Source organism: Siniperca chuatsi, linkage group LG1, assembly GCF_020085105.1.
Source record: "Siniperca chuatsi isolate FFG_IHB_CAS linkage group LG1, ASM2008510v1, whole genome shotgun sequence".
NCBI lineage: Eukaryota > Metazoa > Chordata > Actinopteri > Centrarchiformes > Sinipercidae > Siniperca > Siniperca chuatsi.
This window is the reverse complement of record NC_058042.1, coordinates 19,804,563-20,282,500: the sequence shown is the minus strand read 5'-3', so window position 1 is coordinate 20,282,500 and position 477,938 is coordinate 19,804,563. Positions and strand designations below refer to the sequence as shown.

The window sequence follows — 477,938 nt, the reverse complement described above, 5'->3', positions numbered from 1 at the left end:
ATCAGTGTAAGATCTCAGTTATTTCTAAACACTTAAATATTCACGTGTAGATTAATTTTTCACGCCTATACAAACTACAAAGCTTTTGTTGCATAAAAAAAAAATATTAGTAAATTGGGGCCAGAAAGAGGCCACAACACAACTGTATATCCTGGACACTAATGCTCTGTGTCTCCCACCATAGGGTTTTCTTAATTACATTAACCAAGTGCCTTCTGCAGTGTGTGTAATCTCATGGTTAACTGAACACCCCTGTAGCTGCTGCCCCCTCCCCTTTCTATTCCTCAGTGAAATATTCATGTTGAAAGCCACTCTTCCCATCTACTTTCTCTCTCCAACATGTTAATGCCTGTAATTGTTCAGCCATGCTACTATTGTTTGAGATTAATCCTGAACTCTCAATAACCTTCAACATATAGGCTACACCTCAAACAACATCCACTATTATCTGGGATTAAGCCAATAAAATGGTATACATTTTAATTCAACTGAGTTAGACACTATGGCTGAAGCTTAAACATCTACAATATTGTCAACAGAAAATAGAATTTCTTCTTGTAGGTCAAGCTTGTGAGATGTATGTATGATATCAATATTGTATTTTAATGTAAGTTTATGTTGATTTATAGATTTATTTTAGTAAATTTCCAAGATGTATCTCACTGGAAAAAACACATTTGTATTTCTTCAGGTCTGCACAACACACTGATTCAAATTGACCAGGCAGGACTAATTTAAACACATTAACTATTCATTAATTGAATAAAGAGGCTAGTTAGCCCCAGGGCCCCTTTATAATCATAAACTGGGGTGTACTATTTATGCAAAACAGCAAAGTGCCATGTGCTGGCTTATTATGCTACTGATGAATGGCAAAGTACATGTTTCTCCTGTCCACAAAGGGGGATTAGGCATGGCAGCGTCAGCGAGTTGTTTCCAGGGTACAGAGTCTGCTCGTCCATATTACAGCATGTTGAGATGCGTCTGAGTAATGTGATTCTGCTAGTCTTCTTCATCTATATATGATCGCACTATGCAAACACTGTCTGTGTCTTTCTCAAAACGTTATGTCGCAAGCATGAAGTTAACAAAACCGGGCCACCTTCACACTCTCGCACTAGCACACTGACTTTTCTCTGGGGAATAAAACACTTACTACTACACACTAGAGCTAGTGTTGCTGACTTAATACCAGGATGCACAGATCAAACTTTTTTCTCTCCCAATACCTCAACTCAGAGTAACTACCAATACTGAGTACAACCCAATACCTCACTGCGTGAAATTGGAATAATTTTTATATAACAGGTAACATGACGCCATATACTGCTGTAGGACTAAAAACTGAGTCGGCGGCCCACAGTGACTGAAAGAATAAAATGATAGCGGAATCACTGAATTTCATAATGACATTGATAATGAAACCGTATTTAATGTAGATCGGTCACATCCAAGCTGATAACCAATCCACTCAATAAGATCGGTATTGGAGCTGATATTGATACACTGTATCAGACAAGTGCATCCCTAATAGCAACATGGGAAATTGCTCCTTTAGGCTCTGTGGCATCATATTATGGCTTAATAGAGACTGTGGAAGCTTATCATCCTAGCTATAAGTTGTATTAATATTTGTTATTAATTTTTTGCTGTTTGAATTTTACTGATGATATTTTTAGTATTTGTTGTATTGGTTTGTTGGTAACGTGATGTCTCTCAGTCAACTAGTTGGGCATCTTTTATATGAAAGACCAAAGTGGAAAAGGGTCTTGGACTTTATTGTGTCATCATTGACATTTAGGAGGACATGTTTGTGACTACATGTCTCCTTCTCATTATGTTAACTAAACTAAGGGACTGTACAGAAATTATTGAGGTGGGGGGGGGGGCTGAAACTTATGTCATTTCTTTAAAAAAAAAAACAAAGACCCTATGAAGCCCCCAAAGGGTCACAGTGGGAATCTACTTTTACGTTCCCTCGCAATACATTTTCCATTCCCACTGATCTGAGGAAGGCTGAGCTGTATTATGATACAGTATTATGTATTTGGCCTATGTATTAGATCGCCCCTGGTCGTGACCACAGTGTGAGTCGGTGCACCCTCAGCTGTGGCTGGCTCAGGCGCACATCTGTATCGTTGTAGCTAGATAGATAACTAGTGGAGCTTTAACAGGACTAATTAACCTAGCTCTCAACACTGCGTTATTCTAACCGGTTGCTGCTGTGGCTAATTCTGACAGACTATAGCTGTGATCATGACTATAGCCATGTGATGACAAAGCTTTGGCTGTTGCTGTCCCTGATTGTGACTGTAGCCATGGCTGTGCATTGGTATGATTATGGCTGTGAAACATTTCATTTTTAAGGGTTGTAACACTGACTACATGCAGGGATTGTTTGTGTGCAGTGAATAGACATGGATGAGCGTTACTAAAGCTACTGTATGTATAACTTCTGTGGTGTATTGGTAACACATCTGTCATATCTGATATAAGCACCGTGGGTTCAAATTCTGCGAGGTAATGCAAAACTTAGTAGAATGACCCACCATGACCCTTCGGGGGCTCTGTAAGACCATCCCCAGCGTTATTAGGCAAATATTTTCTTTGGACGCTCCCTTTGACTTAGAAATACTGCAGTACCCTTCCCCAGTATCTCACAGCAATATATTTCTGGCAAACTTAACAAAATGGTGAATATTCTAGCCACTCTCTATTTTCTAACAAAGACTTGCTAAATAAATGCTTATTACTGCTACAGTTGAACGAGCGAAATAGGCGCAGGCCCTCTGAGGTGCACACAGAAGCCATTGTTTTGATTTAACTATTTGATTTTCTTTACGCAAAATTTCATAATGGAAAAGTAAAATAAATTGAGACCTAACCTAACCCTAATAAAATAGAAATTTGGGATGAGAAAAAGTTAAAACACCCTCCCATGCTCTCCCAAAAAATATAGACTACCATCCCTTAAGCAAAAAGAAAAAACACATAACCCTCCTACTTTTCTGACTCTCTCCCTCCTAATAATTCTCCTACAGTCCCTAAACTAAAAATGCAACTTCTGTGGAAGCAACTAACTAGGTCTACTCTGATGGTGCAATGTGCTGAGTGCGTATTAGTATTGTAGTAGTATATCATTAACATAAATATGTACTCAGTATTCACTTCATTTTGTCCAAAAAAGACTTGTTTTTGTCTAGAGAACTTCCTAACAACACTGCCTCAAACATACAAACACATTTACTGAACATGTGCACAAACCTAAAAAAGCTTCAGGGCGCCCTGACGATTTTTTAGTCCGTTTTCAACAACTTCCTGCTTAGTTTGTTAGGGAACAAACTATAGCAGAGACAAGACTCCACAGGGTTGCATATTTGTGGGTGACAGTGCATAATTAAGGCAATGAGGGCTTGTACCATATCTTTTATCATATTATACATACCTGTACGATCGACACATTTACACACAGCCATAGTGTCATGGCGGGTGCATGTTGAAGTTACGAGTGGGAACACAAATATGATACTGGATCAGCTCTGTAGGTTGTTGAGCTGTAACAATTTCGTACAACTCGTATTTTCCCTCCTCAGACCGATCCATACCGACTCCACAGCGAGCTGAGTTTGAGCGTCAGCTTGCAACGTGGCGCCTGAATCCCTCTCGTGTTACCGACATGCCGTGGACCAATGGCAGGGATCCTGTCAGCTGAAGAGGCTGGGCCCTGCCTGAAACAGACACTGTGATTGGCTGTACGTAAGGCGGCAGAAAATCCCTGTTTGGTTGCATCCCTTCCTCAGGAAATTGGACAGGATTGCCTAAAACCGTTTCAGTGGAGACGGTACGTGTTGTCAGTGGACCTGTCCGCAGGTTCAGGTGCTCTTTGCAGGGTTTGGTTGTTGGATGAAGCTGCAACATTGTTGCGTACCGCTGCTGAAGAGAGGAAGAAAGGTTAGTGCGTGTCGGCAAGCTGTGAAAGTGGCCACATAGCCGCTTGCTTATTGTGCACTGTAGTATCACAGGCCTGTTCAGAAACAACTGTTCTGGCCTCAGAGAAGCCAGCTTCATCCCTGACTGATGGACGCTTTCGGCTTCGTGTACGCCGTGCTTCTGTTCGCCGTCGTGGTGCACGGCAAGCCAACGTTAAGAAAGGAGAGAGTTCTTCATCACGACCCAGAACTGAGCAGGCAAGCCCACGAAGATAATAAAAGCTTCCAGTACGACCATGAGGCCTTTCTTGGCAAAGAGGAAGCCAGAACATTTGATCAGCTCACCCCCGAGGAGAGCAAGGACAGGCTTGGGTAAGGACACACCGTTATTACTCTGACACATGAGCTTATTTGGATGGCAGGTGTGGCGCTGAAAGTCTTATTGTCACAGGCTGCATTGAGTAAATCACGCACACTGCGTGTAACTGTTCAAGACATTAAAATTTAACAACATAAGCACAAGTGCCTGAGAAAGATGTGCATGCCTGCAAGTCTACACGGCTGTTCATTAAAGAACCATTTATAGGCGATGCAGTTTGAATTTGTGTGGCATTAGACAATCTTCATATAGAGCTGCTGTCACTAACTGCAGTGTATACACTTCATGTGCTACGTTTGTGTGCTTCTTCATTCACATCAAAGTGTTTTTTCGCCACTGCTTGGATGACAAGTTGACACCATGTAACACACGTTGGCTCAATGTCCCCCCGCCCCCCAAAGAAAACTCTTTCCTGTGGTGGTGGTGGGAGTGGGAGGACGCCTGTAACATCACAACGTGGCAACCCAGGTCTAAGAATACACCACAGCTACACTGCATTTTTTACTAGAATGGGTTTGCCTGCTCCACCTACTAGAGTAGTCTCATTAAAGCCACTTCTCTAATAGTAAAAATGGTACTACCAAATATTTATTATTTTTTTGTTTGTTTTTTTCTTTCTCTTCTGCCTGCTGGTATGAATAGTAGTTCGGTGTGTGTTGGACAACTCATCAGTGAGGTGAAACAGTCAAGACTTGTGTGCTCGTCAGTTCTCCTTGAAAAAAGACAAAGTGGCACCTATTTGCACATATACTGGATCTTTACCTCCCTATCTTTATTCTCTTGCCTTACAGTAAAATAGTGGACCGGATAGACAGCGACGCTGATGGTTACATCACCACACCCGAACTCAAGGCTTGGATCAAACGTGTACAGAAGCGTTACGTATATGAGAATGTGGCAAAGGTGTGGACAGATTATGACCTGAACAAAGACAACAAGATTTCATGGGATGAGTACAAGCAAGCCACATATGGATACTACCTCGGTATGTTTTTGTTTTTTTGGCATGCTGTGCCATTTTCAGTACAGTATTAAAGTATAACATAGCTATTTATACGCGTGACAGTAACCTGATTTTAATTCCCCCTCTTAGCCAACCCAGAGGAGTTTGAGGATGCAACAGACCAGTTCAGCTTCAAGAAGATGCTTCCTCGTGATGAGAGGAGGTTTAAAACAGCTGATCTGAATGGGGACCTGGCAGCAGACAGAGAGGAGTTCACGTCCTTTCTCCACCCTGAGGAGTTTGAACACATGAAGGATATTGTGGTTCTGGTAAGCCCTCTGTGACCACATGGTAATTAAGTATGATTTAGAAAGGGGCAGGATCGTAAGACTAGTCTGTTTGTTGCCTCATGGAGTTTTTCTAGAGGGTACACTAAGCACAGTGTTAGCCGTTCAGAAAATAAAATTCCACAAGTCCACTAAGAAATATTATTTAATTACAGGAATAGATCTGAGTTTCTATTCCATGTGTTTTAATCTGATGGGCTACTCGGATATATGTGCTACATTTGGATAACTCCTTAATGATTTTTTAACTCTGCCAGGAAATGATTGAGTTTCTATATTTTTTTGGAACAGGTCCAGTGGGATGGGCCGACTGTCCCATTTAAGACTCAATCTTTAAATATAAATTTGGCTTCTTGGAACAGTTGTGTGGCAAATGTTAGCAGCGATGCACTATGCTGCTCTGTTCATAAAAGTTGTACTACCCATTTGACAGTTAATTTTTAATCTCTCATTTTTATGATGTCACCGAATGTTACCAAAGAACTGTTCAGCCAGGGGCGTCTTCACTGATTGTGGTGAATCTGGCTGATGCTAAAAGAGCCCTGTTTCTCACAGTAGTAAGGGGGTTAGACTCCTTTTTTATAACACAGATCTTTCACACAACCCTGCAACAAAGAGTAACTGATGGTGTATGTAGTCATATGAGGAAAAATGATTCTAAGAAAGAGACACTTTGCAGCTTTAGAAAGGACATGATTGTAGGCTCATTCGCATAATGGAGCACTCTGTTTAAATGTCCGGCTTCACATATCTACCTGCTGATATCTGCTTTCAGAGGCCAGATACCTCCACTACAGTGCATTGTAAACACTGACTACCATTACCCAAATGTCATTCGGTTTAAGTGTCACTGGTATTCACTGTCTAGTAGTTGTGATGTATTGCATCATGCAGTGTGGTGTACGCATCTGCACAGACAACACTGTATAGCTGTGTTGTTCTTTGGATCTGTTCACTCTATTCCCACTGGGGTGTTTTGGTTTTGCTATGCCCAAGATGAGATGGTTTTCTTTTTTAATACTTAAATCTTTATTAGGTTATTCAGATCTGGAATAACAATAACATGTGACAGTAGCTCAAAAACAACAGAACATTAAACAAATTGTTGCCATCAAGTACTCAGACATTTCCATTTATTTCATACATAGTTATTTAATTAGACCATCAATTTCAGTTAAATTACTTGGTCTGCATCTTGTTTCATGTAAAGAAGAAGCCTTACTAATAAATAAAGAAGGGCTTTAGTTTAGTGCAACTCCAGAAAACATGAGTATGGTTTGCCACCAGATCGCCACAGAACCTCCAACATAGTTGTAGGTCGGTTAACTGACTGTTTTTGATCTGCAGTGTTGTGAAGAACCATCGATTCTTCCAGCCAAAATCTCTCAATACTCGTGAGCTAGTGGTAGTACGTTGTGTGTACATTGTATACCATTCTTTATCTGAAATTTTGATATTTGACTCTAATTCCCATTAGTTTTTTCCTCATACTGGCTTTTATATGTTTGTCCAGGTTAATTATAGTATAGACCTTTGAAAGATTCTGGACTTTGGGCTGATTGCTTGGTTGAACATCTGGTTAGATGCCATTGGTTGTGCACCTATTCCTGATTTAATGATATGAGATTCAGATTATTTCTTTATTACAAACTTCAACAAGAGTAAATTCAGGTCTGTGAGAGAGTCCAAATGTTGGAAATCCAGTAAATGTAGTTTATCATCCAACCCTATTGTATAGTATTAGCCATAGTAGTAAACTATGACAAGAAAGGTCTTTGTATCCCTGAATAGACTAGTGTGATTGTGGCGTGCCTCTCACATGCTTGCGAAATGTACAGAACATCTCTCACACTGTCAGTGTTTACAGAGGTCTATAGGATTTATATTTTTAATAAACATCTCTTGTTTAAACACAACCTTTCACAGGTTAAATAGGTATAGGAAATGGATGGACGGATGTTCTTGTGTGTTATTAGTCAGCTATAAGACTACAGAAGCCACATGGCTATTAATTATTCAGCGGCGTTCAGAGAGGGCCTCTCACCTGCATGAAAGGATGCATACAGTGATTTGAATCGGTGTAGCTGCATACATGTGTTATGCCCAGATGCATTGCAGTTACTGTACATGTGTGGTTAACTAATGGTCAGCTCACACAGCAAGCTTTTAAGTAACCATTTAGTCAAATTCACAGTGTCAAATTCATGATGTGAGAGAGTGAACCATCTGCCAGGGCTTTGAAAGCCAGTGTTTCACCAATTGTTTGCTAAAAACAAGTGTATATCATTTTCACTTTTAATGTGGAGGGTTTGGCTCTCATCAGCAGGGAATCCTGTAATTGTAGTGTCAGTCTGCCAGCTCAGCTGTAAGCTGACCCTCATACATTCACTCGTCCTGCCTGGGGCGACATGTTTCTCTTTTATTACTCAGAGTCAAAGTTCCACTATTGTTGACCCTTGTGTCTCTCTTTAATGACATCGTTAACTCATTCTGAATGCAGGAAACCCTGGAGGACATTGACAAGAACGGCGACGGACACGTGGATGAAGATGAGTATATTGGTAAGTTTAAGCAATGAATTAAAATCAATGTAATCAAATTTAAAACAAATTAAATATATGCTATTCAGTGCAATAAAAGTTATAGCATACAGTAAAAATTGGTAGCATAAACTGCCGAAATGAAATACAGTGAACATGGTGTATCACTTACTGTTATTAGTTTAGATGTGAATGGCAAAATCCATTACCTTCCTTTGATTTATCCCCACTTATAAGACACGTATATGTGCGTTAGGGTTTTGTTCATTTATGTTTTTGAGCTGCATTCCAGGTGACTAGTTTCTGGATGTTTTCTGTTGACCTGATGAAGGAATCAATGCTGTCTGTGTTGTACGTGAAATAAGTCTGCCCACTATGGTTCCCATTTTGTAGGGATCACATTTGTATATTTGAAGTGTAAATAGTTTTAAAACTGCAAACATTAACTTAAAACGAACCTCTTGGCCCTTGTTTGTTTCAGCCGACATGTTTGCTCATGAGGACGGGGGTCCAGAGCCGGACTGGGTCAAGACTGAGAGGGAACAGTTCTCTGACTTCCGAGACTTGAACAAAGATGGTAAGATGGACCAGGACGAAATCCGCCACTGGATTATGCCACAAGACTACGACCATGCCCAAGCTGAGGCCAGACATCTGGTGTACGAGTCTGACCAGGACAAGGTACGTTGTCTCAGTTGCATCAACATGTTTAAGATCCGTTTCGAGGTCTTGTCCACACTGATAATGATTACTTTGAAAAACCTTTTTATATGTTTTCAGTTTACACTAGAATTCTCTAAAAGATAGCCATTAGCATTGAAATGCCCAAACTTTGGCAATGTTTTTTTTTTTTTTTCCTTGTTTGAAAACATTGCCTTAGTTAAAGTTGTTGTTGTTTTTTTCACATATTTTGATATGTTCAAGGTGGTTAGAATAAGGCCTATCTTTCATTTCCCTTGTCCTCCCTTCTCAGGACCAAATGCTGACCAAAGAGGAGATCCTTGAAAACTGGAACATGTTTGTGGGAAGTCAGGCCACCAACTACGGAGAGGACCTCACCAAGAACCATGATGAGCTCTGAGCTCTCTGTGTGTGTGTGTGTGTGTGTGTGTGTGTGTGTGTGTGTGTGTGTGTGTGTGTGTGTGTGTGTGTGTGTGTGTGTGTGTGTGTGTGTGTGTGTGTGTGTGTGTGTGTGTGTGTGTGTGTGTGTGTGTGTGTGTGTGTGTGCGGAGGGTTGTTGAACATCTTTGTCTTCAAAGACAGAATCACAGACTCTTGCACCTCCTGCCACCACCATTCCATCCTTTCCTCGTAAATAGCAGGACAGATGTCAGTGTGTTCGATTGTAAACCAACACTGTAGATACCAAATACGAGGAGGGATGAGGGTCAGTCCTACCACTAACACAAAGGGTCCATCTCTGGTTTTATATCAACAGTTCTGTTTCTGACATTCAGGAGCAAAGCCAGACCCAGTGGACCTACTTTCCACCTTTCGATGGTGCCTTCCAGCCGCATTGCTGGCTTCGCTGCCTCAGATCTGTGCGGATAGTCTTCAATAAAACCTGTCAAAGCTGAATGCCGAGCTTGACGTGAAGTGTTAAATACAGGAACGTTTTTTGATAGCAATGTTAATGTGAAACTACAGTGCAGAACATTTATTCTGATTTTTATTTATTTATCGAATATCTTCTGAATCCTAGGTTTGAGAGGAATACAGTTTTCAACTTCAGATCTTTTTTTAAAATAAGACACAAACTATGTTTCTTTGTTTACAGTTTTCCTGGCCAAATAATTTTAATGTTGTTTTTTTGTTTGGATTAGTGCTTAAAGAACTCTTAATTAACTGATGTTTAATGGCATGGTTTTTGCACGCGTTTGGTTTTAGTGTAGCTTGTGAAAGATTTTTTTTTTCAGACTTAGTTTGAAATGTATTTATTGGTATACTTAAGGCCAACAGTATGCTCCATGTTAAATTTTATTGACATTTGCTGATGTTATATTTGAGCTTTATTACAGCCGTCTAATTTAATTAACGTTGAAAGTTTCCTTTCCTCACATGACTCCTAACTTCCTGTTACATCACTCCGAAGTCATCTTCTGTATCAGACGAACTGAATTTATTTCCACTGCATTTGGTATCGTATATATCAGCCTAGTGTTTTTGAACATCAGAAAATCATCTTTTGTCTTTTTGATCAAATTATTTGTATTGGTTAATGGATAGCTGGTATGACAGATGCATAGAACTATGCAACTCATGAAAACAACAAACTATGACCAGAAGTTGAGGGTCTTTTAGTCAAATTAATGTCACTCAAAATCCTTTATTCTCCTTTTAATTTTTTCAGTTGTGTTTTGTTGTCCCAAACCTCAGTTGCATTAATAGTCCACATCACACATGGGCACAAACATATCAACATGTCTACTTTTCCATACTGCACATGCCCACACATTGTGTCAAAATAAAAAAGTATTGTGTATTTTGTGTGTTAAAATGCAAAACGTCATCATTGAGCTGGGAGGAAGTCTAATGAGTTTTGCTGTTCAAGGATAGAGACTGACAATACTCTGCATAAATATGGTGTCTTTCCAGATGGGCAGCTTAAAGGAATGGCTCACCATTTTGGGAAATACACTTATTCACTTTTTTGCTGAGAGTTAGAAAAGAAGCCGGTTAGCCTGGCTTAGCACAAAGACGTAAAACTAAGCTAAGCCAACTGGATGCTGGCAGTAACTTCAGATTTAGCTTACAGATATGAGTGGTATTGATCTTCTCATCTAACTCTAGGCAAGAAAGCCAATAAGCTCTTCCAATATGGTGAACTATTACTTTAATCTGCTAAATTATTTCACTCTTGTGGATCCATCCGTCAAAAACAACCTTACACTGCAGTGTAGTCTTACATGCAACGTTGTGTTATTTTATATCATCATTTCAGAATTCTCTGTCTCAACAGCTATGGCTTACACATCCCACAGTGTCCAGAATGATCTAAATGTAAATAATTCTAGATAACAGACAAGATACTGCTCTTCATGTGTCTCGATGAAGCATTGTCCTATTGTACTTTCCTTGTCTCCCTGCTGTTAAAGAACATGGGAACAGGTGAACGCTTGTCTGTTCACTCGCAGTCTGCAGCCAGGAGATTCCAGCCTACAACACATAATACTCTAAACACCCTCCAGACTGATACACTGAGCTAGTTTCTAACAATTTCCTTCATAAGCTCCTGCTGTTACGCTCACTCATTCTGCCTCTGCTCCCTGGCAAAGGACAGTTTTTAAAGGCATCAGGCTCCCATTTTGTTGTGCTTTTGAGTAGTTATTTGGTAGTCTTCTCTTTTGTCTGACTTGGTTCTCCTAGCACTTGCTATCAGTCCCAGTGCATGCACTGTATATATGTGTGTGCTGCATGTGCTTAAAGTTCCACATGGGCATACTGTTATCTCTGGTAGCTATATCAGGTATAGGCTGTTCAAATGTTCCAAGTCTGTATTCAACTCTTGACGCGTTGAACATCAGGAACCAGCGGATGCTGTTAACACTTCTCATAACTAATTGCACTGATGCACAGTAGAGATGGAGTTAAGCTGACTTGCTGTTGCTGCTGGCTGTTGCAGTAAAACTCTCAGATGTAACGGAGAAAGCTGCTCTGCCGACCAGCCTGTCCCCTCTGCTTGCTCATGTGGAACATATGGATATATGTGTGCCAGTTAGCAAGACAAGTCAAGCGGGACCAATGCGATAAAGCTCATTAGGAACAAGGGACAGGGCGATGTATGTGTGGGCTGTGTTACTCTGTTGTGATGTAGGACCTTCTTCAAGCACTCAGACCATGACTGTAGAAGCCAAACATGTCTGGAAAGGTATTAAATATTCAGGTTTTGTTTGATATTTTTAACAGTTATATGAATTTCTTTGACATTTTCCAGGTTTAAATAACTTTGTAAGAGGGAGACATGACAATAACAATGATTATTTCATACAAATTTGAAGAAATAGGTTACCAAATTCTGGCTTGGCTCCACTTGTACAAACAAATTTCTTTTGTTCTTTGTTCATCTGACAAAAAGCTCCAGTTCTGAGGATAATTCAAAATGGAGGTGTTGCCTGTTGTGACATTTGAAGTTTTTAGTTATTTTTGGTCTTTATAATGTCCTTTAGATAATCTAATGGTTGCTCTATTGCTTTGCTAAAGAGTGTGGGGTCAGTCTCGCATCATACATTTGAATAATTGGGAGGCCTAAAACACTAAGTAGCTCAGTGAACTTCCTCCAAATAGCATATGAGGTTTGTCATGTGTCAGGGTGCATCTGTGTGTCTGAGCCAATGTGTGAGTGGAGGTGGATGAGTATTAGTGGTGCACAGAGATGTAAAAGAACCAAATGTGTGTTTGCCTGAACAAGATGGGGGGGGCACATGGACTATCTGTGCAGCCTGCCTCGCGGTCATGTTTAACAGCCTGCCCCTCCTGTTCATGATAGGTTCCTAATCATTCACACTGGGGGAGTGTGTGTACAGTAATGCCTTCAGACAGCTTTCATATGAGTGTCTGCGTAGATCAACCCCTCTCCACTGTTAATATAATGAGCCCTCTGGGTGAGAACAGGGTGGGGAGCAGAGGGTCATAAAGTGTAGAATATTAATGTCTAAGACTATAAGCCCCACCCCCATCCAGTATAATTTTCACTTAGTCCACCAACGATCTCCTTTTTAAAGAGCTTTTTTCATAGTACACTTCCATTTCCATATCAGCAATTAACAGCAGCAAACGCAAGATGACTACAATTAAACTGCCTGCATAACAAACTATACAGTACACCCCCCAACCCCAACCCCAACCCCCTTATCATCACAATGCCCTATTTTTCATCTGAATATATCTGCATCTGCATTCCCTCATCTTTGCATTTTATTGTTTGTGTTTGTTCCTTCTACCCTGGGGATTTGTAGCCCAGGGTGTTGTTTGTAATGATCTTTGGGACATCTGACCCATCCTGTGCTGAGGCTTTCATAACAGGCTTTCTGCTCATTATATAATAACATGCATAATAGCAAAAAAAAAAGGGTACAATCCCTGTTCATTATCGAGCTGTTTAGACAAAACATTTTATGTTTACCGAGCTGAATGGGAACTTTATATGATTCTTTGTCTTAATGTGACAGCTCAAGGGATAGGCTTTCCTTTCTCTTTCTATTGGGAGTCAAATTATAGTTTTATTGCTGAAACTGCAGTGAATGAGCCAAATACTGTAACTGCCCACAGAAGAACCTTTTTTTTCCTTTTTCTTTATGGCACATAACATTTAGAATAATGACATTGTTATCAATATTATTGCTGTCACCATCATAATTAGTAGTATTACAACTAATTCTTCTGGGAATATGGCAGTTTTACCAACTACACCCTGCAGTCAGAAACTTGCACATGGAGGGTATCCAATAGGCTGATTCCAGTTAGTTCCTTATGCTATTTATTGTGTCATGCACATGCCTATTCCACATGAACTTATAAGATACCAAAATCTTTGTGTTGCAGTGATGAAACATTTGTCAGACATGAACAGAACATCTTACATTACATTGCAAACAACGAACTTTGTCTCTTGCCCCAGGCTCTTCAAATAAAATCTGCCACAAAAAAGTTCCCCTCCTAAAACACAGCTTAAGGGTTTTTTTATAATCATCCATCCAGAAGAACCCATCACTAGAAAGTGTAGTCCTTAAATCATCATGAGCAATAACACATGAAATGAAATGAAATCTTAAATCTCACCCTAAATCCCATAACGAACAAACGTCTTTCTAGTATTTTATGGCTCAATATGTTTAAATATGACTACTTTTAGGACAATAATTAAAGTATTCAGGATTTCTCCACCAGAATTTTACTCCCGGCAGTGTGGAGTAAGCAGCATTCAGACTGTCATATAGGAAATTAAGATTTATGGAAAATATAAACGAATAGTTAAGTGAGTAAATCTAAATGAGAAAAAAATGTAGAGACCTTTCTGGTGTGTGGTCAAAATCTTCTGACTGCATACGTAGACCGTCCCTTCTGTGTTCGTGCAAGTTGTGTGATTGTATGTGCGTGTCATGTGAATGTAGGCTAATTCAGCGCCTCGCATGTTTCTACTTCTGGATAATGAAGCTTGAAGGAATCCATCAATCTTTCATGTCATCTCAGAGAACATGGTTATCACTCCCTCTCTCACGGGACTCTACTCCTCCTAGTGGTGATGAGACAGAACAAGAGGCAACCTCCTCTCTTTTTAACAACTGCACTTGTGCTCGTCTATCATCATGAGTTTTTATGTGCCCATCAACCTGGTGTAGATAAGGAATCCGCCATTAATGACTACACAATTAGAGAGAAGGCTTTAAAGAGCAATACATTTCAATTTAGGAACCATAAACCTAGTGAGTTGGTAACTAATTGTAAGTGCCTCTAGAGTAATGGGACCCCTTTGAACTAAGGTCAGGATGACTCAAAATCACTTTCAAACAGCTTTTACACAGCTGCTTCGCTGCTTTAGTCGCCTGCTCATTCTGACAGGCTGCTGCATATCTTATATGATACATGCAGAGAGAAACTTTTCAAGTTTTAATTAAAAGACAGGCAGAGTGGCCCACAGTAGAGTTGTTTTGGAGTTCATGATAGTGAGGGTGGAGACAATGCTAACCCAGTGAGACTGATATATTTGGACAAAACACCTCTCTCGCTCCATTTGTCAAACATTTGTCTCTTTCCTTTCTCTGGTCCTCTCTCCCCATGTCCCAGCATCTGGATACCTTTGGGATGGAGGGGAGGGGAGGCCTTGTTTCATCCCTCCCCTCCCACTGTTCCCCAGGGGGGCTTAGGTCGGTTTGTGATCTTGTGTCTCACATGATAGAGACACATCTAATCCTGTTAGGCATTAATATCTTACAGCGGAATAGAGGAGACAGCAGGAGGGAGAGAAGAGGAGAAGATGAAAGACAGGATGGTTGAGGAGAGAGGAGAATATTTTAAAAAGCTCTAGCTCTGCCCTCTGTTTGCTAGCCCACATTTTGGTTTTGGTTAGAGTATACATTCATGTGTGTGTTTGTGTTTCTGTGCCTGTGTACCCTCATGGGATCTTCCCGGCTGCTGCCTGCAAATCTGACAGACTCCTCTTAAGGTGTTTTCCCCTTGCTGTCTTTCTGTATCTGCTCCATCTCTGTTCCCTGAGTGAGAAAGTGTACCCTCTAGGCCCCATCTGAGCTCCAGGCCCCCAAGGCCTCTGCATTCCCAAAGCTCCTACACACTGGAGCCCCTCAGGCTCCCTGCTATACCACAGGGAATACCCCCAAGAACCCCTAGGCCCCTCAGACTGTGGAGCAGCAGCTCTGCACAAGAGAGCTAGCCCGAGGGGAGGGGGGGATGCTGTCTGGGAATACAACTAAGAACATGCTTCACTTAACATTTGAACAGTCCCTGACAGCGCCTCCTGTTGGTGTAGCATTGTTTTTGCATGCAGTCCTCCTTGTAACCCCGTTAAGTTTCCTCTCTGGGGGCCTTGACCTTGTTAACAATCCCTTGGGGCTCATAGAGGCCTCTGTGTGCTACATGTGCATTGACCTTTCCTGCTCCCAGAGGTTAAATTACATCTTTTTGGCCCACAGCAGAAGCTTTATAGTGATGTTGGATGCACCTGGGACTTTACTGACATATTGAAAAACAATATCACTCCTTATCAGACTAAGTAAATGAAAAGTCTCATTCAATATAACTCTAAAGCATGAAGAAAGTAAAGTTTGGAACTTGCATATATAGGATGAACTGTGCTTGTTTCTTGGCTTCCATTGTGTCAGTGAGGTTATATCACACTTGCATTCAAAAAGAAACCTTTTTGGGTGGGTTGCACATGGATATGGAGACTGTGAAGCTAGCAGGCCTGCTGTCCTACAGATGTCTTGGGCTGTGCGTTACCAGGTGTACGTCACCTGAGATTACCCACGCTGACACCCCTTGAAGGCAAACAGCCAGCAGTACAGCTGAGGGGGCATCTGGTGGCGTGTGTGCATGTGAGTGTGTGTGCGTGGATATGTGTGTTCATGCATTCAGATTGGTGGTAACGTTTGGCAGAATGGGACTGAGCGCAGATATTTGCTGTGTTATCAGATATTACACTTGCTCCCCACTATCTCAGAAACTTTCTCAATCAATGTAAGGAATGTTTATCAGGGAGATCAATGTAGGGTTGAGGTCAGTGTCTCTTTGAGTGTGTGTGTGTGTGTGTGTGTGTGTGTGTGTGTGTGTGTGTGTGTGTGTGTGTGTGTGTGTGTGTGTGTGTGTGTGTGTGTGTGTGTGATTATGATGGGAAGACATTTAAAGTATGAGTTCCTCACACTCTACACAGCCTTGGCAGTCTCCAGTTAAGAATGAACTGGAGTGAGTAAAAGGTTCAACTCCGCTATCCCTCTGATCTTCCTCCACTTCCCGGCACCCCTGCAGAGAGAGAACAAAGAGAAGCACCTCTTAATCAAAGTGCATTGGATTAAGCAGCAGAAAAAACAGAACATCACAGAGATACTACCTCGCAGCCATTAAGTGGATTGGAAAACAACCTGAATGACCAATCAAATGAGCAATCTGTGACCCTGAAATAGGAAAACAGCATTTTAATCTTTCTGCTAGTTTGGCAAGTTGTCGAGATCTGCTGAGGAAATTAAACAAGCAGCCTAGTTATAGATGTGTGTGTACATACTGTATGTGTGTTTCTGTGAGTGACTGCCTCCAGTAAACGTGTGCTGTGGTTTTCATGTGTGAACATGTAGCCAACAGCTAAATATACCATGCCTGTATGTGCGTGTTTACATTGCTTTTCCAGGTATGTGACATCATTAGCCCACAAAACCATGCAGCTGCTCTTTCTTCCCACATTGAGTCATATTTTATTAACATACCTGCTGTAGCTGAATCATCTCATTTGCACATAAGCTGACACACAACTCCATCCACATCATGTATATTTGATGGGCCGGGGCGTACTCTGAACTGCCTTCCTGTTTCTCACTTCTGTTGATTTTAACATATTTATTGTGGTCACTTAGTATCACTAAGGGCAGCTCAAGTGCCATCTGCTGGACTGAAAAGGCTAATACTGCCATCATGTGGCTCGGTGATGTAAAATGCCTAAACTGGAGGCTATTATTTACACTAGGGACTTGTGTGTGTGTGTGTGTGTGTGTGTGTGTGCACATGTTGGGGCCCAGCCTATGCAGAAGGGGGCAGTCAGTGAAGTACAGCCAGCTGACACTGAGGTATGTGTCTTTTCTAATGAGATTTACCGGGCTCCAGATGTTCCTAGTTATGAAGATGTGTGTCAGAGATTTAGGAGGGTGAGACCTGCACCCCGTCAGAGTCACAGTGGGGTGCTGTTTTACTGTCTGTCACCCCCCTCATCTCCCACCACCACCACTCATAGGTGGCCTCTTAACCTGACAACATCAACACCTCTCTCTCTCTCTCTCTCTCTCTCTCTCTCTCTCTCTCTCTCTCTCTCTCTCTCTCTCTCTCTCTCTCTCTCTCTCTCTCTCTCTCTCTCTCTCTCTCTCTCTCACACACACACACACAAGCACACAATCTCAGCCTTGACAACAATGTGAATCAACATTTTATAAACTTAAAAAAACATAGAAAATACAAAAGGAATGTCTATAAAGGTAAGCAAATACACCACATATATACAAAGCAATTTGGTGAGTATCATGTATACTGTAAGAATATAAAGATGTTCACATTCTACAAAGCACAAATTATCTGTGTTCAACTTAATGGACAAAAAAAGACACATTGTCTATTTCCTAAATCCAGTTTACATTGTCCAGCACATTTTCAAGGTGACACAATTTTAACAATAACATAAGAAGCCAGTGCAAGTGTTCTAAAATATCCAAAATAGTGTATCAACATTTTCCTCATCTCACATAAAAATCTTCTTCTTGGCTCAGAATTACCGTGGTATTGTACCCTCTCAGTCTGAGTCTTAATGTCAAATAACCAGAACGAGTTCTAGTTGAGATCTCGAGGATCATCAGAGTCTCTTGACGTCAGCTGGCTGAGGGAGGCATCAGATGTGCATAAGCTCACCACTACAGCGAGTCTGGCAAGGGACCATAACCATTGACCAGGCTCCAGCATCTTTCTCTACTAGCTGGCACAACATATTGTCACCTTCCTCTTCATCCTACTCCTCCTCCTCTCGCTGCTTAGATGGCAGGCTGCAGCTTGGTCAGGTTCCTCTGGTGCATGCTGTGGTGGCGCATCAGCTCGTCAGAGCGGGCAAACTTCTTCTGACAGTTGGACCAGCGGCAGGTAAAAGGCTTCTCACCTGACAAGGAGGGGACAAAAGAGAAAAAACAAGAGAAATTGTTGCTTTAGAGTGAATTCAATTCTTGGAATGCAAGTTTATGTTCTGTTGTACATAAGTTAAAGCCAGGAGGACCATCTTAACACAAAAAATCTCACTGGGGGAGGAATGGAAAGGTAGAAAATAAAGGTATACGCACTTGTTTTACCTGTATGTGTCCGAGTGTGCGTCTTAAGATGATCTGACCGTGAAAACTTTCTCTGACACGTCTCGCACTGAAAGGGCTTCACTCCTACACAGAGGTGCAAACGGTTGTTGCAGTGGCAGAGACAGAAATGAGAAGAGGGTGGGGTGAGGGTCAAAAGTTTACATATACGATTAGATGGAGCAATCACTGTGCAGGTTGAAAGCATTACAAATTAAAAGTGTTCAGGGAGATTTTACAGTTTCAACACATTTTTGTGTGGGGTTTCTAATGAGAGAAAATTTACTTTTTAAATTCAAATCATTTAGAATTCACACATAATTAATTAGGGAGTGAAAAATCATTAAGCTCAATTAATCAGTTAATTAAACATGTTGGGTCATGTATTTGAACAGAGAGGTGCAGCAGCCCAGATTTATATGGTAACAGCAACATATGGTTAACAGCAATTTGTTGTTAGGCCTGTGTCAGAGAAGTCATTTCTGAAGCTGTAATTTGTGGTATTCTAATGCTGGATTACATTATACAAGTTTTAATGTTGTTTTGTAACAATGATGATGGCATCTTTTTTCGAAGAAATCAGAGAGAGGCATACATAAAAAGAGAAATGAGAGAGGGACCCAGGACCGTAGCCAGGATGTTATAAATAATAAGGTCATGATTCCAAACCCCACTTCAGAAAATTTTGTTCAGACATTCAAAAGTAAAATCACTAAAATGTTTTGATTATTTGGATTTGTCATATTTCGTTCATTCAGTTAACTATGCAGTTACATTTTTTGGTTTATCACCAAAGCCTGTACCATGGCCTTCTCCACATTGCCAGGAATGCAATTGTGGTGGGGAAATACTAAATCCTTTAATTATCTATTTATTTATTGGCCTAAAAGTCAAAATTAAATATACTGATACCTGAATCTGCCTATAAATTACCTTAAAGTTTTTTTTATATTGTGGAATATAAAGTCCCCCCAGGTTTCTAAAACTTCCAAATTCCCAGAAAAAAATACTGAGATTATCAGTGTCCTCAACGGTAGCTACGGCCCTGGAAGGAAATCATACAGTTGCTTGTCACCGGTGTACCTGTGTGTCTGCGCTGGTGCCTCTTTAACTGGTCTGAGCGAGAGAATCTGCGGCCGCAGTCTGTGAAATCACACTGGTAAGGCTTCTCTCCTGCAAAACAAACCATTCACGTCATCACCAACATCGTAATCATCATCATCATCCAAATTCCAAGATTTTATGATTATCAGTACCATTTGTACCACCAGTATTTTCCCTGTGCCAAGTTTCACATCTGCGCCATCATCACGTCAAAGTTAGGCACATTTTACCTTTTATGTGACTTCATCTGGGGAAGTTGATGCACTTTATCAATTGACTACAGCTACACACATTCAAACTTGGGCATAAAAACTCTTGTTTCTCCCTTAGAATACACCACCCCTGTTTTATCTTTTTCAAACTGAACTTTAACAGTCTGTATGAATATCTCCATGTAATTTATAAAAAACAGCAGTTTGAGGTCTGTGCAGGAAAAAAGGGTATAAATCACATCATCTGACCTGTGTGTTTGCGGCCATGCATCTGCAGATGTGACAGTTTGAAGTATCTCTTGCTGCAGCCAGGGTAAGCACACACAAATGGACGCTTTTCGTTGGCCTCTCTCACAGCTGGTGGAGCAATACCAGCTACCCGTCGAACATCCTTTAAGAAAGAGGAGAAGAGAGTGCTTTATAGTGGAGATGTTCACTTTGTGTATTTATTTACTGTCTGTGTATGTATTTGTGTCTGCGTGATTCTGACTGACCTGAAGTCCTCTGAAGACACCGTGTGTGTGTATGTGGTACTGAGCACTGACGAGCATGGGTGGAGGCGGGGCTGTGGGGTCACTCTCATAGCTGGTTGCATGGCCACTGCCAGGCAGGAGCAAAATGAAAAATTAATTAAAACACTGAAAATCTTGAGTGCAAAACTGATATTTTGTTTGAGAATTGAAAATTACACAAAAGTCTGTCTCTCCTCCACAGCACAAACACACTTCTTAACCATCACAACTACATACTTATCCTTAAAAACACTTAACTCTAACACCAAGTCCTCCAAGAAGTGTGGATCAGTCAAAGTGTATTCACTTTGCAAAAACTCAAGTTAGTTTTTAGAACATACAATAGAAGCACAAATCTGCACAAAAACATACACATATGCACACATATGAAAATGCTCCTCTCCACTTCTTGATTTCCCTAGGCAGTAGACCAACCGCCATCTGCTCAAATCCTCCTCTTCCTCCTCCGCTGCACCACCACAAACACTTGTCAAAACTGAAAAATGGAGCGTGTTCTTTAAAAAATAAAAATTATAAAAAAGGCTCACCTCTTCATGGAAGATGCCAGGCTGTTCATTTGGTTCCATGTTACACAGTCCAGCTGAGATGCCATTTGGTACAGGTTATCACTGGATGAAACATACAGCATATTTTTTACATTTGTGGTAAAAACAAAAACAAAAAAAAACTAAACTAGATTTTCACTCTTGAAATTTCAAGGCAACAAAACATGTTATTACATTAATAAATTAAAAGATTATGGAACAAGGTTAGCTCAGGGGTTATAACACATGAAGGGGAAAACATTGTATATGTCTTTGTTTAATTTTCCTTCTTTATTAATTAGATATTTTGGGGAAATCCTGAAATTAGAAAACACAGACAATATTTATGTTACTGGCATTCCTCCTGTCATTTCTCTTCCCTTGTATGGAAAATGAAGACGTTTTATTCAGGGGGAACTCCAAATTGTTCTCTTATTAACACATCCTGTCCACCCACCACACTCCTCACTGGCTTCATTAAAAAACATGGGCTCAGAGCCATTCTTTACCTTGGCAGATCACACTAGTGCACACACACACACATTTGACAGAAAAACACACACACTTGGAGATGAGGTTGTGCACTCTGCGGGGGTGAGTGCCTCCGTGCCTAGTACACCATGGACTAGTGCATGACATCACTCTGTCCTCAGTATCATTAAAAGGCAGGAACCAGTTTCGGGGGAAATTCTGGAAGGCATTCCATGAGAAGTCCTTGAGGGAAGGATCGTGCTAATCAGCTCTGAACTATGTTAAACTGCGGAAAGACTCACTGATATCTGACATATATTCACGGTGTGTATGTGAGAGCATGTGCGTGTACATGTCTCTGTGTTTATTTGAGGGTTTCCAGTTCAACAGCAAAGTCTTCTCTCCTCTTATCAATTGCTGTTCCAGTATTTGGGTTGCACATGTTCCTTTTCTCCAACAACATTGCAGGGTGGCATTCAAAGAATTTCATCCTAATTTACTCTTTGAGATGTTTTGTATCAAAATGAAAACAAGTTGGAAACACATTCAGAGGTTAAAATAAGCAGATTCCCAGCCTTAACTACCCCACCCCCCACTTAACTTTCACTTTCAGTGAACTTGTCTCTTTTACTTTTCTCCTCATTTTTCCTCAGGGTGGACCTAGTCACATCAGCAGTAGATCACTCACTGTTTATTTTGGCCCGCTGAGCACCAGTGGGCAGCACTTAACCTCAGAACAAATTAGGATTCACAATCCAGACAGTGCAGAAGCAGACGCAGGGCTTAACGTAGGATCAGAGAGAGTTCACACTTCTAAATATTACCAGCAAGTGAGCAAGCTACATCTGGTATTAGTGGAAAAAATCTGACATTAACTGATGAGTGAGGAGTATGAAAACTTTTGGGAAGAGTGGAATTGCACGAAAGGGGATTCAAGGTAGCAGGAGTCAAATAAAACAACAACAGGGACAAATAATCCTACCTGTTGTAGTTTCTCAGCAGCAGAGCTTGGCTGCTCGGACAGGATTCGGAAGGATTGTGGCAACCAAACATGGGAGGAGGAGCCGGGTACTGCTGGTCAACTGAATATAAAAAAATACAAAAGTTGCTTCAAAATAGGGCTGCAACTTACAATTATTTTCTTCATTATAGATGAGTTGTTTGGTCTATAAACTGTCAGAAAATAGTGAAAAATGCCTTTTCCCAGAAGCAGTTGTTAAAAAAATTACTTAAACGATTAATTAATCATCAAAATTGTTGCTAATTAATTTTCTTGTGATCGACTAATCAATTAATCGACAAATGGATTCAGCTTCACTTTAAAAAGTTACTAGTCATCAAAGCTTTCCATTGCCTTTCAGCAGCTTGCTATCTATTATCGTTAAGCTGAAAACTTTCACAAGAATGATCTTGTATATAAATGTTTGCATTATTTCATGTTCTCGTCATCTGAACAGATACAAAACACATTCAAGTACAATTATAAAAATATACTTTTAAAATGAATACCAATTAATTTCAAAGACAGACACACTTTTGTACATGCATGTATGCACATCTCTTCTTTTCAAAGAGAGAAGGGGTCAATCAGAAACAGTGGTCCTTTTCAGGTTCATATAGTATATTGGTCCCCAGACAGTTTTTGACATTCCAGCAGAGTCACATAAAGCTGTTTCCTCAAGTTATCACTTCCAGAGTCATTAACCATACGTGTGCTTAAAGAGCGAGAGGGAGAGTGTGTTTATGTAGGCCTGCGTATATGAATGTGTGTGCAGACAGAGAGATGAAGGAAAATGGATAATAGCGATTCTGTTGTGATATGAAAAATGACAGGTTACTTATATAACCTTGCAGTGACATGACAGTCTTCCAGTCTGCGAGTCAATTTAGTGAAAACACTTCAGCATGCAGACAGTTACCTATGTTGTTTGGCGGTGACAGTGTGTCCTCGTGTTTGAAGGACAGGCTGGAGAGCTGAGGGGTGTGGTGAGACGGAGTGTGACCATAACTGGGGTTACTGTCTAAACCCACCGCGCCATAACCTGAAAAGAAAAAGATAGGCAATGGAAAGTTAAAATGATCTTATTTTCCTGGTTGAGTCCTTAGATTACCATCTCACAAATGATGAACATTCTGAAGATTTGCAAAGTCTCCAGTATCTGGTCAGTTATCTGAATCCCCCTGGTAGTAGCTCCCTGGCAGGGTTACCACAGAGAGACATTCATCAAACTACTAAATCCTCTTTCCTTGTAACATATTCTTTTTTCCCCCATCTATCTTTGGCCTTGTGGTTGTAATATTTATGGCAGGTGGAAAAAGAAATTTGGCAAACAAACCACAGACAGACTGAGATGAGCTACAGTAGAATATGCTTAGTAAAAAAAACAAAGTTGAGAAGTAATGAATTGCATGTATGTTAACTTAATTACAGCTAAGAGTGCAATATTAGATTTAGAGTAAGTACTGTTATGGCTATTATTGCAATTATTTGAGTGTAATACATTAGGGTGGATAGAGAGTTAAAGAAGAATGTTAGATTTGAAAAACCTATGTGAAAATTATATAAAAAATACACATGTGGGCTGCTATATCCTGAGAGGGATGTTGAAAAGTTTCTGAGAAAAATGACTCACTTGACTCTCTTACTTAAATCCCTGCAGGCTACAGAGCATTTATTTTATCACATCATCAAAAACTACTTTCCACTGAGCACCGCTCACACCGGTAGACACATACAGCTTTAAACCTCTGACCTCTGAGTATTGACCCCCAACAGTCACAAGCGTTGTTTACAGGTAGAGACATCATATTTATGTTAACACTTCACAGAAAATAGAAATTAAATTTGATTCCTGATTAAGATTCCAGATAAATAACAGTTTAACTCACTCTGATCTGTTTTGTGCAGGTCTACTAGGATTTTAAAAATCCCAGAGGTATTGTTCGGAATAGTAAATCAAGCTTGTGATTCACAGTTCATCATTTCAGATTTATTTTTCACTTAATTCTTAGTTTTTGGTTGTTGTTTTTTTGTTTCTAGAGAAACACTCCATGTATTTTTCATGAATAAAGAGCTTAACCCAATAATATTTTTCTTTAATTTTAATTTCTATCCTATTTTATATTCTAGCCAAGGAAGCTGTTTTGCTGCTCAACACAGTAATTGTGGTCAAGGGACTCTTTAAAAAAAACAAACACACACAGTCAGTAAAGTATACTATACTATAAAGTTTTTTAAAAATATACATGTAATAACACTTGTACATGCCAATAAAATTAAAACTCTAAAAGGCAAAACTGCAAGGTAATTTATTCACAATAAGCTGACAAGTGTTTTCAGTATCTTTGTCTCCTATCCATGGCTAACTTTAATTTACTGAATGAATTAAGGTTCTGCAACATTCACAGGTCATTATGCATTTATATATATATATATATATTTTTTTTTTTATGAACTTGGTTGGTATGTAAGCATACTGGCTTAACTTTACCCAGTACTAATGGGTTGTTTTGACACAGTGAAATTTATATAATTTATGCTGGTGTTAGAAAAGCTCAGGTTTTACCATAAAACAAATTTACACAGCAGTGTCACAAATGTATTGTTAGTTGAACAAAACCATGTGCATGACATTCAAAACTAAAAAGAGTTTTAGATTATAACAGTTCGCAACCATACCATATTTAGTTTGGGTTAATAACCCAGCAATAATATAAACAATTACACTTACACTGGGTCAAAACAACCCCTTGTCTAAGGTGATTTTCTACCCGTGGGTACGGGTAAAGTTAACCCAGTATTGTGTTGGTGCCATATTGAGTAAAATTTGACCCATTTACTTTTAGTGTGTGGCTTCCGCATCATTTGAACATGAATCCTGCAAAAATACCTGAACTTCAGATGGATGCATTCGAAAGTTTATGATTACGGGCACTGCATTTGACAAATGGAAAAAGAAGGTATGCAGAAACCTTATGAATGACCTACCTGATTATCTGTTCTGAATTATTAATACAATAATAACATTTATACTGATACCATAACAGTTGTTGTGACTCTCCCAGTGACTGAAAATCAAACATTCATTTCTGCTGAAAAGAGCTGCACACATCACTGCAAAGGAACTGTTACACAGATCACTGCCAGAGAATTACCATAAAGCTGTCAAGCCCATTCCTGAATGGGACAGAATGACCCAGTACAGCACATAACATCCTGCTCAGACACAACACAGTTGACGATCCCTAAACATGGAGTTACATCATGAACACATACAGCAGGAAATGGAAAAATACACTGGCTTGTAATAAAACCTTGATTTTATTGATTAGTGTGTGGTGGCGGTGGTTTCACAGCCTCTACATAACATTAAGCTGATAAGAGAAGACAGAAGTGGAGTGACGTGAGGTGGAGCTGGTAATGAGCATGCTTACCCTGGTTCCTGGGTGCAGGAGGACTGTCCATACAGCTGGGCAGGTAGGTTCCATTGGGAAACATCCTTGGTTGACCTGCCGTTGGCTCTCCGAAGGCCCCAACTCGACAGGGGCCTGAGCCTGTAAACTGGCCTGAGAAGTGCACTGTGAAGGCCCCGAGTCCACAGTGGGGGTCCTCTATTGGGTCGGTGGTCCCCCAACCTGGTTCCTGCTTGATGAGGGAGTGGTGGGATGGCAGGGAGCTGTAGGGAGAGGCGGGGTGGAGGTCCAGCAGTTGGCTCCACTGGCCCCCACCAACAGACATCCCACAGCCACCACCAGCTCCTGGTAAGGATGACACAGGAGGTGCTGGAGCTAAGAGGGTCAGATCTCGAACATCTGACCCCATCGACATGGCTCCACACGGTTCAGTCAGCATTGGTGAAGGCGGTTTGAGACAGTCCAAAGAAGGATTGATGGTATTCCAGTAGAAGGCACAGCTGGGAGATTAAGAAGTCACACAATAGTAAACCCCTGAAAGTTTAACAGAAACACTACCTGAAGAAACAAAGCATGGAGCGAACTCTTCTGTAGAAACAAACATCAGTGGTCTCAATACACTATAGGAGCCATCTTTCCCGCCACAAGTGAAGAACTGAATAATGAAAATCAATGAATTAGCGATGATGACCAAAATCTGGATGCCAAATCTCAAGCTCCCTGGGTATCTGCAGTGGGTTTGGGAGTCAGTGCCTTGTCCCTCTGTCTCTATAATGTCTGACTTGCCTTACTTTCCTGAAGGCTCAAATACTGCGTAACTCATTGGACAGGGGGAGGAGCGAGAGAGGCTGAGAAGAAGATGACTCCCTTGCCTTGCCCCAGTCAGCACAGAGTGCACGTCTGAGTAAATACTGACTAACATCACATTAGCATGAGCGGTGTTGCTCTTCATTCTTTTTTCAAGTTAAAGTGTTGCTCATATTGAGTGTTTGTGTTATCGTGTATGAATAAGTGTGTGCAAGGAGATGAGAGGTGTTTTTGTTTAATTTCCCTGAAAATCTGACTGTGCTGACACACTTACAGCTACATAGTTAGTAAGTAAAAGATTGGTTGGCTAAAGTCCTCATCATGCCAATTTCCACATTTGCACACATTCAAATGGTAATTAATTGTTTTTATAGTTCAGAGATTTGTAAAAATTGTAATATTCCATTTCTGGTGTGTGCGTAAACTGAGTAAAAATTACACACATTCAAACAAAAGATTTTTTTTATTTCAAAAAACAGCAACACTGAAATGTTTTGTTATCTGTACACTATTGACCTGAGCTGTCCACTCAGACAATCATCATCATTTCTGACTCTTCTGACTCATCTGTTTTCTGAAACATATCCCACTTTCAAAATAAATTATCAACTGGATGAGGCAACAACATAAACGAAAGAGATGAGTCAGAAGACTAAAACATCTCAGTTTTGCTAAGGTTATATCTTTAATTTTTACTGATGTGTTAATTCTGGTGTATGTGTTTACATATCCAAAGAGTGTTTGGCATTATTTTTCTCAATGACATTTTTTAAAAAGTGCTGGATTGAATAACAATTAATGCATATAAAGATGAATTAATTATTGCTCAAAATGTAAAAATGGTAAAACATGCAGAAAATTTGCTCTGAATTTTCCCAATTTGGAAATAGTACTGTTTTGCTAAAAGCCACTTGCATAAACTGCACAGCCTTGGAGCAAAGCCACATCACACAAAGGGATAATTATTTATTAGTCGAGGAGAGGGGGAGCTGTGTGTTTGTGTGCATGTGTGTGTGTTTGTGTGTGTGTGTGTGTGTGTGTGTGTATGTGAGAGTGCTTAAGAGATAGAGGTTTGACCTTAACTCAAGCTTAACTCAATGTGGAACTACACAGGAATGCAGTAACATGGAATATGCCTATAAATTCAAGACAGCTGCTGTGGATCTTTTAACATTATAATATTTGTCAAATCAGCAGTCGGGTTCCTCCTTTCCTTAAAAGCTTGAAACAGTGGCAAAGTGTTCAGTGGCTTTTTAAAATATATACTGTGCTACATTAATTTTACTGTTGGTATTACTGTAAAAGCTAATATAATAAGACTTATAAAGTGATTACATATTGGATAACTAAAGGTTATCAAATGATAGACAAAAACATCATATTGGAGATTTTTAAACACTGAACAGTTGGCCATTTTCATCATATTTATCAATTTGCATTTGCAAGAAAACCTTTTATGACACCAATCCCTCCACATCCCTTCCTGAAGTCTTGGCTTCACTTTACAGTCTATGTGGGCATTATGCTTAAAGTTCAATATTTTACTCCAGAGGACAGGAGTATGAAAAGCAAAAAGTAAGTCTCAAGCTGTCTGTCAATTCAAATTACTTTCTTTACCCCTGAACTAATGGCCCATTGGACACCTTTACCATTTAGACCATAACTGTGATATAATGATAAATTATCCACCAGTGAATTAGTTTTACAAAGTGGTTTCATTCGTTTTATGATATCATACACTCATTTTGAGATGGCATTAAAACTCCACTGCAAATTTGAGATAGAAGACCATGGATGATGTTGTGAGGCGAAGAGTGTTAGCCAGTTCCTGTCATCACCATCTGGAATATTAGTCTAGGATTTCAGTGAACGTCAGTGACCCCTAATTCAACTTAAAAAGAAGTGGTGGGTGGGGGGAGGGACACTAGAAATGGGCAAAGAGAAGGGGAAAAAGGACACAAAAGGAGAGAGAGAGAGAGAGAAGTCTATCACTGTGAGAGTGATGAAATCAGCTGGCAAACTGCTGAGGTGGCGTTAACTAAGACTACTGTTGTTGTCTTGTCAGTCATTATTGCACAATGTCACTGATGTATCTTTCAGTGCACTCTTAATTCCAGTTTTGGTGACTTTCCTGCTTTAAGTTCAGTTCAGTACTTGCTGCAGCCCTACATATACTGCAGTGTATAGTGTATTGATTACAGTATGATTGGATAGTGAACATTTAGGATGTTGGTGCAAAACCAGTAGTCTTGACCAGCAGAGACAGCAGCTTGATAATAGGTCAAAGACAAACCCCATTCCTGTGGAGCGACACATGGGCCTAAAAACTGTCCAACCTTTGTACACTGTGGAAGTATTCTGGATGTTTTTTTCATTTTTTTAAGTATTCTGTGTTCATGTAACGCTTATTCTATCATTTTGAGAATATCTCATGAACATAATTTAATGTTTGGGTTATGCTCGAACAATACTAGTTCGTACGATGTGTTGTCAGCTGTGAACATTGGACTGTCGGTTTCAGAAAGTAACATAAATTGTTGGACACTATTTGACCATCCGACAACATACTGGCAGCTTAACCCTTCTAGGACTACAATAAAACACAGTCTATTTTCCCAGTTTTTACGAAACAAGGAAATATATGACTATCTTACAGTCCAAGTGTATCTGATGACATCCATTACAACAGTCATAACCTTATGATTGCCCCTAAATGCTAAAGACAGATTCATGTGGGTGGTTTGTGGTCATGGAGAAGATAAAGTGTCTCTCTGACTTAACTCTATTCTGGGAAATAAACCAGTGCAAAGGCAGACCCGTACTCCTGAGGAACACTCAGACATTCAGAGGATGTCCACGTAGCTGACTTCAAAATAGTAGCAAAGAAAATTAATTCCTCCCAAAACAATTTGAAAAACCTTCTGTGGTCCACCCACTACAAACAAATTAAAAATGTACTGCATGTACAAAAGGTTGTAGCACAATTAAAAGAATCTTGCCAAAAATCAGAGAGAGTGAAAGAAAATGCATTGCCTCTGAGCCAAGGCAAATGCTGGCCGTGCCTTCCCCAGCGGAGTCTTTAGCAGGGATTCATCAAAGGTGACAGGGGCCGGGAGAAAACAACCCTTTCAGCCCCTATGACGGATGGCAGTCCCCAAATACACCCATTCTTCAGATCAATCTCTGGTTAACTCAGGGTTTAAAACAACATCACTGTGCAGAGGAAGGGAAATGGTCAATACTGCCTCTGACCCTTAACAAGAAATACACAAGTCTCAAACTTTCTACAGCGTGATGAGTAAGAGTGAATTTGAGAAGGGTTTGTTTCAGCCAGAGAGACGTATGAACTACACAGATATGTGATCTGGCAGGACACATGACAAAAAAAATGTCTTTTTCCATTTTAATGAACATCTGTATTCAGGCTACTGCATTTGAAGACAGACAGTTTAAGCTGCTTCTTTTTAAATCAAGAGCACTGGTGATTTAAAATGACATGATTTATTTACATTTTTAAAATATTAGTAATCAGTATTAAAATGGCTGTGATATGATCATCAAAATGGCCAGCAGGAGAGGACTGCCAAAGAGCAGCAGGTGTTATTTGGATGTGCTGACAGTGGCATAAAAAAGGGCCAGTCCTTCACTTCTCTGTGTGGGCATGGAAACAAACTGATAACAAACTTAACACCAGTGTGTTGTAATGTTTCATCATTTCCCCTGTATCTGCCTGTGGCCTCTAGGAAATGGTTACTATTTTAAAAAAAAACACAGGCAAAACAATATTCTTCTGTCTTCTCTCGCTACTTTCTCAGCGCACTATTTGGAAGTTTGTGACAGCCAGGGTTCAGCTCTTTGAGATAACAAAATCCGAACGCACTGGTCATTATCACTCATAGCTTTATACATTTAACGATACATTTGGAAACATTTATATTATACCTAAAGTTAATTTCTCTTGAAAACAATGCCAAACTCTGCTTTAAACAGCATGTACATTGTTTCTCTGCCCTATGACCCACATGAAAAACAACAATCCTCAGTTTTGAATTCTCTCTCATATCATCTCTCAGTGCTCTTCAAAGTGTTGCATATCAGACTGGAGATAAGAAACAGAGAAGAAAGATCTGTGGGAGAGCGGGCATTTCCATGGTTCATGTGTCAGACACAACACTGGTCCAGTGATCCTTCACACACCCATTCATCCACACATCTTCTTCTTGTTGTTGATGATCACCCCCCCACCCCCCACCCTGTATACATATACATTCAACCCTGGATCAAATGCAAGAGGAAATACTTTAAACTAAGGAATATAAACACTTAGATCAAACTAAAGGACCACTGCATACTGACAGTCATTAAAGGAAAAGGCTGGCGATATTCAAAATTTTTTCATGCTGTCAACAAATCCCATGAAAAGACCAAAACCAACAATGTGTGTCCTTCTTTCCGTACATTTTGACTTTCCCAGCTTATGTGTGGCACTCAGCCCCAAGCCAATTGGTTTAATGGGGTTTGTTGACAATAAGAAAAATATAGAACATTAAGTATCAAATGCTTTTGAGAGAGCAAAATTGTTAGACATTTTGTATTTTGTGTTTCCATCAATATTTTTGTCAGCTATTGTTACAGAGCAACTAAAAATTTTGTTTACATACCTGGATATTTGTCTAAGTGTTAACTTTTAAAAATAAAGGCTGCGTTGACCAAATCGAAGATAAACATGATAGTTACCTGCATAAAGCTGCATTAATTACAACATCAATCAAGGCTATCAATTATTCTGCTATACTTTACATCTCAGTCATGGACTTAGCTGTGAATTCAGTGGTGGATGATTATAATCTTGTTGTAGAGGGGGGTCACTGAGGAATGTGTGAATTTTACCTAATGACATGATCACAGGCCTATGACACACTGTCATCACCAAACTAAACAGCACAAACTGGAATAAAAAGACACTGTGGGATGACTGAATGTTGTCTCAAAATTGAATTTAACTTCTGTTGTTTTCTTATTTTGAATGTGCAGTTTACAAATGAAACATATTGCACGTCTCATCCCAGCAGGTGCCTGTGTGTCAGCATCAAGGCCAGCCTTTATCAGTTCTTAACAGTAAACCACAGCCTCTTCCATGCTGTCACACCCTAGCAGCTGTGGCCAGGGCGTAAGCAGTCATCAGAAAAAATTTCAGATATCTCTAGCGGTTACTGTCTGTTGTCATACCCTTGAGCCTCATTCTGAGGCTAGACGAACAAACGTTAACGGGATGACTCTGAGGTATGTGGACAATGATGGGAAAATATTAAAATGACCACAATCATGTTACTTTAACCTCTCACACTTGACTTTAGGGAAATGCTGCTTTACTGTAACTTTCTCAGTCCCGGACGACAATATATTTAGCTTTGGTACTGAAATGCTATAGACTCCTGAAAATATTTGCTTGATTTGTAAAATAGTTTTCATGCTATTATTCTATAGTAGATTTTTGTAGATTAAATAATAAATAAAAAATAAATTAAAATCATAATAAAATAATTAATTTCAAACACAATATAGCTTTTGTGAGAATTTTGTGTCTGAGCAATTAAATAAATTATTGAGAAAGTTTTAATGGTTGTCTGTTCTCTGTCTTCAGCATCATATTTATCAGCACTAATGAAACAGTCTAAACGGTATCTCAAAAGCAAAAGGTCACATAATTTAATGTGCCTCTAATTTTTTTTAAGAGATCTGGCATGTATAGCATCAAGCCAAATATTGTGCAATGTATAACAAATACAAATTTTATTCTTTGTTTGACTGTGCCTTTTAAACTCTTATTGCTCCTCCTAGCCTGTGAGTGTGTGTAATATAAACACACTCTGATGACAAGAGACCACTCCATCATTAACAGAGCCCCGGTTCTACTGCAGTGACTCGATCTATCCAGACAGGAATGTCAGAATTCCTGGAAGACCGTAGCTTTTTTCGCTGCTGCCATTAGGTTGAAACAGAGCACACACATTCCACGTACGGGGATTACCAACCTCAGATAGCTCAACACCACAAATGCAAACTTACTTTGATTAATTGCTGTGGTCTTTGGTGTGATATGAAGCTGGTCATTAAGTGATATGGCAAGATAACAGTGGTATTTTACGTACCAACTTTCTTTTTCTGGTCATGCGTGAGTTTTCACTGCAGATGGCTTGTTATTACGCCTTGTTATTAAGTCATTAACACCTAGTAAGCAGATAAAAGAACAATAAAATTCTAATTTAATGAACAAAAGAAATTGTAAATTAATTTCACTAAGCTGGAGGTGTGCAGCTGTGCTGTGTGACTGATCATCTGGTGGTAGAAGAAGTGATCACAAGGACTATACAGCTGTCACAGTAGACTGCAGGCAGTCAGTAAGATGAGTTATGTGCACGCACGCACACATATGCACATGGCTACAGCAGAGGGCTAGGGCATTTTTCTCTATGCACATGGAAAGAGCTTTTGTGTTGTAAAGCTGCATAAATTAACTTGTGGCCAGTAAGGGGCAGAAAAACATCAAAACACACTGAGATACACATATACAATACATCATCGGCTAATGAAGCTGTTATGGCTAACCTGTTAGCAAACAATTGCATACTTTCACATCCCGCAGACACAGAGCAACATTACTATTCATTTGGAGTCATGTTTCTGGCCACCTGACAAATGTAAGTGCAATATTCACTCTCCATTTAGCTCTGGTTTGGTCTCTACCAAATCCTGAGAAACACATCTGGGTCTTTAATTTGCCAGTTGCTCCACTCTGTTCACCAGCTATTCACTAAATATGTCTGTCTGCCATTTGGTGCTGGGCAGGTACAGTACAGAGGGTTTATCTGAGCTGTCGATGTAGTCAGACTCAACCATACAATTAATTTGCAAGCCATAAAACAATGAGCTACAAAACAAAAAGGCTAAAAAGCTCACTAGGGCCAGTTTGTTTCGCAGCATGCAGCCTGATTCCAACATGCAAAATGTTGAAGAGTTATTTAGGGCTGAAACTATGCAAACTCGATTAATCTGCTAATTATTTAATTGATTCATCAATGAGTTAATTAGGGGGTGCACGGTGGCAGAGCGGCTAAAGCTCCTGCCTCCCAATAAGGAGATCGTGGGTTCGTGGGATCGATTCCCGGACCAGACCAACATCACACAATCTCTCTGGGTGGAGTCTGCATGTCCTCCCCGTGTTACCGTGGGTTCTCTCCGGGTTCTCCGGCTTCCTCCCACCGTCCAAAGACATGCATGTGTAGGTTAATTGATAACTCTAAATTGCCCGTATTGAATGAATGTGAGAGTGAATGGTTGTCTGTCCTTGTCTGTGTCTGTGTTAGCCCTGCGACGAGTTGGCCACTGTCCAGGGTGTACCCTGCCTAAGGCCCAAAGTCACTGGGATAGGCTCCAGTCACCCGCGACCCCTAACGGGACCAAGCGGTAGAAAATGGATGGATGGATGAGTTAATTAGAAAGTAGTGAAAAATGCCCATCACAGGTTCCCAAAGCCCAAGGTGAAGCCATAAAACTCCTTGTTTTAAAGCAGAAAATTTCAGAAGATATTCAGAAGATATTCAATATCAGAAGATATTCAATTCACTTTCACACGTGACAAAGAGAAGCAGCAAATCCTCATAATTGGGAATCTGGAACTCAGGAATGTTTGGCAGTTTTGCTTAAAAAATGTCTTTCTCAACGATTAATAGATTATCAACATAGTTGCCAATTATTTTTCCGTCGCTTTTCCGACTAATCGTTTCAGCTGTTCTTTTGTGAAAAATATAGAGAAAAAAGAGGGGAAAATGACAATGGGACAATGGTGAGTACAGCAGCGGCTGGATAATAAAGTCAAGGATAATGACAGCAACTGCTCCTTTTTAACATGATGTAACAACTGTTTTACAAAGTCAACACTGTTCTTAGCATGAACCAAGTTAGTATCAATAAGTGTTTATTCGCTCACTGGCCAAGACATGAGCTGAGATAATATAGGACAAATAATTAACAGAAGACAACTAGCATGTGCTGTGAACCCTATTTTTAACTATTTCAACTGTTGGATGATAGCCATACATACTAAAATACCCAAACTGAATTAAAAACCAAGGAGTATGTGAAGGGTTTATAATATATCTCTGCAGCTGTGGACAATAAAAGTCCAATAAAAGGGGCCCATGGGATTTTGCATGACATGGGCCATTGTGGACTGACCTCTGTTTAATAGCTTGGCTTTGTTTATTTGTTTCTTGTATTTGTGTGTACGTGTGTAGGGAGGGTGGGTCAGCTTATAAGTAATTAACAAGCACTACTGCTCCACCTAGGGAAGCTGGGAAGTTACTCATGCGATGCACTCTGACAAGGTCACTGGCTGATAGATGAGCCTGAGCAAGGGGATTTTTCAGAGATTGTGAAGGCAGGCAGAACTGTGGGAACGAGACAATTAGTGGGTGGAAGGTAGGCAGCCATGTTGGATGATGACCATGAGACTAGCTTACATGGATACTCACCACTTGTCTGGCTGACAGGGAGAAAACAGACACCTGGGCTCAACTAACTCTTAACACACAGTCATTTATCTTTTAGGAGGCTGAGCAGGCAATTTGCCAGCCGTTTAGGAAGAGCATGAGCTATTTCCAATCAAACAAACATGGATGAGGTCAATATAGACATTTTGACAACATAAATATAATTTAAATATAATATTAAGTTTCCCTGCTAAGGTAAGAAGATGTGAATTATCTTTGGCAATATCTGTAATGATTTCACAACCTTGAGGGAACTTGTGACTTCATGAAGCAGACTGCCTGACAAAAGCAGAATGACCAATACTATTCCACTGAATTCTTCACCCATACGCCAACATCAGACATCAGACATAAGTGCAAGTTAATGACAAAATGGGCGATCTCTGCTGCAAGATTACGTATACATCTTGTGAAGACTACATTGCCAGGTTAGATTAGTCTGTATAATATAGAACAGACTAAATCCTAGTTTAAAACATGTACCAGGTACAGTCTCCTAAGAGTTAAAAGGTTTACTGTAACCAATATCCATGCTATTTTCAGGACATTCTGTCATGAATATCATAAAGGCTATTAAGCATCATAACACACCGTGGCATTTAAAGACCTTTTAAAGAAGACAAAAACAATGTCTCACATGCACCTGGAGCTTCAAAGTCTCCAAAACTCTAATTCTGGACTTGAAACACACCAGGTCCTTGACAACAGTTGTTAATCAGATAATGAAAGCCTCAGAGTTACACAAGCACACTTGTGAAGAAGTGGCTATAAATTCTTTGCCATGACAGCACATGAGGCAGGGAGAGAGTGAGGGTGGGATTTGGTACCAGGCACTTGCCTTCCCAACAGAATGACGCATCATACCAGCGAAACACTGCATCAGCCATTTCCCCTCAGAACACTATTTTAAGGTATCTATCCTGCTGAATGCAACAGAGTTCAGTTCCCTAGCAGTAACTGCTACGAGAAATATGTATAAGCAGACATTCAAGGATTTATGACATGGCACAATGTGTCTCCGTAGTCTATGAATCTCCTAAAACACACATATTTTTGTGACAGATGAACTGCGTGCTGCAGTGCAGCTTCGAAATGGAAAACACTCTATAGTGTCTTCACCCTGGGACACAGCCTGCTCAACACCTCAAATGTTTGTAACCTGACTACATAGTTTTAGGGTGAACTCCTGCTCCACTTACCCTCTTCACCTCACATACCTCAATCACCAAGTGACCTGCCATGGTAACGATACACAGGATCCCACTTGGTACAGATGCCCAACAAGCGCACCTATAGGTCAGCGGGTGTATGGTGGAAGAGTGTTGCCCTCTGACACTGACAGTGTTCCCAGGTTGGAAAGCTCTGGGCCAGGCCTGCCATGGTGGTCCACACAGATGGACTGCAGCTCAATCTCCTGAGGATCAGGTTCACCTCTGTAACTCTCATCCAAGACATCCAGGGTTAATCTCCCAGAAAGGAGATTGATATCTGGATAAGAGAGGTGGTGGAAGTCTGGATGACTAATAAAATTTAGGAGGTTGCCTGACCTCTGAAGGAAGGAGTTGCACAAGCTGAAGCTATGCGACTAATGATCAACTAATCTGGAAAGATATTCATTGAGGTCCAATAATTCATGTGAATAATAGTGGTACATATTTTTTTAAATTACACATAATTTTTGAGTAACAATGTAGGGAGAGGGACTTACGCTATCACAATCAGTCATGGGACATCCTTCAATGGCAGTTTTTATGTTACTGTGGCTTTAACAGCAAGACCCGGAACAGCAAGAGTATCACCGGCACTGTTTCCTTTTCTTTTCCGCTTAGGTCTCAGCAGTGGTGGGAGCGTGGATTTCACCATCTAGGCTCACTAAATCACCTAAAATGAGCGTACCGGCGTTTATCGATATTACGGAAGAAGACCAGGTATGACCCATGTCTTTATCATTGTTCTGCCTGCGCATGAGTCGATAAGTGGAAACTATCCAAACAGATAACTTAGCATGCTAGCTAGCTAAAATGCGAACCGTTCTTAGCTATCGACAGGTACGTGCTGATTGTTAGCTAACATACATGCTGATTATGTGACATATGTGGAAGCACATTATGAGTAATAATATAATATAACTTTTAGATGGCATGTAACTTAGTTGTGGATCGTTGCTATTAGCCGTTTCCAGCTCAATGTATTTACGGCTAACGCTGTCTTCGATGTCTTCAAAGTTGTATCCCTAGGACTAGCTAAGAATGCTAGCTGCTTAGCCAGACATCTAAATAAGCAAAGACGTAAAAAAACAACAAGCCACCCAAAACATCCTGCTTGCTAGACAACTATAGCTGATAACTTAACCTAGGTCTTTTAAAAAAATGTTACCATCCCCTATAGTTGACTGCAGCAATTATTCTTGTGATTCAAAACAAAAATACTTGACAGTATGTATAGCGTAAAGTAAAAATACATTATACTAAACGATTATATCTACATTTTTACATTGTCTCGTTATCTACACACTGTTACTTATATGTAGCGTTGTGCTCTTTGTGCTGTTAGGTTTTATTTAACCATCAATACTAATTATTGTACTGTCTACCGTTACAGGCCTCAGAGCTGAGAGCCTACATCAAGTCCAAAGGAGCTGATATATCAGAAGAAAACTCTGAAGGTGGACTTCATGTAGATCTGGCTCAGATCATCGAGGCATGTGATGTATGCCTCAAGGATGATGATAAAGGTAGGTGATGATGAAGAACATCCCTGCGCCTTACCGGTCACAGTCACTTAGTTATAAATTGAACAATAACAGGAAATAGACCTTTTTTGTAAGTAGATATTTTGACTTGAGTTACCAGGAAAAGCACAGGTGTAATTAATAACATTTATTATGGCTCAGTTCAAGTGTCCCAGTAACTTATTCCAGTGATCCAGCATGCACAATAGCAGGACCCTAGAACTGGCCCACCTAAATGCAATGCAGTTGTTATAGATGTTATTAATTAGACCTTCTGTGCCACGTAAAATAGTCCATGAATATAGCCTATTTATGTTGAATGCAACTGACTCTGAAACTACTCCTGGATGGATCTCTCTGCAGATGTAGAGAGTGTGATGAACAGCATCGTGTCTCTGCTGTTGATCCTGGAGACAGAGAAGCAGGAGGCTCTCATTGAAAGTCTATGTGAGAAACTGGTGAAGTTCCGTGAAGGAGAGAGACCCTCCCTCAGGATGCAGCTGTGAGTCCTTTTACTTTTCTCCCACCTTAAATTTGTTCACAGCATTGCCTCTCTTCATTGTTGTTTCCAAAACTCTGATCAAGTATACATTTCACATGCATGGAAACTAAGTAGGCTGCTGTTTTGATGTTAGACAAGGTTGAGAATGCTAGTCTTGTGAACGTAACATCAGGTTACTGTTAAGAGGAGAGCAGCTATCTTCCTTTCAAAACAAACAGCATGTGTCGAGAAAACATGGCACTGTTGGAAAAAAAAATCAAATCCCTGTTCAAACACTTGACTGTCTCTGTCATGTTTGGATGTTACAGGTTGAGTAACCTGTTCCATGGCATGGATGAGAACACTCCGGTGAGGTACAGTGTCTTCTGTAGCCTCATCAAGGTGGCAGCAACTTGTAATGCCATCGCCTTCATCCCCACTGACCTTGATCAGGTATATCTACTTGCTGTGATTAACTGGAATAACTGACCATAAACTCTGCCAGTCAGATATTGTGTATTTCTTTGCCTTGAGCTGCAGAGACAGGAAAAAAAGGGGGAAAAGTTGTCTATCAAATTTTTAAAATCTCCACAGGCTGCATATTTTTTTCTCTGCAGTTGATTTATGATACCTGTTTGTGCTGCTGATCAGGTTCGCAAGTGGATTATCGACTGGAACCTGACCACAGAGAAGAAACACACACTCTTGAGGCTGGTGTATGAAGCATTGGTTGACTGCAAAAAAAGGTAACTATGGGTCAGATGTGTGAAATTCATGTTTTGTTATGCACAGAAGCTGAACTATAAATACACTATATTTAAGATTTATAAACTCCTGCATCAAAAAATTATGTATGTTGGTTTTGTGCATACATACCTCTGAGCCTAAGACTCTGTGCGTTATCCTTCAAGTAAATTATCTCCATACAAGAGAGTCTTCAACATTGTATTAACTCATTTCACAGTGAGGCTGCAGCAAAAGTGATGGTTGAGCTGCTGGGAAGTTACACAGAAGACAATGCTTCACAAGCACGTGTAGATGCCCACAGGTAAACTTGGAGACATTGTTTAACATTAGTCATTAAGCCTCAATATAACGTACATCCCTTATACATACATACATACATACATACATCTGTGTCCTTTATCTTTTAGATGTATCGTCCGTGCTCTCAAAGATCCCAACACCTTCCTGATTGACCACCTGCTCACCCTGAAACCTGTTCGCTTCCTGGAGGGAGAACTCATCCATGACGTGAGTACTGAAGGATGTGCAGCGCTTTTTGGTGTTAAATATATAAAAGACATTACTGGCCTTGTCAGGTTTTTACTAGAAAAATCTACCCTAATAACTAGAGTCACAATTAGTTCTGGAAAAATGTGACTTCAGTGCCTTCCATGGCCCACAAAACACATTGAAAACGTTGTTTTTTGTCATTGCAACAACTCTGTAAATCTTGTATGTGTGGAACGCCCACTTAGGTCATGTGATTAGAATTCTTACGCACACTGATGTGAAAGTCTTGACTGTGTTTTACATTGTGTTTTGCATTTTTGAAATGTAGTGTCAGTGACTGCTAAAGCAAGCATAACCCAGTATTTAACTGCTGACCCATTAAAAAGGTTGAATGGTGAGCAACAGGAGTGTTTGTACATTACCAGCTGAACTTGTTGAGACAATAAGAAATATTTTTAATAGTGTGTGTGCACACCCGTTTACATTTGTTAAAGAGTTTTCATGGTTCAACAGACTGGCATTTCTAAAGGTATTAATAATTTAGGCCAATGTTCATCATGGACAAAATGTCTGCATTGGAGCCAGTGTGATGTGCATTCCATTTATCTGTCTCGTAACCTTACTCTGGACATGCTTATCATAACAACTTTCTGCCTGTATGAATACAAAGATGATCCGACTGTATTTCTAGAGTCTTGTAATGGCATTTCTCCCTCTTCTGACTCTCTTTTCAGCTATTAACCATCTTCGTGAGCGCAAAACTAGCAGCATACGTAAAGTTTTACCAGAGTAACAAAGACTTCATTGATTCCCTTGGTAAGAAGCCATAAGTTGAAATATTACTTGCATCAATTCTACGCTAACACACACATACTGTCGATGTTTAAAAGTGCAGTACACAGGTAAATAAATGAGAAACAGTTGTACACGTAGTCGGTCAGTGATGAAATTTATCTCTGCTCCTTACCATATTTATAAAAATCAGTACTGACATATGTAAGTGTATCATAACTTAAAATGCTATTATCAGAAAACTGTTTTGTGATATAATGCTGCCACTTTAAGAGTGTACTATCTGTAAAGTAGTTAGAGTATTTTCTTTGTCTATAGGAACTAGTGATTCAACAGTTTCAAACTTTTCCCACTGTAAGAACTGCCTTATTATAATTTATACAGCTTAAACACAATGCTGTTGCTATGATGTTGAGGGGTACTTGGAAAAATGTCAATCTCTAAGAGGGAAAATAAGCTTGGGATTTGAATGTAATGTTTTTCTGTGTAAATACCTCTGCGCAGTACCACCTTTTCCTAAAATGTATCACAGCATCTTATAATTTGCAGTTTCAGTATTTTATAATGATTTTTTTCAAACTCTTATAAATATTGCGCCATTGTACTGTGCTCTGTTGACGCAGTACTGGAATGTGTGTGTGTCAGCAGTGTGTCTCTTTCTCACTACTAAAGGCTTAGCTGTAATTACAAGCATGTGTAGGATGGACTCTCAAAACAGACAATGTGGAGTGGTGTTTGTGTTAATGAGTAGATTCCCTGACTGCATGCTCCTAAATGTAGAAACAATTATCAGAGGGAAACTCCCTGAGTCAAGAGTAATCGACTGTGACTGTTTTGTGCTTAATGATCCCTGCATGTTGTTCTCCAGGCCTGTCTCATGAGCAAAACATGGCCAAGATGCGTCTGCTGACATTCATGGGCATGGCGGTGGAATTCAAGGAGATCTCCTTTGACACCATGCAACAGGAGCTGCAGATCGGAGCTGATGACGTTGAGGCTTTTGTCATTGACGGTACAAGCACTTCATCTCAAATTAATCTTAGTTGTCTGCCCTTGTTAAGTATGCTGTTAGTTTCTCACAAGCAACTAATGGGGGGAAAGGGTGATTAAACAGTGGTCACTGACAGACACACATCCCCCCTAACTTGCCTTCTTGTACCTTTTTTATTTTTTTGTTTTTGTTTAAGAAGAAAAAAAGTGCTGTGGTGATCAATGGACATGATAAGAATTTTACAAACTACAGTGAAGAAATGGCATAGAACCAAGAATAGCATTTTTAGTGTTTTGTGACTGGGATTAGCTTCCTCTCCAATTTCATTTGTGCATTCTCTCTTAAAACATTCTTATGTCAGTGGTGTTTTTATTGCTTTCTGTCAGAGCTTTTCCTGTCTCTTTTATTCCCTTCCTGTCTGCTTTGTCTTTCTAGCTGTTCGTACCAAGATGGTGTACTGCAAAATTGACCAGACACAGCGAAAAGTTGTTGTGAGGTAAGCACTTTCATCAAACTGTCGAAATTTAGCATGGTTAAGTCATGTAAAGATCTGTATTAGAGGGGCAGTGATAGCAAATTTAGGCTTGATGTAGCTGGATCTTTTTTTATGGATCATAAAAGTCCTAATGCTAATCGTGCCACCACCACTGCAGTGTTGGTGAGAGTAAACAGTGTTGTTCATCGCTAATGCAGTCTGTACTGAACTAAGCATATGCATATCATTATTTTTGACACATTTCCACTTATTATTTTGCAGTGCTTGTGCATCAAATGTTTAGAAAGTTAGGACTTTTTTGTAGTTCTGGTTGGCTCACTGGTATTCAAAAGTGAAAGTTAAGAGAGCATATTCAGGAGGCTTTTTTCTCGTCTTCCCTGAAACCCTCTGTTTTCGTTGTTCCTGCAATTGTTTATGCTAGGTCAATATTAGGCTGCAAGGATTGACTAAATTAGTATATGGATTAGTTTGTATTCCTGAATCTGGATAAATCAGTCTGGTGTCTCTAGTCAAGGTCAAGGATGCTATGTGTTTATTTGGTTCTGGTTTGCAGAGAAATATGTCACCTGTGTAGAAAGTAGAAAAAATATTCTTGTTCATAAATTTCCTTCAAGGAAATATTTTGAACACATTTTAGAACTGACACGATTCTGCCTCCATATGGCTGTGATTTGAAGTCTTAACACAGGGCAATGTCATTTGGCTTTTCTTTTTTCGTCGTTACATTTACTATAACTCTGCATTTTATTTCCTCAGAAATAGGAACACGAGACGTGACCTTGGCCTGCATTTTTATTTATTTTTTTGTCAATTTAACATTCTTGCCGTTCTGTTTCCACTCAATCAGCCACAGCACACACCGAACCTTTGGCAAGCAGCAGTGGCAGCAGCTGTACGACAGCCTCAACTCCTGGAAGGCCAACCTAGCGTCTGTCAAGACCAGTCTGCAAGCCCTGTCACCTTCTGCTTAATTCCACCTTAACCCAACTGTCTAGACTGCCTGACCCTCTATTCTGTTCTGCTTTCCAAATCCCCAGACTGAAATGATCAGTTTTTATATTCCTCCAATAAAAGATCAGTGGAGATTACATGTGATTGCTTCTTTCTTGTTAAATAATTAAATATTGTTTGTTATTTTGATGTTAAATAATGTCATAAACTCTGCAAGTTGTATAACACACAAGGAACTTGAATTTGATAGGCAATTTTGGAGTTTGTCAAACAGCCAAAAAATGCTTTTTGTGCCATTAATGGATATTGTATACAGTATATAATAAGTCTTTTCAGACAACTACCCTACTAGTTGCCTTATCTTTTCAGAAAGCCATCCAGCGACTGTAATGGGGGCTCGTCCTCTAGCGGCTCTCAACATCTGGTTTTAGTTAAAGGACAGTAATGCCCGTATTAGATGAGCTGTGACTCAAGGTGAGAAATTGCCTGCAGTGAGAGGGTCATTTGTCTGGGAACACATGAGAGGTGGCAATAGTAATGTGCACTTAAGATGACCCTGTCTGCTGAGGTCAGAGCTGTATTACTGTAGCATCAACACTTAAAGCTTGTGGCGTAGGCTGACTCACTGCCACCGCAACTTTGAAACTGTCCACCGGGTTAATAGATACTGTTCAGCTGTAGTCAGCATGACTCACTGTCAAAGTGGAAAAAACAAGGACCTCTAAATTTCTGTTTTTAGTTCACCTTGCCTTTGCCCATTGATGGAAAGTAAAGTGCCGTTTATCCCGCACAGAAATCTGTTCTCAGGCACCCGTCCAGAGCATTAGGATGTTAACTCCAATGATATATGGCCCAGGCATTAGGTGTAAAAGGGGTCTGTTGGAGTTCTCTCCCTCTGGGGCTGTGATGGAATCAGCACAAACTGACAAAGTGCAGACTACTGACATTGCACTGTTTGAATATCCGCCCCGACCCCCAATACATGCTTCTCTTTCTTTGACTATAAGCCACAGCTCAGCCTGGGTTTTTTTTTTTTTTTTTTTGTGGTGTGCCACTCCTCGTTCTGTACCGAGTGAAGTCATAATCTGATCATTTCAGCCCTGCCACTAAAATACTCAGATTAAATGTGCATTAGAGGTACACATTTATTGCTGATGTTCTTTTTCCTATCATACCAGAGGTCTGCAGAGGCTCACCGCTCACTTCTGTCCAGTTGTCCACAGGGAGCAGCATCCCCGACTCTTATCAGTGTGTGTAAATCACAAAACACATTCTCAGGAGCATAACCTCATCACAACCGCCTGCAAGGTGGAGTGTAGAGCAGATAGGAACTAATGTGACCAAGGCTTAACAGAATGTTTGGAAAGCCTTACATCTTGGTTTCCATCTCTCAGCATACGATCCTTTCCTCTGCAAGCAGTTGCTTCTCAGCTGCTTTTCTCATCCTTGACCGTGATCGCTCTCTCTTCTCATCACTAATTTGTCTCACTGGCTTTAAGTAACTGTTATGTGGATGGTCCGTCATGTGAGATGTCCCAGATGTAAATACTGTGTGCTGTGGTTGGTTTATTACGGCCCCTTCTTATCACAGTCAGATAGAGGTAGTTCTACATGGTTCAGTGATGAAAAGCAAGTGAGTTGATATTCTTTTTGGAAGCTGAGCTGCTTAATTGGTCCCTTTTGCACACGCAGCTCCGGTTATCAGCAGTGGAAAGTAACTAAGTACATTTACTCCAGTATTGTACTTACAATTTTGAGTTACTTGTATATTACTTGAGTATTTCTATTTTCTGCTACTTTATACTTCTACTCTGCTACATGTCAGAGGGAAATATTGTACTTTTTAACTCCACTACATTTATTTTTTAGCTATAGTTACTTTTCAGATTAAGAATTTACATAAAAATAACATATTATAAGCTTATAAAATGCATTATTCAACATTTATCCAGTCGTTCCCAACCTTTTTGGCTTGTGACCTCTTACAAAAAAAGCTGAGTGTAGTTGGGGCCCCACATCAAATTTCAGATGTCTATGAGTTGTTAGCAGTTCCAACAAAGATTTCCCCTCTAAATTTCTCAGATAGTTTCATTTAAATAACTGACCACCAAAGAACAGCAGAACTGTTTTCTTTTTTCTTCTTTCCTACCCCAATAATCATGTCACGACCCCTCAGATTTATCTTGGGTCTCGTTGGAGGGGCCCGGCCCCTTGGTTGGGAACCACAGGACTAAACTTCCTAAATGTATATTAACAGTAAAAACTAGCTGCACCTCAACTAGCTACAACAATAAAATGCTGCTTACACATTATGTCATTATTATAATTAATAATAATGATCCAATAAAAAAGGTCCACATCGCACATTGATTCATCAGTATTAACAATCTATTATTGTAATTTTTATTGGTTATTTTTATATTTATACTTGGCGTGATAGTGAGCAGCTGTAACAAAAGAGTTTCCCCTCGGGGATCAATAAAGTATTTCTGATTCTGATTCTGATAATATATAATATTATGTCAATCAGGGGCCATTTTTTCTCCACAACGAGCACTTTTACTTTTGATACTTTAACTGCATTTTGCTGATGGAACTTTTGTACTTTTACTAAGTAGGATTTGAATTCAAGACTTTTACTTGTAAAAAGAGTATTTTCACTTTGTGGTGTTGGCAGTGGTAGAATATAACTAAGTACATTTACTCAAGTACTGTACTTTTTGAGGTACTTGTACTTTACTTGAGTATTTCCATTTTATGCTACTTTATACTTCTACTCCGCAACATTTAAGAGGGAAATATTGTACTTTTTACTCCACTCCATTTATTTGTCAGCTGTAGTTACTTGTAACATTGCAGATTTAGATTATTAATACAAAATATACATCAACTAATAAATTATGATCTATTATTATAGATTAAACTACCCAGAAGTATATAAAGTAGTTGAAATTAGCTCCACATTTACCAGCTGCAACATTAAAGTGATGTACACATTAATGCATCAATAATTATAATCCATAATATAATATAACATTATTCTGAAATGGGCCCCTTCTGCATTATGAGTACTTTTACTTTTGGTACTTTAAGTATATTTTGTACTTTTACTAAGAAAGTAAGATTTTGAATGTAGAACTTTTACTTGTAACAGAGTATTTTTACATTGTGGTATTGGTACTTTTTACTTAAGTAAGTAAGGATCTAATTACTTCCACCACTTGTCACAATCCACTGTGTTTGAACACAAACACCACTCTGTGTGAGCTGTTGAAAAACCACATGCATTCCCCAGCAGTGAGACAAATCATTATAACATTGATATGGCAGTATGTGGTGTAAGGTGGCAAAATCATCTGCCATCATACACTAGATAAAGCCCAGAATTTCTCATTTTCTTCACCCCTTTTCAACATTCCTCTGGGTAAATCTAAGACTCTGACATTACCCAGAGACGTAGCCAAGTACAAGAGAGGGGCTCTCACTGTTCTTCAATTAGCACCATCCAGAAGTCAGCCAGATAATGTTCAATTGCATCCTATCTCTGCTTTACATAAACACTGGCCAAGAGGCCCAGAGACAGATATGTGTATTTACATAGAGAGTGTGAAACATAAACACTGTTATGGAGGATGGTTTGCCAGGCAGAATGGGAAACTTTATCTTCACTGTGTTGCTGCATGTTTTGCTGTTTGTGGTGTCTTTAAAGTTGCTATAGTCACCATGCTTTGTGGTGGAAAAAGTCAAACTAAGTGTATTTTATCACAGATGCCTCTTCTCTGTCAACATGACTCCAGAGCCCATTACACAACCTTTTCCCACAATACAAGGCCTGTGCATAGTGGTGTAGTCACCAGCTCCTGGGCTACTGAGAGATCTTGAGAGAGGAGGTTTAGTGCTTTTAAATGTGTCCTGATGCAAAGATCCTAAAAGATAGCATTGTGTTACAAAAGTAATTTGCTCCACCCATTAGAAGTGAAGATTGTAAAGGCTAAAAATATGGCATGTGTCCCTTTATAGAGTCATTCAAGTAAGATGGGCCTTTAAATCCCAGTAAAGCTCTACCAGAGCTTACATGAGAAAACACATAAGTCACGAAACCATGATGTCAGTGTCTAAAATGGAAAAATTATGTCACACCTACATTAAAAAGGTATAAGGACCTACTACGTCTATTGCATGATAGTTAGCGTTAAAATGTGTTTATTGATTAGTAGCTACCATGTAAACACTACAGCATTAAGCTCATACAATACATACATAGATATATTTTTTGAGAGACAGTGTGTTAAAAAGCCTTCAGTAGTAAAAATTATTCATAAAAATGTGTTTGTTTTGTCCTTTTAGGACAAAGGAATTTACATTTTAGATATTTAGTTGCTGCTCTTTTTCAGAGAAAATGTCTTTAATTGCAACAATCAAATAAGCTTAATATCATCAGCATCACCACCACCAAGTCAGTGAGTGTTGCTTAAGTATGAGTTTGATTTGACGTTGGGAGGAGTACAGTTGTGGTGTCTGACTCAAAGTCAGAAGTCAGATGATGAATGTGTAATCCTATTTAATACTTGGATGTGACTCTCTGAAAACACTATCACTTTCGTGGTTTCAGCTGCCCTCTAGCGTCCACTTTCATTAACAGAACTCATCATATTATCCAGGTAAACGTAATCGATTGGTTGAGTCTGCGCAGGTAGTTAAGGAAGAGCTGTTGGGAGTAAACAAAACCTTTGTTAACCTCCCGGAAATGTCTTGGGTTCTTCAGGGACTACCACAGCTATACTTTATTGTATTTTGCCTATAAAGGATGAGCCGCGTTAAAGTTTTTCAAAGGAAGTTGCCAAACACAGCTATTGTGTGTGACAATCACTGAACGTTTCCTGACTCATTTTTTTATCAACGTCGAGGCTGGGACACGTAGGCTACCTTCCGCTCTTTTAAGATAGGTTTCATTTTGTTGGTGGTGAACTCTGCTCATCATTATGTGCCACTTTTCATCATAGTTAATGTAGAATATAGCTATCTGGTGCTGGTTGGTTCAAGTAAAGTGTACATATAATAGTTTGAAGAAGCTGAGTGCGTTGTTTGGTAGGCTACTCTGCCCGCTGTACTGCCAATTAATGCCCCACCCGCTATCCGCGCGCAGGTGCACGCGTGACCATGTTGTTTCATCTGTTCATACTCCTTCAACTCTTGTCATGTGGTGATCTGGCCTGTATGAGGAGGTTACTGTCGAAACATGAAGGATCACAAGACCAAGAAGGTGAGCTATTTTACTGAAGAAGTACATATTCATCCACTTTAAACACCCAGATCTATGAGATCTCCTGTTAATCATTTCCTCTGTTTGGACACGCTTCCTAGTGTTTGTAGACGAGGGAGACGCAAATTCGTTCCTTGGTCGCCATCTGCTGTTCAACCGATTTGACTTTGAGATTTTCGTTCCTGGAAATCTGGAAAGGGAGTGTTATGAAGAAGTCTGCAATTACGAGGAAGCAAGGGAGGTCTTTGAAAACATCCCGGCTACAGTTAAGTGATGCTGTTCAGTGGGCTGCTCACTGAGATCATTTCATGAGCACAAAGAGGTTGGAGGCCTTACAGCAGAGTTCACCATACTAATGATGTTTTGTTTTGCAGGACGCTTTTTGGAATAAATACACTGCAGGTGAGAGGGAGAGAGAAATACCTCAATTTGTTACTTTAGATCATTTTAAATGTATGTTATCAAATATAATGACCAACGTTGTGTACAGGTGTTGTTCAGGAACACTGGTGTCTTGCCTGTTGCAAGGACAACTATGTTGCTGGTGCTTTCAAAACCTGTTTCACTACTTGTTCAACAGCGCACAGCAGCTTTTAAAATGATTGTTTTGGTCTACAACCCAACGTATTCTATACACGCTCAATGCTGTCCAGTTACTCACTGTGGTCTGTGTTGATCCACAGATAAGGACAAGCACCGCTCACGGGTCGATGTGACATCTCTTTTGGTGGGACTGATTGCTGGTGGAGTAGCCATAGTTATTTTTGGCCTCCTGGTCTGGTATTTCTGTCAAAGCAAATGCAAGAACAACTTCAGCCGTGCAAAGTGAGTGAGAGGGTCTTTACTACTGTTGCAGACAGCTACATTATTCGTGCACATTCTCATTATAGTACCACCTGCAGATACTTTTCTTGATTCATCGTTTTGTCTATTAAATAGTGGAAAATGTCTGTCACAATTTTCCAAAGCCCAAGTTGACATCAACTTGCTTGTTTTGTCTGACAAAACCCAAAGATATTCAGTTTACTATCATACATGATGACAAAGACATTTGAGAAGCTGGAACCAGTGAGTGTTCAATATTTTTGCTTGAGAATTGACTGAAGTGATTAGTCAGTTATCAAAATAGCTGCCAACTAATCAATCCATCGATTAATTGTTTCAGCTCTACACCTGTCCTAACAATATGTTACTGCTTCTTGTCACACCATGTACCGTACATGTAGAGCTGGGGAACCTACAGCACAAATGCAATTTGTTGTGCACAGTTGCATAACAAGAACAAAGTTGACTTTCACCTTAATCTCAATATTTAGGGATTAAGTCGGTCACATATAAATGACATGATATAATATGTCTACAATCCTCTCACAGCTCCATCCGGGTGCGACCGGGGAGGAGTAATGCTTCTCTAATAATGCGACGGTTAGATGAGGTGTCCTTACAACCTGTGCTCCCACCTGCATCCCCGCCCCCTATGGAGGAAATCGACCCCCCAGGGCTGCCTTCCTATGAGCAGGCAATTGCTAAAAGTGGACCGCATGACGCTCCACCTCCTCCCTATCCTGGGTATTTGCATATTCATTTGTATTTGCGGATATGTTATAACTCACTTTTCATGTTTTTCCTCATACACACAACACAATCCATAACGCAGTCACAGACAGGCAATTCACGCATATTTTTTATAACATCTTTTCTTATTTTTGGTTTTAGCTCACAACCTGGAAGTATTCGGCGGTAGTATCTTCAGGACAACATATCAGCACATCTGTCAACATTAGGCAGGCAATGTACAGCTAACATTTACACTGTGCTGCTCTGATTAACACTGTGTACCAATGTTTTCATCGTCACAAGATTTAAAACAGTGCCTTATGCCTTCTGTTTATTGTTCTGATTAATCTTTTTCCACTACATTTCAAATCTTTCTGGTCTGTTGGTGTACCTTTTCCTTAGCAGTATAATCTTGTCAATTTTTAGCTCCCGCTTCTTTACCTGCTTGTGCCAAAACGTAGTCTTGCGGTAGTCTCTACAACCTATTTTCACAGGTGTGATTTTTGCTTTGTGATATAACTCCAACCCTGTGCTGAATAAGCTTTATAATACATTGTACCCAGTTTGCTGCTTTTTGTCTAAATGAAAATGAAGAATCAATGATGTGTTGGACATGAGAGATTTAAGTTGCTGGAATATTTAAGCCCTTAAGGAGCAGCTGCTTTTAGACACAGCATGTATAGAAGGGCTGATAGTAAGATTAGGATTATGTTTCATTACACGATAAGTATTAATTGCAATTGAAGTGGGACAGACTGATTTGTGTAGGCACACGACTTCCTGTCTCCTTCAGAAGGAAAACTGGTGACAGTAAAACTGCTTTTAATGGCATGATGGTTAATATTGCCATAAATAAAATGCTTTTAAGTGTTTTTGATGCTCTGGTCTACCAGCCTGCTTTGTTAAGATTCACTTTTTTACTTTCAGCTGTATATTATCATCTTTTACCTTTTTTACTTACTAAAAAATGTGCAGATTTTCTTGCTGCTTTTATATAGCTCTAGTGTGTCAGGAAATGTATATTTGAGTCACCAACTAATGAGAATGCTCTTCTGATATGTGAAGTCATTTTTACTTTCAGTATCTATATTGTGGTTAATTAAGTTAAATGTACTATATATGGTGGCGGAAGCTCTTCAAAGGCAGTTTTACAACATTTTACATTCACACATAAGAACATATTACAGTTATACAAGAGAATTATAGCTGTGATGAATATGACCGCTAAAACATATTTCAGCAGTTGTAAAGGATGCAGCACAACAGTTTGTCCAACATGTCACTCACTTAACTGTAATTTGCATGAGCATTATACAAGCCTGTTGGATGCTGGCGTCTCATTCTCATTAGATGATGCAGAAGAGTGCACAACAGAAGTTATGTCCCTGTAAATTACAATTACCAAAGTTTCATCATGACATTATGAGAATGTATTGAGGGCTAGCTTTGTTGAAGCTCATGAAGCATAACTACTTGAAATAAAAATCTTTTTATAGATGTTTTAAATAAAAAGGATATTTTAATTATTTTTTGTCTCATCTTTCAACTGTGTGTGAGGTTGTGTATGTGTGTGCACAAGATGGCTCTGTATCCATTCTCACTTTGATATTTAGTGTAAATGTGATCAGCTTTGAGGGTTTTGTCAGCCATATTAGATGACAATTGTATATTCTTTAACCGTGAAAAACTTGCAAACTGGAACATGGCAGTTAATGCCATTTCTAAAGTATAAAGATTTTAGACCAAAACAACTATCAATATACTATATACTATCAATTAGGAATTTACATCTGAGGGCTCAAATTTACGTTATCTTAAAGGATGCCAAACGCTACATGTTTCCACAGTAACATGAAATGGTTAAAGATATGGCTGCTGATAAAAGCCCAAAAGTTATTCTAACAAAGGGAATTTACAATAAACCCTAACAATTATTTTATAGTTTTCAAACAGGTTCCAGTGACATCCACAACAGGAGGTCTCAAAATGTTTTTAATTTGCCTCAATTTATTATTATTATTTAATTCACTGGGAGTCAAATGACAGTATACAATAAGTATATAATAAGAGTATTTGAGATCTTGGCATTATTCTAATATCAACACTTTATCCAAGCAGGGGCAGGCTATAACTAATTGCTTCATATTTTGGGGGTTCTAGGACATTTAAAAAAAAGGGTTTAGTATCTCAAGAACCATGCAGGTGGGGGACACATAGCTGAACTTTCAGGGTGGAAGGAAGGAAAACTACAGAACTTCCAGCCAAAGTCTGCGGTGCATCCTGGGAAATAAACTAACATGGGTACGTGAAACCATGCAAGGTTTGTACGGCTCTCCATGACGGGAGATGAACAAAAATTAACGAAATCACTCAGAGGGCCAACTGTACACTTTTATCCAGGATATAGCACAGCTTCGGGGCGGCTTTGCGGACTGTACAGTGCTCTGACCGGACAGCCTGCTCTGCTCGGTCGGTCGGTCGGTCGGACCCGGGCTGCTACGATGTGTGTCCGCTTCTCCACGAAGCTCCGTCGGGGAAGTGAATCTTTCACCGGATGATGGACAGGAACTACCCGACCTCCAGCTTTGCGGACGCGCTGGCTCCACCAGCACAGACCGTAGCTTCTTGGGCCTATGACCGCAGCACAGCTAGTGTCAAGCCAAGGTAAAAGATGAAGGAGAGGGCACCTTCCGAAGGAAATCTCGGTGATGGAGGGCCTAGCTTTGCTCTTGGAGAAAAGTGCGGAGGTCCTTGTTGTTATCGGGAACACTGGAGGAATTGGTGAAATTTCGGAATTTGATCGGAGTTGTAGAGACTTTGACTTATCAGTGGTTTCTTAGTTTGTTACTGTCTCCCACCTTGCTAGCTTTCGCTAGCACACCGTCTCCTCAGCATGGCCATGTATATAGTTTGTACAAACTAGAGAGTAATTTATTTAATATCTGTAATGAGTTGACCAGCTAGGCAGTTTAAACTAGCAATTTATCGGCCTGCTTTCTTGACCCACAGGTGCTCGCCAACGCCAAAACAAGATAGGTAACTAGCCACCAATGCTAGTCATGTCAGTTATGGTACTTCAAATTAACGTTAATGGTTACGTTACATAGCTATTGGTGCTGTTACCAAAGAGTCGACGTGTCGAAGTCTACATAACGTTAGTTGTGCCATTATTTTAGTTATAAGCGTTATAGGTCCATTACTATCTTTGACATTATTATAACTTACTTTATATTTTATAAAATAGAGTAAATGTAGCCGCAAAACTTGCCAAAGTTGTAAAGTTCTAACTTGTCAAACTCAAGACAGTTGTATTATGATCTACTACATATTGTAATAATGAACAGGGATCAATGACAAAATTGTAGTATCTGCTACGAATAAGTCAGATTGTGCTCACAAGCAGCACACAAAATAGCAGCACTAAAGTTAACCCTCCTACAGTATTGAGAGAGAGAGGCCGAGCAGATAAAGTAAGATGACCCACTAAATTAGTCTACAGAAATGATTACTCATCAACACATAATTGTGGGTTGAATGACAAAAATCAAAGCGGTCTACAATCAGTTGACTATAATGATTAAACAAGTAAAATATACCATGAATGTGCTGATTACAAATTCAGAAAATATTATCTTAGTTTTCATATTAGTATGACCCAAATATCTGGAGTTTGTGTTGCTGTTGATTTGACTAAAACTAGACACTGATAAATTGACACACACATTTGGTATTATTTTATTTTTTACAGGCCGAAAACAATCACCAAATCTAAAAAATGAATAATTACTCCATACATCATTAGCTATTTTTGCTTAGGAAACTAACTGATCAACTGATATACACTCAGTGGCCACTTTATTAGGTACACCTGTAAAATCTAATGCAATCCAATACAACAGCTCAACCATAGATCCTATCTTTACTAAGATAATAATGTTCAGTTTTGATTGACCCTGTCATAGAGGTAATAATTGAAATATATGTTTATTATTGAGGTTGTACTTTGCAGTAGTGATCTACTGGATGGCATTATATTGAGAGGTGCTTCTAATGTGTTGCCCTCCCCATTTATAATCATGAGGAGGGAAGAATATTAGAAACCCCATTCAATATAATGCAGTCCAGTACAACACCACCACTAACTACGAACTCAGTAATAAACATACAGTTAAATTAACCCCTCTCTGACCATGTCAACAAAAACTGAACATTATAATCTTCAGAAATGTAGAATATGTGGCAGATATGTTGTATTGGATTGCATTAAATTATATAGGTGTACCTAATAAAGTGGCCAGGGAGTGTATATTGGGCTTGGCTATATGTTGCATTTGTTTTTCTCAACTTTATAGTCAAATAGCAGAGAAGAGTTTTATAACAGGAGATTGCTGGTGTGTGTGTCTGTTGAAAGGACCAGAAAAAGAGGCAGATGACTCCCTTTCACCTCTGTGTTCTTCCACAGATGTTTACCTTCAGGCAAAAAGGGAACACTTTGATTCAGGCTGGCTGCATCTGATTACCTCTGATTTTATTTCTGTTTCCTGTGAATTTTCTCCCAAGAGAATTCAAAGTCATATGTCAGATATTAAACTTTTTTTCCTAATTGGCTCAGGCAAAATATCATAGTACCTCCCACCAAGTAGAGCAATCAATTTTTATTTTTGGACATCAACAGCACACAAACCACAGTTTAAATAGTCGTTCAGATTTTTACATGTAAGAATTGTGAACTTCTTAACTATAGTTCGTTACTTGCCAAAGTGGTTGATATAGAATACAAACTAATATGCCAATTGTTATTCATATTTGTGGTAGCCTAAAATGTGTGCTATGTTTTGTATAAATAATTTACCTTTAGCAGCGTGAGCCCTTGCAACATGAGTAAAATAATTCAAGAGTTCAAGAATAGTTCAGGCATTTTTACCACATCAATTGAAATGGGTAATGCATTAGGCACATGTAGGGTTTGGACTGAATCGCGTTATAAACTGTTTTTAGCACGTTTTTTCAAAGCATGCTTCATAGAGCTTCATAGAGCAAATAAGGTGTGGGTCTACTGAGTTTGTCACTCAGTAGACAGCCAAGACTTTACAGAATTAATACTTGAAATCAAGGCTGTTGTGTGTGACAAGAGAAGTCATTACTTGGGTCATACATAGTTGGGTGCTTCACTGCTGCTTGTGAAGATAAGAGTTCTGATGTATGTGTTTGTGTATTGATGCAGTTCCAGTTATGGTGCAGCACACCTTGATGCAGAGCTCCTCCAGCGGCAAAGCTACACTTCCACCCACCAGCTTCCCACCTACACTACGTCACACCTTCCTGCTGCAGCAGGTGAGTTATGAATGCTATACACATTGTTTTGAGAGGGCCAGTTCACCCAAATTACTTACTTATTACTTACTTTGTCACTTATCCCCTAGTGGCATCTAGTCATGCTGATATTTTTGGTTTTATATGCTTTGATTTTTTGAGATATCCCCCTGTGATGCATGTGCCACCAATCAAAATAATGGATGTAAATGGAATTGAAAAACTACTTTTTAACAGTAATGTGTCTGGATAATACACAGGCCTTGCTGTGGATAGTTTTAATTGGGATGATTTCTTCAGTAGAAACTAGTTCCATTACAAACCTAATTTTTGTTATGCATTTTTTTCAGCATGTCATTTTTAAATGCTTTGAGCACCGCAAACTAAATTCTTTATTGTATTAGAGTGGAGGCAGAAATCTCAGAAGCAGATATCTTAAACCTTATCAAATAAAACCAAAACTGTCAGCATGAGTAGATATCATAGCCTGACCGATACAGGATTTTTGCAATTTGGTTGAACTAACCCTTTTAACGCTCTGATTTACCTATCGCATAGGATTGTGTTTACTTTGTTGCCCATTTCTATGGTCATCGTTCTTTTCTTCTTTACTGTCAGGAACACTTGACTCAAGCAGTAATACTTCTGAGACCTCGATCATGAGCTTCCTGTCAGCCATGGAGTCTAGAAGCCTTCAGGCTGGTCCTGTTAGTGCCTCACTGCTTCCTCCTTTTAGACCCCCATCCTGGCCTGCTGGTGAGAACACATCCACTTGTTCAGTGTTTTTAAATAGACACCACCTATTGTGGTTTAGCCAAATATTTCTATTTTTACTATGAATGTCGGCCTTTTATTTTATTTAACATAACCTATATGACCTACAAAAGCTGCTGATTTTCTATGTGACACTGAGTTGTGAACACATTACCCGTTTTTTTTTTTTTATTGAGAAAGCTACGTCTATATATGGTGTTTATGTGTATTTGCGAGAAACATATTCACTGATAGAGCTCTTCCAAGAATCTAATCATTTAATCTACGATCCAAAGTCCAGAATGCTATTGTGTATTAGACCAGGTAATTTTACATATTTACCCCTAATAGGGGATGGACTACGAATAAAAAAATAAATAAAAGAAGATTCAAATAAATTACCTATAAGGCTCGCTGATGCAACTAAAGGATTGTTGTAAAAATTCTAAACTATTGACACAATTAGCATTAGCATGTTAGGGCTGATTAGGGCAAATTAGGGCTGAACATGGAACTAGGTCATAGCTCTTAAAAGCACCTGGAGAAGCCTTTTACTGAACAAAATTAAGTTGGTTGGTGATGTCAGTATTTACAATTTTTTGGTTTATTTCAAGTTGTATCTATTGTGTACACAGGTTTAATTTATTGTGCTTGGATTATATCCTTTCAAGTTGCCTGTCCTGTCTTTACATTGTCTATTCTGTGCAATGCAGGTACCAACTCCTCCACCACAGAGCTGTATTTGACCGGTGCCCTGCCTTCTACTGCCACTTTCCCCTCTCCTGCTGCTCTGTCGTCCTATCAGCATACTGGTGCCTACCCTTCCAGGAGTTATTCTACCAACCCTTCCTTGGCTCTCCAGGATCCTGCCTTCAGCACTTCCACCAATGGCCTGTTTTCTCACCATGACCCCCTCCTCCATCTCAAATCAAGCCAGACTGTGCTTCCCACTGCATTGGCCTTCAATCATCTCCCTGGCCCCGCTTTGAGCTCAGCTCTGCCAGTCCAATCCTCCACTTACCGTTCAGCCCAGGAGTCTGCCCCCCACCTCCTACAACCCCAGTTCAGCCTGCTACCTTCTGCCCTGCCTGCCCCTCATGGTGTCCCTCAACCCTATGGGGCCACGGTTTTCTCAGGCTCTATCGAAAGAGCTCTTCAGCGTGAATGTAGTGTAATCAAACACCACCAGAGGCCTTCCAGCAGCCATGCGGCCTCAGAGCAATTGCCCAATTCAGAGCACTCCTTGCAGGGGTACTTTGGCTCTGGCAGTGAAGCAGATGTGTCCTACCAGCAGGACCCGTCCCGTCAGACCCCCGTGTCCACAGGGGCAGATTCCTCTCAAGGGGTCAATCGTGCTCCACAACCCAAAACAGACTCAGTAACTCAAGCTTATTCGTCCACTTCTTTGCCGAAGGCTAAAGACTGCTCTTCCAAACTAGCTCCACACCCTGCTGGGGGTGAAGAGAGTCACGAGCACTCTCAGAACCTGACAGGGGGGTCTCCTGAACATTATTCCTCCCCAGGACAGAAGCAGAACTCAGTGATTGCTAATCAGCAGTCAGTCCAGCTATCTAGTCTAATGTCCAGTAGTCTGTCTCAAACCTATATCACCCCTCACACACAGTCACAGCCCTCCCATTCCATCTCAGATAAACTCTCCCCCCTTTACAAGACTCTGCCTTCCCTCTCCAGCCAGTCTGACAATGTGGCATCTGTTAGTCAGACACTTGTTTACTCCTCCAGTCCCGGGCTGAGCCAGGAGCAGGAGATCCAGTATGGAGCCCAGGTCCAGGGTTTGTGTCAGGGGAATCTCTCTGAGAGCTACCCCGCATCCCACTCTCAGGGTGCCCCAAATGTGACTTTTACATCTCAGTCACAGGGGCAAGCTTCGGTGACTCAGTCTCAAAACTACACCACAGGACAATCCCTTAACCAATCCCTTAACTCTTACCCACCCACATGTGTGCGGAATTTGCCCACATCAAATTCTACACAGGACTACACCCTCATGCAGGCCTCAGTGGGGGGTAAGACACATGACGCTCTGTCCCAGCAGCAGACACAGTCCCATAAATATATTTTGTCTGCACCATTGCCTACCTACTCTTCAACTGCTCAAGCCTTACAGAATAACGTCAGATCCTCAATACAGGACTTAAAGCCAACATATGGCAAACAGAAACTTGAAGAGCTTCCTATCCGGGGCCTAGATGCTCTCCAGCAGGCATCTATGGAGGCCTCTGCTGCAGCTAGCAATATGTCTGCTCACAACAATGTCATCTATGTTTTTTCAAAAATGGACGATCATCACAAAACACAAAGCGTTATCCGAAGCAATTCACGTTCTGATGACCAGCTCATGGGACTAGGTCATGCAAACACAGCACAGGTAAAGGGTGAAAGGATGGGTTCTCTGAGCCAACAGCACATCCATCTAAGCAGTACCAATGGTCAGGGGACTGCCAACACAAAAACTACAAACTCCAGTATTATATCTTCACATGTACCCCTTAGCTCAGAGCAGCTCAAGCAGCACCCTCTCCACCTAAAATCTCCTGAGCCACATCAACAAAACCACCAGAATCATAGTCAGTCTCAGAGCCAGACCTCAGCAGCCCACACCCAATTTATCACGGTCCCCAGCACTCAGGTTCTCCTCGACCATAACCAGATGATTCTGCTCCAGCAGCCCATTGTCCACCATGGTCAAAACACTTCAAAGGTGGTATCAGTGCAAGGTATCCAACCAGCCCAAGATTTGGGCCCTGTTCATGTCCAGTATCTTCAGATGGATCGAGAATTGCTGGGTCCCAGTGTCACTGAAACCCAGAGTCAGCAGGGCACAGTAGTGTCTGAACAGAGTTCAGGGTGCCCTGATTCCTCTAAACACCACTACAGCCAGTCGGCAAATCAGCAACCAAATGATGCCAAGAACCACTTTGCTCTCAACTCTATTTGCTTCCCTGACTCCATGCTACTTGCAGATGACAGAAATATTTTGTCAAATGTTGACGACATCCTGGCTGCCACGGTAGCGGCCTGTGGCGTCACACCACAAGACTTTGTCAAAGCTACATCCTCTGCTGAGGCTGAAATGGCAGTGATGGCAAGCCCAGTTGATTCTAAAGGTCACTTCCATACTGTGGATATAAGGCACATGTCACCTAGTTTCTCCTCAGCACAACATTCAATCATCACCAACACTAACTCCCACACCATGACCATGACACTAAATGGAGCTCAGATGGCCACAGACTGTCAGGGTCAGTCTATTCACCACAACAGTGGTTCTGAGCTTGACACAAATGGCGATGGAGGGAGCTCTGAGAATGGTTATCACTTAGCCGGGCAGGTGTATGACCCCTCAGGTCTCCAGAACAGAGTTAAAGGGAATGCAAAGTGTATTAAAACAGAGGATGGCCTAATGGAATGCCCAGGCGGCGAAGACTTTCCTAAAAAGAAAGCTCGCTCTAAGTCCTTGACCAAACCGGGTGGTCCTGAGGAGGATAGTGGACAGGCCAGACCAGCCAAGCGCAGTGGACAAGCAAAGCGGCAAAACACCAGGGGTAGTGAGGTTAGCTCGCCATCTTCCTCACACAGTGTATATGATGGCTGTCCGCAGCAGGAGAGAATGAGGCAGAAGATCCGTGAAGTGGAAGAGAAACAGCCAGAGGTCAAAACTGGCTTCATTGGCTCTTTCCTCGACTTCATCAAATCTGGCCCTAAACAGCAATACTCTGCAAGTCCTACACGAACTATTAGTCGCCAGAGAAAGCCCTGCATCTCGTCCAAACCACCGCCATGTACTTTGCCTTCTTTGCCTCCGAAACTGCAGACTCTGCCCGGGCCCTTGATTCCACAGGAGAGTCAAGGAGCGAACACTCAGCAGAAACGTCTGGATGAAGATCTGCAAAAGAACTTGGAGACTCTGCCATCGTTCAGCTCAGATGAAGAGGAAAACACTGGGAAGAACCAAGCCCTGAGAAACAGCATCAGCTCAGCGCTTTCAGCTCTGGATGAGTCTTCAGATCGGAAAATCAGAGCAGGTAATGATACCCTGTTTAAGCTTGTCAAGAGCTGCCAATATGGTTATCAGAGCATCAGCCTACAATCTTTTATAGTATTCTTAATCTGTTGATTGTGTTTTCAAATATAATGTATTTTGTAAAATTTTGAAAATAATAACAAATCCCCACAAGATAGAGAGCTAACAAAGAGAGCTGGTGTTCTCAAATGTTAAATGTTGTCTTAACACAAGCAGCTGTACAAGAACGTTGCCTAAAATTGGCAAAATGTTGATTTAAATCACAAACTATCTGATCAAAAAATAAGTAAATAGGACCAGGAAGCTAACCAGGCATCCAACACCAGTTTTCAGTACTTGACAGTTTATTCGGTGTTCAATTAAAGGAGGGAGGCACATTTCGGTCAGTACCAAAGCAGTATTCAGATTCAATACCCAGTCATGCTGTCAGTGCACTGTGGATGGACATGAATCAAGATAATAGAGAACTGTTTGTCCAGACCCCAATCACAAATGTCACACTAAGCTCCATAGACATTGTGTATTTACGGCATTGAAGTGCAAAACATAAAAGGTGGTTCACTAACCTTTTGTTACATGTTGTCTCTCCCATCTTTGCTGTTATGATTCCCAGTGTGATGTCATGCAAAAATGTCAATAGTATTCTCTTTGCTGTGCTGTTTATTTTAAACTTCATCATACTTAAGACATCAGTAGTACTCTTACGTGTTAGTTGTTTTGGTAATATGCATTGTCTGTGAACTTGAGTTTTTATTTTTCTCTTTGATGATTGCTGTTTGAAATCTCTTGATTTATTGTACATATGAGGAGTGTACTTTCTTTCTGAAAATGTATTTCTTCAACACATTCATATATTTGCAACCCTTCTCCAGATAACCAAAACCCTGGTTCGATGATAAAGCCAGACCAAGTTCCCACCATGCCACACACCGTTACTGAGACCTGTTTGTCACAGGTAGTCACTCCTACACAGACAGCAAACGCCTTCTCAGGAGGGACTGCATTTGTGGCCAAAGAGGAGTCCAAAGAGACCCCACCGGGCCAGTTGGCTGTGCAGTTGATGAGTGTGGCCATTGAGGGACTGACCGATGAGGAGCTGTCGGACAGCGGAGGGGAGGGAATGTACCGGGAGAGAGATGAGTTTGTCGTCAGGAATGAGGATATCGAAATCTTGAAGGTACAGCCTGGAAAAGCGTGGATGGAAAATGAATGTTTGTGAACATGGATTTTGGTGTTCAGCAGAATTTTGCTTAAGTGGTCAAAGTGGAAAAGGTTTTATAGATGAGGATGCTTGTAATAAACGTTGAATGCAGCATGTCAGAACTAAACTATATTACCTTCTGCCAGTGTAGTTGACCTTATTTTAATGAAACTTGTCACTGAAGGCGCCACCCCCCACTTTTCCCGTAACACCTAAGATGCTCAACCCAGAATTGTGGAAGGATAGTCATGTCTTGTGTACACTCATAGCTGAACATTCATTGTTTAATTTCCTTATACTGCAACCGTTGCTACATATTGAATCCTATTCTGCCAGGTGACAATGAGGGCAGGCTGTGAGCCTCCAGCTATCTGGAAAGTCCAGAAGGCTCTTCTGCAGAAATTTGTGCCTGAATTGAGAGATGGAAAGAGAGTCTTCTCAGCCACAAACAGTGTACGTAAAATCAGACCCATGTATGCACGTAGGAGTATTTGATCATTCAAATTCCTTTTCTTTATTCTGCGACAGGTAACATGTTGTTTTTCTTTGTGCGTGTAGTATCTTGGATACTTTGGTGACGCCAAGACCATGTACCAGAGGGTATATGTGAAGTTCTTGGACACAGTTAACAAAAGGGAGTATGTACGAGTTTGTAGTCGAAAGCCACGCTGCAAACCTATGAACTCGCTAAGGTACGAGGTACTAAGAGTATTGACTGATGAAATTCAATTATTTTTTGAAACATGACAGTGGTGTAACTGTCTTTGTTCTGCCACTCAGGGGTGTTCAGGTGAAAACTTTGCTGGGCTTGACAGCCACCCCTTCCTCAGTCTCCCAGAGCCAAAAGCCTCGACTCAAACAACTCAAGCCCAGAGCAGAGCCCCCACCTAAGAAGAGGAGGAAATGGAAGGAGGAGTTTTCACCTACTGCCTCAGGATCATCTGCCGAAGAGGGCGGTGAAGATGATGGTGAAGAAGCCATTTTACTTTTCTCATTAAATCTAGTTTGGATATAAGTTGATATTGTTGTAATCTAAATCTCTTGCCTCTTGATGCCTGATCCTGATCTTTGATCTCTCACACTCTTAGAGTTAAACCCTCCAGTGCCGTTTGCTTCACGGTTCCTCAACACGCGAACCATGAAGGAGACATTCAAGAGCTTTGTGGAACTGCTCATCAGCATAGCCTTAGACGAGGATGTGATGACGGCACTTGAAAGGGCAAATGGTGAATGAATTGACTTTCTGGGCATTGAGCTGTTGTTTTTCTATTGAGCTATTGGCTTCGTAGTAGGCCAAAAACTGAATGGAAAAAAATGTGTCTTGCCTTGTTTTAGACGAGTTGCTGCTGCCACATATGAAAAGAGTCGATGGGATGATCACTGACAACAGGAAACGCCTGCTTCACAAACTGCACATAGGGCAGGTCCTAAAGGTGGGCATGTCTTAGAAACTGCATATTATTGGGTTGAGTTCTCTGGTAAAGCAGTGGAAGAAATATTTTTAAATGTGATGATAGAGTTTTCAAGTTCAGTTTTCATGAACCATGACCTTTCAAGTAGAGTTTTCATGATCAAATGGCTTAGTTTTAGGATGTATCTCTTCGATTACAAAAGGCAAAATCATAAGCGGCGAAAGCCACTTCTGTTGTTAGGTAAACTGAGATTAGCGGTATTTCAATACTGAGTTAATGCACTGCAAAGTCTTTTTCTTTCATGGGCATTATTTTCACTCCAAAGGGCTTAAAAGTAAAAAGCTTACAAACATGAACTCTGGATCTATTTTGTTGACAAAGAGAAAAGCAAAGGTACAGGACCTTGATTGCGGTATATGAACCTCAGTGACTCTCCTGTTCTCTGTCTTCAGACGGCTCTAGACAGCTTCCCAGAGATCTCTGTGGTGACTGAACTGAAGAAGGATGGGGAAACCCCGGGCTTTAAGGTGCGTCTCAGTGGGAAGGCCTACAACAAGAAAACCATGAAGCCCCACAAGATGCCTAACAAAGTGCCACAGGTGAGACAATGATTTTTGGGTCAGATTCACTGTGCTCTCAATATATGTCCAGCAGAGGGCACAGTGTCACCATTTTGTGTTTCTCATTTTTTATTCTTTTGGGCACTGACTGTTCCCTTTCCTGTCATGCTGTCTCTTATTAGACTAATATTTGGAAGGAAAAAAAATAGAATTTTCAAATGTCCTTGAAAAAGCATTTTAAGACTTTGCTTTTTCCCTTTCTAGGAGTATACAGTGGACCAGCAGAAAACTCAATGGTTCTCTCTGTACCACTCTTTGCAGCATTACAAGTATCACACGTACCTCATGTGTAAGGACGAGGTGAGACATTGTGATACATGTGTGTGCTCACCGTGCTAGCTTGTGTTGACTTTAACAAGCTGTTTTCTGTCTAGGTGCTAAGTGGGTGTAGATTTTACTCGCTGACAAGAAATATTTTGCAAGTTTAACTTTAGATTATTCTGGTGAAACTTGCTGTATTAAGCTCTTTTCTGATTTTTTTCTGTTTGTGGTTCCGCCCTTCAGATTGCGTCTCTGCGGGTGCAGGCGGGGGACCTGGGGCAGGAGGAGACGGTACAGAAGTGTCTGCAGAATGGAGCTTGGGTAGAGGGGCTCTTTGATCGCTTTGGAGAGCTAATTAATCAAGTGCAGCAGGCATGTCGATGATCCAGCCTTGACAGGCTCGATTTAAAAAAAAACAACTTAAAACAACAAAGTTCAACACTTCAAAAACAGGAGGATGCCTCCTGCTTAAAAGCAGCAGAGAAGGATGGAGTGAATCTCTCCTTCCAGCCACAGAGAGATTTGAATCAGGGACCTGTCAGCCGACTTGCCTGAAAAACGTTGGAGGGCCTGTGGCCTAAAAGTAGCAGCTGGTGAACAGCGGGACAGCAGTAAAGTTTATAGTCTGCATCACTGCTTCTCAGCAGAAAGCAGTAACTTGATCAACAGAGGACAAGGACTTTGTTTTTGAAAGCATTTCAGAAGACTTCCACATAATGCTTCTCCTAGTCTTTATAGGTTTTTGTAGTTACAAGCTCACTTTTTATGGGCCTTTTCATAGATTTATATTGGTGTTTTTTTTTTTTTTTTTTTTTTTTTTTTTTTTTTTTAGTTAAATGTCAGATCATAACCAGTGAGTATGGACTAGATAGAAAGCAACTGGCATAGGAAGTAGAGCACAGCCATTAAAAATCACAGTTATAACAAGCCTTCGTCAATCATTTCATAAATAGGCTCACATTCAGAGAAGTTGATTTATTGTAAAAAAAAAAAAAAAAAAAAAAAAAGAAGAAGAAGAAAATAAAAAAACATCTCTATATATTAAATATAACCGTAGCTATATACTGTTTGTAAAACATCCATTTTGTAATGGAGCACCAACTTATATATAATGTACATTTTGTATAAAAGAACAGGGAGGTGGGAACTGCAGCAATTCTCTTAAGGAAGAATTTAGTAACTATATACTGTATCTATATTGTGATTTTACTTTTGTGCTTCAAACACCCCTTTGCTTATAAGATGCAAGTCAGTGCTGTTCCAGTACTGCTTTTTATGAATTTTGTTAATCAGATATCATTACCTTGACTTATCTGAGGGTAAAATTAAATAAATAAAAGTTGTCTTTATACTCCTTTACAGACATAGCCCACATTTTATGACAAATAGATATATATTTTTCACAGAGGTAAATATTGTTATGTTCTCTTGTTCATTACAATTTCTGAGACACATTTTTTTCACAGTTTTCCAAAATGGACTCTTTATAAATCAGTTACCAATTTTATGCTATCAAAAAATAATCTTGTTCTTTACAGATGCAGTTTGTAAATAAAGTTGCGCATGTATTAGATGTTTGCTTTGTTATGTTTTGTCTGAGGTGGTTAACATCTTCCAAATTTTCTGGAGCTCAAGATTTTGAAAATGCTGTAGTAGCATAAAGTCTTAATAATGGAAATGAGTGACGGTTGCTTTTTAAGTGTAGTCCCACTGCAATTACTCCGACATCAAAAATAGAAAATGTCCTAAATACTTAACATGGTGATTCCAAAGTCACATAAGATGAGAAGAAGGTGCCTGATAAAACTACAAGATAAGACTGCTGTCAGCAGCATTTAAATCACATGGAGCCTCACTATTTGGCTCTCTTAAACATCACAGGAGCAAATTTGTAAACTTGACACAATCACTGGCAATATTTAACCAGAGCGCTCCTAGAACATGAATACCTAAAAAGTACTCACTGCCACAGAATGAAAACCCTTTTAATTTGAACAGAGATTCTGAGTACAATCTGAAGGTGTCCGTGAATTCCTCTGAAGTAATTTTAGAAGTTAAAGAGACTGCGTACCAAGGTTGTTTGGTACATAAGATTCGCTCCATTGCACAGGATATGATGGACGTGTCCTTGGTCTTATTTCAGACGCAATGTTGACAGCTGCCTTAGATGTTAGAGGGAAGAACAGTGGGTGAGAGTAAGATTATCATCCTTCATTAGCTATTTTGTCACTGACACCATAACACCTCCAAAAGCCTCAACAGTGAGTCCTGGCATCCCAGGAAAGTCCAATCAACACTGATCAGAACTGTACTCTCCTGTTTTGCTTCATATACTTACTTGTAAGTAATACTAATTACAGCTTTGCTACTGGTCTCAACAGCAGTCCCGAACTCAAAAATCATTTTTCCAAATGGCAAGAAAGGCAAGAAACTTGCTCGCCCACCATGCTCTCATGACCAAACTATTCATTGCGAATGGGTGGCCGACTTTGTGTCGTCTGAGAGGGTCTGTTGAATAAAATTGTTAATTGTCCAGCCAGTCCAGCCACAATGCAAAATTACTGGCAACCCCCAACAAACAAAAGTGCCTCTATGCTGCAGCGACAGCTCTGTGAGGAAAGCCACTGTCCTCTGTCCTTTGGAGTTGCAGAGGACGGCCAGTCAGGCAAGCGTTTGGGATTCCAGCATGGCACGACTGGTAGAGACAGTTACTGGATGTCTGCTCTCCAGATGAAAAGCATATGAATTTTAATGCACTGCATTGTTCCATATGTGGGAGACAGACTGAGAGGACCCTTGAGGCAGCACGAGAATGTGAGGAGGGCACAGTAACTGGACAGCTGTGTGTTGGATAAGACTGCATAACACTGACTGCCTATTGATTTTGGAAATGCCCTGTAGTAAAAACCTAATGTACTGTGTGATGATGGTGTACTTTTCAAACTGTTTTAACCAGTCATGTACAGACTTGCAGGGTGCATAGCAGACATATGTGGAAGGGAGAGTTACAGATTTATACTCAATCTGGCACAGATTGACCTGGCATTGACAACTGAACACCTGCATCTGTGCATTTGGCAGTGGTGAAAAGTAACTGAGTACATTTACTCAAGTACTGTACCTTTAAGTACCATTTTAAGGTACTTTACTTGGTTGTTCCATTTTATGCTACTTTATACTCCTATTCCACTTCAGTTCAAAACAGTGTACTTTTTACTCCACTACAGTTATTTAACTGGTCTTGTTACTAGTACTTTTCATAGGCTTGTCCTACAAAAAAGCAGTATCTAGTTGGAGCCTCTTATCACGTTTCAGATGTCTACGCGTTCCATTTTTTTCCCTCTAAACTTCTCACCACTGGACTAAACTACCCAATTATATATAGTATATAAAGTAGTTACAACAGTAAAATGCTACTTACACACTGATGCATTGGTATTAACAATCTAATAATGTCACATATTATAACCATCACAGGTTTCAATCTTCTGCAGAATGAATACTTTTACTTTTGATACTTGCTGCTAATACTTCTGTATTTTTACCAAAGAATGATTTTAAATGCAGGACTTTTACTTGGAGTATTTTTACATTGTGGTATTGGTATTTTTTTTTAACTTAATTGAAGGATGTAAGTACTTTTTCCACCACTAGCATTTGGGGATCTTGCTCAAGAGTTCTCATTTTCATGAATCCCCCAGTTTTAGCAAGGGGTCTGAATCACCAACTCCACAGTAACAGCAGTCCTTCACACTGTGCCTGCCACCTGTTTGCAAAGTGTCTTTCCTCATTTCTGCTTTTCTTCCATGTCACACGGGATCCTTAAACAAAAACTTGCATCGTGTTTGTCTTATTTTCAATGCCACCTCCTGGAGAAAATTCCTTTAGATATTTGTCATCATCATAACTGTAAACTAATTTTGACTTGACTAACACTGCATGACCGATAAGTATGAAGGGGAAAGAAAGGGAAATATGCAGGGCTTTCCAGGCACATGGAGAGAAGCAGGAGAGTAAATATTGCTTTGACCTTGTGGACTAGAATTTCTGATTGCATTAACCAGAGTGCTCTCTCTCTCTCTCTCCCTCTTCTCGCTCTCTCTTCCTCTGTCTGATTTTCTGTGTGGTGTAAAATGTGTTTCACTCTACGGCACTGAAGACAGCTTTGTGGCAAGTTTACAAAATACTAGCGCATCTGAATGCAATGCATTCATTTGTTGTAAAACCAGTTTCACCCTCAACCAGAGGCTTCTCACCCTAACTGAAGGTACAGAGTTACCTTTCATTTAAGGCGGGGATTTAATTTGTTTCCTTTGATTCCTCTTGTTTGGACATGATGGCTGTGTAAATATAAAAATACATCATCTACAGCAACAGAAAAGGTGAGTTCATATATAGCATAGTTCCCATAATGCAACTTTTGCATCTTTTATTAGACCCCCAATTATACAACAGTTTTCATAGACTAAGTAGTACTTCATATGATGAGTAAACTGAACGTCATGTGTAAAATCAGTGGAGTGCCCCTTATTAGTGAAGTTACGCACCTGCAGTTTCCATAAATCACCGTGCCTTGCTCAAGAGCAGCTTAACAGTATGTGAATAAGGAAGCCATTTCCTTCCCTGCCTTGTCTAGGAATGCAAACTAGTGACTTTCTGCTCCTTCTCTAATCAAATGGTGTGAAAAGGCTAAGAGAAATAGGACCTGTCTCTAACTCTCTCTTTTATGCTCATGTGTTCTCACTTCACCTGGTGTAAAAGTGCTTTTTTGTCCTGCATAAAAGAGGTGAAGATTACTGTACACCATACTTGTCTCTCATGATAATAACAGCTGCCTTCCTTTCAGTCTCCCTGTAAGTGAGTGACTAACATTGGGTTTATAGTGTCGGCTTACTTCCTTTTCACTGTCAGATTACACCTCAAGAAAGAAGGCTAGAGCCTCAGTTCATGAAATCTGTCCTTACTACAGCTCATGTGTGTTTATTCCGGGCCGTGTACGTCTGTTTATTATTTCATTTCACAGAAAATCTGCCTGTATAAATGATCCCAGACAAGCTGGAATAGCATCAGGGCCACTTTGACACCTGAGGCACCTGCGGTCACATGTTTCAATACTGTAGCCCCCACCCCGTGACGTCACTGTTTAGCACGAAGGACAGAGGAAACTGTTTATCCAAAACATCCCCATTCTCAATGTTTGTGTTTTTATCCTTTAAATCCCAAATCATTCAAACTGCCTCTTCTTGGGAATATCCATATCTGTCTCACATGGTGGCTGCTGTTTAATACTGCACCTCTTTATCAGATCAGATTTTCCTCAGGTGTAGGCTTTAAGGGTGTGAGTTGATGAGTGAAAGGTTGTGTGGAAACTTCCTGGATTTTTAGCATATTCCTTTGAATTGAAAGTCTTTTACTTGAGCAGTAAAATAAACCAATAAAAATGTTTAATAAAGGACTTAAGCAGGAAATGTCAGCAATTCTGCACATTGCCTTTGGCTACTCAGAATTCCTAATGCCTTCACGTGATAAAAGAAAATATTTTGGGCCACCTGTAAAGGTAAAACCTTTCGCTTGAGAAGCTTTGGTTACACCGTGGTAGAAACTGTAGTGCGTCTGAACCATTCCTCTTCCTTCGTTTCCAGTTTCAGTTCAGGGAGATTTGCTCAAATGCAAGAATAAGAGAGTTAGTGCGCCTTTTGTTAAACTTCGGGGAAAACAGTGGGAGCCTCATTATTACGCTAATGGACGAACAGGGCGGTGATTGGGACACGAATAACGTATCGCAGTGGGAGTGGACGGTTTCGGGGATGTCTGTAGTTAGTTGCGTGCGTCACGTTGTGAATTGAAGACCAAGGACATGGTCTTTACAGTCACTGAAGGAAGTATTAATCCACCGAACACCAGGTAGTACTAATTTAACCACTATTAGCTGATAAAATACAGACTAGATGTTTATTTTGATGTCGTGTTTGAAATAATGTTGTAACCTGAAGGGTTTGGTTTATTTAGTTCTGTAACCTGCTGTGCTGAGATTGAATGTTTTAAGAAATACTTTTTTAAAAAGCTCAACATGTTCATGTGTCGCCTACTGCTAATTTGGATTTGACTGAAACTAATGAATCAAAGTAGAAATTGAATGTGCCATGCTTCAATAATGTATTTTACACACGCCGTGTGTGTTTGGGACTATTTGTGCCACTATTTCTAATAGAAACGGTCTAGTGCCAATCGATTTTTTTCTACTAAAGAGTGGATTTGTTTCTAATCGAACTTCACTGTTTCTGAAATAGGCTATGTTTATAATGTTTATGTCTTTGGAAAAACAATATCTAAACATAGCCTATTGTAAAGTGTAGGCTATTGAAAGTATAGCCTATGAAAATAGGTTTTATAATGTGTAATGGCTTTAATAACTTTAAGTTTAATAACTAATTTAATGTTTTGTAGATCAGCTTTAAGCTCTTAATAAGAACAACGTTTGTGTTCTTTGACATTTGTGATCAGTGCCCACTCAGCAGACAGCAGTGTTTGTGGTAAAACACAGGTAGAAGAGGGTAATTGTGTGTGTGTGTGTGTGTGTGTGTGTGTGTGTGTTTATAGGCCTCCATACACGATAGCCTATATCATTCAGGATATGAGAGTTCAAATCCATATGGGCCAGTAGCCCACCAAGGTTCAGCGCGTTCATACTGTGCCCTGAGGCTTGATTGGCAGGCACATCTGCCAAAGGCTATTAACAACCTGCTGCTCTTGTGCTGATGTTGCCACAGAGCATTTTCACTGCATGAAATCATTAGTCCTGTGCTTGGTGCAGGATAAGGCAACGGTCCTTAAAAAGGATTTTAAGGAGTGATAATACAGCTCAGGTTTTGGGAGTAGCCTAGTTTTAACCATCTTATTCACAAGGGTGAATATCCCCATGTGTGGACTGCGCTGCTCCCTCTGCGATTATTTACCTGCACTGATGTGTGCAAACACACTGCGCACTGTTGTCCTTGGCTGAAATGCAGGTCAGTCCCCTCCTGCAGTCGGTCTGCTGGAGGGCCAAAGTCACGGGGAAGAAGTCTGGCGGCAGTTGTACAAACTGGGCTCAAATCTCAGCCTGGGGCAAGCAACAAGAGGCGACAGGGCACAGCCGGGTTCCCAGGATTGTTTTGACCCACACCTGACCCCCACTCTTTTTTCCCTTTTTTAACAAGCATTAATGGATATTGGTCAGATCCGGATTTATTGTGTGACTGGTAATCCAGGGACCCCTGATGGGATTCTCCAGATGGTCCTGCCCTAACTCCTAAATCAAGGATTTCATTCTGATAATGCAGTTACTTACTACTACTACCAATAGCATTCCTGTGATAGTGACTATAACACCAAGTGACTATTTATTTTAAAGATCATTTTTGAAACTTGAGTGTCTTAAAGCAATGAAAGAAATATTTTAATTCATTGCATCATCAGCCTATTATATTTCCCATGATTCCTTTTATGCATACAACTCTTTCATACAACTGCCGCAGCCCCAGTTGTTCTTCCCTGATATGCAAATCCCCAGTTCAGGACAGTTTCTTCTTCCCCAGAGGGAAACGCAGTTTGACGTAGATGTATCTCATTAATCAGCAGATCACCCAGATCCTCTGCTCTCTATGAGCTGCTGTATTTTTTTAAACAAGTGGCCGAACATCTGCTTGCCGCTGTACTGTGTTTTTGTTGTCAAGTTTTACAGATGGGTCAGTAATAGTATTTGTCTTGTTGTGTTATCAAAACATGGTGCCTGGCTGGCGCTGACAATGCCTGATTTATGGCCTCTGGCCTCAGTGAGTCTCTCAGATCCTCCCCTAACATTCGCTCAACAGGCTTTAAATGTTTCCTGTTGTGAGATGAAAGCCACACTAACATCACAGCTCTGCTTTCTTTCATTGGCCTTGCTTGTGGCGGATGACACAAGTCACTTTTTTCCATCAGCAAAGACCTATCAAGCACAGACAGGCAGATAATGAGATATGTTGAGAAATTGCATGATGGAGTGTTGAACGTGTCAGTGTTTGATTGCATAAATCGTCTACTGATTTGTGTGCATATATTAGTAGCAATGCAGCCCTTCCAGTGGAAAAAAATCAACAGGAATATATCAGGATATCTCTTGTGAGAGAAGGCTCACAATATGATCATTGTCTCTGTTTCCTTGTGCGTGTGTGATTGAGTGTAGTGGGCTGTGTAGAAAGATTGCATCGGGTGTCTGGTATGGTAAGAAAATCTGGCACAGATGATGCTCTTTGTTTTTCTTAATGTCTTTAACCTACACTGGCTGACTGCAGTATTTGACTATTAGGTGTTAATCATCTGTTAAGTAAAATAAAACAAAGCTTTTGAACATACTGTACACAAGAGAGGCACTGATCCTGGACCATGTGTTGATACACCCACATACACAGTAACTTGAATTCAGATTCTGATTGTGTGAAATTACACAGAGGAGAGGGAGTGTGTGTTTGGTGAAGACAGAAAGTGCAATTCCCCATACTTTCTGAGAAAGTGCTCAGACAATAGACAAAGCTGAGAATGACTGTTGTGGAATAACAAGTGGAACACCAAAAGGACTTGTTTGAGAAAGTTGAGTAAGTTGTGTAAGGGTTTTATAGTATCTGCATGTAGGGAAGTTTATTTTCACCTTGGTTTGTCTTGCTTTTTCATAATTAATTACATAGGTGATTATTTATCTCATTAAGCTTCATCTATAAAATGTCAGAAAATAGTGAAAAATGGCCATCACAATTTCCCAGAGCCCGGGGTGGATGTCTTCAAATTGCTTGTTTTGTCTGACCAACAGTCAAAAACCTAAAGATATTCTACTTGATGTAAATCACAGAAAAGCAGCAAATCCTCACATTAGAGAAGCTTCCAACCAGCAAATGTTTGGCCTTTTTTCTTGATGAACAATTAATTGATTCTAAAAATAGTTGCGTCTGTGTGAAACTGTTGTCATTACTTGACTATCATTGCCAGTTGGTTGAATGAAATTAAAATGTGAATCTTGTGAACTGTCATCATTGAATGTCAAGGAAACTCATTCCCTGCTTTTCCTAGCTGATTTTACCTCTGCTGCTCATACCCACGCCTCTGACTGTCTTTTCCACCCTCCCCCCTTTTACCAGCCACTGATTGTCTCCCCTCCTCCATCAGAACAAGGCATGGCTGGGAAGCCTTTCCGAGCCACCTACATCTGGAGCAGCATCATCTCCAATCTCCACACTCATGTGGAGGTCAAGCGCCGGCGCCACAACCTGAAGTCCTACCATGACTGCTTCCTGGGCTCAGAGGCCGTGGATGTGGTGTTGGCACACATCACCCTGAACCGTTTCTTTGGTGACGAGGCGGTGCCCCGCTACAAGGCGGTCCGTCTCTGTCAGGCCCTAATGGACTCGAGGGTGTTTGAGCCGGTGGGCGTTAAAGTATTTGGGAAGGAAAAGAAGCGAGCCACATTTGAGGACAGTAGTTGCAGTCTGTACAGGTTCCTGAGCCCAACGACCAGCTCCTCATCATTGCTGACCAACACCAACTCTCATTGCACTAGTACCATCGAGAGCGGCTATGACTCACCGGGCATGAACAGGAACAAGAACAACTATGGTCCGTCACATGAAAGGTACAGACTCGTGTCATAAAATCTTCAGATCTCATTTTTAATTTGCTTTGTTCTCCTTCCTCCAGAGCTAATCCCAAATCCAGTATAGCTGCTGACTGGGTGCCTCTGAAAACTAGTGAGGCTTTAAGTCCCATCATGCAGTCATGTTGTGATACTCTTAATTTCCAGTAACCCCCTCATTGTGTGTGACAATGAGTTTTGAGTTGCAAAATTGCAAAATCAAAAAGTAATATTAAAAGAAAGAAACAGACAGAAACCCCCAAGATATTTGCTCCAGCACATTTTAATCGCTTTCTTGCTGAGAGTTAAATGAGAAGATCAATACCACTCTTGTGTTTGTACAGTCAATATGAAGCTACTGCCAACAGCTGGCTAGTTTAGCTTAGCACAAAGACTGGAAACAGGGGGAAACAGCTAGCTTTAGATATATTATATAAGAAGATATAACATGTTAATTAGTGAGATTTGAGGTGGTGGTTAAGCGGATTTTGTTACAGAGCCAGGCTAGCTGTTTACCCCTGTTTCCAGTCTTTGTGCTAAGCTAAGCTAACTGGCTGCTGAGTGTAGCTTCATATTTACCGTACAAACACAACAATAGCATCAAATATTTCATTTAGCTCTCAGCAAGAAATCGAATAAGTATATTTCCCAAAATGTCAAACTATTCCTTTCAAGTCAATTGATTCTCCTTGACTTTTAAGGGTGGAGAATTATTGTTGGGAGGCCGTGGAGCATGTAGCAAAGACCCATGAGGTGCTAACACATGGCCTCAGCACTTTGTGACTGACAGCTCCAGACGGGACCAGAGAATAGGCCTGATGTCCCTAATGGGAGATGAAAGATTCAGAGGAACCATGTGCTCCAGCAGTTTAAAAGAGGCTTTTGTTAATATGCAGCATGGGCCAAGTCAAGTCTTCATGGGAATAATGTAAATAAACAGAAAAGAAAGGCTTCACATGTCATATTTAATGTTCATCAGAAATTGTTCAATGCTGGAAATTGAGCATTTATTTTGTCTGTTTGATATAAAATGACCGTCATCAAAACAGCACCAAACTGTGAGTGAATCACAAGTACCAGAAAACGTGCAGCCTGATGCCACATTTGTTCCTGTAATAAGTCTGGTTTTTTTCTTCAATCATTTCCCCTGATTGCTGTTATTATTTGACTCTTCAGACAAGAGGGGCTGAGCTACTCAACCCACTCCCCTGTAAAAACAGACAAATCACTGGAGGACGTGCTGGGAAACCTCAACCTGAGCTCGACAATCACCCCTCAGATGATCAACCTCGGCCTCTCACAAGAGCGTAAGTCGTCTCCTATCTGATGATACGCAGGAGAGTGACGTAAAATAGGAACTGTGTTTTCATGCAGCAAATGTTTGGTGACACCATGTGTCTGTATGTCTGTGTGCCTGTGACTCTTATGGCTTTTAACTGTGTTTTCACAGTTGTGGATGAGGTGTGGCACCAGCAGGCGGTGTTCAGATTGTTGCAGCTGATTGAGCTCCCCCTGTTGGAGAACTTGTTAGAGGGTAAAGACACATCGCGGCCTCCCCTGCATGGCATGGACAGTGACCCAGACCTGTTGTATACATCAAGCTACCTAGACCGGGAGGTCCTCAAGGCTTTCAGTGAAGCACAGTAAGTCCTCTAAAGCTTTTACAGTTTTACAGTCTCTATTAAAGTTACTTTTCTTATTCAAATCTGTGTTTCTTGTGATCTATCAGTCCTATCTGCTGTTTATTAAACTCTTTACCAGCTGTTTTACAGACAAACTACTAATATGCATAATTAGGATATGTACATAAGGACATTGCACTTCTGTTTGTGTTTTGCCATGCTCTTTAACTAACTAAGAGGAAAACACTATCAGGCACTAATTTGCTGATTAGAAGGTAAAACGATGTGTTGGTTAAAACCATTGAAATTATGGTTATTCATTGAAATGGTGTTGAAACAAAAGTTATATACAGTGGTGGAAAATAAGTACATGTACTCAAGTACTGTACTTAAATACCATTTTGAGGTACTTTTACTGTATATGAGAATTTCCATGTAATGCCACTTTATTAATGTAATGCATTTCAAATGGGCTTATTACATATTAATACATACAAAGCATATGATGCATTGTTACAGTATAGATTAAACTACCCAGCAGTATATGAAGCAGTAAAAATAGCTCTTTACATTAAACATTATGTAAGTACCACCTACTTAAAGCATCAATAATAATGATCCAATAACATAACAATATAACACTGACATGGGCCATTCTGCATGAGTACTTTTACTTTGATACTTTCAGTACATTTTGTTGCTAATACTTCTATACTATTACTTAAGTGACTTTACTTGTAATTAAGTGTTTCTATAGTGTGGTGTTGCTACTTCTACTTAAGTAAATCATCATGATGAAATGCTTCTTTTACCAATGGTTATAAGTAACCTAGATGAATAAAAAAAAAATGTTTTAGCCTGATTTTAACGGTTTTTCACCTGCAAATGACCGAATCCATGCTCAGTCACCAAAGGTCAAATGCTTATCTGACCGTCTTTCTATCTCTCAGTTGCTTAACTTTGACCAATCTGTCGGCTGTGTTTAAAATCATCCCACTTCCCTCTCCCTCAGGGCTGATGAGTGGATGTCAGGGGCGGTGGACTGTTTAGAGTTTCTGCCTGATGAACTGGTGGTGGAAGTCAGTCGAGGTTTGGCTGGTTGTGCTGGCGACCTGCTCCAGTGTAAGAGACTGCTCTATGAGGTCCTGGCTCAGCATTACGGACACACACAACAGCCACCTCTGCTCAGCAACCACGTTTTCGACATCCACTCTGGCATCTCGGAGCTACTCGGTAAGAGGAGGAGCTATCAGATCTCTTTGTCATCCTGTTGTTGATGAGGCTTTTATGGTGATGCATAAAGGCAGGTTTCGCATACGTTTTCATCCTTGTGTTTTCTGTGATCTGTTGTCAGTGAACGGCAAGCAAGAGCAAGCTCTAGAGACTCTGCAGCTGAGCCTGAAGCTGCAGGACTCTCGCAGCAGGGAGGAGCTACGCAGGCTCCTGAGATTCATGGCCATTGCAGCCAAACCACAGGAGGTCAAACTGCACAAAGAGGTGAGCGCTTGCGGGCATCTTGCGTGAGTCTGCACAGGTGTATGTTTGATCTTTGTTAACTCGAAATAATTCTCTATCAGATTGAGAACAGAATGGCGGTGAAAAGGTCTTTCTCGAGTGCCATCGTCTACAGCAGAAGACTCTCCAAAGGAAAGGTGGACTTGATGGTTCTGTTCATGATGGATAACCACTGTGATCTGTTCAAAGTGAGTGTTCTTAATTTGTCTCTTTGCCTGTGTGTGTGTGTGTGTGTGTGTGTGTGTGTGTAACAATCGACATCTCTGCAATAGACCTTAGTCATTGGGTTGATAAAATGCTGTTTACACAGGCTGTTTAGAAGCAGGTTTGCAACCCTGACATTAGATATTACTTGAAAGAAAATTCACAAGTCAAATGTGTCTGACTGTGTAAGATCACAGACTGCCACAAACGCAGTAATTATATTTATCATAACTTTATTCATATTAATATTGGATCTTAAAGTCAAGATAAACTCAAAAACTGAAGAAACTTCATGTTATTTTGCTCTCTTTTCTACCAGATTCCCATTTCATTGCACAAGATGGTCAGTGACAGAATAACAAATATCGTGAAAGGGAAGGATCCAGATATGATAACAGGTTTGCAGATTTTCTTCGCATCATCTTCTGCATTCTGTTGGTTTAACTGCTGTTTGTGTGACCACTGGTAGAAATCCCTTGCTATGAATGAAGATGAACTAATTTCTGTTTCTCCAATCTCTCTTTACTGCAGGATCAACATACTGCACAAGAGTGAATGCTAAGGCCTATTCAGAGAATTCACAAAAAACCACTAAAGAGGAACTTTGGTCCTTACTCCGGACGGTCCATGAGAACCCTAAACTCTCCAGCAAAGAAAAGAGACGCCTGATGGGACAGTTTTATAAAGGCCACCCAGAGATTTTTGTTCAGTACTTTGGAAATAGATTGTCCAGTGTCAACATGTTGCTACGGTGATATTTATTAGCATTACACATCATGTGTTGTGATGTAAAAAGAGGTAGGTGTAAGAACAAAAGCTAATGTGATGTAAATGATGTGAAGTATAGTACGTGGATTTTATTTGCTTGTATGTAAATAGTTTAGACTACTGAACAAGAATGTGATTTATTTATTTAATTTTCTTTGGTGCAGGACACTAACATGAAAAGTCTTTGTCAGTTACACTTGAGACTGTTACATTGCCAGAATGACAAAAAGAACCAAGTGTTCTTGAGAATTTAAAAAAAAATGTTTTCACACTGCAATGCGTCTTGATGGCGTTCCGTGTCTGCAGCCAGTAAAGACAAGTCTGCATATGGCTTTTCAATGGATCTATTCTACAGTATCTGCCTGTGCAATAGGAACAGCGTTAGCAATAAAAATGTGTCTGTTCATGTGGTTTCTCATATACAATGCGATGCACAGTAGAGCTATGTCTGAGGAACCCTCAAAACGGAAATTTGAACCTGGAAATTTAAAAGTCTGATGCTGTGCTGTAGTAAACAGTCAGAGGCATTCATGAGAATCAGCCCTCTGGGTTTTTTGCATTTGTTGCAACAAATCAAGTTTTTTATTTTTTGTTTGACTGAAAACCGTAGCCGCGTTTTAGTGGCATCTTTAGGGTTCTGTTTAAATATGGTTTATGTACTGCTTTCTAATCAGGATATCGCTTCCACATTATACAGAATACACAAAATGTGTATATTCTGATGCAAAGAGATCAAAGGACATCTGGTATGTCAAGTTATTTATCCACAGAACACCATTAATATTCCATTTTGAGACACAATTAGAAGTACTTTGTGTCCATTCATGCTTGACCCCCACACAGGCCTTGCACGTGCTTTCTCTGTTAAAAACAGATATATGGACTGCTGCTTTTTTAAATGGCATAATTGTGAAATCTAAAGCTGTTTTATGCTATTGAGGTTCCCAGTCAACTAACAAACTTATGATATTGTTTTTCACACACACTGTCTTTCTGTAAAATAAAAAAGCAGTTTGGAAATACTGTAATGTTGAGTTAACTTTTTATGAAAGGCCAGTACTGTTTCTCGTATTCTGTCATTGTTTTACTTTAACATTTCCAGCCAAAACACATATGCCTTCCTCTCAACATCTCAAGAGTCTAGTTTAAAAAGCAAACAGTAGCTTATCAAGTCAAATAAGAAAATGAGCAGTTCTTAACTTTCCAAGACCCTTTGTTCAGTTTCTATTTTTGTTTGGTGGCTGACATGCCTTTAGTGCTACAAAATCACAGAATTCTTAATATGCTTTGACTGTTCTCTAGCTGTAATCAGTGACTTGAATTTCACAAGTCAGGACAATGACAAAGGGCCAACAAGCAGTTACTTTGCTTGACAGGTACTCTTGGTGGGGATCTCTACTGCAACACTTTTAGGGGAAAAAAATATTCTCTAACGTTTATCATTCAGAACCTATTAAATACAAGTAAATACATTATTATAGAGATTTTTTTATTAGTCAGTTGTTTTGGTTTCTAAGAGCAATTGGCAGTTTTCCAAATGGTGCAGATTTCAAAGTAGCATTCAGACTTTATTATGTAGCATTAGAGTGGCCTTCTGCATAAACTGCTTTTTGCCACAGTGTTACCTGTGAATAGACTCAGAGCTGAGATAGGCTGCCACATACTCAGAACAAAGGCTGTGCTGGTCAGGCAAATAATGACATTATCAGGCCAATGTGAAAATGAGCAGCTGGCTGGGTTGAAAAACATTCACCGTGTAAGTTACATTATTTATATACATACTCTTCAATTGAGTTTGTCACAACAAAAGATCCATCTGGACATGACAGCAAATGCTGTTTAAATTAGTTTAAACTTTTACAACTACAGTAAACATTTTTTGTTTGTATTTGCACTATCTTGCCCTTATGTAGATTGGATAAATCTAAGCCTGTGAAATCCTGCTGTCTTCCATAGAGGGAATCTGATTATTTAACCAGAGGATGATCGATCCTCTCAGATCAACAGGCATATGCTGCCCCCTAGTGGTAATGATAAGGCCCGGCATGGCTGTACTAAAAGAGAAGTCTTGATAAAATGTCCATTCAGTTGCAGAGAAAGGTAGCAATAAATCATCAGTTGATGTCAAATAAAAAAGCAAATCTGGTTGAATTCTTTTATTGAAAGGAACTGTGTTTCCTCCAGTTATCTAAAAAAAAAAGAAGAAGCTTGATTTCACTTTGCCATCACTGGAACATCACAAGGCCAAAACTGAGCTGTGTGCCAAGATCAATGGTTGAATTAAAAATTTTGTACAGTACAATGGTCAGTCTTTAAAAATAAAAACTGTTAACAAAAAAAAAACACAACAAGAACACTCGGGTGTGCATACTGTACGTATGTCTGTGAGAGTGTGTGTATACTTGTCTTCTGTACAGAGATCAACGGATGTATAATCTGTCTGACGCACTTAGAAATGTAGACATGTACATTTACCCCATAGGACCACCTGTTAAGATTACATTCTTGTAGGGTTCAGTGTGTGTCTTAGTTTATCGAATCCTCTTCTGTTGCCGTGCACGGTAGATGTCGTGTATGGGCGGAGCCACAGCTCCTTTGTCATCCTCCTCGTCGGAGTCTGCGTTAGGCCTCTTGAGTGACTTGGCAATAGCATGGTTCTCCATGGATCCATTGCCCTCCCCTCCCGCATCGGGCTGTCTACCAGTGATCAGCTCTACAGCAGCATCAACAGCTATAGAGACAGAAAATTCATCAGTACATGTCAGATAGAGGGCAGAACAACATTTTGACAAAGTATAACACTTTTTATCTGACAGCTGTCAAGATATCTGGACCAAAGTGCTCATTTGATCACAGGATGACTGACCAACCGTCTGACTGACATTTCTGTCACTAGAGCCACGTGGCTAAAAATAGAAATGGTCTGGATTAATCTAAAGTGCTGACAAAAGCAACTTACTCTCAGGAAGTGTACATCTCCTGAAACTTTCCATGAGCTCATCCACTTGAACAAAGGGACCCTGCAGTGAGAAACAATCACAGACTCTTTTTGCATTCAAGTAGAAAAGCTGCTTTCATCTTTTATTCATTACCAGTAAATATGAGCTTGATAGTATTAAGCTGCTGCTACTCACAGTGAAGCACGTAGGCGGAGGGAGCAGCTTCATTAGGACAACAGCAGCTGGGGGGACTGGGAAAACTCCACCAGGGACAGGGTGTAAACCTGGAGCTGTGGGGAGGAACACAAAGATGGATCCTTTTATGCATTAAGTAAATGTAGAAGAGACAGTGGTGAGGAGACATAGCAACAACATATCTGCAAAAAATGAATTTCAACACTTCAGTACATGTAAAGACTAATGCTCTTGAGCAATCCTGTAAACACAGAGTTTCACTGATTTGTTACAACATCCAGTGGACTTGAGATAAGACTAGCAAAGGACTACGTACGGGCGAGGTGACGTGGCTGGAAGGGGATCATCTGATTGGTGTCAGGTTTGGGGTACTCAGGTTTACGGTCAGCTTCATCCTTTAGTGCAGGCGTAGAGGGCGCCACCACAGTCTCTGGGAGCAGCGCTGCCAGTTTGGCACGAGACACATCCTACAAACACATAGGAGAAACAGTTTAAATATCAACTGAGAGAAAAGCCTGATCTGTATAACGGCTTTGACAGCAAAACACACCATGTTGTGTCATCTATAAAGGGCAAAATACACACCTTGTATCCAAGGGCCTTGAGTTCACTAGCAGAGCAGGGATACAGGTCCATGAACTTGTACCTATCTACAAGCAAGGCTGTTTCTTTGCCCTCGTACTCATCCTTGAAGGCAGTGAATCGCCTGCGCTCCACTTTCAGAATACTGGCCAGGTCTCCTATGTTGCTCTCAAAAGCCAGGAACCGAGCCCAGATCTCGCTGAAAAATGAAAGAAAATAAAAACTCAGCAAACATCTTTCAGAGATATCGATTATTACATCACTTGCATACATGCACACAACTTAATCAATACATTACCCTGACTTTTCTGGTGACAAGCTTCCTGAGGTGAGGACACGTTCAAACAGAACCCTGGTGTTGTTGTCCTCTGGAGAGAGAAGTGGCAGAGGAAGAACAGAAGAAAAAAAAGAGGGTTACACATTTATCTTCCATTACTATGACAATAATGGAAGAGAAATCTTTCATCTTCTAACAGCTGATACCAGGACATCACTGCTTCCTCAGTATCAGATCGTTAAGCAATAGTATTGAAACAACTACTCTTACATTAATGGTGGTAGTAAAGAACGTATTTCACACATTCTGTGCATTAGCTCTGCATTTTATTATACATAACCTACCATTAAGGTGTGAGAGGTAATCAATGTATGCCAGTATGTACTCTGGAATGTCGCCATATTTCTTTAAACCAAGCTCAAAAATCTTGAAGGCCACCGACTTATCCTGTGTGGAAAGATGAAAAAAAAAGAGAGAGACATTGGTAAGATTGATTTTAGTCACACTGTACATATACTAAATATGTGATTATGAGTACTTACCTTGCTGCAGTAGTACTCCATCAGTGCTGCCGTCACATACACATGGTGACGTGTCCGTAGATCCTCCCGAGCCTTTTTGAAGATGGTGCGACCTGATTTGATCCCCTCTGCCCTCCTGGCAAACTTCATGTACTGAATGTAGACCAGCGTGGGGTCAATATCCTCAATGGCCAGCAGTTTATTATAGATGCTGTGGACCTTCTCGTACTTCATACGACTCTATGAGGAAAGCAAAAGATACATGTTGATAAGTGCCCACGTCTCTTGCCCTCTTGATTACAATTTGTGATGAGTAAGCAACTGGACGCCCACCTCTTCATAGTCAGCAAATGAAAAGTACAGAAGCATGTTCTTCTTCAGAAGAGTCCCAATGGCACGTTCATAGATGTTAGCTGCCTCATCACTAAACAGCTTGGAATTATTCATATCCTGAGAGAGAGAAAAAAAAAACATGTTTAAAGTATTATAGAAGATTTTGAGCTGAAGTTTGACTTCTCTGAAAATTACTCAACATTTTTGACAATTTCATATGCAATTCGAGTCTGAAAGATGTTATCGCTTACCCCTTTCTCTGCCAGCAGTTTGCTGGACTGCTCCAAGTACTGTGCTGCCTCATACCATACGTCAGGATGGTGGCCCAGCACCAGCAGGCACTGCTCATAGGCAAACATCACTGCAACACAGAACACAGCAGCAATTAACTACAACATCTGGTCTCCATAAAATACAGAATCAATGTAAACCATGCATGAGGAGAAAAGTGTCAACCTTCGCCCTCTAGTGGCTGCATTCCTACAGGAGAAAAATCTTCATACATTATGTATCTCCATTGTCTAATGTTCAAAAAATGATTTAAATTGCATACCAGCATAATTACTGGAATCACAGTCCTTTTGATGCATATGTAATTTATAATTCTAACACAATATATCCTGACCACAAAAAGTCACCTCTCTTTGTGATGAGGGTCTGGTCTTCTGTGCGCAACGGGTTGCTTTTTTCCCACTGGATGTACTTCTTCCACATTTCCACTTGCTGGGCTTCCTGAGGGGAGTTCTGGGGCGGAACTGAGGGTGCATTCCTGTCCAACCCCTTCATCACAGTCTCATACTCCTGAATTACACAAACCATACAACAATCTCTATTAGTTTACAAAGACAGCCTGACATTTTGATTTACAGAACAAGGATTCAACAGATCTGTGCATATTTGTGACACTTTGTTCAATGTCTCACCTTTGCCACTCTCCTAGCGTTCATGTAGTCCCTACTTCGATCCTCAATCATCTTTTTGGCTAAGTGCACATTGATTCCCTGTTCATGAAACAGACAAGTCAGTCTTTTAAACAGCTAAAACTCCATATGTGCAAACATACGTAGGTAGACAAATGGGTCACTCACCTCCTCATATTTGCTATAATCTCTCCAGAGCTGCTCTATGTTGATCATGGGGTTCACACAGCCTCTCTGGTACACCCTCCGTACTGCAGTGATCCGTTGGTTCTCTGCGTAAGAGCCCACAGCCTCACTAATGGAACACAAAACAAACATGTCAACGTTTAAGAGTTGGCTAATGAATTCTCACAAAATTACGGGGAAAGAAAAACTTACACTCCTTTGAGGAAGTTGATGTAATCCACCCAAATCTGGGAGAGGAGAGAATAGCTGTTAGGTGATAGTAGTTAATGGAAACTTGTACACACAGGTACAAATAAATAGTTCAGATCTGTGTACCTGATAAGACATAATTTCCATGCCAATTTTATCCAGAGCAAAGTCATACGCCTGGGCCATCTTCTCTCTGAGGGTAAGAAAATAAATGTGTGAAGTAAAATGTGAATTTTACAGTACAGTATGGCAGTATGTCAACATACTTAACCCCACTATGCAGCATGTTCTCTTACTTGTAGCTGGGCAGCTTCCCTTTGGTCTCTCGAACATACGAGAGGTAGCATTTCCACAGGTCGATGTGCAAGACTTTCATTAAGCATCTCTGAAACAACTACATGAGCAACAATACAGAAAGATATAATAACTGGAATAGACACACATTTTATATATACTGTATATATTCTACAAGACAACCACCCATCTTCAGTGTTTCATTGATTTGGTTTTATCAACCCATGCTCAAACCAGCATGCTGATCATTAGTGACATATCCCATGTAGGAGGATTACCCAGAAAAGCGGTTTTTACTTCAACCCATATGCTAGATTTGGGAGGGTTCCAGGTTTTACTCAGCACAGATGTGCAGTGCACTTCTGTTATCCTGCTTCATTAGACAGGCCTCAGATGTGGCCTACATTTCAATGAGCTCCTCCAAAAACTCAAATGAATACACTAGAGTTTGAAGCTTATTTGAGGGATCCAAATGTGTTGTGTGGAATTGACATTCATGTAAAAACTGAACAGGATGCACTCACATATTTATTATATTTATTAAGAGTGGAAAACTAGTGAGCTACAACAAATCAATCCCCAAACCAATGCAGAGGTTAACACTGCCATCAGCTGAATAGATTACATTTAAATTAAAATCATGGTTATATATAAAAGGTATTACAAAGAGATGAAACGGTAAATATTAATTTCATAACCTAATAATAAAGCCACAGTAGTACAAACTACAGTGGGTACAAAATAACAGCTATGTCTGCAAACCAGCATGGAGGCAAATCAGCTTCAATCACACTAAGAAGCTCCATGTATTTTCAAGAAAGGGCATTTTCTCTGATGTGCACACTTTCTGTGCTCATTAGGACCAAAATAACATGCCTTGTAAAACAATGATGATTTTAACGGACACTATAATAGTATATATGCATGTTCTAGTGGAAATCACAAACGTATTAAACAGCTTGATTAAATGCAAAAAGTCAGACAACCCTTCCCGGGTATCAAAATATCAAACTAGTCAGCTTTCTTGAGTGTGATGGACTCTTACCTTTTCTACCTTGTCATAGTTTTTAGCCTTGATCTGCAAATAAGAGTGTAAATGCAATGTTAATTCAAATGTCTCCTCTACTTTTATGGCTTGCAGGAAACATGCATTCATGCATATGTAACCCCCCCCACACACACACACACAGGACCCTACAGATCAACAAAGTGAAATTCACACAAGAATGACAAATTACTTTTAAAAGAGGGGTTTATTTTCTTTGTATAATGCGCCACACAACCCAGAAAAACACCAGTGACCACGTGTTAGAGAAGAAATCCTGACAAAGATTTTAAATACTAATTTTAACAAAAATACTGAAAAAGTGCTCAGAATTTGAGAAATACAATATTTGACAATTTAAAAAATCTCTTCCTTTCACAGGCTTAGGTAAACACGGTTGCACCGTATGGCCTACTGTTGATGAGTTGTAGCAACAGTCTCACAGCACCCTCCGGTACAGACAGGAGAGGCTGTTGTTTCTGTGGTATTAGCACCCTAGACACCTCTCAAATGTCCATGATTGATCAAAGGCCCAAAAAATACTTAAAAAAACAAAGCAACATACATTTATCTGTACCTACAATGGTATGTACAAATTGTACACAACATCCAAGGACAAGGAAAATGAAACATTTAACAATTCAAGATGAAAAGCTCACGTTGGTAATTTATGCAATTAATGAACAAAGCAATGCAATTACAAAATGGCCAAATTAATCTCTTGTACACAGGGAAAAAAACTTTCAAATTTGGTACAACCTCTACACTGGACCCCTACAAAAGTATATTTTCTGAGAAAATAATTTCTTAAAGCTGGAGCTCTGTATAACAATGCAGTAAATGCTAACTGCAGTTTAGAGTGCCTTTAGGGTACCTTCACAAAAAAAGACTGACCTACATTCCAGGCACTGCAACAGCACATCTGACACATTAAGCTTTCACCTTCATTAAAAAAAAAAAAGAGAGACTCTAGCACTCTAATAGTAAGAGACAGACAAGAGATGTGGTGTTTAGAACATGCATCTACTGATGAACGTTTATTTTTAGCCAAGAAATCAGTTAATTCCGCCTCTAAATATTATTTAAATGCCTCAGATATACAATCTGGAGTATGACATTTTGAAATAATGCTATAAACTTTCTTGGGATAACCAACACTGAGTATGACTAAATGCAAGATTTCCTGAGCTTTTCAGGGTGTAAAACATTTGGTTACAACAATAAGGCCTTTACAGCAACAGATGCAAATCCTAGATGTGTTACCCTGAAATAGATCAGCTATAATGCACGAGTTAAGACTGCAATAATGGTATAATATGCTGGTAAGATGATTACAGATCTTTCTAGATGCTCCTCCTGGAGGGAAACGTTACTACACCTCTATTGGCTGCTTGGGTGAGCCTTTGGTACCTTGTTAGATAACCCGCCTCATGAACTCTACTGAAGATCACTGCCAGAAAGAAATCTGCAACACACCTACATGATCCTTTAACTCCACTATCAGCTTACTTTAATATGAGAAAAGAAAGTTCACATAATAAAGTTACATAATAAAATATTAACTCAATACTTATACAAACACCTTATGGTGGAGAAAGCAGATAAGAGCAGGCACAATGCAGAAACAGATCAGTGATTTTGATATGTTTCTACATTGTAATTAACGAGTGTGAAGCTGTGGACCACTAATTCTACAATACAGGTGTGAAAACAGGAACTTGACTGCATTTAGTTACCGCTTTTAGATAATGTATGCAGTAGGATTTACGAGAAAAAGCCTAAGCTGATTTGAGCTATGAACGTTTTTTGTTCCTGCTGGTTTCTCCCTAAAGATAAACAAATGTTTTCTCTGTCATTGAGCATACTGCCAATCCCGTAACCCTTAAAAAACAATGAAAAGGATTTTTAGAAAGCATGACAACTGTGAAAGTTGGCCTCAATATGCTCTTCTCACACACTGCATGTGACATCTTACAGGAATGTTTTTAAACATGTTAGGGGGTCCAAAAATATAATTCTCACTAAAACAATTATCTCCAGCACTGTGTCAGACATGTGCTTGTAACCTTCACACAAGGGCACATTTTCTCATACTCCACTGGGCGTTTCAGTGAATGTAATGTGTGGAATAATCCTGACTGAGCTGGACTCTCTAAAAGAGGGCTTTGAAAAGATGTGAGCAATGAAAAAAAACTTGATTTGCCTAGTGTGCAACTTTTACAAATGAGGTCCATGTAAAATCTCAAGAGAAACAGACTCTCACACAAGCATGAGAATACACAATGCTTTTTAGAGAAAATGCTTTGTATTCAATGGCAAAAAAGTGCAGATATGAAGCATTTTACAAAAGTGGGTTTTATAAGGTTATGAAGGTTTCCAGCTTGGGTCCGTAAAGGTATAGTGCTAACCTACACGTAGTTCTAATAGTGGGGGGAAAATAAGAGCGCATCCACATACTTACCAAAAAAGGTAGGTGTCTTTATACTATGAATTGCAAATGAGTTCTAAGCTATTAAAATATACTGCCAACACATGCTTTGGATTACAAATCTAATTTTAGAACATCACTGTCTACTTTTAATCCAATAAATTAATAAAAGCATCATGCTAAATCATATGTCCAAGTCTCTCTTTTCAGCAAAACACAAATCTCTATGTAAATATGCCAAACTAGTATCTTAGGTTGTGTTTTGGGCTGAATTGTGGTTTAGAGTTTAGTAGGTAGAGGTGATTGGTTGAAAAGAAGTTATAACCTGACGATAAATGAACATTTAATTGTATTTTATGGGACTGGCCTACTGCCAGTATAATTACCACCTTTTTTTTTTGCCCACAACCCCCTTAACTTTCTATTTTCAAAAGTTTATACTGAGTGGCTGATTTCTGTTTGGTAGGAACCTAAAAACAAAAAGCCTAAAAGTCTACAGTCACAACTTCTCACACTTAAATAGACTTATCTAATCACAAGATAATAAAATATTGGCCTATTACATTTTCTTTTTGTTACAAATGTTAACATTGACTTAACATTATAAGTCCCTCCAATAATTGGGTGGAAATATCTAATGTCTCTTCTATAGATGCACTTGTCAGATAAAATTGACCACATACTTTAGAGACACTTTAGGTAATCACCCACCCACCAACAATCACAGTCCAAAGCTGCACCTGTGTGAAATGTAAATTTCAAACTAGGATTTCTCTGTTGGTAGATATTACACATAATTTGCTAAACAATATATGTCAGGGTAATAATAAGCTTGTTTCAAACTAATCCAAATATTTGTATCTGTGTCACCTATGAGAAATGCACTTGTATGCCACAAAAATAAAGCTTCAGTGATGTTAAGATGTTTAAATCTACTTTAATTTCTTCTCCCTGGTCTTCTGCATATTCTTTAAGATCCACAAATGAAACATCCCTACTTGTTGTAGGAACTGCTCTGCTCTTTATGTTGTTGCTTGCTTTTATCTTTGTTAGAGGGGGTAATATGTTAGTAGTGCAGAGACTGACACTTTGCTGGCACAAGTACAGTTAGTGCCATCTGTAGGCTATAGTAAATTATTAAGGACTGTTCCTGAGAAGCCGAGTCCATTTGGAAAAGGCAGCAATGTGTTGTTTTTCCATTTCATTACATATATATGTCAATTTCATGAAATATCACACCAGGCCTTTTCTTGCACTGGGTAATCCAAGTGAGTGAAGACTGGGGGTGAGGGTACGGGAAATAGGAGGGGGCAGGGGTAGCGTCACCCAGGGGAGCAACCCCACAACAACAAACCACAACCACTACAACTTCAACATACAGCAACATTCAGTTCACAGCATAGAGGTAATCATTTTCAACAACTACACACTGGACTTTAAACTAGAAGTTAAATTCTGATGCTTGATAATGCTGTGCAACTTTGTGCAAGCAATGTGTTTAACACCAATTGCAGTAATCATCTGCACAGGTGGAGGGCATCAGAAAATGCACTTCACCAGGTTAGCAAAAATGATTATGTGCAAGGGAAAATGAATCATCCTTTCAGTAGCTGATTGCATACAGCAAAGCCTGTTGATGGCATCAAGGCAAATGGGTCACTGGTCATATATTCAGGAGGAGTGGGGAGAAATGTCTCAAGGAAAAGAATGGGCCACACAATCAAAATATTTGTTTATAAAATTACCCGAAAGAAATGACACAGGAGGCAATAAATTGACACGACAAGTGAATAAAAGGCTAATGCACTCCAATACCATTAAAATAGTTTTAATACTGTTGCAGACCAAACATGCAACAAATGCACTTTACCCCATTTAAATACGACGCAGAGAATATGTATTTTTTTGTAAATCCTGTGAACATAAGAATTTTCTGAAAAAGAAATGTTAGCGCTAATTTCCCCTTTGTTTGTGTTTAAAGGCACAATTCTTAATGAGTATAGCTAGAGCCCAAATTAAAAGTGTTTTTTTTTTTTTTTTTTTTTTTTTACATCATCCTACATTTATATTCAATCAAGGTCCTTTATTGTGTAGGATAAGTTTAGGCAGGTAAATGCTTTCAACTGTCAAAACGTCTTTATTCATTACTCTTGACCATCGATAATAAACTTGCGATGAAAAATGATTAGGTGTATAGATTATAGCTGATGACTGCACCCAAACAAAGTAGCCAGGCCTAGTGATTCAAAACAAGAATTGTGACTTTAAACTTCATTGAAGTAAGAGACATTTTGTTTGTGTGAAAATCACATTGTTGATCATGTTAGAAAAATCCCCAGCCATGCATACTAAAGAAAAGAAAATATTAACCTCGGCTTCAATGAATAGTTTCCAGAATCTGCCAGAACTTGGGAACTGCGTGACAAGTCGCTCATAAGTCTTCCTTGCTTTATCTATGGGTTGGTTCTAAAGAAGGAGAAGGCATTTACATTCCACACTATTTGACATATGAAGACGCAATCATGTGGGGAAAAAAAAGATGAAATGCTTTGTACTTTAACAATCTATAACCCTTAACCCCCTATCCCCCCCACCCATATTCCCAGTTTGCTTAACCCGAGGAATGCAACTCTGTGTCACTAAACCTGTGCTTCTCGAATCAGAATGCTCCATGCGTCAAGGTCATATGGGTTTTCTTCCAACTTCTTCTCTGCCTTCTTCACCTTCTCTGGAATATACTCTGCCGCAGCCTGCAAGACAACACAAAGGCACAGGACAAAATGGTTATGCTACTGAATGGACTTGCAGTGCACTGTGATGACTTGTGGTGTGGTGACGACCCCAGGGGCCCACGGCTCGAGAGGGCCAAATTAATGCTAAATACAGGCTTATCATATTGGGATGGGTTAAGTATTGATTAATAGGATCCTGCAGTCTTGGCTACGCTCTGCAGTATGTGATGGAACTATAAGGAACATCAGCCTTGCGGTTATTTCATAGGTAACGTTAAATCAAGTCACAACCACAAAAAAACGTTTTTTCCACTAGCTAGCTAGTTCGTTATAACTGGCACCACCAAGAAGAATCCAGCACCGTGAATACTAGAATCAGTAACGTTGACTACCTGGAAGCAATCTACGTTAATAACAAGTTAACATGCAGGTGATGTTAAGTTAGTTCAACACGTTAACGCTGGACAACTAATGGTAATGCTACAGTTAGCTAGTCAATATGGCGTACGACAAACGGGACTTACAGCTTTATGATAAAACCCCTAGAAATCTCAAACTGTCTGCGTAACTGTGTATTACTAGCCCATACGGACGTATAAAGGTACCAACATAATGTATATACTGCAGCAGAGTTTACGTGCTAACATTATCCAAGAATAACATACAAGCTAAATTATGCTAGCGTTTCTGTAAGGGTTAGCTTGCCCCTCACTAGAACCACAAGTAACGTTAACGTTAGCTACCTGGTCGGCTGCTCCCTCGGTGGACATGGCTGAAGAGTGATCTAGGTTATAAATGATATATCAATTGCATTAACGCTCAAATAATAACGTGATGGCAATTTTAAAAACGACTAAGTAATCGGCATAGCTTCAAATGGGCCGATCACATTGCCCTCAAGCAACTAGCTGCTCAATGGCTGGCCACTATCTCAAAATGGCGTGAAACTTGAGAGTTCCGCTCATGGTTCCTCTCCGCCAGCAACAACAATGACACTTCCGGCGAGAATCCTTCAAAATAAAACATCAATCTCCACTAAACTAATCTGACTAATACACCTTAAAATGTGTGCTGTGACTGCGCAAATTAGATGTTGCGATATAATCACACTATTTATTGGAGCCAAAAAGGAATGGATATAGGTTGCATGTGTTGAGGCATATACTTTAGCATTTGCCTGGAATAGACTTTAGTCGCAAATTATCAGATGATGGATAATTTTGCCAGCCTCACATGGGGATATTTTGTTTTAATTGGGAGCAGAGGATATAGATGCTATTGCTAACCTAGAACTCCTATCCGTAAGGTTTATGTTGTGATTCTCCAGCCACTTTGTATGTAGGAGCATACACCATTTTGTTATGGTGACTCAAATCACGAAAATATCTAACAACAGCTCGTCCTGTACTGCACAATGCTAGTCACCTTGCTGGCCAGTAGGAGGAGACAAATGATAGCCACCGAAAGCGCGCGCTTGTGTGTATCTGGCCAACAACCCGAAACAGACCAGAGCAAAAGACCACAGAGCAGTGTTGTTCACTGGTGAGCAAGTGTCTTTTTTTTCTTCACCTGCAGAGAAGACCATTTATCTTTCAAATTATTATTCATACGATCTTACAGTAGTAATACTGTGACATCACGTGATGCAGCTTTTCCTTCTACTAATTAAACATCAGATGTTTTTACACTATTCTTATTGTGATTGTGAATGGTGGACCCATTTGTGGAGAAAAAGGGAGTTGAGGTAAATTTGGAAAAATCATCCCTTTACATGATAGATGGATGGTGTGGCATTGTTAGTGCACATTAGTAGAACACTGTTAATAATGTCTCCTTTGTCACACTATTGTGATGGTGACACACGACTGGGATGGGACTGGGATAAGATTGGGGGGAGGATCAACATATCCCGACTCTCCAGGAAGCACCCTTGTGTCTTCCACGAGAAGCTATAGGAATGTATAAGGGGCTTTCATATGTGTGGGTTAATCTACCCCAGCTGTGTTTACTTATGATGCACCAGGTTAAACAAGAGGTGTCACACCTGCTTTCCATCTGACCAGGCCTGGGGGTTTGTTGTCAGTAATTGGGATGGGGACTGGGAAAGACAATCCATTTTGGTGGATTAAATTACAGCTGGTCTTCTCAGACACCGGGTTTATGAGCAGCTTACTTTGTCAGCTGGATGCCTCCTGACTGTCTGAGCAATAGACTGCAGCTTGTCCTCCCCCACTAATTTCTTTAAGGGCACTCTGCTTTTGACACTTTGCTAAAGAAGTCTTCTTCTTGTCCTTTCGGCTGTTCCCTTTCAGGGGTCGCCACAGCGAATCATGTGCCTCCATCTAACCCTGTCCTCTGCATCCTCTTCACTCACACCAATTAACTTCATGTCCTCTCTCACTACATCCAGAAATCTCCTCTTTGGTCTTCCTCTAGACCTCCTGCCCTGCAGCTCCAACCTCAGCATCCTTCTACCAATATATTCACAGTCTCTCCTCTGAACATGTCCAAACCACCTCAATCTGGCCTCTCTGACTTTATCTCCGAAACGTCTAACATGAGCTGTCCCTCTGATGTACTCATTCCTGATCCTGTCCATCCTCGTCACTCCCAAAGAGAACCTCAACATCTTCAACATCCTCCAGCTCTGCCTCTTGTCTTTTCTTCAGTGACACTGTCTCTAAGCTGTACAACATCGCTGGTCTCATCACCGTCTTGAACACCTTTCCTTTCATTCTTGCTGACACTCTTTTATCACACAACACACCTGACACTTTTCTCCACCCGTTCCAACCTGCTTGCACTCGCCTCTTCACCTCTTTTCCACAGTCTCCATTGCTCTGAACCGTTGACCCTAAGTACTTAAAGTCCTGCACCTTCTTCACCTCTGCTCCCTGTAACCTCACCGTTCCACCTGGGTCCCTCTCATTGACACACATGTATTCTGTCTTACTGCGGCTAAGCTTCATTCCTCTGTTTTCCAGAGCAGACCTCCATCTCTCTAGATTTTCCTCCACCTGCTCCCTGCTCTCACTACAAATCACAATGTCATCTGCAAATATCATAGTCCATGGAGATTCCTGTCTAACTCATCTGTAAGCCTGTCCATCACCAGAGCAAACAAGAAGGGGCTCAGAGCCGATCCTTGATACAAACCCACCTCCACCTTGAACTCCTCTGTCACACCTATAGCACACCTCACCACGGTCTTACAGCTCTCATACATGTCCTGCACCACTCTAACATACTTCTCTGCCACTCCAGACTTCCTCATACAATACCACAGCTCCTCTCTCGGCACCCTGTCATACGCTTTCTCTAAATCTACAAAGACACAATGTAACTCCCTATGACTCCCTATCTTGTTAAACAAACTAGTCAGAAACTCTACTGCCACCTCTCCTAGACACTTCCATACCTCCACAGGTATGTCATCAGGACCAACTGCCTTTCCGCTCTTCATCCTCTTCAACGTCCTCCTCACTTCACTCTTGCTAATCTTTGATACTTCCTGCTCCACACCAGTCACTTCTTCTACTCTTCGTTCCCTTTCATTTTCCTCATTCATCAACTCTTCAAAGTACTCCTTCCATCTTCCCATCACACTCCTGGCACCTGTCAATACATTTCCATCCTTATCTTTAATCACCCTAACCTGCTGCACATCCTTCCCATCTCTATCTCTTTGTCTGGCCAACCTGTACAAATCCACCTCTCCCTCTTTAGTGTCCAACCTAGCATACAAGTCCTCATATGCTCTTTGTTTGGCCTTTGCCACCTCTACCTTCACCTTACGCTGCATCTCCCTGTACTCCTGTCTACTCTCTTCAGTCCTCTCAGTGTCCCACTTCTTCTTAGCTAACCTCTTTCTCTGTATACACTCCTGCACTTCCTCGTTCCACCACCAAGTCTCCTTGTCCGCTTTCCTCTTTCCAGATGACACACCGAGTACCCTCCTACCTGTCTCCCTGATCACATTAGCTGTAGTGGTCCAGTCATCTGGGAGCACTTCCTGACCACTCAGAGTCTGTCTCAGCTCCTCCCTGAAAACTACACGACATTCTTTCTTTTTCAACTTTCACCACTTCGTCCTATGCTCTGCCTTTGTCCTCTTCATCTTCCTCACCACCAGAGTCATTTTACACACAACCATCCTGTTTTGTCTGGCTACACTCTCCCCTACCACTACTTTACAGTCACTGGTCTCTTTCAGATTACACCGTCTACACAAGATGTAGTCCACCTGATTGCTTCTACCTCCGCTCTTATATGTCACCCTATGTTCCTGCCTCTTATGGAAGAAAGTGTTCACTACAGCCATTTCCATCCTCTTTGCAAAGTCTACCACCATCTGTCCTTCTGTGTTCCTGTCCTGAAGACCAAACCTGCCCATCACCTTCTCATCACCTCTGTTCCCTTCGCCTACATGCCCATTGAAATCTGCACCAATCACCACTCTCTCACCTCTGGGGATGCTCTGCATCACTTCATCTAACTCACTCCAGAATTTCTCCTTCTCTTCTAACTCACATCCTACCTGTGGGGCATAACCACTCACAACATTGAACATCACCCCTTCAATTTCCAGCTTCAGACTCATCAACCTGTCTGATACTCTTTTCAGCTCTAGAACATTTCTCACAAACTCCTCTTTCAGGATATCTCCTACTCCGTTTCTCTTCCTATCTGACCCATGGTAGAACAACTTGAACCCTGCTCCTAAGCTTCTAGCCTTGCTACCTTTCCACCTGGTCTCCTGGACACACAGTATGTCCACCTTCCTTCTCTGCATCATGTCAATCAACTCTCTAGCCTTCCCTGTCATAGTCCCAACATTCAAAGACCCTACTGTCAGTCCTACATTCTTAGCTTTCCTCTTCTCTCTCTGCCTACGAACACACCTTCCTCCTCTCCTTCTTCGTCTTTGACCAACAGTAGTCCAATTTCCACCGGTACCCTGTAGGTCAACAGCACCGGTGGCGATCGTTGTTAACCGGGCCCCGACCGATCCGGTATGGAAGTCATTGTCATGATTCGCATTTTTAATTTGGCATGTGTTTTACGTCAGATGCCCTTCCTGACACAACCCTCTGCATTTATCCAGACTTGGGACTGGCTCAAGAAGACTAAAGAAGTAAGAAAATGAATTGTTATGGATTATTATCATTCCGTTCTGCCATTGTATTTTCGAATATGAAGCAAATTTCTGAAACCGATCAATGGAGTCACCCTACTGATATTGTACATGGCCTTAGAATTTTTATTACATTTTTGTACACCTTTGAGCAATCAGTTATCAACACTTATCAATAGAAGCTATTTTCAGTTGATCCCCTTACCACTCATTGTTATTACATATAAAGCCTTTTCAACCCTGTATTCTAATGCAGGACTTTCAGGTTTGGTTCAGTAAGGAGACTATCTGGAGGATGTGATTGTCTTCCCATCATCGTTTTTTAAATCAACTTGCAGGGCAGTCAATAGTGAATAATGAATAAGTCAAATGTACACTGTAACGCCTCTGATGACAGAAGTCCATTCCTTTATTCCGCTCATCCTTTTAAATACACATTATTTAACATTTCCATATTTTGTCTTTAGGTATATACACAGTGTGTATCTTCTCAGCATATGTTTACTATATATTGGCTTTTCTTATGAAGATATTTTCTCCAATTTTTCTCTATTGTATTGTACTGTATCGCATTGTATTGTATTGTCTTCGACATGAATATACCTGAATCCTGAGTCTTTGTGAATGTATCTGTTCGCTGATCGATTACTCTGGTCTGGCCAATGCCGTCAGTTCACAAACATTTGCTTGCAGTTGCTAGAGAAAAGGGACATGTTAGAGGCTGGGCAGAGCTGCGGGACCGTACGTCTAGTCGGGGTAACGGACACCCTTTCAGACATGGGCTACTTTGCCCAAAGAGGAAGGAGACGACATTGAACTCTGTAGCTACAACCTGGGCTCGGTGTGGTGTTTCTGGACGCTCATAAGCAGGAGTTATTTAATGTTTAAAATGTGGGAGATGGTGTCGTTACCGAGAGCGAGCTCTCCCTTCCTGTCGTCTAGGACAAGATGGCAGCAATGCAGGCGAACTGTGCATGGTATGGATTTATAAGTCCGTAACATGTTCAGAGAAGCCCTGGATTATACTTATAGTGACTCTATGTGAAGGTAAGTGGTTGAGTTAAGGCTGGCAATGGTGATATTAGTTCGTCTTAACATTTGAAACGATACTTTAAATGTGACGTAATACAAAGTCTTAACTTAGCTACAAACTTAGCTAGCGAGCTTTTGGCTGTCTATGGATGTATAAGGTTTCAACCGTTTTAACATTAGCGTCGTACGTAGCTAGCTCTGTCAGTACTTTGCCGTAATGAATTTACTAGTGGCGAATTGTTTTTATTACCCTGCCAAACAGCGGTAGCGATGACGTTGGTGGTAATTATGAACGTGAATGCACTGAACACTCTAGTGTTTGTGTTGTCACGGCGACCCGTTGATTTCTTTTTAACATGTTCCTTAATGTTAGATCATTAACTAACTGTGTGAACCACCATAGCTTTAGTAGATATTTCTACCAGTAACCTACGCTAAATGGACAATACGGATCGAGTGACCTAACTTGTGAGTGTAGTATTACTTCACATATGCTTGCTAACGCCTGGCTCAGTGACTTAGTTAACCTAGACATTGCAAGATAATGTTAACGCTCAACCATAATCACAACTAGGTTAACAAAAACTTTGAATTTAACGTTACTATAGTTAGATCTTTGAATTGACAGAATCGCACATGCTGGATTCTACTTGGTCTAATTTTGTACAAGATATGTCACCTGTTAGCTACTAAACTACAGTTATTAAACTGTTAGCGCAATTGTAAAGCGGTATTTAAGGGACATCAGCGGCTCCTTTTTACACGTGTTTATCATGGGTAACATATCAAAACTGCGTGCTTAATTTAGCTAGGTAAGCTAGTTAATATCTTGCCTCTATCAGGGTGGAAAACTAAGAGCGGTCCGTGTTTTAAGTGCCCGTTGATACTGCCAAGTATTTTTGTCATTGTGGCTGGTTTCCCGTTCATAGATTTAAGTTGTTACAGTGCACCACAACTTGCATTTTAAGACCAACACAGCTAAAAAAAGTAAATTTCCCTTACCTGCCATCTTACCCTAGCTAGCTTGGCAGAGTGACACAGTGAAAGACAAGAGGTGTAATAATCCAAAGTTGGAATACATGTCAAGTTAATCATACTAAACGTGGCTGTAATAATCAGCTTGGGTCTGTGTTGTCTTGTGGTCCACCACAATGAAGGTGGTTGTTTCGTGTTAAAGAGGAGCTATAGGATTAATAGTTGAGCTCCTATATGAGATTCTGGACTTCACCAGCAAAGGATCCTAAATAATTGTAGGCAAGATTGTTTGTGCTACCAGCTATTTATGTGTCAGAGAACCATTATTTAGAGTTCCTGGCCCCACTGAAACTCATGTTTTTTTCTAAAATGGTGAAACTGGAAAGAGAAATTCAAGACTCACTGTGGCATGAAGACCTAAAAGTTAATGTACTTTCCCTGCCCTGTATGATAGTAATACTTCTTCTTTTAATGCCCTGGAATTAATGAATAACATATAGTGGGTGTTTGTTTTGCTTTCCTATGCTAAGCTGAGACACTGAAAGGAAGTTTTTGCTGGTTTGGCTTATGGGTGCTTAGTTTGGTCCAAAAAGTATAATGTATTGTAGCTGCCCTATTTTTAGTTTCAGTTCTTGTTAGTGGATTACTGCAGTTTTTACTTGAAAAACTTATTATGTGGAACACTACTCTAATATAAATAGTACCAAAGAGGCTATCAGCTAATGTTTACTCAGATTTGGTCCAAGTTACTTCATACCTCAAATATCCATTCTTGTGAGTAGAGATTGGCTTGTATTCAAGTTTCACAACCTACTATGTCTAAAAACATTTATTTTAGTGAAGCTGCATCTAGTTATTTTCTGTGAATACTGCAAACCTTTAGAGACAACACCATTAGTGCAGTGCAGATCTGTTGTGCTATGTTTCTGTGATTCCCCTTTACATAGACACTCATATCTGCTGTACATGTGTCACATTCCTCATCCTATCAATAGTAAGGCCACAAAAGCGACGCTGTGGGTGATAATGATACCAGTAATGCCAGAAAGTCAGCACAGTGTGGCCAGTAAATAAATCTGTAAACAGTGTTTTCCCAAACAGTAATTGGTTTTAGTGGGTAATGTTAGGAGGCAATATGTCTGGGGAATGGGTTGTCATGTGACGTCATGCCGCACTGATCTGCTATATTTGGGGCAGCTGGTTATCTGTATTGCATTGTGGCCAACTTAAAGACTGGTTTCTGAGTAACGTCATCTTGAGGTGAGCGTACAGACATGAGGCAGTAAACAAAACAGAATGATTGAGAGTTTATGGGGAGAGCACCATGACAAAAAGATGTGTGGTAACTTACATGAATCACAAAAGTGGTGGGTGGAAAATGTCCAATATCCCAAGATGTAAACATCTCTTCCAGCACACAGTACATAATAACCTATATGCATCCAGTGATCTGGTCAGATCCCTGGGTTTTAATAACACCTTTTAATAGATTCTTTTGTCTAGAAACTGGTGAGGAAAAAATATCTGGTTTAAGGTAAAACAGCTCACTCTGCTACTGTGTTCATGGCTGTTTTAATGAAAAGTGTAGCAGTTTGTGTGACTCTATGATCAATGCTTTGCTGATCGATGTAAGTGCTTGGCGTGTAGTATTTCACTGTGTGCAACTTGGTGACAGCTAGACGGTGTAGTCCCTCATTCGTCCAGGAGTGTTCCATTGTAGAAAAGGTTTCAGTTGTAGTTATCTGGACAATGTTTTCAAATTCAAGACGTTTCGGCTCCCATCCGGAAGTCATTCTCATTGGTGACAGCTGTTAATACATGTTTAATAGAGGTGATAGACTGATGGCTTTGAATGCAAAATGCATCACTGTTATTTTTGTCAGTGCTTTATGTAGGCTATATCCAGTGCACCATGATAGAGTAATATCAACATGTGCCTACACATTGTGTAGTAAGTGTAATAATGTGATTAGACTAACTGGTACTCTTGTGGTGCTTGTAAACAGCATTCACTAACCCTTCAGCATAATAGTCAACTGTACAGTATATTGCCTGTGGAGGAGCTAACAAGGAAAACACTTCTAAATTCTAGTCATAAGTTCACAGTCGAAATACCATGTGATCACATGCTTTAGAAAATAGAGGGCCTTTTTATCTAATGAGCATAGAAGATCATGTTCACGAGACACAGGCAAAGCACCACAGTGTCTAGTGAGGTTGTGGGATTGTGAGTTAAGACAGCAACCCCTGCTTAACGCTAAAGGGATAGCAACAGCAGGAAGCGGAGAGGAACCAAAGTAGGTGCTTTTCATTTCCACTATCAATCCTTGCTTTTGCTTTCATTATCTGAATGGCGCAGTAGTGAAGAAGACCTCATTACATTATTTCATAAACTAAACATGTTCCAGGGTCATGTTGGGTAAATAAAATTTAAATCACAAGTAGCCAAAATGAGTTTGTTCTTTTAAACTGGGGGGAAAACAATATGGTAGAGCATCTACCCAGACCCCAACCTTACAACAAGTAGTCTGACCTAACCCCTTAAGGGCAAGACATCGGAGACAGTGGGGTAAACTGCTGTGAAAGAAAGATCTTCTTAGGAACAACAAAAATATGTCTGCGTCGAGCAAGACCAGCGATGATGAGGAAGATCAAATTAATTTATACACCCCAAGTTCTGACAATATTGCTCTACTTGTACTTCAAAAAAAGTTCTGCAGTCTGCCGTGTGGAAAGACGGTGATGGCAAAATCACCTACGTTACTTTGCAAGCAAATGTAACACCGCAAATGGATACAACCACCTGAAACGTCACAAAAAGACCAGGAAAACTTCTGTGGAAAATCCTTGTCGCTGACCACTCAAACATCCACAGCTGGAACCTTTGAAAGACTATGGGAGACTCTTACTTATTGCCTAAGTTAGCCATATGACTCTGTTCACCACCGCAAAACAAAGGATTAATGCTTTGCTAATCAAATGCTACACAAAGCCTTCCTCCCACTGTTCTTAATTTTGTGCTAAAAAAATTGTTTGCTAACAGATCAAACATTGTGAAAGCAGTCTCCCTTCATAACTGAACTAGGCCTCCGTGTTTTGTGGCACAGGTTACATCTGGCTATAGGCGTGCTATTTATTAGTTACAATTCTTTATTACACTGCTTTGTTGAATACTCGATTCTGATTGTTCAATTATGGCATTCTATAGTCTGTTATTTCTGAGGAGCAGACCGCTGCTATGGATGCATTTCTGATCAAAGACTCTCAAGTCCAATCATATCAATCCGCAGAAAGAAGTTCTGTGGCATTTTTTTTTTTTAAAACCATTTTTAAATCAATATTTGGTGTCAAATTATTGATTTCTTTAGTAAGTATCTGTATAATAATCAGGATAATGTACAGCGAGCCAGTCATTTTTGCGAAATTAATTAAATTTGATTCTAGTTCTACATCACCCTGTCTGGGTTAATTTTGCAATTACGACCGGCTTGCTGTACATTATCCCTTACTTTTTTTAAACACAGGAAAACATTTTTCAAAAGTGTTCTAAAGAGTAGGTAAAAGACTTAGTTGAATTTAGTGTTTCACGCAGTTGCATATGAGCTGTCTGTCTAAAAACTTTTACCAGTTGCTAATGATCATATTGCTTGTATTGTATGCATGAAGAAGATATGGATTACAATAGATATTTCTAATCTCAGTTGGAGTGGAAAAAATCTTGATTCACATTTTTACCAGAATTCGTCATTAGGGTTGGATCATATATTTTTTAAAAATAACTAATTGGGCCAATGCTTATCTTTGATGCTATGCTGTGCTCCAGTAGCATAATAAGGGAATCAGAATCAGAAATACTTTATTGATCCCAGAGGGGAAACTCTTTTGTTACAGCAGCTCGCCTTTACGTCAGTGCACACAGGAATAGAAGTACTAAGCAAAAAATATAATACAGGTCAGAAAATAAATTAAGTACCAAGTGGGTATAAGTATAAAATTAAAATAAATGTGAAGTACAAAGTGGGTTTACCGGTTGATGATGATAATAATACGGTATAAAGTAATTGTCCAGGAACTGTCAAGTTAAGTGTAGCTTATTAAGATTATAATGAGACCGAGGATATTGCACAGCAGTAATAGAGGTATGAATAAATATCAATAAATAGGGAATTTTAAACTGAAAAGGGTATATTGCACAGGAGTATTAACACAGAATGTTGCACAATTATGTCAAGTATTGCAGGGATGTTAATGATCAATGTCCAGTTTAATGATTTAGGGTCATACAGACTGACTTAGAGGGAGGAATTAAAGAGTTTGATGGCCACAGGCAGGAATGCCTTCATGTGGAGCTCTGCAGTGCTTATACGGTCCATGTTTATTTTAGTGAGGGTAGCTAACTTTAGTTTTTCTATTCATTTGGACTCATACATTTGTTGTATTTTATATTGTCTTGTGTATTCTGTTCGCTTTTTGTACAGCAAGTGCAGCTACCTAATAGAATGCATGATGCAAGATGATGTTATCATACAAAAGTGTGAGTGTTTAATGCGTTTGTTTTGATATGCTGTAGGATGATTAACATTTATAGCTAACCGATCACAGCAACACTGTTTCGCTTTTAGCTGTGTAGTCAAGCCACATAGCCATAATTAGTTGCCACAGCTCCTGACTGACTTGCGGCAAGGGTGTGTGTATACAGCACACTGGCCTGACTTTAGGTCCTATTGCCTCTGACCTATGACTATTACTGATGGAAAGAACTTTTTGGGATACGCAGTTATGTTGAGATGCCATATTCAGCTGCTTCTACTGTAAACAAATCATTGTCTTACCCATACTCACCATTTAACTGCACTTTTACTTCAGCTGACAGCAATATACACTGATGCATATTATATTCTAGTGTTTATTGTTGAGTTTTTTTAAAATGTCTTATATTTACATGACATTTAAATGGAAACATAACCTTTGACTACAGATTAGATTAGTGCATGTATTTGTTTTTTCTCAATGGGGGAGAAAATGCAGTGGATGGTGTGACTGTCCTCATCTGTTCGTCCTCTCACCTATTACTATTATTTCTGTGTCATAAGGCACTTTTTGTTTTGTCAGTCAGTACCATTTGTTCATTGTAGACAGGTGTCTAGTGTTTATTTTCTTACTATTTAATTTTGCATAGGCCTGGGTCAAAAGTTCAACTGTGAGCAATTACTTAGCAGCTCAAGGTTGCTGGTAAGGTTCTACAGCTTTGAAGGTAATGCGATGCCACGGGAGGAGCCTCACGGCTGACCAAGGGAGTATCTGGCTTCAGATGGTAATAATAGCAGCAGCTGCTATTCTTTTGCCTTTGAAACAACAAAGGCTGTCTACTTCACATCCTTGTGTCAGACTTCTCCTAACCATTTAGTGATTGTATTTGTGTGGCCATGGTTGTCCAAGTTAAGTTCTTTTGTTTTAAATTAAATTTGGGTGTTGTTTTACACTAAGCTGGTATTCAAATCTAGACATCTTGATTGTCTCAGTTGGTGAGAGTGGTCCAAGTGCAGACTCCCTCCATCTAGTGACTCTGGCACGAGACAGCATGCTTTCCATCTCCAGACCAGCCAATTAACATCTCCATTCCCCAGGCACTGAGACGAAACTCACAGTATTAAGTGTAGTATTTCATGTGTAAGTCATGGAAAATACTTGCCTGTGGCTCGGCAATATTGAATTTGGCTTTGCTATATCTCAAAAAACCTGAAGATACTGTGCTTTTACTCAACTTGCTTCATGTTTTCTTCTATCAATTATATCTATTAGCAATAAAACACATAAAACACAGTTTTTGGGTCTCCATATGGTATGGCTATAGTCCTGCTGTGTAGATTTTTGATTTGAAACACTGGTAGGGGAGGACAAACACTTATTTTTCTCTCTAGTAAAGCCCTTACGGGCCCATCCTCTTGTGATTTATTATAATGTAGTCCACTTTGCTGCGTGATTAGAAATGGTAGAGGTTGAAAAATGGTAGGTTTGAAACATGAATAAGACTTGTTTATCTACAACTGTGTGCTTTTTCCTTCTGTGTTTTGGAAGGAGGCAGAAAAGGGAATGATTGGGTTGGGGGTATCACAGATCAGTGAGCCAATCACCAACAGTGGGCCATGTGTAGTTGGCGTGCCGGTTTGTGAGTGCGCGTGTGTGTTTGTGGAACCTGGTGTGACAAGCATGTTACCCTCTACCATTTTTGTGAACTATCAGATTAAAGTAGAAAACCCATTCCCCCATCTTGAAGTGCTATTTATCCATCTAGATTGTTTTGGTGTAGGGCTGCACGAAATGGTTAAAATCATATTGCGATAATTTAGAAAGATATTACGAATGCGATATGATTCACGATTACTGGGAATGATAATTTTTGCATCAGTTTTCATTTTCACTGAAAAAACTATTATTAAACATGATTAAAATCATGATGATGTGACATTTGTTGGGGTGTGTACCAAACAAACAGGTTTTTTTTTTTTTTTTTTTTTACATCTGGAGAACAAGATTTGTAGGCCAGGGCATCTCTGCACCACTACAGTACTTCATTATAATGCTGTTTTGTCATACATTTTACCCTTTATCAAAATATTGATTCTTCTGAGCTTCTGTGATTTGGATATTGCACTTGGCCAATGGAACTAGATGGCACTCAGCTTGTGGTGCTCAAAGCACCAAAAAAATACATTTGAAAAACTCAACACCAATGTCTGTTTATTTTGAGTAACCGGGTCATGATTTCTGGAAAGAGACATTGCTGTTGAGTTTTAGAGTGCCATATAGTCCCATTATATTCAAAAAATGCAGACATCTCTACAGCCAATACCTCCAAAACTCGCCAACTCGCACCAAAACAATCTAGATGGATAAATAACACTACAGGTAAGGTAAAAATATGTACTTTTGATTTTGCGGTGAACTGTCCCTTTTTAAGATTCAAACAAACCCAGTATGTGGTATTGGCCAGTTTGTACTTTAAGCTTGCATTGTGTCTGTCCTAAATGTTTCAATAACAGTTACAATTGATTCTAAATATGACTGAGTCACAGCAAAATAATATCAAATATTAAAACGTTCATTGAAACTTCTCAAACCACTACAGCATAATCGACTTCTCCGCTGTTGATCCATATGTTCCAAACACTGGTAGTTTCTTCGCAACATAGCCAAATACACCATGTGCTACTGTCACACTGTTGCTTCCTCTTATCTCTGAAGCTTCGACGGAAATTGTGTATTTAGCAATTTATTGGCAAAGTGAGAATTTTTTTAAAAACATGCTAGCTTCAAAACAGCAAAAAAATGTGGTAATACTGCAAGGCGGTGTGCATTGCTGTCTGCCTCAGTGTCTTTTTTTATTTTTTATTAAATTTAAAAACAAATTCCCATTTAGGAGTGCCAAAGTTGGAAATTCTCAAATTCCACACATAGTGGCTGTAATGAATAATAGAGGCCATCGTAGGGCTCTAAATTACAGGCAACACACCATAAACATAGGTGCGTTAGCAACTGCCCCAACAACAATTAAGCAAATCCCAGCACACACTGGGCGAGAGGTGTGAAACTGTCTATTTCAGGGCTAACGCATAAAGACAGACAAAGACAGGCAATATATTCACTCACACACATCTACCGGCATGTCTTTGGACCAGACATGGGCAAACTACAGCCCGCGGGCCAAACACGGCCCGTTGGGCTTATTAATCCGGCCCACCGAACGTGACCAAATTATATTAAAATAGGTACGGGTAAACCTTGTTCATTTTACCTTTGCCCTGTAATGCCCACGTTCCCCCAAAAGATGGCGCACTTCAGCTACATTGACCTTGTTCGCGTGTATTACTCTCTTCTCTTATGAGCCCTTCTGCAAAAATGAGCTTATCAAAGAAAAGAAAAGTGGATAGTGAGCGCCAAGTGTTTAATACAGAGTGGACAACAAAATATTTTTTCACTGAAGTCCGATCAAAGGCTGTATGCCTAATATGCCAAGAAACTGTCGCGGTTTTCAAAGAGTACAATATCAACCGTCACTTTGCTACGAAGCATGCCAACTACGCTAGCAAGCAGTCAACGCCGGAACGGGCGGCCCAGCCCCTCTGTCAAATTTTAGAACCCATTGTGGCCCGTGAGTCAAAAAGTTTGCCCATCCCTGCTTTGGACTGTGGAAACCCAGGCTGGCACAGTGAGAACATGCAAACTCCACACAGAAAAGCCCCAGTCAGCTGCCATAAAATGATAATTAATTGTTAACTTACAGTCTAGAGAGCACCATTGCACATCATTTTAGTTATATGGGATATAGACATTTGTGACACTGTGGTAGGCTTTCAAACTGGACAGCCAGGACACTTTTAGGTGTGCCAATGTGGCCAATTCCAATTTCCCCATGGAACGCTTCCAATTTTGTTTTCTTTCACGACCAAAATGGTTGCCCTTTTGAGCCCTGTTTGGGATGATTTGATAAATTGTTTCTTACTAGTGCAGTCCCCATTCTAAACGTGCCTGTTCGGAGCGGGCTGATTGGTTGACCTCTGTTGTTGCTGCTTGCAGCTTTCTCAGTATCATCAACCTGCAGAGCCGGAAAGCCCCTGCAGTTCTAGATGCAGCAGTTCGCGCCACTAGTTTTTTCTTTTTTTAAACTTTACTAACAACACAGCACTACACCACCAGTTTTAGACAGTTTATTGAGGTGTTCCCAAAACATGAGCCACACCTAAATTATTAAAAATAATAATAATCATTATTGTTATTTCTGCTTCTTCGTTCGACACACTGCACATATGAAAAGCAAAATGTATAATCGTCTTATGTATTAACTAGAAGCGCACTCGGAGAGTGTAGCCCTCCACCAAGGCCAATAGTCCAGTCTTCTATGATATGCAAATCCGCAATCGCATCCACTAATATGTGGTCGTGGGGTTTGGGGGTCCTCCCCCAAGAAAGTTTGATGTTATTTGACTAATAACTATGCATTTTCACATAATTTTAGACAAAAATCATACAAATATTGAATAAAAAACACAGGTTTTAGATTATACTCAGACATTAGCAAGAAAAAAAGTGAAACAAAAATGCAAACAAAAAAGTAGACCTAAGCGTGATGTCCTGCAATTTGCTCATCCTCCCAAAGTCAGGGTGAAGCCACTAACCAGCTGTAGGGGTGGGTATCGTTAGGATTGTATCATTATCTTATCCATACTCTTACCGGGTCTTTTTTTCTATAAATAAAGAATTGCGTTTTTTAAATTATCATTTTTAAAAAAAAAAGAATAAATTCAGGATTAGAAATGATTTTATATTTTAAATATAACTAAATATTTTTTTCTAGAGCAGCAACAGTAAATTTCACAACAGCAAAGTCACTAGATACATTCAATGATATTTCATTGGAAATAAATCTAAAATGTCAGTAAAATACATATTCCTGACATGAAAATAATGAGTGAAGAACACAGACATCAGTCAGTATCACTCCTTCTTCCTCTGTAGGGTTATCAAAATCTCTAACCACTGTGTAGGGTTATCAAAATATTAACATCTAAACTCAAATTAGCTGATGCCTCGTTAGGTATAACCAGTGCCGTTGAGAGAGATGGTTCTGGATAGTAGTAGTCACAGACTGTCGTTTAAACTTGCGCACGTCTAAAACAGTGGGTCTGGAATTGCTGCATCTAAAACTGTGGGGGCTCTCCGGCTCTGCACGGCAATGTTTCTCAGCTCATCCAAACTACTTCACACTTGACACTGCACTTCCTTGGGTTCTCAGCAATACACCCGCCACGTGTGAAGTCGATCGGATACACTTTTGTTGAGTAAATTGAAAGACAGACAGACAGAGACTTCTTCCTTTTATAGGTAGATAGAGAAGATAGTAAACAGTGCCACCAAACAGTAACACAGGAGTGATTGTGCGAAGAGATGTCAAGGGAATAGGTTGACCTTATCTTGCTGCTCAGAATAGTCAAAGGGGTGGCTCACAGCGTTAGTGTTATCACAGCACAAGTGTGTTTTCCATCAGGGATATTTATTTTAGGAGACTCTACAGGGGCACTAACAGCCCAAACCTGACTCACTTATGTGTCCTTTTCGATGAATGATCTTTTTGAATCAGTTGGGGAAATAAGGCATTAAAAATGATGGTGGTTAGGGCTGTCCCGAATACCATTTTTGAAGCTTCGAAGTGAGAATTACTCGTGAATATTCGTAGCTTTGTCGGGTGGGGGTTGTATAACTGTCAAGGTTCATAGACATAGCTTAAGCCTATGGCATTTTAGACTGTGTGACACAAAGCCCCCCCCCCAGGTTTTCGTTTTTTTACATAGGTAAACATGGTTCTGCACTGTTGATTAAAGTATGGAAACCTTTGGGGACAAGCTGCTTGTATCTCAGTGAATGTGCCCCAGAATGAAAGTAGGTAATAGGCGCCAGTATGGCACACAGACAGTGTCTGATGAGGTCACTGTGCCAATTTTGAATATGGATTTTAAAGACGACCATGATCATGAAACTTGTTATTTTACTTCATTCCTCTTTTTCTGTTATGCATTATTGAGTGAACATGTGATGGCCTCCATGAGCATGAAGTGCTTTATCTTTCCTCAAACACACACACACCCATGATGGGGGATGAGGGGAAAAATAAACCATGTCTTAGGTAATTGGAAACATGGGCCTGATGATACTTTGTGGCTTTATTTTTCTCTCTTTGTCTGTCTCTTATCCTCTCTCCCTCTCTATTGGTTGCCTAGAGACCTCCAGTAGGATACATGGAAATGGCAGGAAAAGGTCAGGCAAACCTTTGAAAAGTTAGTCATCTAGTGTGTGGAGGTGTTGGTGGGATTGCAGTGGATAGGGCAGAATAGTGAACGTGCTCTCAAGCACTCCACTACGTTATCTTGCCCTGATCCATTTGACCTATACATTTGCGGTGACGGGTGGACGGATGTTAGTGGGGCACTACTACTTGTGATGTCATCAAGTAGGAGTACTAAAACAACATAATTGGATTGGTGGTGTCTGTCAACTGTTTTGGACTCAGTAACTTAAACTCACCATCAGCCTTAAGCAAATAAAGACAGGAAAACACTCTGGAAGATCTGGACTGTTCTTTGGGTTTTCAACTGATGATGTAACAGCTAGATAGTTTTTGTATTGCACAGTAAGTTGTTCAACATTTAAGTATGAGTGTGCAACATAACACGTTCCACAGTTCTTCAGCATCGTTTATTAAAAATGGCACTATTTTATGAAACATGCTAAAACGGTTGTTTGTTGAGGATTGAAACTAATTGCTATACCTATTGCTTTATTCTCTTTCTCTGCAGGTATGGCCTCACAAGTCTTGGTCTACCCACCACACATTTATCAAACCCAGACAAGTGCCTTTAGCAGTGTGAAGAAACTCAAAGTTGAGCCCAGCAGTTGTGTGTACCATGAGAGGGCACACCCGCGGACTTATCTGAACAGCAGAACCCTTGGCATTGTGCACCCAACAAAACAAGCCCACTCATTTGTGAGCCGAGACTTGGCAGTGGGCGTGAAAGAGCGTGGAAGACAAGAGTACCCGGTGCAGACATTGGTGGTGCGTGGCGTACAGAGACAACAGCCCAAAAGAGGAGGAGGATCAGGCCCAGCTGCGGCCCAGCAGCGAAAGGACGCAGGGGTTGTCCACTCGCAGGGCAAGAAGCAGCAGCAGACAGACACAGCAAGTGGGGGCAGCAGTGGAGCAACAGGGGCAGGAGGAGGGGGAAGGGGAGAGGGCTGCAGTGGAGGAGGTGAGGGAGGTGGAGAGGAAGAGGGTGACAGAGAAGAGAACTGTGGAGGTTTGAACTCAGCTGACAGCTCTCAGCGATGTGGGCTGAAACGTAAAAGTGAGGAGCTGGATAACCGAGGGAGCACCATGCAGATTGTGGAGGAACTGTCAATGTTGCCTGCCATGTTGCAAACGACGAATGTGGGGAATGCAACCATGACTGTGCCTACGGCCGTGGGGGCTGGAGGTGGCCCCTCCAAACAGGGTGTAGGGCCTGGGGGTGTAGGTGCAGCAGGAGGGACGGGAGGAGGGGATGGGGACTATCAGGTAGTACAGCATGAAGTCCTGTGTTCCATGAAGAATACTTATGAAGTGCTGGATTTCTTGGGACGTGGCACATTCGGCCAGGTTGTAAAGTGCTGGAAGAGGGGCACGGGTGAGGTAGTGGCTGTGAAGATCCTGAAGAACCATCCTTCATATGCACGGCAGGGTCAAATCGAAGTCGGCATCCTTGCTCGTCTGAGTGGGGAGAATGCAGATGAGCACAACCTGGTGCGAGCATTTGAATGCTTCCAGCACCGCAGCCACACCTGCCTGGTGTTTGAGATGCTTGAGCAGAACCTGTACGATTTCCTTAAGCAGAATAAGTTCAGCCCGCTGCCCCTGAAAGTGATCAGACCTGTGCTACAGCAGGTAGCTACAGCTCTGAAAAAGCTGAAGAGCATGGGTCTGATTCATGCAGACCTCAAGCCAGAGAACATAATGCTGGTGGACCCAGTGAGGCAACCCTATAGGGTGAAGGTGATAGACTTTGGCTCAGCCAGTCATGTGTCCAAAGCAGTGTGCTCCACGTACCTCCAGTCTCGGTACTATAGGTGAGTACAAAAAAGGAGAAAGAGATTTTTGCCAAGAAAAGCAGGTTTGACTTGACAGTACATTTCAAACTAATTTCAGTCACTGTTGGTGTCCAGACCGCCATAGTCAGGTTACAAAAATGTCCTTCCTCTAGCAAAACAAGGAAATGTCTCCCACACTGCACAACATCCTGCCTATTTAGGAGCCACATACCACAGACTGCAGTGTTAACTAGCAGACTACAGACTGACTATTCATGTCCCTGCTGGATGGGAAAGAAAATTGTGTTCTGCAAGACTTTAAAACAATAAGAAAAAATACATGTTTAATTGACTATCTTGTATTATTTTCATTCAGGACAAAGATCCTTTGGCCTTGGGAGTTAAAAGGATTTACAGAGATTCTGTTGTGATAGAAAAAAATGGATAGGCAAATGTTTGAAGATTGATACTAATACATAGAATGAACATTTAGATTAAGTTAAGAAAGATTTGGCAGAGAAATTACTGAATGCCTTTCCAAACTTAAGTATGCTGTTACGTGTTATAGGCTCTAGGGTATAACATGGCAGTAGGTACAGTACCTAATGTTTATCTTAGAAGGGCGCCTGTGTTTCTGATGGTCTTGGATGTTCCCTAGAAAAACCTGCAGGACAAATTTCCTTTTGGCATTATGTTATAAGTGCTTTGGTTTGATTAGAAAAACAGGCCTGAAATGGTATCAACTGTTGCGTAAGAGGCAGGAGTGACCCAGTTCACTGTTTGGTTTGTACCTTCCCTGGTTTGTATAGAGACTCTGTGATGATAAGAAGAAAATGGAGCCATTTTGCCATTTTATGACTATTATTTACACAAGGTTTTGTATATACGCATACATGTATGTTTGTGTCTGTGTCATGAAGAGTAATTGTTTTGGCACATTAAATAGTTGTGAAGCTGCACACAAATGGTACAAACATGAGGAAGTTGTAGAACCGTTCTGTTTACATGGTGACATGAATAAGTTATATTGCCATGTCTTTCCAGTTAAACCAAATAAAACAATGACATGACATTTCCAACTAGTCAATTTTGATGAGGAGTGATGCTTCTTGCCACCCAGAGCTTCACATAGATAATCCTAGCAACTATGTTTTTTCTGTTTATTGAATTTAACACATTAAACATATACATTAAGACGTTAACATATTAAGTGTATATTTCCCCCGACCTTAGCAGGAGAGGGGAACCCCCCCCCCAAAAACAAAAAAAAAGAGAGATAGATATAAATAAACAAACATAATAAAAAGTACAACAGTGCATAGTTTCAGACAGTTTCACATCATTCAAAATTATGAGTTTCCAAAAACTCCCATATAGAGGCTCTACAAACGAGCAAAGTTCTTGTCTTTCTTTTTCACAATATAAGTTAGTCTCTCCAAAGCTAGACAGGCTGCCAGCTCTTTTATCCACATTCCAGTCTTCAGGGTATATTCTCAGTACACAGTTTGGCTCGTAAAGGAATTTCCATTCCATTTATAAGGCTTATACTTTCAACCATACTCTTCCAAAATCGCGGCAGCTTTTTACACGCCCATAAACAATGAATTAACTTACTGTTTTCCAGCAACTAGGATTCTGATCTCATCATGGCTAGGCCTGTCGCAATAATTACGGTATCCACTTATTGTACGATATATGGACATGACATTGATCATTTTTACCGACCTTGATATTGCCCGTTGTGTTTACATGCGTGCGTGTTTGTTTACATAAGAATGTCACCAACATTTTAGCCAACATGATTCCAGAATAAACAGCAGGGTTTTCCCTATCATTATAAGACTTGGGGCGCAGTGCTTAAGGGTTTTTCATAGCACGTAAGCCAAATGAACAGAACTACGCTCGTCTTCTGCTCTGTGTGGAGTTTCACCATCTGCGTGGCTCAGGCAGCTCCCTTCTCCACACGCCAACTTGGTGACTTTCTCGCTCGATTTTGTGACTTTTCAGACCCTCTTAGCGACTTAATTTTTAAAAGGCGACTAGCGACAAGTTTAGTGACCTATTCAGACCATCATGGAAAAGGCGAGAAATATATTCATATATTGTAATTCATTTCCATGGATGCTACTCAGAGTAATCGCAGTCCTCGGCTCTTCTGCCAACAGCGTTGGGGTCTCGTCTCTCCTTTTCCGCCATGTGCTGAAAGTCAGTAGGTGTGGTGTGTGGGACAGGCAGGTTTGAGCTTCTCTCACTCTTTCTCTCCAGATCTCTGGATTAGAGTGATCCTACAGCTTGTGAATATTTAAATAGTTTGTTTGTTCTTCTCCATCCCTCTGTAGGTTTTTAAAAATCTTTTTTACTTCAAATATACAATGTCCCTGTAGTGAGTTTGTGATTATTTGGCTAAAGATTTTTTCTATCTCACCCTTGCTGCAATCCAACACAACCCCTATGCTTTATGCAAATGAATGCGATGGAATGAGATGCCAATGCCCTTAAAATAACAATATCGTTTATCGAAATTATTGCTCAGCCAATATATCGTCCAACAAAAGTAGTTAACGTGACAGGCCTAATCATGGCAATATATGCTTGGTGCACAGTTGGCATGACTAATGGTTGTTAAATAATTTGAATTCAAACCTTTCCAGCTGGTGTACACTCTGTTCATTAGAGGTAGTGATTCAACCAAGTCATATCACAACTGACTCACTAGCTGCAACATCATTATACTTTCCTTGGACTTTTCCCAAGGCACAAGGAATGAACTGTGACAGTCAATATTTGCCCAGCATACATACAGTTAGAATACATGCATTGTGCTGTCCCTCTGCTAGTCACCCACTGCTGTGAGGACACAGTGGAAATGCATGTGATCACACCATGCCACAGCTAAAGTATGGTACTTTGAACTAATGGGAAAAGGGCATATTCAACCAAATCTAGCTACGGTCATAACACAACACCTCGTCTACAACGGCTGCATTTCAGTCTTCCATCTGACGTAGCGGATATGCTTCTTTTTTTAACCAATGCACCTTTTACACTCGCCACCTTTTACACATGTAGCATGTAATGCCTCATGCTTCACTTAATGCAAGTCTGTTTACACACACAAATGTGTTATGTATTAAGCTTTAATCTCAGTCAAATGTTCTGGAAATAGAATGTAAGGATATTATATACAGTTGCAACGTATGACCGTCAATAATTGTATCGCAGTTCTTTGATTGACCCTTGCTGTCCACTGTTGCTACGGTTATGCTTACTTTATCTAGCTAGCTACCTGGCTCGATTACCAGTGCTACAGAGGAGAATTTTGTGCTAACTGCAAAGAGTATGCAAATATGTGTCAGGTGCAACACATTGCCAGAGTAGATCAACCTAAAAGGAAAAATGAAGAGCACGGTGGAAGTGCAGTTAAAAGATAATGTACCGAGAAGTGGCATTTGACAGATAAGGGGGTGAGGGGAGATTTTATGACATCGTATCTTATGCAATTTTATGGCCGGTTGAAAAATATTTTGGCTGGTAAATTTGTGTGATGTAAACTCTGCATCAGTTTAATGCTGTGGAGTGATTGATATAGTTTGTGGTTTTACTCTGCCAGAAGATTTATAGCTAGTTGGCCTGTTGATGCTCATGTGCCATCTTGCTCCTCCAGGTCAATTTGGCCCTCCTCCGCTCTCACAAACTCTTTGTACCTCGCCCTCCCACATGGCAAGTGCATCACCCTCAAGTCAGTATCTAAAAAGACAGTGTGATCATGAAATATGTCATTTCTGATATTTGTGGTAAAAGTGGTATCACCCTCCTCCTCACTGAGATTTTCTACCTTCAGAAGTGTCAATGTGGGCACCAGGGAAAACACATTTTAACTTTCAGTACTCTCCCCTCAGACTACATCAGTGAAATTGCAACTGGTTTGAGTACCCTTTATTGGCCCCAACAAGGAGAGGTCCTGTCATTCTAGTTTAGGTTGGGCCGTTTGATTTTGCTGTATAACACAGCTAATGTTGCTGTGGAAAATGCCTATCAAATTGTCAATTTAGATCTATAATTGGACATTTAATGAACCTGTGTAATGGAGGAATGGCTCTGAAAGAGCATGTCAAAATCTAGCACCTTTGTTTGATCAATAGATGGAAAGAACAGCCTAGACATAGCAAATACTTAAGTGCAGTTTGTGTTAACCTTGGACCTTCAACATGTGCTGTCCCTTTCCTAAGCAAATGCTTTTAGGACTGGCTGCATATTATGTTTTCTGACCATAGTTTCTTGCAGCTTGGCACAGTATGGCAAAAATATCTGTGATATCTATTCAAATGGTGAGATTAAGTAAATTGATTTTTTTAGGTACGGATTGCCAGTGCTATTTTGTTTTAAACCTTGGTTTCTGAGGATGGGAAGAAGTGAGCAGGATTTATGAGCCACATTCAGATCAGCACTAGCTGCATTTACATAGCATTTGAATCATTCTCACTGTCTGCACACTGAGCCAGTGAAGCAGTATGCTCTGCAGGGAATTAAAATACTGTCAATGAAAATAGATTCATGGATTTGCATTTACTGTAACTGTTTCTCACTGAGTAAAGTGAGAAGACAGTACTTGCTTTGACCCATTCATTGGCCGTAGTTTTATGGAAATTTATGGAAAAATACTTGTCCGTGACATAATTATTGCATTGTCTTTTCATCCCACACATTAATCAATGTATCATTCTTGAGAATATTGTCATATTATTGTAAATGCACTTTGTTTCAAGAAGTTGCTCAAAATAGAACTGTCGTACTTTGCTGTACTTTTGTGGTGGAGGAAGTGAACAGTGTAGCTGTTTGTCAGTTCTGTCAACCTCAAGCTTTGGTGACCAGCAGTTTTTCACAGAGCTGGCATGTTATTGTATTTTGATACAATATACATCAGTACCATTGTTGACTTGAGAGTGCAGAATGACAAGGTCTGTCTGGGTACAAATCATTCGCATCAGTATTGTGCCAGAGAAGCAGGCTCAGCATCACTTCTCCTTGGAAGATAGTTCCATAAACAAGTGACTTAGTTGGCAACCCATTTCTTGAAGTAAAAAAAAAAAAATGAATGGCGCTTTTACTGTTCTACATTTATCACCGTCACTTGGTAGGGTTATGTGGAGTTTTGATTGGAATTTGTTGATGCCAATGCACATAAATATGTAAAATACAAATGTTTTGCCAGTTATATTGTACAATAATACTTGTCATAGACTATAAGCAGAGGGGCAGTTTCCTTAGATTCATTATGGACTTCAATGAATACTTCAGTATGTAATGTTAGAATTGAATATTTTGATTAATTTCTGATTTGATTCTCCTGTCAGGACAAAGTTGTTATGATTACAAAACACTAATAAATGAAAAATGCTCTGTAAAAATGTTCCTCTCTAGTTTGTACCACCTTGCAGACAGGAGTATGTAAAGCATACTGTGAGGGAACAGAGTTGCTGAGGCTAAGAGCGAAGGGTTGCTTAAAATAGCTCATGGGATGCCGGCCAGTGGGCTTTGACTTCTATAGATGGTGAAGCACATAGGCAGCCAGAATGAAATAAGGACAGCTTGAAATACTAGAGAGCTCTCACTTACTCGTTCAAGGTCAACCAGCTCTAACGTCAGCTGTTTTGATTTTCATAATTCCATTTGTGTTTGTGTGTTTGGTTATGTGCAGCACTAGATATTTGTTGGCCAGTAATCTAAAGTGGCTGGTGGATAGCTAAGATAAGTTTGATAGATGTGCCAGCCGCTTCCACAATTTATAAGCATCTGGTCAGTTTAGTTGGAGCTCTCTGACCTCAATTTTCAGTATGGCCAAGTGGCCATATTTATACAGTTTTTAGATACATATTCCAAGTTGAAAACAAAACCTTGATTTCCTTTATTAATCTTCTGGTTTAATGTTTATTGTTAATGTTTCAAGTGTTTTTTTAGTGTGTATTATTTTGTCAAACCTGCTGCCAGAAACCTAGGTGTAATATTCAACAATGACCTTTTGTTTGAAAAACAAGTTGCAAAAGTCGTTCAATAATGTTTTTTTATCAACTGAGGAGCATCTCAAAAATTATTTTCTCTCGACCTGAATTGGAGTAGGTCATACATGCTTTTATATCATCTTGGTTAGATTATTGTAATTCAGCTAGTACAAAACACAGCTGCTCAGCTTTTAACAAATATTATAAGACAAGATCATATAAGCCCTCTTTTAGCCTCTCTTCACTGGTTGACCAGTAAGTTTTAGAATTGATTTTAAGGTTTTACTGATTATCTTTTAAAGCACTTCATGGTTTAGCTCCCAGTTATGCTGCCGAATTGCTTCTCCCCTATGAGCCAGAGCACAGCCTCAGATCAGGGCCCATCTGGCTGTTCTTAATTCCCGGCTCAAGACTAAATGTGACCAGGCTTTTGCAGACGTAGTAAATTATTTGCATGTGGATGTGCATATGGATTGTCCTTTCACTTTTTCATTTTACTTTTAATTAACAATTCAGCATAGACATAATCGAAAGGTCTAATAGAGATTTTCCACGGTGGAGCAGTACCTCTATGTAAACCAGAAGCTGTAGTTCATTCTCCTATTCACACATGGAATATTTGGACTGAGACTACAGGATTAATTTCCCCCTGAAAAGTAGGTCTGGGATTTTTACAGAATGAGCATGCAATCCCCCAGAAAGTCTTAGAAACATATTTTGTGTGTGTAGGAACTTGTGGGCACACAAGCGTCTCCCGTTGTGTGAACTGTGTACTTCTTTGGGTTAGTGGGTAATGAGTGTTTTTATAGGTATTTATATAGCCAAAGCAGCTTGCAGTCTGTCATTTAGAAAGCACCGAAATTATGCATCAAGGTTAGTTCTCATGGTGATGTTTTGTTTTTTTTGCAACATCTTGTATTTTATTAACAAGATGTGATTGTTTTCAGACCACTTTGATGCAGTGTCAAATCAGTATCCCTAGTGACTGTCATCCTAAGAGTGACAGTTTACACTTTTTTTTAAACTTCATTTTGGATCTAAGATGGAAGCAACTCCCTTAACGTTTACAAGAATATCTCAAACATGTGCTCACATGCTAAAAGCTCATTGCTGATCACTTCAATCCAACTCTTTGTTGTGCCAATTGGTGTCACCAGGGCCCTGTGACATACACTGCTTTATATTTCCAGCAACAAATGATTTTGCTGGTGTTGTGCCAGTCAGTCACATTGGTTTAATACAATACGTCGTCACTGGTATGAATAATAAAAGCTGCATTTACCAGAGCCGTTAAGGAATCTCTTTATGAAAGAGAATTTTGGCTGCAAAGCTCAAAATTAGTTGTTATACTAAATGTGTGGAAACGTAACTCAGTGAGCACTTGACTGTGGGGTTTTGTACAACGGCGTATTAGGGCCATTGTAGGTTAAACAAAAAAAGAAAATTACAGAGCTCAAATATTCTCTGAGATTATAAAGTCAGAAATTTGTGAGAAAAAAAACTTGGGAAAATAGTGTGTTTTTTCCTCAAGCAACCACATCACTTCACTTTGCAAGGCTGGATCAACCTCATCACACCACAGACGCCGCTGCTTGCTGTGTATTAAGCCTGCAGTGGATGACCTAATCAAATTATACTATGCAATCGAATTCATTTAGCAATAAGGAAATACTTGTGATTTTAGCCCAAAATCACCATATTATCATAAAAATCCAGACTTTGAAGAGACATGCAAGTTAGTCTCAAAACCTCTCTCTCTCTCTCTCTCTCTCTCTCTCTCTCTCTGTGTGTGTGTGTGTGTGTGTACACGCTAGTCAGGTCAGCCAATCATAACATCACTAGCACTAATCGAGTGAGTCCAGAAATGAGAAGCGTACACAAGTCCTTGGTGTAAACAGTCAGTCTACTTCCCACACACACAAAATCATCAATGTAACTTTATAATCTCAAAATATTCAAGTGTTTTTTTTTCTCGTAAATTTACGACTTTAATCTTGGATTTTCTCAAAATTACCCCCCTCCCCCGGAAGCAAAACTGCAGAAAGTGGTTCAAATTTTAACATCAGCTTTGCATTCCAGAAAGTATGTGTCCTTTCTTGTTGTTTTACATAAATTAATGGCTTTGGTGTGAAATATCCATAAAGTACTTGTGTCCTAGTATCCTTCATGACTAAGGCCATGCAGTTGGCAACTACAAGCAAAGATATGTTGTTGTCAAGGCCGTAAATTGCAGATAGCTTGCTCCTTTTGCTATGTAATCTGGTAAATGTTAGGTTCAAAAGAGATTACAAATGATTAATAAACTGTGGGTTGTCTGACAGATGTAAGCATAGCTGTATGAAGCTTTGTTTTAATATAATTAGAATAATTTGTTTCTTCATAAAATTACAAAAGCATGTACATCAAATAAAAGTTAAAAAATCACTCATGGACCTGCTACTTTGAAATCATTTATATGACATCTGTCAAGGGATTTCCAGATAGGTTTGTAAGAAAACAAGTGTTATCTGTTATTTTAAAATTGCCATGTATGTTTTAATTATCCTTAGGCAAGCTTTCTTGTTTTCTTATTCAGAGCCCAGATGCAGTGGTCGCTGCTGAATTCAGAATACTTTGATTAAAACAGCAAAACTATAGAGACGAAGCTCAGTCTACCTGAACTGGAAAAAAACACTTTCTTTAACACTGGCTCCATGTCAGCACATTTAACATCTGTGAAATGTGTGTAAAGCCTTGTATCCCTAATCTAAACTTTGGGCAGATCAGAGTGCAAGTGCTACCGCCGCCTTTGCCACACTGCCTCTGTGTTCCACTGAATAATGCAAAGTGCTCTGAGAGTGCGTGGAATTACAGTTCCTGGAAGAGACGTGCGGTAAAGCTCCATTCTTCGATCATGGAGTCACCATCTTAGTCAGTTTGTTTTTGTGGCTGAGTTTAAGCCAACTGCAGTGTAGCCTAAATGAGTTTATTTATCAGAACAAGCTTACTGAAAGGCCTGTGTAAGCATGCAATGACAATGACCCGCCTCCCTATGTGTAGCCACCTTTATTTGCTGATCTCTGGGTGAGCTGGTAGGATGCCACTTTACACTTAGTTCCTCCGTTCGAGGACAGAGCAGGGAGGATCAGAGGACTATTTCTGGAGTGTGAGATAATGACCATGAATAAGAAATAGAGATGGAGATAATTTCTCTGCTCTGCCATGGCCTTTCTGACTCATGTCAGTGTTTCAATTTTTTCTTCGGGTGAGATAAAATCTCTTACCAGACCTGTATATACCTGTTTTGTTGTCAGAAAAAGATTTAATATCAATGTTTTATCTGTGCAGTACAGAGTACAGAATGGAGATGTGCCTGGGGTATATTTAGCCTAGCTTGACACAAATACTGGAAGCAGAGGGAACTGTTAAAAATACACTCTCCAACAACTCCAGAATTGTCATATTTTCGTGTTGAATTAGATGTTAGCCAGCAAGCCAGGCACCAATACAGCCATCAGTAAAATGGGTTTTGTTCAGAGTTAGTAAGGTTGCCAGCTTGCACACTGTCCTATGAGGAGAGGACTATTGACACACTTGGTGCTGTATTGTTTTAGCTTAGCTTTTAGCTTTTTTAATTCATTTCTTGTGAAAGCCTATTTCTGTTGTATTAAAGCAACTGGAGACACAATTGGACTCAGCAGAACTTTATAAACTCAAAATTAGTAAATGTTCAATTGAATTTATAAATAGTGAATACATAAAAATGCAGCCTAGGTTAAAGAAGCACGTTTATATGTTTGTCCTGATTATAGGATATCAGGATAGAAGACCCAACTTATTTCCGAGGTTTGGGGTTTTCATCTCAACCTCTGGGTCAACAATTTGTATGTGCATTGTGTGTTTTGGAATCTTACCATGCAACATTTTTGTGTTGGTTCTACTAACATAACATTGCTTTGTGCCTCAGCCTGGATTAGAGACAGATGAATAGAGAGGGAGGAAAAGAAGAGATGGATGGAGGAAGGGAAGCAGCTGTTTGAGGTGAAGGAGCAAAATGTTGAACTTGTTGACCAGGGAAAGACTTGTTTTCATTGGTCAGAGCCTATCTAAAAAGGAGCAGTAAAATATAATGGAAGCTTCAGGCAGTGATGTGAAAAATGGCAACCAAATCTTACCATTGCTCCTGCCTGTTTGGGTTTTATTTTGTTATTTTTGCTGAATATCATACCTGCAGTGTGGGCGGGTTATACTTGGCACAGTGGTGTGCCGTGCTGTTACTGCTGTGCTCAGCATTGTGCATAAAGGTTTGTTAGAGATGCTTTCCATTAAAGACAAGCCAGCAGCCAATGTAGAGTTTGTTATTCTCAGTCAGGCCATGTTCTGTAGTGACCCTACCAAAACCAAATGTTACATACTCCATTGTGTCAGCCTAAAAGTTGTTGAAAAACTTATTCACAAGATTCTTTTAACTATTTTCAACTTAAAGAGCAACTCTAAAATGCTATGGTGTACAGTGATGTTTTAAAAAGAGCGTCTGACAACACTGCTACCAGATGCAGAAAGCTCTTTGAAGATGTGTCTTTTTTCCCCCCTCTGCTCTGGAGGTGTTTTTCCACTGATAACACATGAGGCTCTATGGAAACCTTTGAACATAGTGATATTGTAGACAACTCATTTCTCACTCATAGCCGTTCATTTCCAACCTCTGAACAGTGCAGTAGTATCAGCGACCAGACCTGATATGCACGCTTCTGTCTTGTGATTGAGAAAAAACGTGTTCAGCCTTCATACAAAGATGTATTTGCAGCACATTAAAGCATTAGAAGCAGATTAATTTGTATTTAAAGAATGGTTAAAAAAAATATATTGATCTTGCGTTGATGCATCCCCAGTTGTTGCATAAGATATCTCTTAAATATCATACATTTGAGAGAGAGAAATCCACAATAAACCTGATATGTGTTATGCACAGGCATCCATCATGTTCATAAATGAACCCATCTCATCCAAAATGCAATGAGTTATTATTTTAGATCAAACAGTCATGTACTACTACTTTCCATTACTTTTGCTACATATTGGGATATTTTGTATCTTTATAAACCGTTCCTACATTTTTTGCATGGTCATAAAACTTAAGCTGGTTTTAGAAGAATCACTGCCTGTTTGGGTGCAGCTCAATGAGGCATTAGGTCATTGCTTACGATAATTGCAATTTTGTCTGTATGTTAAACTTGTCCACCATTATTTTAGTCTACAATTTATCTATGCTTATGTACAGGTGCTGACCTGGTGCGTTGTGCTATCACTTGTCTGAGTTTGCGCTTGTTCAGGCACACCCATTCTTTCATATACTCACCTATTCCTGTTCAGTGTTACATGGGCCATACACTGGGCAAAAGGCAGGATCCTAGTCCATCACCTAGCTCATATTTTTGCCGTACCTGTCCGTTTCCTCTGGAGCTCTTGCATGTGGCAGAGAACAGTCACGAGACTTCTGCTCCTCTAGCATTCAATGGCCCCTCAGCTTGTACGTCATATCCTCAGGATGGAAAATAGATTTGGTTTCACAGAACAGCGATGAGGCTTGAATTGCGTTAACCGTGCAACCATGGCAACATCCATTCCCCCCCCCCCCAAAACCAAAGGAGAGAGACCAGTTTTCTGTTTGGTTCTCTTTATTTCACTCTGTGATTTTACATGTTGCACTGCTATTATGCATTCAGCAGGATAAGGTATCTTCTGTGTACCAAGAAGCACTTTGCATAATCTTTGGTGGAAGTAATAAACAAATGAGGAAAAGATAAACATAAGGTGACTCCTGAATGTTCCATCCCTTCCTTTTCTGGATCTCTGTCTTTCTTATTTTCCTGAAAATAGATCTGTTTCAGGTTTTGATTTCTGTGACTACCTAAGCTGATACTGGCATCATTGTTTTGGTTGATATATTTCTTCCAGGTTGTTAGATTTTGAAAATAGCCCAGAACAATCTTAAAAATGTTTCTTATGGTGTAAGAAATTAAATGTGCAGCCCCTCATGCTTGACACATCATGTACTTCACATGGATAAGAATACTGTATCCCTGACAAGGCTATAATACAATATAATAATTGTTTTGTCATAGTAACTATTGTTAACATAGGACCCAATTGGTAGGCTTAATTTGACTTTAAGAAATAGGGAAAGCTTGTTAATAAAAGCAGATTGAGGCCTGTATAAAAGCTCTTATCCAACGCATCTTGAACTGACAGAGCCGGTAAGCTGTCAAACTCAGAAGTTGAATAGGAGCGGTTGATGAATTTATGCATTAGCTGTTGCAGAGGACAAGACTGTCAGTTTTTGGTCACAGGGTAGTCTCTAACTAGTAGACCAACCTGATGATGCCCTGTAGTGCTGCTCAAGTCTTACTGATCAGCCTTACTGTATATCCCTGTATTAGCCTTGTGTACTGATGAATGCAAGGGTGTGTTGATATGTAGCTTCTCTCTCCTCACTCCTCCAGGGAAAACCTGTTCCTTATAAATAGGACGTGCCTGTGAGGCTGAAATGGTTGGCATAACTGACTGGTTGATTTTCTGCTGCTATGCTGCCTACTGCCCCAGCTGTTGCGGGCATTTGTTTTGACCATGTGATAAATTTGTCCAAAACTTATTTTAGCAGGCCTTAAGTTTGCTGTTGCTAGCCATATGTTCTACACCATTCAGTCCCATATGGCTCTAAAGACATCATAGTTGTCTGCTGGATCACTTTAGATACGCTCAATATGAAAGGGCTGGATTGCCTTAGTTGGTATGTCAATCTTAGGATGTCACTCGAGTAAACTGTCTTGAAATCTTATCCTTGTCGTTTTTTAGATTATTTCATGTTGGTAAATTGTTTGATGAGCGTATATCTTGTATATATGCTGAATGGAAGTGAAATGATATTTCTCAGTCACTGAAGTGTAATTTTAGTTATTCTGAGCAGTGTTATCTATGTACAGTAGGCAATAAGGACATTTACTATTGAAATAATTATTGCAGCATGATATCAATATATTTATAGTGATACAGTTATTAAGACTATAAACAGTAATGTTGAATTATCCCCCAGCCCTGTTGTTGCATAACATAAGGGATGTCAGGAAATCTTTGTTAGGTCTCAGCATAGCTTACATCCTTCATCATTTTAGCCAGTTTGTTAGCCAGTTTGTTAGCCAATTAGCCATTATTATTTTTCTCCATTATCTGATTGTCCCTCTTAAGATATTCTTCTTAAAAGGCAGCATCCTGAGTTGTCTAATAGATATTTACTGTTAGTTTGTGTGTGAGATATGTTGTGTCTTTTTGATTTTTAATGAGCTTGGAGGCCACTACTGCACAGAAAGACTTGTATCAGAGAAAAAAGCTCAGGCTACATCATTCTGTCAGTGCACTGTCACAGTTTGTAGGCTTTGTGGTGTGTCCTAAACACAGAGTTCTTGACAGTTGTCAGCATGTCTTACCTCTATTGGTGCTGACAGGCCTGCGTCACCACTAGCCATCCCTGTGACATGGTATTACAGTGCTATTATGGAGTTACTTGAAGTAACACTGAGCCAGCACGTAGGCAAAGAGTTAGTGACTGTGCTTCTTATTTCCTATCAGCCTAGAGCAGATACAACAGCCTGTCAAAGGTCTGATCCTGGCCTGGCTGACCTGCTAACCCACTGACTCAGCCTACTGACGCTTGGCGACTCTAGTGCATGCACAACACAGGTTTACAAGTCACTTGGAACAGTTACACATGTACCACACATTCCCATCTGACTGGCCATCAACAGTCCATGACATTACTAATAATGGATATTATAGCCAAAAAGCAATACATGCATCAGTAGTTAAATTGAGAGGAAAAAATGGTTTTAACGTGTTGTTGGTGCATGAATTGACTGTATAGCTTCTATGTAAACAATTAAATGCAAAAGCTGTGAAAAAGTTGAACGCTACAACACACAAAACTGTTTCTTCTCTGGACCAGATTGGTAGTTAAAGATAAGTTGTATATATTAAATATCAAAGTTTATATTTTTTATCTGTTTCAGTGTTTAGTGGATAGTTTATGAATTTATAATGTTTGTTTCAGAGATCTTTTTTTTTATCCTAGTTTATCACTGTTTAAAATTTTCATATTACATGTTATTATTGTGTGACCTTAGAGTAACAGTGCGTGTTTTGTCTGTTCCACAGGGCTCCAGAGATTATTTTGGGATTGCCGTTTTGTGAAGCCATAGACATGTGGTCCCTAGGCTGTGTGATTGCTGAACTTTTTCTGGGCTGGCCCCTTTACCCTGGGGCCCTGGAGTACGACCAGGTAAACAACCATCTTTTCCACTTTTCAATCCCTCATGTAAGCCTCCTGCTATCCATTCCTTTCTGCTCTATGTGCAACTTGTCCCAGCATCTCCTACTTCTAGTTTAAACTTCTATGACTCAGTCTCTCCTCTCTATACCATCTCCACATGGAAACAGTTTTCTTCTGGCAATCCATTTATAAGTTTTACCCTCTCTACAGCCTTTTCCCTCATAATTCAGCCCCCTACCCCCATCCCCCCACTCATCCTTCCACTGCCCATGTGGCTGTCTAGGTAGCATTACACCCTATGTTTCCACCCAGCCAGTTCTTTTCCTGGTCTCTTCCCTGTCCCTCTTTTCTTCTTTCTTTTCTCCTCCCTTTTCCATTATTTGCTACACTTTCCAATCAAGGCAACCCACAGAGGAGAGTGTTTGTTTTTGAGTTTGCATTCAGTCCTGCTTTCTATTACAGGCTTGCCTTCAGGTTACTGACTCAGACATGGTTCCCACTGTTGAAGTTCACAGGACATGTGATCCATGGTCTAAATCTCCCAAAAGAAGAGTTGCAAAGATTCAGTTGGGAAGAGAAGCTGAAAAAGCCTTAAAAAGGCAGACAGGAACATTCAGCAGCAGAGTTTAGGACAGATGGCCTGAAGCTAGGACAAGATTGCAACATTGTCACAGTGTGTGTAGTTGGAAAAATCTGTTATTTTAATGTGAGACCTAGGCCTAATGCCGTTTTAAGGGTACTGAAGGGATTTTCTGTATGAGGCATGGATAAGAAGGAGAGTAAACTTCTGAGGTTTAGGGAAAGAAAAACGTTTTGTGCATAATTACACACGGAAAGAAAGACGGTGATGGATTGGTTGAAAGAAGAAAGAGACTGAGGGCTATTTACTGGTTCCTTGGTGACATACCTACCCTGAGGATTGTATCAGCTGGCGTCTGTGACAGTGAGCAGAAAGGCATGTTCTTGTGATTGATGGTATGTCTATTAGGAGCTGTTGGATGCCTGCCCCTCCCAGTGGAGCCCTGACAATGTCTTCCCAGGACTAGACGATCTGGGCTTGTGTTGAGCTGCTTTCCCCTGCCCCAGAGCCCTATCTACTCAAAATCTGCCAACAGAGCTGCAGTCAGATCCTGCTCTGTCCTATGCAGCACCCTACATTACAGCACTCAGCCCCACTGCATGCTGCACTCATACCAAAGTATTTTTATGGTCTGGCATCATTTTTCACTCTCCCCAGGACCGAGACAGGAGAGATAACTCAATACCTCCGAAAGAGATTTGACTTGTGCGCTGCACCACCAGTCTAAATATGATGAATCTGTTTTCGCAGGAGCCAGTCAGCATGTCGCAAAGCTGCTTTAGAGATATCGGGGGGGGCCTCCTCAATTTAGTTAGGGACTGCTTGGAGCTGATGGGGTGATGAGGGTGAATGGGAAAAGTTGGCATAGATAGGGAGTGTGAGAGACAATGAAATAAAAAGCAAGATAACAGGTGAGAAGGAACCTGTGGAATGCAGTATGCATCAGATAGAGATCAAAACCTACTGTATGTAAACGGGTGACTTAATTTGAATCCAAATACAGTGTAAACACTGGGGATGAGGGTCTGAGTAATTTATGGAGAGAAAGCAAGTACATCTCTTTAGATTTCAGCTTGTTGGAGCTTACACCTCTCATGTTACTGTCTATTATTGTCTGCTGATTAAAATTCCTGCAGTGAATTTTAAGCTCTGGTGTTCTCTCGGATGACTGAATTTACCATCCTGGCCCTTTATAGCAGAATGGTTATGTAGTAAGTTGGAAACACACCCTGGAGGATCCCTACTCTAGCCCCTCTGCCATTGAGAAATAGAAAAAATGTCTGTTACTGAACTGCGTGTTGACACCCACCCTACATAGGGAACACTGTCTCGCTTTTCCAAGCCTGTCCTCTGGCATGCAGGGTTCTCAATTTGGTCAATGAATTACCCAACCAGAATGCGAAAACCAGCCAGTGCAGGAGCATAGGACTAATGGAAAAAAATTAGTTCATGAGTTGTATTTTGATTTCTGGGGCTTTCTGGAGCCTTTAATCCCACAGTGAAGCAAATTACTATGCATACATAGACAATTAAAGTTCTTTCAAATAAATCATCAGTCATTACACAAACTAATATAAAGTCATACTTGTCTGCCCATCTTCTCACAGTCACCCACAGCTCTATCAGTGACAGAAAAATATGATAAAATGAGGTAGAATTATTTTTAGAAGTCAAATGATTTAGCACACCACCATCCTCTTTATTCAAACATGTTGGGTGGCAAAATTGTCCATGATTCAAAAACAAAAATTAGCTGCTCCAACTTGACTTGATATAAACCTTCTAGCATTCAAACCAGCAGTTTTTGGATATTACTTTCTAGCTTTACAGCATTTTAGAATGCATCTACCATCATTTATTGGCTTCTACAAATGAAACAGTTTGAATGGTTGAAGACATGGATAATTATAAATTGGCACTCCCTGTGCTATCAGTCAGATACACGTATATAACAGAACTTGAAAATAGAAAGCTTGTAGATTTTTATTGCCTAAAATAAATAGCCAACTGACCTGTATGTCAGTTAACAGCTAGGCAGCTGACTGCTGGTGTGAAGTGTCATCCAGGGGCCACAGGGTGATCTGGCTGGAGCTGACTGAGCTGCTGCCACCCCCTTCTTCCCCCTTTTCTTCTTCTTATCTTCCTGCAAGGGGTCTTGTTCCATGCCACACAGCATATTGTATTTATAACTCTGGCTCCTCCTCCCTTTCTCCTCTCTCCTTACCTCATCCCTCAATCACACCATCTTTTACTTAAGCAGGAGGCTGCTCACCTCTTAGATGTGACTAACCTCACCATTCAGCCACTCATAATGAGTGCCTATCATTCTCCTAGGGGCGGTAGTCTTAGGTCCATTCCCTGTATTTTTGTCTTGTTGATTTTTCTTTATGCTCTCTTTACACTCTTTGTCTCTTGTGTTCATGTAAGCTGGTACTCTACCCCAAAAATGTGCCAGAGATTCATTGCACACTGGGTAGGTAGGAGGGTTTGGCTACATTATTCTATGCTGAGATGCACTTTTCTTTATTGCAGTGAGGGATATCATTGAAATGCTTCTTTTATAGTGTTTATTCTTATCTGGACTGCCAGAAAATAAATGCTGCCTGTGCTTCCTGTCTGCTCTGCAGCAGGCCCAGGCTCGCTAGATAGTTGTTTTGTGAAACAGTAGCTTTGCACCAGTGATCTCACTGGTTTGTGAGATCTCTGCAGAGACACGCCTTCCAGGAAAAATAAGGGGTTTTCCGTCACAAGAATTTTCCCAGATACACACTGGCTGTGTTGGGGATTTTTTTTGTGTGTCTGTTGCTGTTTTCATGATGTTGCTGAACTACAGCACGGCTATATTATGGACATGAAAGGAGGGGCCATTTAGTCAGTGTAGTTCTAGGTTAAAGTTTGTTGGAATTGACAGTTTCAGTAATCCTTGACTATCTTATGAATAATCGTGAATGGTATGAAAGACAGAAAATGAGAGAAAGGGAGAGAGATTTTTGTTGACCATATGTACTGGGAAAATGACTATAGGAATTCCAAAAGAGAGAAATGGACAGTGACACATGCGTTTTGTGATGCTTGGATGTTGGTGTGCCTTGATATAAGCAAGAGGAACTCCACAATCCTATCTAAATCTCTCAAAGAGATTTCAGGCGAAATTACATTCATCATGCATGCCGTCAGAATCCCAATGAATGCATTGCTTTATTATAACCTCATCTCTACCCAACTATGTCCCACCCACACACACAGACACATTGCAGTATTTGCACCGCAGCAACAGACAGATAGAAGCTACTGCTCAAGCATTTCTGTCTCTGTAGTTCACTTTTTAGATGTGAGGTACCTTATGGAACTCACTCACAAACTCATTCATTCACATTTAGCAGGCTGCAGATTCTCCACAAAGGGCAGCTGTTTGGTCATTATCTACAAATGTCTACTGTGCCAACTATAAGAAAAGGAAACTAGTAGCAGTACTGGTTTATACATGCAAATGTAGACATGTTGATGTTGCCTCCTACAGGCAATGAAAATAGCAGCTGCTGCAATTTTAACACTTGTGCCACCTGCAGGCAATGAGTGTTACAGCCACATTTTATTTTCTTTTGTGTGTGTTTTTAAGGTTTTACTGCCTGTTGTCCGTTTGTGTTTTCAGGGGATTACGTTGAACACTTGTGCCAACTGTTCTCTAAGATTAGGAAAAATTGAACATTGGGTGTAACATCAAGCTTTGTCAGGCATTTGACCACCTGATATGTGAGCTTAAATGTTAATTGCAGAAATAGTCAACAGTCAAGAGCGAACAACTCTACAGTTAAACAGGTGGCACAAGTGTCAGATGTTTTCTTGCCTGTAAATGGGCCACATCGATATCTTCACATCAGCAGTTCTAAACTGCTGCCGTTGCTATACTTACCTTTAGGTGGCACATGTTAAACCAGAACTGCTATTTAGAACTGCAGTTGTAGAGCTACAATGCCAGTAGTTCTACAATTAGATGATATCAGCTAGGTCTGGTTTTTGATGCTTTCCATCAATATACGATACGTGTGTCCTTATTCCACTCTTTCACTTGTTTGTCTTTGAGGAATTTGGCATTTTAAGCCTCTCACTTTCCTCTAATGGTACTCTTTTATTTCTCTCTTGGAAAATTTAAGAAGCTATTTTTTGCAGCTGCAGGGTGGAAACTTCATATACATTAAGTAAAGAGGTGAGGACATACATGTTTGTCTGCCTTACATCTAGATTTGTGTATTTCATGTGCGAGATGGACCTTTTATTAGCTTCTACATTTGAATGTGTCCAATGACTTCTTCATGATCCCCACCATTCTTAGCAGCGCTGAATCTCTAATGGTGGTTGTCCTTTACACTTCAATGTGATTGACGTCAGCCAAGCTTCTCACTGCTCTCCTCTCATAAACCTGTGTGTGACACTCTTGCCCCACAGCATCTGACTGACAAGTATCATTACCCAGCAAAGCATTTGGCATTGAGACTTTAGGAACCTTGTTATCAGAGTTTACATGAAGACCCTGACACCTTTCAGAGATCATAAACACAAGCTACACACAGGGGTCTTATTTGGGTCTAGCCATTTCTCAGGAATGTGCCATCTCCAAGGTCTCTGCAGCTGTCCCCACTATGTACACGTCCACACACAGTAACAGTAACTCTGAGGGACTTGATAATGTGATGTCACTGTGAATGACCTTGTAAATGATCACTACCTAAAAGAGTGTGTCCAGTATAAAGTGCTCCAGTGATATGTTGGTTTTGGAGAGTGTTGATGAAGAAAAAACAGCATTTATTAAGTGGCATGTTCAGAATGAACATAAATGTTGATCATTTGATACAAAATGGAATTACAGAGCTTTTTTATTTCATCTTAAACCAGTGAAAATCGCCTTTTTTGATAGCTACATGATTTATTTCTTCTTCTGTTCATATTTTCTTTTCTCCCTCCCTTCCCTCCTTATGTCCAACAGATCCGCTACATTTCTCAGACGCAAGGTTTGCCAGGAGAACATTTATTGAATGCGGGGACAAAGACAGCACGGTTCTTTTGCAGAGAGTCCGAATCGCCTTATGCAGCATGGAGACTAAAGGTGAGGAGTATTTTCACACTACTTGTTCAAAACAACCCTTTGTTGTGCTTCTCTAAAAGCTATTGGTGGAAATCATAGGTCAGCTCTAATGCAATCAACAAATATTTTCTTCCTCCCTCTGGGCAAACAAAGACTGCAGTTCCAAATAAAGAGGCAATGATAGCTTTCTGGAAACAAACCGAAACATGCACAGAAGGACCAGCTGTTAAGATAAAGTCTTGTTAAAGATCAAGTCAAAGAAAATATTATACTCACAGTCTACTAGTCTCATTGCTTCACATACTGTGATTCAGCTTAGGGCTCTTAAATTACATTTTTCTCAAGAGCAAATTTACTAGCAGAGACAATACATTTTGGGAGCATGAGTCATGAATGCCCACCCTGCTTCCCTTCTTTGGAATCTGAAGCAACGAATATATGCAGGTTTTTAAGTTTCCGACATAGCATGTATGGGAACATAAACTATTAAAATCATAACATAACTGAGCACGGCAGCTGCTTTACTGAATTCAGTTATTACATCCCCACTAAACATTTTTCTTTTTCTGTAGTCAACAGATGAGCATGAGACGGAGACAGGAATGAAATCAAAGGAAGCCAGGAAGTACATCTTCAGCTGTTTGGATGACATAGCGCACGTATGTTCAGCTGCTTGGACCACAGTGTACTTAACAGGACTTCAGAGGAAGCTCAACATCAAATGTTTAGAGGATATAGACTAGGTCTTTACCAGAGGACCTACACCTACAGCTGTATGAACAAAAGAGAGCATACACATCCTATTACTGGGGAAATAAGAGTGCCTCTCAGCTTAACTTCCCTTAAGTAAAATGTTAAACCCAAATTTATAAATGATGGTTCAGGTTTCACTCACTATTCTCTGTAGAAAGAGAGACCACTGGTGGAAATTCCCCAGACAACCATTCATGCTTGTTTAGGTCTGTACTTTTGTAAATCAGAGGTGTTTATCATTCTTAGGAAATTGGTGGTATATTAAAAAAAAGTCCCTTGATTCATCATACACAGAGTGTACTGTAATGTAACCTTTCTCATTTTACTTGACTTTTTTCTTTTAATATGTTATTCTCTTGATGAAAAAGTATTTTGACCAGTGGTTTTAATGGTAAAATGTTTGTATTCCAGGTGAACTTGGTGATGAATCTGGAAGGTAGTGACTTGGTAGCGGAGAAGGCAGACCGTCGGGAGTTTGTGGGCCTGCTGAAGAAGATGTTGTTGATTGATGCAGAAGAGAGGATTGCCCCTGCCGAAGCTCTCAGCCACCCCTTTGTGACAATGCAACACCTGCTCGACTTTCCCCATAGCAACCAGTGAGTCCTTTTTGCCTCAGATCTACAGACATGTCATTTTGACCTTCCTACCTAACTTGATCCCTCCATGTCACTCCTCCTGCCTGTAGTGTGAAGTCATGTTTCCACATCATGGATGTTTGCTGGACTCGCCCCAGTGCATATGAGGTGACCAACAGAAATAAAGGGCCTTTCATCAGACCTGTGACCACAACCGCTGCTGCCTCTGTCAACCACCCATTCAGCAAGATGGCCGGTGTCCACACTCAAGTATGTCGTTCAGGATGTGTTTACATCATGATCTGCCATTTCTATCAGTATGCAGTGGGGGTTTTATTACACTTACACATAGTAATCATTAGATCGGGGAATTAAAACATTTTAAAACAAAGGAACCAACCAACTAATACGTTGGTATGAGTGTGTGTGTGTGTGTGTGTGTGTGTGTGTGTGTGTGTGTGTGTGTGTGTGTGTATAGATGTTATTTTCTTGTTTCTTGAAATGGGTGTTGGAAAAAAAGCATCACAATATCTGAGTGATGGAATAATTACAGATAGTGTGGGTTATTGACATGCAATGTGTTGTTCTGTTCATCTGCTCCTGTGAAGACTGATTATGTAGACAATTTGCTTGCTTTTATTGCTTTTGTGTATGCTGACTTGCGTCTTATTGCGTCTTAGCACTGCTGTCATGGCAACAAAATCACGTCATGTTTCTGAGGTCATGGCAACAGTGCAAATCAGTGTTGTTGCTGAGGAGAATAAAGGAGCTGACCCTTTTTTTGGCATTGGATCTTTTGTAATGCAAAACATTATAAACAAGTCTATTCAAAAGCAAGTGACACATTACTTGTAATATAACATACTGGTGACATCATATGTGTTTCATCAGTACAGATATAAGGATAATATTAGAAGCTCTTTAATTCCTAATCAGAATTGAAACATGAAACGTGTAGACTACATGCAGGAGCTGCAGCAGAACAATGTAAGCCTAGTTCTCATTAAGACAGTGTAGTCCCTCATTCGTTCAGGAGTGTTCTATCGAAACCTTTTCTACCCTAGTTCTCATTATTCAATAAATGTGATTATAGCCAGGCACGGGAGCAGCGTTAGTAGTGAATCAGAGGCACATGCTCAACTGTTCTTTGTTTATCGCTCTGTTTCAAAGAGCCAGTTCAACATTGTTTGACGACCTCTTAGTTATCCAGCTTTAAAAAAAAAAAAAAAATCTAACCTTTTGTGAACCTGAATAAACTGATCTCACAATGATTTGCATGTTTATATAAAAAGTGTCTTATTATATGCAATATCAACAGATCAAGAGCTGCATTTTAATGAGATGAAAGTGTGGTGACTCCATTTTTCCAGGGAGTTGATTAGTAAGCAAGTGGGCCTTGAATACTTTTTATTCAGTATCCTGAACTTCCTCTGAAGTTGATCAGCCACAGGTGAGCCACTGTCTTTCAACTGAAAAGCCAGGGTTGTGCCTAAAGTTAACTGACTAATCCACTAATCTCTCAGTACATGACATGGGTTTGTCTGGCTGAAAAACAGACTGCTCTTGACAGAGATGTTGCCATTTATTGGCTCTTTAATGCTACTGTTGATCATTTTAATACCTTTTTTTTTAAAACTTTTTTTATTAGGGGTTAGCCCCATCAGCCACCTCAGTGATGCACCCTGGGATACCACTGCAGACAGGAAGTGGTCAGTTTGGATGCAATGATTCATTTCAGCAGGCACTCATTCTATGTCCCCCAACCATTCAAGGTAAGACATGTAAATCTTTATTTCACTTGTTTATTATTCACCAATTGGTTGGTTGGACTAAATTTCTTGATATCTAGAAGTCAAATATTTTCCTGTCCATTGTCCCTGCAGGAATCCCCACCAACACAGCTAAACCAGCAGGCTACTCTGTTCGAATGGAGGCTTCTGTGCCTCTGGTCACTCAAGCACCCCCCATCCAGCCCATACAAATCAGACCTGGAGTCATCACACAGGTAAGGAAGGGGGTAGCAAGGATAGGAGTGTTGGCATTAGAGTTCAGAGAACATACACTGAGATGGATGTTAATGAAGTTGAAAGCTGATCTTTGATCATGCAAGCTGATGAAAGCATCATTGAGAGGAAAATTACTGGATATAACTGCTTTGCTTCTCTGCACTTCAACAGGCCTGGTCCAACCGTGCACAGCAGATCTTGGTGCCCACTTGGCAGCAGGTGACATCAGTGCCCCCACCACCAACCACTTTGGCATCTGACTCTGTGGCGGGCTCACAGAGATTGGGTGACTGGGGGTAAGGAATTTGTTTCTGTTTCGGGGGGTGACAGCACAATATGATCTTGATACATTATCCGCATCCTTTCTATGTTGTATATGTTCCATATAGTTCCAATATATAGTATTACATAAAACAATATTTATTAGTGCTTTATTACCTTTAGGTGCTATGTACACCCTTGGGAATGGCTGCACTGCTCTGATACAGCACGCTTGCTCCCCTGAATGTTAATGATCGATGAGTCATACATGTCCTTTGGGACAAGCGACTGAGACCATTTTGTCAGTAATGGTGCTAAAGGCTTTTGGCTCAATTTGCATTGTAATGTTTTCTTAATGCAGGAAAGTGCATCCCCATGGTAACCATTACAGCTCCATGATTGCACACCCTCAGCCATTCTTAACCAACCAAATGACCATGTCCACCCACCAGCCAATCAACATAGGCATTGCACATGTGGTGTGGCCACAGCCAGCTGCCAACAAGAGAGCCAAGCCTTGTGTGAACAGGTACGGCACATGGGTTTGGCCTTTTGCAAAAAAAAACACATGTATACATACACTAAAAGGTGTTCTCCCTTTCTGATAGTTACTTGTTTTCTTCAATAGGGGCAGCAACTTCTCCCAAAACACGAACATCCAAAATTTAGCATGCCAGTCCCCAAAGATGGCCGATACAGCAAAGAATGTGGAGGAGGCAGAGGAGGAGGCCAGATGCCCAGAGACAGGGCATACTGCTGGAGTGGAGCAGGGAACAGAGCAGGTGGAGGAAGATGATGAGGAGAACATTTGTAAAGTAGAGCCAGATTGTGAGGAGCTTTCAGTTTCGCAGGAGCAGCGGCAGGCCATGGTGATCTCTGACCTTGCCAGCCCAACCGTTAGTGTCATCAGTATCAGCAGCGACGAAGAGGAGAGTGCACAAAGACACTCGATGGGGGAGTGAGTACTGTCCGTCAGTCTTCTAACAATATTTTTAAATTTGTTCTAAAAATTTTGTCTTATTTTTTATTCTTATTTGTCTCTTTCTGCACACAGGTGTAAGGGTAGTGCAGATTGTGAGGCGTGTCAGAGCACAGTCAGTATGGAGAGAGTCTGCTCCCTCAGTAGTCCAGACAGCACGCTCAGCACCAGCTCTTCAGCCTCAGCCCAGTCCAGCACCTCACCCTGCAAACACCCCAACAGGTTAGTCAATGCAAGTGATTCAAACAAAGCTCCTACGAATGTTTTGCTTGCTCATACATTAGCCGCAACAGAAGAGATATATGTAACTTCCTTCCTCATTGGTTGCCCTCTTGCAGTATGTCAGACGATGAACAGGAGAGTGGTTGTGACACAGTGGACAGCTCACCTGCCTCAGACACCTCTGGCCATAGCAACAGTCCCTTCACAGAGCGACGCTTCATCGCTGACCGCAACCAGAACTGTGAGCCCCGTGTTGCGTGTGTTGCCCCGGAGACCGAGCCTAGCAAGCCAACAGTCCGTACTGTTGTGGTTCCTCCAATGAGGATGCAGAACAATAACAACAACCCTGCTGTCAACGAAACATCTGGCAACACAGGTAAAACTGGACATATGATGCACTGGTAACACAAACACATTCAGTATGTTGCTTATTTAAGTCTGACTTTGAGTTGACCCAATGATGTATATTAGGTGTCGAGCCTACAGACTGAAATTTGTGCTTTGTAATATACTTAAGAACTGCTGGAAGTGAGAGTGGCCAGTAGAGCATTAGACCCAGATTCTCTCTAAACCTAAATTATCACATGAATAAAGCAGGTGACATGACACATTTTCTTCTGCACACTCAGTTGCTATGTGTCTTTAGTACACTCTGATGGAGTTATCCACTCAGACGACTAGCAAGTGCATGACTAGTCACCACTGCTGCTGTCTGCTCCACAGGTCACATGGCCTGGGATTACGCTGTCTCAGTAGGCCACAGAGGTACTCACAGGTGATTATGGGTGACCTGCCCTGATGTATCAGCTCTGATCTCTGGAGTGGATATTTGTTTGCTGTCAACACTCCTTACTCTGACTCCAGACTGACTCTGACAGCCCCTGTATCTGTGTGGATGTGCACTTCCTAAAGCTAAGACATGCGTAATTGCCCCCAAAATATTTAATGTCCTGAATAAAATATTCAAAACATGGATGTCAACCAGAGAACATAAACACATTTTCTGGTTGTCATAAACAAATAAATGTTTGATGAATGTTTCTTTCAGGTGTTAAAATGGAGTTACGCATGCTATATGTAGGCTTTAATAACAGCTGTGGTCAGTGGGACATCATCAGCACCAGAGTTATTAATTTAAGAGCTTTATAGGTCTTTTAAAGTCGATGGTTCAACTAAATCCTCAGAGAAAATCATAGTCAAATCACGTCTCATGTCATAGGCATCTCCCTCCCCAACTGTCAAACTATTGCAACTAAAGCTCCACATAAAAGGGCACAGCTTGCTATTCTAGTGCTACAAGGTGTATTTATAGCTGATGGTCTGACCCCACTATAAGCTCTATGAACAAGCTTAATTACCAACTCCTCCCAGATCCCCCCCAAACATATCTATTTATAATCACCTAGATCATATTCAGAGGACAGATGCCACTATGTTTAAAGGTTTGGAACTGATCAAACACAGCTGAAATCACTGACAAGCCTACACATCCTCCTGCCACAAACGTTGCCATTTCTGCAGTTGTAATTGGATGCGATCTCTGGTTGCATCATTTAAAAAAATTATTATTATTATTTTTTTTGCTTGTTATTTACATTGTGATATGTATAGTGGGACACCGAATTGTCTGTATTAATATATGTCTCCATCTCTCTGTGTTTCTCCATCCGTCCCTTTACACGACCCCACTACCATAGTCTTGGAGTCTTCATGCCAGTCCAAAGTACGAGGCATTCCTGGGCGACAACATCACCACTCCACTTCCCTCCTCAACAGGCCGCAGAAGATCACCCCTGCATTCCAGCCCCAGCAACAGCAGCCTATAGGCTTTGGGCAGGTGAGCACATGCAGTCACATACACGTATTACACAATCAGACATTGGGGACATTTGGCCACATCGATCAAGCAGAATATACAGTATAAGCATTTGTATGGCCAGAGAGAATTTGTGATTATTGAAGATGGCAAAATAAATTGCAACTTCACAAGAAAACAGATTGCAGGGATAAAAGCACTCTCCCACTAATGCACGACCTAGGTTTAATCACTGGTAGAGGTAATGCTGGTTTGTACAGTGCGTCCCACTGAACACAATTGGCAGTGTTTTGCTTGTGGGAAGTCCCATTTTATAACATGGTCATGTTAAGTTATTGTATCCTGCATCTGTCCCTCTGCTGGAATGTGAATAAGTGAAGAAGTTGGGATCCTGTACCAGAAAGTCCAATTTCTAAAGTGACTAAAGTGGTTGTGACTACACTCAATGTGCATTTAGGTGATAAAGATATTTCTTTTTCATAGCAGAGCAGCAGCCAAGAGCACACTTCATTCTGTAAATGGAACTTAATTCATCTGCCACAGTAACTTTTATTACTAACAAATCTACCAGCTATGTTCAAAAGGACTTAAATTTGGTGGGGGAATATTTCTAAATGTGTTTAAGGTTGAAGACATTTTAGTGTAATACTGTTTACTTACTGCATTGCCAGTAAGACAAAGAGGTTAAATAGAATATTGTAATGTTAGACAAATTAAATGAGGTAGATGTCAGGATTGTTAATGACTGATTGATTAGAGACACAACATTGACATGTAAAAACGTGGACACAGCAGCATCTAGTGGCTCATAAAGACAAACTCTGTGTTGATGAAAATTGTGCATCTGAGTAGCCAGATGATGTTCTTCTCTCCTTCAGGTGCAGCATTTCAGTTCCTGCCATCAGGAATGGAATGGCAACTTTTCCCACCGGAGACCACAGGCCTATATCCCTCCCACCATGCATGGGCACACATTCACCCTGTCCCACAACAGCCCAAACCACACTACGGGCCCCCACCCCCACCTTGGGGGCCACCCGCATTCCCAGCCTACTTTACTGTCCTATCCCCCGTCTGGTCCTCTGGTCACGGCTGCACCCGTGGCCCACCTCCTGGCTTCCCCTGTAGCCTCCCGCCCCGTCCTCCAGCCCGCCTACAGCATCTCCCACCCGGCAGGCCTCGTGCATCAGGTCACAGTGGGCATCAACCCCCGGCTGCTGCCCTCCCCCACCTTGCACCACCAGGGCCAATTCAAGCCCCTCTTTCCCCCGCACTCTTACATCGCCTCGCCCGCCTACGCCAGTTTCCCTCTCAGCCCCACCAAAATAAACCAGTACCCTTACATCTGAGCATGGCTGCCCGGGTCCCCTTCTTATCGCCTGACGGCTAAGAGCAGGGCAAATTCTATCTTAATCCACAAACAACATGGTTTTCATCTCCAAAACCATGGCACAACCACAGAGAAAGCAAGCTATTTTTTGAATCATGTAGACTTGGGTGAAATTGAACTTCAAGCTTTAAAAAAAAGAAAAGGAAAAAAAAGAGTTCCAATGGTGGAGATGATTTGGGCAAAAATTTAAGAAGGAAATAATGTATGAATGATTGAATGAAAGAATGAATGAGTAGTTAAACTCACACTTAATGTGTTTTGCACATTTGATATATCTTTGCATTGGATCTTCTACGAATACTCCTCAAAACAGGTAAATAATTGGGGTGGTGTTGAATAGTTAGACTTTGCACCCCTGATCCCAGCTATTTTTCTATATTGCCTTCTTACGTGTGCAAGACACATCCATATTTGTAAAGCCATCCCAGTCTCTAGCTCTAGATCGACAGATGCACACGTCGTCCACAGTGTATGTTGTACTGCGTTTGAAGTATTTGTACCTTTTCGGTGTCTTTTGGTGTTAGCAATGTCAAGTCAATTAACCGATTTTAAATAGGGTTGTTCCTCACGCTGCATGTGGTCTTGCATGAGCAAAAATGTAAACGGAAAGACGCATAGACGTTGCTCTTATTGTTTGTGTCACAAGACTCGCTGCATTGTATAACTGTCCCCAGCCATAGTGCCTTACATATTTGAGGTTGTTAATGTTACTACTTATATATGACTATATACATGAATATTAATGTACTGGACTGCAGCACTTGAAATTCCAATCAGTCGATGCATCCTACGTGTGAGTGTATATATACACACATGTGTATATGTCCACGCATAGCCTGCATTGATGTGATGTATCACGGATAGCGGTGCTTATTATTTGAAGTCAGTGTAAATTTCAGTGTGTAGTGAGTTACTTTTTCTGTTCTTTCAAGAAGAACAGCATGCTTTGCTGTTGCGAATGCTTACTGTTTCATTAAATTTTTTTTTTCGTTCTCCTTTTCCCGAATGAACTAGTGTACAAAGTGCAAGTACTGAGTATTGCTTAATATTTGATAATCACTTTCTATTTAGTGAAACTCTTATTACAAACAGTATTTGTACTGTTTGATGAAACTGCAATACAATCTAAATAGTCGTTGATTCTTTTTTCTTTTTCGTCTTTGTATTTTCATTTTGAGTGTTTTCACTTTGTTTCTTAGATGTTTAGAAGTGTGGTGGGCATGGCTTTGATTAGGTAAGGAAAAAATGCAAATTAATTCACGGTATGGAATCTTCTAAGCCTAAGCAAACCATGCAGTATTTGATATACACACATATATGGACATATATAATAGAGCTAGACTATTTAGTACAGATGCTTGATAAGGTGTGAGTTAATTGTGTGCAATTCTCATTTATGCATGTGTGACAAAGTTAACTTTTCCCTTTACATTATACCATTTGTTAAAGGCTTAAAGCTTATCGGTGTCGACTGCTTATTTTATACATTCCGTCAGGGAGGATATATACATACACATACACACATATATACATATATATATATGTGTATATATATGCTGTGTGTGCATTTTTCTGTTCATTTTACTAGTTACGTGTGTAATTTTTTTTGTCTTTTATTTTCAAATGAAGTTGCTTGTGCAGCACCAAAGACTGTAATTAATTTCCTGAGCAAGGTAGCTATTCTGTTTGCATAGACCTCAGTTATACTGTAGTTGTAGAATGGGGTTAAATTAAAACAAACAAAAAAATTGTATTTAAAAAATGGCCGAGGTTTTGTCTAGCTTATTGGGCAATTAATAAGTCGTATCATTTCTTCTTGAATGTATCATAGATAAGCTGCTATATGATGATTGCCACTTCAATAGCTGTGAAATTAGGTGATTTCTGAGTTTAAACCTAGCGTTGCTATTTTTTGTATAGGTCCCTAATTATCTGAAATAGAAGTGGTTTGATTTTTGTGTTTTGCGTTCATATTTGGAGTGTCATTGTAACTACTGTATTGCTGATGATGAACATTAGTTGCATTTGTTGTTTCTCGGGGTGTGTGTTTTTGCATCAGTATTTTATCCTTATTAACCTTTTGGGCTCATCACTGCATATAAATGATGTATCGATGTAACTTAATTTTTGTATGTTTTCATATTGACGTTTTGTACACATCTAAAGCTGTAGCTTGCAGGATTGATTTAACTTTTTCATTGTATGTATACGGTATACTACAGTACTCTTTGGTATGTTACAGGGGCACTGTGAGATGCCAGGAAAAAAAAATCTGTTGTGTTCATTGAACAGCTTCTGTAATGTTTCCACCAATTACACAGAAACATACTCACCACTAAGCTCTCATACAGGTAGTTAGGCTTGTAAAGGTTTGGGTGATTAGACTGTGTCCAAAAATAAATTTAGCCCAATGTTTCTGTTCTAAAATAATGTTTTAAAACTTGTTTTACTGTTAAATTGATTTGAACAAATATTTATTGCAACCTTTTAACTGTTCAATGTTTTATCTGGCTGGAATATCAGTATCACATGTTATTCTAAACTGCCTTGTGTTCGGATCGCTCTCCCCTTTATGAGTGTCTCATATCAAAATTATGTTTTGTCAATGCAAAACTGTGGCCATTTTTATGTGTTCCTTACTGAAATTGAGACAGTGTGAGCAGCACTGCGTATGTGCCTTGAGATTCAGAAAGTGAGAGTTCAAGATGGTGATTTCCTCACCTCTTATTTGAGGAGGAAGGCATAGAATCCAGTTAACAGTCTTTTAACGGCCACATGACCAGGAATAAAAACAAAACAAAACAAAACACACAAAATAGGACTTCATCACAGTGTCATGCCAGGGACTTGTACTCCTCTGATCAGCTTGTAGACATGGCAGGGGACATGTACATGATGGTGGTTCTCCTGTTTCAGATAGCCGCCACCAAAGCCTCTCTGATGAAACACACACATACACTTTGAATGATATGACACTCAACGATCTTTGGATAGTCACTCTGGCTGAACAGCAGATGCAATACTTTACATTGTGCTGTCATTGCACCACCAAGTGTTCTTAGATAATCTCCATGCTTTACATTACCTTGCATGTACATTTAAGTTGCTTCACTTTGTCTGCCTAGAAGCAGTATACTCAAAGTAGCTTTTCCATTGTGCAAGTTAAGACTGAGCGGGAGTAACCATAGCACAGTTGACAACACTGGCCTTTAAAATCAGAGGGAGCCATGCTTTATATCCAGTGTAGTCTATCTGGATGTTTATTCTGTGTTCTAGATGGAAAACTGCTCTGTCAAGGAGATTATTGTGGTTTCTCTGCACAGTCAGTCATGAGTGCAATACTCCACATTTGAACGCTGACATTGATATGGTTGTATGTTTTTTTTTTTGTTAGCTTTTTTTTTCCTTACCTGTATGCTTTACGGATCATACTCGAGTATCATTTTGGGAAAGAAAGGTTATGATGACAAGGCATGCACTTGGCAGATTAGTGCTTGAAATAGTTCCCCAATAATAAGCATGTGAAATGTATTCTGTGTTTTGATTCCTCCAAAGGTATTCACCAGCAATGCGCCTGCATAAACTCTCCCATACGTGTTAGGAAAAGAATGGATGCAAGAGGAGAGAAATCTTAAAACTGTTTTTAATTTTCCACACGATTGACACCTTGGTTTATGGATATGGATAACTTTTTTTGTTTGAGGATTCATGTAACATTTAACAGATAAAACAGTTGTTTGTAAAATTACTACTATTAAAGTTATGACTTTGATATCAGAAAAAAAAATCCTCTGCTGCGGTATTATCCTTTAGAGATGTTAATTCAGGGTCTGTATTAGTCTAAATGTGCTACTGTGTTACCCTTTGATTTGATGAGGTTTGCTTTACACAAGCTCTTATTTTCAGTTTTCTGGTCATCTGTATCAATTTCAGAGTTAATTCACACTGCAAGTTATGGAATCATCTGTTTAGATTCATCAAATAGACTTGATTATGAAATCTGAACTGTTACTGTTTTAATACCTGTAGATTTGTTTGTGGCTTTGTTTTTTTTTTGTTTCATTTGCTTTTTTAATTTTGTGCTACGCTAGTTTGCCATGTAGCAATTGCACTGTGCAATATTTACAGTATGAGGACTGGGAAAACTAACTCTATGGATGTGATGTCTATTTACAGTTTGCGATAGTGTTTCCTCTCTAGTTCTCAGTGATTTAGGTGTGACCAAGCCTTCTCTACTTTGTCACATTAAGCGGGTTTTCCAGGTGACTCTTTTGGTGAGTGTCAAAATAAGACTTTATGGTGTATTATTGTTAAGATTCACTTTGAATTAAAAAAATCTATTGATGCAGCTCTTTCTGTCTTCTTGGTCTGTTTTTTCCCATCATCTTATTCATTTGGGTGCTTTTCTTGAACACAAATGGACAACAAATCCAACTGATTAAATTGCAAATTATTCACAATTTTTGGGGGGTATAGAATAGCACAAAATGCAAATAAGGGGGAGAAAAAAAGTGCACCACAATGCCCTGGTTTTGTCTGGCCAGCTGGTTAAAACTCAAAGATGTTACATTTTAAATGATACTTCACAGAGAAAAGCAGCAAATCCTCACATCTGAGGAACTTGAACCAGAGAATGTTTGGTAATTTGTCTGATAAAATATTTGAAGGATTAATTGATTATCAAAGTTGCTGTGGATTAATTTTCTGTCAATCAAATAACAGAACAGTTGACTTGGTTTGTGCTCCAAACTTGGACAAGAAATCCACAGAGAAATTTATGGAAATTTGAACATTTCATGGCACAATTCCATTATAACTGCTGCCATCTGCTGATGTAGATCATGTGATGTGATGGAAAGGTCCAGAACAGCTACCAAATGGAACTTGTGGCTTGGTTGTTTCATGAAATGAGTAATGTGGGCGAGCACTAAACTGTTGACCCTGGATTCCATGAAACAAAAAATATTATTACTAAGTAAATTATGCCATTATTGTTTTTAATAATGTCATAAATTATACACCAAAAGTCAAGATTATTTTCAAAAGAGGTTATTTGTGATGAATTCTTGTCACATGGGGGTTGTCTGACTTTACATTAAATCGTTGAAGCCCTTACAATGCAAAAACCAGGGGCCTTAATCTCGTCTCATCTGCTATAGTTTTCGTTTGTGTTTTTTGGGTCTGGGCTGACATCTTGTGGAGGTACGGAGGTACTACAGCCGTCCTTGTATCTACACAATCAGATATTCAGGTAGCAATTACTGTAGCCCTCAGGACTGTACATCTGTACATACCTGTTAGTGGAGGTAAAGAACAACTATAATGTCGCCCTTTTGAATATTAATCCACCGTATGCGTAAACAATGCTAAAATGGACTCTGCTTCATATGGAGTTCTTTGTGGTGTCATTCGCCCAGCAGAGGTCGTCCTGCAGACTGCTCGCCTTGACTTTCTCCCGACAATTAACAGCAGCGAGGCTAATTTGCTCACTTTGACCTGGGGGGTGTTAGACTTTAAATTACCCACCCACCGGCTTCCGTATCCTTACGTTTGTGGCTAAACGTCACCCGAGCACACCCCCGATGTCTGTCATCCGTCTGGTGCAGGTCTGTATGAGGCAGTTTACCGCCAACAGCTAAATGTCAGACCTTTGGCAAAGTGTGCGCACCGCCCTGCGCCACACGGCGATGATGGGTGGACCGAGCGGAGCGGAGCGGTAGGGCGCGTTCCTTAATTTCCCTTCAACGCCGCTTCCTCCCCCCTCCAGCCCTGGACACACGACGAGACCGCGGGACCGCTGTGTTTCCCGTTCACACACGAGGATTGATCCAATGTATTATTTACGACCGAAACTTCAGCAACTTATCCACTGGATATGGCTCCCGGTTTGAGGAGTCGGCGGACAGGTCACCCCAAAGTGGTGGGAGCCGGGGGAGCGGAACCCGGTGGGTGCTCGCCGCCAAAGACGGATGCCGGAGGAGAGGGGAGGTGTTTGAGGACCAGGTGGCGAGCCGGAGCAGCGGGGATGCTTGCAAACTGTCTTCTGTCTGCGGGAATGCTTTTACTTCTTGTCCGGTGCGCTTTGGCCGCAGAGGGTAAGCACACCGCCGAGCTATCTGGTCACACACATGCTGGTTTGTTGCACAAACCTCTGTCACATCTAGGCTGCACTGCGAGTGACACCCATTGTGAAGAGTTAGAACATTGTTGGTTGGGAAATGGGTCTTTTGTTTCACACAGGCAGCGTTTTGTAATCCGCACAATTCTTGCATGATTCACAGGCTGTATGTTTGGAGCCGTGGTCGGCTGAATAGCTTGCTATCTGTGGTCGAGGCACCTATAAGCTCTTTGCATAATGCTGTGACATGCAGAGGGCTGTTGTTGCATTGGAATTCGCGCAGTCAGGGGGTATGCCCATGCAGGATTAATTTCTTCACTGACCGCACTGACATGCTATGTTGTGAGAAAGGTGGTCTTGATGCTGGACTGCGCAGGGTTCGCTTTATGTGATGTAACTCTCTCTCTCTCTCTCTCTAACCCACTAATCTTTCCACCTGAGCCTGAAGCCAGCCTACTCTTTTGTCTCTGATCAGATTGCGCTGCACAGACCTTCAACCCCTGCTTCTCCTCTGCAGCTCGACTAATTATGAGCTACCTCACAACCTTAACTTTGTCTCCCATTGTTAACTTCACTTCCCCTTTGTTCTGCAATATTGTTGGCTGCATTTCCATGACAGAGGTTATTAAACGTTATCATTGTCTGTGATGAGATTTAGGGAGTTGCATTAGTCGCATTCTGGGAATGCAATGCAGTCACAGGGCAGTCAGTGTTTCAGAGCATCTGGGTCAGCACTAATGACACACATACAGCCCACTGTAGGTCTGTCTGTCTCTGGCATCATGAGAGGCAGCTGGAGCAAGGCTGTCCGACATAGCTGCGCTTCAGCCATGAACGCTTGAACAAAAGGCTTGACTGCAGAAGACAGTTAGTGTTTTCTCTCATGTGACTGTTTACACCACCTCAGTAAGGATGGCTTTGAGACACTCTGGTTTGGCCACAAATGGAAACAGAGCAAAAGCAAGATGTTCTTTGCAAGTGTTAAGTGTGTGTATCTAACAGCAGCTCCATCACCTCTCTCCAGTCTGCGGACTGTGATGTGGTGGCTACGGTCTCACCTCTGCTGATGCACTGCTACAGTAGCAGTCTCCTCCTCCTGCCTCCCTCCCACCTCCACCCCCGCCTTCTCACAGTCAGCACATCCATTCTTAAACACATGAGCCCAGCAGCACCTGAGCTATAACTTGAGCTATACAGTGCATATTGGGTGAAAGGGGCATACCATTACTTTTAGTATTCACGTACGTCAAGACCATAGACTGTAGGTCAAGACACTGTGGATATGAGAACTGGTTTAAGGGAGTGAGTGTTGGATTCTGTGTCTTTTACACTGGTTGACTGAGTGTTTACAATAGTCTGTGTGCTGTCTTTTAGTAGTATTACTGGTTTGAAAAATGAAGGATGTACTCTTAGCTCCAAAACAATGATTCTGGGTTTTCTTATAGTCACAATGCGTATCTTTTTCATTGTAAATTTGTCATGTAACTCAGTACATTAGGGGGAGGAGCACCTCTCCTCACTAGTCTCTGGATTTTAATTGATTTATTGATTTGTTTGAAGTGTCCTGCAAGCATATAGGCTCACAAGACAGCAACAACATCCAGGATGGTTGCATGACAAATCATTATGTAAAGTTCCACAAATTCAAAAAGACATAACATTTTCATAACAGAGATGTCCTGTTGTGTCTCAGTCATGCATTTTCTCCCAACTCTTACTAAAACAAAAAAAAAAATCTCCTCATTAAAGAGCTCAACATATACCCTTTAGAAAGCCAAAACAAATCAGGATTTCAAGTTGCTTCGTTGATGTCCATCATATTGGACTACAGGGTAATGGGAAATCAAACTGGAGCTGTGCCTTTCACTGTGGAGGAAATCTGACTTAGTAATTGCTTTTGTATTGTTATATTAGACAACAAAGTTATTAATCGCCATTCACAGTCTTAGCAAAAGCACACAATATGATTACCATGATAGACAATAAATCATAAATGATAAATAATTCATAACAAAGTTGAAGTTTCCACTCCTCCTCCTTTATATCTCTTCACAAATTCATTCAAATGCAGTCTGCCAAGTCTTTCAATGTCATGTTGGCTGTTGAACCACTAAACACCAGAGCTAGCCGATAAATGAGCCAGGCAGATATACCACACGATATTAGCTTATTGCAGATACATCAGTATCGGCTGTATATGTAGGCAGATAAGTAAGAAGACATTGCAGTACAGAAATGCCAAACTAGGTTTGAGATAATTTTGTGTCACCCTTAGAGTTTGTCCACCAGAGAGTACAAAGGGAGATTGACAGGTAGATTTTTCAACTGTAAATTGTCCCGCTCACTATGTATCTGGGTCACAATTCTTAAAAAAATATATATATATTTTTAAATCTAAGGGATGTTATCAAGATTGTTTGTTTGTTTTTGTATAAAAAAATTACAGTCAATCTATACCGCATTTTTAAACATCGATATCAGTATCAGCCTCAAAAATCCAGTATCAGACGGGCTATATGTGTGTGTGTGTGTGTGTGTTTGTGTGTGTGAGAGAGATTTACTGAATGAGAAACATCCTCAATTGCTCTGGGCTGGTAATATCCTGACTCACAACTTCCTCCTGAGTAGAATCAGTACATCATGTGGTTTCTATGGGAACGCCAATCTTTGCCCAACAATAACCATTTCCCCCTTAAACCCTTCAGCAGTCACCAGGGTAGAGGACAGGGTGCAGTGTGTGGTGTGGGTATCCTGAGTAATGTGGCTGCAAAGATGAAGCTTCTTCATGCTGTTAGATTGATCTTTAATTAACTGGCAGGATCTCTTGTCTGGTTTATTGCTTTCTTATTAACGCAGCGGGTGAAATTATGCTCGGCAGCAGCTTGAGGACACAGAAGAGCGAGCTAAGCAAAGGCATCTTTGGTCTGTCCACAGTCAAAAGACTTTCCCCCTGACTTCAGCTCTGTTTATTCCTACTACCACAACCCGCCCGTTGCTTATGAGTGCTGACAGCTTGGTTTTGACAGGGGTTAACCTCGCAGACCTCTTGCTGTATGAGATGCTATCCCTGAGCTGTTGCCAGTCATCACTTTCTGCTTAGGAATTCATTGAAAGGAGACATGACAGTAAGATTCAAAGCCATTTCCTATTTGCAATGCAGTCTGGGGCTTTTACCCATAAAATGACTGTTAACGTGCGTCAATTGACCAGGGAGACGCACATCACAACATGCTTTTGTGGCTTTTCTTGTTATGTGTGGTTCAATATCTTGCAGTTTTCTTTCCCTCTGTCTAGATTAGCTTTTTTCTCCAGGGCTGTCAGGATGGTTAATGTTAAAATAACTTCCAGGAATTGGTTTTAAAAAACAGCAACCATGACTCACCGCTCGGTCTGATGACCTGTCTGCGTGAGCTCTGGGTTTTCAGGAGCACATAGAGGACCTGACTTCCCTGTTTATTTCCCTTGTTTCACCTCATTGCAGTGATTTACTGTACAACAGTTAATTATGTTGTGGGTAAGCATGTCAGGAGGGCTTAAGATGTATGTGCACGTGTGTGGCGTGTGTGTGCGCGCACTCAAGATAGATGGTTTCTCCTCAGATGGAGCTTCAGCTGTGCCTCTGTGAGTCTTTCATTTGATTTGCACTCAGTGGCGATGCAAACATTTGTCTTTGTGAGCAGACAGATATCAAATTGAAAAGTCAATTAAAAAAAAAGTTGTTTATATTCTACTCATAGTTCTCCATCTGTTTTCTTTTGCATGTTATGCCGAAGTTTTGACAGGGAGACTGTGAGTTGTGTTCAGCATTATGCAACAACTGGAGTGCCATAAATGAAGATGCTAAAAGGGCAGAAACACGAGTGTTATCAAGTAATTAAAAATATATATTAGTACTCGCAATCATTTTGAGTAAAAGAACATTCAGTTATCCATCTCTGCTATAATTTACTCACAGGACTCCTTTTATTTCTGTCAGATCTTAAAGAAAGTCAAAAGGTTTGCAGTCTTTTCTCTGTCACCGCTGTAAACAAAGCAGGCAACACTTCTACAACACATAGATGTAATGATAAGAAAGGCAAACAGGCTTCTAATTAGTATCGTGGACCATCTGCCTCGCATTATCCCTTGTATCTTTCAGTGCAATCAGGGAATATTGTGTTAGTGGTGTGGGTGTGTGTGTGTGTGTGTTATGAGCTATCTCCATGTTTCCCTCCAGTATCTCTCTGTGCCTTTGTACCTCTCTGTTCTTTCGTCTGTCTCTCTGTGTTTTGGCGGTTTGGTGCAGGTTGATGGCGGACAAAGGCTTGGCTCTGCTGCTGCTTGAGGAAGGACAGAATGCTGCCTGATTTATTGGGACACACTGTATAATACACCACACTGCTACGCACAAGGCCACTGTTCATCACACCGCATCACACAGGACCACAGCAGAAGACAGCATGAGAGGCCTGATTCTCTGGGAAATTTAGGAATGTCAGATTCTAAAGAGCAACTCTCCATTATGTTCTTCAGATTGCCTCCATCTTTCAGAATGAATACATAACAGCTTGTTTTGTGTCAAATAAATCTCTCAAATTTAGTTGACAGAAGTAACAAAGATATAAAAGCAAAGGAAAAATGTAAATCCACTTGTGTGACCTTTAAGAATAAAATGTTAAAACTATATCAAAATGCAAACCTGTTAACCAACTTTAGAATAAATTGTGGTCAGAAATTGTCAATTGCCACTCTAGAAAACACTTCGGGTCAGTAATGGGGCTGGCTTTATTAATGGTTTACTTAACCCATCTTAAATGTGTACAAAGGGATACTACAATTTTAAGTTAATGTATAAGGTTATCCTAATTTTAAGGAACATATTAAGAACAAATCTGGGAACTTGGCTTCCAAGAACCCTATTTTATAGAAGAAGAAAGTTGAAAATGCAATTTGGTGAATATCTCTTTAGCTTAACTTGTTTCTAAAGACTAGTAATTCAGTCAGGGAAGACACACCCAATGAACCAAACGCAGATGTTTATTTAGCATTTACACCAGACTTCATGTAGTAATAAGGGTGATAAAGGTGTTATTTGTCTCACCGTAAGGGTCGGGTTATGCTCGAACAGGGGTGTGTAGGTGTAGGGCCTTTAAAAGTTCTTGAACGTGGTATTTAAAGTGTCATTTATAAGCCATTCCAGAGGTGCACCTCTTGGGGAGCCACAGATGGGGCCTCGACTCTGGTGGTCTTTGTCATGTTTGATCAAGTGAAGTCATTCTCTGTAACTTTTCATGGGAAAGTGAAAGATATGGAAGTTAAAATTTAAGAAGATTTTTTTTTTTTACCAGAAATGAATGAGGCTGGACCAGACCAGGATTTAGACAGACGTACAGAGAGAGAGGGAGATTTGCCTCTTCACAGACGGGGTCATCAGTCACATTTAATGGCGTCACTGTCATTGTATCATATTTAGTTTTTGTCTACTATTGTTACAAACGGAAATGCTAAGTGTAATGCTAAGTGTAGCTGTAGGCTTTGCTTTTTCACTCAGATGCCTCTGTGGACTGTGGCATTTCAGCTAATCCCTTTGAACCGCTCGAGGAGGGAATGTGAGATCACTGAGACATACAAACACATTCATTACACTGAGCCTTCAAAATGTTACATGCTTAGCAGCTAGCAAAGTGTGCATGCACACACTCACACAACGCATACAAGCAAGAAACTCTAGCTACCCACTAAATCCTGTTGATTTATTATTTTTGCCTGTAACACAATCAATGTTCTGCACTCTTACTGGAAGTTAAGCTGCATTTATCAGCTTTTGGCCACTGTAGGGCAGAGCTCTACAACAAGCTGGTAAACACACTGCTCTGACACAGTGTTGCTTTATAATGGTGTTATGGCTAACATGCTAGCAAACAGTTGCCTACTTACAAATCTAGCAGACACAGAACAACATTATTGTCCCATTGGAGTCGTGTTTCTGTCTACCTGAGGAACACAAGTCCCATATTCACTCTTTTTGTTCTGTTTTGGGCTGCACCAACTTAAAACTATCTTGGTCTGTAGCTTGCTAGCTGTTCAATTTTCTTCACTAGCTAACTTTGTCTGTTGTTTGGGGCTGGGCAAGTGATGTACAGTGGGTTTATATGAGCTTGTTTGTTAAAAATAAGTACTCAGAGCTTCTGGAAACACGGTTGTTTTGAGTGGACCAATCTGTAGCGCTGTTGCCTTTACTGCAATGGAAACTGACTGACAGTAGAAGCACTGATGTTTGGGTTAATCACGGTCAGCAGTCAGATGAAGGTAGTGTGTGTTAATGTGGAAGTTATTCAGTCTGCAAGCACTAGTCTGAAATTGGTTATGAAACAGGCTTCAGGTAAAAAAAATAACATTAATGTACCGCTTCTGGATATGAAAATGCTGTGTGGAGTAAGTAATGTTAAACCTATTCTTTCACACACACACATATGGGTATTTGGGGGCAGTGGCTAATCCGCCATGTCGTCAGAGGTGCAAACAAACAGGTCATCGGTGTTGAGATAGCACAATCATTCAGGTTATCACTGAAATATTTCTATTTTTGTCAGTGCCACTACATAACTAGTGGATTGTAAAAGTAATGATTTTCTCACAACTATTCATCTCATAAATGTGCCCCTTTTAGGACAAAGAAGTAAGTAAAGAAAAATAGAGCCTAATCAATAGTTTTGGGACAGTTTGCAATGAATGCAATTCAAGTACACTCAGTTTAAAACAGGTGTAAGTATCTAACACGTTACAATAGTAGACAATGTAGTACACTCACACCAATATTATCATTCTCAAATTCCAAATGCCATTATGAGTAATCAATATATCAGCCACCCATAGCATGAGCAAATAATGACATATTTCGAGATTTCGTAGGTAAAAGAATAGGAATTATGTGCTATGATCTTAATAATCATACTCCATGATTTCTCGCATTGTAATCAGAAGAAATGCATAATTTAATAAAAATTACAAGCACATGATACTGTAAAAGTGGAATTTCAGCTCACCTTTGGTCCCATGTAGGAAGATCGCTCTGTCTTTTGCGGCTCGTGATCGGTCCTTTGTCGGCAAGCTGCTCAGAATCAACCCCCTCCCCCCAAGTTTTTTGTTGGAGCAGCTGCTAACAGCACAGCCCAGAAAGCAGTCTGTTAAAACTGGACACAATTTAGTAGATCTACATTTAGTTTTGTAGACTATAACCTTTATTTTAATGCCATTTGAAGACCATATTTTCAACATATAACAGGTTTTTCAGGATCTCCTGGAAAGTTTTCTTCGCAAAGGTGTCTCAAAAAAACGAATACCTTTACATACATTACAGTGTAATATCCGGTGATGTGTCTACTTCTACCAATAACCAGGATTTGTCTGTACAGTAAATTTGTGGCTGTAAAACGAAAACAATAACTTTAGCTAAAAGAAGCTAAAAAGCTGCGCAGAGCTTTAGAGTTTATAATTCTTTGTGGGTTTTTATTTTTTTACTGCAAGCAACCTCTTTCACATGACATGCAGACGTTTGAGTCAATGTTAATATAGAAAATTACCAATGAATGGTCCATTGTTAGTCTGTGACCCCTTTTTCGGTCTGAGAATTTTCGTGACCACAACTATCAGAGCATTTTCATATTGTCATGTAAATGTGAGTATGCCATTTGTGTGTGTGTGCTCTAATTGGATTGTAGAGAAAATGTGGCTCGGCTGGGATAATTCATTATCTATTGACTTACAATAGAATCGCATCATGATGATGATTAAAAACTAAAGTTTTTTCTGATTTAATGCATAACAGTGTAACGCAGTTCATTGCACTGACCATCCTTTTTATCATTACTATATATATATGCGATTTTACATGCAATTTCCGGCCATATAGTGATATCCGTATATCAATATTGGAGAAATATTCAATATTGTAATATTAATTTCATAACAAACAACAATATCAGTGCATCAGTCTTAGACATTGCTCACAACCGATTCAGCACATGAAGTGACCCCATGTAGCATTCCCCAGCCCAAGTCAGAGAAAGGCTGTTTGTAGTATGTTATGGCTCTGAAACATCAGCATCCCACTCACAGTCTATAGAGAAGCCTTTGATTTTAAATCCCAGTGGCATCACAGATTCAGGGGCTCTCTCTGCTCTCTGATTTCTAGCTTTAGTGAAGCAGGTTGAGAGTAGAGCCAACGATGACAGCGTCAGTGAAGCATCAAGAGTACTGGGGAGGACTAAGATGAACTCAGGAAATGTTCAACAGTTTTAGAAGCCTATCTTATTAATCAGTAATCAAGATGTCTTAGGACTTTAAAAATGTTCTCCTGACAGAATATAGAAACGGTTTTAGTGCTTTGCTCACTCTTATCACATTTGGAAGTAAAGCCTTGCACAAACTAAAATAGGGTATGTTGTGAGACATACAGTGTTGAAAGTTGAATGCATTGAACTGTAGTCGTGTAAAGATAAAACCTTAAAATGTGTCATACATTTTCAAATCATGGACGGTACTCTTTTATTTTTTGCTCCCCCCACCCCAACACATATAGAAATGCACTCACTTTTATGCACATTCATAAATCTACACCACGTAGCATTTGTTTGATTTATGCCTTTACTTTAGTGCTCTGAAGTCATCCCTTAAGTCTTAAAATGAGACGGGCTGTTCCCCACAGGCCACTTCATTACTGGGATAATCTGAGTGTGTAGCTCCGCTGCCTCTGGAGAACTAACCCTTTGCATATGCACAAACACACAAAAACAAGGCCTTTGCACATGCTTCAGCTCATACCCATCTGTAGCAAATGCCTATGTGAGCTTCAGAATTTTTTTCCCTTCATCCTTCACGGATATCTTATTAGTCTGTCCTCGGAGACTGTCCCAGCATGTGCGTATTTGCGCGTGTGTCTCAGCACTTTTGAACCGGCTGCAGAGAGGGAGCATTACTTTTGTTTTAATATTAAGAGTTTTTAAATTATACAGCTACTGCATTAGCTGTTCAATTTGTTTCTTAATAGCAAGTGTGTTGCATCAATATTTTTGAAGCTGAAATACACTGCGGCATAAGACCTGATATATTGCACAGGAGACCTAGAGCTCAGTAATTAAATTACAACAATGAATGTTTCTGTTTTTCATTTACCAACCAAACAAACAAACCAAATACACGATTTTACTGCACAGTGCAATATCAGTGAGATGCAGTTTAGAGTGTGACTGTGTGTGTGCGTTTCTGACTCCATGTTTGCCCGTGAAGGTCAAGAGTGTGTCCATAGGATTAGATCATGGTACCTCATGCTATACATACATCTCAGTAATGATATTGTCACCTAGGAGACAGGCCTCTCCTTGACAGTAGACGTCGTTACAAGTCATGGATGGCACCCATTAAGTTGTGCGCACTAAACATTGTCATAGTGGGGATGGGGAACTGTCCAAGTTCAAATGAGAAGAATGACAGACTATCTAATTCAAGAAGTAAGTCTGCAAGGAAGAAGGACAAAGAAGTGCAGCTTAGGGTTGATATGAACAGACAGACACTCTTTGGAGTAAGAGGTAGATTCTAACTGGTAAAAAAAAAAAAAAGTTTTAATAAGTGGACATACAATAAATTGCACACATAAAAGACAAAAAATAGAGTGAGAGTGCAGGGAAAATATATTATGACAAAGAAAAACTACATCACAAAATCCAATTAATTCCATTTATGATGTCGATTTCATGAAAGAAACTCTGGAAAAAGCTAAAGAACATAATACAATTTTACTTTAATTCATATGACACCACAGATGCACATCAGAAAAATGTCCCCATCTTGATATGTACTGATCTGTCCTATTTCTATTTCTGAAAGAAACCTGCTCAAAGGAGGCTACCTTGCCTTGCTGGATAAACCATTTCTGAAAAGATGGCTCCCGTGGGGACGTCCATCCTCTTAATAGTATCTGTCTGCCCACCATTAAACATCTGGAATAAATCTGCAGCACCACAGTGGGCTACTGTGAGTGAATAGATAATCCTCGTCAAAAATCTAAATGAGGACTGGTAAGCGTTGTTTTAAATTATGAATTTTCTGCCAAAAAAATAAATCTGAAATAGAAGACGTTCTCATAGCAGATGGCCTCATCTGAACTCTGACACTTCCAACAGTTTGTATTATTTGTCCGCCCACATCTTGAATGGCGTCCAGTAGAATCAGTTAAATGCCTTGAAGTAGACAAGTTTTTAGTATTTTGAAAAATGTCCTCTGTTCTCTGCATTAAGCATTTTCAGTAACAGTCTCTAAGTGCTGTATTTTCTGACAAGTGAGGAAAAAACATTTTTAATAATATATTGACTCCATTATACTTGTGAACTTTGAGACTCGGTCCAAGTGTTGATGTGGAGTTCTGGTTGACTCACACAACCAGAGGAGCACAGAGGAGGTGTCTTATCTGTAGGTTTTGCTAAAAGTTATCTCTTAGAAGATTTACTTTTTCCACTAGCAACTAATGTTTTCAGCCCATATAAATCCTTATACAAAAAGTGAGGACTCAATCCTGTGCTTCAAAAGAAGTGGAGCCATGACTTGACTTTTTTGGGGGGGGGGTCCTTCTAATATGTACAAGTGAATATATGTATTTGTTCATTTTAAAAGCTTTTGAGACCATGCGGCTCTTTTTGGTGGCAGAGCCCACTTTTCTGTTTGGCATAGAGATACAACATTAGCTTAGACTACGTCTACAATATCTGAAAACGCTGTTTATGTTATGTCACTTGTAAAGCAGGCGAACAGTGTGCTGCGGCAAAGTCACACAGGTTAATGACAAGAGTACTGATCAGCTATATTGACATTTAAAATAAGTGATCATATGCTGCCAGTGCGTGTTGCTCTTTAGAAGCCTTTTCTAATCAGGACCATTGTTTTCCAAAAGCTCATTTTTTACCATCTACTCTGAAATGTGAATATCCAAACCTCTAAATGAATGTTAAAAATGCTTAAAGTGCTGTACTTTAAAGAGAACGTGTTACATCTCTTGATGGCCTTCATAGGGACCTCACTTAAAATATACAGCTTTGGGGCAGAAAATCAGTTTAAAAGATCCAGCATGCGTTCCCCTTATATTCTTGTTTTGATAACAAATGTAATGCTATAGAATGATTTATCTCTCTGTAATACCATCTTTAACACTGCAAAATATAACTTTGTCTTGAAACAGAGAATACATCGTTAGTTCTGCCTTCCTTCCCTTCAGCTGAACAAGTTCATTGCCCAACACGTGTCACAAACCTTGATGAGCTGTCTACCTCAAAGTGCGGGACCATAAACTGAAGTGATCTTTGTCCATAATGCTACAACGGGTTCTGCTGATGTTGAATCACTAGCTGTTATAACATCTTTATCATGACATAGATCACATAGTGACTCAGCTTAGTTTAAAACTACTTTGAATGTATTATCCATTTATTTTGTAATCTTCATTCCAGTATTCTGTCTGGATGTTGAAGCAAAATCTTTTTCCACTGTCCGCTGAGCATTTGGTTCTTTATTCTCTGTCAGGTCTCACCTCTGTTGCTGCTTTTTAACAAAAACTCCTCTCTCTTATCTAAATTCTTAATTCACTTATATAAGACCGCCTCTGAAAAGCCAGGTTTTATAGTTTTAAATTCCACATCTCTGTTAACTTTGAATATGCCCTCTAAGAGCTCTTTGTTTTCTCAGCTGTTATAATTAACTTGCTTAATTAGATGTTTGTTTTTTTACTCAGCTGAAATAGAGTTACATAATTACTTCTAAATCATTTAATTGCATATCTCCATACTTTTGATCGCTGTGTATCTATAGCTCACATACCACCACCCTGGTGTAAATATCTTCGAAATGAGCACACACTCATTAAAGGCATGATGGCAGGATTTTATATGGCCACCATGACAGCCCACAGCCGTTGGCCCTGTGGTGTTGTGGTGAGTTGAGAATGATGCCGAGGCCTTTGTTTGAGAGCTCATCCATCATGCTGCCTGCTGGAGGAAGTGGTGATCTCTGTGTTTGCTTTGACTGTGTGGAGTGTCAAGCCTGAACGTATGATCACTGTGATGTGAATGCATGAACAGTGTCGTCAGCGTTGTAGCTCAAACATGTTGTTTGACGTAGTATTCAGCTGTGGTAAACTGCACAATGCAGCCATGTGCTGTTTTCATTCTCACCTGCATACTGTATCTGTCAGATTTCCTCTGCTCTTGTTCTCTGTGTCTCCCAATGTGCCCAAAAAAGAAGGTGTAATGTAAACTGTTATTTGAAGTCAAGGAAATACTTCAGTGAAGACAGCTCATTATATGCTCGCGTTGAACTGCAAGTTATTGCCATTTTAATATCTCTCACTGATTCACCAACACTTGCAAAGCACAGCCAGTGGTCACATTATTGAATAGTGGCTCACAGTGTGAGCTCCATGCACCTCCAGAGATGCATGCGCTAGGGCTACAACTTTTCATGATCTGCCAATTGTTTTTTCTTGATCAACTGATTAGTCGTTTGGTTTATAAAAAACATAAAACTGTGAAAAATGGCCATCACAATTTCCCAGAGCCCAAGTAGACATTTTTAAATAGTTTTTGTCCAACCAGCAGTTAAATACCTTAAAGATACTCAGTTTCCAATAGTAGAAGACTAAGAAAAGCAGCAAATATTCACATTTGACAGGCTGAAACCACAGACTTTTTAGCATTTTTGCTTAAAAAGTTAGTAAAATGATCAATTTATTACCTAAGTAGTATCTAATATTCTTTTTATTAGCCATATTAATGGACTTATTGTTGGGTTACAGCATGAGCTGTCTAAAAGGGCAATAGTTTAATTTTGCATTTCAACAGCCATATAGCAATATGTAATATGTGTTAAACTTCACATCACTTACTTATGATACAGTAAAAATACAAAAACATCCTTAATTCCAAATTTCCAAAATCCTTTTGAATGCAAGAAATTCCAAATACTGCCACCAGGTAAAACATGAGCAAATGATTTTGTGGCCTGCTGCTTGTAGTGACCCCAGATTATAGAGCATTGTGATTGTATTACATACATTTTGACATTCTTGTGCTTGACTCGAGCATGGATTTCAGAGGGGATCCTGGAAGCTTAACAGGCTTATCCCACCTTGTTATCCCTCATTGTCCTCTCCCCTCCATCCTCCTCATGCCTCGGCTAACCTCTGCTGCACTGGAGCCAATAAATACGATCAGAGCCAGTGCATCTGCTCAGCATCGTACGTTACGTACGGTTTCCAGTCTTGGTGTTGGGGACCGCCCAGGAGCTCATTAGATAATCAGGGGGGGTTGTCTGCCATACAGAATTACTACCATGACTATTTTTCAGTTTTCTTTCTCTAATTCTGCTTTTTCTTGTGAAATACTGAATGAATTCATGAATTAATCCCATGAAACAACATGAAAGTAAAATCTTTATTTGGTTGCTGCAATATGTCTCTGTTATGTCACTAAAGAGCCTTGCAATTCATGATGGTCTTCTTTTGCATCATGTTTATGTTAATACATTCCAGGGGCAATTTAGTTTGACATGGTAGGCATGAATTATGTATTGCTGTGACAGAATCAGAGTCACTTTATTCACCAAGTACAGTAAATGCAGGGACATTTTACCTTAATGACATTGATGTCAAACACTAGATGTGCTTTGTGTAGACATTTAGCATGAATAACTTAAAAGTAAAATAATTTGGGTTACTTAGTATTATTACAATAAACAAATGAGACCATTGGAGGTTTTAGGCTGCTTGCATTTTTAATGATGTTCTTTGGGGTTGGATTTTTGCAGGAAATCTACCGAACAAAACAGGAAGAAAACTATTGTGCATCCAGCACACAGTTTAAAAACTCTACAAAGCAGTCACTTAGAGAGGAATGCCAAGGAAGGGCAACAGGTTGCAACATTTATGACAGAAAGCAACAAAATTGACAGAAAATGTGGTTTGAATTTTCATAAATAGTTGAAGGTAATTATATTAAAATACTACAATTATTTTGACGATAATATACAAATATTGAAAAATGCTACATGTTGTATCTCTAAGTCTATTGCTATGAGAGTAGTAAGACCTCACATTTGTGCAGGAAGTTAGCACAAGACATAGAAGACTGTCACTTGGCAGGATGAGCTTTGACTTCCTCTGAAGTCTCTCTGAGGGCCCAATTAGAAAGTCAGAGGCAGAGTGCTCTTGTGGAGTCTATTTTTTTCTAGCTCAGACTGTCACAGGTGACCAAGGCGTTACTTCACTGTGATGTATTGGTGTTTCAGATAGTAGACTGCAGGCCTCAACCTTTCAGTGAGGTCACTCTGCAGGAACAAATGACTTTTAGTGATCTATTTTAGTGATGGTTAGTTTGCAGTTCTGTATTATGCGAGGCTTGCATGAAGTTAAATCTGGAGACGTCTTAATAGGGGTTGCTTGATTTAGACTTTTTACCCTGCTTTTGTTATTGCTATTCCCATCCTGTCCTGCAGGTTATCCTTTTTTCACCCGATCGCAGAGCAATGCTTGTACATATGAAAATGAACCTCTCTCAGCTGGCTACTGATCTGGCTCCAATTTGTGAAAATTTCTATACTTTTCTAATTTAGGTTGAGCATATAATTATAACCCAGTACTGAAAACAGCTGCAGCATACAAAATGACTGTTTAGTATCAGGAGCAAACAAAATGAAACTTCATTTTAGTAATACATTTTTCTTTTTCTTACAAAACAGAGATCTGCTGTCTCTAGATGTTCTTGTAATTCTTTTTTCAGGCATTTTAGAGGTGTGGAGTTTTCTTGTAAACAGTAGTGTGAAACCATTGGCAGGACTGTATGTACACCAAGACCAAGACCCGTTCATAGAAAAACCGCTCCATGGTGCCACTAGAAGTCAAAAACTCCACAGGGAACCTTTGTCATTCAACTGAAAAAAAAATGCCTTCTTCATTTTATCAATTTATATGTTCAAAATTAACCAGAGCAAATACATAACTCAGCATGAGACCTTCATCTTAACCCAGTCCACAGTCCCATCAGCTGCCGCGTCACAATCTGATGCCCTCCCTTGACCCCTTCCTGTCATTTCACACCCACAGCCTGCCATGTCAAATAGCTTTTGTAATCCCAAGGGCCATCACAGCCCCAGCATGCAGCTAAACTCCTACACTCGTCCCCTGCCTGCTCTGATATGCACAGCCCCAAGAGATGGCTCAGAGCTCCAGTTTGATATGGTCCCTTCTCTCTATGTACGTATGTGTCTTAGGTTATACCAGAGAGGTCCTAATTTGAAGTGGCAGTGATATTGATATTTTTGACAGCTTATCAGATACATCTTGAGATTATCAGTCTGGTTTGGAGAACATAATATACACAAATCTAATCTCTGAAATGGGTTGTCTAACAAGGTCAGAAATCTTATGTTTTTCACACTGTACTGTATTTGTACAACCTGAATGATAAAACACTTCAGATAAAAACACTTTTGTGAAAAAAAATGTGTGTAATCGTTATATTTCATTTGTGTGATGCTTGCATGGCAAGACAGTACATGTATTTACCTTTGCTTTCATCTCTACCACTGGCACATGCTCTTTCTGCTTTCAACCCTGACAGTTCACAGGCCAGTGTTGCCTCTGGGCTTGGTGCTAAAGTGAAAGTTGACTTACTTTTGGTGGTTTTAATGCAGTGGTGATTGCCTGCAGTATCCTACTGAGCTGTCTGACTTCCAGTCATCCTGCCTGCCCCAGCAAGGTTCATCTGATCGCTCCACGTATCAAAGGAATATTTCACCCTGAAAATATTCTTACATTTTTATATACTATGAATCTGTAATGATCAGTGCATTCCGAGTGTTATTTTGTGATGAAATGCACCCAATTTCCCTCAGTTTAGCCAGTCTACTTCTAATCCAAGAAATAATATCCTATTTGTCACAAGATGCAGAGGAGTAACTTTATCTTGATATAGACCTTTTTAAGTCCATTGCAGGAAACACACAGGTGTAATAAACAACATAACTAATGAGTGCATTCCATTTAGGTGAGCCTGTTCAGGGCCCTGCTATCGTTCATGCTGGCTACTGGGACACTTAATGGAGCTGAACCATCGTTAATGTTTTTACTTCCACCTGTGCTTTTCTTGGTAGGACAAGTCAAAGTATCTGCTTTGAAAAAAGTCTATTTGCTTTTCCTCCTTAAAGGAGCTGTAAGTGACATTCACTGCCACTAAATGTCACACTACAGCACCAGAATCTCAGACCAAAACAAATGGACGCTATGGCCCACCAGATTCCATTGACAAAAACAGTAATTTTACCTTGCAGATTATCGTAAAACACACTTCATTCAAACTGGACATGAACAAAACAAAACTCATCAAAACCATCTTTGTTAGTCTTTCCACTGTTCCAACAATCACCAACTCTGGTTTGGTCGAAATAAATCCTTAATTCACCGCGTTAGATGTGAAAAGGCAGCTGCGAAATGGGCTGCAATGTAATCCTTGGGGACAAATGCGCCCATCAAAGTACGTCCACTAAAAGTGCTTGTTTTTGCCACTAACTCGCTCAGATTGTTGGTCTATGTGTCTGAAAACATTATGGAAAGGATTCCTACAGAGATACCCCTTTTTGTTAAACAGTAAGATCCTTTTTGTTTAACCACAAACTGCTGTTATATCGCTCTTGCTCGCATTTAACTACCACTTTTATTTTATATTTGAGAAAATAATTGTCTTATATGATGCTCTGTAGTTATCCTGCATCTAGAAATTATGTTTGGGGATAGTTAAAGTTAGGGTTAAGGAGGCTGGCCTTTAGTTATTGTCTGCAAATAAAATAAAAATTACAAGATGTTTTCTCATGTGTGAACCATTTAGACCTCAGTGTACTCTTCAGTACTACAATACATTGCAATGCAAAGAGTTAAGTGTATTGAACTCAGCCATCAGCACAGTAACCCCTGGCAATTCACCCTCCTCCTGTGCAAGTGTAAAACAGCAGCATATTTTATTTCACTGCTCTGCTGATGATGCTTACGTGCTGTCTATCAAATATTAATATTGAATAGGCCACTAGCCATTACACTCCCCAAAACGTCTGAGCTTCTTCAGAAGATCTTTCATCAAAGTTACAAATACATGCGAAATTTATTTAGTCTGTTCAGCCCTAGAAATGTTGTTTGAAACTGCCTAAAGAGTTTTACTTTCAGCATTATTTTCAGAATCTTGAAGGTTTTCTTTGGTCTGTGGACATAGAGGAGTTGTGCACCCTTGTTTCTGTCAGTTGGAGAATAGATTTTTTTTAATCAAGGCATTTGACTGACTCTAAAGGTCATTTATGCTTTTACATCATCTACTGTATATTCATTTAGACTATTCTAATGCTTTACTGATACGGGCGATATGGCCAAAATCTTCTATCACGGTATATGTAATTTTATTATTTTGTACATTTATTATTCTTTTATTTGGAACTTCCATACAAACAAAACAACGCCTCCTGCTCTATTACAATTTCACTCTCCTCCTCCATGTTTTTTGTCACTCTCTTCTACTGCGGCAGTTGGCACACCAGCTTAGAGGTGCATTACCGCTACCAACTGTCGCTCTCACGTCACATGAGAACGTGGTAAGCAGTCCAGCTTCCCAAATCAAAATCACGTTACCTTGTGAGGCAGCTGGATTTGTGAGATCATGCGATATCACAAGATCTTGATTTGCTACATAGCCTTTCCCAAATATATAGCAGAGAGACACTAAGGGATAGCTCCCGCAGTGAAAACGGTATTGCTAAATCTCTACTAGTGGACACATTTCTACTGTCGTACGGTATATACCGTCATATCACCCAACGCTAACTGATATAATAGTTGTTGATGTGATGGTTTATTTTAGGGACCTCACCATCAGACAAGATATACAGACTGAAATGCTTCCGAATCATCTTAGTATTTATGTGTTATCCTTAACAAATACAATACCCATAAATGTTAATAAGTTCTTATTCCCCAGCTCAGTATTAGAATGATTGTAGTTCATTAGTGTAGTTCATCAACAGTTTTTCAGTGTCTTTGCTAGTGGGGCATACAATATAACTTGCAGCATAGTCAGCATTGAAAACTTAAAGATGCTTAAAGAAACAACAGTTGGGGCCAGTTAGAGGACAGCATTTAACAAATGTGGCTTGATGATAAGCATATTTTTGAGTGATATTTGAGATATGTGGTCATTCATTTAGTAGCTTAATTGTTATTCTTTTCTTATGTAGACAGTAAGGCTTGCATAGTAAGAGAGACACAGATGTAAAAGCTCTTTGTTTGGTCAGCACAGCACATTTGGTTCCACATTTAGGGACTTAATCACTTGACTATCTCTGTGCATATGAAATGTACTTGTTACTATATTTTGGAACCTTTTTCCTTTATCCTTCATTCACTGAATTGTTGCAGCGACTTCATTTCTGAATTAACATAATGAGGCCCAGAAATCAATTAAGTTTGGCTGCTGTCTATTTTTGCCACACGGGTTTGAGGCAGCAGATATATGATCCCTCATGTGAGAGTGGAGGGAATGTGTCCCCTGTCACCTTCCAAAAAGCTTGCTAAAAGCCCTGAATAATGGCCTTCTGGTGTGTTTAACTGAGCCGGTGTCTGCAGTGGAAAACGCAGAGACACTTGATAGGAACATTATCCTAATGTATCCCTATGTATAGGGAGATACAGATACAGGATGATATTAATGTTGTGCTGTGCTATTTAGTAATTACAATGTACCAGTTATAATTTAGTTACCAGACCTACAGTATTCCACCAGTTGACAAATTTATATCATCTCATATATATCATCATATTGCTCAATCCTAAATGAGGCTAGCTCAAGCTCAGGGACGAGGACAGTGGAGAACTGGCTTGGTGAGCAGTAATAGGAGTGGACAGACTGTAACAACATAAGCCATGACTACAGCATCCCGCGCTGCATCAGGACAGAAGTCAGTGTGTCGACATGTCAGGCTGAAAAAGACGAAGAGCCTTAGTGTCAGTGGATAGGCTGACTTTTATTTGGAGCAAGAGAGAGAGAGAGAAGGATGACAGAGAAAAATAGGTGCTCATCTTCCCCTGAGTCAGTATATTGCCCGGAGCTGTTTTTTCCTTCAAGTATTTGTTTTCATTTTATCAATGAATGGGAAAGACTGCTGGTGTCAGAGGGTTGATTCATTCTTAACATGATTGATAAAAATGTTCAAAACAAAAGCTTAGATGTGGTAGTTGTTAGAAGTGCAGTTTGGATGATAGCTACAAAAGATTTATTAACTAGAAAGCACTTCCTCCACCAAGGCTACACACTCCGCAAAATGTGTTAACTTTTTAGGTAATAAAAAAGTCATAGACTGTCAGAAACGTCAGACTGACTCACACAACAATATCTAGCTAAAATATTAGCCACCATAAGCTACTTGTCATACCAGACCAAGAAGGGCTGTAGCAGTGTGTGTGTGAGTGTTTGAGCAAGGGTGTGTTATTTTGCTTCTAAACTAATTTTTTCATTTGTAAGAAGAAAAGTTTGTTGTTCCTTCTTTCAAATGTTACAGTCTGGCTTTAAACAATTCCTGGAATCACACCACAAACTGTTTCTTGGTCTTCTTGGCCACAGACAAACAATTGAGCAGGACTAAAAACATACTATAACCTGTCTCTGCGTGGTTGCAGGGTTAAGTGTCCGCTGGGCTGCGTTCCAGACAGCTGATGCATGTCTCAGCCTGCTGTGCTGTTTGCACCCTCTGAAAAAACTAAAAAATATAACTGGGTGTGTGTGACATCCTCCCTCCCATCCATACTGTCACCTCAGCAGTGCTTGGCATCACTGCCACCCTCCTCCTACAGCCCTGCACAGACATGTTGCCTCCATACACAGACAAAAAGGGGGAATGTGCAATACATATGTGAAGATACTGTTTTTCAATCAAACCTCTCTCCTCCCAGACTTCCCTCCACCTCACTACTCAAGCTCTTATTTATAATTTTGATAGAACAACAACAGCTCAAAGCAGTTGTATATGCTGCTGCCTTCCATAAACAGCCAAAACAAAGGAGGGACTTCTGAGGCACTTCCTCAGAAGCAGTTGACCAGGCTTCTTAAATTTGTTTCTCTGCTCCCAGGGTTCCATCCACCTCACTATTGAATTATACTCTCTTGTTTACCATTTTCCACACATAACATTGCAAAAACAGCTCAAAGCAAAAGGAGAAGCAGTGTATAATATGAGTGGAGCAGCGGGAGCCCCGGCAGTGTCATGTCTGTGTCCTGGAAGCTCAAAGATAGTGCTGGTTGCAGAGGGAGTGTGGAAAAGAGGTCTGTGGTTTGTTTGTGCCGGTTGCAGAAGCTTTTAGACACAAGTCAGGATCATGTAGCTGTCTCTTGACTAAAGAAGTATACCAAAACCAAACATGTTATTGATCATACATGCTTGGAGTATCAATATCTTAGACGAGGTTATCATCTCATTGTTATTTAACACCATCCACAATCTCAAAGTTTTCCCCTTTTATTTCCTGTAAAGTGGATTTAAAGTCATTCCACACTGCCTGACAATATCATATACAGCATATTCCAACTCTTTGTTGAAGCCATGTGAAGTTTACTCTGAGTGAAATATTCAAACCCAACACTATGTTTTTTTTAATGGAAATATTCAAAATGTCTTGTGCATAATTTTATACACACTTCCCACAATTCAGCCTGACATGTTTTGCACCTTTGGAAACGTTGAGATCGACACTAAAATTTCAAATACAGTTCTGTTGGTTTGAACAATTAATGTTTGGCTGCACAGCACAAGTTTATAATAAAGACTGACCCACCAGCGAGTCAGTGGGGGCTTAAGAGGCTAAAGAAAATGTTGGTTTGTTAAGCTTTTATTTGCTCGCACAGTAGTAACTAATACTTTTCTTGATTCATTAATCTTCAAATCACAAATTGTAAAAAAAATGCCCGTCACAATTTCCCATAACCCAAGGTGATGTCTTAAAATTGCTTGTTTTGTCCAAAAAACAGGCCAAGATTTACAATTTACAATACATAAACAAAACAAATTCTGACATTTGAGAAGGGGAACCAGCGTATGTTTGGCATATTTGCTTGATGAATGACTAAAACAATTACTTGTTTATCAAAATTGTTGCCTACGTATACGATCAAGTTGACTTAATACCACAAAGTATTACAAAATCTAGTATTATTTGTAGTAATGAGACATAATTTGTTAATCTGCTTTCAAGACTGAATCTTGATAGTATGAGGAATAATGAAGACAAATTCCTTTTTTGGAAATGACCGGCAAAGACTTGCATATTCAATCATTTTCTCATTCTTGTACCACTCTTTCATCCAACTGCTGCACTTCTTTCTCTGGTCTTGGTGGGTCTATGCGATTTTCTTTTTCTACACTTTACAGCCCACCATTTCTCATCACTCTCTGTCTCTACATCTCCTCTTATCTGCACACCTTGTCCTCTCTTGTCCATTGTTAAAATCCTCCCATATGCTCAGCTCTGTCAGAGCAGGTGGCAAACCACAGGTGGACCCCACACCTCCGCTTGGACTGGCGTCTGTCCCGCGCACCCAAATTCATGTTGCCTCTGGGCACACTGGGTGGGGTGGACAGGAAGTTCTCTTTCATTTTGATGACCAGGTGGTTTGACTGACTGACCTTTTTAGTGTCATTATTTTAGATTTCTTTTGTGAATACAGAAATACATTTTCCTTCTTCCCACTCTTTGTTTTATATCACCGTTTTCTATGAATGGATTAAGAATTGCAGTATAGCAATTTCACTAATCACATTTTAGCACATTAGTGATTTATTGAAGAAAAGGAATTAAGTGGGATCATGAATGCAGCATGAAGGGGCTGTTTTTAAGAAGTGAATGATGGTAGTTAATGAAATTCAGAGATTTATTCCTCTGAAAACAAATTATAAAAAGCATTATGCCAGTTCTCTGGTATATTAGTGACATTTACATTCAGAGTTAGTGACCTGGAACTTTTACTGAATTTGTAGGTATTAGATTCCTATTACAGTTCTCATTTAATGGTTGGTAAATATATATATATATATATATATATATATATATATATATATATATATATATATATATATATATATATATATATATATATATATATATATATGACAGAAAAAATGTTTTCAGATAGCTTTACAGTGCCAGCTGTGTGTGTACACACTGCCTTAGGCTAATGGTCATGTGTGTAATTCAGAAATCATAGACTCAAGAGCCTCAGTAATTTCCACAGTATGCACGGGACAATTTTTTCAGTTTATTTTCAAAGTTAATGTAATTAATGTATTCATTTAAACAAACTTGGACAACAGTATTAGGAAAAAATACTGATCTAATATCCTTTTGCAATCCAGGTACATGTTTGTCATAAAACGGTTTCCCCTAAACTCAGTTTCTCTCCTGTTCATGTCCCTCCAACACTGAAGGTTGTTGTATGTGAGTGCTATCTGGATGCACTTCAGCAGGGGAAACATGCTGAGGGGGTAGGAGGTGTGACAGGACTGCAAAGCTTTATAAATGGATAAAAGAACCCCTATATGGATGTGTCGAGGATGTGCTGACAATAAAAGCAGAGGAGAGGACAGGAATGGATGAGACAATTCCAGGTTCTACATCTACATGATAGTTACTGTAATGTAAACCTCCATATCGCTTTCTGCCTTTACTGAGGCATAATTTCTGCAAAGGCACAAAACACTATAACATGAGTCCGTTGTGTGTTTTTAGAAGTAGCGTTATCTTAGCTTCACTTGAGCACACAGCTGCCATCTCTTGAATAATTCTATTTGTTCCACTTTTAAGATTGTCTCCTTTTCTCTCCTTTGGGAATACATCAATGTCTGCCCTTGGTGTACTGTCTGTGACTATTAGAAAGATGTGTTTACGCCACCAAACCTGGCTAGTGAGTAGTATTTGTTTTCACCTTGGCACATAGGTTAAAATGATTACCACTCAACAGTCAATTAAAAGATTGTACTTGAAAGTCAATGTATTATTTATTATAACTTTGACAGTTTATCTAATACCATCAGAATTGATCCTGACAACCCAGCCATCTGCAAATGTGTACTGTTCCTGAATCAGGTCTCTTACATGGTGGTGTGACATACCTGGCTCTTCGTAATGGCTTCATCTGTCATGTTTAGAGAAGGTAATTCTGTGCTGATATGCAGGCTGAATGAGTATGCACGCTGCTTAGGCAATCGTATTTTTCACGCTGCCAGTTAATAGGACAGAGCATCAGCATGACAGTTTATACAGTTTTTTGGCTTATAGACAGCAGGAATAGCACTTTCTAATAAGTTTATAATGGGTTTAATAAATCATTCACTAATACTTTATAGATCAGTTAGCCATTGATAAGAACAGCTTTTGGGTTGCCAGGTTGTGAATTTGGCTGGTGTTTACCTTCCTCTAGAATGACATCTGCATTTAATTTTTAAATAGCTCTTAGGAAGACCCTCCAATGGGTATTTGAGCACTTATCTTCTGGAAAAGAGCTGCAGAGCATCAAAATCCATTTATTAACAACTTATTAATATTCACAGCTGCAGACTTGATGGATTATACCCTTTATTAATGACATACTAACATTTATAACTGCAGACTCCATGGCTTATTAGAAAATAAGAAACCCATGAGTATTGATTAATGGATTCCCTACATTTATAAATGCATTATTACCAAATAGAAAAGGATAAACACCACTCAAAGGGGATTTATCACAACTAGCGCAGGTCCGATATATATCGGCCAGTATTTGCTTATTGCTGATATATCGCTATCTGTGGATATGTCTGCCAATAAGTAACAAGAAATTGCAGTACGGAAATGCCAAACTAGGTTTGAAGTAATTTAGCAATCAGATTTATCAGATTATTTTTTTAAACTCCCAAATATTGATATTGATATCGGCCTCATAAATCCAGTACCAGTCGGGCTATAATCATAACCTGGCAACCCAAAGTTGTTCTTAATAATGTGTTATAACTCTGCAGCTCAATGCGACAAAGTATATGGAGCTGGTTGTAGACCTACTAAGGGCCAAGGCACCAGTGACCCCTGTTTCCATCCAGGTGGTCAGTGTCGACATTGTTGAGGATTACAAATATCTGGGAGTACACATGGACAATAAACTGGACTGGGCTAAGAACACTCAAGCTCCTTACAGGAAGGGCCAGAGCCGCCTCTACTTTCTGAGGAGGCTGAGGTCCTTCAACATCTGCCGGATAATGCTGAGGATGTTTTATGCGTCTGTGGTGGCCAGTGCTATCCTGTATGCTGTTGCATGCTGGGGCAGCAGGCTGAGGGTAGCGGACGCTAACAGACTCAACAAACTGATAAGTAAGGCCGTAAGGCCAGTGACATTGTAGGGGTGGAGCTGGACTCTCTGGCGGTGGTGTCAGAGAGGAGGATGCTGGCCAAACTACACGCCATCTTGGACAGTGTCTCCCACCCATTCCATGACATGCTGGTCAAACAAAGGAGTACCTTCAGCGAAAGACTCATCCCTCCAAAATGCACCACAAAGCACCACAGGAAGCCATTCCTGCCTGTGGCCATCAAACTCTTTAACTCTTCCCTTTAAGTGTCAGTCTGTATGACCTTAAGTCATTAAACTGGACATTGGACCATTAACATCAATATATGAAATAATTGTGCAATATTCTCTGTTTAATACTCCTGTGCAATATATTCTGTTTTCAGTTTAATTTATTGATATTTATTCATACTTATATTACTGCTGTGCAATATCCACCGTCGAATAATAATCTTAATAAGCTACACTTAACTTGACAGTACATGCACTATTACTTATTACTTATATTATTACATTGTATTATTATACCGTACATACTTTTTATCAACCGGTAAATCCACTTTGTACTTTACACTTATTTTAATTTTATACTTATACCCACTTTGTACTTAATTTATCTTGCCTGTATTATAGTGTATTATATTCTGATTTGCTTAGAACTTATATTCCTGTGCGCACTGATGTGATAGTGAGCAGCTGAAACAAAAGAGTTTCCCCTCGGCGATCAATAAAGTATTTCTGTTTCTGATCTTTAAAGGATTAAAATAGCCATTAGTTACAACTTATAAACACTTTATAAAGGGTGCCTTATAAGAGTTTTGACCAACATGTAAGAACATTTCAATGGACTTCCTTGAAATGGAATTAAATATAGCTTCAGTTTTAAAAGTAGGCCTTTATTGTTAGGTTAATATTGGTAATCATGTCTTTCTACTTTCTTTTCTGTTAACAGAAAAACCCACCTATGATGCCTCTGGCTCCTCGTCTATAACAAGTGACCCTGCAGTCACGGCTGCTCCTGCTCATCCATTGGCTGACCTGTCTGTGGCGGAGGAGGTGCCTTTCTCAGTCATCCATTCAGATGGTGACTCAGAGCCTGAGGGGGAAGGTTTATCAGGGCAGCCTGCCTTTTCTTCTGTCTTAACCGTCATGGCAGGAACTGTCAAACATCCAGCGAGCCTTGATCAAAGTAGAACCTCGCCGACTATCACCAGGGACAAGACCCTCACCACCCAATGGCCTTCATATAGTTCCAGCCAGGGCTCAGAGATGTCCTCCTCATCGTCGTCTGCGGGAGATAGGATCTTCCTTGCCAGCTCTGGTCTGACTTCCAACATATCTCGACAACACACCATACCACCTCAGACTCTTACCATGGCATCAACTGTCTCTAGGCCATCACATGAGTCCTTTATGGATGAAAACAGGAATGTCTCATCATTTTCATCATGGACACTATCATATTCTTCATTGTCATCATCAATGTCTTCATCATCTCCATCCACTTCCTCTGTGTTATCTTCTGTAGTGTCTCTATTTTCTCTACCATCTTCTGCTGGATGGATAAACAAAGCTGCTTCATCTCATGGTCAAAGGATTGTATCCAGCCCTGCCCCTCAGACAGAAACAGCAACATTATCACCAGCAGGGTCTCTGGGTTGGACAGACAGTCTAACAACCACACAATCCAACACTCATTCAGCTGTTACACAGGGACTGCAAAGCACAACAACCAAACCATCAGCCATTCCAAGTGAAACCAGCATTGAAAAGAGCAATGAAATGACAAAACACTCCTTTTACTCATCAGTGGATAAAATCCATGGAGTGAGTGGACCAGCAACCAGCACATATACATCCAATTCTACTCCTAACCCTGGACAAAATCTTTTAAAGATTTTATACAGACCCACTCAAACCCAGAACCCAGGTATGAACTCTGTATTGGCCAATAATCTTGAAATTAGCACCTCATTTCCCTCCAATCAAGAGAGTCAAGCTGTTCAAAGGTAGCAGGGAGCATTACAAAATCCCACATCAGCACTGTTGTCTGCCCATCCTAAAGGCTCTTCAGTTTCTAGTCATGTCACACAGCAGATGTTAAATCGAACAGCATATGCGGCAAAGGAAAACAAGACAGCAGTAGATAGTCAGACTTTTGTTCACAAAAGTGATGGAGATGCAATCATGTCGCCTCTCAGTTCACATGTTGTAAATCCAACTGTATCACCAGCAGTGACGTTCAGACCCACTGGATCATTTTTTACAGTTTCCTCCCAGATTCCACCAGGTAAAACATCTCTCTCTGAAATTGCAATCACTAAGTTAACACCTATCCACTCTGGCATGGTGTCCTCAGAGCATGCCTGTAATCCTGATGATTTACTGATGGCAGCGGGTCATGGCAGCCCCAGAGTTCCTTCCATCAATATAAATTACAACCAGGGAGAGATAGCAGAAGCAGAGCTCAAATCTATTTCCATTCAAGCTCACCTGAATAACTCACTTTCTCTCACACAGCCGAGGCCGGCGTCTACCACTGGTTCCATCCTCACTTCAATCACCAGAACAGGAACAAACTCTTCCGTGTCAGATTCGCTTCATTTGCCAAGTAATGGAGTCATAAACGTTCAAGAATTTGTAATACAAACATGGTCTCCCAAGGGCATAACTCAGGAGCCTAGAGGATGGATGATGCCAAAAATTATATTTTCCTCCAACGGTAGGACAATGTCTCTTTCTGGTTCAGCGTTGCCAGTTAGGTTAGCAAAGGATATGACCTATAAAACCATGAACAAAAGTCTTTCACACCCCACTCAGTCTACATTGTTATTGCGGTTGTTTCTTAGCCACAGCCCGAACCACAACAGCACCAATGATAACACTGCCTTGTCTGCCAATAGTGTGGTTAATTTGGCAGACCAACCCAAAGCCTCATTGTCATCCCAGATTACCCCCTCACAAAGACCTTTTCAAACAAGATCTTTACTTATGTTTTCCCACAAGTTTTATAAAACATCTGGTCGAACTCCACCTCCCAATAAATCTCACCAGACAGTTTCCTCCACTCTACTCATATTTCTGCAAGTGCAGGAAACAGTAAAACATCACCAGCCTCCGATATTCACATGACATATGGAGAGAAGCCTGCTGAGAGCTTCCACAGAAATGCTGCAAAGACTTCAGTATCCCCTTTATATAATGGAAATGAAGAGTCTACTCTAATCAGAGGCACTGCGTTTTTCAAGCAGAGTGTTCCATCAGGGCAGTTCACAACACAGTTTCCATCTTTCATGACTACAAAATATTTCTTTATGTTGAATAAAGGCTCTGAAGGTTCAGGCAAAGGATCTCCCTCTGAAATCCCTTTTTCTTTAGTAAGTTTTAGAAATCTTTCTCATAAAGACGATATGACACTCATGGGCCGTTATGAGCAGTCTTCTCCTTCCTCCTGGTCAAAGATCATCCTAACACCGAGGACAAACTCTACTTCTCGCTCTCAGGGGCCAATCACCAATCTGAGAAGTGATAAATCATATTTTTATTTAGGCAGACAAACCAAAATTCCCTCCACTGCTTCCTCTGCTGCAACTACGTCCTCCAGTGATGGACAAAACAGCAGTGAAACATTTAGTGCTATTTTCAGCTTTGGCACAAAAAGAATGGCACCATATATAAAGTACAAAGCCACCAAGCCTGTGCCTTTTCAAAGCACTGCCTCTGAATTAGAAAACACATCTACTGGCTTTGATAGGGCAAATTCTAATTTACAAGCAGATGGACCATCATATGAACAGCCAAAGCTGGAAGATGGACAAGAACATAATGTCCATATATTAAATTCAGCTGATCCAACTGTAATTGCCAGTGGTCCATATTCACTTTATCCAACTGTTGGAGAACATCCATCTTTTACATATGTTAAAGGCACATCAGGAGATAAAGAAGAGAGTCTGAATTTGTCCCCAGCTAATCTCAGATCTGCTGTGGCTGTCAATGTACAGCAAGGAGCCACTGTGAACACTGCTGCTCCATCAGCACAGGGTTCAGACAGTTTTCTGCCCCCCTCTCACATAACCACTGACTCTGTAACATCTTCACAAGCTTCTTCCCTTGCATTGGTGTATAAGAGCAAGCACTGCCCCCCTCTGGCAGATGTTGACTCTTCCTGAATCTGCACTTGATACTGCTGTGACACTTTCAAACAACTCTGCACTCAATTTATCTGACACTGACAAAATCACTAACACAACTAAATCGAAACTGAGGGGGTTAGCCCTACCAACAGAGCTGGTGCCATCGTCTTCAGAGCCTTCAGCACTTTCATAGAGTAGTGTCAAAACTTCTTCATTGTCCTTCTTACATATTAAACCCCCCACTTCAGTGCCTTCTAAAGCTTCATCATCATCATTGTCTTCATCATCATTGCCATCAACATTACATTCAGCTGGTATGATATTGTCAATCAAACCAACCATGTACCCAGGCACTGCATCATCATCAGTGTCTCTAAAAGCTGTACCAGCCACTTTTCCATCCTCATCACCAAGTCTGACCTTATCAATAGATTACGATCACTTAGAGGAAGTGACTGAGACGTTTGTTTTCCTTACAGAGGCGGGGATGGATGAGTTAACCGCTGGAACATCCAGAGCAGATGCGCTCACTTTCCCCAAAGAAAAAGTGGCCAGTCCAGCCCCCTCTCAATCAGTCAGAATTACCCTTTCTGCTGGGCCCACCGAGAGGACATCTCAGGTATCACCCCTGCCCCCTCGACAGGACACCACTACAGCCTCTGATAAGCTTAACACTACAACCGTAGCTTCAACAACCAAAACTAAAAACCCCACCACTAGCACGCATTCCCTAAGAGTCACCACCACCACACAGTCTACCACCACTACCACACCACAGCCCACAACGACGACCGCTACAACCATCAAGAGTCAAACCAGCAGGAGAACATTCACACCACCTGTCCCCAGAACGAGCCCTCCCAGGGGGGCCACCACCATCTTTATTTCCCCTTTTACCACCACCACAGAGGCTCCCCCACAGCAGTGCAACATCACAGAGAGATTGTGGGTGAAAACAGGTAAACGATACTTTTGCCACAGTCTTAAAAACAAAAAATTGTGAAATTTTACTATTTCTCTAACATGTTTTGTCTGGTGTTTGTCTTGGTTCCTCCCTCTTTTTGTGTGTCTGTCTCTCTCTGTCTTTATATCTCTCTTAGTTGTTTCCATCTATGTGAGAAGAAACAGGCTGGACAGCATTCAGAGGCAGAACCTACGAAGGGGACTAAGTCAGGGCCTCCGAAAAGCTCTGAATGATAGTTCAGCCCAGGCTCAGGTCAGACTGTTATCAGTTACTGTTGATTAATCAACAAATACAGCTATTTCAACAAATGGATATGTACTTAACATCCATTTATCCATGTAGCCTCAAATATACCCTGTGATGTTTTTTTTTTTTTAAACAAACAAAATTCTGTATACATTCGCAGTTTTCTCACTAGAACACATTGTGTGTAACCTTGAGGCCTAATAAATGGGCTGAATGCATTACATTAAAAACATTGCTTAATAGCACTACTAGTGGTCAAAAACTCCACAACGTACCTTTTTAATATATGTTAACTTCACGCATGTATAAAATGGTATAGCTGCAAAAAGGTAGCAATTCATGTGCTCACATTTTCTCTGATACTAAAAATGTCCCTAAAGCAACTTTAAACTGAAGGAGTTATCTTTACTTAGGGCAGATTTAGAGTAGCATTCTTGGTTTACATACAGTACAGACAGTATTAACTTTTGGTCAGTAAGTGAAATCCACACCGCTGTTTTTTATTTATTTGTACAGCATTACATCAACCAGCATTAATACACAGACACAGATTGAACAGTTGTGACAAGTTGCCTACAATCTAAAAACAACCCCTGTGACGAATCCAAAAGAATGCAAAAATACATTTTAAATGAATTCAGAAAGGAGAAAAAAAGTTTTTTTCAGACTTGTATTGGGAATTGTTAAAAGTTCTGCCAGTGCCAGAGATTTTGAAACATTGTGCAGGAAAAAGGTTGTGCATTAGTGAAGTAAAAGGTATTCAAATGTATTGCTATTCTAGCCTCTCTGAATTTAATGATCAGATTTTTTTTATCTCATATCTCACATATTATGTGAGGTGTGTCATAGATTTAATTTTTTTCCTTTGAAGCAGTTTGTAAATATGACATATTGATTGACAACTACTTTTTTAGAGACCCAAACTGTTGCTCAGTCTTGGACTCAGGCTAAATATTCAAACAATCTAGTGAACAGTCAATGATTCCTAATTGTGCCCTCACCAAAAATCTGGAGGTTTTTATTAGCGTGGAGTGAATTAGACACTTATACCAAGGACCCTCATGTAGGCTATGTGAGACGAGATGAGGACTAATATAGAAATTAGGTTGACTGAATGTGTCCCAGAAGGCAGTGGGTGATGTCACATATTTGAGTAACTGTACCAACACTAAAACAAGATGTAGATTAGGACTGTAGCAGTGCTGTAGATGAAAACTGTTGCTCCAGTTCCCTCATATTGACAGGAGAGAGGCTTTTATTTACAACCAGAGAGTCTACAGAATCTATCCACACTTCACCAAAATGCAACCTTACCATAGCAGTGGAGACACCAGATTTGGTTTAACAAAAACTCAGGAGGAAACCAATCCCAGCATTTCCCATGCAATAATGACACCAACAGATCCAGTGCACACACAATGATTGTTGTGTTTGTGGATTAGCCATTTGTGGAACCAATCATGGTTCCCACTGTGCCAAAACCATTCTCTCTCTCCAATAAGCCTCTAATACCTCCGCTCAGTGTGACTTTGAATTAGGAGCGCCTCTTGGCTATGAGAAGCTACGCTAAAATGCAGTGGGTGAGAAGTAGAAATGTGTGTTTCAGTCTGTATGTGAGTGCTCGTGTGTAAAATGGAGAGATAAAGACTTTCTCTGGGAACAATGTGAGCTAGTTGGTAAAGTGTTGTCTTGTTTTCTGTGCATACACTGAACATGTGGGGGAAAAAATGTAATGGCTGGAATTAGATTTGGTCGTAAAAAAAAAGCAGTTTGCAGGGTTCTGGAAATGAATGCAGCAGCAATGGGATTCCTTCCCTACATAAAAAAAATGTTCTCTCCTCTTAGTCTCTAGTGGGATGGAGTGCCTTTAGTGTGTTGCAATTTTGAGCAAGTGTTGTTTCAGTGTGCTTACATGTATATCTGCAATCCTGTGAAATGTCTCAGTGTGTTGTATTTCTCAATGTGGAAGTATCAGATAATTGAGAGTGAGGCCTGTGTATTCATCCTGCGCATGTGAAGGTCAAAGCTCTCACATGTTCACTCTCTCTGTCTGTGTAGTCTTTGAAGGTGTCTTGCTTCAGTGCACTCCTGTCACCCATTTTAACATTGCTTGGGTTCTTTTTAGTAGCACTGCTCTCTCATCCAATGGGAAGCAAGCTGTTGGCAAGGGAAATTGCTTCTATGTTTAATTATAGGTTATAAATGGTCGGGAGCAGAGAGATGTGCCGTGCTGATGCTAAAAAGATAATGAGAAATAGACTAAATGAATTGAACCACAAGACTAAAACCATTTGGAACCTTTTAAAAAAGATAAAAGTGTTAAAAGTATTTTTGTGTCTTGTAGTTAGGGCTCTCCGGTGACTGGAAACTTTTAGAAAAAGACTGAGATCTGTCACGTTAATCTGTTGGCAGCCTTTCACACTCTTTGAGATAGAGTTAGTGGGTGTGTTACCAATCTGGCTTGCTGGAAATACAATCTCTTAAAAACACCTTCACGTGGGTGAAGCCTGAGAGGATGAAGTGATAATAAAGGGCTCTTTTCACAGAGCTGGTAACAAGGCTGAATTGCGAGGAGGAGTGGTGACTCTCAGCTACACAGACTCTAGGCTCTCAGTGTTTCGGCCAGTGGATCTCCTTGTCAACAGAGGCTTTCAGATGGGTTTAAATAACGGCCCTGAATGGTTTCACCTGTCCTACACAGAACACCTAGTTTCGCCACATCTGTCATCATTCCCTTTCTAGTTTCCATGTATGTATACAGTTCACCAAAAAGTCAAACTCTTACTGAGTAACATATTTATACCTGTTATGACACACCGTTATGAAACACAACAATTTCACCTGTTTCAGTGAGAATGAGAACACAGTGATACCTGGCATCTTGGGTTAGAAGTGAAGGAAAATAAGCCTCTTTGTCCCAAACTCCCTATTTAACAGTCTCTCCCATGTCTTGCTCATCTTTACTCTCCTCAGCAGCCCTTCAGTCCCTCCTGGTTCTCTCCACATATCTGTATTCCATAATCACTCTCCCCCCTGTTTGAATGCTTTCATTAGCGAGTGGTTGGAATACACTCTTAAGTGCTCCATCAATCCAATACAGTTCAATACCTTGTCATTCAGCTCATTTGCTACTATGACTGATTGGCACTACCCTGCCTAAAAGACCATACCACAAATGTTTTTGACGATTACAGTTTTTTCTAATGGCTTGAGCACATTTTTTGTTACTATTGGCTATTTTTGCAAAACTCTACACATAAATGAGAAAACCCTTCACCAAATCAGCAAAACATTTTTTGCAAAAGCTAATAAACCTTGCTTAACTCTTCAAACCTTCGGAAAAATGGTATTTTCGTATCAAACAGTTAACACAAGCCATCACATTAATAAGCACACAATGCGCCAACTACATACTGATGATATGAATAAAAAACACATCTGGCTTTTGCTTTCTCTGTGCACAAGCTATGTCAGTTTGAGGTCATACTTTTGTCATAGTTCTGTAAACATACAGGGATCCAAACTTCAACTACTGGTGTTTATTTATACATATCAAAACAAAACAACAAGTGTTTTTTTCCAAGACAAAACACAAAAAAGTAATTTCACTGAGAAAAAAAAAAATCAGTTTACATTGTGTCGTCTCTCTGGGTCCGGCCACAAAATTTCGTCTACATCACATGCGATGTCCTGTAGTCCAAGGCACCGGGGAAAATATCTTCTGGAATGCCGTATCCAGGCCTGACATGATGCCTGGTCAATATCCCCACATGCCTCCTCCATTGCTGTAAAAGGGCTATGCGTTGATGGGGATGACGGTCATAGACCTTCCAGCGCCAGGCAGAGAAGAACTCTTCAATTGGATTCAAGAATGGAGAGAATGGGGGGAGGTTGAGTACAGTGAAGAGCGGGTGATCTGTAAACCAGTTCCGGACCAAAGCAGCCCTATGGAAACTAACATTGTCAATATGATGACATATCTGGTCTGCTCTGGTCTCTGAACATTAGTGAGCATGTCATGTAAGGTGTCCAGGAATGTAATAATGTGTGCAGTGTTATATGGGCCTAGGGTTGCATGATGGTGAACAACACCATTTTGACTAATAGCTGCACACAAAGTTATGTTACCACCACATTGTCCTGGGACATTAATTATGGCACGGTGTCCAATAATGTTCCTGCCACGTCTCCTTGTTTTAGTGAGGTTAAAACCTGCCTCATCCACAAAAAGCTGCTCATGACCCATGGCATCTGCCTCTAGCTCCATCACTCTCTGGACAAGACAAAACAAATGCAGCACAGCAGGCTCATGCACAGTACTACAGTATGCACTTCCAGATTCAGTACCAATGATACTATAGCTTACCTGCACATAGTCATATCGCAGTTGTTTTACACGTTCACTGTTTCTTTCCAAAGGGAATGTAGATTTGTTTCATTCGGATTCTGTTGCGGGCAAGTACACCACTTAATACAGAAATGCTCACATTGTGTATGTTTTGGAAGGTGGTGTCATCCTCAATTATGCGCTGCTGAATTTCTCTTAGCCTTATGGAATTATTTGCAATCACCATATTGACTATATGGGTCTCTTGTTCTGCAGTGAACATTCTTCCTCTGCCCCCAGCATCTGGACGTCTTGCAATTCTGTAAAGTAACAGTTTCAGTATTTTTACATGTATGGTATTGTTGTGTTTCGCATTAGAGTATGGCAGTGCTACAAAACTTAGTGCAAAGTGACTGTACTAACCGATTTTCGTGTAGCGGCTCAAGTTAGGCTGAACCTGTTGGCCAGCTTCCCTCAGGGTCATTCCATGGTTGATTACATGGTCCACTATTGTAGCTCTGATGTCATCAGTAATTCTATTTCTTACTCTTCTTACCCTTCCTCTTCCCTCTCCTCGTCCTCCTCTTGCTCTTCCTTGTCCTCTTCCTCTAACTTCACCTCCTTGTCCTTGTCGTCCTCTCCTTCTTGCTTCTTCACCTTCGTGTCCTCTTCCTCCTCCTCTTCCTCCTACTTCTTCACCTCCACGTCCTCTTCCTCGGCCTCCTCTAAATCTCACTCTTCTCACTCTTCGTGCTCCCTCCATGGTACTCCACATGGACAGCTTACCTGTGGCTTTTGCTTAGGCTGATTGCAAAGTGAACTAATTATCTAAAACAGTTCTCACATGTGACAGTGTGCCAGACAGTTGGCAAAATAGTGTAAATAATAGCCATACATGTGTATAGTTTTGCTAGGAGTGTGTTAATCATTTGGAAATTGAATGTAAAGCAGAGTGTTGTGTTTACAGTTCTGCAAAAAGAGTGCTGTGCAGTGGATTGTACCTACACTTTTGCAAAGTGTGTGTTACAAAATTGCAAACTGAGTGCAAAGCAGTGTTTGTGCTTTTAGTTTTGCAAACTCAGTGAGTGGTTTTGCTATAAGTATTAATAGTTTTAGAAGTTGTGCTATAAGAATCAGGGTTAGGGTTTAAGCATTCAGAAAAAACTGTAAATACAACTACATCATGACCGGCCATTTTCGAAAGCATGCGTACAATTGATTCACTAGCTTCCATACAGTGGATGGTTTCTCTTCATTTCAGTATGCTATGAAAATAAACTTGAAACTTGCTTCAGATCGGCCTTTTTCACAGCAGACATTTTGACTTGTCATAGTAGGAAAAACACAGGTGTTACTAATAACATTAACGATGGCTCTGTTATATTCAGGTGTCCCAGTAAGCCATGACAGTGGTCTTTGAAACTGAAGCAGCTAAATGGAATTCAGCCATCAATAACTTTATTATTTACACCTGTACTTTTACTACTGTGAAAAGTCAAAATGTGTTCTGTTTGTAAAGAACTTTCAAATCAGTCCCTGCTTTGATCACATTTTACCACACAGTAGTGGCTTTGACAAAGGAAGTAAAGTAAAGAAGGTAACGGTTTCTCTCTGTTCACCTACATGTGTTACCTGTTTTAAGCAATATTCAGGTGTCTGCAAGTGATTTTCATACTGTACAAAAATGGATAAAAACCAGTGGCTATATGAATTGTAGCAAATCACTCTCAGACCTTGTGGTGGTATTTGGAAAATGGTTGGCAGTAGGAAAGACTTTATCATGCCGTTTATACAGAGGCAGCTATCACTTTAATACCTGTGGTTGTATTGTGGGTGATGATCAAGCTGCAATGCTGTGGATAACAGCTTTCTGGTAACATTTGATATGCATGATTTTTTCATCAATGTGATTAAGTACCTCTTTTATCCCACAGGGAATATGACAGTAGACCTAGAATTTTGTAAAGAGGAAATAAACTGGGACTTTTATTTTAATCTTAGACTGCTTATATATTGTTTGGGTGTTTTAAACAGTTTCATTATGAAATATATTGTAGTTTTCTGTTGTTTTTATCTATGGTTTTATTTTGTGAGTATTTATTTCCTGTGTTTTGGTGATCAGTGTTGGTTGGTTGGTTTAGAATGGGAGTTTTTATGGATGAATAAACTTTTGAACGTACAGTACCTTGATTTTCAAGTATACTGTAAGTCACTGGATTAGCCAAAAACAGACTTTCCCCTTTGGTTATTTCATCTTAAAATGGTTTCTCAAGTGAATTTTCAGAAAATGTGCTTTATCTCGATATATGATATCATGATATAAAATTGTGTTAGAAAATTTGATTAAAGAGCAACTTAACTTGTAACTTTTTGCTGACCTCCAGTAGTTTAACTTCTCACCTTGCAGTAGTGGTGTACACTTGTACTCCAAGACCCTGTGACATCACTGTTGTATGTGGGTGTGGTTACAGGGGCAACAAGCCCATTTCTGACCGCACCTGACCATACCCATTAGTGATGCTGGGTGTGGTTACTCTTTAATGTTACCCACTCAGGCAATTGCAAGCATCATGCAATTCATGGACTAAAAATGGTAAAACTACTAATATGGTTCTTCAAAGACTTGAATTCTCCTCTCTACTTTACCCTCTCAGGTGGAGACAGTATTTGGTTCTCCCAACATGACAGTGGCTTATCATGTGACTGGAGGGGACATGGTTTACCCTCCCTCTGTAGTGCTGGAGGGCTTGGACTCCTATGGCCGTGATAAGCTGATTGCAGACCTGCGACAGTACCTCCCCATGGTAACAGCCCTGCCCCTCCCAGTTGCATCATGGAGACCCGGCCCAGCCACTGGCTTCCAACTGAAAACAGGTCAGCTAGTGTTCAGTCAGGATGAAAGCAAAAAATAAGTCAGAGATGAGCTTGAGACTTGCTGTATTTTTTTCCTGCTGTGATTGTGCACTGAAGCAAATTCAGTGGAAACTTGGTTTGAGACGTAAGACAATAAAATAAATCTTACTTCTTGTCATCTTGATACCTCATCAGAGCAGGAAATGACAATATTGCATGCCTAGTGAGAATTTAGGTACTAAAATAATATATGTATTATATTCTAATTGTGTTCCCAGTAAATACACTACCAAAGATAGCAAAAACCCAATGTTGTAGCCTCCTGAAGAATAATAGTTCTGTCAGTGTACAGTTTTGTGTGCTCATTTAGTTTTGATGTTCCAGTGCTGCAGTTTGTGGGAGCAGGAGATGATCCTCGGTCCTGTCGGTTCTCTCAAATGATGGAACAGAGACTCGAGAAGGTGTTTTCTGAAGTGCAGGCCAAAGTGCTCAACACCAACAGCAGACTCTCTGTTCAGGTACAGTGGAGTAACAGTTGTGTTGTACTCCTAGCACTGTGTAGGTGTTCCCCTTAGTGTTACAGTGGTAATGCTGTGATTTTTAACGTAACGCCAGTGTTTGAATGTGTGCAGTGCACAATGGTGTAATTGTACTAAAATGAATCAAAACAATCATCTCAGGTCTGACATTGTCACTTTTTTGACAATGTCATGTATACAGAACCATCCAGCAACCCAAACAGAAGTTAAGCTAGATGGTGTATACTAGAGTTTACTAAATATCATTTGCAGCATTAGAATGGATAAATCTTCAACAGTTTTGTCCCCTGTTACACATCAATATTACCATGTGGTTTAGGTGATTTGACAGCTACTGTACAAACAGATGCAAACTGTGCAATTTGTATAAAATTGTCCCTCAGTGTATCAGGCTTTGCCTTTTAAACAAGTGCTGCCTCTGATATGCAAATTAATTATGTTTATAGAGACAATGTTTGTATTCATTTTAATGAGATGCCACATTAATGTGTACCCAATATTAAAGCTAATTTGATGGTTATGCATGGATGAAATACTACAATATTTTTGCACTCTTTCATGCTTTGCCAGTTTCCCAGCTTCATTGTGCTTCTTGATGATTTTCATATTTGTTGATCCAAGACAATAATTGATTTTTTTTGTTGTTTGTCATCTCTACTATGTCATTTTGTTCTACAAGATTTGTACTAATCTTTTAGACTTGCACATTACAGTAATGTAATCCCAAGCATTTTATGAGGTTATACATATATGAATGTTTTTCTGTGCCTTCCTCTTACTCTGAGCCTGTACTCTTCCTAGATGCTGAGTGTCTCCCAGGCAGCAGGCTCTCCTGCTGTGTCATTGGTCTACACTGTGAAGAATGGGACTGTCTTCCTTAATGGCACCACTGCCTCAAACCTCCTTGGTCAGCTGTCAGCTGAGCTGGTGGGCTACTTCCTCTTCTATCCACCACTTGTCATTGCTGAGCGTAAGTTGCAATTAGCATTCTAAAATACGTCTGGTAGTCAGGAGTAATTCAACAGCCTTACAAGAAGAGACACCAGAAGTAGTTCTCGTGTTCTCTTGGGAATGATTTGTTCACCAAATACAAATTAGATTCAACAAAAAAAGTGCTGTGCTTTGCCTTGTTTTTTCATTGTGTTTAAGCCTACAAGAGGTGCTATATAGACTTGTCAGGCTGTGTCTCACAAAGCATGCTGGTCTCTCATCTTCGGTTCTAGACCTTTTGGACAAAGGAACTGATATATTGTTTGACTATACTAGTAGAAATCAAGACTTGAACCACTCGTAGAAACTGTTGTTGACGTTTTCTGAGTAATTTTATTTTATGGACCAGACTATCTCAGAGGGTCTATCTAGTCAATGATAGATAGAATTCAATCGCTAAGCCTGACTGACGTCCAGTTTCTTAGTAATTGGACGTTTGTGACTGTTCTGCTGCTTTTACGATCACAGTTGTTTTTTAATGATTGAGTCACTTAAAGATAGTTGATGCAAAGACACAACTAAGCCCGTGCCTTTCATCTCAGCCTCTTTTGAGGGCATACTCAGCCCAGCACTCCATCTGTGTTAGAGTTGTACTCAACACAAAAAACAAATGAAGAGTGACTGGAAATCAGCAGGAGCCTAAACAGTAATCTTAGTAGATTCCCAGTGTGCAGCTTGTTTCCATCTCCAGTGTAACTGGGGAATGATATGTAAACTACTAAGGAGAGGGAGATATGGCAGATGCAGAACTCTGGGATGGGAACTATGGGACTGTTTCACATAGGAGCCTTTTATCTGCCACTGTTCTAAAGCGATATCAAGTGGCATCTTCCATCATGTATGCTAAAGTCAACATGTCATGTCTGATGCACTTTACTTGAAACCTCTACAGATAGTAGCCAGTATGAGTAGGATAAATGATCTTCCCTGTTCAGCATGTCTACACAGGAGGTATTTCTCAAGGTTTCTGACTCTTAAAGGTTTTTCCTTGCCACTGTCGCCAAGTGCTTGCTCATGGTGGGAATTGTTGGGTCTCTGTAAATAATATTTTAGTGCAGTCTAAAATTTCAGCCACCTCTACATGCGATCAGATACACTCCTATATTAATCAATACAGTTGTCTATACAGGCTGCATATCAGGACCCAAAGCGTATTTTTAAGCATCAAGTCTATTTTCTACCATTTTACATGCAGAATTGCAGTGATTGTGTGTTGGGCTCTGACCAAACCTCTGTCTTATCAAGCTCAAGGAGGTCTAGTGAAAATGTATATGGAGACTTTGGAAATCTAAGAGGCAGCTATTGGATTGGCTGTGGATTTGAAGAGGCCCACACCTGGAAATTGCACCTTCGGTTAGGTTTCTGTTCAAGCAGAAATAAGTCTATCTCGCTTAATTTTAATGGTTTCTATCCAGCTGCAGTGCTTGAATTCCTCCAGACTTTGGTCAGTTGGCAAGACAAAGCTTTGGCTATGCAAGATCATGCTCAGGATCACAGCAGAGTTGATGCTTGAACCAGGAATTAAGCCAGGGGCTTCCCTGTATTTCTATCTAGCTGAGCACAATCTTTTTTTTTTTTACTTTCCTGTTCTCCTTTACTGAACCCAGTGGGTAAATGGGCTATGAATCTTCACTAGCCTACCAACCAACTAAAATGTTTGACCTTTGACCTTAGCTCATGATGAACAACTTACAAGCATTTTAACAGGTTAAGCACCTGTGACCTGGTGTTAGAGATAAATGGATGTCCAGACTAACAAGAACGAACAGTGGAGTTTATGCCTGGCCTCCATTATTTACCTCCTGCTGTGGCTTGTTCAATGGTCCAGATGTGGTGTATTTACAGGTGACTGATGATCAGCTGACCCAAATAGCTGGTAAATATCGGGTATTATTTCCCTGCTTTACGAGTTGATGTGGACAGCCTCAATGCCCCATTACACAATCACGTAGCCTGCAGTGCATTATGGGATACTGAGATACAGATGTAAGATACACAATTTGGAGGTTGTTTCCTCCAAATTGTGGAAAAAAAGGTTGCATTTCTCAACTGTATTTACAGGAGCCTTTGGTGTGATTATGACTAAACCAAAAAAAAATATCCCAGGGTTGCATCCCTTCAATCTAGTCTTCAAAGGATGCAGCTCCTGAATTGGGATACAGCATCAGTGTCACTGAGGGCAGATAGCAGTTTTGGTTTACACACTGTTTAAATCAAGATGAATAGGATTTCTGCTAGTGAGCATTCAATTAAAACTCACTTTGTGCTAGCATTGAATTAAGTTAGAAAGTGAAGTTACCTACAGGCAGGATGATTCAGTTGGGGAGCAGAGAAAGAGAGGAAGGCAACTAGATACAAAGACGGGACTCTAAGGGTGCATAAACTCACAGAGAACAGGTAAGACAGGGGAGTAAAAGAAAGAATGAGAGAGTGTGTGACAGTGACTTTGCTCTGTTTGTTCATAAGTGATATTACACTGTTCAGGAGGTGTGAGCATATGCTGGCAGCGGCTGCCTCCTCACTTCAAGGCCAATTATTGCAGTAAATAATTAACAGTGGGGGATTCTCATACCACCTTGGGCTCTGCTCTGACAGAAAAGGCCCGGGATCTCACACCACTTCGAAGTGCCTGTTTGTAGTGCAGAGTACTCTGCCGTTCCTGTGGCGCTTATATAGGCTGGACGGCTGCATTCAGCTGTTTCACTCCCCCTCTGCTCTTCAGCAATTGCTCTCAACTGGAATATGAGTGGAGCTGCTTGCAAAATGTCTTTTTTTAAGACCATAACAATCATTGAAAACTATAACCCAAGCACCGATGTAAAATATGAAATACTATTTTAATAATAGCTTTCTTGGAATGACTTATAAATGCTCTTCAGTTTGTGTCCCCCAGGCTCTCATCACACAACAGCAGAGGCTCATGTGAAAGCTCCTCGCCGTTTAATATTCCACATGATTCAAACTTATAGACAATGTTGGACTGATTTTGCTGACAGCCCTGCAGCCCTATCCATTAACAATGCCAAAACCCTTACTGTTCCTCTCACCCTGCTCCCCACCCCACCCCCCTCTCCTCTCTCCTGTCATTTCATCCTGAGTGTACATTTCTGTAGCGAGTCTGCTTTCACAGGCCACTGATACAGCATTCCCCCCAAACACTGCATCAGCCTCCAGCACAAGAGCTTAATCAGGCAGGAAATAGATGTAAAAGAACACAGAGACAGCCAGCGCTTAGGCAGCTGAAAGCTCTCCTTGCTTCTGTATGTCTGACATACAGTGATAGTGAGGCTTGAAACTGAGATTTCAACCAAACAAAATGCACCAAACTGTAAACTGTTCCCCTTCTTCACAAGAAGTTTCAGAGGTTTTTATACATTTGGCCCTGGTTTATAAGCACTGGTTTCCTCAAGTAACAAATCTCTGGCTAGCAAGACCACCAAATCTTGCAATGATAACAAGTGCATCAGTGAAAATAAAAAAATGTATAATTGTTCTTGATGATTTTTTTGTGTGTGCATTTTTCTAGATTGAAGACTGATTGTGCTGACTGATAGAAAAGCTGCAGCTCTTTGACATACACCTTAAATTTTTAAATGGCATATGTAAATGAAACAGTGTGAAAAGATGATTATGTAATTCTTTGGATTTAACTTTACATTCAGTTTGCATTATGTTTTACCTTGCATCTGCACCTTTTGTCTTGTCATGTTCAATTTTACTTTGTTACAATCAGTTTTTATATATTATTTTTTGCTACAGTAAAAATTAAAAGATTACATTTGAATGTTGAATGAAAAATCCTCCATAAAAAAATAATTCAACAAAATAATTATGAAATTATGAAAATTAAAGCATAAATTGAAAGTTTTAATTCATGAAGATTAATGCTTTATTAATGCTGATGCTGAGAGGGGGGAATGATTATGTTTTTATGTCCTTACAGCAATGGAGTACCACAATCTGAACACATCCATTGCTACCAGAGACTTCTGGGTTATTACAGGTAGGGCTATCATTGTTTCAAATCTTTTTTTTTTTTTAAAACTAAAGATATAAAAAACACAACTTCCTCAGTGGGAACTTTTGTGTGCCATGTTGTATAATGCATCCATTATAATGCAAAAAAAAAGTTGCTGCTGTGACCATACAATCTGTTTATGAATCTCTGATTGTACACATTTGACAAGATGTTTCTTTTCTTTCCTGTTTCATGACACAAAAAACACCTGAACATCTTTACAGTTTCATACAGGACGCTATTTATAGTAATGAAAGACATTATGCATTTTCTTGTGTTTAGAATCTAAACTACTAGATGCATATGACTCCCGCACTGTTTGTTGTTTAGTATTTCCCCTGTTGGCTTTATGAATGACTACATGTACTGAGCAACATGAATATATTTCAGTGTTCAAGGGCACCCACACTGCTATACTGTATAATGGATGGGCCTTAGATCAGGCTGTGTAGCTCTTAACCCTGCACTTACTGCGATGGGAGGCCAAGTCAGTTCAAGGTCGTCCCGTAGATGATGGGATTTACTCACACTGAGTAGATCTACAACCAGGATTATTTTTTTCAACTGTTAAGCAAATGGAAGCGATTAAAGCTGTATTAGGTCATGTTTGACCACTAGGGGACAGAAAGACTAATGTTTTAAGCTAATGATTTATCATTAGAAATCATTAGAAACTGAAATCACACACTGTGTTTTTGTCTCACTCTTAAACATTTCTAATTTTGCCTCTATCTCTTCTTTCTTTGTGCCACTCTCTTCCCTTGCCAATAATTTATTTTCTGTCTTAACAACCATCTGGCCATCCTCTTTTCTTTTGTCTATATTTGCAGTGATCCAGGATGTGGATAACGCCAGCCTGGAGGGACAGTACCAAAGCTTTGCCAGTCTAATGGAGCAGCGGCTGGCAGAGCTGTTTGTGTTGGCAGGCCAGCAGGGTACTCGTTTCAGACGAGCCACCACTGTAGACAGCTACACTGTCCAGGTAAGAAACTGGCACGGCAGCCTACAGGGAGTACCACGTCTGACTTTCTCTAGAAGAACAGACAGTCTGCAGCACACAGGGTTAGAGAGTGAAAACAAACAAGCCATTTTAGATTCTTATTCTGATGTTTTGTTTTTTACTCAGATGTCTAATGAAAGCATTAATCCAATAGTTTTGTTGGCTTATATCTTACAGTATGAATGTTTCATGAGATGCACACTTTGATATGCACTTCTGCACACGCTTGTGTGATTACTCGTGGTCAGCCCTTGATAATTAGGGAGCTTCTCAGCTCATCATCTGCTAATTGCTCATCAAAACAAGCCAGAGGTTGAATGTTCTACTAAACAAGTACTCTCTTCTGTCCATGTGGTTTTTCCCTCTCATGAGACTCCACGCTTAAATGCATGGTTTTACTTTTGTTTTCCTCTCTGAAATGTAAGCCGCTTCACAACAAATTAACCAGCCATTCAGTAACAGCTGATATTGAGTGTACTAGTTCAAGGAAACATGTGTCATCCCTTTTCTTTTCCAATCAGATGGTGAGCATCCGTAGGGTGTCAGGGTCAAAGAATCCAGCAGAGATGACCTACTATGTCCAGCACAATGGCATTCCTTTATCAGGCACGTCAGCTGCAAAGGTCCTGAATACAGTGGATTCTCAGACCATGGCGCTCACCCTGGGCTACTTTGTCCAGCTACAAGCAGAACGTAAGCACAGCATCCTTCTAGCATTTGACAAGTAGGCAAATAGGCAGAAACACTGACAGATAGACATGCAAACCAAAACACATGACTCATGTTGAGTTTAGAAAGAGGAGCTGGTGCTGGGGTGAGGGGAGTAGAAGAAAAGGTTGAGGAAGCTTTTTGCTCTCTAATCTCTCTGAAATGCTCCCGGCTGTACATTGTTTGTTTGGGCTGCAGTGCTGCTCACTGCTAAAAGAAAGGGAGAAGGGGGGGGGGGTGAGACAGAGCTGGTCAGGAGAGAGGGAGAGAAAGAGAGAGAGAGAGCATGCTGCATTCTCTTACAGATTGTTGCCTGCAATAGCTGAATCAGGGACACTGTATATGAGGTTGAGCTGTACGGAGTGTCACTTAGCGTGGGTGTGACGGATGCTTCTGCATGTTTTTAGCAGGAAAAATAGTAGGCTGTGTATTAAACTTCCAATGAACCAATCAATGGTCTATTTGTTATCATGTAGTGTTTCGAGTCTACTGGGTGCCATGTAATGAAGTGATGATGGTGAAAAAGTTTTGCCCTTTTTCTTTTTTTCAGCTGTGGTCAAGAACCCTCCTAATAACCTTTGGATAATCGCTGCAGTGTTGGCCCCCATCGCCGTAGTAACACTCATTATCATCATCATCACAGCTGTGCTGTGCAGGAAGAATAAAAATGACTTTAAAGCGGATGCCATCGGCAACCTCAATCCCCGAGCTAAGGTATCTGTCTTTCTTTCTATGACGCTCTCTGTCTGTGTTTAAGCAGGCTATAGCTAAAGCAATTTTGATAATTGATTCATTGTTTCAATCATTTTTTCAAGCATTTTTGCTGCTTCTCCTGGTTTTACATTATTGTAAACTGAATGTGGTTTGGTTTTGGATTTTTAGTCAGACAAAACAAGACATTTAAAGACATCGCCTTGGGCTCTGGGAAGTTATAATGGGCATTTTTCACTAGTTTCTGATATTTTATAAACAAAATGATTAATTGAGTAATTGAGAAACTAATCAGCAGATGAATCAATAATGAAAATCAGTAGTTGCAGCCCAAGAGTAGGTGTTTGTGACTTTATAGCTACAGTTCGTGTGGTACAGTATGTGTCAATGAGTGATGAGGGTGACTGTGTATGCAGAAAACAGAATTTTATGTTTCTTGTATTTCTATTCTGTATTATTTGCACAATGCCATTAGTCTGGTCTGCCTGACCTGTATTAAAGCGTTGGTAGAATCCTAGTCAATCTTGAAACTTCAACACCATGCACACATATACACACACACACACACACACACACACACACACACACACACACACACGCTGTTTAAAACACAGTTTTTCTTGTTTTCAGATGGCGTATCGGAGAGATGTGGGCTATTATCACCAGGTATTTGCTTCTCTGTATTTCCTCTCATTACTGATCTGTGTTTTCATCTTCGGGGCTCAACTGTGCCAACAGTGGGATTTGAATGGGATTCTGGGCAGACATCACCTATGATATAGTTCAATGAATCCTGCTGTGCTGATGAAAACTAAGGATGCAGCAGCACTTTGGAGTAACAAACCTTTCACAATGAGATTTTCTTGGATGAAAGGCTGGTTTTGCCTATTCTCCTTATTGCAGTCTCCCGATGGTAAATTTGAAAGACTATGCTTTACAGAGAATGTTTTTTATAGAGGTTGCTGTGTGCATGTGTGTGTGTGTGTGTACTGACACTTGTTTTTTTTTTTTTTTGTAGAGAAGATTGAAAACTGTTTCCATTATTGTTGCATTAAGGGTGTCGCAATGTCATAATCAAAGTTATCGCGCCACCTCTTGTTGTTTTTTCTGCTCAGTGGTTCTTTTCACTGTTTTATGTCAGTGTAGATAAATGAAAATGCATAGTATAGCACTCAGCACATCCCACTGCTTTATTTATGGAATTTCATAAGAGAGAAAGTAATAAAATCTTCTACATTAAACTGTGAAAGTCATTTCAGGGCTACTTTCAGAGTAGTTATTATTACATAACATCTAAGGTCCTACAAAGTCTCATCATGTAAAAACCACCAAGCTTAATTTAATCAGATATGAAATATTATTGGGTTGCTTCTGACAAACCATCACATTCTAGGCAGAGTATAAAGCTGGTTCTTACTTATAAGTAATGTGAAAACCAAGAAAAAATTCTTTAAAGTGCTCAAAGATTGTGTGTGCGTGTGCACGCTATAGGAAGAGAGAAGATGCATGTTATTCAGTGAGAGGAGTGTCATGTATTGATTTTACTCCATGGCTTGGCTACATTGAGGCACTGATGTGTGTCTGACAATTTATGACTGCGATGAGAGTAGTCCTAAATATTTCAGTGTGTGTGTGTTTGAACTTTTTTGGCCCTTACCTTCTCTAAAAACATGTGGACATCCAGTGTTAGGTAGAACACCATATATCCTCTTCCTCCTCCCTCCTATCCTCTAATGTGTTCTTAACGTTTAACTACTATATTTCTGTGAAAGTCTGCAGATCTCATCTTGTCACCACCCACTGCAAGTCATTTATTTGACAAGAATTTGGAAGAAGATGAAAAAGGGCCTCAATTGAATCTGTGCTTATCTATTTCAAGGCACAGCAGCACAGTAATCCCAGTTCTGTTCCTTAAATCCTCTGGACATCTCTTAAAAAGATACACTTTTGAGCTATTTTGTGATGTCTGTCACAAAATAGCTCAAACACTTCTGGTTGGCTAATGTATATGTCTTTGTATCTCCTATCAATCACTTTTTATGTCTTCTGGTATGTGAAAGGAAATCAATCTTACTTAAGCTGTCTTTTTTGTCTTTATCCATTTTCACTCAACATGTCCATCAGCCAGTCCAGGGATTTGACTATGCCAAGCAGCACCTGGGCCAACAGGGAGGGGATGAGGAGACCCTGCCTGTCAGTCAGGATACCTTAGTGATGTCCCTACAAATTCGGGACACACCACTTTCACTAGAAAAGGCCCTGCAGCAAGACGGAACTGCCAACCGGAAAAGCCTCACCACCGACAAACACAAAAGGTATCATTATATCTACACGCATTCACCTCCTCATGCTGTAATCTGTATCACCAAAAATTGTGTACTTTATTAACTTTTAGACAATTTCAGGGACAAAAGACTTAACTGGAGAGTGAAGAATACAATACTGCTATTATAGTAAAATAAAGTCTTGACATTATCTGGATGATGTTGGCCTTAAAATATAGTTTTACTATGATTAACTGGGAAGCAATACCTTATTGGTATTCAGTATAACAGAGGATGTGACCTTTTTTATTTTGGAGGTAAGATTAAACACTGTGCATGTATATTGATGATAATTATAATATCACATTAAATTAGAAGTCTGTTTACAAAGTAGTTTTAACAAAACAGATTCATCGCCGTCTTCTTCTACGTGTGTAAATGGGCATAGTGATGGATATGAAATAGCCTGGGACAGCTCCATGGCAAACATCGCTCAAAAGTACATTTAAAACATTTTTTAAGTTTATTAGAACTTGTGTTTTAATTACATATGTAGCCTACTTCATTTTGGATAAATGCAAGTTAAGGTGTTCAAAGTTAGCGTACTGAAATGCATTAAGTTGTTTTAGAGTTGAAGTTAAATTTGAATACGCCTCACTTTTTGTGTAAGAAAAAATATATACTATAATAATACTGCAGCTATCGTGCATGATTCAGGTATGTGTTTACCATGGCAGCTGTTGACTGACACCGGCGTTGCTAGGCGACACGCTGTCAGCTTCTATTGTGCGCTACTGAAGGAAGAATTTCAGTCCTCAAAGTTTGAGATTTTTATCTCAAACTCAGTTCATCAGGCTCAGCTTAGCTATAGGTTTTCAGACTTGGCTCAATGTTCATCAGTCTGCGCTGTATTTGTCTCAGTTACCAAGTTAGCCTGTTAGAAGGAAACATGCTTCCTCATCCAGAGAATAAATAAAAGCTGGACCATCTCAATTTATTCAGAAATATTTTAAGGTTTCTCCTTCAATTGCGACTGAAGGCAAGCCTCCTCCCAAAGGGTGTTACATTTGCTTACAGTATGTGTATGTTATCTCAAGAATTGCACCACTGCTCTGTCAGAAAGCTCTTGGGCCGCATAGAGAGAGACAGGACGATAAAACACAAAGATCCCTCCAGCCCTATTGTCTGTCCTCATTCTACCCCAATGCTGAATGATAGGTGGTCATTAACAGAGTTCTCTGTATGTGCAGGTGAAATTGACCATTTTCCTTATCTGACAGTCGGTAACGCTGTTTCGGAAATTAATTGTCATGTTAAATCATGCTAAATTATTTAATTGAGGAACGCAAAAGGGCGTAATTTTTCAAAGCCATGCAGGATAATGAGATCAAATGAAATGTATGTGACAGAATAGGGAATCTACAGACTGCAGGTCCTGCACTAATGATTTTGGAGACTCCTGACGCAGCAAAAGTTTTTTCATTTCTTATTTATCAAACTATTGATCTTAAAGGTTCCTATCTTTTTATAAGATCAAGTCTTAAGATGTCATCATTCATTAGCATTTATCTGGTTTTCAGCCAACTATATACTATTGTCCCAGGACATGTCTTTTCCTATTTTCATAAAGTACACAGAGATAGTAACATCATAAATGAAAACCAAGAGATTAGATATACTGTGAAATAGTATGTACTACATTTTTTTAAAATTTGCTTGAGCTTGGTTGACATTTACTAGCCGCACAAAGGTAGACTACAGCTCACAAGTTCAGTTTCCATTGTAAGCTGAAAATCTGGAAAGCATCCAATGAGAATGCTCGAAGCCCAACAGATGCACGTCAAATCAATCAGTGAACTATGTTGAGTGTTTAAGTGTAACATGCCTCTCAAAACACCTGAACAGTTATTTAAATGATGTGCATGGAGTATTTTTAGCCTCAGTTTTACTTAGAAACAGATTTTGGTGGATAATAGATCGGAGAACTTTGGCATCTCTAGAACAGTCACTATGTTTTTCCAGTTTAATAGGAGAGTACAGTTAGTAGATACACATTTAACTTAGAATATGGAGAAAACATCACAGTATTGTGTGTCAGTTATTGGCTAAATATGAAGGATGCAAAATATGCTATAGCTAGTGGAAAAGCAACTGTCCTGCAAGTGCAACATGATTTTAGCTCTCTACTTGATGCCAAGACCATTGACAGATGAGCGAATGCATTCTATCAGATGTTCAGAGTTGTTGTTGCTGACTTCTGAGTGAAGGTGAAATTGTCATTCATCTGTTGTGCAGCCTGTTTGAAATAACATCTGTCCCAAAATGCCTGCTGAGCCCTGCCAGACAGAAGAGAAGGGAAACGTGTGGGATGATGCTGTGAGGTTACATTTGTATAAGTTATTATTTAACTTCAAAAAGATTTAGGTAGCATAACTTGTGAATTCAGTGTTAGGATGCTGGCATGCATGGTGGATACAAACAAATCAAAAAACATGCATGCAGGCATGCTGTACACAATTACCTCTAATTTGCTTCTTCGTCTCTGAAGTCATCCCTTCATTTGTACCAAGGTTGCACAACTGTTAGCCTCTAAACATCAACACAGGATCAAACATACAACCCTCACAAATTGCCAGTGTAAACGTATTCTGTACACCTGAATTCATTATTATACATTACACGTCGTTGTTAAGCCTGTGACTGTTGCATGGAGCTCTCTGCAGCGCTGCCTCAACGAGAGCGGGGAGGGCAGCCACTGCTCCTCCATCTCTCTTTGCTGTTATCATTTTTACCAGACAATTAGGGGATAGACCACGGTGCTTTGATGTCACTGTCAGCCTCGTGGTCCTCTGAGCTAACCCTTGATCAGCTCTAATTCCAACTACAGTACAGCGCTTGAAGCCAGCGAAACAAGAATTGGATAAAGCAATTGTTTGTCCAATTAATGGAAGAACCAGTCTTGCCTCAGTCTGGACATGAATGCACACTGGTTTTGAGACATACATGAGACATACTTAAGAGTACATCCACAATGCATATGTAGCAGAGACACATACAATTACACAAGTTTATTAATGGAAATAATGCAGATAAATGTACAAAACAAACACACATACAATCACCACTTGGCAAGATTTCAGCATTTGAAACTTACAAACCTTGTTTGGTATTGCTGCAGTTTTGGGACAATCAGCTGATTTTTCTAGCATTTGCTACCATTTCATGACTATTTAGACCCAAAGGACTGATTTGACTGATATTCTTCAAAACCAGGCAGTGTGTAGTGATGGTTTTAATAATGAACACACAAGTTTACATTATGCAAAAAATAAATAACCCACAATAATACATTATGTTTACCGGACTCAAGCTTGAGAGATGCAGAGAGGAAGGTGAGGTTGTTAAAGGGAGGGATGACATAAGCTGGCTGCGAGCCCAGCTTCCGGAGAGCTCACCGCCTTTCCTGTTGCTATGGTTACTTGCAGCAAGTTGCCGAGTGAGGACGGTTCCGTCATCAGCAACGAATCAGAGAAGCTGAATTCCGGCAGGGGCTTGACAGTGCTGAAAGTCACAGCACAGCAGAAACTGACAAAGGAGGAGACGCGCAACAGGGACGGTGAGAGTGACACTCTGATGCAAATACAAATAATGTATTCTACAGCTCCTTTGCAGACAAGGTCAGGTGTGTCACACATGCCAAAAATATTTTCCCATTCTCTTCTGCGTGAAACACTTTACTAGCTTCTGTTTCTCATGCACACAGGTACCCTAAGAGAAATGCACTGCCACTGCAGCTTTTTTTTTTTTTTTTTTTTTGCAGCCAGAAAGGTAGCCACTCAGCAGTAAGCAGAGATGGACCCGATGAATATGCATGAGACAGACACTCTGCTGACATGATACAGTATGTCAGACTAGTGGATGCTATGACACAGTGGCTGAAACACATACACTCACTAATGCAAAAATGCAGAAAGACCATATGAAGTCACACATCTTGTGTTTAAGTAAAAACCGCTCAGACGTTGAACTATTCGCTGTTCTATTCTTGTCCACAGAAGCTGAATGTTCCACATGTGGTGGGTGTGAGTTAAATTAATCAAATTCCAATACTTTGCTTGTAAATTGGATCGAGCTCACTAGATTAAGATTTTCTTAATGGGTGGATTTGAATAATTCATCAGCTGAGTTAAGGGAAACTAGAATTGAATCTAGTTTGTCTGATGTCGGATAAGGAATGAAAGTGCAAAGTCAGTTTCTTTCATCTATCACAGAGATACACTGTCACAACCTTTGAAGCCAGCGCTATCTTTGTGATCTATTGTCTCCGTCCACCACTTCATTTGCTGACACGGACGACTGATGTTTGACATAATCCCACAGTGTCAGCCACAGAGAGACAAGGTGACGAGAGCGAGACGGGGGGCAGACAGAGAGACAAAGAGGGAGTGTGACAGTTTGCTCCCCTTTGACTGACAATGTAATGATTAGAGGTATTTGTAGTCTCTTTGTGAGTGAACTCCCTCTCTGTTCTTCAGATCCATATGACACCTCCTCTGGCTCCCTGCAGCTCATTTCCATAAAGCCCATGGCGGCTCAGCCCAACTACTCACACCCTGCTTCCTCTGACCGCAGCCAGGACTCAGCCATCGTCAACGGAGAGGTGACGGACGTGCACACATCCATTTAGAGAGATACACAGACGTACATGCACATATATATACATATACATATACATACATACATACAAACCCAGGCATGTACAAATGAACTTATTTTAGTAAGTTAGAACAGTTCTGGTTATTTCACATGAGAAATTTCTTTATTTGTGTTTTTTGTTCTTCTCACTGGCTTAAAGTGGACAGCGCTCAGCTGGAAAAAAAAAGTCATTTATTTCTGTGCACCAAACACAATTAAGCAACATTTATATCAAAATGACTGGCGTGGAGTTGTTTGCTTATGACAGAACTGTCAATCAAAATCTGATTAAACCAGAACAACACAGTCCTAAAGAAACAGATGACACTGACATTTTGAAACAAAAAAGATTTTTACATTTTTATCTACATTTTTTCATGGAAGAAAATGTACAGTTCTTTTAAATTAGTTACATTCACTGCAATATTTGAAATAATTGTGCAATATTCTCTGTTTAGTACTCCGGTGCAATATACTCTGTTTTCAGTTTAATTTATTGATATTTATTCATACTTCTATTACTGCTGTGCAATATCCACCGTGCGCTATTACTTATTACTTATATTATTACATTGTATTATTATACCGTACATACTTATCATCAACCGGTAAATCCACTTTATACTTAACACTTATTTTAATTTTATACTTATACCCACTTGGTACTTAATTTATCTTGCCTGTATTATAGTGTATTATATTTTTTGCTTAGTACTTCTATTCCTGTGTGCAATGACGTGACAGTGAGCAGCTGTAACAAAAGACTTTCCCCTCGGGGATCAATAAAGTATTTCTGATTCTGATACATGATTTGTGGCATTGTATGATTTCATCTGATGAAGCTCTGACCTCAGATGTTCACATTAGAATATGATCAGGTGTTAAGAAAGTACAGTGTTTAAAGCTCAACATGGGCATTTTTTTGTGGTATTGTAATAACAAACATATTCCTTCAATATTAATTTATAATATGATTTTTTGGATATATTGTAAACTGATCACGAGATCAACAACCGGAAACAATTGGTTCAATAACATGATGCACCACACTTGAATATTTTCGTTCTTTATTTTCATTATTTTGTCATTTCTTCTGTGTTTTTGAAGCGATTATAATAAACATGGAAAATGATGAATATGTTCTGAATCTTTCTGACTGTGATGATTACATAACAGTTTCATTTTCAGAGCTTCTTATTCTCATGAACCCTCTGATCTTTCAGCCACACATGCCTTTTAAGACAAAGCAGAATCTTACCACATACAGCAAGAAGAACCTTGTGTCTGTATTCATTCTCATCTCCCCATGTTTCTTGTTTGCATCATCATGCGCTCTTTCCTCTCTGCAGGTGAATTTGGCTCTGAAGCAGAAGTCAGACATTGAGCACTACAGGAACAAGCTGAGGCTGAAGGCTAAGAGGAAGGGCTATTATGACTTCCCCTCCACAGACGGCAGCAGCAGCGGTCGAGCCCTGCCGCAGAGACAGCGGCACGGCCATGAGAGGGCAGCTGGTGAGCATGGCAGACCACTGGAGCCTGATGATGAGCGAGGTTCCACTTATGTCAAGTCTCACAGGAGGTGAGAGGAGTGTGGAAAAGCAAGTGGAACCTGGGTTTGGCTGAGTGTAAACAGAAAAGAAAATCCATGCTTACATAAGGGTGTGAGGATACAATTCGAGCAGTCACAAAGTGCTGCAAGGTGACGTGGCATTTCATATCGGTTGATCGGGCTTCTAACCATGGTCAGTTATCCATCTCTGCTGACCTCTGCCTTGCCTAATTTGCTTATAGATAAGTAAAACAGTCTCGTCTAATTTTGTCATTATCCTCTCTTAGTAGACAGTGAGAGACCCATCAGGCCTGTCTGATTAGTTTGATCCAAGTTTTGAGCTTCCATAATGGAGATAAGAGGATTGGCAGGGTGTCGGACGGTCCACTATGCTGGTTCTGTCCTGCTTCTGCTTTACAGATTCACATAAAGATGGAAAGAGTATTTGGTTATTACAGACTCAGGGCAAGGGGGGAAACAGCCTTTTCCACATTAACATTACATCACACTGGCTGCCTATAGAGCGGAAAGCAACATTTCAATTTTGGCTTGTGGGTTGACTTAGTAAAGGGTTGAATGGACTTGCTATTTTTATATCTCACCACAGTGAGCAGGATAAGGATTTTAGCAGCTATTTTCTGTTGAAATGAGTGTGTGGCTGATCAGTTACAGCAACAACATGCTGATATGCATTATGTCCTTTGTCATTGACTGTATATTGCTGTTTTGTTTTACTAGATGCTTTATCAGTGTTGCATTTTGCTGTGCAACACCTCTTCTCAATAACCTCATACCTGGCAGATGGCACAATTATTATTTAAACTGCTGATTCTGCTCTTTTACTTGATGTCCTTATGAGATATCCTAACATACTGTATCTATTTGGTCTGTATCACAACTTTATGTACCTTTTTGAAAGAGAATCAAATACATTCCCCCACTGTATTCTCCACCATTTCCACTTCCCACCCACCTTTCACTGCAGGCACTCTGAAACCATGGCTGAAACTAAGAAAGCTGAATTGAAAGGATTTCAATTCATAATAACTATACCCCAGGTCTGATTTGTACTGAATCCACTCTTTACTCTAATTGGCAGGCACTCCCAGGTAGGGCAGACAGCCTATCGCAGCAGACAGAGTCTGAGCAGTCCCAGCCCTGGAGGAACAGAGATGGATCTGCTTGTTATGAGGGAGAGACCCAGGAGAGGCATTCGCAACAGCGGCTATGATGTGAGTCACATGTCATCACCTACTGACCCTGATTCACAACCAGATGCAGTTAAACTGTGTTGGTACTTTTTAAATAATATTAGGTAATTTGCATTATATTTGTAGAAGGCTGATGCACAAGTGATGTACTAGCAACAGTAGCTATAACTTGCGAATCACATATAAACTTTTAACTTATTATATTATTATTATACAAATATTTGTTCATTTATATGCTTGTTACCAAATTCTGATGATGATTTCAAACACATTTCAGAAAACCTAATGCCACTGTTTTCAATCTAGACGGAATGTAAAAATAGACCATTTTTAATCAGAGCTTGTCAGTGCTAAATCTGTGCCTTATTGCCCCATTTAAGACACAGCCACTGAGCTAGAAATCAGATATATTCTACTCAGGTGTGGTTTCAAGTGTGCCACAGCAAGCTGAAAGAAGAGAAGTGGTTCATTCATAATTAAGAGTTAAGATTTATAAGGTCCTGTCGTTTTGATATGTAATGCTTCTCAGGATGGCTGGTTTGTGCTTCCACTCTTTTATTGTTCCATTATGGCTCTGTGTATGGCTCTTTCTGTCATGAATACTAGTATGTGAGCTCCCAAGTGTTATCAAGCAGACCATTTCTAAAAAGTGTTTTCATTCTGAGCTGTCCTTTTGTAAAAAATATGAGCAGTGATAGAAATATTTCACTGAAGTGCTGTTGACCTGCCAGCCATTTTGACCAGTCATTTTGTACTTCATACTATTGCAAGTGAAATGTCTGCTGTGAAAACAGCCTCTTGTGCATTTGATGTAGATATATCAGGCTCTTGGGATGACAGTGTGGTGCCATGAACAAAATGCCACAGGTCTTAACAAGACAAACTTCAGAATATTATATTCTATAATATTATTACAGAAGACTCTTGACAAGCTCTAAAAATTTATATTTTCTATTTTGACAAATAGTAGTTCCTTCATTCTGACCTCCCATTGTTATGACTTTTGGTTGGTTTGTACTTACTGTTCAGCTCTGTTAGAAATATGGCACAATAGCCAGTACAATAGCCCTGTTGATTACAATGGGACTAGTGTAGCTGCAGGCCCCATCACTGCAGATGCAAGTCTCTGCTGTTCCGTGTTGCAGGGGGGGCTGATTTATGAGGTGCACTACGCTACGTCTCCTGTGGCTACCCTCTATTCGTACAGGAAGTAGGGCAGCCTCAACTCGTATTCATTTACCACTGAATATGAGGACTGGATAGATGGAAACAGACGCTGGGAGAGGGAGAAATATGGAGTAGAGGGTATGAAAAGGTGGAGGGACTTTCAAAAAATGTTAGAAAGAGGACAGAAAAGATGGAGTGAGGTAGCAGGTAAATATATAAGATGGAGAATCAATGAATATACAGGGGAGACAGGATGATGGTTATACTGTATATAGTGTAGGTAAACTGAGAAGGAAGATACAAAATAGCATTAGCACATAACTATCCAACTATTGTACTGAAAAGTGCAGGTTGGCACTCACTGAAACAAACTGCCTGGTTCTGCTGCTGCACCTACTGTGACCAAGCAGTTACACTGCTGGATCAAACCCTTCCTGCTGACTTGTCTCAGAAACTCTCAGTAACATTAAACAGCCTCTTCTAACTCAGTCAGCACCTTGTCAACAACCCACTGAGAGAATGACAGGAGACATTATAGAACTTGTAATTTTCCAGCTATCTCAGGTTGTAACTGTTTATATCCCGCTAATTCAATAAGGAGAGGTTTCATTGTCTAATATTTGATCCAGGTGTAAATCAGAAAATGCCTCCCCAGGTGGCCGTTGCTACATATTCACCCACACCATAAAACTACAGGGCACTTTACTTAAAATTGTGCCCAAGTTTCATATATTCACATCCTATTCATTTCCTTATTTTTGTATGTATGACAGAATCCATGTTTTTTGTAACTGTGTTTACTAATCAATCCCTTGCACATTCTGTTATATAATAGTGTGCACTGTATCTATGTATTAGCAAGTCAAAGTTTGAATGTGTTTGTATATGTTTTAGACTGAACCTGAATTGATTGAGGAGACGAATGTTGACCGTCTAATCGGGCCGCGGGGATACGTCTACGGTCGGGGCTTAAAAGGCCACTCGGAGACATCCACTCTGAGCTCACAGCCGTCCATTGATGAAGTACGACAGCAGATGCACCTGCTGCTGGAGGAGGCATTCAGCCTGGCTTCAGGGGGGCAGTCCACATCTGGAAGACACTCCCATCACCGCCACCCACCTCCTGACCACTACAGCCCGGCACCGCCTCCCCTCCCCTACGCTGACGTGGTGACCAGCGCCCCGGGTACAATGAGCTGTGGACGGGGAGGCCTGCAGTGGGTACCATCTTATGGTGCAGATGTGTATCAATGCAGCCTGCCCAAACCGGTAAGTGGGATGGGATTATTTGGCCTCTCTTAAGAACTGTGTTAGAGTTTATGTAACCTTAAATGCCTTTCACTATCTATTTAAGGCCTTTCACTTCACCCAGCTCCCTGAGATGGCCATGGGTTCTCCTCCCCCTTTACCACCTCGCACTGGACCTCCTCCTGGGACCTCCTTAAGACGGTAAGGCTCAAAAGGTCTCATACACACGCACACAGATGCAGGCAGACACAGTCATACACACACTGTCTGTAGCATCCCAAAGTCCATCAGATATTCCACATTTATTCACATTCAAATTCATATTCAGGGACTAGATATTCACTAGGTAATGTGCTGTGGCCAGGGTGATTTTAGGTCTTATATAAATTTGAATATTGAACTAGTGCATTGGGAGATGGCAAGAATGTTAATGAAGTACTCACTTTTCCACATGGAGTGTGTCTGCCATCTAGTGGTACTGACCAAGTATTCCATAACTCTGTGTTTATTCCTCTCCAATCTCTGGCCACCTTAGTTCCACTTCTGACTTGGGGCCTAAGGGAAGGAGCTCAGAGACATCTATCACTGAAATGCAGAGTCAACATGACAACAACCCATATGGGCCAACTACTAGAGCAGCACTTCCATCTATCACTGCAGAGCAGCCTGTGTCCAACTACTCAGGTAAGCATATGAGGAGGTGACTTAGCATTTTATAAGTAACCCATAATGTGCTTTGCTTCCATGCCAACATACATTTTGCAAGAATAGTAATACTCTTGGAATTAAAATCTTAAATTTAATCATCCCCTTGAAATACATTCATCAATGAATGTGAGTCTCTCTTCTCTTCTCTGTAGGAAACCCAATAACAGCCGTCTACGCCATCCCAGCCACCAGGCCTGGCTACTCAGAATACTTTGTCTCCACACCACCCACCTCCTACCACAGTCCCTCCTGGATGTCCTATCCACCTGAGCCTGAGGATGTGCCGCCACAGTGGGCAGACTCTGTAAGGAAGCCCATTTTGCGTACTTAGGAAACACCCAGTCCTACTAAAAATAAATAACTGAAAGATGAGTGGGAGAGTAATGTGGACAGATGTCTTGATTAAACTAGGACAGTCCCAGTTTTCAAGCATTTGTCCCAGTGCCCCAACAGCTATTTGTCGTAAAAATTAGACCTTTTAAATTTCCGAAAATAAACTTTTCTAAGTGGCTATTGTGACATTTCTTGCAGAATTAAGGCCATATCCACACCATGAACAGGTTAGAAAAGTGCTCTAAACAGAAGAGAAGCTCTTTGTTTCTCTATCTTGTGAGTGTTTAAGTTGTAAGTTTAGACTTAATCAGTAAGTATTGTTATTTCAGACTCTTGCAGAGACTACAAAAGGCAAGTGTTCTGGCTTTATACAGTATAGACAAGAAGCCCCAAACAATTAAATTCTATACTTTTTAATTGAATAATTGAATACAGACTAGTAAAACTGTAACAAATTTTTTTTTTGTTGAATTGTTGTGAGTGTTGAATATCCCACCCTCACCTCCTGGTTGTCAGGATGTTTTTTACATAACTTCTAGTCACCCCACGGAGCCAGAAAGTGAGCTACAGCGCTGCAACAGCTAGGGATAAAAAGAAACACTCAGAAACACAAAATAGGAAGATTAGTAAGGACATATATTATGTAATGGGTAGGTGAGATTGCCTCTCTGTATTAAAACATTATCCTTTTGTAGACCATCTCACTATGGCACTGACATTTATTTGAAAAGTCTTTTTGTGCTCATGTTCCTATCTACCCTTGAAAAGGACTGGGCCTCATTAAGCAATACTCTTTAAGCATCTTCCTACACTCTCCTCTGTTTTTCATTAAATAAGATGCGTTCCATTCGTCCTGTCAGATCTGTTATAACCCATGTGACCCTCCCTCCCCTCCCCTGCACAGGACTCTCCTTGTTTGTATGGAATGTTCTCTGTCTGTTTGCCTGTTTCAACCAGATGCCTTCATGCAGTGTCTTTTTGCAGAACCAGTGTCATTTAGAAACCATTTGCTGATCTGAATTTATGGCTGCCGTTGAGTGGACACAACAAAATACTGGGGTAGTTGAGCACATTTCCTAATGAACACCTATTTTACTTTTTACCTTTTTTTTCATTTCTTGTGGTGTAAATCTGACACTTATGAAGATTTTGTATCAACATTCAAAAGTAGTCCATTTTGGAGTTCAAGCACTGTTTGAACCAAAATCCATTTCAGTTTTACATACTCGTACAGTAGATCTCCACAGTCATTACTTTCCCTGTTATTTTGGTTCATTTTTAATGATTTTCCCAGAATTGTGTATGTTTTCCCTTATCACCCATTTAATTCTTTCTAAAATAGTGGTGAAAGATAAATTGTTCACTCCGCAAAAAAGAAAATATCGCATATACTGTATCCTTCTAATTATCCAATTGGCAGCCATTATTTTCGTGGGTAGTAATAATATGAAGTTACTGTATTACTGATTTCATGTCTACCCTGTTTTCCAGTTGCCCCTGCCTGGGTATGTAGAGGCTTTTCCTCATCCTCGCTACCCTCAGGGGAGCCCCACCAGGCTGCCCCTGCAGTATAACCAGGCACTGGAGCCGCCACCCACTGCCCCTAGCACAGCATCCCAGCAAAGCCTGCCCCAGGTGGTGAAGGCCATGGACCGCATGCCCCTGAGCAGCCTCTCCACCTCTGCACTCGTGCAGGCTATCCGGCAGGAGGTGGCCAAGTTGGCGAAGAAGCAGAATGACGTGTTTGAGTTCTAGTTTTAATTCTTTGTGTGCAGGAGATGATTAACTGTGCACTGGTCTTCAACAGAGGTACACAAAGGTGGTACTCCTTCAGACTGATTTTTGATGTTTGTACCGTAAAACGGACTTATCTTCTTTACCCACTGATTGATTTCTTTTCACGCGCCATTGGTGTTTTGCAGATCCTGACTTAAAGGAACAGAAAAGATTATTTTTTTTTTTGTTTTTTTTTGAAAAAAAAAATGCCATCCTCTATTGATGATGTCCCAAGTAACTACATGCATCTCTTCTTTGTAGATATGTCAATAGGATACGCTAAATATGGAAAATGTAATTTTCCAGGATTAGACTTTTTTTTGTGAATCAGCATCAACTGAGAAGAGAGAAAAAGTAGCATTATTGTCTGTACTGAGAGGACCAAATACTTCCTGTCAGATGGTTAAGTATAAACCACAGTGTATATGAGCATGTACAGTATTAGGACATCGTGTATCTTATCTCCTTTTATAGACCATTAGCTTCAACAGGCTACATCAATATCAGTTTATTCAAGCATCCATATCATATCAAAGTACCACATCACTTTTCACAAATTCTTCAGTTTTTTTCATATCACATATCAACACCATTACAATAACAACAAACACTGACTGTCCTTGGTGGTCTAATCATTTTTAGAAATTTAAGTTGTAGTTCCTGTTAATTATCAAATGGACTAAATACAGTTTATATGTATCTGGCTCTTTAGTTGAACCCTATTAAATGTTAATGTTAATATAAATGTTTGCCTTTATGTATCTGAAAGAGAGGGAAGCATTTATCCATGCAATATTTGTTTGGGTGTGCACAACAGTAATGGGTGGTTATTATACTTAAATACTTAAAAACATTAACTTTGACGTAGCTATAGGTTTCGCTTTTCTTGAAGAAAAAGACAAAAACACTTTCAAAAACCCAAATGGAAAAACTTAATATATATTTGCAGCTGGATGGACATCACAGAGTTGCAGTTTTATACCGAGCCCAGAGGTTGGAAGATGCACGGATGGCTCAATGCACATAAAACTTCAAAACCTTGGTCACAAAACAATTCTCTTTGCTGCTGGTAGTAGTGCCACAGTTTCTTGTAAAGTTAAACTACAAAGAAGGTGAGTCTATAGTTTGTTTCCTGGCCTTAAAACAGTCTCATTGGGTGCATTCCATGAATAAAATACAAAGTTTGTGTAAACTATTGACCTAAAGAGAGGTCCTAGATCAGTACTCCTGTTCTAAGAAGTTTTAGGTACACAAACCCTGATGTCTTTGTGTAACATTTTGAATGTCTGCCTGAGCGTCGACTCAGATTGAGTGTACAGTACCACACCTGTTGTTGTCCAAGAACTGTTTCAGAAGCACCGTGTTCAGTGTAAACATATCATTGTGGAATGCCAGTGTGCCCTGGAATCATCCGGTTTGTTAAGGTGCAAAGTGCATATATGCTGGGGTAGACATTTACCTTAAAAAACTAATTTCATTCTTCACATCAATCTTAATTATATTTTAAATCAGCCAGACAGTACACGAAAGCATGACAGAGTAACATAACAACATACCAGGTCACATAAAAACATAAATATGGTATGTAAAAAGAGCTAAAATTAGATTTAAAAAAAGAATACAAACATAAGAGCAAAAGACCAAACCTTCTGATAGCCATTGGAATAAAGGAGACCCATGCATGCCAGAATTATTCCAGCAGCAACAAGGAAAGAAGGAGGTCAATTCTTTGTTTAGTGGAAGATCGGGGCATTCAAGGATCCAACTAGCCTTTTTGATGACATGCTTCAGTTAATATCTTGAAGCTTATTTTATCTGAATCACTTAATTTAATCAGTGATTAAATTTTTTTTTTATCTGAATCACTCATTTTAATCAGCTTTGTCAACCCATTTTATTTTGTCTGGCCACCATATCAGGGCAGTGCATAAAACAAAACTATGAACTATTCAATAAAACTCCTATAAAACAAAAGTCATTAAATCATTGCACACATGAAAGGAATTCATCAAGACTCATACTCATATTTCACTGTGGCATAAAAGCCATCAATAAGTTATGATGAATTCTTAATGCAGAATTGCTGGCTTGGGAATGCAAAGTGGGACTGACTGCAGATGAGTGCATGTAGGCCTATAGCAGGGGTGCTGCAATATTTTTGCATAAACATTCAGATGCTATAGATTGCCTACTTTAACTATGTTATTGCAAATCACATGGAATGCTTTGCTGATTATTATAATCAATAATGTCATAAGAAATGTGCCAGTTGTGACATAAGAAAGAAAACTGAGTGAAAATGCCTTTAAATCATTTTTTCCTTTCGAAAAACTGTACTGCTGTTACAGCCGTCCTGAATGAATTTAGCGATTTATGACTTTTGAGCAAACCCTTCCTCTCTTCCAATGTTCTTTTATACTCATGCCTGTTGGTGTGTAAGTAGGTATAAGGAAATACTGTATAAACTCAACAAGAACTTTGTTGTTGCTTGTTTTCCCAAGATTCCTTTTACCCATTATTCAGAGGAGCACTTAATGTCTTAAGAACTGTACTAATTACAGTGATACCATTTTTTGTGTAAACCAGAAGTGAACACCTTTCCACATTCTCATGCTGGAAAACTTAGCGATAATACATAAAAGGGTTTTAGGGTTTATTGGTTTAGAAAAAATGACGAATATTTATTCTATAAAATTAAATATGAAGTGAGCTAAATCTATTAAAAATCAATGTTTTTTTGGTCTTCCTGACTGGATTTCTCATTTCCTTTTCATCTGCTTGATCTTGTTATATTTGATGTTCCTCGGAGATTGATCTGACAGAGAGACCTTGAGACAGATGGAGAATAAAAGAAATATTAGCCTACGTGATTAAAATCAAATAAAAGATTTTATTAGAAGAATCCATACTTTCTGCATGTCATTTTTCCTGATGAGCAATATCAAAAGAGTCGAAGCAACTGTTGCACTGATTCTCCACTCCTACAGTCTTCCCTGGTACTTAATTATGCCACTTTATTATCATTTTAGACCTAGTTAGTACTAGGGGTGATTATTATTACCACCTACTTACCACCTTTAGTATTACAAGGAATAACATTACAAACACTGATTACTCCCTTGCTCCAGGAGGCAGAATAATGGTTGAATGTGAATGCATTCAGAGGTAGTTGTGTACCATTAAATGACCTGTTGTCAGCCATGACGCTATACCAAGACAGAGACACAGAAAACACAGATTTTCATGTCTTTTGGTGAATCCACTTCTGGCTTGCGTACCCTCTCCCATAGATTGATTCAGGGTCAGACTCGGGGCACGCCTGTCATGATGCTCTTTTTGTTTGGCCTGATTCCATTCAACCTTCCCAGTCAGTGAAGGACACACCAGGTCCAGCTGGGTCCTGATCCTCTGGTTCATTAGCAGCTCAGCAGGTGTGGCTCCAGTGGTGGTCTGAGGGGTTGACCAATATTTCAGCAGACACCTAGACAACTTTGTTTCAGCACAGCCATTTCTTACAGGGATTCTGTGGGTGGTGAATATCAGCCTCAATTTTTCCTCTGTCACGGATGAAGTTATAGACTGCACTGAATGAGCTTCAATCCACTTAGAGTAAGCATCAATGACAATCAGAAACATCTTGCCCAATATAGGCCTGTAAATATCCATATCAAGTCTCATCCGTGGTTGATTTGGCCACTCCCACAGATGTAGTGGTGCTGCTGCTGGGATGGCTTGGTTAGTTTAGCACACATGACATTATCTCACTGTAGACTCTATATCTGCATCCATGTTTGGCCACTACACATAGCTGCGGTGGGCCAGTGCCTTTAACCTTGAAACACCAGGATGGGCCTTATGAAGTTCTTGAATCATTATCTGTCATCCTTGCAGTGGAATCATCACCCTGCTTCTCCACAGGATGCAGCCCTCCTCCACACCCACTGCTCTCACACAAGGCTGCATGTCAGGGTCATTAAACTCTGAGGTGCACTGATGCACTCTAGACAGTTCATAGTCACAGCAAGTCCAGTCCCGTATTTGTTTCACCTGGAGGGGTGTGCCATTCATGTGCTCCATGAGCATTCAGAAATTCAGAAATTCAGAAATACTTTATTGATCCCCGTAGGGAAACTCTTTGTTCCAGTAGCTCTTCTTTACGTCAGTGCACACAGGAGAAAACGATATTATACACTATAAACAGGTCAGAAATAAATTAAGTAACATGTTGGTATAAGTATAAGATAAACTAAGTGTCGAGTACCAAGTGGGTTTACTGGTAGATGGTGAAGTACAGTATAAATACAATGTCACTAATTATGTAATAAATAATAGTAAAAGCGGAGGTGCATGTACTGTCGAGAGTAATTGAGGTATATCCGTAACAGTAATAAGAAAAACTAACAAGGGAAAACTAATATTGCACTTGAGTAGTAAACAGAATATTGCACAATTATTATTAAGATGTAATGCTCAATGTCCAGTTTAGTGACCTAGGGTCAAACAGACTAATCCTTAGAGGGCATGACTACGTCCCCCTCACCTGGAGAGGTTATGGGCCTGGCTGGCAGTGAAAGTATGCTCATTGCATCTGCATTACCATGTTTTGAGCCCTCCCTATTTTCCAGGGTTAGGTGAGTACTCATAAACTGCCAGGATTAAAGCCCATATTTGCATTCTGGCTGCTGCAAATTGTGGGATGTCTTTACTCTCCTCAAAGAGGCCCAGCAGTAGTTTGTGGTCTGTTTCAATAGAACAGTCTTTGATGCCATGTAGATACTGCTGAAAATTTTTAAGGCCAAAAATAATAGCCAGGGCCTCTTCCGCCAGCTGTGAAAAACCGTATTCGGCTGATGAAAGTGAGCATGACATGTTCCCAATAAGTTTGTCTTTACCATCAGCAAACCGGTGCGACAAGATTGCTCCTACCCCACAGGGTGACGCATCGCAGGACAAGTAGAGAGGCTTCATGTTATCATACTGTACCAACAATTGGTCAGACTTGAGACATTCCTTGGCTGCATCAAAGGCTCGGCTCTGGCTTTCACCCCATTGCCATGGGGCTCCCTTCCTCAGCAGCTGGTAGAGGGGTTCTGTAGAAATGTTGGGTAAGAATCAGTGGTAATAGTTAAACATGCCCCAGAAAGACTTCAGCTGTGTCTGGTTGGTTGGAGGTGGGGCAAATGACGAGTCATCATGCCCAGTCACTAGGATGTCATCGACTCTCACGACCACCTGAGGAAGTCATTGTAATAGATTGTCCATGGTGTATTGAAATCTGCCTGGGGCTGAAGACACGCCATAGGGTATCCAGGTATATTGATACAACCCCTGATGTGTATTTTTTGTGGTGAAAGTCTTGGATTCTTCATCCAGAGGGAGTTGTTTGTAGGCCTGAGACATGTCCAGTTTTGTGAATTTTTGCCCCCCTTCCAAGGTACCCAACAATTCTTCTGTTTTTGGAATGGGGTAGTTATCCAACTTTGGCACCAGGTTTACTGTAACTTTGGAATCTCCATATATTCTTGCTGTTTGGTTTGGTTTTAGTATGGGGACTGTGGGGGCGCCCCACTCTGAAAAACTCACAGGCTTGATAATGCCTTCCTTTTCCAATCTGGTCGGCTCAGTTTCAACTTTCTCTTTGAGGGCATATGGTAGGGGTCTGGCTTTAAAGTATCAAGGTTTGGCCTCTGAGTCCACATATATCTTTGCTGTGGCCCCTACTAAGGTGCCCTGGTCACTTTTGAACACTTCTACATGCTATTTTAACAGTGCCTCCAATTCCTGTGGCAGCTCCATTTGCGGTGTGAAAATGGCCCTCCATAGCCTAATAGCCTTCAGCCAATTTCTCCCCAGCACATTTGGGCCTTCCTCTTTAACCACACGCAGTGCCAGCCTCTTTGTTTGCCCCTTGTAACTGAATTGTGCATGCATTTTGCCAATCACCGCCCACTCTTTCTCTAGTATAGGTGTACAGTCTTATTCTTGTGTGATGGAGTGCTCCCCAACATCTTCCTGTATGTGCTCTCATTCAGGATTGTCATCGTCATTGTCTTAGTCATATTGTCATACCTGCCCCAGTGTCTATTTCAAAGTCAATGTCCATTCACTGCTCTCTGTATGGTGGCACTCTGTTGTCATCCTCAAAGTTGTACAACATGAGAGCATACTCATCCCCTAGCATGTGTTGCACTGGTCATTTGTCCATTGATATGTCCCACTACAGCATTTTCTGGCCAAGTGACCCCACTTGTGACAGTTGTGGCATACTAAATCCTTAAACTGTCAGTGGGCCCGTGCTTCCCACCACATAGGAAAAATCCATCAGTAGGCTAGTAAAGGCATGTTGCTGCTCCGAGGCCACTGGCTGCACTGTGTTAATGGGTCCATCCACTGTTTGCTGCAGCTCAGCTACACCCTTAGCTGCCATTTCCATATATGTCACCAGCTCAACAGCCTGTGCCGTGTGAGCTTGTCATCTGCCTCAGATAGCAGACCTGTCTGAATGTGGTTATCGTTTATGTCACACACCAGTCTGTCTCTTATCCTGTCTTCCATTGAGACACCAAACTCACAATGTTCCCACAAAGCTTCCTCAACTCTGCCATAAACGATGCCACAAATGATGCCACAGACTGTCCTTGAAGTCACACTTTGGAGTGGAACTTAAAACGTTGGACAATATCACTGGGCTTTGGTGTGAAATGACCACTTAAAACCTGCAGCAAAGGCCAACTGAAAGAAATGTTCACCTTATCAGAAATAAACATGACAGCTCCCCAAAAGTGAAGCCAAAATATCTTGATCGCCCCCTGGATGCTGGCTGCAGTATAGGTCATAAACCCCGCCCCCTCCATGTTGGTGGGACATGAGCCAAATCTCACCCCCCAACTCAGGATAGCAAAGTCTGACGTTGACCCAGTTTGTTATACTTGCATGTAAAGTTTGTCATAGTCACCCTATGCTGGGGGGGTGCAGTCTTATTTCAGCAGGGGCTTGCCGAAATATGACTCCCGAATATATTATGTAAAAACTTATTCTGAGTGGAATAATTTACACGTCATTTCGGGTGCAGTCCCTTTTTCGGCACAACCGGCAGATATTGCAAAAAGTCATGGCCGCGCCCCCTTTAGACATCGATTTTTCTCTCTCCGGATAGTCGAGTGAGTTCATATTTTTTAACATTCTTTCCATAACCATAATTTTATGAATGCCGAGTGACTTAGCTTAAATGTTTGGGTTCCCTCTTAAGCCACCAAGAATCTATTAATATTAATGTTAGTTAACGTTAAGTTATCGTTAGTGGAAGGCGAAATTTGTAGCATGCTTCAAACTCGCGGCCCTTGGCGATTATTTGTATATCGTTGCTTTGTTTAGTTTAGTCACAGACCTAGTGGTTGCTTTTAAACTTCATTAAAATGTATTTAAGTACATAAAAATGCATTAAAAAGGTAATTAGTAAATTACTGTTGCCACTCAATGTAGTTAGCTAAGTTTCTGTGTATGTCTTCAGTTATTGTTATTCTTACTTGAACCTTTATTGCATCTGTGAACACCATTGTCAGTTCATTGTGTATGCTGAAACTCGGAAATGGTGAGAGAAATGGCATGTCAGGCCGGGCTTGCAAAACAAACCAAGACAGCCATCATCAGCGTTCAGACCCAAAGTGCTCCAGTTGGCCTGCAACAAGTGTTATCTCAAGCAAGACAGGTTTTGTTTTGACAAATGCTCCTGCATAACACATCATCTCAAGAATAATCTTAGTATGCACTTTGTGTTTCCTGTGTGGAGCAACTCAGGCCCCCAAATAAAAGTGTGACACAAGTAAGCTGTCATCAGGAATTCATATGGCAAGCTCAATACCCATCAAAACAGCTAGACATGACATGCAAAATAATGACTCAAGATACCATCCTGATGTGACTGATAGTGGCATACCTGCTGACAGGTACTAGTGTAAAAAAAACCTGTTGTGTCATTTTGAGGATTTCAAAAGATACTCCTGTTTACTTTATACACATACTATTTATTTGACAGCCACAGTTAACCATATGAATGTCAAGCCAGACATATTGCATTCTACATGGTTACTGTTAACAGTTGTGGTCAATGTGAGAAGCATATTCAGAATGTTTCTAGGTATGTATCCTGGTACAATGGTTTATTTACCCCTCACTTACCTTGTGTACATTTTTCCAGGACCCGGGCTAGGAAAAACTCTCCCAAATGAGGATATCTAGTGTGTATGATGGGAAGTAGATGACGCTATTTGAACAGTGCCCTGTATGCCCGAGGATGTGGACCAGCCAGCCACATGTCAGCTGAGTTCCTGCTGCTAACCCTCAGCTTGCTGCTGCTGTGCTTGTCACTGGATCATCTTTTAGGTCTCAATGGTAAGTAAATCATTTTAACCTACCAAATTTGGTGAAATATCAAGGTAAACTCACCTACAAGCTCAGTGGTTCATGCAGTGGAAGTCATTTTACTTTACCAAATTTGAGAAATATCCAGGAGCGTCACCTCCAGTCTTACTATACATTGTAATACCCAGATGCTCTAATAGGTTTGCTGGACATTTTAATAGAATCCTATTCTGAATGTCCACATAAAGAACAAATACCGTCTAGATGAAATGACAAGGTAAAATCACCTAATAGTCCAGTCGTGCACACTTATTTTTCTAAACTTGAAAATAACCAGCCAGCCTATAGGGGAAATAATTTTATCACAAGGTCAAATAAGAGGGAAAAAACTGTTATGTCCATGTTTGTGTTGCAAGCACCAGTGCCAAAACCAGATTGTCCCATCTTTGTTTGTCTCTTATGCGTGTGTGTGCATGTGTACAAGTAGTGCCGTAAATCTGTAGTTCAGCATTTTCCCACCAGGGCTCAGCCTAAAGCCATGCAAACAAATGTTCTCTCTCAGTGAGAGAAGCATATCCTTATCTAAATGGCAAATTAACCAAGTCAGAACACGGCTAATTTGATTTTCTTCCAGAGAGAGAGAGCTGTGCATTCACTGGGGTTACTGCCTTGCATGAAATATTACATGAGCTTATAATGTTCAAGTGTTGTTTACATTTTGTCAGAGCACTGTTGATTCATCTGTGTGTATTTGTGAGGCATACGTTTCTTGTGGTGCTATATTGAAATGCATTATATTAAAAGGAGTTCCAGGACCTCCTGTTCACAGGACATAGCAATATCAATATATACCTGACAGCAAAGAACATCTGGCTTAAGCCTGTGCAGTCATGGGGCTGATGTATAGACAATGATATACATCAGAAGTAATGTTTCTTGCCTATGGTTATTTTTAATGTTAAGATTTTGTACTGGCTATATATTTCATTATTTTGACTACTTTTATTTACTATTATTTTTCACATTTGCCTGTTTTTAATATGTTAATTTTTTTTAAAATTATAATAAGAAAGTAACTCATGACACTATTAACAGGCTACTACATACCAAATTGGAAGGGGTGATAGAAAAAATAATTAGCAATAATAATGGGGTGTTCTACTGTAAACACTATAATCAGGCAGCTAAAACCTGGCATTGCCACTGTCATGATCTCTAAATGCACAAAGTCTGCCATTATCTTTCAAAACAAAAAGAAATTAGTTTGATATTGTAACCTTCATGAAATGTGGCTCTATATCTGTTACTAATCTTGTTGCCATTTCTACACATAATTATTATCCATTCACAAATCAGTTCCATGTAACACATCCGTTTATCAATGTCTGTGCACATAAAGTATGTATGTATCCAAATGTGTATCATGGGCATGATGCACCCTAAAAGTATTAATCACCAAGGGTAGGGCTAAACAATTAATCAAAATATTATCCAAATCACAGGAGCTGCAAATATGTCGATATTCGGGAAATAATACATTAGTGTTAGAGCATTCCTTTTGAGAGGTCTATAGTTTACACTCCTCCACTTGTATACACACGTATATCTTTGTCCTCCATTTATAGCTGCCTCTTTATGATAAGTACCCATTTTAATTCATGGACTTGTACAACACTTGTAAAATGATTTGTTCTTGTTTTTGATAATTTCTTCTCTCTCAGGTAGAGGGTAGATAGTTAGAGTCTAATTTGGCAGCTGCAATTAGATGTGATCTAACGCTGAAGGTCCATTATCTCTAATAAAGGCTACTTAAAGTAATTATAGCACAGCCTTGTTGAGCAGACATCAGCACAGAGATTAGATAATTACCACAATGGTCAGTGCAAGGACAGGTCAAGGAAGGAAACTGAGTCAACAAATCTTCTGTGACACTGAAAGTGATGTTTCCATACTCAGGAGTATACTTGCACTTTCACATCACTCTGAAACTGGATTCAGGCTGAGGTGTTGTTGGGTGGGTTGGCCTGGGGGATTAGACAAGATTTGTGAAATGAAGCGTAACCACAGATTCTCTGGTACTAGTATGAGTCAGAAGGTCTTGATGAGACAAATGATAAATTACTTTCCCCATAAATGATCAAATGACAATGGATATCCCAAAAGATAACATTTTCTTCTTCTATCCATATCATTTGATATGGATGAAAATGGCACATTGTTTTCCACTGACTGAACTCTTCCCTAGTGGTGCAATTTTATTTTAATGTGAACTCAGTGGGTGGTGCATTGAAAGTCAGACTCAAAACCAGACTGACTGAGTAAGAGAACATTAAAATGATCTTAGAAGAATTACTTTATTAATCCCTTTTGGGAAATTACATTTTTTCACTATCTACACACACAGCCCTGAAATACAAACATGCACTCATACAGGACCTATAGACATGCAAGTGGGGGAGAGATGTTAGAGTGATGGGGCTGCCACGTAATGGCGCCCCACTAGTAGTTAGGGGTTCATTACCAAGGGCACCTCGGCAGCACCACTGGCACCTCTCCATGCTCCATACTGTGGTCCATGCTGGATTACCGGCCACCCTGCAGTTCCCAAGCCAAGGCCCTACGGACTGAGCTACTGCCGCCCCCATATCTCCTGTCGTGCCTCTGCAACAGATGCTCTAGTTCAAATGAATCATGCGTATACGGTAAATAAAGCTTTGCAACTTTTTCTGTGTCAGCGCAGTTGAGCTCTAAATAGACAAACCTTTAGGGTTTTCATAACAGAAGTTCTGTGTGGTTCATCCTGCTATTTCATGTAATTCTATTGATTATTTCTCTGCCTACTCCAGTCGGTGCATTGCAATAAATTCCAGTCCACAAAAGTTGTCCACCTCCTCACAAAAACAATCAGACCACTGCAATGACCTGGTTACTGTGAGTGGAAAACTTTGTGCTGATTGTCAGTACTAGGATTACTGCACAATAGCAAGTTAACAGCATGCCCCGTTCATTTGCTTCTCTCTCCTCACACATTTGTTGTAGTGGCTGTTTGAAGACACTAGGGGCTGTCCAAGATACTTAACCATGCACATGTAGGATCACCTCAGTACCACAAGAAAGCGAGTCAACTGGAGGCTTACTCCTCAGCAAATGCTAACGAATATTTAGTATACTGATACAATGTATCTTACGCAGTCAAAGCTAGATTTGTGCTCTGATTTAAGCTAAAGTAGCTTTTTATCTTCAGCATGAAATCATAATCAATATTTTGATGTAGATTTTTTTAAACATATTTTAACCCACCTGTTTCTTTTGTTATACTGTCTACAAAACAGGCTCTGAATTATGCCATTTAAAGGCATTCTATGACAAAAGCATACTCTCTCTTAGTGAAGCGATCAACTCACTGGGTGTTGGCTGCATTATTGCTAGAGGACAGGATTGTTCACACCTTAGCATTTCTCTTAGCAGATTTTCTTATGAACCCACTGTTTACTGTGGCTAGAAGTACAAAAGGTCTATCGTTTCTGCTGAATAACACTGACTGAACATTACTGATTCTGATTGCCCAGGATAGTTTTCACTGTTTTTAACTTATGGTAGAAAATAGTTCATGACAATAACTATCCACATTTGACATTTGATCACCACACCTGATCTTCTTACTTCAATTGTATTAGGATGGCCGCAGAAGTCTCTTCAGTGGATATCTAAAAACCAAAGCCCAAGATACCACTAGGGATAAAGGATAAAGTATACTTTTGTAATTTGTTTGAGTTGATACTCAAAGACTGATTCATTTCTGATCCTGATCCTGCTGTACTCAATGCCAGCTATCAAAAATACCTCATTGCGCTCCATGAGAATACTGGAACATTTTTCTAATGCACAGATGATTACATGATTACATGTGTAGTTAGTGCAATGCCATTTTTGCATCGGGGCTAGATATACTACTACTACTACTAATAATAATAATAAAGTTATTATTATTATTAAAAACTATTTGTATAGCACCTTTCATACAGGAAATGCAAAGTGTTTTTCAACAAAGAAATTAGAAGTGCAAAAGAAGTAAAAATAAACCCACTTCATGATAATAATAGTAAAAATAAGATAAAGATGAGAACAGAATACATACAATGCATCTTCACATGAAAATAAACATAGAATAAGCATAAAAACAGGGATAGAATACCATAATTAATGTTAAATAAGATGGAGGCTAAAACCTAAAACTTGATGATAATAGTAGTTCAAATAAAATAAAATGAGGAATGCATAACATAGGATGGAAAATAAAACCCACTGAACAATAATAATTAAAATAAAGTTAAAAAAATGAGTACATAGAATGCATACAATCAAGTAGTGCTAAGCAAAGTTCAGTTTCTGGCCTGTATCAGGAAAGTCATAGCAAGTTAACTTACTAAAAATCATAATTTTATTTAATTTTGTTGGCAAGTGGCTATGACAACCAAGGAATGTGCCCAATCCAAGAAAAATGTCACATTTTCAGCTTTCTGTAACTCAAGCAAAGAACTGCACAGGTCTGCACACACACATAAATGCTCTTTATCTTGCTACCACTTCACAGCAGACAGAAAAAATGAACAAAACCAGTATTGCTTCAGTCTGCGCTTGTTCTTTCAAAGAGCTGATGAGCCAAAGCCACCAAACTTCCCTAATGCAAACTCTTTAAAACCAGTTAAGCCCATTCTCTCATGCTATCTGTGGGATGAGAGCCTCAAGTGTCTGATTTGGCTCAATAGACAGTGAGACAGCTGTTGTGTATGGGCTCAGATGTATTGTAAAGCTCCTGCTGGTGGCACTATAATGGTCCTTTAATCCAGATCCCTGGTCTATACTATTCTCTGTCATATGCAAACAATAATAAATAAGAGAGTATATCTTTGAAATTAATGACCATAATTAGTGTCTCTATTTATAGTTCGTAGACCAGTGAGGTTACATTTTGGATTCAATTTAGAACTAGGTTGGAAGCTATTTTGTGGTGAATAGCAGGCTGGGTTCCTCCTTTGTAACTTGGCCATTAAATTACAACTCTGTCTCGGTTCTAATTGAAAGCATCTTTTCCGGGATGGGCTATGAAGAGCTTTGGCTAGAGCTCGAGCAGAGAAGCTGGCAAAGCTTAGGTCTCTTATTTGGATTAATATCCCCAACACCTGTCTTTGGGGAAATTAATGGGTGTTACTGTAAGCAGCTTTCTTTCTTCCTCATACCTTTTGTGCTGATTTCTTACTTTCTTGACCCTTTCTGCCAGCTCTTTTTCCCTCTCTCTGTTGTCCTTCCCATACTTTCTCTCTTTAGATTAGTTGCTCAGTGATACTGTATGTTAAGGACTGCTGTGAGTTTCCATACCCAGCTGTTTGAAAGTGGAGTAGTCAGCAGGATTTGGCTGCTTGGTCCTCACTTGCCACTTCTGATGCACTCTCTCCTCTCTTTTCCAGTTTTCCTTCAAAGCTCCTCCTCTTGTCCTTCTCACTCATCAGTTTTATTATTGCTATTTCTGTTGCAGCATCAACAGTTCTTACATGTTTTTAAATGGTAGTCTAAATAAAAAGAGCTTATTTTCTCAGATTATAAAGAATAAAAAGGATTTTCTCTGCAGCAGTATTTAATGAACAATATCATCTTGTTACAAGATTATCTGCTTTATGACCTCCATTTTACTGTAAAGGGACAACTAACCTGTTTAGTTCAGTTCAAATCAACTCTGGTGCGTTTACCCTTGTGGTTCAGAGCGTTTAGGCTTGTGTGGAAGCTGTCAGTCAAACCCTGGTGTGGACCAAACAACTGTTCCGAGACCGCCTGAAAAGGAGGGTCTGGAGTACTTTGTTAGTGGTTTGAAAGCATAGTAGACCAACCACAAAATTTTCTGATAGTAGCTATATTATTACTATTAAGTCCATACTTGGGCTATGAACTCTCAAGAAAATTATCTTATAACAATCTGTATAAGTGATTCATTTTTGCAAATCATGTGGTAACCATGGTAACATATTTGGGATTTTCTTTAATATGTCAGAAAATGAAAACGAGTTACAACAGATGTGTGTTGTGTTACTTTTTCCTCATTAAACAGTAAGTGAAACGTAGTGACCACGCAGCTACTATCCTTCCATAATATTATGGTAAAAGACACTTTGTTATTAACTGTGCTTCATTATTCATAAGATGAGGTCAAGTTGCAGTCTGGACTAATAAAGCTCATAATCAGTTATTACTTTGTGAGCTCTTTGTGGCGCAAGAGTAGATAAATAAACACATCAGGTTCAGTAAAGTGCTGTATGACTTATTGTCAGTCACCTGAATTTGATTTCCCCGCATGTGTCCATGTAGCACCGCTGATGATGCAGGATAACATCACAGGGTTCGACATTAAGGTTTTTTTCCCTTGCCCCTATACAAATTGTTTTATTTAATAGAGGTTATTAAATATTGTTTAATATTTATAAATAAAGTAAATGAATCAGAACAAGGACACAGTGTGTCATAGATGCAAAACAACAAACATTCTTGCATATCGAAAATGGTGTGACAATCTCACCTCCTCCCTAGAGATGGACTGGTTAACTGTGAGTGAGTGATAAATTAGCTAAATAACTTTTTTCTTTACCCGCTGCCATTTTCTCTTGAGTAGGGGTGGGAATCATTAGGATTTTATTGATACTATTCATATCGATGATCTTATTGTTTCGGTTCTTTATCGATACTCTTATTGGTTCTTTTTCATTACTAAATAATTGCTTTTTAGAGGGTATATTAATTTAAAAAAATTAATTCAGAACAGGATTAGAATTGAATATTTTAAATATAACTAAATGTTGTTTCTAGAGCAGCTACAGTGTTTACAACAGCAAAGTCACTATATAAACTAAATATCTCACTGGAAACAAAATACTGAGTCTTGTCTGTGTTCTTCATTTCTAAACATCAGTCAGTATCAGTCATTCCTCCTGTCCTCTGTCCTCCTCCCTCTGCTGCTGCTGTGATGCACTGCTGGGAAAGCGAGGAGGGGCTTGTTTGTCTCAGCTAAGTTGACAAGAATTTGCCAAATTTTAAAACTAAAATAAACAGTACAGACAGCTTTCATTTTAGCTTGTGTGTAACAGTTCACTATTAGCCAAGCTAGCGCGCTGTGCTTGTGTAAAACATGAGAGACTGCATAGCTAAACAACTTTGCAGGAGATTTATACAGAAATACAGTGTTACTGGTGCAAAGCAGTCAAAGCAAACTGCCATTATAGCAGGTTCATGGTGCAGTTGTATTCTCACCTACCTAGGACACTTTGCTTGGTAGATTACACTTCCCATGCTGTGGCTTTTCTTACTGCTGCTGTCAAGAATAAGGAAGCAAAATGAGGGGAAGGAGGGAATGAAAGCCGGAGAGGCTTATTGTATACATAAATCACTTCCTGGATAGAGGGTATGTTGTTTCATTGCTAATGGATCTCTGCCACCACTCCGTAAATCACAGTGCACACAACCAGACACGTTACTACTCGGAGGCAGGACTCCTATGTAGGCAAAGAGAGATAGAAGACATCATTCTGTTACTTTCTATTTTGTTTTCCTCCTTTCCTCCTCTTGCAGGGATTTTGGGTTCACACAGAATTGCAAAACAAGTAGTATTTAGGTTACTGCCTCTCTACTCTCTGGGTAAAATGGGCACTTACACAGCTTGGTGGGGTTGGCATTAATTCCTGATGCTGAGCAAAGTCACCAACAGTTTATACCTGACCAGCCAGCCATTATGTCCCAGCTTGTCCTTGTGAATTAAAAAAATGCTATCATTAAAAAACGCTATGGTTCAGTCTGTTTTTTTCTGATTGAAGTCCAGATACCACAGTGGTAGGGGTGTTTCTTTTTGCTAATGTAATCAAGGAAGCCATGTGAATAATAGCAACAACTTCAAGACGTCACATAAAAACAAATGCTCATGGTTGTGATTGCAAGGTGATGGTGATGCACTGCTGTGCAGGTAACAGAAGAATTGCAATACATTCTGCAGGCCATATTTGAACCAGAGGAGCTGACACCAAGTGGTGTGCACAGAAAACTTTATGTATAAAGTTTAGTGATACCGAGCTACTGTTACAAGTCCATCCTGGGCTTGTGGCAATCGCCGGCGATGCAAATTTTGTTTTTTAAACCACAGTGGATAGGCAACGGTTTGCGTTACTTTGTTAAACAGACCAGACCAAGTGCTTTACTATTACTTACTTATTTCAGGAACCTAAATATACAGGAAAATATAAATGTATACAGAATAAAATCATTTGCATCAAAAGTTACGTTACTTAAGAGCTCCCCCTAAATTTCTCAAATTAGGCTTTCTGGGGAGCTCATGTCTCTTTCAGAGGAGCCGAGCTCCCCATAGCTCCCCCGTATTTTAAACCCTGTCTGTGGGTCTGTTTTCTTGATCGTGTGACTCCAAGTCTTCAACCAGAGAAATAGAAGCATTTTCAGAACCTTTTTGCACCCCAAATGTATATTTTTTTAATTAGCTCATGGTTGTCTCTGCAGTTTTGAAATAATGAGTCAGATTCAATCAGATGTGCATAGTTCCTGCCTGCTGCTTTTTAAATGTTGACGTTGATACCGACCCAATCTGTCTGCTTTCTGTGAGGGGTGACTTTGGCTTTGTGCTCATAGGCTCCTGACTCCTCATGCTTTACTAGCCTTACGACAGTGATTGCTAAAATCCCTCAGCTGGAAAAAGCTTGATTAGAAGGGGGAGATAGTTAATGAACTCTGACCCCATGCCCACATCTGACATGGCGCTTTCACTCCCAACGTTCACTACTTAGCAACCCTTTAACCCTCTTCACCTTTGGACATCACTTGTCTGTAGACCATAGCTTGAGATGGCACATCCTGAAATCAATTGTCTAGACCTTTCTCAGATAGAAAAAAGGTGACAGTTAATCTTGGTCTTTGGCTGCAAGACATGTGGCCATTATGTATGAATGGAGCTACCCCCACAGCCTTCTGCAGAGAGTCATAATGGTGTTGATCTACCTTTAGTGAGATGTTTTAGCTATGGGAGAAATATCTGGCTATTCTGCACATGGCTATTTTCTAATGAAAGTAGTTTAATTAGTGTTGTGTCCTCCCCATAGAGATAAAATGTTTGATAGTTTGTATTCACAAATTAGTATTTTGTACCCTCGAATGAATAATTGCTTCTCTTAAATTATTGAATTAATTCCCTCAAATAATAATTCTAGAATAGTTCTTTTGAATGACTAAATCATGCCCCCAAAAATCTGTCAAAAATCTGTTAAAAAAATAATGGATACAAATATTTTTTAACAAACACCAACTAGGTGTGCAGTGGTGATGCAAGCAGCATACACATAAATCATCCCCAAGCCAACCACCCAAACAAACATTTAGAGACCTGCCCCCTCATGGACATTTCTCTCCACCTCTACGGGTCCCCGTAGTCTGTATTGCTGTTGAAATGATGTCAAGCAGCGCAAGCTTTCCAGGTGATTTCTTTATTGTGTATTGTATTGATTTATGTGTTTTCTTTAACAGTTTACTTTAATGATTAATATAAATATCACAATATCACCGTATGAACTCTATGAACCTGGACTGTGTGTGTGACCTTTTGGAAGTCTTTCTTAAGGCTTGACCCTATTTCACCCATCCGCAACCCATCTGCTATTTATTAGAATGTTGATTTTTATGACTTGGCCCACCCGGATTATCCGCAGGCCCTGCGGATACAACTGCGATCCGCGCATCACTACTGGGAACAGTGCTTTTGCTGTGGGAGCATCCACGTTCCGATTTGAAAAGTTTAAAAAGCACAATGTCTCCAAGAAACACGTCCTGTGCCGTGACAGGTGCGTGGCCGGCAGTGCAGCCCCCTCCCTGCAGCGTTTCAGCGCCAGGCAGCAGCAAACCGAAGCAGTGAGGAGTCAGAAATGATAATAAAATTGAATATAGCCAAAGAAGAAACCTTTTACTAAATTTAAGTTCATTAAAAAAACATTTATCTGCACCTTTTATTCCTGTTTACAATCATTTACATGTGTTAAGAAATTACCCATATGTATGGGAACTGACAAAAAAAGGTAATGTTTAAAATGTATTATTGGGTGCACCTAAATTATGTGCTAGTGCCACTAATGTAAAAAGTCTAGAGCCCTGGGCCAGCAGCTGTGTTTTAGTAATAAGATGTATTATGTGCAAGCAGTCTTCACAAGGTGCAAAGAACCTTCAATCCACTGTTTGTGATGGGCAAGATGATTTTCTTCTCCCAAAAACCACTGATTGAAGCTGTCATTTAGTTTACAGAGATTCATCTCAAATATCAGAGGACAAACACAACCGCTGAACCGAGTCAAGCAAGCCAAAAGCATACATTTAAAGGGCTTGCCCGTAAAGTATACCCCCCAGCTATTAAACTATTTCTTACTCTGCCTGACTGTCGCAAGCGCCCTTCTCAAAACCAGGGACGCTGGAAATCAGTCACAGTTGGTGGTGCTGAGAGATGGTCAGTCTATATAATGATATCATACTAAATGGTGCGCAATATTCATGTTTTTTTTATTAATTTGAATGGCCAGGATAACTTATAACTAATAGTTACTAACAACAATTTACAACAATTTGAAAACATTTACGCTACAGCAGACAGCAAACTTGAACACCAACATATTGCATGTCAAAGCAGCTGCAGCAACTAAACAGTCAGCAACACGGATCTAATGCATGAGAACAGCAAGGAGATGGATACAGGCGTTTCATAGAGGATACGAGCATATATAACATATAACTATCTGTCTGTTGACAGAGACTCCAGTCTGCAGTGTAGTTCATACACTTCACTGATAAACAGAATTAAGCTTCATGATCAAAGAAATTATACCACGTCTACACTTCTGTCCTTATTCGCATGCTCTCTCTCTCTGTCTCTCTGCTGCAAGTCTGCATCACACTTATTAGCAATTGATGGTTTTCGTAATGCCTGGTTTTAGCGGGTGCTGCACCCCCCTCAGCACCCGTACTTCTTGTTTCCATAAAACATATCTGAGAAGCACCATGGCACAGGAGAGACTGTCAGGGCTGGCTACCCTGAGTACTGAAAATAAACACGCTGTAAGAAAACAGATACTGTAGTCCTAATGCTAAGATGAATGTGTATTCACAATTGATGTAATCTTTGTTGCTCTGTTTGAGAAACCAATTCTAAAAATATGTTGTCTCTAAAGAAAAAGCTTTTCTCTATCTTCACAGTACAGTTGTGTAACAATCTGAATGGGCAGGTGGCTTTTTACAATAATTTTGATAATGAAATCCTGCACTCTGTCATAAAGAGTAATGAGGAGCAGTCTAATATGGAGTACTGTGGACAGCTCCTGCAGGATCAGCACCTTGACAGCGTTTCTGACACTTAAAATCGCTCCAATTGTTTTAAAATTTACTCAATACCATTAACTCCATTATCTGTGTCCAGTGTTCTGAAGTGGTCTGTTCAGTCTCGTTGTGCGTTTGAAAAGATTTAGTATCTTCAGTATAAAAGATGTTAAAATTCGCCTGCTCTGTGCTGCAGGGAAGCAGCCCTTCACTTCATCCTCCAGCACCTGGACTCCTCAGGAACCTACGCCAAGATCCTGTTTGTGGATTTCAGCTCAGCCTTCAACACTATCATCCCGACTCTGCAGTGTATCATTCACTCCGCAGAGATTATGATTGGCTGCAATCTACCTTCCCTCCAGGACCTGTATGCCTCCAGGACTCTGAGGCGAGCAGGAAAGATTGTGGCTGACTCCTTCCACCCCAGACACAAACTGCTTCAGACCCTCCCCTCCGGCAGGAGGCTGTGGTCCATCAGGACCAAAATCTCACACCACAAAAACAGTTTCTTTCCGTCTGCAGCTGGCCTCATCATTATGGACCGGGACCCCCACTGACACTGACTCTTATACCCACCCAACCCCTCACTTAGTACAGTATACTCTTTTGCACATTCCAATGTAAATATTTTGCACATTGCACATCCCTGCACAAACTGTAATTTAAATAATTATATTGTACATATTCTTTATTATTTTCTTAGAATTTTTTTAATATTCTTTAATATCTTACCGTCAATTTTATATTTTATATTTATGATTCTTGACCTACAGCACTTGCTTTATCTTTCTTTATTATTATTTATTTCTACTATGTTTATTGTTTTTGCACCAAAATACCAAAGCAAATTCCTTGTATGTGTAAACCTACTTGGCAACAAAGCTGATTCTGATTCTGATCACTTAGAGTTAGCTATGGGGGCGGGGGGGCCTCACATGTTTGCATTGCGTGTTTGAACTAATTGTGGAGAACCAATTATACAATGTCTATAGATAAGAAAAAGAATGGACCAGTGAACCACAAGCACATGACAAATATTATTAATATTCTAAAGACTACCCCTACCCTGCACCCATAATGCATCGGTTTGAAATTCCGAATTTGAGTGGACTGAAAATCCTGATTCAGGGACAGCCCTAGATTAAATCATTTTATGAGGCATGGAGGACTAATATTCTGATCTGAACCAGATCAAATTTCCTGTGATAATAATTTTAAATTGGTATATCTTCTCACAGTATAAGCTATATGGTGAGCTCAGTTTTCCCACATTACTTCACTATGTATCCCTGAGAGAACAATGTACAATGCCACCAATTAACATTTGTGGGGCCACCCCTTTCTTTTGTGCAAACTCAATTTTGCAAAAGGCACATTATCCTAACTTCAGGAGATGGTCTAGTCAATTGAGTTTGAGAAAGCAACACAATGAACTTTTCCTGTCTGTTGAACTCTTTTGCATCCCTGGAGTGATGGCTTTCTCATGTTGGTAATTTGATTTATTGAAAAAGTACCTATGTACCATGTGTTATCTGCTCCTGCATCCTCCTCCATCTTAATTAATATATTTTACATACGCTATTGCTCTTTCAAAACACCTTTGTATTTTTTTGTAAGACTGACATGCACTTTGCTCTCTAATTTATATAGACACAAAAGCACAAAAGAAATAATACCTTCGAATGTGAGTTTGATTAGTTCAGCCTTTTCAAGGATACCATACAGTTATCAGCGTTTTTCATGAACAAAGGTCTATAGACTGTTAGGGAGAAGAGAAATTACTCTAGAGAGGTATTGTTTATGTTTTAATTTGTACACACATTGTATAGTGAATAATGTGTGTACTGCAAAGTTTTGGCAACACTGAAGAGACTTTTTCTGCATTGGTACCATACTGTATATTTCAAAACTAGGACCAGTGGATGCATCGCTAGCAAAACGTTTTAGAGAATCATGTTTTCTGTACTATCGTGTCTTTGGAGGATCCTCTTTGCATAAAAATTTTATTTTGGTTGGCGGAGTATGTCTGTCTGTGAACCACACACATGCGCATACTGGCATACATTTGGTTGGCTTCTTTTGTTTGTCTACAATTGTATTGTACAAATTAAATGCACAGTATATGTAATATTCTCATTCTCACTCTCAATTATTCTCATCGGTAACATAATGCATTCTAATGCTGAATAATGAGCTGGACTGAGTGTAAAATGGTAGAAATGTATTTAAACCCGCAGATTCCTGTCTCAGAATATATTTACCGAAGTGAGACATTTTCTTCCTGTATTAGAAGCATGATTGTTGGAAAAAATAGTTGAGACTGTACAGAGTTTAAGAATTTTTGTATGTATAAACAGTGTAAAATCGCACATCCATGAATATTTATTGAAGAGCACTGTGCTCCCACACATTAGAACTTAAAAACTACCCCCCACACTCTAATCCACTGACCCTCCACACCTCTGACCTTATTTGGCCTTTTACTCATTTTGTTGGAGGGCAAGAAAGACAGTTTTGAATACCAATCTACTGCCTGTAGAGCCAGATGGGTCTGGAGCTCAATGCATGAATTAGTCTATTAGCCTTGAATAGAGTTTTTTTTATGAGATGGTATTTACAGCAAGGCCTCATTCTATGGCACGCTCTGTGGTCTGACCTTCATATTAAGAGAACTAATATTCCTCATATGTTTGACACAAAGTGCAGATCTACTGAATAAGAATGACCCCTCAGCCGGGGGTAGCTCTTTTAGGTAAAACAAGACTGTAATCTTTTGTCTACACTTTTGTTCAGACTTTTCCAGCAGCTGTTAGCCATTGGATGTCCCTAATTGATAATGTATTCTCCGAGCAGTATTCTAAACATAGTGATAGTGATCATTTAAATTAGAAAGTCTACAGTACAGTGTGTTGTTGACTGGGTGGACTTCATGGGAAAACAAAAGCTTTGTAATCCCAGTCTCCCTGATCTTTGTCCTTGTGGTCTTTGAGTAAAACAGACCAGTAGTGGCAAGGTCTCCAGATGGCCATGCTGAGTAATAAGATTTCCCTGGGATCATTGCCATATGTATAAATGTGTCCATTTTACCATTTTGATTGTAATGTTAGTTTGCCATGTAAGAGATGTGCTCCCATTGAAGAGGCAATTCTACGCATGGCTGACTCCCCCTCTCTTTCATACACCCCTTCTGCCTTAACTGAACTAAAATGGGAGATAGCTTTGATCCCTTATGAACACATTATTTTCATCTTACACAAATTCTTTCATTTCTTTTCCCTTTCTTCTGTCTGTGAAAAATATCTGAGCTTAACAGTGTTCCTGCCTGAATAGTTCCAAAATATCTATCCTCTCAGTACAATAGCATTTCAGCTATCCCAGGTTCAGCGAGGCAGTGATTCGTACAATAGGTGGCTTCTTTCCATAGGGGGAGGAATGATTTCTAATTTCGGGAGAGCCTACAGCTTGGAAATTGCAGTTCTATCACACCACCTCCCTCGCTGGTGAATACTGACAAGCCCATATCTTACACTCAAACAAACTGACGTTGCTGAATAGTGTAGAGAGGGAGGGGTGTAGATATGAGAGATTTGTTGTACACAGTTGTATTAAAAGAATGGGAGGACACTGCTTTGTCCTTGTGGAGCTCCTAAGGACTGCATATTAAATGTCATTGCCCTTTAATCATCCACTGCATCCTGGTGCCGGCTCTTTATGTGCTGTCACTTTCCATCCAGGGACAATGGACTGTTTTAAAGTCCCCTTCAGCCACTGTGTGAGCATATGGTCCTAAAAAAGTGAGACACCAGATTGAGCCTAAACTGCTGCGTGTGGAGTACTTAAAGTTGGGACCAGACATTGGTATTTTCTATGGGCTGTGAATTGATGTGAAGACACATTTCAAGAAGTTGATCATTTTTCAACTTGAATAAAAAATTGGTTGCATAAATCAACACATATTGCTCTTTAGTGAGAAACATTTTAGTCACAGACAACTACATTTTAACACAGTTAATTACATGGTCGGCCATGGCGTTATGACTCTCTTTCAAGCAGATTTCCAGCCCAGTCAGAAAGCCATCTCTTGTTGGGTGTGAAATGTTCTCCGTGCATACATGACAACACTTTTCAACTGCTTAATTTATATAGGGGTTTATGATCAGTAATGTAAAGCCTCTAAAACATCATTATGACATCTTACTTTTGAATGAGATATGTTTACGCTGTCAGTACACTGGGGAAACTGCTCTTTTCTGTGATATATATTTCCGCAGGGCATTTTGAGTAATTCAAGGCACAGTCCCATAAATCACACTGCCCTTCCAAAGAGATTTGTCAATGATCACTCAAACACACAACTGCAATTATGCACACATATGAGAACTGACTGACCCATGACCTGTGTGTGTATGTTGTAGCTATAATAGCAGCCTGGCTAAAACTATTGCATTTTTTCACATATGGTCTGTGGTTGGTTGTATTTCTTTTTGACACTTCCGCCCTTAATTTCCTTCTCAGAAATCTTGCAGCACTTTACCTGTTTCAATTTTCTGCTAATAATAGCAATGTAATTGCATCTTTCCCTGTCAGTCTATGATAACAGAAATATTGTCAGTACATTATCTTTTTACCATGCACTCAATTTAAGTCCTTATGATAAGTATACTAAATGGACAAAGGGGAAATAAATGGACAAAATTGAAATGCAAATACTATCTAGCTCATATCTATTTCTCCTAATATTTTGACTCTTGTGTGATTAAGCACAGAAGAGCAGGTTAGGTTGTGATTTGTGTTTGTAAAACCCATGACTGTGTCTGATGTCAGGTCTGTCTATCATGACACTGGCCACCAACTACACTGACTGTATAGTATTTCTGTCTGTAGATACAGCTCTTTCTTTGAGGGTAATAAATATATTTAATCATGTAAGTTATTTTCATTCATTAGATATTTCACTTCTCTATTAGAAGCTCAAGGAAAAAGTCTTATGAATTACTTAAGGATATACTCCTAGGAGTAAAATGCATTGCTGTTGTCTTTCCTCGAGATGCTCAGATTTTCTCCTACAGTCCAAACACATGCAGTTTAGATGAATAGGAGTCAGTTAGTATGAATCTATTTGTCTATCTATACATGTTAAATCTGTGATAGACCATTGTATGCTGGATAGGATCCAACAAACTGTGACCCTAAATAGGATGAGCAGTATAGAAAATGGATGGATGTAGGTCTGCAACTAAAGATTATTTTCATTAACGATTAATCTGACAATAATTTTTTTATTAATTGTTTAGATTTTAAAAAAAAAGTAAAAAAATTCCCATCACAACTTCACAGAGCCTCAAATGTCTTCGACCAAAAGTCCAAAACCCAAAGATACTGTATTGAATTTATGTGTGACATGTGACAAAGAGGAGCAACAAATCCTCTCATTTGAGAAGCTGGAATCAGTGGCAGTAACATAAGTAACAAATCAAGAAACAATATACACATTTGGCTAAGACACATACCATTTAACCAAACTGTACAGGATTGAGTCTGGCCTGAGAATGTTATCTCAAACCAAAGGGGAAAATAACCTTAAAATCAGTGAGCGTTACATTTGTACTAAAACACTGTGTCTTAACTGCCCTGACATTCTGTAGTATTGATGAACTGGCTTGGCACCACAGTCCAAACTTTTTATATTAAAATTCACTCCTGACTGTAGTCAAGGTCATTGTACGATTGGCATACCCATTATGTTCTTTCAATATGACAGTGCTGTGATCCACAAATTTACCTGAGACATACAGTACAGAGATCCCCTGGTTAGTATGGAATAGCTGAAGTCATTGATTGCTTTGTCCTCTATGCTCATTTTCTCATGAATCTAATTTAGTATCTCAGAGGTGAAGAAGGAGGAGGATCTCGTAGATGGCAGTTTACAGTTATAGCTCTTTTGAGGTGAATATGGTTTTTATGAGCTTTGAAATACTTGCAAAGAAGTGTTGTATAACATCTGTGTTTGAGTTTAAAATTTTTACTGGTAACCAGTCATTCTTTGCACAGACTGGTCCCATATTTGGCTGCTATTGGATTTCTGTATCTATAAGTCAGAAGAAACAAAAATCAAACAAACAACAAGAACACACTCCTGGCCATCAACAGCCCAGTCTGCAGGTCTGTTATATTTTCAACAGACCAACACAATGCCCGTTCTACACTTACTTACAACACTTCTGTTAATAAGGCCCAATGATTTCTCAGCCATAGTTGTTGAATGAAGTGCCAACGCTCTTTCCTTCCTTCCATGCCTATCCATCACTGCTTTGTTGACAACAGTGACAGCCCAGCTCTGTCTGTTGACAGAAAATAATGGGCCTCTGTGGCCCAGTGTCATGTTGTGATTGACAGAGATTGTTGGAAGCTAGATTTCAGTCAATATTCTATAAACATGTACTTACCAGTGCCAATTATGAACAGAAGCAAATAAGTCATTTATGGGATGCTCCACCAAATTGTCTTTTGTATCGAATACCAGGTCAGAGTCCTAAAGAAAATCTGTTGATGCTGGACAATTCGGCAGCACATGATTTCTGTCCAGTACATTGGCAGATTTGACATAAATGTTAGATATCTATCCAAATCTTTGTTTACATCACCAGCCTTTTCATGCCCAGCTTGAGGATCTTTCTTCATTTAAATTTATGATTTACACGCTTGCGATTTGTGCTTATACGATAATGTGAAAAAAAGGTTGCTTCTAACTTGTGAAAAATACAAAAATTCAAAGCAATGTTCTTTTCAACAACAAAGCCATTTATCAATTTTAGGCCTATTGTGTGGACAATGATGTATGGTTGTTTATAGCAAATATTTCTCCTGACTAGGCATGCTACCACATTCATTGTGTAGAGGCTAGCTCACCTAAATATATATAAATATATATGCCCCTGAAGGCATGGCCTACAGGAGATGCAAATAAATGAGAAGAAAAAAAACGAGAGTTGACATGTTGAAATTACTGCAATGTATGCTTGTGGGCATATGTGAAACATGCATTCTTTCTGAAATGTTTTAAATGGTCACAGTTATAGAAACAGTAAATTAGTCTTTAAATGATCAGCTTACCGGAGCACAGAGCTGAATTTACTGTATGTTTTTAGGTGTTGCCTTAGACTCTATATGGAGGTAAACAGTTAAAGATACAAATGAAGCAAACAGCACCAACTTTTGCTGTCAAGATACTCTATTAATAGTAATGCATCTGATTCTAGTTAAAAAACTCTTTTGCCAACTTCTTCCCTTGTTTTCATGTAAACCAAACAGGCTATTACATTTCACTCCCTCCAGCTGCAGCCCTCCTGATGTTTGAATGAGCTTTGCCAACTGCAAACCCAGCAGGAACACCAAACCTTGCATCAAAATGAGGCTCTGTGATGACCACTTAATACTCCAAAGAAACTTAAGTGACTCTGTTGCTGCTACTGCAGGCACCAAATGCATCCACAAACAATTTGATATAAACTTTCCTGGTAAATGAAATGAATTTATGGATGTCCTGTTTTGTTTAATATTTTTATATTATTTATAACTGGATTTATGATTCGTTATTTTTGCGACAGTTTTTTTATGATGATTTTAAGTAAACACTATGCTTAAAACAGTCAAATCTACCAGATAACCACAGAGTGACTGAATTATTGAAAACTCATTTAATATTTTCAAAAAAGCCACGTGGTAGAGTGTATTTATTCCAGGAGCTACAGACATAATTATTGTGCAGGCTTATCTGTCATACAGTGGTCTACTGCAGTCATGTTGATGACAATGTTTTTTGCTCAAGATTCAGATTACAGACTTGGAGATTGCATTATGCCCCTATAGGTTCAATTAGAGAGAGGAAATGCTAGAGAAATGATAAGGCTTGTCTATTTTCAGGTTCCTTGTATCACCTAATGTCCCAAATGACATCATCTGGTGAAACTAAGTTTCTCTCCAGCTTCTTCATTCTTCCTCTGTCACACACACTCATTTGCATTTGGACCATACACACATGCATTTCCTCACCTGGCGCAACACCAGCGTAAGTCTTTACTTCGAAACAGATTCATGTGAGAACAGAAGGTACAGATCAGTGAGGTGAACTATGGGGCAGCTTTTCATTGCACTCAGCTGTCTTTTTCTTTTTGTCTTTGCCTGTACAATCAAAGTCACAGGTGTCATATTAGTAATTATGTTGTGTTTGAAGCTATTATCCTCTGGAGCACGTTGTCTCAGCACCTGAAGCAGAAGTTAGAGATTGTTCAGCATTTAGCTAAGATAGAGCAAAAATGCACAGGAAATGTTTGACTGCAGTGTGTACAGAATTCTTATCCTCAATGAATAGATCCATTATTACTAAGCAGCATTGAGAACAAAGTAAAATAATGTGCTCTCACAGGTCATAGTAAACTACAATTAATACTTCATCAGCCATCATTACTTCAAAGAATCAGTTGAGTCTGTTAAACATTTAAGTGATAACACCTCAATGCAAAAACTACTACTACTTTACATTAGATAATCTACTTGGTCTTCCAGATAGAGTTTTACATTTGACACAAGCGTTGTTTTACAGTTGTGGGGAATCATTCCCACAACTTTGTGCCTATTACCCAAGGACTTTTTGAAAAATATGCAGTTTGAGTAGAATTCAAAAGCATTTAATTTTCTTTTAGCTGCCACATTCATGGTTTTACTTCAAGACAATATTTTTTCTATAAATATACACTAAGAAAAACAAATTCTACATCAAAAAGTACACAGACAAGTATACAGTACATACAGTACATATACTGTCAATTCAGACTGACAGTGTACCTTCAGAAATATTGGACTCACCTCCACAACAAAGAGGTTATCGATTATCTCACAGTTGCTTCCACATACTAGATTAAAAAGGGAAAAAGTAAATGAAGCCCTGCAATTTCTCTCATTACCACCCACCTCAAGTCTAAGGCAAGTGCCTTTGAAGAAAAAAGCTTTCAAATTAACTAACTAAGGTGATCCGAAGGACACAAACTTCCTACAGGGAAATTAAAAAGAAATTTGGACATACCAGTGTACCCTCTTTTCTCTCCTCCTGCTTTCAGTGATAATATGCAAGACACTAATGAGAATTATCAGCATATAAAAGGATGAAATATTATAAATGATCATCAGCAAACCACCATGATGGAAATGTTCTAATTAATCTTACCTCTTATACAATTACAGGTCCTCTTTACTGCGTCATCTTCTGTCTAACAGGTTCTTCTCCATTTTAAAAGGTGGTTGGTGATATTTATTAGTGTCACCAAATCTGCCAACCTCACCGGTCCTGTCTATTGCTCCTCAATAAAGCATTAGTAATAGTAGGGCATGATGGCACCCAGGCACCATATATATTTTCATCCACTTTTGCTGTTTGAAGGTAAAACAATATATTACCTGAATATGAGGAAGCTTCAGAGACAGACTTTTATCTTGGTAGAAGGTATGATAAAGTATGTTTATCATAGAGGGTTTGATTCTGGTCAATCTATGTGAAATCACTCAAAATGTATGCTTTTAAAGGAAAATCATATTTTTGTAGTTTGTCCATCATTCACAGTTTCAAAATGTAGCCTCTTGCTCACCTAATTCTGCAATGAATACAAATCAAAGGGAATGCATGATGCATGGAATATCATTAGCTTTAGGTGCTCTTAGTATTTTACAGCTAGCAGCTTTAAGTAAACGTTTTTGCTGATTATGATTTACATCACTGTTTAAGAGGTCATTGATCTTTCAAAGGAGGCACACATTGCTGTCTCTTTGCCTTTCTTTGTGGATTCAAACAGCCTTGCTACTGATCAAGATCACAGTGACCACTTCTATGGCTCTGCAAGGGTAAAAGTTCTTCTGTGAGCGCTGCTCTGTTTCAATATTTTGCCCTACAGCAATCAGCCTTATTTATGGAAAAATATAATATACTTGCAATAACAAATGTGTATTTCCATGTTTTTTAAATGAGAGGAAAGCATAAAAGGCTTTTGATGGATGGAACATAGCACAGATATGATCAAAAAACATTTATAAATCTTATGCAGTCAGTCTTGTGGCTAAAGGAGAGCACTGATGTCAAGCTAGGTTTCTTGGTCTTGAAGAATGTCTTTGTAATGCATGCTTTGAAACTCATTAGTCCTCTTAAATGAGTTGCATGGTAACCCCACTGAATTGGTTTAAAGTAATTAGTTTCACCTTAAATTATTCACAAGAACACATCAGAAGTGAGAATAATGAGTGGAGAAGGACAGTGTGTTCTGAGACATCGAACATGCACACAGCCTATAGAGCATTATGATCCTGATTTTGGAAAGCCATGGAAGTGTTATATGTAACAATGGAAGTGTTATACAGTATAAGAATATTTGCTATTGTTTGCTCATGCTAAAATGATAATCTTCGATAATGCTTATATGTTAAAGACAGATTGTCTGGAACAATGCTAATGCATTGCATGAGACACAAAACTCCGCAATGAGTCAGCGAGTAAGGTAGAGAGTAAAATTATGTCATAACTGATAGCACTGATGACCAAAAGTATGAAAACAAGACCCAGGTTGTCTCACTGTACTGAACACAATTCAACAGCACCACAAACTACAGCCTCCAAAATGATCATAGAGTTGAATCAACACCTGTCTGAAACAGTAATAACAAAAACTGAACATTTCATGAACGTAGGCTTTATTGCAGGGCTGTTGTATTAGACTGCATTAGTTTGAGCTAGATGTACTTCATGAACTACCAACTGATACATATAGTGGATAACACTGAATCTAGCGGGATCAGGTTTAGTGCTGTAGTATTTTAATGACCCTGGTATAATTTGTCACTGAGATTTACTAATTACTCATTTTAATCCACCACACACATGTCATTCTTTTTCCTCCAAAGTATTAAGGATAAACAGGTGATTTTCCTTTTCTTTCTTGTATCTGCAGCAACACTACATTGATGTGCATGTGTCTAGTGTGTGAACTCGTATGTCTCATATATCTCTGAGTCTAATATGGCTGGCTTCTTGAGTCGTTGTGACCATAAAGTGACAAAACTATGAGTTAATAAATGGAGCAAGTCCAGGACAAGTTCAGAGACCTCCGGCAATGACAGTCTTTTGTTTCTTTTTCCATGTTCAAGGACTTGAGCTGCATACAAATTAGAGGTAGGACTGGTACAGCAAAGATTGCCTGAGGTTTTTAACATCTAAATTGGTTAAAATTAGATAGTTCTAGTGAATTGAGTGGCTGAGAGTCATGTTGTTTTATAACATACATTTTAACACTTGGTGGTAGATCAAGTGGTCATATGCATCGTCTTGGGGCCAGCTCATTGACTGGCTGAGTATTGACTTTGTTAAGTACAGATTATAAAATGATATTGCATTATAAAGAGTAAATGACTGTCTGTAAAGAGCTATATGTGTTGAAGCCCTGACTTGAACATAGGAGCATGCTTTATCAAAACTCTGCATGGCTTCTACAGCTTTTCTGTACATTTACTCTAAAAATGTGACTTTTGCAGGCTGGTAATTGTAAATATTTTTGATAGTCTTGTCAGTCCTATTTTCTCTGATGACATGTAATGCTGTTTCATCACATGTCAGGTGTATTTTTATGGTGTGTTAAATATTCCTGATTTTCCATGATTCTCACTGCAGTACACTTACAATGAGCACATACAGCTTTCAGTTGATATTTTTATCTGGCATAATCTTTATATGCTGTGGGTTTCCTAATGATTGTGATTTAGTGTGACTTTTATGTGCTACTATATGGTAGCTACCCTATGTTAAACCCTTTAGGCTGTTCCGTGGCTCTCACAATATACTATTTTGTCAAACTGCCAGTCAGTTTATTTGTCCATGTCTTTGCTAACTGCTTGTAAGTCTGCTTATCCTGGTCTGTACGTGTTGCACAGTGTGCTTTCCAAATGATGCTCTATATTTAATGTTCTGCTATTGTATTTATGAGTCATGTGTGCCTATTCTGTGCACTTGACAATATTTTAATTTAATGACTGTGCTCATACTATATTTTTAACATGTAGCCAGCAACAAATGTGTAAATGGGATTTTAATCCCACATGTGCAAATATGCCTTTTTTTCCTCTTTATGATAGCAAATATGAGATGCAAATAATGCATCACTGATGGTATAAAATGTGCAGTAAAGGAATAAACTGATGATTTATTGATAATTCGGGGATGAAAGCCCATATTTCCTGGATGAATTGTTTCCCAAGAATATTAGCAGTATCTTAAAGCTATAACCTCTACTTTCTACTTTATATGTTACATTCCCATACCCATTTGTCTACTAGAGTTACAAAAGTTAGAGATGGTTGATTGTATTCATTACCTCCATAATAAACACACTAGCCAGTGCAACTTTGTGTGGCACCTTGACACATTGTATAACACTGTTCTGTTTCCTTAAGATTGAAGAGGATAAATACTCTTCGGCAGGGCAGAAAATTACATCACTGTTATCAAAGGACATGCTGTTCTATGTTTGATGGGTAGCGATTTTGTCAGTGCTGATGAGCTACATTATTTGAAAGACAATGAGTGAGTGAAGAGAGAGAGTGATGCAGTAGATTGTTCTAATTAAAATTGGGATTTAATTTATCTTGCTTCTTTGTGGATGGTTTATGTATCACACTCAAATATCCGGTAGACTGTGATGAAAACTTTTTTGGTGTAAATGCATCATTTACATCCTCGTAGGTAGGGTAAGGTGTGTGTGTGTGTGTGTGTGTATAACTGCTATCTTTGTGGGAGTTTTAGACCCTCAAAATGAGATTCTTCTGACTGGTTCTCACTTCTCCAAGGGACTGTTGTAGGGTAGGACTTGGGTTCATATTAAACTTTAGGAGTATGATAAGGGGACTGGGTATGAATATAGTCTGAAGAGTGTGTGTGTGTGTGTGTGTGTGTGCTTGTATGGATTTGTGATATACTGTATGCACTCAGTAGGAGGGTTTTGTGATGAATCTGATGGCATAATTTCAATAGTGTCCTGTAGCTATGGAGAGCTCATTTGTCACATGTAGTCAGTAAGCTTTTGACTCCTCCCTTGGTGGCCTTATTGTGCTGATGAACACTGGATCAACTGACTTGGGTCCAGGTGTTTCCCCATTCAACTTCACTCACTGTGCTGTGCAACGCTCCACCTACTAGCTTTTTACTATGCTTTCCACCACATCTCACTTTTTTTCATCAGTAGATGGAGTTTGCTTGGTTGTCATGGAGCAACCCTGTTGCCTAGAAATCACGTTAATATAGTACAAATTAATTTTCCCAACTGTGTTACCCTGACAAATGTAATCACTGCCTGGATTATGTTCAGAGGCAAAGTGTTTTTGTGTGAATGAAGTGCTACATTTATCTGCTGCACCAGAGTCACAGGGAGGGGTCGGGGGATGGATGGTGGCCGTACAAAGTGCTGAACCTTGACACCAGAGACCAAGGTTCGCATCCTGAGTACTGTTGGTGGTTAGGTTTAGACAACAAAAGCACTTTGGTTAAGGTTAGGGAAAGGCTAAATGTTGCTAATCACGTTGTATTTCATGATTCAAGTCACTGCAGACTTTTTCTGTATTAAACCAGACCACAATCTCTCCCTAATTTTAAACAAGTGCTGTGAGTGCCTAAACCTAGGCTAATCATAATAAAGTTAAATAATACTGTAGTCACTACAAGCAGATATTGTATTGCAAAATCTGATATTATAGTGGAAAAAAAATTAATTATATTTTACTGATATGTTCAATATCAACATTTTTGCCACTTGCCAGATATGTTAAAGTACCCCTCCACTCAAAAATTGTTTTTTCTTCTGTTTAAGTCCCCTAAAATGTCAGACCTTGTCTTTACTGACTTGTATCTGTGCAAAGTTTGTCACTAGAGAGGTGTTTTCACATTCCTCTTCTGAAGGGGGAGATGTCTGTACACTTCCATAAAATCTGAGATTCAAACGTACTCCCGGCAAGCTGGTACGTCGCAAATTCGAAAGCTGATTATGTTGTAATTACTGATAATGTAGGGAGCATGTATAAAAAATAGAATAGGGCCCTGAATGCTTTCTTGAAGAACTCCATAATCAATATCAACTGTCTTAAATACAAAATGACCTAATCTAACACAGCTTTCTTGCTTGAAAAGTATGAACAAACCTATTGAAGCACTACACCAGAGAGACTCACCCATTTCTTAAGTAAGTTGTTAACAGTGCCATGATCAACTGGGTCAAATGAAGGGCTTAGATCTAAGCAGGACAATGACTTTATCAGCATCAACAGTAATTCTCAGTCAATTCCTCAGTATGTCATGGTTTTGGGTTTGTGTTATTTTATTTCCTGTTTTATTTTTTTATTTTATTTCCTTCCCTCATGTGTCTTGTGGTTTTACTTCCTGCTTCTGATAGATTTGTTCTGCCCTGATCAGTTTCACCTGTGTCTCGTTGTCACCCCTCGCTGAGTGTATTTAAGTCTGTGTGTTTGCGTTGTTTAGTGTCACATCATCATGATGCCATGTGTCAAGCATTCTGGCTTCTTTGAGCACTTTGTGGATTGACTTTATGGTTATGGTTTACGCTGCCTGATTTTCTTAGATTTTGCCTGTTCCCCATTATACTTGTTTGCCTGTATTGGACTCATTCCTTGGTTTTGACCTCTGCCTGCTAGTATCCTGTGTAAGTTTTTAGTTTTCATTAATACTCACTGAACTGCACCTGCTCTGCCTTTAGTGTCTACATTTTGGACCCAAAATGTAGACACTAAATGTTCCTACTTGACACTGTAACACAGTATGGCTGTTTCAGTGCTATGGGTAGCCTGATAAATAGACTGGAACTTTTCAAATATATTGTTGTTGTTGTTCAGATGATTGTATAGTTAACACAGTTCTCTCCAGAAATTTACCAAGAAAATAACAATTAGAAATGAGTCTGTAATTGTCAAGATTAACAATGGCCAGGCTTCTTAAGATGTTTTACAATAGCAGTTTTAGAAGTCTTAGGGAAAATGTCTAATTGTGAGAAATGTTAATTATTCTTGTTTCCTGGGAGAGGCACTCAAACTAAGTTGTTACTGGGTGCCTTATTAGCCTACTTCATGACTACCTTACCATTAAATAACATTTTGATATCCCCTTAAGTAAATTACATCACCATCTACCCAACAGACAACGAGTGTATCCTTAGTTCATAAATGGCATAAATCATCATTCAGGACACATTTATATTGTGTTCACATCCACATGTCATACTATAGCTAAAACAACCACACTATGCCACACAGCAATGATTACGATAAATATTCACAGCTAAGTTGCATATGTGTCTCTGTACCCAGTTTTAAAGCTGATACATTAAAGCCCAATTGATTTGCTGTTTGCAGACCCATAAATGCACTCACATTTAAGACCATATTGCTGAGACTTTGCAGGACAACCATAACTAATGTAGCTTGACCAATGACTTGTCATTACCACTGTATGACTTCTAATGGACCAAAATCAACAGTAATACTGGCCAATCACAACAAATAGTGACTTCTGTCAGTGTTTTTGTTGATGAAATCTCACTAGCTGCTTCAGTCAGCTCATATCTTAAAGATAAACTGAAGTTCTATGCAAAATCCTGATTTTGTAATTGAATTTTTTACCCCCATCTCTACTTGTCACACTGAGCCTCCATTTAAGACAAAGTTGTAACCGTCAAGACGACATAGGAGAAGAACAAAGAATTTCATTTTGCATTCAGCTGTTCTCAGTTTAGCTGGTGTCATGAACTTTGACCTTTTAACATGCACCCTGGTGTAGCTAATGTGTTTACTGCTACCACTTGCTGAAAAGGGGCTTTCACAAAGAATTACAAACTCTTTGTGCATACAACTGTGATTTGAAGAGAGAAGCCAGAATATATTGAAATTGCCTTTGTCCTGTATAAAATGCAATAATTGCCATCTTCACAAAATCAGCCATAGTCAAAGTGGCATGACTGTTTAATATTTAAACTTCCATGTCTTTTTTTTTTTTATAATTTTACTGCCGCATTTTTAAGAGGTTTCTCTTGGGCTTGTAGTCACAGGACATTACTAACTTTTATTTAGATTTCAAATGTTTTTTTTTTGTTTGACTGAAAGTATTTGTTGTTCAGCTGTGGATATTATAAAAAGCAAAGGCAGACTCTGCTTCAGTCATACTTTGTATCCCTTTTGTCTTTTGTTAAAGCTGGAAAATACCAGGACCAATCTTTAATCGAGATTTGATCTGCTCAATCACATGCTGAGTATAAAGCATACTCTAGAGTGCAGTGAGTGGGAGTCAGTATGGCCAACAATCGACATCAACGTCAAAAGACCATGCTAAAAGAAATGCTGGCATGTTTCTAAGCAACACACACATGCACAAACGCACAGATCCAACCAGGAGTGGGAGATGTTTTTCTCATAGTGTACTTCTACTTCCTCTGAAGTAGTCCTCCATTTTTTTTTTCCAACTACAAAACATCTCTAATGCTCCCCACAGAGCCCTACGCCTCCAGTCTCAGGAGAATCAGTCCACCCTTAACACTTTCAGTTCAGCATCTAGCACTTAAACTCCCCTCTCCCACTTTTATTGTAATTCAAATAGAAATTTAATTTAATTGTTATCAGAGTATGTAGAGGATCAAGTGCTTGTTCACTGGAGTGCACATTGAGGTAAAGATAATGAAATTGAACACTAGAGAAAAAGGAGATTCAGAATGATTGCACGATGTGTAAACTGACCATAGAACAGACGTGAAACACAAAGTAGTATCACATGCTGATATTTTCATCACCTCATTCTGCCCTCCACTGTTTCTCCTGTTGATTGTCCATAACCCAGTCTCAGACAATCCTCTGCATGTCTTTATCTCAGAACAACAGACTGCTTGACATTGTCTGCTCCTTGCTGAAGCAAAAGTCAAGTTAAGATCACAAGCTCTTCATTAGTATTCAGGTATAGGAGAGCTCTATGGAGCTGAGTGGGCCTCAACTTTTGGCCAGAGCATGGCTTAAACAAAGAGCTATTAACAACCGGGAAGCTGCAAGCATCCCAATTCATCATTCACACCACTGCCAGTCTACAATATTTTTTAATTTTTGCAGTATGCATTTCACCCTTTTGCTCTAATTGCAGGAAATAACTTTTCCCCAGTCAGGTAATAATGACAGGTAAAGGAACAGGGCAGTATTCTTTGTTCCAAGCAAAAAAAAATGTTTTATTTTTTTTTTACGCAGTTTTAAAGGGCCAGATCATCAAAAACTAAAAATTTCTTCTCTAACCCCTGGCCATGTGGATTGTTTTGTTCATATCTGCTGAGATTTTGAGATATCCGTCTCTGATATTTCTCTTTCCATGCTAAGAGCAGCACAAATGACCCCTATTGTAGGATTTCTGCCACCCCATTGGAACGGGAACAAATGTTAGAGGGATTTCTCAAAACCTCAGTAGATAAAACAGAACTATTTGCATGGCTCTATCACTATTGATAAGCGGAAAAACATCTTATTGTAAATTTGGTGAACTGACCCTTTAAACAGCAGGGCCTGGGCAGTTAAAATCTAAACAAATGTTACACTGTGTAGATTGATGCAAATCTTTTCTCTTGAGCAAGCTGTGTAATGCAAATATATGATATGATTATAAATTAGAATGCACATTTATTAGCAGTGTTTGCAAGTATATTGTGAAAAAGTTCTGCAGATACCACTTTCTAGCACCTTCCTGAAATAGAAACCATGAAATGCCATCACTATTGGATTGTGTAAAAACAGAGGCAGAATATGTGCTGTTTGCATAGATGGATGGGGCAAAAAAACTCATAGGTGAGTCACAAGTGGAGAAGAGTTGCCTCTAATAGTAATCACATTTCTTTTTCTCAAGGTTAAAAAAGAAAAAAACATTATTGTGGTGAAGTGGACGGTAGCTGTGCAAAGGAAACACCAATCTCTTATCAGGATCAGTTTCTCTCTCCCCAACCTGACACACTCTCTGTTCCATTGCCTTCATTTCATCCTGATCTGGACCATATATTAGGTTTTAATTTTCTGCCTTATTGTACGTCCCCAACTTCCCTATTTGGTGTGGCAGTCAAGAGCTGAGAAGTCAGTAGACCCCCACTGTATTAACACAAATCTTTGAAGTAACTCTAACATCTGCTGCCATCTCAAAGGTTTTTTGTCACTACTTTCATTTTATTCCCCACGGTTCTACAGTCCGAACCACATCTGTACCCAGGATAGTAATTTCAAACTAATGATGCTTGGAATAGGAATTTAGTCCTAAGCCTGTCTTTTTCTCTTTCCTACTTTCTTTATCTCTCTTACTACCATATAAATTATCCATGAGTCTGACTGACCTCCAGGTGTGCAAAGATTTGAAAAATAAAGATCTGGACTTTATTTTCTTAAAGACTTATCCTCATGAGCAACAAGCTGCATATTTCTGCTTTGACAAATTGCAGGCACTCAGGGCTGTTAATGTGATGGGACTTATGAGTGTCTGTCTTTTAATGCCTGAATAAAATAAGATGTACTATCTTTCTTAGGATGGTGATAACCTTAGCCCAGGTTTACTGTAGCTGTTTCCTTCTCAAACTGCCCCTTTGTATAGGTAATAATCTCATTTCATATGTCTCAGGGGAACTTTTTATACATCCACTATGCAATTTTTCAATTGTAAATTTTGCTTTTGCTGATTGGTAGAAACGGAATATCTGAGTTTATAATAGTTTATAAATGCCCTGTGTGTTATCCCTACCCCCTAATTGGATTCACCAAACTGTCTGGATTATCATCAGTCTGAATCTGTTTTTGAAGTGAAAAGCTACGAGGCTGTCAACGCACTACAGAGAGAATCTACTCACATTCTGCCTGCAGTTCAGTATCAGACACGCACGCCATATGCTTCTTTTGTCCAGTATATTGAAACACACCTCCCAACATGCTGCCCAGCTGTTGTGGTGATATCTGAGACTAAGAGCTATCCAAACACATAATAGAACTTACATATTAGAAATATATTTGTTTATTGCTTGGAGGTTGGTGTGAAAGCCTGTGTCTGTCTGTATGTGTGTGGGTAGGGGTGGTGGAGGATGGGTGTGCGCTGATCTCAGAGCGCAAAGCACTTGTACCCCAGTAGCTTTTGTCTATGACAATGTAAATTGGAAATTGACTAGTGTGGGTGTTCTGTGAAATGAGAAATGTTTTTTGTATGATGTCTACTGTATAGTGATAGTAGGTGGAACAAAGAGGCGAAATCTGATTGCTGATACACAAGGATTACATTTTCATCTACAGTCTGGCCAGCAATAAAATAAACATCCTAGGCAGAAATTCTTCTTAATATCTTAAAGGATACACTGGCATGTTTCAGTCCATTATGTACAAATTGTACATACATCTATTGCTGGTAAAAATTTTCAAGGCATACGATTTTGTTTTACGAAGCACACAAAGTTTTTAGGTTAATTTCTTCCTTTAAAACCATTGGTTTTTCAGAAGCCACAGACTAGTTTAGATAGAGGCAATAAAGAAATTGGAGTTTGAAGCAGACATCTTCAGTGCTTAATGCCAACAACATAAACCCCGAGCTTTTTTATCTTAACTATTAATCTGGATAGAGTCAAGATGGTGGTGTGGGGAAGGTGGTAGTTATATGTTGACATCAACAGAAGCAGCAGGCAACAACACATTAGGTTTACATCAAGCATGCTGATTTGGGATTGACTCCAGTGTGAATAAGATTTTAATGGTAGTTTTAAGCTTGTTGATTAGATGGAGTGAACTAGGAGGTTGCATTTCAAATCTTATACAATACAAAGAAGCAGGAAAATATATGAAAGGAATGGAGCCCAGAGGTGTGGTGAGGAAAATAATAAAGGAAAAGAAGAGAGAACGAAGTCTTCTTCATTGAAGTTTTATTGAACTCCATTTTCATCTGATTGAAGTGCAGTGCTCTAAATCTTTGTGTCTTTGTGTGCTCTGTTAAAATCTTATTTTAAGACAATAAATAAATGAATACAGTGCTCTTTGTAATTCTCAGTCTTTGTATATTCTGTTTGACACATACTGTATATGACAAAAGTACAATATGAATCTAAAACTTTAAAACATAACATTAAAAACATTAACAGGCATTCTGAATACAATTTAGTATATATTTAAGTTGTTTTACATTTATTTATTTAGAAGATACAAGCTGCTAAGCTGAGGTCAACAGGGCTCTTTCTTTTGCTGAGAGCTGGCCTGTGACAGGACTGAGGTTGAGGAGTGTGCTGGAGATGGCTGTTCATGGTGTTCAAACAAACACCAGCCAAACACTGGCTGACAACAAGTTGCTATGCCAACACCCTTTTTAATACAAAAAACAATAATTAAAACAAAAACACCTTTGCCATGTAGCTAATGGTTGCAGTTGTCTAAGCAGCATGGATGTGGAGGAAAGGTTCAAAAATAATTCCACTAAATCATTAAGAGCTGACCAGGATGAGCTTCTGCTGATTCCATTGCCATAAATTGAAAGCAGTATGTATCTTGTTAGGCCATTATTTTTGTGTTTTTTATTTTTATTTGGTTGGTCGGTCCACCATTTTGGCCCAGATGGAAATATCTCAACAACTACTGAATGGATTGAGGTGAAATTTGGGACAAACATTCATGGTCCCTAGAGGATGAAGTCTACTGACTTTGATGATCCTCTGACTTTTCCTCCAGCGCCACCAGCAGGTTGACATGTTTTACTTTTACTGAAATATCTCAACAACTATTCCATAGATTGAAATTCTTTCTAGATTTCTTATGCAATTGAATATTTGACTGTGACGTCCTTCTTAACATTCACACATTATACTGTTTGTAAAAAATAATATTTCAAAGTTGTATTTTAGGAGACTGTTGGAAGGATGGGATTTGTGAACTCAACCCTGCCAACTGGAAACATTAAGGAGTAAATCCTCCTTGACATGGTTCCAGATCATCCAAATGTTCCTGCAACAAGTATAAATCCATTCCTTCAAACTTTCACATCAGCTGATACAGACTTGAAGTAGAAATAGTTTGTCTGGTATGCTGGGCAACTTGGTGTTAAGAAGAATATCCGTAAATCATATATACTAGACTGTTCTTCATCTGTTTTCCATTGCTGGATTGCTGTGTTTCAATTTCTTAAATAATTGGTTAATTAAGAAAGTTAGAATATTCTGCCTCTGTGCACATTTGAGAATGAAGATATGATATTCATATAGGTTTAAATGTACCCCAATTATTCTGTCTGTTGTCATACAATAACTGGAAATATATTGTACTAGAGTATGAATCATACTATTTCTGGCTATTGTATCTGGAGGCAGTCACACCCTTCAAAGAATACTTGCCTAATTTGTGTGAGGTAAGAACATGAACAAATATTACTTGTTGGGTACCACACTACCCAATCTACACTGGGACTTAAATTTGATTTTAAAAAACACAGGATAAGATGTCAGTATCCTTTGTGCAAGCACTTACAAGAGAGTCTTCTTGTTGATAGTTAACGCAACAATGAAGTGACTGACGATGGAAGGTTGACACAGGAGTCCTTCCTTGACGTTTCATTGATGAGTCCATGAAGCCTCTGGAGGGCTCAACAGTGAATTCTAGCATCCCAGAAACACCCCCCCTCTGTGTCGTCCTGGCCTGCAACTTTGAGGCAGGGGTCTTGCCTCTTCATGCAAAGCCACTGGCTGCTTCTCTCTGCTGCCTCCGATGCAGCTTTGATGGCTAAGCGCAGGCTCTGGCCTCGGATTCCCAGGTCCCTGAGCAATCTGGTGGTAGATGTTGCCACAAAACCTCATGGACAAAGGTAGTTGAGAGCTATGGTGTCTCCCATAATTTACTCTGATGACTGAAAAAGTTGTCAATGACAATGACAATTACTGTATGTTCTCATTTTCTTCACCGTCCATGACATTTTCAGCATGTCATACATACATACATACATACATACATACATACATACATACATACATACACACATACAGTACTGTTCCTACTTGAAGATCTCCAAGCTGCCTCAAAACCAAGCAAGTTCAGTAAAGCGTATTTCCCAAGAATTTTATTTTCTACCGTATATAGTTAAAAAAATAGCTTGAAGTCCAATTCTAGTTTAGTGGACACTGTATATGGCAACCATGAATGAAGATATAAGTAGTCTCCTGCATTGACTCTGCTAGATGGTTCTACGTGACTGGCCAATGACTGCAACCTCACCCTTATCCATGCTATGACCAAGCAGACAAAGGGGACCAACCAGTCTGACTTCATCTTCACAAGGGAGCTCAACTGTAAAGATTCTAGTACATCACTTCACTTTGGGCCGGTGAACAAAACCTTCAGGGCCCATTATATCCCATTCAGCCATCCGCTTGCGAGGCTCACAAATTTGAGAGAGACTGGCTTTTACTGGGACAGACAGGAAACACCCACATATTTCATTATATGCAAACTGATGTCCCATGAGTCTTTGTCCCTAATAATGGGGACTTCCGGAGTATTATCGTCACTCAAGTAAATCCTTCTTAAAAAACAAAAATGTGCTGTATATGATTGAATACTCTACTTTGGATAATGGTTGCAAGGAGCACATCTTGCCAAAAGTTTGTATTCTTTGGCTTGCTATATTATACATACTGGCATCTTAACTGGGGGAAAGGTCTCTGCTTTTACCTCCAGATCACACTGTGGATTATCTGGCACTACTGTCAAAATATAGATGTACTGCCTTAATTCCACAAATTTCTGGTGACTTTTTCAAACTCACTTGTAAAAGGTGCCATGTTACATACAGTATTTAATTTGCTGTGTTTTAAACTATCATACAGTTTTTAATTAGAAGACAACGCAGTCCACAAATGGAATTGCAAGATACAGACATGACACGTTTCTCAAGCAGTGAAGCTGGTGCTTTAACTTACTTGATGGGGCTGTGGATTTTATAGTGAGGTGCCGGGCTGTAACTCTGTGGGTAGCCAATGATTCATCTAGAGTTCGACTCTTGTACCCAACCTGGATGCAGTTTAGTGGTAATTACAAGCTAGTTATTTGGTGTTATTCAGCTGATCCTCTCAAACTTGAATCATTTATTTTCACCTCCTCTTTTTTGTTTCCTCTTACACCTTTTTTCTCTACTACTCTGTGCACTGAATGTAATGAGATGAGCATGTGCTGGATATAATGTATGTGTGATTAATGGAAATTTTCTTGCCCCAGAGGAAACTTTCTTGTTAGAAGCAGGGCCTATTTAAAAGGCACTTCACTTAGATACATGCAATTATTTGGCTTATAGCCCTCTTTCTTGATCTCCATTCTCTGCAAAACACTCAGTTCCAGGAGAGAGCTTTAATATCTCTTAAAATGAATATGAAATATGCCATATTTCTTTGGAAATAGAAGATGCCAAACCTGGATATGTCTATGGCATAAATACTAGATATGTAATTTATGTTTAGGATGACTTGTAAATGAGCTCTGGAGTGCTGTCATCATATAAGATTCTAAGCCTTTAACGGTTAAACATTGATTAAAAAAATAAAACACTTTCATCTTAATGTCAAATTCCTACCTGCTGTTTCTTGATAGGAGAGTAGAAAATTTGAGATACACATGCTTAATATATAACATGCTCAAAATGTAGGCGTGTGCACTATCCACGCTCAGTATGGTATGATAGTGTATAAATGGATTTACAATTCCTATGGTACACATATTTCTCAGGTGAGCAAAAGAATGCAACATTTATTCCCATATACACAATCTGAGAAAACATGCTTTGACTCAAGAATGAGAAAACACTTCATGAGGCTGTTTCTGCAGTAATGAAAGAGGAAGGGTCTTAACATGCTTTCTAAGCTACAAACATGCTACACGTACAGTAGGTTCTATTTATTAATAATTGGTATAAACTCTCAGTCTTCAGTTGGGCTGGTGGAACTGTCGTCAGTTGTGGAAAAGCAATTAGTGATTGATAACAGATCAGTCTTTCTCAAAGAGGGGTATTTTTGGGTTCCATTAAAGATGTGTGGAATAATAGGTAGGAGGTAGGGGTACTTATTGCAGTAATTATCAAAGCATTATCTATATCTATATGTGACACCATCTATAACATTCAAAACCACATTATGAGTTCAACTTGTGTTTTTTTTGTACTAGAAGATGTACCATGTATTTAGGTATGATTTAGGTCTGATTTTGGTCAGAAATTGGTTCAGAAATTCCCACCTCCTGCTCACTTTACCCCCAAAAGTAAAACAGTCGGCACTAAAACATTTTAGGATAATTTTGTCCTTGAACAATTACATTTTTCCCACTGACTTCAAAGTTTGTAAATATCACTACAGTTTTTTACATTACAAAAGGTCACAAATTGCATCACATTTTTTTTAGAAGAGCTGCTGCAAATTCAGTCATTTTGATTGGCAATAATCCCAACAAAAGTGTGCATTCCCAACATCCTTCAGTACAGGTATCCATATATTCTTTGTGTATGTTTCTTCTGTTGAAATCAAGCTGTGAAATCTCCATAAGGAGTGTTACATTTTTAGGTGAAACACCGTGTTCTTGTAGTTGGCACTAGATGTACCACTCTCTCAACAGTGTTTTTCAAGACCATATAATCTGTACAATATAATGCAATCTAATACAATAGCCCTGCAATAAATGCTGCTTTTTATAGCTTAGAAATGTCAGGCAGTATTCAGTTCTATAGTAATTTTCGAGTCCAGTCCAGCTTTGTTGTTGTGCTGGAATACATTATATTGTAAGATGTTCCTTTCCATTTTCCATTCCGTTCCATTTTATCCACCCTGTCTCCACCACTAAATACAGCCTCAAAAAGTTGAATCATCACCTCTCTGACATAATCCCATAAACTTCACAAATGTAATATTTATGCAGGGGTATTGTTTTGGATTGTTCAACCTGTACATTTTATTGTGTCCACCTCTCTACGTAGTGTAATCTATTGCACTTCCTTGTGATGCCTCAGACTAATCTGTGAATTTCAAGTCATCATTTGAAACATCACTTTAGATGTGAAAGTAACTAAACTACATATAATCATACCATAATTGTAAGGGGGCTTTTACCATTAAACTGTTTTGCACTTTTCTGTTTTCAATACTGTACTAATAAGATTTTATTGCAAGTAGAGACATTAAACCAAACATAGTTGTTTAAAATTAGAATTGCTTTTGAGTCACTGATCTCCTTATCCTTAATAGGGAAGTCCTGTATCAGGTGAAGGAAATGTTAACCTCAGTTATAATTGCATGCCATATTTTCAGTGTCATTATATACATAGATCGATCTTCACTAGAATTATCTCCATTTTCCTGAACCGACAAAAATAATCACAGGAAACGTCTTTATAGTCGTGGTATTAACCTTGTGTCATGTCCTTTTCCAGTTACATAATACAGGGCCTGTGTGTATTATGTGGCCAGTAATGCTGCATATTATTGTGTAAAGTGTCGTGAAATTGAAAATCAGAAGATAAAACATGTAATTCTGCTTGACTGAGTCTAGTTACACTTTATTCTTTTTTAACACTACTAAACATACACTATACATTAATGTCATTAGGGACAGAGTACCTCAGCTTAAGTTTTGTGATGCCCTTTGTCACAGATATCTACTGTATGTAGTGTATATTTGTGTGTTCTATTATCTTATCTCTTTTTGGGTCGCACAAAAATGTACATGTCTTACAAAGTAATATGTTTTTTTCTATTATAAGCTCATTCTATCAGGACTTTTTGTGGGCTTTTAAATAAGTTAGTGTTGTTAGTGTTCAGTTAGTTGGTGTAGTGATATGCTTTTGAGTGGTAATAGAGTGGGATGTGTTTAGATGAGAGATACAGGACCTGAAGTGCTTCCGGGCATGACATTCGAGAAGAGAGAACACAAGAGCGTCTTCAGCTAACGCATGCGGTTTCCTAGCTAAAGGTCAGCAGCAAGTGGAGGGCTGAGATTGAGAAAAGGTCAAAGCCTCTTTGAAAATGCTGTTAACAAAATAGTAAGTATCATAAACAAGTAGAACATATCAGGTCCCTGAACTCATGATAGTACAAATAGTACCATTAGTTTCATAAGAAAAAAAAAGATTGTGAATTGAGGTGATCCATTGACAGACTTATTGTACAATAGGATCGAGATTTTGAATGACGTGCCAATGAGAGTCTGTTGCCCAGATCAGTGTTAGAGAATGTCACAGCACTTAGGGTACAGACAGCATAGATGTTAATATGACGTTTAAACCAGACCACACAGTTGGATGTCTTGGCTTTCAACTTTATAAGGACTTTGTGTCCCATAGTCCTCCAGAGATATAAACTCTGCTGTCACAAGAATTACCTCACATGGTCAGTATTTGTATATCATCAAAGAGTCTTATTCAGTTTTATATCTAGTATTTGCATTTCTATGTTCAAGAATGATGCCTTTGAGTAATATTAACTAAATTCACAGTTGTTCATTATTCAGAGTCAGATGTAGATGCAACAACTGTATACAAACTGGAAATGTTTTTCAATGTACTTTTACTGGTTCCAAGGTTATTCAAAGGGCTACATCTACAATCAAATATTCCAATATTAGATTCAGTTGCTGGCAAATTGATATAATAAAACTATTAAGTTGATGCATGCATTGAGAATACATACTGTACACACACCATCCTGGTTCTTCAGTCTATCATTGTTGAGTATGGGTTTCAGTCTGTGTATTGGTCCCTTCTAACATTGTTTGATTCTACCTGGTGAAGTGCAGTGAGATGGCTTATAATAGTGGCTTACATCAGGTCTGAGAACACCTGAGTGCCATGTCTGGTTTCTTGAATATGCCTCTGTTATGAGAGTATTTCTTTGCTTGACTTGTGAAGAGAGGTGTAGTCTAAGTACACAGAATTTATAGATACCTGTCATAACTGTTTTGGGGAATTAGAATAGTCCATTAATACTGTTGTGAAGCCCAGATTTCTCTATATCATCGTCTAAACACATTCATGCAAAGTTCTCACTGAGCCAGTCTTCAGCAGCTAAACACTGCATTTTGCCTCCCATAGACTAGTGGCAAACTTTGGCTGAGACCGTCTGTTTCTGAGACAGAAACATAATAGTTTCTGACAGGGTGTGTGATTTCCTCAAAGCCATTTAGATATGGCCAGGGTCTCCTAAGAGCTAAAGACAGGATTCAATAAGTAATGCCTCAGCAGGCCCCAGCACCTGGCGATCTCTGTCACCCTCTGGCTGACTGTAATCATTTGTGATAGCCCCCGTACGATTGCTGGCCTCCCAACAGCACATGTTTCACTCAGGCTTTTAGACGGGCATCAAAATGCATTACCTCCAAAGCAGTAGATGGGGGCCTGGATGCGTGAAGTCAGGGTGGAAATAAAGACATTCATTCTGTCTGCAGATCAAGATTGCTGAGCTGTTTTGTGTGACATCAGAGCCTGTTATACATATACATCAAGGACCATTAATGCACTAAAGTTCAGGATATGTCAGTTGTTGTTATACATAAATGTAAGCCTACTGATGTGAAATATCTATGTCTGAAATGTATAAACTATACATTATTGCAATTAGCACTGAAGGACTACAATTTTGTGCCTGGAGTCAAACAAGTTTTCTTCCTTCTTTCCTGTCTGTACCCTCCAACCGCTTCTGTTTCTCCTTCAAATTACGTGGAAACAACATGGTAGATCTTCTCAGGTTCTCTGCATATAGTGCTGTTGCATGGCAAATATGACCTTAATGACTCTGCAGCGGGGGGCTCGGCTGTTTAATGAGCAGGCTCTCCTGCTTCACCACGATCAAATGAGAGCCTGATTTGATTTTCCCTCTTGACCTCTATTCCTCTCAGTAAACAACAAAGCACCAGGGATATTTTTCCAAGGTTTGTTCAGGAGTAGAGAAATGAGAGGTGTGTGGAGAAGAGTGGATAATGAGATTTTGCTCATAAGGATATAAAGTATATTACACTCTTGCTAATACACACATGCAGTACATAATGCACACATATTGTATGCATTTACACATGCATACACAAGCAGGTTTCAAGGGAAAAATTAACATTTAAAAATGCTTAGTTGAATAATATGCTTATTTGCTGCCACCATCAGCCGGTTAGCTTAGCTTAGCACAAAGACAGGAAACATTATTCTTAACAAAAAACAAAATGTAAAAATCACAGTTTGCAGTTTTACGTGTGGTTATTTGCAGGACTATTTCTTGGCCAGGCACAGTAACTTCCTGGAGTTTCCGCTGGTTGCCTGGCAACTGTTCAGAACAAATAAATAGCCCAGCTCCTGACTCTCCCAAAATGGCAAATTGTTAATTTTACACTTACGTTTTTGTACGAATTAAACAATTGAGATATAACGTGTTGATTAGTTAGCTTTAGATGTGCTGGTAGGCAGATTTTGATATTTCCCTATTTCCAGTCTTTGTGCTAAGCTATGCTAACTGCCTGCTGGCTGTGGCCTTATATTTAACGGACAGACAACAGAGTGGTATCAATCCTTTCACCTAACTTTCAGCAAGAAAGCAAATAAGCATATTTCCCAAAGTGTTGAACCTTTGCTTGAAGCATAGCGAGTGTTTTATATGTGTCAGTAATAAGAGGCAAATTAGATAAGCCAAAACTCTTATTTTAAATGATAGCCAAAAGAAAGCACAAGTTTTTTAAGGAGGTAGTGGGTAGGGATTCAAATCTGTATTTGTGTCTGTTTTTGCAGGACTCCTGTTGGAAACCCGTCCTATGAGTTCATCCCTTAGATGTGGCAGTAGAAGAGACCACTTCAGAAGCAACCAGCAGACCATGGCATCACTACAGAGGAAAACACACAGTGGGTGTCTAGACCAACAGTAACAACCTCATGTGCTGATACCACCACATCCACAGACCACGTGTGCTCTGTCAAACTGATGTCAGCGGTGAGAAAGACTTCCATTTTTTAACACGAGACACGAATCCCTAAACTTTTTTCTTTTCAGGTAAGAAATGAAATGCATTCTGTGGAAAGTCTAGTGAATGAGATCAAAGCTAGTGGCATTTTTTATTACTCCTTACAGAATTCTCTCTTATCAGCATGTCAACCAGCCCTAAAACATATTGTAGTTACTTTTCTGTCACCCAATGGAATGGAAGTCATTTTTAAAATAATAACGTTTAAATAACTTTTGTTTGTCGCGAAAAGGTCAGCTAAAAGTGAAGGCTATTTTCAGTATTGCTGTTTTTCATATCCCTAGTTACACACACACACACACACACACACACACACACACACACACACACACACACACACACACACACACACACACTTACTTGGTAGTGACGCAGTGCATTCACAGTCTCCTACTGTTGCCTCTGAGTAGCTCCCCTGGAGCTGTTGGGGGCTAAGTGCCCCCACTCAAGGACAACTCAAGAATAGTAGTTGAGGGAATGACAGCTCATAACTCATTCAACTTCACCACTCAGATTTTATTGACTGGTTTGGGAATTCAAAGCAGATTCCCCTGTTCACAAGTTACTTCTCTAACATTATGAAGCAATAAAACATGGAGACATTGTCATCTCTACAGATGTAAGAAAAACAACTGGGCTGTAATACAAAAAGAAGCATTTTGAGTAATTGCAGACTCTTGTTTGTTGGCTCACAATTGTTTATTTTTACAAAGAATTTGCCAGAATGAAAAAATGCAATGCACCATCAAACCACCAAAGGTATGGTGCTTTTTGCATTTATATTTCTCTTACCCAATGTAGACACACAGCACATATGAACACATGCTTAATATATTAAGCTATACTGTGGTGAAAGTTATCTAGAACTTTAAATCTAAAACTTTTTTTTCAGAAAGTGGCCAGCCCTTGTATAATACATGAGGTAAATGTCTTTGAAAATTCTGTTATGCAGGAAGTGCAGTTACACAAATCAACATTTTTCCTCATTTATTTTACTTCCATTGGTAAAAGGGAATGTAAGGATCTTGCTGAGATTGTTCTGATTGTTCAGTATATTTTGTAGAAAGGCAGGGAGTAACCTGAGGACTGGAGGTGGTGAAGAGATTCAGCTCAGCAGGGCTGTGAGACAAAATGCTTTCATGACACCTGCTGGTGTAGCGTTCCGCTATCCAGACTCTGTTCCTTTCCTCCTTTCCTCCACCATCATCCATCCATCAACCCAGCGGTAGATGCACAGAGCATAGCCACCCTCCATTTGTCAGTGCCCATCAGAAGTTGTTACATTCTCATTACATGCCTGCTGACCCTTTTGAAGACTGAAATAAACTCTGGGGGTGTTGCAAGAAAATGTCACAAAGGATAAAATGTAGCCTACCTCCTGAGCACGATTAAGAGGCAAAGAAACAAGAGGGATTACATCAACACTTTATTGCTTCACACCCAGTGTTGTGTTGTTGTTGTGTAACGTGTCATGTTTTTATTCCAGTGACAGGAGAACTCGTGGTGAACAGACAACTGTCAAAACCAATATACTTTGGAAGACAAAAGGAAATGAGGGAGAAAAGGCAGAAAAGAAGGTGAGGAAGATAACAAGAGAGGGAGGCAGTAAGCCATCAGGAAAGAATATTAAGAGTATTTCTTAGCCTGTTAATGAGACACATTAGGTCAAAATAAAGCAAACTACATGATAGATTAAAAAGTGATTGGTCTCCTATAAGGTAGTTTTCCTACCATGGTTTGGTCCAGACACCCACTATGTTTTCCACATTAGAGCTAATTTCAATCATTAAGGCTTTAAATGTGCAGGAGGTGGTAGAGGTTGGGTGAAGTCCAGCTTTTGAAACCAGCACTAAATCACCACGCTTCTGTTACTGAACTAAACAATGCATGGTTGATGTTAGGAGCTCTTAGTTGCTGAATCAATCCATCAATAAACCTATATTGGTTAATATGTAATAGAAAAGAATAGACCAAATTTGAATGAATGTCTTGATTAAATGTCAAGCCAAACACTCATGTATTCTTCATCATTTATTAAATGACATCATATCTGGACTCAAAAGACACTTTCCCTAATGGAGAGCACATGGTCATGATCATGAGTAGAAGCTAAACCCTACTGACATTCTGATTACTGATTGTGATTTTTTTTAAAGTCTAAAGGTGAGTGGACAAGCGTGTGTGCACATATGTTACTAAGAAAGAGACAAAGCAGGTGGAAGAAATAGAAAAGCAGAGAATTAAGACAAATGAGACAGCTAGAGCTTCCCTTTTATCCAAGAATCATTCAGTTCAATTTAAACATGCATGTGTCCCTTCCAGGGGCTTGTGAATAACAATAATTCAAATTCACCTGAAACAGTGACCAGTCTCAAAAACCTTGATTCATTCAGAAAGAGGTTATTATTACAATTGAGGGATTGTTAAAGTCTGAGTTTCAGCTGAGATGTTGAGGGAAAAATGTACCAGTATTTTCCTTAACACTCCACCAACAAAGTAAAGTATATTAGTAAGATATATTTCAGCTGATGATTTTGAAACCATATAACAAATATTCAATATTAATTCAATATCCATTTGGATGATGGATATTCAAATGATAATATTATATAAGTGCCAGAATGGAAGGATCCTGCATGCATCCTCTGTACAAGACTATAGAATTCAAATACATTGGCTGTTTTTTGTTTTTGCTTATATCTCAGGGCTTCAATAATAAAGCAAAGAAAAACACTACTTAGGCTATCTTAGACATTGTGGTGGTGTTCTCCAATTCCAATATAACTTTTAAAACCTGAATTTTCTGTTGCCCTATAAATGAAAACACAAGGCTAAAAGTCTACAGCCATGTGAGCGGCTCTATGAGGATGCATTGATGTGGCAATGCTAACATCTGCTAATTGGTACAAAACACAAAGTGCAGCTAAGGCTGATGAAAATGTCAAAAGTTTTGCAGGTATTTGGTCATGAAACAAAGTATTGGACAAATTAAAATTTTGACCTGATAGTGACGCTAGATGAGAAATCAGGGGATCACCAAAGTCATTACAAGTCATCCTGAGAGGGGACATGAATGTGTGTACCACATTTCATGACAATCCATTCAATAGTTGTTGACACATTTCATTAAAAAACACAAATGTGAACATCAAGACACCATGAACTATTTCATGGTAATGCATGCAATAGTTATTGAGATTTTTCACTTAAATGCAAACATTTTCAACGTGCTGGTGGCGCTAGAGGAAAAGTCAGGGGATTACCAATATGAGTAGGCTTCATCCTCTAAAGAGCATGAATGTCTGAACAAAGTTTAATGGCAATCCATCCAGTAGTTGTTGAGGTATTTCAGTCAGGACCAAAGTGGTTGACTGACCGAACCAAAGACCGACATTGGCATTGGCAAAAATGTTACTCTGCATACACAGTGCTACAATGTAAACTATAGGTGAATACAGCAAATCTGCAAGGCCACACTTTCCTTGTTAGCATGACAACTTAATTATGAGCTGCATGTGTGGCTGCATGTGAGAGACATTTGGACCAGCATGACTTCAGATTAGTGAATGTTTTTCAGATGTTACTGAAATGGACCAGTATGATGATAAAAGGTCCCTATTGTCCTGAAAAATATGTGATATGTGTTGATAATGACTGCTCAGCAGTTCATTTTAGTCCCAAACGTTTGAAACCCCACTCTGGTGGGATCTGACTGTAATGCAATTCTCTGCCCAATCTTACTGATGTGTTAAATCAGGTGAAAGATCACATACTGTCATCAATTTTGTTACAGTGTTGAAATTTCATCAGTCAACGTTTGCTCACCAAGAAAATAGAGAACAAAGCAGTCAACCACCAGCCAATGAATTCAACACCTATTGTTTAATTAGTCACCTAGATAACCGTTAACCTTGCTGTATTAATTCCTTTGTGTGTCTGTTCACACACACACACACACACACACACACCGCACTGAGAGTTCAGTCCAAGTATGTCAAACGTGTTGCCTCCTCTCAGCACTCATTGGTAGGAATGTTTGTCTTTGTTCTCAGTCTGTGGGTTCAGAGTTTTCTTCACAGAGTCTGTTTGTAAATAGCTGTGGCCTTGGAGACAGCCACACATTCCTCGCTTGGCCATTTCCTCGGACCCTGCTTTCCTCCTCAGGCTAAGCAGCAGTACGCAGTGTGCAGTTCTCCTAGAGCGAGAGTGCACAGCACATCCCAGTCTGTCCACCTCCTCTCTCTCTGTCATTCACACCAGGATGGATCTACCCTTCTAGCACAACAGAAGTCTACTTCTGCAGTTGACAAGTTGGGTTCCCATTTAGGAGTGAAACAGGAGCTGAACGTCTCTTCTCTCCCGGACAAAGATCTCCTTCACCTCCGCGCATCAACTTGGCTGTCGGGAACCTACATGATGACTGCAACCGGGCTACATTCGCGCGTTATGCTTCTGCTCTGCTTCATCTCCACCGCAGCGTGCAATATGTTTGCATTCACCGAGGAGCCCTCCGAGAGAGCCGGGAAGGCAGACGGGTATTGTAGTCGGATATTACGGGCTCAGAGCAATCGGAAGGAGGTCAACAACGAGTTTCGTCTCCGCGTTGAGGGAGACCCTGAGAGCTATCAGCCAGGGAGCACATACAGAGGTCGGTGTTTAACCGCGAGATTTACGCACAGTGCGTTTGTTTGCACTGTGCGCATTGTCAAATAAACACTAATGTACGGTCAGTAGGCTATGCAAACTTAAAATAAGTTTCTACAGAGTCTACTTTTGATGCGACGCTAGTGTTGGCTATGCCCTGAAAGTAAACTATATTAGGTCAGTTAAGAGATGATCCTGCATCCCAATAAGGAAATATGCATTTTAAATATCAAAAGCCAAAGGTGACAACAATTTACTTTCAACCTAATGTGAACACCCATGAGTAAATAGTACGCCTTGAAAACTCCTTTATGATCAAAAATTGTAAATGTTTATATAAAGCTAAATCCCTTTGCTTTCATGCTTTCTGGTATCGAATCAAATTTATTTATATAGCACGTTTAAAAACAACCGGAGTTGACCAAAGTGCTGTGCAAATTAAAGTCAACGGCAACAATATCGAGTAGAATGACATCAGTAGCAAAAAAGCACAAAAGCACTTGCACTGAAAGTGAAGGCACAGTAATGATAATACATAGCAATGATAGAATACAAGGCAATATCAAAATATGTGCACACATGTAAGGTGGTATTCTCTTTTATAGTTAAAACAGATTTTTAAAAAGCCAGCAGTCCCTGATTTCATTGCTTTTGTCTAAAGTGAAAGTTATTGGGTGCTGTTAATGGGCATGTGCCATCTGCTCTGTGAATCTCAAAGGCTCATGCTGTTCTGGTCTCGACAATATGTTGCACTGCGGTTGGTTCATTCTTTTCTGATTCAATCATAAATAGTTTCATATGAACCAAATGGAATAACTGAATTAGCTCGAAGTGGGGAGTTGGAAATCACATTTTTGCAATTAAAGCACATATACTAGAAATGAGTCATGAGGAAGTCTAAAATTCTTCTCTCAAGATGCTGATAAAGTTGTCAACTACAGGAAATTAATTTTTTAATTTCAAAGTAAATGAAAATTCTTTTATGTTCTGCTGGATTGCAAAAATGCATAAAAACAACATCTTATTCAAATACTACTAGGCTGAGATGGAACCATTATAATTACTCTTATCTGAGGTATATTCTTAAGAACAGGTGAATCATTTTTATTATGCATAAAATGATAATTACAATTATATAAAAATATATTACCCTTTATCCACCAGAGTCCATTACATAATAATATTTCTAAATCTAACACTTCTCAGGCAGGTAGTTGATTAAGCCCACTTTAGTCTTGTGTTTGGGAGTGAGATTGTTGTTCAGCTGTTTTGTCTATCAACTGATGCTTGTTGTTGCTCTTGTTTGCTTCCATCCAGTGACTCTGATTGCATCCAGCCCCTCCTACTTCAGAGGGTTCACCCTTATTGCCCTGAAGGAGGGTGCGGAAGGAGACAAGGACGAGGACTACACTGGAAATTTCCAGGTAAGGTAGCAGCTAATGATGTGACTGCTTGTAGAATCAGAAAACAAACAACAGTTTGTATGTTTTTTCTCTAATATCACAGTGCATTTACATGGAGGTGAATAAACTCGTCCTAGTCTGCCACACCTGTAGTTAAACCCTGGTATTTACTGTCCATCCTTCATATCAGTGATACTGTACATTTCATTTAAGACTCAGCAGTCACAAAAGACAGCAAACGAGCACAGTTAACCACACCTGGCTTAACTGTAATATCAATACCATCCTTCCTCTGGACTCAAGCACAAGCACTGTGCATGACGTATGTGTGAAGAGAGAGGAAAAAATAGACAGATCTTACTGTAGATGGGGGGATGGAGGTCTTGACAGATTTTCTTTGCACAGCCTTCCTGTCTTCACATGTCAAAGTGTGATTATTCTCACCTTACCTCCTCTAATAGGCTTGATATAGCATATGAAAAGAGCATACTTTCAGCTCAGCTCCATGTGGCTGTGCTTTGCCTGGCTGTGTACACGTGTGTGGAATTTGAGGAGTTATGTGTGCACAAGCAGGCTCATGGATGTAGGAAATGTACAATCGATGTAGTTGAGAGGCTAATAAGCATTTTATATAGACAGGTCCAGCTGGAGTACTGTAGGATGCAGGGAGAGAACGGAGTGGGGCCAAGAGTGCGAAAGGAAGTGAGAGAAGGCAAAGAAACTGGTACTGTTACGCACATGTGATAATGGTCAAATATGTGAGATGTAATGCAGTGTGAGAAGTCAAGTGGTAGAGAGAAGGAGAAGATTGGTTGATGGGGTATCTGTTTGAGTTCAAAGAGAGGATAATAATCATGTAATACAATGATAAACTTAATGCATTTATTTTATTTCTAGAATCTTACAAAGTATAATCCGTATTGTGCTATACATATTGCAAAATGTAATACACATTCACTGTGTAGAACTATATTGTAAGTTGAAAAACTATGAAACCTAAGTGTAATATACCATTCATAACCTTTAAATTAATTCCTCTTCACTGGTTCTTGTTCTGCTCTCATGCCTTTTAGCTTACTGTGTATTTCATCCAAGTCAAAGCGGCAGTTTCAAGAAATTCATGGAGCTTACAGTGCACAAGATGACCTCCTGTTTTCAGAGGATTTGAAAAGAACTGAGCAACTGAGGAATTGGTTTTAGCTATATCAAGTACCCAAATGTTAGAGAGATACTGAAGTGTAGCTTACAACAGTAAAGCCATTATACCGTGATCGAGTGTAGGCACTACATACATACATACATATAGGCACTCAGTTTTTGCCTAAGCCGAAATTTCCAGTCCTGCTCAGAACTTGAAATCATAGGTTTTCTTAGAGCAGCTGTTAAATGGGTTTAACAGCATGTGTGGAGATCTCTTCTTCAGACATTTGTGAACCTGTCGGTTTCAGTCGCTTCTACATAAAACCCTATTATTTTATCGAACCTGTAGTACAATACATGGGGAGGTTTGCACAGAAGCCCGCAGGCTGCTCTGATCACAGTAACTGCCATGCTGTGGCACTCTCTGTGAACCTGAGTCTTGATTATGGGAGGACATAAAAAACAGGAACATTTTATTTCTGTCCTATGTGCACCTCACATCTCAATAACCAGGGTTAACACCGGTAAGTTTTTTCTGTTTCATTTGTCCTTTCAATTGATTTCATGCTGCTGTTATTTAGTGCCAGCCTTGAGCCTCCTCATGGGCGGAGTGTGGCGTGGTGTGACAGGGCGCTAAACGTCAGGAGTAAAGAGGGGAAACACTATATCATTTAGTCACATTCAGTCACTTTTGCTCCACACATGGATAGGAGGGTGGCATGCACAGAGAATGATAGATGTAATAGATAGGTGTGTGACCATAGCCTTTAGATGTTCATCAAAAGCATCAAAAGTAAAAGGAATGGGTATGTCATTACTAGGACCTGCCTTTGCTTAGACTCCTGCTGGGTTTTGAAGAAGTTGAAGGGCTCTTTCACAGCTGCAGATGATCACCTGTCTTGTTACAAGCACCACGTGACAGCACAGTAAAAATAAACTGCTGTCCAAAAAGATATCCCTCTGTCATCACCTGTTCAGTTAGTCTTTCATGTTTTATGTCTTTTATGTCAAATAAGCACACACAGACACACATACACACACCATTCCTCCATTCTGAAAGAGCTCTGGGTGGGCCGGGCTCCAGGCATTAAGAGAAAAGAAAGAGAAAAGAAGCAGCAACAGAAGACGTCAGGCTTTATTTAACATACAGCTCATTTGAAATCTGCTGGTGTGCCCCATCTCAGCCGTCTCAGGACAGCTCCCGACTTGATGAAAAGCACTTTTATTGAGCTTTCTGGGAAGGTCAGCTGCCACTGTGTGGGTATGTGTGTGTGTGTGTGTGTGTGTGTGTGTGTGTGTGTGTGTGTGTGCATGTGTGTTTGTTGGCAAGAGTGTAAACCAGCGGGTAACGCTGGTGATGTCTGATGAGACATTACTTCTCAGCAGGGTGAGGGTGATAGAACAAGAAAAGGCAAATTGTCACATGGCTGTGTGAGGGGTGAAATCAGTGTGACTTTAGACATGACGGACATTGCTGGTGCATCATCTTTCCATCATAATTCCACAAGGAGTATCTGATATTAGGGCAACAAAAACGTTTGACACGTAAGCTCTGTGCAAATTGTGCCATTTTCATTCACTTTTCCAAAGTCCCCATGTTGTTTTAGATTGATGACCAGCAGCTACTGTAGAGCCAAGCTCTTACTCTGATGCACAAATCATGCATAAACACAACTCCATTTTTCCAATAATGTGTGACATTTTTTTTCTTTTCCTAACATTCACTATGTGTCTATTGGTAGAAGATTGAAAAACTTGGAATTAGACACGTACAAGAAGAGGCTCTTAGGTCACTTTGCAGCAAATTGGTTGCATCTTTTTGAAGACGGTGTTTAATGCCTACCCATGAGACTTCACTGGTTTTAACATGTGTTGCAGTCCAGTCAGGACAGCCCTGAATGCCTGTTAGAAACCTTGGAAACACGGCGGGGGGTCTGCACACACACACACACACACACAGCTCCCAGGCTCCCCTTCTCACTCCGTCTCTCCCTCTCTCACGGACTCTAACACACACACACACACACAGAGGCATGCACATCCACACACAATCTACTTTCAGAGGGAACTCATTCTTAACATGGCATGACAAAGGAAATTCTCTGCTGACAGCTTTATGGAGTGAGAAAGTTCCCCGTCTTTACTGCCCTGATGTCACTTCCTATCAAACAGATCCTTGGTCTCTGGGCAGTGAACATTAGCTCGCTGGCTGCTCTCCCTCATGTAACCCACTCTACTAATTTCCTGTCCAGTCAAAATCAATGAGATGCTTAGTGTCTCAGGTGTGCACCTGAGTAGAGAGGGCAGCATGCATTTGGACTCTTCAGTTTGACTGGGGACTTTTTTTTCCAATGCTGCCTACAGTGAGAGAGTCATGATTGGGCATCTGGGTGTTAACATTGTGATCGATCTGAGTATTGATGAGTTCAATTCAATTTACTTTATTTCACCAGGATAATCCATTCAGTATCAGTACTGCTTTCCACTGAGACAGCTACCTTTCAGCTCCAGGTAGATGCCAACCTGAGCCCACTATGCTTCCTGACCCTTAGGATGCTTTAACATACACATACACACTAGTGCATGAACCAGTGCATGTGAGAGAATTCTGTTCAGTTCAACGTAATAGCTGCTGTCAGATGTGTTTGTTGTATCGACATTAGGTAAGCTTTAAACAGCAGATAACCACAAATGGTTTAAAACTAACATGATTTAGTTATGTCTTAACTCTAATTTATAATAATTGCCCAACTCTATTGTTGTATTTATTTATTTATTTTGGGTTAAATCCTCTGATGCGTCCTTAAAATGTGAAATTAATGTCAGTTTCAGCTGCTAATTATGTTTATAGGCACTTGAGCTGACAATGGGAAAGGAAATTAATGTGAAATGGCTAATGACTAAAATCGCATGTGGATGTTTGAAGTGCTTTTGAGGTCTTTTTTGAGGATATTTTTATTCATCACTAATCTCTTTGTGTGTGTGTGTGTGTGTGTGTGTGTGTGTGTGTGTTTTACAGATAATTGATGAGGAGGAAACACAGTTCATGACCAACTGCCCGCCTGCAGTGACCGAGAGCACTCCTCGCAGGCGCACCAGCATCCAGGTGTTTTGGACTGCGCCCCCTAGTGGCTCCGGCTGTATCCTCCTTAAGTATGTGTACAGCAACTGATGCTGAGCCTGATGAGCAGAGGCGAGTCCTCAGCTCAAACACTTAGAGATACACTACACACACTTCTGGTGGAGAATTAACTCAGATAAACTGGTCCTTGTACTTGGTGAACTGGCTTTCATTATGTTATAAGAGGTCTGGTAATGAGGAGAGTAGCCCTTCTATCAAATTATTAAATGGCATTTTTTCTCCCTGCAACACTGCCTGCAGATCAATGGCGGATACAAGATACAAGCTTAGTCTACAAGTCCCGTCTTGTATCAAAAACAGGATAGATTTTATTTGTGATTATCTCCCGCTTACCATTTTCAAAGCAGACACTAAGTTTTTAGATGGATAAATGTTGGTTTTTTTCTATCTTCCAGGCAGCCACAACAGCATGTCTTTTTTAGGTGATGTGAATTTATTATTGCATTTGATAGTAGATTGATGGCATTTATATAAATGAGAGTAGCCTCAATAACAGAAACACCCCTCTGTATAAGGCAATACAGTTCAACAGCATCACAAGCCACATCCTCCAAAATTATCATAAAGTTGAATCAACACCTCTAAAAAAGTTTTAAAAAAGATTAGATTAGATTCAACTTTATTGTCATTACACATGTACAAGTACAAGGCAACGAAATGCAGTTTAGGTCTAACCAGAAGTGCAATAAGCAAGTGCAGGATATAAAGTATGTGCAGGATAGAGGAATATTATGAAAATATTTTACAAGTGGTACTATGGACATTATATACAGATGGCATTACTATAAACAGAAGTATACTGATGGATATGTACAATAATGAATTGGACTGGACAAAGCAGTAATGCAATGAATATTAAGTAGCACAAATTGTGGACAGAAATAATAGTGCAGTAGATGAGTTATTGCAGTATTCAGTACATAGTACTGGAGTGCAAATGAAGTATATGCATAAATAAATAGTCCAGTAGTGCAAATGGACATTGTGGTACATTTAGCAAAAACTGAACATTATATAATCTTCATGAAGGTAGGACCTTGCGGGATCTGTTGTATTAGACTACCATAGTTTTAGCTAGATGTATCTAATAAACTGACATCTGAGTCTATATTGAAAGTGGTAACAGTTTTGATGTGAGAGGTTGGCCTACTGTAGTAGGATGGTTTTATGCATTTGGTTTTCAGCTTTTTAACTAAATAATTTTTAACTAAATGTTTTCCAAGATTGGTTCTCTAGCTTATATTTAATTCTGTCATACAGAGTTAAATGTAACTTTTAATAATTTAATGTATAGTACTACAGCTCTCTGGGATTGTGAGCTGTGCTATCAGCATATGTCAAGTCCATGTGTACAGTAACTCCATTTCATTACATCCCTTTCCCCAAGCTAAGCAGAACTAAATGCACAATGTCTTTAAGACACAATTTCCATTCCCATTTTTCTTCATAAACTATTCATTACCTTTATTAGTTATATGGCTGATTGACAGCAATCAATACTGCTGTTGTGTGTCCTCTGGGCTTGCTTGGATACAGAAGGGTAGTCACGTTCAGCTGAAGACAGATCACGGCAGAAATCCGTTTATTAATCCAGTACTGTGGGGAAATGATGAGCGTACAGGAGGTGGAAAGATACTGAGGGACTGTGACTCACAATGCCTTCTGATCAATGCATTATTTAACTGTTTATGTACCCAGTTGGTTTCTCTGCTGTTCCTCTGTGCAAAGTGATGATTACAAAGGTTGCATTTCTTCATAATGCATGTTATTATGTGACTGCCACAGAGTGCGTGAGAGTTTCCCTTTTCTATGTCTCGGTGCTTTCCATTTCCCTTGTCCTCATCTTCCCGGATTATCTTCATGACCTGCGTGAGCTTTCCTATACTCTCTCTTCTCTCTGCTCCTCACTCTCTCCTCCACTCTTTTTATCCGTCTCCTCTTTGTTTTCATCTCTTTTCATCTCATAGTTTTCTCACAACAGGTCATGTTGTATGGCACTTCTGCTCTCCTCATAGAGACCAGCGTGTTGATGGCAGAATTGTATTCAGTTAAGCACATGGATAGAGGAAAAAGTCTGAAAGTGTGACAGAGCGTACAGCCTAGAAAGAGATACTTGAAAGCGCAGAGATGTGGATGTAATACCAGGGCGCAGACAACAGGAGAGGGAGAGAGTGAGAAGCCTACAGTTCAAAAGAGATGCCTCTGAAAATCATTATTACAGGCTGGGAGTGGGTATTTGCCACTGTTCTTCTCCCCTACCTAGCAGTCATAAAGACAAGGTCACAAGGTTTTGTATGTCTTAATAAAGTCCTATTGATTCAGGAGGTACAACTCCGGTAACTAACTGACAAGTGCAGGGCTTTTTATATGAAAACTGTTCAGAAGGAGATATATTCTTGTACACTATGGCTGTGTTATCATATAGGCCATACCAGCTGAGAAACATAGGTACATAAACACACACACAGTTTCATTACCACCACAGGCAGGAGAAAGTATTTGCTTTAAATTTCATTCTGTATCCCAGAAGAGCTCTGTCACTGCCCATCGGTCTGCCTGCCTGTAACATATCATGGTTATTTAAAAAAAACGACATCTGGCCATGAAATTAGAAGTGTGTGTGTGGCATGTGTTTTTCTGTTGGAAAGCTCCTGCGACTCAAATGTTGTCCCCGGAATCTTGCTCCTCCCAAGTGGTTTTCTGCAGTATAATTCATGGGCATGACTGTCTTTTAGATGGAAAGACTGAGCTTGGTGGTTTGATCCTGTCTAAGGTTGGTCCGTGATGATAGGGTCAGGCAAGGATGCTCATTCAAACTCCTGAACTCAGAGCAGTGACTTCGAAAGTCTTAACCATCGAATCCAGTTATTTTCGGCTTTCTTATGTGCTAGAATCAAATCACGTCAAGGTTTCCTTCACTGTGTCTCTGTTGCTGGTATCCTACTCTTGTTTTGTGAAAATGTATTCTACATGTTGAAGTTTCACTGGGTGTTGTGGAACTGACCCCTACACTACTAAAATCTTGTTTTTGCTGACTTTCTGTGGTTGTATTTCTCACCTTCCTGCAGATGTAGATGTATTCAGGGTGTGTTCAGTACACTTGGGCATCACTGTTAGGTGTGAATACAGGTGTCACAGAGCACACTCCTGAGAATGCCCAGTAGTGATGCTGGTATGGTCAGAGATAGGGATGGGATTTGATAGTATTTTATCAAATTCAAATCCATTTTAGAACTGCTTATTGAATCCGATTCCTTTCGAATCCCTTAACAGATCTAATTCAGTTTAGCTTTCTTATATAAAAAAAAAACTTTGTCCTTCACCCTCCGCGGGTGGTCTCATCCTTCGAGCTCGGGTCCTCTACCAGAGGCCTGGGAGCTTGAGGGTTCTGCGCAGTATCTTTGCTGTTCCCAGTACTGCACTCTTCTGGACCGAGATGTCTGGTGTTCTTCCAGGGATCTGCTGTAGCCACTCCTCCAGTTTGGGGGTCACTGCCCCGAGTGCTCCGATGACCACGGGCACCACTGTTGCCTTCACCTTCCAGGCCTTCTCCAGCTCTTCTCTGAGCCCTTGGTACTTCTCTAGTTTCTCATGTTCCTTTTTCCTGATGTTGCCATCGCTTGGTATTGCCACGTCAACCACAACGGCTTTCCTCTGCTGTTTGTCAACCACCACGATGTCAGGCTGGTTCGCCATTACCATTCTGTCAGTCTGGATCTGGAAGTCCCACAGGATCTTGGCTCGGTCATTCTCTACCACCTTTGGAGGTGTTTCCCACTTTGACCTTGGGGTTTCCAGTCCATACTCAGTGCAGATGTTCCTGTACACTATGCCAGCTACTTGGTTATGGCGCTCTATGTATGCTTTTCCTGCCAGCATCTTACACCCTGCAGTTATGTGCTGGATTGTCTCAGGGGCCTCTTTGCACAGCCTACACCTTGGGTCTTGTCTGGTGTGGTAGATCTGGGCCTCTATTACTCTGGTGCTCAGGGCCTGCTCCTGTGCAGCCATGATGAGTGCCTCTGTGCTGTCCTTCAATCCAGCCCGATCTAGCCATTGGTAGATATCAGCCACTTCAGTTATGTTCCGGTGGTACATCCCGTGTAGGGGTTTGTCCTCCCATGATGGTCCTTCCTCCAGCACGTCTTCCTCTGTTCCCCATTGCCTGAGACATTCCCTGAGCACGTCATCTGTTGGGGCCTTATCTTGGATGTACTTGTGGATCTTGGATGTTTCATCCTGGATAGTGGCTCTCACACTCACTAGTCCACGGCCGCCTTCCTTACAGCTAGTGTAGTCTCAGGGTGCTGGATTTGGGATGGAACCCTCCATGCATGGTGAGGAGCTTTTCGCGTCTTAACTTAACATATATAATACACACACATATATATATATATATATATATATATATATATATGTATGTATATATGTATATATATATGTATGTATATATGTATGTATATATGTATATATATATGTATGTATATATGTATATATATATGTATGTATATATGTATATATATATGTATGTATGTATGTATATATGTATATATGTATGTATGTATGTATATATGTATATATATGTATATATATATGTGTGTGTATATATCTCTTTAGTCAGTACAGGCACTAGCTTGCAGAGAACACTTACAGAATTTGTTATTAGCTACAGCTAATTACTGCTAGTGACGCTGGTCATCTTAACCAGCGAAAGTGACATCAGAAGCTGCTACTTGAATGTTTTGCTCTTTGCTAAGAAAGCAGAGCGAGGAGAAATAGATTTTATAGATTTGTTAACCTCTGAGCTTAACAAATCCAGGCCAACTGCAACCGGCTATCAGAACCCAACCCTAGTCAGAGGCACAACAGACTTAAAAAATTTAAACCTGAAGAAATCAGTGAAAGGGTTGCTTTTCAGCTTGGGGTTTCTAAAAAATGAGTAATGATTTTTATACTGCTGCTTGATTACAAATGGCAGATGAGTGACTGCTAAATGCTCTTAAAATGTAAAACTTGTCATTGTTAATCTCCCCATCTCTGTTCCTGTAGTTTTTATCCAGACTGTACTTTTTTGTCTTATCTTTTTAGCCAACTTTGTTCTAAATCAAACATCTTTGTGTCTAATTGGATTGAAAATAATTGGCTTCCATTCTGCTCATTAGGGAAAACTTAGAATATCAATCATTATATATATATAATAAAATCAAACATGACCTGCAATTGTCCGATGACAAAAAGTGGGACTCTAGTCAAGAGCTACTGTCACAACTGAATCCTTGTGGTTGGCTACATCCTGGTTGTTCTACAAAGCCAAAATAAGTCACGTCAAAATATAATCCATATATTGCAGTCGCCATTGAAGTTACCACTATCTTTTATCTTTCCATTTGTAGGTAGGAAGCAATTTATTTGTCATCTCCCTCTGGCGTGCGATATGGAGGGTAGTGTGATGTGTTCTGATAGGCTGTCTGAGTGAGACAGTGCATCAGTGATCAGATGAATGTTGCAACCACGTGCAGCTGTCAGAATCTGTTTATCTCATTCAGCACAATGATGGGACAGATCAAGAAGGACTTCGACAGGACATTATAGTCAAGCAAACCCATAGAAGTTAATGTAAACCTTCTGTGCAGAGGATTTATTTGTTGTCTCTTTGTTGTTCCTTTTTTGTAAGTTCGATTTGTAGCAGCAGCAGAAAGAACAAAATGAGAATTTATTTTCTTCTTTTAAACATCCATTGGGCTTGCAAATGGAAATGTAGCCATAGAAAGACAAAATCTATCTTGCTCTTTTCTTTTTGCTTTTTTTTCTCTTTCTCACTCTCTCCTCTTTCTCTCTTTTTGTTAAGCTCTCACACATGCATATATATTCCCTCCCTCACACACAGACACACACATTCAAATCAGTGCACTTTTGGGGTGATCGGGATCGGTGGTAGCGTGGATCCGGCAAAGTGAGATAGAATTTAAATTGGATGTTAAATAAGCATTACTCTGCTTGATTGTCTGGCCAGCCCAGGGAAGTGGGCAAGCAGTGAGGCAGAGTGTGCTCCTCTCTCTCAGGGAGATATGTGAAATTGGGGTGAGATTGAATTAAAGCGTGAACAATTAGAGATGTGCTGGTGGTGTCGCTTACCTTGAATCATTTCATCCATGTTATGAGAGGCCGTTTTTGGCCACAAATCATACTTGCTCTCCCACCCCCTATCATAATCTCACATATACACCAATATACCCTTTATAGTACTGTATGCATGTGAGACAGAGTGAATTATGGTGTGTTTGAATGAGATTGAATGAATTGAATTGAGTGTAAAAGAGAGAAACGATTGTGTATGTGAGAGAATAGTCGTGTGTGTGTGTGTGTGTGTGTGTGAATTAGTATAATGTGTGTGAGACAAAATGAGTGTACTGACAATGTACTGTATAGGAGTATAATTATGTGTGTGTGTGAGTATGATAACATGCGAGAGAGAGTGATTTTCTGTGAGGAGGAATGACGTTGCATGTGGGGGAGAATAGTAGCATGTAAGAGAGGGTTTAATTAAAAAGGTATTTTGACTGAAAAGGAAGGCAGTTGTGGCTTACAGCATCTTGAAATCAAAGCCCAGATCTTTTTATTTTTACCATTTCAGTCAAACTCTCTCTCACACAACTATTCTTAATCACGTATACTGCCTTTCTCTCATATATATATATATATATACTATTATTCTGTTTCACAGACACAGGGATTGCATGAGACCCATTGTTATGTTAAAACACGTATATCACTGATGCTGTAGAGATGTGGACGGTACAACTACCTATCCCCAAACCAATAAATCAGTGAATTATTTCCCTATAAAATTGAGAATTAAGTTAAGTGAGTTGTACCGCATTTGTGGGTTTAAAAACAACCATGAATGTCTCATTTCTCTCATCGTCTAGGTTAATGTACATTTTCTGTCCCCATGTCACTATATGAATTTTCTTGCTGTGAGGGACCGGTTCTGGGATCAGCTCAGCTCAACAGAGCACAACACAGCTCAGCTTAGTGTGATACTCCAGAATAAATAGTATCCAAACAGTCCAGCTGGACTGGGCCCACCTGGATCAGACCTTACCACAGCACCTCCATCCAGCACCTCATTGTTGGGTTTTATCCCCATAGAAACCTTCCTGCAGCCATGGCTGGTTTAAAAGGCTGGTGTTTGTGAGGAAGTTAGGTGTCTGCTGGCCTCTGAAAAGGTTTGTTTGTGGCTGATTTACATGTCAAGGCCCCTCTCAGACCTGTGTTCCCCACCACCCAGTGGAACAAGCCTCTTAGACAGCTCAATCCAGAGAAGCTCCCCTCTGCCAGGCCTCACATTTTGGGGAGCATTACTGTTGGCCTGTCAATCAGTTCTTATCAACACAATGCATAGCCTTCTATATAGTGTGTCTGTGCATTTCTGCATAGTTTCCTTACACAGTGCCATAGGGATTTTCTTCAATGGAAAAATCACTATTGCAGTTGATGTCTCTTTTTTCAGTTTTTTCCTTAGTTTTTCAACCTCTCATTTCTATGCATATGTATATCTTAATGCGGATGCATGGTTTTGTGGTCTTTGTATGAGACATTGAATGCCTTCGTCTGAAAGACAGCAATTTCCCTGTGTGCCCTGATTCCTGCTTTTAGGACTCTTCTAAAAAAAAAAAAAAAAACAGGAGGATGATTATGAATAACTCTGAACCTGTTCCATCTGCCACAATCCACTGTTCAGACTCTACCAGATTTTAAGATTAAGATTTTCCACATTTCCTGCTGTCTGTTGTATTCTCTTTGTTTTTGAAACCTCACAGCTTCTCCAAATGTTTCTCATCTTTTCCAGTCTTTTCCTGTTGTGACATTCACTCTTACTTTTGCCCCTTATGCCTACATTTGAACTTGGTGCTGCCCCCATCAAACTTCACACCTCTCTGCCTCCCTCTCTTCTTGTTCTCTCTGTGTAGGGCAAGCATTGTACAGAAGAGGATAATCTATTTCCAGGATGAAGGCTCACTCACCAAGCGAATGTGTGAGAAAGGTAGGCTTCTTTTATTGACATGGAATAAATAATTTACCATGAATTTGTTATTCCTTCAATCTCCCTGCTGGTTCTCTATTTCACTTTCTGCTGATAGTCTCTCTTGTTTGTCTGTCTTCTTTTACTCCATTTCTTGATTTTGATGCAGGGTCTTTCCTCTCTGCTGTTATGCTCTGGTATTTGAATGACTGTAAATGAGTGTAACCCCTGGCTGTGCATGACATTGGATGCCATACTGAGCAACTGATCAAAAGAACTGTGCTGCACATCCTCCCCCTTTTCTCCCCTTTCCCCCCTCTCTTTCTCCCTTTGGCTCCCCACTTTCTTAAACCATCCATCTCCTGTATGATGGGCACCACTCTCATCTGCTCCTTATACTAATGAGCAATCGCTCTATACCTATCTCATGGTCTTCTGTACTTCTCTCTCTGGCTCTTTTACTTTTTCCCTTCTCTCCCCTCCCCTCATTACTGTACAGAATCCCTGTATGGAGACGCTACGGATAAACCTCTGCTCGACTGTTGTGCCTGTGGAACAGCAAAATACAGAGTCACCTTCTTTGGGAACTGGTCAGAGAAGATTCATCCCAAAGACTACCCACGTAAGCACAAATTCCATTACTCTTTGCCACATCACCTCAGCTCCATCACTAATTTAAAGAATAAGTCTGGTGATATTATGTGTGATGTGATGATATGTTTTTTAACTGTGAAAAAATCCCATGAAAAGACCTAAACCAGCAGTGCATTGATCATGCTCGTAAGTATTGCCTGTGTAGCAAAAGCCTGTTACAGTAAATTCCATAGACTACCATGCCATAGACCTCCATTGTTTTCCAATGAGCGGCACCGTTTCGTTACTTGACATGTCCCTTCATTATGATGAACATGGGTTTTGTAGTTTATTTTCAGCTGATTCCACATACACCATCCTGCTGCTGTAAATACTCACTAGCTCACCAAATCACACCACACTAAACTTAGTCCCCCACTGATGCACTATTTACTCCCTTTTGAGTAACATTTGCTAAAAACTAGTGCCCAGCTGTTTTGGGAAAATATTTATCCTTTTAAAAAAAATGAAAATTTATACTCATGAAACTTTTTTAAGATTTAAGATTTAAGTCTTGAATATGAACAATTGGGCTTGTATTGAGAAACAGACTAACACATTGTTGATTTTTGTTTTTTAATAGAATAGAACAGTAGCAAAAATATAGAATATCGGCAGCCTTTAATCTCGACTGTAGCATCGTAGCCTCAAAACCTCTAGTATATGTTCCCAACATGTGGGTGGTTTAGCCCTGGTATGTGGCTCTCAATAGTGATGTGGGTGGTGAGCCTCAGTATGGTACTATGGTTGGGTGTGATGTGTGTATAACCTTGAACCACACTATCAGGATGTGAATGGACTTAAGGATTACATCGGCTCTCTTGTCTAAATCAGGCTCTCGCCGGTCAGATCAATACACTGATTAGACTGGAATAAGATAAACCCTGAGATCGAAAGAAGCCCTAATTTACTGTCTTATGGTGGGAGTAGTTGGTATGTGACTCACTCTCACACACAGATCCTCAAACACACACCTCGCAGATAGATCAACTTAAAAGAGGATAGGGCAAGCTGTGTGGTTTGTATTTCATCCCGACTCTTAGGATGCTACAGTTGGATTTCTCCTTGCACAAAGTCATATCCTAGGTAACCAGTTATTATAACACTGCAGATATTGCACTGGACAATCATATTCACTGACCGCAGCACAGTAAGCACATGATGATCTGTCCTTATTTGAGTTCTGATGATACTTTCCAATCAAAACCCAACAAAAATGTTGCTATAAGTAAACTTGGTCTGACTTTTTCTTTCTGGGGCAAGTACTCAGGCGTTTTTGCTACCTGAGATACGTCACATGTCATCCTTTTATTTTTAATATGTCCTTCAAGTGCAGGAGCCTTTCTGAGACCAAAAATTCACCGTAAAACAGGCCATCAGGACTTTTTATTTTTTACTGCCGACATGATAACCTTGGCAGTTCTATTTTCTTTCTCCCTTTTGTCCCCATTTTAAGTCATGCAGCAGTGCATGGCTATTCAACCCCAGCGACGGCAGCTTGCTTGGACATAGAGAGTATATTGAGACGGACAATGGCTGGGTTGTCAACAAAGATGTTTTATGGTATTAACTGGAGAGAGAGAGAGAGAGAGAGAGAGAGAAAGAGGGAGAAACAGTTTAACATTCCTTTATTGACCAAATAAAGAAGTACCCTGTCATAGTCAATTTCCTCTTACGCAAGGGAAGCAATATATTGAAGTCCAGACTGAAAACATATACACCAAAACATCAGCTTCCTTCCATCTCCTGTATGCTTAGCCTAGCCAACAACGTCTTCCCCTTGACAAAATATAAAGTGGTTTCATATTATTTATATGACGCTTTATATGATACATTCACAAACATGAGGAGAATTGTCATTGATTTGCAGTAGACAAAATTCACTTTTAACCAAGCCCTATCAAAGCTCTTGAACACCACAGCTAGATTCTGGTTGGTCTCCTTTTAAATTCAAACATCCGCATCATTGTTTTAACTGTCTAATCAATCTATTTTTTGTGCACTGTCCCCTATAAATAAACAACAAAATAATACATACATAATATAGTTATGTATTTAGCACAGTTTACTTCTGTCTGCATCAGCTGCACAACAATCTTGTTGACCTGTTCCCAGCTGCATTGCTATTTAATCAGGGGTCTGTTGAATATCTCTGTTAAGTCTAGTTCTGACGTCCAGCAATGCACCATGGATCAGAGAGTCCTATTAACGTGTAGAGAGAGGTCAAAGGGTCCCCCTAGTTATATCCTTATGAGGCTCCATATTCCTAACACATCCCTGTAAAATTGTGTTAGGTCATTAATAGGCACTTTGCAGCTATCAGCACATATCATGTCACTGCTCTATAAAAAACATTTCCAGAAATTGAAGATGGAAACCAGCCATGACACTGACCCTACCAAAACTGCATTGAAGAGGAGGAGACTGTCTTCAAGTTATACCCATCTTTTAGAAGTAAACTAATACTGCCTCAACCTTTGGAGGAAAAAACCTGATGATGGATATAAAACTGCTAACCGGAGCCATAATGTTAAAGTTATTTAGTTATTGGCAATGACTCCCTGCCTGCCAGGGTCAGACATTTATGAAAGCTTGGGGCACAAATGGCCTTAAAATTTCATTAAGGGCCATCAACAAAAATATTAAACAACTAATGTGTTTGAAAAAATCTTGACAGTCAAGACAGAAATGGTTTGATGGGCGGGTATGTTGGGAAAAAGAGCATTTTCTGCTTCTGTAATCCTCGCTACATGCAAGGAACCAACCATTTCCACTTTTTCAAACTACAAACATCCAAAACAAACTTCTCCTTTGTAGGCCCTGTATCACTACATTAAAGCAAGGGCTGTTAGGAGTCAAACCCATTCAAAGACAATTCTATATTAATCAAAATCATACTTTATCTTTTTGATAAAGTTAGGGTTTGGGTTAAATGTTTTACACTGAGTATTCGAGACATCAGGAACTCTTTCATATGCTTTTAATTTTCAATGGGGTATGTTAAGGCATTTTTGCCATTTAAGATGCAAAACTGAACTTTATGCTGTACATGTTAATAACCATGTTAACATTTATATTTACAGATAATGCATTAATGGTCAAAGACAGTAAAATATTTCAAAGCAAATATTCAGTGCAGTGAGTAGGAACTTGTATATCAAGGTCATGCCAAACTTTAGGAAGACAATAGACAAAGAAATATCAAGGTCTCTGCAACAAACCCTGAAAATAGCACCTGAGAACAGCAAAATGTGTTGGATACTAAGGGGCTGCATCTACTGGACTTATTAAACAAGAGCAAGTCCAGCACCATGGACACTAATCCTGTGATAGCTGATACAATCATCATTCTGGGCATACAATTATCCTTTTAGCTATGCTTTCAACCATTCATACGGATTTCAGTAAAATACAATTTGGTTGAAATAAAAAGTCATTTATTTGAAAGTGCCATGCCTGCAATGTCCTATAACTGTTTAAGTTTCCACAATATACCATTACAGGAATACTGCAAACACAGAGATTAGATTATCAGAGCGATTAATCCTTGTTCAGACTCACACTGAGAACCAGCAGAAGGCAGAAAGGGACTTACAGAACTGCAGAGTAAGGGCTCTATTTAGGGCATAAAGATAAGAGCCAGACCTATGACCTGTTTGAGTGAACCTCACCTTGACTAAATAGGTGGTATAATAGTGTTCAGACAAATGGTGAAGTTATTCAAGTAAAATATTCTCTTACATGGCACAATGATAATCTTTCAGCTTGATGAGTAGCTGTCTGAAGTTTATGTCTGTTTAGACTCAAAGGACTCAAGCATACATTTTATGATGATTGGGTCTGCAAAATCATCATTGTGCTCTCAGGGTGATGTAGCTGGATGTCATTCCAGTCCATGAACATTATAACATACTAGGCGGGGGAATAATATGATAGTAGGTGGGATAATAAAGGAATATGAGACAACCAGTTTCTGTGCTGTTGAGGTAGACATGTCAGACCACTGTGGGCCCACAGTGAGATGGTAAGGATACCCCCAAATGACCTGTAAACATCAACAGAGAGCCCATCAATACTAGATGAACAGCTGTACTCCATGCCTTATTATGCCTTACACAACAGTGGAGGTCACGGCAGGGCTTTAGCTTCCACTGTCTCTAAGTTAATTGTGTAAGGCTGTTTGCTTTAGCCTGTGCTGTCACCTCTGATGGATCATCATAGATACTACCACTGCTGCATTCTGTGTATGCTTACAGGTATAGGGCAGATATAGAGCTCCACTATCCCTTTTTCCATGTCACTTGGGCACACACACTTTTGTCCTTAGTGAGAGAGATAGAGAGAGAGACTGAAAGGATTATGAGGGAGCATAAAATTAAAGTAATACACTGTAGGTGGTTTGCAGCAATAAGGAATATTTTTTAGACTGAAACAAATCACTGTTTGTCAATATTTATGTTGCACTGAAAGAGGTGCTTGGTATTTCAGTCAACAGACTAATGTATCAATCAACAGATGGATCATCATTGGCATCTCTAGAGCCATGCCTCTAGAGCATAGACTGTATATATAGATGGATGACGTGTAATGAAGCCAAAATATCCCGGATACGGAAGCAGCCATCTTGTGCTTTTGAAGTCATTTGGAGCTGGAGTCTGTGCAGTAGTGATTGTCGTTGGAGCTGTGGTATCTAGGTCCCGCCATACACCCGGCCGACTCAGTCACGAACAGAAATCAGCTGTCAGTCATGATGTGAAACCCTGTTTTTATAGCATCAGATAACAAATTAAAACCAAACTTATCAGAAAAATTAACACTTGAACATACATCAGCGTGATAAGAACTACCTAAACTTTCATAAAAATGTGACATGTACTTTGAGTTTTTAGTTTGGCCCATGTCCCATTCATTAACAGGGAGGGGGCGGGGTTTATGACCTATACTGCAGTCAGTCATCAGGGGCGATCGAGATGTTTTGGCTTCACTTTTAGGGAGCTGGCATGTTGTCCATCTTTATATACAGTCTATGCTCTAGAGTGGCAAAAATTATCTGATAATCGAATGATGCAGAGATAACTTTGGGAAACAGGTTGAGATGTCCAACTAATGCAATGTTTTATTGTCTTATTTCACCAGGTCGTGCCAATCACTGGTCAGCCATCATTGGTGCTTCTCACTCTAAGAACTATGTGCTGTGGGAATATGGTGGCTTTGCCAGTGATGGAGTTAAACAGGTAGCTGAGCTGGGCTCCCCGGTCAAAATGGAGGAAGAGATCAGACAGAAGGTAAGATTCTCCAGCACTAGGAGATGACTGAAGCACTGTACATGTTGTATATAAAGTAGAATGGAAAAGGATAAAAAAAAAAAAAAACATTTTCAGGATAGACATTTACATTTTTTAGATTTAGTCAGGGTATTTTACAAATGCATGAGTTTACTGATACAAATATTCAGTTTTCTTTCTGGAATGTTTTGCCTTGACTAAAACTGGTAAGAAATGAGTTGCATAACACTGCTGGAGCCGCAGTGGATGTTCCAGGGCGTGCACATCTGAGTTTAGTATGGGATGACAGTATCCAGTATTGCTTTGACACGGGGTGTCTCTGTAGCACCTAGTTTGGATGTTAAAAGAAAAGGTTGGATGGAGATTTCACTTTCTGGTGTGTCTTGAAATGAGGCCAATTATAAATAAGAATTATATTGTTGCATATCAGTTCATCTTTGATCAGACTCTGGGCCTTGACACAACCCTCATAATACTCAGGAGGTGCTTTGGCGGTAGCATCTACAGGAAGTAGCTGCTACTGTATTTCCTTCATCAACTCAGTTAATTAGTAATTGATTCAAACTAGGTTGAGTTATGTCTCCCCTACTGTGCCCAAGGGAAACTTTCTCTACTTTCACTTTTAAACTGCTTTTTTCAGCTTTCACCTTACTTTTACATATTTAGTTGTTATTTTCATATATTTCTTGTACTCCACTTCTTTTTCCCTCCTTTGCCTCTCATGTTTATTATCACCACAAATAGCGTGGTATTTTAGAATAACCCGTGCTGGCAGAGCAGATGGTCCTGCAGAGTGCTTATTGTTGGCTAATATTAAAGACCTGGAGTCACAGCAGATAATGGGAGCATAGTGTGAGCAATGGGGTCTCTGTGTCATTGCCGCCTTCCCACTGCTATTACAGCACACTCTTTCTTCGTATTATTCTCATCTCTTGGCCGGGATCATTAGATGAGTTTTTTCTAAGCTTAGAGGTGAGATTGAAATGGCACTAGATTTGATTGACCAGTACAGTAAGTGTGCTGAAAAACATCAATTGTATTAGTTATTTATGATTTAATGTTGTTGTGTTTGTAGTTCATTTGCAATTATTTCTGGAGCACATGATATGAGAATTAATTTACCCACACAATCCATCATATATGCCTTCCCAGAGATGAGTTACATAAACTAAGAGGGACAACCCTCTGCTTTCTATAGATTGGTTGAGAATTATGTACAGGACATAAAACAGTTGGATTGGGCAGTATATGGCCTTTTTCTTATCAGCAGATATGGTGAAATGGTTGAACAGGAAGAAATGAGGCATTTTCCTCACCACCCACAATCATATCATCACTAGGTGTGGCATGGCTCAAGCTGTGGTTGTCGAGAATAACTGCTCACTAGTGAATTGGGACTGGCTGACACATGAATGCAGGGTGATAATTACACAGGCGATCAATAAAAACCCTGATTAGTCTGATACTAGCAAGCTGCATGCTATTATTCACTGCACATGACAAGTAGTGACATTTTTGTTTGTATGTTTGGTGCCTATATGTTTGATAATGGACATACTGTATGATCGTACTGTAAATAGCTGATTGCACTGAGTCTATGTCATGTCATTTTGCCTCACATGACATATGGGTTCTTTGCGGTTGACAGCTGCTGTGGTCTTTTGTTGCCTTAGACAACAACCACACACGTTCAGTGTATCCACTTTTATACAACTCAGACAACACATAGAGTCCGTTGATGCCCTTGAGGTAAGGAGACTGGGAGAAGGAGGCTCCCTCTTTTCAGCCGTGCAGCGCTTCTTGGTAAACGCTGACACAAACAGAAAGCTGACTCTCTTTTGTGTCAGGTGGGGTGTCAGGGGGAGCAACTAGCAATGAATGCAAAATTGATATTCATAGCCAGGCTCCATTCCAGCCAAAGGGTGGACTGATCAGAGTGTTCATACGAAGTTTCATTTGCAGAGCCAAGCAGGCATGCAGACCGTGCAAATGTGTGCGTACACACACAAACATACACACACACATACACACACACACACACACACACGCAGCCCTCTTTATCCTGCTCATGTCAATTCACAGTGTGATGGCTTTATTTCATTTCTGAGTCACCCTTTCAGAGCTTGGACAAGGATGTGCTGTACCATCTGTCTTGCTGTTACTGCTCATCAAATGTTACATGTGCCTATAGGAATAAATACATCTTTAGAGCTGGAGCTTTATTAAACTGCAAAACTATAGATGACAGTCATAGTATTTTTTTATGTTCTTAGAATTTCCCTTTTTAAAAGATAGTTGTCATATATTAAAATGAGGAGTAAGGATGTGACATGCACAATTTGCTAAATTTAATTTGTCCATTCCATACAAGCATGCTGCTTGGCCCGCTAATTACAGCCCTTACCATGTGACTGGCTGGTAATAAAAATATGGTTGCATGTCAGAGCCTCCTCAAACACAGCCTTCACCCACACAGTCTCAGCACCTCTGCACCGCACACAAGCAATCATGACACCATGCCAATCACCATATTGAAATGGCCTGAGTGTGACCATTACTGCCCTTTTAAGAATTCATATATACAAATGAACAGCATAAATTTGCAGTGCAGTGGACGAGAATTTCCTTGATTTGATTTATGATGGCTTGCCATCAGAGATGCAGATCAAATTTGTACTTGTTTAGTACCCCCTGGTTAGTAAGTGTATTATGTTATATAGGTGATTTGTCTTGAAGTTTAATGCATACAGAAGTTTGAGTTGGTGAATTATAGAATGTAATGGATGAACCATTTAAATTTTATTTATTTATTTATTTTTTTTTAACAAATTGTCTTTCCAGACTGTAAACCGATGTGCAATACTGTTTCATTTGCCAAGTACAAATGCTCTTATCAGAGGACTTGGCAGCACAGGGATGCAGCCTGGGTCCGTTGTTGTTGTCCCTCCTTTCATGTCTGAGGTGATTTGTATATGCATTCAGTCATTACAGAAGCTCAGTGTGTCACTAATGAGAAGTTTAATGAGACTCTCTCCATGGACCAGCAACCAGGGCCAAGGCCTCAGACGGATTATGAAATCTCCTATTTCCTCTCGCAGCATGGGGTGTTTTTCATTATTGCACAGTACGGATGCTTACGGAATCCTCTATTATCCTGAGCTCCGCAGCTGGGGCACAGAGCAGAGACAACGCAACTCAGGCTGGAGCCAAAAAGAGACATTACAGATTAATGACAGGAAATACAGATCCGTGTCACTTGACACAACTTTGGTCCTTATAATGTTGTCTGGCATCTTTTTATTTTTATAAGGATAAGTGACTCCTTGGATACCCTTAGATTTCCTTTTTGAATGTAAGAAGTCAGTGCAGGATGTTTCTGAGCAAGTTTCAAATAGACATTTTTAAAACTGTTATGCCAATTGCTGCTTGTCACAGTCAAAATTGCCAGGTTGATGAAAGCTCTTTCACAGTCTGCAATGAGCATTAGAGCTGGCTAACCCATTTAGTTTGCATGATGAGCAAAAGATCAGTTATTATTATGGAATAAAATAGCTTGTTGATAATCTTTCTCCCTCTGCTCCTCTTTCTGTGGACCTTGCAAGGATTCAAATGATAATTTTGCAGTTCAGTTGTCGTGAGAACAGTAAGGTCTGCCATCTGTAAGTGGGAGGCCTGCAGTCAGGGGCGTGGGTAGAAAATAATAGATATGCAGTTTCCTTTGGGTCCTTGACTCTCACTGAATGAGCAGGTGTGTATGTGTGTTTCTCTTTGTATACAGAGAATTACTTCACAACCACTTTTCACTGCACAAAAATCTGTTTTCCCCATGTGTCTTTTGGTACACTTTTATAAATAAGAGTCGTAAATCTTATCAGAGTTTGTTATGTCTGGAGAAATGATGTAACTATTTAGTAGATGCTCAGGGAAAAGAGAGAATACACATTACAAAAGCACACGCTCCTCTAACTAAGTAAACACTCAACAGTTGACATTTTGATAATGAGCGATTGTGAATTGTGTTTTTTTCCCCTGCACATGCCTCCTATAAGACCTGTATAAGGCCAACGGATTAGAGAAGACTGAATGACTTGAATTATTTTCTTGCCTCATTAAGTTTTGTAATGTATTTTTGAGATCCAATCTCTCATCAAACAATGAGAGATGAAACTGGTCTTCGCCTTGATGTCATTCAGAATTAGTCTTTCAACAACCACATTTGATTAATTCCTTAGCTAACTAATTGTTTTGTGCCTGGGCTTATAAGAGCATATGGTGGTCCGTGCAGCATGCAAACATGTAGGATACATCAATGAAATTCACTCCCTTTTATCTTCCATGAAAGTGTCTAGTTTACGATTAGGTTGACACCTTTCTAATGACAGTTGTATTCGAGATGATTATATAAATGTGTTTATGGGACAATATACTCATACAGTAGGCATGTATTCTCTATTGTATGAAGTCACTGACACAGGGAGACAAGTGGCTTGCTGAAAGGGGTCAAGCTAAGTAGGGACTGGGGATTTAAATGCTGTTAGGATTCACAGTGGTTCAGATTTTTCCTCTCGAGTGCCTCTGAGCTAAATCCTTTCTCAGCCATGTTATAATATAATGAAACACAGAGAGGGGAAACTGACCCATCAAACAGTCTTAAAGGAGGCTGTAGGAAATCTACATGTTTCTGCCTGCATTCTGTATCAGAAAACAAAGAATGACCAGTGTACCAGATAAATGGATAATTTTTACAATGACCAGTGAAAATCACCCTTTATGCAGCATTTAGCAAATGAGAGAAGTTTTGGGATTGTTTTCTGTAACTTACATTCAGTCACTTTACGTATCAGTTCCTTGTTTTACCTCTTGCTACCTGATTTCAGGTTAGTTCCCTCACAAAGCTAATTTGTGCATTATCTCTTGACTGATCAAGAGAAACGGCTTAGTGTAAAACTGAGCTAAATTTTAACTACATGTTAAATGATAGAAAATGTAAATTAAATTGCTGGTGCTTTGTATTCACTACATATTGATACAGAATGCAGGCAGAAACACATAGATTTCCTACAAGGCCATACACTGAATCTTTGCCAGAGGAGTAACAAACTTTCAACTTCAATGTGGATTAAGTGATGTAAAACACGCCGAAATGGTAACATGTATTATGTCTAGGTATTTCACAAACAGTATAAATTGTTATTTTTATGCGCAAAATACTGTATGTTGATTTTTGAAGAAAGTGATTTTGCTTAGCTGTATTTCCTTTATCAAAATTGAACATTCATGATAATATTTGTCTCTAAATATTTAGCATTATTATGTAAAATGGATGCAATGAATACACTGAAGAATGTATTTTCTAATGCGATGTCAATCAGTCAACTCTTATCTCTTTTAGGCTTTTCCTTTTGGGCATGCATAAGCCACCACTTAAGTTTTGTTTAACTGAAGTGAAAACTTATGCATCTCAGGGGCATGTAAAACTGTGTCTCTTTTGTCAAGGTGCAATTGTGACAATTGTTACTGATTGTTAATGAGTAACCTACTGTAGTGGACAGTAGGTAACTCTTTTCAAAATGCTACTTCAGCCCTCTGGACACCGCAGAGTGGGATGCAGAAGATGTTAACATGATAATTCACACATAAGCTACAGGCTCTTTTTCTATCTTTCTTTGTTTCTGCTTTTGTCTTCACTCTCTTCTCTCTCAGCATACCACTTGTCATGCCCTCGTATTCTTCGTGTATCTTTCTGTGCACATGCTGCTGCGTGAGGTCAGGTTTGCCACAGTGGGATAGCAATTAGCAATAAAGGGGCCTCCCAGAGGGGGAAGTCCTGACCCCACCTCTATATCCAACCTTGCCAAGCCATGGTGCACCATGCCAAACCCCAGTGGGTATAAGAGCGTGCAGAAATTCCCTACCTCTTCACCACCATCCCCCCATGGCCACTTCTCCGTCGCTACACCACATTTCTGTTTGCTGAACATTTTATTTTCTGGGTATCTTCCTGGCTGTGTGTTTTTAAGAAAAAAAAAGCAAACACCCAAGTTTAGGAGGGAATAATTCTTGAATTTCAGCTAGCAGTTTTCTCTTGGCCTGTAAAGTCAGCTTTATGAGCCCAGCAGAGATATTCCTGTTTGGGAAAACAAAGCTCTCGAAAACCTTAATGCCTGCCTTGGTTCCCAAGACTGTTATTATGATTGCCGAAATCGAGCAGTACAGCCAGAGGCAAGCACATTTTGAAATTCAGTGGGGTAGAGTTAGCCAGTATGTGCTTTGTGTATGTGCATGTGTGTGTCTGAGTGTGCACATTCACGTAGTTTGGGCATATGAGTGGGTTATTTATTCTTCTCATTACGAAGAAGTCATAGAAACATGTTACTTTATTGTTAAGAGGCACACAGGTCATAATAGCTTCCCATACATGTTTTTGTTTTAATGTAGATGGCATGTGTTTGTGGTTAATATGTATGGTTTGTTGGCATATTCATGCAGGTCTTGTTTACATGTGTCCTCTATTTATGTGTGTGTGCGTGTGGCGCCCTTAATGTTGACTTAGCCGGTCCTTAGTGCAGCTGGCTGGCTCAGGACTCAGGGCTACATACACAGTCACAGGGATAAAAGCTGGATTATTCTGGAATCTCAGACATCTTGGCCAGAGGCAGCTTTGATAAAGCCATCCCAGTGTCCAGAGAACTGAATGGAATAAGAGAGAAGTAGCAGGCAAAAGAGAGAAGACTGGACACTGCTCCAGTCTTGTTTGTCTTATTTGGATGTGCCAGAATTTTTCTCTAAATGTTTGTTTCTAATGTTTGTTCCTGTGAGTGTGAGATGATACAATTTAGAGAAATTAAAATTCTAATTTATGCTAAACATTGCAATGTTTTGAGTTAGCGTTGTATCTGTAGTCTCCAAGGGAAATCTTCCAACCCTTTTATCAGTTATTAATCAAGGTTATTAATACATCTCTCTTGTGGTGTTTTATGTGTTTATCTGTTCATATGTATGAGTATTTTTGAGTTATTTTTATTTGTGAGTTTAACTGGAAATGTCATACTTTACTCGTGTATCCTTATCTCTTTGTGTGTGTGTATTGTTGTTGATGCCAAAACTGCTACGGCTTGCAAACAGACAGTAAGTGTTTTAGTGGAGCAGATATGAAAATACTTGAGTAGTACACACATTGTAGACATGGTTAAAGAGACATATGTATTAGCCCATATGTCTACTCACCTGTAAATAGTAAGTATTACTAGTGCATTTCATTTCCATCCCATCTGTTGGAACTGTAGCCACTGTGATTTACTTTGGTGTGTCCATTGCACACACAACACAAATACTCCCCTTAAAGGTTTTTGCAGTGGCAATTCAACGTGACATATTTAGAGGTCACAACAGAACCTGTGTGGAGCTGAAGTGCTGATTCTCCTGAATGAGGTTTTGGTATATGGAATACAGACTTCTCATATTTTTTTTTTAGATCTTCATAATATCAAGGCCAGCTAAATACAATAAACCCTCATTAGAAATCTGTGTGATCTTTTATTCATGAAGTGGCCTCGACAAATCTGTTTTCACCAATGGCTCTACCTGTTATGTTGTTCCTATGTAAATGAGACCATGACTCTGAGGCCCCCCCATTCGCTGCAATCTCTGTGTCATTTGGTAGATTAGGGACCTGGAGTCTGTCTTCCCAGACATGTGATTGACAGTTAAGGACATAGTAGAGCATTCCTACACGACCACTCACATATTTCTGACATACAAATCCAATACAAGTGCACTACAGTTTTATACCTCGTAACATTTGTCTCGATATTATAGTCTGACATATGTATGATAGAGTATGTAAACACAATATAACTTTCGATTGTCTATTGTAAACACTATTATCATCTGTTACCATCACTATTATTAGTCTATAATAGCTTTTCATAAGCGTCAGGAAGACGGCAGAGATTTATTATTCAGAAACACTGTTTTTGCACCTCTACAGCTTTTGCTAATTCCATGTTATTGCTTATTCCATTACTTTTAGTGCAGCATCTTTCATTTCTAATGTTGCATTATTTTGCCTCAAATGCATTAAAAAGCTCATTACTCTGAATGTGTGTGTGTGTGAATGAGCAAACTGCACACAAACAGTAATAATAGTTACTCTGTGGCTATGAATCTTCTCTGCCTTTAGAGAGAACTAACAAAAACATGACATTTATGTTATCAGGTTAGGCTGGCTTCATATTGGATGATGGACTTTAAGGGCAGTGAAACTGGCCAGTCCTTGTAGCAGTGTGTTGAAAAGTTTACTCGTCAGTTGTATTGCGTTGGGGTTTCCGTTTGAGTTATCAGTGCTGAGTACAGCATCTAAACCATCTTAGTCCTGATGAGTATGTGTGTGTTTTGAGATTGCCTACAACTCCATGATATAACTTACCTGCATGTAAAGGTTAATGGGAACAGCGTTGTGGGCATATACACACATATAACCCTTTCTATAGGCCTTTTTGTGTTCCTTGTATAACTTTTAGCTTATCTTTAGTTGCTGATATTTATTTTAATCCATGATTTCTTCAATAGCATAACGTCTGGATGTAATTCTGCTTCAAACATCCATATACTACAGTATAAGTTCCTGAATATATTGTCAGTTAGGACAAATGGACACATACTTTAAATATATTCTGCAAAGATATATAGCTCTGACAGATTCTGTAGTCTTTCATACTGTTTATGTATGCAAAGTAATGTTTTGCCTTTAGCATGTTTTTGTTTTCTGTTTTGTTTTTCATCTTGGAGGTAATGCTGAATTAATGTCTCTTGTGAGTTTTGGACTGAATTATGTATTCTGTGTGATACAGTGCATCAATAAGGATATATAAGATGTCTCTGATGTTGTATTTATGATAAACACATGGATGGATTATACCTGGCCTTAGTTTGAAACTTCAGGGTTCAGACTGAGCTGGTATAATTGCGTTTTCTCACCAGCGGTGGACAGTTTCACAATCATCACACACTCTGCAGTGCAGTACATCTAACCTCAATGGCCACTGACCTCCTTACAGAGAAAGGATTCTGGAAGTAAGAATGAAAGTTAGTAAAATGGAAGAAAAGCTTAGAGAGCGACAGACAGCCTGAACTGGGTCATCAAAGGCAGTTACCTCAGTTCATCTCTAATAATATCCCCTAGCCCTGGGCCCAGGTCTGCTAGAGTTGCCTGTATGATGGCTCAGGCTGCTTGATGAATGAGTGTGCCATGCAGCACTATAGGCTTCCAGACTGCGCTGCAAGGCTCAGAGATTGCAACCGAGGACAACCACAGTCAGCAAATCAATTCACAGCTCTATAGAGAAGTAGTCAACACTTACAAACTCATCTGCCTTAAGCATGGACGATTCTCTTGTCACCACGTTTCCTCCCTAGCCCGCAGGATGTTCTCCTGTCCTGTTTTGAGCATGATTGGTGTGACTGAGGCGACTTTACCTACGCAGTATCTGAACTGCAGCTTATTCTGCAGGGCAGGATATGGGGATGTCAGGGGAGATTTAATTAACACCTGAAGGCTGTGTAAGCCTTTACGCTATGTGCTGATAACAGCCACCTTGCATCCCATTGGAATTTCGAAGCAATTTTTTAGGTCTATTAATAGTTTGGAGTATGTGCTGGGACAGATGGATCAGAGATTCCTGAGCATAACTTTGATTACAACATCAGAGGAGCTCCTATCTCACCCAGGGAAAATGCTCCTTTAGACCAAGTGGGGCTTTGGCTTGCAGCTCTTAATTTCATATAATTGTGGTGTCCTAGGGAATAGTTTAACCAGTTTGAATACAGAATGAAGTATTCTGCCATCTTTATGCTGAGAGAGAAAATCCATCTGACACACAACTAAATACTAAAGTTATGCAACAATAAAATAAAAATAAAATATTTATTAGTTTGAAGTTGCTTATTATTTGTGTTCAGAAAATCTAAACTTTGTTCAGCATCTCACATTGCACTTTCACATTAAGTTACCAAGAGATAAAGTAGAAATTCATGCAGTAGTCATTCTCCTCCTACTACAGATTGGATGTTTCCATGCCACAATCTTCAGTGTCAGGTTGTTTTGTATTATAGTGGTGACAAAGCATATGAATGACTTATCTGCATAGTTCTGCACTCAGAGGAAATAAGCTTTCCTGATAATATTAATGAGGTGAAAAAATAACAGAGGTATTTGCATGGTAATTAGCACTGATGATCTTTTTAGCATGATGATTATTTGAGTATGTGCTGTGGCTGATATTCCAAAGGGATCTGAAAAGTCAGAAGCTCCAGCTGTTACTGCTCCACGTGGATGTCTCCCTGCTATTGCAGTGAGTGAAGGGACGTTACCTCCCTCATGTTGTTGGCATAGCCGCCAGGAGCTGGGAATAACCATTAGTATCATTTTTCTCCAGAAACTGTGTGAATGATATAGGCAATTTCCATAGCGGTCTCCTATCGGCTTTTGCTTCAGTGTCAGGCCTGCTTTGTTGGCATGAAAGATGCTGATATGGTTTTATTTGCATTGGGAACCTGGTCATCTGTGCTACCTCATCTGTTTTCTAGAGCAAGACTTGGGTAAACATTATCGTCATCATCATCATCATCATCATCACTGTTTAATGAAAACTCAATCCTAAAGAGTTTTCATTTCATGGATAACAGATGCATTCCAGGGACCTTATTAATGTTGATTGATTCAAAATTCAAATGCACAAACATGTTCCACCTACTCATACACACACACACACGTACACATATACATGCACCCACAGAGTCCCAGAAAGTATCACAGAGTCATAAAGCTCCAGCTCTTGGCGACAGCCAGGTGATAGTTTTGTAATGATGGACTGTTTTTTAAGTTTACTGCAGTTATGACAGTTACGTAGCCTGACCTCATACAGTTTGCTTAAATGAATCACTTTGGTCCTGGGGGGCATTGGTCTTGCACAAACACACGTTTACATTACAGCAACAGTAAGTAATTTAAGTGCAATTGAAATACAGTACATACAGTGTAAAGCAGTCAAACAATAAACATACAATCAAACAAATCACAGAAGTCAGAACAATCCCTTTCATTTGTTCACCAGTCCATCGATTATTTACTGTTTTACAGGTGGATAGGTGTAGGAATAAATGATGTGAAAGCTCTTTTTGTTTTCAACAGTGAAAGCTGGTAATGGCAGCCTAAGGGCAGGATGGTGTATTCACTGTGGAAAAGTTGAGATGGATCAGCAATGGTTTCCTTCACCAGAGACGCAATGTGGTGTGCTGAAAGCTGTGGGATATTGGGAGTGAATGTTTGAGCTTTTGCTGGCAATAGTTAGTGTTTTTAAAGTTTGTTGTTTCTTTTGAGGCCCTTTCCCAGTATGGTATGTTGAATATGTAAAGGTCTTATGAGCTTTATTGTGGTGTTGTACCTGCATCAAAGTTGATGTTAAAGCCTTAATGTTAAAATAAAGACTTTGGAGTGGCCTAGTCAAAGTCCTGACCTGAATCCTATTGAGATGCTGTGGCATGACCTTAAAAAGGCAGTTAATTCTCGAAAACCCTCCAATGTGGCTGAATTACAACAATTCTGCAAAGATGAGTGGGCCAAAATTCCTCCACAGCGCTGTAAAAGACTCATTGCAAGTTATCGCAAACGCTTGATTGCAGTTGTTGCTGCTAAGGGTGGCCCAACCAGTTATTAGGTTTAGGGTGCAATCACTATTTCACACAGGGCTATGTAGGTTTGGATTTTGTTTTCCCTTAACAATAACAACCTTCATTTAAAAACTCCATTTTGTGTTTACTTGTGTTATCTTTGACTAATATTTAAATTTGTTTGATGATCTGAAACATTTAAGTGTGACAAACATGCAAAAAAATAAGAAATCAGGAAGGGGGCACACAACTTTTTCACACCACTGTATAGGAGATATCTATCTTTGCTCTTGCTGATCAACTTGGGAAATCCCTAGTTAGCAAACATATTTTTTTCATCTTAAATGTATAATCAATGTGACCCTCTTACTCATGACTTTAGTCCCAATCTTAACTAAGATGAATGTGCATTTAATCTTTTAGGTATTCTTCTTCTTCTGCATAGTGTTTTTGGAAACAAATAAATATCACTATCATAACAGAAATACTGTATTTAGTTTTGCAGATTTAAGGAAGTTAATTGATTATAGCAGGTTTTTGATTGTTCATTCTGCAGTGTGAAAGCACATAGACTACTGTATGATTGCCTTCCCACCCATATTCATATTAAACCATTACAAATGTCAGTGGAGCAAGTAGGCAATACTAAACCATATTAACACTGATTCTGTTCCTAACCATTTCTTATTTGCAATGATGCCAGTTTAAATGCCGTTTCTTGCCTAACAGGGAATTACAAATGCTAAATCAAGCATCACAAATGAAGGTTCACTGCGCTTGTCAGGACTAGATGGAAATTATTCATGCAATATGAATCTTTTCCCTCCAAGATGAGAGAGTATGTCATCTGCACTGCATGATGTGTCTGCTCTAATGGATACAAGCAGTTCTCTGTTATGGAAATGACTGCACTGAGGTTTTTACAATATATATTTTTTAAGCCAGTTTGTTTGAGTGAGCAAACATATAAAAAAATAATAGGAACATGTTCAAGCTACACAGGAGCTACCTACAAATAAAATCTTGCATATACAGTATATTAATGCTTAGTAACCTGAGCTCACCGACTTCTAGGACTCACAGGTGGGGAAAAAACTCTGAATGTCCACCCTTTTTTCCTGGGCTTCCTTTGATCAAACTGGGGGGTTAGGTATATTTTGACTTGGTTTGTGGAATAAAAATAAGAGGTGAATTGCCTTTATACCCTTTTAGACTTTTTACCTTTTGCCTACATTTACATATAATCTAATCAAATGTATTAACATAGAAAGCACACAGCCACTAACAGAAATGGCAGAGCAGTATATTTGGTAAAATGTGCTCCTCAAACCGCTGTTTATCATTTATGTTCTGTTACAGCTAGACCTCTCTCATTTGATTGATTTGACAGGACACATTGCTTTGAAGAACATACAATTTGCTTGCTGGTCATCAACACAAATCTCTGTACTTCTTCATGACACAAACTCATTTCTCCTAAGGAGAATGTGTTGTGATTTCAGCATAATGCTCTTGTGTTTTTGTTAAGATATCAGATCATAGCTAATACACAAGAATGATGAGCACCATTTGTGTAAACACCTGGATGCCTACAGATATACTTGCTCAATGTTCACAAATTGACTAGCAGAAAAATGTGCCATTGTTAAAGGAAAACTTGCCCAAAACTAAAGTGACTTCAAATATTTTGCAGGTAATTTAAATGGAAAGTCACTGACAAAAGATTTCCAAGTTGAGTAAAAATCTTATTTTTTCATCATAATCATAATATTTACCTTTCACAAATGACAGCTTTGTTAATGTGTGGCTGAAGGCAGAAGTGAAACGTGCATCAATTATGCATTCAATGAGGGTTTATGAAGTGAATTATAAGTAGAGAATTATTTAGTCCTGACACACAGAGAGTAGAGAGTCATTTGCACTTTCACTTTACGCTGATATTAATCAGGCATGGTATTTCCCTTCTCCAGCTTCTCTACAGTGCTGCAGTCAGTCTAACTGTCATTGTGAAGTATTAATCTTTTACAGATGATGTAGTGCTGCCAGGTGAATTTCTGAACTCCCGATCTCCCACAATTCCACAAGATCCCTCAGGTAATGCAATCAGAGGTTTTTAGTTGTCAGAGGACCCAGATTAAGACTGATTTATGACTGGGCTTTTGCTGCGGGTGCACCTTTTTTAAACATTTCTCAAAATAGCCTCAAAACCTACTTATTAATGTGATGTTCATTGTGTCTGAAATGCATACTCCTATATGGGCTCTTGATCTTATTTTGAGCTTTTATTGCCCTTTTTTGGCCTTGCACCTTAATTTTAGCTTTAATGTTCATGCTCTGTCTCCTTTTCTACTGTCTGCCAATTTGTAAAGTCTTATTACCCATATAAAACCACGTAAATGGCTGCTTAGGGACCAGTATCCAGTATGACTGTTGGAGAAGAGTCTTTCCAATGAGCTTAAAAAGATGGCGTCACCAGTTGAGTAATTTTGTGGTGCAACATGCGCAGCTGTAATTAATGTCAGATACTGCTGTTTTTCTTTGAAGGAATTGTTTGCCTTGTTAAACAGAATTTATATGCAAGTATGCACAGAAGGAGTCTTTGATACAACATTGTAATAATCCCTCATAGCAGTCCTATTAATTTGGAGTTGGATGAATGCTATGTTTATCTTCATGTCTGCAATGCATTAGACTAGGGGTTACATTTAATTTAAGGCCTGTCATCTTCAAAACTCTCAGCAAGAACATCTTTAATGTGCACGTAGGTGACATTACTGAATAGTTACTCAATACTTATGATCTATATGCTCGCCTTTCTCTCTTCGTGTCCAATTGATTTCCACCTGCAGGCTTTAAGCTGGATCAGTCTCTCTCCAGATCCATATTTTATTATCCATATGTGTTTTACCTTAATTATGTTCTGCTCTACCAGGTACATACTCATTGTCAGGAAGGTTGGCTCTATCATCATCTCACCCATGCACTAAACTAAAATGCATTTATATAGGAACAGAAAAATGGGTCTTAATATTGTAATTCAGAAGGACTCCCCAGTTATTTTTTTTTCCCAGAGAGGGAAAACTGCTTTCAGTAATTCCAATGATCATCTTAGACTTACTAATGACTCTCTAAGAAGACAGAAGCATGAAAGAAAACTGTCATCTTTTACTGCCTAAGGCACTCATTTCTTTAATAGTTGATTCTTTTCCTGTCTCTGACTATGCTGTCTTGTCACATTCAGAGCCACTGGTCTCTAGAATTGATGATTGACAGATTAGGGGTTTGAAGAGGAAAAAAATTTTTAAAATTGTGACATCAGTCATTTTTGAAGATAGGTAAATAACATGCATTATAATGGCTACTAAACCATTAATGGAATCTAGCTACTGTACTTCCTATATGCAGAAAAGACATACTGTACACTAGTATTTGTTGTTGTTTATTGTGCCACTGTTGATTTGAATGAGGTTGAGATGCTTTGTATCATATTTATTGGTTCTTCTGGTTTGTGTAGAATTTTTATGTGTTAAAGTGTCTGTCAAATTATTCTGATCACATAAGTTTTTGTTTGTAAAAAAATGAGACAATCCAGTAAAATGTGGTGCATTCTACAGTGCACATCACAAATAGTTAATTTATCACATTTTGCTACAGCTGATGCAGTGAATACAGGCAAAACACATTTACACACACAAATCAAGCAGTGAGAAATCTGTGCATTTATACAAGTCATTATGTAAATGTATGCAATGATAATTGTTTGGGGGCGTAGCCATCCTTCCTGCCTCCCCTGCTTGGGATGAATATCAAACCAGAGGCAGATTGAAATGTACTAGTATAGAGGAAAGGAATAAGCATTAACAATTACATTTCTTTTGAGGACCACTTTACTTCTACCTACCTTCTACTACCATCGTAGAAAAGGTTTCAGTCGTAGTCATCTTGACACTGTTTTCAGAATCAAGACGTTTCGGCTCCCATCCGGAAGTCATTCTCAATGGTCTGAGAACTCAGAAATTTAAGCTAATCTGTGTTGCTTAAGCCCTGCCCTCAGGGAAGAGTCTTCCTGAGTGTCTGCTGTTTACCCTGCCTAGTTTCACCTGAAACTGACCTTCCTTTGCTTCCATGATGGCCCAGTAATCAGGCCTATTGTTTTCTGGCTGCACCTCCCTCATCACTGTTAAGTACCTGATTAGCATATGATTGGCTTGACCATGGTGATAATACATGGTGGTAGATCGTTGGCAAGTTGAATCTCAGACCACCATTTCTAGAGAATTGAGAATGACTTCCGGATGGGAGCCGAAACGTCTTGATTCTGAAAACAGTGTCCAGATGACTACGACTGAAACCTTTTCTACGATGGAACACTCCTGGATGAATGAGGGACTACACCATCTACCTTCTACTACCTTCACCCCATAGAGAAGCATCTCCACAGAGAGACAATTTTGCTTCCTTTAACACTTGTAGCTGTGATTTGATGGCAGTATGTTCTCCTTTACACTTTTTATCATCATATTCCCTCTATTAGTAGCTTTCTGGTACAGTCAGTACTGATTTCCACTGACAGATCTGCTGAAGCAATTCTGGGTGTTAAGAATTTTGCCCAATGGAAAAAAAAATGCGTGTCTGGTTTTAATTGTGAACACCCTGGAGAAATGGTACTTAGCACTAGTAAATGGCACTAATAAATAATAATTATTACCAATATCGGTCGGTTTATGTTTTTCATTCAGTATTTTAATGTCTCATTTTGTTGTTAAACTGTCAACAATGCATTATTGTTAGCTAACATGTTCTAGTTGTCTTAATAATGTAAATGTGTTACTAACATTCTTTCTCTCTGGTGTGTAAAATGGTTGGACAAAACTAAATGATGTAATCCAATACAAAACCACCACAAACTACCTCCCAAAAAATTTAAGCAGAGCTCAATATTTATGCAATATTTAGTTTTCCTATTTATTGATATTATTCATACCTCCATTACTGCTGTGCAATATCCACTGTCTCATAATAATCTTAATAGGCTACACTTAACTTGACAGTACATGCACTACTACTTATTACTTATATTATTACATTGTATTATTATACCATATTATCATCATCAACCGGTAAACCCACTTGGTACTTCACACTTATTTTATTTTATACTAATACCCACCTGGTACTTAATTTATTTTCTGGCCTGTTTTATAGTGTATTGTATTATATTTTTTGCTAGTACTTTTTCCTGTGTGCACTGACGTAAAGGCGAGCTGCTGCTGTAACAAAGAGTTTCCCTTTGGGGATCAATAAAGTATTTCTGATTCTGATTCTGAATCAACACCTCTGATACAGTGTCAACTAAATCTGAACATTATGCACTTTTAGATTAGATTAGGTTAAACAGGTTTACCAGATAAACTGGTAATTTACATAATAACATAGCACTTGTTTTTTGTTGATATAATGACTGGTTTGAGGTTAGATCATCCAGCAACACAGTGCCAAATAGTCAGGTAAAGAATGCAGAGGCTAATACAAACTGTGCTTATTGCCTCACCTTGAAAATATGGTTGAGATGAGCCTATTTGCCTGACAGCAGCCATTACCCTTCCGTGATCCACTGCAGTAATTGACACTCCACACTGAGTGCTTTGTGTTGGTGTCAGTACTGGTCACACAAACACACACACGTGCACAAACATGCACAGATGTTCAGAATCACTTACAGTGTATGACCAGGTTGGCAAAAGGCTCAGGTGCAGCACACATCAACATGCACCAAAGACACGATTCACACATATGGCCATGCATACACACATACAGTGGTGTGAAAAAGTGTTTGCCCCCTTCCTGATTTCTTATTTTTTTGCATGTTTGTCACACTTAAATGTTTCAGATCATCAAACAAATTTAAATATTAGTCAAAGATAACACAAGTAAACACAAAATGCAGTTTTTAAATGAAGGTTGTTATTATTAAGGGAAAACAAAATCCAAACCTACATGGTCCTGTGTGAAATAGTGATTGCACCCTAAACCTAATAACTGGTTGGGCCATCCTTAGCAGCAACAACTGCATTCAAGCGTTTGCGATAACTTGCAATGAGTCTTTTACAGCACTGTGGAGGAATTTTGGCCCACTCATCTTTGCAGAATTGTTGTAATTCAGCCACATTGGAGGGTCTTCGAGCATGAACTGCCTTTTTAAGGTCATGCCACAGCATCTCAATAGGATTCAGGTCAGGACTTTGACTAGGCTACTCCAAAGTCTTCATTTTCTTCTTCTTCAGCCATTCAGAGACCCCACAACAACATCCAAAGAACTGCAGGCCTCACTTGCCTCAGTTAAGGTCAATGTTCATGACTCCACCATAAGAAAGAGACATTTAAGTGTTACAGACATGCAAAAAAAAAAAAAAAGAAATCAGGAAGGGGGCAAACACTTTTTCACACCACACAGGAATATATTCCCCTGCTACATAGCCTTTTTTTCCCAGACAGCACCTGCGCCAGAGACAACACAACACGTGTATCCTCTCAGGTTGAGTTTATTTTTGGTGGTCTAGGCTCTGAAATCTGCCACATGAGGGGTGACTGCCAAACAGCGTTACATTCACAAGCAATTGCAGTAATTTGTCCTATATCATTATACCATTTGGGAAGATATTTCAAGTAATCCACACTTTGTACTTTAATTTCACACAGACTTTTTTTATAAATGACATCAAAGTACAAACAAATATTTTTGGGTTGGCCACCTACATAAATTCAATATATGGGAAAACACTATCACAGATTGGGCAAACTGACTTAATATGTCACAGAGAACTTACTTTAGGTTTAACTATTAACATCTCAACTAGACCAGTTTCTCATAAGTAAATTAAGCAGGAGAAAATACTGCCAGAGCCAGACCAGAAGATGCATGGACTAAAAGTAATTGTACTAAAATGTGTTAGAAATCCCTCACAACTCATCACTGTGAAGCAAGGTATTGCCTGAGAAGCACAAGGGTTCCTGTGGGCATAAAGAACAACTACCCTGCATAGTTGTACTGGTATCGAAAGAAAAGGAAAAGACATGAGGGTTGCTAAGGTTTTCTGTGCCAATGGGAGAACCATGCACTATTCGGGTATTATCTTGCTCGGGCAGTATTTAAAGACTACACCCTCATCTTTCCTTGAGCCAATTTCATGGCTGATATCCTCAGTGTAAGGGACTGCGACAGGGCTATTCTACCCCAGCAGGATAGACTTGGCCTCTAGGGTTCAGAGGCCTCTTTCAATGGGCTCACTTCCAGCACATAGTGTCGCTATTTAACAGGTCAAGAGCAAAATCAAATCAGTGTCCTTGTTATCTGCATACTTGAGAACCATATATTGATTTCTTTGAAATCAGAAGAAAAAGCATCTTCCAACAATTTAATATTAGGAGGTAAAACGACCTGAAGTTGGGTTGAAAACAAAAATTATTTGAGAGGCACCATACGGGTTGGGAATCATAACTTATAATACTATCATGATGTCTTGCATTTCCGAGATACTGCAAGACAGTTAGATCACAATCTGATGGCTAAATGACACTCAGTGACACTGTGCTCTTGGTCACACAGAAGTATGTGATTTCATTTTTCATTCAAATACTAAACCAAATGGCAATTGACTGTAACCAACCACCATAAACTCCTGCAATGTTTAGATGCTGCTTCACATATTGTTCCCTCGAGCGAGATGTTTGCCAGTTATTGCAGAAGAAGCATGCAGTTTAGCATTTTCTAAGGTTCTGAAATGGTTTGCATAGTGCTCATGGTTACTGTTCAGATGGTAGAAAAGGTTTCAGTCGTAGTCATCTGGACACTGTTTTCAGAATCAAGACGTTTCGGCTCCCATCCGGAAGTCATTCTCAATTGTGGAAATGGTCTGAGAACTCAGAAATTTAAGCTAATCTGTGTTGCTTAAGCCCTGCCCTCAGGGAAGAGTCTTCCTGAGTGTCTGCTGTTTACCCTGCCTAGTTTCACCTGAAACTGACCTTCTTTTGTTTCCATGATGGCCCAGTAATCAGGCCTATTGTTTTCTGGCTGCACCTCTTGAATCTCAGACCACCATTTCTAGAGATGGTGGTCTGAGATTCAACTTGCCAATGATCTACCACAGTGTATTATCACCATGGTCAAGCCCATCATAATCTAATCAGGTACTTAACAGTGATGAGGAAGGTGAAACGTCTTGATTCTGAAATGACTACGACTGAAACCTTTTCTACGATGGAACACTCCTGGACGAATGACTACACCGTCTTACTGTTCAGATGAAAAAGATTAAATGTAGCCTACAAGAAATGGACTCATAGGGTACATTCCACTTCCCTTAATTGCATCCACATTTCCCTCACTTGCGTCTTCTCCTTGCATCTTAGTCCCTTCCACTGAAGACACAAGGAGAGATGAAGGAAAAGAAGCGAGGAGAGAGGAATTGAGGAAACAAGTTTTTAAAAGAATGACATGTCCTTTCCTCTGAAGTGTCATCTAAAGCAGCGTTTTTCTGATGAAAAAGGCACAGCTGGATCACCTGTCAGTCAGCTTTAACAGTTCTATAGTGACTTCTAATAGTTTGGAGTTTGTATTTATTAAAAACCTGCATTCTGTATTTATAGTGTTCACAGATTAGTTGAACCACAGTGTGTAAATGGACTTTACTGCTCAGACACAGAATGCACATGAACCTTTTCTAGTAGCAGCAGTGTTTTTATTTTTATTGAATAATTATTTGTGTCTGCATTATTGATATTCTGTTTCTGTTTTAGAATTTTGTAGAAATAATTTAGAAGAATATTTTAGGAGAAGAGGAAATTATTATTATTAATATATCTCACATCAAAGTATAGTTTCTACCCGACACACAGGGAGTTTCAGCCTCACATGTGACTGAAACAATTACAATTTCTCCCAACTACAATATAATCTAAGAGACAGATTAAAGGAGGAAATTATGGTTTGAGCCACAGCATTTGTCCAGTTGGGCAGATGTGTCTGGCTGCTGTGGTCTGACAGTGATTAATGACAGAGGGTTTGTGATGCACAAAACGATGCATCAATACAATATGATTGATTATAAAAACAGACTTTTATTCCTTTTGGATGTGTTTAGGGAAATTGTAAGAGTAATGTTGATTCTCATTGGAATGACAAAAAAGTCAGAAACCTTTAGACAAAATAGGCAGATGTTTGTTTTAGCTTCTCTTGAAAGTCAAAATCTTGTAGACTGTGGAAATGCAGTGCAAATGATCTTAAGTCAAAGGAAACATCAGAGTGCTCAGAGTAAAAGACAAAAAGAGATAAACTGTAATGCATCAGTATTCATTTATTCAGTGAACTTTGTGGTGATGAGAACACCATATTTCCTAAATGCATCCATTCAAGATTGCAATAAATCTGCATTTGTTTTTGACTGACATGTTTTGAAGAAGCTTGATGGGACTCAGGGTCATGAAGCTTAGTAAACAACAATAATTGTTTAATAATTCAATTAAAATGAGAAAACACTGAAATTGGAACCTTGACATGTAAAAGCAGTGAGAAGCAGCATGTGGGTTTATTAGTAACTAAATCTTGAGCTCACTCTAATGAGTTCCTGAGAGGTTGTCCCTTAGCTGCCATCCTACAGGATACAACAGAATTATAGATTTGCTTTTGCTCAATATTAAATTAGTAGAAGGAAATGACAGGCTCTCTATAAAGCTAACTACTGTGTGTGTTGGGTGGGAGAAGCAAGGGACAAGTTACATTGCTAATAGGGCTCAGCTTTAGACATCCCTGTCATTAGTGGAAATGCACTCCATTTGAGCAGCAAAAGGTCTACTTACACGTAATCTTTGAAATTATATCCCTCTCTGCCTGCCTTTGACATGTGGATGAGGAAAAGCAAAGAGTGGATTTAGAAATAATTCTGCCAGTGGGAAGACTTTAATTAGTGGTGTAAGTTTTCCAAGTAACAGCTAACTAGTAGATCCTTCAGTTACTGTTCTGAAAACAGAAATGTATGGTGGCCTAAATGTGCAAAAAACATTTTAAGAAAACAGCAAAATAGAAAACATACTTATCAAAACAACTTCAGAAAACTGGAATTGAAAGCCATTGTTTATTCAGAGGAAATTGAGTATTAAGCTCTTATACGTCAATGCTCTGAGTTCAAATTTATAGGGGATAAAAGGATATACAATATATAATAACAACCACAATAATAACAAATATAATGACAAAGTCAAAGTCAAATGTCTGGCAAGAATGATATACAGCAATAAAAAGAATATTAGTATTAGTCTAATAAAATATGGAAGGTGACTGTAAACTTCATCTTACTCAGAAGCCTGCTCCTACTGTCATTTTGCAAACCTTGCACATTTCTCTAATATGTTATCTATGTCCATCTACGGTGTTCTTTGTCACTCTTTAAAAAGCAGGCAGCAAGTGTCTTCTTTCTTTTGCTCTTGCTGTCAGTGAAGTCAGTCAACACAAGTTAACATTTTAGTCTGGCATACTAATGGTTTAACTGCTTGAACGGATGCAAGCGCAGTTATACTTGTTAATTGAGAAATGCATTCAGAGTCTTGGGATTCTGTGCCAAGGTAATGATCTGTTGCACATTTTGTCATTAAGCCAATAAATCTCTGTGCTAACAGTCATTAAACCTAACAGCAAAGTTGTGTGAAGCAGTAAAAGTGAGTTTATTTATGGCAGCATAGTTAAATATTTGTCTCTAACGGATGAACGACGCAAAAGATTGCTGTTTTCAAAGTCCAAAAGAGAAGTTTTACAATTGCATACATGAGAAGTAAACAGCAAAGCTAAATATATGTAATGCGCTTTTGAAATTAGCACATTTCATTTAACTATTTTATTTCCACTATTTCTCAGAATGATACAAATTCAAACCTTTATGCAAGTCAAATTGCAACATAGGCAAGCAAAACACAGATTTTAGCAAAGGTTTGTGCAGAATTGACAAAATCATAATGCTATAATTATGTGTAATGATTTGAAAGCATTGCTAGAACTTGTCAGAAAATAGGCTTTTTGTACCTGTTTTGACCATGCATGTTTACTATTATGTTAACCTAATATTTTCAACCTTGATGGTTTTTAATGTTTCAAATTTATTTGAAGAATTACGTGGCCCTTTATAGACCAAAAGCACAACAGTTCCTGTAGAAGTCTATGAAGTCAGTAAGATTTATATGCATGGTTGACAAGCTAAAAACAAGGCTGTAAGGGGCCCTGACCTGGTAGATTAATATTCTAGTTGAAGTTTGCAAGCTGTGCTTTTGGTGATGAAGCAGTCTATTTGCTTGTGCAATGCTCTTGATTTGCATTAATTTCTTTAATAACTAAGATGAAAAAACTTGCCCTTGCAACGCAAACTTAATAAATCTGAACCCAATAGGCCCCATATCAGAAGTGATCTTTTTTGTGTTTTTAACTGCGCAACTGTGTAACATGTAATGTAACTGTTAAGTCAGCAAACTAGTACATTTTAACATTAAATCAAAATGGCAATTCTGATGCTGCAAATCCATATTCACTACTGACTGTCAGTTATTAGTAATAAGGAAATAAAAAATTAATACTGTACCAAGGGGCAGATGAGCCTCTGGCTATAGCATAGCTTGCGCACACCATACTGACAAGTCTGCAATTAATTTTATAATTTATCCATTCCATCACAATGTCTAGGGAGTTACTAAGTGATGGGTTTCTGGTAATTAGTAAGTAATGATGGGAAATATTGGATCACATCCTCTATATTGATCCTACAAGGACTTTCTACATTTGACTGAAGACTCAATTATAGCTGAAGGGAATGAGAGCAAACAGTGAAATTCTACTCTGTACCCTGTTTTAAACACATGTAGGGAAAAATTTATCTCAATGGTATGATGTTTGGGGGTATAGGAAAATTATGAGACAATTTCAATAAGATTATGAATCTGAAGGTCTGTAAAGTAACAAAGTTGGAAAATCAATAATAATGTATTATTATTACTGAATAGTCCTAATAATAATCATAATAGGTAATTATTAGAATATCAATATTAGTTTAAATGTAGAGCGGGGGTAGCATAGATTTAAAAGTTTAGCGACCAAAATGTAATCAAGCAAACACAGGACAAATACAAGTTCATTTAATGCACATTTATTACTCACTACATCTAAAACAAACAGCACAATTAACCAAGACAAAAGCCAATACACAAACAGACAAACTAACTAAAACAACAAAAGCAAGCGTGTAGCTGCAATGTGAATGGAGAATTTAGACTGGCATAAATAAGGTAGCAAACTATTGAATATTATAATGAATACTGACCAGAATTGACCAGGCACTCTTGCAATGATCGTTTCCTGAGAGACCAAGTCAGATATATCGTTACAGCTTTATGAAAAAAGCAAATTGGCCACCATGTAGACCTCCATCCTCCAAGCAAGGTACTTAGATAGTTGGTCAGTACGTGCGTGTGCCTTTGGAGCAGCGTTGGTTGCTGGTGACAGCTCGTGTAGTCTGCTGGAGCTCAGTTGGTTGAAATGGCGTGGACTAATGACGGAGCAGACTCTGGGAATGGACGCGGTTTCATAAACTCAATGGAAAAGGGGTGATGCTCAAACCACAGTTGAATCACACTTTTCGCGCTCATAACATTGTCACTGTCGTCATGCTCAAAGGTTTGGTCTCAGGAAGAGATCTTTTATGCCAAGTATCTGGTTGACATGTTCAGAGGGCAACTGACCAATATGATTGGTTCAGAGTTCTAGAAGAAGTGGCCACTAGTCAATCATATGTTACCCATTATCTGGCCAGGCAGCTTGAATAATTGAAATAAAACAAACAGAATAATTATACAAATGAAACAAACACATATATTGCTAGTGTAACCGGTCTCAGACTGAGAACCATAAACAGGAGAAAGAATGAAACAGGCGACAGGTGCTTCTGTTTTCTGTTCCAGTGTTACTTTAGCAATACAAAGATCGATAATATCAAAAATAAAAGAAATGTAAACTATGAAATGTAGAATTTTAGGTTCTCACATGGTCCCTTATTTAACCTGACTCCTAGTGCAAATAAAAAACTAGCACATTGCTACTAATGACTATATCAGTCTGATGAATGCCTGAGCTGTAGACTTGCAAAGTCTAACTTTTCAAAGTGCTTATAATGTTTCAAGAACTGTAATGCCAATAATATAATAATTTAGGATAAGCTGTTATACCAAGAATAATTTAACCCAAAACGAAATGTGCTAGAGCCAAAAACTATATTATGCTTGCATTTTACTTTTGTCACAGATACGCCAGGCTCCACCATCACCCACACCTGCTCCCAATTACACTCCTGCTCCACATTAGATCCCAATCACAGCCAGCCTATAAGCCCTGCATTCACCTCAGTAATGGTCTGACCTTGTTCATGACTAGGACTCTCCACGCTACTCGGCATTACACCCAGTCGCCCATCTCCAGCGATCTCCTGTCTTCAATGATCTCCCTCTCCAGCAAGTCCATCCCCATACTAACTTCCCTCTCTCCATACCTACAATATCTGGCAATAATCCAATAAAGAACATTCTGGTTCCATCTCTGTGTTCCTTATCTGTCTGTTCCGTAACAACTTTGAAGTTTATAGCTGCCATCTTTGGTCACCCGCGACACAAAGGAGTTTTCTACTTGTTTACGAAACCATATAAATGTACAAATTTCTCTTACAAAATGTATCTAACATTTAATTTAAATGTTTAGCAACGAGCACATATAGGTATACACATTTTAAAACTTCCCAGACCTGTAAAAACAGGAGAAAGAATGAGACAGGCGCTTCTGTTCAGTGCAGCTTCGCTCAGCAGGCTGAGGAAGCAACAAGAATCCATGGGAGAAGCGAAGCGCCATACTGCCTCATGCTCAAAGTGTATTAAAAAGAAGCCTTGTAATTTTACCAAGAGGCAATAATCGACCATTATTGCTCATATTAGAATATTCCTCTCACAGAAATAACATTCCCAAAATAAAAACATAAACAAAATTACATAAAATGCGACCATACATTTTGTGCGTGTCACACTAGCATAACAAAAAAAACCTAATTTAATGATTAAATTAAGTTCTTCTATTTGAAAACAAATGTGTATGATTTCCATCATCTGCAGAAGCTGGTTAATTAGTAAGGTCATGCAATTTCTAAATGAAACTTCCATGTAAAATGCTTCAATACACACCATTGGTGATTCCATTTAGTCGTCAAAGGATGTTGCAGCCTTCTTGTGTGGGAGAGGGGAGAAGTTTTATTGTCCAGTGTCAGAGGTCGAGAGAAAACGTGTTGTCCTGCTTGGACTTTGATTTGATGCTGGGGTGAAGAAGTTGGCTGAGGTTTAATATGTAAGTCTGCTCTTCATTCTGAGGTTTACTCCTACACACAGTTTATATTATTCTTATTACACTGATACACATATTACATATACAATCAACAATAAAATACAAATAGTATTTTTGTGGTAAAGGGCTAATGTGTGTATTTGACAACTGATTAGAAGCTGAGTGATATTAGCTAATGAGCATGATGAGCCTGAAACATGACTTTCAAGAGCAAAGAAAATTTGGTGTTATTTAGGAAAATATGGTACATCTTCATTATAGATACAAATTACATCAAGATTTCCAAGTGATTTATACATTTTACTTCAGTGCGTGTTGCTGACTAGTTTTTGGGCTATATTTTGCAGTGCTCTTGTGGTATTTTCATGAGCAGAGGCACACAGTGTGCCCGATGATGTGAATGGTTAAAAGCTGACATCAATTACATCCAATCATATCAGCTCCTCTGATCCCCGTTAAAAGTGGTGCCCTCAGCAATATGACTTACTGACACTTTGGGGAAAGAGTAGAGTCCAGACTGTCCTCTCCTAAGAAGAAACAAATATTCTTATCAGAGAGGAACAGAGTTGCACCACTTTAAAATCCACACACTGGTCTGCACTTTGATATTTTATAATCACTTCATAGTGGTAAAATGCATTTTTCTCACATTTTCTCACCTTCAAAGTAAAATCATGCTAATTTTCCATAATTTTAGGAGGCTAGGCTGATTCAAAACACCCATTGTATATATAGCCATTCAGGTATGGTTATTTTGGGATGTCCAAGAGTAAAATAGAGCGAGAAAAAGGGAAAGAGAGAGACTGAGAAAACTGTTATGTTGTTTCTGGGGTTGCAGGTGCAGAACATGAAATGTGTCCTTTTCAGCAGTTATGAGTCGCATCTTGACAGTTCAATTTGTTCTGCAAATGGCTGCCAAAAGACTAAATTGTGGGCGAAGGTCTTTTTTTTTGCTCATTCACTAGTGATCCTTGTCACTGTCTTGGACGCTGCTGGTTGTGAGATATATTTCTCTAAAGGTCTCACAGCAATATTTGCTAGCTCTATTCCTCATCAGAACTCTATTTTCAAGCTTTCTGTTCACCTTCTGCCAGGGAAATTGGATTGTGAAAACCTCTGTCCTAGATCACATTTAAGAGACAGATGGTCTGTTAAAAACAAAATAAGCAAGCCTTTTCCCTTTCTCTGTTTCTGTATATTTGAGAAGCTGCATTATTGTCACAGCTCTCAACTACTTAACTAGTGGATCTTCAAACAAGATCAACATGTTTCCTTGGGCAGAAGAATAGACCAAACATTTTTTCACTATTTTTGCACTATTCATTGTAAGTTTGCAAATACCTCACTAAATATGATTTAATACTGACTGAAATGTTTACTTGAAAGTGTAAAGCTTCCATGAGGATGCAATACTGTGTCGGGTTGTGAAAACATGCAAAAAAAACCTTTTTTTAAAAAAAAAAATCCTTAGCACAGACACAGCCCATCAGTAACATCCTTGAATCTAAAATAGGATTAGTCCGCTGTGCTTATTATCAGCCTGTCAGATTTGCTGCAATGAAATTCAATAACACAGAGCAAGAGATGGGGGTGCTCTCATTTTGGTTACTGGAACAAACATTATGTTATGTCCACAGGAAGTAAGGTTACTTACATCATTACAACAGTTAAGCACATTATGAATATACTTACACACCTTTTATTTAATGAGAAGTAGTAATTTGCTTGAAAAGTAATTACTTTTGATCTGTTTGGCATTGTCTGAAGAGAACATTTGAATGTCTTCTGATGGCTTCTGGTAGATGCAATGGGCTTTTGACTGGAAGGTTGCAAGTTTGATCAATTCATTTTCACCATGGTGGATTCTTTCATGTCTGTCCTGTGCATACTCTCTGTTCCTGAAAGTTTAGACAAACCGTGCTCAAGAGAGAGTATTATGTTTTCCACAGTGACAAAACACAAAATGCCTCCAATAGGGACACAATAACACAAAGACATATAATATACAATGAGATCCTACTCACTAGCTCTGCAGTAAATATACTATATTTGTGAAGCTTCATGTTCAGTTTATGCTCTTGTGGTATTGTATTACATTTCATGATATTGCACTCCTTTATATGTACCTTGTTGTTACTTTATGGTGAACTGGTGTCCACTGGCAGTCTTCACTTCAGATACTGTGTGCATGACCTTATTTAGTATACAGTACAACTGTTCAATTATATTTGCTTTTAAAGAAACACAGGGGGAAACAGAACATCAAGCACAAATGTAACATGTTTGAAATACTTTCTTATGTCTTCTATTACTAAACCAACTAAATGGCATGGCACCAAAATACACCCATGTGTAATTCTTTGTAGCTGTCGGGGAGGGTCATGAGTATAAAGGGGAACAGAGCTATTTACAGTTCTTATGACTATCAGCATCAATGGCAGAACCCCCACCCCCCCACTACATTTGGTTTAAGATTGGATAATCAGAGTTAAAACATTTTTATGTCTTTATTTTCGAGCAAGTGACTAGAAGCATTTCACATTGTGCGTGGAAAACGAAATGTAATGTTTTAATGTAATGTCCTCATCTTGTGTTGAGAACATTTAGTTTCAGGTTCTCTTTAATCTTCTGGGCCATGTTTCCATTTAACTGTCAATGTTTCTTCTCTAATTTATATTAATAGTCTCAATAAATTACTTTAGACTTTTAGACTTAGGATTTTTAAATTTGATGCTCTGGTGTATCCAGGTTAAAGGTCCAGTGTGTAGGATTTAGTGGCATCTAGTGGTGAAATTGCAGTTTGTAACCATTTGAATACCGCTCACCTCACCCTCACAAAACTCGCAAAAAACACGAAAGGCCCTATCTAGAGCCAGTGTTTGGTTTGTATGCTCTGGGCTACTGTAAAAAAAGGGCATATATGTGGTATATTTATTGTGTGATATACTGGTGTAATTTGGCCTCCTGGCTACTAATTGTCTATATAAGAAATCACGACTTTCCACTCAGCTTGACTCCTCTTTCCAGCCACACTCTGAGGAAGACCCAGTGTGGGCCGAAACAGGCCAGCGTTCTCCTTTTGTGATTTTTTACTTTGATACGCCCTAAACTAATAAAGGCATTTTAACTACATCCTTGGCTCGGTGCGTGTGTGCCTTAAGTAAGCCCAGGGGCTTCCCTTTTTCTTAAATTAATCTTTGCTCTGTAGCTGCATTTTCTTCAGTGATTTTCTTACCTATTTGAAGTTGCGTTTTTAGATCTTTTGACCACATATACCGCCTTTATTCACTGACCATTAGGATTTTATAGAAGTGTGGAAATGGGAAAAGGTCTTCCATGAATCCTTTTTAATCATTCACCAGTGAAGCGTGGTGGTTCAAGAGTGAAGTGATGATTATTTCAGGGGACTGAGATTGAGTTTTTGTGTCTTTTTGTCTGTCTCTCTTCTGTAGGGTGATGATGTCCTGACAGTCATTAAAATGAAAGCACAGTGGCCAGCCTGGCAACCACTTAATGTGTAAGTAATATATTCTGATTATCATAATACTCACCACACATCTGCTTCTGACTGTGCTGCTGGTTTTGTGAGTTTTATCACAAATTACAAATCATCTACATTCATCTTTTGAATATTTTCACAAAGTTTTCATGCATCCAGTAGTTTTCAATAATTTGACTACAGTATCAAGTCAACTTGTGGAGACTTAAAACTTGCTAGAGATCTGTCACAGGAATCCATCTCAGATTCCAAGGTCTTCTGTCTATAAATATACTGTCCATAATATTCAAGACCATAGAGACTTAGTCACGCTACTATAGAATATACACTTACATTACATACAATTCTGACTTAATGCATATGGCATATGTACAAACAGGATTACCTTTAAGTAGTGTATAGGATAAGCAGTTGTTAAAGTTGTTACAGCAGACCTGTAATAGGTGGAGTCCGGGATTACAACGGCCTCTCCTTTAACAGCCAGCTTTACTACTAATGTTGAAGTCCCTCTAGTACTTGTCTCACTCCTGCAGTTAATTTGTAATAGCCTGGGCTTTAATCATTCTTGAGCAACTCTGTAGGGTCTGTAATCGGTCTGCGGTATATAAGCACCACCGCTATTTTAATTTGACTATTGTGTTTGATGTGTTTTGGATGTGAGGTCGGAGTAAATCAGTTACTTATCTGGAGCCAGATGTACTCTTTAAAATGTATGACAGAAAATGTTCAGTATGCTCCTTAGCAAACATACCCACTGTGATGGATTATCTCAGGCAATTTTGCCTGCAAGGTAAGAACTCAATCTAAAAACTTAATGGAATACCTTTAAAAATAATAAACATTAATGTAAAGCATCCATAATTTGTAGCCAATAGGCCAAAACATTCTCAACCACTGGTTAACCAATTAATAGGAATTAATTCACATAGCTGATACCGTAGATCCTAAGGTTTTAAGGCATAAAGTGTCAGAAGTGTACATTAAGAAGTTAGTATCCGAAGTTGCACCCAGCTTGCTGATCAGTGAAAACCCAGCTCAAAGGTGCCCTGAAACTGCCGTCTACACCATGCTTACAGTGTGCATGCTTATTTACTCCTAAATTCATAAGAGCCATTTAATCTTTTATTCATGAGAAAAACAAGAAGCTTGTTGGCTCAGCTAGCTCAGAAGAACTTTAGTGGTAAAGGCCTGTGCAGTGTTGTTTCCTCAACCACAGGGCCTCAGAAAGGGCCATGAGTTTACTCTCCAAAGGGAAGAACACAGCTAGGAATAGAAGCGATGATATCCACTAGGGCTAATTAGCTTTCTCTGTGCAGTACAGGCAACCAATTAATTGTTTCACACAGTGATTGTGTACAGCACATGCAGAAGTGTGTCAGATTAGCTACATTGGTTTGGAGCAAGAAAAGGGATGGACGTTTTGTATCGATAACCAAATGGAAGTGTCCTCACCATGGAAATAGTTAAGTCTACGTTTGACTAACTTTATCAACTGGAAGATGTACCTTGTCTTAAAATAGTCTTTAGAGAGTTCATTAGCTTTACATATGAGCTGCATGAAAAATGCATAAATACATATTTATGTCAGCACGTTTCATAGTTGGATGTGTGTGTTTGTGTGTTACAGTTCCAGTAATACAGTGTAAATATGCATGTTTTATGTGTCTCCATGTTTGTGTGTTTTTAGGTGTACATACAGTAAATAAGTATGTTTGTATGAAGAGGTAATTTTGCTGTCATTTAACACAAAGTTTTTCTTAATGATCTCCTCATCCCCATCCAGTTTTCAAGCTGATGTTTTTTTCTAAAAGGGTCGTTGTCAACTAAAGCTTCTAACATTTCTTGCTTTGTCAATTGTGATGATGAGAGACAGGAAGAGAAAAAAACAGAAAGAGAGAGAAAGGAAAACAGCAACCATAAAGACTAAGGAAGTGATTAAATACAGCTTCTCAGAAGACTGGGGTTTAATTACATTAGTAATGCTTTTTTTTGTTAACTATGTGGTTAAGAACCAGTATGTGCACTGCAACTGCATTCTGTAAAATGAAGTGCCTCCTCTTAAACCAAGCAGAGACGTAGAAGGAGAGTAGATGTGGGAGATGAGAAAAGAATGAGGCTGATATAGAATATAATATATAGAATAAAACATTTCTCTTTCCACTTCATGAGTTATTGTCTAGTCTTTGGTATCTTGGAGGTAAGAGGGCTATATGGAAAATAAAAGGAAAAATGGATTACATTGGACAGTAGGACATATACATCAGGACTGATGGGGTATGGAACTTAAAAGTCAAGTAAAAAGTCATGCTCAGTTTTTTGTTGTTTTGTCTTTTAAGTCAACTAAAGCGAAGAAGAAGTGACAGCCATTATCACATATTACAGCAGTATGTCTACAGCAGTGGCTCTCCTGAGACATACATAATTTGGAAAAATAAATAAATGGTAAGAAATTATTTTCCAGAAAATAGTACATACAAAATAGTACAAAAAAGTACATACTAGACCGATCCTTAAGAGATGACTTAACCACCTGTCCATACGTTTCAGGGTCACTGGGCTTGTGGTAAATAAATAAAGCCCAATACAATAGAAAAGCACATCAATAGAATTGTATGTCAGTAATTAAACAACAAAAAAGATACAGTAAAACAATAAAATAGAATGACAACAGTGAGGTTCCAAGTATGGTAGTGTAAATTTCAAGGAATATCACCGTTAATTTTGTGGCTGTCCAAACTGTGGCAGTCTATGTAGTCCATTAAAACTACAGCCACATTGGCACTGTTGTGGAACCTTCAACTGTTATGGTATGCCACTCTCCAACTGCTCCCAAGTCTTACTGTTGGAACGCTGCATATTGATAGAGAAATTGCCATTCTGTTGTTAAGCAAACCTGTGCCAGACCAGCTCAGCTGACAAAGGCATGTTCATGACTTGATAGTCCTTTCACTGCCACATCATTTTGCAGTCAAAATATACAGAAATTACTTTGAGCAGATACACTTAGTTTTTCCAAATTTAAAAGGTGATATGCTCTATTTTCCATCTGATCTTAGTCGGCTCATGCAAATGACTCAGTCTGTAGTCTTAAAAGTCAGTGATTCTAAAATAGTTGCCTATAGCACTGTTGTCTCTGGTGGGAACAAGATTATGCTTCTCCAAAGATACGTGTAAATGTCCCCGCAGACCTACATAGAGAAAGGTGTTGGGTAAGCCTGTAGATCGCAGAGAAACCAACGTGCACACCTCCAAAACTCTCAACAACACGTCTTGCGGATCTTCGCGTCGAGCAAGTTGATTGGTTTATATAACTCCTGTCGGGAGGTGGGTTCGAAACGGACACAAAAACAAACATGAACGTACTACATCCAGTACAAGTATAAAAAACTGCCACACAAACGTATGAGTACACATTCGTCTATGTGCAGCCTGGAGAAGTCAGACCGGCAGATTAGCTAAAGAAGTTAACATAGAGCGTTTTTTCTAAATGAAAATGCCCTTTTCATGAGAACAAATTTTTGTATGTATATATCAGAGTTTCGTATGTCTACAGTATAAGCCAACCTATAAGAAACACGGACTGACAAAACCCGCAGCCTCTGTGTTTCAGAGACAATTCACGGTAGATGTGGCTCCAAAATACCTGTTCTGCCATGTCTAGTGGAACTATTGTCCTGTAATAAGACATCAAATCTTCTTTTTCAGAAGTATGAAATGGCCTTGTACCGAAAAAGAGAAAAACACCATATAACAAGTGTGAAAATGTAATATGTTATTAAATACCACAAATAACATTACAAATAATTTTCATTAATAATTTTGGCCACTTGGAGCATCCTTCAAAGTCAGGGCAGTGTGGTCACCCTGCCTCTGCCCCCTTCAAGCTCTAATCAGTTGGTCAACAAGCATGGTGTGTTATAATGGCTGTCTGAATTGCTTTGTGCCTTTAGGAGATGAGGCAGAGGCTGAAGTTGATTCATTTCTTAGTCCACTAAACATACAGGAAGTCTTGGTACTGTGAGTTTACCAAACTAGTATTTTAAGAATAGATAATTATCTGTGTTGCACTGTATCCTCCCACTCTCTACCAAGTCACACTACACACTAAGTCTCTTCCTCCTTTAGTTTCCTCACAAAATTTCTCTTCATTAGTTCACCTGCTGTCTGTGCCACTTTTCCCACTTTATACTGCATTAAAATGGTTACATCCATGACAGCTACAGTACCTCCCATGACACTCAGTTGGGCTCCTTGTTGTCTCCCCGCTCCCACTCTTTCGTGTCAGGCATCTTTCTAATAACCAGAGGACTACTTTGGTGTTCCATGGGTTACATTTGATTAGCAGCTAAAAAAATAAGATGGTTGTCAACGGTGTGAAATAAGGAGCTTTTGAAGACAAGGATACAGTTGTTAATGAGCTGCCTTCTTTATTTCTGTCACTCTCAGAACTATATTTTGGGGTTGAAAGAAGTGGTTCGTGTGTGTGTATAGTAGTGTAGCGAGCCTTGCCCCACTTCTGGGCTAGCCTCTGTTCCACTAGCTACTGTGCAACCAAATATGTTTGCATACTAGAAATTACCTACCTTAAGCACTGGTTTAGCATTTTTTTCTGCAGGACAATAAATGTGCCGTCTTTCAACAAAAGAGTTTATATTAAATGATTAAACAATTTCAGCAAATATTTTACTTTTAAATAAATCATGTCTTTTTAATAGATGTCATGGATACTCCACAGTCAGTTAATTTATTGAGCACTAAATGGTAAAAGGTCTGCTGCAGTTACAATGGTATTGTTAGCTAGCAAGACCAGGATCACCAAGATCCAGTCAAATCAAATTTCAGGTTGTGTAGATTTGGAAATCTTTTCTTGCCATGACTTTTATTGGATGTTACAAAGGTTTCGTGGCAGGAAGAATTTATTAAACTAATCAGAATTAGTCAGCCAAGGGCAGCCATAAACTTTTTGTTTTGTTTTGTTTTTTGTATGAAGGCAGTGTTTCCCTTACCTTAACCAAGTAGTTTATGTTGCCTAAACTTAACCAGACATGAACTCGGAAAATCAGAAAACACTGATTTGTCACATACACAAGTAATTTTTGGAACAGTCAAATGTAAGGGAATGAGTGAGTAGGGGAATCTTTAGTGTCAAATATCCATGTAGCAACACCATGACACCTACTAACATTCGTATCAACACCTGTCCAAGAATACACACAGTTTCATAAACCAGAAACATTTTAGAATAACAAAAGCATTTCACTGGGGTTATCTAGGGTGGTTAATCCCTTCCTCATTTGCTACCAGACTTGCTCTGTCTCTCCTTTTCTGTCAATTACACTTTACCTTTTTGTAGAGCCCAAGTAGCTGTCTGAGATAAACCTCAGACTTGCATTACTCACTGAGCAGAGTCCCAGGAAAGTTGAGTCAAGTTGTGTGTTCCCGGAGGATAAGGGCTATTTTACAGCCATCGTTAGTAGAGTGTGCAAGGGCAGGAGTGAGTCAGACGAAGTCAGATGGATTTATATGGGCATGGTGACAGGTGAAAAGGAATCACTTGCTAACTGTCTGTGTAACCAGAATCTTCCCACTCCTAATTAATCTTGTATTGGCTGGGAAAATTCTTGTAATTTGTTTAGCTGTCAATCATTGGTCAAGACAGATGACCAGAGTGTGTGTGTCTCCTGTACTGTAACAGAGCAAATGTGGTGTGGAGATATGTCGTCTTGCATTGTGAGTCTAGAATATGTCAACTACATATTTGCCAGTCACTATGATTTGTAGGCACTGTAAGTACCTTTCCTTTCTCTTTCTTGAAAGGAGAGTCACAGTTTCCCACTTCCAGGTGAACTTCTCCTTTAGTTTAGCAACCATTTCACAGTATTACTTTTCTACTTTCTGCTTTTATTTTCTTTCTTTCTTTACTATGTATACTGAGCATCTTGGGCAAAAACATTTATTTAGAGATGAAATAAGTTCTACCTTATTTCAATTGCAGGTAGTAGCTTGAGTGTGCACTGGGCCTGGTACACTGCCAGTAAAATGTCATACCTTGTAAACTTGGGTATCAGAAACTTGTCCTAGTTCTCCTCATTTTTGCCATTTGAGGGCAACTTGCTGGTGACACAATTGGAAATGTATGACTTTACAAGTTCACGAGGCGCAACCAAATCCATCATTAGGTTTGGTTTTGTTCAGACTGGAGATCTCATTTCAGGTGGAGCAGGTGCATCCTAGCCTCAGGTCTTCTGAAGGACACACCTTCGTGGGCCACATCCTTCAGAAGTTCCCACACATCAGTTGGGATGCAGCTAACACCTCTCTGTCTCTCTCCCTTACTCACACTTACAAAATGCATTGAATCACTCTCTTCCTCAGGCGGGCCGCCCCCTCAGCTGAATTCTCAGTGGACCGGACCCGCCACCTCATGTCCTACCTGACCATGTTGGGGCCCAGTCCAGACTGGAATGTGGGTCTGTCTGCTGAGGACTTGTGTACCAAGGAGTGTGGTTGGGTCCAGAAGGTGGTCCAGGACCTGATCCCCTGGGATGCAGGCACTGATAGTGGGGTGACATACGAGGTCAGTAATAACATTCAAACATTTTGATATTAATAACTAAAAAAATGTGTTTATTAAAGCATTATGTTACCTCAGTAATTTGCTCTCAAACATTCATACTGACTGACATAAAAACATCAAGAATGTTTCCTCACTCTGTGTCTGTGTTGTCGTGTTATGTACCGTGACTGATCTATCTACTTACAATAGTGGTGATGTTTTCAGATTCCTAGAGTGAGCATTAGTTAGTTATTAATTTCCAGTGTTTGTGGTGAAGAAAGCAAACACTCTGAAATATCCTTTTGAGTTTCAGTGAGTTACATTGAAAACTGTAGCATATGAGTCATTGGAATGCCTAGAGACCTTGAAAGTAATTTACACATTTACACATTATTTGTCAGTTGTCACTTAGATACTTTGTGAAACATCATTTTCAAATGTATTAAATAACTAAAATTTACCAGTGAGGGGGGTGGGGGTGGGGGGTGTTATCTATTATTATTATCATGCAACAAAAACAGCAGTGTTCCTCTGAATGTGTGACTCAACTCAGGTTGCAACCCCACAGTCCCACAGCAATCACAGCCTTTTGCAAACTGTTATTCTCTCCACCTTTTACCCCGCTGGATAACCTTCCTCCTCACTCTCATCACCAGCTGAGTCTTCCCTTCACACTCGCATTTTGACCTTGTCATTATACCAACCTCTTCCTCTTCATCTGCCTGTCTGCTCACATTCATAATCACTCCCTCTCTCACCTCTTCACATAGTGCCATTCTGCAACAATTCAAGTGTCATCACCCATCCAATTCTCCTTTAACAGCCTTGAACGTCTTCCCCTCCCGCCCTCACCCTGAGGTGCTGTCTGCTGCATGCTCAGTGTCTCCATTCAGCACTAATAGATTGGGCTGTGTCTGTGCATGTTTGACCAAACTCAACTGACAACATGTGTGAAACCTTTGGCCGATCCCTCGGAGCTCACAGATGAACCCGCTGCACTGTGCTCTCTTGCTTGTTTTGGCCGGCCTCAGGAATAATTTCACTCTTCCTCTCTCTCTCATTTTCTCTCTGACACACACACACACACACACACACACACACACACACACACACACACACACACACACACACTCTTTTGTACACCACGCCTGTCTTTGCTTACAGACACTTTCCGACTAAATCGAACTGTACTGTGAGGGCAACTCGGGAATATTCAGGAACCTTCAGTTTGTGTTCTGCTTAACTCTGACTGACTAGACTGACTATGTCCTCTTTTAAGAGACTGAAAGGAACTGTCAAAAAATACTGAAGTCTGTTCATATTGGTATTTTGTATTTTTTCATAGCAAACACAGCTTCAGCTTACCATCTACTGTATAGTCTGATACATTCATTTTTGGACAACTCCATGATCCTTAACAACAGCAAAAATGGATCAGTATACATCAGGAGCTTTCAAATGGTGAGATGTGCCTCCCCCAGAAGGAAGAGACATACTGCGTGAGGTGAAAGGGACAGGCGTTCTAAAAACAACAGGAAGTTAATTATTGTAATTTGACCTGCTGATTTGGCCGACTTATCAACACAGTCAGCAGTTGGACCTGCAGCAGTGGCCATGACACACAGCTAATAGAGGCAATTAAGGTACTTTAAAACCCTTAGTGCCTGGCTGCTGTAATTAGCGTAAAAAATCATACTTCTCGGATTCATAACTGTCAGATCTGGACACACAGACATGATACACATCTTTTTACATTCAGTGTGACTTAAACTTTCATCTGGGATTTCATTATCTTTGATGTCCATTGAGTATAAACATCAATAAATCAGCTTAGAAATCATAGGAAAAAAACACTCCTTATATCTTCAGAACCTGCCTGAGAATCATCACGTTTTTAAGTTTTCTTAAAGATCAAAGTAATCCAGTGTTAGTAGTCTGTAAATCCTGGTATATTGAATCTGAATCTCAGGCATCCACTCAAATGCAAATACATGATTTTCAATAAAATGAAGAGACTCACACGAGGTCTGCACTGCAAAAATCTCAAAGATGTAGATGTTAAATACCAACATAAGAAACATTGGCATATCTTTGTTAAAATGACAACTTGCTCAAACCGTACTACCCATTTGGTTGAGAATAAGGACAGAATTCACACAAGTATCATGTTTAAGCTTTTCAGAAAGATAAATGAAAGAAACCCTTTATCCAAAAATACATTGTGCAGTGGAGGAACAGAAGCTATTCTGGAAGTGGGGTGGGACTTTGGCTCTCTTACAAAATTGTTAAAGGCACAGGCCTGTAACAGAGTAATGAGATCCATCCTTTGTGCCATTACTTTTACTGTATCTTTTAATTAGTGGCCACTCATTACCCTTCTCCCTAACACAAACAGAACTGCTCTTTCCCTGTTTTTTTTTGTGGGTGGCCTCAGTGGGGGGTGAAGGATGAGCTGGTCTTCTGCCTCCAGACAGCCTCTGGCGGTGATGCTTCTATCAACCCCATGCTGGCAGACCTTTACTGTTGACTAATAAGAGCATATCCCACATAAACTACATCGCTCCTCCACAGCTGCTCTCCAACTTTGTAACTTGTCCTTTGTGTGACTTGTGCTTTGTGCAACTTTGAGTGACTTTGTGCTCATTGTACTTGCACAAATGTATTTTTCAAACAAATCCTGACAGTGTGTTATTTTTGAAATCCCAAAGATCCACGGCTTTGTGTTTCTCTTCTTCTGTTCCTCTGTGTGCTTCTTTTAGTCTCCCAACAAGCCCACTGTGCCCCAGGACAAGATCCGTCCCCTGACCAGCCTGGATCATCCACAGAGCCCTTTCTATGACCCTGAAGGGGGCGCCATCACTCCTGTGGCCAGGGTGGTGGTGGAACGCATCGCCAGAAAGGTCTCTCTGTTTTCATATCAGTCAGCTCTTGTTGAAAATATATGAGGTGATACTTGGTAGCATGGTAATGATCATAATGCAGGCAATTGCTTCATAGAAGAATATTTTAACAGATAAAGGTAAACATTCCGACTGTCATACAGTGTTTGCGACTTATAACCATAATGATATACTAACAAGACTTGAATTGTGTTATACATATTACATAGTCACTAATACTCTTGCTTTATTTGTATTTTGAGTTGATCCTCCAGTACTTCCAGCTCAGCTCTGCACCTCCTCTTCACATATATACTTAGTTCACTCTTAACACTCTTGATTCTGTGCTACAGTGATAAATCAACCAAATTAGATCAACATGAAAATAGAACTGGCATCCTCTAATATCTGCCATCATGCCTTTAAAAGCTTCAAAAGCAGAGACAGAGAGGAAGGGAAAGATACCTTTCCTTTTTCTTTATCACTGCTCAGCAGGTACGATGATGACTTCAATCCTGTCCATCAATACAGCAATTGATCAGTGTTGGATGTACTTCCTGTTTTTGTAGAGTTTCACAAAGTGAAAGAAAAATCCTGTCAACAAGTCTGCTACTTTCCAAATTGAACAAAAATGAAATATAAGCTTACTCAAATATAATTTATGTTCTCAAATGTCATTTGTTAGTAGTAGTAATGTGCAGTTCAGTTTCAAGTGCATCAAACAACTGTACTTCAACTACTTCAAAGTATGTAAGGTATAATTTATGTAATTGGAAATGTAATCAAAGTAATCTCATAGCACTATGTAATGGTGATATTTTGACCAATCATCACCAGTGTCAAAGTTAACATATAATACCTCAAATGTGTGATGTACCTCTCAAAAGAACTTCAGCAAATAAAATGACAAAAAGCATTGAAAAAAAGGTTCATTAAAACATTTACCTTACATTTAATGTTAAAACATTAACATTTTGTAATTATAATTTGAAGTGTGGTGAAACACATTCTCTGGAAACTCTGGCTACAAACCAGAAAGCCATAAAAGGTTAGCGATCCTTCAGTGGCATCTAGAGGCCACTGTGGGGATTTTGGAGGATTTTTTGCTTTTTTCTGTGGTCCTTTTGCTACAACCCATTTCTCATAATTTACCTACACAAACAACCCACACATGGACACACACTCAATTTAAACTTTCAGCTTTTAACTATAAAACTTCTTATATAGTATGTTGTACCCCTGTGTACTGTGTGGATACCACTGTTAAGAGAATTTGTAAGCTTATATATGCTGCCCTTCCCATTTACCAGCTGTCACTCCTTCTGATAGCTATCAGAGACAAACAGAAGGATTTAATATGTTGCAACATTACTGTGTTTCTGTGTGTCCACAGGGCGAACAGTGCAACATTGTGCCGGACAATGTGGATGACATTGTAGCAGACATTGCCCAGGAGGAGAAGGAGGAAGGTCTGGACCCTGTTCCCATTTCTCTCTCTCTCTTACACAAGATTAAAAGCCTAGTTAACAGTGGTAGGCTGTTATAGTATCTTTATTCCCTTTACCATCTTGCAGATGATACTCCTGAGACGTGTATCTACTCCAACTGGTCTCCATGGTCCGCCTGCAGCTCGGCCACGTGCGAAAAGGGCAAGCGGATGAGGCAGAGGATGCTCAAGGCCCAGTTGGACCTCAGTGTACCCTGCCCACACACCCAGGATTTTGAGCCTTGCATGGGGCCTGGATGCAGTGATGAGGGTGAGTATCTATCTAGAGACTGAAGGTTGTGTTCACGAGGAAAACAAAAAAGTCCATCCAGATGATGACGTAAAAGACACCTGAATTAATTACAGTTTTGTAAAGGTTCAGCACCCACTAAGAACTTTTATGAGCATTATTAATCTCTTACATAATTTGTACTGAAATTTTAGGATTATTGCTTCCACTAATGTTTTGACACTCTAAACAGTGTTTAAAACCATTTTTTATTGTTGTAGGCCATTGATAATACCCAAAGTACCATTCTACAGCAGCAATGAAGTGAGAGCAGAAGAAGAGGCAATGAGAGCAGAGAACTTTGTTTATATGGCAGGCTGTTTAAGATGTTAGGAGTAATTCACTCAAGAAATTATGTGAAATTATTATGAAAGATAATGACTTTAATGACCCTCTGACCTTTCGCCCAGCCCCACCAAGTGAAAGTTTCCTTTGACCAACATGTCCAAGTTTGGATGATAATAATACTTATAAATAATTACTTATAATAATATGGTAAACATTATTTATATAGCACCTTTTAAAACTAAGTTACAAAGTGCTTTACAGGGGGAAAAAGATTAAAACACTAAAGCACTACAGTTAAATAAAATCAGGCAAATAAAAGCACAGAAAATAAAATAGAATAAAATATGCCACAATAAGATAAGATAAAAGAGAGTGAAATAAACAGTGTTTGAATCAGTCAAAATATTATATTTGCCATAGATTCATTTTCACAGATAGCCAGTGTATTCGTCCCTTTGAGAAAGTAACTCCTGCTTCCTTCTGTGGGTGTCCATAACACATGCACACTGGTGTCCTTCTTCAGCGTAGCCTGGCTGACTGCCTACACACAACACAACAATGGCACGAAAATAACATCTTCGAGTGATTATGCGTAAAAAGGGCTATAATTCTTACATGGTTCATCTGAGGTGGATGTGAACACCCTGAAATTAAAGCTGAAAGTTGGCATTTTGACCTCATAATCACTGTTTCATTTAAAATCCAGTGAGCTGGAGTACAGATCCAATACAACAACAAAAAATGTCACTGTGTCACTTAATATTTACCTCCTGACACTTTACCTCCATACCTAAGCTCAACTGCTGTTGGACAATATGTCCCATTCCCAGAATTATGAAATTCAAAGTGGTCATTACTGGCCTTTATTAGTCAATGTTTACAAGTCCAAATTATTTACATATTTATTTATTTTTGAATTTTTAAATTTTGTATTTCGACTTTTCACAGTAGAGACTGAAAGGACAATTGGGTGACAGAGGGGTAGGGGGCAGAGACAGGTAGGGGACAACATGACTATTATTTGATGCCCATCACAATATAATAATAAGTGTTTATCTTGTCAGTGTGTACTGGCATTTCTGCACAGGGATAGACAGCTGGTGTGTGTAGTGTGCACACCACAGTCTGTGGATTATTGTGAGGAACTGTGTTTGGGTGCACTGATCTTTTAATTAATTAATTAATTAATTGCCAACTGTTGCTGTTGGGTATTGGTGGACATTTGCCAATTATAACATTGATTTGAAAGATGCTAGTTTGCTGTCTGCTGAGTGCTATCTAACTTCAACATTATATTTATTTCACTGATTTAATAATAAAATCATACAAAAATTTTATTTTGTATGCAGTGTAACAGCATAGTTTGCCTCAACAAACTTAAATATTACTTTATCTATTATACTGGGCTTAGAAAACTTGTCTGACACATGCATACAGTGATAAACTACTGAGCCCTGGCTATTGGTAAGATTAGCAGCAGCAGCTTCTTACATTGCTAGCTCATTTTACCTTTCCATGTCATTAACTGATCTGATCTGACTTTTCTGAAAAGAGAAATAGTAATATTTATAGTAATATTTACCTGTATCCTTAGCTAAACTGGAATATTAATTTCTGATTGTACTAACATCATTCTTGCTAGTGGAGCTACTGACTTTTATACTTCTTACAAACAGAAAAGTGAAGCAGAGCTGCCAGTGACATCTATTAGAGTTGCTTGTGTGTTCACTAATCTAAAATTACAGGCATAAATGAGAGCAGATGATCCCCTACATCTGTTCTGTTCTCTCTCTGTCTCCTACGTTTGACAACAAATGACTACAAATTTATGTGGACAAGACAGAAAATCTCTTTTTTTGTGTGGTTTGGAACCTGGGCATTTTTTAATGAACCTACTTTAACAGCATTCCTGCCGTCTTGTGATTGTTACTGTGGGTTGTTTCAACAGTGTTCAAACATATGATGATTACAAGAGTGTACGAAGCATTAGAGCATTAAAAATAAACTAATGAGCTGATTGGATTCACTAAACAGTATCAATTACACTCTACTATGATCCAGTTTTTTTTTTTTTTTTTTACATTATTATTATTATTAGTTTTATGGAACCTTTTATACAAGAAATGCAGCTCAGAGTGACTTACATTGAGTGAAAATAACAATTAGAGAGAGATCACAAACAATTTAAACAGCCCATAATATACATACACCTATATTTCTCATATATATCACCTATGTTGATTAACTTTTAATCTGGCAAAAGTAACTCATAATGAAGGCAGTAGAATGGCAGAGTTGTTGCATGGTGAGTTTTTTAGAAGTCACTTGAAAGACTTCTCTGTCCTTAGATGTAGAGGGAGACTGTTCCCAAAGGCCGCTTCACTGTAGGTCTCTGGTTTGTCTCTCACTTTTTGGTACAGTGAGGAGTAGAGAGAAAGATCTGATGGCTGTATCAGTCCGTGAAAGTAATAGGATCTATTCTAAAGCTAATTGGAAGACAGTGCAAGAACTTAAGAACAGGGATGATGTGAGCTCTTTTCTTTGGTCTCGTTAAAACTGTCCGTAGAATTTTGTACAAACTGTGATGGATTTATAGATATTTTAGACCTGATAGTGATGCCGTAATCAAGCCTATTTGCAATGAAAGCATGCACAAGCTTCTCTGTATCTGGGGTAGTAGTGGTAATTTCTTTAAAGTTTAGAAATTATAGTATGCTGTTCTAGTTTCTTATGTGCAACTGGAAAGTTAGATCAGACTCAGCGATGCACATGATAGCACTCTCATTTCAGTTCAGTTTTATTGAGCAGAACTTAATGTTTCTTTTAAAACATTAAGTTCATTGCTATCAGGTATCAGCTACTAATAAATAAATTGTTTTGAATAGTTAAATAACAAACCTCTTGTCAGTCAGAATCAAACCAATGCTCTTACACTCTGACCTGGAAAAAGTCATTCACGCATTTCATCTTCTCTTGACTTGACTACTGTAACTCCCTCCTTTCTGGCATAAACCAACAGTCACTCTCTCCAACTAGTTCAGGATGCAGCAGCTAGGCTTCTCACTGGTTTTAACAGGTCACATCACCCCAATCCTGCCTTCTCTCCATTGGCCTCCCTGTTCGTTTTTCAATTGATTTGAAGATTTTACTGATCACTTTTAAAGCATGTGTGGGTCTGGCCCCAAGCTATATAATGGAAATGTTGACCCCATATGAGCCAGCTCGCAGCCTTAGATCCTCAGGTGAGGCCCTTCTGACTGTTCCAAAGTTGAGGCTTAAATCTAAAAGTGACCGTGCTTTTGCAGTCATGGCCCCTCGGCTTTGGAATGACCTGCCTGAGGAGATGAGGCTTGCAGAATCAGTGACTTCTTTTAAATCACTTCTTAAAACTCTTCTAGACTTGCTTTTATGTGATGTCATCTTTTTATTCGTCTCTTTATTGCTTTTATTGTTTACATTTGTTTTTATTTCCATTGTCATGTTTTTCATTGTTTTTATGATGTCTTCTTGTCTTAATTTTGCCTTTAATTTTGTCTTGCTTTGTTTGGCATTTCTGTTTGGCTTTCTGCTGTTATACTATCTTCTGGGTATCCTGTTTCTGCTTTGCGCTGTCTGTCAAAGCACTTTGTAAACTATTTTTAAAGGTACTATATAAATAAAGTTATTATTATTATTATAATCATATATTATACACTAACATACTGTAATACACTTGTGTCTCAGCACTTGACCGCTTGCTTTCCTGTTCAAATGTTTGTGTAGGTAATGTTTGTGCTGAACACTGATGAGTATCGACACAACAACACACACTCAACAACCCTAAAATGACAAAACAAACTGCGTATTGCGTTCTGTGTGTACTGGTGCAGCAGAGAGAGTGAGAAAGAGGGACAGGTTAACACATTTCATGTGCACTCCAACAGCTGTAACAGTAAAACATGTATGTAACAAATATATATATCAAAAGGCACCCATTGCTAAGCCCCACAAAACTCCAACAAGAGCTGCGATACCGCCTCCTGAAGTGAATTTGTTTTGTATCCAGTTCCGACTGAAATTCGTCCTGCACACAAATATCCCTTTTCTTTGTGGAAGCTCTGTGGAAGTTTTATGGTGAAACATCTTCCAAATGTACATGTTTCAACTGTAATAAGTCCCCTCCTGTCAACACTAATCAGACTAATGACTGTCAATCACGCATCAAACAGACGTTCAAGTGGAGCAATGTTCCCTATTTGGACCTGTTTTTCTCTGTGATGAAACAGAGCCAAACGGGCTTAAAACCTTGCGTCCAAACCAGGAAATAAAGATTATAAAATTTAGGTAAAGAAGCAACATATAAGTCATTTACAGCAATTGGTAACAACATACATAAGTAACACCAATTAAGCTACAAATTCACAATTTTGTGTTTCCTGTGCCTTTAAATCATTTTCAGTTACCAAAATCCCTGACCGTCTTTCGAAGCTTGCTGACATATTCATCTTTGTTCTCTGACTCTCTAGATGCTTCCACATGTATGATGTCAGAGTGGATCACCTGGTCTCCGTGTAGTATGTCCTGCGGGATGGGCACACGTTCCCGGGAGCGTTATGTGAAGCAGTTCCCTGATGATGGCTCAGTCTGCACCCTGCCCACTGAGGAAACTGAAAACTGCGTGGTCAACGAGGAGTGCTGTGAGTTTTCCCTTTTCCTTTCCATGGGGCAAACTTCTCTGTTGACACATGACCTGCATAGTGTATCAGTTCATACTATAGATCTAATGTAAGTAGCACTGTGGGTTTACTGTGCCTTTGTCTTTCCCTCTTGGCCTTAGCTCCCAGCAGTTGCCTGGTTACAGAGTGGGGTGAATGGGATGTCTGCAGTGCCACTTGTGGTCTGGGCATGAAGAGGAGAGAGCGCATGGTGAAGATGCCTCCTGCAGATGGCTCTATTTGTGGGGCAGAGGTGCTAGAAGTGGAGAAGTGCATGATGCCAGAATGTCGTGAGTAGCAGCACCACAACAATCCTGACACCTACTACACTTCAAATCTGGTGAAAATTGTCTCATTAAGCAAACGGGCACAAGGGGCCAGTAGCTTAACTGTAGCCTAACTGTAGATCCATGGAAGTAGCACTGATGAGACAATCTTACATTTAGTTTTCCTGCAGCAACTCTCTTTAATCAAAGAGGATTTTTTTTCAGATTTAACTCTTAAACAATTAATTCAGAACAACCGTAGAAAAGGTTTCAGTCGTAGTCATCTGGACACTGTTTTCAGAATCAAGACGTTTCGGCTCCCATCCGGAAGTCATTCTCAATTGAGAATGACTTCCGAAGCCGAAACGTCTTGTTTCTGATAGAACACTCCTGGACGAATGAGGGACTACACCGTCTTAATTCAGAACAACAACAAAAACTTTTGAATCACCCTTTGTCTCCTTGTCCCATCATGATTAAATTGCCAGTTGCTGTTTTCCTGCTACTATTCCTAATTGTTTTCTTTAAAAAAAAAGCGATTTGATCAGTTGCATTCAAGTTGAAATATTTCATACATGTATGCATTTGATATTAAATGACAACATCTGAACACTGGATGTATGTGTTACTGAGTGACTCCTGTTGTGTACAGACACAATCCCCTGCATGCTGACTCCATGGTCTGACTGGAGTGACTGCAGTGTGACTTGCGGGAAGGGTTTGAGGACACGACAGCGCATGCTCAAGTCCCCCGTGGAGCTGGGAGAGTGTATCGAAGATTTAGAACAGGTGGAGAAGTGCATGCTACCAGAGTGCCGTAAGTACATACTGTACATGTATTATTTGGAAATGAATGATAATGACATTTTTGTTATGCAACCTGGTGCCTTGATGCAGATTCATACACTACTGATGAAAGTTACTTCACAATGCACATAGCAGAGAAAGGACTACCTGTGTACTGTGTACTTATTCCAAATTTACAGATATGAAACGAATATATTATTAAAATAAGCAAACATTTTGAGCTTAGTTAGAGTTATAATACTATAATAGTTTGAGGTAATTTAGAAACAATGTCTCCATTACATAGTTTGTCCAGACAAGTTAACTTTCCAACTGTAAAATGTCCTGCTCAGTACAATTCTTTCAAAAACAAATTCAAGGGATCTGTATCAAATTTTTTTTTTTCGTGTTGTGCTTTTATGTAAAACAATTTATATTGGTCAATATATTAATGGATTTTTAAACTCTCTCACTTCAAAAAGCCAGCATCAGTTTGGATAGAATTTTTATTCACTGTCTCTGTTCTCTGTAAATTATGTAAAGGATATTCCATGATGAGCTGTGTGGTTATTAGAAAACAATGCATGAAGCCAGAGGCATATTTTTAAACAATATACTCGCATCTTGATCCCACCATCTTGAGATAAATGATACTTGACTACTCCAAGAAGCAAGAGAAGCTGTTGCCAAACCAGTCAAAACCGTGAACCTGCCAGGAAAAACACAATTTTTCATAAGTATTTTATGTAGAAATTTATGTTGTTGTTTTTGGATTTACAATATATACTGTATGTTTTTTTTATGTCAGTGCTTATTAGTTTACAGCAGTGGTGAGAATGCTACATCAGAGCCATGCGGTTATGTAAAAACAAATCACACCCTCTGGCAAACCAGAAAAGTATTCTCTGTATAATTTAAGATAAAACACACTATATTCCCTAGGCATGGATTCAGATATAATCCATGACTTACAGTACACAGAACATTGAATCAAAAAGTCACATAGTGTGATTCATCAAGATTGTGTCATCTGTATCATTTGTTTTACCTTACTTTGTCTTTCCGATCTATTGTCCTCCTCATCAGTTACCACTGTCACGTCACGCCTTCTACTCCGTCACACCTTCCTCTAAACCCCTCTCTTTTTGTCCAATTCTGTCTCCTCAGCCATAGACTGTGTCATGTCAGAGTGGACTGAGTGGTCAGAGTGCAATAAATCCTGTGGGAAGGGTCACACGATCCGGACACGCACGGTGAAGCTAGAGCCTCAGTTTGGAGGAGACCCCTGTCCCGAAACCATCCAGAGGAAGAAATGTAAGATAAGGAAGTGCAACCGAGGACAAGCCAACAGCGATGAGAAGAAACGACGCAAGGAACAGCGTGAAAAGAGGAGGAGCAAACAGGGCAGAGCTGAGGTCACCTCCGAGCATCCAGGTTGGTATCCGCCCTTGTCACTTTCAGAACTACAACACCACACGGATCCTGAAAAAAATCTGAGAGAAGCAGACATTATTCTGACGGTCTCTCTTTTTCTTGACTTCTATCTTTAGGGTGTAAAATGAGACCGTGGTCGAGTTGGACAGAATGTACCAAGCTGTGCGGTGGAGGTATTCAAGAACGGCTCATGACAGTGAAGCAGAGGTTTAAGACTGCCCAGCTGTCCAGCTGCAAGGACAGGAAGGAGATCAGGGCTTGTAATGTGCACCCCTGCTAGGAAGGAGTAGGGGAACGGGGGTGATGTGGACGGGAGCGGGGCTGGGAACAGGACAGGGCATGGCACGCTGTTGCACAATGATCCAATGCACTCTGTTTAGGGCTGAAATGGCACATACTTGAATCTGTATTGGTTAAATCCAGAGCTCAGGTCAGTTGTCATCAAGCGAAGATGAAGTTAAAGATCTCACTGGAAAACTCTGGATTTAATCTAGGCTGATTCATCTGTGCTTTGAAACTAGCTCTGATACACATGCGACTCTTTTGCAAGGTTACTGTAAACTTGTTGTGGTATAATATATCTTGAAAAATATAATTATGAAATATAAATTGATTTAATAATAAGATAAAGAACTGTTATATCTTGTGGTATCCTTAAGTAGTAAAGTATATTCCAGACTTTAAAGCACAGGTGCCCAGCCATTCCAGTGTTTTATATGCCTTCAATTGTTCAGTTGTTTCTCGGACACAAAATGCCCAGTTGACTTTTTACCCGGCTATATTGTTGTACATGTAGATGCATCACGATTGAGATCTATATGATTTTGAGCATTATTAGGAAGATTTTGTTATTTTTTTGCCGTGGAATTTTTTGATAAGAATGTGTCCCAAGATTCTTACCAAAGTCTTGTGTAGATGTTTTCTAGATCTCTTCCCCTCCTTTTCTTTATCTCTGTTCCTCTAACATATTAATATTTTGGAATAATATCACCTTTACAATAAAAGTAAATGTGACAACTTGTCACCTGGATCTGTCTTTTTCTTTGGGGGATAAAGGGGAAATTTAGGCAGTTGATGGTTTACTCTTCTGCTGCCATTAGATGGCGATAACTAGCTAAAATCACTGCCTTTCATAAGGAGACTGGTCACTCTTAAGGCTGCTTGTTCGAATGTCATGCTGTACCAGCTGACTTATCCCTTAGCCCCCCTATACCTATCTCCATAGCTATAATAGCCACAAGGGGGCAGTGTGATGAATGGAAGATAAATTCCTAATTACAGTGGTATTTTATTCATTTTTGTATTATACAAATAACACTTGAAAACTGCCTGAAACTGATTAGGATAATATTCAGCACTTTATCATACAGAATCAAACTGAATAACTTCTAGTCAAAGGTAATGGAACAAGAAAATTTGACAGTAATTGCCTTCTAGACAGAAACTGAAGAGCATTCAAATGTCTTTTATTACACTGTACACATGTACTCTTACTTTAAAGGAACATGGAGGTTGGAGTGCAGTGAGTTTTTATGTACATGTGCTGGTTGAAATCTTGAAAGAATCTGCCTCCCTAATCTCTGGTGTAATAGGTGGGGGGAGGGGATGGCATCAGGCTTTCCTCACTGTGGAACTCTGGGAACAGGGGTGAAAAATGCAATACACATCACAATGCCATTCCTGTTTCCATGCCAACACAACCACACATGGGAGAAGCCTACACACTTCGCAGGCGATGGAAACATGGAGGGGGAATTATTGCTGCCATGATTGAGCAGTTAAAACAGAAATTGCTGTGGTGACTGTGAGGTACATGGGTTAACAAAAAAGAAATGGATGTGTGTTTGTTTATCTTTGTGCATGTGATCTGGTTGGAAATCCCTTTAGAGGTTATGTAGCCCAGCTGCAGCTCTAAGTTCAGACTGGAAATCAACTCCAAGATGCAGTTATGCCAGAAGACCTTCCATGTCTCTGTGATATTATAATGAGTTCCCTCTGTCTGTGGACGCATTGATGAATATTTATATTCTGGGGGCAGGCCACACTGCTGACATAAAAACTGAACCCTCCTACCTCTTCCTCATTTAGCCCATTTCTCACTGAGCTTCTAAGGTTTCCATAGCTGTGAAGAAAATTCAGCTCCATGATGGTGGTGATAGAAGTACTCAAGCCTCTCTGCCACATGAGTTAGGTAGCATCTTTTAGCATCACTCAGCTGGACCATCACCTTTTTGACTGGTTTTATTTTTGTGCCTTAATATCTTTGTAAGGCAAGGTTCATGTACTGTAGGTTACTGCAACACCCTATCCTTATTTATGCCTCAGGCACCAGTGCACAGTGGGTTTATAGCATCTATAAAAGTAATTGGACGTGGATCATCAGTCTCTCAGTCTCTGATTTATTATGTATAAAGTCATTTCAGATTTTGCATCTTGGTCAAAGCTTTGCCTTTCAGTCACAAATACTGATTCAACCATTGAAGACCACACTGTGTTCCAAATCTGTAGCAGAGATGCAATTCCTTTAATTATCATTTTTCAAACTATGAACATCTGTGTATATATAAAATAATGTACTGAAGCGGTGTAAAATTGCTTATAAATAGATACACCTGCAAGAGGTACAGGGACTTTTGACAAAGAAACAACTAGGTTTAGATATCTAGATGACATTTTCACATTAGGTTTAACAAGACTAAGAGCACTGTAGGCACAGTAGTTCGTTGAGCTTAATGCTAACTTTAGCATGCTAACATGTTCACAATGACAATGTTAACATGCTGATGTTTAGCAGGTATAATGTTTACCATGGTCACTGCCTTAGCGTGTTAGCATGCTAACACTTGCTAATTAGCACTAAACACAAAGTACAGCTGAGGCTTATGGGAATGTCATTACTTTTGCAGGTATATTGTCATTGTTGTTGCTATTGAGATTTATATTAACGAGGATAATAATTGAGCCTTTTCATTTGTTTAAGTTTCCCTGCCCTCTACTCCACAAAACACTCTTGCTGATGTCATTTGATATTTTACTTACACCTATCGTACGCACAGCTGTCCCAGGAGGATTAAAAATGTGTCTCTGAATTTCCTGTCCTAAGGTTTCTTCAAAAAAGTCTATGTACAAAAGTATTTGTGGAGTATTTCCTTGTCCTTTTCGGGGGACCATTGCTGTCGTGGGTCTGTAAAACGCATTGAGACATTGTATATGATGTTGGGCTTTACAAATCAACCTGACTAGAAGGATTGACTGTGGATTGCAGCTATTCTGACAAGAGCTCATGTCTAGTGTTGAGAAGCAGTAACTTAAAAGTTTTTGGTGAAGGGATGTTGACTTCTGTGACAGTCTCTTGGATATGATCGCTGGACCAAAGACCACCATTTTTGAGTGAGTGAGAAAGAAAATACATGAACTTTGAGCCCATGGCGGTCTTGAATATACTCAAAGTGAAAATACACAAATGTCTTTTCTTCTTAAACAGCATCTCTGCCTTGTAGCAATATTTGTATGTTTGGATAAAATTTTGCCAAAAGTTATATTACTTTATGTTTTATATTTGCCATTTTGTTTAACGTAAACAAAACGTATCGGTAAACGCCATCTCCTACAAGTTTACAAGCTTACTTTTTAATTAATTAAATTGTCCACTTATCAGCATAATTACACAACTGTTACTTCATATGATGATAAAGCAATTCAAGAATTTAAGTTTAAGCTTAAGCTTTTAATAATGATACATAGTTGCCCCCTTCCCCTTTGGTAATCTACATGATAATATACATGTTAATGAAGCTTAACATGTCAGAAATATTTTCTTGTTTGATTATATCTTTTTTCATGAATCATTTTACACATAAACAAAGCCTAGTCTTCAGATTGTTGCATGACAGATATTGAAGGCATGCCCAATACTGGCATGGCATCTGTCTCATGATGTGACAAGCTCTCATTTTTGTTGAGCAGTTTCAACAATCATTTGTCTCCCTTTAAATTATTCTGAACGACAGGAGAAAGCCTCAACTGAATGGGGTTTGGTTATATAAAGTGGATTATTATAGTTTTCTTTCATTTTGACAGCAGACATTTTGTTTGGCTTTGTAAAGACAGTGAGGCATGAGAGGAAAAAGCTGCATGGAACTAGGATGGTGGGTAATTGAGTTGGCAAATTCTGCTTGCTTTGATTTGATTTGCCTCTGAGCATTTTTGAATGTGACAGGGTCAATCTATTGATTGCCAAAACAAATCAGTCAAATCAAAATCAAATCAAGTTTACTGTCACATACACAATCATACACAGTACAATGTCTAGTGAAAATTCTTCTCTGCATTTATCCCATCCTAAGTATTAGGGAAGCAGTGGGCAGCCACTGTGCAGCGCCCGGGAACTCCAGGCCAGTGCCTTGGTCAAGGGGCACTGACAGGAGGATTAACTTAACAAACATAACAAACATGTACGTACAAAAGGAAGGTTGAGATAAATATAGCAGCCCTTCAGTTTTTGAAATGAGGAAGGAAATACAGGTACAGTGTAGCTCCCCTTTTTATTGGCCTCGCAGGCAGTTCCTCCGTATGGACAGAGAGAGAGGAAATATAGGATTTCATAAACTAATAAACCTCAGAGGGAAAATCAATATGGTGGATAGCCCTGCAAAGGCTCTTTTCCACAAATTTATAGACCACAGCAACAATCAATGTCCTGAGTTTATAACCTGTTCAGACTTTAAAGAGGAAGAATCTGTGAAATGTCAGTTAGCATTAGAGCATATTCAGAATATTTAGTTAAATAAACAATTACAGTCTGTAGGGCAGAGCTGGGGCATTTCTGTGTGAAGTTTGCAGCCCCAGGCAGCAGATAGCCTCCCTGAGGGGATGGCTCATTATCTGGCTCCAGTGTTACGCTTGTTTAATTTAAAAACTGAAATGGCTATTCTGCTTATAGTCCTGCTCATGTTTTTCTCTCTTTCATTTACTGTCACCCCTTTCTGGTGCTGGCAAAGACTAGGAAAACCCTTTTACAGTGATAGCACAAGATGATTTTCCTGTCATGTTATCTTCCTGTTGCTGGGGAAACGCATTTTGCAGGGATTCACAGAGCACTAATCTGAAATTGACTGGCATTCCACAGCAAGGTTATAGAGACTCACTATGAGGCTTCTGTAGCGCCTGATTGTCATTGTAAATTAAAGCTTGAGTGGGTGACAACACATATGAAAAACAGGACATCGAATGATATAAGATTATTGTCAGACATGTTAAAAAGTTCAAGTATTATAATCCCAAATTATATCAGAAATTATACTCTCTGCTGCTACTTCTCTGAATTACTTGACAACAATACTTGTCTCACTTTGTTTTTGTTAGCTATAATCTCAAAAAGATAAAGGTCTGGGATAAACTCTATTTTTGAGTAGCCCTAATGCCCCATGGGACATGCTGAAAATTTAGGTAGGTGGATAGTTTTTCACCCTTTGCATGCCAGAATAGCTCGAGGACGTTGTGTGATGGATTGTCAGCTTTCCCTTATACTTTTATGATTTATTATTTATTTTGGCCTGTGTATAAACACTGTATGCTGCAAAGTTGTGGCAAATAATTATTTCTGATTATTTTTTAGAATGTCCAACATTCTAATAATTTGAACGAAAAGTCCTTTTGTGGGCCAAAAGTTTTCATATGTTTCTGTGTAACACAAAAATCAAATAATGTGACAGTGGACTGATTCAGAGTGTATTTGTAAAGGTGTATTGCCCTGTGTACTCCCTTGCCACACTCCAGATACCAATGGTGAACTGAACATTTTGCTGTGTTAAATTTCTACTTTAAGGTCTCACTGTTACCATGACAACACAGCCATCCCAGTAATTAGAACTCTTAAATTTGATTCTCCTGTCTTTAAAATTGCATTTCATCAGTAGTGTCACAGACAAACCTCAAGCCAAATAATATAATCTTCCTCAAAATAAGTCAGGTTTAGTGTTGCTGTCAGTATTACTTAACATTTAAACGACTACTAAATAATGTAGAACAATTGATGTCAAACTCTACAGTTTCAACTAAATATTCAAATTTAACTTCCAAGCATTTGGACCTTGCCTTAAGCCACATTAAAAATGTTGAAAGTCTTGGATAAATTGATTCCAACAGATACCACGATTAAAACTGCCAATTTCAGCCCTGACTATAGTGAGCCACATATCATCGTATAGTATAATGTTTATTAAAATATAATGCCAATGTATGTGTTACATCAGTAATTAAGTCTTTGCTGTTTTCTTTAGAGTCGATTCTATAATCCACTATAATGTCTAAGTAAACAAACCTCATTTGTTTTGATTTTCATGGATAAATAGGGTAATTGTCAAAACAGAATCAATTATTCCATGGCTGGAGGACTATCTGTCTACTAAATTTCTGGAATGTAATGAAGTACATTTACTCAAGTACTGTTCTTAAGTACAAATTCAAGGTAGTTGTACTTTACTTCCATTTTATGCAGCTTTATACTTCTAGTCCACTACATTTGTCTGACAGCTTTAGTAGTTACTTTTCAGATTGTAATTTTTTCATACCCTTCCTGTCCAGTGAAAACCATGTATCACCAAATTTGGTGATTTTGGATTTTTCTGATAAACTGAAGGATTAAGTGTTTCTTTATGGGTTGAAAAAACACTACAAACACTACCCAATAGTATATAAAGTAGTTAAAATGAGCACAACCTTAAACATCTACAGCAGTGGAATGCAACATACACATTAATGCAGTAGTAATATTAACCATATATAATAGTAAAACACAGTGACCATTTTTCACTTTTACTTTTGATATTTTGAGTAGATTTTGCTGATAATACTTTTATTTAAAGTTCCAGTGTGTAGGATTTAGTGGCATCTAGTGGTGAAATTGCAGTTTACAACCATTTGAGTACCGCTCGCATCACCTTCCCCTTTTAAGCGTGTAGGAGAAATTATGTTGGCTGCGAAACTTGGGAAAAATGCAAACGGCCCTATCTAGAGTCAGTGTTTGGTTTGTCCATTCTGGGATACTGTAGAAACATGGCGGTACAACATGGCGACCTCCGTGAAGGGGACCTGCTCCCTCTGTAGATAAAAACGGTTTATTCTAAGGTAATGAAAACATAACGATTCTTAATATCAGGTGATTATACACTAATGAAAACATAAATATTATATTCCATTTCTGCCAATAGCTCCTTCTATAGCTCTGATGAAGGCTCTGTGCCGAAATATGTAAGCGTTTATATATTGTGAGTATTTTGTCCTCCTTGATTTGAATTTTTGAGATGTGCTACCATTTTTGTATTTTTTGGAATATACTCATTGGACTTTGGGTCTAGCACGCCATAGTCGGTCCCTGCTTTTCTTGAGCACAGAAAGTGCGTATTGAGTATCTGCAGTCCCATTTGTATCAAACATGCTTGATTTTTTGCCTCGCCAAAATTTCGGCAGTGTTTCTCACCAGTACTCTGCCTGAGTATTGCAGAGAGTTCCCTGCTGCTATTTAAAATTCTGTAAGCCACCGCAACAAAACCAGAACGAAGTGAAGTTTAGTTTCGCTGTCTAACCCACTTGTTCCCTCTTGTGTACTCCTTTTCTTTTGCACTTTTTTAAAAACTAAATTCCACCCAGGTAGCAAATGGGGAAAAAAGCTTATTTGTGTGTAGAGAGGGAGATCATGACTCAACCAGAACATACATGGTTTTTGAATGAGCAGGTGTACATTCACACACTCTGCATCTTGTTGTCGCACAAGATCAACACATCTTCCAGTGAGCTTTCCCTCCCTGAAGGTGTAAACTACATTCAGGACATGACTACAGATGAAATATCTCAGTCAATGTGAAGCCTCCATTGAGCCTGTATTAACTGTTCTTTTGGCCTCTACTGATTTGTAAAAGATGATAGGAGAAAAGACGGATAAAAGCATGGCCTCTGGCAGAGTATATCACTGTTAATGTGTGTGGTAGGACAAAGGCATCAGACACCCAGCAGGTGTGCTATCCAACACCATACCAGAAAGGACACGATGGTGTTATGGTTGCAGCAGCAGGGGAGATTTTTCCTTTCGTCACCATCAACAGGGGATGCTTACTGTCCAAACTGATTCTTTGCAATAGATAGACCTCAGAGGTCTGCCACAACATTTTTGGCAGCAATAACATGCCGACCAGACTGTGCTCAGTTAGTGTGACCAGGAGGAGTAACGTCAGATTATCTGCGAATCAATGAGTAGAGCTCAGTGGAGGAATGACCTGTTTATACAAGCTAATGGCTCCCAGAGCAGCGCCAGAGCATGTAATGGTTCCTACTAATGTTTTCTCACATCGTTCAAACTCTCTATCTCTCTGTGACTCTCTCTCTCCCCAAGGAATTCTTTATCACAGGCAATATAACTCTTGATTCTTCAAATCCTGTTTATTTATCCTGAATTGGCTCTTGTGTTATTCCATTTAACCAAAAGGCTTCAAGCTATTTTTATTTCATGGCTTGGTTATCACTTGACATTGTAGGCTTGCATGGGAAGTGGGAGGCGTGTGTACATGTGTTTGTTTATGTCATATGCAGAATAAGCAGACTCAAAGACAAAGCAGCTGGGTGAAGAAGAGTCATCAGCACACAAACTTCTGTAAATCTGGCCCTTATACACGTACATTTTGCTCCATCTGGCCCCAGTATTCAATAAAGTGGAACAGTACATCAAATGTCAATAAAACGATGCAAGTCGATGCCTCGTTGATGGCCATGCCGTTTCTACTGAATGATACAGTGATACGCACATGAATGTTTGGATGATACTGCTGAACACTAAAAAGGTTTTCCGCATTGTGGAAGTATTTTATGATGATAATGAGAGGGTGCAGATGTAAATGAAGCATGAGGAGAACTTAATGGAATCGCAGACCATGCTGCCAGATCCAGAAGATTTCAATAGAATTGGTGGTGGTGAATTATTCAGACACAGAGCGTCTTCTGCGCACAATGGAAGCACATCTCAACTCAGACAACAGATTGTTCTAGCTTATGAGAAATCTTTTGTTGCTGTTAAAAAGTTGCCTTTTCAAGTGTAAACAACACAAGCAGCAAGGGGTCTCTGAATATTTTCACTACAAACAATGCAACAGAAATGCATATAGAATCCTTCCTTGCTAGTTTGTAGTCACCGAAGTTGGAGGAATGAGTGAAATATTTATTAAACAGTGTAATGGACAGACACAATATTATTAGAAACAAATGAGTTTTTTTTAAATTATGTCATTAACATGGCTCAATAATGCATATGATGCTACAATTTAACAGATTCGACACACCGGCTCCTGCTCATTCCCCCTCTAACTCAGCTGCTGCTGGCCCTCAAGCTCCTCTGAGTACTCTGCTCCCCCAATCAGGCTAACAGCCCTCTCCAGACCGACGACTCCCCCCCTCCCCCACCTGTAACTTCTGCTGTGTGCCTGACTGCTGACCAGGTGAGAGGACAGCCGATGAAGCTCCACTCAAACAAGGCTGCAGGCCCCGATGGCGTTAGACCCGGGGTGCTAAAAGCCTGTGCCCCCCAGCTATGTGGAGTCCTTCAACATGTCTTCAACCTGAGCCTGAGTCTTCAAAGGGTCCCCATTCTGTGGAAGACATCTTGCCTTGTTCCTGTGCCGAAGACGCCGTGTCCCAGTGGCTCCAAGGACTACAGACCGGTGGCACTGACCTCCCACATAATGAAGACCCTTTAGAGACTAGTGCTGGAACAGCTGCGGGCCATGGTCAGACCCCTCCTGGACCCCCCTCAGTTTGCCTACCAGCCCTGGCTGGGAGTTGAGGACGCCATCATCTTCCTGCTTAACCGCATCCACACCCACCTGGACAGGCCGGCAAGCACGGTGAGGATCATGTTTTTTGACTTCTCCAGTGCTTTCAACACCACCCGGCCAGCCCTGCTGGGGGAGAAGATGGCACCAATGCAGGTGGATGTGTCCTGGATTGTGGACTACCTGACTGGCAGACCACAGCACGTGCGCCTGCAGCACTGTGTGTCGGACAGCGTGGTCAGCAACACTGGGGCCCCTCAGGGGACTGTCCTCTCTCCCTTTCTCTTCACCATCTACACCACGAACTTCAGCTACCACACAGAGTCCTGCCACCTTCAGAAGATTTCTGATGACTCTGCTGTGGTGGGATGTATCAGCGGTGGTGATGAGACGGAGTACAGGACTGTGGTGGGTAACTTTATTTCATGGTGTGAGCAGAACCATCTGCAGGTCAATGGGACAAAGTCTAAGGAGCTGATTGTGGATCTATGGAGGGCCAAGGCACCAGTGACCCCGGTTTCCATCCAGGGGGTCAGTGTGGACATTGTGGAGGACCACAAGTACCTGGGAGTACACTTGGATAACAAACTGGACTGGACCAAGAACACTCAAGCTGTTTACAGGAAGGGCCAGAGCCGCCTCTATTTTCTGAGGAGGCTGAGGTCCTTCAACATCTGCCGGACAATGCTGAAGATGTTTTATGAGTCAGTGTTGGCCAGTGCTATCCTGTATGCTGTTGCATGCTGGGGCAGCAGGTTGAAGGTAGCGGACGCCAACAGACTCAATAAACTGATCAGCAAGGCCAGTGACATTGTGGGGGTGGAGCTGGACTCTCTGGCGGTGGTGTCAGAGAGGAGGATGCTGGCCAAACTACACGCTATCTTGGACAGTGTCTCCCACCCGCTCCAGGACGTGCTGGTCAGGCAAAGGAGCACCTTCAGCGGAAGACTCATCCCACCAAAAAGCACCACAGAGCGCCACAGGAAGTCATTCCTGCCTGTGGCCATCAAACTCTTTAACTCCTCCCTCTAAGGGTTAGTCTGTATGACCGAGTCGATAAACTGGACATTGATCATTACATCTCTGCCATAATTGAATAATTGTGCAATATTCTGTGTACTACTCCCGTGCAATATTAGTTTTCCCATGTTAGTTTTTCTTATTTATTGTTATTGACATTATATACCTCTATTACTCTTGACAGTACACGCACCTCTGCTTATTACTTATTACTTATTTTGTTACATTGTATTATTATACTGTACTATCATCATCAACCGGTAAACCCACTTGGTACTTGACACTTAGTTTCTTATACTGATCTGATACTTGGTTTATTTTCTGACCTGTTTTTATAGTGGTTTATAGTGCATCATATTGTTTGCTAGTACTTTCTCCTGTGTGCACTGACGTAAAGGCGAGCTACTGTAACAAAGAGTTTCCCTACAGGGATCAATAAAGTATTTCTGATTCTGATTCTGATGTCAGACTGATGTATTGTGGCAGCTTTTCTTTTCCTTTTCCTTCATGGTTATTTGCATTTTAACAGATTCTACCACCCTTGTGACTAACACTGTTATCATATGATAACATTCTGCTTCACAGCCATACCCCAAACACACAATTTTTTAATTAGCTTACTTCTGTGTTGCTAAGCAATCTCAAGTGCACCAGCAGATACAAAAGCCAGAAAATTATCATTTCTAATTGATAAATCCACCTCAATCATAGACAGTTTTGGCTCCAGAAGATCAGTCAGCTTTTCTATAAGATTGACTGAATGAAGCATGCAGGGTGAAAAAGCACTTATTCTTATATCATATCTAAAAATGTATTGCAACATTCAGACTAAAAATGGAACAAGAATGTATAACTTTGTAGTGATTGGGAACAGTCCCAAAGAGACTGGTTAGCTGTACCCCTCAAGTCCATGTGGCCCATTTCCGTGTGGATGGAACAGATTTAGACCATGAATGAAGCAGTGGTTTTATCAGGTTTTCCCTCTCACATGGTTTGTGGAGTAAAAAACAGGTAGTCGGCCTCAGTTCAGGCCATTCTCAGCTGTTCTGCACCTGTGCCACCCTGATTCAGCACTTAGTTAGCAGAATAGTGATCAATCCCTCCACCTAAGAATGGAAACAGACAGCCATAACCAGAGACATAAAAGCTATAGAGGTACTTACTGCACTGTTACCACGGCAACAGTCCGTGTGGCGAGGGGCATCATTGGCTCTCTGAGATTGGCTGCTGGTGGTTTGGTGCAATGGTTCAGCTTAGTTGGTTGTTCTGCCCTCTGAGAGACACAGAAAGTGGTTTTCTGGTTTTCAATCTCCCTTGATCTGGTGGCACCTGAGCAGATTTATGATGGAAAGATGGGAAAGACTGTAGATCTGAAAACTGAAAGCCTGGGATAATCACATGGAGCCTGAAAAGAAACATGTATGATTCAATTACATAATAGCCATATCAGAATTTACCATTAAAGAAGCATCCCATTCATTTTGTGTATCACAAGGAAGGTAATTGAAAAATTATAATAATGATAAATGTAATAATCAATGTATAGCAAATCAAAGTGTGAAGACATACCACATAAAATACAAGGCTACTACTGCTTCTACTACATGTTGATGAACAAAATAAAAATTCATAACTCTATCATATCTTGCATATGGTTGCATGTTCCCTAATTGCACCTCTCTCAGTCAGTAAAGCTTGTTGTAAACCCCTCACCATACTGAACCCAGGGGACACATGTAGAATATACATATCCAGCCTCACAGATTCTATCCAAAGTTAACGACACAATAACACAGTCACAAACACGAGATAGCTTCCTGTCCCTAGGTGCATACTGAATGTTTAATTTAATGAGTCCAGAAAACATGCATTATGCAGTATATGTAAGTACACACATTAACACAAACAGATAAATGCTTGAGCACACACACACACACACACACCCACACAGAGACACAGACACAGACACACCTGCTCCCCTAGGTCTACTTACAGAGCTCTCTCACTAAGATGCAGACTTACAGAGAGGATAGTTACTACATTGACACCCTGACATTGAGGATATGACTCAAAGATGGCCTGCTACACACTAAACATTTCAGCATTATTATGTGTGGTTCACAAGTGTCCATGCTTACTACTAATAAGGTGCAACTGTCCTCCTACTGAATGTAACAGCTCCATTTACTTACAGTATTTTGTACTTAGGCATTTAATACTTTTGTACAGGACAAATGTCATTTATCATGTGTTTTTATTAGATATTAACAAGATGAAATGACAACTGTCAACAATACATATGTTTTTTCTCCAGGAAGGAAATAATTTTAAGGAAGCTTTTAATCATTCACTGACTGTTTCATCAAACTGTGACAAATAGAATCTGGTAATGTCAGCCATTGTTTCCTTGTGTTTATGCAAATTCTTTTTTTTTCTAATTGCTATAATGTACCATGACCAAATATAGAGCATCTGGGAGTCTGCTACAGACTATGTGACTGCTAGCAATTTTGTGTTTTCCAAGTGATTCAAATTGCAATAATGATTAGCAGAGCATTTCCCAGTGCCTCATGGCTAAATGAAACAGAGAGAAACTAAGCATTGCAAAATAGTCCTATCCTTTTAAATGTAAATTCAATTTATTGTCTACAAATAAAGGAATTCTATTTCACATCTCTGGGGCTGTGTAGAAGCACCGACAATGTTGATATAATTATGCAATATATATTCTGCAATCAACAGGTGTTATATGAAAATGCGATGCACAGATTTTACACTGTATTGGTACGCAGCAGTTATAGTGCTGGTGATTACAGATATATATTGTAGACTTGGGCCAAGAGATCTATTAAAAGATCAAGTTGCCTGGCATCAATTCTAGGCTTATTGTGAAGAGGTAGTAAGTCGCACGCGCATGCATTTGTGCTCCTCTCTCCCAACTAAATCCTTTTTATAGGAGAATCCTCCCATGAGCCTCAGCAGATTTAGCAGGTGTTAACCTCTCACTGGGAGGCTCCCTCCTGAGGCAACACACAGTCTAGCAGAGCAACACTCCTCATTTCCTGAGCGGCTTGCAATCTGTCAATCACACAGGTGGAGATGATGGACAGGCAGATGAGTCTCCCTCAGTCCCTAAGTAATATTACTTTCTGCTCCTCAGAAAAAAAACCCCACACTGTCTTTCCAGTAAGTTCATTAGGTGACACAACAACTTGTTCATTAGATGACTTTTTTATCTCATTAACTCCCGGTTATGTTTATCTCTTATGTAGTGATCCATTAAGATTAGATTAGATTAATTTTGCACGTCCTTCAGTAAAACATTTGCTTTCTCAACCACCACTAGATGGATGGAGTTCAGCTGTAGATGCATTGTGGTTTCAGACAGGATGCCCCAAGGTTATAGTGTATTCACGTTTTACACGTTTTTAGGACAGTAAAGATTGATCACTGCTCAAATTTGTTACATCAAACAGTTTTGCTGTTTATTTTTAACTAGGATGTTGTGTGCAGAGTGCACAAATTTCCACAGCAATTGTTATTTTCACAATAGGTATAGTAGGCCTCCATGTGACCCTTGGAGGGACACTTTACTCAGGGGCCTCTTGTTACACTAGCATAGCTGCAAATACTATTGATCTTGGATTTAACTCCATGGTAATTTTTGAGACAATGGTTTGTGGTGCTGTTGTATTGTTATTTTGTACGCCTCTTAGGATATAATATATTTACAAGGGCTACTGTGTTATATTGAATTGTAATGTACAGCACTCCAGTTATTTTGTGCACCCCCTGTACAGCTACAGTGCAAATGTCTTAAATCTTGGGACTATGATTCAACTCATGAGTACAGTGTAACTGTCCATAGGAGGTTTGTCATTGATAGCCTAATCATGTGACAAGAAAAGTGACACCAAAATTAGGTCATTTTTTGCTACCTGGTTTTAAGTTACCCATACTTACCCAAATTAGCTCTCTCTGTGTGTGGATGTTTGGTTATTGGAACTGTATTTTGGCTTAAACACTGTGTCAGCTCCCTGTCTCCCTGACTGACAACTGCAGTAATGATGGTTAATAATTGTGGGAGGAGGTTCTTACCTCCAGTCTGTCTTTTAAAATTTGTCCTGATTTTCAGAAAGTACCTGCTGCACAGAAAGTAAGACAAATGCTGTGGGAGAGAAAAGCCAAATCTTTCCTCATAGTTTATGAGCTATCTCATGTCATCATACAGGGAAAAATATTGTCTGATATGTTCAGAAAACACACTGACCATAAACAGTAGCATGATATTTGCTTTGGGAGCTTGAGAGCATGAGATGGAGCCCCAAAGTATCTCTCATACCAAATGCATGTCCCATGCCACTGCTATGTTACCTACTGTAAATGCAATAAAAAAGTGCCACAATGCAGGTGTAGAGATTTGGTAAGGTCTGTATTCATGCCTATTTTAGATGTGAACTATGTTAGAAAACAAAGTTTAGACAAGAGCCAACAGAAGTCACTCTGTCCCTTGGATAAAGTTTTTCATTTGCTTGTCTTTCTTTATGCTTTCTGCCTTGATACAGTCAGGCAGTTGGAAGAAAGATCTGCACAGCAGACCCGCTGCTACATGATCAACCTACTGTAAGTCAAGAATGACTCTAGGAGAGTACATAGATTTTGAGCATCACTGGCAGTTAATGGAATTCAAAAAGCAAGATGAGAGAGAGTGATATCTAATATCTAATTCTATCTAATCCAATTCTCTCGGGTTACAGAAAATAGTATGTGGCTCTGTGGTTATTTTTTAGCGTCATTCACACAATTTTCTGCATTCAGGCATGCAGAGAGGTTTGTGGCCATGCTTCCATTCAGTTAACAGTGAACCTTTCAAAGTGGATGCTTTAATGGGTGAAATTAATTGCCTATTTTTTGATTAGCAGTTGTTTTGTATGCCCTTCCCTCACTTATTGGATCTTTAAAAAATGTTTAATGGGCAATTTGTTGAACACATGGGAATATGCAGGTTTGATTGTTGTACACATAATGGCAAAGAGCTGTGAAAGTTGTGGAAAATGTTTCAGTAGTGTAGTATATGTTGCCTTGACAACTGTTGGCCTGTTTGACAACTCTTCATTTTCCATATATCATTAGTGGACTATTGGCTGTACTGCTGCTGTAGTAGAGGGTGCCACAGTGTACTGGCTGCATCATTACTGTACATCCATAAGTCTTGTGTGATAAAAAGTTGAAAATATGCCAGAGACCATAAAAGTATCCATGCAGTAAATCTGTCTCATCATGCATTATGAACATACAAAGTTTTGTCTAATTAGTAATTTAAACACTACAATAACAATAGTTATTAGTGATATGATAATTATAATAATTTTCAGGGTCACCATAATTGCATGTTAATGCAAACTCAAACTGATTGGATAGATACAGCCCAGTGGTCACTCTGCATAACATCTATCCATTGAAGCCATAAGAGCTATAATACTGAGTCAAAGTCAGTATTCTGAAAACATCATACAAGTCTAATTGCCAGTGGCTCTTCATCTTATTTTTTCTTCTTTATTTTTCATTAAAATGGGATGACCAAAAGCAAATACTGGATAACACTTGATTATTTCAATCAACTACCCAGCTCACTGCTGTAAAATGTCTAGTGACACAGTGGTTGCAGTATGCATTTCACATCTGAGAGATGTACTGTATACTGTAAAATACTTTATTACTGTTTTTGCTCCTGAAATTGCTTCGTACATTCTCTTTGACAATAACCAATAACCTCATGTGCTTGTGTCCGACAGGAGTAACTAACTTCGGATGCTCCCACTGTAATAATGTGGCACAGCACAGTATGCTATGCTTGTAACAGCCCTTCACACTTGTCTTGTCTTGGCCTGTACAAGTAAGTTGGATAATCAGCAGCTAACAGCAGGCTACCAGCTGGAAGAAGCTGAGCTCAGCATTATATTTCTGTCTTTCTTTCTCTGCAGGCGTGGCAAGCCACAAAACCAAGAGAATTTTTGTCTTAGCTCAGCAACAAAGCCAAGGGATAGTAAGCTGACACCCTGGGGGCTAAGTGCACGAGTGATCATATCACATAACAGTGATCGTGGAAGGCTTTTCTCTTAATGATACAGTGTAATTGAGGTCATACCGTATCTTTGTGAAGCAACCAGCCATACACCTCAGAGATCTCAGAGATCATTATAGCACTCAAAGAAATCTCCAAGCCAAATCTGATTATTGCACGCTGACCAGTTTGATGTAAGCAAGATAGTTGGGACACACTGCTGTTTAATTCTTGCCACACATTTTTCAGGTCTTGTTTTTATCCTCCTAAGAGTCAAAGGGGAATAGAGCCTTGCCAAGTATGTTTTATATTGGGTCAAAAGTAATGAAACATGTTCATCATAGGGTCAGCACAGAAATAAAAGTACAAATTCTTGATTTGTAAATACGGCTGCTGATCAATACTGACTGTTGTCCCACATGAAAAGCAGTTTATATCATGTATTATGTCCTATCATGGAATTGTCTTTTCTCTCTCTCTAATGCTTAAAGTTATAAATGCTCTAGATGCAGAACAAGTTGTCTGAACTGCATGAAAAAGCAGCAATAATGTGGAAAAAAACCTTGATCATACTGTGAGAGCAAGTAATGTAGGTGTCATCGTATATATATATATATATATATATATATATATGGCGTTCTTCCAGGGATCTGCTGTAGCCACTCCTCCAGTTTGGGGGTCACTGCCCCGAGTGCTCTGATGACCACGGGCACCACTGTTGCCTTCACCTTCCAGGCCTTCTCCAGCTCTTCTCTAAGCCCTTGGTATTTCTCTAGTTTCTCATGTTCCTTTTTCCTGATGTTGCCATCACTTGGTATTGCCACGTCAACCACAACGGCTTTCCTCTGCTGTTTGTCCACCACCACGATGTCAGGTTGGTTCGCCATTACCATTCTGTCAGTCTGAATCTGGAAGTCCCACAGGATCTTGGCTCGGTCATTCTCTACCACCTTTGGAGGTATTTCCCACTTTGACCTCGGGGTTTCCAGTCCATACTCAGTGCAGATGTTCCTGTACACTATGCCAGCCACTTGGTTATGGCGCTCCATGTATGCTTTTCCTGCCAGCATCTTACACCCTGCAGTTATGTGCTGGATTGTCTCAGGGGCCTCTTTGCACAGCCTACACCTTGGGTCTTGTCTGGTGTGGTAGATCTGGGCCTCTATCGCTCTGGTGCTCAGGGCCTGCTCCTGTGCAGCCATGATGAGTGCCTCTGTGCTGTCCTTCAGTCCGGCCCGCTCTAGCCATTGGTAGGATTTCTTGATATCAGCCACTTCAGTTATGTTCCGGTGGTACATCCCATGCAGGGGTTTGTCCTCCCATGATGGTCCCTCCTCCAGCACGTCTTACTCTGTTCCCCATTGCCTGAGACATTCCCTGAGCACGTCATCTGTTGGGGCAACTGCTATCACAACTTGAGATTGATTGATATATATATATATATATATATATATATATATATATATATATATATATATATATATATATATATATATATATATATATATATATATATATATATATATATGTATGTATATATATATATATAGGCCCTTTGGTGAATTTCCTGCACACCTGCGTCCCATAAACCGATTACCCCTGTGACCCACTACCTGTCTGCACAGCTGTCCCTCACTAGCTCATTATGTTACCTGTAACTATATGCAGCCATCTCTTTCCAGAGGGACTTGTCACATCATCTGAGCTGCCTTAGTGTTCGAGCCAATCTAATTATCTTGCATGTTATCTGCTTATGTGACTGCGTGTTGTCTACGTTCTACTTTCCTGCTGATTCAACTGAGCTATATTTGTCTGATACTGCCCACCCATCAACTGCTTTTGGATACAAGTTCTCCCTTCCTGTATCACACCAACACACATGCATGTCTACCTATTAGCACCTTTACAGCTCCAACATAATTTGGATTTACATAAGAAAATGTGCCATGTGACTGTTCTGTCAAAAAATATTTCAATTTATGTGAAGTCATAGGTATAGTAGTGAACTACTCTGGCAGACAATACACCTCTCATCAGACTAATGGCTTTACATTGTTCTGAAAGGTGAACAAACTCCTTCTGTCAGTCTGCCTCAGATGTGTATGTACAGCACAACTGTACAGCTATACAAGAAATGGCTTTCAATCAGATTCAACCGCAAAGCAAGGAGAGGATGTATAATTTACTGTTACCACAGTCTAGAGGTTTTTAATTGGCCACGATGATCCTCTTTTCAAAATTTGATTTCAACATATTTTAATCAATCATAATGGAGCAAGTCTGATGAACTCACATTTAAAGGTTTTTATTATCAGCATACATTAAACATTGGCATATGCTCAAAAGAAAAATCTTAAAGACTTTAAGGACCAAATTCATAAAGGAACCCCACCACTAAACACCCAAACATTGTCATTTCTTATTCTTAAATTATCTGACATGAACATTTAAGGGCTGTACATCAAAGTACATTTTTTACTTGTTGATTTCTGTAATATTTGCCTACATTAGAGTAAAACACTTTATGCCATTTAACAGTTTCTGTCAGACTTGTAAACTGTAAAGACACCAAAAATGAGTATACCCGATGTATCCAAATTTAACATTTTTAGTTCTTAAATTTCAAGTTGTTGGAGCAGTGCTATCATCCATGGATGATAAATATATAGCACACACATCCCAGTCTGAGAAACCTATGCTGGTTTTGTGGTGAATATGTCTTTGTGTATTGCCTGAGTGTTTCTTTCTCTTACTTACAGTTTTTCCTTCTTATCCCCTCCCCCCACACACTAACACCCTACGTTATCCTGTTCTTCATATACACAGCAGGATCTCTCTCACTCTCTCGCTCAAACACACTGTCTCTTACACACACATACCAAAATATCTTGAATTGGCTTTGCCTTTGTGCGTTTTGTTTTTTGAGACCCGTTGCTCAAACCCTCAAGGCCTCTCTTTTAGCCATAGAGAAAAATAGAGGCAGAGAAAGAGCAATTGAGATGAGAGAGAATTCCATCCCATCCTCCTCCTCCTCTCCGCACAGCTCCTCTATGAACCACACTTTGTTTGATTCAAAGACTGCTGAGAGGCTTGGGCAGCAGATGTGAGATTTTGTGGAAAATAAATAGTAATGAATCTCAACACTCATCAGTCACATGTATGTTCTCCCCTGTCTGTGGATGATGGATCCTTTTGTCAAAGCAGTGCTTCCTATTCTCCCTCTTATTTCTGCACTTTAAAAGAACCTCCAGAAAACGACATCTATGCCTTGTACTATTGTAATTCAGTATTCTTCACATTTAGAAGGTGTTTGACTTTGTATGCTAAAATTAATTCTATTCATACATTCTCTGATAAGATAGTAATTACAATGGAACTTTTTTTTTTGCATTAGGATGATCCTCTCTGTGTTGAACATACTAAAACCAAACGAAACATTTTTGATATCTCCATCTCAAGGATTCACTCAGTGTGAAACACATGTTTCAGGGTTTTGGTACCACCAAATCACCAAAGCCCTGAAACGAATGAAGCAGAGGCAATCCATAGTTTTATTGACATAATCTGCTCAGCATGACAAAGCCAGAGGCAGAAACTCTCACCATTTCTATGATCACAGGAAACATGGAATAAAAGAGAGATCCATGAAACATTAAATACGTCTCATTACAGAAGGTCATCCCAACAAAATAAATTTTAATTTATGTAGGGATAAGCCAAGGGAACCAACCTATTTGCATTTATATGAACACTAATACAAAATAGAAGAGAGGTCACCAAACCTTATTTAAACAGAATTGCGTTACATTTTATATTTTATCATATATATATATATATGTATGTTTTTTTGTATATTTAACTCAACAAATGTTGGTGATTTTGCACCAGTGTAGAATATTCTATCAAAATCTCTATTCATTACATCAATTAAGTCTTTACAAATGAAGATTTTTGGTGATATTACATAAGAAACTGCATGCCTTTCTGCATGATGTCTTTTGTGTACGTATGTGTGTACACGATAGACTCGTGAAGCGATTTGAGAGGAAATCATGGCCACCAAAATGTACTGATGGATTGGATGAATTTATTGATAAACTGATTGACTGGTTGGTTGATTCAAATTAGGCATGAAGTAGATTGGGAATAAACTCTTTCAATCACCTGCACACTATGAATTAATGATATAGTGTCGACTGAAATTCAGAAAGGAATTTTCCTTTACCTCATTTGGATCACCATCCTCATCCCAAGTGTCAGTCTACAATGAGCTGGGAAAGAGCTTATGGGGATGCAGTCTATGCAGTGTCAAGAGTGTCTGTAGGCATTCTTCATATTGGCCTTTTATTACTCTGAGAGTGCTTCCTCAATGTTGTTGATCTGTTGAGATACCAGCTGGTAAACCGAAAACTACATTAGTCCATGAGAAAAAGGAAAAGAGTTAGAGATACAGATTGAGCGACAGAGAGAGTTATGATAGGAAACAGGAATTAGTTAACAATGAAATAAGACAGCAAGGAGAACACAGGAACATTTTTATAAAATAAAAATGGGGAGGGGGTGGAGTAGAAACAATGCTGGAGCATTAATAGTGTGGAGCTGAGTGGCTGACAGAATGAGAGTTGAAGAGAAGAAATGGGTGAAGAGTGCCTTCTGTCTTTTGTGGTTGCCATGGACACCAAGAAAGCTGACTTACTGCTGTGTGAACTTTCTTTTGAATGGAAAACACACACACACACACACACACGATTACCACACATTACTGCCTTCATAATCACCATCCCCTACTTGTCTCTCCAATTACAAAACCCCCACCTTCTTAACTCTTCAAAGAAGACAAATGTATTTCACATAAATAGCATGCTAACCACATTCACATGTTGTCTTGTGCAGGGAAAAAGTGTTTTAGGATGCCTGCTAGGCTCTCATTATTATAAGGTAGAAGAGCACAACACACCATTTGCAAGACAGCAGAGCAACAAGATAAACACAAACAGGGCACAGCTCATTAGAAGTTGTGTTTATCTTTGATGGGAGATGACTGCTGGGCTCTTTGTTCTTGGTGGAACAAGCATAAAACTCACCAACACAGCATCCCCTCATCCCTTTCTCTTAGTATCTCTTTTACAATTTGTCCCATTTTCAAATTACCAGTAAATGTGGGAGATCTTGAAGCTCTGATATATTAATAAAAAGTGTTTACATGGCAAAGTTCTGTTACACTGTTCCCTCTATTGGCATCCTCTTTGAACTTTCTTTTTTCCAGTAACCTAATTAAATATTTCTGTATATCCCCATTACATCAAAGGACCAGTTTATATCGTACAAGAGATTATTTCTCAGTGAATGTTATACATATTAGCCTACAGCATATGTCTTTGTATGGTGCATGTCACAAACTGCCTATATTTTCACTTATGGTGTTACACACATTCAGGCTATTACTTTTTCCAGTGGTTTGCGCCCTGAAATCACATAGTGTCTATGTATTCTTATTGGGCTTGTCAGTCACTGAAATGAAGGTGAAATTGACTGTGTGCCTGTAGACAGACTACTTACTGATCGGTTGAGTAAATAATAATAATGCAAAACAGGAATGACGGTACAATTCTCTCTCTCTCTCTCTCTCTCTCTCTCTCTCTCTCTCTCTCTCTCTCTCTCACTCACACACACACACACACACACTCACTCACTCTGAAATATTGACATTGATTGTCCCATGAGACATATATGGAGCTGTTGATTCTAATTATGCCTATGGCACTTCAGAAACGATTAGGAACAATAAAAAAAAAATAAAAAATAAAGACCGGACGAATAAACGCCCTGTCTCTCTGCGTGCATGCGCATTCCTAATTTCTAATTAGTTCAGTGTATGGTAAGACAAATCATGGATATCACTGGTATCATGGTATGGATCCATAGCTCCATCCATACCATGAGGTGAAAAAATAATTTCTCTCAGCTGGGAGTGACAAGAATTCCACTGCGCTGCACAAGAGTGTCTTTTGAGTGACATCTCGCTTGTATAAAAATAAACTGATTTCAGAAAACGAAAAAAAAAATTATGTCATCTTCTGATTGGCCACGTGCAGGCACGTAAAACCACACCAGGTTCGTTGTAGCAGAGAACTGATCGGCGATTGCTACAGGTAGCCCTGCTCTCAAATCCACCTATTTCTCCCTATAGTAAAATGCTGCTCAACTTTTCCTGAGTTTGTTACCTCTCGAAGGCGTAAAGCCATTAGATGACAACGGACCACCTGGTGCAAAGATTCACTGTAGCGAGAGTCCGGCTCTGAGGCGCGCACACATTTCAGCACCTCGGACAGCGCACGGCGCCGCAGTGGCGACGCGTGGATTCAACCGGTGGCTTTCAACCAGAGCAGCAGTGTGAGGGGACCGTTTGACTGAATGTTACATAAAAACTCTTTGTGTTCCACACGTGGGAAAGGCTACTTGCTTTATGGATCACTCGGACTAGTATTTTTTTCGTTCTTTCTAATACAGAGCTTCTCCGTCGATTGCATCGTGTGGGTAGGCGTGCCGCTGGCTGTGTGCTAGACTCCAGAAGCCGTGCAGAGCAGCGTGGAATAGGTGACAGTCAGACGGGCGGAGTGGAGTGGTGGTGGTGCCTAAGAGACCCTCCATTTATAAGGATGCTGGTGGGAAATGCCTGGAGACGGAGATGACGAGATTTGTCAAAAGGCACTTGAACTCCTGTCAGATCTTTGTTCGAAGGGGGAAGTGCAGAACGAACACTGCCTGGATTTTATCTACTATTTCCGAGACCTTGCCAGGCCACGCTATACGGATTCAGGTGAGGCATCAAATGCTCGCTTGATTCAACGGTTGCATTTAATTGAACAGAAGTAAATGCGCATGCGACTTCTTTCATTGAACATTCTGCGCCTAAAACTCAGTAGGTGCTTTCACAACCAAAAGCCTTTGCTTGGAAAATCGATCTGCACCATTTTTTTCCTCACATCAATTAGCTTACTAATTATCCAGTTTAATTATCATTTTTCTTGCAACAAAAATGCACTTGCACGGCGACCGCCTCTCCTTTTCACAGAGGAGCTAAATTCGAGGTCTAAAATTTTCAATTCTTATTTCCAATCTACATTCACGTGAAGATGCCATTCTGCTAGATTCAAAATGTTTGGTATTAGTCCAGTTCATTCTTTACACATGTGCACATTTGCACAGATATAAAATTGGATGTACAGGCTATTCTCTTCCCTGGATGAGTTGCGCTTGTACCTGCGCTCGCTGGTAGCAGTTACTATGGTGTCACACTTACTGTATCCTACTTCTTTGAAAGTTTACCTCAGATTTAATTATTTGGCTTACCTAAAGCCTGTAGTAGACAACGTGAAACATTTACTAAATGGATGTACTGAACTTTAGATATAACTGTAGCCTATTGCACAAGAGGGCGTATTTTTTGAAAACCAAAGCCGACATTCAGTCACACGTGAAGAATTAATGTGACCACAGAGTCACGTTTCATCATTAGCCCTACCAACACTTATGCTAACCATCCTCATTGGAATGGCATGCGTGCTTGTCTGTGAGTGTGTCTGAACGTGAGCGTGTATTAGTCATGTTGTGGGGACATAAATCTGTTTACACAGTCAAATTGTGGGGACTCGCCTTCCTTGTGGGGACAAAACGCAAGTCTCCATAACGTAAATTATTAAATTCTTTAGGGTTAGGCAAGTAGTGGTTATGGTTAAGGTTAGGGTAAGTCTCCAGGAAATGTATGCAAGTCAATGTAATGTCCTCTGAAGTGATGGAAACACAACTGAGTGAGTGTGTCAGTGTGTGTGTGTAGAAGACCAGGGCGAGAATGTGAAGGAGTGAGAGAGCACAGTAACTGCAACCCTCTACATACCTACTCCATTTATTCTGCTCCCATTAGTTTGCATTATTATTAATCATTATTCACCACCTGAAAGCCCTTTGTGAATTCCCACTTCGGTCCTCTTGCTGCCCCTATCTGCATTCCTTTCCTTCAATCTTTCCCTCCTTATTTCCTCTATTCCCTGATTCCCAGCTCTCTCCTCTCTCCCTCATTCATCATATAGGCCGATCCTTTGAAAAGTGGTATTGCTACAGTAGGTACTGCAGTGGAGTTAGCTCTCAGGATGGCTTGCCTATAAGGTTTAATTTCAGTTCCAGATGGCATGTGTCACCCAGCATGATGGCAGCACCCATAATAGAATGACAAAGGAAGTAGGGCTACATAAAAGTTCAGAGATCCAACAACCTATGAGCCAGAGTTCAGGGTGGGCTGGGTGGGATTCAATGTCTTTCTTAAGGGTTCTGCTCTTAGACATTTATCGTAGAAAAGGTTTCAGTCGTAGTCATCTGGACACTGTTTTCAGAATCAAGATGTTTTGGCTCCCATCCGGAAGTCATTCTCATTGAAACAATTAGGTCAGTTTCAGGTGAAACTAGCTAATCAACAGATACTCAGATAGACTCCTTCCTGAGAGCAGGGCTTATGTAACATAGTGTAGCTTAAATTTCTAGTTCCCGTCCCATTTTTTCACATTGAGAATGACTTCCGGATGGGAGCCAAAACGTCTTGATTCTGAAAACAGTGTCCAGATGACTACGACTGAAACCTTTTATACGATAGAACACTCCTGGACGAATGAGGGACTACACTGCCTTAGACATTTATGTGTTTCTGGACATAAAACATGATGTTGACTTGGCAACTTGAGAAACCCACACTGGTAAAAGTCATTTATAATGGAGATGAATTTGTGATCATCTTCTCAGATATGTCTGATAGCTTAGCACAAAGATGGGAAACATGGTGAAATAGCTAGCCTGGCTCTGTAATATTATAAAGAGTACAGTCTAGACCTGCTCTATAGGAAAAGCGCAATGAGATAACTTCTGTTATGAATTGGCGCTATATAAATAAAATTGAATTGAATTGTCCAAGGTGTAAAAATGAAAAGTTGTGGTTTTACGAGTGCCGGACTATTTCTCTATTTCTATTTGCCCTTCATTCCATATGACGTGAATGGGACGTTAGTCCAACACATAACCCACGTTGTCATTTCTACAATTGTGTTAATTAATGAGCTTAATGAGGTGCTGGTAGGCAGATTTTGTTACCTTTGGACAAAACTAGCTGTTTCCCCCTGTTTCCGGACTTTAGGCTAAGCTTACTGGCTGCTGGCTGTAGCTTCATATTTACCGTACAGACACGCGGGTGGTATCTATCCTTTCATCTAAGAAAGAAAGTGAATAAGTGTATTTCCCAAAATGTGAAACTGTTCCTTAAGGCTCAGCATGTGCACAACATTTAATAGTGGTTCCCAAAGCAGTATCCAAAGCACTGCTGTTTTTTAATTGTTGCCATCTAAGTAGTTAGACATGGACCATCAGGTCAATGCAACTAACATCCTGTGAGGATAGAAACCAGCAGCATTAGTCAGGGCCCTGAGGACAACCAATCAGAACCACTTACATGTGTAATATACCATGTTGTGTACTCTGTATGCAGTTTTTACTCACAGAGAGGTATAATTAAGGCAAATAACAACATCTCAGGAGGTAGAAGTTCCAGATATTGCTTTTTCAGCACTTGCTTGCCTCCTACACTATTGCACCTTTGAAGGTCTTGTGCTCTAAAATTGGTCCACCCTCTTTGTTGTGATGCAGGCTCTGAATCCTTCCAGATGTCAAGTCCCTCAATTTCTCCACATTATTCTCCCAAATCACACACATTCTAGTATTCACAGAATCTCAGAGCACAGAAAGGACAGTTTGTATGAGTTCCTGTGCAAGGTCTTGTGACCCCCCCCCCCTAGATTTGGAGGATAGGTAATGCAAAATGCAAAATGATTATTGTCAAAGTCTTTTGAGATTTGTTGTGACTGAAACCAAAGAGCCTTTAAATGTGGTGTGACATATTGTCTCATTTACTTCTAAGTAATATGCATGTTAATGGTCTTACAAAATAAAATAAAAACTAACAAAGTTTTACAGCATTCCTTAGTAAATGTTTTCATGTAAGTGTTAGCTTTGTATCAGATGTGTAGTAGAGTTGATTCAAGATGATTCCTGGTTGCATAAGATGTTCTGTGATTTTAGTTACTCTGTTAAAAACATGTGTTTTTCTCATGGTGAGAAATCCTGTGTCTGTCATATCAATTAGATGAAGCATCATCAAAGACTCAAAAGAAAATATACCACTGAAATTGCATACAGCTTTCTATGTGCTGTAAATGTGTAAATACTTAATGCATAATTTAAAAGAACAAACTCTTTCTGGTAAACATTTAGTGGAATATCATGATATCCAGGATTTTCTATTGATATGGAATGCAACAATAATTAGAAAATAAACAAAGATAAGAGGATTAAATGAGATGACTGTAGGAAATTGTTTACATGTAATAAATTCATAGCAGGGCATAGCAACAGCTTCACAACACATAATGGTAGTATTATCTTCATATTACTAACTTATACTTATGTCAGCTGTGACACAGGAGGGGATTAGTGTGCAGTTTTAAATTTCTAAATAAAAGTTGTGCTGGGCACTGCCAAGTAAAAATCATGCATTTGGTTTTACTGTGAAACAGTGCGGTAAGCTATCAAGCACTTTTCAGATACTACCTGCTATTACATGCACCATATCGCTGTGTTACAAATTAATTTACACATTGTGTTACTAGCCAGTAATAATTACAGTCCAAATACAAAATATTAGCCACTGCTACCTTTTTAAGCCACTGGTTATTTCACTAATTGTCATGGCTCTTTGTAAAGTCAGCTAGTCACTGAAAAGATACATGGCAAGCTTGTCAGCTTATACAAAAAAATACATTATTGTTATTATCTTTGGACATTCTCTATTCTAGTAATCACAAGGAGAACATTTACTTGATGTCATTACTCGACATCATTGTAAATGAGGGCCATCTTTCAATGATTTTTCGAGTTTAACCTCTTCCACTCCACCCCTCCCTACCATAGACCCATTTTTGTCTTTTTTAGGGAGGACAGGGGATCTTTAGAGAAAGATAGCAGGTCAACAGTATATGCCGAATAGAAGTGGTATACATCGTCTGAAAGCCGGGAACCTGAAGATTAACTTGATATGCAGTTCAGCACTATGTGTTAAGTTTTTCTAGTCATCAATCTGTAATAAACATTGTGTTTTCGTTAGGCACCTATTAAAATGTTGGAAGTTTAGAGTGTATAAGGGCTTAGAACATTATGATAGAAGTATATGATGGCCATTCCTATGCTCAATTATGTCTCATAAGTTGATGCAGCAAGTTTTGGGTTGTTACCATTTGTTACACAGATTTTGTGCATAATTTAACCATTTTTGACCACTCGAAAATGGATTAAAATGGTCAAAAATCTCTCCAAAAGACCTTGAGGAACACCATAGAAAATTTCATGCTGTTCTTTGGTACCAAAAACTTGAAACTTGACATTTGGAGATTTTTCTGCGAATTGCATTTTTCTGCGATTAGATGGCGAGCACTTCTCTTCTGGAAATTGCTCAGAAACCCCCTTATTGTTAATATACCTAGGGAAGCCATACATCCTCTGAACACCCTAGGTTTTTAGTTTGTGGTTGTGAAGTTTCATCAGGCTGTGATTATCCTTATCCTAGATTATCCTATTATTAACGTAGAGTTCACAATAGGTCATTTTATACAGTGAGGTCAAGTTTCAAAAAATAGTGTCACTCCAATGAAATGGCTACTATGGGGACTAACATCATCACACATGTATACAGTTGGGCTCACTGAATCCACATGCGTCTCAGCTTTCCAGTCATACCCAATTTATGCAGTTCCAATACTGTTTCGGGACCCTAGTATGCAGAAATATTCAAATACACCATATTTAGAACAGGCGAAAATAATACATTTATACTGCATGAAAAAAAACTGCATGGTTTTTTGCCCAAAACTGCATGGGATTAGCATGAAGTGGACATGTCTGTAAAGACTTGTGGGTACCCATAGAACCAATTTTCATTCAGATATCTTGATATGAGAGGTCAAGGAACCCCTTTGAAAATGGTCATGCCAGTTTTTCCCTCGCCAAAATTTAGCCTAACTTTGGTGTGTTATTTAACCCCCTTCCCAACAAGCATGACATGGTTGGTACCAATGGGTGCCTTAGGTTATCTAGTTTCATATGATATCAATATCTTCACTCTAGCTTTAAAACACTCGCTACAACCTATAAATGACCGTAATGTTGGACGAGGACACCGGCGTCTTAGCAGAGTTCAAGAGGTTAAATAAAGGTATTATATATAATAATATGTTAATTGTGATTATTATCTTTCTTTAAACTATATCAGCATGCATTTCTTTTGAAATCCTGGAGTTTTTGACTAATAAAGTGACACACTGTGCTAAACCATGTGAGGGTAGTTACTCAGGTAAAGCAATCATTAGTGTCTCTAAACTGAAATGGGATCATTTTACTCATTACTATGATTAAAGTAAATACACTGATTACACACAAATTACTTTTCTTTTGAAAATCCATACAAATCTTCATCATCATTGACTGTGAATATATTGATGTACCCAAATCCCTCTGCTTTGTTACTGTAGGCAATGAATAGCCTGTTGCACAGTCAGCACATATACTGGGCATAAGTCTGTATCACTGCCCTCACAAAGAACGAGGCTTAGCCAATAATAGATGTGGTTAGGATGATACAGGAGACTGATGCTATTAAAACACACTATGCAGGCGCCTGGGCTTTTCAAAAACAGATTTACCTCAAAGATTGAAGATATTTCAATACATTAATTGAAAGTAAACATTATAGCAGCTATACAGGGCCGGAAGTTCATCAGCGTATAGTATAGACACACAATGGTAAGCAGAGACGTGCACAAAACAAAGTTTCTCAAAATATACTGATTCAATAATTACCATGTACCATAATAAAAGAGGTGGTTCAGTAGATGAACAATGCATAAACCATCAAGGTTTTTCTACACATTAAAAATAAGATGTACCTTCACCTACAATGTCTGTCCTCCCAGCTTCAAACCATCTTCTCCCACAAATGTTGTTGCTGGGCAACAGTTTACTCCTGCACATGAATATTAACATTATAGTAAAACAATGTTCAATTATTTAAGAATAACATTGGTCAGAAATGATCATGTGAACAGCTGCAGAAGTATATGTATCAACTATGAATTTGCGAGGTAGCTGATATGAGGCTATTAATATGAGTCTATTAATTTAGCATCATAAATAGTATAGGATTTGAATTATGTCTTAATATGGTACTACTCACATGCCTGTATGCACATTGAAAGAGTTATTGATCGCTGTGATCATTCTTCCTGTCCATACTAGTTGTGATGTGATTGAAATTCCGCTGTCCTCCTCTGTACAAACTGCATTACATAGTTCAGAAAAGGTTAAAATGATGCTTCAACAGTTTGAATTAGAATGTATTTTACCCTCCAGTGGATGAATGTGAAAGGTATTGCTTAAGATTAGATTTAATTAAGATGCAGTGGACACCATATCACTCATGTGCAGACCTTGTTAGAGATTGATAACAGTTATTCATGTTGTGAACTGCATTCAGTTCTGCTGTCATCTCTTTGTTGAGTGATTACAGTAATCATCACTTAATCTATTTTTTGTCTCATAAAAACCTAAGCATGCATAGGGGCACAGAGAGTAAGGGGGCACGGCATATTGAATGTGTGTTTGTTAATTACACATGAGATAGACTTAAAATAGGATAACAAACATAAAACATTCACTAAAACAAACATTAAACAATATCTTAGGAACATCTTTCACAGCCAAACACACTGCATATGACTTGCCATTATTTAGTGGCACTAAGGCTGGCAATTCACATCATAAATCCTGCAGCATGGCTAGTGCAACTGGCAATTCAGTCGCAACTACCGGTACTGCTGAACTGCTGAAGCCAGTTTGTATGAATGTTTGAAGGAGTTTCATGAACAAATCAGTACAGATTCCAACGGAAAGAAATCTCACATTTTTAGTCAAACCCCGGAAGAAATTAACGTGAGTAGTTAATTTTTGGGACTATTTTGGGACAAAAGTCAAAATTGTGAATTATGAACATGAACTAGTTCATTTTAATCTGTGTGAACTGAACTTTGAGCTAGCTCTTGTCAAGTGTGAACTTGCACAACACTGTCTGTGGGATCATGTAGCAGCTACTTGATCCCATAGACATCCAACAATTTAGTTAATATTAGCCTAATATTGCTGTTCGACCTAATTTAAAACTGCATGTAAACACAAAACAGGGCTGATTCTAGGTAAGTAAGAAAATAGTATAATTCCCCAGAACTATCTCCTTCAACAATTTACAGATATTTAGGGAATTCTAGAGCATGGTTCCCTTTTGATATCTAATAAAAGTGTTTGGGACCTCCCACTTTGAAAACCCCTGGCACAAGGTCATAGATTGGACCTCTGCACTGTTGTGTTGCAGCAGTTTCAATGATTTATTTTTCAAAAAAGAATTTCGGGGAAAGTCACCCACTTCTTGAGAAAAGAGATGATTCAGAAAGCCCTTGATGACTCTGTTGGTTCACACCTCACCTCTCTTTCCATGGTGACTCGCGCACCCTGTGCTGGTGTAAACAAATGCACTGCAGGAATATTCAGTGTCATGTTTTGAAACCATAAACTCTTACTTGACAGACTAACACCTGGTGTGATACTCCTGTAAAACTTTTATACTCCCACAGCCACTGCTTCTGCTCTTGCCCACAAATACATTACAGTTTTTCTCGATTGCTAAGACACATTTCTTGAAAGCTGCTCTCCTTTTCTCTACGCTGTGAACACAAAACACAATTTTCAAGCTACATTCACAAAACCTCGGACTCTTCTTGCAAAACCAAACTTTCACCTCAAAACAGTTCAATCTGTGCTCAAAACTGAACTATGTTGTCAAATCGTGCCCCGAGTCAATCAAAATTAAAAACACTACTGAACAGTAACTAAACACTACGTAGAAAAATAGAAAACACAATGCTCAGGACATGAAGCTGGAGAAATAAATGTTTATTGTTCACTGTAGGCTAAATTCATGTTGCAAAACAAAAAAACCTGTGCATTTAGCACTTGTACAAAAAGACAAAACAGAAATCTTATGCGTTTGCCACTGGTGTACAGTCTACAGTATATTGGTACAGTGATGTACTGAAACATATATTTACTTACAGTATACTGTGGTACAGTATATAGCATGTCACACAGTAATTGCTGTCAACATATACTGTACTATAATGTCAAAAAAAGGTAATTACCTGTTCTCTTCTCTAAATCTTTGGATTATGGTGGACACAGTGAATCTACTGATGTTTGGTTGTACCCTTTGTCCAGCCTCCCTCATGCTCATACCATGGACAAGAACATGGTCAATCACAGTAGTTCTGATTTCATCAGATATTACTGTTCTTAGTCTTCACTGACCACCTCGACCTCCTCTCACACAAACTCTTCCTTTCAGATTTCTATCCATTGTAGGGCCTCACAAACCAGTGCTCTCTGAACTGGCTTACTTTATATGTTCCCTCACATCATTAGCCACAAGTGTGATCAATTTTGAGTTGTTGTGTTCAAGTGGTGACATCTGTGCTTTAATTGTGTTTGACTTTTGTCACCTGTGCTCACCATTATGCAGCACGGGTGCATCACAATGAAAATGTGTTGGCAAGTTGTGTCTAAAAAGGTGAAAAGTGCTTATGGTTTTGCCAAAAAAGTGATTGATTCAATCAGTGGGTTCAGGCAACTGAGCATTTGGTTCAGACAAAAACTGTAATGTTCTGTGGAATTTTCTCCCCTTCTGTTCTTTATTGTTACAAAGGATCCTCGACAAGATTAATTAGGATTAACTACATTTATTTAATTGTCCTCTGTGGCCTTGTGTCTGCCATCCAAGTGGATTGTGCCCCATGCCGTAATTTTCAGTCCTTTGCTGATAACAGAGGAGGAACAGTGTGTTGAAATAAAAGCAGCATTAAATACCTGTTCATACATTCTCATTGAAATACTGGAATACTGCCAAGGGGTTGAGCTGTTGTTTTATTCACAACAATTTAAAATGTTTTGGAAAGGAGGGATTTAGTAAACTGAGGTTACAACCTCTTTATAGTGAGTCTATGGTTACAATTGTGTATTATTGTGTAAATAAATGAACAGTGAAGGGAAAATGGCCAGCTTGTCACCATCAACACCTGCAGGTAAACACCAGCTTTATTTTATTTGTCACAAATGAAACTGACACAAAACAGAGAAATTCATGTTGAAGTAACCTTTAAAGTTGTCAGATTTAGAAGAGAATTTGAGACTGTGTCAAACACAAAGGTTTACAGAAAAAAACCTTGCCTGCCTACTTTCAAAACTTGTAAGAGTTGATTTTAGTGCTACATCATAGAAAAGGTTTCAGTCGTAGTCATCTGGACACTGTTTTCAGAATCAAGACGTTTCGGCTCCCATCCGGAAGTCATTCTCAATTGTGAAAAAATTGGACGGGAACTGGAAATTTAAACTAATTTTGAAGAATTTTGGGCAGAAAACCGTGGATCTGGTTCGGGAACTCGAAAACACAGCCAGGAAATTAGCAGACCACAGGAACCATCTCCGTTTTAATCTAAGATGCAGGCAGAGCAAGATTATTCCCAAGAGCCTACAGATTAAACCACCAGTAAAAGGACACAGAGCAGAGAAGATTTGGAGAAGAAACCTGACCCAGATGCTTAGTGAAAGGATCAGGAAAACAACTTAAGAATAGACAATTTGAAGAACAGAATAGAATTTTTGCAGAAGAAGTTATCAAGCATTGTCCCAGAAGAAATCCTCAAGAGAGTGATGGACTTTACACAGGTAGCACAGGGTGCACAACATAGGAAGAGCAAGGAGCGGCAAATTAAGAAATTTAACATCCTTTTGAATAAGAAGAATCTAGGAAAGGACCAGCACAACAGGAGATCAGGGACTGAACAAAGTGAGACATGTATTAACAGAAACAATTGGATCAAAAACTTATCAGACCGCATCCTGACACAGGCAGAAAAGATGTGCTCTCCAAAGGGCTCAACTTTTCAGTTACATCCAACCACATCCCTACAGTGGACTACATCACAGCCACCGAAACAGCCATTAGGAAGAACAAGATGACTGAAGCAGAGGCTGCAGACCTGAGGCTACGTGTCACTGCAACATTAAAGAGTGCCAAACCACCTCCTTCCAACATTACATCCAAAGAGAGGAGGGCACTCTCAGCACTGCAGAAGGATCACAGCATAAACATTCTACCAGCAGACAAGGGTCGCTGCACTGTGATTCTGAACACAGCCGATTATGAAACCAAGGTCAACAACCTTCTTGAAGACACAACCACATATCAAAAACTTAAAAGAGATCCAACCAATGGCTACAAGAAGAAGGTTATAGACTGTCTACAGAAGCTTGAGAAGGAGGAGGTGATAGACAGGCCTCTGTACTACAGACTATACCCTGGGGAAGCCATTCCATGCATCTATGGCCTTCCCAAAATTCACAAAGAGAATGTTCCACTCAGACCCATCGTGTGCAGCACAGATTCCATCACATACAACATAGCCAAACATTTGACTACAATCTTGGCTCCGTTGGTGGGGAACACAGTACATCATGTGGAAAACACACAGAAATTTGTGGACAAAGTGAAACATCTCCAGTTGGACCCAGATGACGTTATGGTTTCTCATGATGTAGTGTCCTTGTTCACTTGCATCCCAACCTCAGAAGCAGTGTCAGCGGTGATGAGAAGACTGCAGGAGGACTCCACCTTGCAGCAAAGGACCAAGCTTACACCTGAACACATATGTAAACTATTAGACATCTGTCTCAACACAACCTACTTCCAATTCGGGGACACTTCTACAGACAGATTCACGGTTGTGCTATGGGCTCTCCGGTCTCTCCCATTGTGGCCAACCTGTACATGGAACAGTTTGAGAAGAAGGCATTATCCTCGTTCCCGGGCACACCACCAAGTCATTGGTACCGTTACGTGGATGACACCTTTGTGAAAATCAAGAAACAAGACTTGGAAGCGTTCTCAGAGCATATTAATACGGTGGACCCCAACATCAAGTTCACGCGTGAGGATGCAAAAGAGAACCGCTTGGCCTTTCTTGATTGTTCTACTCTCAGAGGAGAGGACGGAAAGCTCCAGATAGAAGTGTACAGGAAACCAACACATACGGATCAATACCTGCTCTTTGACTCACACCATCCACTACAGCACAAGCTGGGTGTAATCCGGACATTACAGCACAGAGCCAAAGAAGTGCCCACAGGCTCAGAGGGTAAGAAGAAAGAGGAAAGGCATGTCCAGAATGCACTCTCAGCCTGTGGTTATCCTACTTGGGCTATCAACAAAGTTAAAAGAGCCAAAAACAGGACAAAAGTGTAACTGAACCAAGAAGGAACGGTGTCTCCATTCCTTATGTGTCTGGACTGTCTGAAAAACTACAAAGGATCTTTAGACAGCACGATGTTCCTGTCTTCTTTAAACCAGGCAACACTTTAAGACAGAAACTTGTTCACCCTAAGGACAGGTTACCCACACAGAAACAGAGCAATGTTGTCTACTCCATTCAGTGCAGTGAGGAAAACTGCAAAGAACGGTACATAGGCGAAACCAAACAGCCACTTCACAGAAGACTTTATCAGCACAGACGACACGCTAACTCAGGATTACAGAGCGCCGTGCATTTGCATTTAAAAGCTACAAACCACACATTTGAAGACAGCGAGGTGAAGATTCTTAGTAGAGAGAAGAGTTGGTTTGAACGGGCGTCAAGGAAGCCATTTTTGTGAAGAAAGAGAACCCCTCTTTGAACAGAAATGGTGGTCTGAGATTTAATCTGCCCAAAGTCTATCAGAGTGTATTATCACCTTGGTCACGCCTATCACATGCTAATCAGGCACTTAGCAGTGATGAAGTAGATGCAGCCAGAGAACAATAGGCCTGATTACTGATTACTGGGCCATCTTGAAACTATTAGGTCAGTTTCAGGTGAAACTAGCTATTTACAGATACTCAGGCAGATTCCTTCCTGAGGGCAGGGCTTATGTAACTCAGAGTAGTTTGGACGGTGTAGTCCCTCATTCGTCCAGGAGTGTTCTATCGTAGAAAAGGTTTCAGTCGTAGTCATCTGGACACTGTTTTCAGAATCAAGACGTTTCGGCTCCGACGCTTCGGCTCAGAGTAGTTTAAATTTCCAGTTCCCGTCCAATTTTTTCACAATTGAGAATGACTTTCGGATGGGAGCCGAAACGTCTTGATTCTGAAAACAGTGTCCAGATGACTACGACTGAAACCTTTTCTACGATAGAACACTCCTGGACGAATGAGGGACTACACCGTCTTTAGTGCTACAGACTTGCTCTATCTCTTCTGCTAAAGTAGTCGTTATACAAGGCACATTGCATCAAATTGAAGATGTCTGTGTAAAGAGAAGAGTTTGGTAAAATTAGGATGTTGTGGTGTTGCCATGTTTTAAAACTCAACCAGACCCACCAAGTCTTCTGTTGTAGCAGTTTAACCAGATATGTTCCAGTAAAAATGCTAAGGTAACTATCATGCACAACATACAGCATATTTTTGTTACAGTTTTTCTGAATTGCTAAAACACTAAACCCTATTGTCTGAACCAAATGCTCAGTTGCCTGAACCCACTGATTGAATCAATCACTTTTTTGGCAAAACCATAAGCACTTTTCACCTTTTTAGACACAACTTGCCAACACATTTTCATTGTGATGCACCCGTGCTGCATAATGGTGAGCACAGGTGACAAAAGTCAAACACAATTAAAGCACAGATGTCACCACTTGAACACAACAACTCAAAATTGATCACACTTGTGGCTAATGATGTGAGGGAACATATAAAGTAAGCCAGTTCAGAGAGCACTGGTTTGTGAGGCCCTACAATGGATAGAAATCTGAAAGGAAGAGTTTGTGTGAGAGGAGGTCGAGGTGGTCAGTGAAGACTAAGAACAGTAATATCTGATGAAATCAGAACTACTGTGATTGACCATGTTCTTGTCCATGGTATGAGCATGAGGGAGGCTGGACAAAGGGTACAACCAAACATCAGTAGATTCACTGTGTCCACCATAATCCAAAGATTTAGAGAAGAGAACAGGTAATTACCTTTTTTTGACATTATAGTACAGTATATGTTGACAGCAATTACTGTGTGACATGCTATATACTGTACCACAGTATACTGTAAGTAAATATATGTTTCAGTACATCACTGTACCAATATACTGTAGACTGTACACCAGTGGCAAACGCATAAGATTTCTGTTTTGTCTTTTTGTACAAGTGCTAAATGCACAGGTTTTTTTTGTTTTGCAACATGAATTTAGCCTACAGTGAACAATAAACATTTATTTCTCCAGCTTCATGTCCTGAGCATTGTGTTTTCTATTTTTCTACGTAGTGTTTAGTTACTGTTCAGTAGTGTTTTTAATTTTGATTGACTCGGGGCACGATTTGACAACATAGTTCAGTTTTGAGCACAGATTGAACTGTTTTGAGGTGAAAGTTTGGTTTTGCAAGAAGAGTCCGAGGTTTTGTGAATGTGGCTTGAAAATTGTGTTTTGTGTTCACAGCGTAGAGAAAAGGAGAGCAGCTTTCAAGAAATGTGTCTTAGCAATCGAGAAAAACTGTAACTCCACTGTTATAATAAATCAAGTTTTTATGATTAAATATTTATAAAGGGTTTTCACACTACGTATAAAAGTTACTAATGATGGTGATGGTAAAGGAGTAAAAGTATAGGTTTGCAATAAAGCAGAAAGCAAACTGAATTCACTGTCAGATCCTTATTTTCTGCCACTTTTGTCACCTTCTCAGATATATCGGTGAGTCTGTTGTCACTGGTAGTGACTGCCTGTGGCTTGGCCCTGTTTGGAGTCTCCCTCTTTGTCTCCTGGAAGCTGTGCTGGATACCATGGAGGGAGCGTGGGCTCTCCCCCACCACCAAGGAGGCCCACGGGCACCTCAACCCCACCATGAGTCCTCTGCCCTCGCAGCTCGCACCCAGGCGGCCAGTTTACACAGCCGTGGACCCCCCAACGCACAACCGCCGTGAGTCGTCACACTGCTCCATCGCCAGAGAGCCCACTCCAGTGGCATCTGTGGTATCCGTGGAGGCTCCGGTGACTCCTGTATCACCACCACCTGTGGTCTTGGCCACACCAGAGGCAGCTATGAAGATCAGTCACACATCTCCAGACATCCCACTGGATGCCCAGAGTAAAAGCCGGGAAAATGGGGTTCACACTAACCCTCGTATGCAGAGACAGACCACTGAACCCCCACCCTCTGGTCACTCAATGTCTGAAATCGGGTCAGTACAAGATTTCTGTTGATTTCTTTGCCTTTGTCAGAACTACTAGATTTTTCCTTGAGAAACTTGTAACACTTCTGCTTCCATCCACCTCTTACATTCATTAGTGTTTGAAGTTACCAGTGCTCTTCTGCATGGCTCTCAACACTGTTACAAAAACATCAGTATTAGAAGATTCTGCAAAACCTTGTTCAATGCCAGTGTTTTGTCTGTCCAATGCCAAGGTTTTTCGAATTGTTGCTTTCTGCAATAACTCTGCATGGCAACTATAATATGTTTAAGGTTATGGAAAGATTGTGGTTACGGCAATAAAATTATGGTTAATGTATGGTTAGAGTTAGGCAACTAAAACACTTGGTTTAGGTTAATAAAAAAGGCAAACATCAATTGCAGGTCTGTGACAGGATGTGATTCTGGACTCCGGCATGAGAACTTGTCACACTACACACCAATTCACCATCCAACCACCACACCCCTTTTCGGCTGGCTACATATAGGGCACTTTTCTGATTTAACCTGTTGATGTTGTACTGTATGTTGATGTTTGTTGTTGATTTCCTCTGCCCACAGACAAGGGTCCATTCGCAGACATATGAACCTGTCTAACCCAGACTTCAACGTGGCCCAGTTCCAAAGGCAGGACTCCCTCACAGGAATGGGGCTGGGCCTCGGTCGCCTCAAACCTGAGCTCTACAAACAGCGCTCACTTGAGGGAGATGAAGGCAGTCGCAGAGGTGGTGGCTGTGGGCGCCTCCACTTTATCCTTAGATTTGACTGTGACCAGGAACAGTTAATAGTTAAGATCCACAAAGCAGAGGACCTCCCAGCCAAGGACTTCTCTGGTACCTCTGACCCTTATGTTAAGATCTACCTGCTCCCTGATCGTATGACCAAGCACCAGACTAAGGTGCACCGGAAGACACTGAACCCTGTGTTTGATGAGGTCTTCCTGTTTCCTGTGGCGTACTCTGAGCTTCCCACACGTAAGCTGCACTTCAGTGTCTATGACTTCGACCGATTTTCACGCCATGACATCATTGGCCAAGTGGTTGTGGACAACTTCCTGGATCTGGCAGATTTCCCCAGGGAGACAAAACTCTGCCGGGAGATCCAATATGTCTCCTCGGTAAGTCAGCACTTATGTTCAAAATTATGTTATGTTCACTTATGCCATGTTATATTTAACTTTGAATTATTATTAACAAAAGTCCTTCCTTTTGTAACAACCATTATTACTGTACACATTACAGACAGAGGTGAAGGACAGAGAGACATTTTCATTAGGAAACACATTTACTTCATCCATCACTACATATCTAAATTCAATGTACTTTGCTGGGACCACCATTTTTTAAACATATGTAAATTAAAACCAGGGACTGACTGTCTAAGGGCAACAGGATTTAAAGCTCCTTGCCATGTTACTTTATTGACCATGTGCATATTTGTGCAGTAAAAACTGACTTGAGCATGAGGGTCATACTTTAGTATAAGGTCACCTGTGCCACCGTTAATCTGCTTTTCTGGTTAGGGTTAGGGTCTCTGTCCACATATGTCAAAGCTCTTTATAATGTTTTTGAGTGTTCCCTGTTAGTGATGCGTACAGCTGATATCTGACGGATCTATTGTGTAATAGACAATATGTGTAGATATTTATATGCTTTCAGCAATGTCAGTCTGTGAGCTTAACCAGCTGCGATGTGCAATTGATCCTGTTTGTCATGACATGCTTAAGTGGCATTAATAAGACTCCTTGCCATTGATTGCTGCAGACAATTAATTTCATCCCAGCGAAGCAAGCTCAATGAGGCACAGCTGTTTAAAAGAAAACTATAACCCTTTGTTGTATCTGTTATGATAACATTTTACTCACCAGAGTAATTGCTGAGATCTTGGTTGGAACATGGCAACATTGCTAAAAATAGGTCCAGCACGGCAACAAACACAGTCAGCCAGTCAGTCTGTAAACTGTAATGGATGTGTACATTGTTTTCTCTTCCAAATAAGTTTGAATAATGTGGGGTTTGTTTACAACCTGTCTAACTGCTCGGGTTTGCTTTGTTGGACCTCGAAGTGTTCAGAAATATCAGCAATAGAGTACAATGTTATCATAACTGATAGAACTGATGTCTTGAGCCCCAAAAAGAAAACCCAAGTTGTAATATACTATAGTTTTTTCTTTAAGGCAACACTTTGACTATTGCTGTACTGTAATGGAAACTACCTGGCACAATTTAGCACTATGTGTGTCTGTCTCTTGTGTATCTAATAAGCAAATCATCCTCTACATGTACCTGCGCTGGTGTCCAGGTTCGTCTTCTGCAGCTCTCTTCCTCACTGCACATGCAAATGACTTGTCTGCACTGCAGCCATTTCAGTTTAACAAGCTTTATCCCATAGTAACATGTAACCTTGTGTTCCTTACTGATCCACCTGTCAATCCAGGCTAAATATAGCCACCATAGTGTATAATTTAGCCGGGAAAAGAAACCTGTTAAAACCTTGAAACATGTTTTTCTGCTTTGAGAGCAAGAAGAGAGAGCTGCGTCACTGCATTTTCACATTGATTCACATTCTCTTGCATATCTTGTTCCCATATATATTATTTATATACAAAATAAAATCAATGACATGCTGAAAATTATTCCCAGAAAGAGCAGATTATTAATAGTTATATACTACAAATTATATATGCTATGAGTTGTGCGCTACTTGACAAATTGAATTATTTCTTCATATTTGTGATCATGGAACATGTGAAACTGGAGTTTGAGTTATACAGTTTCTAAATCACTGTTACATGTTACACTTGATTACCTCTTCCAAACCTTGGAACAATCTAAAATCAAATTTAGCACTTGAAAATATGAAAGGTTGTGGAAATAACTAGCCCAAGTGAATTCTGTTCCCTTATTTGGTTCTGTCAGGTTGCTGTCTCTTGCAGGGCTGCAAATCACTAGTACGCCTTTTTCAGCAATGAGCCAGCAAGTTATGTGGAAACTGCACTGTACAGGTCAGTTTAAATGGTTATCTAGCTAACCTAGTGTATTCCCTGACCCTTACTGATGAAATGTATCATGTTTGTCCTATGGAATGGCAGAAGAACTAAGAGTTATGCTTGACTACACACCTTACGTTTGGCCATTATGACAAGCAAACCTGCTGGAGGCAATATTTACAAAACACTGTATGGCATATTGTCAGCGTGTCAAAATCAGTCAAGGAAGTGCTATATAGGAAATAAACTTTACATTATAATAAAGGTGGAAACATTGCCTTAGGTCAACCTCACGTGTCTCTTCCCAGTTGTAAGGGGAACACTCCTAATGGACCTGGAAGAAATAATATCTAAGGAAGCCAAGCAAAAGTAGGCAGCTGCAATGGCAGAGGCCTGACAAGAAGTAAAGCATTATTGGAGTTGAATTTTGCACCTTGAATATCAAATTTTCTGGTTGCAAAAGTAAGCAGGGAGAAAGGTTGCAGTAGTGAGTGAATGACTCTTCTGGTGTAAAAGCTACAACAGTTGAAATAATACCATTTTGGTCATGATCATTTCTACACAATGATCAACATCTTGTATAATGTTCAATGTATTGCAAGGCTGAAATGCAGTTGTATTTTGCGGCATGGTACATATCTGCCTATTCTGTAGGCTACTGACTGCAGTAAATATCAGCTTGCCAGCCAATGGTTTAATGCACTAAGTTTCACATACGGTGTGCTGAAGACCATTAACAGCTTCCCACTCATGGCCTCTAAAAATACTGGTGGCCAGAATCTTTCTGCCTCTCTCTTTGTCTGTCTGAATCACACACACACACACACACTCACACAAGTCCCCATGGGTTAGTGTGCATTCAGGTTAAAGTCCCCACCGGGATATAAGAACATGAAACACACACACACACACTGTATCCTCCTGCTTCACCCAGCTGCTATATTTGCACAACCTGTCAGTGCTAAAAGCGAAGGAAGGTTGAATGGATCCCTCCAACAGTTGCTTGTTTACACTGACTGCACTGAAATGTACATGTAGTTGCTCGGCCCTTCACACAGTACAAGCCATTTATACAACCATCATAACCCCACTTGGCGTCCACAAAGTCAGCAGCTGTGTCCCACTTTCATGACACATACAAATTCTAACTGGGTTTTGAGTACATAAAAGTGACAAAAATATTAGTAGTATATAAATAGCAGATGTCAATTATGTAACGTATACTCACTTGAATTTTGAGTGTGGTGTTGATTGACACTATGGCCTCACAATACAGTGAACATAAGAAATGGAAGCGATACTCACAACCAGGAAAAATTAAGAGTTTAGAGACAGCTGCGTGATGATCCTGGAAAACAAGTGTTAAATATTTGGAAAAGGGGTCCAAATGTTAATTTTAGTTAAGCTGAATTAGGTGCAGCTTTTGTCAGCTCTGTCTCCTAATTATTAGAAATTATGTTTTTATGCAACTAATTTGCAACAGCAAATACATTTTAAGGAAAACATAATGCCGACCGAATTACGTTTTCTATTAACATAATGAGGAAATGTTGTTAATTAACGTAGCTGGCAAGTTCCACAAATGTTAATATTGAATGTATCAGTAAAATGTTCACTGACAACGTATTTAATTTTTTTCCTGCCAAAATAGGCAATCTTGGAATACACTATCCACTTGTAGTTATTACAGCATTATTCAACTTTTTTATGGTTATGTAATTGACATTTAACCGAAATCACGATCTTTCCCTAATCTTAAAGCTTTTGTTGCCTAAACCTAACCACTGGTTTTCCTGCACTTTGTATGCCTGCCATCCACCCCAAATACCTACTTGCGACTCTGGACCGGTGCATAACTGTACTGTTTCACTGACTAAAAGAAATGTTGTCTCGGAACATAATCCATGCAGCGATTGTGTTGTCACCACAACGTAATTATGATAACAATTTAGTAATATACAAATGTAATTTCTAGGAGACAGGGTTGCTTTTGTGTGATTAGAAATGAACGGTCTAGCTATCAGTTCTTAATATGTCTTAATTTATTTATCACAAGATTTGGGGTCTACATTTACAGAAAATGGCATGGACAGCAAGTGAGCAAGAAGGAGATGCTGAGAAAATGACATGAAGATAGTTGTTCTGTCAGTGTGTCAGAAATAGACTTTAGGGGAATATTGACATTGATAAAAGTATTGATATTTTTGTGTAATCTCTCAACTTGTTGTTTTGTGGGGCAGTGCTGACCCTTTATTATTGATTGTCAATCAATGTTACCCAGTTAGAATAGAATGGTATGTGACAGGTGGTGATGGCAACCAGAGATTCACAGTATCTGGAGTGCTGCATTCTCCCACTGTTCAGTTCTTTTCAGTTTCGCACTACTCAGCTCACACACACACACACACAAACACTCTCTCTCTCTCTCTCTCTCTCTCTCTCTCTCTCTCTCTCTCTCTCTCTCTCTCTCTCTCTCTCTCTCTCTCTCTCTCTCCCACTTGCACAAATGCTTGTTCTCAGACATTTGCACACAGGCCCCTCGCATATACCCTCATAAACAAGCTAATCATCTTTGAACACCAGTGAAGAGGTAGGACATTTTGTATGCAATGCAGTAGAGTCCATTTGTCATAATCATTGTACAGATTCATTGACGTAATTGATATGAATGATAAGATTATAATTGCAGTGGGATTGACCATATGGTTAGTTTCATTGCCAGATTTGGCTTATTTAGCTCTGCAATAGAAACCGATTAATGGAAGAGCCTGTGTTTTTGGCAATGGCAATACAAACAAAAGCTATATAATGTGTTACCATTAAATGTGGCTTATTTTTGGTTTCTTTGGTTTTATTTATCATTTTGATTGATGGTTTTGGCTGTTAATGTGCTAGGACATAAATAAGTGCAGTATGTGCAAATTGTGAAATTTGGGATATAGCCTGATTATGAGAGACATGCAGTGTGACATTTGACCTGCAGCCATTAAATGCCATTTGTTGCCTAAGAGGGATTCTGGACCACATGAAACACAGCTCTAAACTCTCTCTTCCCACCTGTATCTGGAGTGTGCACAAAGACCATGGATCATGAAGCATGTAAAACCCACAGGATCCATATAGGATGTGGAATGCATTTTTCTGGAGGTGTTGTCAGTTAATCCATCATGCAAATTAAAATGCCTTCATATATATTTATATACCACATCCTTGTTGAATACAAGGCGATTTAGGTCTCAGGAGGGGAAAAACTCTTTCTCTCGCTCCCTCTCTCCCTCACTTTCTCTTTCTCTTTCTCTTTCTCTTTCTCTTTCTCTTTCTCTTTCTCACACACACACACACACACACACACACACACACACACACACACACACACACACACACAGATAAAAACATGTGCTATATCACAGAAGAGGACATTTATGCCAGACCTATTTTCATAATGAAATTACAATTAAATTCAACTTCATCAGACTATGCTAAGCCAAAAGACTTATATGTTATTATGCGTATTATTGCACTGTATCTCATACTAGGGTATTATTTGCTCTTTTTTTAAATAAATGTTTGTTTTAAACTAATGAATCCTCTACGTACATAAGGCTCCAATTATAAGTATAAAAAGGGGTGTAGGGTATGCACATCCAAAAACACTTCTACAGGTGCTGGATCAAAAAAGCAAAATAAAGGCAAGAATCAAAGAGAAGATCCGCACACTGTACCAGTAGCTCCTGTCAATTTTATTTGAGCAAAGTTTCGATCTAACAAAGATTTTTGTAGGGCATTGTCAATTGTATTTGTTTTTCGCACAACAAAGCTCAATCAACCAAGATCAATCACCCAATGGTGTCTAAGTGTGTAGACACTAGTGTGTAAGACTTGCTGCAAAAATGAAATGCCATAAATCATTGACCTCTCCTGCTAGCACATAGCCAATAGACCGGTCTCTCTTAACAAGTGGAAAGCAATTACATTTCTGTCCCCTCCCTTTATACAAGGTGTACTAGCTAAGTGACCCTAACCCCTAACCCTAACCACAGTTAGCACACATTGTACTTTGGCTAACAAACACCTGGCTATACTGTACAGCTCAAGCAGACTGAGTAACAAAGGCACCTTAGATATGATACAAAAGGTAAAAGCTTGCTTGAAATTAGCTATAAAAAGGTTCCAGCTTGTTCTTTGTAGTTCAGGATTTTCATATCAATACGAGACTCACTTCAGTCTATTTTAATCTCCCAATATATTTGAAAAATTAGATGTCATTATCCTATTATCTCAGTCACAGTTAATGGAGCAGCTCTTCGAAATCATGTGATACCATCGATTCTTAGGTTCTATGTTCACTCACTTAGCTTCCCTTTACAAATGATTAAACTGAAAGTTAATAGCAGATGACACCTGATTCGAATAACCAACACAATCTTCCCGACACACTGTACCAGTAGATCAGCAAGAGATTCTTCTGTAGGAGTTGCCGTCTTCACCAAACACGTTAGTGTGTTTTCCTAGTTCTCACTTCTTTAGTGGAGTTATTTTAAGAGCAAGTGATAAGTGAGCTTCTGCCTTTCTGCAGCTGAACAGAAGTCGGGTGAAATGTGGGAGAACGATGTGACAGAAGAGAGTAGTCCTTAAGAGAAAAATGCTTCAACTTCAAACTGAAACCAAATGTTGGATGGTTTTGCTGTTATTGTTCACCTTTGGCTGGTGCACAGTAATGAAAAGCAGCATTTTTTTCAGAATTTTTATTATTATTTAAAGAGAGACTGTCAAGTTGCTTTTATCAATATAAAAGCAACAGATACTTGCATGACAAAAATTAGTAATATATCATCAAGATAAAGCTTACGGTAGAGTAAATGTGTTTTGTCGTGTCTTTCAGGATAATGTGGACCTTGGGGATCTGATGTTTTCCCTCTGTTACTTGCCTACTGCGGGCAGATTGACCATTACCATGATAAAGGCTCGCAATCTCAAGGCCATGGATATCACCGGTGCATCTGGTAATTAAAAACTGATTATGTCTATAACTAAAGAGTCTCACTGGTATCATGAATAAATATGTATGTATTCCCATTCTGGATCTCTGACTTTCACAGATCCATATGTGAAGGTTTCACTAATGTGTGAAGGTCGCAGACTGAAGAAGAGGAAGACATCTACCAAGAGGAACACTTTGAATCCAGTCTATAATGAGGCCATTGTCTTTGATGTCCCTCCAGAAAATATAGAGCAGATCAGCCTTTTGATTGCAGTGATGGACTATGACCGGTTAGGAGCTTTTACAAAGCTTTATATAAGTCATACAGTATTTTGCACCTCTTTTGCACGAGTCATTTTTAATTCATACTTGCTGCAGGACAAAAAGGATGAAATATAATATATAAACTTCAAAGTGCATTGTAATGATTTTGTTTATGTCACATATATAGTTTGACAGTTTGTTTTTTCTTCTCACACTCAAGATGTAATGCATCATTATTTTTGGAATACAGGGCAGGTCGTGATCACATTATTTCTCTCTCTCCCTCCTGCACCTACAGTGTAGGCCACAATGAGGTCATTGGTGTGTGTCGAGTTGGCAACGATGCAGACAACCTCGGTCGAGACCACTGGAGTGAAATGCTCACATATCCCCGAAAACCTGTTGCCCACTGGCATCCTCTCGTTGAGGTGAGGTGACTTTAGTGTGATGGGTGTGACATGTGTTTTCATGCATGCATGAGGACTGACCAGATTTGGAACAAGGAATACATTTTTGCTCTTGCTAAACATAATTTGCTACTAACACTGTCAAAACTATTATGTAGCTCTTACACATGCAGGTTTTGGTCCTCAGGCAGGAATTTGCTGTTACCAACCAAATATTAGAGCCAAGTCTAACTAACAATGAATTAATTAATTTGCTAAATGGTTCAATCAAGAGACAGTTCATGTAAAATTTGAATGTTTATATTAATATTTTTTTAAGCTTTTGGAGGCAGACTTTGTTATGAAAAACCAAGTGTGTGGAAAATGTAGATTTCCAGGAAAAAATATTAGATGTGCTTTATATAGCTCTGTGGTGAAATTCACACACTAGTGTAATTGTGATGGTAATAGTAAGGAGATTCAGTAGAGGAAACAAAACAGAATATATACAATATATAATACTATGGTGCCAACAATTTTAGCACATTGCATGGTAAAATTGACAATAAAGAAGAGAGAAGATTATAATAAAGGCAAATAATTAGATTACTGACGTTTATGCAAAACAAACTATTATTGGTAGTAGTATGAGCAACAAAAGATTTTACAGCATAAAAATGAACACTGTTTTGCCAACGCTGGAGAGGATTGCTGGATGAAAATAAGTGTAACCGAATAAGTGATTAAGCTTATCACAGTGGGCTCATTAGTATTCACTGATACAGTAGTGTGTTGTTACAATGAGTCTGTGAAAAGATTTTTGGTCAGCCGTAATGGAATAAGTAAAAAGTTTAAAAAAAGAAAATCTTTGTTATTCTTTTAATAGAATGAAGTAGCCTGGACAGCCCAGAAACATTGTATCTGGGCTATCTGATTTAATCCAGAGAGGGTGATGCTATTTTTCGGAAAGGACATGTCTGGATCTTAATGCAGAAACATAATTTGCTCTCGAATAGATCACATCTTCTGTCAAAGTTACCATGGTGATGCACAGTACCTAGTGTAAAATTTGGCTTTGTTTTTTTTGGCAAAAAAGCCAGTTTTAAGCCCACAGTTATCTTGCTAATTTACTAGTCTGACAGGTCTTTATAGGACAGACCCTTTGTCTTTGAGACTGTGCCAGTTCACTCAGTCTCAGTCTGTATCTTATTTGTTTTTTTAGATAGTGCAGTGGGAAACAGCAAGAGAGACTAAGTAGACAAAGCCCTGATGTGATTCAGCCCCAGGAAAGTGGGGGTACATGTTGTTCCAGACGAAAGCCACTCAGCTCTCTGTGGGCAGTTCATGTTTTTAACATGTGGTACATAAAATAAATGCAATTACCTGAATATCTACCCTTGGAAAAAACTTTACTGGGAATTGCAGAAGAGTTGATTAGGTAGAGAGCTAAGAAAGACTATAGAACTGATATTCTGACAGAAGAGAAGAGGAAGTCATGCAGAGAAGTTGAAGGATGGTATCTCTGACCTGTGCACTCAGGCTGGAAAAATGGCTATTCTGTGTGTATTTGTGTGCACATCAAAGGTCTGCGCCTGCAAAATACAAAGAGACAGTGAGAGTCAGAGAAAACTGGAAATTGAGCTTGTTATGTTTCTTCCAGGGCTATTAGAGTATGTAGTACTTTGAAATCTTCATTGGAGCATCAAGAAAACACATTTATTATTTACTTCCTCCCAATTCATTTCAGTCAGAGTTGTTCTGTCTTCATAAGCCTTTCATCCTCACGCTACCCCCAAAACTGCAAAGTACTTTACTGTAGTCCTAACATGCCGATAGGTTTCAAACACAGGTCTATTTACATGTCTGTTTGTCAAGTAAGCCACTTTTTCTGTAGAAGCTTTTATCTTTTTGCTTGCAGTTGGCAAATAAAACAGTCACAGTAGTGCAGTCTATTCCAATAAAATTGAGTGAATACATAAACTGACCTCACAAAAAGCAAAAATGAAATGGGAGACATTCACTGTTTGTTTTACTGCCCAATTCATAACTCAATAGGTGGTTAGTGCATTTGTTTGGAGGGTCCAAGATGAAAAGCTGGGATTTTGAAAAATTTGCCTCAGGTTTTATTTGATATGACTGTACATCTGTTTATACTGTGTGAGTGAAGACTTTCTTGGCCATGCATCACATAGCTCTGACTGTTGTGACATTGTTTCTGCTTGACTCTTCTTTGCAGTACCAGGGGACCACAGGTAGTAGCCAGGGAGGATCCTGTAATTCTCTGAAGACGCCTCCTTCTCCGTAGCCTTGAGCAACATTCACAATCGCCTGATGCCTCGGCTGTACCTTTGGACAGTAGTGCTGCTGAGTGCTGCACAGATATGGTCCTAAAAGAAGAATGCAGACACTGACTACTATGGAAAAGAGAGACACAAACTGTCTTGAGCTCTGCTGAGTTGGATCAGTTGCATGTTGAATGACCACAAAGATGGATGTTTTCTTTTCTATAATGTTCCATAAGAAAAACAACAGGTATATGCAGACATTTTAAGTCTGTAATATTCCTGGGTTTATAGTTACTGTTTTTTTACATAGTCTTGTTTCTTGTTTTAATGAGGTGAGTCTGTATTTGCACAATGTACTTACAACCAGTTGAACTGCCATACTGTTTTTTTAATTTGGTGGTGAAGTGGCGCATGAGGTCATGGTTTGGTGAGATATCTTCTCAATGTTTGTTTGTTTCGGTTTCTATTTTGGGAATACGATGTGTTGTTCTGTCAGTTGATGTGCAGTGATGGTTAATTTCTAGACAAAATATCTGTAAGTAAAATATGTTAAATGTTATCAATAAATATTATTCCATAAAAAGAACAACCATTGTTCATCTTTGCCAGTTCAATTTTTGTGTGCATTACAATTTAATTGTGCAATCAATTTGTCTTTATTTTTTGGTAGTTTATTTATTTGTTTGTTTTACTTCATTTCAGGAAATATAAGAAAAAACATTGACTTTTGTAGGTCTACACAGTGGACAACTAGAAAATTGGAGAACAATAAAACATGAAAATTAAAATCTAAAAAGAGTTTGAAAACAATTATATCCTGATAAAGTTGTAATTTATTTTGTAGCATGTCAATTTTATTACTGTTTAAAATTTGTGTATTAGAAGTACAATCCCTAAAAAGGCAGCCAAGTGGATTTCTCAAACAGGCAAGAAAGGCTGCTTGTGTAAGCAGATTATGAATGCCTGTAGGCACTGCTCTGAAATGAAACTTTGCCAAATTAGCAGCTACTCTAAAGCAGTTTAGAAAAAGAAGACTAGATTACACAGCACACATTTTTAATGGTTCCCCTTTCAGTGTGCATTCAGTGTAATTTTAGACTATGTACTGGATTGGAAGCAATCCATAAATTGCTCATCTACTGGCAAGTTGTTGATGAGCAGTAAACTGCAGGATTCAAAATGTACCTTCAGACACTGATGGATGGATACAGCGCGTGCTATGTGATTTGTTCTGCACGTAAACAGGAAGTGATTGTAAGTTTGATATATTCTTTTTAGATCCAGGAGTTTGTCTGGCTTCACAGTAGAAAAAAATAGTAGCAGTTGCTAGGAACTTAATTATCCTGTTTTATATTTTTCCCCATTTTTATTCCAATTAAGAATAGTCAGTTCCCTTCATACTCCTTTTTCGTTTTATTTGCTTAAATGGCTTACAACCAGCACTTCTATCTACTGTGCCTATAGTGATGTTATCTTTAGGCTTCTGCTGTTTTATTTGCCTCGTGTGTTGAAGAGAGGCCAGCCCTGGCAGTAAGTGAGTTACAATAAAATGTGGTAACTGTAATAAAATGTCTTTCATTTATTATTACATGCACAGACTATATCCTTCAGGCTACATACAGTATAGTGCATGCTGTTTTAATGGAGAAGACCTTAAAATACTGAAAGCAATTTTCCATTTACATTGCCTTTTCATCAAAATATTATGGCCATATAAACAAATATGTTCTATGCTTTCCAATTGTGGTAGATAATTTGGTGTAGTGTGTTGAATGTAGGTTAAAGCAATTCTTGTCAGAATCAGGACAAGATTTTCCCTGTTTGTTATTGCATTTGTAATGTTGCATTAATTAATAATTTAAGTATAGAAAAGAGGTAGTAAAATAAAAAAATAACAGTAAAATATTTAGAATTTGTACAGAGAGAAACCAAGTAAAATTTTGTTCTGGGCCTTTTCCAGGTTAATGGCAGATAAAAATGCATTTTATATATTCAAAACCAAGACTGTATAGTTTCATATTTGTTAACACCGGTTAAGATGGAAGATACAGGAGGACCAAAAGGAACAATGTCTGTCTTGCTTTCTTTTAACTGAGGAAAATTCTGTGACACCCAACACTTAATGTCAAATAATATATATCCCATGACAGGATAAAAAGAGCTGAAGCTGATAAACATGTAACTTCATGTAACTTCCATATCATTAAAACATTTAGGAAGATTGCTCTGAGTCACTTGAAAGAAACTGTAATCAGTTAAATGACTTGCTCCACTTTGCCTATGAAGCTAATATTGAAGTACTTGAAGCTTTGCTGTATCAAATACTCATATATTGAGGGCACAGGACAAATCATATTTATTCTAATCGCACAATGAAGATCTTAAAAATATTTACTCTCAGATAATTAAATACATTGAAAACAAAAATAGTTTCTGTCAATCATGAACAAAGTTAAAAACCCATTGACGGTATAGTCCCTCATTCGTCCAGGAGTGTTCTATTGTAGAAAAGGTTTCAGTCGTACTCATCTGGACACTGTTTTCAGAATTTGATTCTGAAAACAGTGTCCAGATGACTACGACTGAAAGCTTTTCTACAATTAAAAACCCATTATTTTCTTTTTCTTTTTTCATTTCTTTAGCTGGTTAGGTAATTGGTTCATGTCATAATACATATTGTACCTACAGTATTTACATTTTATTTTCCTCACTTTTTCATGTCACAGTTCCATTGCTTTAACTTCCTGGGCATTTAAGTATTTAACTGTTTACTCTATGGGCACTTCCAAAAAGTTACTACATTATCTCACAGAGGTTTCCATGAAGGCTGCTATCTATGGATGGTTTGATGTTGTGGTGCTCCAGATGAAAAATGCAGGTATCCTGAGTATGATAGTCAAGGGTGTCCCATAGTGCCTTCATGACAGCTAGCTTTCAGTTGCTGACATCTGGTTAATAACCATAACCTTGTCCACTTACTCTGTCCCTGATTATACCTCACCCTGTGTGTATCATGATGGAATATCATCGAAAAGAGAGAGTGGGTGTGGGTTGTCATTGCAGAGACAGAGGCGTGTGGGCTGCTTGTTAAGGTCTTGTTAGTGGGCGCTGTGTATGACACATTTCTGGTAGGCTGTACAACTGTGATCCAGCCAGGTTGATGGCAACAAGAAAGGGTAGAAGTGCTCTTTTCACAAATCATCTTACTCTGTGATATAATTATCTGTCTGACATTTACGCTACACAGGTAAAGAGTATGATATTTGAGAAGTCACTATGGCTTCTTATGTGCAACAGCTATTAGCAATTGTCTATTCTGAATTAAGTTTGTGTGGTTGTTGTGGTTGTTGCCACTCTAGTTTCTCAATTTTTAAACTCTAGTTACATGAAGCCATTTAAAAGGGCTTAACAGACTTTGCCACAATATTCTGCATGTTTGTGCACTAAATACCCACAAGCATGTAATCAGCAAATTAGAATGAGTCCAAACAACCCTTTGGGCAATACCTCTCCTCATCCACTAAATCCAAAGACACTAGTGGACTGGAAGAGTAGCTTGTTTAATAATACTAGAGTTATGTGTGGCTATTTTATACAGCCTCGCCTAACCGTACTCTGCAGGTTGATAGAGGGAAGCCTGATGTCCTGTTACATTTTAACTACATTATAAACGGGTCTTGATGATGTCCCACTGCCCTGTAATTCTATAGCAGTATTATTCTTCTCATCTGACTCCGGGTGGGGCAGCACACAGGCATATTGGCGATCCATCAACTATACCCGCTTATTCTTTAGAGGGTCGCGGGGGGTGAGAGGCAGGGTACATCCTGGACAGGTCACCAGTCAATCACAGGACTGACATACAGAGCTCACATTCACACCTATGGGCAGTTTAGAGTGGCCAGTTAACCTAACCTGCATGTCCTTGGACTGTGGGAGGAAACCGGAGCACCCAAAGAAAACACACGCAGGCACAGGGAGAACATGCAAACTCCATACAGAGAGGCCCCAGCTGGCTGTCAGGTTGGAACCCAGAGCCTTCTTGCTGTGAGGCAACAGTGAGGGACCACTGTGCTGCCCCATATTTGCAATGCTCTGCATCAAATGTCTTATTGCATGTCAACCACTGGCCAACAGGTCAGGCAGGAATGACACCTTCCACAGCACATGAACAAAATCAATCTCTTGAGTACTCTTTTATTGTTACTAAATTTCCAACACTTTTTAGCAATGCAGTTGACTGTTTTGAAACTACAAGATGCACCAGAGTAAGCCTCGGCCAGGTGCAGTGACTTCCCGCAGTCCTGACATCACTCATAGGTTGCCAGGTAACCAGCAGAGAAGAAGTTACTGTTAGGGTAAACGATCTAAGGAACCCAAAAGCAGGACACAGCGAGAAGGAGAACTGGATGTTAGTTCAGACAGTCTTTATTATAAATACTACAAAGGATCACTGGTAGATGAATGCTCCTCCAGAGCGGGCGAGGCACGTGTAGTCTGCTGGAGCCAGTGGGAGATCTTTCTAATGCGGCCCATGGGGGACCGGCAGGGCTCAGAGGGTGAAGGCGGTGAAGAGAGTATCCTGGAGATGGCTTGGGTAGTGTGGCAGGCAGAGAAGGGAAGGCAGCTTGACTGGAGACTACAGAGATCAAGTAGACCACGGTGGCTGGACAGGGAGTAAATCTGAGGCAGAGACAGACGTCAGACAGGAGCAAATGGAAACTTAACTGGTACCGCAATGGTGCACTGAGACGATCTGGTGCTGGCTGAATGGTAGAGCCGGGTAGATATACTGTCAGGCTTGATTGGGTGATGAATATCAGGTGTGCCGGTGAGCGCGCACCACACCCATGGCAGTAAACACACACACCAAGAGACAAACAGAGGACAGACAAGCAACACGGAAGGGAGAGCTACAACAGAGCACACAAGGTTAGGAGGACAGATGTGGCTAAACTATGACAGTTACTGGTCTCAGGCCAACAAATAGTCAGGCACATAACCAACGTAAAACCATAATGTGTCTTTTTATACTTCACTTTTACTTCACAGGCTAGCTGTTTCCCTTTGTTTTCAGTCTTGGTGCTAAGCTAAGTTGACCTGCTGCTGTCTATAGCTTCATATTTACTGTACAGACTTAACAGAGTGATATCAACATTCTCTAACTCTCTGCAACACACATTTTACCAAGATTTTCAAGAGTTTCAAGATACTCAAGGTAAGACGCCTGTAAACTATTTTTAAAAATTATTATTTTTTGGGCATTTTAAGCTTTTATTATAGACAGTAGAGATTATAGGAAATGTGGGAGAGGGATACAACAAAGGTCTCCAGCTGGACTCAAACTGGAGAGTTTGCAGTTCATGCACCCCTAAGCTACAGGGGACTGTCACAGAGGACATTACGATAGTCAGATCACACTCTTTGCTGACGATTCAGTGTTAGTTAGCTGTTTTAAGGCGGGAGAGTTTTTATCAGGGAGTGCATACACTTGGTTAATGTTGTGAAACGGTCGCAGTGTGGTTAGGTTTAGGCATCAAAACTACTTGTTTAGGTTTAGGAAAAGATCATGATTTGGGTTAAAATAAGTATGTTAGTTATGTAAGTTAAGTTACATTAGTTAAGTTAGTTAAGGTACATACGTTATGTTAGGTACGTGCGCAAGTTAAAAATAAGTCAACTTTGACTATTGGCTTCACACGGGAAACGAACAGCGGTCTCCTGGGTGAAAGTCCTGTGTTTGACCCATCCAACCCAACCTCCTCCTCCCTACATGGACTTTTTGCACTCTTTATACTATGTACACCATAACTCTGGTGTAATTACACTGTATGTTGCGGGCTGTAATATAAAGCGTTACCCTTTAATTTTATTAGAAATGGTCTCTTTAGTTTACAGTCTTGGGAGTCTGTCAGACCCTTCCTGAATTTCACTTGAATTTAGAAACATATCTTTATTATCTTTATTTAGGTGAGAACAATGGTCAAGACTAGTGCAGATTCTCATCCAAGCTATGTCATGGCATGACATACACATGTCTAAGCTGCTGTAATGCTGTTACTGCTATTGTAGAGATTGGACCCACACTGTTAATGCAACTGTAACTGCTTCTGTTTTTCCTGTTTATAGACTACAACAATAGGAGGAACACATGAATAAAACAGAGTCTTGTGAAGAAAAACAAAGATATTACAGAAGTGAATTACCTTCCTGATTAAATTGTGCAGAATTCCAAGAGGCAAGCTAATGTTTCAACTATCAGCCTTTTTCAAAATCTGTGAAATAGATGAAGCAGATGTTTTGTACTTAAGAAATCAAAATGAGATTGGGAGAGCAAAAGTTCAGGTCAACTTTCTTCAAATGTTATTAACTATTAATTGCAAATTACATCTGTAATAGAGGCGACAGTATATCGCAATTTGGGCTGCATGCTTGTGTGGCCACTTCTGCTTAATCTTTTACATTTTGATGAGGTGATGAGTGTCTTGTTATCCACACTTACAGTGTTTAGCATTCCAATGCTGTGTTGTGGTATGCTGGTGTAATTATGTTGGTGTCTCATTACTTTTGTGAAATGGAGGCTGTGGACACATACAATATATAAACTGGCTGATTTGGTATACATTATACAGTAGCAACACTGTAAGAATACATATCTCATATAACATATTCTTTCTTTATGCAGCTGGCTTAAGACTTAAAAGCAGTCTAAAATGACAATTACCTAAAAATGTGTAAATCACAGAAACCTATGTTCTCTTGGGTGTAAATGTTATGCAGAAGATGGGTTGTCATCTCCATATGTGTGGCACCCTTGGCTATGATTCCAGTGTCCTTCATGCACATACAATCAAATGAGATAGTATAACATCTTAGGCACCCTAGATTTTTTTTTTACTGTACTTTTAACATTACGTATATGTCATTTCACTTTGGTGGGAAATTTCATTGCAGCACTGACCAAACAATATATGGCACTATATTGGATTGCTGACTCTGTATAGTGTCTCTTTTGCTTTTGCACATGTTGTCTATAAGGCCATTTGTGGTTGACTGTTCCTGAACTAATACTAGGTACACGAATGTCCGCTAGAGTGCAGGCTCAATTCACTTCTATTGAAATCTTTAATTATCTTAAATGCCACACTGGTTGTGGAATAATCAAGTCATCCTTGATTATTATTAAAATATAGGAAGGTACAGTACAACAAATCAAAGAAAGAGTCGTCAATTGTTGGATCCAATTAATTTAAACATGAACTTGACAGTGTGTACCAGGTTATGCACCATCTGAAAACTGTAAAAGATCTATGTAAGAACAGATTGTTATCAAAAGATTAGGAAAATAGCAAATGCACATTAAAATTATTTTATTCATTTATCTCTGTGTATGGTCTACTATAAACCATTGCCATTGAATGATAGGAGATGATTAAATTACTTTTAGGGTCTTCTATAGGTGTTTAATTTCTATATTTTGTTTGTGTGTGTGCCTGTAATGTTAAGAAAATATACAGTGGACTGAACCTTGCATTAAAATTCCCTATATTTTGTCTGTATCCAGGTCATCATCACTGTTTTATCATAGTTTCTGACCCTAATCCTTTTACTTAATCACAACTGCCTTGCTGCTCAGTAATTAACTTAGAGAGACAAAGGAGGACTGAGGGAGAATGTCTTGATCTCATCCTCAGGAAGAGCCATTTTCTAGTGTCTTGCAATGATGTTGGTGTTGTGCGAGTGTGATGGATATAAACAAGGCACAAGTGTAATCTCTCATAGTGTGCATTTCCTCACCCTTGGTGCAATAATTGCTCCCATCAGTTGGGGCAGGGTTTGCTCAAAGCAATCCTTAAACTGACCATGGCTTGGTAACTCATCTTCAAGACAATTGATTCTCCACTCTGTGGAAACCACATTAGCCTGAACATGCTGGTGAGACCAAGGTCAGTGTCTTTCAGTTGTTAAGTGTCAAGTCCACAATGCACAGTACACATACAGGACTATAGGTATGCTGTAATATTCTGTTATTGATGCTAGTGTCACAACACAAAAAAATGAATTACAGAATTACAGTTTGGCTAATGGTCTTTGAAAGGTCCTGTTTTCATTAACCTAAGAATAAGCTGTTTTTATCAACATAGGGAGTGGGTCCCCTTCCACGGAGATCGCCATGTTGCACCGCCATGTTTCTACAGTAGCCCATAACGGACAAACCATTCACTGGCTCTAGACAGGGCTGTTCGCGTTTTTGTGAGTTTCGCGGCCACCGTAGTTTCTCCTACATGCAAGGGGAGGGTGAGGTGAGCGGTATTCAAAATTCACCGCTACATGCCAGTAAATCGTACACACTGTACCTTCAAAGGGGGGAATGAAATAAGTCACTGTGACACACCCTGTGGTAATTCAAGCATAGAGCCTGAAATCAAGTCACAATTCTGTTGTCTGAACTGCAACATTCACAACTCATCCCATATCATTGGCATTTCCAAAAACTGTAATAAAGACACTTTTCTGGTATTCACTTGCACACAAATGCAGATTCAGTTTTTGTGCTTTATTGGCATGACATAAATACATTTGAGTTACCAAAGTACATAGAAGACCTAACAGATTAAGGAAAAAGAAAAGAGAAAAAGAACATTTTTAACAATAAAATGTACTTATATAAAAGTCTTTATATTAGAATCTGTGTCCATACTTTCTATTACATATATTCACACCCTATGCACATACTGTAGGCATAGCTAAAGGTGTAAAATAACTATAGATGTTTTAGAGGCTGTTTTACCATGCTAGATGTAGAATGTTGGAAATGAAAAAAGTTAAAAATTACAATTGTCACTTATTTTGTCTTGTGTTATGGCAGGATTAGATTTATTTCAAAACTTGATACTTTTATCCTGCATCAATAGAAAATAAAGCTTTTCATTATTTGGCAAGGTCATGAAGGTTTTTCAAAACTTTGAAACAATTTATTTTTAAGTCTTTGTATTCAGAACTCATGAGGAATATCTGTCTCATAATCCCAATAGCAGGGTACAAATATGTTTCCTGGTCTATGTGATTTCAAATAATGACCCATATTTCTATTTTTTCTTCTCTCTCTTTATCGCTGACGTCTCTCTGGATTTGGATGGTGGCACTTGCTTTTGACCAGGAGAGTGACCAGAGTTTGTTCAGCTTTACAAACCGCAGTACTCTGACCTCCTAGCATCTAACACCAGTATGTGCTTTGGAAATTCAAAGACTAAGTAGCACTGCAGTGTGAATAATAACAAAACAACAGTTTAGTGTACTGCATGTACTTTCACATGGTGCTTAGTCAAAACATGGCTGGATGGATTGTTACTGTAGGTGGGGAGATGAATAGATAATGATATCTATAAAATGAATGCTACATACACATAGTATGTTTGAAAAATATGCTGCCACAGTATATTGTTAATAGCAGGAGTTTTTAAATACATGCACATTCTCAGTAAAGATCTGACATTAAGATAAAACGTGTATTCAACATCCTGAGAAGGGGGAAAATAAACAGCAGTTGTAGGCTTACTATATGAGGTGCAAATCATTTTTGTTCTTTGCCATTTGAAAAATGGCACCAACAGATGTCAAACTATCCAACATTTAGGTACATGCTGGAAACCTGCAGTACATTTCTAAAACCATATTTTCTGTATCATTTTAGTCCATATATTTTTAAGCTTTGAACAGCATAGTTATGTTTACAGAAGTAAGCTTACCGTATGACAGAGATGCCTGTATGAAGATATGTTATTTTTTCTTGGCTACTGATGCACCCTGTTGGCCATACCATATATAACATGGCACAGTTTATGCGCTAAAACAAAATATGAAAGAAAGACAAGTTTAACAAGTTAAACTAGTCAAGTAAATTACTCAGACTAGATAAGAAACTACAGTAGATCAGGTATAATCATAGTGGCAGTTGTACAGTTACCCCCCAAAGAGAATGGATGAACAGATGCTAAGTAATAACTGATTGATTCATGTTTTAAATAAAAATACAATAAAACAAACAAATAAATAAGCTGTATCTCTTCCATTGTGATTGATAGTTACTTTGACCATGTAGACTAATTCTTCTGCGTTTTTCCACTTTCATTGATTTTTTAGGGTTCACGGTAAAATATGTAGAAAAAAAGATTATGTATTAGTACTTTTAGAGCTAAAATAAAGTTTCTCTATAGAAGTTAGTAAAATATTACAACAAAGGAGCCTTAAATATAAATGTGACATCATGTTATTTATTATCAGATCAAATGCAAGCATAAGCATTGATTTTTAGTTTGCTGAACTCATTGTGGATTTTCCCCAGCTTAGGTGCAATGCCATTTGAACCATCATGAACAAATGCTAAATGGAATGCAGATTACCTTGTCTTTTAATGAACTAATACTAATGATGAAAAATTGCATTGTTTGGCTTTCATCTCCACAGATTAATGGTCTCTTCAGGTGACAAGTGATCTCTGTCCCAAAGAAAGCTTTTCCTTCATCATTATGAATTACTGATTAAACACACATCATTCTTTCACCGGCTTATCCTGCTGATGCTGTTTTGTTAAAACAGAGTAGCAATGAAACATGGTAGTATACTAAATGCCAGTATAAGTGACTGCTGTGTGTCAGGATTGTATTTATGTCATGCAAGTCCAAACACTGACTTTAATATCAAATGAATGAATGAAATATTACCAAACCCCAAGCTCTTATGGGTGCAACTGCTCAGACAGCTGCTGCTTATTCCAGCTTCATTGCACATTGCTTATCATCACAAGTGTGTTCTCTGTCATCATCGTCAATCAAAATCTGGTTACTATGGTCCAACGTGCTGATGTGACCTCTCTAGCTCCACCAAAGCTGCTAGTTTTGAGATAAATATATAGTTATTGTCACTTCTTCCTCTTTGTTTTTTGCACTAACTGGTCAAAATTCATTCACCAATGTAGTTGGTGTGGAGTGAAAATATATATAAACAAACAATGAAAAGTTAACGAAACAAAGAAAGAAACTATTCTAAGTATGAGCTTTGGCCTCATGTGGATAACAGCGCTGACAATGGTGTATGGCTCTGGCCGCAAAATGAGAGGAGAGTTTAAACCCAAAAGCCACATTCAGGAGGTTATTTACTTGGAAGTCACTCAGATGTCAGGACAGCTGTTGTAGCTTTGCTGTAAAAGGATCTAAGTGCGACAAGGAAGGGGAGTAGTCTGCGATGCTCTGTCTTTCTGTTGAAGATCTCTCTCTCATTCCACCAGCTAACACTCTCTCTTCTTGCGGATCAGTGAATGAGGATCTACTAGTGCTGCTTTATAAGACACTTTGTTGCCATGGCATCAAATGCCAGCCACATGTTGGAGGCTGCCTTGGAGCAAATGGACGACATTATTGCTGGTAAGCGTTTCTGTTTTCATTATCAATCGACTGCCCAATTTTTAATTGGTAATTCAAAGAATTTTATAAATTGTGATGGATAAGTTACAAACAATAGAGCTAGAAAAAAAAAGAAAGTTAGTAAAGCATTTGTTGAGGATGAGAGATCACTTTGTTCTTTATTCAGTTGTTTAACTGAAATAAAAGTAAGCAGGTTTTTGATTAAATGAGTACTTTGAACATTTCTGTAATCTCTCTGTTCTCCCTCACTCAATCAGGCACTCACTCAATTATACACTTTTGTACTTTTATTGCTTCTCCTTGAGCTTATATCTCTCACAGTACACTAATTGCAAAAACTCCAAGTAACTTCCCTTCTGTAATTTCTAGCAGAGGTGATACATTTTAGTCAGTGCTATTTGTCACAACCTCAGCAGCCTGTTAGTGTTTTCGAGCAAGGTCAGAAGACAAAGTTCTATTAATAGAGGTAACAGTATTAGCACACGGTAATGACAAAATACACCACAGATAACAACTAATAATCACACACTGTCATTTGAAATACATTTACGTTAGAAAACTATGCTTTTGTCCATATTGTGTCCTGACTGTATTACTGTACCTTTGATTCAACTTCACATAGCATATATGAAAAGTACTTTCTGCAACTTAGACATGATGATTACAGTAACCTACAAATTGAACCTCTAATTTGTGGATTTCAAAAGGCACAGTGTACAGTACTCAGCCATTTGATGCTATTTACATCCAGTAAGCCACATTGGAGAAAAATAGTGCCCTCAAGAGGTCATTTTAGGAACTATTCTTATTGTACAGCCTGCCAGTCACCTCTAAATCATTTGTATGCTCAGTACTGATACCCAAGGAATTAGGATGTTGGACTAATCAAATTTTCTCAGGTACTTTTCAGTTGATTGCATGTTGTTCTTTCCTCTAGGCAAAATGGGTGAAGGGCTGTTCAGTGCTCTTGTGCAGTTAGGTGGCCAGGATTACCAATCCTCAGAGTGTACCTTGGAGTTGACCCTTCCCCCACATGTGGATCCTCCCCTTAAGGCTCTTCAGCTGACTGAGGCCCTCAGGGTGGTGCTGGAGGGCCAGGGGAGTGAGGAAGAACAGGACTCTCTCAGGAAACATGTCTCCACTGATACAGCACACATTATACTAAAATGGCTGGAGAGAGATGAGGTAAGTACTCTGTCACATTCACACTCACATTGGAAGGCCCTCGACACTCAGACAATGATGGATGACAGACCATACCAGCATTATATAACACCCAGTATGCAAATCCAAGATCCAAGACCCAATCTGAAATATCCGATACATGAGAAAGGGTTCTGTTAGAGAATTGTGCTAAGGCATATACTACAGTCTACTACATTCTACTACAGCAGAATCCATGGGTTTTACTAGTTGTGTAATATCTTTGATCCTGGTCATCAACATCTGGAGGGCTTTTTCCTGTCTGCTAAGAAGTAGTGAGCTGGAAGCTGGATCTATTGCAAACTGCACTGGTAATGAGATCCAGAGTTCCTGTTTAAAGTACAAGCAGTTGCACCCCCTTTTCACTGTCCAGTTCTCCCTTATTTCCTTCATTTTTATACCCCTGCATTACTCCTGTCCTCCCTTTTCTGTAACAATTGTTTGTTTGTCTGGTCCAAGTTAGCCACCACCAGTATTTGCCCTCTTCTACTCTACTTAAATTTGATAGTCAACTTAACACTCACGTTCCCTCACGTACAGTCTCCTCCACTGCCTCCTCCTCCCCTTCTGCTTCGTCTTTACTGACTTCTTGCTCTGCACCACATCTGACAAGCACGTGCTGTAGAAAGTTTCCTCTCCCCTGTGCCCCTTTAGGAAGCCTCGCAAAATTATCTCGACCGAGAGGGACTTCAGACAAAGTAGGAGAACGGGCTAGAGACAGACAAAGAGAGGTACAGGAGAAAGAAAGGGAGGACAGTGAGATAAGAGAGAGCAACATGAGAGATCATGAGGTGCAGCAGAAATGCAGAGATGTGGTGAACACTCAAGCAGTTTGAGTGTGCTTGAGAGAAAAAAAAGGAGAGAGAAAAAAGTTAGAAAGAGGTAGAAAAAAATGATGAGAAGAAAGAAAGGGAGTACAGCCAACTGGCATAGTTTAAGTTATTCAGCTCAGCTCTAAAAGTCTCAGGCTGCCCAGACTCCAAACCACAAGGTCCAAGGTCCTCTCTGCTCTCTCTACAACTGCAATATGGAGGGTCTATAAAAGGAGGAGAGTTGGATTCAGGGAGCTCGAGAGTGCAGCGCTGTTAAGAGGCATTGTTTTGTCTTGCTGTGGATTTTGGTATCCGTTCATCCTCCTTGATGCTTTATAGCAATGGCTATATTCTGTTAATATCTAATATTAAGAGCCAGACCTACAGTACAATGGGCCTGCAGAATGGAGTACGATATTGATTTCTACAAACATTTTGCCTGGCTTAGGAAGGTAAGACATTCTCCACTCGTATGTCTGCTCTCCATACTGCACCAGAATTGCACAAAGGATCTTGGTTGTTTATTTTGCTCTTGCAGTGTTGTTGCTTTTACAACATAATTATGGTTATCATGGTAGATAATTTAGGAGGAAGACATGTTTTGTTTGTGAGTTAAAGAGGTGTGCTGCAGAATATGCAACACATGCACTCTGATATACAAGCTCCTTGTGGACTGGAAAAGTTGTAAGAAATGTAAATGTAAGAAAAGAAGCAGCTAACTTAAGCATTAATAAAGCTTGATTACAGAAATGCTGCACGTCTTGTTTTAGGGTAGATGTTAAGAATTCAGGTTCTATCATAGTCTTAAAGACAGCATTTCCCGGTTTGACTAAACAGAGCAACAAGAGCCTTGCAGAGGTGTGAATTAACTCTCCAAACTACTGAAGATGTTTTGATTAAAGCCGTAATAAATTTTTTGAAATAACTGCTAAAATGTATTCAAATGGATCTCCACTGAGGTGACATGTGGGTGAATTGCTGAATGTACGAAATGTCTGCCAAATGGCTCATAAGGTTAAAGTGTTTGAGGTGAAAGATAAATGGATATGCATGTCAGCTGAGATCATTTCCTGCCACTTGAACCTATTATTATTTACAATTTTGAGCCTCAGGTTTCATAATGTATCAAGGGCATGTTAGTTATTACTTGATACACTTGATCTACATGGGCAGAATAGTTGATTTTTCCCTATACTAGAGATATAACTAATCTTCATGACATTATTTGCAGATACACTATATCTTATGTTAAATCTTTTGAAATAGTAAGTATAGTAAGTAGAAATGTATGTATAAAACACTTTCAAGTCAAAATCACAAGGTGCTATACAAGAATCACAGATAAATATGAAAAGATAAAAACACACTGAATGATGAGAGAATGAGAAACACCTGTACTATGTAATGCAATGCAATACAATAGCCCTGCAATTTCTTCTTCTTCTTCATCTCAGTTCAACCACACCAAAACCCATAGCCTCAAAAAATCTGAATCGACACCTGAAGTTTCACAAAGGGATTCTCGACTATTATTTTGGATTGAATTACAACGTATATTTTTAAATTATTATCATGGTCACTCAGTGTAACTCTTTGAAGATCAGTTTCAGTGCTGCTCATTAGACATAAACCTCACTGGAGATTATTCACATTATTATAGTCCAAGTTTTGACACACTTGTGTGTTTGTTAGAAGGAGCTGGATCTAAAATTGGCTGAAAAATTGTTTGAAAATAATTAAGCACACAGCAAGAACTAAGGGAGCTGTTCACAATTTAAAGTAAGCCAGGGTCTATTATTGCCAAATACTGAACTAAGAAAAATATCAAAGGGACTAGAGGAGGAACTGTGTGGGAAACAAATGCTATTAATCACAAAAAGTTAAGTAAGAGAATATCTGTAATAACACAATAAAGTATGAATACTGTACATTAAAATATTATCCTTCTGAAACAGTCAAATTCTGTGTTTTTAAAATCTGATGCAAAGAGTATCTTATAGGCTTAATACTATTGCAAACCACTTGAGCTGGCTTGCGCAGGATGATGGACATTGAGCTACATAATGTTTCCATGATTGTGGCTGAAAGCCTGGATTTCTGAGAAATTTGAGCTCATTTGGTTGCACTTTACTTCTCTTACACACTGATGGCTCTGAAATATCCCTGACTACACAGGCAGCGCTGAGCTCAGCCTTCACCCAACATTTTTTTTCCATTAATCAGCCAGTATAAAATGTTGTACACAACTTTTAATGCTGGATCAGGACTTGTAAACCTCATACAGACTTCTCCACACACGGCCCACTAACTCAATAGGAAGTTAGAAACGGAGAGTTGTGTGTGTATACTTGCATCTGTGTGTATGTGGCTGAGGCTGCAACCTCAGTGAAGAAAACTAAATTCGACCCACTTGGCAAGTGTTCCGTATTAACAGTGTACTTACTGAACTTAATAGCTGACCTTTATTCTGAAGGTAAACCTCCATTCATCCTGCAACAGTGAGTCCTACCAGGAGCGGTTATCACGTCTGGAGGGAGACAAAGAGTCATTAATTCTGCAGGTGAGATTAGTCACTATTAATATACAAAATACAAAACAATTATTAATAATTATCTCTGTCTATTCTCTTTTTGTATGCGATATACATGACCTTTCAAAAGGTTGTTGCAGTGGCAACACATTTAACCTAAAGCATGCCTGGACATCCATTTGTAAAGGTGAATCAATTCAATTGGATATGAGCCTGCTCAAATAAAAGAGGACATACTGTATGACACCACACTGTTAGTGGGAACTGATTCTAAACAATGTCCATAGAGACAAAGAAAGGAAGGAGAAAGGGCAAAGGTAGATCAGAGTATTGTGTAATGTTTGCATAATTGCTGTATTTCTTTTCCACTGCATGGGTGAAGCAACAGTTAAAAAGCTGGGTTTGGCAATGTTACAACACTAGAATGTCTTGTTTTGTGTGATGCGTTTGTCTGTATATATATGTGTGTAGGTGTGTGAGTTATCAGGACTACTGAACAAGTGCTTGTCTCAGACAGGTTGAGGCTAGCACCACCATGTGCTGTAACGTGTAGGTGTGTGTCAGAGCAGGTGCCCTGTTTGTTTCTTCAGGCCACACATAAAACATTCCTTTGGAAAATCCGCTCCAGTTGGCTGGTTGGATTTAGCATGTGATTAGCTATTATGTGGCCTTAATAGTTTTTCTCTGCAGATTTACATTTAACCTGTGTTCTGCTGACATTGCTGGAGCCACTGAAGTGATGCAAGCACCTACTGAGGCACAAAGGATCCTTCATTTCTTCTCAAAGGAAACATTTGCACTGTTTGATCTGGCACAGATGTAGAAATATAAAAAAAAAACCCAGCACAGCAATTAAATGAAAATAGCTGATATTAATGTGTACTGTGATAAACTGTAGTAAAAGAGAAAATCTGAGGCCTAAAGAATTTTGCTAGGGCTAGTCTGCAATTATGTGATAAAATGTGAAACTAAATGATGGCGAAACAGTTTTATTGTCAAGTTTTGGTGTAGAAAAAAGATTCTCATCTCTAATTTTCACACAGGTGAGTGTGCTGACAGACCAGGTAGAGGCTCAGGGGGCCAAGATCAGCGATCTAGAGAGTTCTCTGGTGGCGCATCAGCACAAACTCGACTCCACAGAGGAGATGCTACAGCAGGTACACAGCTTTACAGCCCTCAAATCAAAACATCTTACATTGGACTTTCTCAATACCAAATGCTTGATGTATTACTGGACCAAAATCAGGAAACTCTGACTTTCACCAGGAGACAGCCAAGGCTTTTATATCAATATTGTTCTTCCATTTAATGAGATGTGACAGTGCCCAAGACTGTCCATCTATCTTTCAAATGTGACTCTTCTGCAGATCCAGTCTTTTCTCATAAGCTGTAGAATGTAACTCGGGATGAGTTTTGCTTCCTGGGAAGAAATTCCTTGCTTGGATTTCATTGTATCTGGCTGCAGATTACCTTGACAACCCAAATATTTAGGCCACTCAGACTCATTCCAGGACAGTGTCTTGGAGTGTTTTTCTGGTTTATGCAGGGGCAGACTGGTCTATCTGGGCAGGTGATTACAGCACCATTAGCCACGCCCCCAACCTGTAACCACCAGGCCTGAGTCCCTGCATGCTCATGCTCACACACACACACACAGAGACAGAGAGAGAGAGAGAAAGAGAGAGAGAGAGAGAGAGGAAGGACAACAGAGGAAAGAAGGGAGGAACAGCTCAAAAAGGTGGAGAGATGGGAGGGAGAAAGAATAGGGGTGGCGCTCCTCTAAGAGTTAGAAGCGCATGTCTGCAACTTTCAGTTGTTTGCTTTTGACTTCAAATCTACAACAGAGACTCTGCTAAACACTACGAAGGACACTCAATGGAATGGATGTATGAAACTTTAATCTACTGATACTTCAAGACACTTGAACCCATTACATCCATGAGAGAAATACAGTTACTCTTCCTTTGCTGCAGGCAGACACTGGAGTAAAATGAACCAGGTATTGCACAGTACAAATGTATCTCACTCTTATAATGCTGCTCTTGTGAAATTTCCACTCAAAGTAGACTGTCTCAACCTATGCTGACTAATTTCACGAGTGCCAGGAATGTGTCTTTTAGCTATCTAATGAGTTGTGAACGTACTCAGTGCTCAGTGTCTACTTCTATGTGCAGCTCTGTTATGTGTGCAGTGTATCAAAGGGCAGCCAGGGCTGGTTTCTTGGAGACATGGTCATTATGAGGCTTTGGACCTGAGCCGTAAATCTCTTCCTGGTGACAAAGTTCTAATATTTTCCATGTGCACTCTAGAAGAAGCCCAGATATTTTCCGAAGCCAGAGTTTTAAATGGATGCATCCACATGTACTGTTTGCCTGCCTCAGATGCTCATTTCTGGACTTTAAGTGATTTAGCACCTGCTTGACATCAACCAAATTAGTAATACATCTGCCTGCATAGCCTGGCTTAACTCCCAAGGCTGACAGCCGTTCAGGACAGATAATCACAGAACTGTATAGCAGACCCATAGTCTCTCTCAGCATTGACAGGAAAATGCACCTGTCAAAGTTATTTTAATGTTCTTTCTATGAATGTTTTGCATGCTTTTGGTACCTCTCTCTCCCCCCCTCTGCTGTGTACTTTGAGTGAGCTGTGAAATAGGCATTATAAATAGTGGTCATGGGTTGTGTATATTTAGCCACTCAAACAGCGTCTGAAACCAGTGGGTTTGTCTGAGGGGACTGTCATTACAGAACTAGAAGCTTGCTGTGCCTTATACTTAATGTTGCCTTTGTTCAGTAAGTACTGAGCGCTGTGTGTCATTGAGGGGCTAATGGATTTATGTATGTTTATATTTACCTGCATGTCTGTTTGTATTGCTTCATGTTCTTGCTGTATGTTGTTGATGACAGGAGCTCCTGCATAGGACGTCACTGGAGAACCAGAAGCTGAGTCTTATGGGGGAGGTGTCCTACCTGAAAATAAAGCTCACAGACATGGAGGGAAAACACGGCCATGGGGCTGAAAGGCAGCACAAAGCAGAGGTAGGGCTTCTCACAGAGCCAAATACGCCTATTCCTTGTGGTCAGAAGTACAGTATGTAGGTATGGTTGTGTTGTTTGTCAGAACTTTACAAAATTAATATGTATCCATCAAAGCAAGGTTGCTTTGTTGAGTAGTACCAGTTGGACTTGATTTACTTGCTTTTATTTAATTAGTAGCACAGTTTCCTAAGTTTGAGCTAGCAATTATTTCACTCTGACTATAATTTTGCAAATAAATTTCACTTTCTATTAGAAAATTTGCGTGAATGCTTCATATCCAAATGACCTTATGGTTTGTTTCACCAAGGACTGTTTGCAATGAGGAATTAGTTTAGCTAAAATCCTCAGGAACTTCTGTTTTACTTCAGTCCTTCGAAATTTGAACCTAATTCTGCCAGGAATGACGAGGGTACACACAAAAATCTGCCTCTGATGGATCTAACCTTGAAGTCAGCTGCTGATTTTATGGAAGACCATAAACACTTTCTGGAAGGATGGAGGGGAACATTCACCCAAACCCTGGCTCTGTTGTTCCTGGGCAAAGTGTACAGGAAAAAAGTCTCCAAGGGGTTCAATTTTTGTCATTTTAAACTGAATCATGTATTTACTTAAGATCGATTACCAGCAGACATCCTGGGCATTCAGAGGCCATATGAATTGGAGAAAGGGGAGGCAGGGAAAGTAGCACTACTACCAGACAGGATACAGTAATGTATGTAGTTACTGTCAAAATACTGCTGGTCTAAGAGCCTTTGTGTCCTCAGGTTAAAAGAGTTCAGGCATAACAGAGCTGGCATGATGGATGGTGGGCCAAATATGAGTGTGTGTAGGCTTCAGCCCAGAGAATTTTGTTCTTGGTGGTGGGTAAAGGTTGACTGGGCCATTCTGAAAAAAGGACCCTCTTCCTAAGTGGAGGCATGTTCCTAAAAACATTTGACATCTATAAAGTAAATGAAAAAAGTAGATTTACTTAAATATGTTTGAGTGTTTATAGGGATTTGATTTGTATATCTAAGCAGAAAGAAATGGCATACTTTACCTGTGTTTTAGTAGACAGCAGTGTTTCAGCACTTCTTAATCCTGCTCTCATCATTTGCACAAACCCAACTTTCCCTACAACAGCTGCTTGGACTTAAGGAGAATAGAAAAAAATCTGCTTTGAACACTTTACTGGCCTCCCATGTGCTGCCTCTACTACACAAACATGTCCACACACACACACACACACACACACACACACATCACACAACGTGTGGAAGCCTCCTTGCTGTGGAGCCAGTAAACTCATAGTTAAATTTAGCCATGGAGGCACTCAATATCATCTGTCACATCCGCTGTACTGGACCCCAAGTGAGACTTCCTCTGTCCACAGTCCGAGCATAACTCGGCTGCTGTTTACACTCTTTCTGAAGGAACATGGGCACGGATCACCTCCCAAAGATGGCAAACCTGCTCACCCGTTTTGTAATTTATCAGTGCAAACTACCCATTTGATAAACTTGATATGCATGAATTCAGGAATGTGGCACAGCATAATGTTAATACAGTTATGGTTGAAGCAAGAGGGAAATTCAAGTTCATGAACAAATACAAAATAATATGTGTTCACCTAGACCAGATGAGACTAACTGGCCCAGTGTGTCTGTATAAACCAGCCAAGGATTTGTTTCTAATACAGGCTCACTATCATATTCATGTATTCAGGCTCAAGACCAAATCTAGACTTTCTCGGGATTTAAAATATCATATTACGTAGACATAAGGTAGAGGAAAAAACTGATTTGAAAGATCACTTCTAGAAAGATTTATTCACACACAAACACAGACAGACATCTACACATCTATCACAATATTTCCTCTTCTCTTTCTAAACATTTCTCTCACTTCTCTCTCCCCCACTGCATCTGTCAGATTGTAGTGAATTTTATTAGTGAGCTGCAGGAGCAGATGTGTAAGTTTCAGAAGGAGATCAATAGCAAGATCCAGGAGAAAAAGGCCTTGGAGATCCCGGCTGACAGCAGCTCTCCAGTGGCGTGCCCTGCTGAGTCCACTGATGGCCAGGGCTCAAAGCCCGGGCCGTCCTGTGACAGAACCTTAGGGGTGATGCACAAACTAGAAGAGGCTCCAGATGGGCCTGATGGGAACACACACAGCCTGGGAGACGGTAGCTCAGATGCAGAGCAGCAGTACCACTGTGGAGGAAAAAGTGTAGGCACCTGTCTGCATGACTTCTAATGTTGTGTACAGCATGGGCTGCCTCACTTTGGTGTGTGTTTAGATTAAGATGCAAATGAAACAAGCACTCACCAAATATCCTTAGCAGCGCTCAATGTCAGTGTGCAACTTTCCTGTTTGGAAAAACAGCAAAGCTAATCATATTCATCTGTTATGCATCAATGTGTGACACAACTAATGGGTGCTTTTCATGCCATTTAATATTGTGTGTTATGTGCAGAGTTATGAACATGACCTGAATATCTAAATGTTCTGTTTTAGGGCTTACTTAAGGAGCTCAGGATTCTCAAGGACAAAGTGGAGTACCTGGAGGATCAGAAGCTACAGTATGAGAAGAAACTCAAAGCAACAAAGGTAAAAAAAAGTTCTGAATTTCATGGTGTCTAGACTTTGCAATACACCATCAGTGCCAAAATTCCACTGCTAACTGTCCACTCAACTTTCCTAAATGCTGTCCAATCCGATGTTCCAGCCAGTTAAGTGAGTCATTCTGTTTTGCACACACACCTATGTTTTCTTAAGAAGTCTGAGAACTATTTTACCTTCTATTTTAAAGTACTGTAGAAATAGATTTAATGATGGCTTAGTCCTTTTTTAATGTCCTACTTGTATACTTTAGCATGTTCCCATGGCATTAAAGGGACAGTTCACCCCAAAATCAAAAATACATAATTTTCCTCTTACCTGTAGTGCTCTTTATCCATCTAGATTGTTTTGGGGCTAGTTCCCGAGTTTTGGAGATATCAGCAGTAGAGATGTCTGCCCTCTCGATTATAATGGAACGATATGGCACTCGGCTTGTGATGCTCAAAGCGCCAAAAAATACATCTGAAAAACTCAATAGCACTGTCTCTTTCCAGAAATCATGACCCGGTTACTCAAGATAATCCACAGACGTTGTTTTGAGCAGTTTCATGTAGGAACTATTTTCTTTCTACCGAACTACACCCGCCAACTGTATCACCATGCAATTGCAAAATGAACAAATACTACATTTCACAGAAATATCTTCCTTGTTATTCTCAGTTTAGAGCTTTGGTTACTGGTAGCAGATTGCTAGACACTTTTTTTTAAAATCAAACTAAGAAAATCTTAATGCACACTAGAATAATTGGCTACAGATGTTGATATGGCAGATACAAACCTGTGGGGAATAATGTTTTGATAAAGTAAAACAGGGGTATGATGTGGTATGTGAAGCAAAAAGTATATTTTCCACCTTCCACTTTATTCTACACAACATACAGACCGAACACACTGGCAAATAGATCTGCCTGAACTTAACTTTATTGCCATCTGTTTTTTCCTTATACTCTGTAACTTATTTCAAAACAAACTATAAACTCCAGACTAGTATTTGATTCTCTAAAATTCAGAGGAAAAACATTTCTGCACTTTGTTGTGGTTTATATATATATATAGGTAGTGATGGAAGAAAGCATTATTATCTTACAAAACTTGGGTTTCAAGTGAGGACGTGTGCTGGCACTTTAAATTAAGATGCATGTACATGTCTTGTTCTTGTGAATGTGAATGCGTGTTTAAACAGACATGTGTTGGCACATACAGTACTTTTGTGCAGAACTGCATGTCCTTTCTGCTAAGATTTCTCACTGTGTGGCACCCACAGGCAGAGATCAGCAGCCTTCAGCAGCTTCTGCTCAGTAAGAACGCTGAGATCGAGAGCTTGCACACTCAGCTGCTGGCCAGACCCTCTCTATCCCCTGAGAGCTCGGAGAGAGGTAAGCAAAGCACCTAGCTTCAAGCCCTCGGCCACTCTGCCAAAACCTCTGACAAAGTTACCCAGCCTGATAGTTGACACAGTTAATGATTCCTTTTTGCATTCATTAACTTGCAGTAACAGCTGTGGGAAAAGTCTGTCTTGGCCCTTAATAACCTGTCTCATCATGGGTCTCTGTCTCTCTCTCTCTCAGAGGAGATGTACAGGAAGAGGCTAAACACCAAATGTAAGCCTGAACAGAACTTAATGAAAATTATTGTAAACCCATGGGCCATGTCTACTTTTGATCTTTAATTTCTTTCCTTTCTCCAGACATGTCTCTTTATTTTATTATCTTTTGTTTCTTTCTGCTCTGAGGGGAAGCTTCAATCACCAACTGGTTTCCAAAATTACTTGATGCATTATCTCTCTTCCCTCCGGCTTCTTTGTCTTTATGGATTTCTGAAAGCACAATGTCTTGTTTGTTCTTAATTTTGTCCATCATAGATAAACACTTATCTGGGGTATTTGCTTAGTATAATCACTGTCACTGAACAGCAATGCTGCCTGTATGCCCGCAGTTGTTACAAAGCAAGTGTCTATGGACTGTGGGCCCAAATATGTAAAAGCTGACATGGCTAAAGCTATGATTGGTGGATTAAAAAAAGGCTTGGGTGAATCTAAAAATACACGGTTTAGATGGCACTCTAGTAAAGGATAAATCATGCTAGCGTGTATTTTTGCCTTTACTTTTTTTCTAAATAACCCTATACCAATGTCTATACAAAATTCTACTTTATATGACATGAACAGCTGCCTATACAGATTAATAATCAGAGTGGGATTTCTCTTTATAGATCAGGAACTGCAGAAGCTTAGGAGTGGAATGAAATCACTGGTAGCTGCCAATGATGAAAAGGTAAGTTACCAGTGATCTGGAAACCTATGCTTTCTCTCTGGTCACCACCGCTGTATGTGATTATGCAGTGTAGAACAGCATGTGTGTTGTCATCAGTTTACTACAATGTAAAGTGTCCTACTGGCCTGCATATAGTGCTATCATCGCTGCTGTTTAAAAGGTTAGAAGGTAACTGTTTTTAGATGTTGTCATTTCTTAGAGGCGCCGCCCACCAACCATTTATAGTACAGAGGGGCTTTTGTATTCTCCCTCCCAGAGAATCTTGGACTTTAAAGACTTACAGACGCGGACCTACATGTGGCACACTAGTGAAGACACACACGTACACACACCCCAAGGCGAGCCATTTCAGGCAAAGCCACACTTAAGTAGGCCTCGACCTGCCAAGCCTAATTTTGGAGTGAGCTGCATTAAGAGAACCATGACAAAACCAGGCATGGGCACCACTTCAAAAAACACACACTCCACACAGCTCGTTACCACAACTAAGATTTCTACCCAGGCCTGTGTCAATCCCCTCCCTATCCACTATTATGATGTACAGACCATATGGTGAAAGAGAATCGGTTTTGTTGCATACTGGTCAATAACAGAGTGATGCACAGTCCATATGTGTGTTTCCTAATCTTAGATAAACATCTTAATTGGGTTTTGTTGGCCTTGAACCCCCTTCTCTGTTTTCTTCAGGACCGACGTATTGAAGAGCTCACTCTGCTCCTGAATCAGTGCAGGCAATTCAGAGAGGTCACTCACACCATAAGGCAAGGTAATAAGCTTATTTACTAATGTATCCTTCCCTTGCTGCATTTGTATTATGTTAGCAACAACGATTGAGCATAATGAAACCCACCACACTTCCTTTCTTAACAGAAACGTATGCCACTGATTTATTTGCGGAAAAAATAGTCCTTCTCTTTGTTCCTGTAGCTCCACCTGCTGTTCGTTCACTGTCAAATGGTAGGACTCTGTCAAGCAGCAGTGAGGAAGAAGAGCATGGACTGATGAAGAACACTGACTCTGCCAGTGCAAAATCTGAGGATGTAAAGTCTGAAGTGGGTAAAAACAATTAAGCTGGTCTCATACTAGCTAAATATTTTTGTTTGCATGATTTTGACTATTATTTTAGTTTCTCTAAATTAATTTTTTTACCCGTCACAGGTATCACAGGTTTCCACAAACAGCTCTTCCTCCCAACAAACATCTCTTTCATCAGTCCAGAAGGACAGTGATTCCAGGTACTGAAGCAGCTTTTTGTCAATGGAAGACCCAATTATCTCTTAGTTGGATTTTACTGAGATAATTGTGCTTTTATCTTCTCAGGACAGAACCACAGACTTTATCAAGTAGCATGAATGACCTAACAAATGGACCTTTACAAAAGGTATTTTTTAAATATCATACAAATCTAATATGCTAAGAATTTGTCATTTATCTTTTAATGTATATAATAAACCCTGAATGCTTCCAATCCTTATTTTTTCTACAGTATATATAAGCTACTGTACTTGTGTTTCTTATATGATTGATGCAGAAGAGAACTCAGAGTTTGCTCATTTGTATGAACATTATAGTGTTTTGTACATATATTTACAGATGTTTTCATGATATATCTGCTTTTAGCATGGTTTTGCTGTCTTTTCTATTTGTATCTGTGTGTGGTTTATCCAGAGTGGTCTGGGTGACAGCAGAAGTCAGACGCTGCCTGTGAATTCCTCTCTGTCAGAGCCGAATGGGATCGGAGACAGCAGCAGTGCAATCCAGAGTCAAAAGTCTCCAGATGGGAGTGAAGATGGAGACTCCAGCCAAAGTAAATCCAGACATATTAACTCAGGTTACACGTAATGTTATTTATGATATGATGGATAGTGTGCAGTAATAATCCCTGATATAGGATCAGACTTCCTTCTTCTGTGGAATTGTCAGGGGCCAGTTATTCCCATAAGCAAAGGCAGTATTCACATTTGGAGCAAACCACTCTCCTTTGACCAGACGAAAACTGTACCTTTGATCACAACTAATTGCAGAGGCTCCTGACAGAGCAGATGGATCATGGGATAGACTTTCTTACCAAACACACCCTCTCTCTTGCTTTTGATTGACCACATTCTTCCCAGCTCCACCCTTCCTCAGCTTCACTGACCAGTTTTAACTTGAGCCCCACCCTGATTTCTCTCTGACTGCTGCTTATATTATAAAGATCACACATTGTAAAATTTTGCTTAAACCCCTTCTTTTTCATGGGGCATTAACTGATGAATTATTTGCTGAACTCAATGGTCTGTAACCTGCGCTGCCTCTCATGAATGGAGCACTGTGAAAAGGCAGACCACCAAACAAGTGCTACTTAGCTCTTAATGTTCTGTTTGGTATGCAAAGAGGGGAAAAAAGGGTTTTTCTGCTTTCTACTCAATCATCATCATCAAGATATTGTCTTTAACAATGGCTCAACGACAGGAAACTATATATTTAGACAGTCTAAGCTTTTTAAATAGCATAATTGAAATGCTTTTTATTTGGCAAGATTACAATGAGGCTGTCTGCTCTAATGATCCCAAATAAACTGCCATTTTTAACTAATCAAATGCATCTATAAAATGTTGCATCTAAGTAGCCCTCTACAGTACATTCATATAATTTGAACCATATTTGTACTTAGTAGAATTCCACTGACTGTGTTTTTTGTAACTTTCTTAAAGGAAAGTTGGAGAAAGTTTATGACAGCACTTCAAGCAATAATTCCCCTGTTCATTCTGGAGCTAACACACAGCCTGGCCAGCGAGCTGTGGGCTCACCAGAGTACATGAAGAATAACAGAAGCTTCAAGAGACTCTGGGGAAAGTGAGTGTGTGTGTGTGTGAAAATACATTGATACATCAACAATACATCAACACAGATGATGATGTAGGTCAAAAACAGACAACCAAACATTAAATAGACCAAGATTTGAATAAAAAAAATATATAAATATGTACTGTAAGTCTAAATAATATAGTTTATATCAAATGTATTCAGTTGTGTAAAAAAGATATATAGGTTTATATGATGTAAAGAGAAAAAAATACAGATTTTTTTATTAAGAAATAATTTATGCATATATTAAACTATCCTTCTGCTACTACATTTACCAAGTAAACATTTGCTATAAAATGCCTGAAATTAAACAAAACTGTCAGATGTTGAGTAATAAATGATTAAGTGACTTTCAGTATTAAAAGACTACTGTAATTTAAAGTATTATCACCTTTATCTTACATTGTGCCAAATCAATTCTATTATTTTACTTTGAGAATGAAAGTAGTTTCCAGCATGTTTATCCAGAGAGCTACCCTCATCCATACAGACTTCGAAGAACCCAGTCTGGAGGGCTCCAGGCAGCAGATCCAGATGCCGGTCAGTTTAGAAGAGGTGGACTGCGTGCGACAGCAGGACCCAGACTGACCCGGACCCCCGAATCTTATGACCCTGCACGGTAAAGCTCAGTGTGCCTCTACCTGGCCTTGTAGTACAGCACTCCTATTTTAAGTGTTTGAGGGTTTTGTATCAGCCAGGTCACCATTATACTTCGCTGCTTTAAAATAATCTGATTTGGTTGTCCTGCCTCATCCCCACCTCCACCACTTCCTAAATAGAGGCTCTAGGGCTTCTCTTAGCATCAAGGGCGTGGGTTTGCATATGAACGGTAGGGACAATATTTTGGGAGGACAGAATTGTCCCTACCAATATTTGAGCGAACTCTCGCATTATCTTTGGAGTAAAGTCATATTAGATCATTTTGATTCCAGAGGCTAAGTCAAATCATTGGCAGAGATACATGTGACTATAGCTTAGCTGTTGTTTCAGAACAATGGACAGAGCTGAGAGAGAGAGAGAGAGAGAGAGAGAGAGAGAGAGAGAGAGAGAGAGAGAGAGAGAGAGAGAGAGAGAGAGAGAGAGAGAGAGAGAGAGAGAGAGAGAGAGAGAGAGAGATGCAATGCAAGCCACAAACAGCTGTTTCTATGCACCTCCCCCTGCTGATTTTGACAGAGAATCGTTCATAAATTCAGGGAGGGGGTGGGTTGTTGTGTCTCTACCAATGTTGAGACCAAGCATATGCCCTTGCTTAGCATAACAAATTCAGTTTTAAATATATGGTGTGATTTGTGTATTAAGATTGCCATTTTAAATACTTTATTTTTAATCAGTCAATAATCTTGTATGTGCTTTTTTTATTACAGTGATATGAATATTCCATTCAGCCAGTGGACCAAGGAGCAGGTGTGTGGCTGGCTAGAGGACTATGGACTGGGCCAGTATGTTAATCTCACCAGACAGTGGGTTGAAAACGGACAGACACTGCTGTCTGCCACACCTCAGGACTTTGAGAAGGTCAGAGAATAAAACAGGGCAGTTAATGTCACTTTAAACCAAACAATGCGAAAACATCTTGAATTTACAACTCAGTGATTACGTATTTATAAATCTCTGATACACAGTATTTAAGTATAAGATCAGAGAAAAAAATGTCCATGCATGGTGTGGGGGTAAACCACCAATATACCCCAATCTTAAATTTTATTGTGACAGTCCTTTCTGACCTTTAGGAAATGGGTATGAAGAATCCACTGCACAGGAAGAAGCTGCAGCTTGCTCTGAGTGCATTCACCACTAAAGTTATAGAGAAATCGTCAGAGCTGGACTACATCTGGGTCACCCGTAAGTCTGACTCTTTCTACATGGAATATTTTGAACTTCTCATGCTGCATGTTCTCATTTGAATCAGATCTACAAATAGAGAGTGACTTTTCATGCCACAAACCAAACAAAGAAATGTAATGTGTGAGATGTAAATATGTTTGCAAAAATGCAAATATAGCCAGAATTCAAAACCAGGAACTGTATCTTAACTGAGCAGTGAACATGTTTTGACAGCTGACAGCTAGTGAGTGAAGTGAATTAATGTCTGACTTTCACTCATTTAGGCTGGTTGGATGATATTGGTTTGCCTCAGTATAAAGACCAATTCCATGAAGCTCGAGTAGATGGTCGAATGATACAATACCTCACAGTGGTAAGACTTAATCCTGCATGTACTGTAACATTTTATATGCCTGCAAATACATTCATTTAAATTTCAGACATGATTTAAAAACAAAAAATAAAACAATGGTATGAATTTGTACACTTTCCAAAAAGTTCACTGATGTTCTTTTGCTGTTCACTCAGAATGACCTCTTGACTCTAAAGGTCACCAGCCAGCTTCATCATCTCAGTATTAAATGTGCCATCCATGTCCTTCATGCCAACAAATTCAACCCCAACTGTCTTCGACGTAGGCCAGGGGAAGAGGTAATGGTGGATTGTGCCAGGGTGTATTGTACGTAGCAGTTGTTTTATGTTTAATGTTATGGTACATTTTGTGTGTAAATTCGACACTCACAGCTGAGAGAATGTAACACAACAAGTGTTTTACTGAGGTGAACAGTTGCCCAAAAGATAGCGACAGACAGGCAGACGTTAAATGCTTTCAAACACAGAGCATTTTTCCTTTCATACAATTGCTTCCAAAGTCCTAGTGCTGTCTAAGCTTCATTCTGCCCACTTCTAGTGTATTTAGAAAAGGGGTTAAACAGAAATGAGTGAGATGGAAGGGGGTATAATGCCAATTCATATTTTTATTTTTAACTTCTTAGAGACAGCCCTCTCCCTCAGAGGTGGTGCAGTGGTCTAACCATCGTGTGATGGAGTGGCTAAGAGCAGTGGATCTAGCTGAATATGCTCCTAATCTGCGGGGCAGCGGCGTTCATGGTGGGCTGATTGTAAGTACTGTTGTTTTTTCAAGTCATATTGGCATTACATGCTTACATTACGTGCCTGGAGTCCTAAATGTGTTTCTGCCATTTGCTGTCAATATGCTCTTCCATAGATCCTTGAGCCTCGCTTCAGCTCAGAGACTTTGGCCCTGCTGTTAAATATTCCTCCACAGAAGACTTTGCTCCGCCGCCACCTCGCCACCGCCTTCTCTGCCCTGGTGGGGACTCAGGCTACGCAGGAGAAGCGAGAGTATGGCAATGCCACAGGCCATGTGCCCCTCACCACCACTGCTAAAGTAAAGGTAAGAGCACAATCGAAGAATCAAAATGTTCTGTGGTTGTTGCAACATGAAATCAAAATTATTTATTAATGGGATGGACTTTTTTGTGTTTTCAGCCAAAGAAGCTGGGCTTCACCCAATTCAGTCACCTCAGAAAGAGGAAACCTGATGAATCTGCAGATTATATCTGCCCAATAGACAGTGGAGCACTGACAGTGAATGGGGTTTCTCGCTTGCCCTCTGCAGCACTTAGGGGCCTCAGCCCCAGCTTGGACAGACAGGCTGAGAGGCGGGAGCTGGTGCGGATAAAACCTCAGGCTAATGGCCCAAAACAATAATTCAGAAAATACAGTAGGAAACTCCACCCTCTCCACCACACTCCCCTCTCACCCACTAAGTGATTTATCAGTGGAAAATTCTAATGCAGAACTGTACCCAAGATGAATCCATGTGGTGATTTGCTGGATGGGCTGCAAAGATGCTGTGTTTCGCAGGTGATGTTAATTGTCGTTAATGTATTTTAAACCAGATGTTACTTAAAGAATATTCATCTAAAATGGTGATGAATAGTGACATTGTGTGAATTGTTTTATGAAAGCTGCTCTCTGCATTCCTTATACAGTTGGATTCCAAAGCTTATACTTTAGCTTTAAAACAATGCATTTACCTGACCATTTTGTATTTAAACTTCTGAAGATTTAGTTATAATACTGATGACCGTTTCTTCTTATATATTTGGATTGACTGTACAGTATAATAGCTGACGCCAGTTACTTTAAGAAGGTTTCATTCATTTTCTGTATGACTGATAAAAAAACCCCGCAATTTAAATAATTTTGTTTCTACATGGTACACTTACTCTTCAACACCTTCAAATTAGGCTTGTTGGTATACTTTGGGATTTTCCTGCCCATATGTTGCCTTGTTTTATGAGATCTTTGTGAATATGCAGTAATATAATAAACATCAGGTCAACAGTTAGTCTTGTTGGAATTTTTTGAGAAGAAGAAAAAAAAGACCTAACCGAACTATTAGTCTCCATCAAAGCAAATGCTTTTGCTGCCATCGGGTGCTTAAATGCTTACTGTTGTCTCTGAACAGCTTGATCATATTTACAGATGTAGTTTTAAGTTGTGAGACTTTTTAATTGCACATGCAAATGATTAGCATTGTTGCAGTATATTTGAGTGTGTGGTGGCAGTTTTGTGTGTGTGGTGCCAGGACTTTTAATGTTTTAGGATGACATCACTTCCTGAGGATGGATCTTAGGACCTTGAATGGGCAATTGATCCAAGACTGCCCACTACTGGTTAAAAAATAAAAAAATGCAGGAATGCTTGGCACCCCACTATTGTACAGGAGGTTTGGTCTGTTCCAGCCCAGGTTCTTTAAAGTGGAAGAGCCTGAATAGCTGCTTTAATGTAGATGACAAGACTGAAATGGATCCTGGTTTGATTTGGTTGGTGTTAATTTAAATAAATGAATCAAACAATGAATGATCCTCTTGTTGGTGAATAATGACAGCTTCGATTTAAATTGGGTTGTTTTTACACAGTTGAAAAGTTTGTTTATAGTATAGAAAAAAAAGAAAGATACATTACCAACTTCACCGAAACATAATCTGGTGTTTAGGAGCATTTCCTGCTTATAGAGAGGCAGTTATAGACAGTCATGGTCCAGTGAATGTTGTTGACCCCAAAAAGATTTTCTGTGGTTTGTTTGTATAATCAAAAGGATGTAACACAATATATAGCTTAAATTTTAAACCATTTTCAACTATTTCTGACTATCTCAGAAAAAAATAACAAACATGATAGATCCTAGTACAAAGTACCATGTCTATGCCCCTTTGCATTTTTCATGATGGACAAGTAAAAGACAAGGAAATAATTCTGACAATTTCATTGTTCAACTACAACCAAGTGCCATGTTGTGTATTGCATTTTTGGTCTTCAAAATAAATAACTGTCTTCATGAGTGGGTCACATCAAATAAAGGAGCTCCGGATTGTGTTGCACCCCTTTAACCTCTGGCTAATTCTTTGGACTGAAGCGAAAGGGTAGAGTGGTGGTGATATGGCATCTCTTAACATACTGTAACTCAAAGGCCAAATGAAATGTAGCAGATACGATAGCCTTGATTAGTGCTAAATTTGCCTATGGCTTGCTATTTGCATGCTTTTAACTAATATCCACTTCATCTAATACCACTGTATTATAATTGTTATGCAGTTACTGTATTTGCCAAATGAGATAGACATGGTATTGGTAAGAATATTTCATTTCTACAGACTAAGTGCTGTAATGATACAAAGTCTCAATAAACGGCACCATGTGGGAGTGTTTTTTTTTTTTTTTTTTTTTTTTACAATTTCAGTCCTAATGAATCTACTAGGATTCTGCTGGCGTGTCTGGAAGTGTGGCAGACAGGGCAGCAGTCAGCTCCCCTCTGAACCCTCTTGCAGAAGCACACAGCCTCAATTAGACCAAACACAATAATTAGGGAATCTTTTACCTCTGCATATCATTAGTTCCCTAACGGAGAACATCCTGATCAATGATTACAAATGAAAGGTTCATAAATAAATTAGTCCTGCTGATAAGTGTGTAACACTGCTCAATTGATCCATGTTAAATGGAAATTAGGGGGCTGCAGGAGTGAGGATTGGGATAGTGGGTTTTGCAAATGTAAAAGTCTGAAATACAAAGGAGGTAATTGTGATATATGAATGTTTTTTTCTTAATGATTGGGAAGTAACTGCTGTATGTGATAAAAGGCAGCATAAATGCTGATGAAAAGGTATTTTAAAAATGTATTCTTATTTTAAACCAGCAGATGTCAGTGTTGCCTGTGGATATGTCGTGCCATAAAGACTACCAGCGCTAAACCTTCACAGTTTACTCTGAGGTGCACCACTGAGTATTTAGATATAAAAAAGCTTCTTTGTCTTTCAGCCATTCTGCATTATTGTTTAATTTCCCCTTTTTGTACTGTAGGTATTTGTTAGTGAGGGGTAACACTGTGACACTGCTTCGGCCCCTAATTTACTATAAGAGCGCGTGGCCTGTTGGACCGCATTACTACATTTGTAATTACACTTTGAGCTGGACAGATTGGAACATGGGAATCATTCCAGCGCAAAGGACATGAGAGGATGTTACATCATTAATCAGATACTGGGCTCAGTCTCAGGTGGTTCCAAATTAGAGTTCTGGAGTTTGTGTATTGGTCAGGTGGGTGATGGACTGTCCAGGATTAGAAACAGAATTGAATAATATTATATGCACTTTTAGACTGTTAAATAGTCAGAATACAAATTATCACTTTCAAGAATACAAACAGGCATGCATTAAAGCATTAAAAAAACTGTAAATATATCCAAATGTCTTTCTATTTTGTACAGCTGTGTAAATTCTGTTGTGTGTGTGTGTATTCATTTGGGTTTATCTGTGTATATGTATGCATCTGTTATGGCATTGTTTATAATAGTGCATCTTAGCTAATTTTGGTAATGTGATCCAGCCTCCACTAGCTGACAGTTTAATAGCTATTATTTGTGTCACCCTCTCTCACAACACTTGTGAGTCTCCTGCATATAGCAGTAAATTGCTATGTGCAGGAGACTGTGGTATGACTGACATCTTATCTTGTAATATGATATCTATTGTTTTAATTAAGTGAAAACGATTGTGATATTTATTCATTTCCAAGTAACTTATTAATGGCAGTATAAGAAGTAAATTATCATGGTTTACATTGCATAAATAATTAGCAAATCCTATGCAAATGCTAATGATTACACATTATTCTCCCACTGTGGCTGTCAATACATTTGAATACATCACAAATAAAAACACTGCATTGGTGATACAACACAAACCCCCTCTTGGCAATGCCTGAGCTCACTCTCTTCTCTGTCTCATCTTCTTTCTGTGTGTTTGTGTGTGTGTGTGTCATGTTTATTTATTCTGTATCACTTTTGTGGTGAAATATTCCATTAATATTATAGAGGCAGACTTATATTCTGTTAACTAGTCCCCTGTTTAAAGTAACGGCAGTAGCCAGAGTGTTAGTGCTTTAAGTCATCACCCTGTCTGTTTGATCTATGTACTCCCTTAGATGTCTTTAGTGGAGCGTAATCATGTTGTTATATGATGTCACTGGTCGTTCCTGTCATTAACTTGCCACCAGCTTGCCAGTTTGGGGAACATATTCGATGTTAGGGTGGTGCATGTGTTGCATACTCCCCATCCAGCCACTAAAGCTGTATCTGTCTCCAGCACACCAGTTTGTTCTGACAGGCCTGCCACAATGATGACTGCATCACCCAAATGCGGCAGAGCAGCTTGCGAGCCAACCCTGACACGCCGTCAAAAGGAGCAGCCAGCCGTCTGCATGAACCTTCTTCTGCCCCATCAAACCTCAGAGCCCATCTCATCCTGTACAGTAAACCACCATCAACTAGGCTGTTTCTTTCTGTTTGCTTTCCATGCTGAGTGCATCCCTTTTCTGGCTTAGATGTAGTTTTATAATATTTACTCCCAAATTCAGCGGCTATAAATCTCTCAAATTATCTGCAGATGATCTGAAGTCACCACATAGAAACTGTGACAGTGGCAGTCCAAAACAAGCATGATGGAACGTGATTTGGGGAACTGGAGTAGAAGAGCTTGGTTATGATCAGCCCCCTTGGCGCCAAGGAGGCTTTTTATTGGTAGCCAAGGCCATTCGCTTCCTGTCATTCTTAGTTTCTTGACTTGCTTTTACATTGCCTGAAATGTGGCCAGTTCATTGAGAGACAGCCACGAGATCAGTCACTGTGAGATAAGACAATTATAGAGACATCTAAGGAGTCCTCCAACCCACTAAAGATTGAGCATTGTTTCACCACTCTGGTCATTTAGTCAACATTGCATCTGGGCATTTGTTAATAGGATGAGGTATACTACATGCTCCCTTATTAAATCTAATGTAAAAAAAAATGCTACATTAGACAGCTGTTACAGCTATAATATATATTGCATTAATAAGCTTAGAGTTACTCTGAATGAATACAAAGGTAGATGACTTGCTTCTGTTGCTGGGGCTTTCATATCTTAAATAATTCTACTGTTATTTTACTTTTGTCAGCGTGGTACAAAATATTTTATAACTAGCTGAGCAACTAGAAGCATGTCTTATTGAATGCACTCGCCCAAAAGTGTAATGCAGCCTTTTAAACTACAGGAGTTTTAGTAGTTGTACAATTTCAATAACCATTATTAACATTACACACCAGGACAAACAGTACTCCAGAATGTTGAAACCATTGGGAGGATGCTGTGACTAAGTGACACACTCTTGGCATAAGAATAGAGAAGGGGACATTTTGCTGGTGGTCTGAGACACACACAGGTAGTCAGAGAGCAAAATGACAAATTCTGTCATAGTCAAGAAAAAGCATCTGGAAAATTGAAGCATAAGACTGATAAAAAGGGAGTTGCGACTGTCCACCTCAATGTCTGAATGGTTGTTCTAGCTGCCAAAACTATCATAAAAGTGCTGAAACTCAAAAGAGTTCCCATGTCAGAGGAATGGAAGCAGTTTCCTTACCTCAGGCCATCATCATGGGTGATCAAGACTGACATGCATCACCAGAGACTTTCATGTCCAATGAGAACACCTGTCTGACTCTCTGGGTGAAACTGGATAGAGGAATGCCATTGCAAATAACATTTCATATGTGCCACACTGCCTCAGAGGACGTCGCATTGTGCACCAAAGCAGGGGCAGAGATATGGCAAATCATTCTGGAGAATGAAGATTTTTGTTGAGTATGAGGAAAAATGTACCTGTAAATTGTGAAAATACAGTACATGAATGCAGCAAAAACCTTAAACCACTTATGATGACTGGATTTCGTTTGGTAATATTTGTCTCTCCTAGACATCGTTCAAAGCTCCTGTTCAGAGTAAAATAGTTGTGTATCAACTGGGATCATGCCAAAAGAAACTTTGTTTTAGACAGCTTTTGGAAGATGCACACTGAGACTGCAGTTCTTTATGTGGGTTAGTTTATTCTTATTCTTCAGGGCCCATTACAGGGACACAAAGAGAAAGTCAATCAGTAGAGGTTAATGTAGACAATCTTTAAAGAGGACAGACAATGAATGCAAAACACTCTTGAAGTGTTGCTGAGTAAAAGTGTCATTCCAGCGATATGCGTGTATTTATACATACTGTATCGTATATCCTGCATTTGCAATCATCAGTTGCAGTACCTGTTCCACTGCAGGTTTACCATACTTAGCAGAAGTTACTGGCTCCCATTGTTTGCAAAAATCAAAACACAGTGGAGAAGAGATACTGCTGCCAGTTATTCAAAATAACATACGTACTTTTTTTAATAGCATTTTAACACTACAATTGCATCATAAATGTGTAAATGAATCTGAAGCTGGCCACAAGCACAATCAGAGATGGCAGAAGTACTTGAGAACTGTGACTTCTGGGTCTTACTGATATCTATCTTTTATGTTGTAAGGTTAGAGTCAAAATTAAAGGTGGGGTATGCGATTCTGGAGAAATCCAATACCATGAGAAATACCATGATATAGAGCGAACAACGACACAGTAAGTAATGTAACAGTAGCTAGGTTGTGAGTTAAAAAACTGTCCCTACAGTTGCTGCTGCAAAGCTGCGAAGCTAACAGCCAGAGAAGACCAGACGGTTTCCCAGAGCCAGCAAAGCAGCTCCAGACAGCGATACTCACAACTCTCCTGCTACTATAGCTAACATCACAACAACAGCATATCTTGGCAAACTAGAAAGTAAGATGAATGTCCGTGGGCAAGCAATTTAACGTTACCTGACACACAAATCATGGCTGGAATAGTGCTGTGTGGCTTGGAACGAGCCACTTTGTTTATTTCCACAGCCAGGGCTGTGTACAAACACCGGATTTTTTTTCAGCAAACACACAGAATGGACAGCTAGCGGACCGTGAGGAGATATTTGCTGACAAAAAGACGTGTATGGGATTAGAATCGCATACCCCACCTTTAAGAAATTTGTCTGAGTGGGTTTTCTGTACACAGATTCTTTGTTCTCCTGTCAGTCTTTACATGAACGCAGTTGTCTAGGAACAGTACTTCACCATCCTCTTCCTATTCACTTGTGAACTTGATGTGTGAGCGACTCCACTCACTTAAGATGTGATTAAAAGCTTCAGAAGCACAAAGTGACAAGTCAAGCACGACTAATTAATTAGTGCGTATTAGAGGTGATGGTGAGCAGATTTTGTTACCTTTGGACAAAGCCAGGCTAGCTGTTTCCCCCTGTTTTTAGTCTTTTTGCTAAGCTAAGTTCACTGTAGCTTCATATTTAGCGTACAAACATGTGTGAGTGTTGTATCAATCTTCTCATCTAACTCTCAGAAACAAAGCAAATAAGCTTATTTCCCAAAATGTCGAACTTTTCCTTTAACCTTCATCAGCAAACACTGATATGAATAGTTTTTTAAATGCTCATATACGTTATTTTGGAAAGCATTGACGAATGGCTATTTTGTTATTCAGGTTCATGATGATATATTTGAATTCATTGTATTTATTCATGAATGCAGCATGTGTTGTGGTTTTATGAACCTCTTGTATAAATGCAATGAATGTGTGAGATGGGAAGCATTACATCGTATCTCTTACACATCCTGTTTACAAACTTCAAAAACCTAAAATGGGAGTGCCTCATTTGGGCAATATTGTATAAAGAAATATGCAAGAAAAAAAGAAACCCCAACAGCCATGCTTGATGAAATTACAGACAAAAAATGGTCTCTGATGAATTGGCACTTAATTACTGCTTGATTAGCATAATTATGCATGTTAATAGCATCTCAAATGAATTGCAGTTGTCAGGAGGGAGGAAGCATCTGTAGTAGAGGCAGCCTGATACATATTTTCTCCTATCCAACAGCGTTGTCTAACTCTTCCCCTTAAGTGTTCACCATTAATCACTACACACTCCTTTTCCTTTGGAGTGAAATTTGGCATTTTGGCATAATTGGGCTATTATGGTGTGCCTGTCACATCTGAAATAGTAGGCTAACGAGTCCCCTTGTGTGCTAGCATCCAGAGATGATGGCAGAGCATCGGCACTGAGTGGCAGGTAAAGATATGGCCCAGTCATACTGAGACGTATGATCATATTATTTTAGCTATTACTGTGTATCCTCATCCTAACATCCCAAATATAGGCTAGCTTTACACAACCACTGATGTAGACTGATAGAGACTGATGTGTGGATGTATATGTATGTCTGATTTTATTGTCCACAGAAAAGCAAGCGGTATACATTTTTCCAATACCATATACAAGACTCTATTATATGAAAACTTAAATTCCAATACAATTTCACTGGCCAATGTCCAAACTGAATTTAAACACCCTGAGTGAATTTGCACCCCACACACAAGTAGGTAAGGCTTCCACAGGCATCTCCACTGGCAGCAGGAGATGGAAACAAATAGCCTGCTTTTTTTACTTTGCCACCAACACCAACAGTTTGCCACGTGCCATACTTCAGCCATGTCCTTCACTAGATGTGAAGCAGCCTGTTCTTGTATTTAAAAGTATGCACAGAGAGATCAGAGTGCAACAATCTATACACTGAATTTGAATTGAATTGAATTAAACACTTCTAGTGTTTGTTTGTCTTGTGACAGCTTTAAAAGTTCAAACTAAAATATATTTAGGGTTGAGGTTACTGTATTGTATTGTGGCTAGCTACAGGCTACTGTACCATTGTGTAAAAACAACAATTTGCTGCAGACTAACAGACTTTTCTTGTCTAAATAACCTTTAGGCTGTGAGTTGGAACCCTTTATCCTGCAAGAGTCAATGGTGTGATGGATTGCATTGATATCCCTCTCTGTGGCTTGCATCACAGATTCTAAAGATGACACAACCAATTTCTTGGTAAACATTTCCTCTCACTGCCACTTCATCTGGCTCCTTATTATTGGCAGACATGGAGAACAGTGGAGGGAGACAGGGGAGAAGAGGGGGAGTCTCAAGGTTGCAGGAGGCAGCCAGGAGCACTTATGGATTGAGGCAAAGGGCACGGTCTGAGATGAGCTCTGACTGCTTCATTGGGAATTCTCCTCAGGAATACATTGCATTTTTAGTCATCTCTAATTGCTTTTTATTTGAAACTGTGTCACAGACAACAATCTGCTGTAAGTTAACTCCAAGAATTTATATTGACAATTAATAAATTGATATCAAAGAGCTTTAAAACCTCTGTAAATCAATGTCACACTTAAAGGTTTATTTTGTCTTTTGTAAATCAATAAATATACTTATTTAAAAAAGCATTTAAACTGTTAAAAAGGTAGGTGCAATTTGTGTCTGTAATCAGCCCAGCCATTGGCCTGTGTGACAGGGAGTGCTGTATTGGATATTAACTCACTGACGTTTGGTGGTCTGTCATTCCCACAGACAGCCTCTTAATACCCTAATGGCTCATTTACATTATTGATGAGCCAGCCCTGTGTCACCTCAAACACAGACTATTTAAAGGAAATAATTTTATGCAAACTACATATTGATGCACTAATGATCAATTGGCCCTTGTTTTGTGTGTTAATAATATGCAACTGTTGCAGTGTGATGTACATCTTCAATTAGAGAGTTACGCTGTCTGCTGGCTGACTCAAACAAGTGGAGTGACTGCATCATTTATTCTGCTGACTGGTGGCAGAACTGAAAAAGCTTCTTGGATAAGAGGTGTAATGTTGTCAACTCTACAACTTCAATAAAGTGGGTAAATTATTTTGACTTTTACTTTTACTTAAGTATTTTTTATCACAAGTATTGTACTTCACTACATTTCAGGTCGCATCCGTTACAGAGTAAGAACGACAGTCATATGAAAAAGTCCTGATGAACCATGTGAAAATGGAGTAGAAGAGAGTCGCCAAATCAGCAGCTGCAGCAGAGAAGAAGCTGCTGGTGTGTCTGCGGCCGCAGAAGGGCAGAGCTCCAGAGAGGTGACACTCAGCTGACATTCTGGAAAATAATCATGTTCTAGATGTATACGTTCACTGGCCGAGTGTTAGGGGGTATAAGGGGTGCGGTCGCATCCAGGCCAGGGCTAGCAGTTAATGAACAGTACAAAAATTACAACTTAAGGTCATTTAGACTGACACTTAGAGGGAGGAGTTAAAGAGTTTGATGGCCACAGGCAGGAATGACTTCCTGTGGTGCTCTGTGGTACATTTTGGGGGGAGTCTTTTGCTGAAGGTACTCCTTTGTTTGACCAGCATGTCATGGAATGGGTGGGAGACACTGTCCAAGATGGCACGTAGTTTAGCCAGCATCCTCCTCTCTGACACCACCGCCAGAGAGTCCAGCTCAACCCCCACAATGCCACTGGCCTTACGGATCAGTTTGTTGAGCCAGTTAGCGTCCGCTACCCTCAGCCTGCTGCCCCAGCATGCAACAGCAGACAGGATAGCACTGGCCACAACAGACTCATAAAACATCCTCAGCATTATCCGGCAGATGTTGAAGGACCTCAGCCTCCTCAGAAAGTAGAGGCGGCTCTGGCCCTTCCTGTAAAGCTCTTGAGTGTTCTTAGCCCAGTCCAGTTTATTGTCCATGTGTACTCCCAGGTACTTGAAATCCTCTACAATGTCCACACTGACCCCCTGGATGGAAACTGGGGTCACTGGTGCCTTGGCCCTTCGTAGATCTACAACCAGCTCCTTTGACTTTGTCGCATTGAGCTGCAGATGGTTCTGTTCACACCATGAGACAAAGTTACCTACCACAGCCCTGTACTCAGTCTCATCACCACCGCTGATACATCCCACCACAGCAGAGTCATCAGAAATCTTCTGAAGGTGGCAGGACTCTATGTGGTAGCTGAAGTCTGTGGTGTAGATGGTGAAGAGGAAGGGAGAGAGGACAGTCCCCTGAGGGGCCCCAGTTTTGCTGACCAAACTGTCTGACACACAGTGCTGCAGACGCACATGCTGTGGTCTGCCAGTCAGGTAGCGAGTTGGCGAGTACAACAACAAACTCACTGTAATTCACTCTCCAGATGAAAACGTCAACAGCCACTGTGTTGTCCAGCAACAAAACTCTGTGTATGCGCCACGTGGTGTCTAAAAACTGCGCAGTCTCTCCTTTGCTTGTATATGTGTGTTTGTGGCTGCAGCTACTGTGGAGTCTATATTGTTTATAAATCTCTGTGTTGTCTGCCTTGGTGATGTTTTATTCTACTGTTAATTCTATAAAAAGCAATAATACTTGTTGCACCCATTGCGGTGTCCACAGACTTTTTATTTTTATGTCATTTTTGTTTTGTTGTCTGAGTTTTGTCCTCTTTTCTGATTAATTCTAGTAAGGCTACACATAGTGACGCAATTGTATATTTATAATTGTGTATAACTGGTTGTATGCACAGGCTGCAAAGTGTCGTCTATGGAAATGAAATTTATAGTTGGGTTTGGACATTAGCGCTCGGTTGCATGATGTTGTTTCAGTATACGTTGACATTTAATGCAATTTATTTTGTAGCCTAATTGTGTTCTTTAATTAAAACAGTAATATCATATATCATCATCTAACATTTTTCTTTACCCCCCCACCCCTCTTTTAAACATTTAACGCAATAACGTACATAACTGACTGACTTTTATCTAAGTACATTTTTAAACAAGTACTTTTGCTTTTACTTGAGTAAAATGTCTTTATATTTCCATTACTGCATTTCACCCACATCATCCACAGATTCTTGAATAAATTGTTTAACTCATCAGATAAGAAGTGGTCATTTACTAGTTAAAGGTGGGGTATGCGATTCTGGAGAAATCCAGTACCATGAGAAATACCATGATATAGAGCGAACAACGGCACAGTAAGCAATATAACTAACGTTAGCTAGGTTGTGGATTAGCAAACTGTAGCTACAGATGCTGCTGCAAAGCTAACAGCCAGAGAGGATGAGATGGTTTCCCAGAGCAGCACACCACCTCCAGACAGCGATACTCACAACTCTCCTGCGACTATAGCTAACATCACAACAACAGCATATCTTGGCAAACTAGAAAGTAAGCTGAATGTCCATGGAAAAGTCATTTAAGGTTACCTGACACAAAAACCATGGCTGGAATGGCTGGAATAGTGCTGTGTGGCTCAGTCCAAGCCATTTTTTTAATTTTCCATTTAAAGAGCCAGGGCTGTGTACAAACACCAGAGGTTTTTTTTTCAGCGCACACACTGAACGGACAACTAGCGGGCCGTGAGGAGATATTCACTAAATCTGACAAAAAGACATGTATCGGATTAGAATCGCCTACCCCACCTTTAAGAATCGGCTTAAAGCATGATCCAAAAGATTTTTAATTTGCAAGTGCCAGGTGGACGGAGTCTGGCTCTTATCTTTGACTCCATCTAACTATCTAACTTTGGTCTCAATCTTTACGTGATCACAGTGTAGTCTTGTTCTTGATTACAGCACTACATGGTTGTAGAAGTTAATGATATTACATAATGCAAAATGTTTATTGGTAACCATTTACTGGTTGGTTCAGGACTTGGATGATAAGATAAAATGTGTGACATGTATGATGACAGGAGGTATTAAAGTTAATGTACTTTGTAAAAGAAATCTCTTGCCATTTTTTCATGAACAGAATCTTTATCCTCTAGTTCTATTTCCACTGTATATGTATCTTTCCTCAGGAGTCAGAACCAGGTTACAGTTCATTATGCTTATTCATTCTTAAAGAAATTTTAGATATCTTCAGAAAGGTCAAAGAAGATACATTTAAGGATCTGATTGTTCAACTGCCTCAACTGCTCTCTGGGGACATCTCTTTTCTCCAAAATACAATAATCAATATTGTGATCAATTACATGTGTTGTTCACACAGTGATGCAAATGGAGTCTGCCAGCACTGTTATTGTGTCTCTGACAAATTGGGGACATTGTTTGCATGCAAGGAGAATGCCTGTCTCCCATAGAATAGCACACAGCACAGAGTGACACAGAGGATTTGTCTTTCAGATTGATTGGTGTCATGCTTAAATGCTCATCAATCTCTTGATTTCTAAGAGCCATTCCTGAAAGAATCAACCTCTCATGTTTGCATGAGAGCATCAAGATAGTGCTGTTAACTTCAACAACTGCTACTTTTCCAGAGAGTCTGTGGCAGAAAGATTCATTATTATTCTCTATATGGACTGTGAGGAGACACTCGGGACATGCTTGTCTGTGTATCATCATTTATATCTATGACCTGCAAGGTACATGGATGTCACCACTTCCCATTCAATCAAAGATAGATGACCAATATAAATCATTTAAGATTCTGAATACACCTACATGGCTCACAGTTCCTTAACCTAGTAATAGATTATTTCATTTTGTCTAGAAAGTCCTACTATGTATATTGAATGCATCTTACACTCCATATTTCCCTGAAGATATGCGCACATACAAAGAGAGATGATATTGTTCAACTTGTGGTTAATTAATATCCCCCTTAGAGGTCAGCCACAAATGCCCTTTTGCCCCTTTTCTTCACTGACAAGGCATCTATGGCAGTGCCTGCCTCTTTAAATTAGGACTCCCATAAAACAGCTCCACTTTCAGAATCTCAATCATAGGGTGAGGACCCATCAACACCCCTTGGGGCCCCTCGTAGCCCACTGAGCCCCTTTTAAAATGAATTACCACCGTCTCCACTAGTGCCCACAGATCCCGGTCAGATTGATGACCAAGAATAAAATGTCCCTCTTCACTCTTGGCCCTTCTACATATATCAGCCTGGAGGCCCATCGTTTATCAGACCCCATACTAGTATTAAGTATGCTGACTGCTATCATTAGGATAACATATAATAATGTAAAAGGGTTTAAGGAGGGGTTCTCTGTGTCTCAGAGCCAGCTGTCATGGGCATAGATTTTGATGTAGTTGAGGGAAATTTGTAAAGCTTAATATCAGAATTTCCTTGAAACACTTGGTGTTGGTATAATAACTGTAGTTTCAGAAATATGAGGTACACAAGGCAGCACCATTATTCATTTATTTACAGATTATTCATATTTAAACTGAATATACAGTATGTAGCACTTTTTTCCAAGGAGCAATTTGCCTCTCATTCACCCATTCACACACACACCAATGGCAGCGAGCTCCCATGCAAGGCCTATCAGGAGCAATTTGCAATTCACTGTCTTGCGTAAGGACGCTTTGATATGTGGACAGTAGAATTTGGGGATTGAACCACCAAGCCTGTGATTAATGGATAACCCGCACTACCCGCTGAGCATTCGAGTAAGAATACATGTACATATGACCCTATACCATCCCTTTTTTATATTTCCAATTATCAGTTAGCTTGTGCATCTTTCTAACTAGAGGGCTAAGAAAGGTCAGGCTGAGGACAAAGTGAGGAATAACTAGGGAAGTAAGGGGCTGGGGTAAGAAAAAGTTGTGGATTACATGAAATGGAAATTGGTGGCATGGGCCTTTCAAGATGACGTCAACATGAGTACAGCTGAAGCAAAGAAAAATGACAGAGATTGTGACTGTGTCCCAGATGACAAAGTGTCACTCACACACAGTGAAAGAAAGTTCTCCTCTCTACAGAGTAACAACCTCTCCAATGCCTGTCTGCCAATCAAAGAGCTTTTCTTAGGTGTGAGACAGCTGGTGTCACAACTGAAGACCAGTGTTACTGTGTTGGTCACGCTTGGAAGGAATCCATGGCCAAAAATAATTTTTAACTATTAACTTTTGCTTTTTGAGAAGTAATGCTTTAGACTTTGTGACCCTGAGTGTTTACAATTGTTGGGTGTGCATGAGAAAGAGAGAGACTTTAAGTCTTCCTGCTAAAAGTACTGTAGTGAGCAGACGAATGTGCTCAACACGGCTTTGATACTAATGATTGCTTACCATGGGAAACACCATGGAAAATTACCATGTCCATAAATGGCAAAAGACTGGAAGATATATTTGATTTTTGTGTCTTTCTTGCGGAACCATCTTGGTACCTTCTAATATTTTATTTACACCTGGTTGTTTTCTGTAATTGAGACAAAATCACAAGAGCTGGGTGTGGACTAAGAGCAACTGGGCCACAAAAAAATCTAATAAATAAATAATAGAAATTCAACTAAAACTTGGGCAAAACCTACAACAAGACACACCCAAGGTCTGAAGACCTTAAAGACCAAGTCACATGAAAAAGAATGCATTTCCATGTTATGTGTGTGAATGTGAATGTGTTTGTTGAAATGGTTTTATTTGTCCACTGGAACAATCCTGCCTCCCATACCTTACCCTGAAAGCTTTGAAAACAATTAAGAAAGGAGACAATAGTGTCCATAATGTTTTGATATGCACAGACATGGTGTAGATATTCTGATGGCTCTGATGCAAACAGCAGCTAAGCAGTTTGCCTGTCTGGCCGATGGCAGAAGAGAAAAGGGACACCATATAAATGGGAAATTAGCGGGGAGCGTCGTCAAAAGTAATTAACCCCCCTCCTTACACTGTCCATTAGCCCTGACATGATGACACAGGAGGAAAAAACATCCATGTCAACTCTGGCAGCCGCCTGCACTGATCAGATAAACATTTTTTTGTTTTGTTTTGACGCCTGATTACAAAATGATTAGCCAGCGTGCCTGTCTCCTCCTTACCCTTCACCTCCCCTGTGGCTTGATTGACAGACGAGGTGATATGCTGTTGGGTCTGTGTAAGCTGTCTACCAACCTTTCTGCCACAAACACACACACACACACACACACACACACACACACACACACACACACACACACACAAACACACTTGCTCTTCATTGGTTAATGTGACTTTGGAGCTCTGGCAGTTATATCTGTAATAAGTAGTAGTGTTGAACATCTGAGTTGTGGTGAGAAATATAGATATGTATGGAACTCACTAGTATAGTATAACATACAGGGTTTTAGTTTAAGAAAATGCCAATATACCACTTCTGAATACAGTACTTCCTAAGTATACTTAAAAAATATCATTTGGTGTACTTTTTTTCCCTCCTGGGTTATTACCAGGTTAACCATACTGTCATATCCCTGTGGTTGATCATTTACCAGCATCTCATGTTTGACACCAGCTTTACACAGCTTTAGAGAAGACACAGATAGCCTCTTGGTAGAATACTGTCACACAGTCATACATACTATAGCAGCATTCTCTATAGTAGTCCTGCATATTTTTATCAGCATATAAGAGTGGTGTTGAATCACATGATTCCTGTGTTCTTTTTTTTGGAAAAGCTTTACTATCCAATCACTGAGGTGAAGCAGATTTAAAGAAAGCATTTGATTTTGACGACTGATGAAATAATGGATGATGACCATGATTACTTGTTTAGATAAGAACATATAGACCACAGGATGCCCTTGTGTTTGTTTCAGTAGCAGTAGGAATGTTCATTGATCACCCATGATGCTGTAGGAGCTCATATTTTGATAAGGATCTGATAAAAGCATGATAAGGACAGTATCTTAAATCTTTGGCAGTATTGATTTACTGCCCGTGTGTGTACAAATGGCATACCTCCACCTCCTTCCTTCCTAAAGCATTTCTTGGATAGATTCAAAGGAGGCTCACTCTCATTATACATATGATAAAACTATGATTTCTTCTCTGTACAATATGATTATGTATGAAATATGTTTAGTATATGGTATCTGCATGCACTATGTCTAAGTAGGCTGTTTGTAGAACCTAATTTTTTAACACGCATTGATTTAAAAAAACAAAACAAAACTGCACCAAATCCACAAACCAAACTCATACTGACACAAACCTACCACAAAATATTTGGTAAAAAACTTTTTTTCCTTTGGAGATTCTATATATTCTAAAACATACTTTAGTAAACCACGTACTGGCATTTCTGCTTTTCAATGGTTGAAAATTTGAGGGCAAAAATTAACGTTTTCCTTTTGTTTCTTGTCAAATATGTATTCTCTCGAGCTACAGAGTGATGCATGCAAGCTTAATATCAAATGTTCCTCAAAGTTTCATACCAATTTACTTTTACAACATGCTTTTCATTGTAAACCTGATAAGTGTCACTTAATATAAAACAAAACTAGCTATTAAACTATAAAGTTAGGGTAACTGCAGCGTGTTCCTGCATTGCTATAAATGTCTATCTTCATTTCCCCCAATTAAAGTAATAAAAAGGAATGTTTCAACTTTGGACCTAATTTACAGAAACTATCCTCTTGAAGTACTGCTAGGATTATTGACAGGATGGTATTATGGTGCAATAATAGAAACCGATTGCTGTAAAGTCATTATATTCATAAATGAAGCTGTCACTTTAAAACTGGCCAAATAAAGATCACTCTAGCTTGAATAGCCAGTACTGTACCTTTTTTGCATTCATTTTTAACAAACAGAATCGAAAAGAATTAAATAGAAAAGAAGATATTCACAGTTAAAATGTCACATTGTTTACTAAATACTGTAAGTAGGTAATGTTCAGGAGAATAGAGCAGATATTTAATTAGCAGCAATTTAAAGGATAACATTGCTAAAGTCAGTAAGTGAAAATGTAATAGAGAGAGAAATTAATTTGAGAAAGGAATTTATTCCCTAAATATCATCTAACCATCATATGTGATAACTGTTGTGTAATCAAACAGATGTTTATGCTCTTTAAGCCCTAATCTGTGACAGAATCATGTACTCCAGCACATGGTGTTATGCCTTGACCTTTGATCTCTGGGTGGCTCTGGAACAACAGTCACATTTTACAGCATGCTCTTGGTTCTGCTAAAAAATAATTAACCAAGTGCACTGCAGAAAAAAATTGAATGACAGATCTGTTCCTAAACAGAAAAAGAACAGAAAAGCAATTCAGTTTGTTATGAATGTATGATGTTATTTGTAACAGGTAAGGTAACATACAAAATTATACGGGTGTTGGGTTTTTCAGTTCTAACTGAATTAGTGAATTCCTTTCATTTAAATATGAAAACATTTAGTTATGAAACAGAAACGCTCATATTTTTCAATAGTTCAAGTTGTAACCACCTTAAAGTGTAGCAGAGAGAAAAAAAAGCTATGACTAGGTGATTGTACAGAACAAGTTAGGGCTTGTTTGTGGTAAAAAAAAAAAAGAAATATAGTGAGTTGGGTATATATTCTTACACACAATTTATGAGGGTTCTTCTTCAGAGACTGTGAAATCTTCAGTATTCATGTTGAAATGTGATGAAGTCATAGCTTGGTTTAGGACCTTCCATTATGATACTACAGAGACTGGATGCTTGGCTGATTATAAATCACCTTGGAAACACATGGTGATGCAAAATCCATAATGTGAACATCATGCTTAGAACCATATTTAAGCATTCAGGAACACTGCTACAATTGCCTGTTAGCATGCATTTTGCATTTATTTACCAATTAAAAATGCATTTGGTATGGATTTGAAAGTACTATGCAAAGCTGCAGTGCTCCTGTAAACAGATTATGGTCCTAGGGGACAGTGTGGTATTGAATGACTAAATAGGCCTACTATGATTTATGATAATGCATAAGAGAAACAGGGCACCTACTCTTACTCCCTTAACTCCAACTGGGGATTGGAATATTAGCATATTGCTGGTACTATTACATTTCTTCAATTCACAGTTAACATATCTGTAATATTTCATTTTACTTATTTTTTTGTGTGAAATTATTAAAATCATTTTGCATACTCCATACAGTGTGGTAGAATAGTTTTAATGTAGCCATCTGAGACTGATGTTGTAAAGAAGAGGAACTCGCCTATTCAATGAGAGTGCACTTGCTATCTCTCTCTCACACACAAACGCAGACACACACGCACACACACACACACACACACACACACACACACACACACACACACACACACACACACACACACACACACAAAATAGCCAAAAGAGGGCATTCCTTTTCTTTAAAGGAATATGAGAATCAAGCTCACTCGGCACCTCAATGGACTCTGATCTCCCAGCTTTAGTGTACACACCATCTGCAGGGGCTACACAGCCGAGTGCTCCGTGAGTGGGAGAGAGGTGTTCGTTAAGGCCTCTTTCATTTCAATTGACGGGTTGAATGCTCCTCAGAGCAAGGGGAGATTTGGGGCATCACTATATGTGACAGAAGAGATTACAGAGGTAATCCTGCCTGCTCACCAGGGAGTCATCTAGTCTTCAACTTGCTCTTATTAACTGGTTTGCACTCACAGTCGGTGTAATTAACCAATCTCTTAATTTACACCTATTTGATTAGTTTCTGTATTCAGCAGAGCAATTGGACTAAATATCTTTTATTCCGTGGCTCAGCTACGTTTCATTCTAAGGCTGAGCTATTATCCTTTTAGTTGTGGGTTTGCAAGACTTTAGAATAAGTAGTCATGTAGTTTTGTATTACAATAGGCCTATCCAGCACTACACCTAATTACAAGGGTTCCTGGCTGAGTCAAAGTTTTTTACTGCATAGACTCTTCAGGCAGTGTTATAGCAAAACCTGAGCCAAACTATTTCAGTGAGGCTTTCATTTATCAGGTTTGAGACCACATTCACATTATGCAGATGATATTTTTTTTTGTCCATATTAGCCTTCTATCCACAAAAAGGCTTTCCTAAGTGTATGAATTTCAAAGTGCCGGCCCCATGTTCCAGTGTGGGTGGGAAATGCCTGGACATGGCATCATTCAAAATAAAGAGATTCTAAATATCAATACAGGATTACAGTAAATGTTGTGTATGAGAAACCAAACCTTCAGCAGCCTTTCCCCTGGTCCCTTTATACAGAAGCTTAAACTGCTACATACCATCTACAGGAAGACAGCAACACACTATCATATCTCAATTGTAACAGGGGTGTTTCCTCCTGCTGGTGCTGCTTTGGGAACCTTTGAAAGGTAATTAGATTTTATCTGTCAGTAAAAAAACGTCTTGTTCGGGTCAACTGTGTGTGTCATGTGATTACAACATTGTACTCTGATAAGAGAGGCATTTCAGTATAAATGAACATGTGGCCTTTGGCTTTGTATGATACTTTTATTATGAGAGTCTCATTAGATGCTGCTTTGAGTAGTCTAAGAGACAAGCTGTTTTAAATAACCTGAAAGGGGAAAATAATTTATTTTAATCACAAAACTACCAAGAAGTGCTTGTTAGGTACTAATCCTACTTGTTTCCTTCACTTCTGAGGTCCATGCTGTCTAATGTACCAATGATCCATGAAATTCCTGCTTTGAAACATTTTATTTCGTAGATTGCTACACTAAGGTTACATTTTTATTGAACGTTTTTTCTGCCCAAGCTTTAAATTGAAATGAATATTTTATCAACTTGGTGCTACCAGCAGGTAAGCTAACACTGCGTTCCTGCTACTCTATCTGCACAGTTGCTTGTCTGGGCTAGCACAGTTCGTGTTCAAACAGCCAATTCGTTCGCAGCGTCCTCATTCATTTCAATGAGAGCCCTCCGCTGGTACAGCAGGGGTGTTGCTGTGGAGGACTCTGGAAAAAAACCAAAAACAAATAAAAAGCAAACAAACAAAAAACACAGAGTCATTCAGCTGAAACCAAACGTTGATGGCATGGTTAGGCACCACTAGGGATGACCTAACTGGGAAAATGGAATTTTAATTTGTTGTCATTTGGTCCTGTCAATAGCTAGATATCTTTCTTCAGTGCTAACTTGGTGGTCTAATTCACTGTATTGAATTACATTTTTTAATGAAAATAAACTTTCATTCAAACTTAGAGAGTATTGTTATTGAAAAGGGATAACTTTGGGGTCATAACTTTTTTTGCAAGTCACTTGTGTGCAGAGCCGAAGAGTTGACCTGATGATCAGCAACCTCAACACTGTGGGCTTGACTTTCGTAAATAAAGCCTTTATAGAGAGCATACACACTTGCATGTGAAATTTCACCGTGTGTACGCATGGATTCACAGACACATATACGATACAATGAGAAACACAAGAGAGACAGTCAAACAACCAAATCAGGGGAACTATGGATCTGTGGTCTAGTGTTGACGGGAGCAATATTTATCAGGCAGAGCTGAAGCCACCCTGCTGTCATTCTGTGATTGGATTAGAGTTGTGGCATTGCTGCCAGCTCCAAGAGAACCCCAGGTGCTTCCTGTTGCCTGGCCTCAGAGGCCTTTGACAGTTTACCCAGGTTCAAAATTGCCCCAAGACACTCTCAGTTGGATATGGAGTTGAAGGAAATCCTATATACTTTTAAGGACAAACACATTGAAAAAAAAACATAATTGCCCTGCAAATGTTTTAGAATTTGAAGATGTTTTTATGTATAACTCTAAAAATATAATTATGTATAATATATATATATATATATATATATATATATATATATATATATATATATATATATATATATATATATATAATAAATAATCATATATATATATATATATATATATATATATATATATATATATACATACATACATATAATAAATAATCATATATATATATATATATATATATATATATATATATATATAAAATAAATAATCTTTTTTTCCTGTTTGCCAGCACCACACACCCATAGTAGGATAATATACATCCACACAGGAATATTGCTATATTAATAACATTCCAATTATTCTGTAAGCGATATTGATTGTCTACACAGAAATAAATGTTTTCCAGCTAAAGTGAATGTAAATTGGAGATGAGATTGGTTACTACTCTTTTTTTTCAGCCTGCTTCCTACAGTACAATGAATAGATGGGGACTCAGAGGTTTTTATGTTGTAATAACCATATTCACCAAAATCAATAGCACAGGAGAGGAGGCAATAATGCAGACCAACTGAAGGAAATGAAATCAGACACAACAAGAGAGGACAGAAGAAGTAAATGAGGTGATTTGTATTGAAGAGTAGGCTTTTCATTAAGCACAGACATTGTGAGTGTTGGCCTGCAACATTAAATTTTGTTTTTTAATCCCTAACAATAAATTAAATGTTCTTTATTAGCACTATTTCATGATTGCTATTGTCCTAAACAAAATAAGTAAATCATTATGTATTTAGCTGTATGTTTTACATCTACAGTAAGCTTTATACAGTCACACTATGTAGATGAGATCTTAAGTAAAAGTGTGCATGCACTGGCATGTTTTCTCTTAAACGTACTCGTTTTCTCAAGTTTCACCCATTACTTCAATTTCTCTCCTCTGTTCATAAACATTATTGCCCCCTTTTCAGATCTTAATTAACACTACCCCACCTCACTTTCCACCCCAGTTCTGAGACCCCTGTGCAGTAGGATTATGGGATTACACCAGTAGGGTCCATGCCTGTGAAAGCCCTCTGTAGCAACCAGCGTACAGCTAGGAGCCCCCGTGGCACAAAGGAATTCTAGGTGGAATTCTTCAGGAGGACTAACGGAGCCTTGGCCTTTGTAAGCAGCACAGTAGGTCTCTGCCGGCATCCAACAGCATGTTTCCATACTGGCCCAATAGAGAGAACTACAGCAAGAGAGTACAAAAATGATTATCCATGTATTCAGTGACTTGAATTCCATTAAGTCACAATGCCGAAATTGCCCCTGAAGAGGTGTGTGTGAGGAGGTTTGGAGTTGCTGTTTGCCCCCTTAAGTGTGGCAGAATTAATAAGACTATTACCTCAACAATTACCGCTCTGTGCAGCACCCAGGATTCATTTCTGTGGAAAATTCGATGCCACTAATTAAAACTGTTGCCATTGCTCTGACATGAGAGTGATTGTCTCAGAAGATACATTCCCCACCGAATTACAAAGGCAATTTTATGAGTTGGAAAACTGAGAGCAATTATTTTAACAAGCATAAAGCATTTTCTATCGAGCAGCAGACCCAGCTGATCTAATATTAGTGCTCGTACTATAAGCAGAAAAGCCAACACCGGAAGAAAATGAGGCTCCCTCCTCAGAAGGCTGTAAACCAGGGAGGTGTCAACCTCCTGCTGCTACTCTCTGTGTGGTCACAGACTGTCTGGCCATGGCCAATGTAGCAACCATTTTTACAGGATGCACGTACACACACAAACACAGACACACACACATTTACAAGTACACAATATATCAAGTACAGCATAACCACATTGGACAGAAAAACACTGCTTGAGTGTGTGTGTGTGTGTGTGTGTGTGTGTGTGTAAAAAAACAAGGTTTTATTTAGACTGCATGATGCTTCTCTGTTTCAACAGAAACTGCAGCTGATTGCTTCTGACAGTATCATAATGACTCACTTACACAAAACTAGAAAAAAGACTAGATCCGTCTTCCTTTCACATAGATTTTGTTTGCATAAGTAAAAGTTTTCCATTACATTTAAATCTGCAAGACCACCAGCCGTTTTCTGTTACAGATAAACAACGGTGTTCTCAACCTTTGTGAAGCAGGCTTTGTATCATCATGTTCAAATGTGGTCTCTGTGCATGAAATGTGACATTACAGGAACATTTGCATTAAACTCAAAACCCGATTTTACCACATTTTTAAAACTCAACTGTTGTTTACACACAGCTTCATGTTTCATGATGTGACACATCAAACTAAACTTAACTAGACTTAACTGTGAGCTTACCTTTTCATGAGACAAACTGGGAAAAATGTTGTGTCTAATCTGTGTATTGTCACAATCCAGTTTGTGGTGGCAGAATATAATACTTGATTCATATATATAATTCATGCCCACAACACACAAAAATGTGTGATTTAGTCTGAGTTTGTGCTCATTTCATAAAATTTAGTAAGACTATGTTGGATACACAAAGGTTGACATAGACCTGATTTAAAAATACTTACTGCACATGCATGTGCGTGCATTGCATGTGTATGTGTGTGTGTTTTCATCTGTCTCTTTACATCTGTGATTACCCTGACATTATCAACCAATGCTATAAATCCCTTCTGCAATTAAATATGTTTTGACACAAAGGATCTCGCTAAACTTATCATTACTGATGTGCAAATTACACATATACCTCTGACATGCACCCCCAATTAGTCACTTTGTACTCTTAATTAAGCAGCATTAATCTTGTGTGTATGTGGAGGCTGTGAGCTGAAACTGGCAGCACCACAGGATGAGATGAAATGAAAAGCAGGAGGTGGGGGTGTACTAGAATGTGCATGTTGGGCCTGGTATATGTCACGCTTCAATACACATACACAAAGACGTGATTAGGAATACACTCTACATACATAATAATCTCTATTGGACATTTTGAGACAATAAGTGATTTTCTTGATCAGCTTTTAAATTAAAATTAAGGTATGGGAAGTCCTTCGACCATGATCATGTAATTTCTGTTGCCAAGATATTCCTCTATATTTACTTGCTCAGAACCACAATCTACTGTGTCCTGCTCCTATAACTCTACCTTATAAAGTGTGACTTTTCACACACGGCCTGAGCAGCAGGCTGCCCCTCCATGCCAAAACACATGAGAGATTCCTCCTCATATCCAGTCCACACACACTCATCAGGCCTCCCACCTAGTCCAGCAGTGTCCCTTCATTCTCCATTATATTTCCAATTAGCGTGGATTTTCAGGATTTAACATCATTTTCCCTGGTACAACCCACTGTTTACACTGCCAATGTCTCTTTGGGCGCCACTGTGAGTTTTCAAGCCTAGGAAAGTCGGACCATTAGTGGCAGGGGAATGTACTGTCACATACACAGTAATGGAGCCTCTGTACTAATGTTTATGACACAAGACGGTATGTTAGTGTTAGTGAAAGCTTGTGCTTTTCTGTAAAAAAATGAAATGAGAAGGGTGTGCTTTACATCCCAGTAGATGTGTGAAGCAGTGTATTGTTTTATTTCGTAATTTATTTTATTTGCTGCTACATAATAAAATATGCGCACATATACAAACAAACAATAACACTAGTTAAAACAGGCAGTTCATGTGTTTTGTTTTAACAAAAGATATTAATTCGGACATGAACTGATACAATGTAATGTAAATATGATGTTGATGTATGATTGTAGAGCAGACTACACTGTGTATACTGCTTATCAATTTCAGGTTTAGACTGAAAAGAATTATGTTTGACCAAAGAGTGTGGTGAACGGATATTCATGTACCATAGTATGCATGGAAAAGAAATATGTAACAAGCTGTTTATCTGACTCCGTCCTCAGTCTCCTGCACATCTGGCCTTTCAATTACAGCTGCTGAAAACGAGGAGAAATTTACAGTGATCTTGACAGGGTTTCAGGCTGGGCACAGAGCCCAGTTCCCCTGCCTCACACAGCCTTGGAGCCCTGAACACACATGGGGGCCATTATTTGTAAAGTAGCTGCGGTGGCACCAGGGAATAATTTGAAAGGAGCGTGTGTGTGTACGCGCGCTGGAACATGCAGCCAGAGTATGTTTACTTGCTGTTATCACATCCACACATCTCCAGTAAGTGGCAGGGAGAAAGTGTGCCATGTCGAGGAGGAGATATGGGGAGATTATTGTGCTGTTTACAGTAAACCCCAAACTCTCCCACCCACTCCTCCCTCCTTGAAAATGGATTATCTATTCAAGTATTGTAAAGCACTTGAGTGAAATGTTCACTCACACATTTATCTTATTTGTCATTTGGCAGCGAAACCCTGTCACATTTGTTTATTACAGCGGTAGATAAAGTACAACTTAGCAAGTAGGCTAATAAGTGATAGTGCTGTGTGTAGTGTACTTGAGTGCATTTAAAAATAGAACATTAAATAACACATTAACCTGAGAAAATACAATAGAAAACACATGTAAGCAAAGCCCCAAAACTCAACAGACATGAAACACCAAAAAAATTAAATAGACAAGAGCCCAAAGAAGGGAGGGGGGTGATACAGTAATAAGGGAAAGAGGATAATATCTCTGGCGTACAGCCCCACAGTAAAGCCACTGGTTGGTCATGGCTCTGGGCTGTAGACGGACCGTCTCCTCACAGTGCTGGGTGAATTAGGCTGTGGTTCCACAGCAAACCTCAGCCGGCCTCAGCAATGTGCTAAACCCAGACGTGACTTATGGCTACCCACCAGAGATTTGGCCTCTGGACCCAGGACTTACACCGCAGAGCGGAAAGGCAAAAGAAGTTTCATCACAAGCACCACAAAAAGAAAGTGGGACAACACATGACATATGTACTGCCATAGTAAGCTTCATCTAATTGCGCTAACCTCTCTATTCGCCAGACTGAGCATGGTCAAGCTTTGCCAAAAGGCACAGTTCTGTCTAGTCGCTGCAGGGCCGTGTTCACATGTGTGGTCAGTACAAAGCCACAGGGCAGAGATGTTCTCCTGAGGTCTCATGACCACAGCTCAGAGGGATACTCCCAAGTAGGACAGCTATGAGTACCAGTAGTTGGAAGTAGTTGGTTTGAGGACATGATCTTCTTTTAATATAATGCTTGCCATTCCAAATTTCCCCAAATAAAGGATTCAGTTTCACCAAATCCTTGAAAGGGAAATAATGTGTATTTCTAGGAAGAGTGAAGAATGGATTACATCAGGCTATATCATCATACATGTTAATGTACCACAATGAGAGAATGCTATATGTCTTTACATTACTAAAAATATAGTGGGAACAAAAAAAACTTTTTGTTTCCTTTCCAGTCACCATGCCATAATTAAGTCATTACATAACAAGTAAAACCACAATGTCAGTGCTGTCTTCAGCCTACTCTGCACGCACCTCCAAGTGATTTTAATGTTTTCTCCTTGTTAAAACATGTTCTGATAGTTTAATACACAACTTTGAATGTAAGTTGATACAGGACTCTTGCTATTTTCTCAGTGCCACTCATATCACAGAGGGTAACGCTCGGTTAATCAGACTCTGTTTGTGCATCACGCTTTCCTGCTTGCCATAGAATCTGGTTTTCATGCACAAGCTATTAGACGCCATGCCTTGATATCGAGTTTGCCCCAAGACATAGAATGACTACTCTACTCATTTATTGGTCAAGTCCTACCTGAGAAGGATACTCAACACAAGCCTGTACTGTATATTGTCACACTAAAACAATTGTATGTCAGAATTAACTGCCTTTGTACTATCTACTACTATACTTAGCTCTGGCCCATTTTTAATAAATGTGAGGTTATGATTTTCAATATATCTCCAGAGGCAACAAACACATTTGTTAGACCTTGTGCTTGACATAAGTATTATTCACCATCTCTGATGAGATTTACAGTTTAATTTGCAGCATACAGTCATTTATTGATCTGGAAAAGCTTATTAGCAATACCTTCCACACGCTCTCTCAACACCATGTATCTGTCATCCCTCACATAGGCAGCAGGTTCCTTTGAGAAATCTATGGCTTTGTCAGTTACCCTGTGGGAAGTTAAAAAATGCCCTGCCACAATACACAGCTGTCTAGTCTATACAATACACATATTGATACTTACAGCTTCAGGGTATACTCACACTGATCTGCATTTTGGAGAAAGCACATCCTTCACCTGATTTTGGGCAGTTAATTTGAAAAAGTGAGATACGCTTGCCATAACAACCAGCAGCTAGCAGCATCTGTAATCAGACGGTACTTACTGCAAGTTCAACATTCAGGCAATTTGCAAAAAAACTCCCACAACAAGTCTTATTTACTTATCTGTTTATTGTTGATTAATAAAACTGCCACTTACGCACATGCCATGAAGCCCCACAGCTTCTTCATTATGATTAGTCATCTCTTTAAAAAGTGTCCCTTACACTGACTTCTTGAATACATTAATAACACATAACAATTAATAACAATTTGTAATGTATATTTTTGATTTTTAGAATCATTGTTTTATTCAAGGTCCAGAGGGTTGTTGCCAATCTCTTTAGTTCAATCAAAGAGGAGCTGAAAGTACATGAAAAAAAAGGTTAAGCAGAACAATGTGAAAAGAAGAAAATAAACGAACGTGTTATTTCACTATACCAGTGAGAAAACAAGTCTTTTGACTTGAAGATTTTGAATGATCCCAGCACATACAAAGGCGTGCCCTCAATGGAGGCCAAGTCTGAAAAGCATCACATCAAACGTGTGGATCGCAGTCTTCCTGTGGAAGGAACTTAAGGTATTCCAAAGTTGATTAACGTCTGCTTTTGATAAATTATACATTGGGGATCCCACCTCTGTCTGTGCTGATTTAGCATCTAGAGCTTAACCCAATATACCTGGAAGACACGTAATGTCATTGGCTTCAAGCCGCCACAGACTCACCCTTGCTTCCTGTTTTGATTTCAAAACACCCACAGAGCATTTATACAGCTTCACTCTAACACTTTTATTGGCCATCATCAGTCTTGTTTAAAGTAACCATGCATTAGAGATGGGGTTGCTCGGGGGAAATTGCCCTAGTTTGATAATGTGGCCTGCAAGAGGAAAGCTGATGGTGGGTGGGTAGGCTTCGGGAAAGAGACTCAGTAATTAAACTGAACAGGTGATTCATTGAAAGAGAAGGCAGTGCATGGCAATTTGACAACATAGCAGTTAAGATGAAGCTTAATTGCAAATGCTGGCTCTAGCTGAAATGGATTGTTCTTACTGGGGTGTCTGTCTTAACTGTGTGTCTTGCTGTGAGGATGAGTTTATCTATGAGAGCTTTTACTTCCTTTACTGTGCGTGTGCATCTGTAAATACAAAATATGTCAATATCATTTACCTCATATTCTTAGTACCAACATCACAGAGAGGAAATGAAAGCCTATGTCATTTCTTGACCTCAAGATGGGTCATACAATTTATACATAAAAAATGATTTATCCAACATTCATCTGATTTGTTTATTTACCAATTTGATGATATAAGATAAAATACAACGACAGGATGAATCCCTCCATATTTCCAATCACATACAGCACATCCTCACTATTGTTTGAAACAGACCTGTTAAACTGTAACTGAGCTCACAGCTGATCATGGAGAATATTAACACTGAGGCAAAATTTTCACCTGTAATTTAACAATTACATCAATTAACATCTTTAGTATGTGCTCTTCCCTTCTTAAAGGATTCTGTGGGACTTTTCTTCCCTAAGTGTTTATAAAGAGGAAAGTTTCCACCCATATGATCTCTTCTGTATCTCAGTTGTGCAGCTTGACAGTTTTTTATGAATGTCGACACTGCTAGGTAGGACAATCTTCAGAATTGTGCTCAATGTAGTTCATAAAAATGGTATTCATAGAGAGGAATGTCTTCTTGAATGCTATAATAACATGGCCTAAGTCTGTGTGATTTGAGGCGTATTGAACCTTGATCTTAAATGGCTTAATATCATTAACTTGATTGCTCATTCTGTTTACAACCTGAGAACCACAATCTTGTGACCAGTGGTTGGGAGCTGCCATTGTAAGTAGTTAATGGCTCAACATTTTTCAACTGTCTTTGTGCAGAGATAACTTGTGTCTCAGTGTTTCTGATATTTTGCTAGACAGCATAGGAAGTAAAACTCATTATATTCCTATTTGTAAATATTCTTCCTATGATTAACTGGATGCATTTAAGAATTTGTGTATTATTTCTGCCTGTATTGGTACTGATAAACAGATGAAAAAAAAAGAAAAAATGTTCTTTTCTGTCAATTCTGGTATGTGGTACAATGTCTTGCTGCCAAGGGCAATATTAGAAAAGATTATTTACACCAGTTTTCTGCCAAAACTGTAAAATAGGAAAAGTGAGAATGTGGAGAATAACAGCTCTAAAATGCAGAGGATAACTCAAACATGGAGTCCCATATGAAGTAACGGATTTACGGTTTAATCCCTTATCAAACAGACTATACAATGAAGCTAGGCCCTAATCTAGGGGAATTCACAGTCCATTTACAATGTTTGGACAGAGTGTATCCACAGGGGTGTCCTGGCCGATCACTGCTATAACCTTGAGTAGGAATCCAGCTATTCCGTGCACCATAATTGCTCTTATTACCAAGAAATAAATCTGGTCTATGCTTATTTCATGCTCAGGTGAAGTCTTCTCTCACACGAACATGTTGAATTAGTTTGTTCTTTAGTCTGACAGTGACTGAGTACAAAATATTCAGGCTGGAGAAGAATATTGGATTTCTAACTTCTGTGCCATGTAAACTTTTTCCAGATCTTCACATCCACACAGCCATGACCAAAACCTTCTGAAAGTGATAAATTCCATCATCTTAGTTTACTTTTGAAGGGTTCCACCATGTTCCCCGCACAGACATTTATATTTTTAACCATTCTCTACAAAGAGAGGAAAAAAAGAAAAGTAAATTGAATCCCAAATATAAAATAAAAGTACGTAACCAAAACATGAGGCATTTGAAAGTGGTCAAATATATTCATGACAAAGAGGTACGTGCCGCCAACATGTTTCAGAGAAAATCCTCGTTTGTTTTTTATCTGTGAATAATTAATTACACAGGCTGAAAAATTTTTGCTATTCATGACCTTGATAGTGGGCACATTAAAGAGGGGAGCATTTGCTAAACGTGAAATTATATGCGACTAGAAAGGCGTAGCTACATCACTGGAGTCACCCCAGAGTAAACAAACGAGTTCAGCGAGTAGAGGAGGGATTACCATATCTCCACTTAACTTATTTTATCCTGTGAGAATCATCAATATTAAAGGGTAAGGAGAGGGAGAGAAACTGCTGAGGTGGGCTTTTAGCAGCAGGGTGAACCACTGTGTTTAAGGAGAGAGATAAATGAGAGATCTCCCTGGAATCTACAAAGAGAGTAAACATAGTCTTTTTATCTTTTCTTTTCACCATACAAGGTCTCTTTGTTTTGAAATGGTTTAACACATCTTGATGTCACAACCATCCTCTTTCCCATCATCTCGCTGTTGAACTGCTTTTGATAGTTAACTTGTGTGTCAGTTTGCTGGTTTTTGTTTTGCTGTGCAGAAATGGACACGCAAATATTGACTAGACAGTTTTTACATATTTGCAGCCATGCTAATGTTTTTATTAATTCACTCATGGCTGCATTCTGCAGCTCAATGCAGTTTTGACACTTAATGAAGGTAACTCTAACTGAGGAGTGACCTGTGTTTGTGTGCCTTTGGGCTAAATGCCAGCGAATATGCTGTGTTTGCCTGTCATGCCAGTGTGGTGTATACCGTATGGAGGTATACTGCCTCAGGGCTGTCAGAATCAGCATGGTGTCTTTGTCAGGTAACTGACCCTGCAGGGCAAGTAGCAGACTGCTGATCTATGGACTTAATTTCTGTTTACCTCACCTGACAGTCTCAAACTAAAACAGAACACCAACATACACAAGATACTTTTTACACGCGTTAATCAATGCTATCACTCACACTCTCTTCTCTGTGAGGTAGAATATTTGGGTCCTGTACACATCTGTACGCCCTCAAGTTCCTGGACACTTGCCAATTAGGGCGGACACAGCCCAGAAGGGGGCCTCCTGCTACATGCCAAAAACCCAGCCCAGCCTCCAGCTGATATTAGTTATCGATATTTTACTGGCTGCCATTAAAACTTTAAGAGGCTGCGATTAGATGCAAAAACAAAGGAGATCCTTCATGAAGTGAGGTCACGTGGGGTTGTAAAAGATGGCTTTAAAGGGCTTTATTTAATTATATATAATCCGCCCTGGTGTGTGACGCTGTGGGGTCGGACAGCTACAAGGAAGGAGCTTCTGTGCTGTGGTGTTCTGCCAGCTCTCACGGCCTTAGGCCACAAAAATTACAATATGAGTGAGCACCGTTTGCTGCACGACTGCAACCTAGAGAACTTCAAGGGAACCTTAATGTTATGCCCTGTATAGATGATTATCAAGCATCACATTGATAATGACTGGATTTCCATACATCTACAGTGTTAAAATCAACCTCACTTTTTATTTTGCAAAAATAATGTTTTTTTGTGACCTCATCTTCAGGAGATCCACAGGGTATTATAGAGGTGTGTGTGTGTGTGTGACAGCTCAGACAGATGGACTTTAAATTTTACCAGAAGCTCCACTTGTTATTGTTTCTCTCTCTGCTGTTTATCCTGTCGCTATATATTAAGGAAGTGAAGAGTACATACATTAGGTTACTTCTATGATACTCCATCTCATTGCAAGTTGAAACATTTTCAACTCAAGCTTACATGTATATCTTTACCATGTCTTGATGTCTTTGAACCAGCTGTAGAAAATGTGCATCTGTTGAGGTACACATGACATGTACATGCATACGTATGTGTCATCTCCATTTCTCTTCACATCAATTAGTAGAATAGTACAGCAGCATTTAGCATGCTTGCTATATGACACATACTGGAGAGGGTTTTACCTCAGTATAAATGGAAAGTCAATGAGAAGCAGAAAACCTTGGTACCCAAAGTTATAAATGTCTTACAAACCCGCAAAGAAGACTTCCCATTCAGTTAAAAACAGTACCACCACCCTGTCAGTATAAAATCTATCTCTGATTTCAGTCTACTTCACTTAGGAAGTAGAATATTTACACAATGTCTATGTTTAGTTTTGTGATTTTTCAGATTTATGTTTCCTCTGTTTCCACCAACTTCCTCTGGTCACCATGTTATTAGTTAAAGAAAAGGAGACTTTTGTATTGACTTTTGAGACCCTTTTCTGTATCTATCCGATTGCCATATATATATGTGTCTATTTGTGCCTGTGTGTGGTTGTCTCTATGTACATGTTTATGGAGGCCTGTTTGTTGTATTGTTGTTCACAGTGCGTGGGCCAAGATTGGCATGGACACTGTAGAGTAGGAGGTCTCTTCTGGCATCATTTCCATGTCCTCTGACCACTGTCATGACAGGGAAGCCACAATGATGAGGAATTTTAGCATTGCGGTTACAGTAACAAGAGTAGGCCACAAACAACGCCCCACGGTCTCCATTCCTACCCATCCAACTCTCCTTATTGTTTTTCCCATTATATGTTCTCTTACTCACTTAATATTCTTTCCTTCCTCTGTCTCTCTTGTCTTTCGGTGTCTCCTTCCTCTGAAACACCCACCGAAGCCCTTGAGGCTCTGGGTAGTCTGAACATTATCATCAGAGGCCATGTGAGGTTGAGGTGAAAGATGAGCTCTACACAAAACAACTATGACAAGGCTGTCTGTTATTGTAGCTTGGAAACAATGGCCTCATACAAGCCTCTGCAGTTACACCAACATTAAATGAAATAGCTGTAGAAAGAACTGTATGCTTCTTTACTTCTTCATTTAAAAGCAGGTCAGCTCCCCCTAGATAACTTCAAGTTGTAAGTACTAATTCTATCAGAGTGAAGGAAAAATACTTTAAAGTAGGTTAAAATCAAATTTGTGTTAACAGTGTGTTTGTGTGTCCATGTGTGCATGCGCTTGCACATGGACACATGTAGGGGCACGCACACACACACATGCACCCACACAAACCTATGCATTTGGTAACACAAGACCATCAACACTATTCAAGTTACTTACCAGCACCTCGTGAATTAATCTGAAGATGATTTACTACCTTGGCTCGAATAAGTGAGAAAATGTTGACATTGGAAAAGCACATTTCTTTCAATTTACTACAAACAGTGCGCCGTCGTGTCCTTTTTGCTGTGGAAGCCCTTTTCCTTGCCAGCCCACAATTTACATAAAAGCATTTATTTCATCATCACACTATAAATGAAGATGTACATATTAGAACTTGTATTCATTTAGGGCTGGTATGGATGGAAAAAATTAAGTTGTATTGTAACTAAATGTTCTACTTATTCATTAAATGTATTTTAACTGCTCAAAGGTAATATTGGTTAGTACTTTTATGGCTTGTCCAATGGATCCCAGAGTGAGACACTGAGCTGGCCTCCAAACCAGACATTGAGCTGGCTTTCACACAGCAACTTGCTCCATCCCTCTTCCTTCTGTTCCACATCCCCTGTAGTTCTTGTCTTTGCATCACTAGTCTTTCTCTGTCTTCTTCCTTTCTTTCTCTGTTGTGTTCCTCCTTTCAATCTTCTCAAACTTTTCAATTGTCCCTCACCTCCACGCTTCCTTCCATTAATTGCATGGTCCCCTGTGTGTCGTTACCATTCCTGAGGGAGGTTCTACCATGAATAGCCAGCCTTGAAGGTTGACTCTTCGGCCCGGCACCACGTCCCATTTGGCCCAGCTATGGTGGAAAAGCCGAGCAGTGACCACATAATGACCAGTGTCTGATGTCTGAGGGCATGGCTAATTTTTCATGTTCGAACAGGCAGCTCACTCCTAAGCCCAGACTAGGGCTAATGTAAGGTTTGTCAGTGGCCTCCAGGGGTCATAAAACATGGCAACCTCAGCCTGTGATCTCTTTTACACAATCTACACTGAGAACTGCGTGACAGCCTTTAGTTGTGGCAGTGACAGATTTACCAAATGTGGTAAATGTCAAACACATTTTCCAAACAACTTCTTAATACATTTAGTTTTACGTAAAGGGGAATCTATATTATTCCCCCTGCTGCTCTTTCTTCTTGTGGTCAGTTCAACCCTGTCCATGTAATCTGACACCCAGTGATGTTAGTCCGGATCCTGGCCTGTTGCCTTTAGTTCACCGATGGGTGTTTATTTACATCTTCCGCTGACCTGAGCTCCCTACGGAGCAGCTGCTCCCAGCTCTGCAGGCCTATTGCTTGAGTTCTTCACTCTCCAGCCTGTTGACGCTACTGTTGGCTCGATTCTTTGTGGTTTTGCTCCAACAAACTGCACACAAATCATGCTTCCAACAGGCAGAAAGATAAACTTCCTAAATGTATTAGCAATGGCCTTCTCAGTGCAGTATGGCAAAGAAAGGGAAATATGGTTTTGGAAGGCAGTGCATTCTGATTGTTTGCTAAATGCAGAACTGGCTACACTAGGTGTGGGTGACTTCAGACTTTAAATAGGTTAGCGAGTGTAGCTAACACAAATGTGTTGTGCTGTCTAGATGCACTAATTATTTGTAGGTATAAAAAGAATAAGGCACACAGATGAGCTGGAGTAAGAAAAATAGACCACCTCTATGGTGACCCACATAATCCATTATGTAGATGAAGGCAATATTCACTATGTGTGTTGTGCGGTTCTTGGGAAGTTCACAACACAACTGTCTAGATTCATTTCCTGCGTGTGTGTGCGTGTGACTGTAAAGGTGTAACATAAATCCACAAGGAAGGATTACCACTATACTTATACCATATGTAGAGTACACCAAGAATATTTTGTTGCACAAGAAAATGTTATTTACTGCTATCTTAGTGATTATGAGTGATCACCTTTGCACCATTTTAAGGTGTTCTTGTGTGTAGCCTGCTGACTTAGTTTGCCACCCAAATATAATGTATTTAAGAAATGTATATTTATTTGCTTTGGTAGGATAAGGTAACACACAAAAAAGATGTGCATAGGTTTTTATTTGTGTGCCAAATCAGTCACTAATTGACTGAACTTGGTTTGCCAAATGAACTGAAAGATTTTTTTTTATTTTCTCCCATACAGGTTTAAATGAGCTACTATAACATGCACAGTATCACAAATCAAGGGGATGAAGATAATTTCCCTCACTATGACAATGAATGAATTGCTTGCAAATGTGCTTTATCATGCTAATGCAGTACTTTCCAAATAGAAATAGTATATTGTCAGAGTTAGGAAAGACATGAAGTCAGCAGTATAACTGCCACTATAATGCTCCTATTAGCCATATATCAAATTTCATCATCATAAAAGGCATCACAAGCAATTGTAGTTATGATATACATTGGTACACCAAAAGAAAAAGCCCATAGTGCTTCTGTGATTTTTTTTTTTTTTAACCAAATCCAGTATACACACTTCACAACTTACTATATCAGGAAGAGGTTAGTACTGCACTGAAAAGCCCTTTATCTCTTACTCGAAATGCCTCTCTGTGGCTTTCCTGTGTGGGGAACAAAGACCAGTTCTCAGCTTCTCAATGAACCCGGACTTTTTCTTGAGGTCTTCTAATGAAAGCCTGTTGTTACTGCTATACAGGATGTAGATCTTCACGTACAACTTAAATGTAACCTCACCGGAAGTATCTTGTGGCCTTGTGAAATGTCTGTCATGGGTGAATGAAGAGCAGACCCAAAAATACTTGAGACAATCTTCATTGTTGCATTGCTCTACATCAAATAGTTTGAGGTGCTGTCTCGTCAAGCTCAGGAAACAAAGTGAGAGAAAGGTTTTACATGTTAATTAATTTCATTCTTTCGTTCTTTTGGGCAGTTGTGGTTTCAGCAATAGATTGTATGCTTTGCAAATTAATGTCAATCTTACAAAGAATCAGGTGTTACTGATAGTCTTGAATAAACCTGCCAATAAAGTGAAACACTTTGGGGTGGGGCAGAAATCATGTAGTGGAGCTTGAAAAAAAGTGGAGGCTATCACTTATCCCGATCGGCTATGAGGCAGGTGTTCTCTATCGATGTTTTGTCACACCCCTTGGCGTCTCATACAGACGCACAAGGTACCCTTTAGTATCTGTATTAACAGCAATATTAGACGCTCAGACGAACTGCTCCGGTCGTCCATTCACCCCATTATTAACCTGACTGGGGCGCTGTAAGACGCTGTGAGCATCAGTCCCATTGAAGAACCGAGGACCTGCTGCCCAGAAGTGTTTTCCTCACTGTTAATTCCCATGTTAAGGTCTTCTTAACTTGACAGGGGAGAACACTGTTGCAACCATTTTCCCCCCAAATACTTTGATTTTTAATTTGTTTTCCAGTCCAGAAAAGCGTAAGTGACACTAGATCATTTTTGAACCACAACTGCTCTAAATATTTTGGGAACCCGTTTTTCTTTGGGCACTCTGCAGTCTACTCAGTGGTTAGACTGAATAGGTTTAAACTGTGATTTGTCAGACCATAGTACGTTCAGCTGCTATTCCATGATCCAATTCCAATAGTGCTAACCCTAGACTAACCTACTATTTCTATTTTGAAGTTTTAAGAATAACTTTGCTAAAGCAACATGCCTGTTAATTCCAGCTTGTTATAGGAATTATTGTGCACTTTACACTGAAACAGGAACCTGTACCTGCACAGATTTTAATGCTAAGCTTCCAATTTCTTTTACCAATGACTACTGATTTCTTATATTCTTATTGAACTGTTGCTCAGAGGTATCTTTGTTAGTCTCTATACATATATCATTTAAATTATACTTACACTGTGCAACTACTTCCTGCTGATTTGATGTGCAATCAAATCTTTATGCAATTAATCCATCTCTCAAGGCAATATTATATACAGTATATACTGTATATATTAGTATAGTATATATTATATATATATACTGGCTCCAAGGACTACAGACCGGTGGCACTGACCTCCTACATAATGAAGACCCTGGAGAGACTGGTGCTGGAACAACTGCGGCCCATGGTCAGACCCCTCCTGGACCCCCTTCAGTTCGCCTACCAGCCCCGGCTGGGAGTTGAGGATGCCATCATCTTCCTGCTGAACCGCATCTACACCCACCTGGACAAACCGGCAAGCACGGTGAGGATCATGTTTTTTTACTCCTCCAGTGCTTTCAACACTATCCGGCCAGCCCTGCTGGGGGAGAAGATGGCAGTGATGCAGGTGGATGCCCCCCTTCGTGTCCTGGATTGTTGACTACCTGACTGGCAGACCACAGCATGTGCGTCTGCAGCACTGTGTGTCGGACAGCGTGGTCAGCAACACTGGGGCCCCTCAGGGGACTGTCCTCTCTCCCTTCCTCTTCACCATCTACACCACAGACTTCAGCTACCACATGGAGTTCTGCCACCTTCAGAAGATTTCTGATGACTCTGCTGTGGTGGGATGTATCAGCTGTGGTGATGAGACTGAGTACAGGGCTGTGGTAGGTAACTTTGTCTCATGGTGTGAGCAGAACCATCTGCAGCTCAATGCGACAAAGTCAAAAGAGCTGGTTGTAGATCTACGAAGGGCCAAGGCACCAGTGACCCCTGTTTCCATCCAGGGGGTCAGTGTGGACATTGTTGAGGACTAAAAATACCTGGGAGCACACATGGACAATAAACTGGACTGGGCTAAGAACACTCAAAAGCTTTACAGGAAGGGCCAGAGCCGCCTCTACTTTCTGAGGAGGCTGAGGTCCTTCAACATCTGCCGGATAATGCTGAGGATGTTTTATGAGTGTGTGGTGGCCAGTGCTATCCTGTCTACTGTTGCATGCTGGGGCAGCAGGCTGAGGGTAGCGGACGCTAACAGGCTCAACAAACTGATCCGTAAGGCCAGTGACATTGTCGGGGTGGAGCTGGACTCTCTGTCGGTGGTGTCAGAGAGGAGGATGCTGGCTAAACTACGTGCCATCATGGACAGTGTCTCCCACCCACTCCATGACATGCTGGTCAAACAAAGGAGTACCTTCAGCGAAAGACTCATCCCCCCAAAATGCACCACAGAGCGCCACAGGAAGTCATTCCTGCCTGTGGCCATCAAACTCTTTAACTCCTCCCTCTAAGTGTCAGTCTATATGACCCTAAGTCATTAAACTGGACATTGATCATTAACATCCCTGCAATATTTGAAATAATTGTGCAATATTCTCTGTTTAATACTCCTGTGCAATATACTCTGTTTTCAGTTTAATATTCCCTGTTATTGCTATGTTGTTGCTATTGATATTTATTAATACTTACATTACTGCTGTGCAATATCCACCATCTAATAAACTGGTTAATCTGCTACCCTTAACTTGACAGTACTCATTATTGCACTATTACTTATTACTTATATTATTACATTGTATTATACCGTACTATACTTATCAACCTGTAAATCCACTTTTGTACTTTACACTTATTTTAGTTTTTGTACTTTATATCCACTTCTGTACTTAATTTATCTTAGCTGTATTATAGTGTATTATATTTTGATTTGCACATCTCTTATTTCTTGCTAGAAATAATTGTCTCGTTGCAGACTTATTTTATTATTATTTCTATTTCTATTCTATTTGTACTTGTATTCCTGTGTGCACTGACGTGATAGTGAGCAGCTGTAACGAAAGAGTTTCTGATTCTGATTCTGATTTAGTAGTATAATGCTATACACCATGTGTATATGTATGTGCAAGTATTCTGAGCAATTGTCCATGACAAATGACAGGTGTATATAAATGGTAAATGGACTGTATTGGTATAGTGCCCTTCTAGTCTTCCGACCACTCACAGCGCTTCACACTACATATCACATTCACCCCATTCACACAAGTGCCAACTGCACATCAGTCCAAAGAAACTAATCATTAACACATACACTCACACACCGAAGGCACAGCAATTTGGGGTTCAGTAACTTGCCCAAGGACATTTTGACATGTGGGCTGGGGGAAGCCGGGATCGATCAGCCGATCTTCTGATTAGTGGACGACCCGCTCTACCACCAAGCCACAGCCGCCTTATATAGTGTTTATAGCTCTTATTTTCTATTCTGTATTTCTATTTTTTTATTTTATGTGTATTTTTTATCTATCAACCTTTTTCCTGTACATGTTGAATCTTGAGCTGCTGTAACAAACGAATTTCCCCGGTGTGGGATCAATAAAAGTTATCTTATCTTATTTGACGTCACCCCCAGTTGTTGACTATGATCACACGATAGCTGAAGTCAAGAGCTCTGTATAACAGTTGGTCCCATGTCTGTAGCCTCTCTTGTTGCTGGAATACTATATATTATATTTAAGACTTCAATCATGTGCCAAGGTCAAGATTCAAAGGTCAGTATTTCAGGTCAATACTGACATATCTTCCTCTTCAGGTCGCAACCTTTCCAACAATGTGTCCGGTTTAGATCCAATATATGAAATGAAGCTTTTTGTTTGGTTGTTTTTTCCTTTTCAGTGGAACTTGTGACCAAAATGAGTCACTTTTAGAGATTATTGTACAATACTGCTGACAATCTAGGGCATTACTACAGGCTTGGAGGAAGGCCTGAAGTGCGTGGGTTATGGCTGAAAAGACCAACTTGTCCTCATTCACAGGTCATGCATGCATGCATAGGCTACTATTTACACAACTCTGGAGATTTTTTGTATCTTTATGATTCTTGGTTTTGGGATTTTATGTCAGCATGACGTAGCCCGTTCAATCAGAATCTGTTTTAATAGCCAATGCAAGCATACAAAGAATGTGTCTTGGCATTTGCTCCCAAAAAACCCAACACAGAAGAATAAAAATAGACAAAAGTATGATAATAATAATAATAATAATAATAATGATTAAATAAACAAAGTAGGGTAATATTAAAATTAAATTGACATTTTAAAATGTTTTTACAGAATGGAATAGTAATAGTTTTGAAAAGGGATATAAAACTTGAAATGAAATATTGACTGTACGAAGGAAATATGGACTGCACTATGGACAAAGAAATATGAAATATATGAAGGTGACAAGAGCAAAAATTAAATGTGACATGTACATAAATAACTAAATTATGTAACAGTGCAATTCAATGCAATGCACAATCTAAAGTCCAGTGCAGGATTTACATGAGGGATGTGAAAAGTAAAGTCCAGTTTGATAACCTCTTCTTAAGAAAGATGATTTCATAATTAAATATCCTCAGCCACATATTCTTGGAAATAGAAAATTAATTGAGCAACTTCACATTTTACAATCACTGGCTATAAAACGCCTTTTTTTAAAAAACAGTGGTGTTTGGATTCAGGTTACGGCTGACCGGTAGAAATTTTAAATGGAATGAAGCCCACTGAGTCGAACGCACCAAGCCCACCCAAAATTCCCTACGTAGGCTACACATAGCAGCGTCCATAGCAACCACCATATCAACGATCTGAGAGAATCTTTGTAATAACTAACAAAATTAAGAATCATTTACATTCACTGAAGGAAGATTATGAAAATAAAATGCACATCTTGTTAGAAATGTTAAACGCAATTTAATGCAGAAACTTTCTTAAAATACTGCATTTTCCTCTGAGAATAAAAGAAATGTCCACCATTTTGGTTTTCACAAAAGAAATTTGGCAGTTACGTGACATGGACAAAAAAACTATATTTTTCAAAATTGAAGGAGAAATAATCTAAACTGACAGCCGTAACGTTAACCTATCGTATTGTTGAATTATCAAGGACACTTTCGTGTTTTAGTTTTGAGAAATGTTGACAATATCATTAAAAGAAAACCTTAACATGGAAATTAACAGTGAGGAAAATACTTCCGGGTGGCAGTTCCTTGGTTCTCCAATGGGACTGATGCTCACAGCGTCTTATAGTGTTGTGGTCAGGTTAATATTGGAGTGAAAGGACGGCCAGAGGAGTTCCTCTAAGCATCTAATATTGCCACGGATGGTTTTACATTGGGGTTAATTGAAAGCCCAGTGAGTCTCATTCAGACACTCAAGGGTACCTTGTGCGTCTGTATGAGATGCCAAGGGCGTGACAAAACGTTGGTATTTGACGACCTGAACGGGTTGGTACACACAAGGCCACCCTGCTGGAAGTTGGTATGCTGTTGTGTATGGAAGGACTAGGATACCCTCCAAGAATCAAACCAGGCAAATTGATGTTGTTTTGTTAATAATAAACAAATATTGAATATCATACAGAGCTATATTAATTTGTGGTTTAAAAAAACTTTGAAATTCAGATGGGTATGATATATGTAGCTGTAGTGAGAAGCGCATGGGTTTCTCATTAGCCTTGCTGGTGCAGAATAGCCCAATGATGGAGTGTTATGCCAGTGGCTGGAAATCTAATGCAAACGTGACGCAAAAGAGGGCAACCTAAAGAGGAGGTTGGAAAAAGAAAGGATAGCTACACCACTGCTGGGTTTGTGGCTACACAGTAGCTGCCAAAGCTGAAACAAACCCAGTAATTCACCCAAATTTTAGGCTGTTAATTCATGGTATCTATAACAGATAGCTGTAACACACATAAGCAAACTAAAAGAGAGACTTGGAAGCAATAGCTGATTCCTTTATACAATCTTTACATAGCAGAATAAAGGTCTTGCAGGAGTGAAAAGTGGGTGGTTACTAATGGAATGGACAATTGCCGATTGTATATATAACTCTTGATATGCATTTTGCATATTACACACAGATGTAACAAAAACAGGCTTTAATGTCCTTAGGCTTTTGACTTCTTGATAGAGGTTTGATGTGTCATTCAAATGCACCATCTTGGACATTTGTCAATGTGTACATCTTGGATGTTTGTCAATCTGGAGTTAGAGATCAGGTTACATTTTTTTAATTGAAAATTGAGGTCAATATGTTTGGAGTACGTTCTACCCTGAATTCTGTTATTTGTTAAAAGTAGAGAAAAAGTATGAACTAAAATGAAAAAAAAAGATTACATTATACTTTATAGCAGTGTGTTGGATTTTTCAATTTATTTGAAAAGGTACAATGTGTGCGATTTGGCCAGAATTTTAGTTTAAAACCTTCAAAAAATTAACTAACCTTATCAACAGAATCTGAATAAGTAACAGTTCTGACGTTACATCTATGTATTGTGTTGCAGAGATATCTACTGAAATTAGAATGCTAACCTGCTAGCCCTGGCCCGTCCTCTGTTGTAATACTACTTCAAGGGAGCCTCGAGAGGCGATAATGAGTCACTGTATTATCCAGTCTGCCCTCACTCCAACATGAGAGGATGAAGAAGTAGAGCTGCCCCGAGGACTTGTCAAGTTACCTCCCCGAGACAGCTCTTGGCGAGTAAAGCGATGCAGTTTGATGCTGAACTTGCAAGGTTTCTTTTAGACTTGTAAGTAACACCTAAGGATAAGATTATATAGACCCAGTAGTAGACTGACTGAAAAAATGTCACAACAATGTTCACCATACTATTGGAAGTTTGAGAAAGTTTGCTATACATTTTTGAGGATATTGCAAGGTTTATTATTATCTTGAACCATGTCATCGTTGCAATTAGTAAATCATGAAATTCTTGCATAATGCTGCCCCCTATTTGTTTGGAGCGTGTGGCCAGGAATTACACATTGTACCTTTAAGAATTGCAGGAAATAAGAAGTAGCTCCGCCCTCTTTTCAGGTAGCAGGGAAACAGGAAGTATTGCTCCTTCTTCATCATGGCAGACAACATGGTGGACTGACTGTGTAGGGCTCATTTTCGCTCTCCTGTCGTCCTTCCATCCATCACAGCCCACAGAAATCAATGGCTGTCAGTCTATTTTGTTTTACATATATTCAGCATTTTATATTGGTGTGTATTGTTTATCTTTGTACATAGCCAGCTAGCAACCAAGCTGCGTTCATGAAAAATAGCTTCAGAAAAATGTATGTGGATGGGATCGATGCAGCTGTATTGTTTGTTGTTAGCTGACTTACAGAAATAGCAACTCTTAAATTGGCATATTTCGGTTGACAAGAAAAACTAACTGCTCCTAGTAACCACTACCGCTTCTTCCATGTCAAAAAATAAATAAAAATAACCACCTTCCCAACATCAACAGATGGAATTACATTTTTTCCTAAAATATCTTGAAATGCAAAAATAGTTATATACCGTATGAACAAAATTTGTAGTAGATACAGTTTTAAATTTAGCAATGCCTTTTTTTAATAGACAAGATTTAAAGAATAGTGAAAGTGAATTACCTGAACACAATTTTGTTGGAAAACATTCTGCTTTGAAGATCTTCCACAAGCCTTTGATTACAGGGCTAATACAGGGCTACTAATTTTCTTATGTATCTACATCCTTGTGTCACTTTGAATTTCACATGGTGGCATCCCATTGGTTGGCCACCATTATTTGGTATCTCAAATTACAAAAGATGAATTCAGATTAGAGATAAACAGAGATAGCAAAAGGGAGACAGACAAAGAAACTTCTAATCTTAAATGACATAATTTGTGTATTTTTTTAGTATGGGAGGAGGAGGAGCTGTCAATGGCTTGTTTCATCTGCAAGCAGGCCCTCCATCTGTCAGGACTTAAGTAGTTTTCCAACAGTACATTGACCTTGAGTGCCTGGTATCGATTTCCTGTGGTGTCGCACTGAGAGGGGTCATTACCACATGGCCCCTGCCGTGGGGTGTGATCAGGAACAGATTCCTGAAATCTCGATGCGATGGTGATGGATCGCCAGCCTCTGAAGACCATCAATCCTCACCTACAGTAACCAGGGTGACACCTGCACTGAATTTATCATCATACAAGCCACAGACGTGGCAAAGACTGGGATGCAGTGTAACAGTGTGAAATATACTTTCACACAGGTACAAACAAATACACACTCATTCATGTGTACTATATCTGACCTTAGCAGAGAGCCATATCAAAGCACTACCTCCTTCAACTCATCCCGTTGCTATCTACAGGGGACTTGTGATTAGAGCGAGGATAAAACTTAGATTGCTGATGTGACAAGATGATGTATGACTAGATAAGAGTGTGTCCAGATATAGTTGTTCAGATACATATATAAAGCATCCACACTATAGTAGCTTACATACAGATGTCCTCTCTCTGACCCTGTGACATTGTGAGGAGTAGAAACTATTAGTGAAGACCAACACCCTGTTCTAAAGTTTGGAGGAAAAAACATGACCTTACATTACCTGACCTTTGCTCTAACCTGACTATTTAACAGAATTGGCTTTTGTAAACAAATTCTGAAAAGGCGCTTTTTTTTTAAACTAAGTATGAGAAGAAAAGTATTTTCTAAAAAAAATAACACTAGTCTAAACACACCGCTATCCCACCCTTTTCGTCTCTCTTCGCCTCCATTGTTCCTCTTTTCACATCTTTCTCTTTTGCCTCATATTTGTATCACATATTTTCTATGCCCCTCATCTTCTCTCTGGGCAACAAGCATGGCTATTACTGGTATTGTCTCAGAGGGAGAAGACTCTGGTGCCATCCAGACCACAGCTCAGAGCCTCGACTGCAGGCCTCATGTGGAGGAGAGGGGCTTACAAGCTTTACCCACCAGGAGAACACTCCCTCAGCACAATACTCCTTTTCACTGAGTTCCTCCATAGGCGTCACACAAACCCAACATGAGACTGAGCCAGAGGTTTAAGGGCGCGCGCGCACACACAGACAGAAGGCATGTGCATGGGCACGCACAGACACACATACACATACACGTACACACACACAGTATGTCCAACATCTATCTCCCTATTTCATTAACTCTGACAGCAAAAGAGATTAATGCAACGCATCACTAATAGCAAAAAGCAGCACCTAGAGCCCAAAACTTCTCGATATGCAGATGCTTTACTCCCAACATCCTCACACTAAGACTTGGATTAGGTTGCATCAAAGAATAAAGACTGTATTCAATCGATTTCTTTTTTTCTTTACCTTAGTTCTTCTACCAAAAGTAAAACTTCAAATTCCTCTTACTTTCTCATTACAATTAAAGTTGCTAAAATATATTTAAATATATTTTATAAATATGTTTCTTACTAATGTAATTTTTTCAAACATGACAATATATTGTAACAGTAGCCTACAATGCAACCATCAACATCATCATATTAAGCCTTTCAGCAGTTCACATGATAAACTGACAACACAGTACAACTGGTGATTGAACATAGCATCTTTCTGTGATTATTATACAAAACAAATGTCTGTTCAAATGCAAATTTTTTCCCCCAACAATCTTCTTTGATATGTTCCTCTTTGATCCACTCAGTTTGACACTGGACTGGCCCTGTCTCACCAGTTTGATTGAGAGCCAAAGAAGAAAGGACTAATCTATCCACACATAGAGGATGGCCCAGAACATGCTCTAGAGCACCACGCTTTGATAAGGAATGGCTTTGAATGATTCCTTAAACTATTGATTGGCTTGGAGATGACATTCGACAGCAGAAGAAAAAAGAAAGAGATAAACTGAAGGGATTACTATTTCTAATACTTTTTGAAGGAAAGGTTCATGTATGTGACTATAAGGGGTTTTCCTTCTTGTTACCTCAAAGACTCATTCTCATTTGCAAATCAGAATTTGCTTTTATTTCCATGTTTAATTATAATTCTCTTTTTTGTGTATAGGCTAAGTTAATTAAGCCCTAAGAGAATTTGCCAAATTAGGTGCCAAATAAAAATGGTTCTAACCACTGGAAATATATGAATACATTTAAGAAAGCACAACAGTAATGGTAAAGGATAGTACTTAAAAATAAACCTACACTGGCATCAGTTTGCATGTTTTCCTTCATATTTGTGGTTTTAACATGGTACAATAAATACATAAATAAAGGCATGAGGTTGAAGGGGTTGCAGCGGTTCTTCCTGTTTCCACTTGTGGTGTCCTTGTCCGTGGTCTACTTCTGGCTGCACTGGCTTTTGTAGGAACAGCCTCCTTCTACCAGTTATTCACTCAGCGCACCACATAATTCAGCCTGGGGGGTACAGATCACCCCCTACAGCAAACTACCGTAGTGACAAGGCGTTATTCATTTCCTCCACTTTTCCACTACATGTCTTTCTTTCCTTTATTTTTGATGGAGAAGGTTTGGGGATCATGAAGTTCTGAGTTGTACCATTTAAAAACTGGGAACAAACAGTAGTGACACATTGTCTCTTAAAAAAACAGACTAATCGCAGCCACACGCAATCTTCAGTACTCTATAGTCCTTTGTTTGTATCTCTGTGCCCTTCCTACCCCTGTGCTCTCTTCCTCTATCTTCCCCTCTCCATTCTCAACATTGACAACAGTGTAATTTGAACTGCTTTCCCAGGGGCCTAATCGTTTACTTCCTGCTCGCAGAATATGCAGCTATTGATTAGTTATCAGACCCTAATTGGGGTGCAATCTCTCTAACTCTCAGATGTTCAAATCTATGATGGAAATGGCAGAAAGTAAATAAGCTACTAATACTTATAAATAGTTTTGGCAACTTGCCCTGCCACCCATAACAACATACACTACTTTTTATTGCTCTACCCTTTTAGAGGAGAAAGGAAGAATAGAAATGTGCAACAAACCGATGATGAATGCATTTACATCCTCATTTAAAACCCAAAGAGCAGAGGGGTATATTAGCTGGGGTACACCATCTGTTTATTAGATCTCCCAGTTTCTCTCTGTGCATTGTGTGCATAAAGACTGACCTACATGTCAGCTTTCTACCCTTCTCTGCTTCCCTCAGCTCTCAGCTCAGCCTGGCCTCCCTGGAATACCGTGGGCGGCTCTGGCCACAGCTCCCACTGTGCCGGAGCACAGTGCAGAGCGCGGCTGGAATGGGAATAGACAGTTAATGGGCACTTAGAGGATGGTGAAAACATTTTCCTCTGGAGACGCAGCGGTTTGGAGATTTCTCAGTGGGACATGGCCTAGCCAGTGCCCTGTCATTCTCTGCCTCTTTTTCTCTGCTATGTCTATTTTTCAGTTCACTCACCCACTCTGTCTTTTTTCATTTCATTTTGATTGCCCAATGTTTGTCATGTCTCATGTTCATGCTCATTCCAACTCAGGTATTGCCTTTCCTTTATTTATGGCAAAGTATTGGTCAACTGTTGGCATACTTGGAGGGAGAGTTGCATACCTGCCATTCATGCCAACAACAACAACAACTACTACTACTATCGTTCATCCATTGATATTATTCAGTTTTAGTTATACCTATGTGTGCCCCTATTAACACTTCTATTTTTTCTTCATCCATTCCATGCTGCTCATTTCACTGCACAGACTAAGTTGGCAGACACCAAAACCAGCCTGCTTACGGCTGTCTGTGAGGCTGTGAGTTCAGAGTGGAGCCTTTAACTCTATGCCCAGCAGCAGTGTCTGGTGATGGGTACTGGCTGGGCCCCAAGCCTCACGTCCAGTCCAGACATATGAGAATGCCGTTTGAGTCTGGTGTCACCTCAGGATAAGCTGGAGTCAGCTGCCCATTTTCCGAACCTTTCACTCTGCTTTCAGCTACATTGCTACATCACTGTCTTGTTTCCATTCAACCAACACCTCAAATAAGTTTGGACTTGGGCTTCTATTTACAGTAGATTTTACTGTGTTTATTTTAGACGTTATAAAAAATGTTTTCACACTTATTTGGGTTTTTTTTCTTAGTCTGAAGTCATGGGAAAAATACCTAAGACAGGCATGAAGTTGAACTCAATTCTTCCTTCAAGAAAAGTGAAATTTTTGTGACACTATGATGAATCTAAACATATTATTCTTTTAAGCATCTTAATATTTTTACCCCACTGTGTAAAATAATTAGTAGAGTAGTAGTAGTAGTAGTAGAGTAAAATACACTACATAGTGTTATCGCTGTGAGAGAGCAAAGGTTGTATATTTTTTGGGCATTTTAATATGATACATACTTTTATATCAGTGGTCTGTTTATCCTGATATCCTGGTGCATATCAGAGCAAGCCTAAAACTGAAGAAGAGCACAAAATTTGAGGCTCAGTGTTGTTTGTAATATTACAATGCATTCCAGTAGTACCTGTGCAAGTAAATATTACAGGAACATGTAAGCCAGGTAATGATGCCTGACTTCTCTGACCTTGTACACTGTGTGTTTCCAGCCACAGTACAGAATGTGCCACAGAGGATTGTTGAAGTGTAGGTGCTTATGCTCTGAGAGTGAAGGATATGTGCGCCTGTGGGAGGGAAGAAATCTGCAATGTGAGGCAGAAGTGTCCAAATGTGACCCCCTCAGCAGAACCATCCAACTCTAAAGGCTATCTAATTGACTGGCTGGTGCACTCCTGCCTCCCTCTATCCTACCCCAGTCCCTGTGGATAGCCGTCAGATGGATTGTGTGAACTTGCCCCTAATCAAGACCCATTCACCACTAATGAGAATACGGTTAATGACCAAATAATGTGTGTGTGTGTGTGTGTGTGTGTGTGTGTGTGTGTGTGTGTGTGTGTGTGCATCTGCATTCGTAGGTCAGTGTGTCAGTAAGGCGGGGGATGCATAAAGCTTGAGATGGCCCAAGAAGCCTGGAAAAATAAACTTAACTTAAGCAAATTAACTAACAGGTAAAAAGCAGCTTTCGAAAAGCATAAAGTATAGCTGATATCTAAAATCGAGGCAAAAACTTATCTAGCACCCACAACTGTGATTTTGATCAAATCCATTGCAGCATTAGCTAATGTGGCTGAACAGATAAGTAGCTGCAAAATGTGTTTGTTATCTTCTTGTTCACGATGATGGATCACGTTTAGCCTGCTGATAGAAACCTCTCAAGAGTTAGTTTGTCGTGGAAATGAATGGGAATGAATGAGCCAGGAGGAATGGCAAAACTGATTAAAAACTGTTTTATAAACGCGTGAATTGTTACATCACCTTTGATGACTGAAAATAGCAATATTATTCTATGTAAGGATTTTTAGGAGGCTTTTTTATTATATTTTCTTTAAGTCTCTGTTGGAGATTTAAAAAAACGTATTAACTTGAAGACACATATTTACTCAACGTGGTAAGAGTAAACAGGACTTAGAAAGATTACGAGAAAAAGGACTCCAATAGGATGTCCATGTTTCTCTGTTTCTCCTGGATTTTTTGTTAACACATTAGCCATTACAACTTGATAAGCTGATATAAGAGGTCGCTCCCTCAGTAGCAAAGGCAGAGTAGCTTGACATAGTTTTACTTCTTTTTAGGGTGCTGATCAGGGAGAATGGACTGTGACATGATTCAGGTCATTTTTTTGAACATATGGGTTGTTTTGAAAGAAACTCAAAAATTACCTTTTTGTTATTTAGGTTTGATGACTTGTTGCAATATATTCAAGCCTTCTTGCTGTGGGTTTGTTTGAAAGACTGTCCGCAAATGTCTTAATGCAACTTAAAACTACTTTATAAAAATGTTCATGATAAAATCAAAGTCAAGAGAAGTTCACTGAGGCACCATATCGGTATTGCTCCTAGGCAATAGGTTTATGACAATCAAGACAAGCCATCTATCTCTTTAAATTACTTTTTTTGCTAAATTGTTGGCCTCCAAAACTTTAGTGTTAGTGTTAGCTACACTAAACAACTGTACAACAGTAATGGATTTACAATCTATGTTGTCAAGAAACCAAACAAAGAAAATAGCAAATCTCTTCTTGTTAAATCAATAATGTGAATATGATAGTTTTATCTGTTAATAAAAAAAGCTGTTTAGTAGCTGTATTATATTGAGAACAGCACAGTATATTTGGTATGGGAACAGGTGTTTAACTTGAAATGATGTTTTCTGACTGGTAAAAACACAATACATTGTCCACAGGGCTTGAGAGAAAGGCAGAAAGACGGACTTCTGTGCACAAACAATAAAGAAAAATTATAATATTCTTAACCTTATGAGAGCTTTGAAACACAAATGTTAATGAAAAGTGAACTGAAAAGTGAACTGAAAAGTGAAACTGTGTGTGTGTTAGGGAGAGAAGGGATAGTGGGGTACATGATATCACTCTCTGATCTCAGTCTCCCTCTTTATCACTCCACAATCTTTATCTCATCCCCAGAGGATCTCTTTAGACCTGTTTAAAATCGAAAACATGGAAGTCGGTCTTTGACCAGAACTTAAATAGACCACCACAAATCTCCTTCTCATACCCTTTAGTGTGCTTAGTGTCCCCATGAGAACATAGAACTAGACACCCATTAAAAAGACCCTGGACGACCATTTGCCAGTCTCAGATACCCCTTTAAAAGCACAGGATAGTGGTTTAAACGGGCTCTTTCTTAACGGATTGCATGTCATCTCTGGAGCTGATTAGACAGCAGGCAGCAGGGTCTTTGGTGGAGCAGCATGCTCCCTTCTGCCACAGGAGAGACGACTGAGAGGAGTCATCCATCACTTCTTTTGGGAAGCCCTTTCGCAAGGGGATGAGCTGCTAATGACTGCTTTGCTAAAGCTGGGGATGGAGCATTGGGGGTATAGCCTTCTCTTCAGGTACAGACTGAGATTTGCCTGGATATGATTTTGATTGTATGATTGGAACTATGGCTAAATGCAAAGTATTTTGAAACAAAGGGGACACAAGGAAAAAGTTGACAAAGTGTGCGTGAACTGATGAAATTTTACATTTTAGTGACTGTTACTGTCTTGTTCAGCAACACACTGTAGGGTTAGGCAGAGAGCTGCTCCAGCTGGATTGTATTCTCTTCCTCCACACTGTGCAGGGCCAGGGAGGGGGAAGGGAAACAGGAGATTTATGTCCTTCTGTGACACACGCTGCTCCAGGTCTCATGTTAATGGAAAATGAGATGTTTAAGAGTCTGGCAGAGAAATACAGCTCTCTTTAAATCCTCTGCTTGTCAGCCACTGTAACAGCATTATAACTATAGTCCAGCATGATAATGTTGTTAATGACAGTAATATGTCACGTTTTCAGCTGACTTTCATGCTTCTTTTACTCTGCATCCCAGTGCAGTTTTCAGCTGTTTCTAGTACAGCTTACATGACACTGCATGAATGGTTATGTCAGGACAAAGGCTGCATTTACATGAATGAATTTGATATGGCCTGAAGAAGCCCAAGAAGAGAAAGAAAAAGTATTTCTATGACTGTGAACTGATTACTATTCAGACAGCAAGTTCATTCACAATGGACGCCCAATTGAGCAACGTGTTCCCACTCTCCGCCTGTACATTGAAAGGTCTGTCAGTGAAATGGGCTCACAATGCTTTACCTAAGGTCTGTGGGAAAATGACTTGGGTCATAATCGTGTAATCTTTTCCAAACAAGTAGGGGCAATTCCATACTTTCCAGCCATCACAGTTAGCCTTTGTCCAACCAATCTGACATTCCCATAATGCCCACGTGTTTCAGATGCCTTGTTCTTCCTTGTTTCTTCAATTCTGTGTCTGTTTACTTTCTAAAGGGCTCTCTCTGCCCTCTGTTCTCAGTCTTGCTGCCCACTGTTATGTATGGTGGCTGACAAGGGCAAACGTGCTACAACGGCCCAAAACATTTCCATTAGGAGAATCGTGCTGCAGCTTCAGAAACGATGCCAATTCAAAAACACACATAAAAATCCAAAACAAATACAACAATAGAAACGTGCTCCAAATGAAAAAACGTGCTGCAGAAGGCCAAAGAAAATACATTAACAGCAAACACGCTGCAAATACAGAAACAAAGCAATATCAAAAACACGCAAACCTGAAATGTGGGCTCTTTTATAATATTGTAAAAAGACTAAGGCCAAATATAAAAAAGAATATGTACCTTTTTATGTCGCCTCTTTAGTCCACTTTTCTTCCCGCTTCAAAAAAAAAAAAAACACACTGTCTGGCCTCTCTCTCTCTGCTTTATAATCAAGCTGCTCCACTTAGCGCTCCCCCTAGAGGCCTGGAGAACTTCCGTTGTGTTGTCTGGATATGCAGCGTTTTTCTGTTGCATATGTTTTCAGGGTTTGTGTGTTTTTGATTTTGCATCATTTCTGTATTTGCAGCGTGTTTGCTGTTAATGTATTTGCTTTGGCTTTCTGCAGAACATTTTTTCATTTGCAGCACATTTCCGTTTTTTTGTATTTCCATATGTGTTTTTGAATTGGCATCGTTTCTGAAGCTGCAGCACGTTTCTCCTAATGGAAATGTTTTGGGCCGTTGTAGTGCATTTGTCCTTGTCAGCCATTTTAGTTCTGCAGGAGTGGAATGGAGACTGTAGTAGCTGCTGGACTTCCTGTTTATACTGAGGCCTATGGTATAAGTTATAGATAAATGAGGGAAGCACAATGCCCAGGTCTCCCTGATCAAGCACTGGAGCTACTTGTGATTAGCCTCCTCTCTAGTAACAACATGGAAAACATAATATATAAGGAGGTTTATCTATACATTGTAGCACTAATCAAGCAAGAAAAGCCATCTAGATAAACTGCATTGTCTCAATATTCAATTTTATTTTATTTTTTAATGTTTGAATTTCCCTAAATTTCCTCATCTATTCCAGTGTATAAATTGGCAAAGATAATGTGACAACTTTCAAAAAGTGAAAGAAAAGTGATTTAGTCTTTGTTTTTATCAAAACCTAAAAGGACTTATATTTGTGCAAGTTTGTGAATGTAATTAGATTCTTTAAATCTTTACTTCTATTGTATGGAAATGCAGATCAAAACATGGTGTAGGTTATATGAATGATGTGTTTGCTACTGAACCATGAAAGACATGTTATCTCATCTTTAATGGCCTCAAACCATCATCTAGCTTGCAATATACTGCCTAGAGATGGTTATCACTGCCGGACATCTCTGTTCAACACTTCAACCCCAGCTCAGCCTCATCAACCAACCAATCCCTAAAACAACAATAGGGGAGATGAAAGCAGTGCTGTCTAAACCACAGAAGCCTCTCTTCCTCTTGGACACAAAACCCATGGCCACTGCTTCCCATGTCAGAGATTGCAACAGGATTTCATCCAGGAAAGGATGAGTATTCTCTAAACTAATCCTAATTCTGTGGTCTTGGTGGGACGAGCCTGACTATGGGACTGTCATGAAAAGAGCTGAAATGAACAGCAGCTGAAATGACAATATGAATAACTATTAATTTAGATTGATAATTTTCATGTTTTGTAAAATATGTGTAGCTTTGCGCACAATTACCAGAGCTTTTTTGGTTATTTGATCCATGAAGTGGAACACAGTGGAATAATGTTCTTCAGATGGCACTTAGTAAGTGATTTGTAACATTATAGCCTACAGATTATGCTGTTTGTACACCACATGAGGCCATCCTATTAAATCTCATCAAACATAACAGCCCATATCATGTCTTCTCTGGCTCATACTCCTTAGAGATACACGCTGCCTCGTCTATCTGGTCTGGACCAGGTCCAAAATCCTCCAGCAAAACCTAAATTTGTGTAACAAGATCTGGACCTTGAGACGCACGCCTGCCACAACAAATTGGCCTCATGTAGAGAGAGAGAAAAGAGGGGCAGTAGGGGGATAGCTGCAAAGCTAGTGAAGATGTAAGCTAGCAGAGGGAGGTAATCTTAGAGTCTCCATGGCCTGGAGGGGCCCTGCCCCCTGATGCTTAACATTTGGCCCCGGCCCAAATCGTGAGGACAAACATCATGTCTTCTTCAATTAGACACTCTTCTCTCTGGGTAGGCAGAACATGGTGCTACACAGAGCGTGTTTCTTTAAGACGGACAAGGTGTTTACTCAACTTTGACTTTGAATTATTTCTTACCCCGTGAACCTTTTTGGGAAATTTGTTGTTTGAGGTCTGGAGGTTTGGAAATGAGCAGGCATAACAGTTTAACTGTTTATCTGTGAATTGTGAATTTAACAGTACATAAGTTAATTTAGATTTTTGTGTGCGTGGTTGGAAGAGCAGTGTTTATGACTGTTACTGTTCCATGTTTTGGACTCTATAAGAAAAGAACATTTTGAACTTGATTTCAAATGGGTAAACATAGTACAAACATGTCCTGCCAAGTCATTAGTTTTCAAACTGACTGTTTGAAAATCAAATATACTCTCACAATTACCTTTTCTGTGCAATATTTCTGTCCTCACTCTTTTCCTGTTTTCCTGTTTCTGCTAGGCAGCAGGTGTAGGTGTGAGATGAATGTGTCCCAGTGGTGTGTAGCATGGCTGGTTGCAAATTTAATGCATATCCTTGTAAATCAGAACTTTCTCTTGTCTAACATCCAATTCACATCCACTGCTTCTGTATAATGTTTTTATTTCCCTGGCCATGTTTTTCTTGCAATGAAGGTGCAAATGAAATCACTTGTCCACCTGCCAAAAGCGCTGCAGCTGCATAAAGAGCCATACAGCATAGATTTTATATATGCTTTGGACTTCTTTGTTTTTGTTTTATTTCAGACTTATTTGTTTAATAATTATGTAGTATTAATTAGCACCAGCTTCCTCTCCTTCTGAAAAAATGGAAGGGGAAATTTTTCTATGGGTTGTAGAAGTGGGGAAAAATTGAGATTCCAGAAACTGAAAATGTCCTAAGGCTTCCCTCCAGCGCCAACCTAGCCAAAATGCTTATAGATGTCCAAAAATCAACAAGTTATGTCCTGAGTCAACTCACATACACATTGAGACAAGCAAGCAGACATCCATCTGCCAGTCCCTTCATTTGTCTTTTCATCCATTCATAATTTGGAATCTTACTATTAAACCTTTACTGTTTGAAATGCATCACCAAATTACTTTTTTTGAATTTGCCCTTTACTTGGAAGCTGGAAGAGGCTGTGAACAGAACACAATTGTACTTGTTATGGTGGTATTTGGAGGCTGTAATGCAGGAGATGTAGACCTTGTAGACCGGATTGGTTTCAGACTCAGCAGAGAGGTATCTGAAGGCCAGGGAGACCGCAACTGAGTTCAATGTGAAAGCAGAAAGAGCTTTTGAGGATGACTTTTAGAGCATTTGGTGACTTAACAATGGAAGGTAGAACATCAACAAGGTTGTTATTAGCAGGGTGAAAGAAAGGGGCTGTTGGATGGAGCACTTTAAGGAACTCCATCATACATGCACTCTTGAGAGCAGGCATAGGTAGAAGAATGTAAACTGTGCAAAGGGGAAAGAGTGAATCTCATGACTGAGAGTGTCGGAAAGTCCTCAGTGGCAAAGCATAAAGGTTGGACAATATCTGGCCTGGGATGTCTCTTCAATGTTGAAGGTATATTTTAGCACATTTAAGGTGGGCACTTTACGCTAATAAGAGTGTGATATTTATGAACAGGATATCAAGGCACATACTTTAACATATCTTGAGAATGCCTATATCAATGATGTTACAAGGCCTCTCTGCTGCTTGTGGATGATGTCTCTTTTTAGCTTAACTGTTCAATGATTGCTTTGCCTACCATGTTTCCACAGAAAACTTGACCTGATTTCAGCTACTTAATTGCAATAATTCTTACTACACTATCAAAGTTTAATGTTAACCTCAACTTGTTACATTCTTTAACTGGAGTGTGGTCAATAGTCAGCAAATCCATGTGTGTGAATGTTAGCCAATGCTGTTAATTTTTGTCAGTGAAAACACTTGTGTACGTCATAGTCAGTGTTTTCTTCCATACCACAAGTGTTATGCTACTTATGTAGTGCTACTTTTAGTAAATTATACAGATGTCCAACATCTCCAGACTATCAAATATACTTTATATTTTTATGTGCAACGTGCACACAGCCCTCATTGTCTTCTTGAATACTACAGTGGGGGCAGATTCTTGCCACCAGCTGCAGAAAGTAAAGGAATCAGCTCAGTGGATGCAGTGGTTACTGTAAAATTAACCCTTCCCATTCCCACTGGAAATTTCATTCTCCTGACCCTTCCTCATTGAAGAGTTATTGGATGTATCTCTCCCCTTAGTGCCTCCAGAACACAATGGGTTAAGACAGAGACTTCCTGTCTTGGCAGCAATCCCAGACCAGGACAAGCCTCTACAAGTAGAGGTGCAGACTGCGAAACATCTGTGTAGCAGCATTGTGACACACACACACACACTAACACACACATTTACACATTTTGCAATACTGTATGTGCAAAAACAGCCCCACAAATCCTCTTTCTTGCTTGCCTTTTCTCATATTTCAAGATAACAGCATGACACATCTATTTATATCAAATCTGATGCAAGAACACTCAACCTTTCAATCTGCAAACTGTCAAGTCATGTGAAACTAGAGACTCGAGAAGCTACTCTAAATGTCAAGAAATAAGAAAATAAAATGCTGTAGCGTTGTCTTTAATAGATGAGGGATTGAAGTGGCCAAGTTAAATACCTGATTGTATTTCGATCTTCTTCTTCACATAATTATCTCATAATTGCATGTCCAAAAGCCACATGTGTTTTAGAAAGCTAAGCTAAGCCACTTAGCTTTTTTCATTCACAAAGTCTCGTTTTCACTTCGACAGCCACTGAACTGGGTTTACTGTTTTTCTTTCAGGATCAAAAGTTAGTGTTAGCATACACCCGCAGTGTTAGGCAAGATTTTTTTTTAATGGCAATCAAAGCGTATTCCTTCTCTTTTGGTAGAGGCTAGCCGCCTCCCTGCAGCTCCAGCCACTGCACCAAGCTAACAGTCTCTTCACTATTCACATTGGGTCTAACTGTCCTCCGAACCAGTCTCTCCACTATTGGGATTAGTAACTATGATGTTACTACTGAATTTCAAATTGTAATCTCCTACACTACAGAAACAATAAATCACATTACTGGAACACGTCCATAATTTGCTACTACCCAACACTGTCCCCCAGGACCCCTGCATCTACCTTCTCTCTGAGTGACAGTGCAAGCATGTTGTGCACTACAGAGTTACAGTAAATGCTTCGTTATAACCTGCATGAGTCAACTACAGCACTGGTAAAAAAAAAGAAAAGTTAATACTCAAGTTAATACATTTTATAAAAAAGTGACAATTGAATGGTTAGTTTGAGTAATCCACTAATTCAGGTGACAGATTGATTTCTTCCCCCCTCCTCTCTCTCTCTTCCACTTCCCAAATGTGAACGTGTTGCATGATGTATAACAGGGTGTATAACAAGGGCCTTTTGTTTATTTAAGACCCACTATGCCAGACGTGCGGTATGCCACACTAGAGGTGCGGTGCCCTGAAGCAGTCAAGTAAATGAAAATCACAACACTTGAAAGAAGCAGAGAGAAACAGCTGTTGTGCATACGCCTTGCTGGAGTGAAACTGAGAAAACTGAGAGGGGGTAGTTCCCTGGCCTACAACACAGTAAATTTGAGAATATCAACATGAAGGACTTTATTTATTTAATTTTTGATTTAACTGCATTATTGTTTGCCACCTGTGAAATCTCTCATCCCATCTATGATTTATAAATATTTGTATCTCCAACTCTTTGCCTTTCCCTGCTGAAGGCAGTCGGAGTCGATTTGTGCCCACAGGGGTTAGAGTACAGGTGGAATTACTACCCTGACCATGCCACTCGACTCGCTCATCTCCTGCTACAGGTGTGTTGTCTGATATGGTTGTCTGAGGGAGTCAATTCTCTCTTTGTTCTCTTCCCCCATTATTTTGTTTCTCTTCCAGGAAAGGCACGCCTTGCACTGCCAGTAAAGCATCATGTACAGATGTCACACCCCCATCCGTCGACCCAGCTTAAGTCACTCACTAAACTGAGGTTATGGGTTCACTGAGCTAAAACAAAAACTTCCCTGAAAGTCTTTAGGTCAGTTAAGCACAACCAAAGAAGATACAGCACACCTACCAAACCAGACAAACACGATTAAAGAAATTAGATGGTCACAAATACAAAGGGAAACACTGCATGTTGTCTTAATAAGAGGTTATTTTGAAGTTTATTTATAAATTAATCTTTTTTATTTTCCCTCTTTGCAACTGCATGAGATTGAAGAGTAAGCAGCAGCTCTAGAGCTGGTACAGTGAGGTTCAATGTCTTGCTCATTGGCACTTCAGAAGAGTAAATGCTGTACAATCACAGGCCTCTAAACTTGTTTTACACAATTGCACCAGCACAGAAAATATTGTAGTGTCTTAACACAATGTATATGTGAAAGATAACCATGGGGTTCCCCAACATCACAGGATGTCATGTACGAACATGCTGCATCACATCCTGCCTTCCTCTCACTGCTTTACCACATCACATTGAAGGAAATGCACACAAACGTAGATACACACACACATATACACAAAACAATCAGATAGACATACACAATTGAGCACATTCCCACAATAAGGATGAGCTGAGTAGTTTCCTGTGGTGTTTCAGTTTTGTTTTCTCTCCTACTGTACTTCACCTACTTTCGAGGCTTTTTTATTTGCTGTCTGTTTGCAGCTTAACCTCGTTAACCTCCTTCTGATTTTCTAGAATATAATGTGAATAATGTAGACCATGACCCCTATTCAGTATTTATCTGAAAAAGGTGAAAGATTGCTTAGCAGGGATGTTCCTAATTGGCCTACATTATCATAAAAAGATGACAAAGCTTGTGAATAACATTAAAATGTCTTTAAAAGGATATTGCTGAATTTAGTAAGACATAGAAAAATGGAAATCTTAAAGGGACAGCTCACCCCAAAGTCTAAAATACAGATTTTTCCTCTTACCTGTAGTGCTATTTATCCATCTATATTGTTTCGGTGTGAGTTGTAGAGTTTTGAAGATATCGGCCGTAGCGATGTCTGTCTTCTCTTGAGTATAATGTAACTAGATGGCACTCAGCTTGTGTAAAATATGTACTTTTGATTTTGGGGTGAACTGTCCCTTTAATCCAGAGAAAGAGAGAGAGATCTGTTTTGCTCTGCCTATATCTGACTCAATGCCCAGTGTGCAATAATGACAGAAGTAAAGCACAAAGCAGTGATCAGTGGGATAAGCTCTCAGCTCTCTTCCATATACCCCTCTTCACTCCAATTGACGAGTATAATTTGATGGCACTCGTAACAGAGTTAGAAAGCAATTAGCATCATGTCCCATCGGCACAAACAGTGCAGAGAGCCCACCTGTGGGTCACTTTTTAATTTGGTGAAGTGCTTAGTGCTTAGCGCAGGACTCTGCCTTTGATATACTCAGTAGATGGTAAATCCTGTTAGCGCTAACTCCACAAACTACCCCACCGACCAATATCCATCTAATCCACTGGTTAGGAGCTCACCAAGCCACACGACAAATTATTAGGGTGTCATCTGGCCTAGGATTAAAATCCAGACTCCTTCGCATAAAAAGAAAGGAGAAAAAGTAGAGACGAAAGGGAGGAGAGGGAATGGGAGGGAAGAGGGAAGAGACAATGATGGGGGAGGGTGTTTAATTAAAGCGACTGATCCATGCTGTTTGTTGAAGGACTAATTGTATTTCCCCCTGAGGAGGCTGTTTCCTCAAGGAGCCTCTCCAAATTACACTCCAGACGGTAAATCCTTGTTGGTGGTGAAGACTACTGCACTAACTGGAAAGGAAAGAATAATTCAAGGAAATAAGTTTATTTCAAAACAATAACAACACACGAGGAGATTCTCTTTGTTCCTTTTGTTCTTTGGAGATATGGTTGGTCCCCGGTGTCTGTGTTTGTTCTAATTAGGCCAGTGTTGTTGATCTTGTCAGACACTGTGCTGTCCCTCTTTTTCCCTGGGGAGTGTGTTAAACATGTAGTCCCCAGGCAGAGTACTTGACCCAGAATGACCTTTGACCTCTCATTAAACCAGCTTGGGTTTCCTTTCCTAGCTGTGCACCTCTGGCCCAAATTTCAGTCTTTGCTGCCTTTGACTATAACCCTGCCCCTGAGCAAGACTCCACATGAGACAGCATATACAGTACATGTCAGTCAGTACTCGGAGTTCATTACACTTTTGGGTTTTTTTTTATTATTTAAAGGGCATAACATCAGGTTATTACAGTGTTTTATACCATGATCAACATGCACATATATCTTACTTGATAGAAAAATACAACTAGAGCTTGATCACTGACATGATATACTCAGTCTTGTCAACTGTTAAATACAGAGGTAGTATGGATGCAGAGTGGGGCCCAGACTAAAGGCCTTCACTGGTCCACTCAGTTCCTAGTGTCCAAGAGCCAACTCGTCTAATTGGTTTGGGTAGGGTCTCGTTCTATTGCCGCAAGTCTCGGATTTGTGTGTCAATATGTCTCACTATCAGCTCTGATGAAGAGCCGTACCATAATCATCACAGGAGAAAAAGGTGTTTTCGAGGCGAGGCAGACAGTGTTATCCATGTTCAAATTGACTGCATTTTGGATCAGGTCTAATTACCCTTAAGTCTATTCAGATCGGGTCTCTTTTTGAAAACCAATTTATGGACTTTGGATGCGGGTAGGTTTTCCACTGGTCTGTTTAAGATCAGTCCGAATTTTTTGACCTGTGAAGATCTCTAGTCATGACAATGAAACAGGCACCATAGCCTTCCCTTTGGCATCCGTAACTCCTCCTATGGCAAATTCTGAGTGACGCAGGGTGATTAGCTCTAGCCATGGGTAATTGAGCTCATCATCCACAGGCTGAGTAATGAAGAGGAATTATGGGTAATGAGAAGGGAAAGATTTCTTTGACTGAGGAACCTCAGACGTGTCAACATTTCTATAAGAGCAAAGAGCATTTGTCATGGGGTGGGCAGACATTCGCACATTAACATTCACACAACCAAGTTTACAACTAAGGAAGAAGATTGTCACTTTTCCCTGAAAAATAAACAATGTAACTAAACTCACACTATCAAAGAATCAATACATTGAAGTATGACTGAACTTTGGTTGTTTGCTTTGCTAAATCAGTTATCAGCATTCTTGACTGTCATTGGACGTAGGTTTTGTAATTGAAAAATCTAATTCTTGTACAATCCACAGGACAAAACACAGGAGACATATATTCCCCTTTTGGTATTCCAATAGTTTGGTGCTTTTTGCCGACTTCATATGCAGAATCAGGATTACACCTTCTAGCATATACAGTATACTGTCCAACAGGCTAAGTTACGTATGTGTTCAGTCCCAGCACAGCCTCCAATTGGTGTACAGCAAACTGTCACTAGGCAGTTTAAACCAGTCAGATTTCCAAAACTCCACCTACATAGACAAAGCCAAACCTCTGGCCCCCGCTTAACCAAACAAAATAGGAGAGAAAGAAACGAGCTGAGAGATCCCACAGCGCTGGACAATGACACAGTGCAGATGGGACATGTGTGAATGTGAGTGCGTTGAAAGAGAGAAAGCTAACAGAGAAGAGGCATGCCTGCATTAGCTCTCTGTGTTGATATTGCTGCAGCGTCATACAAGTCTGATCCACAGTCTCATCCTCTGGCCTGAGTTACTAGAGTTCTGACTAACTATTCACAGTGGTAAAATGTATTGTTGAAATTTGTTGCGAGGACAAAGTTTAAATGGAGTAGTATATAGAAAATGCTTTAGAATATAATATCGAGTGAGTAAAAACTTTTATGCTCAGTGTTGAAAACACCTGCAGGTAAGCATGTGAAATCAATCTATTGGCATTTAATCCCAAACACTTCTAATAAATAAAATGAAGTAGTCTCCAATGGATCCATTCTTCTGCCATTCTGTAGCTGAAGTTTGTCTGTGTGTGGACATGTGAGTCTACCTGGCACCCTTGCAATATTTCCAGCCTGGACTAATACCTTTAACAGCCAGCTGCAGCCTGAATGGGGCACAACGGGAAACACATAGCTGTCATCAAAACACACTCTACTGGTCAGGGGTCTTCGTAATAAAAAAAGGGGGTTTAATTTATGCAGTGATTATGTTTTCATGATCCCAGAGAAGGCTGGCGATTCACTGTCATAGATAGAGCTGATTTATAGTTTTCATTTTATATTTTTTTTTGTGGGAGGGAGAAGGTTAAAAAAATCCATCAGCAACATATTCTGCATTGTAAGAAAGTGAGCAGTGCTGTGTCTTTGCTTCAGCTCTGCATGGAGTGGGAGCAGCAGTCACAGATGGTGAACAAATGTTCTTTTGAAGGAACGTTGCACAAGACTTAGTTCTTGCACGGCCCAGCAGTGAGCTAGCTTTGCTGCAAATGATATGAGAAGCACGTGGCAGACATGACTTTTTCCATCAATTTGTGATCCAATGCAACTTGAAGAGTGGGATACATGTTTGATTTATTGCATTTTTCGCTTTGTTTGTGGCCGAGCTCTGGCCAAATCATTTTACTCGTTGATCGGTATTGATCGGAGCAGCTTCGACACGGCCTTGTAAATAGTGAGCTAATCAGTCTAATTATTTCAACATCATCACCCTAAACTCAATTGTAGGCGCTGCTGTTACATTCTCTCAAGGCTTTATATGTCATATATATTCATTCAGAATAAATCTAAGCCCTGTGCAATTACTGGCTAGAAGAAATGGTTGCTAACATGCCTGGTTTTAGAGAAAAGGTATAAAAACATAAAGACTTCAGTAGGACTGATGCTATTTCCATTACATCTGGGATATTTCATCTCACACTGAATTACAAACCAGATTTTGCTCACAAAATTGCAGCGCAGGCCATTAACACATAATTACGTGGTGTGAATAATGGTCGTGCGTATGAAATACAAGCATTTGGACAGCATTGCCTTTTTTAGTTTTATGTGTCTTAAAGAAACTGAGAAAATTAACGTAATATGTCTGGGAATTGTCAGGAAAGGTGGACAGTGCCCAACTACATATGAGCTGGCAAGTATGTTTTGTTTTGACAAAACAGTTACAATGCTATGTCTCCTTCACTTACATCCCCCCCTCACACTTTAATATCAAACACTTTTATATTTGATATATTGCTACATACATAGTACTAGGCCCTCTGACAAATGCTATTATTACTAGACAGATGTGCCTTCTGTTATCTACGTTGGGACAAAACCAAAAACGAAAAACACCAATCATGCAAATGTGATGGGGCTGTAGGCAAATAACTTAACGAGTAACTTTGAAAATACAAAGAAATTCAAAACTCACATCAATTGCAATCGAGTCTTCCCTGACAGCAAACACACTGCCAGGACCTGACCTGTTGTCATGCCATTACATTAATGTGAGAACATGCAATGACTGAGAATTCTTCTAATGGATGAGTTAAGATTAATAACAAGATTGGACCAGGAGCAGAGGGGGAGATGGGACAGAGGAATGAAAAGTGTCCAAAGAGGGTTGCCCTTGTGTGCAAACAGTGATGCCCATTGTTTTTGTGAGTAGGTGTTTTGGTCTAGATTGGTGGGCCCGGTGCAGTAATTGCTGTTTGGAATGTCAGCCTGGTTAGAGGATGTGCTCTGACAACTGGGTGTCATTGTCCATGTGCACTCCAACGCCAGAACTCTGGAGTCACGCACCACAATTAAGATTATGAGCTTTTATTAGCCAATTTAGTCCCCATGTCTCCATGGGAAGTGCATCCAGCACAGAGAGTCATTTGACTAACTGGTCTGACTGGTCTGAATGTACAACAATCATGTGATGTCTATCTTGAAAATTAAGCTAATTCTCGTTGTATACATGTATAGTATACTTGTGTCTAAGTGTTGGCCAATTTATATATGTGTGGGTAGGGTCAGGGTATGGATGCATGCACATGCTGTCAAGAAGTTGAACATCTGTCATACCTCTATTGAAGCAATACATCCAGACCTGTCACATGTGATGTAGCCTGTGAGATTCCTTTCTTACAGCTACAACAGAGTTACTGGCTTTAGATACACATACTGTAGGAATAATGTTGGTAAGTTGTCTGCCTTTCAACCTCTACTGAACATTAAATGGTGGATGGCCTCAGAGTTAAATGTTCTTGAGTCGGTCATTCACTCATTCAACTGTTGTTGGCTACTCATATTTACAAAGGTGAATCAAACCTTTGAACACAGAAACTAAATTAGTAAAAATTAGTAATATTGCAATGATTGTGTATGACACACTCTAAATTTACCTTCTTCCATTCTTTACTCTGCATGGAGTAAGGTAGGGTACTGTTAATCAATAGTTGGCAAGAGTCCAAGCTGTTAGGTTAATAGTACACGCGTTCCCCATGCTTCAGACAATTCATTTTGAGGACCTTAGATTTTACAACTCAGTGATTGTCTCAGATTGACCCATTTAAGGCACAGAAATTCTGATTTGCAGTGTTGAGGAAACCAGAAGGCTCCTATAAGGATGAACAAAGTCAGCAAAAAAAGAAAAAGAAAATCTTTGCTTTACAGCAAATGAAACAAAAGAAAGAAATGATTTGCTGCCTCAAACATAAAAGGCAAAGGCTACAATTCTGAAAACTTTAGCCATTAATGTAAGTTATTGGCCTCAAGTGTGTGTCTACAGAAGACTCAGCACCACTCATGGGAACCACTTTATGCTGGGAATGTGCAAGAGGCCATGGACAAAGCTCTTCATATTATTATTTTTGATGGAAACAATAATCCACGGGGATAAATAAGTTTCAGGTGATTGAACTCACATCCTACAACCCTGTAATACTTTTTTAAACCTTTAAATTATGATTCCAATCATAATAAATTAGCCTATTTTATGTCCGAACCCCTAACTGTTTTCATAATCACCACTGGGATCAAACAAAAAAATGGTTGTACATTTACACAAACATTTGACCACATTGCTGCAACTGGATGTTTCCCAACAGCTCTTCAGTATTCCTTGCATTTGCTTGGAAAAACTGTGTGTTTAAATGATGATGATTTTTGTTGAAATTTGGTAAGGTCTGTGACAAATTTACAAAGTGCAATTTGTCTGTTAAGTATTTCTTGAGGCTGGCAAGCATGCAATTGTACATTAGTGGGTAGATGATTTTAAATTTAGTGGTATCCCCTTTGCATTAATGTATGCCAAGTATATAGTAGTATATAGTATATATCTGAGTCTGAGTTGCCGCGTTGTGGTTACATTCATGAAAGTTGCTATTAGATTGAAATAATAATGACAGGCTTCCTTTATTACATTTGGGTTACTTTGAGCTAATAAAAGTTTACATGCACAGTGCACATATGTATGGCCATGCTGCCAGGATGCAAAGGGTATCAAGATGTTCTGAAATATCACCACACTGACTCATCATGTGTTATGTTTGCATTTAAAGAAACATGAACTTTATCAGGTGAGTTGCCAAGCATTATAGATGCAAATGCACACATTGTGCAAAGATGATCTCTCTCTCTTTCTGTTTCTCTCTCCCTCACTCTCTCCCTCTATCTCCCTCTGTGTCTCTGTCAGACAAGCTTGGAGACTCATTGTTCTGCAGGAAATGCTCTCACCATACAGACTACAGGCTTGTGTACTCTAGATTTAACCTTATAATAGCGTCACCGGCATTTAACCAACCAGCTTCCGCTTGCTTTATGTTGAAGCCCCATTACAAATACAGAATAGACTTTGACAACTGACGACTAGCTAGGCTGTCTCAGAAAAGCTCAACAGAGACAGAGGATGAGACAGAAAGTGGGGAAGCAATAGAACATCAGGAGTGTTTTTTTATATATATATATTCTATCTGTACCTTTGTTTTGACAGTTTGCTTCAAGAGTACAAGAAGCTAAAAGGTAGATTTGTTTGGCATCTTCTGCCTTGAGGCCTTCCAGACACTGAGAGGGCCACATAGAGAGCAGCTGCTGCCTCTGCCACTCGTAAAGACTGACACATATTTACTTGCATACACATGTGGAGGCACTCACTGCGTCTCTCTTCCTCACAAACACATGCACAAATACACACTAAGAGAGCAGAGGGAGAATAAGATTCCATGTAATGGATGGTGCAGGTGTGAGGATGTTGGGATGTGGGAATTTCCAAAGGTCATGAAATATGCAGGCTATAATAGCAGGGCCAGTAGTAGCCTCAGCTTAACAACATGTGTCCAGAGGAAGGGGCTTTTACTGGCCAAGTAGCACACCTGCCCTGTAAATATTGTCTCACCCCTTACTCACCTATTTCTCTGTTATATATGACTCCACTCCACTCATCCATCTCTACACTGACATCTCTGTTTAAACTAAACAGCTACATACATTTTAGAATTCATTAACTTTACACTGTGAATTACTATTGGTCACACTCAACAACAATAGGATGGTGACAAGATGATCAGTAGACCACCAAGCTTTGTTTTCTTGCAATTTTGAGGATAATTTAGCAATGATGAATTTTTTTTATCTAGCGGATGGTTCTCTGACCTTTTTATCTTTCCTGTAGGCTGAGATTGGGCCTGACTATCAGCATCTGTGCACAGCCTCGTCAGTATCTCCCCAGTCTTTCTCATTTCATTAGGAGTCACTCAGCACTTCAGAGAAACATTCAATTACGCGCCAATGGTAATTAAATATTCCTCAAATGAGTTCATTTAAATCATCTTCATTTGGGCTTCAGTCTGGTTTTTAATGCCAGGTGCTCAGTGCAGGGCTCAAATGAACATTAAGCGCATCACCCACTGGGAGTGTTTGAAGGGCCATGCTCACAATCACAGTCAGATGACATTTTAACCAGCTCAGCAGCGTAACAATTGAGAAGACATCATTATTAGGAACAGACACAGACCGCAGGATTCAAACACACAAAGGCCTTAATAATATTCGTAATGATATTGGTGGCATAGTGAAGCATGTGATGCACATTTGCAAGTCACAGATGGCTCTGATTAAGATAATTCCATAACCTTGCGATTTGAATGTGGAGATTAGTCTTTTTGCCACAAGACCAAATGTGACATTACCTGTGATTACTAAGCTCACTATGTTAGATTATGTCTGATTTGACATGGGTAATAGGAATGATCTGAGAGGGGACAAAATTCATCCACTCACGTTTCATTGTGACAGAGGTTTTCCTCATAAAGGTTTACATTGTATGACAATAAAATACTTAAATGTCATTGCAAATCCTACAATTAGAAATGGCCGAAATTCAGGTCCAGAGTTTTAAAGTTGCAGGATATTGTGGGAAAGTAAAATATGATGAGCCAGAGCCCACGCTAAAACATTGTGCGCTCTCCTTCACCCCTAATAGGTTTTCTTTCACAAATCAGACAATTCACCCTAAATGCTACAGGTTTAGTTTTATAGTGGCTAATACACCACTGTAAAAGCTGTAAACTCTTTTCTTGTGATGTTAACTTCTGAGTGGAACATAAGTACAGTGTATTCACATAAAATAAACTTTTAATCACCTCCATTGTGTGGTAAAATGTCCACCTCCAACCACAATGGGCCAACCCTGTACAGTCCAACATAATAAATGTAATAATTATGTGTTGGTGAAATAACTGTAAATCATTTAATGACCCTACAAGGCAAGAGTTATTTTTAAAAGGGGATTCATCAATATTCTCCAGGGGTACATGAAGAAAGGTCAGAAAATCGCTCATTAGGCTTTGAGCATGCGCATGGGTGTCCCCCTATGTGCATTTGTGTAACCATGAATGCATTTGGGAGTAGATTTGTGTCATTGTGTCTGCTTGTGTGTTTCTATTAACTTGTTAGTGTGGGGGTGGTGTGCACTGTGATTGGAGATATCTTTGATATCAGATGAACACAAGACAAGAGGGGCATTGACAGCATCCTGATCATCCATACACTAATATGCATCCACCTTTCATCACTGAGCAATCATCTGTCTGACAAACTGAAAAAAATTAAGTTATAACTTTTTTAAAAATTATGATATTATCTGTGTCTACATTCTCTGTTGTATAAGAGAAGAATAAGACCTGAGGCCCCTTGACAGATTGTGTTTGTTAACCATTCTTGAAATTCTGTGGCTTTTCTCAAACTGTGGTTTAAGCAGACAGCTGTTGCTGCTGTATATCTTCAAGAAGTCATTGTCATTGGCCTGTATTGGCATATTTGATAAACATTGTGTTGAACACAATAAAGACATGGTCTCATTAAGTTCAGTGTAATGACCATGTAAGAGATGAGGAATGAAAAACACCATAGATAAGGTAATATCCATGAGTTATCTTCCACCCCTACCAACCCCATACACATAAACTCACCACACATTTCATTTTTCTTTTTTCTACACATTTTCAGATGAAAGGGCAAAGAGTTTTTGAAGACATGTCGGCTCGGGAGGCTAAAAAGTCTTGTTCTCCGATATTTCTATTGGATCTCTGCTGTAATTAGCTTGCTAACTCTCTGTAATTGTGAAAATTATACTTTATTGTTAGTGTCAGTTCCAGGCTACAGTAGCTCAAGGGCACAGGAGCTGCTGGGGGGTGGTGGCTAGAGACTTGCCAGAGACTCTTGCACACATTGCTGCAATTCCTATTGGCCCTGTATACTGTAGCTAACTTAAAGGAGGTGGACACAATATTATGAATGCATATACATACGATCTAATGCAAGCCAATATAATATCCCTGATACAAACTCTACATTTTTTAATTTATTGTTAAGCCAGTGTCAGAGAGAAGTGTTGGTAACTTTGTGGCCAGTATTTATGTTGATTTGCATTAATGCACAGAATTTTTTTGCTCCTTTCTGTATATTACTCAGTTCTAAAACAGTAAATTCATCATGCAAAAACAATGATGCAATTTCTTAATATATAAAGTATAACTTTGTTAAGTCTAGCAGAAAACTGTATCATTGTACTGTAAGTATTTTTAACAAGTCATATCAAAACTCAAACAACAAACACACACATACAAATGCATGCACCGACATGTGATCACTGGCACGTACAAGGCAGAGATATACAGGTAAACAGGCTTGCTCAAGCACCACACACACACACACACACACACACGCACGCACACAGCTGGAGATGAAAGTCTAAGTCGCATGAAAGCAACGAGGACATCTAAAGGAGATAACCCTGGAAAGCTCTCCAACAGTTAATATACCATTAAATTGCTATACACATTAACCTTACACATGACAGTAAACCAATACATTATGTTCATGTGAATATAATTATGCCTAATATGCAAGTCACTTTGCCAACTCTTGTGCAATATTGACCTGTCTTCTTCGATTACTCTACATGTGGTGAACAGAGTAGCCTACATTAACAGGCCACACAGTATTAATTAGCAACCATGTTATTTAACTTGACAAATAGGAAGTGGAATAAATGTGAGAGATTAAACCTCAAAACTCTACGTCATCCCTGGTCATGTGACACTGAGACAGTCTAGAAAACATGTGAGTCTTCTGTTCACAACACTGTAACACATTCACTGGTTTACTGCTGCTCCCTCGGCATCAAGCCACTGAACTGATACGAGCCCGGAGTCATACGCTAGAGTTCTCCAGTCACACAAAGCCCACTAGCTGTAGGCTACCAAATACTTTCCACCAGTGTCAGAGAGGCCATCCAAAATCCACCTCAGACTACAGATCTGCTCTCCTCCTGACCTTGTTTTGTCTGCTCTGTCCTCTGTCGCACCCTTCTCAGCCTCACCCTCCTTCTGACTAATGGATTAAGGTAATTATGACATGGCTGTGCCCACATTCTGTTGGTAGGGTGAAAATTGATATTCCAGCTTTGTTGTTCTCACTAAACTGTTGATGAAATTGCATTGCCCCAGAGCAATACCAGCTCTTCACGTTAGTAGATATGTAAAGCACGGGTAGAGTTTCTGTCGTTGTCATTTTAAAGTTAAAAGTAGTGCTCAAACAAAGTGTTTTTGTCATATTAAAAGCTATGCGACTCCATTCTTTCACCTACGCTGCCCATGTGTTTGCAGGTGCTATCAGCTTTCAGGTATTCACCAATGCAGACATGGATACAGTAATAGGCTCAGGTTAAGGGCAGCTCACAAAAGTGTTGGAATGCAAAGAGGCTGATTAGCTGTCTAATCCAGCCCTGTATGGAACTGAGCAACCCCCACATTCACCACACACACACACACACACACGCACACAAACACACAGTCTAACAGACATACAGCAAACAACTCACTGACCTCTGCTCTTTCCACTCAGTCGCCTCTATTGCTCACCAGAATGAGACGAGTTCTGACTGACACCACCACTAATACTCTAATCTAAATGACACTCTTCATGTTATTGCTGAGTTTAGGTTAAAGGATTGAATTTGTTTACATTTCAAAGTATTTTCTGAGAAGATTATCGCAAACTATTGACAGATGTCTTGCATATCACTACAAACTAAGTATAAGTAAAATAAGTTAAGTGTCACTCGAGACAAGCAGTCAGTACAATAATAGTTGTATGTGGAATTGTTTTGTAAATTTGACATCATATAATTCCTGACTTCCTTCTGTGTTAGTTTCCTTCACCCAGGACAGAGAGGACATTTCTGGGACTGCACCCTTATGTTTAGTTCTAACGAGGTTGATTTCAAACTAGTGATTCTGATTTCTTTGCCTGGTCTGTTGCTCAAAGAATATTCCCATCGCAGTCTGCGTATTGGCAAATCACAGACATAGACTAAAATATGGGTCCAGTTTCAATGTCCTCCCTAAGCACTGCACCCACACCTGTGATATCATCATAAGTCTCTGAGTGCAAGAGTGTGTAAGGGCTCCAAACTCTGTATGAGGAGTGGGATAACACTTTGTGAAGTCACATTACCTGGACAAAGGCGTTTCTGATGACAGTAAAGGGTGATGTTTCAGACTGATGGAGTTTAAGGAACTGGAGTGTTTGTTGTTTGCTCCTTGTTTATAAGTAAAACACTTCTGTTGAACCAAACCAAGTATTTGGAAGTCCCCATCCTGCCATCATAAAACAAACAAGTGCATATACATAGTGCTGGTTAACAAAAAGAAATATCATCTTGCCAACTCTTCTGGTATTTTAATGTCTCAACACTATGCATTGTAGGTTCTTCCCTTAAGCAAAGTCTGCAGACTTATGAAAAGTGTGGATAAAGAGTTTTTAAAAAGCCCTCAATCACTTGCTAATTTCACAGTGGGACAGCCCTGAGCTCTCGTAGGCTTATCAGGAGCGTGAGTCAAAGTTTGTAAGTGCGTAAAGAGGGACATTAGAACTAGTCCCTGATCACTTCAAAAGAAAGAAATAATCTATACCAATAGTATACTGTTTGTGTCAGTAAACTGACAAGAGGCTGGTGGGAAAGAGATTTGAATCACCTTAGACTGGCCCTACACCATTCCAAAACAAAACCAGAAGTTGTCTTGTGGTATCAAAGCCACATCACACTGCAAATAAATGTATATAATGCATTCTGCAATTTTAACACATTTTTGTCATTTCAAAATATGCCGTTAATCCCTTTGTTAAGGGCCTATTTTGACACTTAAATAACAATAAGATGTTCCAAAGAAACTCTTGAGGATGTTCGTAAAATTTTGGATTTGCAAATATAAATTTTCAGTCAATGCCAGAGGATAATTTCTTATTAGTCAATACTTGAAACAGCGAATTTAAATACACTGAAAATGTATTGCGTTGTAAAAAGCAAGTGTTAACTCTGATTTCCACCTCATCACGTAAACCTCTTGCTTCCTAGTTTGATAAGTTCTCTTCACAGCGGCCCAATCCTCTCTATGTAGATCTCTCTCAGCTCTGCATCATCAATAACTTCAAAGGGACAAAAGCAGCTAAATTAGGTCCGCCACTTTTTTCTGTCATGACTAATGAGCTCTCCCTTCGTTTGTGTATTAGTCTCGCTCTGCTGTGGCCGTACCCCAGGGAACGAGCCACTGCTGTGCCTTCCCATGAACAGGTAAGCCCAAACAGATGACAAGGCAACAGAATGGAAATAGAAACAATAGGGTTCTATTTGAGTTTTGTTTGAGCTACACATACAGAGTTGTATTAACTTGAAAGCAAATGCATTCATTTACCCCTTTACTAGAAAATTCAGTAACTGGCAATGATACTTGCATAACTGAAAGACACTATCTTAGCTATACTTTTGGACACCCATAGCGAAGTGTTGAACTCCTTATGGTTAAGAAAATATCTGGCTGATTGGCAGGATCATCTTCCACAGCTTTTGGCAGCAGGGACGTGACTGATTTGGCCTATCATTAAATAGTGTGCACCCAGGAATCTAAAAATACAAATCGTCGCAATGATGAGATCATACACTTGGAGGGAGAGAGACAGACTATGATTATAGGCTTTTGTCACAGGAAAGAAATGGTTATTTGTCAGCACCATGTCAAAAGAAGCCACAAAAGAAATCAACACTCTGATCGGCCAGCGAGACCAAGCCTTAGTTTAGCTTACATCACTCTTTTCCCAAACAAATTGCATTATTATTGAATGAGTAAACTGTCTTGTGTCGTCAGTTAATCACATTTTGCCATTAATGCAGATATAACAGGGAACTCAAACTTAAGGGTATAAGTCCCATAATAAAGTAATGTCATCTTTGTTGATGAATTAGGGTAAATGCATAGGAATCAAGCTGAATAAATCAGCATTAGCCGGTTCTATATCAGGAACTTCAAGTTACACTCGCAAGCCAGTCTGCTGAAACAATATCACTTCACACCAGCAGTGAACTAAGATGTCTATTCTGTAAATGTATGAAATAAAAATATATAAAGAGCATCACAAGGCCCTGTGTCCTCAGGCTAAAATAAAATATTCAGTTGAACACATATTTGATCCACATGGTTAAGCCCATTATGACCTCCCAGATATACAGGACACACAGTGATATGGGAACTAGGAATACCCACACTGCCTTATGTTACTGTTGTACATGAGTCGATTAAAGCTAGGAGACCTCTGAACTGAGATAGTGCAATGTACGAGAGTGGTTTATATGACTCCATAGCAAGGCCTGTGTCAATGCTTAGATAAAGTGATTTTTATGGCTGTGGGACATAATCAGTTAGGATGGAACACTGGGTTCACTGGTATTCACTTCCACTTCTTGTGTGTGTGTGTGTGTGTGTGTATGTGTTTTGCAAACAGCATGTTTTTCATCCCCTTATAACATCTTTTATTCTTTGTTTGAAATTTGTGTGGGCCATTATAGTGATTGAAAGGGGAATCCCATGCACTGGCATGTCCAAAAGGTGGCAGTGTTGAGTTTTATAATGGTGCGCAGAGGAATGACAAATCTCTTCAATCCACTCTCCTCTTTCATATTTTTAGTCAATTGTTTCTGACGTTACCACTCAACATCGTCCATGTACGCCACTTGTGTTTCATATAATTATTTGTGCTATAAAATAACTGAAATATTAGATATTGTCATTAATACGTTGGAGTGGGTTTTCTAGGAGAGACAAGCCAAATTTAATATGCTGCATTAAAATCTGAAAAAATATTGTAAGATATCAAATTAAGTAGTCTATATACGCAAATAGTTAAATATTCTCTATTAATTAAAAGGTGAACAGTTATGATACACTTTGTATATTTTAGATCGATGTAAAAAAAACTATCTATCTATCTATCTATCTATCTATCTATCTATCTATCTATCTATCTATCTATCTATCTATCTATCTATCTATCTATCTATCTATCTATCTGTTTGTTTTCTCTCTTTTCTC

General features: G+C 39.5%; 12 protein-coding genes and 1 long non-coding RNA gene across 36 annotated transcripts; 11 read left to right on the top strand and 2 right to left on the bottom strand.

Annotated features, from left to right (window-relative positions):
* Window positions 1-3,792: 3,792 nt before the first annotated feature.
* rcn1 (reticulocalbin 1, EF-hand calcium binding domain) lies at window positions 3,793-10,620 on the top strand. Its single transcript, XM_044209453.1, has 6 exons — window positions 3,793-4,301; window positions 5,100-5,293; window positions 5,402-5,580; window positions 8,099-8,159; window positions 8,620-8,819; window positions 9,112-10,620. Exons 1-6 carry the CDS (start codon window positions 4,078-4,080, stop codon window positions 9,217-9,219), a joined length of 966 nt encoding a protein of 321 aa, XP_044065388.1. The 5' UTR covers window positions 3,793-4,077; the 3' UTR covers window positions 9,220-10,620.
* Window positions 10,621-17,765: 7,145 nt separating this feature from the next.
* wt1b (WT1 transcription factor b) lies at window positions 17,766-26,840 on the bottom strand. Of its 2 annotated transcripts, none has more exons than XM_044209405.1 (9): window positions 25,958-26,840; window positions 23,443-23,565; window positions 22,506-22,605; window positions 21,056-21,136; window positions 20,490-20,595; window positions 20,245-20,386; window positions 19,763-19,852; window positions 18,683-18,766; window positions 17,766-18,495 (listed from the first exon to the last, which is right to left on the bottom strand). In XM_044209405.1, exons 1-9 carry the CDS (start codon window positions 26,373-26,375, stop codon window positions 18,374-18,376), a joined length of 1,266 nt encoding a protein of 421 aa, XP_044065340.1. In that variant the 5' UTR covers window positions 26,376-26,840; the 3' UTR covers window positions 17,766-18,373. The 2 variants fall into 2 exon arrangements, with proteins under 2 accessions (XP_044065340.1, XP_044065336.1); XM_044209401.1 differs by having other exon boundaries at window positions 18,674-18,766; window positions 25,958-26,832.
* Window positions 26,841-37,082: 10,242 nt separating this feature from the next.
* Window positions 37,083-43,110, top strand: eif3m (eukaryotic translation initiation factor 3, subunit M). The gene is made up of 11 exons (XM_044201067.1): window positions 37,083-37,223; window positions 37,897-38,029; window positions 38,390-38,528; window positions 38,837-38,960; window positions 39,159-39,253; window positions 39,472-39,555; window positions 39,662-39,761; window positions 40,478-40,559; window positions 41,404-41,547; window positions 41,962-42,022; window positions 42,870-43,110. Exons 1-11 carry the CDS (start codon window positions 37,182-37,184, stop codon window positions 42,991-42,993), a joined length of 1,128 nt encoding a protein of 375 aa, XP_044057002.1. The 5' UTR covers window positions 37,083-37,181; the 3' UTR covers window positions 42,994-43,110.
* A 4,541-nt stretch (window positions 43,111-47,651) lies between these two features.
* Window positions 47,652-51,319, top strand: prrg4 (proline rich Gla (G-carboxyglutamic acid) 4 (transmembrane)). 2 transcript variants are annotated; one of them, XM_044201123.1, is made up of 7 exons: window positions 47,654-47,890; window positions 48,120-48,236; window positions 48,338-48,501; window positions 48,611-48,638; window positions 48,920-49,061; window positions 49,611-49,805; window positions 49,953-51,319. In XM_044201123.1, the coding sequence occupies exons 2-7, from the start codon at window positions 48,134-48,136 to the stop codon at window positions 49,978-49,980; spliced, it is 660 nt and encodes a 219-aa protein (XP_044057058.1). In that variant the 5' UTR covers window positions 47,654-47,890; window positions 48,120-48,133; the 3' UTR covers window positions 49,981-51,319. The 2 variants fall into 2 exon arrangements, with proteins under 2 accessions (XP_044057066.1, XP_044057058.1); XM_044201131.1 differs by having other exon boundaries at window positions 47,652-48,236.
* Window positions 51,320-52,004: 685 nt separating this feature from the next.
* Window positions 52,005-64,971, top strand: qser1 (glutamine and serine rich 1). Its single transcript, XM_044196462.1, has 13 exons — window positions 52,005-52,457; window positions 55,018-55,127; window positions 55,725-55,862; window positions 56,573-59,905; window positions 60,777-61,081; window positions 61,442-61,558; window positions 61,664-61,797; window positions 61,886-62,073; window positions 62,194-62,331; window positions 62,441-62,538; window positions 62,970-63,116; window positions 63,342-63,437; window positions 63,642-64,971. The coding sequence occupies exons 1-13, from the start codon at window positions 52,348-52,350 to the stop codon at window positions 63,780-63,782; spliced, it is 5,055 nt and encodes a 1,684-aa protein (XP_044052397.1). The 5' UTR covers window positions 52,005-52,347; the 3' UTR covers window positions 63,783-64,971.
* Window positions 64,972-67,756: 2,785 nt separating this feature from the next.
* Window positions 67,757-78,178, top strand: depdc7a (DEP domain containing 7, paralog a). Of its 3 annotated transcripts, none has more exons than XM_044195287.1 (9): window positions 67,757-67,780; window positions 72,579-73,041; window positions 74,218-74,348; window positions 74,492-74,684; window positions 75,676-75,896; window positions 76,018-76,160; window positions 76,241-76,366; window positions 76,702-76,780; window positions 76,914-78,178. In XM_044195287.1, exons 2-9 carry the CDS (start codon window positions 72,587-72,589, stop codon window positions 77,135-77,137), a joined length of 1,572 nt encoding a protein of 523 aa, XP_044051222.1. In that variant the 5' UTR covers window positions 67,757-67,780; window positions 72,579-72,586; the 3' UTR covers window positions 77,138-78,178. The 3 variants fall into 3 exon arrangements, with proteins under 3 accessions (XP_044051222.1, XP_044051213.1, XP_044051203.1); XM_044195278.1 differs by lacking the exon at window positions 67,757-67,780 and adding an exon at window positions 69,092-69,302 and having other exon boundaries at window positions 72,551-73,041; XM_044195268.1 differs by lacking the exon at window positions 67,757-67,780 and adding an exon at window positions 69,094-69,302.
* Window positions 78,179-79,291: 1,113 nt separating this feature from the next.
* cstf3 (cleavage stimulation factor, 3' pre-RNA, subunit 3) lies at window positions 79,292-90,753 on the bottom strand. Of its 2 annotated transcripts, none has more exons than XM_044195258.1 (20): window positions 90,535-90,753; window positions 89,705-89,809; window positions 89,430-89,525; window positions 84,632-84,664; window positions 83,589-83,686; window positions 83,419-83,485; window positions 83,296-83,330; window positions 83,086-83,212; window positions 82,921-82,998; window positions 82,636-82,798; window positions 82,249-82,358; window positions 81,998-82,114; window positions 81,686-81,904; window positions 81,488-81,590; window positions 81,171-81,234; window positions 80,870-81,065; window positions 80,601-80,751; window positions 80,285-80,379; window positions 80,110-80,170; window positions 79,292-79,881 (listed from the first exon to the last, which is right to left on the bottom strand). In XM_044195258.1, the coding sequence occupies exons 1-20, from the start codon at window positions 90,559-90,561 to the stop codon at window positions 79,682-79,684; spliced, it is 2,145 nt and encodes a 714-aa protein (XP_044051193.1). In that variant the 5' UTR covers window positions 90,562-90,753; the 3' UTR covers window positions 79,292-79,681. The 2 variants fall into 2 exon arrangements, with proteins under 2 accessions (XP_044051193.1, XP_044051185.1); XM_044195250.1 differs by having other exon boundaries at window positions 81,165-81,234; window positions 90,535-90,752.
* A 4,857-nt stretch (window positions 90,754-95,610) lies between these two features.
* hipk3b (homeodomain interacting protein kinase 3b) lies at window positions 95,611-141,861 on the top strand. Of its 2 annotated transcripts, XM_044182799.1 has the most exons (17): window positions 95,611-95,972; window positions 108,284-109,586; window positions 123,734-123,857; window positions 129,413-129,532; window positions 130,084-130,170; window positions 130,676-130,860; window positions 130,950-131,109; window positions 132,488-132,611; window positions 132,723-132,844; window positions 133,017-133,141; window positions 133,468-133,635; window positions 133,735-134,064; window positions 134,161-134,307; window positions 134,424-134,683; window positions 135,031-135,082; window positions 136,005-136,144; window positions 137,002-141,861. In XM_044182799.1, the coding sequence occupies exons 1-17, from the start codon at window positions 95,900-95,902 to the stop codon at window positions 137,511-137,513; spliced, it is 4,032 nt and encodes a 1,343-aa protein (XP_044038734.1). In that variant the 5' UTR covers window positions 95,611-95,899; the 3' UTR covers window positions 137,514-141,861. The 2 variants fall into 2 exon arrangements, with proteins under 2 accessions (XP_044038734.1, XP_044038818.1); XM_044182883.1 differs by lacking the exon at window positions 135,031-135,082.
* Window positions 141,862-142,826: 965 nt separating this feature from the next.
* kiaa1549lb (KIAA1549-like b) lies at window positions 142,827-255,323 on the top strand. Of its 8 annotated transcripts, XR_006377467.1 has the most exons (24): window positions 142,843-143,608; window positions 169,006-169,983; window positions 172,669-173,148; window positions 173,290-173,405; window positions 180,381-180,600; window positions 180,964-181,097; window positions 181,920-182,088; window positions 186,052-186,111; window positions 186,957-187,108; window positions 187,648-187,819; window positions 188,385-188,548; window positions 189,176-189,211; window positions 190,670-190,860; window positions 194,295-194,425; window positions 195,345-195,469; window positions 196,854-197,083; window positions 198,153-198,285; window positions 200,326-200,700; window positions 200,786-200,880; window positions 201,215-201,363; window positions 201,540-201,691; window positions 211,694-211,887; window positions 252,104-252,302; window positions 253,820-255,323. XR_006377467.1 is itself a non-coding variant. In XM_044190346.1 (23 exons), exons 1-22 carry the CDS (start codon window positions 143,389-143,391, stop codon window positions 202,732-202,734), a joined length of 4,512 nt encoding a protein of 1,503 aa, XP_044046281.1. In that variant the 5' UTR covers window positions 142,844-143,388; the 3' UTR covers window positions 202,735-202,779; window positions 203,212-203,349. The 8 variants fall into 8 exon arrangements, 5 of the variants coding, with proteins under 5 accessions (XP_044046281.1, XP_044046273.1, XP_044046300.1 ...); XR_006377468.1 differs by lacking the exons at window positions 252,104-252,302; window positions 253,820-255,323 and adding an exon at window positions 223,448-223,991; XM_044190346.1 differs by lacking the exons at window positions 211,694-211,887; window positions 252,104-252,302; window positions 253,820-255,323 and adding exons at window positions 202,705-202,779; window positions 203,212-203,349 and having other exon boundaries at window positions 142,844-143,608.
* A 314-nt stretch (window positions 255,324-255,637) lies between these two features.
* On the top strand, window positions 255,638-325,887 carry spon1a (spondin 1a). The gene is made up of 16 exons (XM_044190293.1): window positions 255,638-256,981; window positions 258,295-258,401; window positions 262,540-262,673; window positions 270,636-270,709; window positions 271,188-271,310; window positions 276,458-276,606; window positions 306,142-306,206; window positions 312,564-312,765; window positions 315,504-315,644; window positions 317,017-317,092; window positions 317,198-317,380; window positions 322,192-322,362; window positions 322,503-322,670; window positions 323,299-323,463; window positions 324,600-324,866; window positions 324,983-325,887. The coding sequence occupies exons 1-16, from the start codon at window positions 256,747-256,749 to the stop codon at window positions 325,144-325,146; spliced, it is 2,424 nt and encodes an 807-aa protein (XP_044046228.1). The 5' UTR covers window positions 255,638-256,746; the 3' UTR covers window positions 325,147-325,887.
* Window positions 325,888-347,879: 21,992 nt separating this feature from the next.
* syt9a (synaptotagmin IXa) lies at window positions 347,880-374,710 on the top strand. 3 transcript variants are annotated; one of them, XM_044190306.1, is made up of 7 exons: window positions 347,881-348,588; window positions 362,718-363,213; window positions 363,784-364,339; window positions 371,094-371,214; window positions 371,311-371,482; window positions 371,755-371,884; window positions 374,079-374,710. In XM_044190306.1, the coding sequence occupies exons 1-7, from the start codon at window positions 348,441-348,443 to the stop codon at window positions 374,145-374,147; spliced, it is 1,692 nt and encodes a 563-aa protein (XP_044046241.1). In that variant the 5' UTR covers window positions 347,881-348,440; the 3' UTR covers window positions 374,148-374,710. The 3 variants fall into 3 exon arrangements, with proteins under 3 accessions (XP_044046251.1, XP_044046241.1, XP_044046260.1); XM_044190325.1 differs by lacking the exon at window positions 347,881-348,588 and adding an exon at window positions 361,182-361,421; XM_044190316.1 differs by lacking the exon at window positions 374,079-374,710 and having other exon boundaries at window positions 347,880-348,588; window positions 371,755-371,893.
* Window positions 374,711-378,623: 3,913 nt separating this feature from the next.
* ppfibp2a (PPFIA binding protein 2a) lies at window positions 378,624-407,457 on the top strand. Of its 7 annotated transcripts, XM_044201187.1 has the most exons (25): window positions 378,624-379,059; window positions 385,415-385,550; window positions 386,488-386,735; window positions 390,039-390,125; window positions 391,139-391,252; window positions 393,005-393,136; window positions 395,048-395,344; window positions 395,633-395,725; window positions 397,002-397,113; window positions 397,306-397,338; window positions 397,949-398,010; window positions 398,698-398,776; window positions 398,938-399,062; window positions 399,169-399,245; window positions 399,331-399,391; window positions 399,679-399,817; window positions 400,707-400,848; window positions 401,351-401,479; window positions 402,225-402,375; window positions 402,591-402,702; window positions 402,969-403,057; window positions 403,213-403,335; window positions 403,680-403,805; window positions 403,913-404,101; window positions 404,197-407,457. In XM_044201187.1, the coding sequence occupies exons 2-25, from the start codon at window positions 385,487-385,489 to the stop codon at window positions 404,416-404,418; spliced, it is 3,006 nt and encodes a 1,001-aa protein (XP_044057122.1). In that variant the 5' UTR covers window positions 378,624-379,059; window positions 385,415-385,486; the 3' UTR covers window positions 404,419-407,457. The 7 variants fall into 7 exon arrangements, with proteins under 7 accessions (XP_044057122.1, XP_044057133.1, XP_044057141.1 ...); XM_044201198.1 differs by lacking the exons at window positions 378,624-379,059; window positions 395,048-395,344 and adding an exon at window positions 383,303-383,353; XM_044201206.1 differs by lacking the exons at window positions 378,624-379,059; window positions 395,048-395,344; window positions 397,306-397,338 and adding an exon at window positions 383,303-383,353.
* Window positions 407,458-413,100: 5,643 nt separating this feature from the next.
* On the top strand, window positions 413,101-414,792 carry LOC122876315. 3 transcript variants are annotated; one of them, XR_006378056.1, is made up of 4 exons: window positions 413,101-413,295; window positions 413,725-413,878; window positions 413,954-414,108; window positions 414,733-414,792. It is a non-coding gene; the product is annotated as an uncharacterized LOC122876315 (long non-coding RNA). The 3 variants fall into 3 exon arrangements; XR_006378055.1 differs by lacking the exon at window positions 414,733-414,792 and having other exon boundaries at window positions 413,725-413,845; window positions 413,954-414,476; XR_006378053.1 differs by lacking the exon at window positions 414,733-414,792 and having other exon boundaries at window positions 413,954-414,476.
* The last annotated feature ends 63,146 nt before the right edge of the window (window positions 414,793-477,938 follow it).

Coding starts and splice junctions, on each gene's coding strand:
- rcn1 (XM_044209453.1), top strand. CDS start 4,078: ATGGACGCTTTCGGCTTCGTGTACGCCGTGCTTCTGTTCGCCGTCGTG. Junction 8,160..8,619: donor GGATGAAGATGAGTATATTG/GTAAGTTTAAGC, acceptor TGTTTGTTTCAG/CCGACATGTTTGCTCATGAG. Junction 8,820..9,111: donor ACGAGTCTGACCAGGACAAG/GTACGTTGTCTC, acceptor CTCCCTTCTCAG/GACCAAATGCTGACCAAAGA.
- wt1b (XM_044209401.1), bottom strand. CDS start 26,375: ATGCTGACTGAACCGTGTGGAGCCATGTCGATGGGGTCAGATGTTCGA. Junction 20,387..20,489: donor GTGTCTTCAGAGGACTTCAG/GTCAGTCAGAAT, acceptor TCTTTCTTAAAG/GATGTTCGACGGGTAGCTGG. Junction 18,767..19,762: donor GCACCAGCGCAGACACACAG/GTACACCGGTGA, acceptor ACCTCTGTGTAG/GAGTGAAGCCCTTTCAGTGC.
- eif3m (XM_044201067.1), top strand. CDS start 37,182: ATGAGCGTACCGGCGTTTATCGATATTACGGAAGAAGACCAG. Junction 39,254..39,471: donor TTGGTTGACTGCAAAAAAAG/GTAACTATGGGT, acceptor CTCATTTCACAG/TGAGGCTGCAGCAAAAGTGA. Junction 39,762..40,477: donor AGGGAGAACTCATCCATGAC/GTGAGTACTGAA, acceptor CTCTCTTTTCAG/CTATTAACCATCTTCGTGAG.
- prrg4 (XM_044201131.1), top strand. CDS start 48,134: ATGTTGTTTCATCTGTTCATACTCCTTCAACTCTTGTCATGTGGTGAT. Junction 49,062..49,610: donor AACAACTTCAGCCGTGCAAA/GTGAGTGAGAGG, acceptor ATCCTCTCACAG/CTCCATCCGGGTGCGACCGG. Junction 49,806..49,952: donor CCACCTCCTCCCTATCCTGG/GTATTTGCATAT, acceptor TTTTGGTTTTAG/CTCACAACCTGGAAGTATTC.
- qser1 (XM_044196462.1), top strand. CDS start 52,348: ATGATGGACAGGAACTACCCGACCTCCAGCTTTGCGGACGCGCTGGCT. Junction 62,074..62,193: donor AGAGGGCGGTGAAGATGATG/GTGAAGAAGCCA, acceptor TCACACTCTTAG/AGTTAAACCCTCCAGTGCCG. Junction 63,117..63,341: donor TGCCTAACAAAGTGCCACAG/GTGAGACAATGA, acceptor TTCCCTTTCTAG/GAGTATACAGTGGACCAGCA.
- depdc7a (XM_044195287.1), top strand. CDS start 72,587: ATGGCTGGGAAGCCTTTCCGAGCCACCTACATCTGGAGCAGCATCATC. Junction 76,367..76,701: donor ACCACTGTGATCTGTTCAAA/GTGAGTGTTCTT, acceptor CTTTTCTACCAG/ATTCCCATTTCATTGCACAA. Junction 76,781..76,913: donor GGATCCAGATATGATAACAG/GTTTGCAGATTT, acceptor TCTTTACTGCAG/GATCAACATACTGCACAAGA.
- cstf3 (XM_044195250.1), bottom strand. CDS start 90,561: ATGTCCACCGAGGGAGCAGCCGACCAG. Junction 82,999..83,085: donor ATTATAGCAAATATGAGGAG/GTGAGTGACCCA, acceptor TTTCATGAACAG/GGAATCAATGTGCACTTAGC. Junction 82,115..82,248: donor AACTGCTGGCAGAGAAAGGG/GTAAGCGATAAC, acceptor TCTCTCTCTCAG/GATATGAATAATTCCAAGCT.
- hipk3b (XM_044182799.1), top strand. CDS start 95,900: ATGGTATGGATTTATAAGTCCGTAACATGTTCAGAGAAGCCCTGGATT. Junction 130,861..130,949: donor GACTTTCCCCATAGCAACCA/GTGAGTCCTTTT, acceptor TCCTGCCTGTAG/TGTGAAGTCATGTTTCCACA. Junction 133,636..133,734: donor GCCAAGCCTTGTGTGAACAG/GTACGGCACATG, acceptor TTTCTTCAATAG/GGGCAGCAACTTCTCCCAAA.
- kiaa1549lb (XM_044190338.1), top strand. CDS start 143,389: ATGGCTCCCGGTTTGAGGAGTCGGCGGACAGGTCACCCCAAAGTGGTG. Junction 173,406..180,380: donor ATAGTTCAGCCCAGGCTCAG/GTCAGACTGTTA, acceptor TTACCCTCTCAG/GTGGAGACAGTATTTGGTTC. Junction 188,549..189,175: donor ACCTCAATCCCCGAGCTAAG/GTATCTGTCTTT, acceptor TCTTGTTTTCAG/ATGGCGTATCGGAGAGATGT.
- spon1a (XM_044190293.1), top strand. CDS start 256,747: ATGATGACTGCAACCGGGCTACATTCGCGCGTTATGCTTCTGCTCTGC. Junction 276,607..306,141: donor AGGAAGAGATCAGACAGAAG/GTAAGATTCTCC, acceptor TCTCTTCTGTAG/GGTGATGATGTCCTGACAGT. Junction 312,766..315,503: donor ATAGTGGGGTGACATACGAG/GTCAGTAATAAC, acceptor TGCTTCTTTTAG/TCTCCCAACAAGCCCACTGT.
- syt9a (XM_044190306.1), top strand. CDS start 348,441: ATGCCTGGAGACGGAGATGACGAGATTTGTCAAAAGGCACTTGAACTC. Junction 348,589..362,717: donor GCCACGCTATACGGATTCAG/GTGAGGCATCAA, acceptor TCACCTTCTCAG/ATATATCGGTGAGTCTGTTG. Junction 363,214..363,783: donor CACTCAATGTCTGAAATCGG/GTCAGTACAAGA, acceptor CTCTGCCCACAG/ACAAGGGTCCATTCGCAGAC.
- ppfibp2a (XM_044201187.1), top strand. CDS start 385,487: ATGGCATCAAATGCCAGCCACATGTTGGAGGCTGCCTTGGAGCAAATG. Junction 397,339..397,948: donor GAAGAGGCTAAACACCAAAT/GTAAGCCTGAAC, acceptor TTCTCTTTATAG/ATCAGGAACTGCAGAAGCTT. Junction 403,806..403,912: donor GCGTTCATGGTGGGCTGATT/GTAAGTACTGTT, acceptor GCTCTTCCATAG/ATCCTTGAGCCTCGCTTCAG.